Genomic DNA, 576716 nt, shown 5'->3' with positions numbered 1-576716 from the left:
GAAACCCAAGGTGAAAACTCTGGGTGAGTTCAGGATTTCTCCTCCTAAATGCCAATAATCCTCTCTGTGGCTTTATTCTCCACAGAGCTTCTTGCAACAAGGCTTCCAAAGCCTGCTCCTAGCAGGTTCCAATAAAGTTCAGTTCCCTGCTATCATACACTAATTTCCAAACAGTCTTAACTAGCAAAGCCTCCAGCTTATTTTATAACACTGCTGGGTCTAGGGGAGTGCCTCAAGCTTGCGTTACAAAAGCCCAAAAATAGCTTTCAAAATCCCTCCCAGTTGTTGGCAAACTTCTCCCCACAAAAAGGCACTCTCAGCTTCTTAACCAAAAATGTGGAGAATCAAAAACAGTCCAGAAACAAAAATCTCACAGTTCCAACAGTCAATGTCCAAGGCTGACAAAAAACACCTCAGCCCAAAATAGCAACTAAAAAAACTCACAGTTCTTTGTTCAGGCTTTGAAAATGGCTGCCAAGCTTACTTCCATTGGCTCAGGAGCCCCCTCCAAGCCCTCAGGGACCAGTTCTCCTTGCAGCTCTTTGGCATTTCCTGATCTGCTTCCAGCAACTCTAAAGTGGGTCCAGCCTCTTCCACTTCCATGGGGGTCACAGGTATTACCCATGCTTGAGCTGGGAAGCTCTTCTCTAAGGAGAGACTTGAGCTTCCTCCCTAATCTGCCTAGTAGCTTGCTAACATCTACTGGCTTTTCAAGAGGGGAGCCACACCCTGCAATAGCTGAGCTTGCTCTCACCTGGGCTTCTCTCTGGCTCCCCTGGTGGACACTAGTGAAACCGCAGGGACCAAGGCAGGCACGGAGCCTGACTGGTCACAGCTCGCAATTTTTTTTGCGGAAGGTAATAGGACTTATGGCATGGGATAGAGATCCAAGGTGGGACATGAAAATGGGGAGGCAGAAAGAACCTAAAAAGTGATCGGACCAAGGGGCATGTTCGGCAGAAGTTTTGTGCTTGGTCAGGTCGAGGAAGCTGATGATGTCTAGTGTGTGCCCCTTTTCGTGGGTTGGGGAAGATGCAGGGGAGGGGAAACCTAGAAAAGTGAGGAAGTTGTTGAATTTGGTTGTTCTCGATGCGGTATAAGGCAGGGGTGTCAAAGTCCCTCCTCGAGGGCCACAATCCGGTCGGGTTTTCAGGAGTTCTCCAATGAATATGCAAGAGGTCTATTGGCATACAATGAAAGCAGTGCGGCATGCAGCCCCGCTTTAAACCCGTGGGCTCACACTGCAGGGAAGGTGGCAGAGAGTCACACTTTCTGCCTTTTCTGGTTAGAAATCGACTCCAAAGCAGATCTCAGGGCAGAGAGCAGAGCAGGGACAGGAGCTGCACAATTCCCCCGGTGCCTGAAACCTCTTCCTACACAAGCAGAGACCAGGGCAATGGAGCAGGAGACTCGGCAGAGATCTGTGCGACTGGTCCCAAGCAGTCGCTTCTATTCTTGGTCGGCCAGTCCAATCGGTGTCTCCAATTTGTGTTGTGAATCGCGTCCCTGCCTACTTTGCATGCATTTCTCCTCAATTGCATGCACAGATTCGAAGCAGATCGTGGAGAGGTTAGTGAATGGGGCCCAATCAGTTTGCTTTGTGAATCTAGCCCATAGTGGTTTAAATATAACGCTTGCGAAGGGGAATTTTATTTAAACACGTAGAGGGCATCTATTTTATGTTTATTTTATTTTAAGTTTATGATTTTTTTTTTCCAATGAGTCTACCACATTATGGGGCTCATTTTCAAAATATTTAATGATCAACAAGTGGCTTAAAGAGGCAGATAGATGTTTTTCTCACCAAACCCTTCCAATTCGCTATTTTCAAAACCTAATTTCTAGATGGATATCCATGCTGTTCATTCAGTTTGTCTAAATCTCATGGGGGCGTGTTAGAGGTGTGGTGTTGGCAGGACTAGGGTGATCTTGTGATTTGAATGTTTTTCTACCATACTCTAACATTTTAGAATGCATCCAGGGCACAATTTGGGCATTTAGAGATACACTTCCCCCTCCCCATTCGCGGTTTCTGCACTCGCGATTTCACATAATCGCAATTTTTTTCTGGGGAGGGGGAAAATTAAAAACCCATATTTTTTACCTCCCTGCCGCCTTCCCGGCCTTACCTGGTAATCTAGCGGGCTTTCGGAGCAGGAGCAATCTTCCTACGCTCCTGCCCCGTGCAGATCGCCATGAGGAAATGGCTGTAGGGAGTTCCCGTCATAGTCTCGAGAGACTACGGGAACTCAAAGCAGCCATTTCCTCATGGCGATCTGCATGGGGCAGGAGCGTAGGAAGATTGCTCCTGCTCCGAAAGCTCCGAAGAACTCCGAAGAACTTTTATAAACTTTTATAATATTTTTTTATCCTTTGTCTTGCCTAACGTAATCTTGGATCCTCTTTTGTGGACTTGAGTTGGGTTAGTTGAAAGAATTTTCTTAAGTTTACTGTGATCTATTTTGGTAACAAGTTATATTTCACTAATCTACTTTCTGTACAAGTGAATACTTGAAATATACTATTAATAGATGCACATTTGTTGGTATTGTGCACCCTGGAGTGCCTGGGCACTGGATTTGATATTATTTGCATCAATAAAAATTGTTTGAACCATAAGAAAGGTTTGGACAAGTTCCTGGAGGAAAAGTCTACAGTCTGTTATTGAAAAAGACAAGAGGGAAGCCACTGCTTGTCCTGTATTGGTAGCATGGAATATTGCTACACCTTGGGTTTTGGCCAGGAACTAGTGACCTGGATTGGCCACCATGAGAACGGGCTACTGGGCTTGATGGACCATTGGTCTGACCCAGTAAGGCTATTCTTATGGTCTTATGTTCTTATTTTAAGAGCAACAAACCATTTTGTAAGGAAAGTAAGAGGAAAAGAAGGCCACTTTGGTTCTCAAAAGTAGTAGCTGAGAAGGGAAGGTATAAGAGGTTAGCTTTCATACACAATTTGCATTTTCTCATGCATCTGCCCTAGTGCTATTCTATAACACTGGGTGTCTAAATTTTCTAGGGCATAACTCAAAATGGGTGTGGCCATGGGAGGGGCATGGGCAGCTCAGGGGGCATTCTTAGATGTTAGATGCAATGTTATAGGATACTTTAATTTGCAAGCCCAGCAGCCAAAAATTAGGTGCCAGCATGTACACCGGGTTTCAGCAGGCATAAATGCTGGCTTCCAAAGTTACCCACAACTTGATGACTGACTAGATTGTCTGCAGTCTTCCCCATTTACTGTGTCAGATTCATCTCCGCCTTTCTGGTTAGTTTTCTGGGGTGTCAAGATGGGCATCATTTCTTTCTTGAGCTCAGCATTCTCCAGTATTAACTCTGGAGCATGCTGAGCTCAAGAAAGTCCTCCAACAGATGAAGAAAGAAATGATATCCATCTTGACACCCCAGAAAACTAACCAAAAAGGCAAAGATGAATCTGGCTCCCAAAGTTAGACATGAAATGTCATTACTTACATTACATTGTTATTTATGGATTGCTAAAATTCCCCAAAAGGAGTGCAATGTGATTTACAATTTAGAAAAGCTTGGCCATATCCAGGGATTACATTATTTCATTGAGATTCGTGACACGGATAATTTGGTTTGTGTTTGTATAGGCATACGATTATGGCATATAGTTTGGAGAGATGATTGACTATATCTGGTGTTGTAGTCTTGATATTTTAGGTTCTGATATGGGCATCTCTTTCCTGATTTGAAAGACGCTTCGTCATCTATCGAGGAGATAGGAGAAGTGATTCGTTTCTCGTTTGATTTCTGGTGGTCATAGCCTGTTTTTTGTTTTTTTTTGGGGGGGGTGGCAGGGTTAAAGTCTTTTCCAAATAGGTTTTTAGGCCTTTACAAAAGTTTTGGTTGGAGGTGGTGTTCCGTAATTGTGCTGGTAAAGGATTTTGCTGCCAGGTATGTGAATAGAGTGGTAGAGTGAATAGATTTGTATTTGATTCCTCTAGGATTTGAAAATCTGATATGGTTGCTGATGAAGTTGTATTTGTCTTTGGGCGGTACTTTGATTAAATTCAACATGTAGTCTGGTGTTTCACCATGGAACATTAAAAGGATCAGTATGTATAGTTTAAAAATACACTTTGGTTCAAAGGGGAGCCAGTGTAGTTTGAGGGGACAGAATTTGTCCCCGTCCCCATCCCCGTGGATAACCACAAGAAACCATCCCGTATCATTCTCTAGTGTCTATATCAACCTCAGTCCTTCTACACTAGCATTCTTCAATGCAAGGCTTGAGGGTCAGTGGCTGTGCCCATTCATACTCTGATTCTTATGTGAGCCAGGTATAGGATAATGAACCCATTGTGACATCACTGATGAGGTTGGCTCTTAGGCATTGGTGGAATGAGGCATTATGACATCACAATATCTGCTCTGGATACCGGAGATTGTCATTCTTTCACGTCTATCTCAACCTCAGTCCTTCTACACTAGTATTCTTCAATGCAAGGCTTGAGGGTCTGTGGTTGTGCCCATTCATACTCTGATTCTTCCCTCTTTTTTTAAAGAATGACATGGGGATGGTTTCCCATAGTTATCTGCGGGGAATGGGATGGTGACAAATTCTATCACCGTATCATGTATTTGGTTGCTTTATTTATTTATTCAATTTTCTATACCATTCTCTCAAGGGAGCTCAGAACAGTTTACATTAATTTATGCAGGTACTCAAGCTGCTACCTATTGCTTAGATAATATTTGGCAAAGGATGCTCAGCGTTGAGTGCCCTTTGCCCTTTCATTGGGGATATCCTGTAAACCCTAATGGATTGCGGCCCTCGAGGAGAGACTTTGATACCCCTATTCTAGAGCCATTTACAGAATCTAGCCCCTTTTAAGCATATACATCAGGGGTGTCAAAGTCCCTCCTCGAGGGTGCAATCCAGTTGAGGTTTCAGGATTTCCCCAATGAATATGCATGAGATCTATTAGCATACAATGAAAGCAGTGCATGCAAATAGATCTCATGCATATTCATTGGGGAAATCCTGAAAACCTAACTGGATTGCAGCCCTCAAAGAGAGACTTTGACACCCCTGATATACATTGTCATCATATGTAATTATTCACACACTTACACTACAGTTCTAAAAAAAAAAAAAAAAGCCCCTTTTCCATGTGTAAAAGAGGCTTCACTTAAGGAAATGCTGTGCCACAAGGAGTTCCTGTGTATTTCTTCCCTGTAGGTCTGAAACAAAATGGTTTTATAGACTCCATAGAACAACGGAATGAAAGACTTGATAATCATCTCAATTATGCCACACGCAGCGGTTCCAGTTCAGCGTGCCAGGGTTGCTATTGAACATCTTTCTTTATGTGATGAATTCTAATCATAAAAAGAGCAGATTCAATTTAGGATAAACTTTTCTGTACCAAGAATGCTGCTGTTTGGGGCTGAGAATGGCAAATAGTATGTCTTTTAAATGGCGGCATTTGGGCGAATGCATTTGTCAGGCGACGCTTCACAATGAATTAACTTTCCTGATCTGTAAATACTGTATAAGGTCAGAGGTTGAGCATCTTCAACCACCTGTAGAAAAAACACATTCGGACAATAAATTAACTTCTCGGCAACAGTGACTTGACACGTATAGTAAATAGAAGTTTGCATTCATTGCTGCATATTCAGCTTATTTAGATTTAAAATTTTTGGTGCATGCAAACTTGATTGTATACACACACACACACACACACATTAAAGTGCATACAATTGATTTGCATATTGTGACAGTCATCTGTCATGGTCCATGCAGGACACAGAAGAAGGAAGGTTGAGCAGAGTAGAAAACATGGCATGGATCTGTCTCTCTCCCAGGAAATGTTGAAAAAGCGGAATCAAGAAATCACCTTACACAAAAGCCTCATTGTTCTTTGCTAAGAGAAAGTGTTTCCAGTGATGGAAAGGAAAACCCTGGGAGGCAGCGCAGGAAGGAGTGCTGGGCAGGCTGAGTGGAAATGGTCCTCTGGGAACTGTAGACATTGACCCTTCCAAGGCAGGAAGAGTGTGCCTCATTATCAACCCTTCCAAGCTGCAGAGACGAGGGAGCTGAGTATTCCCAAACCAAGGAGGTTGATTAGCAGCCTTCTCCAGCTATAGAAAGGGATGAAAGCTTGAAGCCAGAGAACAATTAGTATACTAAGGGGGGAGAGAGAGAGAAAAAGGCTGTTCAAGAACTATGGAAGCAGGGCAGAAGGGCATTCCTGAAATATTTACAACATGCATGTCTACCTCCCCTCCACCATATGCAGGATTGCTCCCTCTCACCTCTTTCTACATCAGTTGCGTCTTTCCCAGAGGTCCCAGAGTGCAAAGAAGGAGAGAAACCCTCTCTAGCCATGCCTGCATTCAAGCCCTTGGAAGAACTGGAGTGAGAAAGCTAGCCGAGAACCCGTCCAGGAAAACACTAGAGAGGCGAGCTTCTAATCTAAGATCTCTGTAAAGTGAACCTGCTGGCTTAAAGGTGATTGTCCTGTGTTTGGAGTGTGGCAGCTGAGCTGAAGCCAACTGAGACTGTTCCTGGAGAAAAGGGGTTCTTTCTCCTAAATGTTCTTCAGTTTGGACTATTTAACAAGTGAAGTAGGAGCCAGACATATGGTGCTTTAAACCTGAGAGAACTGGGGAAATTGACCAAAAGCTGAGGTTGCTGGACTGAACGTGATATGGATAACTGCCTAAAGTGTACAGGCTACTGCACTAGGCACAAGATATAAATGTTAAAAGCATATCTTTGCCTTTCCTGAGCCTATGAAGGAATAGGCTCAGGTAGATGTCTCAATAAACCATTTTGTTGCACCTTCTCAAGTGGTTTATGTGTGTTGATTGGGTGAATGTGCAGGGTTCCTGGAAAACAAGGCCAGGAATCTCTCACAGTAACAGACATTAGTGTGCAATAAGCGTCATATGGCCAGGAGTATAAAATAGGACTGTGTCATGTGGTTGGGTTAACTGAGTTCGCAATTATATTGGATTGTTGTTTTGTTGAGTTGATCACTTGTCCAATATTTGGGTTGTTTGTACACTGTGAACTGGAAAAAAAAACCTCTACACCAAAATGTTTTTTGTCATATCTTCCACAGAACTCGGCTGATTCTTATGAAATTTAGAGTGTCGTGTCCTGAATGAAATTGATGTACAATGTTGTAAAAATTTCCCACCACACCACAACACAACCTGGTGAAAATGAGTTGAACCTTCAAACAAGAAACAAAAACCCTACTATTAAAAAAATACATAAAACCAAACTAACACACCTAGATCTACCTGAAATATCACCTGTAATACGCTCCATCCATTAGCATAAGAACATAAGAGTTACCTCCGCCGAGGCAGACCAGAGGTCCATCACGCCAAGCTGTCCGCTCCCGCGGCGGCCCATCAGGCCTATTGCCTGAGCAGTGGTCCCTGACTATCCCTATGACCTACCTCTACTCCTATCCCTATAACCTACCTCTACTCCTATCCCTATGACCTACCTCTACTCCTATCCCTATAACCTACCTCTACTCCTATCCCTATGACCTACCTCTACTCCTATCCCTATAACCTACCTCTACTCCTATCTGTACCCCTCAATCCCTTTGTCCTCTAGGAACCTATCCAGACCACTCCTTATGTACTTCTAAATGTCCTGACAATTCATATGTAATCCACCTCGAACCGCAAGGTAACGGCGGAATAGAAATCACTAATGTAATGTCATATAAAAGCACATCAAAAAGTTTTATGGCATATCTTGTAGAAAAATGGTAAAATCAAAAAGTAATGTTTCAATTAAGCAGATGTCCGAAGTGCACTCCCTTTGCACGAAGGAAAGCCCTCAGGCTTGGCCGCCACTGCTCCATGGGCTTGACAACAACGCTCTGCTTCAGTTCAGCCCAAACAGAGATGAGGGGCTGTTTATGATCTTTGACATCAGATATCGCTGTCTGGTAGATGCGCTCCTGTATCAGCTCCCAGTCAACTGAGTTTAGGTCTGGTGAATTTACAGGCCAGAGGCCTGGACCAATGAAGTCTTGGGGGTCTCCTGATGTAGCAGTTCTACGATGCCCTTTTCCCGATGTGCTGGGGTATTGTTCTGTTGGAAGATAAAGTAGTGGATCGCTGGCAAAAACTTCTGCGTCAAGATAATGTCCCGGTAGTATGCGCCATTGATCTTAACCCCAGGATCAATGAAGAACAGATCTGTGAATCCGAGTTGCGACTGAGACCTTGACAGATTGGGGCTGAAGGTCGGGCGGGCGAGTCTGTAGTAGGCATTTAGCATTAACCTCATGCTTCAGTGTTGTTGAAGGCACGTATGATTGTTAACCGAGCTGAGCTCCATTTTCTTGAAGATGACCCAGTCTATAAACTTAAGGTTTAGTTTCATTTAAAGGCAATCATTCTGTGTGTTAATCAGTGGAGCTACTATAAATATTCTGTTACGGTGTTACAATACAGAGTTCACGTTTTAAATGGTTTTTAGTACGGACACAATTATACCATAATCAATCATCCTACTTATATACACATAATACAGTGGTGCCTCACACAACGAACTTAATTGGTTCCAGGAGCAAGTTTGTTATGCGAAAAGTTCGTTATGTGAAACGCGTTTTCCCATAACAATACATGTTAAAAAAAATAATTCGTTCTGTAGCATAAAATATGCTAAGATGACATAAAAAAAGATAAATTTTTTGTTATTATTTTTATTTAGATACATCTAAAAACATAATTGTTTTTTAAAACAACACAAAAACTGGGACTTAACTGTTCATTTTTTTTTTCTTGGCTTATTTTTGGTTGGCCCGGTGGTTTTCATGTTCTGTGGTGTTAGTTTTTTCTCTTTTTTGGTGCAGTAACATGGCAGCAGAGGTGGTTAAAAGTTGTTTCCGGTGTGGGAAGCGGCAAACACCATCGGGGTTATGCGCTGCAGGGTATGTGGACGCTTCGGGGGAAGATGTAGTAATGGCGCCGGTTGAGTTGGCATTTTCCCGCCCGAATGATGTGCATTCAGTTTCGCTGGCTCTCTCAGTGGATGCAGCCGCATCGGCGGTGCAGGACCCACAGCTGCTTGATACCGTGCTTCTTTCCCTGCTGACATCACTTTCTCTTCTCGGCGGGGTGTCAGCTGTAGCGCCAGTGCTTGTTTCAGCGATAAAGGCCGGTCAGAGGGCAGTTGTTTCTGCAAGGCAGATCTCTGCTCTACTGGCGGGGAAGCGGCGAGAGTAGCTCCGCCCCCCCCAACGCATCAGCAGTAGGCGCCGGGCCCCTGCGAGCCGACGGTCCGCCACTGCACAGGGAGCCAGGCGGAGAGAGGGCAGTTAAGCGCGGTGCCTGCGCGGAAGGATGCAGCTCGGGCGACTTCGTTGTGTGAAACGAAGTTCGTTGTGGGAAGCAAGACCTGAAGTTCGTTGTGCGCAGCGTTCGCTGTGCGAGGTGTTCGTTATGCGAGGCACCACTGTAATACCATTGGTATCATGTATTATGTTCTTACTACATCCTATGTTCATACTACTTCCTACTTATTTCAAATGACATGAATGTGATATAATCTTAATCTGTCCTAATCTAATCTAATCTAAACCTTAAGTTTATATACCGCATCATCTCCATGAAAATGGAGCTCGACATGGTTTACAAGAACTTAAAATAGTGGGTAGAGAAGAAGAAAAAGGATTACATGAACTTATGTGTAGAAGGGGGGAGAGAAAGGGGGGGAAGGATAGAGCTACAATTTGCTGAAAAGCCAGGTTTTCAGTTGTTTGCGGAATAACTGAAGGGAGCTCAGGTTCCGCAGCGGGGTGGTGAGGTCGTTCCAAAGACCTGTGATTTTGAAGAGAAGGGATTTTCCCAGTTTGCCTGAATAGTGGATGCCGCGTGGAGAGGGGAAGGCTAGTTTAAGCCTTTGGGCAGTTCTGGAGGAGTCGGGACTGGAGGAGTTGAAAGACAGTGGGATAAGAGGAGGCAGGAGTCCTTGTTATATTATTTATTTAGCCCGTCCTCCCAAAGGAGCCCGGAACGGGTTACAAATGTACATTCACCGTATAGAAGGACAAAATTATTGAAAGACATTTTTGGCAAACATAGCTTAGAAGAATTTGCGGCATTTGTAGACGATATTACATGGCATCGTATAGATTTAGGACAGCATTCACTGTACTAACAGAACATAATTGTACTAAAGTTTTAGGGCTTTTATCAAGCCCTGCTAGCGCTTTAACGCACGTAATAGCGCGCGTTAAACCGCCGGCCGCGTTAGCCGCTGCCGCCTCCTCTTGAGCAGGCTAGGCGGTAGTTTTTAGGCCAGCGCGGGGGTTAACCCCACTAGCGCGGCTTGATAAAAGGAGCCCTTAGTGTTGTAAGCGAGTACATGATTGGTGGTTGGCAGTTTAGGTCCCGTGAGTAGCGTCGGTCATTATTCTCGGATCACAGACTATAGAAGTCTGCCTAGCACTGGTCTTACTTCCTAAACACTACAGTAGACCAATGAACCATATGCGCAATAATAAAAAAAACCATCCCTAATGCCTTTATAAAAAGGTCTAAAATGCTTTCAGCTTTTTTTATAATAACATTGGAATGGTACTTGTATCTTCCATTAATAAACTATCTGATTCATTAAAAACTCATATTTAAACTAGCTTTTTTTTATGATAGCAAGCACAGTTATGTACTGAATATAATTCTTTAGCGGCCTGTGTTGTACTAGAGATATAATATGATTCACTGACTCTATAAATATCAACTTGAATTATGTTGTTCTAGTTATGGGTCTCTGGCATCGGCTGATTTTGCGAGACTTCCTTTTTTGCAGAGGTGAATAACTCTCTTGGTCTTTCACTGGCACTGCCTGCAGTAGCCTGTAGTAGATTATTTTTTGAGCCTCGAATCAGATAAAGGGGACAATCAATAGAATAGCTGTTATTTTTCCACTAGGAATATGTATCTGACTCATAGATCACAGAACAGAATCAATACTTTTATATAGCTACTTCAAGACTAACATGTTTCTAAAAAAAATGCCATTAGTCTATGTAATAAAGTTCATGCTAAAAGTTTTACAGTGCAACTTTGTAAAATTTTTACATGCATGCTAAAATGAGAATTAGGACCTCATTTACAGTTAATATGTGTTAATACACATTAGCATCTATTAATTCAAGTTACATAGGCCCAGTGGCGTACCAAGGGGGGGGTGGAGGGGCAGGGGGGGTGGTCCGCCCCAGGTATATGCCCCAAGGGGGTGCACAGCTGGCCACCCTCCCTATTCTGCCGCTGCTGCCTTTCCTTAACCAGCAGCAGTGGCAGTAAACAGGGGTGTTCGCAGGTGCTCACCGGCGTTGCTCAGCTTCTGGACGGCTCCCCTGCTGAAAGCCGCAGGTGTCCGCGGCTGCGTCGTAAGCATTCTCTCTGATGTCACAATATCAGAGAGAAGGCTTCTGATGCAGCCGTGGATTGGTGAGGTGTAGATGCCCGTGGCTTTCAGCAGGTAACTGGCCAGACATGCTGGGCAGGGAAGGGGGGAGGGTAGAAATGCTGCACAGGGAAGGGGGAGGGTAGAAATACTGCACAGGCAAGGGGGGATAAATGCTGCAAAGGCAAGGGGGGAGAAATGCTGCTGCTGCACAGGGAAGGGGGGAGAGAAATTGGGGAGAGAGAGGGAAGGAGGGAGGAAGACAAGGGAGAGGAACCAGAGATGCCAAGTCCATGGGAGGGAGGGAAAGGAAAAAAGAAAAGGAGATACTAGACCATGGAGGGGGAGGAAGAGATGCCATGGCATGAGGGAAGGGAAGGAGATAGAGATACCACAACATGGTGTGGAGTGGGAAGGAAGAAAGGAAAGGAGAAGAGAAGAGAAAGAGAGAGATGCCAAAGCATAGGGGAGGGGATGGAGACAGAAAAATGGAGAGGGGGTGAAGCTGAAATGAATCATGTGCAAAGGAGAGAAGGGACCCCAGATATACAGTTTATTGAAGGGACATAGAAAGAGGGAAGATGCCATATGGAAGAGAGAGAGGGTGGACAGTAGATGGAAGGGACAGAGAGAGTGTGGGCAGTAGATGGAAGGGGTAGAGAGAGAGGGCAGAAATGGAAATAAGGCAATTTTGTGGACTAAACCCCTTTCCTCAGGACAGGATACTATAACAGCAGTATACTGTACTGTTCTAAAGAAAGATTTGGCCTCTGAAAGCTAATTGAAAAATGGATTAGTCCAATAAAATGGTATTTTCTTATTTCTCATTATTTGTTTTATTTTTATTTGTTAATTTGTAAAGTGGTGATTGCTATGTATCAGTTTTTTCAAATTTACTTCTACTGTATTTATATTTTGCACAGTATTAGGGGACATGTGTCACTGTTTTTGTGGTGTTGTGGTGTTGCATTGTACGCAGAGTCTGGTTTCTTGGCGGTTCAGTTTAACTTTTGTCTACATATTTCTATTTTTAGTTTGTGATTATTCCATATTGGGCAAGGGTGTATCTCTGTTCTTTGTGTATGAAAAGGACATAGTTTTCAGTTGGCAAGAAGGATATGGCGGTACTTGAGAGAGTCCAAAGGAGAGCTACGAAAATGGTAAAAGGGCTGGAACACTGCCCATACGCCGAGAGGTTGGATAGGCTGGGGCTCTTCTCTCTGGAAAAAAGGAGGCTCAGGGGAGATATGATAGAGACCTTCAAGATCATGAGGGGCATAGAGAGGGTGGATAGGGACAGATTCTTCAGACTGAAGGGGACAACAGGTACGAGGGGGCATTCGGAGAAACTGATGGGAGATAGGTTCAAAACAAACGCAAGGAAGTTTTTTTTCACCCAAAGGGTCGTGGACACTTGGAATGCGCTACCGGAGGAAGTGATCAGGCAGAGTACGGTACAGGGATTCAAACAGGGATTGGACGGATTCCTGAAGGATAAAGGGATCATAGGATACTGAGGGAGGAACTGGGATGTAACACAAGTATAGAAAGCTAACCAGGTAATGAGTATAGAAACCAGGTCGTGCATGTGCAAGACCGGAGGATTAGGACTTCGATAGGAAGACAGGACTTAAATGAGAAACCAAGGTGGCAAGGGAGCCCCCTCTGGTGATACAGACAGGTTGTGACCTGTTTGGGCCGCCGCGGGAGCGGACTGCTGGGCGGGATGGACCTGTGGTCTGACCCGGCAGAGGCACTGCTTATGTTCTTATGTTCTTATAATTGACTCGCGGGATCTGGCTTGTTTAGTTTTATAATGTATGTGTTGGTATTCTAGTGCTCACTGCAGTGTTTAAGATGCTGCCTTTTCGTAGGTACACTCTCTTGTGCAATATGTGGATTGTTACTAAAAATCATATTTTTGATATAGATGGGGGGGAGTGTCAAAAAATGATGGGCCCCGGATGTCACCTATGCTAGGTACACCACTGCATAGCCCCATTGAGAACAATTGGGCTTGCATTATTTAATGTGCTAAGACACATTCATGCAATTTAATAAGAATTAATATGAACCAACCAGATAATATATGTTAGTAAATAGGACCCAGGTGATTGGGAATTACGAGGGGGCCACTCAAGCCCAACCAAGAAGAGAAAGATGTGGCGCTATGAAACGTATTCCAAACTTATTCCACACTTTTCTTGAGACTTTTCATTTCTTTTATCTTTATTCATTTTTAAAACTCACAATAAGTGTAACATAAAATACAATCATTTTATACTTTAACATCACTTAATATATCATCAAATTCTAACTCTCATCAAATATTCCCCCTCCCTTATACCCAACAATTATTCATAAGCAAAAGAAATCATGAAATATTCTTCCCCCCCCCCCCCCACCGCACCCCACCCCACCCTGGACGTGTATGAACATTAAAACAAAAAGTGTGGAATAACTTATACGTTTCATGGTTCCACATCATTCTCTTCTTAATTGGGCTGAGAACTTTTCAGCTTGACCCCTTGTATTGTGATGCCATAATGCCTCATTCCACCAATGCCTAAGAGCCAACCTCATCGGTGACATCACACTGGCTTGGTTTCCCTATTCTCGGGCCCATTTGCTAGATGCAATAGCCTCATTGAAATGAAAAGTGTCAAGAAAAGTGTGGAATAACTTGTAAGTTTCATGGCTCCATATCTTTCTCTTCTTGGCTGGGCTGAGACTTTTCAGTGACCCTTCGTAAATGATTAGTATAATGGCATATACATGCCTATGTGTACACAGTCTGCATAAGCATTATTCTGTGAACATTCTCAGAGTATGCAGTATAGCAAGTCCCTGAATGAACATTTATAATCTAATATAATAAAGAGCTAGCCGCGCATGCGCACTTCTATTTGCGTGTTCCGTGCGCTGTAGGTCTGTGGCCGAAGGAGTGCGCATGCGCGAGTCCCCGTATACGCCAGTTAGCTGCATCGGGTGACAGGAGCGGCTCTGGCAGCAGATGCCGGGAGGAGGACTCATGGTCCTGCCGCCGCTGCCGCTCCTGTTCACAGCGGCCTGCACGTCGCCGACTCCCCCCCTCCCGCAACCGCTCCTGTTCTTCCCCTCCCTCCAGTCACCGCTGCCATTCCTATTTAAAACAGCCTGCTAAGGTTCGCGGCCGGCTGTAGCGAACCTCGCAGGCCGCTCTCCACATGGTAGCACGTTCCCTCTGACGCGATCGCATCAGAGGGAACATGCTACTGAGGTGAACAGCGGCCTGCGAGGTTCGCTACAGCCGGCCGCGAACCTCAGCAGGCCGTTTTAAATAGGAATGGCAGGCAAGACCCCCCCCCCTTCCCCGCCGCACCAAGGCCCTGGCGGACGCTGGCTGTGCGGACGTGTTTCCTGAGTTTTCGCCTCCCTGGTATAAGATTAAATCCCGATCGCGCAGCTCCAACCCAGACAGAAAAACAGGCAGTGGCAGTCCCGGTCCCAGGCGGCAATGTAGTTTCTCCGTCTCCTCCCTGCTCTTCCTCACACACAACCACAGTCAGTCACAGCGTTCCGTCCGAACGAACAAGCGGTCGGCTGTGCGCCGGCCTGCCAGCGTGCACTTGCGCAAGAGTGAGAACCAACGAGCACGTACTCCCTTGCTCTCTGCGCGAGACGGTGAGCCCACGAGCACATGCCAGCCCGCCAGCAGCAGCCATTTAGTTGGCTCTCAAACTGGTCAGGCGCTGAAGAAAGCCGGCAAAGAAGTGACCCTGGAAGGTAGGGCTGTCTATTGGCTCTGCAAAATAAGATTTTGCAAGGGAAGGGGGTATAATGATGGACAGGGAAAAGCCAAGCCTGCAAATGAAAAATGAGTCTGATTCAATTTAAATTTTTTTTTTTTTTATTTTATTTTATTTTTTCTTCTTAGCTATTTCTGGGCAAGAATCCAAAGCTTTACCCGGTACTGTGCTTGGGTTCCAACTGCCAAAATCTTTGTTAAGACTTACTCCAGCCCATCTACACCCTCCCAGCCATTGAAGCCCTCCCCTGCCCATCCTCCACCAAACGGCCATACGCAGACACAGACCGTGCAAGTCTGCCCAGTAACTGGCCTAGTTCAATATTTAATATTATTTTCTGATTCTAAATCTTCTGTGTTCATCCCACGCTTCTTTGAACTCAGTCACAGTTTTACTCTCCACCACCTCTTTCGGGAGCGCATTCCAGGCATCCACTACCCTCTCCGTAAAGTAGAATTTCCTAACATTGCCCCTGAATCTACCACCCCTCAACCTCAAATTATGTCCTCTGATTTTACCATTTTCCTTTCTCTGGAAAAGATTTTGTTCTACGTTAATACCCTTCAAGTATTTGAACGTCTGAATCATATCTCCCCTGTCTCTCCTTTCCTCTAGGGTATACATATTCAGGGCTTCCAGTCTCTCCTCATACGTCTTCTGGCGCAAGCCTCCTATCATTTTCGTCGCCCTCCTCTGGACCGCCTCAAGTCTTCTTACGTCTTTCGCCAGATACGGTCTCCAAAACTGAACACAATACTCCAAGTGGGGCCTCACCAATGACCTGTACAGGGGCATCAACACCTTCTTCCTTCTACTGACTACGCCTCTCTTTATACAGCCCAGCATCCTTCTGGCAGCAGCCACTGCCTTGTCACACAGTTTTTTCGCCTTTAGATCTTCGGACACTATCACCCCAAGGTCCCTCTCCCTGTCCATGCATATCAGCTTCTCTCCTCCCAGCATATATGGTTCCTTCCTATTATTAATCCCCAAATGCATTACTCTGCATTTCTTTGCATTGAATTTTAGTTGCCAGGCATTAGACCATTCCTCTAACTTTAGAGCAGGCTTGGCTAACCTACTGCCCATGGGCCAGAATCCAGCCTGCCAAATGCCTTTTCTTACACAAAACAGGGACAATGAATCCTATAAAAGGAGTCAGTAAAGTAGTTTTGCTACAATCGAAAAACTGACTAAGATAAGCTACAACTCCTCATTATGGCAGCTATAAGTATTTTTTAGCCGGCATGGATACGTGGCTATTAGAAACTCAGTGCTCGTATCACGTGTGTATTTTTAAGGTTATTCTTTGCATTGCAGATTTTTGTTCACAGACATTACAATACCAACTCCTTTTGACTGTTCAGCAAGTGTTGAATCATAGCTGGTGGGGGTCTCCTGAAGCAGACGCCGAAACGGAGCCGCGTTGAACCCCTCCTTAAAAAAGCTAAGTGAGGTTTACCTAATATTCCAGTGACAACCTGAATGCAAAAAATTTTTTACTACTTGAAACGTCATCAATTCAATTATAATATACTAGTCTTATAGCCTGTTACATTAAAGGGTGCTAGAATATATGTGTGTGTGTCTGTCTTTATTTCTTTCTCTCTCTCCTTAGCCGCTTTCTGTATTTCTGTCTTTCTTTTTCCTCGGCTGTCCACCCATTCTCCCTTCCTTTTACCTTCCCTATGTCCACCACCACCACCACTTCACTGCTCCCCTTATCCAGCAGCAGCCCTTCTCCCTTTTTTTAATCTCCCCCCTGTCCAGCAGCACCTCTTTTATGTCCCCCTGTCCAGCAGTAGGCCTCCCTTCCTTTTTCTCCCCCCCTGCCCCTGTCTCTTCCCCTGTCCATCAGCACCTCTTTCCTGCTCCCCCGTCCAGCAGTAGGCCTCCCTTCCTTTTTCCTGCTCCCCTATCCAGCAGTAGGCCTCCCTTCCTTTTTCTTCCCCCTAGCACCTCTTTCCTGCTCCCCCGTCCAGCAGTAGGCCTCCCTTACTTTTTCTTCCCCCCTGACCCCGTCTCTTCTGTCCATCAGCACCTCTTTCCTGCTCCCCCGTCCAGCAGTAGGCCTCCCTTCCTTTTTCCTGCTTCCCTGTCCAGCAGTAGGCCTCCCTTCCTTTTTCTTCCCCCCTATCACCTCTTTCCTGCTCCCCCGTCCAACAGTAGGCCTCCCTTACTTTTTCTCCCCCCCCGTCCAGCAGCACCCCTTACCTTGCGTCTGCCCTCCGCCGACAGCTGTGGCTGCCGACAGCCGCTGCAGCTTGCAGGCGCCAAGAGCCGCCGCAGCCGACAGCCTCCGCACCGCCTGAAGCCAACAAAACCCTAAGCCGCGCATGCGCACTCCTACCTGCGGGGACCTACAGCGCACGGAAAATGGGAGCACGCAGGTAAGAGTGCGTATGCGCGGCTTAGGGTTTTATTATATTAGATACAATGGCGCAATAACTGGATGGTAAACTCTTACCTCAAGAGGGGGTTACCTCCCCCTCTTCAGAGTTTCATTTCTCTGAGCGAAATAATTGAAAAGTGGGTCTCACTCTCTGGAGTTGTAGCTTATCTTAGTCAGTTTTTCTATTGTAGCCAAAATGCCTTTTCTTGGCTTGCAGAAGCTCAGCAATTATGAGGAGGAGGGGACACCGATTCTTATCGTGGGATCCCTGCTAACCCATCATGATTTATCTGCAAGATGTGCAGCGCAGCGCCAGAATTTCAGGTTGGTCTCAGTTTCAAGTCTCGTGAAACTTGAAACTGTAAGACCAATCCAAACTTCCAACACTGCGAGGATTAAGCTCATGCGGCAGGGATGTAGGGATCCCATGGGAAGAGTCTGCAGGTGAAGATAAATTATTATTATTATTATTATTATTATGTTCTTGTATACCGCCATACCCAATGAGTTCTAGGCGGTTCACATCAATTAATTAAGATCCGATCTGAACACGGATTTACAACATTTTGTCGGAGTTACAAGCAACGAGGAAAGATATGTTGGAACATTTTAGCAGAAATTTATCAGAGTTACAAGCAACGACGAAGGTTGGATTGGAAGGTAAGAGGGAGAGAGAGAACCAAAGGAGGGGAGGGGGAAGGGGAAGAGTAGAAGGAAGGGGGAGAGGGCGGGAGTTAGTTTATTGCAGGGGAATGAGGGTTAAGGGTCCTGTTCGCGGAATAGGTACGTTTTGAGTAGTTTTCTGAAGTTGAGGTAGGTTGGGGCCTCGAGCATCATTTGGGCTAGAGACTGGGTCAAGGCATGGGAAGGAGAAATACAAGAAAGCGAGAGAGAGATTGGATGAAGACTGAGGGGGCATGAGAGAGAGAAAGAGATTGGGTGAAGGCTGGGGGGTACATAAGAGAGAGGGAATGAGAGTGGGTGGAGTCGGGGGGGGGGGGATTCATGTGTCTTAGCCCTCTGAATGTTATAAAATATTAAATGTGGCCCTTGCTAAAGAAAAAAAAAAAGATTGGACAAGCCTGGTTTTTGAATATACGCCAATCTAGCACCCTCTAAGCACCTATGTTTATGGACTGCCTTCATAAAGCTTTTCTATAATGAAAACCTAGCTTCATATATACATTGGTTGCTTATCAATGATTTTAGTGTCATTGACTGTAGATGGGGAGGAAGGTGTTTCTACAACCAATGAATGGAGAATCATAATTTATTCAAGTAAAATCTCTCTAATGGGAGCATCGGAACCAACCTTGCATCTAATAGATAAGTCTCATGTTCTATTTCACATCAAATTAATTTGACCATAATTGTCAGTCTAAATTACCACAGGATAGCCAGCATGCTGACAAGCATTCTCACTGAAACATAATTTCCAGTAATTGTTCCCACATAATTACTACCAATGGTTCATTCTATAATTGAATTGTCTTCTGAACCAAATGTTGCTTGGTAGTAATGATGCAAAAGAAAAAAAAAAGACACAGACGTTATATTGTATTAAAAAAAATTCCTTATTAGTGTGCTGGCTTTCTATCACAATTTGGACTTTATTTCTAGATGCCTGTTGGAAAACCAACCCCCTCTTCTACAAAGCCGCACGGCAACAGCCCCGAAGCCCTTTCAATCTCTATAGGCTTCGGGGGTCGTTACCGTGCGGCTTTGTAGAAGAGAGGGCAAGTCTCGGGGTGATGCATCAACATGAAAACAAGCTATGTCAGTGGTCTCAAACTTGCGGCCCGGGAGCCACATGCGGCCCTCCAGGCACTATTTTGAAGCCCTCGGTAGGTTTATCATAATCACAATAGTAAAATAAAATAGTTTCTTCATCATGTGTCTCTTTAGCTATAAATTGTAATATTATTATTAAGACTTAGCCAAAAGGAAAGATTTATAAAGAGTTTTATCTCATGCAAAATTGTCATTTCTTAAGAAGACATTAACTATGTTTTCTGAGGCCCTCCAAGTACCTACAAATCCAAAATGTGACCCTGCAAAGGGTTTGAGCTTGAGTCCACTGAGCTATGTGGTCTCAGATTTGTTAGAAAAAGGATCACTGTATTGACAGTCATAGACTTCTATTGCAGCTGGTACAATGACTTTTGGTTGTCTTGCATCATTTTCTCGTTACCAGCCATCATTCTCTTGCGCTAAGAAATGATCAGTCACTACTTGTCAATCAAGGAAATGTTTTCAGTTCTGAAAACAAACACAAAAGGACAATTCTATAAGTAAGCACCTGCAGCATGTATAAATACAAAGACCAGTCCTATTTCTGTAGACAACGGGCCCCTGTCCATAGGAATAGGTGCATTTCCAGCTGTTTGGATGCTGGGGCCAGGTGGCTAAGCATCTCAGACCTCAGAACTGAACTATCTCCGAGCCCTGACTTGCAAAGCCTAGATAAATTTAAATCCAGTTTAAAAACACATTTCTTTTTAAAGATGCATTTGACGTTTGATCGTTCTTTTAAAGATGCTTTTAGCTAATGCTAGTTAGGCCAACTTGGCCTTTCTATTCGTAATCCCCTCCTTTCATTTTTCCCGTTATTTGTTCTTTATATGCAAATATTGTAGTTCCTCCCCTTCCCCTCTCGTTCCAGTAAGCCAAGTCTATTTGTTTGTCCTCATCTAATGGCCATCGTCCTGTATTTTATCATTTTAAATTCTGTAAAACCGCTTTGAATTACAATAAGGCGGTATATTAGATTCTAATAAACTTGACACTTTTCAGCTGTCTGCAAAGAGCTTGCCAGACCCTATGACTCTGGCACAGCTACAGCCGGAGGAAGATAGATGGAACATCAATGATTTGGAAGGTAAACTTCATGCTTTGCTTCTGAGTCGTACAGTGAGCGTCGGCAAATATGGAGTATCGAGAATCCAGGATTCAAGGGCATAAGAAAGGCATACTGGGGTGAAGGTGGTATCGGCAGAAGCAGGTGAAGTTTTGCCTTTTCCTTCTCCCTCAATCTATCTGGCAAGCAGTTTTCCAGCTTTGTAAAGTCCTGACCACCATGATTAAGGCTTATTTACAATCTAATACCGTAAAGTAATGTAATGTAATGTAATTTATTTCTTATATACCGCTACATCCGTTAGGTTCTAAGCGGTTTGAAGAAAATATACATTAAGATTATAAATGAGAAGTAAGAAGGTACTTAAAAAATTCCCTTACTGTCCCGAAGGCTCACAATCTAACTAAACTAAAGATATAACACATTGAGGAACAGACTATTACTATGGAAAAGACTTTAGAAGTCTGTGAAATCAAAGAGAAACAAGTTTGGAGGGTAAATCAGTTCTGTGTTCTACAGAGGAAACTGGAACGTTCAGAGATTTCAATGCAGAACTGTAGTCGATGAATTATTTGTTGTCCAAAATTTCCAATGGTTACTCCTAATGAGAAGTTGAAGTGTTATACATGAGAAATGGTTCAAGTTCAAGTTCCAGAGGAACCGGTTCATAGACAACAACGCGGAAGACAAAGGCGCGCGCCGACAACTGAGCGCAAGACGGAGGTGCGCGCTAAAGAAAATTACTGTTTTTAGGGGCTCCGACGGGGGGTTTTGTTGGGGAGCACCCCAGTTTACTTACTACAAACCGCGCCGGCGTTGTGGGGGGTTAGGGGGGTTGTAACCCCCCACATTTTACTGTAAACTTAACTTTTTCCCTAAAAACAGCGAATAAGTGAAGTTTTCAGTAAAATTTGGGGGGTTACAATCCCCCAAACCCCCCACAACGCCCCCACAACGCGGCGCGATTTGTATTAAGTAAAGTGGGGGGGTTCACCCCCCCGCCCCCCCCCGTCGGAGCCCTAAAAAGAGTAATTTTCTTTGGCGCGCGCCTCCGCGCTGCGCTCAATTGTCTGCTCGCGCCTTTGTCCCGGCGCGCTTTTGACCTGACACCAGAGGATCCTATGCCTCTCATATCTAGAGTGTTGTATTTAACTTCTGGTTAAAACATTTTGGCTGGTAACCAGTTGGAAGTAGAGGTCTGCACAGGAATGGGGGATCGTGGGAATCCCACTGGTCCCGCGGGGGTCCCGCAGGAATCCCCCCTTAACCCACAGGACTCCTACGGGGACCCCCCTCTGGCCAATGGGAATCCCACGGGGATGGAAGGCTTTGGAAGCAGAGTTCGTCCATAAAATATAATGGACACGTCAGCCTTAGTAAAAGAGGGGGGTTTATAAGTTAATTACCTGAACAGAAAACAAAAAAAAAGTGTTCCACCAAAGAGATTCCACAAGGAAAACAGCAGCGCAAACACAAAAGAAACTGTGGAATTGATGATCCTGTCAGAAGTAATTGCTGCTTTTTATGGGGACGGGCGGGGATGGAGGTAATTCCTTGCGGGGACGGAGAGGATCCTGGCGAGGACAGGTGGGGTCGGAGAGGATCCTGGCAGGGACGGGCGGGGATGGGTGGGATTTCTGTCCCCGCGCAACTCTCTAGTTGGAAGGTGTCTAAGGATATTTTAAGTATTTTTTCTCTGTTAAAGAGTCTTTGCTATGCATTCTGTGACGGTTTCCACTTTTTGCTACAATCCCTTATACTAACCCCCTGGTTCACTAAAGTGCGCTAACCTATTAACGCGGGCTACACGCTAATGCGTTCATAGACTAACATGCACGCGCTAGCGTTTAGCACATGCTAATCGGTTAGCGCACCTTAGTAAAACAGGGCCTAAGTCAACTTGATTACTGTAATATCGCCTATTGAGCAATTTCCCAGAAGACTATGCAGCGATTACAACTGATGCAAAATGCGGCAGTCAGGCTAATTTTGGGGTCGAAGAAATTCGATCATGTAACACCTTCCTACCGACTTCTGCGCTGGTTGCCGATGGAGGCGTGTGTGAAGTTTAAGTTCGGATGTTTTTGCTTTAAGGTACTATTCGGTTTAGCCCCTAAATACATAACTGACCTTTTTCTGCTTCTCAACCAATAGACAGAAGAGAAGCTCACACCTGAATTTTATTTCTCCACCGGTTAGAGGATGAAAATTTAAAAGACGTCACCAACATCTTTTCTCACATCAGGCAGCATTATGGGGTAAAGATCTGGAACAATTGCTTAGGCCTACCACTTATGGGGAATTTAGGAAGCACCTAAAAACATATCTGTCCCTGAAATACTTAGGCAACTGATTTGTACAATCTTATTCCACAATAACTGATCTCTAGAGCTGTTAAACACTAGCTTTTTCTTTGTTAGTTTTACTTAACTTGTAGCATTTTTAACCATTGTAAACCGAATATAACTTCACAGTCCTGCAGTATATAAACTGTTATTATTATTTTTGTTAACTTGACAAGGAGACTAATCTCTGTGTGTGCTTTTTAACCATCCAGATGTTTTATTTATAAGAACATAAGAATTGCCGCTGCTGGGTCAGACCAGTGGTCCATCGTGCCCAGCGGTCCGTTCACGCGGCGGCCCTCTGGTCAAAGACCAGCACCCTAACTGAAACTAGACCTACCTGCGTACGTTCTGGTTCAACAGGAACTTGTCTAACTTTGTCTTGAATCCCTGGAGGGTGTTTTCCCCTATGACAGCCTCCGGAAGAGCTTTCCAGTTTTCTACCACTCTCTGGGTGAAGAAGAACTTCCTTACGTTTGTACGGAATCTATCCCCTTTTAACTTTAAAGAGTGCCCTCTCGTTCTCTCTACCTTGGAGAGGGCGAACAACCTGTCTTTATCTACTAAGTCTATTCCCTTCAATATCTTGAATGTTTCGATCATGTCCCCTCTCAGTCTCCTCTTTTCAAGGGAGAAGAGGCCCAGTTTCTCCAATCTCTCACTGTACGGCAACTCCTCCAGCCCCTTTACCATCTTAGTCGCTCTTCTCTGGACCCTTTCGAGTAATACCGTGTCCTTCTTCATGTATGGCGACCAAGTGCTGGATGTAGTACTCCAAGTGAGGGCGCACCATGGTCCGGTACAGCGGCATGATAACCTTCTCTGATCTGTTCGTGATCCCCTTCTTAATCATTCCTAGCATTCTGTTCGCCCTTTTGGCTGAGAATTCTATATATGGTGCCCTGCATAATGGACTATTTCCATGCCATGCGGTTAGCGCATATGTTGATTTAGCGCACGCTAAATCCGCGCTAAAACGCATAGCGCACCTTTGTTAAAGAGGGCCTAAATGGCCTAAAAGTAGCAGCTCAGCATGGAACCACACTTATGCACCCGGTTAATAAACAGCACCTAAGTGTTTCTGTGTGGATCTGAAAAGGGGACATAACGATGGGAGGGACACGGACAGGTCTGGGGCATTCCCTCAAAATGCACTCAGTGCGTTAGAATGTTGGGGATCTGTGCCCAACTCGTGCGCTAGGCTAAGAAAGCAAATGTAATGTTAGGAATTATCAGGAAAGGAATGGAAAACAAAAATGAGAATATTATAATGCCTTTGTTATGTGACTGCACCATAAATACTGTGTGCAATTCTAGTCGATGCATCTCAAGAACAATATAGTAGAATTTTAAAAGGTACAGAGAAGGGTGACGAAAATGATAAAGGGGATGGGACAAATTCCCTATGAGGGACAGCTAAAGTGCCTTTGGTTCTTCAGCTTGGAGATGAGTTGGCTCAGGGGAGATATGATAAAGGTCTATAAAATACTGAGTAGAGTGGAACAGGTAGATGTGATTCACTTGTTTACTCTTTCCAAAAACCCCTGGTACTAGGGGTCATGTGTTGAAGCTACAAATTAGTAGATTTAAAATAAACCAGAGAAAATATTTCTTTATTCAACATGTAATTAAATTCCTGGAATTCATTGCCAGAGAGTGTGGTGAATGCAGTTAGCTTAGCAGGGTTTTAAAAAAGGTTCGAATACTTTCCTAAAAGAAAAGTCCATAAGCCATTATGAAGATGGACTTAGAAAATTCTCTGCATATTTCTAGGATAAGTAGCATAAAATCTGTTCTGCTCATTGGGATCTTGCCAGATACTTGTGACCTGGATTGGTCACTGTTGGAAACAAGATACTGGGCTTCATGGACCTTTGATCTGTCCCAGTATGGCAACTCTTAAGTTCTTATGTTATTTTTTTGTTGGTGTAAATCTTCATTTTCTCAGTGGTCAGTTACAGAAAGAAGATGACTCATTTGAGCTTTGGTGCTGGAGAAGGATTTTAGGTGTGCCATAAACATAAGAATAGCCCTACTGGGCCAGACCAATGGTCCATCAAGCCCAGTAGCCCATTCTTATGGTGGCCAATCCAGGTCACTAATACCTGGCCAAAACCCAAGGAGTAGCAACATTCCATACAGAATCTCTAAGAATAGCAAGATTCCGGAACCCCAGAGAGTAACAAGATTCTAGAATCCCAAAGAGTAGCAACATTCCAGAATCCCAAAGAGTAACAAAAGATTCTAGAACCCCAAAGAGTATCAAGATTCCATGCTACCGATTCAGGGCAAGCAGTGGCTTCCCCCATGTCTTTCTCAATAACAGACTATGGACTTTTCCTCCAGGAACTTGTCCAAACCTTTCTTAAAACCAGCTACGCTCTCCGCTCTTACCACATCCTCTGGCAATGCGTTCCTGAGCTTAACTATTCTCCGAGTGAAAAATATTTCCTCCTTTTGGTTTTAAATGTATTTCTGTGTAACTTCTTCGATTGTCCTCTAGTCTTTGTCATTTTTGAAGGTGTGAAAAATCGATCCACTTGTACCCGTTCTACTCCCCTCAGGATTTTGTAGACTTCAATCCTATCTCCTCTCAACCGTCTCTTTTCCAAGCTGAAGAGCCCTAACCGTTTTAGTCTTTCCTCATACGAGAGGAGTTCTATCATCTTGGTCGCTCTTCTTTGAATCTTTTCAAGCGCCACTATATCTTTCTTGAGATAATGAGACCAGAATTGAATGCAATATGCCAGATGAGGTCGCACAGGAGCATTATAACATTCTGGACGCATCTCAGAAAGGGAACTGGCATCTATCCTCCCCATCCCCCTTACACACACACCATGCTCATGCCCTTCCTTCCCTGTCCGCATACTTGTTTAAAATTTTTGCCAGCATGAACAACTACTCGAACCTGCTGCTTATACAGGCATGGCTCCCTCTGAAATCACTTTTGGGTCATAGGGCCAGCAAGTGACATCAGAGGGAAAGCCTGCGCCAATGCAAGCAGCAGGCTGGAGAAGCTGCTTGTGCTGTTGAAGATTTGAAGAGGTACCGGAGTGGGAAGGGAGGGTACGAGTTTGGTGGGGTGTGGAAGTAGTGGCGGGGTGAAGAGGAGGACAGAGGAGTTGGTGCAGCACCAGTTTTTTTTTTTAGCACCATATGCTGAATCATGCCTATAATTTATTCATTAATTCAATTTTCTATACCATTCTCCCAAGGGAGCTCAGAATGGTTTACATGAATTTATTTAGGTATTCAAGCATTTTTCCCTGTCTGTCCTGGCAGGTTCACAATCTATCTAATATACCTGGGTCAATGTGAGGGATTAAGTGACTTGCCCAAGGTCATAAGGAGCAGTGTGGGTTTGAACCCACAACCTCAGGGAACTGAGGCTGTAGCTTTAACCACTGCGCCACACTCTCTGAAGAAGGGCTGGTGGAAGTCCTGACATAGGAGGAGGGCGGGACTTCCTACCAAAAACGCAGTCCGATGTAGTGAGAGATGATGACTATAATAATAATAATAACTTTATTTTTGTATATCGCCATACCCAAGGAGTTCTAGGCGGTTCAAATTTGTTTATCAAAAAAAATTACAAGTGGTTCACACCAATTGAACATAGTTGGAAGCAGCGAAGTAGTTGAGGTTAGAGATAGAAGGGACGTGTAGGTCAGGGGGGAGAGGGTTGGGGTGGATGTGCTGGATAGTATGGTGGAAGGGGCAGGAGGGGGTTATGGTTCATTGAAGAGGGGCGTTAGGTGTCTTGTCCATGGAATAGGTGAGTTTTGAGAGATTTTCTAAATCCGAGGTAGGTGGGGGCCTCAAGGACAATTTGGGCTAGCCATGGGTTCATTTTGGCAGCCTGGAAGGCGAAAGTTTTGTCAAGGAATCTTTTGGAGTGACATAGTTTTAGAGAGGGGAAGGCGAACAGCTGAATTCTGCGAGAGTGCTTGTTTATGCGATTCAGGTAGAAGTGAGGGTTTATGTAGTTTGGGGATAGGCCAAATACTGTTTTATAACAGAAGCAGGCAAATTTGAATAGGACTCTGGATTCAAAGGGTAGCCAATGAAGTTTGTGGTAAAAAGGGGTGACGTGTTCCCATTTTTTCAGGCCGAATATGAGATGGACCGCAGTATTCTGGATCATTTTTAGTCTCCTGACGGTTTTCTTCGTGGAGCTTAAGTAAATGATATTGCAGTAGTCTAGTATGCTAAGGATGGAGGATTGTACTAGCAGGCGTTATGAGGTCTCGTCAAAGTATTTTTTAATGGTGCGGAGCTTCCATAGCACCGAGATGCCTTTCCTGACTGTGTTATCTGTGTGTTTCTCCAGGGATAGATGTTTATCTAGTGTGACTCCCAGTATTTTTAAGGTTTCTTCGAGGGGGAAAGTAGATCCTTTCACTTGAATTGTAGTGTCTTTGATTTTGTCATTGGGGGTAGCTAGTAAAAATTTTGTTTTGTCGGGATTTAGTTTTAATCTGTAGGATAACATCCAGCGTTCTATCTGAGTGAGTATATTTGAAAGTGAGGTAAGGAACTCTGGTGTGAAGTTGGTTAGCGGGATGACTATTGTGATGTCATCCGCATAGATGAAGAATTTGAGTTTGAGGCTTTGCAGGAGGTTTCCTAGGGAGGTAAGGTAAACATTAAATAGGGTGGGGGACAGGGGGAAGCCCTGTGGAACTCCGCAAGAGTTGTCCCAGCTGTTTGAGAGAGAGTCGTTCTTAAATACCCTGTAGGATCTGTTTCGTAGAAATCCGTGGAACCAGTTAAGAACTTGGCCGGAGATGCCAATGTATGCAAGGCAGTCTAGGAGAATGGTATGGTCGACTAGGTCGAAAGCACTGCTCAGGTCGAGTTGGACAATTACGGCACTAGAGCCCTGGCTGAAGAGTGTGTGAAGGTGGTCCAGTAGAGAGGCTATAATGGTTTCAGTGCTGTGATCGGAGCGAAAACCTGATTGATTGTCATTTAGGATATTCAATTTTTCCAGGTCTCCCTTCCCCCTCACTGCACTGGGCTCTGCTGCCAGATCTTGCCTGTCAGGCCCCTTAAAAGGCCGAAGGGCTGATGGAAGTCCTGACTCTCTAGTAATCAAAGTGTAGTAAAAGTGAGCCAAGTGTAGGACAATCAAGTCATGTGACATCACTGATGAGGCTGGCTCTTAGGCATTGGTGGAAGGAGGCATTATGATGTCACAATACCAGCTCTGGTTATCAGAGGCTGAAGCTTTTCACACTATTTATTTATTCAATGTTCTATGCTGTTCTCCCAGGGGAACTCAGAATGGTTTAAATGAATTTATTCAAGTTCTCAAGGATTTTTCCCTGTCTGTCTTGGTGGGCTCACAGTCTATCTATTGTACCTGGAGCAATGGGGGGGATTAAGTGACTTGCCCAGGGTCAGTGGGGGTTTGAACTCACAACCCCAGGGTGCTGAGGCTGTAGCTTTAACCACTGCACCACTCTAGAGACCAAAGTATAATAAAAGTGAGCCAAATATAGGACAATCAAGCCATTGTGACATCACTGATGAGGTTGGCTCTTAGGGATTGGTGGAATGAGGCATTATGATGTCACAATACCAGCTCTGGTTATCAGAGGCTGAAGCTTTTCATACTATTTATTTATTCAATGTTCTATGCTGTTCTCCCAGGGGAGCTCAGAACAGTTTATATGAATTTATTCAGGTACTCTAGCATTTTTCTCAGTCTGTCCCAGTGGGCTTACAATCTATCTAATGTGCCTGGGGCAATGGGGGAATTAAGTGTCTTGCCCAAGGTCCCACAACTTCAGGGTGCTAAGGCTGTAGCTTTGACCACGGTGCCACACTCTCCCCCCACTCCTCCTGCCTTACTCTCTGTAACCCCCTTAGTAAAAGAGGGCCTATAGCTTTTAAGTCCTATTATATCCTTCTCAGCACCCGAGAAACAGTTTTATTACAGTTTCAGTGTAAAATAGCAGGAGGCTTTCTGCACTTTCTCCTTTTCCCGAAATGCCTGCTGCATCTTTACCCTTTTTCAGCATTGATGGACCGTCACCAGTGCCGCCACCCTGGTCTCATTTAGTGCTGTTCGACTAATTTCTTCACCATTAATGCTGCACATTTGTTAGCAATGACAAGGTGCCTCACCTAACATCCATCTAAACTGAAAGTCATTAGCATCTAATTAACCGAGCTCTTCATCTACCCAAAGTACCTGGTAGCCTTGGATTACAACACTTCATTTTTTGTCATCGGTAATACATAAAAGGATTGTTTTCAATATGCTTGCCTGAATATTTTATACATAAATAATACACATGCTAATGAGATGGTGCTGGCCTTGGTTATCTAAATGGCAAAAACATTTAAGCATAAATATAAAAACGTCCTTACAGGGCGAAAACATGACACATATATTTAATGTATGCATGAGCAATTAGGGGGGGGGGCACTGAAAAGTTCTCAGCCCTACCTAGAAGAGAAGGATGTGGAGCCATGCAACGTACAAATTATTCCACACTTTTCGTTTCAATGAGGCAAATGCATCTGTCAAATGGGCACAAGTATAGGGAAACTAAGCCATTGTGACATCACCGATGAGGATGGCTCTTAGGCATTGGTGGAATGAGGCATTATGACATCACAATACGAGGGGCTGCGGAAACGTTCTCAGCCCAACAAAGAAGAGAACGATGTGGAGCCGTGCAACGTACAAATTATTCCACACTTTTCGTTTCAATGAGGCAAATGCATCTGTCAAATGGGCACAAGTATAGGGAAACTAAGCCATTGTGACATCACCGATGAGGATGGCTCTTAGGCATTGGTGGAATGAGGCATTATGACATCACAATACGAGGGGCTGCGGAAACGTTCTCAGCTCAACCAAGAAGAGAATGATGTGGAGCCATGAAACCTAAAACGTATTCCATACTTTTCTTGACACTTTTCATTTGAACTTTTTAGTTGCTCCTTGTAATGACCTTCTGCAAATAAATGTTTTTAAACCACAGTATCTTGATTGGACAAGGTACACTATGACTGTGCATGAAATAAGGTTGGAATATTTTTTGTTTCCCCTTTTGCTTTGCTGCCTTTGTAAGCTCAGCATACCATGGAGTAGAACTCTAATCTCTGGAAACAAAAGCAATGTAATCATTGTGATACCTGATACTACACAAGGTTAATAGCAGACAATTATAGTATTGAACAGTTAAATATTAATTGAATACTGAATATCACTTTTCAAACTGTAATCACACTTTAGACAGGTACACGGGTAAAGCACAATGCACTATCTAATGCAGAAACGACATCAGTTTAAATAGTTTTAAAGCACATTTGAGGAAAATAAAATATTTGGATACCGCAGTAGCTAGATCAAAAAATAATGCACTTGAGTAAATGATATTGGAGCAACAGTCTGTTGAACATTGGGTTCTTTTTCCCTACATGCATGACCTTGCATTTCTCAATGTTAAAACTCATTTGCCATTTTCTTGCCCACTCTTCCAATCTCGTTAGGTCCCTTTGCAGGTCTTCACATCCTTCCGTGGTTCTAACCCTGCTGCAGAGTTTGGTGTCATCCACAAATTTAATAACCTCACAGTTTGTCACCATCTCCAAGTCGTTAATAAATATATTGAACAGGAGCGGTCCCAGCACCGACCCCTGTGGAACTCCGCTCGTTACCCATTGCCATTCTGAGTAATGGCCCTTTACTCCAACTCTTGGTTTCCTGCCTGCCAGCCAGTGTTTGATCCATCGGTGGATATCCCCTTGCACCCCATGGTTCCACAGCTTCTTTAGCAGCCGTTCGTGGGGTACCTTGTCGAAGGCTTTTTGGAAGTCAAGGTAAATGATGTCTATGGATTCCCCTTTATCCATCTGGCTGTTTATTCCCTCAAAGAAGTACAGAAAGTTTGTGAGGCACGACCTTCCCTTGCAGAAGCCATGCTGGCTTGCCTTCAGCTGCCCATTGTTTTCTATGTGATCGCAGATGGTGTCCTTAATCAGTGCTTCCATCATCTTTCCTGGAACCGAGGTCAAGCTCACCGGCCTGTAGTTTCCCGGGTCACCCCTTGATCCCTTCTTGAAGATTGGCGTGACATTTGCTGACTTGACACCAAAGACCAAATCCTTCACCACCGTCGACCCCTCTTCTTCATCACTGATTTAAAGTACTTGTGGCTGAGACTTCCAAGTTCTAAGACTCCAAACAGCCTTTCCCTTCTTTACATGCAAATAGACAATCTTAGTAGATCATTTTGACCTTCAGTATGAGTTTTATCTAAAAATATCCACCTAACTCCAGGTAAATGCATGCAAGATTAACTGTTCTGCTACAGACCTTAAAAAATGTAACCGTCTAAAATACGCCATAAGCTTTGGATGTCCTAGGATCCTAAACCAAACACAAAGCTTGCAATACTGTCACTCACTTATGAATACAACGAGATTTAGTGCCTTAACTTGGTGAGAAATTACACTATACTGTATACCCATTAACGTGATTGATATCAGATGCGGTCAATACCAGCTGCTGCTTACATTACTAAATATCCACACAGGAACACGAGGGCAGCTGTTCTTTTCATATTTAACTATCCTGTTGCTGCTCCTCAGAAGGCCGTTTCCTTAATTTTATCTACAGCCAACATCAAGTATTGTATTATGGCCCAATTAAATTCATAAAGATGTACCCTACCATGTCTTTAATATGACATCATTCTTCATAAAAGCCTTTTAAAGAGAGGCAAAATAAATTTTTGCTACCGTGCATCTAGCTTTGCTCTGGAAACTAATGGTATATGCGCAACTTACACAGGGATGCTAGCATCTGGCAGTGACGGGAATTCTGTTGGGAATTCTGTCTATTCTGAATTCAATTGAAGTGCTGGTCTAACTCGTGGCACATCCGTTGGCCTATAAGTCAGTCTTGTCTAAGCTTATTTTAATGAGGTGCTGGGTTAGTTGCTTATTCAGCTCTTGTGCCTGTGAACACATTACAATTAACTGCTTCAGCAGCTGTGGGATGCTGTATGATGGCACTAAGGAGACGTGGCTTTATTGATCTGAATTGTATTGTAATGGTTTCTAGATTGGAAAATAAGGTTTTATTGCTTTTGTGGCAATGTCTAAAGCTTAATCTAGGTCTGACATATCAAGATGAAAAAAGCATAACTTCTATGAGCAGGACGTTAATTACCTTGGGGGTATGTCTACTAAAGTGCGATAGGAAATGGGCTTAGAGTGTGCTAATGCTTGACTTGCTGGTCATTTCTAATATGCAGCTTTTTTAATATAAATGGTTTCTATTCTTAGTAAATGTTATGTCCAATATCTCAAAAAGTACCTTATATTCCTAAAAGAGAGGAAAAAGAATCTCAGAAACCTAATTGTACAAGGATAGGGTTCCAGATTTCAATCATAGATTCTTAATAAACCTCTCTTGTACGTGTGTATGTGCAATAATATATAATGTGATATTCAATTAAACATAAAACTATGTCAATGCTAAATCCCGCTATTGTGAAATATCATGGGTGCAATGTGATTGACATTCAACAATCGCCATATCTTATCTAATACAAAAGCACAATCTCAAGAAAGATATAGGGGCACTAGAAAAGGTTCAAAGAAGAACGATCAAGATGGTAAAGGGGATTGAACTCCTCTCGTATGAGGAAAGACTAAAACGGTTAGGGTTCTTCAGCTTGGAAAAGAGATTGAAGTCTATAAAATCCTGAGTGGAGTACAAGTGGATCGATTTTTCGTTCCGTCAAAATTTACAAAGACTAGGGGGACACTCGATGAAGTTACAGGGAAATACTTTTAAAACCAATAGGAGGAAATATTTTGTTCACACGGAGAATAGTTAAGCTCTGGAACGCGTTGTCAGAGGATGTGGTAAGAGCGGATAGTGTAGTTGGTTTTAAGAAAGGTTTGGACAATTTCCTGGACGAAAAGTCCATAGTCTGTTATTGAAAAAGACAAGAGGGAAGCCACTGCTTGTCCTGTATCGGTAGCATGGAATATTGCTACACCTTGGGTTTTGACCAGGTACTAGGAAAAAAGTGTGAAACACGTTAGCATTGTGAAAATATATTTAATTTATCACAAGGGTTATTCAGGGAAGAGGTATAGTTATTACAGTGCAGATAGTAAGCAAACTTTGCAGTCAAGTACAGGATATCTAGTGTAAGCAAACAAAGGTTGCAATACATCATTCTCACCTATTCTTTCTGTTTTGGTATTTGAGCTGCTGACAAAAACTCTTTGCCCAGGTGCAAGCTGGTGTGCTGAACCCAGTTTTAACAGACCTGCTCTGGCCTCTGGGAAACACAAGGGGAGTCATTAGCCACTCTAGGGACCTGAAATCAGGAGAAAAGGGGGAAATGTTAGAAATATATCTGTGGCAAAAGTAAAAACCAGAAGTTGTGGGAGAATTTGTCATAGCACAGCCTCAAAATAACACCTAGAATGAACAGAAGCACAAACACTGTTGGATTCCTAAAAAGAAGAGGCAGCTGCATCTGAACTCTTATTATAATAAGGATGCCTAACAATTACCACCAAAACTGATTAGTCTTTTGAGCTGCCTCTATATAACTCTAAAAAGAATTACCTTTAGCTCTATGAGTAAAAGCACTGCTTCCATCTTCCCAACATCATAGGTTCCACTCTCGGGTACGAGTATGTAACTTGCATAGCCATTTTCCTGGCACCAAAGTTTCAAACAGCATGGGTGTTTTTTCAGCAAACACACCTGAAACCAATTGTTATCATCACTAATTCTCAGACCTGCTAATGGCCCTGTGGAATGGAGAGAGTTGTGGCAGATATCAGAGGGACAAAAAGTTAAAGGAGAATCACCATAAGCAATAATACAGAATTGGAGTTCAAAAGAAAAAATCAGTTCTGTCTGGATTCTGAGATTTTTTTGTAATAAAGACAGCTAAGTAGCTAGCAATATATCATTCTCACTTGGATTTGGTATCTGAGCTGCTAGCAAGGAGTTCCTTGCATAGGTGCAGCATAGTCGCCTAGAAAGATGAAAAATGTTAGAAAGACAACAATTGCAATTTACTATAGCTGCTAATGGTCCTGTGAAATGGAAAGAGTTGTGGCAGATATAGGAAAGAAAAAGTTAAAAGATAATCAGGAAAGGTGAGGTCTCAGAAATCAGCATAAGCAATAACATAGAATGGGAGTCCTAAAAGAGATAAATCTGCTCTGATGGACCTTCTAAAACTAAGCAAACCTAAGTGGCACCTGACGTCATAGGCACCGTTAGGACTTCCCACCAGAAAATGTTCAAACTAACTGGGCGTGCTTTGGATGTGGTTTGGCCAAACATACCTGTACTGACTTTTAATCATTTCCTTCACTTCTCAAAGCTTTGAGAAGAAGCCATTCATTATCTGCTTAGTCTGTAGAGGCTCCTGTTACCAAATTCTGAAAGGAGTTCCCTCTATAGCTCTATGCTTTAGAGCACTGCTTTTATCTTCCAAATGTCAGGGGGGTTCAAGTCCTGAGTATGGTTAGCAAAAATGTAATATTCATTTTTCTACCAGAAAACCTTCAAACTGTTTGGGCATTCTTTGGCCATTCCTTTGCTTAAACATATTTGGGTTTAGCTTTAAAATGATCTGCAGCGATTATCAGATGTCTAAAGCAGCCTATTCTCTCATCCTAAACCCCCTCCCCCACCCCAACACACACTCCTCAGGCATGAACCCATAACACCAATTCTATAGCCAAGCTGAATTTACCAATAGTAATGTCTCTAGGATACATCTCAAAACATGTACCCCCTTCAACACCTGTCTAAGCCCTCTGAAGTTTTAGTAAACTCATACCTGTTGCCCTGTGCACATATTGCATAAAAATAAATACATTCCTACCACAATGGCTTGTAGTTGAGAGCAAATGAATGTATCTGATGCACAATGTTGACCTCATTGTGAGATCATCAAGATGCATCTAGATGGAAGATTGTCACCAAAAAATTGAACATGTTTTGGGGTATCCAAACATCATTTGGATTTGACTTTCAGAGGATGGGAGAGATGCCATTAACTGTTGAGTCACAGCCACTTCCTTTGAGGTAGGTGTTTCTTACCATGAGAGATTAGGATATCTTAGCCATGGCAAGATCAAAATAAGTGTGCCTGCAAACTGTACAATGCTGATGAAAAACAGCAAAGTCCACCATGTATACTCCTATGAGAGCTAATAGGAAGTTGTTAAAATGAATAAAGGTGAGAGTGGGATTTGAACTGGTGAGCTTGAGAATATAGGCAAGGTGCAACAAGGTGCCTTAACTTGGTGAGCCACAAATAGCTTCTTTCTGTCAGGGTAGAAGTTTCCTACCATGACAGCTTAGGATGTTCTAGCCATTTGAAGGTGAAAATAAGTTTGTGTGCAATGGGAAATGTGCTGATGAAAAATGGCAAAGTCCAACATCTAGATCAGGGGTGTCAAAGTCCCTCCTTGAAGGCCCCAATCCAGTCAGGTTTTCAGGATTTCCCCAATGAATATGCATGAGATCTATTTGCATGCACTGCTTTCATTATATGCTAATATATCTCATGCATATTCATTGGGGAAATCCTGAAAACCTGACTGGATTGTGGCCCTCGAGGAGGGACTTTGACACCCCTGATCTAGACTCTCTTTTATGAGAGTTAATCGGAAGCTGTTAGGAAGTTGTTAAAATGAATGGAAGTTATGGTGAGATTTGAACCAGTGAGCTGGAAAGAATAGAGGAGGTGCATTAACTTGGTGAGCTAGAAATGCTTTCTTTGTGGTAACTATGATATCATTCCTAAGCAGATGATACATAGGCAGGTCAGTAAGCTATGATATGACAGGGCAGTGAGATGAAACTGATGTAGCGCAATGTGTTAAAATCCTGTGCTGATCTCGCAGAGGTTGTGAGTTCAACACCCAGCGCATCTTTTAATTGAGGCTTTCTACCTTGCAGGTGCACCTTGATGATCTCACAATGAGGTCAGCAATGTGCAGCTGCACACCTCCATTTTCAATGAAGGAAAATGCATATTAAGGTCTGTATCTGGTTTTTCTATTTTTAAGCTTTGAGAAATGAAGTAATGTGTGCAATATTTATATCTTTTTCATGTTCTTTCTTTGCTTTCAAGAAAAAGCTGATTGCAGCACTGTTTGGCGAGAAAAAAGGGGTTCTTTTTTTAAGCAGGAAATCCAAAGGTGCTGTAATTAGTAAATCATATTGCTGTTTGGGCAGAAAAGTACTTTGTTTTGCATGCAATATGCTTATATTGATGTGTCCTATTGATATGGTGGCTTATTAAATCTATTAGGAGGGGAAAAAAGAGGAAAAAAACATATTCCTGAACTCTATGTAGAAAATATTTCAGAAGCTCAAAGCACGCCTAAGTTTCGCCCATAGAAAGTCGCGTTCAGGCCAAGTAGAAACCACACTTAGACCAGTTTTTCATTTGCCTACAATTTCCGCGATGTTTAGACGCAGTCTTCTGCTCAACTAGCGTCTATCTCAAGCCTATCTCTAACCATGCCCACGTTACGCCCAAGTCTACATACTTAGACGTGACTTTTCTTGAGAACGCCTACAAATATGGAGACGTGTCCAAAAACTCGCATCTACCTCGCGTCTACATTATAAGCACGCCTAGCTAGCATCTACCTCTAAGTCCCAATTAACACTTGTTAAGACCCTTAAATCGCTCATTAACCACTTAAATTGGACGCCTAAACAGTGGGTGCCACTTAGGAGCCGTTAGGTGCACTTTGCAAAATTGGGGCCATTGTATGCATGAGTATGTGTTTCAGGTTTGGTCGAGCTAGGATCCTGGCCAGGATTTTTGGAAGAGCCATGTTTTTAGGAATCTGCATAACAGAATGTGTATAGCAGGGATCTCAAAGTCCCTCCTCGAAGGCCGCAATCCAGTCGGGTTTTCAGGATTTCCCCAATGAATATGCATTGAAAGCAGTGCATGCACATAGATCTCATGCATACTCATTGGGGAAATCCTGAAAACCCAACTGATTGCGGCCCTCGAGGAGGGACTTTGAGACTCTTGGTGTATATGCAGCGTGGATCTCTGCAGGTAGTGCGCGCCGCATTTTTGCAACTTGGTAGGCAAAGGAGTTCCTATTTTGTCTCTTATACATTGTTCCTTTGAGGGATGGGAAGGATAATAACAAGCGTTGGTCTTCCCAGTAGTTCTGTATACTGGGGGAAGCTTTCGAGAGACTGTCCATGTAGGATCTTGAATGCTAGGCATCATGTTTTGAATTCAATTTATTTGTCGACAGGGAGCCGATGTAGTTCAATCAATAGTGGTGTGACGTGATCAAATCTCTATTTGTGGAATATGAGTCTTCCTGCTGTGTTCTCTATTAGTTGGAGTTGGATTATTTTTTCATTTGCTTCTTTGAGAGTCTTATAGACTCTCAAAGAAGCAAATAAAAAAAAAATCCATCTTAATAATGGCATTATGGACTTTTGTTTTAGGAAATTATCCGAACCTTTTTTAAACCTTGTTAAGCTAACTGCTTATCACATGTAAGCAAGTTATTTATTGCAAAATGCCTTGCTTTTCAGTGAACGTTTTCACTTGCGCTGAGTGCATATTAAGTCATAATGCCCTGTAGTAGACATATTCCTTTGTATCTTGAAACTTATAGATTAACCATATCTGTTAGTTTTGTTCTACAAAATGTAATTCAATTTTTTAAAATGTGTAAGTTTATAATACTGCTTCTTTCATACAATTTTCTGCTTTTTCAATCTGAATCTAACCTTTAGCACCACAGACATCTGTAGGTCATAGAATGGATATTTGGATCATAATATGCAGAATTAAATCAAATTATATTTCTGTAATAAGATTCGAAGGCTTCATTATGTCCACCTTGAAGAAGTCACAAGCACAGTTTTTCAATGACCTTAAAAAGTACCTATCTCACATTAGACAAATCAAGCATGCTGAATAATTATGCAGAAACAGCCAACCCATCAAAAGGGTAGTTAAGAATTTCAACAGCTTTGATTTGATCTGCAAATTGCTTAAGATTGATTATTTAAAACATTATAATAAGCACCACTCCCAAACCTTATTTCATTAATGAGCCTTGACAGTAAGGGCATTATCATCCCATCATACCCTCATGGTATCCTTATGAGTCACAGTCAGTGACATCAGATAATGGGAGATGAAAAATAAGTCAGTTTTACATTCAAAGTTTATTTCATGCTACTTTCTGAGCAATGTTAGCCACTAAATCATAAGGGGAATGACCAGTATAAACTGGTGGCTGGATAACATATTAACCCTCCCCCCACCCCCTTTGTATAAAACCCTTGTTTTTTTAGTGCCGGCCGCGGTGGTAACAGCTCTGACGTTCATGGGAATTTTATGAGTGTCAGAGCTGTTACCGCCTTGGCTGGCGGTAAAAACCATGCTACGGTTTTGTGAAAACGGGGGGGGAGGGGAGGGGTAACTGAGTTGGACACCTGCTGGGTAATACTTGGGGAAGGGAGGGGGAGGGTGGGGAAGGGAGGAGAGGTTGAATGCTGTGATTGAAAGTAAAGGTCTGATTGGCTGATGACAGAAGGTAATAGAGCAAGGGATAGAAATGTAAAGGAAAGAAGTGGATCGGTGGGCTTATTAAAAAAAAAAAAAAAAAGAGGGTGGAGCTACAGTTGTGAATGCTGAGGAATGGTTTGGGCAGGCTCTAGGACATTGGGTGTTGGGAGGAGCAGGGATGGGTAGGATAGGGTGGCAGGTGATGGCAAATTTCCCTCTCCCCCTCCTGGTTTATGCTTCCTGTCTTCTGATGATGCTGGTGTTTTTCTGTGCTGCAAAGATTGTTGGGACTGGGGTTTGGGGGGTATATTTGTGAAGTTTGGGTAGGGTGGGAGGTCTTAGCTGGTGATTGCAAGAACATTAATATTTATGCGATTGATCGCAAATGTGGTCAAGATATGTGGATTGTAGATTGAAATGCGGCCCTCGGCGACACTGCTATGAGTCGAGGTGCACCCTGATGTCACCATAGGTCACGCTTTTCTGTTATGTCGTAAAGGTTATGGATGTTCATGGTGAGCTAGTTTTCAATACCGACTAGGTCCCTGGGGGTTGGGAAGCTATATTGGGGGCATTTGAAGTAGGATTCAGATTGAATTTTGAGTTGCAATTTAAAAATTTATAAAGCTGTAGCCAAACTTCTTTTCCACAGATATGTCTACTGGTCTTATAATTTCATAGGAAAGTATGAATGGAGTTTTACGTCGCAAGCGGCATAGTGAGAATGCTAATGTTAGGCGTGGAGGGGCATTTTTGAAAGAACATCCAAGTCAGAATTGGGACATCCTGTTGAGAATGTCCCCCCCAAAAAAACCATCCATCTCACAGCCATGTTTGAACAGAGAAAATGCTGGAATGCCCTGTTTGAACATACATGAGAAGGGCATTTGTAATGTAATGTAATTTATTTCTTGTATACCGCTACATCCGTTAGGTTCTAAGCGGTTTTAAGAAAATATACATTTAAAATTGAAAGTAAGAAGTTAGAAAGGTGCTTAATAAATTCCCTTACTGTCCCGAAGGCTCACAATCTAACTAAAGCACCTGAAAGTTGATAAAGAAGTGAAAAATAAAGAAGAAGATTAATGTTAAACATTTTAACTAGACAGTATTAATCTGAATAGTACTTTGGTAATGGAAGAGAGGAGAAAAAAGGAATAGATGTAAAAGGTAGAACCGTTGGAAAATAGAATTTTGGAGAGAATTTAAATGAAGGAGATATAACATAATAAAGGCAGAATTAAAAACAATAGATAAGGTTAAAGAAATTCATAATATGAAAAGAAAAATAAAGTAAAAATAAAAATAGTGTCTTTAAACACAGTTTCAGTGTCATTGATGAATTTGGAGCAGGGAAGCGGTGTTGAAAGACTATGTGTGCCGGTGCCGTTGTTGCTAGGGTAAATAGGGTACTCCTGTCCTGTATTTACTGTGTCAACCTGGGCCGACGGACAGCGGGACACTAGGGCAGAAGTCCTCCGAATCTCGGGTAGGCAGGTGACGACTAGACCAACGCTGCTAAAGTCCTGCATGCAGGATACAGGTGGAGGAGGCAAATGCTGAAAACATCCAAACTTATATGTCCAAACTATGAATACCTATAAAAAGTAGGCAAAAAAGTCTGTATAGCAACATTTATACAGAAACAGCCACACAATGACCCTGCAGAGCTAGGGTGCACCCTAGTGGTTAGTGCAGTGGGCTTTAAGCATTACATTAAAATACATTTCTAGACCGCATTACCTTCCAGATCGATGCGGTTTACATCACCAAGAGACTGTACATCACAGTGAAATAAGAACATAAGAAATGCCGCTGCTGGGTCAGACCAGTGGTCCATCGTGCCCAGCAGTCCACTCATGTGGCGGCCCTTAGGTCAAAGACCAGTGCCCTAACTGAGACTAGCCCTACCTGCGTATGTTCCGGTTCAGCAGGAACTTGTCTAACTGTCTTGAATCCCTGGAGGATGTTTTCCCCTATGACAGACTCTGGAAGAGCGTTCCAATTTTCCACCACTCTCTGGGTGAAGAAGAACTTCCTTACATTCGTACAGAATCTATCCCCTTTCAACTTTACAACAGAAATATCATCTTCCTTACTTTCCTAAGAATTTTACAAAAAGAGATGTCTTTAATAGTTTTCAGAAATGCATATATGTAATCGAAGAAGCAAACAAAATACGCAGTTCCAAATCCCAACTAATAGCCTGATATGCAATTGTTCAATGCAAAAATGTCTTGTAAAGACATCCTTGTACTAGAGGGAACACAAACAATGAATTGGACGAACCACCTTAAAAAAATGTAAATTGATCCAGTAAATAACCAAGTGCCTGACCATGTATGGATTTATAACAGAGCATCCCAAATTTAAACCAAACTCTGGCCTCAAAAGGCAACCAATTTATTTATTTAGTCGACTTTCTACTTTTCTAGCCCATCCTCCCAGAAGAGCCCAGAACGGGTTACAAGTTTACGTACACAGTAGAGGTTTAGCAACAAGGTTACAACTTCACACACAGCAGATACAAGTACTCGTTGACTTACGACCTATGCAAGTTACGACTGTTTGACCTTACGACGCAACGTCTGCGCTCCCAAGTCTCGCTACGCAGCGTAATAACAGACGCAGGGGTGTTGCCCCCCCATGCATTTGTGCCTTGTTGTTTTGGCGATTTCATGCCCTTAAAATGACTACGAAATGTCCACTCCTCAGCCTTCCTAAAAGGAAAGAAAGGCCATCGATCTAGACACCAAAATGATGATAATAAAACAGTATGAAGGAGGAAAGAAAGTGAATGCGATCGCATGTGATATAAAGTTATCACACTCTATTGTGTCGACTATGTGTTGTTTTCATAATAATGTCTCCTATTAAAAGGCGCAAAATTGTTTCTTATTTAGCACAACAAAATCTTAATATTGCATCATTACAGGAAAACCATTTGTCATCGCAAGAAGTACCTAAATTGTCTCATAAGTGGACGATGCCTTCACTTTTTTCAGCTGCTGACAGAAAAAAAAAATGGTGTTGCCGTTCTATTAAGGAATCATCCTGACTTAAAATTGATTCCTGATACTGTAGACAGATGGATAAAAATGAAACTACACATTAAGGATAGTACAATAGTCATTATGCATACCGTGTTTCCCCGATGGTAAGACACTGTCTTATTTTTTTTGGAAGGCCAAAATATGCTCTAGGGCTTATTTTCGGGGGGATGCCTTATTTACCCTTTCATGTCCCCTCTGTATCTCTATCCTTATTCAGTAGGTCCTGCTTACCCTTTCTCTTCTTTGTGTCACTATCTCCATTTTCAGCTTCCCCCCCCTTTTCCTTTGTTACTGCACCCTGTAGCTAGAATCTTTCCACCCTCCCTCCACTCCGGCCCAGCCCAGTATGAAATATTTCCTTTTGTTTCCCTCCCCTCTCTCTTTCTCTCTCTCTTCTGCTCCCTCACCCACGAGTCCTGCATCTGGCCCTCTCCCTTCTACCTGCACCTGGCAACACCCCCCTGCTCCGCGGCTCTCTTCAGCAACTCGTCAGCAGCAGTGATCAAGACAAGCTGCCGACATCGAGGCCTTCCCTCTACGAGTCCCGCCTTTGTGGAAAAAGGAAGTTGAAACAAGCGGGACTCGCAGAGGGTAGGCCCCGACGTCAGAAGCTTGTGTCGATCGCTGCTGCTGAGTTGCCGAAGAGAGCTGCGGAGCAGGGGATGTGGCCGGAAGCAGGTAGAAGGGAGAGGGAGATAGGAAGGCTGTAGATCTCCGGAGCATGACACCGACCCCGGCCAGGATGATTTCTTTTTCAGGCGTGCATCTTACAAGTCCGGCATCGCGGCGGGAAATAGCCATGCTGAGCAGTGAGCTCAGCATTACACAGATGAAAGCCTTGCTTGCTGATTGGTCCGGCGGCACGGCCGCCGGACCAATCAGCAAGCAAGGCTTTCATCTGTGTACGTGCTGAGCTCACTGCTCAGCATGGCTATTTCCCGCCGCGATGCCGGACTTGTAAGTTGCATGCCTGCGTGACACACTACCGGAGCCATGGCAAAGGTGGAAAAGAGCCGCATGCGGCTCTGGAGCCGCGGGTTGCCGACCCCCCCGGGAGACGGAGGGACCACACGGAGTCACCCACCGTACCACCCGATTCTGGTAAGCGCAGGTATCGGTGGGTGGCTTATTTGCGGGGGGGGGGTGCCTTATTTTACAATTTTTTCTAAAAAGGGGGGGCTGTCTTATTTGATGGCCCTGCCTTATCATCGGGGAAACACGGTAGTAACATAGTAGATGACGGCAGATAAAGATCCGAATGGTCCATCCTAATCTAATCCTTAGGTTTGTATACCGCATCATCTCCACGTTCGTAGAGCTTGGCGCGGTTTACAGCAGAAGAAATAGGAAGGAACTACAACAGAGGGTTAGAGGTAGAAGTGTGAAGAAAATTTAGAGGACCTGGGATTCCAAGATAAAAGAGTTTCCTTGATTCCTAATTTGGAGGGAGACTTACATTTTTGAAAAAAGCCAGGTTTTCAGATGCTTGCGGAAGATTTGGAGAGAGCTCAAGTTCCGAAGAGGAGAGGTAAGGTTGTTCCAGAGCTCAGTGATTTTGAAGTGGAGGGAGGTCCCTAGCTTTCCTGTGTGGGAAATGCCTTTTAGTGAGGGGAAGGATAGTTTTAATTTGTGGGAGGATCTGGTGGTATTAGGGTTTGAGGAATTCCAAGAAAGAGGGATAAGGGGAGGGAGGATACTGTGTAGGATTTTGAAAGCTAAACAGGCGCATTTATAGTGGACCCTGGCGATTATCGAAAGCCAGTGGAGCTTGGCCAGGAGCGGGGAGAAATGGTCAAATTTACTTTTAGCGAAGATGAGCTTGGCCGCGGCATTCTGAATCCGTTGGAGTGGATGCCTGGAATGCGCTCCCGAGAGAGGTGGTGGAGAGTAAAACTGTGACTGAGTTCAAAGAAGCGTGGGATGAACACAGAAGATTTAGAATCAGAAAATAACATTAAATATTGAACTAGGCCAGTTACTGGGCAGACTTGCACGGTCTGTGTCTGTGTATGGCCGTTTGGTGGAGGATGGGCTGGGGAGGACTTCAATGGCTGGGAGGGTGTAGATGGGCTGAAGTAAGTCTTAACAGAGATTTCGGCAGTTAGAACCCAAGCACAGTACCGGGTAAAGCTTTGGATTCTTGCCCAGAAATAGCTAAGAAGAAAAAATTTAAAAAAAAAAAAAAAAATTTAAATTGAATCAGGTTGGGCAGACTGGATGGACCATTCGGGTCTTTATCTGCCGTCATCTACTATGTTACTATGTTACTATGTTATGTTAGTATGAGTTTGTGGAGGTTTTTCTTGGATAGGCTTAAGTAGATAGTTCTTACTTCTCTCATGCTTCTTTCTCCATGTACTCTAGTCTTAATTATATGTGAACCGAGTCGAGCTCCATTGGGAGATGACCCAGTATACAAACCGAAGATGAGATTAGATGCTATTGCTGACTTAATAGTGTCAGAAGGAGATACTCCTATTATTGCTGGTGGAGATTTTCACCTGATTTTTCAACCTGTCATAGATCGACAATCTAACGTGAAATTTAATAAAGGCTTAATTTGACTCCAAAAATAGTTTCTTCTTAGGGAGATGCCTCCATTTGGTACAAGTTATTACAATCCGCTAAGTTCCCACATCCACTTGCTATTGAAACAACATGGCATTTTGAGGTTAAAACAGATGTTACTGATAAACAACGGGAACTAATTTGGATATCCATTCACAAGACTTTGAAATCAGCTTCAATTATTCAATCCATGTTTTTTGTACTACATAAAGCCATATGGACACCATGTAAATTGTCCAAAATTAAGGCTAAGGATTTGAGTCTTTGCTGGTCTTGTAACAAGGAAATTGGTCAACGATTTGGTCTTTTATATCTATTCAAGAACCTATTACAGTAAAACCTTGAATTGTGAGTCACTTGGGCCCTCTTTTACAAAGGCGCACTAAGGGCTCCTTTTACAAAGGTGCGCTAGTGTTTTTAGCGCACGCACAAGATTAGCGCGTGCTATAGTGTGTGCTAGCTGAAAAATTACTGCTGGCTAGCGCGCACGGCATTTTAGCGTGCTCAATTCTGCGTTAAGGCCCTAATGCACCTTTGTAAAAGGAGCCCTAAGTGTTTTAGTGCGGATTTAGTGCACGCTAAATCAGCACGTGCGCTAACCGCTAACGTGTCCATAGTATAACATGCAGCAACTTCACATTAAAAATACCTTACATCAGAAATACATCAGGGATGCATGTTTAAAAGAAACATAGTAGTAAGATTAAATAACCTAATTATACAAATTTATCAAAAGATAAGTTTTTAGCAATCTTCTAAAAGTCTAATGAGAAGAGGAAATTGAGATCAAATCCCAAAAAACATTTCCATGCCTGAAAAGAAACCCTCTCTTTCATGAATTCATAGTGTGCGTTTTAGCGTCGGCAGTAGCGGTAACTGCTCTGGCGCTAAAACTCGTACCATGCATTCATAAGAGAGGGAAGGAGTCTTAATCAAGAAATCTTTTTTATGTATAACCTATTATCAATGAAAAAGAGAACAAAGAACCTCTCCGTGTGAAACTCGATTAGCGTGCGCTAATCAAATTATCACACGCAAAAACGCTAACCCATGCATGTTAGTCTATGGACGTGTTAGCGTTTAGCACACTAATTCAATTAGCGCTTGCTAATTGGTTAGCGCACCTTAGTAAAAGAGGGGGTTAGTTTCCGATAAATCAAAATAATTAATAAGATAGCTTGGAGCAAGACCAAATAATGTTTTATATAATAGACCAGTATTTTAGCCCGTTACATTAACGGGTGCTAGAATATATGTCTGTCTGTCTTTCTTTATTTCTGTCTCTCTCTCCCTCCTGCTGTCTTTGTTTCTGTCTGTCTCTCTCCCTGGCCCCCTTTGTCTGTCTGTCTTTCTATGTCTCTCTCTGCCCCTGTGTCTTTCTTCTTTTCTTTCTGTCTGTCTTCCTCCCGCTGTCTGTCTTTCTTCCCCCCCCCCACCCCACTTCCCTGTGCAGCAACCACAGCAGCATTCCCTCCCCCGCCATGTCCCTGTGCAGAAGCATTTCCCCCCACCCTACTTCCCTATATGAATGGGCTTTAGACTTGGCTGTATAAATTTGGGGGTTTTGTATCCTGAGAAAGGTGGATGTGATGACCATGTAGCAGTGCATACTCACTGTGTAGAGAGGTCTGTGTCGGTGTCTCTTAGGGAGCGCATGTCACTATCATAGAGCGGCGTACGTCCGTTGCGTTTAGGAGCACGTCGCTCTGTGTGCGCGTGGAGTTGCGGCGCTCCCGCTGGCGGCCACAGGGTGGCACTGTGACCCGGGCTGCGGCCAGGATCCGGGCAGAGCCACGGCTCCGTCCCTCAGCGAGCGAGACCTGGGCAGACGGCAGCGGGCTGGGCCTCGCGGCGCACGGAATTGCAGAGCGGTGGCCGCTGCAGCTTCCAGCCCGGCCCCGAAATATCCGGCAAAATTGAGAAAGCAGAACAGTCACTGGCAGTGTGGGGCAGTTGTAGGCGCATACAGATCAGGCAACACGCAGGTAGGACTGCGCATGTGCGCTTAGCATTTTATTATATTAGATAAGCAAATTTGAAAATTATTCTCGCCTCTACCAGAAGCCAATGCAGCTTCTGGTAATAAGGTGTTATGTGTTCCAATTTTTAATAATACAGTGCGCTGATAATCAAGCGCACTGCTGTATTCTGAATAATTTGCATCCTCTTAATAATTTTTTAATAGGATCCTAAATAAATTATGTTACTCCAATATACTTAAAGCTAAAGATTGTACTATCAATCTAAAGGATGAAAAATCAAAGTAAGATTTTATAGTACGAAGTTTCCACAATATGAAGAAACAATTTTTTTAACTAAGGGCTCCTTTTTCAAAGGTGCGCTAGCGTTTTTAACGCACGCACCGGATTAGCCAAAAATCTACCACCAGCTCAAAAGGAGCCGGTAGCGGCTATTGCACGCAGCAATTTAGTATGCGCTATTCCGCACGTTAAGGCCCTAGCGCGGTTTAGTAAAAGCCATCAAGTTGAGCATCAAAAGTTAGTCCGATTCAAATAGACGCCTAATATTTTAATGACAGAGCTGATAGGATAATTCATTCTATTTAGCATCAAATAAGCCTCTTTAATTTTATTAGTTGGACTTGCCAGAAAAATTTTTGTTTTATCGGAGTTTAATTTTAATCTAAATTCCTTAGCCCATTGCATAACAAGCACAATTACAGACGATATTAAAAAAAATTGCATGTTGGATGTTAGAGACGATGGTTATTGCGAAAGTTATGATAATTTATTGCCCAGAGATGACAAATAGTTATTAAAAAATGAAGGAGAAAGTGGGGAACCCTGAGGGGCTCCACATGCGTTATTCCAAATTTGCGAATAATCCTCTTCATAAGAACGATTTTTCAAAAATCTTCAAACCATTGCAGTACGAAATCTGAGATTTCAATTGCGTCTAAACAATTAAGCATAATTCCATGATCGACTAAGTCGAATGCTCTACTCAAGTCTAACTATAGAATCAGTGCACTCTTCCCTACATTATAGGGTCCTTTTACTAAGGTTCGCTAGTGTTTTTAGCGCATGCACGAAATTACCGCGCGCTACACCATGCATAGAAAACATAGAAACACAGAAAATGATGGCAGAAAAGGGCTTTAGCCCACCAAGTCTGCCCATTCCAAGTATCCGCCCCCCTGAATTCACTCCCTTAAAGATCCCACGTGAGCATCCCATTTGCTCTTAAAATCCGTCACGCTGTTGGCCTCAATCACCTGCAGTGGGAGCCTGTTCCACTGATCCACCACTCTTTCGGTGAAGAAGTACTTTCTGGAGTCGCCATGAAACGTCCCTCCCCTGATTTTCAGCGGATGTCCTCTGGTGGTCGAGGGTATGCAGTACGCTTCTAGAATAACACCAGCTCATTGCTGGCATCAAGGTCTAGCTTGCGCTATTCCGTGCGTTAAGGCCCTAACGCACCTTAGTTAAAGGAGCCCTAAGGGCTCCTTTTACTAAGGTGAGTCAGTCAGTGGTTTGGTAGAGGTTTATCAGCCTATGATTGAAGGTGAGCTGACACTTTTTTGAACAAATAGTTTGCAATTATTGATCACGTGATCTCCTTACACTGGAATACCGATTATGACTATAAATTATTGCAACCGGATTTTCATACTTCTGACTATGCCCCTTCAAGGCCTAATTTTAGAGCCAGAGTGGATACATTTTTATTAAATACTGGATTTAAAAAAAATACTGGATATATAAGAAAAATGTTTCTACCTTCATGAGAGAAGATGATATCATGATAAAGGAACTCTTTGGTTTAGGGAACTATAAGAGATGGTTGTGCATTTCGATTGGTCATATAAGCTTAAGGATTTGTAGTGACAAATTTTGATGAGAGATTAAAAAGTAAAGATGTTTGCTGGGTGATCTCCTTGTGATGAACAATATATATTTTATAGAACATCCCCTTGGGAAAGGCAAATTGTTGAGACATCTCTAATATTGAGTTGAATCTATAAAGATTTTTTTCAGTGTTCCCTCTAAGCTGCGCTGGCATGCGCTGGCGCACAAAATATTACAACGCAGCGCACAAGTTCCTCGTCACAGCGCACACAGTGTAGAGCACAGTTCTTCAACCGCCGGTCCGCAGAAAATTCCTGCCGGTCCGCGCAGGGCCGGCAAGATGGACGTTGTTAAATTTCCTGCCCTGGTGGTTTTTGCGGAAATCTTCTGTTCCTCCCAGCCTCGGGCGATCAAGACAGGCTGCCGACGTCGGGCATTCCCTCTGAGTCTCGCCTATGCGGAAACAGGAAGTTGAAACAAAATAGGCGGGACTCAGAGAGGAAAGATCCCGACGTCTGCAGCCTGTCTTGATCGCTGCCCCTGCCGAGTCGCCGAAGAGGGCTGCGGGGAAGCTGCAAGTAGAAGGGAGATGGTCAGCGTGCGCGGTGGGGGGCAGCGTGTGGATTGGGGCCATCAGCAGCGTCTGTGCTGAAAGCCTGCCCACGTGCAGAATGCGGCGGATAGGGGCCTCCGGCTCGTCTTGGGCGGCAGGGCCTGCAGTGCAAAGCTGTTTTTGCCGGCTTGGGGGAGGGGGTGTCACGAATGTGCAGGGAGCCTTCAACAGTGGCTGTCTCCTCTCCTAGCAGCTCTATACTTACCAGGGCAGTGATTCATTTTGGCAACTTCCCCTTTCCTCAGAGGCGGCAACGGACCCAAGGCTGCCTAAGGAAATCACTTCTGCAGGCAAGTACTGAGAGCTGCTGGAAGGACAGGAAGCCACTGTTGGAGGCTGGAAAGCTGATGGATAAAGGGAGAGCTGCTACTGCACCTGGAGGGAGGTAGAAAGAGAGATGCTGCTGGGAGGGGAAGAGGGAAAGGGATGGGAAGAGAGCTACTGTTGGATAGGGGGGAGGAGGGAAGGGAGAAGGAAGAAAGGAAGGAAACAGCTGGCAGGGAGATTAGAGGAGGGAAAGGGGAGAGACAGGAATGAGAAAGTAGAGAGAGATTGATGCTGGAAAGGGGGTCAGCAGAGAAATGAGAGAGGGATAAAGATGCTAGATCTGGTGTAGGAGAGATAAAAATGAAGAAAGCAGTGAAGCTGGAATGAATGATGTAAAAAGGAGAGAGGAAGCACAGGCTGGATGGAAAGGGGAGAGGGGCATAGAAAGAAGTCAGATACATATGGAAGGGGGAGAGGCCAGACAGTGGATGGAACGGGCAGACGCTGGAAGGAAGAGTGGAAAGAAGATGAAAGCAGAGACCACAAAAGGTAGAAAAAAATCATTTTATTTCTATTTTGTCATTACAATATGTCAGATTTGAAATATATATCCTGCTAGAGACATAACTGGGGACTGCAAAGCCTAATACTATTCCTGTCATGTGTTGACTGCAGTATTCTGTTAGCATGATATTTCTGTGTAGCATTCTGTAATAATTTGGCTTGTTCAGTTTTCTTGATAGTAGAGGGGATATATGTGAAGGGGAGGGGAGACAGGGGTTTTGTTGGTCCTTGCTCTGAATATTTATATTTATAAAATGACAATTGTACAGAATATTGTTTCTTTTTATACTTTAATAAAATACGTTCAATATAAAATCATAACTGAGGCTTGTGCAGATGGGATCAGATGGTTTGTGGGGACCGAGCTTGCGGAGACTGGGTGAAAATGTGTTTTTATTTCGGTCTTAGTAGTTTGCCGGTCCACAAAATAATTATTTTATTTATGCCGGTCCACGGGTGTAAAAAGGTTGAAGAACACTGGACTAGAGTATGTCCCCATGAACCTACAAATCTTAAATTCAGTTCCATAACTGGCCTGGAACTTAAGCTGGCCTGATGCCTTGACAACATATTTATTTGGCTCATAACTTGCTGGCGCCCGATATTTTTAGCTCACAGTGAAAAAAGTTTGCTCACAACACCCGCCCGCTTAGAGGGAACACTGTTTATAACAGTCTTCAGTATTCATATTAAACTGGCAGAGCTACAGCCAAGTTCTGGTGTCAAATGAGATCTGTTTCTTCTGAGAAATTTTGAAGATAAATGGTTTTGTTTAAATTAAATTTACTTCAACACTGTCTTTCATAAGATAAAGATGAATTTATGGTTTTAAAATAAAATTTTAAAATATAAATTGACATTCGAGAGCAGAGTAGGAGTTTAGCAGTTGCATTTTCTACTGCCAGGAAAAACTGTACTGAGACAATATTAGCATACAAACTTCTCTATTCCATTCACATAGGATGTTCTCTTTCTTTTCTTCTTGTCAATATTGGGGATATTGACACCGTGTATTTTCATGAGGTAAACTGCATGACTTGGGAAGCTACAAGAAAACCAAAAAAATTCTGTGGAGTGACGATGTCCCTAAATGGACTTTATTTGAAAGTGTCAAAGTTCCAAAGGTACACTGAAATCACCCACGTAAAATAATTTCATCCACATAAAAATAAATTCATCCACATAAAAGCCTTAAAGGACATAGTCCGCTAGGGATACAGGACCCAACACGGTTTTGTTTTTTTGGGAAGCTACAAGAGCATTCTTTTTCCCCCCACTTTATAAAAGCATAAGAACAGCCATACTGGGTCAGACCAATGGTCCATCAAGCCCAGTGGCCCATCCTCATGGTGGCCAATCCAGGTCATCAGTACCTGGCAAAAACCCAAGGAGTAGCAACATTCCATTCTACCGATCCAGGGCAAGCAGTAGCTTTCCCCCTGTCTTTCTCAACAACACACAATGGACTTTTCCTCCAGGAAATGTCTTAAAACCAGCTACGCTATCTGTCTTTACCACAACATCTGGCAACGCGTTCCAGAGCTTAACTATTCTCTGAGTGAAAAAAAATTTCCTCCTATTGGTTTTAAAAGTATTTCCTTGTAACTTCATCGAGTGTCCCCTAGTCTTTGTAATTTTTGACGGAGTGGAAAATTGATCCACTTGTACCCGTTCTACTCCACTCAGGATTTTGTAGACTTCAATCATATCCCCTCTCAGCCGTCTCTTTTCCAAGCTGAAGAGCCCTAATCGTTTTAGTCTTTCCTCGTACGAGAGGAGTTCCATCCCCTTTACCATCTTGGTCGCTCTTCTTTGAACCTTTTCTAGTGCCGCTATATCTTTTTTGAAATAAGGGGTAATTGTATAAGGAACCACTTAGCTTTAGGTAGCAGGAATGCATGGAAATGGCTCTACTCTAAGTCATTTACATGTGCAAGTAATCACTTATGGGTATAAATGACCTCTTGCTTGCAACGCCCCTCAGGATTTGGGATCCCAACAGACAGGTGTTCCTCTTAGGGCCTCTTCAATCCAAACCTTGAATTTAACTCTCTTAGGGCTTCTTTTACAAAGGTGAACTAGTGTTTTTAGTGCACACACCGAATTAGCGCACGCTATAGCGTGCGTGGCATTTTAGCGCGCGCTATTCCATGTGTTAAGGCCCTAACGCACCTTTGTAAAAGTATTTCATTTTTATTTCTCTCTTTTTTTCTCCCTTCCTGATGTTATTACCTTACATGTTTTTTATCCTATTAAGAATTGTAGCACCTCCTTTTCTCCTTTAGTTATCTATTAGTTAGTTTTTTTGTTTATGTTTTTGTTTTTTGTTTTTGTTAGGTCTTATATATGTGATTTTAATTTATCATTTTGTATCCTCTATTTTTTTTAACTTGTAAATCGCTTAGAACTATTGATAAGCGTTCAATCAAAATTTTAGGAAAACTTGAAATCTTTTTTTTTTTTTTTTAATTCTTTATTCATTTTCAAACGTACAATAAGTGTATCAATATGATAAGACAAAATAACATAAATATAACACTTAATAATCATCAAGATAATAAATAATATGCTATTATCCCAATCCCTTCCTATAATATAATCACATACATTGTACAATATATAATAATATAAAATTATCCCCTCCCCCCTCTTAATTGAGCCAGTAAATTCAAGGGAAAAAATGTCATCTAATCAGTACAATATTTCGTTAATGGCTCCCACACATCTTGAAATATCTTAAAACAAAATATTATATGTATCATTGTTGATTATTAAGTGATATATTTATGGTTATTTGTATGGATATGTTATCACACTTATTATAAGTTTAAAAATGAATAAAGATTTTAAAAAAAACCAACTTGAAATCTTGAAACTCTGTCATCCGTGTTCTGCACTGACAGTTTTCCCAACAGAGAGGAATTACACTATCTTAATTCATTTACAATCGCAGCCCTCATTTGGTCAAATTCCAGTGACTACAGTCTCTAAAATACTAAGGGAATTGGAATGGTGCAGGTATTTGTATTTCGCCAGCTTTCTTAAATAGGCTCAAAGCGGATAACATAAGGTGAAAACAAATCACTACGGAACAAAAATTGCATTAGAAACTTTTAAAACAGATAAGCCTTAAGGTGTTGGAATTCTGCGAGACCTGACGCTACCAGATCCATCCAAAAACTTAAACTATCTTTCCCCTTGTTAAAATGTTAAAAGGCGTTATCTATGCTGGAAAATTAGGGAAATCTCTTTTCTTCAAAATCACTGAGCTTTGGAATAACCTTCCTGCCCTGCTGCAGAATCTGGGCCCCTTCCAATCCGAAAGCATCTGAAAACTTGGCTATTTTCAAAAATCTCGCTACCCTCTTTACAATCACTAATTCTTATTATGTTTATCCTTCCTTATATTAAAGTTCCTGTAAACCGTGCCAAGCTCTATCTTTCTAGAGAGGATGTGGCATATAAATTACTCTGGCTTGGCCCAAAATTAGATCAGTTAACAACGCTCCTTCCACTACCTTCTGCCCTCACTGCAGATTGAATTCTCAAGCAAAGTTTTTGGGCATCATTATTGACTCTACACTTTCCTTTAATGATCATCTCAACTCTCTGGTAAAAAAATGTTTTTTTAGTCTTCACATGCTGAGGAAAGTGAGATCCTGCTTCCGCCAACAACATTTTGCTGTCCTTGTACAATCAATCATTCTTTCCAGACTGGACTACTGTAATTCCATCTATCTAAGTCTAACCAAGAAAAATCTTCAAAGACTTCAGCGGATCCAGAACACTGCGGCTAGGTTGATCTTCGCAAAAAGCAAATTCGATCATGTTTCCCCGCTTCTGTCAAAACTTCACTGGCTTCCGGTGATTTCTAGGTTTCACTTTAAATGTACCTGCCTAATTTTCAAGATCCTACATGGCATTCTTCCTCCCCTAATCCCACTATCCTGGAATTCTTCGAGACCTGACACTACCAGATCCGCCCACAAACTCAAACTATCTTTCCCCTCATTAAAAGGCGTCATGTATGCAGGTAAATTAGGGAAATCCCTTTTCTTCAAATTCACTGCGCTTTGGAATAACCTCCCTGTCCCGCTGCGGAACCTAGGTTCATTCCAATTATTCCGAAAGCATCTGAAAACCTGGCTTTTCTCCAAAACGTAAAGCTATCTATTTAAAATGTAAAGCTAGCTATCCTCTTCATAACCTCTAATTTCTTATTATGTCCTTCCCTCATTTATTGAATTTACCTGTAAACCGTGCTGAACTCTATCTTTATGGAGATGATGCTGTATACAAACTTAAGGTTTAGTTTAGTGTTCACGGAGCAGCAAATAAGAAGGGATCAATTTTAATTCAATAGGAAGGAAATCCCAAATAGATACTGCCTAGTACAGAAATCAAATTGATAAAGATTGTTTATATTTTATATCTGGAAAAGATGGAAAATAAATCAAACGAGTGTCTCCAGCCCTTGAAGTCAAAAGGGAGAGAGGAGAGGAAAATAAATATTTTGCACTAGGACCTGCAAACAAATTATAAGTTCAGCGTGAACAGAATGTGCGTCTTAATTGATAACCAATGAAGCTTTATCAGAGCAGGCGTAACACAATCAAACCTTTTTAGCACAAAAATCATCTTTGTCTCCATGTTCTGGACCATCTGTAATCTTTTTATAACAACACTAGTATAAAGGCAACACAGCCCATTATAGTAATCCAATTTGGAACGTATAAGGGCCCACGCTAAAAATATAAAAATGTTTCTCAAAGAGATAACGAAGTCTCCTTAATCTACGTAGTTTATCAAAAGACAATTTGACCACTGAATCTACAGTATATGTCAATTCAAAGATAATTTAGGATTTCTTTAGCGTCTAGCGTGCGTGGCATTGTAGAGCACGCTGAACGCGCACTAAAACCGCTAGTGCAACTTAGTAAAAGGAGCTCTTAGTATCTAGATGAATCCCAAAGAACCTTGGCAACTGTATCGACTCGTAAAATCAGTCTATCAGGGAACTCCTTAGGAATGTCCTGTCCAGTTGACAAAATTTAGATGCCTGTTTTAACAAAGCGTAAGAAACTTTTTTTTTTTTTTATTCAGGCCAAAATATGACTTGAAATATTAACTGAGCACAGCTTAGATAACAATATGTCATAATCAACAGTATCAAAAGCTGTCGTTAGATCGAATTGAAGCAAAATTGACGTTTCCAAGTTCCAAGTGTATTTCAAATTTGTTAGACTGCCTAATCATGCTTCTAGGCGGTGTACATTACAGTAAATTATAGTTAAAATTGGCAAATATGGATGGGACAGGGAGTTTATTGTATGACAAAGCAATACAGTTTTGGACGTAGATAAACATAAGGATAAAAGGGGGAAACTACAATTTTAAGAGAAAAAGAACATAAAAGGGAAAAAGCACATAAGGATAAAAGGGGAAAACTACAATTTTCAGAGAAAAAGAACATAAAAGGGAAAAAGCACATAAGGATAAAAGGGGAAAACTACAATTTTAAGAGGAAAAAGAACGTAAAAGGGAAAAAGCACATAAGGATAAAAGGGGAAAACTACAATTTTAAGAGGAAAAAGAACATAAAAGGGAAAAAGCACATAAGGATAAAAGGGGAAAACTACAATTTTAAGAGGAAAAAGAACATAAAAGGGAAAAAGCACATAAGGATAAAAGGGGAAAACTACAATTTTAAGAGGAAAAAGAACATAAAAGGGAAAAAGCATATAAGGATAAAAGGGGAATACTACAATTTTAACAGAAAAAGAACACAAAAGGGAAAAGCACATAAGGATAAAAGGGGAAAACTACAATTTTAAGAGGAAAAAGAACTTAAAAGGGAAAAAGCACATAAGGATAAAAGGGGAAAACTACAATTTTAAGAGGAAAAAGAACGTAAAAGGGAAAAAGCACATAAGGATAAAAGGGGAAAACTACAATTTTAAGAGGAAAAAGAACACAAAAGGGAAAAGCACATAAGGATAAAAGGGGAAAACTACAATTTTAAGAGGGAAAAGAACATAAAAGGGAAAAAGCACATAAGGATAAAAGGGGAAAACTACAATTTACAGAGAAAAAGAACATAAAAGGGAAAAAGCATATAAGGATAAAAGGGGAAAACTACAATTTTAAGAGGAAAAAGAACATAAAAGGGAAAAAGCATATAAGGATAAAAGGGGAATACTACAATTTTAACAGAAAAAGAACACAAAAGGGAAAAGCACATAAGGATAAAAGGGGAAAACTACAATTTTAAGAGGAAAAAGAACTTAAAAGGGAAAAAGCACATAAGGATAAAAGGGGAAAACTACAATTTTAAGAGAAAAAGAACATAAAAGGGAAAAAACACATAAGGATAAAAGGGGAAAACTACAATTTTCAGAGAAAAAGAACATAAAAGGGAAAAAGCACATAAGGATAAAAGGGGAAAACTACAATTTTAAGAGGAAAAAGAACATAAAAGGGAAAAAGCATATAAGGATAAAAGGGGAAAACTACAATTTTAAGAGAAAAAGAACATAAAAGGGAAAAAGCACATAAGGATAAAAGGGGAAAACTACAATTTTAAGAGAAAAAGAACATAAAAGGGAAAAAGCACATAAGGATAAAAGGGGAAAACTACAATTTTAAGAGAAAAAGAACATAAAAGGGAAAAAGCACATAAGGATAAAAGGGGAAAACTACAATTTTAAGAGGAAAAAGAACATAAAAGGGAAAAAGCATATATAAAAGGGGAATACTACAATTTTAACAGAAAAAGAACACAAAAGGGAAAAGCACATAAGGATAAAAGGGGAAAACTACAATTTTAAGAGGAAAAAGAACATAAAAGGGAAAAAGCATATAAGGATAAAAGGGGAATACTACAATTTTAACAGAAAAAGAACACAAAAGGGAAAAGCACATAAGGATAAAAGGGGAAAACTACAATTTTAAGAGGAAAAAGAACATAAAAGGGAAAAAGCATATAAGGATAAAAGGGGAATACTACAATTTTAACAGAAAAAGAACACAAAAGGGAAAAGCACATAAGGATAAAAGGGGAAAACTACAATTTTAAGAGGAAAAAGAACTTAAAAGGGAAAAAGCACATAAGGATAAAAGGGGAAAACTACAATTTTAAGAGGAAAAAGAACATAAAAAGGAAAAAGCACATAAGGATAAAAGGGGAAAACTACAATTTTAAGAGGAAAAAGAACGTAAAAGGGAAAAAGCACATAAGGATAAAAGGGGAAAACTACAATTTTAAGAGGAAAAAGAACACAAAAGGGAAAAGCACATAAGGATAAAAGGGGAAAACTACAATTTTAAGAGGGAAAAGAACATAAAAGGGAAAAAGCACATAAGGATAAAAGGGGAAAACTACAATTTTCAGAGAAAAAGAACATAAAAGGGAAAAAGCATATAAGGATAAAAGGGGAAAACTACAATTTTAAGAGGAAAAAGAACATAAAAGGGAAAAAGCATATAAGGATAAAAGGGGAATACTACAATTTAAACAAAAAAAGAACACAAAAGGGAAAAGCACATAAGGATAAAAGGGGAAAACTACAATTTTAAGAGGAAAAAGAACTTAAAAGGGAAAAAGCACATAAGGATAAAAGGGGAAAACTACAATTTTAAGAGAAAAAGAACATAAAAGGGAAAAAACACATAAGGATAAAAGGGGAAAACTACAATTTTCAGAGAAAAAGAACATAAAAGGGAAAAAGCATATAAGGATAAAAGGGGAAAACTACAATTTTAAGAGGAAAAAGAACATAAAAGGGAAAAAGCATATAAGGATAAAAGGGGAATACTACAATTTTAACAGAAAAAGAACACAAAAGGGAAAAGCACATAAGGATAAAAGGGGAAAACTACAATTTTAAGAGGAAAAAGAACTTAAAAGGGAAAAAGCACATAAGGATAAAAGGGGAAAACTACAATTTTAAGAGAAAAAGAACATAAAAGGGAAAAAACACATAAGGATAAAAGGGGAAAACTACAATTTTCAGAGAAAAAGAACATAAAAGGGAAAAAGCACATAAGGATAAAAGGGGAAAACTACAATTTTAAGAGGAAAAAGAACATAAAAGGGAAAAAGCATATAAGGATAAAAGGGGAAAACTACAATTTTAAGAGAAAAAGAACATAAAAGGGAAAAAGCACATAAGGATAAAAGGGGAAAACTACAATTTTAAGAGAAAAAGAACATAAAAGGGAAAAAGCACATAAGGATAAAAGGGGAAAACTACAATTTTAAGAGAAAAAGAACATAAAAGGGAAAAAGCACATAAGGATAAAAGGGGAAAACTACAATTTTAAGAGGAAAAAGAACATAAAAGGGAAAAAGCACATAAGGATAAAAGGGGAAAACTACAATTTTAAGAGGAAAAAGAACATAAAAGGGAAAAAGCATATATAAAAGGGGAATACTACAATTTTAACAGAAAAAGAACACAAAAGGGAAAAGCACATAAGGATAAAAGGGGAAAACTACAATTTTAAGAGGAAAAAGAACATAAAAGGGAAAAAGCATATAAGGATAAAAGGGGAATACTACAATTTTAACAGAAAAAGAACACAAAAGGGAAAAGCACATAAGGATAAAAGGGGAAAACTACAATTTTAAGAGGAAAAAGAACTTAAAAGGGAAAAAGCACATAAGGATAAAAGGGGAAAACTACAATTTTAAGAGGAAAAAGAACATAAAAAGGAAAAAGCACATAAGGATAAAAGGGGAAAACTACAATTTTAAGAGAAAAAGAACATAAAAGGGAAAAAGCACATAAGGATAAAAGGGGAAAACTACAATTTTAAGAGGAAAAAGAACTTAAAAGGGAAAAAGCACATAAGGATAAAAGAGGAATACTACAATTTTAACAGAAAAAGAACACAAAAGGGAAAAGCACATAAGGATAAAAGGGGAAAACTACAATTTTAAGAGGGAAAAGAACATAAAACGGAAAAAGCACATAAGGATAAAAGAGGAAAACTACAATTTTAAGAGAAAAAGAACATAAAAGGGAAAAAGGACGTTCATGTTCCAAATGCGTCGTTAAACAGAAAGGTTTTTAGTTTGGACTTGAAATGAATTAAGGTAGATTCTTCTCATAAATAACTTGGTAGGGAATTCCAGAGAGAGGGGGCTGTAGCGAAAAGATATTGGAACGCAAAAGTTGATAATGTGCCTTAGAGATGGAATAACAAGAAGGTTCTGACTGCGGAGCAAAGTGATCTGATGGGAAAGTAAGGAATTAGAAGTCTGGTAAGTTACTAGATCGAGTTTTGAATGCTAATAAAGGAATTTTGTATGTAATTATATGTTCAATTGGTAACCAGTGAGATTTTTTCAATAACGGAGAAACGTGATCAAACTTATTTGCCTTATAGATTATTTTAACTGTGGTGTTGCCATACTATTTGCAAACGTCTGGTTTCTTTTTGTGTTATACCCTTGTAAAGGGCAATTCAATAGTCAAGACAGGAAATTACAAGAGAAGAATTAATAGCCTTCCCCTTTGCAAACAATGATTTACATTTCAGAAATTAATGCTAATAACAATGATTCCGTAGAATGAAATGGTCTAAATCCAAACTGTAGATGTTGAAAAATAATTAATTCTTTCCTGATAAATCATATAATTCTGCAACAAAAGACTCAGTTTGACCATTAATGGTATACTGGCCAACGATCTATAATTGGAGGGAAGATTTCTCTCTACGGATTTATTTTTAATTAAAGGTGTAGGAATGATCTCACCCAAGATAGCTGGAAAATGATCCTCTTGAAACAACTTATTGTGAGCCAAGGTAAGCTATTTTAATATAACAATTGATGGATCAGCCATAAGATATGCCAGACAACAATGCAAGAGAACTATCGGTATCCTCGCTTCCTTTTTTCATTTTTTTGTCCTGTGTAGGCTCTGTCTTTAGCTTCACGTCCTCTCCCTACACTGTGAATGACCTTTTGTAACCCATTTTGAGCTGTTGGGAGAACAGAATAGAAATCTAAAGAAAGAAACTGTATGATTTTGATATTTTCTTTAGTAAAGCTCTCGTTTTATCAATTATGAGAAGTAGAAAAAAAGACCAGTATCTATCAGCTGGAAAAGGTTCAGGAACATAGTTGCTGGAAAAAGTTATAACCTTTTCTAAATCAGGAAAGACTTCTGCTTGGAAAAGAGAAGGCTTTGAGGGGTGATAAGATTGAAGTCTACAAAATCCTGAGTGGAGTAGAACGGGTACAAGTGAATCGATTTTTCACTCCGTCAAAAATTACAAAGACTAGGGGACACTTAATGATGTTACAGGGAAATACTTTTAAAACCAATTAGAGGATATTTTTTTTCACTCAGAAAATACTTAAGCTCTGGAACACGTTGCCAGAGATATGTGGTAAAAGCGGATAGCGTAGCTGGTTTTAAGAAAGGTTTGGAAAAATTCCTGGAGGAAAAGTCCATATTCTGTTATTAAGAAAGACATGGGGGAAGCCACTGCTTGCCCTGAATCAGTAGCATGGAATATTGCTACTCCTTGGGTTTTGGCCAGATACTAGTGGCCTGGATTAGCCACCATGGGAACAGGCTACTGGGCTTGATGGACCATTGGTCTGACCCAGTATGGCTGTTCTTATGCTCTTACATGTGCCATGAATAGGACAATCAGGCCATTGTAACATCCCTTATGAGGTTGGCTCTGAGGCCCTGTGGAATGAGGCATTACGACATCACAATCTCAGCTCTGGAATGTTGCTCTCATTGGGGTTCCGGAATTTTGCTACTCTTTGAGATGCTGGAATATTGCTACTCTTTGGGTTTTGGCCAGGTACTAGTGACCTGGATTGACCACCGTGAGAACGGGCTACTGGGCTATTCTTATGTAATACCTTATTTTATTAATCTCGTCTAAAAATTATTGAGCTAACTCTTTTGATGAAGGAAGAGAAATCTGTATATCATATTGATCTAGACTAGAGCATAGTTGTCAGAATGGGGAGGGCCACAGGGGCCAAGGCCTCCCCACAAATTTGGTGGTCGCCGTTGTACTTTAAATCTTCGGGACAGCCACTGCGCAGTGTCAGTGAGCAGGCCTGCCCCGGAACACTTCATTCTACTTCTGGGGGCAGGCCTGCTCACTGACGCTGCGCGACAGTTACCCCGAAGATTTAAAGTACAACATTGGGAGGTGGTAGGGGTGGAGTCGGGAGCTAGTGACGGACTGTGCCGCAGGATTCCACTGGGGCTAGGGCAGAGGTCCTGCCCCCCCCCCTCCCCCCGAAAACTATACAGCATTCCGCTGCCTATGGACTAGATTAGAGTAATGTTTGTTAAAGAATAAGATCGTTCAAATAGCTTTCTCTGATCTAGCTGCTTATCCTCAATCTGTAAAGAATAATAACTAGGTTTAGCTGATTGAATTGCCAATTTGTAATTTTTAAAAGCTAATTTCCATTGTCTTTTCATATCATCAGAATTAGATTTTCTCCAAATATGCTCCAGTTTACGGCATAAACTTTTCAATTCTGCAAGTTTCTCATTATACCATGGTAATCAATGTTTAATTGGTTTTCTTCTCATTCTCGCAGGAGCCAATCTATCAATGGTTGAAGATAAAACAACATGCCAACTATTTAATCATCCTAAATCATTCCCAGGATTCGTTTGGAATTGAACAGATTGCCAAAAAACAGATGGATCAATTCTACGTCTAACCCCCCCCCCCATCCCCACCCTCAGGCAGAGAGAGGGAGAGAGAGAATTTTCCCTATCTAAGGTCTTTTTTAAATCGCAGCCCTCTGTATACTGAAAATTTATAATACAGCATTTTGCTAAACCAGTGTATCGCAAACTGTGTGCCGCGGCAGATTCCAGGTGTGCCGCGAGATGCCGGCAGAAGGAGCAGCACCGGTGCCAGCTGACTGCCAACAGGATGTACCTCTTGCTGCGAGAGGTACGTTCTGTAAGCAGTCGGCACCAGCACCTCTCCTCTTCGTCGGTGCCTCCCCTCCTCCAGCACCCCACCACCAACACCACCACCACCAGCGGGTAATCGGAGACTCAGGGCTGCAGCCGGAGGGCATCCGTGCATGGGCGGACATCCCTGCGATGATGTCACGCATGTGTGCGATGTCATCGCATTGGTGTCCATGCATTTCCGGATGCCCTCCAGACGCAGCCCTGCGTTTAGTTTGCCGCAGCGTCAAAAAGTTTAACATAGAAACATAGAAGATGACGGCAGAAAAGGGCTATAGCCCATCAAGTCTGCCCACCGTACTGTCCCTTCCTCTTAAGTCTATACCCAGTGACTATTTAGTCAGATTGACTCTCTTATGGATCCCCTCTTTCCTCCTCTGACCCTCGTAGGGATCCCCTCTTTCCTCCTCTGACCCTCGTAGGGATCCCACATATGTATCCCATTTATTCTTGAAGTCCAACACGCTATTGGCCTCGATCACCTGCGCTGGAAGCTCATTCCAACGGTCAACCACTCTTTCTGTGAAGAAGTACTTCCTTATGTCGCCACGAAATTTCCCGCCCCTGAGTTTGAGCGGATGCCCTCTGGTGGCAGATGGTCCTCTGAGAATGAAGATATCATCTTCCACCTCGATACGTCCTGTGATGTATTTAAATGTCTCAATCATGTCTCCTCTCTCCCTACGTTCCTCTAGAGTGTAAAGCTGTAGTTTGTTTAGTCTCTCCTCATATGAGAGACCTTTGAGACCCAAGATCCTCCTGGTGGCCATCCGTTGAACCGACTCGATTCTGAGCACATCTTTACGGTAATGAGGTCTCCAGAATTTTACACAGTATTCCAGATGAGGTCTCACCATGGTTCTGTACAATGGCATTATGACTTCAGGCTTCTTGCTGACAAAGCTTCTACTGATACATCCCAACATTTGCCTTGCTTTAGATGAAGCACTGTGCTAAACCCCGCTCTTGTTTTGTTTTTTCCAACCAACATCTGCACTGATAACTCATCCAGAACCCCATCCATCCCATTCCACTATAGAATGAATAGAAGCCCTGAAGTTATCTAAATTTCCCTCTTTTCTTATCAGGGTGAGGCGCTTTGGTGCTGTATCAGGGAATCTCTGAAAAGGAAAAAAAAATTGACATGCATTTATAAAAGTCATCGTGATCAAATGCAAATCTTTACTTAGTAGAGGCACTTTCATTCTTCCATGCCTTAACAGTTCGCCAACATTGCCTGGGGACACCTTCAGTAAGAAAATTGCGAATAGTTCAAAACACGGCCGTCCGCTTAATATTCGGACTAAAGAAAAGTGATCACGTCAGTCCCTTCTACAAACGGCTGCACTGGTTACCAATCGAAGAAAGAATTCTATTCAAGTTCTCCTGCTTTTGCTATAAATTAATCTGGGGAATGGCCCCCAACTACCTTCTACCTCACTTCGAATTCTATTCCCCCATTAGATCTACCAGAAACCACAACCTGTTTGCATACCCGAAAATCGCTGGCTGCAGATATGGAACCTTCCTGGACAGAACTTTCAAGTTTCAAGCTGGTAGACAGCAATCATGGCTAGGCTATTTCATCGATACCGCTAGGCTGACCTACAGCATCTTCCGGAAAGAATTAAAGACCACTTTGTTTAAGAAATCCTTGTCCTAGCCAGACACTCTCCCGCAAACATAACTTCCACACCTTACCCTGAATTTCTTCCTCACACTAGGTATCCACATTCCCTGTCTGCTAAAATTCCCTCTTCATAATTGTATCCTGATACTCGCTGGTGTCCGACTATTTTCAATGTAAAATGTAAAATAGTTAATTTCTTATAATTCAATCTATGTATAATTTTCCTTTCAACTGCCTTGCATTCATCTACTGTAATTCGCTGATTGTACAGCTCTTCTTCTTTGTGAACCGCCTAGAAGTCGCAAGATTATGGCGGTATAGAAAAATAAAGTTATTATTATTATTATAAATAAATGAAATGGTATCACTTCTATTGGGTATGTCAACCCCCTCAACTTGAGCACTAGTTGCCATTCAAAAAAGAGTTGTTGGCATGTTCAAGAGGAATTGTCAGACATTGGGGTTCATTTTCAATAAATGCAGACAAAAAAACAGCATAAACAGGCACTTGGATGTTTTAATTGGCCAAATGTCCAAGCGCCGATTTTCAAAACTAAGCTTTTAGACATCTTGCAGGGCATTCACCCTCCAGGATGTCTAAATGTTAAGGGGGTATGTAAGAGGTGTCTTTTGGGCGGGCTTAGCGGTATCATTTGGACGTTTGGAGTTAGACCCACCATCAAAGCGTCTAAGTGCCAAGAAGGTACCCAAACTAGAGTTACCAGATTTTCCCAAAGGAAAATCCAGACCCATGGCCACGCCCAGTTCTATGCCCCATTCCCCATTACCGGGATGTAGCTGTGGTTTTTAAAAAAAAAATAATTTATATTCTGCATATCCTACAATTCTATGTAGATTACAAATTACTCAGGTTCTCAAGCATTATTCCCTAACTGTCCCGGTGGGTTTCCACTCTATGTAATGTACCTGGGGCAATGGGGATTAAGGCCCAAATTCTGTAACCAGCGCCTAAAGTTAGGCACCTATTTCAGAGGCGCCCAACTAGATAGGCGCCTATCTAAATCGAATAACGAGCTCAATTAAGCTTTTTAATCAGGACTGATTGAAACCTAGGCGCCTATCAAGAAAGCGCGATTCTGTAACAAGGCGGCCTCTAAAAATTTAGGCGGCCTTCAAAAAAATAGGCGCTATGCACGTTAGGTATGGGCGTGGCTACATGTTAGGCGCCTTGTTGCAGAATCGCTGCTCTTAAGCGTGCTTAAGCGCTCGCATGGGCGCCTAACTTTTAGTTGCGCCTAGAGCTGGCCTGTTTCTTGGGCGCCTCCAAAATAGGTTCCGCTCAGCGTGATTCATTAAACAGCACCCGATTTTACTTGAATCGCGCTGAACGGTGCCTAATTAGGCGCCTAAGTTTTGGGCGCTTCTTACGGAATTTGCCCTTAAGTGACTTGCCCAGGGTCACAAGGAGCAACTCAGGGTTTGAACCTACAAACTCAGGGAGCCGAGACCGCAGCTCTAACCACTGCACCACACATTCCCACATGCAAGTTGCATGCGCGGAAGCCCCTTCCCGACGCGATTTTGAGGGGAAGCTTTTTAAAACCCGGACAAACTGCCAGGTTTTGGAAAAGCCGTCCAGACCTTCGAGCATGTCCTCGAAAAGGAGGACATGATCGGGGAAATCAGGATGTCTGGTAACCTTGACCCAAACTTGACCAGATGACCAGGGCAGGATTAATTCTTCGAGGGCCCCTAGGCACGCAAGTACACTGGGCCCCAGCAAGTAAGTGACGTCGGAGGGGGATGGACCGGCAGAAGCAGTCATCGCGGGACCTTCCAGTAACAGATCCGGCTGTATTGCGGTTGATGCCAGGAGGGGGGCCCGTTGCGGTTGATGCCGGGAGGGGGGCCCGTTGCCGGCAAGGTGAGTCGTCCTCTTTCAGTGGGCACCCCTCATCGTTTCGGGCCCTAGGCACGTGCCTAGTGTGCCTATTGATTAATCCGGCCCTGCAGATGACCACTGGAGGAATGAAAACATAGCCTCCCACTCTTCCCCAGTGGTCACTGACCCCCTCCCACCCCCCACCCCAAAGATGTGAAACAAACAGTACATTCCAGCCTCTATGACACCTGCAGATATTTTGGGACATCCTAGTAGAGCAGAAAGCAGGTGTCTGGAGTAGCCTTCCATACCACCCTGCCCCCTTTCTCTCCCTCCACCACCCTTCCATACCACGCAATAATAAGCTAATAAAAAGCCTTGACAAATAACAAGGTTTTAAACTTAGACACACTATTGAAAATGCCCCTCATTGCTCCTATAGCCTGCTTTCAGCAAGGTTTTTTTTTTAATTTGAAAAAATATCACAAATAATACACTAGTTGCAGAAATACAGAAAGTAAAAAAACATCAAAAAGAAACAAAATTGTAAATGTGGCATTTCAATTATTATCCTTCAGCAAGGTTTCTTATGCCAATGAAATAATTGCCCTTTGAGCTTCTTAATCGGCAAGGCTGGATTCTGAGGCTTTTTGCCTCCTAGACTTTAACATAGTAACAGTAAAAGTCAGCAGATAAAGACCCGAACGGTCCATCCAGTCTGCCCATTAGTTATACCCATTAAAAATACATGATTAAATTAACTTGTCTCTTCTTTGATTTTTCTGGGTCATAGACTGTAAAGTCAAGTTTCAAGTTTATTAAAAGATTTTTTTAACCACTTAATCAGGTTTCTAAGCGGTGTACAATATAAAATTACATAAAAACATATTAAAACATAAAACATATAAAAACAAGGGATACTGGATAAAATCCAAGTGTCATAATAAAGCACAGATAAAATGTTTGGACCTACTTCAAACAATAGGAAAGTGGGGAAGAATTACAATCGTTATAGAAAAGTGCAACATAAAAGGAAAGTACAATAGGTTAGGATGAAAAGTAACAGTTTACTTTAATTTTGTCCTTAAAAGGACAGCTGTTATCCAAAGGCGTCCTGGAACAAGAATGTTTTTAGTTTTACTTACAATTGTTTTAAATTGGATTCACCACACAAGTGGTTAGGCAGCGAATTTCAGAGAGTAGGGGCAGCGACGGCAAAATTATTGGAGCGCAACGTATTAATCAATTTTAAAGAAGGTATAACGAGAAGATTCTGAGACGTTGAACGAAGAGATTTTAATGTATTATAGGGAATTAAAAATCTGTTGATAAAATCTGGTTGGTTGTTTGATTTTGTTGTGAATGTTAAAAGTAGGATTTTATAACTGATTCTGTGTTCAACTGGTAACCAATGTGCGCTAATCAAAAGGGGTGAAACGTGATCGTATTTCTTTGCGCCACAAATGATCTTAATAGCTGTGTTTTGTACAATCTGAAGCCGTCTAATTTCCTTTTTTGCAATGCCCTTATACAGGGCATTGCAGTAGTCTATACAAGAGATTACTAGAGAGTGGATCAATGTGTTTAAGGAGGCCGGTTCAAGTAACTTAGCAAGGGAACGTATCATTGTCCACCTGGTATTGTCTTAGGTTCCAACTGTTGAATTAGAAACATAGAAACATGACGGCAGATAAAGGCCAAATGGCCCATCTAGTCTGCCCATCCGCAGTAACCAAGTTGTCGTCCAAGCTCAATCCAGCCTATCCAACCATCCTGTCTGCAGGATATCAACCATAAAGTCTGGCCAGTAACAGCGTCATGTTCCAAGTTAATGGAGTTCCCATTGATGCGCTCCCCAGCCCATCCCACACCAAATCACAACATATGGCGCACAGACCGTGCAAATCTATCCAATATTAGCCTTAGCTCTTTAATTTACATTCTTTGTCTTCTAATTAGAGATTCTCTGTTTATCCCATGCTTTATTGGATTTCTATCACCGTTTCCCTCGGGAGGGCATTCCAGGCATCTACCACCCTCTCTGTGAAAAATAATTACCTAACATTGCTCCTGAGTCTTCCTCCCCGTAGCTTCAAATTAAGCCCTCTAGTTTTACCATTTTCTCTTCTCTGGAAAAGATTTGGTTCTATATTAATACCTTTCAAGTATTTAAACGTCTGTATCATATTTCCCCGGTCCCTCCTCCAGAGTATACTGTACATATTTAGGTCTTCCAGTCTCTTTTCATACTTCTTTTGATTCAAACCTCTTATCATTTTCATCGCCTTCCTCTGGACCGCTTCAACTCTTTTTATATCTCCACCAGTTTGATCTTTACATAGCATGGCAGTATAACTCATAAGTTAAATATCACTGACTTTTTCTGTTAATAATTCCTTGTTCAAGTGTATAATCATAATTTTTTGGGTGAAGAAATTTCCATTAACAGAAAACACTGACACCTGCAAAGGGTTGAGTAGCTGCTAGTATTTATTTATCTATTCACTCAATTTTCTATATTGTTTTCCCAGAAAAAGCAGCTACAGAGAGAGAGGGAGAGGGAGAGAGAAGCCAAAGGGGAAAAAAGCAGATAAAAGAGCAGGAGAGAGAAACAGAGGCAGGAGACCAAGAGGGGAATTGGTGAGAGTTAGCTCCACCCATCCCCCCGATGTCAACCCTCGAAGCTCCGCCTTAAAAGGGGAGGGGCCAATGGAGCAGCGTTGATCTGAGCAGGAGAAAAGCAGCTACAGAGAGGGGCAGAGGGAGAGAGAACCCAAAGGGGGAAAAAAGCAGATAAAAGAGCAGGAGAGAGAAGCAGAGGCAGGAGACCAAGAGGGGAATCGGCGAGAGTTAGCTCCACCCATCCCCCCCGATGTCGATCACCAAAGCTCCGCCTTAAAAGGGGAGGGGCCAACGGAGCAGAGTTGATCTGAGCAGGAGAAAAACAGCTACAGAGAGGGGCAGAGGGAAAGAGAACCCAAAGGAGGAAAAAAGCAGATAAAAGAGCAGGAGAGAGAAGCAGAAGCAGGAGACCAAGAGGGGAAATCGGTGAGAGTTAGCTCCGCCCCCCAATGTCAACCAAAGCTCCGCCTTAAAAGGGGAGGGGCCAACAGAGCAGAGTTGATCTGAGCAGGAGAAAAGCAACCACAGAGAGAGGCAGAGGGAGAGAGAAGCCAAGGGGGGGAAAAAGCAGATAAAAGAGCAGGCGCAACCACAGCAGAAACAGAAGGCATCCGCAGCAGACCGGCAAGCAGACAGCAATGGAAGCAGCAGACGGAAGCAAGATGTTGAGCTACCCAGTTTTCTGCATCGTCTGCCATATGTATGTCTCCCTCCCCTCTGGGAGGCGGTCTTACGTATGCGCTCGATGCGGAGAACTGGAGAGCCTGAAGAGACAAGTCAGACTCCTAGAGGGTAGAATACTGGTACTGGAGGCACTTCAAGCAGCGGAGGAGGGAGACAGAGATGCAGAGAACGTCCAGACAGAGGAAGCAGAGAACAAGATAGAGGACACCATAGAGGAAGAAGTTTATAGAGGAGGCATACAGGGAGGCCATGGAAAATCACCAGCAACAGTAGAACTACTGAAAGACACCTACAGAGATTGTGGACCACCTGACGGACAACCACCAGGAAGAAATGGGTGACACAGCAGCGAGAACGAAGGATACGGACCTGCGGCAGGACAGATGGACATACGCCAGGGACACGGACCTGCGGGCTGGAGAATCAGAAGAAGATAGAGAGGACAGCAATTGTTGTGGGGGACTCCATCATCAGACAAGTTGACAGCCACATAGCAGGAGGAAGACTTGATCGGCTGGTGACCTGCCTACCGGGAGCCAAGGTAGAAGACATAGTGAGCCGCATCGACAGGAACCTCAACAGTGTGGAAGAAGATACGGCGGTTGTGATCCATGTGGGGATGAACAACGTGAGCAACAGGAACTACAACAGGGAAGTACTGAAGGACCAGTTCCGGATGCTAGGAAGAAAGCTGAAGACCAGAATGCAGAGGATAGCATTCTCGGAGATCCTTCCGGTACCCAGAGCAGATGAGAAGAGGCAGATGGAGTTGCAAGCAGTCAACGCGTGGATGCGGTGCTGGTTGAGGAAGAAGGATTCCACTTCGTGCGCAACTGGACGACTTTCTGGGGGAAAAGCAAGCTCTACAGGAAGGATGGACTCCACCTCAGCAGAGACAGAACGAGGCTACTTGCAAGCAACATCAAGAGAGAAGTGGACAAGTTTTTAAACTAGGAAGAAGGGGAAAGCCGACAGTCGACCGAGAGAGAGTCGATGGTTCGGGAACCGGTATACTAGGAGGATACCGTGCAAAAAGATAGAGGGAAAGACTCACTGGATTACAGGCAAGACAGATCGAAAAGGACACAAGAGGGAAGGAAATGCAAAAAAGGAACAGGCCGCAAACTCAAGTGTATATACACGAACGCAAGGAGCCTTAGAAATAAGATGGGTGAATTAGAAGCCATGGCACAAAAAGATAACATTGATATCATAGGCATCACGGAAACATGGTGGACTGAGGAAAACGTCTGGGACACTGTGCTACCGGGATACATACTATACAGAGTGGCTCAAAAAGGTGGGGGCATTGCCATATATGTCAAAGAGGAAATTGAATTTACTGGAGAGAACACGCCACAACTGAAGGATAAGTTAGAGTCTCTATGGGTCAAAATTCCAGGAACAAATGGCCTGGAAATGAAGATCGGCAACTACTATCGACCACCTGGGCAGTCCGAAGAAATTGACGGAGAAATGACAGACGAGATTAAACGCAACTACAAGGGAGGCAACACAGTTATCATTGGTGACTTCAACTATCCGGGAATAGACTGGAACCTAGGCACTACCGGCTGCATTAGAGAGACCAAGTTCTTGGATGCTGTAGGCGATTGCTTCCTGGAACAACTTGTCAAGAAAAATACTAGAGGAAATGCAATTCTGGACTTAATTCTAAATGGCCTGCGAGGACCGGCACAAGATGTAGAAGTAGAAGGGATGCTGGGAAGCAGCAATCACAATATGATCCACTTTGATCTGGATGCAGGGGAAAAATATCGGTCCAAAATGACAGCCATGGCACTGAACTTCCGAAAAGGGGATTACGAAGGGATAAGACTCATGGTAGGGAAGAAGATTAAGAAGGGGATAAGCACTGTAAAAATGCTAGAGCAAGCTTGGTCCCTTTTTAAGGACACAGTCACCGAGGCGCAAAATCTATATATACCACATATCAACAAGGGATCCAAGAGGAAAAAGAACATAAAACCAGCATGGCTCACTGTAGAGGTGAAGGAAGCGATCAGAGACAAGAAAACTTAATTTAAGGAATGGAAAAGGTCAAAAACGGCCAAAAACTGGAACAAGCACAAACAACATCAACGCAGGTGCCATAAGACAGTAAAAGGGGCCAAAAGAGACTACGAGGAAAAAATAGCTTAGGAGGCGAAGAACTTCAAACCTTTCTTTCAATATATTAAGGTGAAACAACCCACGAAGGAAGTGGTGGGACCATTTGATGACCATGGAATAAAGGGAGCGCTAAAAGAGGACAAAGCAATTGCCGACAAACTGAACACATTTTTTGCGTCTGTATTTACCGAAGAAGATACAGCATACCAGAATCCATCAGGCTATATGCTGGAAGTGAAGACGGAAAGCTGACAGGATTGACGGTCAGTCTAGAGGAGGTGTGTAGGCAGATTGATAGGCTTAAGAGCGATAAATCCCCGGGACCGGATGGCATCCATCCGAGGGTCATCAAGGAACTGAAAGGGACCATAGCAGAACTGCTTCAACTAATAGCCAATCTGTCGATCAAATCGGGAAAGATTCTGGTAGACTGGAAGGTGGCGAATGTTACGCTGATCTTCAACAAAGGTTCGAGGGGAGATCCGGGAAACTACAGACCTGTGAGTCTGACCTCGGTACCGGGAAAGATGGTAGAGTCACTGATAAAGGACAGCATCATTGATCACCTTGACGGACACGGGCTGATGAGGACCAGTCAGCACGGTTTTGGCAAAGGCAGATCGTGTTTGACGAACTTGCTGCACTTCTTTGAGGGAGTAAACAGACAGATAGACAAGGGCAATCCGGTCGACATTGTATATCTGGATTTTCAGAAGGTGTTCGACAAGGTTCCGCATGAACGACTACTTTGAAAAATTGCGAGCCATGGAATCGAGGGTCAAATACTCACGTGGATTAAAAAACTGGCTTGAGCATAGAGAGTGGGGGTAAATGGACAATACTCGGACTGGAAGAGCGTCACCAGTGGGGTGCCAAAGGGCTCGGTGCTTGGATTTTTTTTGGCAAATCGGGTAGCACTAGTGTCAGGGATGGAGTCGGGGAGTGTCGACAGGCGGGGACATTCGGGGGGGGGGCACTTCAGGGGTCGATCTTAACTTGGGCTTATTTTGGGGGTAGGGTTTATATTAGGAGCATCTTTAAAAATCATACTAGGGCTTATTTTCGGGCTAGGTCTTATTTTCAGAGAAACAGGGTACGTGCCATGTTATCTTAGGAAGAGTATTTGCCTGCTACACCTCAAGACTTCTACATTATTTCTACTGATCCCAGATCATATTAACCCAATGCCTTAATCCATCCCTGGGAGCACACATTGGTTGAATATTTTGTGATCTGCACTTTGGTTAATGGGGAAAATCATTACTGCTGCATGTTTGAGTTCTGAAGGTAATTGGTCTGAATTGCACTGTTTTCTGGCAGGATACTTGAAACTAGATTAAAATATTATTGGGCAGCCAAAAATCTCCAAACCAGATGACTTGCATGTGGGAAACCTAGCTAAATAAACATCTAATATGATTTTAAAAAATACCAGGGGAGCACGATTGGCTGGCAATTTGAACAAATGAGATTATTACGAGCCTGCACTGCATAATGCCATCTGTCAGGAATGTTTTCTGCTCTTGCAGCCCATTATGGAAGTACAAAAGCACTAAGACAATTAAATAATTGTACACTATAGCTAATAAATGAAGCATGATAGACCAAACTGCTCGAGCAAGTTACATTCTCAATTTTCCAGCCATTCGTTCGCATAATTCATACTTTGCTTCAATTTACTAACAATTTTGTGTGTTTTCGTTAATAAGCTGAGCGATCAGAAATAAATCTAAATGTAAAATACAAGGCATCACAGTCCTTTGGAGGGAAGGAGTCCTACAGACTGCACGACAGTGACACCCTGATTTCAGATTTACACCCCCTTTTTAATAAACTGCGCTAGCAGTTTTTAGCGCCGGGAGCCGTGACGAATGCTCCACGCTGCTCCCAATGCTCACAGAGTTCCTATGAGTGTCAGGAGCCATGTGCAGCATTCAGCGCGGCTCCCGGCGCTAAAAAAACGCTATCGCGGTTTAATAAAAGGGGGCCTTTAATGACCATGAGTGCAGGACTTATCTCCAAAAAGACAGCAAAAGTAGTAATCTATATTTTATTATTATTTTACAAAACTTAGGGGTAAATTCATCAAAGGGTGCCAAGCGCATTAACGTGCGCAAATGCGTAAGCACGTGTTAACCGCTAAAGACACCCATAAGAATATAATGGGTGTCTTTAGCGCAGTGTATCGCAAATTGTGTGCCGTGGCACACTAGTGTGCTGCCTGAGATTTCAAGTGTGCCACGAGGTGCCGGGAAGGAAGAGAGGCGTCAACGCAGGCTGATTGCCTACAGGACGGGCCTCTCGCGTCGAGAAGCACATTCTGTAGGCAGTCAGCCGCCGCTAGCATCTCTCCTCCTCTCTGCACATCTTCTTTTGCCACCACCACTGGCGGCTCAAGGCCCCCTCTGGAGGGCCTCTGCGTATGTGCAGACATAGATGTGATGATGTCACAAGTGCACTTGATGTCATCAAGTCGACATCTGCAAACGTTTAGGTGCCCTCGAGCCGTGGCTGCCAGTTTGCGAGAAACTGCTTTAGCGGCTAACATGTGGTAATGTGCTTAGTGCTCGTTGCTGAATTTTCCTCTTAGCCCCCGATGCTCAAAAGGTTTCCATGCCAGTAAGACTTGTTAAAGCAGTCTTGATTGCATGGAAACTGTCCTGCCAATGTTCAAGAGGGTTCTCCGTGGCTGCTAAGGATCCTTGTAGCAGCCACCAAGAACCCTATTCAAATGCATTACATTCATTGGTATTCTAATGAGCTCTCCTTGTGATGTACTAAATGGTAAGCCCCTACCCCTTTTAGGATCCCAATTTTACGGCAGCTCTGGAACTGCCGACAGCTGCACAACATATGCACAACATATGCACAACAGCTGTGCCTCTCTCTAAAAAGAAGCTGTCTGCCATTTTCTTACCCTATGCCCGGATGATGGCGGCTCCAGAGTTGCCATCAGCTGAGAGCCAGCAGGGGTGGGGAGAGTGGCAGCTGCCAGCTCAGCTGATTTGCCGCTTCCCCTGCGGGCTCTGGAGCTGCGATTAGCTGATCGGGGCTTCCCCTGCCAACTAACAGCGATCAGCCGATTGGGCTTCTCCTGCTGGCTCCAGCCTAGTCAGCTGATCTCTCCAAATACGGTGGTTTCTACTGTGTTGTCGGAGCGTTGTCTATCCTGCCCTTAGTGGAAATACATTTCCAACTCTTTTGTATTCTCTTCTTTTTTGGCAACTCATTGGAATCTGCAATGAGTTGAGAACCAGAGGAACTAGGTGTGATTCCTTGTGACCACTGTGATTCCTTGTGACCCTTGGCCCTCCATGACCCCACAGAGAAGGTATTATTTAGTTTTGTTTAGTTCATGGTTGAATACAATTAAAACATCTGTATATAATATGTAAACCACTTTGGTTGTACCTGGGAAAGGTAGTATATCAAATACATGGTCGAGTCACATTATTATGACCACATGCTAATATCCAGAATAACCACATCTGGCAGCATGGACAGCAGACAGATGCCATAGGAGTGACTCAATAAAATGCTGAGCGGTTGCTAGAGGTAGTTGGAGCCATGCAAATTGCAGTGCATCAGACAGTTGCTGATGGATGGGTGCGAGGTGGTGGATCCAGTCGTCAAACATGTCCATTGAGCTGGTCCCAAATGTGCTCAGTTGGGTTAAGCTCTGGGGAATCCGGAGCTCAGGGAAGTAGCTGGAAGTCTTGGTCGTGGTCTGTGAACCACTCGCAAAAAATTCTGGCGGCACTGTCCTGTTGAAAGACCCATCAGCCACAGGGAAGACCGTCAACATGTACTGGTGTACTTGATTGGCATGCATGAAGAGATACCCATATTGGTTGAGAGTGCCTTCCAGAGGTATCGAGGTACCAAGGAAACATTCCCCAGACCATAACGTCGACGCCACAAGATTGTGTATGTCCAATAATGGCTGCTGGGTGTTTTTTTTCTGGCGATTTCATGCCTGACATGCCAACATTCATCTGTTCGATGGAGCTCAAAATGTGACTCATCGAAAAATGCCAGTCAGTGCAAGTCCAATGTTGGCACTTCTGTGCAAATTGCAGCCATTTTTTTGTGCAGTCACCAGCCATCTACTCTGGAGCCCCATTCCAACAGGGGCTCCTGCACAGTTTCCAAATTTCCAAGTTTATTTAATCTTTGATATACCATTTATAAAAAGCATACCTAAACGGTTTACAATTATCAAAATAAAAATATAAAAACTTAAAAATAAAAAGTAGAGGGGGGTGACAAAACATATAGACTTACTGGAAGTCCCCTGGTTCATTTGGACAGTGAGTTGGTCCATAATAGCGTGCCAATCAGCCCGCACCCACCTGCGTAGCCGACATTCACCTCTTGTATCGATGGCTCGTGCTGCCCCACAGTTACCACATCGGGCCGTCAAAAAGATTCCATTCGTCCACTCACGGTACACTTCAACCATAGCAGCCCATGAACAGTTCGCAAACTCTGCTGTTTCTGAAATGCTGCTGGCCTTGGCCCGGTAGCCGATGATCATGCCCTCTTCAACGTCTGATAAATCGCACTTTTTCCCCAAAGTTGCTACATTGGCAAATTGCTATGTATGTAAACTTAGAGAACAATCTAAGATGACCTAATTTGTATGCAAAAATTGACTCTCCGTGTACATCAGCCTAAAAAATTCAGTCTACACGGTACATATGTAAATTATAACCCGTTTGCCTTTACATTATGTATGTCAACCTGTAACCCATTCTGAACTCGGTGGAGAGGATGGGATATAAAACGAACCAAATAAATAAATATACCCACTAAATCTGAGCATGACATGTGCGTCTGTTCATTGGCCTATGCATCCCTGACGTCAGAGGTAGGTGGTGGTCATAATAATGTGATTCAACCGTGTATATGACTTGTACCCATACCCGTTCTGACTTTGCATTGACTGTAAAGTTCAATTAAATCAAAGCTATAAGTTTCTTTTTAACTGACAATTCATACACAAAAAGCTGGAATTTAAAAAAAATGAGAAGTGTGAGAGTATAAGGATACGGTGGTAGTTATTAAGGTGTGATTTGGCCTAAACATGTTACTCGCACCTTAGCAAGTGTGGAACTGCAAAAACTACATTATTTTAATACAACACACATTAATATTAGTTACCTTGAAATACATAATAATAAGCAAAGCATACAAATGCATGCAAATCATCTCATTATTAGGTAAATCAAATAACATGGTTTGCTAAAAATTGACGTCATTTTTTCCTGACTGGGAGCACCGAGCTGCAAAGCCCTTATTCAGCAGTTTGATTCTTGCAGTAGTACTGCTGTCTACCACTATGGGTCGCCAAAGTCATTTTGATCTTTTAGCTGACTGGGGCAAGAATGATTGGGTATCAATTCTGCTCTACACCAATTAGACCCCAGGGATTAGTACAGGTAAGAACATAAGAACTGCCATACTGGGACAGAACAAAGGTCCATCAAGCCCAGTATCCTGTTTCTAACAGTGGCAGAAACCCAAAGAGTGGCAACATTCCAGAGCTGAGATTGTGATGTCATAATGCCTCATTCTACCAATCCCTGAGAGCCAACCTCATCAGTGATGTCACAATGGCTTGATTGTCCTATACTTGGCTCATAGAAGAACATAAGAGTTGCTATACTGGGACAGACCAAAGGTCCATCAAGCCCAGTATCCTGTTTCTAACAGTGGCAGAAACCCAAAGAGTGGCAACATTCCAGAGCTGAGATTGTGATGTCATAATGCCTCATTCTACCAATCCCTGAGAGCCAACCTCATCAGTGATGTCACAATGGCTTGATTGTCCTATACTTGGCTCATAGAAGAACATAAGAGTTGCTATACTGGGACAGACCAAAGGTCCATCAAGCCCAGTATCCTGTTTCTAACAGTGGCAGAAACCCAAAGAGTAGCAACATTCCAGAGCTGAGATTGTGATGTCATAAAGCCACATTCCATCATTGATGTCACAATGGCTTGATTGGTCTATGCTTGGCTCACATAAGAACACAAAAGCTGCCATGCTGGGACAGACCAAAGGTCCATAAGCCCAGTATCTTGTTTCCGACAGTGGCCAACCCAGCTCCCAAGTACCTAGCTAGATCCTAAGTAGTAAAACAGATTTTATGCTGCTTATCCTAGGAATAAGCAGTGGATTTTTCTCAGGCCGTCGCTATAATGACTAGGAAATTATCCAAATCTTTTTTTAAACCTTTCTAATCTAACTGATTTCACCACATTCTCCAGCAACGAATTCCACAGTTTAATTACATGTTGTGTGAAGAAATATTTTCTTTGGTCTGTTTTAAATCTACTACTTAGTAGCTTCATTGCATGTCCCCTACTCCTGGTATTTTTGGAAAGGGTAAACAAGTGATTCGCATTTACCCTTTCCACACCACTCATTATTTTATAGACCTCTATCATATCTCCCCTGAGCCATCTCTTCTCCAAGCTGGTCGCTTTAGCCTTTCCTCATAGGGAAGTCATCTTATCCCTTTTATCATTTTTGTTGTCCTTTTCTGTACCTTTTCTAATTCTGCTACATCTTTTTTGAGATACAGCGACCAGAACTGCACACAGTATTTGAGGTGCAGCCATACTATAGAGCGATACAAGGGAATTATAACATTTTCATCTTTATTTTCCATTCCTTTCCTGATAATTTCTAAGTTTAAGTTTAAGTTTCAAGTTTATTAGTTTGCTTGTTGAATCGCTTAATCAAATTTCTAAGCGATGTACAATAAACATTCTGTTTGCCTTAGCCACCGCCACAGATTAAGCTGAGAGTTTCAACGTATCCTCAATGATGAGTGCTATATACTCTAATTCGCCCATCTGGGAGTTTTGGGGGGGTTTTTTTTTTAGACTTCTAGCACTTGTATACAGACATTTCAAATTATATTTATGTATTACAAGCTGCTTAGCAGTTGGCAGAGATAATTTGCAATCTTTACTCTGTTCTCTCCTTAAAGGCTCCTGGCTTTCTTTTGCTTTTGAAGCAAAATCTCTTTATCAGAATGCCCTAACTGTTTTGATAGTATCCTTCAAAGATATCCCACTATGTATCATACATTCTGAGAGATATCAGCTCTTCCCCTTCCCCTCCCCTCCCATTCTAGTTTAAAAGCTGCCGTATCTCCTTTTTTAAATGTTACTATCAGTAGCTCAGTACCATCCTGTTTAAGGGTAGCCCATTTTTTTTCAGAATAGTCTCTTCTTTCCCTAGAAAGTTACCTAGTTTCTATCCTAATAAATCTAAATCCCTCATCCTTGCACCATTGTCTCAACCGCACATTCAGACTTTAGAGTTCCTGCATATGGAATGAGGATCATTTCTGAACATAGTACACTTGAAGAACTGGATGTCAACTTCCTATGTAAGAGCCTAAATGTGGCTTTCAGAACTTCCCTCTCTAGGTGACTTCATATCTAGTCATTTTGTTAAACAGAAAGGCAGTGAGCTGGAATAATGCCATTTTTGCACGGATGAGTGCGCATATACCTGTGGGTGCCAGTATTCTTCTCATCTATGCATCTAAATGTTGGCAGCCACTTTATGCATGTAGAATTGCCATCTAATATTATAACAGGCCACTTATGTGTTAAGGTCAAGTTAGTATCTACCTGAAACCTATTTGATAATGACCACAGAGGGGGAAATACTGTAAATGGTGTCTAACAAGACAGGAACCTATAATATAAGAACCTATTGCATGTATGTGTAAGGATGGGAGGGAGATGGGAAAACATTATTATTCATTATATCTATTTTATTGAAATTATACATGTGGTTTTATTTTCATTAGTTAAGGGGAGGGAGGGGGGTGAAAATGCTTTTGTTTGATTCGTTTATGTTTAAATTCAATGTATTGCACTGTTAATAATTGAAAACTAATATAGATTTACCCAAAAAAGAACCTATTGCATGTCAATACAATGTCAGGTGCAACTCTGGGGAAGAGTGAACAAGAAAGGGACCTGGGTGTACTGATAGATAGGACCCTGAAGCCGTCGGCACAATGCGCGGCAGCGGCAAAGAAGGCAAATAGAATGTTGGGCATGATAAAGAAAGGAATCTCGAGTAGATCGGAGAAAGTTATAATGCCGCTTTATAGGGCAATGGTCAGACCACACTTGGAATACTGCGTCCAACATTGGTCTCCCTACCTAAAGAAGGATATAAAACTGCTGGAGAGGGTGCAGAGACGAGCAACAAAACTGGTGAAGGGTATGGAGAGACTGGAATATGAGGATAGACTTATAACACTAGGATTGTTCTCCCTTGAGAAAAGGAGAATGCGTGGGGATATGATCGAGACCTTCAAAATACTGAAAGGAATCGACAAAATAGAGCAGAGAAGATTATTTACACTGTCCAATTTGACACGGACTAGAGGACATGTAATGAAGCTAAGGGGGGACAGGTTCAGGACTAATGTCAGGAAGTTCTGCTTCACTCAGAGAGTGGTTGACACCTGGAATGCCCTCCCAGATGAGATTATTGCTGAATCGACCGTCCTAGGCTTCAAGAGCAAACTAGATGCATATCTCCTTAAGAGAGGCATATAAAGATATGGTGGACTATAAATTACGCCAGGTGTACACCTGGCGGGGCCTCCGCGTGTGCGGATCGCCGGACTTGATGGACCGAAGGTCTGATCCGGAGATGGCAGTTCTTATGTTCTTATGTTCTTAGGTACCCATTGCAGAATTGCACCTACCAGCATCTAACTTAAAACTCAGGCCCCTGTAATGTTGTCCAGAGTCTGACTAACTCCACCTGTAACACGGTCCCTCGTCTTACTACCCTTGCATGTCGCTTACCATCTGCCTATTTATTCCTACCCTAAACAAATGTTATCTCCCTGTACACCTGTATTTTCTATATACCTGTAATCACTCTGTTCACTTCCATTACTGTATACCGTCTTGAACTGGAAAGGTATGACAGGACATAAATAAAGCTATAATTATTATTAGCTGGAGGGCCTTGAGCATGCGCAAATGGGTGTGACTCAATCCCGCACGTGCTCAGAGGCCCTCCATGTGCTCAGAGGCTGGAGCTCGTCGGGGCTTTCCAAAACCCGGATAAACCGCCGGGATTTGGAAAGTCCTCTAAAAAGAGGGCTTGTCTGGGTTGTCCCAGACGTCTAGTGACCCTATCCTATCCACTTACCCCCACTATCTGTCATGAGCTTAGGTAGAGAGGCAGAACATAGCGGAACGATGACGAGAGCCGCCCCGGGCCTTGCACTGAAGAACACGATTGTGGTTGGTAGCGTGTTCTGATGCTTTGAAATCCAACGTATAGAAGCAACCGTCAGAATGTAAAAAGAGTTTCCCGTCTGAAATGTCAGATTTCTAAGCAGATCTATTCATTCAGCAAAGAATTTGCATCTGTTTTCAACATATGTCAACAGTGCGTTTCCATTTTTTTTTTTTTTCTTCAATTTATGGAGATGGCATTCAGCTGCAGAACAGCAAGGCAAACAGCCTAATAGCTCTCTCCCTCTCTGAGGATTTAAAAGGTTATACGCATTTTGGAACTGATTGAAGATGCCAGTAGCTCCCAACCTAGCTTAACAAAGAAAACATTAAATTCTTTACAGAGGGGACACTATAGCAAATTTAAGGAAATTTGGGGCCCTTTAACAAAATATTGTAAGATATGAATGCGAATTATTAACATTATTTCCCTTTGGTTCATGAAAGAGTGTTATACATGTCCAGGAGGGGTGGGGGAGGGGGGTTAAGGACATAAGAACATAAGATTTGCCGCTGCTGAGTCAGACCAGTGGTCCATCGTGCCCAGCAGTCCACTCACGCGGCGACCCTTAGGTCAAAGACCAGCGCCCTGAGACTAGCCCTACCTGCGTGCGTTCCGGTTCAGCAGGAACTTGTGTAACTTTGTCTTGAGTCCCTGGAGGGTGTTTACCCTATGACAGACTCCGGAAGAGCGTTCCAGTTTTCTGTATATTATTTATTGGTATAGAGTGCACTATCTTTGATTTTAAAAATGAATAAAGAATTTAAAAAAAAAAAAAAAGAGCAATGATAAAGTAGTCCCTAGGACCTTTTTTTTTGATAGTAGGTCAAAATAAATACGTTATCATCATTGTTGTTTTCTGTACAACCGATATGCAAGCCAGCCTTAGGAAAAATTCACAACTGCTCCATCCATCCAGGTTAATCTCGCCTATTTTATCTACTCCATTTCATTTTGGCAACTCTGTTATAAATAGGGTTACCAGATTTCCCGGAACGAAAATCCGGACCCATGGCCACGCCCCCTAGGCCCGCCCAGTTCCACCCAAGTCACGCCCTGTTCTGCCCCACCCCTGCCCCATCCCCTCAATCTGTTTGCTTGTCGGAAGGGCAACTACCCATAATCTGGTGTGACATGATGGCATCACATGACATCACGTGACATCACCACAGTGCGTCCGCGCATGCGCAGATGCCATCCCGCCATCACTGCTAGCTGGAAGCTTTTCAAAACCCGGACAAAGTGGCGGGTTTTGAAAAAAGCCATCCGGGACATGTACGGGGAAATCTAGTTGTCTGGTAACCGCAGTTATAAATCAAAGTCATAGAAATTAGTTACCCTAACGGATGATATACAATAAGGCCTGAATTTTCTAAACGGTGCCAATACTGGTGGCCGCCTTTGATCATGTGCAAGTCACATGACAGCGCCATTTAGAGAACTGCGCCTCCAGGAGAGAAAGGTCCCTGGGAAATGTTGGCCAGAGTTTTCAAGGCCTACGTTTCCAGCGCCTATCTTTGCCGGGAATCGTGCCTACATACAGTGGAGGGCAAATTCTATAAGAAGCGCCCAAAAGTTAGGCAACGATATGGGCGCTGTCCAGCGCGATTCGAGGTAAATTGGGCGCCGTTTAATGAATCATGCCGAGCGGCACCTATTTTACAGGCGCCCAATAAATAGGCCAGCTCTGGGCGCAACGAAAAGTTAGGCGCCTATGTGAGCGCGTAGGCACGCTCGAGCGAAGCGATTCAGCAACAAGGCGCCTAACACGTAGCCACGGCCACGCCTAAAGTGCACAGCGCCTTTTTTTTTTTAAGCCGCCTAAATTTTTAGAGGCGCCTTGTCGCAGAATCGCGCTTTCTTGATAGGCCCCCTACGTTTCAATTAGTGCTGATTTAAAAAGCTTAATTGAGCTTGTTAATCAATTTAGACAGGCGCCTATCTAGTTGGGCGCCCCCAAAATAGGTGCCTAACAGGTGCTGGTTACAGAATTTGGGCCTTGGTGCTTTACAATGCCTAATGTCACTTCCACTGTTAGTCGCCAGTAGGTTTTTTAAAAAAAATTTCACGTTCCTTGCCACTTTAAATGGCATTTCCCAATTAACATCCCCCGCGAATATCAGGGGAGTACTGTATACATAGTGTAAACACAATTAATTAATTTAAATATTTACCAAATAGATCAGTCTTCATAAATTTTCTAAATGCCAAATAAGAAGTAGAAATAGAAAGATACGTACCAATTTGTTTATCTCATAATGCTGCCTGATATGCTAAGATCGGTTCATAGACAACCCCGCGAAAGACAAAGGCGCGCACTGACAACTGAGCGCAAGATGGAGGCGCGCGCCGAAGAAAATTACAGTTTTTAGGGGCTTCGACAGGGGTTTTTGTTGGGGAGCCCCCCCAGTTCACTTAATAGAGATCGCGCTGGCAGTGTGGGGGGTTTGGGGGGTTGTAACCCTCCACATTTTACTGTAAACGTAACTTTTTCCCTAAAAACAGGGAAAAAGTGAAGTTTCAGTAAAATGTGGGGGGTTACAATCCCCCAAACCTCCCACAACGCCCCCACAACGCGGCGCAATCTCTATTAAGTAAAGTGGGGGGGTTCCCCCCATGCCCCCCACCCGTCGGAGCCCTAAAACCGTAATTTTCTGCGGCGCGCACCTCCGCGCTGCGCTCAATTGTCTGCGCACGCCTTTTTCCCGGCGCGCTTTTGACCTGACACCGCTAAGATCTTACTAAAGAAGCATTTATACACACATCCTTTTACAGAAGGAAAAATCAAAGAGCCGAAGATCACGTAGATGTTTTCTATTAGCAAATACAAAATGATCAGATAACTGGGTAAATAACCCACTGAGATCCTTGAAACAGATACAGCAATGTTGTTGGAGGATTACCATTCAGTTTAGAGCGAACAATTCCTAGGACCCTCTTTCAACGGACCATGAGGCCATGGGCTACTAGGTATGAGTAGCATTAATTCTCTTTGTAAAAGCTCTGGCTGCTACCCTGTTTCCCCGATGATAAGGCAGGGCCATCAAATAAGACAGCCCCCCCTTTTTAGAAAAAAATGTAAAATAAGGCACCCCCCCCCCGCAAATAAGCCACCCCCCGATACCTGCGCTTACCCGAATCGGGTGGTACGGTGGGTGACTCCGTGGGGTCCCTCCGTCTACCGTATTTGCCTCCATAGCTGCGTGCCGCGCCTCGTCATGAAGTGAAGAGGAGGAAGTGACAGGACTGCAGCGCGCGCACGTGACTCCGCGCCAGGAAACACAGGCAGCTTCCCTCATCCCTCCCTAACGGAAACTGCAGGAGTTTGTTCACGGCCAGAACATCCAAAAGTGAGACACGCAGACAGGTTTCTTTTGCTGTGAGCAATACCACTTACTGTATATAAAGCCTGTTTAAAATGCATACGGTATATAAACAATGGTTTCACATTGTCAAGTCCCCTCTGATGCTGCACTACAGAATAATCTCTTTACTGTGTTTCCCTGATGGAGAACATTGGGGACATTAAATGGTACAATATATGGTATGATGGATAAAGCTGGCCATACACGGTACGATTTTTCGGCCGACCGATTCTTCAGCCGTCAAATAAGACAGCCCCCCCCCTTTTTAGAAAAAGATGTAAATAAGGCATCCCCCCGAAAATAAGCCCTAGAGCATATTTTGGCCTTCCAAAAAAAATAAGACAGTGTCTTACCATCGGGGAAACAGGGTATTACAAAGAACTTGATTTGGAGGCTGACAACATTCTTAATTTTCGTGTGGGAGGTGATTTCTTCCAGTGTTGCTGCCCTTATTAGAGTCCTGATGTACGGGGGGGGGGGAGGGGGGATACCAAAGCAGCAATCAGCCTCAGGTTTTCAGGAGCAGCCACGCAACTGCTGTCAAGAAGCCCCCAAAGGTGTAGCTCAGGGGTGCAAGGGGAGTGGTCACACCCCCAAACAGATATTCAAAGGAAATGCTGCCTATTAACTATAATCACCAGAGTTGAAAACTCCTATGTAGCTCTCTATTTTTTTATTTTTATTTATTCAGTTTTCTATACTGTTCTCGCAAGGGAGCTCAGAACGGTTTACATTAATTTATTCAGGTACTCAATCAATTTCCCCTGTCTGTCCCAGCAGGCTCACAATCTATCTAATGTACCTAGGGCAATGGGGGGATTAAGTGATTTGCCCAGGGTCACAAGGAACAGTGTGGGTTTGAACCCACAACCTGAGGCTGTAGCTTTAACCACTGCGCACTGAGAAAGTTCATCGACAATAAACTGAACTAAACTAAACCTTAAGTTTGTATACTACATCATCTCCATAAAGATAGATTATTTCAAGATAAGAGAGAACTTCAGTAATATCAACAATTTCAAGTCGCTAAACGGCAACTTTGAGTCACTCAAAATAGCAGCACGCGGGAGATTCCCGATAAACTAATTCATCGGTTACATCATAATTTTTCTCTCTTAATGATACTAGGGGGGCTCATTTTCAAAAAAAGGATAGACATCCAAAAGACAGCATAAACCAGCACTTGGATGTCTTACGAATCAAAACGTCCACGTGGGCATTCTCAAAACAGACTTTCTAGACATCTTTCTGGCTGTTTTATCTCCAGTGCATTCAAATCGTAAGGGGGCCTGTTAGAGGTGTGTTTTGGGCAGCTTAGGACTTGGACGTTCGTCAGACATAATCAAACCTTTAACATAAGGTCCTGGGCTTTTTTTTAGATGTTTGGAGATAGATCTGTTTTAAAAGCATCTAAATGCTAACAATAAAACTGACCAGATGACCACTGGAGGGATTAAGGCATGCCCCCCCCCTTACTCCCCTAATGGTCACTGAACCCCTCCCACTACCAAAGATGTTTAAATAACCAGTAAATTCTAGCCTGTATTAGGAGGGGGTGCTGAAAAGTTATCAGCCCAAGCAGCTTCAGATGTTAACACTGACATTTGAACCCAGAGAGCAGAGGGGACCTCTAAGGGTTACTGCAGTGAATTTCACATTAAGTGTTCCAGGTACAGATGTCATCATACCTTGCTTCTATTGTATGGTGAGCCCTCCAAAACTCACTGTACCTACATTAAGATGACACCTGCAGGCATAAGGGCTATAGTTGTGGTATACAGGTGGGTACAGTAAGTTTTGGGTGGGTTTTGTAGGTCTCACCATACAATGTGTGATGACTCTCGAGTGCTGGTCACGGAGGTGTTCGATGGTCTGATTGGTTTTATTTGGTTTATTGATGTCTGTTATTGAGGCATCTTGTATGACTTATGGAATTTTATATTTTGATGTATGTGTGGGTTTTCATTGTTAATGCGACGTGTATGTTATATGTAATTTGATTTGATATATAAGTATGTCATTTGTTATAGTGTGTCTCTGAAGTGTTTTGTACGATAAATGTAAATCTTTCATTTTGTATGTTAATATGTAACTCATCCTGGATAAGGGCGGGTGAGAAATAAACAAACAAACAAATGTAAGCAGTTTATAGTGACATATGTGTCTGGGACTTTGAAATGTGACAGTCAATGCAGTACCCCCTAGAATGCCCCTCTGCTGTGCTCAGCTCTCTGTGAACAGTTTGCTAAGAATGCTGGCTGCTTTGAGGTCTGAAAAACTCTCTTTTGTGTTGTTTTCATGTGGGCATATTTATATTCAAGAATGGCAAAAAAAAGATAGGACTAACACGTTTACATAGGTCATTTTTTTAAAAAAGACATCTTGTTATTTTGAAAATAGACATTTTCTCTACAGGATTTTTGGACGTCTTTCTCAAAACGTCCATACTCAGACTTAGACATCCTATCGAAAATGCTCCTCTGTGTCTAAATATCCCTTACCTGTGTCCGCTCATCAAGAATTAAATGGTACTACGTACAGATACGAAAGAATTAACGCAGAATGTAGGGGATTTAGTAGTACGTTTAATAAAATATAAGAACATAAGAACATAACATAAGAACTGCCATCTTCGGATCAGACCTTAGGTCCATCAAGTCCGGTGATCCGCTCACGCGGAGGCCCAGCCAGGTGAAACCTGGCGACAACTTAGTCACCCGTATTCTTCTATGCATCTTTCAAGGAGATGTGCATCTAACTTGCCCTTAAATCCTAGAACAGTGGGTTTCTCCGCAACCTCCACCGGGAGAGCGTTCCAGGTGTTCACCACTCACTGTGTGAAGCAGAACTTCCTGGCATTTGTCCTGGGATTGTCCCTCCTCAGCTTCAGTCCATGACCTCTTATCCTAATCACATTTGACATCGTAAATAACTTTTTATCCTGCTCTATTTTGTCGATTCCTTTTATTATTTTGAAAGTTTCAATCAGATCCCCTCGCAGTCTCCTCTTCTCAAGGGAGAACAGTCCCAGTTTTCTAAGTCATTCTTTGTAGTTCAATTTCTCCATACCTTCTACTAGCTTCGTTGCTCGCCTCTGTACCCTCTCCAGCAATTTTACATCCTTCTTTAGGTAGGGAGACCAGTGTTGGACACAATACTCCAAGTGTGGTCTGACCATTGCTCTATAAAGCGGCATTATGACCCTCTCCGATCTACTCGTGATTCCCTTCTTTATCATGCCCAACATTCTATTTGCTTTCTTCGCCGCCGCCGCACATTGTGCTGACGGTTTCAGGGTCCTATATATCAGTACACCCAGGTCCTTTTCTTGATCGCTCTTACCCAGAGTTGCACCTGACATTATATACTCGTGCTCCTTGTTCTTTCTGCCCAAATGCATTACCTTGCATTTTTCCACATTAAACTTCATTTGCCATTTCTCTGCCCATCTCTCTAACTGGCTCAAATCTCTCTGTAGTTCCGCGCTGTCCTTTTGCGATCTGATTGCCCGACATAACTTCGTGTGGTCTGCAAACTTGATGATTTCACTGGACGTTCCTTCTTCCAGGTCGTTGGTGAAAATATTGAATAAGATGGGCCCAAGAATCGATCCCTGGGGCACACCGCTAGTCACTTTCTCCCAGTCTGAGAGCTTCCCATTTATGCCCACCCTCTGCATTCTGTTTTCCAGCCATTTGCCTATTCACCTTAGTATGTCTCCCTCTATTCCGTGGCTTTGTAATTTCCTGAGAAGTCTTTCGTGTGGGACTTTGTCGAACGCTTTCTAGAAGTCCAAGTATATTATGCCCACTGGTTCCCCGTTATCGATATGTTTGTAGTAAATTCGTCAAGCATGACTTCCCTTTCCTGAAGCCATGTTGACTGGCTCTCATCAGGTCGTGTGTATCCAAGTGCTGGACTATGCTATCTTTAATCAGCGCTTCAACCATCTTCCCAGGGACAGACGTAAGACTCACCGGTCTGTAGTTGCCCAGTTCTCCTCTTGATCCTTTTTTGAAAATTGGGGTGACGTTCGCTATCTTCTAGTCATCCAGTATCTGTCCAGTTCTAATTGACAGGTTAGCAAGGTTTTGCAGTAATTCTCTGATTTCTACCTTCAGTTCCTTTAAAACTCTCAGGTGAATTCCATCCGTTCCAGGGGATTTGTCATTTTTAAGTTTATCGATCTAGTAGTATATCTGGTCCAAATCTACTTCTATAAATCTACTTCTACTGTGGTGAGGCTGTCCTCTGTTTCTCCCTTGAACACTTTCACTGTTTCAGGTATCAATGTAATGTCCTCCTTCGTAAAGACAGACGCAAAGAAGGAGTTTAGTCTGTCTGCAATTTGTTTGTCTTCTTTGATGCACCCTTTTCTTCCCTGGTCATCCAGCGGACCCACTGCCTCTTTTGCAGGCTTTTTCCCTTTTAAGTATCTAAAAAAGGGCTTGAAGTTTTTGGCCTCTTGCGCTATTTTCTCCTCATAGTCCTTTTTGGCATCTCTCACCGCCTTGTGACATTTCTTCTGATCGTCTTTGTGGCTGTTTCAAGCTTTGGTTGTTCTTTCGCGTTTCCATTTTTTGAAGGAGTTCCTCTTTTCTCTTACGGCATCCTTCACCTCTTTAGTAAGCCATGCTGGTTCTCCTTTTGCTTTTATATGGAGCCCATTGACTAAATTTGTGAATCATAATAATAATAATAATAATGATTTTTATTTATCTTTTCTTTATTCTGTTTATTTACCTTTAAACATCCAGGGGGGGAGGGAGGTTGGAGGAAGGGGAATAAATATTGATGGTTACTCATTGGGTAACTTAATTTTTCATTACATACTATACCATATGTTCTGATATATTACTAAAAATAGTAGGAAAAATGATAATTTTGTAAGATATATATGCTACCTATTCAGATAATAGTGCAATGAATGTAATAATTATTGTTCTATTTGTATTGCATTGTTTTAGCTTGAAAATCAATAAAAAATTTTACAAAAAAAAAGAATAAAATGGTACATAGAACCCAATGAAATGTGAAAAAAATTCAAAAGTGCACGTTAGCAAACAGCAAAAACAAACAAACTTCTGTTAAATTCAAGCACTTATCTTGCAATGAGCTTTTGGTAAGTCCGATGAGCCTCATTTCGATTAACTGCTTCAGGGACCTTCAAAAGCTTAGATCACAATTGGGGTCTCTGAAAGTTACTAAACCCTCAATAAAGAAAAAGCGGGGCTTACCGACCTTGATGATAATCCATCTGTAAAAGAATTAAAAGGCTGAAATGAATGCCAAAAACGTGCCATTAGAATATGATGATGTCATCTTCAATAAGCTTTATGTATAATCATGTTTGCTATTGTATTCCTGCGTTTTATTAGCTGACACTTGAAGAGAAGAAACTGTTAATTATGTAGATTTTATGATCTAGTTTGTCTTTTATTTTATGTATGTTTTTATTGAGGTAAACCATTTAGTTTTTTGTAAAAGGTGTAAAAAAAAGTTTTTTAAATAAATAAATAATGCATTGTAACTGCTAACTTGTGTAAAGCTCTATATGATGTCTCTATATTACCATGAATGAAAAAATGCTAAATACAAAATGGAAGAACTGAATGTAACCCACCAACCCTCCCTTTTAAATGATAGAATGCCATTCAATACAGTCATTTAAATCAATGTTTTTCAACCTTTTTACACCTTTATAAGAATTATTCTGTGGACCGGCAGTTGAAAAACACGGGGCTAAGTCGTGGGCCAGACCCCGCCCATCTCTACCCAATCTCCACCCCAGACCCCACCCCCATAATAGTACTAATTGCACCTTGCACGTCCCGTGCCTCATCTGGAAGCCTTCCCTCTAACGTTGCAATGTCAGAGAGAAGGCTTCCGGTTCAGGCGCAGGATGCCCGTAGGAGCCACTGCCTGTGGCTATGTGCACTGAATCAGTTAGGAAGAAGGAGCTGGCTCGAAGATAACACCGCATCAATCGCACCGTGGCCTGGCGGTTGAAGAACATTGTTTTGGGCCTGATGCACATGCTGGCCCTGTGGACCGGCAGAATATTTCTGTGGACCGGCACTGGTCCATGGACCGGTGGTTGAAGAACACTGATTTAAATCTTTAGGTTTAACTGTTTGTAAAGTATGTACCCAGAATTGTTCTTTGTATGCAAACAATTGATAGTAATTGCCACTTCGCCTGGAAAGAAAAATATGTTCTATAATGGACCATTTAATTTCTGTGAAAGCATGGTTTTCTTGCAGAAAATGGTTGACCCTAGGTGATGTTCATGTACGAGTGAATTTACTTCTATGCTTTGTAAGATGTATCCTGATTTGTCAAGATGTACATCCCACATAACATTTCTGGCAGGGACTTACAATGACATACGCAATACCCTTAGAATCGCACGTGGTATTGTATTTTAATTTGTATCGATGACCACTTTCTGGATGAATCCATTCTGATGAAGAAATTGTCATTATGATAAAAATCACAGTGACCACAAGAAGTATGAAAACCTTTAAATTCTGGTATGCTCAGTTTCTACCATAGTAGTTAATACTTGGTCACGTATTTTCCTTCCATGAGTAAACGCTATGCACGGACCTGTCTGGGATGCGGCATGTAAAACATGCCAATGTCGCTTGATAATTTGAGTCACCTTGTGAGCTAATATAGAATGATTCAAAATAGAGAATGACACGGAGACAAATTTTTCCCAGTCCATGGGAACTCATTTTTCCTGTCCCTGCCCTGTTCCTGCATGCTCTGTTCTCATCTGTACAAGCCCCAAACACTTCAAAACCATAAGTGTTCAAGACTTATGCAGTTAAGACAGAGCTTACAGGAATGGGACAGGGACAGAGACAGCGACAAAACTCACAAGGACAGGATGGGGAAATTGAGTTCCTGCGGAGATGGGGAAAAATTTGTCCCTGTGTCATTCACTAATTCAAAACATATACAGTTCTCCCTCGCAGTGGCGTACCTAGGGGGGGGCGGGGGGGCGGGCCGCCCCGGGTACCAGCCCTAAGGGGGTGTTCCCGGCCTTGCCGTTCAGTCCCCCGCCACCCCCGAAGGACCGCTCGCCCCACTGACCTTCCTGCACCACCTGTGAAGCAGCCCGCAGCAGGATCGCGAAGTCAGCGTCAGCATCCCTGCGCTGCTTCCTGCGCCGCGATCCCGCCCCTCCTCTGACGTCAGAGGAGGGGCGGGACCGTGGCACAGGAAGCAGCGCAGGGATCGCTGACGCTGACTTCGCGATCCTGCTGCGGCTGCTTCATAGGTGGTGCGGGGAGGCCAGGGGGGCGAGCGGTCCTTCGGGGTGGGTCGGGGCATCAGGCCTTCAGGGTGGGGCGGGCGGGCAGGCAAGCAGGCTTTCAAGGGGGAGGGGGTGACAGGCAGGCAGGCAGGCCTTCAAGGGGGGACAGGCCTTCAGGGGGGGGGTGCAGACCTTCAAGGGGTGCAGGCAGGCCTTCAGGGGGGTGCAGGCCTTCGGGGGGGTGTAGGCCTTTGGGGGGGTGCAGACCTTCAAGGGAGTGCAGGCCTTCGGGGGGGGGGGTGCAGTCCTTCAAGGGGGTGCAGGTCTTCAAGGGGGGGGAAAGGCAGGCAGGCAGGCCTTCAAGGGGGGGACAGGCCTACAAGGGGGGGAGAAGCTACAAGGGGGTGGTACAAGCCTTCAAGTGGGGGACAGGCCTTCGGGGGGGGTGCAGACCTTCAAGGGAGTTCAGGCCTTCGAGGGGGGTGGTGCAGGCCTTCAAGGGGGTGCAGGCCTTCAAGGGGGGACAGGCCTTCAAGGGGGGAAAGGCAGGCAGGTAGGCCTTCAAGGGGGGACAGGCCTACAAGGGGGGGGGGGAGAAGCTACAAGGGGGTGGGACAGGCCTTCAAGTGGGGGACAGGCCTTCGGGGGGGTGCAGGCCTTCGGGGGGTGCAGACCTTCAAGGGGGGGACAGGCAGGCAGGACTTCAAGGGGGGGACAGGCCTACAAGGGGAAGGGACAGGCCTTCAAGGGGGGTGCAGGCCTTCAAGGTGGGACAGGCAGTCCTTTAAGGGGGGACAGGCCTTTGGGGGGGACCATGATTTAGAAGTACACGGAGGGAAGGGGGTGTTCAAAGAGACATGCATATGCCAAACTTTGGGGGGGGGGAAGAAATAATGGGTCTGAAAATAGAGGAGAGGGAGAGAGATGATGGACCATGGGATTTAGGGAGGGAAGGAACAGAAAGGGAGAGAAATTGGACACAAGGGATGGTGTGGAGGAGGGATAGAGATACTGGATAGGAGGGTAATTAGGAAAAGAAACGGAGAGATGGTGGACTCTGGGATGGTGGGGAAGGAGGGAGAGATGCCGGATGAAAGGGTATTTAAGAAAAGGTGGATCTGTGGAGGGAGATGAAAAAAAGGAAAGATACCAGACTTCCTGGGAAGGGAAGGGAAATGGAAAGGGAGGACAGAGTTGGCAGATGGATGGTTAGCATGCAGAAAGAAGGAGACCCTGGCAAGCAAGTTATCAGAAGAAAACCAGAGCCTTGGACCAACAAGATTTGAAATATAACCAGACAACAAAAGGTAGAAAAATTAATTTTATTTTCTGTTTTGTGATTATAACATGTCAGATTTGAAATGTGTATCCTGCCAGAGCTGGTGTTGGACTGCAAACGTGAGCTAGGATTTAACAGAAAGAGGAAAAGTCCTTTTTGTTTCTTTATTTTATTTACACCACAGCGCCAGTGTGGTTAGGAGAAGCCAAAGGGGGTGAAAAAGCTATAAAACCCACCAGGAGTTTTGAAAAAAATCACCCAACTGGGCAGGAAAATCGAATTGAAAAACCAATTCAATAGGGCTGAATCGAATCAAAATTTTTTTTTTCCTGTATCTGGCAGCATTAGTTTGCGCTACTGTCTTAGACTTTAGGACCTGGGATTGGGGAGAGATGGCATCATCAGTACTTTATAATGCAAGTGAAACGAGGATTTGGTCAGACTTTTGAAGGGTCTGCAGAAAAAAAATATTGTATAGGCCGGGGACATGAGACAGCAGGAAATGGGAACTTTTCTTCCTTCTATTTTTGTGAATGGAAAGGCTGAGGATGTCAGAGAGGTCAGTTAAAATATGTGCTTTATAAGAAAATATAATAATGTGTTTTATAAAGTTTATAGCATAGCTGGCCTACCCAGTGAGGTGTTCCTAGTGGTGATGGTGGCAGCGTGTCAATGTGTTGAGAGGAAGAGGTAGTCTGGGAAATTCTGCTGAGCAAACTCCGGGCCCATTTCCACCCCCCAGTTAGTCCACTCCACTCAACTGATTCACACACTGAGTGGGTCTTTGGGTGTTGTTTTGGGATCTCTTCCAGTGGTTTATCTCCTTCTGGTCCAAGGAAGGAAACTTTGTTATCCTTAGCATTGACCTACAGAATATGTTTGTAACAGCGCTGCTTGTGTGGCATTAGGCTATGTAGTGATCGAAAGAAAAAAACAGACCTTTGCACATTTTTGCACTATATGGTGGGTGTATGAGGAGATTCACATTTCCTGCACAGCTAAGTCCATGTGAAGTTACCTTGTGCTGTATTTGACATCTAGCAAGGTCTCTGTTTGAAAGGAAAGATCTAAACTTAAAAATGAAGTGGCCAGAAGTTATGGTAAAAGCAGATAGTGTAGCTGGTTTTAAGAAAGATTTGGACAAATTCCTGGAGGAAAAGTCCATAATCTGTTATTAAGACATGGGGGAAGTGTCTGCTTGCCCTGGATCGGTAGCATGGAATGTTGCTACTCTTTGGGTTTTGACCAGGTATTAGTGTCCTGGATTGGCTACCATGAGAATGGGCTACTGGGCATGATGGACCATTGGTCTGACCCAGTTAGGCTATTCTTATGTTATGTTCTCATCTGTAGGGGCCTTTGTTTTCACTTCTTATTTTAATGTATTTTTTTTCTGGGAACTTATCAGTGTTTTTTATAATGGGAACAAAAATGGAAGAGAATTAATGTGTGTGGAATGGGGGGTAACTAATTTCTTCAGCTAAATAATTCAATCCACTTCAAACAGACATAGGAGAACTTGTGCACCATTCACACACCCTCCAACCAAAAACGTCAAAAGAAAAAAACTGTTCGACAACCTCCTAGCCATTCGAGCTGCAACACTCGACCCCCAACTCTACAACCAATTGATATCAACCACAGACTGCAAAACCTTCAAAAAGAAATAAAAACCCTTCTATTCAAAAAACACATAAAACCGAACTAACACAATCAGAACTGTCCCAAGCATCACCTGCAACTACTCCATATGTACTTCTGATGTCATGACAATTTAGACATAATTTATGTTATGTTATGTTTGGAATAATGGTTACATATATGAGGTTCAATAAAAGAAAATTTTCACTGCCTGTTTCTATTCTGACCATTTATTCCATTTCATGGTTATTGCAAAAAAAAAAAAAAAAATTTTTTTACATGGGGGGGGAGGGGGGGTGTCAAAAAATGATGGGCCCCGGGTGCAACATACCCTAGGTACGCCACTGCTCCCCCGAAATTCATGGGGGCTCCGTCCCAGGAATCCTTGTGAATTTAAAAAAAAACGCGAATGTGTGTTTTCGCCTGTCAAAAGGCAGGGGAGGCAGGAGAGGGCAGCTGGAGCGCCGGCGGGTAAAGAAAATCACTCGCGCTCTGCTCTGACCGCCTCTTCCTGTGGTAAAATCAGGCTACACCAATCAGGATCTGCTTTGACACGCAGCTCCTGGTAGGTGTAGCCTGACTTTACTACAGGAAGAGGCAGTTGGAGCAGACCACGAATGAGCAAATTTGCGGGGGAACACTGCACTTGGCTATTCATAGTAGGACTGTGGTTGTATTGAAGCAAAAGTTCTCTATTTGCATATAATGCTCTGGTATATACTTTAGGTATCACTGAAAGGTGGCAAGTGCCACCCCAGAAAAACAGCTTCCCACTTCTCATTATCTGTCCAGCAGACTCCAAGGAGGGATGTCAACTCTCTCCCTTCCTGCCCTCCCCCCCAATGCTTTGCAGTCCCTTAATCTTCCAGGCAGCCAGCAGCTTCAGTAATCACAGCACATTGCTTTTGGCCGGTCCCAGAAGCTATAACTTCCTGTTTACGTTTATTAACCATATACCATATTTCACAACAACTACCTCAAGGCAGTATAGAATAAAAACTGGTAGAGAGGAAAAAAAATCCATCAAATCCAGAAAAGGTTAGAAAAAAGCAAAAGGGAAATCAGAAATGACTCCCAAATTCTATATATGGTGTCAAAAGTTGAGCACGCAAATCTGTACACACAGCTGATTTACTTTACATGTGCAACTTAATTGTTTAATAAGACCAATCGGCACCAATAGTTGGTGTCCTGCCCCATTTTATGTGGGCATTTACTCAGTTTCTTGTATAAAAACGAGTATAAGTGTTTATGCTAAGATGTATGAGTACAGTGTGCTCTGTAGACTTAAATCCCCAGAGGGCTTTTCTTCCCCCAGAGAGCTAGGCTGCATCCACACAGCTTAACCCCCTCCCTCTTTTTTTGTTCAGTCTGAGAGAGAACAATTGCCATTTTTGTGGACCACATGGCTATATGAGAGCCTGAGTCTAGCATTGTTTTTCTTCCTTTATTTCTATCAATCTAACACAGCTTAGTTTTATATCTAAGTCTGGAAAGCAAGGTGTGGACACACTCCCAGCTCCCGCTTTGGATTGGGATAGCTGGTAGAATGAGAAGATTCTGTGACAGAGCTGAACTGCCTTGAAGTCATCGTGAGCGTTTATTCTTTACTTCGTGTTATTAAAGAAGCTGTTCGAGAAATTCAGCGTCTGGCTGATAGCACTAAGATTGCAGATGTAAGGGTTAATTGCCAATATAACTCAGAGGAGTCCTTGCTTTTAGTACAAAGCCTGAGGAGGCTTCAGAGTAAAGAAATTTACAAAGACTGTACAGTAAAGCTGTAGCTATATAATGAGCTATAGTCGGCACAATAATGACACGAATTAGAAGTTATGCCCACAACTTGGCAGGTGCATTCTATAAAGTGGGACGTGTCATTTCTAGTGTGTGAATCTCAAATGGTGCGTGGACAGGGGAGGAGCATGGGTAGATCATAGGTGTTCCTAAAAGTTAGGCACACTGTTATAGACTATATCCAATTTGTGTACAAACTAGGGTCTAGATTCACAAAGATCGGTTTGCGACCCCTTAGTGACCCCGGCCCAATTCACTTACCTGTCTTCCAACCATCCTCCGATCCGCGCATGCAAATGAGGGCAAGGCCACGCAAATGTAGGCAGGGACGCGATTCACTAAACTTGTTTCCTATCCAACTATGCTCGCAAACAGCGACTGCTCAGGACCAGTCGCTGAACTAAACTAAACCAAACCTTAAGTTTATATACCGCATCATCTCCACGGATGTGGAGCTCGGCACGGTTTACACGAACTTAAAATATAGGAAGAGAAGGAAAAAAAAGGTTTACATGAACTTATATATAGAAGAGAAGAGTAAGGGAGGATAGAATTACATTTTAGTGAAAAGCCAGGTTTTCAGTTGCTTGCGGAATAATTGGAGGGAGCCCAGGTTCCGCAGCGGGGTAGTAAGGTCGTTCCAAAGACCTGTGATTCTGAAGAGAAGGGATTTTCCCAGTTTGCTTGCAGAGCGAATACCGTGTAGAGAGGGGAAGGATAGTTTATACCTTTGGGCGGGTCTGGTAGAGTCAGGACTCGAGGAGTTATAAGATAGTGGGATTAAGGGAGGAAGGATGCCGTGAGCATTTGAAATGGATTCTGGAAATCACTGGGAGCCAGTGAAGTTTGGCTAGGAGTGGGGAGACATGGTCAGACTTGCGTTTTGCAAAGATCAACTTGGCTCCAGTATTCTGGATTAGCTGGAGTCTTTGAAGACTTTTTTTTTTGATAGGCTTAAGTAGATGGCATTGCAGTAGTCTAGTTTGGAGAGGATGATGGATTGGACAAGGACGGCGAAATGTTGTTGGCGAAAATAGGATCTTACTTTCCTCAGCATGTGGAGGCTGAAAAAGCATGATTTAGCTGAAGCCTTTTGCGACTTCCCTGCCTTCTGCAGCCCTGCTCTCTGCCCTGTCAGCCCCGATCTCCTGCTGCCTCAAATGCCTCCTGCAGCCCGAACACGTCTGCCTGCCTGCCCCAACTCTCCCACCCTTCCCCGCACTGCAAGGCCATGGTATTAACCCGTGGGCTTAAGCGGGTTAAAACCACAAGGTCCCAAAAGTTCTTCGATCGCCCCCAAAAAATCTATTGCCGGCCCTAAGGTCCAGCAATAGCATTTTTGTAGGCTTTCTTGCGGCCTGGCTGCGCTAAAAAGAAGAAGAACCCCCCCCAAAAAAACAACTCTGACGGCATGGAGGTCCCGCGCATGCTCAGACCATCTACAGATGGTCTGCGCATGCGCGGGGATTGCTATAACACGATCCGTGCCTGCAGATGGGGGCGTTCCTCTGACCGCCCTCATCTGCATGTTAAAGTTTACTGAATTAGTCGGACCTGCCCGGATCTGGGCCCGATCTGACAGGTTAGTGAATCCTGCCCTAGGTGCAGGCATTTAGGCCTGGTTTTCCTTGGCCTAAATGGATGCACCTAAATATTTCCCACATAGAGCTGCTAAGCGCGATTCTATATATTGCAGGAGCCTTTTATAGAATCATGCTAAGCACCGTGCTGACCGGTGCTGATTTTTGGGGTGCCATACATTGAATTTGGACCCAACTTCCTAATACACCTCTGCAAAAGTGTTATGGAAGGGCCATTTCCATAGCCACAGTATGTCCTCATTTCCCAGGCTTTTCCAGAATAGGCAGTATTAGCTACAACAGAAGGAACAAGTAAGTTCATGAAATATATTTATTTATTTAAAAGATTTATCAACCGCCTATTCCTAGGCGGCATTACAGAAGTAACCATGTTTTAGTTATTTTGCAGTAATGATTCGCTTGGGGTTTTATAATTGACCTAATACAAGAGAATTTGAATAAACTAAATCACTAAAATTAATTAATTGCGCTCAGTGACGTGAACATCCCATAGATGCCAATGGAAGGCAAGAGAGATGTTTCAACTCTTTACATCATAGTACAGCCCTCTCTGCCTCCATTATTTATATGCTCTTAACAAAAGATTTTATAAAAAATGTAGAAAACATATTACTTATCTCAGTCAAGTCTTTTTTTTTTAATCTTTATCGATTTTCAAACTTTGATAGTGCAATACATTTGACTAACCATGAATACTACATGAAACACACTATTAACTATACAATTGATGCATTAAACAATCATTTTCTCCCATCCTCAACTTAATTACTAATACAATAATACATATAATGTACTTGCAATATTATAATTAAATAATTTAACTCTTCAAAGTATATTTCCCTCCCCCCCCATCCTCCCACCCTCCCTGGATGTGCAAAGAAATCTAATGAAAAGAGAAGACACATGACCCTTCCTGTAATGCAACAAAAGTAGTCAATGTGCTCCCAAGTCCCATAAAGACCACAGTGTAACTCAAAATACGCAATCCATGATCAAAAAATAAATCCCAAAAAAGTCCAAAATTCATAAAATCCATACACCACAAGTCTGCAATCAGTACAAGCTTGGAGTATGGATTTTATGAATTTTGGACTTTTTGGGATTTATTTTTTGATTACGGATTGCATATTTTGAGTTACACTGTGGACTTTATGGGACATGGGAGCGCATCAGGCCTTTTTGCCAGTTGGTTAAGGACACCGTAGCACCTTTATTATCTCAGTGCCCTCCGTTTGGAACATAGTGGAATCACAAGAGCCTGCAAAGACTTAACTGAGATACGTAATATGTTTTCTACATTTTTATAAGATCTTTTGTTAAGAGCATATAAATAATCGAGGCAGAGAGGGCTGTGCTATGATGTAAAGAGTTTATCATCTCTCTTGCCTTCCATTGGCATTTATGGTATGTTCACGTCACTGAGCGCAATTAATTAATTTTAGTGATTTTGTTTATTCGGATTCTCTTGTATTCGATTATTATGTGCTGCATGATTGACATTCGTTTGGCGGCCATTTTTAAGGCAGACGATGACGACGACTGCGCCATTTATAGAATCCAGGCCTTAGCACTTAATTACATTGAAGAAGTTTTCTTTGCTTGTTTTTATGGAGCCTGGCAGTCATTATGAAGCAATAATGTTTTATGATTTATTACGGTATATTGATTTGTCTTAGTGTTTATTATGTACATTTTACTGAAGATTTAGATCTCTGCAGGATAGGAATTATTTAAATAAATTATTTCTTTCATATAACAAAAAGTGGCAAGAAATGCCATGGGTGTATTTCAACGTAAATGTTATCTGATTGCTGTGTCCCATAACCGTGCCAGCACTCAGAGTCCAGGTGGGCTGGAACGAGAGTTCGAGTTCAAAGCTGGACTGGAGCCAGAATCAGGAGCAGGATCTGCTGCCTGACCTGGAACATGGAATCAGGGCAGGATCAATTCTTCAGTGAGCCCTAGGCACATAAGTACACTGGACCCCCCTACCCATGGCCCCCCCACCTACTCCCTACCCCTCCCACTGCCCTGTCCACTCCCCCACCCTTCCCACAGCCCCGCCTACCCACTCCCCACCCAGATAGCACTGTAACAGTGGTCTCAAACTCAAACCCTTTGCAGGGCCACATTTTGGATTTGTAGGTACTTGAAGGGCCGCAGAAAAACTAGTTAATGTCTTATTAAAGAAATGACAGTTTTGCATGAGGTAAGACTTTATAGTTTATAAATCTTTCCTTTTGTCTAAATCTTAATAATAATATTGTAACATGTAGCTAAAGAGACAAATGATCAAGAAACTGTTTTATTTTACTTTTGTGATTATAATAAACATACCGAGGGCCTCAAAATAGTACCTGGTGGGCCGCATGTGGCCCCCGGGCTGCGAGTTTGAGACCACTGCACTGTAAAATATCGCTCTAAACCCTAAAATACTATTACATCACCTAATGGAAAAAAACACATGGGACTGCCACAAAATCTCTATACAGAAACTACTTGCTAGAAGAATACCACATCCTGGTCACACACGCAAAACATAGACCCTCAACAAATATGAAACTAGGGACCACAAATCAGTAACAGTGATATAAAGACAAGAAACAGAGCTGGAAATCTTAAAAAAATCAGCATCATGTACAGCAATACTAGAGAAATAGAAAGTGAAATACACGTAATTGGAAGAATTGAGATCACCTCAATTTTACTTTTTGGTGGGCGAACCTATGCTCCAGTTATAGGTATGAAAAATTGAATGCTGAAATGCTGGGGCATAGGAATGTATTTAAACTGGTTTGGGGCCCGTTGACATCCTTAATTACTTCTCTGTAGCTGTTTTTTGTCTTTAATTTCTGTGCCATTTCCTTACACATCCAGGGTCGGAGGGAGGGAAGGGGGAGGGATTGTACTATTGTATTATTTTAAATAGGTGTAGATTATTGAAAGATTATATACATTTGTGTTATCGAGTAATCAACAGGTGGGCGGGATAAAATGATTGATTTTGAATATCTGTAAGTTGAATGTGCTTTCCTTGACTTGTTATATGTTCATATACCTGTGTGTTGCACTGTTAATATTAGAAAATTCTTAAAGATAAAAAAAAAAAAAAAAAAGAAAGAAAGAAAGTGAAATGCAAGGTATCAGAAATGGTCAAAAATAGGACTGGCTAATAAATCCTCTTATAAGGTAGTAAGTGGTTGAATGTAAAAGTCTCAGTCTTTTCTCCTTTAAGCTTACATTTGGAGTCGGATGACAGCAGCTACCTCGGGAGACCCTTGATAAAGCGCAACGGCGCAAAACATGTCGGGTCAGGCTCCCAGGTGTTGGCAGATGCAGAGAAAGTGCATATTACCTATAACAAAATAATAGAAAAAATATAGAAATTATAAATTGAAGTGCATTACAACTGGACACTTGTATTGGTTTACTGGTTAATACAGAAGAGCCAATGATGAAGGTCACCACGTAATTTCTTTCCGCGGTTCAAAATGATAACAGTGGTGGAGTGGTGGGACTGAGGCTTTTACATTCAACCACTTACTACCTTATAAGAGGATTTATTATCCAGTTCTATTTTTGACCATTGAACCACTGTATTGTATGGCTGGATATTAAGGCTGAATTATTATAATTAATATAGCTATTATTTGTGTGCTTCAAGAGGTATCAGAAATGGGCATTTCTAAAAGCTGACATATTCCCTTTAAGTTCAAATGATTTTATTGATGATAATACAATCATAAACAAACCAAACATATCAAAGTCGAGTAAGAGACAATGGAACAGCTTCAACAGCAGAGAGAACAGTCATCATCAGGTTTTATATACATAATGCAAAATCACCTAACCAACTATTCCCCACTAACAGACCTAGGTCCAGGAGCAAAAGCAAAGCATACTAGGATCCTGGACTCTTATGGGCCCTGGAGCAGACCATTCATCATCTTCTCCCCCCCCCCCCCCACACACACACACACTCTGACCTGGAAACTGTTATATCAGAGGCATAAGGTATAAAAAAAGAACACCCCCACCCCAAAAAGCACAGTCTCATAGCCAAATGCCAATGGACCACCATCCCCCCAAAACCAACTCCCTCCCCAGATACTCTCTACCCATCCCTCCATGTACGCTCCACACAGTCAACTGCAAACAGCCCATATTAGGACAACCACATTAGTTTTGCACTACGGCCTCTTGGGTGCAAGGACTGGAAATAGGGTTCCCAGATGCTCGGGAACAAAAGCTTCCGCTTCCGTGATCCCCTGACATCTATTGCCTCCCAGGTAGCCAACTGATGAAACTGGTTCCGCCAATGCCAGAACGCCGGTGGGTCCTGGATTGTCCAATATTGTAGGATACATTTACGGGCTAACAGGCTCATTTTCCTACAGAGTCAGGTTGCCCTGGGGCAAATGGCCATAATCAAGTTTCAAGTTTATTAATACATTTGATGAATCGCCTATTAAAATTGCTAGGCGATGTACAAAATCCAAGTAAAGCATAATAAAGAGAAAGTAACATTTTAACAGTGTAATTACATGAATTACAAACATGAGTCGGGAGGGAAAAATTAAAAGTTACAATCTTCAATTTTTGGTAGAAAAAAGGAAAAAACAAAGAGGTAAGGGGTGATTAAACCATAGCACGATTAGAAACTTCTCTAAAAAATTTTAAAAATTTTAGATATTAAAAGCATCTTTAATGTAAAAAATTTTAGATATTAAAAGCATCTTTAAACAAATAGGTTTTTAAAGATATTTTAAATATTGTGATGCAATTTTCAATTCTAATATATTGAGGCAGAGCATTCCACCATTGAGGTCCCATCACTGTGAACATATCAGATCTTCTTGTTCCTATAATTTTCAGAGAGGGAACTGAAAGGAGGTTTTGACCAGATGAACGAAGTGGGCATTGAGTACTGTGTGGGATTAGAGATCTAGATATAAATTGAGGTTCATTAGATGCTAGTGTTTTGAAAATAAGCAACATTATTTTAAAGATGATCCTATGACCGATTGGCAGCCAATGGGCGTCTATCAGCAATGGTGAGACGTGGTCATATTTCCTCGCGTTATATATTAATTTGATGGCCGTATTTTGTATTAACTGAAGTCTCCTTTTTTCTTTCTGGGTGATGTTAAGTAGAAGTGCATTGCAGTAGTCAAGTTTTGCTATTATTAAGGAATGAATAAGTATCTTGATTGAATTTGAACTGAGAAATTTGGCGATCGAACGGATCAGACGTAATTTGAAGAAGCAGTTTTTGACAGTAAGAGAAATGTGTTCGTGATAAAACAATTTATCGTCAATTATTACTCCTCAGACAAATCTAATATTCCAAGTTTTAAGTTTATTAAAAGTTTATTATATACGCAATATCAAATAATTTCAATGCGTATGACAATAAAAATTTTTGGGAGACAAAATAAAACAATTTGTACCAGTAAACATACAATGTATGTACACAAATAATTAGTGATACATAAGGGAAGAGTGGTGAACTATAATTTTTAAGGAAAAAACCACATCAGGAGGGTAATGAGAAAATGTTTTACAAATATGGCTAAGCCTAAAAAGAGAATGGGAGAGGTTGTGACCTATACATAAGGTCTGGTTAAATTTAGGTATTTGAGCCTGGGATTAATGATAGAAGAATTTGAGCCTGGGATTAATGATAGAATTATTCTATCTATGACTCAAATGCGTCTTTGTATAGGTAGCATTTTAATGTGCTTTTAAAATTCTTTTTTCTACCTTTGAGCATTTTATTTTCCATTCCAATGTCTTTCTTCATCTTTTCTGGGATTCTTTCCCTGTCATTTCAGGGTCTCCTGTCCATTTGACATGTCTTCTATCTTCATGCCCACCCTCCATCTTTCTTCTGTGTCCAGCATATCCCCTCTGTGTCCTTGTTCCTTTTCTCCACCATATTCAGAATCTGCCCTCAGTCTCTCTCTCTCCCTCTGTGATCAGTAAATATTGTCTTTATGCTCCCTCCATGCCCAGAATCTTCTCTGTGCCCCTTCTTCCCTCTCTCTTCCCTTCTAACCTGCCCCTCCCCCCAATAGAATGGGAGCTGGGATTTGAGCAGGAACGAGAATTAGTAAGGAATCAAAGCTGCATCTAGCATTAAAGAGCTGTAATATGTGGCAGAAATCCGAGCTCTAAATGCAAGCATTTTCATTTGACGGATTACTTAAGTATCGGGCTTAATGTTTTATACACCTCTGAGACAGTGAGAGATTACTGCACCTCTGTGCTACTCGAGTGTGCTCAACACATTCCCAGAAGATTCAATATTATAATTTATTGTTAGAAACCTGAGATTCAAAACTAGTCCCCTCATTAGTTCAGCATGCACATTTTATGTGTCTCCAGGGCTTATATTTATAGTCTACAAAGCTAGTGGGACATCTTTAAACAGGAATATATTAGATCCGCTGCAAAGGGAGAAAATGTTGAATGTATAACATAGTACATGACAGCAGATAATGGCCCATTCATTCTGCTTAGTTGTCTTCCTCACTGCGTGCGCTTTCTGTTACTTCTGGTTTATAAGCAAATAGTTCCATTAAATAAGCCAATACCAATTCCTTCCTATGTCTTTTACCTAACCGCTTAATCCTTTTCCTACCACTGTCCTTGACCTCTGTCCAAATTGGAGACATTAATGTCGTTGTTCCTAGGAGTATAATCCTGGCCAGCCCAGCCTTCTCAGTAGTGCAGCCATATAGCATTTGTTTTACATGGACCGTCAATAGGCCCTTCTAGATCTATTCCTTGTTTGTGATAATACATTTCAGCTGTTTACTACTATCTTCGGACATTATCTTCATATTGGATTTCTTCAATACAAACCTGTTGGTCCAACCCTAGTCCTTTTCCTATTAGAAGCCTCGAAATCATGGTCACTCCAGGCCAATAAGCCCAGGCATTTTAGGAGCCTAATGCAGCTAGGCCACTGATGCTAGAGTTATAACCACGGCTGCTCTGTGAAGGTTACTCCAACTTTTGGGGGGAGCCTGGTGCAGCTGTACCACCCTTTGTCAGCATAACATTGTGCTGTCCTGGGCCTAAGCCTGAGGATTCAGGGCCTACCCAGAGAGTTAGCCAAAGGCCGCTGCAGGCAACTCTGACTCTGACCCTCCCCTCCCTGGTCAAACCCCTGTTAATGTCAGTGTACCTAGAGAGGATGTCTCCCTACATCATGAGATTAGTTTGCCTGATGGGATTATTTTACATGTCTTAGAACTAGTACTCAAGGGTAACAAAAAAGAACCAAATAGTCTCTGAACTAGGCCTTCACTAGAATTCATGCTTCCTTAGTATTCAGGAGACATCAGAGCAAACAAACCAAATAATGACACAGGAAGATGCTGGAAGAGATGATTTACAAGGTATATAAACATATAGGACATTTACTTAGACAAACACACACACACTGGCCATTCAGATACATACTCTTCCTTAACCACCTTCAGAAGGATAGACATAAGAACATAAGAATTGTCGCTGCTGGGTCAGACCAGTGGTCCATCGTGCCCAGCAGTCCGCTCATGCGGCGGCCCCCAGGTCAAAGACCAGTGCTCTAAATGAGTCCAGCCTTACCTGTGTATGTTCCAGTTTAGCAGGACCTTGTCCAACTTTGTCTTGAATCCCTGGAGGGTGTTATCCCCTATAAAAGACTCCGGAAGAGCGTTCCAGTTTTCTACCACTCTCTGGGTGAAGAAGAACTTCCTTACGTTTGTACGGCATCTATCCCCTTTCAACTTTAGAGATGTTGAAGAGCACAGGTCCAAGCACCGAGCCTTGTGGCACCCCACTGGTGATGCTCTTCCAGTCCGAGTATTGTCCATTTACCCCCCCCCCCCCCTCTCTGTTTCCTATGCTCCAGCCAGTTTTTTAATCCATGTGAGTATTTCACCCTCGATTCCATGGTTCGCAATTTTCCGAAATAGCCATTCATGTGGAACCTTGTCGAACACCTTCTGAAAATCCAGATATACATTCCAAGTGATTCTCTAATCTTGTGCCACATTTGCAGCCAAAATTTGTCAACATTTCTAAGCTGTCGTTGCCTTACTTTCTGATCAGTGCCTGAGCGCCCCCCACCTGACAGCCCTCCCGGCAGTGGGAGAGGTGCCTATTCCCTCCTATTGCCAAGTAACTGACCCCCCCAACACCCCCTGGCAGTGGGAGAGATGCCCACTCCATCCCACTGCCACACAACTCCCCCTCCCCCGACATTCCCCTGTGCCTCTGATGACCCCCCCTCCCCCTTACCTTGCTTATGATGGCTGGCCGGAGGGATGCCTACTCCCTCCGGTCAGCAGGTCCGCCTCTTCAAAATGGCAGGCCTTCCCCTCCCCGGTGCATCTTGATTGGCTTAGGTGGTTTATATAAAAATATGCTTAAGACAGAAGCCTTTTATAAACTAGAATCCAATATGGCTGAAAGTACATGCACTAAGAAACCCTATGCCTACTTTCGGCTGGATTGCATGAGGACAATTTTCAGACAGTTAATTTGCCTGGACAAATGACTTAGAAAACCGCGCTTACATAATGTTGCTAATGAAACCTAAGTCATGTCTCCCTGAAGATTGGTGTCCCAGTCAAAACCATTTGCCCTTGAAAGTCTTTAAATGCACTCATCTCATTTTGCCCTGATGGATAGGCACAATAGAAACAGAGGACTAACCTTGTGAAAACAATGAAAGAAATCTGACTCAGTTTGAGCTTTATATATAGGCTTTAAAACACATAAGGAAGTCATTTGGATGGAAATTGAAGAGCAAACGAGGCTTAAACCTATCCACTTTCTACTTCTATGAATAAAGTAGGACAGTTGCGTTGACCTGATGAAAAGGATGTAACTTTAGAAAACTAATCCAATTGGAGAAAAAAAATCACCTGCAACTTGTTTGTTGAGCTTTTCTTTTTATTTGTAGATGCATTTCTTTGAGAAATTGGTTTTATCTGTTTTTTTTGTTCTAAGGTTGTTCTGAATTTTATGATTTTATGTATGTAACTATTTATAAGCCGTTTTGGAATAAAACGGTATATAAATTTTAAAAATAAATATATATTTACTAGCTGATGCCCCGGCGTTACACGGGTATTTAATTATAGCAATAACACTGTAAATGGATTCAAATAAAGATACTTTATAGTGGTGAATGAAATTATTTTTTTACAGCTTAATAAAAAGTACAATATTCAAATTATAATGTGAAATATTTGACAAAATGAATACAATACAAAAAAACGCAAAACGTGATTATAAACAACATTTTTAGTTTCACCTCCTGGAGCAAGAACATATAAATTCTTGGGTGAAACCACCCTTGAGCAAGCAACATAGAGTTGTGGGCCGCGAGACCCCCAGAACATATCACCCCAGGTAGTGAGGGATCTGCATACCAAGTTTCGTTCAAATCGGTCAAGCCGTTTTTGAATTACTGTGAGAATGGCAGCTTTTTACATTTTTTCCATTGACATGAATGAGTGAAATCTGATTTTCTGTTTGTAGCTCCGCCCACGTGTGCAGGCGGGCCGCGAGACCCCCAGAACATATCACCCCAGGTAGTGAGGGATCTGCATATCAAGTTTCGTTCAAAGCGGTCAAGCCGTTTTTGATTTACTGTGAGAATGGCAGCTTTTTACATTTTTTCCATTGACATGAATGGGTGAAATCTGATTTTCTGTTTGTAGCTCCGCCCACGTGTGCAGGTGGGCCGCGAGACCCCCAGAACATATCATCCCAGGTAGTGAGGGATCTGCATACCAAGTTTCGTTCAAATCGGTCAAGCCGTTTTTGCGTGATCGCGGCACATACACACATACATACACACATACATACACACATACATACACACATACATACCTCTGATTTTATATATATAGATTTGAACAAGGACAAGAATAGAAGCTATATAGGATTACTTTACTATCTCATGCTGAAAAATATTGGCTCCTTCTTAATGGACTAATCCAAACGCAGAGAGAAAGAGAGAGATAATCACAGGAGAACCAAATCCACAAACTCAAAGTGGCAAAGCAAAGAGTGTATATGTCCTAATAGGATTGGTGAACACTATTTATCATATTAAAGTCCTTTATTCGAGCTCCGATCCAAAATGGCGACGGTATAGGCAGGCTGTGCGACTGCTCCCGATAGCCTTCTCGAAATCCTTATCATTTCTGTATTCGTGTACAATTTCCTACCTCGGAGATGCCAAAGCGGAGAGGGAGAAGCGTCGCTGGGGCCTCGCGGCGCTCCGGGACTCCCGTGGTTGGCAACGTTGAGGAGCTTATCCGGTGCGCGCAGGGCACGTCAACAGGATCAGGGCTACCCCCGCTGGAGATGCTGCAGGGGAACGGCATGCAGCAGTCCTCCTTGGAGCTTGAAACCACCTTTAGCCCTGACATGCGAGCACCGCCCCCGCATCCTCGAACGGACAGTTCCCCGAGGGAGGGGAAGCTTCCGGGAGTCAGAGTGTTTCCTCCTCCGGAGGCAGCAGAGATCAGTTCGGGGGACGGAGAGTCGGGTTCCCAGTCCTTTCCGGGGAGCCTGAATATGGAGTTCGAGGCCTCAATAGCTGCGGGAGATGGATTGGCCCAGCCTGAAGTTTTCGGAAGACTTGCCAGTGGGTGAGCACAAGACTTTACATTTACAATTTTCCCAGTTAAATAAACCCCAGGAAGTAATGTTGGATGCCCTTTGGGACTTGGTTGCTATTATTCCCAAAACTATAGCGTCTCAATTAAATCAAGTAGAACAGGGGTGTCCAATGTCGGTCCTCGAGGGCCGCAATCCAGTCGGGTTTTCAGGATTTCCCCAATGAATATGCATGAGATCTATTTGCATGCACTGCTTTCAATGAATATTCATTGGGGAAATCCAGAAAACCCGACTGGATTGCGGCCCTCGAGGACCGACATTGGACACCCCTGAAGTAGAAGAACGGTTTAAAGAGTATGATAAGGATTTCTCAGAACTACAGAAAATTACTACTGATAATAAATTACAGATAGAAAACCAACAACAGAATATTAATTCTTCCAAAGTAGTACAGGAGGCATTAATTAAAGACAATACAAATCTAAGAAGAAAACTTGAATCACTTGAAAACTTCTCAAGAAGCAATAATCTTAGATAAATTAATTTTCCCAAGATTACAACAATAACTCCTAGAGAAATGATTAATCTCTATTTAACGGAAATATTGGAAATCTCTGAATCTTCTATCCCGCCTTTCACTCAGGTCTATTATCTTCCTGTTAAAGACATCAAAGATCAAAAGAACTTACAAGAAGAAATTCAAGAACCTTTGGATGTGACAGCTTTATTAGAATCCTCAGATAGGGAAGTAGCTATCCCGGCAACTTTGCTTCTTTCAGTTGCTCTTACAATGGATAAAACATGGCTATTGAAATTATACTTTAAAAATAAAAATAAAAATTTTTGGGATTGTAAGTTCAAATGTTTCCTGATTTGGCCAGGGACACACAGAGGCGCATTTTTGTTATTGAGACCAGCAATTAGTGCCCTGGGTGCTACCTTTTTTCTTCGGTATCCTTGCAAATGCATAGTCTATTATAAGAAAATGTCCAGTCACTTCCTTAGCATTAGTCCATATTTAACATAATATACCAGCAGACTAATGTAAACTAGTTCATCAATTTTACAAATTCTTTAGGGCTTCAGACATGCCATAGCCATATAAAACACGTTTTGTATCGCTAAAAATATCAGCGAGCAAGTATTGGCATGTCTGAAGCCCTAAAGAATTTGTAAAATTGATGAGCCAGTTTACATTAGTCTGCTGGTATATTATAGTCTATTATAAGATGCATAAATTTGTTTTCTTTGAACCTTCACAACTGACAACATTCCTATGTCTGTCAAGGCTGGAGAAAGCTCATGAAGGATAGATGACTGCCTTAGCACAGTTTTACCTATAACTGTTTTTTTCTTCATTAACTGATTGCTTAAATTCCATTTAATTTAATCTTGGATCTTGTATGAGGACTTGAGCGAGATTTAAGATAGAATTTATTTCTTGATTTTCATATATTATGTTTAAATTAATCTTTATATTTCTTGAATTTTGCTTTCTGTACAAGTTTATACTTGATTGTTAAATTTGAAAATTTATAAATAAATAATAATAATAAAAAAAATAAAGTCCTTTATTCATCCAATAAATAACAATTCAAACTCAATGACTTGACATGTACATGTTTCGGCCTCAACCGGCCTGCTTCAGGAGTCTTAAGAGTCTTGTGGGTGAAACGAACCCACACACGTACGAACTTTCAGTATGATGGCAAATATATTGGTTATATGAAACCCAACGCACACAGGAACCAAAACTTCTCTTCAGTAAGACTCCTAAGGCAGGCCGGTTAAGGCCGAAACATGTACATGTCGAGTCATTGAGTTTGAATTGTTATTTATTGGATGAATAAAGGACTTTTATATGATAAATAGTGTTCACCAATCCTATTAGGACTAATCCAAACGCAAATATACTTCTGTTGAACTTGGGCTAGAATTCATCACCCACTGGAGATCAGTTCTTCATGGTGTAATTGTTTGGATGTAGGCTGAAGATTTTCCGACTTCTACTTAGACTTGTCCTTCTACTCAGCCTCAGAGCATGTACGACTTCAGACTGTTTGTGTTTGTTTATCATTTACACCCCCCACCCCCTTCTTTACGAATGCATAGCGCAGGTTTTCGCGCCAGCAGCGGTGGTAACTGCTCCAACGCTCATAGGAATTCTATGAGCATTGGAGCAGTTACCACCGCTGCCAGTGCTAAAAACCGCGCTACGTGTTAGTAAACAAGTCTCTAGTTCTTGTCTTTCCATTCTCATACCCTCAAGGCAAGAAACAAATAAAATATAATTTTTTAAAAAAACAAGATGTAATCATTACTATAGACATCTTAAAGTTAGTTTCAGCTCCAAAATAATATAATATTTTCAACAGAACGAAACCCCCTGGATCCTAACTGCCAAAATACTCATTTGTATTATCCTTACCTTTTTTTTTCCACGAAAGATGGTTGTCTAAACTTCCCTATTTAGGATGGTATTCATTCAGCTGATCTAATGGATTTTCATTCCTTCACCAATCACATCCCAGAACTGGTAAGCACCTTTGAACAAGAACTTCAACAGTCTTTAGCTATATGGTTCTCAGGATGGGAGTATGGCTATTTGCTATTTTTGCACCTATATCTTGAGTGGTTGGTTTGTCACCCTCTATTTATTTCTCTCTAGCAGAATCCCCCTCACATGGGTATTCCTACCCTGTTTCCCCGAAAATAAGACCTATCCCGAAAATTAGCCCTAGCATGATTTTTGAAGATGTTCCTAATATAAGCCCTACCCGAAAATAAGCCCTGGTTAAGATTGACCCTCGAAGCTTCCCCACCCCAAATGTTCCCGACATTCCCTGACTCCATCCCTGACACTAGTGCTGCCTGATTTGCCCAAAAAATTGGACTTGTCAATTTAGTGACCCCCCCCCCACCCCGGTGAGATCTGACATACCTCCGCTCCGAGACCTCCTAAAGCAGCAGCCCACGGCAGCACTCTGAACGGGCTGCTTCGTGGTCTTCCCCACTGGGGCTTTCCCTCTGCCGCATCACAATGGGAGGGTCAGTAGGGTTCTGCTGCACATGGGGATGGGAGGGAGGGATGGAAAGATGATGCACAAGGGGATGGGTGAGAGGGAGGAAAGATGCTGCGGGTGGGGGGGGGGAAGAAAGGAAAGAGGAAGAACTGGGGTGGAGCAGAGGCAGGGAGAGATGATTGTTATACATGAAAAAAAATAAGACATCCCCGAAAATAAGCCCTAATGCATTTTTTGGACCCAAAAACATGGTACTACCTTTACATGGATGTCTGAGAAGAGATGAAGGCTCAAGCATCATCTCACAGTATTCATTGGGTCATATAGTACATTCAGATTTGCACTTAATTCAACTGGGCCATCCACGAGACAGCTCATCTGAGGAAGAGGCCAGAGCCAAGACATCTCATTAAAGTGAGGTAAGAGAGTAGGAGCTGGGACAACTAGAGAAAGAAAGTCAAAAATAACAAGATTAGCTGTACGACATGCAAACGCATTGCTGTTTCACCAAGCTCCATACAGGCACAGTACAGAACAAATCTTAAATCTGGCGTTGTACACCATTTGGCACATACTGTAGTATGAACATTCCTCACGTATTCAACTGAAAGACACAGAGTGAGGGCAGCTAGAACATCTAGGAAGCAGGCCATCCAATTCTCTCTCTAATATATCCCCTCCTTTCTCCCATCCACAGTTCTTCACACCTCCTACTGCTAGAAGGGGACTTATACTCTTAACAAAAAGTGCTAGCATACCCAGTAGTTGCTCCATGGTAACTATAAATTAAAAAATAGAAATAAAACATACAAAAATAGAAGAACATACCTTTTTGATTGTGGCGCAGTGGTTAAAGCTACAGCCTCAGCACCCTGAGTTTGAGGGGTTCAATCCCACGCTGTTCCTTGTGACACTGGACATGTCACTTAATCCCCCCATTGCCCCAGGTACGTTAGATAGATTGTGAACCCACCGGGACAAACAGGGAAAAATGCTTGACTTCCCAAATAAGAAACTGTTCTGAACTCTTCTAGGGGAACAACATAGAAAACTGAATAAATAAATAGAGTGAAAAGCTTCAGTCTTTGATAACCAGAGCTGGTATTGTGACATCATAATACCTCATTTCACCAATGCCTAAGAGCCAACCTCATCAGTGATGTCACAATGGCTTGATTGTCCTACACTTGGCTCACTTTTACTACACTTTGATTTCTAGAGTGGCACAGTCGTTAAAGCTTCAGCCTCGGCACCCTGGGGTTGTGAGTTTAAACCCACACTGCTCCTTGTGACCTTGGGCAAGTCACTTAATCCCCCCATTGCCCCAGGTACATTAGATAGATTGTGAGCCCACCAGGACAGACAGGGAAAAATGCTTGAGTACCTGAATAAATGCATGGAAACCGTTCTGAGCTCCCCTGGGAGAATGGTATAGAAAATTAAATAAATAAATAAATATATTTTTTGGGGGGGGATAAGAAGTTGCAAGCAGTTGGTGATCTGCCTATGGGAAAAGTGTTAGATGGTGTGTGTAACAGCGTGAAGATCATTTATTTTAAAAATGTATATTCCACATATCCTGCAATTCTATGCGGAGTACAATAAGACATCCAGATGAGAAATAACAAATTACAACCATCATATGCCAAGTTTCCAAATTTATTTAGAATTTGATTAGTTGCTTAATCATACTTCAAAGCGATGAACATTATAAATACCTTACAATTTTTAGGGGGAACAAATACATAAACAATACTCAACGAACATGACCTACATTACAAAAAGGGGAAAAAGGGAAAGAAATACAATAATTAATATAAAAGAAACAAATAAGGAGTTAAACATCAGGAAAGGGTAAATTAAAATAGCAGAGTATAAAACTCAAAAGGGCAGACTAAATTTTAAAAAACAAAACAAAAACTAATCAGTCAAAGGCATCTTTAAAAGGAAACCCCTTTAACTTGCTCTTAAATCTGTTTATTAGACTAAATGGGCAAGGAATTCTGGATTTGTGGTGCTGTGACGGAAAAAATGTACTGTCGACATGTACTAATGATTTTAAGAGAGGGAACAACACATATATCAATAAGACGGCAAAACAATATGATACAATAGAACAATGAAACCAGCGGCAAAATGCGCTGCGGCCTCGAAAAAGGTGAACAGAATGTTGGGCATTATCAAAAAGGGTATCACTACCAGAAGCAAGGAAGTTATCCTCCCACCGTATAGGGCGATGGTGAGACCGCATCAGGAGTACTGCGTTCAGTACTGGTCGCCGTATCTTAAGAAAGATATGGTGGTACTTGAGAGGGTCCAGAGAAGAGCAACAAAAATGATAAAGGGCACGGAGAACCTTTCGTATGCTGAGAGATTAGAGAAGCTGGGGCTCTTCTCCCTAGAAAAGCGGAGACTTAGAGGGGATATGATAGAAACTTACAAGATCATGAAGGGTATAGAGAAAGTAGAGAGGGACAGATTCTTCAGACTGGCCGGGGAAACGAAAACTAGAGGGCACTCGGAAAAGTTGAAGGGAGACAGATTCAGAACAAATGCCAGGAAGTTCTTCTTCACTCAGAGGGTGGTGGACACCTGGAATGCGCTTCCAGAGGAAGTGGTAGAACAAAGGGGGATTGTGGGATTCAAAATGGGACTGGACAGGTTCCTGAAGGAAAAGGGGATTGAGGGGTACTATGCAATACGGAATGCTTTAGAGCAGGGGTGTCAAAGTCCCTCCTCGAGGGCCGGAATCCAGTCGGGTTATCAGGATTTCCCCAATGAATATGCATTGAAAGCAGTGCATGCAAATAGATCTCATGCAGATTCATTGGGGAAATCCTGAAAACCCGACTGGATTCTGGCCCTCGAGGACCGACTTTGACACCTGTGCTTTAGAGTAAGATGACTTACAGGTCATTTGACCTGGGGGGCCGCCGCTGGAGCGGGCTGCTGAGCATGATGGACCTGTGGTCTGACTCAGTAGAGGCGATTCTTATGTTCTTAATAAGCATATTACAATATAACCACCAGACAACAATACAGTGGAACCTTGGTTTACAAGCATAATTCGTTCCAGAAGCATGCTCGTAAACCAAATTGCTCGTATATCAAAGCAAGTTTCCCCATAGGAAGTAAGGGAAACTGCTTTGATTGGTTCCACCTCCTCCCCCCCCCCCCGAGGCTACCGGCGCTGCTCCATTCTCCCTCCACCCCTTGAGGAATCCGACGCTGTTCCAAACCCCTCCCCGCGATCCAGCTTCCCCCCCTGAGAACCAGCATCCCCCCCGCTCGCGTTGCCCCCCCCCCCCTTCCACCGCGATCCTACTTCCCCCTCCCGAGCAATCAATGACACCCTTTACCCGACTTGGCACCAGTGCCGGTGCCCAAAGATCCTCCCTCTTCTGGCGCGGCTGGGCGGTGCGTCAGAGATCCTCCTTCTTCTGGGCTGGGCTGGGCTGGACTGGCTTTGAGCATTTGCGCATGCTCAAAGCCTTCTGGTCTCGCTCTCTCCGAGATTGAGAGCGAGACCAGAAGGCTTTGAGCATGCGCAAATGCTCAAATCCAGTCCAGCCCAGCCCAGCCCAGAAGAAGGAGGATCTCCGACGCACCGCCCAGCCCAGGCCGCGCCAGAAGAGGGAGGATCTTCGGGCACCAGCACTGGTGCCAAGTCGGGTAAAGGGTGTCACTGACTGCTCGGGGGGGGGGGGGGAAGTAGGATCGCGGGGGAGGGGGGGGTGCGGTGGAGGGGGGGGAAATGCGAGCGGGGGGGATGCTGGATCGCTGGGGGGGATGCCGGATCGCCGGGGGGGGGGCGCTCGTGCAGCGAGGCAAGCTCGGTTTACGAGGCACCAAGTTTGCGAATGTTTTGCTCGTCTTGCAAAACACTCGCAAACCAGTGCACTCGTAAACCAAGGTACCACTGTACTATCATGTCACTGGCCAGCAGAGGGAAATCTCAGCAGTGGTAATGGAGCTCATTTGCTTATATGTTCCTGCAAAGACACCTGGGAGCTGTCCACTCACCCTGAGTGGAAAAGTGTGCTGAAAAGAACAGTTCCAGCACAGAGAGCTAGGGAAAAGAAGAGCTTGGGGGCAATCCTTAAGGGGGAGGAATGTTAGCTGTGGCCTTATTCTCAGGAAGCCTGATTTAGACCAGCTTGCCTGGTAAAGCTTGGGTGACTAGAGAAGATCAAGCTTCATAACAGTCAGAGGACCTGGTGGAAAGAGACTGAGCATATTGGGATTTCTCAGAGAGAGACTGAGCAGCTTTCTCCAATCTCTCTGTCAGTTATTTGCCAGACTCTCCATTGGTCATCAAGCTTGAGTATGCTCTGGTCATTTTAAGCTTTAGTGGAATTGCTTCCTAAGGACTCTCCCAGTCACTCAGTGTTCTCCCTGAGGACTCCCCTAGCTACTCAGTTTCCACATTCCCTGAGGACTCTCCCAGTTGCAATTTAGCAGGTGGTAGTTAGCATTCAAAATAAAACCCCAAAACACTGGTCATCACCAACCAGCTGAATATTACCTTCTACAATTTTAAGTCTTTTGCAAGTTATTCAGTAAGTTTTTAAAAAAAAACTACCTCTAGGGAAAGCAGGATAAAATCTTTGTAGCTCTTTTATCCAGACCAATTTTCATAAGGAAAGTATTTCAGTACTTTTACTTTGAGAACTGCTGCACAGAGACTAGGTAAAAGTGCATTGTCCATTTTGTTTCAAAGTAGGCAATTTTGAATATTGCCCCAATAAGATGAAAGCAGTATAATGCATAATGTAAGATCAAAGACTAAGGGTTGGTTGCATAAAAATTAAGATCCTAGGTTTCAGCTTTTATCAGTTTTCATCAACCAGCATAGGTGTGAGTCATGAAATGGAAAGCTGCATTAGAAGCTCATTTGGTAAATGAAGGATTAGTAATAGAGGGTAGAGAACAGCCATAGAGCCAAGTCTGGACAATATTGCCCTAAAATTACCAGTAATCTTTTTGTATATATATATTTTTCATGAACAAACAGCACAGGGGCCCTTTACTAAAGGTCAGCATTCCCAAAAATACTTAACAGAAAATGCATTAAAAGCATTTTGTGGTCATTTCCTGTTTGCATGTGTTAACTACATGTTCTTTAGGGAGGGGGGAGTATTTTTACAGGAGGGGGCAAGTCATGAGTGGAGAATAGACATGGAAGTATTAACCAGCTAGCCAGCAGGCTAACATTGAGAAAATATGGCAGCAGTTAGCACATCCTAAATAGGAGGCAGTAAATTATTTTACTAAGACGCGATAGAGGTTTCTACTGCGGCCCAGAGCGCTAAATACTCTGATGCTGATGAAATTCCTCCTACAGCTTAGTTAAAGAGGGTCTAATATTTTTGCAAGCCCTTAGCCGTACTATTTTAGGAACACTCTAGAAATGGGCTTAGCATGCAGCATAGACGTAGTTTCACTGTTTCATTTGGGAGGGGCAAAGGGTGGGCTGTGACACATTAGCATACTCATTTGCATGTATATAACTCTTACATATTTGTTAAGGTTATCTAAAAAAATAGACCAGATCATTGGCCTAGTAAGGGGGGGAGGGGCAGGTGCCATTTTGGTGGGGGTGCCAACACCCATCCTCCTCTCCGCCCCCCCATTCCTTCCTGACCCCCTCCTGCCGCGCACGTGTGACCCTTCCTTTGCACCTCTTTAATTTTGCCAGTGCGAGCAGTATCACGAACTTGCTGCCCGCGTCGGTACCGGCTCTCTCTGACGCCACTTCCGGGTCCTGCACCTAAGAAGTGACATCAGAGGGAGAGCGGACACGACGCGGGCAGCAAGTTAGTAATACTGCTTGCACCTGGAAAATTAAAGAGGGGGGAGGGGGCGTGCGCACAGCAGGGGGGTCAGGAAGGAGTGAAGGGTTGGGGGAGGGGCACCGCTCAGCTTCGCTATACCACTGGACCAGATAAAAACCCAGTGTATTTGACAATGAAGATTTTTTTTCACTGAAATGAGCCAGCACCAAGGGACGTTTGTCTCACGGTGCCCCCCCCCCCCCACTCACGTCCCCATTAACTAGCAGGAGAAGCGCACACTGTCCCTCTCCCCTTACCATCAGCACTGCAGCCACTTCTCCCTTTCTCTCTCTCTAAAGATCTGCTCCTTCTCTCTTCTTCCCTGCCTCCTTCCTTAGTTAACACTCTGTCTTCCCCAGTACGCCTGTATTTTCCCCCTACCACAATGTGAACCTTAGAAATGCACAGGCTTTAGATATAGATATGATGTATTTAGGAAGCAAAATGTCTGACAGTGATAGCAAGTAGATTCTAATCTTCCACAATAATATCTTCAGATGGGTTAGTTTTTGTGGATTTCATAACGGTTACGGGAATGAACCTCGCGCTTAATTCAGAGTACACTGCCCAGAGATTGCCTCAGACTCTCAGAAGTTAGAGAGTTGCGCGGGGACAGAAATCCCACCCGTCCCCACCCGTCCCCGCCAAAATCCCACCCGTCCCCACCCGTCCCCGTGAGGAATCCCCTCCGTCCCCACCAGTCCCCGCGAGGAATCCCCTCCGTCACCATCCTTCCCTATAAACTTCAGAAATAGTTATTTTATTTAATTATGCTACTGAATTAAAGGCTCTGGTAGAGACCCATTTACAAATAAGCAAAGAGACTTTATTAATTTGGAAATATTAATTGGGAAGAATACATACTTTGTAAATGGGTTTCTACCAGAACCTCTAATGTAAATATAAAATATAAATACTCAGCTGATGAGAACCCACAAACTGTCAGCTGAGGACTTCCTTTGCAGTTGGCCGGGGGTCCCTTTTGCCAAGCTTGGCAGGCAGCAGTAGCGTCCCTGAGTCACAGATGCTGGCACCTCAGTGGCTCATGGATGCTGCCAGCGACTGCTGCGCTTGGTGGAGGGGAGTTCTGGTCATCTCTAGAGGAGGTCCTCTGCTGGCGGTGCTTGGGGATCCCCACCAGTCACAGCAAGGGTCAACAAGTACTTCAACACTGTAGAAATAAAACCAGAAATGCATTTCCTTTTCTTTTGAACACAAAACAAAGACATCTGCCATATACATTTCCCAAAGCTAACATATTTTAGTCAATAAATTCCGTTTTTTACCTTTGTTGTCTGGAGACTTATTTTTCCATAAAGTTGGTACCAGTTTCTTTTTTCCGCTTTCCCATCTTCTGTAAATTCTTCTGTTGCTGTCCATTGGTTCCCCCTACCATGGTCCAGCATTTATCTCTTTCTCATCTTTCGTGCCTGCCCACCAGCCCCATGCCCAACATTTCTCCTTCTATCACCCCTCTCCAACACTATGCCACATCTCTCCCTCCATTCCCTTCACCACTGTCCAATATTCCTCCCTCTTGCATCCCTTTCAATCTGTCCCATTATTTCCTTGCCACATTTCTCACTCTCATCTTTTTTTTCCCTATCACATTCTGTACCTTCCTCCCTACGACCAAAAATTCTCCTCTTTCTTCCATTTGCCGTGTGTACACAACCATCTCTCTTTCCCGCTCATTGACACACCCACACCCAAGTCTCTCTTTCTATTCCCTCCCCCACCTCAGCATCTCTTTACCTCCCTTCCTCTCTCCCCAGTTCATGACTTCTGTGTCCAAAAATGCACTCCCTTCCACCACTTCATTTGAGTCCAGATAACAGCAGGGGTTGGAGGCAGCCTGCAGCAAGCCATATGTAGCCGGCCCAGAAGTCTTCCCCCGAAGTCAGAGCTGACATCGGAGGGAAGGCTTTGCATCAGTCTGGCGGTGGCTGAGGTGTCAGGTGGGAGGGGGTAGATACTGGATGTAGGAGGTGAGAGGAGACAGACTGTAGATAGAAATGGGGAGGGATCAGACACACTATATGAAAGGGGAAAGATAAGACAAGCTGGAATGCCTGGGGAGAGAGAAAAAGACAGATGATGGATGTAAAGAAAAGGAGAGGGGAGGAAGATATTGAATGGAAAGGAGGAGAAGGGGAGGATACGGATGGAAGGGAGGAAAGAGAAAGATGGAGCAGACACTGAATAGAAGGGGGAGAAAGAGAAATGAAGCAGATGCTGGGCTGAAAGGGGGGGAAAGATGGGCAGATGCTGGATGGAAGGGGGAGAAAGAAGGATGATGGATGGGATGACAGAGGGGGGAAAAAAGGAGGAAGAGAGGAGACAGATCAGATGCTGGGCGGAAGCAGCAGACAGAGGGGCAGATGCTGGATGGAAAGAGGAGGAGGGGCAGATGCTGGATGGAAAGGGACCTCAGGTCAGCATCTGAATGGCCGTGCAAGTCTACATGGGTCCAAATGGTGCCACACACTGCTAGACCCCTCCCCCCCAGTCCATTGTGCTTTCTAGAAGCCAGTATTGTGGTGCAGCCTGGTCCCTGCTAGGTTTTCTCCCCCTAGATTGGGACAGACTGTGCTTTTGCCAGCAGAGGCAGAGTGGTGAGCCTGCACGATGGCGCAAACTAGCCCCCCTCCCCCCCCCCCCCCCCCCCCACAAGTGTCCTCCACCCAGAACAGGACCGAATCTGGGTTCCCAGTGGCTGAGCAGTGAGCCTACCAAGGCATCCCCTACCGAGAATGGAACCAACTCTGCATTCCCGGCCTTTGTATGAGGGAGGTCTGGTGCCCCAGAGTAAGAAGACTTAGAGCAGGGGTGCCCACACTTTATGGGCTTGCGAGCTACTTTTATAATGACTAAGTCAAAATGATCTACCAACAATAAAATTTAAAAAAAACACAAAGCACAATGAAAGGCAGAGAAAATGTTAATTATTCATATTCCGGGTTTTTTTCAAAGAGGTCACGGCAGATGACTCTATGCAATGTCACCTCGGTAACAAAATACAAAAATAGACAAACACACCCCCTCCCTTTTTACTAAACCACAATAGTAGGTTTTAGCACAGGGAGTTACGCTGAATGCCTCGTGCTGCTCTCAATGCTCATAGGCTCCCTGCGCTAAAAAACGATATTGCAGTTTAGTAAAAGGGAGCCATAGTGCAAAATATAGACAGCAAATATAAATTCTCAAAACAGACACATTTTGATCACTAAATTGAAAATAAAATCATTTTTCCTACCTTTGCTGTTTGGTGATTTCATGAGTCTCTGGTTGCACTTTCTTCTTCTGACTGTGCATCCAATCTTTCTTCCTTTCTTTCAGCCTCCTGTATGTTTCCTCTCCTCCAGACCTCATTCTCTCCCCCAACTTTTTCTTTCTGTCTCCCTGTTCCCCCTTCTTTCTGTCTCCCTGTCTGCCCCCTTTCTTTCTTTCTTCGTGCCCTCCCCAAAGCCACTCGGTTTGCTGCCACCGCCATCGGGGAATAGCCCCCAAGCCACCGCTGTTCCAAGCTTTCCCTGCAGAAGCGTCGCGCTGACCAGCATTCCGCTCCCTGACGTCAATTCTGACGTAGGAGAGGAAGTTCCAGGCCAACAAGGAATTTCTCCTCATTTCATCCAGCCTGAGCCCCATCTCTCCTTGATCCAGCATTTCCCTTCTGTGTCTGTCAGAATTACCATTCCACCTATTTTCCAGCATCACCCTTCTTTGTGTCCATCTCACCTATATCCCTATCTCACCACTTTTTCAGAATCTTCATTTGTCTCTGTCCTTGTCTTTACCCCATGTTCACCATTTGCCCTTTCAATGTCTTTATCTTCCCCCACACACTTTTTCAGCATTACTTCTATGTCTCTATTTCACCTCCTCTTCATGTCCCCTCTGTATCTCTATCCTTATTCAGTAGGTCCTGCTTACCCTTTCTCTTCTTTGTGTCACTATATCCATTTTCAGCTTTCCCCCCTTTTCCTTTGTTACTGCACCCGGTAGCCAGAATCTTTCCACCCTCCCTCCACTCCGGCCCAGCCCAGTATGAAATATTTCCTTTTGTTTCCCTCCCCTCTCTCTTCTCCTCCCTCACCCAAGAGTCCTGCATCTGGCCCTCTCCCTTCTACCTGCACCTGGCAACACCCCCCTGCTCCGCGGCTCTCTTCAGCAACTCGTCAGCAGTGGTGATCAAGACAAGCTGCCGACATCGAGGCCTTCCCTCTACGAGTCCCGCCTTTGTGGAAAAAGGAAGTTGAAACAAGCGGGACTCGCAGAGGGTAGGCCTCGACGTCAGAAGCTTGTGTCGATCGCTGCTGCTGAGTTGCCGAAGAGAGCCGCGGAGCAGGGGGTGTGGCCAGAAGCAGGTAGAAGGGAGAGGGCTGCTGGAAGAGGTAGAAGTTCCGGAGTATGACACCGACCCGGGCCAGGATGATTTCTTTTTCAGGCTGCTGCTGCTGCCGCTGCCACCCCCCACCCGAAATGACAAAAATAGCCTAATGCCCGCGTCGGGGAATAGCCATGCTGAGCAGTGAGCTCAGCACGTACACAGATGAAAGCCTTGCTTGCTGATTGGTCCGGCGGCACGGCGGGGCGGGGCCGCCGGACCAATCAGCAAGCAAGGCTTTCATCTGTGTTCGTGCTGAGCTCACTGCTCAGCATGGCTATTTCCCGCTGCGACGCCGGACTTGTAAGCTGCATGCCTGCATCGCCAGAATTTAGGTAGGCTGTTTTCATCCCCGTGGGAGTCCCGTGGTAATGCTCAACACTTCTCATTGTGTAAAAAAAACTGCCTTCTTCAGAAGTCTGTAGAGTGTAATATCAACATGCAACATACACTTCTCCCTCTGTATTCACGGTTTCAGCACTCGCAGTATCACTTATTTGCGATTTTTCGTATGATGATTCCTCCCCTCCCAAATTACATCATTATTAAAGTATGGTACCAATAAAAAGTTTGACGCTTCCCAGCTTTCACCCTGAAAATCGCTGCTTCCCAGCTTTCAAAATTGCTGCTTCCCAGCATGCACAGAGAAAAACACTGTTATTCACAATTCCAGTTGGCCCATGTGCCTAAGGCCCCTCCTTGGCCCAATCAGGCCCTAAGGCCTGCCATTCTGAGGACTGCGGGCCTGCCAAGTGGACGGAATTGGGACCCATCCGTCCATCCAACTAATGTAAGTGAAGGGGGGGTGAGGGGGTGTCAGGAGTGAGGGATGGTTGGGGGGGTCGTGGGTTGGGGGGCAATCAGGGGTTTGGGAGGCTGATTGGGGGTTCAGGGACGGTTGTGGGAGGGTATATCATGGGCAGGAGGGCCTGGGATCCCTCCTGCCTGTATTTTAAGGGAGGTGGGGGGGTCGCCATGGGCAGGAGGGGCTGGGATCGCTCTTGCCTGCATTTTAAGGGGGATTGGGGGGTCGCGGGGCTCGCGCCTCGGCAGGAGGGCATCTCTCCTTCTGCAGGTCGCAGCTGTTCAGGGGTGGGGCGATCACGATCGCAGCGGGGGAAATGAGGCATCTCTCCTGCCGTGATCGTTGTGGTGGGGGGTGGGCAGATTGTCAGGGCCACTGATCTGATTGCGGCAGCCGCGATCAGCTCAGTGGCCCCTTTTTGGAACTTATACCTGTTTTGACTTGGTTTATGTCAAAATGTATAAGTTCCAACTGGGCAACCTGCTCAAGTTTTTGGTTATACTTGCTGTACGACTAAGTTTAGGTCAGCCCATCTCCCTCCCTTTCCCCTCCTCTAAAAACATCTCTTTTCGCTCTAGGCGTTTAGAGGCAGGGGAAAGGCCTTAGCTGGTTTTAGATACGTCTAAAACAAGCTTTGATTATCGGTACTTGGATGATCTGGCTTTTTGATCATCCAAGTACCAATTTAGGTCACTTTTTGGATGTTTTTTAATTTTTATTATGAGCCCCTTAGGCTTCAAGCCCTCCAGGAATAGAAGATATCTATTGTACCTGAATGTAACTTCCTTTGAGCTACTACTGAGAAAGATGTAATCTAAATTCAAATCCAAAATCTAGTATCAGACATATTTTAAAGTAATGCAAAAGTCTGCAATTGTTACTCAGGAACTATAGAATAATTCTACCAGCTTGGAAAAGAGTCGGTTGAGGGGGGAGATATGATTGAAGTCTGCAAAATCCTGAGTGGAGTAGAACGGGTACAAGTGGATCGATTTTTCACTCTGTCAAAAATTACAAAGACTAGGGGACACGCAATGAAGTTACAGAGAAATACTTTTAAAACCAATAGGAGGAAATGTTTTTTTTCACTTAGAGAATAGTTAAGCTCTGGAACGCGTTGCCAGAGGATGTGGTAAGAGCGGATAGTGTAAGTTTCTTTGAGAGGATAACCAATACACACGCTGCTCCTGAGCAGTCACTTCCAGGTTGCACCTAGGAGTGAATTAGAGCCCCTCATAACAGCAAGGGAGGAAGGGATGGAATGGAAACCCTCAGAGCAGATCATTTAAATACCTGTATGATACTTGAAACTAGACTGGTTAGCAATTGCAAATTTGCTGCAGGATTATCATGATAAGACCTTTTCTTTTTCTCTCTTTTCCCCTTTTCCTCCTTACCTTTTTTATACCATTCCCTCCCATCCCCCATCCCCACTCCATTTTACGAGGGTGAATCAAAAATTAAAGGCAATTGTTAAATTATGCAATAACTGGAGCACAGCTAACGAAATGTACTCATACATTGCCTGTTGGATAGTTCATCCACATACAATGTAGCGCTTACCCTTTAGTTGTGTGTCAGCTGTGAGGTCAGAAACATGGACGCTCCATTGCAAGATTGCACCATCCAAGAACAATGTGCGCTTTCTTTGGGCAGAGAGTGAAACCTATAGAAATTTACCATCGGCTATTGACGCAGTATGGACATAGCACCAGAAAGGTTTATGAGTGGGTAAAAAGGTTTAAAGCGGGAAGAACAGGTGGAACTGACAAAGGTCATTCTGGTCACCCATTAACATCGCGCACACAAGAGGGCAGATGCCTTGATTAGAGAAGACCGACAGATATCGGTGTCTCAATTGGCTACAAATTTGAATATCAGCTATGGATCTCCATTTGCCATAATGCAAGATGACTCGGAATACAGGAAAGTCTGCGCATGATGGATTCCCAAACAGCTTACTGATCGGCACAGGCAACAGTGTGCGGAGGTTGCGACACAGTTCCTGAGACAGTATGAAGATCCGAGTATTCTGGGGAGAATTGTCACAGGGGGAAAGACATGGGTGCAAAAGACAAAGCACGATGAAGAAAAGGAAGCGGTGCTTATCTGGCTTTGGGAGCAGCCGAAAAAGCTAGTTGAACGATACAACAAATGCATCATCTTTGAATGAGGACTATGTGGAAAAGTGATATGTTCAATTGCTCACAGTTACTTCTATTAAAGTCGTTAAATGTATTTTGCCTTTGCCTTTTGATTCACACTCGTATAAGTTGCATTTATGATGACTGTATTTTTCTTTCTGTATTGCTATGACAAGTGGATACTTGTGAACTAACCCCCTCTTTTATTAAGCTGAGCTGCCAAGCAGCGTGAGCTAAACGCCGAGCCACCCATTCTGTTCCTATGGGCAGCCCAGCATTTAGCTTGTCCTGCTCGGCAGCGCAGCTTGATAAATGGGGGAGGGGTAAGTTTAAGAAATTTACAAAAATAAAAAAAAAGAGAGAGAATCTGTTTTTCCTTAGGAGGAGAGCTCATTCTCCCTTTATTTGGTAAAATGATTGCCTATATTTGTGTACCATCTATTAATATATCTGTACTCATATTTTGGCAGGCTTAGATGTTGTTTCCATGGAAGAAAGTTCCAGCCTAGAAGATCCTCCAAGTTTTCATATCCATTTTTATTAGTTTAATGACATTTGTGGACCTTTTCTAACATTTATATATTCTTTTTGAGGTTCAGCTGCAAAGGGCATTATACTGTAAAGTGAAAGGGATAACAATTTTGTCCTTAGCTTCTATCTTGCCTTCTATCCTAGTTTAATGCATGTCATTGCCAACAAGTGTCTCCTCTAGAAGCTTCTAATTCACTCTGCCCATTACAGGCCTGATTCATTAAAGTTTTTTTTCACATTCTGTATCCGTGGGGAAAGAAACTGAACCAGGCTGTCAGTGTAAGCACTCAAATGGAGATCTAATGTTAAAAAAAAAGTATTTCAGCACTATGGAAGCTCCGCACCATCAAAAAATTATTCGATGACTCATCCTTTCGATTACTCGTACAATCATCCATCTTGAGTACACTGGACTACTGCAACATCATATATCTGGGAGCTTATAAAAAGACACTTCACAAGCTAAGATTAATCCAAAACACTGCAGTCCGACTCATCTTCAGATTAAAAAAATGGGAACATATCACCCCATACTTCCAAATACTCCACTGGTTGCCGGTAGAATCCAGAATACTCTTCAAGTTTGCCTGCATCAGCTACAAAGCGGTCTTCGGGATGCTACCAACTTACCTCGCCTCCCAATTCTTCACCAACTGCCCGATTAAGACCTCTCGCAGAACAAACCTCTTTAATTACCCATCACTGAAATCATGTCACTACAAGAAGTTCCTAGACAGAATGCTATCATTCCAGGCAGCTAAACTGAACACATGGCTAGCAAAACCAATACTCGAGGCCGCATCATACGCTGACTTCAGAAAATCACTGAAGACCCGTCTCTTTAAAGCAACCTGAGTTCTCTTCTCCACCAATTTTATATCCCTGAAAGCCCTTTCTCTCCCCTCCTCTCCCCCCCACCCCCATTGCATGTTATTGCTGTAAACCTCTCTTATTCTCATTGCAAGTATCTTCCTGTAAACCGCTTTGATCTCTTGTATCCTGTTGTAAACCACTTTGTACTTCAGTATCCTGATCCAAACATATGTTTCTTGTTGCGAACACCACGTTTTCTCATTGCATGTATCTGCTTGCAAGCCGCCCTGAACTTATGTATCCTGTTCCAAACATATGTATCTTGTTGTAAACATCGCATACTCTCATTGCACGATTCATGTTGTAAACCGCTTTGAACTTATGGTATAGCGGTATATAAGAAATAAAATTATTATTATTATTATTAATTTCATCCTATGATCTTTCATGGACCCGCAGCAAATGCCTACAATGTAGGTGTCCTGCCTCGGGGAGCTTTTTTTCTAAAAACGTGCATCCTGATTGGCTGCCAGATGGCAGTAGCACGCCTACTGCCGCCTACAATCGGGACACCCGTTTGAAGAATCAGCCCCAGAAGGTATATGAAACATTTTGATATACAGTATCTGTGCTATCTAAATGGGGGAAAAACTTTAAACAAATCAAACCAAAGATGGTAAAAAGCCTAGAGTCAATCTGGCTCTTTCTGTGCTGGAAGACACTGTTATGTACTATGAAGATTTTGCACATTCTGTAAGGTGAAAAATGGAGGTTACCTATTAAAGTTGCCACTGGATTTGCAAACGAAGATATGAAAAATGTGAAACATTTAAATCAGAAAAATAAATAGAATGTGATAAAACCAATATGCATCTTGTCGATTTAATTCTGCTAGGCCATCCTGCCAGAATAGAAGCCCTAGTACAATAAAGCTCATCTTGTTGCTAGAACAGAATTCTTATCCTTATCTTTGCAGAACAGAGCTAGTCTGAGTTAATATTTTTTTTTAAATGTTTTTTTTTACAGGCTGCCATTAGCAATTCATATTCCATCCCAGATACTAAATGTTTTGTTTAGAGACTTTCCTCCCCCCCCCCCCCCAATCAGCCACATTATTCTGCCTCCAGTCGCATATCCTTTGAATTCTGGCCTTGAAGAGGCACCGAGCTTGTCTTTCTTTTGTCATTCAAAGGCTGACACTGCTGTGACAGATGCTGGCACCCGGCGTCATCCTGGCACCTTCGGATAAGGCAATCTGCCACTTTTTCAAAGTGCTCACAGCATTTTTGCTCTCTCTTATCCTCATATCCGCCCCACCCCCACCTCCCTCCAAATGATGATGTGTGTTAACGATTCACTGTGATGTACAGTTTGCCTCAACGGCTGTTTTCTTCTGTTATAGATCCTGCGTGACCATGTTCCGAAAGGACAAAGTTCCAAATGGCTGCTCTGGAAGCTGGAGCCGGCCAGGCCATTTATGGTCCTCTGCGTGACAACAATCTCTCGAGGGAAGGATATAAGATGATCTCTTACTGTCGAACTGGGGGGAAAAAAAATTGGACAAGTGATCATAAGAGCAAATAGTTGCCTCAGGAGGGCACAATATTATCATAGCATTGGTGAATCTTTCTTGTCAAGAAGGCAGTCTTTTCCTTTTCAACCCACGTTGACAAGCATGTCAGTTCAAACGAATCTTATTTTTCCTCTTGCCTATCAGATTAACATTTTCATTAGTGAAGGTACAAAACAATAGAGAGCTGTGTTTATAACAAGTGTAAAAGTTGTACTTTCCTCCAGTGGCTACATCATTAAAATACTGAAGCTACAGCCTCAGCACCCTGAGGTTGTGGGTTCAAATCTACTCTGCTCCTTGTGATCTTCAAGTTTGGTTGTATCTATCACATAATTATAACAGGTCAGGCTCCTTCCTTTCTGTTGGATATATTCACGGTCTCTAATCTTAAAAAAACTCTCACAAACCTCATGCTCTTTTATCCATCAGTAAAGGGTTGCAAGTTTAAAAGATATCACGAACGTACGCTTTCATATCAAGCCGCTGTCTGGGATAAAGATTTTTAGCAACTATTTTCTGTATCTGTTTCATACTTGGATATTAGAAGGCATCTAAAGACTTATTTGTTTTCTAGATTCTTGGATAGCCAATTTCTCTAAGAGTTTCATGCCGCTGTACCGGGCCGTGGTACGCCCTCACCTGAAATACTACGTCCAGCACTGGTCGCCGTACATGAAGAAAGACACGGTACTACTCGAAAGGGTCCAGAGAAGAGCGACTAAAATGGTTAAGGGGCTGGAGGAGTTGCCGTACAGTGAGAGATTAGAGAAACTGGGCCTCTTCTCCCTTGAAAAGAGGAGACTGAGCGGGGACATGATCGAGACATTCATGATAATGAAGGGAATAGACTTAGTAGATAAGAACAGGTTGTTCACCCTCTCCAAGGTGGGGAGAACGAGAGGGCCAGTGGCGTACCAAGGGGGGGGCGGGAGGGGCGGTCCGCCCCGGGTACCAAGCCCTGAGGGGGTGCTCCCGGTCCGGTCCAGTTCCCCCCCTCCTGCGCCGGGTGTCGCGTCTGGAAACAGCCTGCAGCAAGATCGCGATGCCAGAGATCTTTGCCTGCTTCGACTGTTTCCTCCGCCACGGTCCTGCCCCTCCTCTGATGTCAGAGGAGGGGCGGGACCGCGGCGGAGGAAACAGCCGAAGCAGGCAAAGATCTCTGGCATCGCGCGATCTTGTTGCAGGCTGTTTCCCCAGGGCAGTAGCGTACCAAGGGGGGCGAGGGGGAGGTCCATCCCGGGTGCCGCCTTAGGGGGGGGGTGCACAGCTGGCCCGGTCCCTATCGCGCTCCTACCCTCCCAGCGAAAGCAGCATCGGCGCCATTATCGAAAAAGGTAATGGCGCCAGGCCTTGGAGCACCAAGGCAGACCGCTTCTCCCCCCTCCCAGCCGAAACCCCGCTGACCATCCTATCTCTCCTCCCCCAAGTGAACCTTTCCGACCCTCCCAGCGAAAGCAGCAAACCTCCCTCCAGTAGCGTCGGCTTTATCCTCCCTCTGCCGCATCACTGATGACGTCATCAGTAACGCGGCAGAGGGAGGAGAAAGCCGCGAAGGAGGTTTGCTGCTCTCGCTGGGAAGGTCGGAAAGGTTCACGGAGGGGGGGGGGAGATAGGAGGGTCAGCGGGGGTTCGGCTGGGAGGGGGGAGAAGCGGACTGCCTCGGTGCTCCATTACCTTCTTCGGGCAGCAGCAGCGTTTACAATTCGCTGCTGTTGCCGGCTTCAGGCCTTGTTCTCTGCCTGGTCCTGCCTACTTCCAGTTTTCATGAAGACAGGACCCGACAGAGAGGAAGGCCTGAAGCGGGCAACAGCAGTGAATTGTGAATGCTGCTGCTGCCCGATGAAGTTCAGGACATCAGGACATCAGGGAAGGAGCAGGAAGAAATCGGCTGCTGGCTTTGTGCGGGCTAGGGGGAGAGAGAAAGAAAGGAAAAAATAAAGAGGGGGGGGCCAGGGGGAGAGAGAAAGAAAGGCAGAAAGAAAGAGGGGGACCAAGGGGAGAGAAAGAAAGGCAGAAATAAAGAGGGGGTCAAGGGGGAGAGAAAGAAAGGCAGAAAGAAAGAGGAGGGCCAGGGGGAGAGAGAAAGAAAGGCAGAAAGAAAGAGGGGGACCAAGGGGAGAGAAAGAAAGGCAGAAATAAAGAGGGGGGCCAGGAGGAGAGAGAAAGAAAGGCAGAAATAAAGAGGGGAGCCAGGGGGAGAGAGAAAGAAGAAGGACCAGAGACTCATGAAATCACCAGACAAAAAAGTAGGAAAAATGATTTTATTTTCAACTTAGTGATCAAAATGTGTCCGTTTTGAAAATTTATATCTGCTGTCTATATTTTGCACTATGGCCCCCTTTTACTAAACCGCAATAGAGTTTTTTAGCGCAGGGAGCCTATGAGCGTCGAGAGCAGCGTGGGGCATTCAGCGCAGCTCCCTACGCTAAAAACCGCTATCGCAGTTTAGTAAAAAGGGAGGGGGAATATTTGTCTATTTTTGTATAGTTGTTACTGAGGTGACATTGCATAAAGTCATCTGCCTTGACCTCTTTGAAAACCCGCGGAATATAAATGATAATTAACATTTTCTCTGCGTACAGCGTGCTTTGTGTTTTTAAAATTTTATTGTTGGTAGATCATTTTGACTTGGCCACAAAGGTAAGGGGGAGGGAGGGAAGGGAACTGCTGAAAGACATCTAGTAATCCTTGTAGGCTTGACTGCAGGGAATTATTTTTGTAAAATCATGTTTTGTTATGTGACTGGCATTATCTAGACTTTAATTTCTATGAATGAATAGAATGAAAATGATATAAAATTACTTGCTTGTTTTTATGTGCGTGCGCTGAAGGAAAGTGGAGAGAGAGTGGGCTGAGGATGCTGAAGGGAAATGGGGAAGAGAGTGGGGAGAAGACGCTGATTTATAAATTGACAATTGTACAGAATATTGTTTCTTTTTATACTTTAATATAAACAATTCAAGGCTTGTGTGGATGGAATCAGGTGGTTTGCGGGGATGGGGACCGAGCTTACGGGGATTAGTCCAATAAAATGGTATTTTTTTATTTCTCATTATTTGTTTTATTTTTATTTGTTAATTTATAAAGTGGTGATTGTTATGTATCAGGTTTTTCAAATTTACATCTACTGTCTTTATATTTTGCACTGTATTAGAGGACATGTGTTACTGTTTTTTGTGGTGTTGCATTGTATCCAGGGTCTGGTTTCTTGGCGGATCAGTTTAACTTTTGTCTACATATTTCTATTTTTAGTTTGTGATTATTCCATTTTGGGCGAGGGTGTATCTCTGTTCTGTGTGTTCTGAAAAAGACATAGATTTCAGTTGGCATTGACTACAGGACCAATTGACTGTGCGGGATCTGGCTTGTTTAGTTTTACAATGTATGTGTTGGTGTTCTAGTGCTCACTGCAATGTTTAAGATGCAGCCTTTTCCTAGGTACACTCTTGTGGTGCGATATGTAGATTGGTACTAAAAATCATATTTTTCATATAGATGGGGGGGGTGTCAAAAAATGATGGGCCCCGGGTGCCACATACCCTAGGTACGCCACTGCGAGAGGGCACTCTCTAAAGTTAAAAGGAGATAGATTCCGTACACCCAGAGAGTGGTGGAGAACTGGAACGCTCTTCTGGAGTCTGTTATAGGGGAAAACACCCTCCAGGGACTCAAGACAAAGTAGATAAAGACAGACTGTTCACACTCTCCAAGGTAGGGAGAACGAGAGGGCACTCTCTAAAGTTAACAGGGACAGACTCCGTACAAACGTTAGGAAGTTCTTCTTCACCCAGAGAGTGGTGGAGAACTGGAACGCTCTTCTGGAGTCTGTTATAAGGGAAAACACATTCCAGGCATTCAAGACAAAGTTAGATAAGTTCCTGCTGAACCAAAATGTACGCAGTTGAGGCTGGTCTCGGTTATGGCACTGGTCTTTGACCTGGAGGCCACCTCATGAGCGGACTGCTGGACATGATGGACCACTGGTCTGACCCAGCAGCGGCAATTCTTATGTTCTTATAAACTGCTCAGCCCGATCATTAATGACATGGAGTTATTTGGCACGCATAGAGTTACATTTTGATTAACATAAATATTTAACAGAATTCTATACTGCCCTACAGCACATTCATATCCATTAAATTGTATCTGAATTGCATATGTCACCAATGGATACTTCCATTTTTCAACTCTGAATACCTATTTTTTCTGGCACATTAGGCTAAAAATAAATAATACGACATAAATTGGTGTCCTATTTACTGGCAGCAGGGTAGCGCTATGATTTATTGTACAGTACTTATCTAATTTACATTCTTCTTAATGCTTGCATTTCTAGTTTTTTTTTGACAGCATGTCAAATGGGAAAAACACAAATGTATTAAAGCTTTTGCTAAGCTTTAAAGTAAAAACAAGGTTGCAAATTAAAAAAAGAAAATTAACTCTTGATTATCCCTTGTCACTACAGCAACTGGGAAATATGTATAAAATTATAACATATATGATGGTAGATGAGGTCCATAAGGCCTATGTAGGAGGGATAAGCATTTGTTAATGCACATTTCAGAGTTTTCCCATGTGGACGGCCAAGGACGAGTACCTCTTTTTTTTACTTTATTTACTCTTTATATATTTATTCAATTTCTATACCGTCAGAACGGTTTACATAAATTTATTCAGCTGCTCAAACAGTTTTGCCTCTCTGGGGTTCATTGGTCCACCCACCAGGCTACTTAAGACACTTGTGTGCAGCTCTACTAGGCTTCTCCATGCCAGATGTTGCTGTTTTAGAGCCAGGTATGCACCTTTTTATTCTCATTTTTGTGTAGTAGATGGGGGTTCAGTGAGCATTGGGAAGTATGGAGGTGTCTTACATTGATGTATGCAGTGGTCTTCTGGTCAGTTTGGGCACCTTTGAGGCAATTAGACCTTTCTAAAACAGATATAGTTCCAAACATATAAGTTCCATCGAGAATGTCTTGCAAAATGTTTATTATCGCTTCAAGACATCCATGTCTAACCTGCCCTTAAGACTGCAAAAAGCCCAACCATAACATGCCTCCACCACACCCGTCTCATGCTCTGAATGTACAGAGGCTGCAACATCTCACTAGACATACAGAAAGGCAGTTTTGATTATCGACACGGATGACCTGGCGATTAGGATGTCCAAGTGTCGATTTAGGATACTTTTATGGAACATCTATGTTATTTGAGGTTCATAGACAAAACTGCCGAAGACAAAGGCGCGCGCCGACAACTGAGCACAAGACGATAAAGAGTGTTTTTAGGGGCTCCGATGGGGGGTTTTGTTGGGGAACCCCGCCCACTTTACTTAATACAGATCGCGGCGGCGTTGTGGGGGGTTTGGGGGTTGTAACCGCCCTCATTATACTGGAAACTTAACTGTTTCCCTGTTTTTTAGGGAAAAAGTGAAATTTTCAGTAAAATGTGTGTGGGGGGGGGGTTACAACCCCCCAAACCCCCCACAACGTCCCCACAACGCGGCGCGATCTGTATAAAGTAAAGTGGGGGATTCCCCCTCCCACATCCCCCATCGGAGCCCTTTAAAACAGTCATTTTCTTTGGCACGCACCTCCGCATTGCTCTCAGTTGTTTGTGCGCGCTTTTTGTCCCGGCGCGCTTTTGACCTGACACCGTTATTTGATTATGAGCCTGATTGAATCATATATTTCTATGGTACTTTGTGTGTCTAAGTGCTTTGAAAAATGAGCCCCATACAGTAGTCTTCCAACCTCTTTCCATAACAGAACCTACTATTGGCGAAGAAGATGATACCCTAAAATCTTCCATTTTGTCTCCCCTCCCCTTTGATCCCTTATATCATTGTAACCTTTCCTTATTGAGGAGAGTGTGGCATAGTGGTTAAAGCTACAGCCTCAACGCCCTGAGGCTGTAGATTCAAACCCCACACTGCTCCCTGTCACCCTGGGCAAAGTCGCCTAATCTTCCACTTGTCTGAACTCACCAGGACAGATAGGGAAAAATGCTTGAAGCATCTGAATGTAAACTCCCTTTCCCTATTCTCCCTGTGTTTCCTGTGAAGTCACACCCATCTTTAAGAAGGGATCAAGGGGTGACCTGGGAAACTACAGGCCGGTGAGCTTGACCTCGGTTCCGGGAAAGATGATGGAAGCACTAGTCAAGGACGCAATCTGCGAATACATAGAAGGCAATGGACAACTGAAGGCGAGCCAGCACGGCTTCTGCAAGGGAAGGTCGTGCCTCATGAACTTACTGTATTTCTTTGAGGGAATAAACAGCCAGGTGGATAAAGGGGAATCCATAGACATCATTTACCTGGACTTCCAAAAAGCCTTCGATAAGGTACCTCACGAAAGACTACTTAAGAAGCTGTGGACCCACGGGGTGCAGGGGGATATCCACCGATGGATCAAACACTGGCTGGCAGGCAGGAAGCAGAGGGTTGGAGTAAAGGGCCATTACTCAGGCTAGCAATGGGTCACGAGTGGAGTTCCACAGGGGTCGGTGCTGGGACCACTCCTGTTCAATATATTTATCAACGACCTGGAGATGGGGACGACATGTGAGGTCATCAAATTTGCTGATGACACCAAGCTTTGCAGCAGGGTTAGAAACACGGAAGACTGTGAGGTCCTGCAAAGAGACCTAACAAGACTGGAAGAGTGGGCAAAAAAGTGGCAAATGAGTTTTAATATAGAGAAATGTAAGGTCATGCATGTAGGGAAAAAGAACCCGATGTTCAGCTACAAAATGGGGGGATCACTGTTAGGGGTGAGCAACCTTGAAAGAGACCTGGGGGTGATGGTGGACACAACATTGAAAGCATCAACACAGTGCGCGATGGCCTCAAAGAAAGCGAACAGAATGTTGGGTATCATTAAAAAGGGTATCACGACCAGGACGAAGGAAGTCATCATGCCGCTGTATCGTGCAATGGTGCGCCCACATCTGGAGTACTGTGTCCAGTACTGGTCGCTGTACCTCAAGAAGGATATGGCAGTACTTGAGGGGGTCCAGAGGAGAGCAACTAAAATGATAAAAGGTATGGAAAACTTTTCGTATGCTGACAGGTTGAAGATGCTGGGGCTCTTCTCCCTGGAAAAGCGGAGACTTAGAGGAGACATGATAGAAACCTTCAAAATCCTGAGGGGCATAGAGAAAGTGGACAGGGACAGATTTTTCAGACTGTGGGGAACCACTAACACAAGGGGTCACTCAGAGAAATTGAGAGGGGACAGGTTTAGAACAAATGCTAGGAGGTTCTTTTTTACCCAGAGGGTGGTGGACACATGGAACACGCTTCCGGAGGTTGTGATAGCCCAGAGCACATTGCAGGGTTTCAAGGAAGGTTTAGATAAGTTCCTAAAAGATAAGGGGATTGAGGGTTACAGATAAAAGAAGAGGTAGGTTACAGAAATGGACAGGAACCACATTACAGGTCATGGACCTGACGGGCCACCGCGGGAAGGGAACGCTGGGCGCGATGGACCAATGGTCTGACCAAGTGGTGGCAACTTCTTATGTTCTTATAAGGTTTCCCTTTGTATTAGAACAGAAAGTTGTCTAGACCAGGGGTGTCCAACCTGCAGCCCCATGAAGTATTTTGTGCGGCCCCAGTTGAGGGCGATGCAGTATTTTCCTCTGCTGCCCCCAGGTGATTACCATCTTGCCGGCTCCCTCCTCTGTCTTGCTGTAGCGTTTGCGCGGCCCCAGAAACATTTTTTTCGGCCAATGCGGCCCAGGGAAGCCAAAAGGTTGGACACCCCTGGTCTAGACGGAAGACTTCCGGGGTAAAAAGGTTGACTTTAAGAGAGCATCTTAATATTAAGAGATGAAAGAGCCCAACTTTAAGAGAGTGTCTTAATATTAAGAGATGAAACAGCCCAAGCTGAAAGGGCTGTGATGAACTGTCCCATGCTGAAATATCGCTCTGAAAGGACATGCTGAACCGGCTGTGCTGAACTGTCCCATTCCCACAAGCACGAGAGCATCGACTGGTATTGGTTTAAGTGCAGGAATTTACAGTATATGCTCATTCACCCAAGAGAAAGAGAGGAAGACAATGAGCAGGTTTAGTTGGTCAGAGGAGGGAAATTTAAGGGTGACACCAGGAAGTATTTCTTCACGGAAAGAGTGGTGGGTCACTGGAACAAGCTTCCAGAGCAGGTGGCCAAGGCCACCAGCGTGCTTGACTTTAAGAATAAATGGGACATCTACGTGGGATCCCTACAGAGGCCTAGTAAGGCACTCAGACTTGATGGGGTGGGTCAGTAGAGTGGGCAGACTTGGTGGGCTGTAGCCCTTTTCTGCCGTCATCTTTCTATGTTTCTATGTTTCTAATCTGTCCGCATCTACTATGCCATTGCTTCTCAACCCTCTCCTTTCAAGGTTACCACAATGAATATGCATGAGATAAATTTGCATGCAATGAATTACTAAACAGACGATTGAGAAGTGCTGTGCTGTGCTATCATGTAAACTCAAATGTAATTCATTAAAAAAAAAAAATCAATCAAAGGTATAGTTACAAGACAAACTCAGCACAAAGAGACGAGTATGGACCAACGGTCTTTAAAACCGCTACACTTTATAACAGCTCTCCATGAAGTCTCCTTGTTCTTTTACCATTTCAAGAGTCAGACAGTTTAGTGAGCTCAATGACAATTTCCTTCATCAGTCTGCAGGAAGTGTAATAACTGTTATCTAATATAGAGCAGTCAAGCCTTAAATTGCAAAGCTATACGTGGCAGTGATCTATTAGAATTTTAAATTACTGGGGGGAAAATGTCTGTCATAGATGGCAGAAATGCAGAGTTTATTTTAAAATAGTTTACTTGGAAATGCAAACTGGTGCATGACAAATTATTTTTTTCCAGGATTTTTTTTTTTTTTTTTTCCAGTGTCAGATACTACGGCAAGCAATTGCTTAATGGATTCAGAAAATGTTTCTTGATAATATTACTCTGGGAATATGTTACATGCTACCGATTCTTTTTCAAAATATACGTTTCGTTGTGAAAAAAAAAAGATGACAGATATGTTGTTACGTGCTGCTGAGTCAGTGTCAGCTTATGGACAGTTTTGACAAAGTTCCTCATGAGAGACTCCTGAAAAAATTAAAGAGTCATGGGATAGGTGGCAAAAGTTCAGTTGTGGATTAGGAATTGGTTATCAGATAGAAAACAGAGGGTAGGGTTAAATAGTCAATTTTCTCAATGGAGGAGAGTAAACAGTGGAGTGTCGAAGGGATCTGTACTGGGACCGGTGCGCTTTAACTTATTTGTAAATGATCTGGAAATTGGAATGATGAGTGAGGTGATTAAATCTGCAGATGACACTAAACTGTTCAAAGTTGTTAAAACGAATGCCGATTGTGAAAAATTGCAGGCACACCTTAGAAAATTGGAAGTCCAAGCGGCAGATGAAATTTTATGTGGACAAATGCAAAGTGATGCACATTGGGAAGAAAAACCCAAATCACAGTTACCAGATGTTAGGGTCCACCTTGGGAGTTTAACGCACAAGAAAAGGATCTGGGAGTCATTGTAGACAATACGATTAAACCTTCTGCCCAATGTGCAGAAGCGGCAGCCAAAAAAGCAAACGATGCTAGGAATTATTAAAAAAGAGATGGTTAACAAAACTAAAAATGTTAGAATGCCTCTGTATCGCTCCATGGTGCGATCTCATCTGGAGTATTGCGTTCAATTCTGATCTCCTTATTTTAAGAAAGATAGAGTGGCACTAGAAAAGGTTCAAAGAAGAGCGACCAAGATGATAAAAGGGATGGAACTCCTCTCGTATGAGGAAAGACTAAAACGGTTAGGGCTTTTCAGCTTGGAAAAGAGACGGCTGAGGGAAGATAGGATTGAAGTCTACAAAATTCTGAGTGGAGTAGAACGGGTACAACTGGATCGATTTTTCACTCCGTCAAAAATTACAAAGACTAAGAGACACTCGATGAAGTTACAGGGAAATACCTTTAAAACCAATAGGAGGAAATATTTTTTCACTAAGGGCTCCTTTTACAAAGGTGTGTTAGCGGTTTTAGTGCGCGCTTAGCACGTGCTAAAATGCTGCGTGCGCTAGCTGCCACTGCCTCCTTTTATGCAGGCGGTAGTTTTTCAGCTAGCGCACGCTAATCGTGTGCGTGTGCTAAAAACACTAGCGCACCTTCGTAGAAGGAGCCCTAAGAGAATAGTTAAGCTCTGGAACGCATTGCCAGAGGATGTGGTAAGAGCGGATAGCGTAGCTGGTTTTTAAGAAAGGTTTGGACAATTTCCTGGAGGAAAAGTCCATAGCCTGTCATTGAGAAAGACATGGAGGAAGCCACTGCTTGCCCTGGATTGGTAGCATGGAATTTTGCTACTATTGCTACTATTTGGGTTTTTTCAGGTACTAGTGACCTGGATTGGCCACCGTGAGAACAGGCTACTGGGCTTGATGGACCATTGGTCTGACCCAGTATAGCTGTTCTTATGCTCTTACGTGTGCCAAGTATAGGACAATCAAGCCATTGTGACATCACCGATGAGGTTGGCTCTGAGGCACTGTGGAATGAGGCATTATGACATCACAATCTCAGCTCTGGAATGTTGCTCTCATTGGGGTTCTGGAATCTTGCTATTCTTTGAGATGCTGGAATGTTGCTACTCTTTGAGTTTTGGCCAAGTATTACAGACCTGGATTGGCCACCGTGAGAACAGGCTACTGGGCTAGATGGACCATTGGTCTGACCCATTATGGCTGTGCCAAGTATAGGACAATCAAGCCATTGTGACATCACTGATGAGGTTGGCTCTGAGGCACTGTGGAATGAGGCATTATGACATCACAATCTCAGCTCTGGAATGCTGCTCTCATTGGGGTTCCGGAATCTTGCTTTAAGATGCTGGAATGTTGCTCCTCTTTGGGTTTTGGCCAGGTACTAGTGATCTGGATTGGCCACCGTGAGAACAGGCTACTGGGCTTGATGGACCATTGGTCTGACCCAGTGAGGCTATTCTTATGTTCTGTGTTTGGTCTTCAGGCAGGCAGCTACTTGTTGACAGAAAGGCATCCATAGCTGCTGTTATTGTATCATTCTATCACATTTCTAGACTTTTATGCTTTTCTTCAACCTTGCCAAGTATGATTTTTTTTTTTTTCTAATGATCTTTCTCTTCACATGTTGTATCTCAAATATGAAAGTCACAGTCTTATCATTTGAGCTTCCAAGGAAATTAGGTTTTATCCACTCCAATACTGATTGACTTATTCTTCAGGCAGTCCTATTGTATAACCATATTCTTCTCCAGTATCACGATTCAAAGGCATTGATTTTATTCCTGCCTTACTTCTGCACTGCCCAACATTCACATCCGTATGATATTATTGACAAAAGCCATGGCTTAGACAAGTTGAATCTTTGTTACAGAGATACATCTCTGCCTTTGAAGATCTTTCACAGCCATTCTACCAAGAGTGATACATCATTGAATTTCTTCACTGCTTTTGTTTCATTATTGGTTCAAGCAGGTTAAAGTTGTATATTACTTCTGTTACTTCTCCAGCGAGGATGACATTATTGTTTTTACTAATTGTCAGAATATTTGTCTTCTTCACTTTAAGGTGCAGGCTCATTTAAAAAAAAAAATTTTTATATTTCACATATCCTACAATTCTATGTGGATTACAAATTATTCAGGTACTCAAGCATTTTTTTCTAACTGTCCCGGCAGACTCCCACTCTATCTAATGTACCTGGGGCAATGGGGATTAAGTAACTTGCCAAGGGTCACAAGGAGCAGTGTGGGATTTGAACCCACAACCTTAGGGTGCCAAAGCTGTAGCTCTAACCACTGCACCATAACTTTATAATAATAATAATAATAACTTTATTTTTATATACTGCAATACCACAAGCAGTTCAGAGCGGTTTACAGAGGAAGAGACTGAATACAGACAGCGATGTTACAAAAAAGACTTTCCAAATTACATTAGCATGTTAAGATTAGTCAAATTTATCTGGAAGCATTTTAAAGATACATCAAGGCATGAATGGAGTCAGAGAAATTTATCAAAGAGATAGGTTTTAATTGACTTCCTGAAAGTTTGAAGGAAGGTGCGTTTGAAATAAAGTTGGTCAAACATTTGTTCCATTTGCCAGTTTGGAATGAGAATGATCTATCAAGGCATCTCTTGCAGATACAGCCCTTCAAGGATGGAAAAGCAAACAGGTAGGCGCTACGTGTGCAAGGTGTGCCTGGAAATTCAAAATGGCGAGACAGGTAGATTGGGGATGAACCTGTTATGGCTTTGAAGCAAAGGCAAGCAAACTTGAAAATGACCCTTGCTTCCACCGGCAGCCAGTGTAATTTTTTTTGTAATACGGGCTTACACGATCCGATTTCTTGAGGCCATAAATTCAGCATTCTGAATGATTCTCAGTCGTTTCATTCAGAAGGCTGCCGCTGTCTCATTTATGGTTTCAAGAAACCGGATCGTGTAAGCCCATGTTACAAAAACTTACACACACTATGTTCCTTGATCTTGATTATCAGATGGTTCGCGCCGTCTTCACTTTCATCCAGTAACGTGGTATCATCAGCACAGTGATTGTTGGGGATCTTCCATCAATTTTTATACCTCAGGCTTCGTCATAGTCTTCCATTTGTGATGATATGCTCTGTATATAAATTGGATATAAATCGTGACTTCCCAAACTCATAAATAAGTAAATGAAAAAGCCTCAGCCCCACCACTCCACTGCTGTGCTGTCTTATTACTGCAGGAAGAATAAGACAAAACAGGCAGAGTCGGATGACGTAGGCGACCCGGGGGAACCCTTGATACAGCACAGATGGTGCGAAACATGTCGGGTCATGTTCCCAGGGTTCAGCTGGCATAAGATAAGTGCACGAAATCTATTTACTTACTATTTATACTAATTTATTTATTTAAGCATACTATTTATGAAAAATTACCAACAAAAAAGAAAAAATGGAAGAATGAAATCGCCAGTGATGATTTGCACCACGTAATTTCTTCCCGCAGTAATAAGACAATACAGCGGTGGAGTGGTTTTTTCATTTACTTATTTATGAGTTTGGGAAGTCACGATTTATATCCAGTATTCTTCCCTTCTTTACTACTAACTTCGGATATATACTGGAATAAAGACTATATAAAACATAAAATATCGCCATATTTTAGTGAGCTGTATATAAATTGAACAGATATGGGGAAAATATGCAGCTCTGTCATAGAATGTTGCTGATTTTGAACCATTATGTTTTTCCTTGTTTCGTTTGAACTGTTGCTTCTCGACCAGTGTAAAGACTGAATGAAAACTATCAGATGTTCCAGTGTACCTGTGCTTCTTAATGTAGCCCAGAATTGTTCATGTTTTGCACAGTGAAAGGCCTTGATGTACTCATTGAAACATGTACAGTATAATCCCGTTCTACCGGACTCGCTTATAACAGAACCTCTCATAGAGCGGACGAGGTCCGCTGGTCCCAGCCGAGTGCCATTATAAACATACAGAAAATCATCGTTATATAGCGGACTCGCATATAACGGACTTTTGGATATGCCGGACAACTATTTTGGTCCCCAGAGCCGCTTTTAGCTGTAGTTTTATTCGGCTATAACGGACATGCAGGCTCCGCCTATAAGGCACGTGGCATGCCGGTGATATAGTATCAAAATGCAGCCCAGAAAAAAAATGACTAGAGTATTTTTCTTTCCAGTACAGTGTTCTGGTTTGCAATCATTTCGTGCCATACCAATGTTTTGCTGAGTTTTGTTACTGATGTTGCTGATATGCTTGTGCAGTGACTGTTGGTCATCGATTTATGTTGTTTCAAGTTGCCCTAAATAAAGTTTTTAAAAAATGGATAGAACGCACTGTTTTTCTAGGTCCCTTGAAGTCCGTTATAACGGGATTATACTGTATAGATATCCTTTTGGTATTCTTTCATCTTTCAACAATCCATCTCACATCTGTGATGATGTTTCTTGTTCTCAGTGGCCAGTGGACTAGTAAGGGAGAATAGCACCTGGGAGGAATGGCGCCCAGCATCTCCTCCCCTCCCCCCCCCCTCCAGAGATGGGAGAATCTCTTACATGCACTCACTACAATCAAAGATAAAGAGGTACAGGGGGAAGGGAGAAGAACATCTAGGAAAAGCCTCAAGAACCTCTAATACATCTCCCAAATAGCTCTTAAACTCAATCATGACATTATCAAGAAAATTAATAACCCTGATATTTTGGTGGCTTGAGATTTCCCTCTGACATTACTTCCTTAGGAAGTGACATCAGAGGGAGGGCTCAGAACCAGTGTGAGCAGCTGGGAGGAGTTCCTGCTCACTGCCAGCAAAGATGACGAGGTAGTGTGCGAAAGTATCTAAGAGAAACCCCCACACACATACTTTGGAGTGGGGGGTGGGGGGGAGAGAGAAGACATGCCTGTGCTCCCACCAAAATGGTAGCCTCTGCCCATGACGAAGCAACACTTCTAGTCAAATGTGCCTTAACAGAAACGGGGACTGTTTCCCCACAGATAATGTAGGCCAGTGTCTTGCAAACTTTGTCAAGCCACGGCACACCAAACATAGTGGCTGTGGCTTCAGGAATCGATGCAATGATGTCACGTGCATGCGTGATGTCATTATGTTGGCATCCGCGCATGTGTGAAGGCCCTCCAGACAGGCCTTGAGCCACCAGTGGGGGGTGCCAGAAGGAAAGATGTACGGAGAGGACAGGCGCTGGCACTAGCTGATTGCCCACAGAATGTGCCTTTCATAGTGAGAGGCACGTCCTGTAGGCAGTCAGTGGGCACCAGTGCCCCTCCTCCTCCCCAGCATCTTTAGTATTTAGAATGATTCTGACATGGCACACCTACCTCATCTTACACGTTCCTTCCTCCTATTCTATGCCACCCCATCACATAACTGTCTATCTACCTCTTCCCAAATCTAATTGATGTACACCATCTTGAACTGAAAAGGTATGACAGGATATAAATAAAGCTATTATTATTATTACATTTGATGAATATATTTATTTTTTATGCTTTGTATGTTTGATTGACTTGGGATGTTTTTATTGTAAGCCGGCTAGGTTTCTGGCAGATAACAATAAATATTTTAAGTAAATAAACAGGCTCATTTTCAAAAAAGAAAGACAGCATAAAGCTGCCACTTGGATCTCTTACTAGTCAAAACGTCCAAGTGGACATTCTCAACACTGACTTTCTGGACATCTTTCTGGATGTTTTGTCTCCAAGGCATCCATTTTGAGTCAATCAGGGCATTAGGCCCCTCCCCACTGCATCCCAAGATGCATTGGTAGGGGGGAAAGCTCATCATTCTGAAGAGGCAGCCCTATCGGTGAGGGGTGGGTTTCCCTCCTGCCAATTTTACATTGGAAAGCACAGAGGGTGTCAGGTGATGTTGGGGGTATCAGTGATGTTCGGGGTGTCGGGTGATGGTGGGAGGGCGTCGACTTTGATGACAGCAGCTCTCTGTGGAGGGGGGGTCTGTGGGGATCAGTGGCTATGAGGGAGGGGGAGAGAAAGGAAATCACGGTTCTCCCTGTTGGCTCAGCTGATCCTGGCAGTGGAATCCCCGAATAGCTAAGCCGGCAGGACTCCACGAAACTAGATTAGCTGATCAGGATTCCACTGCCACGATCAGCTGATGGGAAACCTGGTACCACGTCCGAAAAGCTTTTGTGCGTTTTTCATGTTGATGTCTTTATATTAGAGAATGGGCAAAAAAAGATAGACATACTAGGGACCAAAACATCAGTCAGGGAGGCCAAACTTCATATGGAAGAAACTCTAGCGAACAACATCAAGAAAGGGGACAAATCCTTCTTCAGATACATTAGCAACAGGAAAAAGAACACAAACGGGATAGTACGCCTTAGAACGCCAGACGGGAATTATGTGGAAACTGACTCCGGTAAAGCCAAACTACTGAATGATTACTTCTGTTCAGTCTTTACCTGCGAGGCACCAGGGCACGGGCCTCGGCTGGATACAAAGCAAAGCCTGGATGACCCATTTCAGAAGTTTGAGTTCACACCAGCTGATGTTTACAGAGAACTGTCAAGACTCAAGGTGAACAAAGCCATGGGACCGGACAATCTGCATCCAAGAGTGCTCAGAGAGCTATGCGATGTTTTGGCGGAACCATTAGCCATGCTCTTCAATCTCTCCCTAAGTACGGGGAGAGTCCCCCTGGACTGGAAAACTGCCAATGTTGTTCCTCTGCACAAAAAAGGTTGCAGAGCGGAGGCTGCAAATTACAGACCAGTAAGTCTCACATCAATAGTGTGTAAACTCATGGAAACTCTACTAAAAGGGAAATTAGACACGATATTGGATGAGGGGAATCTGAGGGATCCCTGTCAACATGGATTCACTAGGGGCAGGTCATGCCAATCCAATCTTATCAGCTTCTTTGACTGGGTGACAGGAAAGCTAGACTCGGGAGAGTCTCTGGACATAGTGTACTTGGATTTCAGTAAAGCGTTTGACAGTGTCCCACACCGTAGACTATTAAACAAGATGAAATCGATGGGGTTAGGTGAGAAACTAACGGCATGGGTCAATGACTGGCTGAGTGGAAGACTTCAGAGGGTGGTGGTCAATGGCACCCTCTCTAAGACATCGGAGGTGACTAGCGGAGTACCGCAGGGCTCAGTCCTGGGACCATCCCTTTTTAACATATTCATAAGGGACTTGACCCGAGGGCCTCAGGGAAAAGTAGCACTGTTTGCCGACGACGCCAAACTGTGTAATATAGTAGGTGAAAGCGATCTCACGGATGGTATGGCGCAGGATCTGATCAAGTTGGAAAACTGGTCCTCAACATGGCAGCTGGGCTTCAACGCATAGATGTGTAAGGTGATGCATCTCGGCAGCAGAAATCCATGCAGAACATACACCTTGAATGGAGAAACACTAGCTACGACCTCAAAAGAACGGGACTTGGGAGTAATCATCAGTGCAGACATGAAGGCTGCCAAACAAGTAGAGAAGGCCTCATCCAAGGCAAGGCGAATGATGGGATGTATCAATAGAAGCTTCGTCAGCCTTAAACCTGAAGTCATAATGCCACTGTACAGAGCCATGGTGAGGCCTCATCTGGAGTACTGTGTGCAATTCTGGAGGCCACATTACCGTAAAGATGTACTTCGAGCTGAGTCAGTCCAGCGAATGGCCACTAGGATGGTCTCCGGACTAAAGGGTCTCTCATACGAGGAAAGACTGGGCAAATTGCAGCTCTACTCTCTAGAGGAGCGCAGGGAGAGGGGTGACATGATTGAGACATTTAAGTACGGCACAGGTCGTGTCGAGGTGGAAAACGACATATTCTTTCCTAAGGGACCCTCAGTCACAAGGGGGCACCCGCTCAAACTCAGAGGAGGTAGATTTGGTGGTGACACCAGGAAGTATTTCTTTACAGAAAGGGTGGTGGATCACTGGAACAAACTACCGGTGCAGGTGATCGAGGCCACTAGCGTGTTCGACTTTAAGAATAAATGGGACATCCACGTGGGATCTCTACGTGGGTCGAGCAGCACTCAGACTTAATGGGGTGGGACAGTAGAGTGGGCAGACTTGGTGGGCTGTAGCCCTTTTCTGCCGTCATCTTTCTATGTTTCTATACCGTGAAGTTCTATGTGGTTTACAAAATGACTGAACATAGGAGAAGAGAGCGAGAGAGGGTAAAAGGTCTAGAAAACCGATATTGAGGAGAGGGAGAAGTACGGGCCAGTTGCCTAGATACAACAGGAACAGATATGTCTTTAGGCGCTTCCTAACCAATTGGCACAGGATTAGAGTTGTGCGGGGACAGAAATCCCACCCATCCCCGCCAGGATCTTGTCCATCCCCACCCGTCCCCGCCAGGATCCTCTCCGTCCCCACCCATCCCCACTAGGATCCTCTCCGTCCCCGCCCATCCCTGCAAGGAATTACTTCCATCCCTGCCCGTCCCCATAAAAAGCAGCAATTACTTCTGACAGGATCAGAATTCCACAGTTTCTTTTGTGTTTGCGCTGCTATTTTCCTTGTGGAATCTCTTTGGTGGAACCCTTTTTTTGTTTTCTGTTCAGGTAATTAACTTATAAACCCCCTCTTTTACTAAGGCTGACATGTCCATTATATTATATGGACGAACCCTGCTTCCAAAGCCTTCCAGCCCCGTGGGAGTCCCGATGGCTAAAGGGGGCTCCCCGTGGGAGTCCCGTGGGCCAGAGGGGGGTCCCTGTGGGAGTCCCATGGGTTAGAGGGGGATTCCCACGGGACCCGCGGGATTCCTGCGATCCCTGTTCCCTTGCAGACCTCTACACAGGATTAGCATGGGAGCCCTTACTGCCTATATAATAGATGGTGGTAAGGGCTCATGTGCTAATGTCCAAATGCTAATTTCGAAATTAGTACATGGCTAGTGCGCAGGAAACTCATGTTCTAAAAATAGCACAGGTCACATCTTAGCATGGCTTTGTAAAAGGGCCTCTAGCATTTTCAATAATTTCACTAGTGTGTGTGTGTGTATGGGGGGGGGGGGGGGGAGATAGCATTTTAAAAACTGTTAGTAATTTAGAGGAAGGATAAAGAATAAATAATTTTGCTCAGCCTCAAGCAAAGGAAAATCAGGAAACTCTGAAAGGGTACGTTTTAACAAGCGAGTCCTCTAACCACTTATTCATCATATGCAAATGCAGTATCAAGCTCAACCAGACTCTGTCAGATCGAATTTATTTCTAGCCTACTTATTTATAACAATAGCCAATATGGGAGGGGGGGGGAAATAAAGGCAGAATCATACAGAGCAATGAAAAAGAAAAAGAAAACCAACCATCACAACTGACAGATGAATGATGAGAAGTGACTGCATGGCACCATCTATAATATCAACAATCAAATAGTTCATTGTGCTCTGTCCAATAGAAGAATCAAACTAGTTCTGAAGCAGGCTTATTTTCATTGGACATATAACAATGCAATGACATATCTAATTTTCCTTAAGGTTTGATATTTATTCAGCAAGATTTAGGCTTTACATTATTTTTTTTATGACATACCAGAAGACAGCAGAACCCTCCAGATAAAAAGTCTTCATGTTTTCTAGAACTATATGATTCCTGGTTATATTAGAAATAAATATTTGTATAATAATGCCTTCCTCAGGTTAGAGGTTACGGGGCTAATTAATTAGGCATTTCCCCCTGGTTTCTATATATCGTTAACTAAAGTTGTGCGTGCAAATTGGCCACACAGTCAAACTGTGCATGCAACCTAATTGTTTAAAAAGCCAATCAGCGGTGTAGTAAAGGGGGAAGGTCCGCCCCAGACACCATCTTTCTCGAGTGCTGGCACCCCTCCTCCTCCGCCCCCCCCCCCTTCCCACTCCTTCCCCCTGCCACTTTGGCACAAGCAGCTACCAACTTGCTGACCGTGTCAGCTTCGGCGCTCTCTCCGACATCACGTCCGGGACCTGCACCTAGGAAGTGACATTAGAGGGAGCACCGAAGCCGACGCGGGGAGTAAGTTGGTGGCTGCTTGTGCCGAAGTTAAAAAGGCACTAACGAGATACTGTGTGAAAGAGAAACGTGTATTTCCCGAATTTAAATGTAGAGTGTTGGAACATATTCCCAGTTCTTTACATCAGGGACAATATCAGGAGGCGCCTGCGTCAATGTGAACAAAGATGGATCTATTTTCAAAATACACTTTGGCCAGCTTGGTTAAACCAAAAGATTGATAGATGCTGGCATTGTCATATTAATATAGGGACTTTGGATCATCTGTTATATTTTTGTCCATTGATACTTGGTTTCTGGAAGTCAATTTGGGGACAAATTAATCTCATTCTTGAGTCATCTATTCCCTTGTCCTATGAAGCTGTAATTTGTGGTACGTTACTATAAGTATAAAAGTCGCCTTTTCCTGATTATGACGGGAATAGCTGTTCAATTGATTACACAGAATTGGAAAAATCATGATAGGATCAATTTCACTTTCTGGTGGGTAAATGTGTGTACCACGTATACGTATGAAAGAATGATGGCGGAACGTTTGGGGACTAGTAAATCCTTTAATGATGTATGGAGTCCATTGACTAATTTTATTGCATTATAATAAGGGTCATGTTTCTTTATCATTAGATTTTCTTACACATCCAGGGAGGGTGGGAAATGTATTTGCAATAGCTAAATTATAATTTGTAATTAATGATATGTATTATTATATTAAAAATGAAGATGAGGATGGGAGAAAATGATTGTTCAATGTAATAATTGTATAGTGAATAGTGTGTTTTGTGCAGCCTATAGCCTCAGCATCCTGGGGTTGTGGGTTCAAACCCCACGCTGCTCCTTGTGATCCTGGGCAAGTCACTTAATCCTCCGTAGCCCCAGGTACATTATATAGATTGTGAGGCCACCGGGACAGAGAGGGAAAATGCTTGAGTACCTGATTGTAAAAACCGCTTAGATAACCTTGATAGGCGGTATATAAAATCCTAATAAACTTGAAACTTGGTTTACCATTTGTATTGCACTATCGAAGTGTAAAAATCAATAAAGATTTATTTTTAAAAAACCCCAAAAGATTGAGTGGTGTGCCTTTTATTAATTTTTCATCATTTGAGTAATTGAATTTTTCAACTTTTAAAATCACCTTATGCCGAGTGAACCTTTCTGTTCTTTTCAGTGATGTCGCTATCAGAAATGACGTCACCGGATGGGATTCCGGATTTGGCTATTTCATGTCTTGTGGTTTTCCTGTGCCGCTGTTCTGAAGAAATTAATGTGAATCCCTGAAGAACCCCAGGAGGTTTTCTGCTCTCTTGCCAGCTCTTTGGAGTAGCGGTCTGTGAAGGCTTTTTCAATGCTAATGAAAATACATGGATGCCGGCGTTTCAACACAGGTGTTGCAGTAACTTTGTGGCGACTGAGCTAAGTTCTCATTTTTTCTTTGAATTCTAAATTGAAAGTGCCCAGTAGTGGACTACGTGGTGTAAATGTGCATGGGTCAAGTCTCTGGACGTTCTGGAATGAGAAGGCATAGGATGAAATTAAGAGGTGATAGGCTCAGGAGTAATCTAAGGAAATACTTTTTACAGAAAGGGTGGTAGATGCGAGGAACAGTCTCCCAGCAGAAGTGGTGGAGACAGAGACTGTGGCTGAATTCAAGAAGGTGTGGGGTAGGCACGTGGGATCTCTTAGAAAGAGGAAGCGATAATGGTTACTGTGGGTGGGCAGACTGGATGGGCCATTTGGCCTTTATCTGCCATCATGTTTCTATAATTTCCTTAAAGAGAAGTCCATAGGCCATTACTGAGATGGCTTGGGGAAATCCACTTCTTATTCCTAGGATAAGCAGCATACAATCTATTTTACTCCTTGGGATCATAGAAACATAGAAAAATGATGGCAGAAAAGGGCCCTTTGTTTCTATGATCCCAAGGAGTAAAATAGATTGTATGCTGCTTATCCTAGGAATAAGAAGTGGATTTCCCCAAGCCATCTCAGTAATGGCCTATGGACTTCTCTTTAAGGAAATTATAGAAACATGATGGCAGATAAAGGCCAAATGGCCCATCCAGTCTGCCCACCCACAGTAACCATTATCGCTTCCTCTTTCTAAGAGATCCCACGTGCCTACCCCACATCTTCTTGAAATTTATCCTCCTAGATATCCTATATCTCATCAAGTCTGCCTATTCTGATGACCCTGCCCCCACTTTTACCCTCTTAGAGATCCCACATGCGCATCCCATTTATTCTTAAAATCTGGCACGCTGCTGGCCTTGACCACCTGCACAGGAAGTCTATTCCAATGATCAACCACTCTTTCGGTGAAGAAATACTTCCTGATGTCGGCATGAAATTTCCCGCCCCTGATTTTTAGCGGATGCCCTCTTGTGGCCGAGGGTCCTTTAAGAAAGAAAATATCATCTTCCTCCTCGATACGACCGGTGATATACTTAAACATCTCAATCATGCATGTCTCCCCTCTCCCTACTTTCTTACAGAGAGTACAGCCGCAATTTATCCAGCCTCTCCTCATATGAGAGATCCTTGAGCCCTGAGACCATCCTGGTGGCCATACGCTGAACCGACTCGACTCTCAGTACATCTTGCCAGGTACTTGGGACTTGGGTTGGCAACTGTTGGAAACAGGATACTGTGCCTAATGGATCTTCGGTCTTTCCCAGTATGGCAATTCTTACAGTTTTTACTGTGCATTAACACACAGTTTCAAATTCTAACTCATAAATCCTGAGGGCAAGAGCATGTGACATGAGAGGAATTCATATGAAAGAAGTTAAGATTTACTCAGATTTGAAAATTGTCACTGCTAATCTATAAGAAAAAAAATAAGCATGTAACAATGTAATAATTGAACAATCAATGAGGCATAACTTAAAAGTTTTATACGTGGAACACAATTTCTAATTCCATTTAACTTACACAATTTACAAACTCTTATGATTCAATTTATTTTCATAAAAAATCTTTAATTATATCAAAAATATTGAAAATTAAAATAACCTCTCATGTAGTAGCACATACCCCAGCAGGAATAGTTTTATTTACAGATATTTACAGGCTCTTTATCTACAAATGGTTGTTCTTTAAATGCAGTATTAATTATATTACTTATACAATCCTCAGCAAGCATTTCATAAATATGATGCCTAGAAAGTGATAGTAATTTAATGCCATTTTAAGATGCCTGCATATAAATTAATGTAAATGATGTGGGGGAACAAGGCGATATCATAAAGCATTACGACATAAGTCAAAAGATATCTTTTAAGTTATTACATGATACTTTGTAATACTGTATATATATATATATATATATATATCACACAGAGCAGCAGTTTTTCATTATTCTATGGGTTCCTTTTATGAAGGCGCGTTAGGGCCTTAACGCGTGAATAGTGAGTACTAAAATGCCATACGCGCTAGCTGCTACCGCCTCCTCTTGAGCAGGCGGTAATTTTTCAGCTAGCGTGCTAATCTGGTGTGTGCGCTAAAAACGCTAGTGCACCTTCATAAAAGGAGCCCTATATTGCTACTAAAAGCTGACTACCTCCACTAGCCAGGAACTCAATGATTGGCTAAGAAAGATTTAAGTTGGACTTTCAAGGTAACATACATACCTTTCCATATTGTGCACTAATCCTAGTGTTTTGGTTGGCTCAGCTCACAATTGAAGTCAATGTCAATGTCCTAATTTACAGTACAATCCTGAGAGTGAAAAGGCACCCAAGTTTCCAATGCTTTTATGAACACCAGAAACCTTCTAGGCCTACTTGGCATTGCCCTCATCATATAAACAACATGATGAGACTGTTGAGTAAATGCACCGTCTTATAGGACCTTCGTCCACCAGAGGGCATCCGCTGAAAATTAGGGGAGGAAAATTTCATGGTGACTTCAGAAAGTATTTCTTCACCGAGAGGGTGGTCGATCTTGGAACGAACTCCCACTGCAGGTGATTGAGGCCAACAGCGTGGCAGATTTTTAAAATAAATGGGATATTCATGTGGGATCTCTAATGATGTAAAGGCAGGGGGTGGTGAACAAATTCAAGGCGAAGGATCACTAGAGTGGGCAGACTTGATGGGCTTTGGCCCTTTTCTGCCGTCATTTTTCTATGTTTCTATTATTCTCCAATCTAATCTAAAGTTTGTATACCGGATCATTTCCTGAAGGAACTCGACTCAGTTTACTGATAAAAGCAGTGTTTTACTAAGGTGCGCTAGCATTTTTAGCACACACACGAAATTACTGCGCGGTACGCTTCTAGAATAACGCCAGCTCAATGCTGACGTTAAGGTCTAGCACACGCTATGCGTTTTTAGCACACACACGAAATTACTGCGCGGTACACTTCTAGAATAACGCCAGCTCAATGCTGATGTTAAGGTCTAACACGCGCTATGCGTTTTTAGCACATGCACGAAATTACTGCGCGGTACACTTCTAGAATAACGCCAGCTCAATGCTGATGTTAAGGTCTAACACGCGCTATGCGTTTTTAGCACATGCACGAAATTACTGCGCGGTACGCTTCTAGAATAACGCCAGCTCAATGCTGACGTTAAGGTCTAGCACGTGCTATGCCACACGTTAAGGCCCTAATGCACCTTAGTAAAAGGAGCCCTAAATGATTATTCAAACAGAAAGAAACAGAGCAGGAAATAGCAGTGTGCTTTGACAGATTGATGTGTCCCTTTCATTCTAGTTTTTCCAGTCCTATTGATCAAAAAGGTTCAATTTTTATTGCACTCTCCAAATTCACAAAAAATGGCAGCTTAATTTGTATGTTTGGAAGAATTTTCTTTTGCTCCTCTAATGCAGCTTTGAGCTTATCAAACCTATAAGAAAACAGTCAAGTAAAAATCACTTTAAAAGACTTAAACTTGATTTATTTACATATTTTTTTGTTTGAATTAAAAGCCAGTGGTTTTTTTTTGTGAGTTAGTAATATTCTTAAAGCTGGAGATGCTAACATGAGAAATGAAATATATAAACATATTGTCTATTGATCACAGCTCAGAAATGCACAGGCAATGAACGCATTGTTCAACAATTCATGACACCTCATATCATTCTTGATTAGCAACTTGGATGAAAGTTTACATTCGGTATATTAAAAAAGAACTTTCCAAACGTGAAAAGTAGCCTTGTCAACAGCACAGGTCAACAGTAGCCTTATCATAGCTGCTTCCTGAATATTGAGATACAAAATGATGCAAGTCAAATGCTTAAATTAAGGGAGAAGCACTGCTGGAAAAAGCCTTGAGTTTCTTCTTGATCTGTACTGTATTCAGCTAGCTTTCTAGGGCTCTGTTCTGGCCACCAGGTGCAGCAAGACTGTAAAACACCCTGGAAATGTAGAGTTTTATGCCTATGGTGAAGAAAAATGTGAAGCATGAAAGCTCCAGAACATTACATTAAAAATATAAAAATTAATATTTGTTTGAATTTAGAAAAATATTCTAGCTTTGTTTGGGTTACATCAGGAACTTATCCCCAAAAGTCTTAATCTTCAGATTTCTTGTGTAGCTTGTGCCACTGTTTGTTCTTCCACTGGCTGAATGGCTTCTTGCACATACACAATAAATTCAGAGGCCTCTTCTCCCTGAGTGTAGACTGTGACAGTCTCTATTCCTTCTACTTCATCGGATGAGACCACTAGGTGGTGCTGTTCACCTAGCCCCACAGAAGCCTGCTGCAAAGCTTTCTGGATCATCACCGTGTGGTCAGCCGTCTGCTCCTCTTGTGTCACCTATTAAAAAAATTACATATAATACAACATTATGCAACATCCAATTGAGAACGTTAGGAAACAAAAGATGACAGAGAGGAGAGAGAGAAAAAAGCCTTCTCATTAAGTAAAATTAACAAAGAAATATCTAGGTGCCTTTTATTGAAGGAAAATAGCTATGAATTCAGGTAAGTTCCTTTGTCCATGAAGATGAATTACTTTGTCATGTTTCTTGAATATGCCAACTAGAAAAAAAAAAAAAAATCAAAGTTCCAGAAGATAATCTAATAGAAAATGTTGAGGCCTATCTAGATATCTGTGATATGTTACAAAAGAATAACATAGTCAAGAATGGTGGTACAGTCAAAGGTGGGACCGGATTGGCGGGGGCTCATCCATTTTGGGCTCAGACCCACCAAACAGTGTGCATATTGTTGATAGAATTGATGGAGATTCTAAGCTTGGCCAGCTGAAAGCATTCTCTGCTGTAACCCTAGGATTATGTGAATACTAGGGAAATTGCTATGTTGAGAGCTGGGAGATATCTGTAGCAAAGGAGGTAGACAGCTGAGAGATCATTTGTGTTATAATAGCGTAGATAGGCTGAATTTGCCTATATCTAATGTTGCAATGTATTGGATTTATTCAAAGCATTAAACGGCTCCGCCCCCCCCTATCTAAACAACCGCCTAAACCAGATCCTCACCTCAAGACAAAGAAGAACTCCGAACCCTTTTGCCTTCCCTCCACTCAAGGGCACTCAGCGCAAAAAGATGTTTGATAATCTTCTGGCGACGCAAGCAGCAAAACTTAACCACTCCACCTCCAACCTGTTGACGGCAACGGGCGACTTCAAAACTTTTTGAAAAGAAATCAAAACCCTACTTTTCAAAAAATTTATCCAGATATCTTAACCCAACCCTTCCCCCTCCTCCTAGATAAATTCTCCCCCAAAACCTCCACTTAAATAATCTCTTCCTCCCCAAAACACCAACCAAGTATTCAGTTCCCTGAAATATAACGTAATCTTATTTATACTCTAACTGTAATCTATTTGTTATATCACACAGTAACGTACAGTCAATTTAATATCCAATTTGCAAGTTCTTCCAGAATTAATCCAGGTACCTCTCCTCCCTTGTAACCAAAAAACCCCCAAAACTGTGGTAACTTCACTGGAAATGTCCAGTTAGCTCTTTTGTCCCTAATGTAATGTAACATTCCAACCTGCCCTCCCAGATCAACAATGAATTGCTCAGGGCAGTTTACAACTTAGAAGCATTTAAAAGTATTTAAAATCTATTGTATAAAGGAGAAATGTGTATAATTGTGCTACATATGCATAAATATTTTATTTACAATCAATATATACCCAGTGCTGCTCTCTGATTTTCATTTATAGTTTATTCTTTACATAAAAAGTGAAAGAAAAAAAATGAGAACCATATGAGCACTATTAAAATATTGGTACATTACTCTTGCCATCTTATTTATAGGAATGAAAATGACCATTATAAAAACAGCTTATTTCACCTGCATCTGTCTGTTTGTTATTACTGTTCTTGACCATCTCACTTTTGAATTCTTGGCACTTCAAATGTTTCCTTTGTTTTGTCTTAAGGCATTGACTTTTCAAATCAATGCAGTGTTTATGTTTTTTGGGGGGTTCATGCAGCATAACATAAGAATAGCCTTACTGGGTCAGACTAATGGTCCATCAAGCCCAGTAGCCCATTCTCACGGTGGCCATTCCAGGTTCCTAGTAACTGGTCAAAACCCAAGGAGTGGCAACATTCCATGCTACTGAGTCTTCCCCCATGTCTTTCTCAATTTTCCTCTAGGAAACTGTCCAAACCTTTCTTAAAACCAGCTACGTTATCCGCTCTTACCACAACCTCTGGCAATGCGTTCCAGAGCTTAACTATTCTCTGAGTGAAAAAATATTTCCGCCTATTGGTTTGAAAAGTATATCCCTGTATCTTCGAGTGTCCCCTAGTCTTTGTCATTTTTGATGGAGTGAAAAATCGATCCACTTGTACCCGTTCTACTCCGATCAGGATTTTGTAGACTTCAATCATATTTCCCCTCAGCTGTCTCTTTTCCAAGCTAAAGAGCCCTAACCTTTTTAGTCTTTCCTCATACGAGAGGAGTACCATCCCCTTTATCATCTTGGTCACTCTTCTTTGAACCTTTTCTAGCGCTGCTATATCTTTCTTGAGATAAGAAGAGCAGAATTGAAAGCAATACTCTAGATGAGGTCATACCATGGAGCAATACAGGGGCATTAAAATATTCTTAGTCTTGTTAATTCTTCTCAAATTCTAATTTATGTTCTACAACCACTAGAATAAATGGGAATGTCAATTTTGTTTCTTATTAGTAACATAACTTTTTAAAGCCACCTAAAAGTGGATAAACATGAAAGCAAATTGGAGAATCCCACACTTGCTGATTACCATAGAATCTTGAGGGAGAGCTGACAGCAGAAGCTGCCTCTGCTGGTGGATGAGCAGGTCTTAAATTGTGCTTCAGAAGAGGGCAAAAGCTTGTGTATATAATTCTGTGCGCACAGCATGAAAAAGTGTTCCCTGGATGAAATAGGGCTATTGTCTTGCTCTGAAGAGGAGAGTGAGCTACGAGTATAATGTTTGATTTAAAAAGTGTTAACTGAAGTATTGTTAGAACCAGAAAGGGATAATAGTTGAAAGGATCACTCTGTGTATCCATCTGTACTGTGAATCAAAGGAGGATAACGTGTTTAACTGAATCCGTTGCATTTATACTCCACTTAATATGGCTTGGTTTAGATTCAGATATCTTCAAAGGATACTGGAAAGGGAAGATGGAATAGACAGATAGAAATGTTGCTGTAAAGGCTGAAATAGTCAAGTTACATTTTAATAAACAGTTGGCAGATATAAATGATTCCCATTTACACCTATCAAACTGCCAGACAAGCTATAAATACATATAAAATTATACTTTGAACTGATTGTATGAAAATATCAGAAGCTTCAAAACTGGAGAATTGTATAAAAATACCAAAATATAAGTTGGGCGTGCCCTAGGACATAGCAGGAATCACTGCCTGCATTGCCTGCCTAGAATCACTCTGACCTACAGTCATGTTGGCCTGTTCGATTCCTGAGGAAGGGGCTATTGCCCTGAAACCCTGCTGGACTCTCCTTGCTACTATTTGATTATAGCACCTTTATTCAGCTAAGTAACTGGAGGGACAAGTGACTAATTTTTTCATTCTCTGTTCAGGTCAGTGGGTTAGGCATTCAGGGCACTGCAGAACAGTGAACTTTTTGTCTTCCACTTTTATATACATTTATTTATTGCACATTGTTTGCACTTGACTTGCACTTTACAGCACATAGGAGCACCCATATGATGGTGTGTGACTGGCAGTGAGTGGTAATCTCTGCTCAGTGTTTGCTGGCTTTGCTATTCTAAGCACTAGAACTGCTCTTTGAGTCGCTCTTTAAAGCTTTCAAACTCACGCTTAGGGTGCTCCTTATCTTAAAAATTTAGAGTTGAGGTTTATATATTTTTGGTGGAGTCTAGGGAGTTAACTTTCCTGCTATGTCCTAGGGCTTGCCCAATTTATATTTTGGTGTCTTTAAGGATATTTTGTCTTGGGGTTTTTGCTATTGTATAAAAATAGACATATTAGGCATTTTAAAGATCTGATGGAAGCATAAACAATGGGATGCTGACATGATAGAGCAATTCAAATTAGGGGAGAGGTAGTGCTACTGGGTAAGGTAGGATAATGTCAAACAACATTAAAGTTCATTCTGTTGACTTAGGTACATCTCTCTGACCCGACCCAAGCTGAGCCCCGCCCCAAATCGCTTTTTTCTGTCTTCTCCCACTGCTGTCCTCCACTTTAAGATACCCCACCCCGGAGAGGGTGAGAGCCAGAAGGCCTTGAGCATGCACAAATAATGCATGCGCAAATAATGCAGCTCACTGACACCTCTACTGGTTGTATGATCTACCAACATCATCCAGAGCCTTAAATTTGTGCACGTAATGATGGATGAATACCAGCATGACATAAAAGTCAGACATTTTAGACTCAGACAAATTGTCAGTAGAGACTATGTTCCTAACTTTCTTTGACTTACCGTGGTAGTGGGGGAACTATGTGGCACAGTGTTTAAAGCTACAGCCTCAGCACCCTGAAGTTGTGGGTTCAAACCCACACTGATCCTTGTGCCCCTGGGCAAGTCACTTAATCTCCCCGTTGCCCCAGGTACATTAGATAGATTAAGAGCCCGCCAGGAGACAGGGAAAAATGCTTGACTACCTGATTAAATTCATGTAAACCATTCTGAACTCCCCTGGAAGAACGGTATAGAAAAATAAATACATAAAAAAAATAAATAAGCCTTTACTAGCACTGGCATAAGCACCACCCAACAACATCTGTTTTTGTGTTGAATCTGCTAAAAGTGGAACTAGGATTCTGTATGTGTCAGTGTCGAGAACTCTGGGAATTATAGTTCAGTATTTCTTTAACAGGAAATTGTTTGGAAATATTTTCTTTTTTCCTCTCATTATTCAAGTCTCAGTAATAGCTGGAATACATTTAATGTGGTCCTTATGATTTTCTTATTCCCCAAATAGTAATAATAAATGTTTTGTGCTAGATAGCTCAATGTGCCACGTACCAAAATGAAAGTAACCTCTGCTTTTCATTTCCTCTTTCTTCTGACTTAAGGAAAAAAAAATAACACTTTAGCTGAATATGCTTCCTTGAATGTTTTAATAGAGAGAGCAGTGTTTGTTTAATGCTTTTCTTTCTTCAAGTGTGACCAGTTTTAATAACATACCGCTTGATCTGCAGTTTCAAATAGCAGCCCTAGTTTGACTCTCATATTAAATGCTTTGGTATTTACAGGCTTATTTTATCAAGTCGCTAGGACTCGAGCACGAGTCAATGGCACCTAATAACAAACTGAAAGAAGGTGAACAGAAGGAACAAGAATTAGAACATATAAAGTTACACCTAAGATCAGGAATATATGTAATATAATTGGAATGAAGATAATACAAAGGGTTAAGATCAATCTCACATGTTTGGGAATAAAGTTAAGACAACTGAATAAGAGGCCAGTATAGCATCCTTTCAGGTTAGGATTGCCTAAAATGCACGGTCTGTGTCGGTGTATGGCCGTTTGGTGAAGGATGGGCAGGGGAGGGCTTCAATGGCTGGGAGGGTGTAGATGGGCTGGAGTAAGTCTTAACAGAGATTTTGGCAGTTGGAACCCAAGCACAGTACCGGGTAAAGCTTTGGATTCTTGCCCAGAAATAGCTAAGAAGAAAAATAAAATTAAATTAAATTAAAAAAAATTTTTAAATTGAATCAGGTTGGGCAGACTGGATGGACCATTCGGGTCTTTATCTGCCGTCATCTACTATGTTACTAAAATTAACTTTCACATGCAAAGTAAGCAGTGTCAACAAAGTAGTCATAGAACCCCTATGTGGGGAAGAAGACCACAACCTAGGAGGTGCTTCTCATACACCTATCCAGAAGCAAGTATAAAAAGACCAATTTGGCATCAGCTAGTCCTCTTAGTCCCCCCACCCACATTATCTTACCGAGCACGGCTACAGGGGATAAGGGTAGCTGCTGGGCAGAAACCTAAGCTGATTCCCTATCCTCTGGGCTTGTTGTTACTGTATTAGTACACTGGCAGTGGTAAAAGAAAATTCTGCTTTTACGGTCTAGTGGGGCATTGAATTCATGAAGGATAAACCATAGCACTGAGAATGTCAGTTCTGTGCACCAGCAAATGTGTGGGCTACTCCACAATGATTTTACTATAGTAGTTATATGTTTAATGACCACATTATCTCCGCAATCCAAGACTCACACTGGCTCCCAGTACAAGAATGCATACAATACAAATTCTACTGCACCCTATACAAAGCTCTGAATGAAGATGTACCAAGTTATCTAAATAATCGCCTAATAAGGAATAACATATCCAGACCAAGGAGAACAAAGGAACACTTTACCCCCCCCCCCCCCAATCCCAGTCAAAGCAAAAAACTATATGAAGGATTATTAGCAACCCAAGCAGCAAGACTAGACCGCCACCTCTCCAATCTAATGACCACAACGCCCAACTACACAACCTTCAGGAAAGAATTGAAAACTATGCTATTCAAGAAATTTGTCAACTGATCTAACTAAACCTTCCCAACTCCCCAGATCATAATGTATTTTCCAACTATCGACCTTCTAATCTTCCTGGGAATGCCCAGGCCAATTCTTCTGTAAACCGCCTAGAACTAAAAGGTATTGGCGGGATAGAAGACACCAATGTAATGTAAAATTTCTTGTATATTTAATTTATGCTGTAGTCCTGAAATATCTACATCTTTCTCAAACAGACAGTCTGTGCCTAGTTCTTGAACTGGAGGGACAGAAAAGGAACCTCACGTGGATGAGAGGGATGGATCAGAGGAAGGATAAATCATGGCTGATGAGCCAGACACAGCCTTCCGATACCAAATACTGCAGCTCACTGATACCTCTACTGGTTGTATGATCTACCAACATCATCCAGAGCCTTAAATTTGTGCATGTAATGATGGATGAATACCAGCATGACATAAAACTTTATGACAACCTAATAGCCTCCAAAGCAGCTAAACTGGACAGACAAATCACTACTCTGTTATCTTCAACTACAAACTACAAAACCTTCAAGAGAGATATTAAAACCATACTCTTCAAAAAACACATAAAACCTATCCAGCACGACCAATCCCAACCCAACATCCAACACTCTCTATACCCTTAGTACTCTCTAATATTCTTCTATCTACCAAATGTTATCTAAAACCCCATAATTCACCCTATTCTTATCTCCTAAAGACCTCTACTTCCCGTTGGTAACTCTTTTTCCAACGTTTTTTATTACCTTAAAAATTTTTTGTCATTGCTTATTCTATTCCTTCAAATTTTGAATGTAATCCTTGTTTTAGTTTGGATGTAATCCACCTTGAACCGCAAGGTAATGGCGGAAAAGAAATCACTAATGTAATGTAATAAAAGTCAGACATTTTAGACTCAGACAAATTATGTCAGTAGAGACTATGTTCCTACCTTTCTTTGACTTGCCGTGGTAGTGGGGGAACTATGTGGCGCAGTGTTTAAAGCTACAGCCTCAGCACCCTGAAGTTGTGGGTTCAAACCCACACGGCTTCTTGTGCCCCTGGGCAAGTCACTTGAGGCTCCTTTTACTAAGGTGCACTAGCGTTTTTAGTGTACACAGGAAATTACTGCGCGCTACGCACCTAGAACTAGCGCCAGCTCAATGCTGGCGTTAAGGTCTAGCACGCGCAGCAATGTAGCGCGCATTAAAGCCTTAACGCAGCTTAGTAAAAGGAGCCCTTAATCTCCCTTTTGCCCCAGGTACATTAGATAGATTGAGAGCCACCAGGACAGACAGAGAAAAATGCTTGAGCACCTGAATAAATTCATGTAAACCATTCTGAACTCCCCTGGAAGAACGGTATAGAAAATTAAATAAATAAAAAATAAATAAGCCTTGACTAGCACCGGCATAAGCACCACCCAACAACATTAACAGGAATGAACTGGACAATTGTAATGGCTTGTCTTTTTTTCTGTATTTTCACAGTGTACCATAGTGGCACACCAAAAAAGAAGAGCTAGCACATATTGCCATTTTAAAGACTTGTAACTGAATTAATTTTTTTAAAATACGAAATATGGAGAAAAAAACTTGTTTGTGTAGTATGGCAAAAAAAATAGCAGTGCTGAAGCAAATTGGCATCTGAAGGGATTATAAAACAAAGCATAAGCTATACATGCCCTACAACCATAACAAAACAACTACAAACTATCCAAAACACAGCACTAAGACTCATCTACTCATTAAAGAAACATGATCACATCACAGAAGCATATCTCCAATCGCAAATGGCTTCTGTTCCCAGCAAGAATACAATTTAAATTCTACTGCCTACTATCTAAGACTTTATACGGAGACAGTCCAAACTACCTGAACAACCGCCTCATCCACAACACCTCAACTAGACATAGGAAAACTCACACCCCATTCTCATACCCCCCCAATTAAGGAGGTCAAACGGAAAAAAACTCTATGATGGCCTCCTGGCCACTCAAGCAGCCAAACTAGACAACCAAACCGCCAATCTACTGACGGCATCCCTCGACTACAAGACTTTTAGAAAAGAAATAAAGACCAAACTCTTCAAGAAAACTCTGAAAAAAGAAATAATACTGCAAGTCTCAAACTCCAGCTCTCACTAAAGCCAACCACCCCAAACAAATAACCTTACCCATTTCTCACTCTTTTTGAAAATGGCCAATTTTTTTTTTTTTTTTGTAAGTTCTTGTTGTAATACATCTTGGATAATTCTTTTGTAATCCGCCTTGAACTGCAAGGTAAGGGCGGAATAGAAATCCCTAATGTAATGTAATATAAGGACTACAGTGGTGGCTGAGAAGAGCGTGGAACCTCTGTGATTAGACACCCAGTTTGGAAGACTTTGGCAGCTGTAAAGGAAAGAGAGGTCTTATTAAGAAAGACTGAACATTGGAAAAATTAGAGCTGAGAGTTAATTGCAGTTAACTGTGATTAAAAATATTAATCATGTTGCAGCATCTCCTGTCTCCTCCAAACATCTTTTCTGCTCTCTTCCACTGTGAACCGCTGTTCTTGGTGTGATCCAGCATCTTTATCCCCACCTGCAATTCAACACCATCAGCATCCCCATGCTGATCTACCTTAAATATGGCCTTCTGTTGCTCAATGGCAGTGGCAGCATTGCACATTTGCTGCCTGCAGCCTAGTCTGAAGCTTTCCCTCTGACTGGTCCTGCCCCTGCAGAAAAAGGAAGGAATGTCGGAGGAGGTGGGGTGGGCCAGAGGGAAATCTTCGGCGCTGGCTGCAGGCAGCATATGTGCAACACTGCCCCTGCCAAGAACCAACAAAGGACTACCTCTAAGGTAGACTGGGAGGGCGTGGGGGGAGAAGACTTCAAGCTATGGGTAGAGAGAATGAAATGACCTGCAAGCAGAACTGGAGGCGCCACCAGTTTAATCAATGGACAAGGAGATGATCTGGAGTAGGATGGAAATTATCAGTCCTTTACAGAAGGGAAGGGAGATGGTATATGATATACCGCCTTTTTACATATGGATACATTTTTGTGCCCAGAGTCACAATGAACAGCAGTAGAAATAAATAAATAAATATCTTTACTTGTACAATTAATCTTAAAGTTTGTTTTAATCATGTGATTGATCATGATTAAAAATTTTAATTGAATGCAGCTCTAAAAAAAAAATCGATCTTGCAGGATTAACTTGAGATTTTTATCAATTTTCCTTAATTTCCATTAATACCTCCTCTGGAAATGGTCAGAAAATATCTGCATCGCTGAAGTTGCGGCATGTAATGCCTCCAAGAAGGGCCCAGGGATGGTATCGCCAATGGAAAATCTAGTAGAGGTGGTGCAAACCCCCAAGGAGGTGACACTCAAAGCAATTTGGATTATGCTACAAAAACTGGATGCAGCCACATTGAAGACTTCTGGAGGGGTAACGGCTCTGGGATGAATTGTCCAAATCTTTTGAACTAATTTGAAATTTTAAAACTCAATCACTCAGATACAAACAGAAACAGTTCGGTTTCTCCAAGAATTTAAGACAATTTCTATTAAGGATCATCTAGTTTTACGTAGAAGAATTGAAAATATTGAAAATTCTGGCCGAAGACTGAATTTGCGAATACTTGAGGCTCCTTTTACTAAGGTGCGCTAGCGTTTTTAGCGCACGGATTTTAGCGCGCGCTAAACCCACACGACGCTTCTAGAACTAACGCCAGATCAATGCTGGCATTAAGGTCTAGCACGCGCTATTTCACGCATTAAGGCCCCAACGCCCTTAATTTTCCAAAAATTTCTGGGTTTTCACACAAGATGTTTAAAAAATATTTAATAAGAGATTTTGAAATATTCTTCAGATGTTATATAGTACATAAAATTTTAAGGAGAGAAACCCAGAGATATACAGAAAAAGAGGGTTCTCAATAAGCTCAATTAGATTTGAACAATATATCAGTTATCTTGGAGGAATCTATAACTGAATCTTCTTTTAGAACTACCTTATTGGTCTCTTTCATTTTTGAGCGGGATTTAAATGCTCTTTGAGTCTTTATTTTTGCCATTCTACGGAACTCTTTTATGCGAAAATAATTTGGATCTATCCTGATGTAACCAAAAATACTCCGGAAAGAAGGAGACTATTTCTCACTATGTGTCAAGAAATGAGATCAATAGGGGTGTCATTTTTGTTAGCATATCTTTGTAAATGTATGGTTAAGTATGCTGGTTTGAAATATGTTTTCTTTATCCCAGAGCAATTAAGAGCCTTTCTAGATTTTTTTTTTTTTTTTTTAAATTGCTTGAGTGGTTATCTGACAAATTATATATAAGGGCAGGGAATAACAGTGCTATGGCCTATAGAATGACATGGGGGGGGGGAATCTTTCCCCGCCACTGCACTGTCCCCTTCACTGCCCCGTCACTGCCATCCCATTCACCGCAGCATCCATACAAGCCTCAGTACTGCAATATTTAGTTTATTCCTTCCTTATAAATCAAAGCTCTGGCTGCTGAACTGGAGAAAGAAATGTTCAGCTGGAAGGGCTTTGTTTATACATTTTTATCAACATAACTAATATACTACTTTATCCTAAAGCAAAAAAAAAAAAAAGAAAAAGAAAGTAAATAGAATTTTTTTTCTACCTTTATTGTCTGGTTTCTGCTTTCCTCATCTTCTCATTCAATTCCTTCCATCCACTGTCTGTCTTCTTTCTGCGCCTTCCATTTGCTCTGTTACTGTGCTTCTCCCTTCACTCCTCCCCCCCAATTGATCTGGCACCCATCTTCTTCCCTCCGCTCCCCCATAGTCTGGCATCTCTGTCTTCTTCCCTTCCAGCATCTTCTCCCCACTCTCTCTTCCCCATTTCCCAGCGTCTGATCCCCACTCTCGTTTCCCCATTTCCCAGTGTCTTCTCCCCACTCTGTCATCCCCATTTCCTAGCGTCTTCTCCTCACTCTTTCTTCCCCATTTCCCAGCGTCTTCTCCCCACTCTCTCTTCCCCATTTCCTAGCATCTTCTCCCTACTCTCTCTTCCCCATTTCCCAGCGTCTTCTCCCCACTCCCTCTTCCCCATTTCCCAGCGTCTTCTCCCTACTCTCTCATCACCATTTCCCAGCGTCTTCTCCCCACTTCCTCCACTCCACTTTCCCCAGGTCCCTTCTGTGTCTGTTTTTCTCCACCCCACCTTTCTTCCCTTTCTCTCTCCCTGCCCCTTACCTTCGCTGTAGGCAATTTCAAAATATGTTCCCTACCAGCAGCCGGAGCTTTGAAATCGCATGTGGCTGCAGGAAAGGTCGTCTGATGCAACTTCCTGCTGAACCAGAACGTACGCAGGTAAGGCTAGTCTCAGTTAGGGCACTGGTCTTTGACCTAAGGGCCGCCACATGAGTGGACTGCTGGGCATAATGAACCACTGGTCTGACCCAGCAGCGGCAATTCTTATGTTATGTGGAAGGGCTTCCATGCCCTCAGTCATCATCCATCTTGCTATTGATCTTATAAGGCCATCTTTAGACTGGTGTGCTGTGACTGCTACAGGGTCCCAACTGCTGCATGGTCAGCAGCAGTTTTTAAATTTTCTTTATGAGATGAATAATCTGCTTGTTTCCAATTTTAGTTCAATGCAGCGTTTATCATTTGCACCATGGCTAAATATGCCCTTGTGTACAACTACCAAAACTGTAAGGGTTTGACAGTATATGGACAGAAACTTTATCTAACACACAATCTAAACATTTGTTGACTGTCCCTATCAAAGAGCGGAAATCTGGGAAGCCCCTTTTACAAACTATAATGGTCATCCACCTGAGCGGTCACAGTGGCATATGATTTAATAATATTGTACCATTCAATACCCATATGGGAGTATGCACTAATAAAAATTCATTATAAAGTACAAACAATATTAGATACATGGTAGAAGCACTGAGCATTAAGAATTGGCAGTGCAGTATATAAAGATTAAGAACCATGCATATTATAATTACAGAAAGAAAGAAAGCTACTCTGTACCTCTTAGGAATTGCTGGAGTTGAATCACTGGTTACATCTAAATTCAAAGCTTTAATCCTCATTATAGTTTATATAAAAACATGAGCCAATTAGTATTTAACTACTTAGAATTAAATCTGAAATTATAATACAGTCAAACAATTCAAAATTTTCATTGTACTTCCTAGGGGGGGGATGTTTAGATTACCATGGAACTGTAAATGGTGGCAAAGGAAATACAGTGGAACCTCGATTTGGGAGTAACGCGGTTTAGAAACATAGAAAAATGACGGCAGAAAAGGGCCAAAGCCACCAAGTCTGCCCACTCTAGTGACCCTTCTCCTTGATTTTGCTCACCACCCCCTGCCCTTACCTCATTAGAGATCCCACATGAATATCCCATTTATTTTTTAAATCTGCCACGCTGTTGGCCTCAATCACCTGCCGTGGGAGTTCATTCCAATGATCGACCACCCTCTCAGTGAAGAAATACTTTCTGGAGTCACCATGAAATTTCCCTCCCCTGATTTTCAGCGGATGCCCTCTGGTGGACGAAGGTCCCATAAGACGGAAGATATCCTCTTCCACCTCGATACGACCCGTGATATATTTAAATGTCTCAATCATGTCCCCTCTCTCTCTTCGTTCTTCAAGTGAGTACAGCTGCAATTTATTCAGCCTTACTTCAGACGGAAGATCCTTGAGCCCCGAGACCATCCTGGTGGCCATCCGCTGAACTGACTCAATTCTCAGCACATCTTTCTGGTAATGTGGTCTCCAGAATTGAACACAATATTCCAAATGAGGTCTCACCATGGACCTGTACAGTGGCATTATGACCTCTGGCATCCTGCTGATAAAACCTCTACGGATACAACCCATCATTTGCCTTGCCTTGGAGGAAGCCTTTTCCACTTGATTGGCAGTTTTTCTGTCATCACTAATGATTACTCCTAAATCCCATTCTTCCGTTGTCCTAACTAAGGTCTCACCATTTAACGTGTAAGTCCTGCACAGATTTCTTTTACCCAGGTGCATCACTTTAAATTTTTTAGCATTGAAGTTGAGCTGCCAAGTCAATGACCATTGTTCTAATAGTAGTAGGTCCTGCGTCATAATGTCAGGCATAGTGCTTTTACCTACTATGTTGCACAGTTTGGCGTCGTCGGCGAACAATGATATTTTTCCTCTTAGCCCTTGGGTCATATCACTTATGAATATGTTGAATAGGATTGGACCCAAGACCAAGCCCTGCGGTATTCCACTGGTCACATCCGATGTTTTGGATGGGGTACCATTTACCATCACCCTCTGAAGTCTCAGCCAATCCTTAACCCATGCAGCTAGTGTTTCCCCTAATCCCAGCGATTTCAACTTGTTCAATAACCTGCGGTGTGGGACGCTGTCAAAAGCTTTGCTGAAGTCCAAATACACTACGTCCAGGGACTCCCCGGCATCCAGTTGTCTTGTTACCCAGTCGAAGAAGCTAATCAGATTGTATCAAGTTTCTGTTTGATCAGTGTTTCCATGAGTTTGCATACTATGGATGTGAGAATTACCGGTCTGTAATTCGCCGTCTCTGTTCTGCAGCCCTTTTTGTGGAGTGGAATAACGTTAGCTGTTTTCCAGTCCAAGGGGACTCTTCCCGTGCTTAGGGAGAGATTGAAGAGCACAGATAATGGTTCCGCCAGGACTTCCCTCAACTCTCTGAGCACCCTGGGGTGTAGGTTGTCTGGTCCCATGGCTTTGTTTACTTTGAGTCTTGAAAGTTCGCAGTAGACGCTACTGGGCATAAACTTGAAGTCTTGAAACAGGTCTTTCTGGCTTTCCCTTGTCCGTAAAAGTGGACCGGATCCCGGCGCCTCACAGGTGAAAACCGAGCAGAAGTATTCATTTAGTAGTTCGGCCTTAGTGGAATCCGATTCTGCATAATTCCCGTCCGATTTCCTGAGTCGTTCTATCCCATCTTTGTTTCTTTTCCTGTCACTAATATATCTAAAGATGGATTTATCCCCTTTCTTAATGTTCCGCGCTAGATTCTCCTCTATTTGGAGCTTGGCCTCTCGGACTGCCTTCTTGACAGCTTTAGACCTGTCCTGATAGTCTTCTTTTGCCTCCTGCTTTCCTAAATGTTTGTAGGCAATAAATGCTTTTTTCTTCTTCTTAATGAGGTCCGAAATTTCAGTACTGAACCACTGGGGTCTTTTGTTTCTCTGACTTTTGCTGACCGTTTTTGCGTAGCGATTTGTTGCTTCATGCAGGGTGGATTTCAGAGTCGACCACATATTCTCCACGTTGTTAGTTTGTGCTTGGTTTTGCAGCTCCCGATGGACAAAATCTCCCATGCGTTCGAAGTCTGTGCCTCTAAAGTTGAGGACTCTCGTCACTGTATTTGATCTAGAGAAACCCCACTTGAGGTTAAGCCATACCATGTTATGGTCGCTGGAGGCCAGCGTATCGCCTACCGATACTTCTGTGACGCTGTCTCCGTTGGTGAGTACCAGGTCCAGTATCGCCTGGTTTCTAGTGGGCTCCAGTACCATTTGTTTGAGTCGTGCACCCTTTATGGAGGTTAATATTCTTCTGCTGCCACAGGTAGTCGCAGTGATGAGCAAAACACTCAGCAAACTTTTGTCTCGCAAACTGAGCACCATCCCGATAAACGAGCACTTACAGCTGCAGGCAAGTGCCGTCCTACCTGCATGTTGCATATGATCACGCACAACGTCAATCATCGACATTGTGCGTAATCATACGCAATGTGCAGGTGGGACGGCGCTCGGTTGCGTGAGCTCAGAGGCTCTCCAACATGGTGCGGAAGGCACCCGGTGTGGAAGGCTGGCCGGCGGACGGAAGAGGTATCCCCTTGAAGTAGCGCTATGTGGGCTCAGGGGGTTCTCCAGCGGCTGGTGGACGGAGGAGGCGTTTCCTTGAGGCAGCGCTGCAGCACCCGGCACATGACAGGTACATACCCCTGGGCCACCCCTCGCCACTTTCTCCCAGTTCCTTGGCACCTTTTGGGTTGTGGAACGAATTGTCAGCGTTGCCATTATGGCCTATGGGGAAAGTTGCTTTGATATACGAGAACTTTGGATTACGAGCATGCTTCTGGAACGAATTATGCTCGTAAACCAAGGTACCACTGTATTTAGTTCTTTCAATCATACAGGCAGAATTAGCATGGAACTTTCAATTGTTAAATGCAGGCTCAAAAGCTGTAGAAAATAACAGCACTGAAATAATTCAATGAAAACACTGAATAGTGCCATCTATAGCTTCACTTTATGCTCCCACTGTCTGATGCATTTTATTTATTTTATTGTCTGATAAAACCAGATTAGGTTGAATAACTTGCTTTTAAGCTGTTCTGGAGGCATTTAGCGCTACAGCAGTAGAATATAGGTTAAGCCATTGGCAAGGGTTAGCCTTGGACACGCATCCAGAGTTCTTGTTAAGCAGCTCTGAGCTGCACGGAAGATTTTTTTGCCAGCGTACCTACTGGTAGGAGGAGGTGCGATGTTATCATCCTTTCAGTCATGAGGGACAGGCAGATGCCTTGCAATTTGCCTGTTCCTTGCAACTGAAAGCACAATAGCACCACACGTCCCCTAACCGGCGGGATTGAATTCAGATTAGAGAGTTGCACGTGGACAGAAATCCCACCCATCCCCGCCAGGATCCTCTCCATCCCCACCCATCCCCACAAGGAATTACCTCCATCCCCGCCCGTCCCCATAAAAAGCAGCAATTACTTCTGACAGGATCATCAATTCCACAGTTTCTTTTGTGTTTGCGCTGCTGTTTTCCTTGTGGAATCTCTGTGGTGGAACCTTTTTTTGTTTTCTGTTCAGGTAATTAACTTATAAACTCCCTCTTTTACTAAGGCTGACGTGTCCATTATATTATATGGACGAACCCTGCTTCCAAAGCCTTCCATCCCCGTGGGAGTCCCGTTGGCTAGAGGGGGGTCCCTTTGGGAGTCCCGTGGGTTAGAGGGGGATTCCCGCGGGATTCCTGTGATCCCCGTTCCCGTGCAGATCTCTAATTCAGATATCTTTAGTATGAAGAAACTTTTTTATGTGCAACAATAAATGATGTAATGGTAGGTCTCTTTAAAGGCCAATCTTTCATTCTACAGACATCCCAAATTTGGCTTGCACATTTCAGGGAGATTGAATGAGAGGATGAAGAAAATAAAATTATAGTGTACACAATATCGTCTTCCCCCATCTCTCAAATAGCTAAAATAATGAACAGCGCTTGCTAAAATTGCATAAGAATTGAACAACTGTCAGACTGTGTTACACCGATGGTCCATCAAGCCCAGTGTCTTGCTTCCCACCATGGACAATCTAGGTTACAAGTACCTGGCAACATTCTGGAGGACCTAGGGAAAGGAGAATCGCCCCTTCCACAACACTTATAAGATTTTGGTTATTACACAGCATGCCATTTACTCTGACACATCTTCATCCTTAGTCTCTCAGTTCCTTATTCTCTGATCTGATCTCTTAGATCAGCAGATAGAAATGTACTGTCACACCTCGGTTTGCGAGTGTTTTGCAAGACGAGCAAAACACGCCAGCACAGCTTAGGTCAAATTGCAGAAACCAAAGCCCTGTGACTTCTATAAATAGTGCCAAAATATAATCCAATATTGAAGTCTCTGTATTAAAAAATGGTCTGAAATCAGACTTAATAGTGCAAATGGGATAGAGGCAAAGGGCCCATAGTTCGAAACCAACCTTACTGATTCTTTAACATCCTTAATAACAGGGGTGACAATAATGTGCCCTAAACGTTCAGGGAAAACCCCTAGTTCCAATAAGGTGAAGACCCAGAGAAAGAGCAGTCCCTGACACCTAGGGGAAACAGCTTGAAAGATTTCAGGAGTGTGTTTCACAGTCATAAATTTAAAAAGAGATGGATCCGGCACTTCAAACTCACTAGATGAGCATGACAACTATCAGGGGTTGACTCCACATTTCCCACCCCAGTGCCAGCAGTACCTGTTCAAGCCTGTCTTAAAGAGCAAATCTTTTGGTAAAAGAAATCAGCTAATGACCCTGCAGAAGGGAGAACAACCTGGGGAGTCTGCTAATATGACTTCACATCAGTGAAGGATGCATTGCTTGATGGAAATGTCTGAAGAGTACTGGTTAATGCTGGTGATAATCTGATTCAGGTGTCTCAACTAGGCTTAATGAATGCAGTAGGGAAGGTATACTCTTTGTTGAAATATAAAGTATTTTCTGTCAGCACTGTTCTGTTCTTTTTCTTCTTCCAGGTACTTGAGAATGTGAATTAATTCTCAGCACAAAATGCATGAAATTAATCTTTACCAGTTTGTTTTTATAAGGGACACTGATGATATTTTATTATTACATATATTATATAATAATGGAATATATGGATGGGAGGGATGGGAAAGGGGAAGGGATAAAAAATTTATATAATGTACCAATGATTGTTTATAAGTGATATATTTATTGTTACTGTGAATGAATATATTTTACACTTAATGTAATTTTGAAAATGAATAAAGAATATTAAAAAAAAATAAGGGACACTGAGGCTGACGAGGCATTTCATGTCTACACAGGACATTTCAAATAAAACTATGTGCAGGAATACTGGTCAAGGTGTATTATAGTCCATGCACTTAAAATACACTGCAAAGAGCTATAAGAACAAAACGGTTCCTTAATTTGGCTAAATGCCAATTGGTGTCTTTCTCACACTTGCCACTTGCAATTACCTCTCAGGCTAGTGGCTGTAGAGCTCTCCAGATCCATTAGTGCATGAGAAAAAGTCTGCTGGCAGCCTTCCAACCCAAAGTGGAGCTTCTATTAACATTTCAAGATGCCAAGAGTGCCATGATCTCATACACATTAACTACTTCAAGAGGCTAAAAGCTGCTGCAACTACAGGTAAGCAATCTCTCAACTTATTTAACTGTCATAGGCGCTGCTCCTGATGGGGATAACGATTTGTTCAATATAATTACTTTTGTTAATGGTATCAAGCAGCTCCAATAATATGGACTGTATCAGTGAAAAGAGATATATTTTCTTGTTTTGTTTTCATTTTCTTATTTCTGGATTTTCCTGTATTTTGTTATCTTTATATGTAACAAATATTAAATAAAGTATTCAAAAAATTATAACTTTGTCACAGGCAATTATTCACATAGTATAATGTAATCTGATTGATCTGATCGATAAGCAATATTTTCCCTTAGGAAATCCCTCTCATTTCATCAGTAAAAATGTTAAGGGAAATGTTAGCATTTTCTAGATACTGACAGTTTCTCACCAGGAAGATTTAAACTTGTCCAAACCCTTTTTTAAAACCAGCTACGTTAATCGCTGTTAACACCATAATGTTGTGTTTAATACACACTGCCGACCTTAATAATAATAATAACTTTATTCTTGTATAGCGCCATACCCAGAGAGTTCTAGGCGGTTCACAGCAATTTATCAAATTATAAACATATCAGAGTTTACAGATAACAACAATAAAGAACAATTGACATAGAATGATGTCGTTAAGGTTAGCTGGAGAGGGAAGAAAAGGTTGAGGGTAGTGGGAAGGGATATTACAGTAAGAAGGAGAGAGAGGGGATTTCAGTGCATAGTAGAGAGGGGAGTTCAGTGCATTGTAGAGGATAGGGTATCAGGGGTTGTGTCCATGGAAAAGGTGAGTTTTGAGTAGCTTTCTGAAGTCGAGGTAGGTGGGGGCCTCGAGCACCATTTGGGCTAGCCATGGGTTCAGTTTAGCCGCTTGAAAAGCGAAGGTTTTGTCGAAGAACCTTTTGAGGTGACATAGTTTTAGTGAGGGGAAGGCGAACAGATGAATTCTGCGGGAGTTCTTAGTGTTGCAACTCAGGTAGAAGTGCAGGTTGAGGTAGGTTGGGGTTAAACCGAGTACTGTTTTGTAGCAGAAGCAAGCAAACTTGAATATGACTCTGGATTCAAACCTTAGAGACTCATTCAACCTTTAAAGTTAAACCGTCTAAAAGAGATAGCTCCTTAGGAACTTAATCTTTCTCATGATTCAAACAGAAAAATTTAGTTTTAGCCTTATTAAGATTGAAACTATGTGAACCAATCTGAATGGACATGCCAATCCAAGATGGCTGCATGTACCTGCATGCTGTAACTTCTGTTTCCTGATCTTTGTCCTTGGAAATGCCTACTTGGAAAGGACTACTGTGCAAGACTCCCAGGGGTTGTTTCCCTCTCTGTTTGCCTTATGGATACCTATCTCAGCAGAACCAGGAGTGCAGTAGAATTGGAGAACTGCCCACTCAAGACCCATGGTATACGAGGAGAACATATGGGGTTTCTAGGGCTAGATGTCACTCTAAACCTTGATTGAAGAGCTCCTCCTCCGCAACCCCAAGATAGCAGTTCACCACTGATGGCATTGGCTGCAATGGTTTTAGGAACAGCCATGGAAGCTGTACCGAATGAAGCTTTAGAGCAAATGGCTAGCATGCTAAGGGCCTTGGAGCTTTCGGGAGCCCCTGAAGAAGCTACAAAAGCTGTTAACTCTTTAGGGGAGCTCCATGAATGAACAGTTGGGTGTTTCCACATTACAAAAGGTGAAGGTGGCACCATTACTGGAGTTTCCTTCTAGTTAAACTGAGTCACCCTGGATAGTCTATGCACCTTAGTTACAAATCTGGGTAAGACTTTATGTTCTCAAACTCAAGCTTTGGAGCAGAAAGTTCTACAAATAAAGGTTGAAGTAAGTAAAAAAAACTACAAACTTTAACCAACCAAATTGATAAATTAGGAAAAGATTTGTCTGAAACAAAGAGGATGATGCTCAAAACTTACCGTACTTTTAATGATGGTCGCTAAACCTGCTCCAGCCGGTTTAGCGTGCATGTATTTTAGTGGCTGATTATCAAAACGGCTCACCACGGTCTTTTCCAAGTTTCTAGCAATCTCTGACTTGCAAATTTAGTACAACGAGGTCATTAATATTAAAATGGTAGTAAAATGGGCTCATCAATATTCAAAGGAGAACTACGGGTGATTTTCTATCATCCCCCATGTGATTCACCAAGCACAGTGATGGATCTTTGAAACCAAAAATCACCGACTGCTCCGGAGGTGCTTGGACTGTGAAAATCACATCTTGGGCATGTTTCTGGCTGATAAAATTTGACATTAAAAAAATTACAAGATTCACATGAATTATAGTAGGTTGTTGGGTTTTTGGTTTTTTTTTGAGGGGGGGGGGGAGATAAAAGCACCCTTTTTGAGAGTATGTATTATACGTGTGTCGTCTTATAAAATTTGACCTAAAAAAATTACAAAATTCAAAAGCCCTTGAAACAGCATTATGGATGGTGGTTCTTATCCTTCTGCTTTCCATGTTGCCCTGATGAGAAGCTATGTGATGAGACCCAAAGATGATGATGACGCCGTTGCTTTTCCCGGCACATGCCCACATTTATGCCTCTTTTCGTGGTTTATTCTGTACATGTGACCACTGCTATTACCAGTGACTCATCAAATGTCAATTTAGTGACCCTTGGCAAAACTCCGCAAACCTCATTTGCATGTGCAGTTTTTGAGAATGACTTGTCTTTTTAAAATTGCTACAATAACAGCCATGAAAGCGGCCCCCGTCAGATTTTACTGAGAACGTTAGAGAATCTTGATCTTTGTCCTTGGAAATGCCTAAGCACCAAGGAAAGACTACTGGGTTCAGGAAGGGTTTGAAAACAGCCTTATTTGTTAGGTGATGTAACTGAATGTGAAGGGGGCTGTTGAATTCCCTCATTTGAGAAGGCAGTATGATCTATTTTTCTTTTATGCATATGTTATTTTAGATTCCTGTTATTTTATATTTTTCCGGTCTTGAATGTTGTGTTTTTTGATGGAATGTCAGTGTTTATTGTATGTTTTATTTTATTATACTGTATATGTGAGATTGGAACCCGCTTAGTATTGTCGGATATACAGGATATAAATATTTTAAATAAATAAAAATCTTCCCTTCAGAGTTCAGACGTATTAGAACTAGTATGAGAACCTTGGAAATGTACGGTCTGATTATGTACTTGTCATGTTATATTTATTTTTGATTGTATTTTGTAAACCGCTTAGGTCTAAGCAGGTGAGAAATTTTTTTTTTTTTTTTCAATTCAAAGAAATATTCCAATACCAGTCTCAACCATTGTTACATAATGATCAATAAGGTAAATTAAAATAGCAAAAAAGAAAAATAAACAAAACAATAGTACAGTACAATAGGAAAAATTTTCCCTTATAATTCTAAGTATACTGGATTGGAAAAATTAGACCTCAATAAAGGGGGAGAAAGCTACTTTCGCTGAATTTTCAATCAAATACAGATGGAATTGAGTAGGGGCAAGGAACCTAATTAAACTAAGCGGGTTGTAACTACAATTCTCTCGGGAATATTAAATTTGCTCTTTTGCAGAAATAAATTTTATCAACTGCTGCTGTCTTGCTGATGCTGAGAAATTTTTTTAAATAAATAAAATAAAATAAATAAATAAATATTATAAGGGATTTATCCAACCTGAGGTTGAAATCTGAATCATTTCAGAACTTTATTAGAAACAATAATCTTTGTTTTCTAAATGTTAGTGGTTTGCTATTACACCTAGAGATTTGCTGAAAATATATTTGAAAGAGATCTTGGGAACTGATGATAAAATTCAAATTCCACCTTTTTCTCCAGGACTGTATATTATTTACCGAGGAAACTTGTGGAGGGACAGCAAAGTCCGGATCAGAATGTGGCTCCCTTGTACAGTATATGTCTCAAATCTTCAGATATGGATTTGGCCATTTTGGTCACTTATCATTTCCATATTGCTGCCAGATATAGAAACATAGAAAGATGACGGCAAAAAAGGGCTATAGCCCATCAAGTCTGGGCTATAGCCCTTTTCTGCCGTCATCTTTCTATGTTTCTATGTTTCTATATCTGGCAGCACTATGGAAATGCAGCACTGTACAATATATTAATGGTGAAGAAACAATCCCTGGTAAACAAAGCTTACAATCTAATCAATTAGACAATTTGGATAGGGAATCACAGAGGGAGTGACAAAATAGATGTGGGTACTTCACAAGTAGGTTGGAGTTAAAAACAGCATCAAAAAAGTGGGCTTTTAGCCTGCTAGAGATAGAGCTTAATGTACCAACTTAGGCTGTTCCAGGCATATGGTGTAGCAAGATAAAAGAAATGGAGTTTGGAGTTGGCAGTAGAAGAGAAGGGTACAGTTAGGAGAGACTTACCCGATGGAGTTCCTGGGGGAGGGGGAGTATAGGGGAAGATGGGAGATACTGAGGAGCTGCAGAGTGAACACACCTGTGAATCAACAAGAGGAGTTCGAACTATATGCAGAAGTGGATAGGGAGCCAATGGAGTGACTTGAGGAGCGAGGTAATGTGAGTATAGCGACAGTGGCAGAATATAAGCTGTGCAGAAGAATTCTGAACAGATTGAAGGGGAGAGAGATGGGGAAGACATGTGAGAAGCAGGTTGCAGTAGTCTAGGTGAGAGATTCACCTTAAATTAAACCTCACACACCAATCAAAGACCAAAAGAAAAATCCATTAAATCTAGAGGAAAAACTGATGCCCAAATGTTTTGGGAAAAGTTGGGGCCCTCTTTACAAAAGACAGACTCGGGCCCAGACCAAAAATCATAAAAAAAATATAAGAATTAATAGCTCCACTAATAGAGAGGAAAGTACTTAGAAGTGAGAAGAAACTGTGGTTCTCAGCAGAACTGAGAAGCCTGAAAAAAGAATGCTGAAAGGATAGAAAGAGCTTGGAGAAAATTGGGAGATCAAGTGCTTAGAGACAGATGGAGGAAACAACATGCATGTTATAAAGACAAATAAAACAAAATACATGAAAACACTACTCAGATAAGATTGGGGTAGGCAATTCCGGTCCTCAAGAGCCGGAGCCAGGTCAGGTTTTCAGGATATCCACAATGAATATGTATGAGATGGATTTGCATGCACTGCCTCCTTGAGATGCAAATCTATCTCATGCATATTTATTGTGGATATCCTGAAAACCTGACCTGGCTCCGGCTCTCGAGGACCGGAATTGCCTACCCCTGGATAGACAAACCAGACTTAAGGAAGTTGTTCAAAATTCGAACAAAACTGACAGACTGCACAGCAACGACTGCTTCAAATGTAGATCCCCCCATCCCAACTCACTAGCATTATACTTTGACAATAAGATAGAGAATATACTGACGGCATCCCTTGACTACAAGACTTTTAGAAAAGAAATAAAGACCATACTCTTCAAGAAAACTCTGAAAAAAGAAATACCGCAAGTCTCAAACTCCACCTTTCACTAAAGCCAACTACCCCAAACAAATAACCTTACCCATTTCTTACTCTTTTTGAAAATGACCAATTTTATTTTATTTTTTGTAAGTTCTTGTTGTAATACATCTTGGATAATTCTTTTGTAATCCGCCTTGAACTGCAAGGTAATGGCGGAATAGAAATCCCTAATGTAATGTAATGTAATATATTTAAACTATTTCATAATATGGCAGACAATCAACTAGAAAATACATTAGATATACCAGTGGACAGAACAAGGACAGCATTTAATACTGTTATAACAACAGAATTAAAATATCTGGTGAATAGGCTATCTGAAATGAAATGCCAGCTGGATCTATGTCCACTCCACCTATACCGAGATATGCCAGAAGTAGTACTGAATGGATGCTGAGTTGCCTGTCCACTGCCTGATCCACAGCATTCTGCTGGCAGAGACTGCAGACACCGATACCTTGCTTATGGCCCTGATAAGATCATATAAGACTTCTGTCACGCAATCTACCCCTTCTAGCACTAGCTGGGGGAAGACCTGCTCCTCCGCAGAGGGTTCCTGTCTCAATCTGTGGTGACAGGCTCGTGCAGCAAATGAAGCTGCCACCGCTGCTTTGATTCCCAGAGCTAGAGATTCAAATTGTCTCTTCAAAACCATGGCTACCTTGCGATCTTGGGCATCTTTCAGCACAATTCCATTTTCACTAGGGAGAGCCGTGCATTTGGTGAGCTGAGCCACTGTAGAGTTTACCTTCAGCTGATTAAACAGCTGGAACTCAGGTGCCATCGGGTAGAGTCTGGACTTGGCTTTTGCAATCCTCAAGGATACTTCCAGGGTCTCCCACTACTCTATAACTAGGGCAGTAATATTTAGATGCACTGAAAAAAAAGGTCTGAGCATTGGAGCTGCTTATGAGTGTGCACTGGGAAGTGGAAGGCTGAGCCTCCAGCTTCAACCCCTTAATAGTATCTACTATAAAATAGTGAACAGAGTCAGACTTGAATAGCTGGTGGATTAAAGGGTCATCCCCCTGGTCAAATGCCAGAGAGGCATCTTGGCTGCCGGACCCAAACAGGGAACCGGATTCAACCAGGACTGCCTCCAAGCCCTGAGATAAAAGGAGCATGGAGTCTGATCTCCAATCCTGCCAGTCTGGCTCCGAGTAGTCGCTGGAGCTGGGGGTCAGCTTGCTTATCTGAGGAGAAATCACAGGAAGTGAAGACGCTTCCTGGAATACTGGTGGAGCGCTTTCAGGTTGTGCCACATGCCCTGGCCTCGTTAAAAACGCTCTCCACATGAGACTTACAAATTCCGGGGAGAAGCCTTGTACAAGGAAGATAAATGAACCCTGCAGAACTTCTGACTGGGCTTTTGTGGGTTCCATGAAATCCACGCATCTGCGCTTTAAGTCTTCACAAAATTCAGGCTCCGGATAGGACTTTCTACCCATTCCCAGGGCCCACAGCTGTTTCCCAGCCCTGGAGGACACAGATGAGGCTAAGCTCGAGGTTCTCACCCCCTCCCTTGTGCATGCTGCGGCATACGGTATATGGATGCTCCTCCACCAGCCATCCGGCACAAAACACATGAGATGGTGTTCACATACCTTGAGGAGTTCATCTTTGTTGATTTTTGTAAAAATCAAGAGGTTCTGAGGCAGATAGAGGCTTCAGAAGAAAGATCGTTTAAAAACCACACCAAAAACGGCCCGTGGAGACTTTTTTAAAAAAGTAACAAATGCTGAAATAGGGGTTTTGGAGGTGGGAGACCTGACCCCAGAAGCCCTCAAACAAGGTTTTTGCCCCCCCCCCCCCCCCCATTTTCCCATAGGAAATAATGGGGCTGTGCTTACAGTTCTGTGAAAGTGCCTGCCTGTCAGCTTTCCCTGCAGATGGAAGAGATGGAAAGGACTTTCTGCCTCAGAAACTTCAAAGAATGACTCCAAACCAGGAAATCTATGGGCTGCCAATTGGACTGACCCTGCCCAAGATCTCTACTACCTACAGAACCTCGAATCGTGACTGTTGGGGCATATGCATCCACCTCCCTGATACCATGTGGGTTCTTACTCAGGGTATCCACAGCCTGCGCTCAAGCCTCTGAAAAATTCAGAAGGCGAGCTGGCTCCCAGGGGACCAGTCCCCGATCCCTGAAGTAGCACACAGCAGACTGGCACCACAGGTCCACCCAAAGGTTTGCCCTGTGAGCTATTGTCTGGCTCCTCAGAACCCGTGTCGTTCCCAGGCAGAGAATCCCCAATATGGGGTCTCAGGGCACTAAAGCCTCAGTAAAAAATGAATTATAACTGAAAATAAGAAAAACTAAGCAGAGCAAATGAGAAACACATCTGCACAATTCGCTTGCATAAGGAAAAACTGAAGGGGGCATTACACTCCACTTGCATTGTGGGAAGTGCTGAAAATTGTAACTCTTCTGCAAAACCCAGTTCCCGGGAATACATGGAACACCTAAAGTATGGACACCTAAGTAGATGTAACAGAACTCATTTTAACAAAAAGAACACTAAAATTTATTTTTTTTTAATTAGGAGTAATCAACATCTGATGAGAACACACAAACTTCTAAGCATCTGGTGGCACAATGTGAAATTATTGGCTGATGTGATAGATCAAAGATAAGAGGTGGCAGCTGTTGTGTTGTCAGATCAAGATCAGGGAGATGCAGATAAAAGGGGAGATTACATTTGGTAGTGTCTACAGCAGCAGATCAGAGCTAAGAGGAAGGCAATGCGGCAGCAGACTGAGCCAGTAGGTATCATTGGTCAACTGGGACTGAGGAGAGAGTTGATTTTTTTCAAGTCAGAAAAGGTAAAATAAAAAAATGTGGAAATGCTCTTTTGATGAATTGATAGTAGAGGATATAATTAGGTCCCTGGACAAAAAAAAAAAATAAAGATTTAGGGCTAGATTCACTAAGGGCACGAATCGGTGTCCAGGGGGCTGATTCATGAATCGCCCTCATGCAAATGAGGGTGATCGGAATCACACCCCCAACTGCCTGCCCGGATTGCTCTATAGTGATCCCAATGCATGTGCAGATCATCTGTAGATAGTCTGCGCATGCGCTGGCCCTCTGAGCCCGGCAGAGATTTTTTTTTTCTTTTTTAAACTTTTTTGGAGCCCATGGTTTTAAGCCGCTTTAAGCCCATGGGTTAAAACCACAGCCTTGCACTGTGGGGAAGGGTGGGAGAGTCAGGTCAGGCAGGAGTTCGAGGCAGAAGGAGATCGGATCAGGCAGGAGATCGGATCAGGCAGGAGATCGGGGCAGCAGAAGATTGGGGCAGGTAGGAGAGTTGGGGCTTCAGGAGTTTGGGGCAGGCGGGAGAGTCGGGGCAGCAGGAGTTCGGGGCAGGCGGGAGAGTCGGGGCAGCAGGAGTTCGGGGCAGGCGGGAGAGTTGGGGCTGTAGGAGTTCGAGGCAGTAGGAGATCATGGCTGACAGAGCAGAGAGCAGGGCGGCACAAGGCAGGGCAGTTGGAAAGGACCTGAGCGACTGGTCCTCAGCAGTTGCTTTTTTGTGATCGGTCAGCCCAGTCAGTGCTGCAGGGTTTTGGTTAATGAATCGCTGCCTGTCATCATTTGAATGCCGTTCCCCCTCATTTGCATGCGCGGATCGGAGGATGGTCGGCACACAGGTTAGTGAATCAGGTCGGAGGGAAATCGGGTCGCAAAGGAGTCGCAAACCGATCAGTACACGATTGGTTTGCTTGGTGAATATAGCTCTTAGTTTGTTTAGTAATACATGGAAGAAAAATATTACCTGAAGCCTCCACCTCCCCACAACACACACAGGATCTCATGCAGCCATTAGAGGCAGAAGCTATGAGCATATTTGGTAGTGAAACAGTTAACTGTCAAATCAAACTAAAATCTGTTGACATGTTCAGTTCAAAACAATGAAACCTCAAGAAAAAGCTAACATCAAGGTAACAATTATGCACAGACAGCTCAAAAAAATTAGTACACAAATCAGCAATATTCCAGTAAGGTAAAAGAGGAAATTAAGCAGGATGAATCTCCCCTGATCATGTTTCCAAATTAAGTCCTGCCATTAAAAGTCATATAGATGATGTAGGGAAGAGATTTTACACTCAAGACGGTGGAAATGACATTCATATTTCTCACAGGAACAAAGTCCTCACCTGTTCCACCACCGTCACAGTCCCAGGTGTCATGGCAACCACGGAGGCAACAGCAGCAGCATCATGGGTTTCAGCTCCCAGTTCGATGATTTGCTGAAGGATGTTTACCGCTGTAGGATCAAGTCTTTCACCTTAACAAAGGAGAATGAAGCAGCAATTAGATGGAATTACTCTAGTGGGCTACATAATATATTGGGTACTTCTGTTTTCCTTTTGGCACTCAGAACATATACTTGCTCATCCACCCTACTGCAAAATCTTTCCCCTGCTCCTTCCTTTTTGTTATCCACAAAAATTCCCGTAAAAGAATAAGTACTTCAGTGACTGTGAAAGTCTGTTCCTGTGGTGAACTAGAAATGCCTTTTTGCTAGGTAATATTTGTATCAGTTGTCAGGGTGGCAGACAGTCGATACAGCTGGTGAGAAACACAATAAAGATGAAGTATCTATAACTAAAGACAAACTTTTACATGTCATAGCTCTAAGACAGATATTCTAAGGAAATCTTGAAGAATCTCAGAGTAATTGTAATTGAGAACATAAGAGGCAATATGCTGGATCAAGCCAGCAACAGCTCTGCAACAGTGGCCAATGTGTGTCAACAAGAAACCTGACAGTCGCCCAGGAGTGCTTGGTTCAGTGCAGAATATCCTTGAAGGTTACTTTTGAAACAGGACTTTTACAGAATCCCAATAAAGAGGTTTCAATATAGTGGAAGAAAGCCAACCCTGTCCTGGAGGACCACCAGCCAGTCGGGTTATTGGGATAGCCCTAATGAATATGCATGAGAAAGATTTGCATATAATGGAGGTGACTGGCATGCAAATCTGCCCCATGCATATTCATTAGGGCTATTTTGGAAACCTGACTGGTTGGTGGTCTTCCAGTACAGGGTTGGGAACCACTGGTTTAAGGGAAGAACAAAGTAAAAGATGCAAATTATTCCCATCAACTTCTAAGCAACATGTAGATTCAAAGAAAAACCACAAACTGAAGTGTCTGTAAACAAATACCAGGAGCTTGAAAAATAAGGTGGTTGATAAAGTATATAGCACTAAATAAAGAGGTAGATATAAGCATCTAAGAGACATGGTGGAAAGAGATTAATCAGTGGGATACTGTGTTATCAGGGTACAAATTATATCACAATAATAGAGCAGATCAAGTTGGAAGGGGGTTGCACTGTATGCTAAAGAGAGAATTGAGTCAAACAGAATAAACATACCACATGAAAAAAATAGTGTGGAATCTTTATGGACAGAAATTCACTAGTAGGGCTGTATGGCGCAATGGTTAAAGCAATCTTATCCTCAAAATACTAACTCAATGACTAATCACCCTTCAAATATGATGTATAAAGAAGATATTCTTTTCTTAAATAACTCTCATACCACTTGATTCTTATTCATTCTGAATTATTGATTATTTACTATAAGAGCTAGATGACCTCAAGTGCTCACGGCTGTCTGGGATAAAAAAACTAAGTTAAAAAAAAAAAAAAGGTTTAATAATGCTTGTGAGCCCCAACAGTGATTAATACTAGCTACATTACCACTACTATAAAAACTTAAAAGTGGAAAAATATAAAAAGAGAATAATATTGAAATAAGTAAGAGGCACAAGTGACTAATGACAGCTCACAAGAGGCTGTTCTGACAGGAATAGTTCCAAAGACAGACAGCGTGTGCACTTGAGGTCATTTAGCCCTTATAGTAAATAATCAATAATTCAGAACGAATAAGAATCAAGTGGTAGTTATTTAAGAAAAGAATATCTTCCTTATACATCATATTTGAAGGGTTATTAGGCAGTGGTTAAAGCTACAGCTTCAGCACCCTGAGGTTGAGGATTCAAACCCATGCTGCTCCTTGTGACCCTGGGCAAGTCACTTAATCCCCCCCATCGCCCCAGGTACATTAGATACATTGTGAGCCCACTGGGACAGACAAAGAAAAATGTTTTAGTACCTGAATAAAACTGTTCTGAGCTCCCTGGGGAGAACGGTATAGAAAACTGAACAAAAAAGATAGAGCTGTACTATTGTCTACTGGGAAAGAATAAACAGACAGATGAAATGTTGGTAGAAATTAGGGAAGCTGGCAAATTGGATAACAGAATAATAATGAGTGATTTCAACCAGAGCATGTTCATTCACTATCAACCTAACTTTATATATGTACTTAAATTAAAGCCGAGGGTAGAGTCTGGGCGTTTGTGGGCTCCAGCGCCATTTTCATAAATAAAATGGACTGTGAGAAGTATACCACAGGCGAAATAGGGACTCCCTAGTTGGTTGGAGTTGTGGATTCCAAGTACTGTTCTAGTCATCTGTATGGATGAAAGATTTTGACCAAGGATTGGAGATATTGGAAGAAATTATCTGGTGGCATCGAACTATGGAATACAGCTAAGCATTTTTGATCACTGTGTCTATTTCTTGTTGAATTATGTGACATAGTTTGAGTCTTCTTAAGGTCAGCCATATTCATTTTTGTTTTGAGATTTTTTGATTTTGCAAAGTGGAGTTTTTTCTGTCCCATGAAGCATTCAGACCAAGCCTGCCTCCTCTGAAACAACAACTTAACACAGCTCAGCACATATGCATCACAGAATCTGAGATAACCTTGCTCCTCAATAGGTTTGTGGTTACAGGAAACCCATGAAGAGGTAGGTATGGGGTCACTGTAGGGTCTGAGACTCACAAGCCCCATTGAATTTTGTTCAAATTATTATTACTGCCAGCCTAAAGAAGAAGAGGATGAAGGTAGACCCCCAATGATGTCTAGAAACCGTGGAGAGAAGATCCAGGCAGGCGTAACTCACTGGCCCACTGTTGACGATGTCTAAGTGTTGGAGAGAGAAGATGATTTACTCTATCCTTCCAACATTTTTACGCACTTTGGTGGTGGTGATTGAGGAGAGGGGGCAGTAAAGCACTACACCTAGGGACATCCAAACTTTAAATCCAACAATGATTTTATAGAAATTTGCAGCACTGGGCCAATACAGGTAGTGTAAAACTTTGATCCTCAAGGACCACAAACAGATCTGGTTTTCAGAAACAACGTACTATTACATTGGTACACATGAGGCTTATTATATTACATGTGATAAAAGAACCATATCAAGTTGCATAACTTAGTTCACCCTGAAAACCAAACCTCTTTACAACAGTTGATGAAGAGTTTGCTATCACTAAGGTCTATGCTATGGAACACTGCACATAACAGGGATGAATAGCTTTGAGAAGGAAGAATGCCCAGAGCTCTAAACTTGTACTCAAAACAGCTATTAAGTATATTGCCTGTCTGCCATTACCATCTGTTTGACCATCTGCCTTCCTTCCTGAAATCAAAACAACTGCTCATCAGAAATTTGTTGTGTGGAAAACAAAAACAGCCCGATTATGGAGTTTTGTTTGCATGTACATAAAATGTTCAATGTAGAAGTCTGTTATTTTTTTTTAATCTATGCTGTAAAAGTCTGGGGGTATTTCTGTAGAATTTGCTGGTTTATAAACAAATTTAAAAAAAAAAACCAACATCCCAATATAAATGAAATTCAACAATGTTTGTAAAGATCTGGCCTATTTCTTAATGTGAGAAGTCCAAAAAGTCAACTTGGAGATAACTGTATAAAACAGATGCTAACGCTGAAGTGGAGGAATAGCCTAATGGTTAGTGCAGTGACATACGAGCCAAGGGAACTGGACTCAATTTCCACTGCAGCTTCTTGTGACTCGACGCAAGTCACTAAACTTTCCTTTGCCCCAGGTACAAAATAAGTACATGTACAAGTAAGCCACTTTGACTGCAACTGCAGAAAGACAATATATCAAATCCCATGCATAAAAGTTTAGAATACTAGAACATAAGCATGTAATTACCGTATTTTCACTCATATATCGCGCACCCGTGTAAAACGTGCACACGGGTATAGCGCGCAGGAAACTGTAATTTATGTAAAGAAATTTTTATATACCGCGCACACCCGTATACCGCGCATGCCGCCCCGACTCTTCCGTTGCCGCCCGACTCTCCTTTCGCCCGCCCCGACTCTCCTCTGGCCACCCCGACTCTCCTCTGGCCCGCCCCGACTCTCCTCTCCCCCTTGAAGTCCTGTCCCCACCCTGAAAGCCTGATGCCCCCCCCCCCGACATCCGATTCACCCCGCAGGACCGCTCGCACCCCCCCCCCCGACGTCCGATTCACCCCCCCCTGTATAATCGATCGCACCCCCACCTCGAAGGACCGCTCGCACCCCCACAGCCTCCCCACCCCCCCTCCCATCATGGAGAAGCTCCTACCATTCTCCTGCTGCTTCCTCTGCCGGCGGTCCCGACCCTTCTGTGAGCCCTGCGTCTGCGCTGCTTCCTCTTCCGGCGGCCCCGCCCTTTCTCTGACATCAGAGAAAGGGCGGGACCACCAGAAGAGGAAGCAGCGCAGACGCAGGGCTCACAGAAGGGCCGGGACCGCCAGAAGAGGAAGCATTTCAGAGCAGGGCTCACAGAAGGGCCGGGACCGCCGGCAGAGGAAGCAGCAGGAGAACGGTAATGATGGAGGGGGGGTGGGGAGGCTGTGGGGGTGCAATCGGTCCTTCGGGGTGGGGGTGCGATCGGTCCTGCGGGGGGGGGGGTGAATCGGACGTCGGGGGGGATGGTGCAAGCGGTCCTGCGAGGTGAATAGGACGTCGGGGGGGGGGAAACTATGTAAAAAAAACGTTGTAAAACGCGCTCACACGTATAACGCGCAAGGTTATGCACGGTTTGTAAAAATTGTGTATAACGCACGCGTTATATGCGTGAAAATACGGTACTAAATTCTGCCTAAATACAATTCTGTACAAATGTGCATATCTTACGCAGTTCATACGTTACAGGTAGGCATACACAACAGAGGGACTTTGGATAGGACTCACACATACATAATTATACAAGAATGCTATACATTATGAGCAAATGTGCAACATTTAGGTGCAAACACTTACATCAGCTCTATGAATGGCATATGTGCTCTTGCCTGACCACATAGGCACATTAGGCTAGTATTCAATAAAGAAATGTAGGCTCCTAGCTTCTTCTATAGAATGGGTGCCTATATATAGGCATACTTATAGATTTGCCCTCCTTAAGCCTATTTTATGAAAGCAACATATTATAGGCCTTTATAAAATAATCTTTCAGAAACATCTTTAGTAGTGTATAAGGGAAGATTACGTATGTTCATACCTCAATAATCTTCTTTCTAGTAGAAAGGCATATGAGTCTTGAACCAATGGGTTATTCTCCTTTACTTGTGAGTTTGTAAAAGGCATCATCTACCTTTTTCTCTCAGCTCCGCCTCCTGCATCTCTGGGCTGTGCCCCATCTCCTCAGTTCATATCAAAGCAGTTGACAATAGAGAATGACATGGTGACTGCTAGCCGCGGGTAACATGCAGGAACAGGGAGGAAAAAAGACTGGTTGCCATGGGTATGGAGACAAGGTCATTCACCGCCCATGAAGCAGTGAATGGTCTTGTTCCCACAGTAAAGTATCTGCCGTGTTGCTTCCCTTCCCACTCCTCCCAGTCAGCAGCCCTCCTCGCGATCCACTTGCTCCCTCCCAATCGTCAGCAGCAAAAAACCCCCAACAAACCTGTGACTCTCCTGGGCTGTGTCAGCCCCTTCGTAGCTCCCGGGGCGGGCCTACCAGTCTCTTAGAAGTTTCCTGCAGGAAGGGCTGCTCCGACCGGAAGCTTCTTGCCTCTGAGTCCCTCCTTCCTGCAGGAAGCTTCGAAAAGGCTGGTAGGCCCGCCCCAGTAGCCTAAAGGGGCCGACAAAGGCAGGGCTGGCATTAGGGAAGGCAGCTGCACTGAGCTCCACAGCTCCGCGGTCCAGGCATCTGTTCCCCTCATCGGGCTATCTCCCTCACTTCCCCTCACCTTAATCGGCACTTTTCAGAGTTTTCTCTTTCTGAGGTGTCTGGAAGTGGCAACCGTTCTCACAAGTCCAGTGCGACTGCTCTGAAGCTTCTCCTCTGACACGAGCCACCCAGACAGAAACAGGAAGGTACTTCAGAGGAGTTTTGGGGCAGTCACATAGGACTTGTGAGAACAGTTGCCATGTCTGGACACCTCAGAAAGAGAAAATGCTGAAAAGTGCCCGTGAAGGTGAGGGGAAGGGAGGGAGATGGCCTGACGAGGGGAAGAGGTTAAATGGCGCTGAAGGGAAATGGAGAGAGAGGGGGAGGGGAGAGGAGAACAGATGCTAAAGAGAAGTGAGAAGGGGAGAGAGATGTGAGCAGACGCTCAAGGGAAGTGGAGAGAGAAGGAGGAGCAGACGCTGGATGGAAGTGGGGAGGGGAGAGAGATGGATGGAAGGGGGAGTGAGAGAGGGGAACAGACGCAGAAGAGAAGTGGGGAGGAGAGAGAGGGGAGCAGATGCTGAAAGTAGAGAAAGAGGGAGTAGAAGCTAGAACGAAGTGGGGAGAAGAGAAAGGGGAGCAGGTACTGTATGGGAGGGGGAGAGATATGAGAACAGACACTGGATGGGAGAGGAGAGAGAGGGGGCAATCAGATTCTGAAAGGAAGTGGAGAGGAGAGGGAGAGAGCACATACTGGATGGAAGGTGTGGATAAAGAAAAAAGGGCTTCGCTGAATTGGGGAAGAGGATAGAGTTAGTGAGATACTAGAAGGGGTGAGGGAAACAGGTGGCAAGCTGTAGGTAGACACAATGAAAGGGAAATCGAGGACTGGAAAGTAAGAAAGTAGACAAGAAGTAGAAAACAAACTGAGAAGGAAGAACAGAAAAGGAAGGGAAAGGAAAGGAAGAGGAGAGAGAGATACCAGAGCATTGGGGGAGGGGGAGAAGCCAAGATACGAGATCTCTTCAGAGGAAAGGAGAAAAAAGATGCTAAAAACCACCTGGTGGAGGGAGTGAGCGATGAAAGGAAAGAAGACAAAGATGACAGACCATTGGGGGTGGGGGGGAGCGGATGGAAGAAGATAGGTGCCAGATCAATGGGGGGGAGGGAGAGATGGAAGGGAGAGGCAGACAGTTTTTGGAACAGGCATAGAAATAGAGCAGATGCCATATGGAAGAGGCAGACAGTGGATGGAAAGAAGAGAATGACGAGAAGATGAGGAAAGTAGAAATCAGACAACAAAGGTAGAAAAATTTCTATTTCTTTTCTTTTTTTTTTGATTTAGGATAAAGTAGCATTGAAGCTGTATTGATAAAACATTTATAAACAAAGCCCTGCCAGCTGGCAGTCAGAACTCTGATTTAAAAAATGACAATTTGTACAGAATATTATTTCTTTTTATACTTTAATAAAATAAGTTCAGTATAAAACTATTTGTGGATCATGCAGATGGGATCAGATGTTTTGCAAGGACGGGGACCGAGATGGAGATGGGGCAGAGGGCACGGGACAGGGACCGATTTTACAGGGATTGGGATAAATTTTTTCCTCATGTCATTCTCTAGTTGACAATTCCTATAAAAGGAGAAATAAGGAAGTGGAATACAAAGTACTTACCAATCAAATCATTTCTGTTCTGATCTGCAACAAGTCAATGCCAATGTAATAACTGCAAACAAGGTGGAAATCAATAAGCTACCTACCTGAGTGCAATCAGCACTAACACTTGTATAGCTCACCAGTTTCTCACTTTTCTCATTGAAAGATATAAATCAGTACTCTTCAAATCTGTCTACCAGCAGACACCAACATCCAGAAATGCATACATGTCTGAGCCTTTAAGCAGGCTAATTGAAATCTGACAGGATAGACCTTCAAGACTCATATATGCATTTCTACTGGAAAGATTATTGAGGTAAGATCCTATTCTTCCCTTCTAGTGCAAAAAGCATACGAGTTTTTAACCAGTGGGATATACCAAAGCAGCAGATGAGCCTGCTGTGGGCATTGAAGATCTAAAAGTGGAGTCCTTTTGTGATGCCAACTCCACTCTGTAGAAGTTCATGAAAGTATGAAGGGTAGACCATGTAGTCACCCTACAAATTTCCTTGGCAACACTGCCTGGGATTCTGCCCATGAGGAAGCCACACACCTCATAGAACGAACATGCCGGCATTTCTGGGCTCGAATCTTCAGCTGATGAATCAAGATACGTACTTTATTGTAAACTGCCGATATCATCAAATTGAATGTTGGATGCTCCCATTGAAGCATAAAGCAGTTGAAGGCTCTCTGAGACTGGGACCACTCCCTTGGGTCTAGGGTCTGTCGGCTGAGATTCTCCACTACTAATACGGGTGCTGCTGACAGAGTTTGCAGGTAGACAACTAACTGATAGTGCTTGCAGTGAAACAACAACTAGGCCTCCAGTTTCAAGGGAGCACTCTTGGTGCCACCCTGCTTGTTGACGTAGGCCACAGATGTGGCTTTGTCTGAAAAAACCCTGACCACTTTACCTACTAGGATCTACATATTAATTTTAGTTTTTAAGTATATGTGCAAGGTTTTTAAAATCTATTTTAAGATATTATTTTAAAATTCCTATGCTGCCTATGTCATATTCATGTTAAATCATATAATATAACGAGACAGGTGCTTTGCATCAATACAATGTCTTTAATATATAACTTGTCCTAAGATTTCTTGAATTCAGATACAATTTTCATTTCCACAATCTCCACTGGAATGCCGTTCCAAGCATTTACCACTCTATCTGTGAAAAAATATTTTCTGAGTTTAAATAGAAACATTACGGCAGATAAAGGCCAAATGGCCCATCTAGTCTGCCCATCCGCAGTAACCATTATTTCTTTCTCTCTCTGAGAGATTCCACGTGCCTATCCCAGGCCCTCTTGAATTCAGACAGTCTCTGTTTCCATCATCTCTTCCGGGATACTGTTCCATGAAGGTTACTTCTGAGTTTATCCCCTTTCACTTTCAGTCTATGCCCCTTCATTCCAGATACTGATTATAAGTGCTTGGTTGATTATTATTATTTGTATATAAATTGTATTGCACTTTTTCATATCAACGCTATATTATTTTTCAGCAGTATGCATCTTTCATGCTGTACTTCAGCTTAGCTGGTTGGGTTGCCACTTTAGTAACCAAATCTTTGGAAAAACCCACAGGTATTCTCTCTCTTCAAACTTCTGCTCACCATTATCAGATGTGTATCTTAGGTCCTGTAGGGCTTCTACAGCTGTTTGATTTCCTGGCACACCTTCCTCTGCTTCTGTGATTTGAAGATACTGGGTAGATGATTCTTCTGTTACCTGCTACGCAGAGATAAATGGTAATATTTTAAATCAGAAGCACTGTCATAAATCTTTAATAATCATTTTGTTAGCAGTAAGAGTAAAAAATATATATACATTACAAAACATCCTTTCTTGATTTTTTTCCCTTTAAAACTTTTCTTAAAAATCCTCCTTTTTCATCACATTAATCAAGGATGCTCTAACCTAAATTGAGAAGCTGCAATGTTAATCAGCATATATTTGCTATCTTACCATATATGGCTTAATTAGCCATATATAAAATACCTCTGGGAATTTTTAAGCACATCTTGATAAATTTCCTTTATATATTACATGTAATGAACTCTCAGCAAGATATATACCAAGCTCAGTATATATCTCAAACTCCTCACCTCCAATGTATAATCCCCAGCTCCTCAGAAGTACCACCTGGGCTCAAAAGTTTTCACTGCCCTAGGCTTTATGTACCTCCTCACTGGAGCTGCTATCAATTTTTACTAACAAACTTTACTTTTAAATTTTTATTTAACAACCCTTCTAGCATATTTCAAGGGTACTTAGCTTTTAATTGTGGTCTACAGTAAGCATTAGCAATAAACTTGAGACTGAGATCATACTCCACATACAGTACTTAACCGTGAGGGTTATTACTGTCATGGTTTGTGCAAAACTAACCTTCTTGGAGACTGCACACAAGAAATAAAAAACATAAAATCATGTCAATAAAGAAAACACATCTGCCAAATTAGACGGGAACGTGCAATTCATCTATCCTGTCCTAGGCTCTTTGAGAGCAGCTTAATAAGAGTTGCATCCTTGACTTACCTGCCCATTTTGGTCCACTACCTTTAGCCCATGTTTGTTTTTAAGATGCCTGTTGAATTCCCATTTCGTGCCGTAAACAAAATTGCAAATGGGACACTTAATACCACCTGCAAAACATAAATACAAAATTATGGGAGATTAAAAACATACCCCCTCTTTTACAAAACTGCGCTAACGTTTTTTAGCGCTGGCCACGGCGGTAAGTTTGGACGCTCCTGAGAATTCTATGAGCATCCGAGCTGTTACTGCCACAGCCGGCGCTAAAAATGCTAGTTCGGCTTTGCAAAGGAGGGGGATAGTGTCCTTGCCAAATGGTTTTCTGATAAAACATTTGGTTTTATTCATTTTAACAATGCCTATTTCCTGTCAATATCTGTGCACTGAACACACAAAAATTGTTTTACACTATAATAACTGCCACTTAATAGCATAGGCATATGTTACCAATGCAGGCTGTGATGACATGTTAATTGGAACTAATTTGGATTTGCACGTGCATCTGATTGTGTGCTAGTCTAACACACTGCACACCTAAATTATCTCATATGTAACCTACAAGGGGGGCTGTGTGTGGTCACGTGATGCACCCAAAATTTAGGCACAGAGTTATAAAATATGGGGGTTATGCAATCAACTTGTGCTCCAGGATATACTCCAGATTTAAATCTTTGTGCCCAAAGTTGAGCACAAGAATCCACAGAAAGCACTAGTAAAGAAAGGATGTTCAGCCTAGACTGCTCTTTATAGAATGAAATTTGAGTGCCATTTACTGAATCTAGCTCTTGATATCTACCTGGTTTCTCAATCTTTTTCCAAATTGACACAAATTGCCCCCATGCAAACTGGAAGTTGTCAGAGGGGTAGTTTGCATCAGAAGAAAGACTCCAAGCAGGACACCAGCAGCATCTCTGAATTTCTGCCACTGCTGGGAACCCCATTGAAGACTGGGGTAGAGGGAAAGATGATGGTTATGAAGAAAGAGAGAAATTATACATCTGGGGGGTGAAGGGGGAGGAAAGAGACTGGGGCAGAGGGTACAGGGAAAGATGATGGTTGTGAAGAAAGAGAAAAGTTATACATCGGGGGGTGGGTTAAAGGGGGAGGAAAGAGAGTAAAATGATGGACTGGGGGTGAGGGAAGAAGAAAAAGAAATGTTGGACCCCTATGGAAAGATAAAAGTGATGGGGAAGAAAAAGAAATGATGGACCAAGGGGAAGGGAAGAAATAGAAAATAAAAATGATAGACCAGGGAAAGAAGGAGGGAAGAAAGATGTGATGGGGAGAAAAAGAAATGATGGACCAAGGGGAAGGGAAGGAGGAGAAAATCATGGAACTATGGTGTGGGAGGGAAGAAAGAAATGATGGAACTGGGGTATAGAAGAGAGAGAAGTGATGGAGGAGGAGGAAAAAGAGAAATGGTGGGCCTGGGGGAGGGAAGAAATTGAGACAAGGACTTAGAAGATGGCAGAGAGAATGAAGGAAAGAGAGAAAAAATGGAACCAAGGGGAAGATGAGGGAGGGGAAAAAGAGAGAGAAATGATGGACTCAAGGGGGAGGGGATAAAAATGGTAGTCTCAGAAAAGGATGGAGAGGAGGGAGGCAAGAAAGAGACAAATGATGGACCCAAGGATGGAAGGGAAGGAAGAAGAGATGCCTTTGGTCATTTGGTACCAACATTACAAGTTGGACTGTGAACAACTGAGAGGAGGAGCTAGGGAACTGGCATAGTTTTTAAAAAGTGCTGTTTGCAAATAAATGTTTAATTCCACAAGGGTGAACCATTTTTTTCTTCTAAGATGGTAGCCCTAGTGGGGACAATTAGTTAAATTGTTAAATTAGTTAAATTGGCCCCCCCGATCCAGCCGGGACCTAGCACTAAATGCTACAGCGCCCGCATTGCCGACACTCCATTGGGGCCTCTCCTTCGGAGCGTGGGAGCACTGCTCCGCCCCCCCCCCTGATCCAGCCGGGACCCAGCACTAAAGGCCACAGTGCCAACGGTGTGCTGCCGTTCGGCGTGCCGACAAAGGCGCACGACAAAAGCGCATGCGCCTTAGTGAGCGCCTTTGTGAAACGCCCTTGTGAAGCAACAGATTTGCTCTAACTTTGCCTCAACCTCCCGAGACCCCGAGCTCCCAGCAGTTCGAGCAGCCCTCCGCCGGACTCGTCTGCACCTCGAACCGGCTGCATGCAACTCCATCTCTGAACACTACAAGCCTCATCAAGTCAGGTAACAGCGGCCCGACCCATTATTTAATTTGTCTATTTAGTACAAAGAGCCTCACAAATCCTCTACTAGGCAGCCAATTTATCTAACGTATAAATGTATAATTGTACTTCTGACTCCAGCAAAGAGCCTTAAAAAACCCCTTTACGGCAGATAACTGGCTATCTGACTACAGTATAATTGTATAACTTGTGTATTCTGTAGAGTCTAGCTTGGTCTTCTATAACTCATAAGTAACCCTCCAGCTAACCATTGCACAATTGTATATTCCGATTACCTCAAGAACATGGCACTCCTCCACCATAGCTTGAGCATACTACTTCTCGCCTTATACCTAATCGGTTTAAGAAGCAAGGCAACCGCCCTCCCTTATCTTCTCCCACTCCCCACCTACTACTCGACAGTACGTAGCTTCAAACCCAAACCCCCATTAGCCCATGATTACACAGACTCTAGTCCTTCAGAGATCCCAGTCCTGACAACATTTCGCAGACCTCCCAGACCATACATCAAAAAAGACCGAGCACTAAAAAATCCTAGCTTCTTCCCACCCCTCCCCCAAAGTCCCACTATGCTACTCTAACCTCAGAGGATCCTACCTAAATATAAGATCTATGAGGAACAAATCCCAACTAATTTATGACTGGCTAACTGTCAACAATCCCTAACCCACCCCCGGTATCAACTCACAATAAAGGCCACCAACTGGACCCGGTATCGCTGTCCTCGATAAACTCAATAAATCCCACTATTCGATGGATATCAGAAACCTGGTCTGATTCTCTATGGTCTGACCACAAAATATGTAACTTCGAATTTGAATGGCAATGGAAAACAACCTCTGCCACAATGAAAGTTAAGAACAAACCCACACAATTCCACACCAGCAGAGGCAAGATCAACCCCATAGAATTCTGGTCTCACTACGATATCATTCACAACCAAGACGAGGATTCTAATCAATTCATGAGTTCCTGGATCTGCACCAGCACCCACATCCTAAACGAAATGGCCCCTCTGAAAAAAAGAAGGATCAGACCTAGAAACCTAACAGGCTGGTTTGACCTAGAGCTCCTTGAGATAAAGAGAGAGTTAAGAAGGTTAGAAAGGAAATGGTCAAAATCAGGAACCCCCAGAGATTAGAAACGCCTGGCGCCAAATGCTAAAAAGCTACAAAAACATAACCAAAGAGAAGAAAAAAACCTTTTATGCCCACAAAATAGGTAACCCCTCCTTAAACAGCAGCAAGCTGTTTAAACTAGTCAATGACCTATTCGATACTCACTCCTACACGAACCCGGTAGAAGAACCCACAGTTACAGCAGATGACCTAGCCGATTTCTTCAACTCAAAAATAAAGAAATTAAGACTTGCTTTATCAAGCCCTCAAGACTCCCACTGGGACTACATCCTCCCCCACGACCCAGAGGCATCTAAAGCTGACATGTGTTGGTCCAACATCAAAGATATTGACTTGCAAATATTCGATAAGCTCTACAATAAGTACGCCAAATCATACTGCAGACTGGACCCCTGCCCTCCAAATGTGATGAAAGCGGCCCCTATCAACTTCAAAGCCAAACTACTTGACTGGATCAACCTACAACTATCCATTGGCAAGTTTCCAGAGGACTTGGGTCAAATTGCAATAACTCTTATTAAAAAGAACACCAAAGAAACATCCAATAACATAACCAATTTTAGACCTGTCGCAAACATCCCTCTTGCTGCTAAATTAATGGGAGGCCTGGTAAACGCTGAACTAAATACCTACCTAGACAAATTCAACCTTCTACAGAACAACCAATCAGGTTTCAGACCCGGCTTCAGCACCGAAATAATTATGGCCTCACTCCTAAACCACCTACACTCCCTTCTCAGTCAAGGCACCAGTGCAATGATTCTACAACTGGACTTAAGTTCTGCCTTCGACCTAGTAGATCACACCATCTTAATGAACTGTTTAGAATCCTTAGGCATCACAGAAAACACTTACAACTGGTTCCAGGAATTCCTCGAGTTCAGATCCTATCAGGTATTCAAAGAAGACAAATTCTCCATCGGCTGGAAAAACAACAGCGGGTTGCTCCAGGGCTCCCCTTTATCTCCGATCCTATTCAACATCTACCTTATCACATTGGGACACCTACTTCAAAGCCTAAAACTCAACTTTTACATTTACGCTGACGACATTACTGTAGTGCTACCACTAACCTATCTGTCATCAGACTTTATCAATCTCTTAACCAACACCCTAAGGCAAATAGAGCTGTGGATGACGGCCTTCAAACTAAAACTGAACACAAAAAAAACTAAATTTTTCCTGGCATCTCCCAATGATAAGATAAAAGATGATTCACGTGAATGGCCATGATTATGAAATTGACCAAACTATAAAAATACTAGGAGTCACCCTTGACAAACACCTAACCCTAGAAAAGCATACAGATTTATTGTTCAAAAAAAGTATATCAGTCCTATGGAAGCTCCACACCATTAAAAAATACTTTGATGATTCATCCTTTCGATTACTGGTACAATCATCCATCTTGAGCACGCTGGATTACTGCAACATTATATATCTGGGAGCTTATAAGAAAACACTAAACAAGCTGAGATTAATTCAGAACACTGTGGTCCGGCTCATCTTTGGTTTAAAAAAATGGGAACATATCACCCCATACTTCCAGATACTCCACTGGTTGCCGGTGGAATCCAGAATACTCTTCAAGTTTGCCTGCATCAGCTACAAAGCTATCTTTGGGATGCTACCAACTTACCTCGCCTCTCAATTCATCCTCAACAGCTCTAATAAGAGCTCTCACAGAATAACTCTCTTTAATTATCCATCCTTGAAATCATGTCTTTACAAGAAGTTCCTAGACAGAATGTTATCATTCCAGGCAGCCAAACTGAACACATGGCTTGTAAAACCCATTCTTGAGGCCACTTCTTACGCCGACTTCAGAAAATCACTGAAGACCTGTCTCTTTAACAAATCCTAATCCCAATTCTTGTCCATTCCCCCTCAGCTATCCCCATCCCAATCCTCTTGATTTTAGACAGATTCAAACCATCATAGCTCTCTTCCATTTGCAATTTTGTATCCCTGAAAGTACTTTTCTGCTCCCTTTACATCTTATACACTCACTGTATGTATCTTGCTGTAAATTCTCTTACTTCTTGTTGTAAATATCTCCTACTTCTTGTTGTAAACATCTCTTACTCTCATTGTATGTATCTTGTTGTAAACCGCTTTGAACTTATGGTATAGCGGTATATAAGAAATTTTTTTTTAAATTATTATTATTATTAAAAAGAAGAGGGGTAGGGAAAGGGTGAAAATGTAGGTGTGGCACAAGATGTGGGGCAGAGCAAGGGAGAAGCATGAGGCAGGGCAGGTGTCAGATTTAAAAAGATGATAACCCTAGTTGTGTCTTTTGGGGAGGTAGCAGGATGTGGAATGCGAGCGCACTTGTGAGACTGCAAATTTGAGGCAGAGAGGTAATTTAGACCACATAAGAGAAGTTGTGAGGGACTGCATTTAACAGAATTACTGACAAACCGAAAGATATTCTCAATTATTCCACAACGTATTACTCAAACAGACTTACCTTGTTGAATAAAAGCTTCTATAGCCATTTCTCCTGTTCCTGCATTGATGCATTCTTCAGTAGGGTGCTTTTTATTATAATGCCTTTTTAAGGACCCAGCTATATTACAGGAATAGTGGCAGTGGGCACAATGGAAAGGCTGTAGATTTAAAACAAAACAAAACATAAGAGTACGGAAATTTATTGTATAGGTCCTTTATTATGAAAACGATTAAAATATGAAGAAAGGTGTTATAAAGAGGTGGCATTCAGAATCAAGTTATTATAGAGGTTAATAAGAGGACTCTCCAGATTTATGCTTATAACCTAACATACAGCTGGATTTACAGAAATTCACAAAAAAATATGGATAATATAAATCTGACTATATGGATCTCCTTTGTATGCAAATTTATCCATATGTAAATATATCTCAGGCATAATTCACTGTATATATCCTGAAAAACCAACAGGCTATGGGCTCACCAAGATAGATATGGCAAGATCTGAGTTGGTCTAAGTCAGGGATCTCAAAGTCTCTCCTTGAGGGCCGCAATCCAGTCGGGTTTTCAGGATTTCCCCAATGAATATGCATTGAAAGCAGTGCATGCACACAGATCTCATGCATAGTCATTGGGGAAATCCTGAAAACTCGACTGGATTGCGGCCCTCAAGGAGGGACTTTGAGATCCCTGGTCTAAGTGGTAGAATAAAATATGAATTAAGATATGCGTGCTAAAATCTAGGGCTCCTTTTACAAAGGTGCACTAGCGCTTTTAGCGCACGCACCAGATTAGCGCGTGCTACCCAAAAAACTACCGCCTGCTCAAGAGGAGGCGGTAGCAGCGTTATTCCGCACGTTAAGGCCCTAACGCACCTTTATAAAAGGAGCCCCTAATATACAGAAAAAACATAGTTAACTCCCAATGCAGTTAGCAAATACTTGAGAGGGTTCAGAAAAGAGCGACGCGATTGATAAAAGGTATGGAAAACCTTTCCTATGCTGAAAGATTAGAGAAACTGGGGCTCTTTTCCTTGGAAAAGAGGAGGCTTAGAGGGGACATGATAGACTTACAAGATCATGAAGGGCATAGAGAAAGTGGAGAGGGACAGATTCTTCAAACTTTCAAAAACTACAAGAACGAGAGGGCATTCGGAAAAACTGAGAGGGGACAGATTTGGAACCAATGCTAGGAAGTTCTTCTTCACCCAAAGGGTGGTGGACACCTGGAATGCGCTTCCAGAGGGTGTGATAGGACAGGGTTATTGGGGTTTAACCCTTTCAGGACCATAAGGATCGTAGGCCAATTTTTGTGGTTTTGACGACATTTTTATGGTAAAAAGGGCTTGCAGATGCCAAAAAATTGATTTTTTTTGTGAAATATCATTATTTTTATTTAAAAAAATCACACTTCTGGCTTATGGACAGTGTGGCAAGTAAATCTTCTCGTCAATCTAGCAACGACGTTAATGAATGAATGTCGGAACCAGTTTGTTTACATAAAGGCAGTATCATATGGAATCCGTACATATCAAATTTAGAACTGTAGACTATCCCAATCAAAATTTATAGGATTTTAAAGTTATGGGACAAATATGTCCCTTGGTCCTGAAAGGGTTAAGAAGGGATTAGATGATTTCCTGAAGAAAAAGGGGATGGAAGGGTATAGACAGAGGATTACTATACAGGTCCTGGACCTGATGGGCCGCCGCATGAGCGGACTGCTGGGCGTGATGGACCTCTGGTCTGACCCAGCAGAGGCACAGCTTATGTTCTTATGTTCTAATGCAAATGCATCAGAAGTTAAAAAATACACAAACAAAAGCAGCACAAAAATAGGAGTAAAATGTTACAATTATGCTTAGTGTACTTTTTTAACCCTGGCTAGCAAGCTAAAAAAAATGGTAGCAAAGGTACAAAGCACATTAACAAAACAAAACAAAGAAATTCTCTGGGAATCTTGAGCCAGAGGAAGTCTATCCTGAGACCTTGAAAACAAACACTGCACCCAGGATCCCTACCTATACACTAACCCAGGGATCTCAAAGTCCCTCCTTGAGGGCCGCAATCCAGTCGGGTTTTCACGATTTCCCCAATGAATATGCATGAGATCTATATTCATGCACTGCTTTCAATGCATATTCATTGGGGAAATCCTGAAAACCTGACTGGATTGTGGCCCTCAAGGAGGGACTTTGAGATCCCTGCACTAACCCATCCTACAGGCCACCATATATTTACCTTCTTAGTTTATGGTTTTTATTTATAGCCCACTTTGTACAAAGCGGGTTCCAAAGACACATAATAAAATACACAGAGACATACACTAAAAATACATAACCCTACAAATACAATACCATCTTAATAAACACAACCACTCATAAAATAAACATCAAAAATTAAATCATCACATCATCTTATTATACTACATTACACCAAAACCTCTTTATACTAAACTATACTAACAAGGGTAAGCGTTTATCATTTTCATTCTCTCAACGCCCGTCTTTCATTTGGCAAAACAAATGGCGTTTCAGCAAACATGCTCAAACTCCCTTGTTGCCGTATGTAAACCGGGAGTGTGCTTCGTTATGCTGGACCTGCGAGTGAGAAGGCCGCAACCCTCGTGGTTTGCATCCTCATCTCTTTTCTAGTTTGTATAAATAAATCTACGTTTCCAGCAGAACGTAACTTTGGGAGTGAAACTTGGAATTAAATTGCCTCTGACATGTATCGTGGTGACAATTTATGTATTGATAAATAGGTTAACAACAGCAATTTGTACCTCACTCTATACTCCACTTTGAGCCAGTTACTAGGTTGAAAGGCTCCACTGGTTTTCTTTAACTAATGTTAAAATGGCGGTGCTTCAGGCAAGGTCATTTACTTCACCTTAACTCATAGCAAGCTAACAGTGTCTGGCAGTTTAGAAAATTATTGAAGACCTTGTTGTTTGAGAGGGGTTTTTCTTGATGATGTTGATTCCTCTGTTGTTTGATTTTTTTTTTTAATGGATAGTGGGAAAACCAAGAGGAACCTTTCTAATGAAGGGGTCTGCATAGTTTGTTAATGAGCGAGAGATAGATGGCTGGTAAAGGGTTAATGAGTAGGTAGTGAAGAATTCTAGAGCAGAGGGTCTCTGGCTCTGGCTTCCTAGATGCCATGGTCCAGAACATGAGGCTCCCAGTTGTAAAAGGGTTCTGAACTCAGGTACCCCAGAATTTAAGTCTACTCATTTTTGTCTAAGATTACACTAAGTAACATAATTTTTGTTCCTGGGCAATAAGCATAATTTCCTAAGTACTCATATCTAAAAAGTATAGAAAATATCTGTTATTTCCATAAAACTTTGTTTTTGTGACCAGGATAGCCAAATTTTGCAATTTACCTATTAAAACGTCCAAATACCAAATTTTCATCTTTTCATTCTTATAGTGTCATAAAGCAACATATGAATCACAGTTAACATATTTATATTGAAGTTATACAAAGATGACCACAGAAGATTCAGAAGTGAGTAGTTTTTTGAGATTTGCGATTATATTGTAAGTCAATTTCATACCCCCAGATGTAGTCTGCCATCATACTCTCATTATATTGTCCTTGGTAGTGACATTTGAAGTCCAGTATATCCTGGTGGAAGCATTCACCTCCTCCTCTTGAGTATGCTCCCATGTTTTACTTGAATGACTTAAGATAAGTATCAAGATTCACCAGATTCTCAACCAGCTCTATGTAGTTTTTGGTCTTGTGATTGCCCATTGTGACAAAGCTGTTAGAAGCAGCTTTCTCCTTCCTACTTAACTTTTGGGAAATTCCTTGCACTCCAGGATCTTTTTTATCTGTGGTCAGATGAAGACACCAGCTTTGACCTTTGCCTCAGACAGATTAGGGAAGATGTCTTGAAGGTAAATGAAGACTGACAATTCCTTATCTGGAGCGTTGACAAATTGTTTCATTAGGCCCAATCTGATGTTCAGTGGTAGCATCAGCACCTTCCAGAGGTCCACCAGTGGTTTCCATTTGACGTAGTTTCTCCTCAAAGAGAACTCAGTATGCTCTGGCCAGTCCTGCCTGCGTTTCTGCTGTCCCAAATGCAGAGGAAGCAGGTAAATTTGGTAAAACCACCTTGGAGACCCATTAGGAATGCCACCATTTTGAAGTTTCCGATGACCCCCCCACCGTACTCATCATACTTCAGACACCTAGTAAGATCTTGATGCTGTTGTAAACCTCTTTGAGGTGCACTGAGTGAGCCAGTGGAAGAGATGGTACTTGTTCCCATTATGGAACAGCATGGTTTTGATGCTTTGGGATGAGCTGTGAAGAGACGCCACTCTTTCAGGTTATAGGAGTAAAACAGACTAGTCATATTGTGGTAGAAGAAGATCCCATCTTGATGGGTGAAAAAGGTAGAAAAACCTTGGTGACGCTTCCTCTGATTTGTGACTTGAACACTTTCATTCAACAAGTTCCACTGCTTGAGCCTAGACTCAGTATCAGACTTGATGAGACCAAGATCTCTGATCAAGTTGCTGAGGCCTTTTTTGGTTTGGATAATATGGGTTTCTCTCATCAGTTGCACCACTGATATTGTAAACTGGATTTACGTCATCTTCCTCACTCTCTGACTTGCTGCTCTCTCTCTGGGAGAGCTATTATGGGGAGCTCAGGGCAATGCGACACCGGGGCAATGGATGAAGGAATGTCCGGATATGTGATTGCAGATGCATGCTTGCTAGTTCGACGTTTGGATGGGTCCACCATGCAGAAGTAGCAGTTGTTTAAGTGGTCAATGGGTTCCCGCCAAATTCTTGGGCTAGCAACCTTCATGGCTCTCTTTTCTCCTCTGTACCATCCTTTAGAAGAACAAAATAAAATTGTGGTAATGAAAATAATACATTTTTACCTATGACTAATGTGTACAAGATTCTTGCAACATATTTCACATATGATATGTTTTCAAATAACATTGAAAAATTTTAAATTTTAGTATTCTTAAAAATGAAAATTCTAAGAAATTTTATAGCAGAAAATTCCACCATCCTAGTGAGAAACAAAATTGTCTTACCTTCCAGAGTTTTTTGGGCAGTGCTCACATGTGAAGTGAGGTGATCAGGGTTTGCCTTGATCCCCAAAAGGCATGTTGAAATATGCCTTTTAGGCATCGCACATCTTAGCAGATACTTCTATGGAGTATTTTTTCCCTCTTGCCTTGATAAATTGGCCGCATACATAGCAAAATGAATCTGCCAGATGTTTGCAGCCTCTAGATACCATCTAGAACAATGCAGATATGTTACCACTTAGGCAGTTGGAACTGAACTGAGCTGGTGGGCTTGATATCTCTATAGTTATACTGTACTATTTATACTGATGGAAAGTTCTAGAAAGTTCTTGAAGCTACTCTAATGGGCTCTTCTACTAAGGTCTATGGCCAAAATAAGAGCAGCAGGTGTCTACCACCTGCAGAAAAGGTAAATTTCAAAATATCAATGTCCTGGTCACAAAAGCAAAGTTTGAATGGAATGATAGCCATTTTCCATACTTTTATGGAATAGGCAATTAAGAAAGAACACTTATTACCAGGAACCCAAAAAAATTGTTACATAGTGCTATTTTTCTTTTTAACTTTATTCCATCCTTGATCCAGAAGTAAACTCATTTCTGTGTTAGACAGGCTAAGTTAAAATTCAGAGGAGCTGAAAGTGATGACTGTTTTGTACATTGTTAGTTGTCAGAAAATGTTTTCTTTGATACTACACTAGGTAACCCTGAGGAAAAATCATTGCCCAAAGCATTTCCTATAGTCTTCTTTTTGGGAGAAGCCAATGAGGGACCCTTAGATATGGAGAATCGTGTAAGCTTAGGTCTCACAGCTAAGATGACCAGATTGAGCACAGCACACTGACCATGTGAGATTTCATTTTATAAATTTATCTCTTAGAGATATGCCATCTGAAGATTAAGTACAGTGGTACCTTGGTTTAAGAGCATAATTCGTTCCAGAAGCATGCTCTTAAACCAAAACACTCGTATATCAAAGCAACTTTCCCCATAGAAGATAATGGAAACTTGAACAATTCGTTCCACCAACCCCCCACCCCCCACCGAGGCTACCGGCGCTGCTCCATCACCCCCTCCCCCCGCTCTAACCGGCATCGCACCCCCCTGAACCGGCATCGCAACCCCTCCCCCCCCGTGAGAACCACAAAGTACCCCTGTGCTGAAAGCGGCATCCGCCCGCCCTTCCTCCCAAGCACGGTCCTTACCCCTTCTGCTCATTGTAAGGGTGAATGCGAGCTCCCGCCTCTTGCCTGGGTTGGGCCTTGAGCATCTGCACATGCTGAAGGCCTTCTGGCTCTCGTTCTCTTGGAGATCTCGTTCTCTCCGAGAGAACGAGAGCCAGAAGGCCTTGAGCATGCGCAGATGCTCAAGGCCCAGCCCAGGCAAGAGGCGGGAGCTCGCATTCACCCTTACAATGAGCAGAAGGGGTAAGGACCGTGCTTGGGAGGAAGGGCAGGCGGATGCCGCTTTCAGCACAGGGGTACTTTGCGGTTCTCACGGAGGGGGGGTTGCGATGCCGGTTCGGGGGGGTGCGATGCCGGTTAGAGCGGGGGGGGGGGAGGTGCTCGTACACCAGAACATGCTCGGTTTGCGAGGCAAAAGTTTGCTGAGTGTTTTGCTCGTCTTACAAAACACTCGCAAACCGGGTTACTCGCAAACCGAGGTTCCACTGTATTAGGAAAGGTTATTTTTTTGTTTGTTCCCACCCCATTTTGAATTCAGATTAGATCTTCCGTTTTCTGATCTTTCAGGTTTAGGGATTCAGTTCATTATTTTAGCATATAGCTGGTTGACCTGTTGATTGTTTTAGAATGAATCGTTGAATGGAATTTATATAATAAACTTAGCTCTATTTACATTAAATTGCTATGCAAGTAAAGACAGGCAGTGCCATAATTTTCATCATACCTAAATGTGATAATATCAGCTGATATTTTTTTTAAAAAACTGATTTTGAAAGCCGACGTTCACCAATCAGATACTTATAAGAAATTGGGCTCTGATCCTACTTCTGAGCTTAGGGCTCCTTTTACTGAGGTGCCCTAGTGGTTTTAGCGCGCGCTACAATGCCGCACACGCTAGACACTAACGCCTCCATAGAGCTTGCGTTACTATTTTTTGTTTAGCGCGCACTAAAACCGCTAACGCACCTTAGTAAAAGGAGCTCTTAGTCTGTTCATTTCTGAGATAGCAATAAAATTAAAAGCCAAACCACAGAACGTCAAAAATTTACTTTTTTGAATGAATCTTTTCCCCAGATTCCTACTCTCTACTCTACCATCAATTCATAAATCTTTAAGCTCTCTCCCTGGAAAACCAACACTTTTGGGAATAGGGTCACTGTTAGGACCTTTGTTTTTATTTTGAGGCTGACAAGCAGAATACCTGCCCTATAAGCAAGTAAAGTTAATCAGAGAACTTTATGTACATTTAAGATGAGAATTTTTCAAAGAGGTTTTTTCCATGCAAACATCTGTTTTATCTGCAAATATTCCTGTGAAAACCAGAAAAAGATTCACAACATACGTAAAACATTTTTCAGACAGTAAAAGATTAGAACCTAACCTACCGTAGATAATTATTATACAAATACACCCTATGCTGTTTATTAAAATATTTAATATATTTTATATTGACCTTGTTAATATCATACTTTAGAATAATGTGCATTATATGAGCGTTATGTATCAGTCTACCTCCTTTCAATATAGGATTCTGACCTTTTTCTTCAGAATTTCCCATCTGCTAAAAAATGTATTCTAGTGAATTATTTATATCTTGGATCTATTTGAATGTCTATCATATTCCTCCCCTCTCCTTTTTGTATATTTTAGGTCCTACAGTCTCATTTCATGTAGTTTATGTTGCAGAATCCACAATATTTTGAATATGAATGACCATCAAAATGCCATACTGATGCACTAAAGCCAAAACTATATGGCTTCATATCAGCCTAATAGCTTTGTGTTCTAGAAAAAAACTAACATATTAAAGTGGCATATACAAAGGCCCTCTTTTAGCGTGCACTAAAACAACGCATGTGCTAACCGCTAACACATCCATAAGATAACATGCACGCGTTAGCGTTTAGCGTATGATTAACGTGCGCTAAAAAGCATAGCGCACCTTAGTAAAAGATGGGGTGATTTATGTTCTTTCAGTCAGAATAAGAATACTAGCATGGGATAATATTTTGGGGGAAATAGCAGCATAGTTTTTCAAAAAGGAATAAAAAAAGATTAGGAAATGAAAAGGATTATGCAAGAAAATGCTGGAAATTAAAATACTAAGGTAGCTATTTACTATTACTACTATTTAATATTGCATTACAAGTCAGTGAAAATTAATTGGTTGTATAACAAATTAGGCTGTGGTAATGCAGTTTAAATATAAACAAAATCAGCATAAAATTAAAAATGAACTGCCACATACAAATCATCTCTCCATTATACAAACCAAATACTGTAACAGCCTATGATAACACTAGAAGCCATGTTATTCAGAGAGAGTTAACTACACCTCCCTCCTTCACTGAGAGAATCAATCAACAATCCCAGAGACTTTCAAAGAAGCCATTATGTTCAAATTAGCCATTATGTTTTAAATTATGCTTATAACAGGTGAAGGTGATAGCCTCACAAGGAGTCAGTAGTCACCATTATCATCACTGCAGATAATTTACAAACCCGTGTATGGGGTGCGGCCTAGTTAAATGGAGCAGCCTATGTATCAATTTTAAATCATCCTCCCCAGCCCCGGTACCTTTTCGGAGCCCCCTCGCTGGACGGCGGACCGCTCAAATCTCCAGCGGTGCAGGGCAGCCGCAATCTCTTCGGCATCCAGCCTGCCCCTGCACCGCTTGCTGAGTGGCTGACGTCAGTTCTCGCGAGTCCCGCAAAAGCTGACGTCGGCCATTCAGCAGGCAGTGCGGGGGCAGGCCGGATGCCAAAGAGATCATGGCTGCCCTGCACCGCTGGAGATTTGAGCAGTCCGCCATCCAGCGAGGGGGTTTTGAAGAAGGTACCGGGGGGAGGGGGGATAACTGAAAAAGGCAGGGAAGGTACCGAAGATAAGCCGCGGCTAATACCATGGGGTGACTTATCTCCAGTTTTTAAACATAGGTCGCCCTTTTTTGCGGCCTATGCAGAGGGGCGGCCTATATATGGAGAAATACGGTAATCTACTGTACAATTGCAGTATTTTCAAAATGAATTTCAACACAATTTTAAAAATCTATAATATATTAAAAATGAAAGGTAATATGTCCCCAACATGGCCTATATTTCGCTTTAGTTACATCAGAGAGACCAAATAAACATTTACAAGAGGACCTTGTGAGACTGGAAGACAGGCGTCAAAATGGAAGATGACATTTAATGTGAGCAAGTGCAAAGTGATGATGCGTGTGGAAAACAATAACCCAAACTATAGCTACGTGATGCTGGGTTCTAAGTTAGGAATCACTGCACAGGAAAAAGATCTAGGTGTCATTGTTGAGGATATGTTCAAACCCTCTGCTCAATGTGCGGCGGTGGCTAAGAAAGTAAATTGAATGTTAGGAATTATCAGGAAATGAATGGAAAACAAAGATGAAAATGTTATAATGCCCTTGTGCTCTATGGCAACTTCAATACTGTGTGCAGTTCTGGTTGCCATATCTCAAAAAACATAAAGCGGAATTCGAAAAGGTACAGAGAAGGGTGACAGAAATGATAAAAGGTTTGGAATGACTTCCCTATGAGGACAGGCTAAAGCAGCTAGAGCTCTTCAGCTAGAAGAGATGGCTCGGGGTGATATGACAGAGGTCTATAAAATAATAAGTGGAGTGGAAAGGGTAGATGTGAATCACTTGTTCACTCTTTCCAAAAATACTAGAACTAGGGGACATGCGATGAAGCGACTAAGTAGTAGATTTAAAACAAACCGAAGAACATATTTCTTCACAGAATGTGGTGAAATCAGTTAGCTTAGCAGGGTTTAAAAAAGGTTTGGATAATTTCCTAAAAGAGAAGTCCACAGGCCATTATTGAGATAGCTTAGGGAAATCAACTGCTTATTCCTAGGATAAGAACTATAAAATCTATTTTACTACTTGGAATCTAGCTAGGTGCTTGCGACCTGGGCTGGCCATTGTTGGAAACAGGATACTGGGCTTAATGGACCTTTGGTTTGACCCAGTGGGGCTATTCTTATGCACTACCAAGGTCTGGTAAATGTTATTAATTTAAGAATTTTGTGAGAGCGTTGGGATATCGATGTCAATAAAAATCTCAGAGGCAGCATTTTCTATAGAATAGAAATTCACAGACAAGATCATTAGTATAAAATAGAGGCATTGAGGAAACACACACTGCTTTACAGACGGCATGACAGTTACCCAGAATAGCCTATTAGAAGTGGCAGCAACAAAAACCATGATTCAATTCAGGAATATTTTGGACAGCTGAAAAAAAAACCCCCAGAAAGAGCAAGCTGAGAGGATAGTAATATACTGAATAGAGGACTCATTAGGTAGAGGCAGCTAGGCAGACAGAATGGGTTGTTTTGTACCTGTGGACCAAAAAGTTGGACTTTTAAAGGCAAACACCAAGGTAAAAGGGGACACTCAATACTGTCATGCAAAATAACCCTTACGCAGCCAAAAATGATATCAAAACAAAAAAAAAAAAACCAGGCCGTGAATAAATACTTTGAATCAAACAAGCAGCCAATAAACAGTGAATTAGAGGATGAAAAGCCCAGTTAGGGCAAATAGCCCAGGCTTATATGTAAAATCAACCGATGGATCAAAAACTGGCTGGCGGACAGGAAACAGAGGGTTGGAGTAAAGGGACATTACTCAGACTGGCAATGGGTCACGAGCGGAGTTCCACAGGGGTCGGTGCTGGGACCGCTCCTATTCAATATATTCATTAACGACCTGGAAGCAGGAACAAAATGTGAGGTTATTAAATTTGCGGATGACACCAAACTATATCACAAGGTCAATAACATGGAGGACTGCGAAGATCTCCAAAAAGATCTGACAACACTAGAAAAATGGGCCAAAAAGTGGCAAATGAGTTTCAACATAGGGAAATGCAAGGTCATGCATATAGGGGGAAAAAACCCGATGTTCACTTACAAAATGGGGGGATCAGCGCTAGGGGTGAGCGACCTTGAAAGAGACCTGGGAGTGATGGTAGACACAACATTGAAGGCGTCGGCGCAGTGTGCCACGGCCTCAAGGAAAGCAAACAGAATGTTGGGTATCATTAAGAAGGGTATCACGACCAGGACAAAGGAAGTCATCCTGCCACTGTATCGTGCTACGGTGCGCCCGCACCTGGATACTGTGTTCAGTTCTGGTCGCCGTACCTCAAGATGGACATGGAGGTACTTGAGAGGGTCCAGAGAAGAGCAACTAAGCTAATAAAGGGCATGGAGGACCTCTCATATACTGACAGATTGAAAAAGCTAGGGCTTTTCTCCCTGGAAAAGCGGAGACTTAGAGGAGACATGATAGAAACCTTCAAGATCATGAAGGGCATAGAAAAAATAGACAGGGACAGATTTTTCAAATTAAGGGGATCAATAAGTACAAGGGGGCACTCAGAGAAATTGAAAGGGGAGAGGTATAGAACAAACGCCAGGAAGTTCTTTTTCACACAGAGGGTGGTGGATACATGGAACGTGCTACCGGAGGATGTGATAAACAGGAGCACGCTACAGGGGTTCAAAGAAGCTTTGGATAGGTACTTGGAAGACAAAGGGATTGAGGGGTACAGATAAGAGTAAAGGTAGATTATAGGGATGGGATTAGAGGTAAGTTACAAAATTAATCAGGGACCACTGTTCAGGCACTAGGCCTGATGGGCCGCCGCGGGAGCGGACCGCTGAGCAAGATGGACCTCTGGTCTGACTCAGCGGGGGCAACTTCTTATGTTCTTATGGAACTAATTTTGCTAACTGCAATTAACAAATATCAGCTGTAACACAGACGAGAGGAGGGTTTTTTTGTGCCTATGACATTATCCATACCTTCTCAAGTTAGAGAACGGTTCTTCCCTAACGGGGTTCTGAGGCTCCTCCTCCTCTAATTCACTGTTTACTGGCTGATTGTTTGATCCGTTCCAGGAGCATGCTCGTAATCCAAAATGCTCGTTTATCAAAGCGAGTTTCCCCATAGGAAATAATGGAAACTCGCTTTGATACGTTCCCCCCCCCCCACGAGAACCGGCATTGCTCCCCCCGAAGGCCCCCCGCGATCCGGCACCGTCCCCCCCGCGATTGGGCACCCCACTGCCGTGATCCGGCACCCCCCCCACGCGATTGGGCAACCCCCCGCTGCTTCTTACTGTCATCTGGGCACCGGCATGTCCTGTGCGTTGGTGCCGGTGCCCGAAGATCGGCCTCCTCTTCTTGCTGGGCCTTGAGCATGCACAGATGCTCAAGGCCCAGCAGAAGTGGAGGCCGATCTTCAGGCACCGGCACCAACGCACAGGACATGCCTGTGTCGGTGCCCAGATGATGGTAAGAAGCGGCGGAGGGGTGCCCAATTAGGCAGGGAGGGTGCCGGATCGCGCGGGGGGGGGGGGAGAGGCTCGTAAATCGAGCCACCGAGGCGCTGATTTTGCGAATGTTTTGCTCGTCTTGCAAAACACTCGCAAACCGGTGCACTCGTAAACTGAGGTACCACTGTATTTATTCACAGCCTGTTTTTTTGGTTTTGACACTCAATACTGTCCCTTCAGTGTATATCCAATAAACTTAATTTCAGCACATACATTTGGAAAACGTAGGTATTCTCGATACCATTTTCTTACCTTGCCAGCATATACAGGACATTAAGCAGTTCTTTCTTACCGTTTCTTACCTTGAATGAAACATGCTGTTCCATGTGACGTAAGAGTTGTGGCCTATGCACTGCAGTATAGTCACACACTGTACATTTATACTGCTTACCTAAAATGAAAGCGGATGATTGAATATCTGATTCTGCTGAACCAAACATTATCAATTAATTTTTTAAATAAACAAGCTGAAATATTTAAATATTGGAGTAGAGGAATAACCTAGGGCTCCTTTTACTAAGCTGTGTTAGCGGTTTTAGCGTGTGCTGAATTGCCGTGCGCACTAGAAGCTAACGCCACCATTGAGCTGGCGTTAGTTTTTGGTGCGTAGTTTGGGGGGCAGCGCGCGGTAAAAACACTGCTGCAGCTTAGTAAAAGCAGCCTTTAGTCTTTAGAGCACTGAGTTGACAACCAGAGCTGTGGAGTCCATACAACAAACCTTTGACTCCAACTCCTCTATTTTTCTATCTGACTCCTACTATACGAGCTGTGATCAAAAAATACGGTGAATGTTTAATTAAATAAATAAATATTACACTAAGAGACACCTTGCCATTAATCCCCCCTCAAAATACACCCTCTCACTTTGAACACACTTATCCCTTTGTTCTTACCACTTTCTAAAGCAGTTCTAGAAGCCCTCTTTCATGAGAGTCTTTAATTGCACTGTTGTGGTTGCCTCAATGTCCTGGATCGATTCAAAATGTTTACCTTTCATGGCCATTTTGACTTTGGGGAAGAGCTAAAAGTTGCACGGTGCCAGATCCGGTGGACGAGGACACACTCTGGAACGCATTGCCAGAGGTTGTGGTAACAGCAAATAGCATAGCTGGTTTTAAGAAAGCTTTGGACAAGTTCCTGGAAGAAAAGTCCATAGTCTGTTATTGAGAAAGACATGGGGGAAGCCACTGCTTGCCCTGGATCGGTAGCATGGAATATTGCTACTCCATGGGTTTTGGCCAGGTACTAGGGACCTGGATTGGCCACCAGGAGAACGGACTAATGGGCTTGATGGGCCATTGGTCTGACCCAGTAAGGCTATTCTTATGTTCTTACCAGAAGCAATATGTGACACAGAGTGTTGTCATAATGGAGGATGAAACAGGTTGCCCATTTCTCAGGTCGCTTTCTACGCACATTGTTTCTTAAATGCTCTAATAAGCACCTAATAATATTCAGAGTTCACTGTAGTGTTCCTGGGTACAAACTCAGCTTGCATAATGCCATCAAAGTAAAAAAAAAAAACCAATCATCATCACCTTGATGGGTGGGTCAGTAGAGTGGGCAGATCTGATGGGCTATGGCCCTTATCTGCCGTCATCTTCTATGTTCTATGATGTTAGATCTTGATTTACGCGCTTTTTCGCCTGAGACCTGGGCGATTTCCATTGAGAACTCTGAACCTTGGTCTCAGGATCATAACCATAGGCCCAAGTTTTATCTCCCGTAATGACATTTCTTAAAAAGCTGAAATCTGAACCAACTCCAATGAAATTAACAAACGCTGTTGCTTTTGTTCGACCGTCAAAACGCATGGAACAATTTTCTCACTCACTCACATGATGGTCAAATCTGTTGTTAAAATGTTTTGAACGGAACCATAAGAGATGTTCAGATCCTCAGAAATTTCCTTAATGGTCAATCGCCTGTTTGATTGAATCATTTTGCTTACTCTTTCAACGTTCTCTTGGGTTTAGGATGTTGAAGGATATCTCAATCTCTCCTCGTCTTCAATACAATACTTATTTATTTTCCGCCAGTACCTCATAGAAGTTCACAGCGGTTTACAAAAAAATAAATGATATAATACAACATTAGGAACAGATTACCTTAAAGTTATATCTTTTAAGTACAAATTCTTCAAACAGATAAGTCTTTAGATCTTTTTTGAAACTCAAAGTTAATTTGTTGATTGATTCTGATTCACAGCCATTATGAAATCGATCCAACTACTTGTAAGCCATCTTCATGGTCACTGCAGCATCACCATAAACTAATTGTAACATTTCGTGTTTTTCTTTAACATTTTTTTTTTGCAGTTTGAAACAAAATTCCATGTTAATGCGGTTTGTGATCATGATTTACAGCGCACTTTAAAACACGCCTTCTCTCAACTGTAGCTCATAACCAACTGACTGCACTGAACAAGTTGAAACTTATCACACACACTTATTTATTTATTTGTTTATTCAATTTTTTTATGCCATTCTCCCAGGGAAGCACAGAACGTTTACATAAATTTATTCAGGTACGCAAGCATTTTCCCCTGTCCATCCTGACGGGCTCATAATCTATCTACTGTACCTGGGGCAATGGGGGGATTAAGTGACTTTCCCAAGGTCACAAGGAGCAGTGTGGGTTTGAACCCATAACCTCAGTGTCCTGAAGCTGGAGCTTTAACCACTGTGTTACACTCTCCCCTAAGGTTTGACGCACCACTTTCTGTATTGAAGATCCCTGCCTTTCCATTGAATGGTGCTCGGCAGCAGCATTCACCGTATTTTTTTGATCACACCTATGTAAACCACTTTGACTGTAACTACAGAAAGGCACTAAATCAAATGACTACAAATTTGATCACACTGATCGCTGTTGTCTAGCAGCCCCACCATAATTACATCTTGCACTAGATCAGGGGTGTCAAAGTCCCTCCTCAAGGGCCGCAATCCAGTCGGGTTTTCAGGATTTCCCCAATGAATATGCATGAGATCTATTTGCATGCACTGCTTTCATTGTATGTTAACAGATCTCATGCATATTCATTGGGGAAATCCTGAAAACCCCACAGGATTGTGGCCCTTGAGGAGGGACTTTGACACCCCTGCACTAGATCCTGTAAACCAGTAAGAATTAGCTCTAAAGTACAGACTTCTCTGATTGGTTCCTGAACAATCTGAACCAAGAAACACATTTATGGCATTTAAGAACTCAAGAGTATTTATTTAAGATGTATACATGTCACTTTTCAAAACTATTAAAGTAAGCGCAAAGCTATTTTATAGCACTACTATCATTTAAATATCAAGATATCTTTACCAAAACATAAAACGTCCCTCTTACATTTCAGATCACAAACACTAATTTTAAAAAAACACAAAACCAAGTCTTTAACAGATTCTTCACTCCATCTTTACAAATCTCATCTGGAAGTAAAATTCACCCCATGCTCTTTATCACCCAGACCTAGTTTTCCTTTGGGCCTATGATGGGAGCTCCAATATCTGGATCAATATTATAATATGCAGAGGTACAAACATATAAATATTGCAGACTCTGATCATACAGTTCTCTTGTAATGGCCTTAAACAAAATCCTAATCTCCACTGGGAGCCAGTGGGATTCAGGTGTCATGTGATATCTCCATCCTAACCCAGTGAGTAAACAGGCAGCTGCATTTTGCATAATTTGCAATGTTCTGTGCATAAGAAGAGCAGGATCCTAATGCAGCTGGATATAAGGACCGCCATACTGGGTCAGACCAATGGTCCATCTAGACCAGTACGGATAACCACCAACACCTACAGTAGGAATCTAACCCATAACACTTGCATTCAGATACCTCAGTCCTAACCCCTATGCCAAAAAGGTAGATAAGGCAGCAGCAAAAGCCAGGATGACGGGATACATAGGGAGAACAGAAGACAGCAAGAAAAAGGGGAGACAGTGTGTGCAGTTCTGGAAACAGCATCTTCAAAACTAGATGGAGTCAATCCAGAGGGCAGATACAATTCAACTCCTCTTACTGACCTGCAAATGCACTCACTGAGCTACTCCTCACTATCTCCCTTCGCTTATCTCCCTCTGTGTTCCCTCCCCACCCACCCCCGTGATAAGTCCCTATTATCTGTGCCCTTCTAATCAACTGCCAACTCCAAACTCCATCCTTTCTACCTTGCTGCGCTTTATGCTTGAATAAGGTGCCCGAATCCCTGCAGCTGGCTCAGTCTCTGGCAGTGTTCAAGGCCCAGTTAAAAAGCCCATCTCTTCGAGAGTGCTTTCGATTCCTAACTCCTCTTACCTTGAGTTCTGCATCCCCTACCCTCTATGTCATGTTCTTGCCTGTTCAAATTAGATGGTAAGCTCTTCCGAGCAGGGACAGTCTGTAAATGTCAAAATGGACAGTGTCGCATACGCCTTTCAGCGCTATATAAGTGATAAGTAGTAGTAGTAGATACTAAAAATGTCATGGCATTTTTGGTATATGTCAAAGTATATGCAGACAAAGAACTAAATATCTGATTCTGTTGAACTAAACATTATCAATTAATTTAAAGAAACAAGTTGAAATATTTAGATATTTTAATTAAATGGTTTATTTCCCTATTACCGGTTTGATTTGCACATCCAGGGAAGAGGGGTGGATGGGAGGGAGAGGGTTATTATATTAGGATTTGTTTATTAATTATATGTATGTACTGTTGTATGGCTTTATTGTATACAATGGAATTAGGGTGGGTGGGTGGGTGGGGGGAGAAAATGGTTTCTCATGTATTTATTGATGGATGTAAGTGCTGTTTTTCAAATTATTTGTATGTATTCCTTTATGCTCTGTGCTTAGAATGAAAAATTAATAAAGATATATTTAAAAAAAAAAAAAGTAATCTCAACACAGCCCTTTCAGATTGAACCAAAAGAATTGTATTACTCAATTTACTACAATAATTGCTTTGTAAATATATAAACTAACAAAGGAAAAAACCAACCTGACAGAAATAATAAAAGTAATCACTGAGGCAAAAAAAAAGTATATGCAGACAAAGAACTAAATATATGGAACTTGGAAGAAAGTCAGGACAGGGAGTTATGATGGACATTTAATTATTTCCAAGGTACAGGTGTACAGAAGGCATGTTTCCTGCAACAGCAAAGAAGCTCTGGGACAAGGGGGTCATAGGGTGAGGGTAAAATGGGATAGATTGAGGGTATGAGTGATAGATATATAGTTCAGTGAAGGTGACGTCAGTATCTGAATTTAAAAAAGCATGAAAGATGCATAGGGCATCTCTGAAGGAGAAGAGACTGCAGAAATGTCAAAGCTGGTGGACAGCCTGAACAGGTCTTATGGTCTTTAGATACTTCCAGTTTCAATGTTTTTGATTAGGAAAGCACTTTACTGAGAGTTGTTTATTATATTTAAGAGATTTTGATGTTTTTATCTCAAATGATACGTCGGGAAAGGAATCCTCACTTTTATTAATCATTTATCTCTTAAGATACATGAAGGTACATAAATCAAGATATACTTCCTAGAAGAGAATTAATAAGGCAACTAGAGAAAATTCCAAAACTGGATCTAATCTGAGCTAACATTTAATCAAGGCAGGGATCGCAAGTCAGTCCTCGGGACACACCTAGTCATAATGAATATGCATGAGATAGATTTGCATGCAGAGATAGTGCACATAAATTTATTTCATGCATATTCATTGTGGATAGCTTAAAAACCTGACTAGCTAGATGTGTCCTGCGGACTAGGTTGAGAACCTCTGAATTAAGGTACACTATACAGATCCCAACCTAAACCAGTGGATCTCAATCAAGTCCTCAGGATAACTTGTCAGTCGAATTTCCAGGATACCCAAAATGAATATGAACGATATAAATTTTCATGAATTACCACCACTGTGTACAAATTTATATCATGCATATTTTATTGTGGATATCCTAAAAAAATTGACTGGCTGGATGTTTCCCAAGGATTCAGAACCCTGCTCTAAGAGTAATTTCTTTAAGGATAATTTAACTACTCGTACATTTTAATTAACAGTACTTAATTTAAATCAAAATCTGAATGTATCAATATGCAACTGATTAATCTTCCACAAGAATATCACTAGAATTTATATCAAGAATTAGCCATATGAGGTGGATCAGAGAAACAGTTACCTTCAGCAGTGTGCAGGAGCTTATGGCTTTTCAACGTGCCTTTTGATTTGAACTTTTTACCACACATGTCACACAGGTGGGTTTTCTCTGTACTGTGGCGATTCATATGGGCTTTTAGGTTACTTTTACTGCGAGTTGCATACTCACACTGGCAACACTTGAAAGGTTTCACTCCTGTAAAGCAGAACAAAGAGAAAATTACTTGAACTCAACCTATATATATGGGCTGCTGCTGGTAGTCGTGTCAGTAAAAGCTATTCATGCAGCAAATTAGATCCTGTTCACATCATTATGTTAAGCATCACGCAGGATATTACAGCCATTCCCTCAGCTACAAGCTAGGAAATGTCATATATATCTTTGTTCCTTGAGGAATTTTGCACAGCTGCATAAAGCAATTTGTACAGAACTTTGGCCACAGCAATATAAAGAGCTGAGATGATGCAGAGGCAGTTCAGCTGTCTTTGCAGAAACAGCTGGGCTTCACAAAACCACAGGGAAAAGTGGAGTCAAGGTAGCTATCTCGGTGTGAAGAGCCTTTTCTTACAGGTCCAACGACAAAAAGATCCAGCTCTTTAAGCAGGCAATAAAAGGAAAAACCAAGTCAGCTACCTTTACACAAAGAGTCGGGATCCATGAGTCAGTAGGGGAAGCCTGACTGAGTCGGCTTCCAGACTCAACATGAAGAGAACAGGGCAATGCAGCCTGTTTGACACCCCTGCTCTAAAAGGTGCAGCTTAAGGAGGGCTTTGTTTTTGTCCAGTAAGCCCTTCCACTCTGACCAAATTCAGCAGAAATTAAAGATTATAAGTGGATAAAGGGAGCATGTGAAAGGCTCCTGAAGCAGATTCTGAAACAGGGCACCTTGCTAGTCCGAGGCCAATTAATCTGCTTAGCTCCCTACACTTCAGATGTAATTGGCCAATTTGACAATTTGAACAGTAGCAAATCACCTGGACCGAATGGTATATATCCCAGAGTGTTCACAGAATTGAAAAATGAACTTGCAATGCTATCTATATAATAAAACCGTAGGCGGCGCATGCGCAGTCTTATCAGCGTGCTTCCGTGATCCGTATGTCCGTGGCCGCCAAGACTGCAGCATGCCCCGCTCTTTCTACGGCCCCACGCGACACTTCACTACATTTTCGCCAGAGCGGTTTGCCAAGATAGGGGAAGCTGAACAGCTCACTCCCGCCTCTGCTCGACTTCCTGTTCACAACCCCCCCCCCCCCAAACAACCGCATAGGAAAAACTCACTCACTCCCTGCTCTCCTGCCACGGCGGTTTCTCCACATAGGGAAAAACTCAATCAATGCTTCCTCTACTCGGCACGGCGCTTTACCCGGCAAACATTGAATAAAAGGTTGCCTCCCCCTGCCGTATGTCCGTGGCCGCCAAGACTGCAGCATGCCCCGCTCTTTCTACGGCCCCACGCGGCACTTCACTCCATTTTCGCCAGAGCGGTTTGCCCAGATAGGGGAAGCTGAACAGCTCACTCACGCCTCTGCTCTACTTCCTGTTCAAACCCCCCCCCCCAACAAACGCAAAGGAAAAACTCACTCCCTGCTCTCCTGCCACGGCGTTTGCTTCCTCTACTCGGCACGGCGCTTTACCCGGTTGCCTCCCCCTGCCGCTCTGAATACCTGACCGGCTAACTTTAAACCCGCGGCTGGCAGCGGATGGCGGGAGGAGGGCTCATGGTCCTGCCGCCGCTGGCGCTCCTGTTCACAGCACGTCGCCGACTCCCCCCCTTCCCGCAACAATCGCTACCGCTCCTGTTCAAAGCGGCCTGCTGAGGTTCGCGGCCGGCTGTAACGAACCTCACAGGTCGCTCTCCACATGGTAGCACGTTCCCTCTGACGCGATCGCGTCAGAGGGAACATGCTACTGAGTTGGAGAGCGGCCTGCGAGGTTCGTTACAGCCGGCCGCGAACCTCAGCAGGCCGCTTTGAACAGGAGGATCAGCCACCATGGGGATCGTGAGAAGAGCCGCCGAAAAAAAAGCCTGCAGCAGGCCAGCACGCGGGAAGGGAAGGGGGAGGGGCCGAACGGAGCAGGGCAGCTCACGGTAAGAGAAGGGAATGGGAGGTGGGGGAAATGATTTTACTGCTTCAGCAGGGATCTGGAGGGGAAGGGAAATATCACTGCTGCTTCTGTAAAGGAAAGTGGTGGTGGGGGGGGAGAGAAGGGAATGGGGGGTGGGTGGGGAAAAATGCTGCTACTACTTCACAGGGATCTGGAGGGGAAGGGAAATATCACTGCTGCTTCTGCAAAGGAAAGGGGGGGGGAGAGAGACAGAAAGAAATACAGACAGACAAAGGAGGCTAGGGAGAGAGACAGATAGAAATAAAGACAGACAGGGGACCAGAGAGAGACAGAAAGAAAGACAGACAGACAAAGGGTGCCAGGGAGAGAGAGAGAAAAATTGCAGGAGGGAGAGAGACAGAAAGAAAGGAAGAAAGAGACAGGAGCAGGGAGAGAGACATAAATAAAGAAAGACAGCCAGCCATATATTCTAGCACCCGTTAATGTAACGGGCTTAAACACTAGTTGTTAATAATTTGTCATTTTCCTTTGAAAACTAGCAGAGTACCAGAAAACTGAAGGGTGGCCAACGTGACACTGATTTTTAAAAAGGATTCCAGATGGGATCCGAGAAATTATAGACCGGCGAGTCTGACATCGGTGCCAGGCAAAATGGTAGAGACTATTATAAAAAACAAAAAGACAGAATATATAGATAGGCATGGATTAATGAGAGAAAGGCAATACGGATTTAGTCAAGAGAAATTTTGCCTCATCAATCTACTACATTTCTTTGAAGAGGTGAATATACATGTGGATAAAGGTGAGTCGGTTTACATTATATATTTGAGATTTTCAAAAGGCATTTGTGAAAGTACCTCATGAAAGACTTCTGAGGAAATTGGAAAGTCTTGGGCTAGGAGATAATGTCCTATTATGGATTAAGAACTGGTTAAAAGACAGAAAATAGAGAGTAGGTTTAAATGGTCAATATTCTGAATGGAGAAGGGTAAATACTGGGATCTGTGCTGGAACCACTGCTTTTAACATATTTATCAATGATCTAAGCATAGGAATAACAACTGAGATAATTAAATTTGCTGATGACACAAAGTTGTTCAAAGTTGTTAAATCGCAAAAGGATTGTGAAAAATTGCAAGAGGACCTTTTGAGTCTGTGTGTCAAAATAAGAACATAACATAAGAACATAAGAATTGCCTCTGCCGGGTCTGACCAGGGGTCCATCGTGCCCGGCAGTCCGCTCCCGCAGCGGCCCCCCAGGTCCATGACTTGTAAGTGTTCCCTACCTAACCTAAAACGTCCATACCCTGTTCGCTTAATGTCCTGTAAGGTAAACCTCTATCTGTACCCTGTTATCCCCTTCGCTTCCAGGAAGTCATCCAGTCCCTTTTTGAACCCCAGAATTGTACTCTGTCCTATCACCTCTCCTGGAAGTGCGTTCCAGGTGTCTACCACCCGTTGAGTAAAGAAGAACTTCCTTGCATTCGTTATGAATCTGTCTCCTCTCAGTTTTTCTGAATGACCTCTTGTTTTTGTTGTCCCCACTAGTCTAAAGAATCTGTCCCGTTCCACCTTCTCTATGCCTTTCATGATTTTATAAGTCTCTATCATGTCCTCTCTCAGTCTCCGCTTTTCCAGGGTAAAGAGCCACAGCTTGTCCAACTGTTTGGCATATGAAAGGTTCTCCATGCCCTTTATCATCCTCGTTGCTCTCCTCTGGACCCTCTCGAGTATTGCCATGTCCTTCTTGAGGTATGGCGACCAGTATTGGACGCAGTATTCCAGATGTGGGTGCACCATTGCTCGATACAGTGGCAGGATAACTTCCTTCGTTCTGGTAGTGATACCTTTTTTGATAATGCCCAACATTAAACTAAACTAAACTAAACCTTGGGTTTATATACCGCACCATCTCCACGAATGTGGAGCTCGGCACGGTTTACAGGAAGAAAGATGAGAGAGGAACTACAGTGGAGAGATTAAAGAGTTAGGTGTAAAGGGGGAAGGTGAGAGGCCTAAGAGGGGGGAAGTGTTACAGTTTTGAGAATAGCCAGGTTTTTAGGTGTTTGCGGAAGAGTTGGAGGGAGCTTGAGGTTCGGAGAGGGGAGGTGAGGTTATTCCAGATCTCAGTGATTCTAAAGGGGAGGGATGACCCAAGTTTGCCTACATGGGAAATACCTTTTATGGAAGGGAAGGATAGTTTAAAAATTTGGGAGGATCTGGAGGAAGTAGGGGTTGGGGAGTTCCAGGATAGAGGGATAACGGCAGGAAGGATGCCATGTAGGATCTTGTAGGCCAGACACGCACATTTGAAGTGGATCCTGGGGATTACTTTCTGCTCACTTTCTTTTGAGGCTGCTACAAATGACATTTAATGTGAGCAAGTGCAAAGTGATGCATTTGGGAAAGAGGAACCCAAACTATAGCCACGTGATGCAGGGTTCCCACATTAGGAGTCATTGCCCAGGAAAAGGATCTAGGTGTCATCACTGAGGATACGTTGAAACCCTCAGCTCAATGTACAGTGGTAGTTAAGAAAGCAAATACAATGTTAGGAATTATCAGGAAAGGAATGGAAAAGAAAAGATGAAAATTTTATACTGCCCTTGAAACGCTCTATGGTCTGGCCGCACCTCGAATACTGTGTGCAATTCTAGTCACCATTATCTCAAAAAAGATATAGCGGAATTAGAAAAGGTATAGAGAAGGGTGACAAAAATGATAAAAGGAATTGGACAATTTCTCTATGAGGAAAGGCTAAAGCAGCTAGGGCTCTTCAGCTTGGAGAAGAGACAGATCAAGAGTGATATGATAGAAACATAGAAATAGACGGCAGATAAGGGCCACGGCCCATCTAGTCTGCCCACCCTAATGTCCCTCCCCTATCTTTGCCCTGTGAATAGATCCCATGTGCCGATCCCATTTGGCCTTAAAATCAGGCATGCTGCTGGCCTCAATCACCTGTAGTGGAAGACTATTCCAGCGATCAACCACCCTTTCAGTGAAAAAGAATTTCCTGGTGTCACTTGTAGTTTCCCTGCTTTTCCACAGATGCCCTCTTGTTGTCGTGGGACCCTTGAAAAAGAAGATATCTTCCTCCGCCTCGATGCGGCCCATAAGATACTTGAATGTCTCGATCATGTCCCCCCTCTCTCTGTGCTCCTCGAGAGAGTATAGCTGTAATGTCAAGCCGTTCTTCGTATGGAAGATCCTTGAGTCCCGAGACCATCCAGGTGGCCATTCTCTGCACCGACTCCAGTCTCAGCACATCCTTGCGATAATGCAGCCTCCAGAATTGCACACAGTATTCCAGGTGGGGCCTCACCATGGATCTATACAATGGCATAATGACTTCCGCCTTACGGCTGACGAAACCCCTTCGTATACAACCCATGATTTGTCTTGCCTTGGATGAAGCTTGCTCCACTTGATTGGCAGTCTTCATGTCTTCACTGACGATTACCCCCAAGTCTCGTTCTGCTACCGTTTTTGCTAGGATCTCGCCATTAAGGGTATAAGACTTGCATGGATTTTGGCTGCCCAGGTGCATAACTTTGCATTTTTTGGCACTGAAGTTGAGTTGCCAGGTCCTAGACCAGCGCTCCAGTAGGAGTAGGCCATGCATCATGTTGTCGGGCATTGAATCTTCGTCCGTTGTGCATTTGCCCACTACATTACTTAGTTTGGCATCATCGGCGAATAATGTTATTTTACCTCGAAGCCCTTCTGCCAAGTCCCTTATAAAGATGTTGAATAGGATTGGGCCCAAGACTGAGCCCTGTGGCACTCCACTGATCACCTCCATCATTTCGGAGGGGGTGCCGTTCACCACTACCCTTTGAAGCCTACCTCCAAGCCAGTTCCCAACCCATTACGTCAATGTGTCAATAAAGGTCTATAAAATACTGAGTGAAGTGGAAAGGGTAGATGTGAATTGCTTGTTTACTCTTTCAAAAATACTAGGACTAGGGGGCATGTGATGAAGTTACTAATAGGTAGATTTAAAACAAATCGGAGAAAATATTTCTTCACACATGTAATTAAACTCTGGAATTCATTGTTGGAGGATGTAGTGAAATCAGTTAGTTTAGCAGGTTTTAAAAAAGGTTTGGTTAATTTCCTAAAAGAGAAGTCAATAGGCCATTATTGAGATAGCTTGGGAAAATCCAGTGCTTATTCCTAGGATAAGCAGCATAAAATCTGTTTTACAACTAGGGATTTTGCTAGGTACTTGGGATTTGGATTGGTCACTATTGGAAATAGGATACTGGGCTTGATGGACCTTTGGTCTGTCTCAGTATGGCAAATTCTTATGTTATTATGTCTTTTTGCATAAGAGAAATTAGCAAACTTGCATTATTATTTTTGGACCAGTTGTAGATGTTTGAGGGAATAGAAGGGTAAGCCAGGAGTCAAGATGAGTAATTACCAAGCAAAGAAGAGAACAGACAGCACAGTGAGAGAGAGAGAGAAAGAAGAAAGGGCTAGCAGAACAAATGTGATGCAGAGCGAAGGAGATGGTGGTAAGAACAGCACGTATTTGAACTTTAAAAGTGAGATAACTGTCAGAGTGGACTCCAAGGATCTTCATTGAGTCTTTGAACTCAAGTGGACGCAGATGGATTTAGAGGGAGCAGCAATGTGGGGATTTGGAAAGTGAACTTCTTGACATGTTTCAGAATTTAAGATTTATAGCAAGACTTAGGAGGCAGTTATGCTAAGACTCAGGAAGCAACCGGAGACTGACTGCTTATAATCTTATGAAGGAGAATATTCACTTTGATGTTTATTTGAGATTTATTAAAGAACCTACATCTTGCTGAGTTGACCTTGATATTTGCTTCATAAGCACAGGTAGAAAAGTGGTAGAGGCTTCCTGTAGAAAGGGGGAGTCTCTCTCTCTCTGCAGCCAGAAAGGGCAAAACAGGCTATTATTCATTAGGGATATCCTGAAAACCAGCCTACTGGCAGCCCTCAAGGACTTGAAGGATTGGGAGTGAAGACTAAGAACAAACAAAATAAAGTTACTACAAAACCACTTCAATTAAGTTATAAAACATTACCTTCATGAGCCCATATATGACGTTGGAGGTCTGATCCATTCTTCATAAAATAGAATTCACAATAAGGGCATTTCACTGCTCTCTTTCCTATGAGTCCTTTAAGCTGAACCCTTCTGCCAAGAACTTCAGAGATAGTGCTCATTGAAACCTCTAAAAATAGAGATGGGGAAAAAAAAAGATAAGTTTGTCTCACAAAAGAACATATAACCAGGGGGTTGAATCGCTAAAGCCATAATTTCAATTGGATTTTTAAAAAAATAATATGCTTTTATTGAGGAAAAATCTATCTAAAGATAGTTTTCTATTTATAGTCCAAAAATTCTCCATCATGAAATAAGGATTAGTTTTAATTATGTTTACATTTTTGGTAAATTAATTCCATTAACCTATTCATAATGTCACAGGCAATTTTTCTGTCTAGAAGATATTATCACAGATATTTGGTTTTACATTTCTCAGAACTGTGAATTTGTGTCTTCAGAGATAACATGCTGCTTCTTCACAGCAAAAATATTATTAAATATACAGAGTTGAGAAAAAGAACTTAGCCCCATTGTTCCTTTGCAACCCAATATACACAAAATCAACCCTTAAGTGTATCTTAAGTGCTATATTTTTACATATGCACATTTTTCTCTGATTTTCTGTCTCTCACAACCTTAAACTGCAATAAATAATTACCCATCAAGAGAAACTAGAAACTTCTACTTATTTGCTTGTCTAAATATTAATGGGTGTAGATATAAGACCTTCTTAGATAGGACCCTGGCATTTCAAGCTGGTAGGCAACAATCTTGGTTAGGTAAATGTATTCAGCAAGCTGTTATCCTATCGCAGTTTTCGGAAATTAATTAAGACCACTTTGTTCGATAAGTTTATTTCTTAATGGGAGTTTTATTATTGAAATTCTATTTTACAAATATTTGTATTTTTTATTGTATTATTGTATTTTGCTGATTGTCCAGCTCTTTTTAGTGTATGGTGGTATAAAAAAATAAAGTTATTATTATTATTTTCTGTGAAATCTTCCTGCGTTCTGTTTCTCTAACAAATAAGACACCTTAAGATGGGGCAATAGAATACAGAAGAAGCCCCTGTGCCATACAGAGACATGGGTAGCAACATGAGAACTGGCACAAGAGTTTGGCTATGCATATGCAAGAGTCAGAGCAAATACAAGAATGCTAAAAAACAAACAGACATTTTCATTCTTCTCTGTCCTCTGCATGTGAAAACTAAGCTTTTTTCTTTCTTAGCCTTGCATAGTCTTTCTTATCTTTTACTACTTTATACTTTTGTGGGCCCATTGGCTTGCATTCCTTTCTTGTATGCTCTATTGTTTCACTGATAAGAGATAATCACAAGAGGCCTTTCTTTTGCTTAACTTTTTCATAATATCCTGTCTCTATATTTCTTTCATTTTGGTTGCTAGGGAAAAGGGTTGTGCCACAGAGAGAGCATAGTGCTATTCACTTTACTCCCCCTTCTATCAAGAAGCCCCCTTTAGGCATTGTTACTAACATAAAAAAATAACATCTGATTTTAGTGCTCTTTATGGCTCTTCTTACTGCACACCACCTGCCCATACATTATGCCACTCATTTAAGAGTTTTGTAAGTAACACAAACAATGGCACGAACCAGACTTTGGATGGAACACAAGACAGAGATAAGAGATTACGTGACCTGAGCTACACAGAGCTCCTGAATGTGTTGTCTGTTTAGACTGTAAGCTCTTTTGGGCAGGGTCTGTCTCCTTTGTGACTTAGCACTGCGTACGCCAGGTAGCGCTCTAGAAATAATTAATTGTAGTAGTACTAGTAATAAATATGTATGTACATGGTAATCAGAACCTTATAAAGATTGAGCTTCTAGTTTCAGCAAGTGGGAGGACTTGCATTCTCTGACACAATGCATTTCAGTGTTTGAAGAGACAATTCCTCCCCAGGTGCATCAGAAAGAATTTCTCTGGGAGGGAATACAGTTCTTTCAAATCTGTCCGTCTTAGCATGACTTGTTTAAAATGTTATTAGGTGTTTGTGTAAGGTTTGTCCTAAGCTTTGCTGTGCTATAAGAGTAAGGGTTATTTTAATCTGTATAACTCTTCTTCCTATCAGTGTATATGAAAATAAGCTAACCAGAATAAAGAGAGTAAAAAGAGTTGTATTTGTGCACAGATGGTGTGTCACTGATTTTTATGATTTCTTTGGTACTGGATTTAAATAAGAGTGATGTCTAGGCCAAAGGATGACTAAGACACTCTTGTCCTCTGGAGTACATCTGAGTTCTGAAAATATAATTACAGAAGTGGCAGCAAAAGCTATAATAAAATGTGAATAAGCTTTTAAATGTCTAGTATGCTGTTTAGTCACAGACAATGCTGCAAAAGTATCCAACATGAGAAGAAATTTAGAAGAGTATGAATAAGAATAAATACCAAGCTAATAACATGTTTGCAATGCTTGTTTGCTGCACCTCCTAGCCAAAGACTTCAGTGTCCCAGAAATAAAGACTAATGTTGTTGAAATTGCTAAATACTTCTGTAACAATCATTTTGCTGCAGCAGCTCTGAAAAGAATGAGTGGAACCAAACTAATGCTCCCTCAAGATGTTAGTAGAGTGTAGACTGTAGTGGACTGTTTTGAACAGTAAATCAAGAACTGGCCAATTCTGATGACAGTTTGTGAACAAAAGAAAGAGAAAATAGATGGCACTATTACAGCCAAAATCATCACGGAACTTAAGAGAAATGTTGAAGATATCCTGAGAATCCTGAAACCCATTTCTGAAGCTTTAAACAAAATACAGTAATATAGCTGTTATATTGCTAATGCTGTTGAAATTTGGAAGGAACAGAGTGAGCACTTAAAAATAGAACTGCAATGACAGAACTGAATTATAAGCATTAAAAAATGAATGGGACAAGCAATGTCTCCAACTCATTTTCTTGCAAATATTGTCAAGATCCAATACAAGGGTCAAAACTTAAGTGCTGAAAAATAGGAGTTAGCTATGGCATGAGTATTCATCTGTAATGCCAACTATAGAGCTCACTGCAGCACCTAATACTGTCCCGGAAGCCTACATTGTTAGTGAATGAAGTCCCCCTGAGTAGTGTGCAATCACCCAGTGAGAAGAATCCATCTGTTGTCAAGACAAAGCACAGTCAAAACACAGCTGACTTTCCTGCACATTGTGTCACCTCATTTTTTTCTCCCTCAGGCATACCAGAAAAAAACTGGGTGGGGAAGAGAAGTGTGATCACTTAAGATCTCCCTGAGTAAGTCCAAATCCAACACAGCACTATAGGAGAGTAGGAACAGGACAGGGGCCATGCTGCCAATTAGCTCCTAGTATCAGAGATGCAATCCCTGGTACTAGACACAACGGTGTGGTAATTCAGTGTCCAGCAAGTATGATCCCAAGGTGGAGGAGATAATCCCCCACAGGTTACCTACATCGCATCTAGACTCAGTCTATGCGCCATCAGGAGTGTGGACCTACAGCCTTCCTGCAAGAAACCTTTTTGGCCAGTCACAGTTGCTGCACAAGGCCACATGTCTGCGCCATCGGCTAAAGCCAGATAATACTGAAAGAGTTCAAGATAGTACCTGTCCCCTATAAAAGACGTAAAGCCAGCTCTGAGCTGTTTTTCTTTGGTTCTATCTAATGCAGTGGTCTCAAACTCAAACCCTTTGCAGGGCCACATTTTGAATTTATAGGTACTTAGAGGGCCTCAAATAAATAGTTAATGCCTTATTAAAGAAATGACAATTTTGCATGAAGTAAAACTCTTTATAATTTATAACTCTGCTTTTGGCTAAGTCTTAATGATAATATTGTAATTTATAGCTAAAGAGACGATCAAGAAACTGTTTTATTTTACTTTTGTGATTTAAACATACAGAGGGCCTCAAAATAGTATCTGGCGAGCCACATGTGGCCCAAGGGCCGCGAGTTTGAGACCAGTGATCTAATGGCAAGAGAGACATACTTACTCAACTGTACTAATCTGGCCAGGACGATAAGGAAGATAAAACTTTTGAGAGAAGTCATGCTATGACATATTTATGACACATTTAATAAGAAAACTGCTCTAAAAATTTCACAGTAATTATTTTTATGAGCACACACTGTAGATAACTGAGATATGAAACATGTTAAAACAGCAGTCTCAAAATAGCTATAAAAATGCTTGAAGAACTCATATAATTATAAGAATGTTCAACAACTATTGGCTAAAGAGCCAACAGCAGGGCCACTCAATTGTAGCTCTCGAGGTCCACAGGTAGGCCAGGTTTTCAGAATATCCACAATGAATATGCATGAGAGAGATATGCATACATTCACTGTGGATATCCTGAAATGCTGGACAGCCTGGGGACCTTGAGGACCAGAACTGACTAGCCCTGGCCAACAGTATTGCATGCAGGGAGGATATCCTACTGCTCGGGAGGCAGTTATGCTTATCTCATGCCTATTGGTCTTATTAGGTCACATAGTAGTTCTGTTGGTTCCTTTCTGGAGCTGACATTCTGATAGATGAGAAAGAAAAGGTGCATCATTTTCTTTTAATTCCACTGCTGAGATATGTTTACCTATCAATAATTCTTATAGATTTTTTAAACTTTATTTTTGTACTCAAAGGAATGCAAAATATAACAGGTAAATCCAAAAAAGAATGCTCATAGATTTAAAAGAGAACGGTGATTAATATTATATTGTAATTGGGAAGATACATTTACAGTTATTCTTACCAGGGTGATTTGTCTTGATGTGCGATTTTATAAGTCTATCTTCTGAGAATGATTTCTCACATACAGGACATGAATAACTTCTTTTGTCCTAGTTTAAAAAAAATGCAGTAACAACAGATCACTGGACAGTTTAACGTCATGATATGCAGAATAAATGATAATAATAATAATTTTATTTCTTGTATACCGCTATACCGTGAGGTTCAAAGCGGTTTACAGTATAGATACCATAAATATGCAATAAAAATTGAAATAAATGAAAAAAGGTACTTAGAAATTCCCTAACTGTCCCGAAGGCTCACAATCTAGCTAAAGTACCCAAGAAAAATAATTATTAGATAAAGCAAATAGAATAGATAAAGACATAGATACAATATATCAGAGATTGTTTCTGGTTATGTTACATAGGAAATTATTTCTGATTACATTTCATAAAAAAAACGTTACATAGGAATTTCATAACATAATAAATTGCATTTCATAGGAAAATTAATTCTGGTTACATTGCTTAAAGGTTATTTGATTTTCATAAAATGTTAAGAAGAAGGTTATAGTGGAATATAATATGGATTAAGTTGATTATTTGAAAAACCAGTTGCTTATTAGGATATAGAGAGGATGATACCAGGGAGTAGACTATACATGGGAATGTTATAAAGAGAGTAGGCGAAGGAGGAGTTTAAGTAGGTTGAATATAAATGATCCCCAAGAGCCCTTGATGAAGCTACAACTAAAGCATTCAAAGAAAAAGAGATTAGGTTCTTATTTTGCTAATATCTTTTCAAGTAGATAGGTGTATCATTCTGGACGAGCGGGGTTATATCCCAGTGCTCGCGAGCCTTGCAGAAAGAATCCACTTCGGATTTTTGGAATCCTTCCTACTTCAGAGAGGGCTCATCTGTCCCCATACAGTTAGGGCTCCTTTTACTAAGGTGCGCTGGCCTTTTTAGCGCACGCTAACCCCACGCTACGCACCAAAAACTAACGCCAGCTCAATGGAGGAGCAGCTTAGTAAAAGGAGCCCTTAGTTTCAAAATGGCCCCTTCTAGAAACAGATGTAAAGGATGGGTTTGGGGAATCTCCCCGAAGAACATATAAAAAACATGTTAAATTTTGATCAATCAAAAAAAGCAAAATAATCATGTCAAGAAGAAACATTAATGGAGCTCAAATAATGCTCCAAAGTGTCTTAACAATAGACTACTCTTCATAACCTTAAAGTCACATTCTGAGTGAGTCAGTAGGCAGGCGAAGGAAATAAATGACAGAGTGGGGATCTGGAATTACACACCTGTCTACTAGAAAAGATATTGGCAAGGTAGGAACCTAATCTCTTTATCTAATAATAATAATAATAACTTTATTTTTGTATACCACCATACCCAGGGAGTTCTAGGTGGTTCACATCAATTAAACATGGTTACAAATGGTTAAGTATCAATTGATCAAAGTTGCAGGCACGAAGTAGTTGAAGTTTGAAGGAGTAGGATAGAGTGGGTCAAGGGAGGGGTAGGGTAGTACAATGGGGGGAGGGAGGGAGGTTTTGGTTCTTTGAGGAGGGGACATTAAGGGTCCTGGCCTTGGAAGAAGTGGGTTTTGAGTAATTTTCTAAAGCTGAGGTAGGTGGGGGCCTCGAGGATCATTTGGGCTATCCATGGGTTTAATTTGGCAGCCTGGAAGGTGAAGGTTTTGTCGAGGAATTTATTGGAGTGACAGAGTTTTAGGGAGGGGAAGGCGAACAGCTGAATTCTGCGGGAGTTCTTGTTTCTGTGATTCAGGAAGAAGTGTGGGTTGATGTAGCTTGGGGATAGACCAAATACTGTTTTGTAACAAAAACAGGCAAATTTGAATAGGTGTGTCTGAAATTTAGCAGCTAAAATTTAATGCTAAGAAATGCAAGGTCATGCATTTGGGCTGCAAAGGCCAGAGGGAACAGTACAATTTAGGGGGTGAAGAACTTATGTGCACAACGGAAGAGCGAGACTTGGGTGTGATTGTATGTGATGATCTTAAGGTGGCCAAACAGGTTGAAAAGGTGACGGCGAAAGCTAGAAGAATGCTAGGGTACATAGGAAGAGGTATGGCCAGTAGGAAAAAGGAGGTATTGATGCCCTTGTATAAGATTTTGGTGAGACCTCATTTAGAATACAGTAAAACCTTGGTTTGCGAGCATAGATGTCATAAGTAAAGGTGAAAGAATATAAAAGTCTATCCTTTTCTATAGGAAAAAAATTTTACCCATAAAAATCTCATATAGAAGCACATATCCTTCTGGCACAAAAAAAAATCTGGACCAGTAACAGAAGAGCTAGTATTATATAATAAAGGTCAAAACACAAGATAATATGAATGGGATCATACTACAGCAAATAACTAAAAACAATCAGGAAAAATTACTATTCACAAATTGACATGAGTACAATGTTTTTTCAGACACTTACCAATTCAGCATGTACTTTAATATGTGCCTGGAGCTTATATTTATCTGGCGTGGTGTAGCCGCAACCCTCAGTTGAACATTTAAGCAAGATATTGCTATGCTTTTGAACAACGTGTCGTTTTAGGCAGTTCTTGGTGATGGATGAGTAGCTACATTGGGAGCAGTAGTAGAGGTGATCTCGGGTGTGGGTACGAACATGCATATCATAATGCACTTGGTACCAAAACAGTTTGCCTACAAATAAGGATTACAAAATATTTAAAGCATGAAGGTGTATAATTATTAAGAAAGGTTTGTTTAAATACTGATTTAATATCCTTTTACAGAACTTTAATTCATGGAGGGGGTGGCCTACCAAAAACCAGTTCAACTCTGAAAAAAAAATATGACTTTCAGCTTCCAAAACTGTTCGAGACTACACGTGCTCAAGTGGCAATGTACATGATAGAGTGGCAAAAATGCATTCCTGAAATGATGACTCGCTCTCAAAAACTGGCAATAATGCACAAAATCTAGGTGGCAAATGATAAACGTTCTCTGGTAGGCAATATTCAAACAATAAATGCTTACTGGTGGTTGGTGAATATATAACTACCATCTGTACATTTTCAGCTGCTATATGGAGAATGGTCATGGCTGTCAAGCAGCAAATACATACAGTATATTCAGCACTGCTAAGTGCTAACTCTATGTAGAGTGATGCTAAATATACCATAGTCAGCGTTTAAAATCAGGCTCAATGATTCAATTGATGTAATATTGTATACTTCATATAGGATGAAAAAATGAATAAAGAATTGGAAAAAAAAATAATAAAAATCAGGCACGTCTAATGTTTTTCTATCAAGAGCCACATTTTCTATTTAGCAACATTTGGAGGGCCAAAACATGCATCATAGTATTTTGCCACATCCTATATTTCATCAAATAGTAGAAAAATACAACAGTGCATTGTCCCTTCTCCCGCCTTCACCCAATCTTGCTCACATACTGTCTCTCACGTACACCCCTTCACCCTGTCTTTACGCCTCTCTTTTCCCTCACCTGGCTTCAGGTGCAGAACAAACAGAGGGATTCTGGTTTCCCCACCCTGACACAGCTGTCTACAAACTTGAGCTGCGTCGTGCCGGAAAGATGGAGTTGATCTTACAGTTTCAAGCCTCACAAGGCTTGACAACAGCAAAACCAAGCTGAACTTCCAGCACCGCATGGTTCAAGCTAACAAAGAGCTGAATTGTGGTGGGGAGTAGGAATCCCGCTGTAAGCACCACAAAAATGACCAAACTTCCAAGGGCCACCCTGGTCTGGGTGGGAAGGCACTCGTGCATGCGCGGTGCGGGTGACTCGAAACTTTGAGTTTTCTTCAAAGAAGCGTCCGCACCGGGGCTCCGTTGGATCACGTCACCCATTAGTGAGAATACCTGCCTGCTTGTCCTGGGATAAAAAAGCACTAGATGGACTGGATTTTAGTGGATCGGTGGACAAGTCTGGTTGAAATGAATAGGTTGATTGCTGCCACTGAAAATCCAACTCTTATATTTGTTTTTGTATGTGTATGGGGAGGGGGGGGGTTTGTTTTGTTTTATTAGCATAGGTCAGAGGAGGAGCAAGTTCTCCCTACTGGGTCCAGGGTCTCATGTTGCTTCCCATTACCCAGATGGCATGTCCAGGCAGTTCAGATAACCATGGCAACCCCAGATGTTGGATTGGCACCTTTATCTAGGCATACAAAGCATCATTTACCAGCTAGAGGGTGTCAGGTGTGTAGGAGGATACCACAAAGAGCAGTATCTAACTTTTTCCCTCCTTAGAACTTTCTAACAGACCACAACATATAGGAAGGATCCAAGCCTTTTTCCTTATGTCTTAGGGCAGGACTTGACAAACCCCAGGTTTCCGACCTATCACTTAGGGCTCAGAGCATAAGGGTAGCAGAACAGTAGCATTGGGACAGCACAAAAGATGATACATTGGGGGCCATTCTAATATGTCATTGTCAATTTACTACAATATAAGCTCCCAACTCCAGCCTAGCTGACACCTCTATATCTCCTGAAAGGCAGCAAGAGCTGCATTTTTGCTGTCACAGTTCTGCCTGTTCTAGGGCCAGATTTGTCCTCCAGCATGGCGCAGGAGCTGAAAGCAGAGAACACGTACTTTCTGTTTCTCAAGCAATAAAGGAAGTACTTACTTCTCTGCCTTCAACTCCTGCCACAAAGTCAGTGAGCACAGCTGATTAAGAAGAGGTAGAGTGACAGCAGCAAAAAAATACAAGCTCCTGTCAAACTGCAGAGGATTAATAGGTATCAAACAGAAAGAAGGAAAATGCTGGGATTAGGGCTGCCAAAAGGGGCTGAGGCTGGAGCTGGGAGGAGATGGCAGGTATGAAGAGATAAGAGATGGTAGAAGGGGACTAATGGCTGACAGGGGAGCAGAAGATGGGAGAAGGAAGCACGTATTAAAGAGGTAGGTATGGAAGAAGAGGGCTCAAGTCGGCAGATGGTGGGGGTGTTAGGTAGCTCACACAGAAGGCATGCAGGAGAAGCAGGATGATGCTAGGACTGGGGAAAGAATCAAACGCTGAAGTTCAGAGAAGAGGGCTAAGAGCAAGAGACTGAAGCAGAGGCTGGAGCTGACAAGGAAGCAAGTTGGAGAAAGGGGTTCAGGATTAGAAATGCTCTGATGCTGGGGTTAGGAAGATGGGGTTGGAGCTCCATAGGGGCGAATGGGGGGAGCAGGCAGGCAATGGACAAAGGTTAAGGTTGCTGGGTTATGTGGAGGGGAGAACAGGAAATGCCAAAAAATGAGGTTTCTGTGGTTATTTGGAGGGGGAAGGGTGGACAGTAACCACAAGCTGAGTCTGTTAGGTGCATGCTCGCATAAGCAATGAACAGAGGCTCAGGCTGCTAGGGGATATGCAACAGAAGAACACCTAGGAGATAGAAGGCCACGAAGCAGCCTGTGTAGATTGCTGCCGACGCTGTTATAAGGTATTCCTGTCTCGCGGTTTGGATGGATCAGCGTGGGGGGGGGGGTTAGAAAGATGCTACACTGGGGTATAGGAGGGAGGGATAGAAGCTACAAGGGTTCTGCTGCACAAGGGATGGGTGAGAGGGGAGGAAAGATGCTGCACATGTGGAGGAGAGAAAGGAAATAGGAATAATTGGGGTGGAGGAGAGGAAAGGAGAGATGATCATTACATGAAAAAAAATAAGACATCCCTGAAAATAAGATCTAATGCCTTTTTTGGGCCCCAAATTAATATCAGACAGTATCTTATTTTCAGGGAAACACGGTATGTAGTCTCATTTCATTCCTGTTCTACTTAGTTTAGTTAACAAACTGGGAAGAGATGACAAGATCAAGAGAACAAATTGGAATACACAAATTAAAGTGAACTAAAAGCCAGGTTCCTTTTTCTCTTAAGAGTCGTGATGATTTGCATAATGGACATAACTGCAGGGAAGTTTAGAAGAGGAGACTGGGCCTCAAATTTCTTCCTAAGATTAAAATCAGAGTATGCATTCATTTCATGGACAATCTTGGTATGGTTTTAAGAGAACAGAAAACAATAAGCAGTGCAGGATTAAAGGATAGGCAAAGTAGGCGCATGCATCAGGCCCGAAGGATTTAGTGTGCTGATCCAGTGACATCATCATGTGTAGCCACGCTGATGTCCTGCTCTTGCAGTAACGTGTTGGGAATATTATTTGTTGGCAAGCAGTTAAATAAATAAATGGAGGCATGGGCAGGGCAGAGGGGGCCAGAGGGCCCAGTGTGCTTGTTCACGTAACACCACTTTTAAAAGAAAAACACTGGTTACCAGTAATTCATAGAATCACTTATAAGATAGCTCTACTTACTCATAAAATACTCATAAATAAAGCCCCGACATTTCTGGAAAGATATTTAATACCTTACTCTCCATTAAAATCTTTAAGATCAGATGACAAAGCCCTACTAACAGTCCCTTCTTTAAAAATTATATACTCTAGGAGAGATATGATTTTTTCAGTTTCGGCCCCCCAAATCTGGAACTTAGTTCCACTTAATCTCAGAGAAGAAAAACTATTGAATAAATTTAAAAGTCTTCTAAAGAGCAGGCTTTTTAAAGACGCTTTTCAATAGATCAGACTTATTTACTTTAAGGCAGGGCGAGGTGGTTCAGTGAAATATGTGAGTATGTGTCTCCCTTCCCATGTGTACTAAACCTATACCCGATTTTATTTCTGGTTTTATTTTTTTAATAATGTAATTTAAGCTGCCCTTTTCCCTAATGTTTTAATGTTAATGAGCAGTATATGTGATATTTGTGGTTCTTATTATGTTATTTGAATTTTATCTGATGTAAATCGCATTGAAATGAGATTTTGCGATCTAATCAAAGAATTTATTAAACTTGAAACTTGCGCCTAGGGCCCACTGCCCTGACAATGAGCAACAGTGCTGGAAAGGACTATTAGATGTCACCCAGTCCTTATTCCTCTGTCTGACATATTAAAATATCTTTAAAAAACAAAAACACAATACATGCATGATTAAAAATAATAACAATTAAAGATCTAACAAAGTGTATCGCAAACTATCAGCTTGTTTTATAAAGCCGCGCGGCAACAGCCCCGAAGCCCTTTAAATCTCTATGGGCTTCGGGGCCATTATCGCGCAGTAGCCGCTAGCGTAGCTTTGTAAAACAGGCCCTAAGTGTCAGAGCACACTAATATGCCACAGCAGAGTGCCCCGATGAGACACCAGTAAGGAGAGGCACCAGCTGAATGCTTTTAGCACGTGCCTCACGTGGCGATAGGCACGTCTTGTAGGCAGTCAGCTGGCACAGACGACTCTCCTCCTCGCCGGCATCTCCCTTCCTCTCCCCGCACCACCCGTCCTCTAGGATCTCCCACCAGCTTCAGGATCATGGTCAGATGGCGTCTGCGCACTTCCGGATGCCTTCTGGCCGGGGCACCGGGTTTAGTGTGCCGCTTGCCGAAAAGTTTGCGGGACACTGGTCTAACCCATGAAAACAAGAACTGAGCACATTTTTTTGAAAACCACACACTGCATTCTATCATGTCTTACCACAATATTCGCATTCTATGTCTCCATAAACTTTCCTGATCTTCTCAAATAAGCCAATATTTAGTTGCCGCTTTTTTAAGCCATCAAGTATCTGCATAAATGCAGTACTTTCACCGGGATTATCCGATACGTGGTTACAAGGACTAGACGCCGGGCAATCTGTAGATTCATTACAGTTTCCTGAATCTTTGTTGTTTTGTTCTGGAGAGATACTGGGCTGAAGTTCATTAAGCGAAAGTGTCTGAACATCCTCTGTGGAAACTGAAGAACTACTGGACTTTGCGTTTTCTAGGTTTACAGTAGCAGTTGTACATCCAGACAAAGATAAATCATCTTTGTCCTGCATATTTTCCAAATTATTGGACGAGTCTTTCTGTTTTACAGACAAAACTGGTTCATTAGAATCAGCAGCAATGACTTTCTGGGAAAGATTCTCTGGAACCACTGGTGACTGAAGGCTTGCTTTAGGTTCTTTGGATGCTGATTGATGTGTACCTATTGCATTCTCCATACAATGATTTTCTTGTTTTATCGAAGAAATTGTCAGAGTTTCTGAGAGACTATCAGGGCTGCTGCTATCAGTTTTGGAGTTTACTTCTGCAGGTTGATCACCATTTAAAGTCAATTCAACATCAGTCTGTGATTTCAGTTCCTCAAGAGCTTCCTGTTGGATATCACCACCTGGTTCCAGAAGGCAAAAGCTATTATTGACAGAACTGTTAAAAACCGCTCTCTCTTGTGAGCTATCATGTAATTCTTTGATATGTGCTCGAAGCCGGATAGAACTGACAAACTTCTTCAAACATAAAGAGCAAACGTATACAAATGGATGTTTTCGGATATGAAGTTCAAGAGCCTGATACTTTGTAGCCCCATGGCCACACAACTCGCAAGCAAAGGGTCTTTCATTGCCGTGAACCAGCATGTGACGGTCTCGATCTAGCTCATTTTTAAACTTACGTTCACATATGTGGCAATCGTAAAGCAGTTGTCTTTTGCCTTCCCTTGTCAACAAACGAAGCTCGTCAAACATATCCTTGACTTTTTGGTCTTGAAAGTCATGGGCTTCTTGAATGTGCTTGATTAAATTTTTAACGTCCGAGTACTTCTTTTTGCAGAAACGACAGTGCTGTTTAATTTTCTTGTGAACGCGTTCGATGTGTACTTTGAGATGACCTTTGCTCAAACAGGTGAATGAGCAATAATCACAGGTAAACTTCTCCCCAGTGTGTTTGCGCATATGGACACAGAGGTTGGCTTTAATGGCACTGGCATAGTTACAATGGGAACACTTGTACGGTTTTTCATTTGTATGAATCCTCAAATGAGCCTGAAGGGAGTGTTTGAATTTGAAAACCTTGTTGCAGTATTCACATGTAAAAATTTTTAGCTGTGTAGAGCTTAACCTGAAAAGAAAAGAAAAGGCAAACACTATTATACATAGGACACTACAAACACAGAATCTACTCTCTTAGAGGCAAATTCTATACCTAAAGTTAGGCACCTGGCTTAACCCCTCCTTTACTAACGAGTAGAGCAGGTTTTAGCACCAACGGCGGCGGTTAACTGCTCCAACACTCATAGTAATCCTATGAGCATCGGAGCAGTTACCGCCACTGCCGGCTCTAAAACCCATGCTACGCATTAGTAAAACATCTTGACAACTGATCCACTTATCTCTTTTCTCTCAATAGCGACCTACTGTCCTTTTGATCACTTTACTCCTCAACAATGAATTTCCTGTCTAATTACTTCTCTTTCTTCTTCCCCTCTTGAAGTCAGTCAATTTGTACCTTTGCTTAATCTTTTGTAAACCGCATAGAACTTCACGGTATTGCGGTATATAAGCTGTTATTATTATTAGTAGTAATAGTAGTAAAGGAGGGGGTTAATTAGTAAATTGGCTTCAGTTATGAGCTTTAGCAAATTCATAATTGAAACAAATAAAATTTGGGGTGATAGCCGCCTATCTTCTTAGGTGCAATTTTATAAACGATAGGCACCTATCGCACGGCGCCTGGCAGCGCCTAACTCCAGAGAAGGCACGTTTAGAGGTGAAGAAGGACTTAGGAACTGCTAGGCATGATTCTCTAAAGGACTTAGGCACCTAAAATGTGGGTCTTTAAAACCCTGGCCTACATTACAGGTGCATAAGTTTTAAGTTAGGCGCTCATGGGCACGATTCTATAAGAGGCGCCTAAGTGCAGTGGTCTCAAAGTCAAACCCTCAGAAAAAAAAGTTAATGTCTTATTAAAGAAATGACAATTTTGCATAAGGTAAAACTCTTTATAGTTCATAAATCTTTCCTTTTGGTTAAGTCTTAATAATAATATTGTAATTTATAGCTAAAGAGACATATTTTACTTTTGTGACAATGATAAACATACCAAGGCCATCAGAATAGTACATGGTGGGCCTCATGTAGCCCCCGGGCCGCGTGTTTGAGACCACTGCCTAAGTGTGACTGACAAGCGATAGGCACCTATCTTTTTAGACACCATTTACAGAATTTCTCACTAACCTTTTCTCATGTGTCAACACTGCCTAATGACGAACCAATAAGATAGCAATACATTAACACAAAATAAAATATTATATCATATAAAGATGGAGTTAAAAATAAGAAGGTTCATAGTATGATTCTATCCTCCCGACCTATGCTAGTGGCAGAAATATTTTCATTGGTGATAATTTTAGAAAATATTTTGTAAAAAATTAAACACATAGGGATCCCTTTTACTAACCTGAGATAAAAAAGTGGCCTCACCATATCCTTGTGATATTTTGTCCACACAGTTAAGGCTATTTTTTTATATATATATTTTATTTTTATACGTTTCAAACTTATCACCATATCATTGGGATAAGAGAAAAAGATAAAAAATTCTTACATGAAACAAGCAAATTTTTTTTATCAATTCCGCCTACAACAAAATAGTAATAAGATCTTAAAATATAAAGGAAAAAAGACAAATAGAAATGTTTTTACAGTATGCACATCCTGTCCCCCAAAACCCTCCTCCAAGCAGGTTTTATCAATGAACTTATGAGACTGGGGTCCTTTTACTAAGGCACGCTAGCTGTTTTAGTGCACGCTAAATGCTAATGCGTCCATAAAATATAATGGACACGTTAGAATTTAGCGCACACCAAAACAGCTAGCACGCCTTAGTAAAAGGACCTCATTATTACATTAACATCTTCCTTAGCTCTCAAGAAATTTTCTGTTTAGAATCATAAAATTGAAATTGTTTCCCCTCATAAAGAATGTAAGAAACACAAGGAAATCGTAAGGCTATTTTTACTGCAGCTGTAAAAATGATCTTTTTCTATTTCTTGTATTAATAGTCTTGAATTTATGTTGATTAGCCAAGAAACTAAGGGCTCCTTTTATCAAGGCGTGCTACGGGGGTTAGCGCGTTGGACATTTCATCATGCACTAACCCCCGCGGCAAGCCTAAAAACTAACGCCTCGTCAATGGAGGCGTTAGCGACTAGCACGGCAGGCTAGGTATTCCGCACGTTAACTGCCAACCGCACCTTGATAAAAGGAGCCCTAAATGGGAACTAAACAGAGGATACATTCCCACTATACAGTGGTACCTCGGCTTACGAGTGCACCGGTTTGCGAGTGTTTTGCAAGACGAGCAAAACATTCGCAAAATTGGTGCCTCACAAACCGAGCTTGCCTTGATGTATGAGCGCCTCCCCCCGCGATCCGGTACCCCCCCCACGCCACCATCCGGCACCCCCCACCCACCCGAACACTTCGCTTACCCTCCATCTGGCACCCGGCACCAACGCACAGGACATGCAGGTGCCGGTGCCCGAAGATCTGCAGTCCTTTTTGCTGGGCCTTGAGCATCTGCGCATGCTCAAGGCCTTCGAGTTTCCACTCTCGCTTTGATATACGAGCAATTTGGTTTACGAGCATGCTTCTGGAACGAATTATGCCCGTAAACCAAGGTTCCACTGTAATGGCAAAAACAAAAACCTTGTTTGTGGAAGGCTTCCTGGATGAGATGCAACAATTACCGTATTTTCACGCATATACCGCGCACCCGTGTAAAACGCGCACACGGGTATAGCGAACGGGAAACCTAAATATATGTAAACAAATTTTTATATAGCGCGCGTGTACGCGTATACCGCGCATGCTGCTCCTTGAATTTAAATTTCCTTCTGCCGTCCCGACTCTCCTCTCGCCGCCCTGCCCTCTGCTCCGAGTCTCCTCTGGTCCCGACTCTCCTTTCGCCACCCTGCCCCGAGTCTCCTCTGGTCCCGACTCTCCTTTCGCCGCCCTGCCCTCTGCCCCGAGTCTCCTGTCCCCCCTTGAAGGTCTGCCTGTCCCCACCCTGAAAGCCTGATGCCCAAACTCGTAATCGCCTAGGACCAATCAGGCGTAGGCATCTGGGCCAATCAGGCCTTAGGGTTAGTGGGGATGGGCGGACCCGCTATGCCTAAGGCCTGATTGGTCCAGGCTTCTAGAGCCTGGGCCAATCAGGCCTTAGATTTAGCGGGGATGGGCCGGGAAGGGGCGAGCCCGTCTCATTTCCACGTGGCGGGCCTGTCAGCTGGACGGCAGCAAGACCCGTCCAGCCGACCAACATTTAAAGGTTAGTTGGGGGAGGGAGATTAGTTGGGGGGGTCATCGGGCTTTCCGGCAGGAGGAGTTGGGCATCCTCCTGCCGGCGATTACGAGTTGGGGGGGTTCCGGGGATTCCGGCAGGAGGAGTTGGGCATCCTCCTGCCGGCGATTACCAGTTTGGGGGGGGGGGGGGGGGGGGGGGGTCCGGGGTTCCGATAGGAGGAGTTGGGCATCCTCCTGCCGGCGATGGGACAGACGGCTGCGGCCGCTATACTTATTGCAGCAGGGAGAGATCCCTTGCAGCGATAAGTGTAGCGACTGTATCTAATTTAACCCGATTCTTTAACCGGCGTCTGTACCATGGATGCCGGTTACAGAATCGGGGTTTAGTGTAGGACTGATTCTGTATAGGACACCTCTCCTGGGCATCCTATACAGAATCAGGGCCTAAAGGTTTACCCACTATTACTGCACTAATCAGCTAGCACATGGCAATACAGCTAAACCAATTAACACAAGAATGCTCACGCCTCAAAAAAAGATAATAAAACATTTTTTAGCGTACTATTAGCATGTGTACATTTGGCACTTACCATGGGATGCCTGAGCATATCCCATGGTAAGCCATTTTAACCACAAAAAACAGGGAGGAATGGAGGGAAATGTAATCCAAAAAATCCAAAAATATCACTCCATGACAAAAGCACCCCATAAGCCAAGAAAGCTAGCTTATTATTTAAGCGAAAAAAAAGCCTTAGACAAATGGAGAGGTGGACCACACTCTTCCACCCAAGCATCATAGGCAAAAAAAACTTCGCACAAGTTTAAAGTTAGCAGGTGGGAGCAAAAAATTAGCCGAGAATGATTAATGGTAAAAACCGCTGAACACAAACAGGCCAGGCTGACGATCGTTTCGTGGCTGGTAGCCACTGCTTCAGGGCCTTAGTACCAAATCCAGGCTATCAGTACGCAGCTCCTAACTACTGCTTTCAACCATTTTAATCTACCACGTAAAAGGTAACACAGAAACATGACGGCAGATAAAGGCCAAATGGCCCATCTAGTCTGCCCATCTGCAGTAACTATTATCTCCTTCTATTTGAAGTAAGATTAAGCGATTAATCAAATTTTAATAATAAACTTAATATTTACTTGACAAAAGCGAAGGTGTTCCTGGAGGCACAGTTCTGTGATATTCACATGCTTTACAAAATGTGTGTGCCACAGGGTACATGAGCATATGAGGGTGAATCAAAAATGTAAGGCAATTGTTAAATTACGTGATAAACAGAACAGAGCTAGCAAAATGCAACATTGCCTGGATAGTTTGTCCACACATAGAGCGCAGAGCGAGGCCTTTAGTCCTGTGGCAGCCACGAGGTCAGAAACATGGATGTTCCACTGCAAGATTGCATCATCAAAGAACAGCGTACGTAGTGAGCTTTCTTTGGGCAGGTGGAGTGAAACCTCTGGAAATTCACCAGCAAGATATTGACTCAGTATGGACATAGCACGGTGTTATCTTTGGGCCGGTTCACGGTGCGATCAACGCGGCGTCTTCGGGCCGGCTCCCTGAGTGCACAAAGCTGTGGGCAGCGGCTCCTCGCGCGCCTCATCTGGAAGCCTTCCCTTTGACATTGCGACGTCAGAGAGAAGGCTTCCGGTTCAGGCGCAGGACGCGCGTAGGAGCCTTTTCCCACGGCTTTGTGCACTGCAGCACTCAGGGAGCCAGTCCAAAGATGCCACGTTGATCACACCATGGACCGGTAGCTGAAGAACACTGATCTAGTGGTTAAAGCAGCAGGTAAGTCAGGGTTCTAATCCTGCTTTTCCAGTTGATGTGCCTTGTGCTCTTCAGCATGATAAGTACAGTTTAGCTTGTAAGACCACTTTGACAAGGGATTAGCTTGTATACTTTCTTGCAACTCACCTTGAACTCGTATTTGGAAAAAGGAAATAAATCTAAAATTCAAATTAATTTGGCTCTCATGACAGATTCTTGAAGTGATGAACAAGCTTCTGTCTTTAATTAACACTTCAGGTCCTCTCTATTGCTTTAGCAATACTGCAGGCATTTATATTATTCTCTGCAAACATCGGTTCCATTCACAGATGCATAGCCCACAGCTTGCTGTAGGTTTTCTGCTATCTTTAGCTGCATCCTCTAACAACTTTTTCATTCTCATCATTTGCATACTCTCCATTTGCAAAGCCTTGGTTTAATACATTAAGGCCATTAAACTTCATTAGCTATTTAACATGGCAATTACAACATGCGAAGAGTGCCGCATATTAGCTATAAGCTGGTTACTACAAAAATTAGCATCGGAAAGAAGGAAAATATTATTTTGATGTGTGTAATGGGTGGGCACTGACTAACCAATTACATTCTGCATTTCAGCGTTACCATTGATTGCTGTTATGAAATTTATTCTGCAGTTTCCGCCCCTCTTGTGGCCGAGGGTCCCTTGAGAAAGAAAATATAATCTTCCACTTCGACACGTCCCGTGATATACTTAAACGTTTCGATCATGTCTCCCCTCTCCCTACGTTCCTCGAGAGTGTAGAGCTGTCTGAATGGTAAAAAATACTAAACTAGGGGCTCCTTTTACGAAGGTGCGCTAGCGTTTTTAGCGCACGCACAAAATTAGCACACTATAGTGCGTGCTAACCGAAAAACTACCGCCTGCTTAAAAGGAGGCGGTAGCGGCTAGCGTGTGCTGCATTTTAGTACGCGCTAAAACCGCTAGCACATCTTTGTAGGTGTTAGAGCGACAAGAATTAAGCCGGTGGTGGAAAGATCTTCCGAACCCATATAGCTATGGTACAGAATCCTATGTCTTACAACAGAAAGAAGATTAGCAAGGTAAAAAATCTAATCTTCCATTACAAACAACTGTCTGTTTCTTCTGACTACTTGGGAGTTGAATTTGAATCCTACTCCACGCCTTGTAGAAACAATTAGAAACATCAGGAAACGAAGCCTGGAAGGAGGGTTTTTCACTAAACAAGAATTTTTGTTTCTAAACAAAGACCATTCATTCATGTGTCTCATTCTTTTTTTATTTTGCCAGATTCATAAGACCCTGGTGGAACCCCCTGGACATCCCATAGTTTCAAGCAGAGGCTCGGTCTTGGAGCACCTTTCCTGTTTCATTGACATCTCTTACACTTGATTGTGCTTACGGGTTTTTCTTATCTCTGGGACTCCTCTCACTTTTCAGGTAAACTGAAAGTAATTAAGAACATAACGGAGATAGGACATAGGTACGACGAGCGAGGTGATTAAATTTGCGGACGATACGAAGTTATTCAGATTAGTGAAGACACAGGGGGATTGCGAAGATCTGCAACGTGACATAATCAGGCTCGAGGAATGGGCATCGACATGGCAGATGAGGTTCAACGTGGATAAGTGTAAAGTGATGCATGTCGGTAACAAAAGTCTCATGCACGAGTACAGGATGTCCGGGGCAGTACTAGGAGAGACCTCCCAGGAAAGAGACTTGGGAGTTCGGATTGACAAGTCAATGAAGCCGTCTACGCAATGTGCGGCGGCGGCAAAAAGGGCAAACAGAATGCTAGGAATGATAAAGAAGGGGATCACAAACAGATCTGAGAAGGTTATCATGCCGCTGTACCGGGCCATGGTGCGCCCTCACCTTGAGTACTGCGTCCAGCACTGGTCGCCGTACATGAAGAAGGACATGGTACTACTCGAGAGGATCCAGAGAAGAGCGACTAAGATGATTAAGGGGTTGGAGGAGCTGCCGTACAGCAAAAGATTAGAGAAACTGGGCCTCTTCTCCCTCAAACAGAGGAGATTGAGAGGGGACTTGATCAAAACATTCAAGGTACTGAAGGGGATAGACTTAGTAGATAAGGACAGGTTGTTCACCGTCTCCAAGGTAGTGAGAACGAGAGGGCACTCTCTAAAGTTGAAAGGGGATAGATTCCTTACAAACATAAGGAAGTTCTTCTTCACCCAGAGAGTGTTAGAAAGCTGGAACGCTCTTCCGGAGGCTATTATAGAGGAAAACACCCTCCAGGGATTCAAGACAAAGTTAGACAAGTTCCTGCTGAACAAGAACATACGTTGGTAGGGCTAGTCTCGGTTAGGGTGCTGGTCTTTGACCAGAGGGCCGCCGCGTGAGCAGACTGCTGGGCATGATGGACCACTGGTCTGACCCAGCAGCAGCAATTCTTATGTTCTTATGTTATGTTCTTATGAGATCGCTTCTCTTGTTACCTTGGATGTCGAGTCCCTATATACAGTGATACCACAGAATGAGGCTATTTGCTTTATCAAGGAGTTTTTGGATTTGACTTCTGAAAATAGAAGCAATCTTACTGATTTTTTTTTTTAATAAAATTGTTAGCTCTGGCAAAAAAAATTATTTTCGTTATAGGGATTGATTTTTCCAACAAATTTCTGGAGTGACCATAGGAGACACTATAGTCCCCTCTGTTGCCAATCTTTTTATGCAGAAATTTGAAGATCTATGGATTAAACTAAACATAATCCTTTTTCTGCTTTTATTGGCATCTGGCTATGTTATATAGATCAAAACAAAAATCATAAAACTGTAAATGTAAGACTGGAAAAATATGGCAATTATCTCTTCTAGAAGGAGGAAAGCCTCAGATCATGTGTCCATTTTCACTTGCCAGCCCACTGGACATTCAGCTGATGTGGACAACAATTTCAATCACTGGCCATCCTCCACCTCCCTCAATTAATGTGCAAAAATCATGCTGTGCAAATTTGCATTAATAATGTATAAATAAGAAAGACAGACAGACAGGGGGCAGGGAGAGAGACAGAAAGAAAGAAAGACAGACAGGGGGAAAGAGACAGAAAGAGAAAGAGACAGAAAGAAAGAAAGACTAAACTAAACTAAACTAAACTAAACCTTAGGTTTGTATACCGCACCATCTCCGCATGCGCAGAGCTCGGCACGGTTTACAGAGGTTGAGAGGAAAGGAACTACAAAGAAAGGGTATAGGAGAGGGACTGAGAAGATAGAGAGGGGCAGGGAACTAGAGAACGGGAGGTGATTAGATTTTTGAGAAGAGCCAAGTTTTCAAGCGTTTACGGAAGGATTGGAAGGAGCTAGAATTTCTGAGCGGGGATGAGAGGTTGTTCCAGAGTTCCGTAGTTCTAAAGGGGAGGGATGTTCCGAGTTTTCCTGCGCGGGCTATACCTTTTATAGATGGGAAAGATAGTTTCAGTTTTTGGGAGGGTCTAGAAGAGAGCGGGTTTGAGGAATTCCAGAAGAGTGGGATAACGGGAGGAAGGACGCCATGTAGAATCTTGAAGGCTAAGCAGGCACATTTATAGAGGACTCTGGAGTATACTGGGAGCCAGTGGAGCTTGGAGAGGAGTGGGGAAACGTGATCGAACTTGCCTTTAGCGAAAATAAGCTTGGCCGCGGCGTTCTGAATTAGCTGAAGTCTAAGGAGGTTTTTCTTAGTTAGGCTTATATAGATGGAGTTGCAGTAGTCTAGTCTAGAGAGGATGGTGGATTGAACGAGGATGGCGAAATGAGAATGATGAAAGCAAGATCTTACTTTCCTCAACATATGGAGGCTGAAGAAGCATTTTTTTACCAGGGAGTTGAGGTGATCGTTGAAGGAGAGAGAGGAGTCTAAGATGATGCCTAGGACTTTGCTTGAAAACTCAAGCTGAAGAGTGGGGCCGGAAGGTAGAGGGATGGAGGTGGGTAAATGATCTGAGATTGGGCCGAGCCAGAGTAGTTTGGTTTTGGACTCATTCAGTTTCATTTGTACAGATTGGGCCCAGGATTGGAGGTTCGTAATACATGTGGAGATGTTCTCGGCGAGGTTCGAGAGGTTCGCGTCAGTTTCGAGGAGGATGAGGATGTCGTCCGCATAGGAGTAGAGAGTTTCTAGGGGGGATAGATGAAGGAGTTTCAGAGAGGACATGTAGATGTTGAAAAGGATAGGGGAGAGGGGTGAGCCTTGCGGGACTCCACATTTCGGCTTCCAGGCGGGGGATGAGGAACCGTTTGTGTTAACGGTGTAGGAGCGGAAGCGTAGGAATTTCGAGAACCAATCAAGGACTGTGGAGCTAATGCCTATTTCGGAGAGTTGGAAGATTAGGATGTCGTGGTGAACGACGTCGAAGGCTGCGGAGAGGTCGAATTGAAGAAGAACAGCAAATTTGTTGTGAGAATGGAGTTGTTGTACCTTAGAGATTAGTGAGGCCAGGAGGGATTCGGTGCTGAAGTTGGGTCTGAAGCCGAATTGGTGGGGTAGGAGGATAGAGAAACGTTCTAGGTAGGATGAGAGTTGGGTGGATATGATGGATTCTAATAGCTTGGTTAGGAGAGGGATATTTGCTATAGGACGGTAGTTAGATGGAATGGTGGGATCAAGGTCGGCCTTTTTCAGTAGAGGGGACAATGAAATGTGTCCCATGTCAGGGGAGAAAAGGCCCGATGTTAGGGCAGAGTTTATAAGATCGGTGAGGGAAGCGATGGCCTGTGTAGGGACATTCTCGAATAGATAGGAGGGGAAAGGATCTAAAATGCACTTGCAAGTTTTTAGTTTGAGGCAGAGTTTGGAGACTTGCGGTTCAGAGACAAGCTCGAAGGTGGTCCAGGATCTGTCGGCAGGGATAGGGGTGGATACAGGTAAGGTAGGGTTGAGATCAATAGAGGTCAGGGAATTGTAGGAGACTGTGGGAGGGAAGGAGCATCTTAGAGTGGTAACCTTTTCATTAAAGAACTTTGCAAGGGCATCGGCAGATAGAGATGGTGGAAGCGAAGGTGGGTCTTTTTTTGTAGTTAGGGAGCGCCAGATGTTGAACAACGCACTGATCTGGTTGTTGGATCTAGAGATCTTGTCTCCGAAGAAGTTTTTTCTGGCTTTTTTTAATGTTGAATTGTAAAATTTAATATTGGTCCTCCAGGTCTGTCTATCAGAGGGGGATTTAGATTTTTTCCATTTGCGCTCCAAAGCGCGACATTTCTGTTTCAACTCTCTGTGAAGAGGTAGGTACCAGGGGGCCTTTCGGGGGTAGGAGATGGTTTTGGTGGTTAATGGAGCAAGGGAGTGGTAGGTGGACTCGGAGAGGGCGGTCCAGTTGTGCCAATGTGATTCGGGATCTGTAGGTCTAGGGTTGGAGGAGAGTTTGTTGAGGAGTTTGGACCAGAATAGATTGCTTGAGGTTTTTTTGCGGAAGGTTATGGAATGAGAGGAGTGGGGTGGGGAGTCAAGATGTGACATGAAGACAGGGAGACAGGTAGTCCCTAAGAAGTGATCTGACCAGGGGACTTGTTCCCAGCGAGTGTCGTCGGTTGAGGTTTTGAAGGCAGTAAGATCCATGAAGGTGGTGAAGTCTAGGGTATGCCCTTTTTCGTGGGTTGGGGATGGGGTGGGTGGGGGAAAACCTAGAGAGGTAAGGAATTTGTTGAATTCAGATGTGTCATTGTTATTTGTGTCGTCGAGGTGGAGATTGATATCACCAACAATCAGGAGTCTTTGGAATTTAAGGAAGGCATTTGTTATGGTCTCATAGACGAGATTGGAAGATTTGGTCCAAGGGGTGGGTGGTCGGTATAGTATTAGGATGCCCAATGGGTGGGTGCGGAGTTCGTCAGTGACTGAGGCAAGCAAGTATTCTAGACAGGGGGCAGGGAGAGAGACAGAAAGACAGACAGACAGACAGGGGGCAGGGAGAGAGACAGAAAGAGAGACAGACAGATAGGGGGGCCAGGGGTAGAGATAGAAAGAAAGAAAGGTGGCAGAGAGAGAGAAAGAAAGACAGACATACAGAAAGAAAAAGAAAGAAAGAAATGCCTAAGTCTACACATCTATTCTAGCATCCGTTAATGTAACGGGCTAAAAAACTAATCCAATATAAATTGCATAAAAGAGAAACAATCTGTCATTAATAAACCTGGAAGGTTTATGCAACAGGCATAAACTAAAATGGTGTCCATATAATATAAGAACCTCCCCAAAGTCCTTAGGTTCATTACAAATAACCTTAAATTTTGTATTTTCTCAAAAAAACCGCATCAAACTTTCCTTCCTCAATAATATAACAAATAATTGTCACCTTATTCTGTACAGTAGACCAGTAGGAAAAAAGAGGTATTGATGCCTCTGTCCTCATTTAGAATACTGTGTACAATTCTGGAGGCTGCACCTTCAAAAAGATACAAAAAGGATGGAGTCGGTCCAGAATAAGGCTACTAAAATGGTGTGTGAACATAAGAACATAAGAACTGCCATCTCCGGATCAGATCCATGGTCCATCGAGTCCGGCGATCCGCACACGCGGAGGCCCAGTCAGGTATACACCTGATGTAGTTTTACCACCCATATCCCTCTATGCCTCTCATAAGGAGATGTGCATCTAATTTGCCTTTGAATCCTAGCACAGTGGCTTCCTTAATAACCTCCTGTGGAAGAGCATTCCAGGCGTTCACCACTCGCTGCGTAAAGCAGAACCTCCTGACATTTGTCCTGGACTTGTCCCCCCTTAGCTTTAAACCATGTCCTCTTGTCCGTGTCACGTTGGACAGTGTAAATAATTTGTTTTTCTGCTCTATTTTATCGATGTCTTTCAGTATTTTGAACGTCTCTATCATGTCCCCTCGCAGCCTCCTCTTCTCAAGGGAGAACAGTCCTAGTTTCTTGAGTCGTTCCTCATATTCCAAGTTCTCCATACCTCTTATTAGCTTCGTTGCTCGTCTCTGCACCCTCTCCAGCAGTTTTATATCCCTCTTTAGTTTGGGAGACCAATGTTAGACACAGTATTCCAAGTGTGGTCTGACCATTGCTCTATAAAGCGGCATTATGACTTTCTCCGATCTGCTCGTGATTCCTTTCTTTATCATTCCTAACATTCTGTTCGCTTTCTTTGCCGCTGCCGCACATTGTGCCGACGGCTTCAGGGTCCTATCTATCAGTACACCCAGGTCCCTTTCTTGTTCGCTCTTACCCAGAGTTGCTCCTGACATTCTATACTCGTGTTCCTTATTCTTACTGCCTAAATGCATTACTTTGCATTTCTCCACGTTGAACTTCATCTGCCATTGCTCTGCCCATTTCTCTAACTGATACAAGTCGCTCTGGAGTTCTTCGCTATCTTTCTGCGTTCTGATTGTCCGGCATAGCTTTGTGTCGTCTGCAAACTTAATGATTTCACTGGATATTCCGTCTTCAAGGTCATTGATATAAATGTTAAATAGGATCGGCCCAAGTACCGAGCCCTGGGGCACACCACTAGTCACTTTCTCCCAGTCTGAGAACTTCCCATTTATGCCCACTCTCTGCTTCCTGTTTTCCAGCCATTTGCCTATCCACCTGTGTATATCTCCCTCTATTCCATGGCATTGTAGTTTCCTGAGAAGTCTTTCATGCGGAACTTTGTCGAATGCCTTCTGGAAGTCCAAATATATTATGTCCACCGGCATTCCACTATCAATTTGCTTGTTCACGGTCTCAAAAAATTGAAGCAAATTCGTTAAACATGATTTCCCTTTCCTGAACCCATGTTGACTGGGTTTCAGCAATTCGTGTATATCTAAGTGCCGGACTATGCTATCCTTGATCAGTGCTTCAACCATCTTTCCAGGGACAGACGTAAGGCTCACAGGTCTGTAGTTGCCCGGTTCTCCTCTTGATCCCTTTTTGAAAATTGGCGTGACGTTCGCTATCTTCCAGTCATCTGGTATCTGTCCAGTTCTGATTGTCAGATTGGCGAGTTTTTGCAATAACTCTCCGATTTCAACCTTCAATTCCTTTAAGACTCTCGGGTGAATTCCATCCGGTCCAGGGGATTTGTCACTTTTAAGTTTGTCGATCTGGTAGTATATCTGGTCCAAATCTACTTCAACTGTGGTGAGGATGTCTTCTATTACTCCACTAAACACTTTCACAGTTTCTGGTATTTTTGCGGTATCCTCCTCCGTAAAGACGGACGCAAAGAAGGAATTTAGTTTGTCCGCAATTTGTTTATCTTCCTTAATGTACCCTTTTCTTCCCTGATCGTCCAGGGGTCCCACCGCCTCTTTTGCGGGTTTTTTCCCTTTCACGTATCTAAAGAAGGGCTTGAAGTTTTTGGCCTCTTGCGCTATTTTTTCTTCATAGTCCTTTTTGGCATCCCTCACCGCCCTGTGACATTTCTTCTGATCGTCTTTATGTTTGTTCCATGCTTCGGTTGTTTTCATGTGTTTCCATTTTTTGAAAGAGTCCTTCTTTTCTTGTATGGTTTCCCTCACCTGTCTGGTAAGCCATGCTGGTTCTCCCTTACCCTTTGTTCTCCTTTCTTTGGAGATCCTCGGAATGTATAGGTTTTGTGCTTCTGTGATAGTTGTTTTCAGTAGGGACCATGCCTGCTCTACTGTTTCAAGTTTATCCACCTTTTTTTTGAGTCGTTGTTTCACCATGGCTCTCATGCAATCGTATTTGCCCTTTTTAAAGTTAAAGGTTTTGGTTAAGGTTTTGGCACTTTTTCTATTCCCGATGTCAAGCTTAAAGATGATCACATTGTGATCGCTCGTCCCCAGCGGTGCCGTAACTTCTACTTCTTTTGTCGGTCCCGTGAGGCCATTTAGCACCAAGTCCAGGGTGGCGTTGCCTCTTGTCGGCTCTTTTACCATTTGTTCCAGGAAGCAATCCCCTAGCGCCTCCAGGAACTTGACCTCATTGCCGCAGTTGGAGGTTCCTAGTTTCCAGTCTATCCTCGGGAAATTGAAGTCTCCCAATATTATTACATTGCCCGTCTTGCATTCTCGTTTGATTTCCTCTATCATTTCAGAGTCAGTTTCATCCGCCTGTCCCGGGGGACGATAGAAAAGGCCAATTTTCGTGTCTGCACTGTTTTGGCCAGGAATCTTGACCCAGAGGGACTCTAGCTTCTCTTTCGTTTCCGTCGTAGCCACTTCAACAGATTCTACTCCTTCCTGAACATATAGGGCAATACCTCCACCTTTCTGCCCTACTCGATCTCTTCTATATAGTTTGTATCCCTGAAGTACTGTGTCCCATTTGTTTTCTTCATTCCACCATGTTTCTGTTATGCCAATGATTTCCAACTTATCATTTCTTGCTATTGTCTCTAGTTCCCCCATTTTGTTTCCTAGACTTCTAGCATTGGTATACATACATTTGAGTTCTCTTCGAGTTACTTTTTTGGACTTTCTGCTCTTTGCTGTCCCTACTGTTTCTTTCACGGTCTCCTTAACCGCTCCAGTGTTGTCTCCCTTATTTGCTGTGCGGTCATCCCCTCCTGTGTCTGAGTTGTCCCTTCCTGCCTTGTCTTCCTTATTTGCTGTGAGTTCGTCCTCTCCTGTGTATGAGTAGTAGCCCATTGATCCTTCATCGGGGCATCCTGTTGTCCGTACCATTGACTGGTGGTCGACTGTCGGCTTTCCCCTATTTATTAGTTTAAAGCCTTCTCGATGGCCCTCTTCAAGTTGCTCGCCAATACTCTTGCTCCTTCCTTGTTGAGGTGTAGTCCGTCCTTTCTGTAGTACTTGCTTTTTCCCCAGAACGCCGTCCAGTTGCGCACGAAGTCAAAGCCTTCTTCTTCGCACCATCGTCTCATCCAGGCGTTAATAGCTTGCAATTCCCCTTGTCTCTTTCCATCCGCTCTTGGTACTGGGAGGATCTCGGAGAAGGCCACCCTCACCTCCCTGATCTTCAGCAATCTTCCAAGTGAGCGGAGCTGGCCCTTCATCTCTTCCCTGTCATACTTCCGTCCGCTCACATCATTTGTTCCCACGTGGATGAGCACAGCAGTATCCTCTCCCCCTGCGCTGTCTATGATTCTGGAGATCCTGTTGGCCACATCCTTGACTCTTGCTCCAGGCAGACAGGTGACGATTCTGTCCTCTCTTCCTCCTGCGGTGTGGCTGTCCACGTGACGTATAATGGAGTCACCTACGATGATCCCCATCTTCTTTATTCGAGGGTTCCTTGGGGGTCGTAAGTCCACGTCTACTGTATAGGGCCAGTCTTCTTCTTCCGGAGCTACTCTTGAATTTGTTTTCGTCTCTTCAGATGGGGGGACCTCTCCCTGTGTTTTCTCTCTTCCTTCTTGTGTGTGGATGTCTCCTACCTCATCTTCGGTTTTTTCTGGATTTGCATGTGTGTCTTCTCTCCTCTCTTCCAGTCCGTCTTTCTGGGTATCCAGGGTACAGCTTTCCAGACCTGGGATTTCTACGTGTTGCTGATGGGCTTCCTCGATGAATCTTTCCAGTTCCACGATCCCTTCGCCGGTGTCGGGCTCCCCTAGCAACTTCTCCTGTATGCAGTTTTCCTCCTTCCTGGCAAGGAGTTCTTCGAGTTCCATCACAGTTCCCTCCAGCAGCCGAACTTGCAGTTTCAGGCTGTCCAGCTCCTCACATCGGCTGCAAATGGTCTTCGTCATAATGCGTATGGGGACAGACTTAAAGATCTCATACTTTGGAGGAAAGACATGAGAGGGGAGATATGATAAGAGACGTTTAAATACCTATGTAATATAAATGTGCATGAGTCGGGTCTCTCATTTGAGAGGAAACTGCAATGAGAGGGCATAGGATGAAGTTAAGAGGTGATAGGCTCTGGAGTAATACTTTTTTATGGAGAAGGTGGTAGATGCGTGGAACAGTCTTCCAGAACAGGTGGTGGAAACAGAGACCTCAAGAGGGCCCGGGATCGGCAGTGGGATGTCTCAGAGCGAGAAAGAGATAATGGTTACTGTGGATAGGCAGACTAAGTAAGCCATTTGGCCTTTATCTGCCATCATGTTTCTATGTTTCTATATAGCATTCACCAAGCCAATATTAATCATTTCATTCTCTCCCCTCCCCTGATTCAAATCAATTTTCCTCAAATAGCTTACCCTGCAGATATATTTTTTTCTGCCTCTAACACATCCCAAGGGACCATATTCCTCCCACCCCGAATCCTTACAGAAATATTACCAATTTCAACCATTGTTTTGACCAGACGTTTCTCTTTCAAATTTATCCAAAGTCCATTCAAAGGAGCGGCCTAAGGAGCTCCTTAGTCGTCACGACCAAAGAGGCGCTCCTCTGGTGAGGGTCTGGGCATCTTCACTCTGTGCTCCCGAATGATGTCACTCAGGGAGGTGGACGCTAGCTCTGTCCAGGGCCCAACCAAGCTGTTGAAACACTCACGTAGGTGAGCACGAATTTGAATGTTCTGGGACAATAATAAGCAGCACAAGATGGTAGATGTTTATATATCTCTCTAGAGCAGGTCTGGGCATCTACACTCCGAACTCCCAATGATGTCAATCAGGGAGGCGGAGCCAGCTCTGTCCCAGGCCTGACCACGCTGTTGAAACACCCATGGAGGTAAGCCCAAATTTGAATATTCTGGGGCAATAACAGGCAGCAAAAGATGGTAGATGTTCCAGGCAGGTTCATAATTTATATATATCCCTATGATGCGGGTCTAGGTGCCTTCACTCGGTGCTCCCGAATGACGTCAATCAGGGAGGCGGAGCTAGCTGTCCCGACGACACAGTTGAAACAATCACGGAAGTGAAAACATTAGAACATAGCCTTACTGGGTCAGAGCAAAGGTCCAGACCACCATCCTCACGGTGGCCAATCCATGCAAAAACCCAAGGAATAGCAACATTCCATGCTACCGATCCATGGCAAACAGTGGCTTCCCCCATGTCTTTCTCAATAACAGATTATGGATTTTTCCTCTAGGAAATTGTCCAAATCTTTCTTAAAACCAGCAACACTATCCACTCTTACTACAACCTCTGGCAATGTGTTCCACAGCTTAACTAAGTAAGGTTTCTGATTTTCCTATCCTTGATTAGTTTTAGGTTTTGTGAGTAACTTCAATAAATAAGTATAAAAGACCCACTCAATCTATGGGATGTTGAGAAGAAGCTGTGAATACTGAATCTCTGTAACCATTTTGGTATGGAAGATAAAGAAGTTCATGCAAGAACAATTGGAGTGTTTTTACTTATTTTGAAATAGTGAAGTGTTTGAATACAACCCTGATGGTGTTCTTTTTGGTAACACAGTTACCGACAGTACAATTAGTACTTGAACTCAGCATGCGTGAGGAGTACTGGCAGGCTCAGCTGGGAAAGAAGCTGCCAACTTCTTTGCAGAGAAAGCACAGGGACCACTTGAAAATCACATACCCTAAGGCAGTGGTCTCAAACTCGCGGCCCGGGGACCACATGCGGCCCGCCAGGTACTATTTTGAGGCCCTCGATATGTTTACCATAATCACAAAAGTAAAATAAAACAGTTTCTTGATCATATGTCTCTTTAGCTATAAATGACAATATTATTATTAAGACTTCGCCAAAAGGAAAGATTTATAAACTATAAAGAGTTTTTACCTCATGCAAAACTGTCATTTCTTTAATAAGACGTTAAATATTTTTTCTGAGGCCCTCCAAGTACCGACAAATCCAAAATGTGGCCCTGCAAAGGGTTTGAGTTTGAGACCACTGCCCTAAGGTATCTTTTCCAGCAACAATAAAATTACCCAGTATTAATGAGGTGGGTAGGTGGGAGGAAGTAGAGAGAAAAAGCACTGCCCACCCCTGGTCCCGCCAAAGTGAATCCTTTCTATGCCCCTTTGCCAGGGATTCTGCTATGCAGACTTTCTGTGGGTCTGTTTTCCTGGAATACCAGTGACTGCTGGTAAGCATCACCAGTGGTCAAACAAGAAGATACTAGGTATAGTATACATTTTATTGGGCATTTTAAGAGTACCTCTAGTAACAGATGTAAACCAAGCTTGTTCCCTTGCATATGGTAATGCTGCACTTTGAACCTTGAACTGTAAACATTTATTTACCATATTTTTCACCCCACGCTTTACGAATCGAGGTTCCCCCCCCCCTTGTACGCAAAAGGGAGGTACATCTTAGAATCCAGGAAATACAGTATATCAGTTACCTTCATCTTTGTTTAGGCAAGGCTGAGTTGGCCAAGGATATATGCTTTTGTCATATCCTCTTTAGACCACAGTAAGGTGTTATACATAGGGCTCCCTCAGAGCCAATTATAGAAGTTCTAGTCTGTATAGCAATGATCCCCAAACCTGTCCTGGAGGACCCCAAAATTAGCAACACTAAGGGCTCCTTTTCTGAAGGTGCGCTAGCGTTTTTAGTGCACGCACTGGATTAGTGTACGCTAGCCAAAAAAATACCGCCTGCTCAAGAGGAGGCGGTAGCGGCTAGCGCGCGTGGCATTTTAGTGTGCACTAAGCGCGCACTTAAACCGCTAGCGCACCTTTGTAAAAGGAGCCCTAAGTTCACAGGAAGGATGGCTTGGGTTTACCTTTCTAACAAAAAACTATATTGCTATAAAATATGATAATTGGGAGGCTAAGAGAAAGAAAAGGAAACATTTTTGAAAATAAGGTTCTAGCCATATACACACACGCATACGCATACATACATATCTTATACTTAATAATTTAAATATGAAGATACAAAAAAACACAAGTTTCTAAAACCAACCTGTTTGGTTTCATTGGTTGCTCATATGGCGCTTGCTGAATAGCATATTCTTGGTACCCTCTTCGTTGCACTTGATCTTGGCTTGTCGTCTCGGGCTTCTTTGCAGACTCCATTTCTGGAGGAGTGGCTTCAACTGGAACAATTTTGGTTGCTCCTATTGACATTAACTATATAGGTCATTTTTTTCCCACTTGGGCCTTTTTCAGTTGCATCCTTATCTATCAGTACAAAGTATTTTTTTTTCTACCCTAGAGAGTTTACATTTAAGTTTGCACCTACAGTTATATGATTGAGTGAGAAAGGAAATTAAATATTATGAAAAAATATAAAATAAAGAGTTAGGTTAAGCTACGAAAATCCAGGCTTGACTGACAGTATCAAACAATAGGAAAGTTTTCATACAATAAGATTGTTTTGCATTTGAACTTCAGCAAAAAAAACATTCCAAGGTCATGAAGATCCTGATCTAATCTAATCTAATCTGGGAATTTATAATCTGCTTAACCAAGAAGTTCAAGGCAGATTGCAAACAAAAAAAAAAAAATTCAGATTACACTTTGAGTAGAAGACGACAGAGGGTAGTGGTCAATGGAGATCTCTCTGAGGAAAGAGATGTTACCAGCGGTGTGCATCACAGTTTGGTTTTTGGGCCTATTATTTTTAATATTTTTGTATGCGATGTTGCTGAAGGGCTGTCATGTAAGATTTGCCTCTTTGCGGATGATACCAAAATCTGCATTAGAGTAAACCACTGATGGTATAAAAAACACGAGGAAGGACCTAGAGAAGCTTGAAGAATGGTCCAAAATTGACAACTAAGAAATTTAACTGTTCCGAGTTTCAAGCGCTAGTTGGATGCACACCTTCTTGCAAATCATATTGAGGGATACGGGAAATCCGGGTCTCCAAAAAGGAGAACCTAAATGGGCCACCGCGTGCGCGGATTGCCGGACAGGATGGACCACGGTCTGATCCGGTGAAAGCATTTCTTATGTTCTTATGTTAATGCTAAAAAAATCAAGGTCAAGCATTTGGGCTGCGAAAACCAGAGGGGTGAAGAACTATTGTGCACGAAAGAGGAGTGAGACTTGGGTATGATAGTATATGATAATCTTAAGGTGGCCAAACAGGTTGAAAAGGTGACGGTGAAAGCTAGAAGGATGCTAGGGTGCACAGAGGGAGGTATGGCCAGTAGGAAAAAGAAGGCACTGATACTCTTGTATAAGACTCTGGTGAGACCTCATTTAGAATATTGTGTACAATTCTAGAGGCCACACCTTCAAAAAGATATAAACAGAATGGAGTCAGCCCAGAGGAAGGATACTAAAATGATCGATGGTCATCATAAGGTCTATGGGGACAGACATAAAGATTTCAATATGTATACTTTGGAGGAAAGGTGGGAGAGAGGAGCTATAATAGAGATGGTAGTAGATATGTGCAACAGTCTCCCATTAGAGATGGTAGAGACAAAGATTGTGTCTGAATTCAAGAAAGCATGGGACAGGCATGTGGGATCTCTAAGGAACTGGAGATAGTGGATGCTGTGGATGAGCAGACTGGATGGGCCATTTGGCCTTTATTTGTCATCATGTTTCTCTGTTTTTAAATGTAACTTCGAGTCTTGGGAACTGTTAAATATTTGGTAAAAAGATAACTGTTCTCCTAAAGGTCAAGTTGGAGGAAATAGCTCCAATATCCTGGGGCAGATTATTCCATAATACTGACCACTAGTTATCAATGAACTATGTCTGTTAAACGATTTCCTACATAAAGCAACTGATGCACAGTTGGTCTAATTTCCTCTGTAGAACGCAACAGTGTGAGGCAGACTATAATGAGATAAACCATACATAATTTTGAAAATAAACATTAAAACCTTAAAATGAATTCTTGCCTTCTCCAGCAAGATGTTCTACCCAAAAGCACTGAAATAAACAAGGCAACATGAATTACGGTATGCTGTCATTGGCTGGAACCTGCAATAAAACTAGCTAGTAGGTATTCAGGACAGTTACCAGTGCCCTGAACATGATGGTGACTGAATAAAGTTATTGATATGGCAGACTTAGGGAAATGCCCCCTTACCAGCAGAAAAATATATGAGTATGCAGAATATATATGAGTATAACGAATGGGTTGAAAAATGTATTTAAGACCTGAATTTCTGGAATTTGGCCAACTGCTGGCACAGGAGTGAGCTCATGTGGCTAATATAATGGAGAGATGTAAGTGAACCGGGGCCTTGACAAGCCACAGTATATACAAGACGCACCATCTGTGTGTCTTGGAAGCAGCCCTTGAAGAGAAGGGAGCCAGATGGAAGAAGTAAAAGAGAATTTGGGCATTTTCTGGGAAATTAGCCAAGCTGGGAAAGGGGAGGGGGTAAGTGCTGAGATCTCGATTTGGACTGGTTATCACTATAAAGAAAAGTGCACAGAGTGTAGGTTATACTGAGAGAATTAGAAAAAACAACCCTGTGTGCTAAAATAAAGGTATATATGCATTACTGGAAACAGTATTTGGTTTATAGTCTGTGAAATTCATTATTATTAGTTACTCAGTGTACATATGTGTCGCCTATCTCATACAGGGGAAAGGTTACATTAAATGCCTTGGTGGAGTACCCTGACGTGATAAGAGAGTTGTGTGACTTCCCCAAAACCACAAGGAGCCACAGTGGTATTTAAACCTGCTATTTCTACCGTGTTTCCCCCAAAATAAGACAGGGTCTTATATTAATTTGTGCTCCAAAAAGTGCACTAGGGCTTATTTTCGGGGAATGTCTTATTTTGGGGGAAACACGGTATCTACCCTTGAAACTTGCCATGTCATACCTATAGTTCCATCCCTTTGTGCACCTGAACATCACCGACCCTCCTACCGTGTTATACCTATCCCTCCCATCCCTTTGTGCACCAGAACACCACCAACATTACTGATGACATCATCAGTGATGCAGCAGAGGGAAAGCCCAGGCGGGGAAGGCCGCGAAGCAGCCCATTCAGAGCGCTGCTACCAGTTTTGAGGCTTCGGAGGTTTGTAAGGCAGTCTGTGGTGTTCTGGTGCTCAAAGGGATGGGGAGGGAGGGATCTTAACTAGGGCTTATATTAGGACTTACCCTGAAAATCATGCTAGGGCTTATTTTCAGGGTAGGTCTTCTTTTTGGGGAAACAGGGTAGTTTTCAGCCTACAGCTCTAACCGCTCCTCAGTTTGTTCTAAATCATAATACCAGAATATATTAAAATTTATATCAACAGTAGCTTTAACAACCTGGCTCTTCTAGAAGATATGTGTTCAAACTGGTTTCCACATTATCCATAATGAATATGCATGAGTTGCCATGAAGGCATTCTTCTACATTCTGATCTTAAGGCCCTGGCTCATACAGCATGGCCTAATTGCATCCTTTGTCCTCCATTTTATGCAAATGTATATCAATCCATACTCATTAGGGATATCCTGAAAAATCAACCTGTTTGCAGCCCTCAAGGATAAGGACATCCCTACCCTGGAATATTAAAGAGAAGAAACGGTTATTCTCAAAACCACATTTTATCATCTAAACATGTAATAAAAAGATAACACAAGCAGCTTTGTGTAAGACATCAAGGGCTTACTATTATAGGCCAAAACCACAAAATATTTTAGCATCACCTTCACCTCCCTAAAACTGGCAAGACTTGATGTGACAGCACAGAAATTATTCTTCTGAATATAAATGTTACTTTACTACATTTTCATCCTCCTCTCCAAATGATTAACTAGACTGGTCAGCAATCTATCATATACAAGAGTCATTTAACTGATTACAACTCTGCATTTCAGCATTGCTATTAAACTGTAATAAGAATGTAATTTCCTCTATATTAAAAGTTGTTCATTTATAAAGTAAGTAGCTTTGGATGGTTTCTGGGACTGAAGAATTTAAGTCTGAACTTTCAAAATATTTTCTTTTTGAGAAAATAATACACTAGATATCTAGGTGGCTGGTGGACTTGAGGATAACTTGGTCACATGCCTGCCTAGTGCAAAGGTGGCGGACCTCATGCGTCACCTAGATAAGATTTTAGACATTACTGAGAAAGAGTTTGCTATCTTGGTACTTGTGGGTACCAATGGCATAAGGAAATGTGGTAGGGAGATTCTGGAAGTCAAATTTAAGCTCTTAGGTAGGAAGTTAAAATCCAGAACCTCCAGGGTAGCATTTTCAGAAGTATTCCCTGTTACATGTGCAGGACCCAAAAGACAGGCAGAGCTCTGAAGTCTCAATGCATGGATGAGGTAATGTTGCAGGGAGGAGAGGTTTTAGATTTGTTAGGAACTGGATAACATACTGGTGAAGAGGGAACCTGTTCAACAAATATGGACTCCACCTTAACAAGGGTAGAACCAAGGGGAACATGTTCAACAAATATGGACTCTACCTTAACAACGCATTCCAGTTTTCCACCGCTCTCTGGGTGAAGAAAAACTTCCTTATGTCTGTACGGAATCTATCCCCTTTCAACTTTAGAGAGTGCCCTCTCGTTCTCCCTACCTTTATCTACTAAGTCTATTCCCTTCATTATCTTGAATGTTTCAATCAAGTCTCCTCTTTTCAAGGGAGAAGAGGCTCAGTTTCTCTAATCTCTCACTGTACGGCAACTCCTCCAGCTCCTTAACCATTTTAGCCGCTCTTCTTTCGACCATTTTAAGTAGTACCGTGACCTTCTTTAAGTATGGCGACCAGTGCTGGAGATAGTATTCCAGGTGGGGGCGTACCATGGCCAGGTACAGCAGCATGATAATCTTCTCCGATCAGTTCGTGATCACCCTTCTTAATCATTCCAAGCATTCTGCTTACCCTTTTTGCCACCGCCGCACATTGCGCAGACAGCTTCATTGACTTGTTGACCAGTACTCCCAAGTCTCTTTCCTGGGGGGGTCTCTCCGAGTACTGCACCGGACATCCTGTATTCATGTATAATATTCTTGTTACCGACATGCATCTCCTTAAACTTATCCATGTGCGCAAAAAATGTGTTCAGTTTGTCAGTGATGGTTTTGTCCTCCTTTAGCACTCCCTTTATTCCATGGTCATCCAATGGCCCCACCGCTTCCTTCGTGGGTTGTTTCCCCTTAATATATCGAAAGAACGGCTTGAAGTTTTTCGCCTCCTTGGCTATTTTTTCCTCATAGTCTCTTTTGGTCCCTCTCACCGCCTTATGGCACCTGCTTTGATGTTGCTTGTGCTTTTTCCAGTTTTCTTCTGTTTTTGACCTTTTCCATTCCTTAAATGAAGCCTTCTTGTCTCTGATTGCTCCTTTCACCACTACAGTGAGCCGTACCGGTTCTTTGTTCTTTTTCCTCTTGGATCCCTTGTTGATATGCGGTATATATAGATGTTGCGCTTTGGTGACCGTGTCCTTAAAAAAAGACCATGCTTGCTCCAGCATTTTTACAGTGCTTATCCTCTTCTTAATCTTCTTCCCCACCATGAGTCTCATATCCCTGCGTAATTTCCTTTTCGGAAATTCAGTGCTGTGGCTGTCATTCTGGATTGATGTTTCGCCCCCGTGTCTAGGTGGCAACTAAAATATAATGCAAAGAAGTGCAAAGTAATGCATTTGGGGATTAGAAATCGGAAGGAGCCTTATGTGCTGGGAGGTGAGAGGCTGATATGCACAGATAGGGAGAGGGACCTTAGGGTGATAGTGTCTGAAGATCTAAAGATGAAGAAACAGTGCAACAAGGCGGTGGCTATTGCCAGAAAGATGCTAGACTGTATAGAGAGAGGCATGACCAGTAGAAGAAAGAAGGTGTCGATGCCCCTGTACAGGTTGATGGTGAGGCCCCACTTGGAGTATTGAGTTCAATTTTGGAGACCGTATCTGACGAAGGACATAAAAAGACCTGAAGCAGTCCAGAGGAAGGTGACGAAAATGGTAGGAGGTTTGCACCAGAAGAAGTATGAAGAGAGACTGGAAGCTCTGAATATGTATACCCTAGAGCAGTGGTCTCAAACACGCGGCCCGGGGGCCACATGCGGCCCGCCAGGTACTATTTTGAGGCCCTTGGTATGTGTATCATAATCACAAAAGTAAAATAAAACAGTTTTTTGATTATATGTCTCTTTAACTATAAATTACAATATTATTATTAAGACTTAGCCAAAAGGAAAGATTTATAAACTATAAAGAGTTTTACCTCATGCAAAATTGTTATTTCTTTAATAAGACAGTAACTATTTTTTCTGAGGCCCTCCAAGTACCTACAAATCCAAAATGTGGCCCTGCAAAGGGTTGGAGTTTGAGACTACTGCCCTAGAGGAAAGGAAGGGCATGGGAGATATGATTCAGATGTTCAAATACTTGAAAGGTATTAATCTAGAACAAAATCTATTCCAGAGAAAGGAAAATGGTAAAACCAGGGCATAATTTGAGATTGAGGGATGGTAGATTCAAGAGTAAAGTTAGGAAATACTTCTTTACGGCGAGGGTGGTTGATGCGTGGAATGCACTCCCGAGGGAGGTGGTGGAGAAGAAAATGGTGACAGAGTTCGAACAGGCATGGGATGAACATAGAGGATCTCTAATTATAATGGATATGCATTGAAAGAACTAAAGCCAGTACTGGGCAGGCTTGCACGGCCTGTGTCCTAAATATGGACATTGATGTGAGGACGAGCTGGGGAGGGCTTTGATGGCTGGGATGGTTAAGATGGGCTGGAATGAGCTTTGGAGACTCCAGTAGATGGAACTTAAGTACACTACCAGGCAAGACTCTGGGTTTCTGGCCCAAAAATATCTAAGAAAAAAGACCATTTAAACTAAATAATTAGTTTATGGAGCACATATTGTTGGGCAGACTGGATGGACCATTCAGGACTCTAGCTGCCGTCATTTACTATGTTACTATGATAGGGTGATCAAATTGGTGAGGGTATAGCATTATATGCCAAGGAGGGCCTTGAATCAAATGGACTGAAAATTCTACAGGAGCAGAAACATACCTTGGAATCCCTATGGGTAGAAATTCCATGTGTAAAGGGGAAAAGGATAATGATAGGCATGTACTACCATCCGCCTGACCAGGATAAATGGACAGATGCTGACACTTTATCAGAAACTAATGAGAATAACAAATTGGGTAACACAATAATGGGTGATTTCAACTACCTCGATACTGACTGCAAAAAATGTAATGTCAGGCATACTAGGGAGCTAAAATTCATTGATGAAATTAAGGACTGCTCATGTGCAGAAAGACAATCTGAAGGGGGCAACAGAGCCCTCTGGTGAAAGAGGAGGGATTCAAAAACTAGAATGGGAAGATTACCCATCTGTCCAGAATGACACACCTCTTTCACTACAAAAATAGTCTTTATACATAGAAAAAAAACTTCATGGAATTACTTCAATACATATATTTTAATATTCAATATCTCTATTTTTTTTGGGAGGGTGGTTTACTTGACTATCATTTAGAATATTGTGTACAATTCTGGAGGCCGCACCTTCAAAAAGATATAAAAATGATGGAGTCGGTCCAGAATAAGGCTACTAAAATGGTGTGTGGTCTTCGTCATAAGGCATATGGAGGAAAGGCGGGAGAGGGGACATATGATAGAGATGTTTAAATACCTACGTGATGTAAATGCGCATGAGTCAAGTCTCTTTCATTTGAAAGGAAGCTCTAGAATGGGAGGGCATAGGATGAAGTTAAGGGGTGATAGGCTCAGGAGTAATCTAAGGAAATACTTTTTTACAGAAAGGGTGGTAGATTTGTGGAACAGTCTCCCGGCAGAGGTGGTGGAGACAAAGACTGTCAGAATTCAAGAAAGCCTGGGATATGCATGTGGGATCTCTTAGAGAGAGGAAGAGATAATGGTTACTGTGGATGGGCAGCATGGATGGGCCATTTGGCCTTCATTTGCCATTATGCTACTATGTTTTTATAACCATAAAGCTCTATGACATCACAATGTAGGTGTAAAGGGCCTTAGCCAATAGAGAGATAGTGGATTCTGCGGATGGGCAGACTGGATGGGCCATTTGGCATTTATGTGCCATCATGTTTCTGTTACTATGTTACTAAAGTTCTATGACATCAAAATGCAGGTGTAAAGAGCCTTAAGCCAATAGGGAGAGAAGGAGATAGTAGATGCTAAAGATGGGCAGACTGGATGGGCCATTTGGCCTTTATCTGCCATCATGTTTCTATGTATGTTTCTATGTACAGTGGTGCCTCGCATAACGAACGCCTCACACAACGAACGCTGCACACAACGAACTTCATGTCTTGATTCACACAACGAACTTCGTTTCACACAACGAACTTCACACAACGAACTTCGTTTCACACAACGAACTTCGTTTCACACAACGAAGTCGCCCGAGCTGCCGATGTATTGCATCCTTCCGCGCAGGCACTGCAGGCAGTCGTTAGTCACTGCGCTTAACTGCCCTCTCTCACTGTATACAGTCGTCCTTTTAAGATAAACTCAATATTTTTTATATATCATGGCTTCTAAAAAAAGCAGGAAGGTGATTTCTGTTGAAATGAAACGGGAAATAATTAGAAGGAGTGAATGTGGGGTAAAACAGTGTGACCTCGTCAAAGAGTTTGGCCTCAGCAAGACCACCATTTTCACCATTTTGACAAATTTATCTTTTTTTATGTCATCTTAGCATATTTTATGCTGCAGAATGAATTATTTTTTTTAACATGTATTGTTATGGGAAAACGCGTTTCACATAACGAACTTTTCGCATAACAAACTTGCTCCTGGAACCAATTAAGTTCGTTGTGTGAGGCACCACTGTATTTATTTTCATGACTGTTTTTGATGTTTTGGCAACTGCTTTGTGCCTTTTTTGAGAAAGAAACCAACCCTATATCCAAATGACAGAAGAAACATTGAGCATTTGTATACTGTGTATGGATGGATATTTAAATGCACTTCAACCAGATACTAAATGCTATTTAAGACTTCAGAGTAAGAAAGCCTTTCTGATCACATGAAAGCAAGAGAGCTCAACTTTCAAAATGCTTCTCTAGATAAAATTGTGAGCTAGCCAGATAATCCTCATAGTTGAAATTTACCCTCTTCGCTCCATGCTCACTGGTTACACTATCTATGGAGAAGTCATAACACACACAAAAATTACCCAAATAAAGAGCAAAGGATGGGAGGTGGTCAAGAGTTCCTGGGGTGGTTTTATTATGCCTACTTAACACTTACTGGATAAAAGTTAGCCAAGGAAATGACTGGATAAAAATTAGTCACTTACCTGTGAATGTTTTGTCCATGACCAGCAGAACACAAGTCCACACAGCATGGGTGATATCACTCACACAGCCTGCACAGGAAGCTGCTTCAATTTACAGTAGACTCTATGTTAACCAGAACTCTCAAGCAACCAGAAAAAAAAATCTAAGAAATACTGTAATACTTTAAATAATGAAAATAAAATCATTTTCTGGTAGAAATTTAAGCAAAAACTTGGCACGCTACACCTGAGAATGCCCACGTTTTGCCTACCACACGTCCAGTAGTTTGTCTAGAATAGTTTATGGTATGGCATAGTATGAGGTATAGTATTAGTTAGGCCTATTTTTAATAGTAACTCTCAAGCAATCAGAAACTACATTTATCTGACATCTATCAATCCCCATAGGAGCTGGTTAATTGAGAGTCTACTGTAGTAATAACTAAAAGTTTTGGAGTCTCGTAACTGCACTGCCACTGTCACCTGGGACCACCTTAGTCTAGTTATTTACCTCAGAGAAGAACACAGGTTCTTAGGAAGGTGGGTACGTGAGGACTTGTGTCCTGCTGTGCATGGAGAACACCTGATATACAATTAACTGTTTTCTCTTAGAACAAGCGGGACAGCAAGTGCTCACAGCAAGAGATTCCCTAGCTACAAGCTACCTTTAACAGGAAAAAAAAAAAGGATCAAATGAGGCACTGCAACTGGCCTTTTCATATTTTGTCTGTTTAGAACGCAGCCTGGAACAAAAAAGAAATAGACCCAGGGAGATGGAGTTGGAGGACAGACCGGAGAAAATTTGGGGGGAGGCTTTTTCTAACAGAAATGGCATAGAAATGTACGAACACATATCCACGTTGCTATCCTACAAATTTCCTCCATGGATGCTAATAATCTCAACTGGGCTACTGATGCCATTGTAGATCTGACATGACTCTTAAGAATCAAATCTGCTTTGGCTTTGATTTAATCTATATATATATATATAAAATCGGAGGTATGTATGTGTGTATGTATGTGTGTGTGTATGTGCCGCGATCACGCAAAAACGGCTTGACCGATTTGAACGAAACTTGGTATGCAGATCCCTCACTACCTGGGATGATATGTTCTGGGGGTCTCGCGGCCCACCTGCACACGTGGGCGGAGCTACAAACAGAAAATCAGATTTCACCCATTCATGTCAATGGAAAAAATGTAAAAAGCTGCCAACGCAAAAACGGCTAGCCCGATTTGAACGAAACTTGGTATGCAGATCCCTCACTACCTGGGGTGATATGTTCTGGGGGTCTCGCGGCCCACCCGCACACGTGGGCGGAGCTACAAACAGAAAATCTGATTTCACCCATTCATGTCAATGGCAAAAATGTAAAAAGCTGCCAACGCAAAAACGGCTTGCCCGATTTGAACGAAACTTGGTATGCAGATCCCTCACTACCTGGGGTGATATGTTCTGGGGGTCTCGCTGCCCACCTGCACACGTGGGCAGAGCTACAAACTGAAAATCAGATTTCATCCATTCATGTCAATGGCAAAAATGTAAAAAGCTGCCAACGCAAAAACGTCTTGCCCGATTTGAACGAAACTTGGTATGCAGATCCCTCACTACCTGGGGTGATATGTTCTGGGGGTCTCGCGGCCCACCTGCACACGTGGGCGGAGCTACAAACAGAAAATCTGATTTCACCCATTCATGTCAATGGAAAAATTGTAAAAAGCTGCCAACGCAAAAACAGCTTGCTCGATTTGAACGAAACTTCCTTTTCAGTTTAAGAGCTTGCAAATTCCAGTGAGACTTGCATTCTCTATCACAATCAACAAATCACAGGGACAGACTATTACATACTGTGGAGTGGATTTAAGATCCCCCTGTTTTTCCCATGGTCAACTCTATGTTGCTTGCTCAAGGGTGGGTTCACCCAAGAATTTATATGTTCTTGCTCCTGGAGGTGAAACTAAAATTGTTGTTTATAATCAAGTTTTGTGTTAGTTGTATTGTATTCATTTTGTCAAATATTTCACATTATAATTTGAATATTGTACTTTTTATAAAGCTGTAAAAAAATAATTTCATTCTCCACTATAAAGTATCTTTATTTGAATCCATTTACAGTGTTATTGCTATAATTAAATACCCGTGCAACGCCGGGGCATCAGCTAGTATACTGTATATACTGCTTAGTACAAGACCTTAAAGCAGTTTACAATAATAACAATTTCAATAATCAAAAAGAAAAATTACAATACTTAAAAAAACACCATCAAAATACAATTAAATAATCTGAAAAACTGGCATGGCCACAATATAGGCAATGGCATAGCTCTGTTCTTATTAAGATACAGATAAAAGTTTTTCTATTTATCTGCCAGCCAATTGGATAGAATGTTTGTTGATGGCAACCTCCATTCTACTAGGATCCAAAGATATAAGGGTGGGCTTTCTAAAACCTTTAATCCACTCTAATAAGGTGACTAAGGTTCTCTTGCAATCTACATGTGTGATCCATTGCAGATGTGAGGCCTGAGCAGGATGAAAGACTAATTAAAATTGAAATCTGACACTATTTTGGGAAGGGATTTAGGATAAACATGCAGAACCACCCTATTGTAGAACTTTGTATATAGTAGATTACTTAATGGAAACTGGGGCTCATTTATTCTGCATGTTGAAGTTACTATCACCAAAATCAAGACCTTCTAAAGGTGTGATACTTCAGTTCACAAATATTTAGTGGCTCAAAAAAGCTTTCATCAGCTGGGTTAAGAAAAAGTTGAAATTCCACCATACTGAAGAAGGCTTGATGGACATCTGTGAACATACTTTACAATGAGAGTGATCATAATCAGACCCCAGACATCAGTTATAGTATCTGCAAAAGATATGGGTCTCGCAACACTTCCTAAAGCTGCTGGATGCTTTGCTCTGGGACATGTCATCTGGAAAAAATAGCCACAGAGAAATCAAAATTTGATTTTTGAAAAGATCCAAGCTTAAAAAAAATAACAGAAAACCTAACTAGGGCACTACTGGGAATCAGAATTACATGAAAGCAAATAGATTAAGCAGAAAAACTTATAAAAGTTACAAATTAGAGTGAAAATACAAGTCTTGAAGCAACCTCCGGTGATACACAACTTACCGATTCCATAGGAAGATGAAGACTGAGATGGCCCCGCATGACAGTGGCAGGTAGGAAATGACGTGCATATGCGGTAAGGTGGCTCACACACTTCTACTTCTTACTAAGCTGGAAGAGCTTCCTGTGCGGGCTCTGTCAGTTATATCACCTCATGCTGTAAGGACTTGCTATCCTACTTGTCCTTGGAGAAACAGCTTTCCTCTAAGTTTGTCCAGGTATATTCCCACTGTGAAAATATGGATAAATACCCAGAAAATTATAACAAAAGTTGTCCAGTTTCTTTTCTACTCAGTAGCATATTGAATATTGATCTCTATTTGAAGATTGTCTGCCGTCTATACCAAGAAAAGAAAACTGCAATGCTCAGCTGTATTTCAAAAGCTGGAATCAGACATCAGAACAAATCTCTGAAGAAATCTTACACATTTTCACCTACAACGTTTGAACTGCAAATAAAATGATTTTTAGAACCAAGTTCAAATTCAATCTATATTTAATGTTTTCATTTATATTTGGCAAGTGAGCTGACAATATAGAAAATAACAGCAGATAAAGACCATATGGCCCAAATCTGCCCATTCATGCTATGTCCAAAAATACAACACAATCTAATCACCATCTTTGGGTAATAATTAAAGATGCAATAGAGAATGAAATTAACCCTAAAATTTCAGAATTTTAAATTTTTTTTTGGCTCATCTCCCAAGCTAGATCCTTCTCTGTTCACTCTTCATCTCCATATCCTCAACCTATATCAAAAAACACTCCTGCCTTCATCATACTCAGTTCAGATTTCATCCACAACACAGCACAGAATTGCTTCTACTAATGTTATCTACCAAAGTCAAGGAAACACTAAGCAAAGGACATCAAGCCACCCTTGAATTCGACATTTCCGCAGCATTTGACTCAGTCAATCACCAACTACTGCTAAACATACTCAATGAAATAGGCATAGTTGGCACAGTATACAACTGGTTCAAGGACTTCCTACAGAATACGAACTAACCTTATCCTGAAAGGCAAGGAATTCTCACAAAGCTGGCAGACATTCTGTGGGGTTCCCCAAGGATCTCCCCTCTCTCCCATACTCTATAACCTATTCATGAGCTCCCTAGGCAATATTACTTTCAAAAACAATGAGAGCCTATTATCATACACAGAAAACATACTCCTCCTTATCCCTATAGACAAGATACAAACATGGGTCAAAAAGCTCAAGCTGAACACAGAAAAAACAAAAAGTACTGTGGTTTCATAGTTCCCAACACACAGTCCCCACAGCCTTCACCCTGCCCACAGGAATCACACTAGAAATCAAAAAAACCTCCAAAATACTCGGCGTCATATTGGACTCAATCCTCTCCTATGAACCTCAGATCTCCAACATACGAAGAAAAACCTTCTACAACATGAGACAACTCCGTCTGATCAGACCATTCTTCCACAGTTATCACTTCGCAATATTGACACAAATGTTAGTACTGTCTCAACTGGACTATTGTAACTCCCTTTATGCAGGTATAAATGCTACCCTCATCTCCAAACTGCAACTGATTCAAAACATGGCAATACGCCTACTCTTCAAACTGAAAAAATTTGACGCCATATCTCCCTATTTCGACAGACTTCACTGGCTGCCAATCACTGCATTTATTAAATTCAAAATATCATGCATAACGTATCACATCCTATATGCAAGCTCAGCTGAACCTCTCATAAACCTCTTCACCAATTCTTTGACCAATACAGCCAGAAACATCAAGAAACTTCTTCTGATCCTCCCATCTCCTAAAGGAATAAAATACAAGTGCACATTTAACACACATCACCTACATCGGCGCAAAGACCTGGAACAGCCTCCTGACAAACATCAAAACAGAACCCTGTTATCCCAAATTTCAAAAGAAACTAAAGACTCTCCTCTTCGATGCAATATATTCCATTGACAATCAGTAGCTGTTCTAACTCACAGATTTCTTCCCTTTCAAAGTAAATTGTACTTCAAATATCTCCTCAATACTTCCCTGTGCTTCCCTCTTCCCCTGTTATATCACTCCTTTCACCCATTTCTTCTATCTTTTGCCAATCACTTGAATTGTATGTCGCCTTGAACTTTTTTAGCCTAGAGCGACTCACAATCGTAGATCAGATTAGATTAGATATCCTCTTCCTTCCCAAGTTCAACCCCTCCTCAATTTCCTTTGCTTCTCTTCTAGTTAACTTGAATCCCGGTCACCTTTCACTTCCATTCTGGTAAAGTAGAAGCCTGCATTGTCGGGAGAAGGGATATGATAGCAGCCATTCGGAGTGCCGTGCAGGACCAAGCAGGCACGCAAAAAGCACATGCCTGCCTCGTGCACCACTGTGCCACTGCCGGAAGAGAGCAGGGGAACCGAGGCAGGAGCATGGAAAGCGTGCTGGAACGCCAGGCTTGGAGTGGGTTGGCTGGCTTGGCACTGGCTGGGGGCTGGGAGCTGGCTGGCTGGCTGCCACTACACGTGCCCTCTGTAACAATCTTCCTATCCATGATTACTCAAACAGCAGTCACACACTCTCAGTCACAGAGTCAGCAATAGTATATGGTGCAATTTTATAATGATTTTTATCAGAGGTCCTTGGGAATATCAGATTGCCTTATAAACAACATAGTTTGAAAGGGTTACTTCCTCATATTACCCCGTGGTACCTCCTCCTCCTCTTGTTCTTTTACTTTTTCTATTTTACTTTTTCCTATTCATTATTCTTTCAGCTTTCAGCTTTGCTATATATCCCATTCCAGGCATCAGCCACCCTCTCCATGACATAACATTACTCCTAAGTCTACCACCCCACAACCTCTATTCATGCCCTCTAATTTTCCCATTTTCACTTCTTTGGGAAATATTTGGTCCTATAGTAATGCCTTTCAAGCATTTAAATGTCTGTATTATACCTCCCTTGTCCCTCCTCATGAGTATACATATTTAGGTCTTCCAGTCTATTCTTGTATATCTTTTGGTGCATACCCCCTATGTCTGTCGCCTTTCTCTGGATCGCTTCAAGTCTTCTTATATGCTTCACCAGATACAGCCTCTAAAACTGAACACAATGGCTTCACCAACTTGAAGTACTGTGTTCTCCTAATCCCAATGTACCCACATATAGGTGTACAGGGGAATAAACACCTTCCTTCTTCTGCTGGTCATTCCTCTTTCTATTCAGCCTAGTATCTTTCTGGCTACAGTCAGTGACTTATCACACTGTTTTGTTGCCCTGCAAGTGGGGTGTTGTTGGCCAGGCCATTTGTTTTGAGGTGAATAACAGCATCAGGGTTCAAATTCTTTGTTTCTTCCCTAATTATAGTCAGTATTTGCCTGGTGTTCCTTGTAGCCGAGGATCCTGGAAGGCATTTTACTATTTTGGGCACTTTGTCCTAGGTTCCAAGGTACTGACTTTGAACTATTGTGAATGTTTTGATTGTTAACTGCTTAGTCATAGGCGGTCTAGAAATTTTAGAAATAAATAAATAACCCCCGATGATGGTTTGAATTATTTTTATTTGTGCTTCAATAAACTCGAAAACCTGGGGGATGCTTTTCTTCATAAGTTACTTTCACTGGTTCTAGTTCCACCTCAGTTCTTTTTTCTTGAGCATCACAATGCTCTAATGGAGAGAGAAGAATCACCAGTTAAGGAAAATTGAAAAGCATACAACAAAAAATGTCAGAGAGCTTGAGAGAGAGAAATTCCAACATTTGGGGAAGTTTTTCTTTATGTTCAAACAACGGAGTGGAAAACCGAAACAAAACTGAGGGCACTAAGGAGTCCTTTGCATGTGGGAAAAGGAATCAAGTTTCAAGTTTATTTTTGACTTATTGAATCGCTTAATTTAATTTGCTAAGCGATTTACAGATAAAAAATAGATACATCAGATTAATTATAAAAGGATACGTAAATTTGACACATTATCATACAAAATAATAAATAAAATCATACAAACTAACAGATGCATGGGGAAAGAAAGGGTAGAACTACAATCGTATATATAAAAGAAAACATAAATGGTAAAAACAACAGGTAGGGGAGATAACGGGGAAATAAAAAGATAAAAAAGGAAAAATTTGATAATAATCCTTAATTAAGCTTATAAATTAAACGCATCTTTAAAAAGGAAACTCTTTAAGCTGCTTTTAAACTGTTTCAGATCATTTTCTACTCTAAGATACTGGGGCAAACTGTTCCATAATTGTGGGGCTATTACAGAAAAAATGTCAGGGCGACGAGTTCCGATGACTTTTAGTGATGGAACTGTTAAGAGTTTTTGATTGGTGGATCTTAAAGAGCGTGATGTACTATGTGGAATAAGTAATCTATTAATAAATTGGGGTTCATTTGTAGTCAATGTTTTAAAAAGTAAGATTTTAAAAGTAATGCGATGGGCAATAGGAAGCCAATGTGACGCAATCAAGAGCGGTGTAACATGGTCAAATTTGCTCAGACCATAACACTAGCTTTGTGCTCTGGGGCAGGTGTTTCATTTGGGCACAGTGCTTGTCAAAAGAACAAGATATGAAACTGCAATGATAGGGATCTACTGATAGGATGGCATAGAAACATAGAAACATAGAAAGATGACGGCAGATAAGGGCCATAGCCCATCAAGTCTGCCCACACTATTTACCCACCCTCTTAAATCTACTGACCCCCTAAAGAATAATTGTAATTATACTGTCACTCTACTGACCCGCTCATTCAGTCCTAGTGACCCTATCCCTTGGCATGACCTCGTAGGGATCCCACATAGGTATTCCATTTGTTCTTGAAGTCTGAGATGCTGCGTGCCTCGACCACCTGCACTGGAAGCTCGTTCCAATGCTCAATCACTCTCTCCGTGAAGAAGTATTTCCTGGTGTCTCCACGGAACTTCCCTCCCCTGAGCTTGAGCGGATGTCCTCTTGTGGTCGAGGGTCCCTTGAGAAGAAAGATATCATCTTCCACCTCTACCCATCCCGTGATGTACTTAAATGTCTCAATCATGTCTCCCCTCTCCCTACGCTCCTCGAGAGTGTAGAGCTGCAATTTGCTCAGTCTTTCTTCGTACGGGAGACCCTTTAGCCCCGAGACCATTCTGGTGGCCATCCGCTGAACCGATTCAACTCTGAGCACATCCTTACAAGATATGCAGAAACCCACACAACAGTGCTTTTAGTAGAATGTATTACCAGGAATACTGAGACTATGTCATAGTATAACACAGTTCAAGAAGTTTCTGAAACCACTTTTTTTTTGGTTAAGTGTTTTGTTGAGGACTATTATCGATTCTTATTATTCAGTTAAGGAAACAGGAACCGGACAGGAGGATGAAAAGATATGTATTGGCATTTGTTTACAGTTATTAAATTTTTAAAATAAACACCAACCTCTGCTATCCACACTTCAGCTATGTATCATTAACTAGCAAACTAGTTAATGATACATAGTCTAGTTAGTGATACATAGGGCTCCTTTTACTAAGCTGCGCTAGTGGTTTTAGCGCGCTAAGCACGCGCTACATTGCCCCGCGCGCCTCCATAGAGCTTGCGTTAGTATTTTTTGTGTAGCGCGGGGGTTAGCGCAATGCTAAAAACACTAGCGCGGCTTAGTAAAAGGAGCCCATAGTCTTCAGGTATGTATCATGAATTAGCAAAACTCTATTTGCTTCAGAATGCAGCCCACTAAAAACCAGCTGACTTGACTAATACAATCATTCACCTCAGACAACTATGGAAAGCCCATGAACAGTGTTAGTTATTTATCAGACTGTATATTATTATTCACAATGGATTCGAACCCAATATGAGGGCGAATCAAAAATTAAAGGCAACTGTTAAATTGCGCAATAACCAGAACAGAGCTAGCGAAATGCAACATATATACCTGTACATTGCCTGTTGGATAGTTTGTCCACAGTGCAGCACTCGGCCTTTAGTCGTGTGGCAGCCACAAGGTCAGAAACATGAATGCTCCTTTGCAAGACTGAACCATTGAAGAATAATAATTTCAATAACTGCCTCATCCACAACACCTCAACCAGACACAGGAAAACTCACACCCCTTTCTCATACCCCCCAATTAAGGAGGTCAAACGGAAAAAACTATATGTTGGCCTCCTGGCCACTCAAGCAGCCAAACTAGACAACCAAATCGCCAATCTACTGACGGCATCCCTCGCCTACAAGACTTTTAGAAAAGAAATAAAGACCATACTCTTCAAGAAAACTCTGAAAAAAGAAATAATACCGCAAGTCTCAAACTCCACCTCTCACTAAAGCCAACTACCCCAAACAAATAACCATACTCATTTCTTACTCTCTTTGAAAATGACCAAATTTCTTTTTTTTTTTTTTTTTTGGTAAGTTCTAGTTGTAATACATCCTTGATAATTCTTTTGTAATCCGCCTTGAACTGCAAGGAAATGGCGGAATAGAAATCCCTAATATAATGTAATAATGTGCACTACCACACTTTCTTTGGGCAGAGGGAGTGAAACCTGTTGAAATTTACTGTCGGATATTGACTCAGTATGGACATAGCACCATGAATCAATGAAAGGTTTATGAGTGGGTAAAAAGTTTTAAAGTAGGAAAAACATTGCGCACATTGACAGGGCGGATGCCTTGATTAGAGAAGACCAACGGATAACGATGTCTTAACTGGCTGCAAATTTGGATATCAGCCATGGATCTGCATTTGCCATAATGCATGATGACTTGGGATACAGGAAAGTCTATGCATAATGGGTTCCCAAATAGCTTACTGATCTGCACAAGCAACAGTATATGGAGGTTGCAACACAGTTCCTGAGATGGTATGAAGAAGATCTGAGTATTCTGGAAAGAACTGTCACCGGCGACGAAACATAGGTGCATGACTGCAATCTGGAGTGTAAAAGACAAAGCATGATGAAGCAAAGGAAGCTGTGCTCACCTGGCTTTGGAGGCAGCCGAGAAACTTCTTCTCTGCAGGAACGCAGAAGCTAGTTGATGTTCAATTGTTCACAGTTACTTCTATTAAAGCCGTTAAATGTATTTTGCCTTTACTTTTTGATTTACCCTCATAATTCATACATTATTTTACCTGGAATAGCTTCATGCGCTGTTAAGACCACACTAATAATTGGTTTCTTGGGTCCTGCAAACTGCTCCAGCTCCTTTGACAGGACTTTCTCTGGTTTCGGTATCCGTAACTTCTTTGGTGCCCTCTCTTTTTCATCTTCCTTATCTCTCCCATTAAGTTCTATTTCAGAATCATTGCCTACAGCAAAATCAGGAAAAAAAATGTAACATATTCAAAGATGAAAACAATCAGTCTAAGTATTGTGCCAGTAGTTAGCGGCATCTGTGAACAGGTGCTTCAAATTAAGAATACGGATGGCACATTAAGAAACAATCATAAGTTTTCAAAACCAAATTCAAGCCTGGCAGTATAGTTTATTCTTTAGGTTCAAACAATTTTTATTGATGCAAACACAGCAAAAAATAGCCAGCAGCAGTAATACTATGGTTTAGGACAACCCTTATCTCTCGTTCCCCCGACCTTGAAAAAGAGTTCCGAAACGCGTCGGGAAGGGGAACCGATAAGGACTTAAGATAAGTGATGCACTTTAAAATCCACATTTAATTATAAATAAGCTATATTTAAGCTATAAATTATTGATAAGTTATTGATATAGAAAGAAAAAGAAAAAAATTATAAATTTAATACTTTCCAAGCGTGGGGAATAATGAAGAATCCCAAACACCGCTGACTCGTTTTGAGGAAGTGGAATCAGAATTCCCTTTGGACTGTATATTATGTTCTGAGCGGAACTGTTTGTTCAGGCTGATTTATGTTCTAACATGTGAGTTCTAAATTGTCTGGTGGTCATACCTACACAGTGTAGATTGCATGGACATCTGATCACAAACTGTTTGGTCAGTTTAGCAGGTGTTAAAATGTTTGAGCATATGTTTTTTGCCTGTATGTGGGACCTCAATCTCTTTCACCTGTAGTGTGATAGTTTAAACAGAACACGATCCACATTTAATATGGCCTGAAGGGAGTAGCCAACTAGAACTTTTGATAGGCAGAGCTGATGGACATAAAAATTATTTTAAATTATTTCCTCTCGAGAATGCAAATTTCAGTTGGACATCTTGACATGCAGGTAAAGTTTGAATTATGTCCCATCTTTTCCTAATAATGTCAGCTACATTTGAACTGTGTTTTGAGTATTTTAAAATGCACATGGCAATTTTGTCAGTCAAAATTCTTGATTGTCTCTAAGATTAAGGGCTCCTTTTAGTAAGCTGTGATAGCGGTTTTAGCACGCGCTGAATTGCCCCACACACTAGACGCTAATGCCAGCATTGAGCTGGCGTTAGTTCTAGCCGCGTAACGCGGGTTTAGCATGCGGGGCGATTCAGCACACGCTAAAAACGCTATCGCAGCTTAGTAAAAGGAGCCCTAAGTGTTCTCTGTTATTGTACTTGGCTTTGGTGTAAGCCTGACATAGAATCTTAGGAGGATTTCCTCTGGTCTTCAATTTGTCTGTTCATTGGCGTGTTTGAATCTTAAAATCTGCCAAATTTGAACAGTTTCTTCTTAGATGGAACATCTATGAAAAAGGGAGACATTTCTTGAGATGAAAAGGATGACAGCTCGAATAATCTAAGAAGGTGTTCTTCGATGCTGACTTTTCAAAATTCTTGGTGACAAAGCCATTGCTGTCATGGATAATTAATATATCCAAATACTGTATGTGTGTGTGTGGAAAATTGTCAATGAATTGAATGTGTGGATCACATGTATTTAGCCATTGAATGAAGTTGCTGTGTGGAACCAGTCCAAAGAACAAATACACCGTCAATGTATCTCAAGCTGGTATGAATCTTTTCTGAAAATGGTGAAGCATAAATCCAGTTGTTTTCAAATTGTATCAGTTTAGAAATTTTTGACACACAGTTTTCTAAACAAAAGGTACGGGGGACAAATTTTAAAAAAATTTAAACTTAAAAAATTCCATAGGGGTGAAAAAGATTATACTAACAATAAATATCCATGGATGCATAAAGATGACACTACACCAACTCCCTCAAATCAGTAAGATAATCATCCAACAACTTCCACTAAGTAGTGGGAGTTCTCAAGATTTTTTTAGAGAAAAGAAAGAACTTTCTCACAAGAGCAAACAGAAGAGGTTGAAATCCACAAAGAAGTCATCCATGATGAGATCACACAGACTCAAGAATCAGTGATTTTTCATCTCTCTAGTCGGACACTGGCTGACAATGAACAAAGATTACTTTCCTATGGTTTATCTTTTGTCCCGACAGTATTTTGTGATAATTTTCAATTCAACATCGATTTGGAAACATTTTTAAGATGACTCGAACTCCTGGCTCTACCCCTCACTTCCCCTTAAGAGGGGCTATGAAAATTAAAGATGGCTCTGACATTAGGAGGGATGTGGTCGTGTCCTATAGACTTCCATACAGGAGGATTACAAAGGTAACTACATGAAATATAAGTGACTGTTTTGTGTTAATGTATTTTATGTTATGATGCTTTTATTATTTTATTAACAGCTTTCTGCTGAAAATATAGAACAGTATGTTAAATAGAAATATTTGCAAAGCATAATTTTTAAAACACAACCATGATCAGCTACTGTTTCCTCTACCACATCACCTCCAGCTCGTAGAAATGTCAGCTGCAGTCAATTATCAACTTACCTTCTTCTTCTATTTCCCCATCATCATTCATACCAATCAAACATATATGCTTTTTCAGCTGTCGATTATTTGAGAATTTGCGACTGCACTTTCTGCATTCCAGGATGTCAGGTATAACTTCAGCCACTGCATCTTTTTCTTCTAAGGCTTGTGGTATTTCCTCCTGTGTGTTGCTGCTACTGTTTTCTGCAGGCTCTTCATCCACTTGGAATTTTTTGGTTGAACCTTTTGGTCTACCTCGTTTTCTCTTCACTACTGACACATCTAAAAAAAAACAACCCAACAACCAAAAAACAGCATATTATATAAAGTATTACAGGGACCATCAGAAAGATCATGAAAAGCTCTTGCACTGTGAATCCCCTCTCATTTAAAATTTCACTTTAGAAAATTTTCAAACTCTGCATTCTCTGAACTTTTTGAAATACATTCTCAAAGCTTTGCTCAATGCTACATGACAGTATAATGATTTTGTACACTACAATACTACAGCTCTCAACAGGACAAACTCCCAGTCAACAGAGGGGCATTCTTTTAAATACCTAAACAATTGATCCGTTCTCCCTCTCCCTCCCCCCTTCCTATTCCACCTGAACTTACAGCACTGTTATAAATATAATCTGTTATCTTCATCTTATCGTAACTTTACGTTGCTATTTATCCCCAACAGGTCCTGTCGGACATTACCTACTAAAATGTACATATTACATTTTTGCTCAGCGAATTGTATTTCTATACTATTGCCTCCTGAGGTCTCTGATCTCTGTATTTCCTCTGAATATCTACTTATTGTATTTCGCTGAATGTCCAGCACGCTTGATTGTAAACCGCCTAGAAGTCAAAAGATTGTGGCGGTATAGAAGAATAAAGTTATTATTATTATTATTAAAGAATCTAGCAGCAAAAGCCAAGACCACCTGAAAAGGCACATGCATATTTATGAAACAATGAACTGTAAAACAGGCTGGAATCTTGTCTAAAATGATAGTTACTATATAAATTTAATTATATAATAAACATAAAATTGGGATCTTATCTGATAATGTTTTTCTTTTAGTCACAGCACATGAATCCAGACGAGTGGGTTAAGTCCACCTACCAGTAGGCAGAGATAGAGTGCACAAAGTTGAGCTCTGGCATATATGTGATGGTATGCTTATTGGCAATTCAGCATTCCTCATAGCAAAGCAGTAGGATCCACCAAAGAGGCCTAGAGGCACATAACTTCCTCCTCACATCTGTTGGTTCCACATCGAGTCCGTCCACAGGGCTAAATCTTATGGAGTAAAGGCAAAAGAGAAAGAAAGAAAGCAACCCAAGGACGGGGCTCTGGAATCATCTGCTATGACTAAAGGAACAAACATTATCAGGTAAGATAAATAATGTTACTTTCCTTGTCATCAGCAGCAGATGAATCCAGACAAGTGGGATGTAACAAAGCAGTCCATATAAGGGTGGGACACAGAGCAGTACGCAGCCAGAAAATCCACCAAGAAAAAATGAAGGATTGGCCAAATGAGATGAGCTGCATTCCAAGACCAGCCAAAGACCAAAAAGAGGGCACCTGCAATGCCAGGGAGACCGAAGGGCAACAGAAATAGTCGCACAGACTACCAACAACATGCTATGGTTGATAGCTCTCCACTGGTCAGTCCAGTGGTTGCTCGACATCTAGCAAGAGATTCATGTCAAGCAGGCAGTCAATGAAGCACCACGTCTGGAAATAGGAGAGCACGTCAGCTAGATACGCAGAGTGGGGAGGAGCAACAAGCCGGTATCCAGACCAGCTAGAGATGTGATAAGTTGGCATCCAGATGCGCGAAGCAGGCATCCTGAGTGACATTCTAGAGCCAAAGATGGAGACGTGCCAAACAGGAAAACACACATCCCGAACGGCATTCTACAGCCAAAGATGGAGATGCATCAAGCAGATAGTCACTGCAGTACTAGGAAGCAGAGCCACACTCTAAAGGCAGAGAAGGGCTCAAGCGAGACCGGCAAGCAAATTGCTCTCCAGATCCACAGATGGAGAAGAATTTACTCAGTCAGAACAGGTAGCAGTGGGGCAGTGGCAAAAAGGACCAGGAGTCGAGAGCTGTGCATACCCCGTGCCATGGACAACAGCTCAAATAGAGCTATGCTCTAACCTAGAGGAGCCCTCAGACTCCAATGGGGTGATAAGTGCACGATAAAGGAGCAGTACCTCCAGAGATGGAGAAATGACCAGGTAACATAGTAACATAGTAGATGACGGCAGATAAAGACCCGAATGGTCCATCCAGTCTGCCCAACCTGATTCAATTTAAAGTTTTTACATTTTTTCTTCTTAGCTATTTCTGGGCAAGAATCCAAAGTTCTACCCGGTACTGTGCTTGGGTTCCTACTGCCGAAATCTCTGTTAAAACCTATTCCAGCCCATCTACACCCTCCCAGCCATTGAAGCTCTCCCCAGCCCATCCTCCACCAAACGGCCATATACAGACACAGACCGTGCAAGTCTGCCCAGTACTAGGAAAGCACCAACTCAAAGAGTCGAATGCCTGCGCTACTTGTAGCCGTCTGAGTGACAAAGCGAGTGGCCTCCTCCAGCTCATCAGAGACGAAGTTTCCCTTCATAGGTAGCGTCCATAACTGTGGCCCACCCAGAAAGGAGGAGATGCGCCCAGAGACGCACCCAGCAGGCATGCCAAGCAATCATCTACATCCCAGGGAGAAGATGTGAGAAGAGAGCAACTAATGTGGCCACCCACATCTGATGGAGATGTGTTATGCCGAAGTCCAAAGCTGCATCCAGTAGGCATCCAAAGCAGTGTTCTAGAGCCAAGGATGTAGATGAATTAAATAGGCAACAGAAGTGATGTCTGACATCTGAAGATGGAGCCGCCCCAAGTAAGCCTCCAAAGTGACTGCACCAAACAGGCATCTAAAGCAGTGTTCTACATCCGAAGATGGAACCGCACCAAGTAGGTATCCAAGGCAGCGTGGCACATCCAAATAAGGGGGTGCGCAAAGTAGGCATCTAAAGTGACAATCTAAAGCAGCAATCTATACCTGAAGATGGACCTATGCCAAGCAGGCAAGAGGAGCCATGAATGTAGTAACATAACATAACATAACATAGTGCTTATTAACCACATAACCAGAAGTTCAATGCAGTTTACAAAAAGTTATAAAAGTAAGCATGTTACATGAAATAAACATGTTACATCAAAGGGTACATCAAAGAGTAGTTCAGTACCAATCAGAAAAAGAAGACTCAATCCACATCCAAAGATGAAACTGTGCTAAAAAGGTAAATGTAGCCATCCTGCACATACAGAGAGGGAGCTGCACCAAACCTGTAAGCCTAGCCGCGCTCTACATTCAAAGATGGAGCTGCGCCAAACAGGGAAGTGGAGCCACCCTGGATCCCAAAGAAAGTGCTGCACCAAGGAGGCAAACGGAGCTATGCTCTGCCGCTAAGGAGGAAACTGCAGCAATCAGGCCAGTAGAGCCATGCTCTACAGCCAAAGATGGAACCATGCCAAACAGGCAAGTGGATCCGCACTTTACATCCAATTAAGGAACTATGCCTGAGAGTGAAATGGAGCCCTGCGCTACAACCAAAGATGGAGCAGTGCCACAGGCAAGAGGGGCCAACCCCTACATCCAAAGATGAAGATGCCCTAGGAGGCAAGCGGAGCTGGGCTTAACAACTAGAGACTGAGCAGAGCCAAAAAGACAGCTTTACCTTCAGAGATGAGGCCGTGGCCAGACCAGGAGTAGACAGCCACATGGCAGATGAAGCTGCATTCAGGACCCAGAGACAGAGCCTTAGTACAGGTACTGCCGGAGTTGCACGTCACATTCCAACAACGGAGTCCTGGACCCAAGGCAACCAGAACAATGCTAGTGACACTCTACATCCAACGGACAAGCCTGGCCGAAGAAGACCTTTACTACAGTCGGAAATGGAGTTTAAGAGATAGAGAAGGCTCAAGAAAGGGTCCACGACCAGAATAAAGTTTGAAAACTGTCAGCATAGCTATTGCTAACAATCAGCATTTTCAGTTGGCATAACTAATGTCAGCAAAGGTCTATGGAAAATTATATCAATCTGATTCTGGAATGTTGATGCAGAATTCTGTGCTCCTGCACAGAATTCACATACATTAAGCATCCAGCCAGACTGGCTGCTTGAATGGGACAAAGAAGCCAGAGACTAATCCCATCTACCATGCCTGCAAGTATCACACCTTCCTTATCAATTAAATTAACCATTGTTTCAAACAGTTTACAAATTCTAAACAGAAAGATACTGGAAAATACAATAGTTTCTATATTCAGAATAAGATTCCAAACTATAAAAGCCTCCTCTCTGCAACACACAGGGGTCTATCTCTTTCTCTGTCTATCTCTCTGTCTATCCTTCTCTTTATCTATGGAACCCGAAACTTAGACGTTTAAAATACTAAAAGGACTAGATAAATTCCAGCAAGATGCATCATTATTCACGTTGTCAAATGTGACTCGGATGAGAGGTCATGTACTGAAGTTGAGAGGCGACAGGCCCAGGACAAATGTCAGGAAGTTCTGTTTCGCACAGCGAGTGGTGGACGCTTGGAACGCTCTCCCGGAGGACGTTGTGACGGAGACCTCCATTGTAGGATTCAAGGGCAAGTTGGACGCATACCTCCTTGCAAATCACATTGAGGGATACAGGTAAACAAGGTCTCATTATGAAGCACCTAGTTGGGCCTCCGCGTGTGCGGATCACCAGACTGGATGGACCAAGGGTCTGATTCGGTGAAGGCATTTCTTATGTACTTATGTACTAGAGAATGACACGGTGAAAAAATTGGTCCCCGTCACCGCCCCGTCCCCGTCTCACCATCCTCTGCACCGCCCCGTCACCGCCATTCCCTTCACCGCCCCGTCACCGCCACTGCCACCCCATTCACCGCCCCGTCACCGCCACTGCAACCCCATTCACCGCCCCGTCACCGCTGCATACATAAAAGCCTCAAACGGGTACGATTTTATATACTTTTCTTTATTTACGTATAAAGGAAACATTCTTTAAAACTTTAAAACTTAGTTAAATATTAGTTAATAACTATACAAAAACAAACACGACATGTACTTTTAATGCTTACAATGTTAGCCTACATGGTAAGTAGACGCGGCCGCTGTACCTAATCGTGGCAAAGATCTCCCTGCCGTGATTAGCATAGTGACCGCGGCTACGGCTGCAAGTCTCCCCTCCCCCCAGCGATCACGACAGGAGGACACCCAACCCCTCCTGTATGCTTCTCCTCTGATCCTCTTTCCCTCAACCAAGCATCTCTCTCTCTCCCTCCATGAGTCCAACTTTTCACTCTCTGCGCTCTCCCCCTTCCCCAGTGTAACATTTCTCCTTCCCTCCTTTCTGTCCTCCCCATCCATCTTGCCCTCTCCATGAGTCCAACACTTTCTGCCTCCTGCACACTTTCTCTCTCTGTCCTTGCCTCTTCCCTCAGTGGTATCCCTCCTTCGCACCCCACAACCCAACATGCTCTCTCCCCATGCACCATCTCACCTTCCCCTCCAGTGTGTAGCACCTTTCCTTTCCCTCCTTTTCTGCCAGGTTCAGCAGTACCTCTTCTCCCTTCCTTTTACTTCCCCCTTGTCCAGCAGTACCCCTTCTCCCTTCCCTGTTCCCATTGTCCAGCAGTACCCCTTCCCTCCTGTCCAACAGTATCCTTTCTCCCTTCCTTCTTCCCCTCCTCCCCTTGTCCAGCAGTACCTGGTGTACACTGGGCAGGAAGAGAAGCTCCGGCATCAGCATCAGCTGACTAGCAACTTCCTGCAGCTGCATCTTTTGCTGGGACTCCTGTCTTCGTGTATCCGGCAGATATGCGAAGGCAGGTGTCCCATACGATGGGGGGTTGCTAGTCAGCTGACGCCGGAGATTCTCTTCTTTCCCAGTGTGCAAGATTGCGCCAGCGTCAGCTGATTTGCAACTGCCTGCTGCCGTCGCGTATGCCGGGACTTCTGCCTTCGCGTATCCGGCAGATACACGAAGGCAGGAGTCCCAGCATACGCGACGGCAGCAGGCAGTTGCTCAGATTTCGGGATCAGGTTGCCCAGTTGCAGTTGCCCAGATTGCGAGTTCGGGTACTAGACTGTGTATTCCTGTAGACCCCCCCCCAACGGCCCTCCCGACAATCGCAGCAGAAGGGTACCCAACCCCTCCTGCCGGTCCTCCCAATGGCCTCCCCTAAGATCGCTGGCAGGAGGGTACCCAACCCCTCCTGCTGGACCCCCCCCCCAACGAACCCTCCCACCCCGGAACCCCCTTAGTCTTACTTTCCAAGTTGGACCGGACGGCTCCTCACACGTATGGCCAGCAGGCTTGCCTCCGTCCAAATGAGGCGGGCCCGCCCCTACCCTGCCCAACCCACAGGATCCTAGGGCCTGATTGGTCTAGGCACCTAAAGCCACTCCCGCTATAGGAGGGGCCTTAGGTGCTTGGGCCAATCAGGCCCTAGGATCCTGTGGGTTAGGCAGGGGAGGGGAGGGGCGGGCCCGCCTCATTTGGACGGAGGCAGGCCTGCTGGCCAGACGAGCGAGGAGCTGTCCGGTCCAACTTGGAAAGTAAGACTAAGGGTGGTGTTTCGGGATGGCGGGGTTTGTTGGGGGAGGGTCCGGCAGGAGGGGTTAGGCACCCTCCTATTGGCGATATAGGGGGCCGTTGGGGGGGCCGGCAGGAGGGGTTGGGCACCCTCCTATCAGTGATCATAGGGGGGCTGTTGGGGAGCTGGCAGGAGGGGTTGGATATCCTCCTGCCGCGATCGTTGGGGAGGGCTGGTTCTGTCGGCATGAAGGGCTGAGCACCTTCCTGCCGGCGATCGTCAGGGGGGGGGCGGGTTCTATTGGCAGGAAGGGTTGATCTGACAAATGCAAGTTGGATCGAGAGTAAATGCGGCAACGTGCGAGTTGGATCGAAAGTTGGAGGAGACAGACAACATGGCGGAGACATCTAACACCCGGTCACGAACACGGTGAAACACAGGTAAATAGCGGTTCCTAGAAGGGGGGACATTGGCCTGCGGGGACAAATCTATTCACCGTTTTTGCGGGCGGTGAAAGGATTTGTCCCCACGTCTGCGGCGATTTGCTAATGAGGTCACCATAACCCGCAGCCAAACCGCAGCCACGCAGCGGTTCGCTGCGGGGATCGCTCCCCGTGTCATTCTCTATTATGTACCCCATCCCCCTTTCTCTCTCTCTCTCTCTCTCTCTCTCTCTGCCTCTCCCTAGAACTTCAAACTCTCTATCTCTTTGCCTCTGAACTCTGTAAGGCAGGGAAACTGCTTTGTTCTCTATTTAATTGTAATGCTTATAAATATTGCTTTTCTGTAAGCCTATTTCTATAATATATTCTTTATGCAATCACCTCTGGCTGTGTTTCTTATTTGATTCTACTCCTGGTGAATCTTCTGTGAGGGAACTGGACCTGGGACCTGGCGTTTGTAAGGGCGCCTCTCACGTAACCCCTACCACCTAACATTGTGGGGCCACTATCAATCCTACAAAAACTACCACGAGAGGAAGTGGAAATAGCCAGAAAGCTGACTGGGCCTTCAGGAGATCAGAGGCCCGGATGAGCAGTGGGCAGAACCCATTGCAACAGCCGACAGGGAAGAACTCTCCATGGATTATCTGTTGCTGTGCAAGGAAGCAGAGGAGCCTAATCCCATGCCAGGGGACACTTCTGTCCAGTGGTAAGATTCAAATATATAAAGCCTGTTTAGACCTGGTTTTCATCCAAAAAAATCCTGGTCACAAGGAGCAGCAGAGGGAGTTGAACTCCAGCTTCCCTGGCTCAAAGCCTGCTAAGTATAACCATTAGGCTATTCCACTCTAGGGGATGGAGAAGAGAGCCTTCTGTGTTTGGAACATATCAGAAAACCTGACAAGACCAAGATGGTACGGCCGGTAGGAACCAGAAGCAGAGGTTCTGCGTCGCCTTCGTAACACTGTGAGACGCAAATGGCCGGACATGTGGGCAGCGGGCAATAGGCAGCTTCATCACGATAATGCACCTGCCCATTCTTCACATTTGATATGGAGTTTCCTGGCCAAACACAACACACCTGTGATTCCTCAGGCTCCTTACTCTCCCGACATGGCTCCGTGTGACTTCTAGCTTTTCCCCAAGCTGAAAATGCCCCTGAAAGGGACCAGATTTCAGTCAAGAGAAGACATCAAGCAGAATACAACAGACCAATTGCGAGCAATCTCAAAAGAGGCGTTTCAGCGCTGCTTTCGACAGTGGCAGAACCGTTGGAAGAAGGGTGTGGCAGCCCAAGGGGACTACTTTGAAGGAGATTAGTATAAGATTGTTGTATGTGAATACGAGTATTTTTTATGAATAAAGGTCTGATACTTTTTGAACGGCTCTCGTATGCCTATCAGCGCTATAGAAGTGGTAAATAGTACTAGCACTGCCCAGAAACAGACAGCGAAAGGTCTGAAGTAGAGAATGACACATGGACAAATTTTTCCCCATTCCCGCAAGAACTCATTTTCCCGTCAAGTTCTTTTCATGTCCCTGCCCCATTTCTGTATGCTCTGTCCTCATCTGCACAAGCCTCAAACACTTTTAAATCATAAGTGCTTGAGACTTGTACAATTAAAGAAGAGCTTACAGGAATGGGGCGGGACAGCAACAAAACTCGCGGGAACGGGGAAATTGAGTTCCTGCGGAGATGGGGAAAAATTTGTCCCCATGTCATTCTCTAATCTGAAGCAAAACAGAACTATCAGAAGTCCGGCATGGAGAAAATACACATTATAGTAGTTAATGGAGACTATGCTAACAAGTTAAAATGCAACTGCAACTAAAAAACACTTTTATGTCACATACTAATACTGCAGGCTATAAACTTGTCCTGGGATAAAGCACAGTTACGTACTTACCGTAACAGGTGTTATCCAGGGACAGCAGGCAGCTATTTTCACATATGAGTGACATCATCGACGGAGCCCCGATGTGGAAGCCTCACAAGCAGACTTGTTTGTAGAAACTAGAAGTTTCGAGTCAGCCGCACCGCGCATGCGCAAGTGCCTTCTCGCCCAGCACAGGGCGCATCTCCTCAGTTCAGATAGCTAGCAGAGAAGCCAACCAAAGTTGTGAGAATAGCTGCCTGCTGTCCCTGGATAACACCTGTTATGGTAAGTAACTGTGTGCTTTATCCTAGGACAAGCAGGCAGCCTATTCTCACATATGGGTGACCTCCAAGCTAACCAGAATGGGATGGTGGGAGTGTTGGCAATTTAGGAGAATAAATTTTGTAATACTGTCTGACCAAAATGGCCATCCCGTATGGAGAAAACATCCAGACAATAGTGAGAAGTGAAAGTATGAACCGAGGACCAAGTAGCAGCCTTGCAAATTTCCTCAATAGGTGTAGATCTGAGGAAAGCTACTGAAGCTGCCATTGCTCTGAGCTTATGGGCTGTGACTCTACTCTGTAGGGGTAATCCAGCCTGGGCAAAGCAGAAGGAGATACAAGCAGCCATCCAGTTGGAGATGGTACGCTTAGAGACAGCATGTCCCAACTTATTTGGATCAAAGGAGACAAAAAGTTGAGGAACAGTTCTGTGTGGTTTGGTGCATTCCAAATAGAAGCCAAAGCAAGTTTACAGTCCAGGGTATGAAGAGCTGATTCTCCAGGATGAAAATGAGGCTTTGGAAAGAATACTGGAAGAATAATGGATTGGTTGAGATGAAATTCCGAAACCACTTTAGGTAGGAATTTAGGATGAGTACGGAGAACCACCTTGTCATGATGGAACACAGTGAAAGGTGGATCAGCAACTAAAGCTTGCAGTTCACTGACTCTTCGAGCAGAAGTGAGGGCAATGAGAAACACCACTTTCCAAGTGAGATACTTCAGATGAGCCGTAGACATTGGTTCAAATGGAGGCTTCATCAATTGAGTAAGAACAACATTGAGGTCCCAAACCACAGGAGGCGGTTTGAGAGGAGGTTTGACATTGAAAAGTCCTTTCATGAATCTGGAAACCACCAGATGAGCAGAAAGGGGTTTTCCTTCAAAAGGCTGATGGAAAGCAGCAATTGCATTGAGATGGACTCGGATCGATGTAGACTTGAGGCCAGAAGTGGATAAATGCAAATGGTAGTCTAAAACAGAAGACAAGGAGGAATGTTGAGGCTCCTTATCGTGAGAAAAACACCACGTAGAAAATTTAGTCCATTTTTGGTGATAGCATTGTCTAGTAGTAGGCTTCCTAGAAGCCTCTAAAATGTCTCTTACAGATTGAGAAAACTGAAGAGGAGTTATGTTGAGAGGTACCAAGCTGTCAGGTGTAGAGACTGCACGTTGGGATGAAGCAGAGATGGAAAAACTGGTAGAAGGTATGGCTCCTTGCTGCTGAGTTGAAGAAGGGAGTACCAAGGTTGTCTCGGCCACCGAGGAGCAATCAGAATCATGGTGGCATGGTCGTTCTTTAACTTGACAAGAGTCTTGAGAATGAGAGGGAATGCATACAGGAAGAGATTCATCCATTCCAGAAGAAAAGCATCTGCCTCGAGGCGGGGCGGGAAAGCACTCGTGCATACGCGGTGCGGCTGACTCAAAACTAGTTTCTACAAGCAAGTTTGCTTGCGAGGCTTCTGCATCGGGGCTCCGTCGATGACGTCACCCATATGTGAGAATAGCTGCCTGCTTATCCTAGGATAAACAAGACTATTGGCAATACATATGTGCACTTCCAGAATCACTACTCCAATATTACTCCAAGTGTGATTTGTTGACAAAACTGCCCTGGCAGTATGGTCTCAACAAAAAGTCCAATATAATTCTTACCAATAAAATGACCCCCTCCTGATAAAAGTGCCTTGGTGAAAACAACATTCAGTGGTGTACAAGTACATAAATATGATGGGGCTACAGTATGTGTACAACACCTACAACTATCTGCATATAATGCAAAATTTATCTTTAAAAAGACAACTTAAAAAGTACTTTTGACATTAGAGATGATTTGATAATAAGAAAGTCACAATTAGCTTTTCAGTTGATTTCACATAATTAGCCATTTATTGATAAAACTGTCTGCCATTTACTTTATTAATTAATCTGCTTTTAAAGATGAATTCATAAGAATTCACATAACTCAGCCATTTTGTATATTGTTGCAATTCTATCATTTAAAAGTTCTAAGCATCTGACGAATTATTAATAAAATTTGCCATTTTCTAACGGTTCTGTCTACCATTTCTTATATACAATCTGATTCAGCTGTTTTGTCTTTGGGCTATTTTGTCAGGGTTACTGTGCATTTTTAGTAGAATTATTCACATGAGCTTTTCGGGGTGTCTATATTTCTGTAGCTTGTCAATTAAGAAATGATTTAAAAAAAAAAAAAAATCAAGGCAATTACATATGAACAAGAGTTGACATACTGGGACAGACCAAAGGCTTATCAAGCCCAGAATCTTGTTTTCAACAGTAGCCAACCCAGATCCCAAGGAGTAAAACAGATTTTATGTTGCTTATCCTAGGAATAAGCAGTGCATTTCCCAAAGTCCATCATAATGGTTTATGAACTTCTCTTTTAAGAAGTTATCCAAATCTTTTTTTTTTTTTAAACCCTGCTAAGCTAACTATTTTCACCACATTCTCTGGCAACGAATCACATAGTTTAATTACATGATAAATGAAGAAATATTTATCGCATGACCCCAAATCCTATATTTCAGTCAAGAGCTCAGATTATAGCAAATGTATATTTTTCTCAGTCTTAAACACAGAAAAAATATCTAAAGTACTCCTTTCTATGTAATTTCATCACTGGTAATTTTACTAAGAAGGGGTACCAGGTTAGGGTCAGTAGTTACAATGGGGGAAAAGAAACCAAATCAAAAGATTCCAAGTTCGTGACCTGATATAACCCAACTGGATATCCTAATAATCACAATTATGTCAATAAGGGAAACAGTAATAAGTATTGCATCTCTAATTTTTTATCTAATCCCAAATGGGGTCTTTTATGGTCTACTGTTATAACAGATTTTCCATTCTACAGTTTCCTCAGCTGATGAAATTAGGACATTAGATTAGAAGTTAAGAGAGGCGATAGTGAAATAAAATCTACCAGTTTTAACTTGAATATTTTAAATATTCAGTAGGCTTATGCGTCATCAATTAAAATCAAAACATGGAAGATCTCAATGCAAAAACAAAATAAATGTGTTTTAACAATCCCAGCCCCTTCCCCCTACTAGAACCTAATTGCCTGGATCTTCCTCTTATGAAACTTTGTTATTCTACAGTTATTGAACATTATATATTGCTCCTTACAGCTCTGAGTGAGCAGCATGGACACTTGTACTCCCTACCTGCCTTGTTAAAGAAAACAGCATGGGATTATGAGCATTCACACCTATACTTCCTTGCCACATGGACTCATATATAAAACAGAAGCAATGCCAAGATGGCCAATCAGTAAAGCAATGTTACTTACCGTAACAGTTGTTATCCAGGGACAGCAGGCAGCTATTCTCACTAGTGGGTGATGTCATCCGACAGAGCCCCGATACGGACATCTTGAAAGCATGTCTTTCTTGAAGAAACTTAGAAGTTTCGAGATGCCCGCACCGCGCATGCGCCAGTGCCTTCCCGCCCGATGTACCGGGCGTGTCTCCTCAGTTCAGGTAGCTAGCCTGAGAAGCCAACTCAGGGGAGGTGGGTGGGACATGAGAATAGCTGCCTGCTGTCCCTGGATAACAACTGTTACGGTAAGTAACATTGCTTTATCCCAGGACAAGCAGGCAGGTATTCTCACTAGTGGGTGACCTCCAAGCTAACCCCAATGGGATGGTGGGAGAGTTGGCAATTTAAGAGAACAAATTTTGTAACACTGTTTGGCCAAACTGTCCATCCCGTCTGGAGAAAGTATCCAGACAATAATGAGAGGTGAATGTATGAACCGAGGACCAAGTGGCAGCCTTACAAATCTCCTCAATCGGTGTCGATCTGAGGAAGGCTACAGAGGCTGCCATTGCTCTGACCTTATGGGCTGTGACCTTACAGGGAAGGGATAATCCAGCCTGGGCATAGCAGGAAGAGATACAAGCCGCCATCCAGTTAGAGATGGTGCGCTTCGATACAGGTCGTCCCAACTTGTTTGGATCAAAGGAGACGAAAAGTTGAGGAGCAGTTCTGTGAGGCTTTGTGCGATCCAAGTAGAAAGCTAAAGCACGTTTACAGTCCAGAGTGTGCAAAGCAGCTTCCCCAGGATGAGAATGAGGCTTTGGAAAGAACACTGGAAGCACGATGGATTGGTTGATGTGAAATTCAGAGACCACTTTAGGCAGGAATTTCGGATGAGTACGAAGAACCACCTTGTCATGATGAAATACAGTGAACAGTGGATCCGCCACTAGGGCCTGAAGCTCACTGACCCGGCGAGCAGACGTGAGGGCCACCAGAAAAACCACCTTCCAGGTGAGATACTTAAGTGGAGCCTTGTTGAGAGGTTCAAACGGAGGCTTCATGAGATGAGACAGGACAACATTGAGATCCCAAACCACAGGAGGAGGTTTGATAGGAGGGTTGACATGAAAAAGACCTTTCATAAATCTGGAAACCACAGGATGAGCAGACAAAGGTTTCCCCTGTAGAGGCTGATGGAAAGCCGCAATAGCACTCAGGTGGACTCGTATGGAGGTAGATTTGAGACCAGACTGAGACAGGTGTAGAAGATAGTCCAATACCTGAAGTTTTAATAGAACCTCGTATCCCCTTCCAGTTTCATAAACAGGGGGAAAGGAGGGGCAGAGCAATCATTAGGGGGATTAAGGAGGTGTTGTGCCTTAATTCCTCCAGTTGAGAGCTGCTCAGATTACCTTTCAGTAACCTGGATGTGCCTGGATGTAACAAGTAAACATCCATCTTTTTGGATTTTAACATGCCTTCCCCCTTCTGTGATCAGAATTGGATGTCTATATTTTGGGCCCTCTCTATACCCACTTGCCATTACCCACTTGCCATTTGAACATACTACAATACGAATGTCTAAATGCCAGGTTTCAGACATCCAAAACAAGAACTGATCTTCTATAACAGTGGTTCCCAACCCTGTCCTGGAGGACCACCAGGCCAGGCCAGTCAGCCCTAATGAATATGCATTGAGCAGATTTGCATGCCTGGCACCTCCACTATGTGCAGATTTCTCTCATGAATATTCATTAGGGACAGCCTGAAAACCTGACTGGCCTGGTGGTCCTCCAGGAGAGGGTTGGGAACCACTGTTCTATAACAAACACCAAAGTGACCGAAAACTGCTGCCGCTAGCCAATATGCTACAGTTGGTGACAGGAGCAGAAAGACCAAGGAAAAGTGTTTTTGCCTGTTCACGCAATCTGTTGGTACTTTAGCACCAGCACAGTACCAAGAAGTCTCTTGATAAGCTTGGTCTTTTAGGTCTCCACTAGCAAGTGATAACCAAAATGCTGATACCCTGGTTTTAAATGTTAAAAGGCAAACGCTACAAAAAAAAGGTTTTTTGTTTTTTTTTTTAAATTGTTGCAAAATTTTCTTTAACAGTGTATCACAAACTGTTAGGTGAGATTCCGGGATGTGCCACAACACACCAACACACTAGAGAGAAAAGGCTCCAGCTCACTGCCCACAGGACATGCCTCTCGCAGCAAGAGTCACATCCTGTAGGCAGTCAGCTAAGCCGGCTCCTTTCCACCTCTCTGCACCTCTCCCCCCCCCCCCCCCCCCCCCTTCATAGTAATAGCAAGCCCAGGCCCCCATCTGGAAAGCTTCCGTGCATGCGCAGAAGTCAATTTGATGATATCATACATGCTCATGACGTGATCACGTCGAAGTCCGCAACGTCCAGACCTCCAGTGTGCCGTTGCTTCAAAAAGTTTGCAAAGCCCAGTATTACAAGAAAGAGGGGCTTTTATTATGATTAGCCAACTAGCTATTCTTGAAGATTTAAAATACTTCATTACTGTGAACTAATCTTTTCCTTTAACTTCCTTATCAAGTCAGAAATTATCCTGTGCAACATTTACCATCGATGCACATTATAACAACTGTGGCTTCCTCTTCTCTTGTTAAAGTGAACACTGCAGAATATCGTCTTTTACCCATTAGCCCTACCTTCTTTGTCCTTGTTCCAACTGTCAGATGTTGCAAGAGGTCTCAAGGGAATGATAATGTCATCTGCACCAGGACCGCCTTCTGAATGCTTTTCTGAAACGTGTGTTAGGAGCTCCAGATGATTTGGTGAAAATAAGTTGCACAGCTTACACATAAAGATGGAACTCTCTGAAAGAAGAAAACACAAATCCCAATGCATTATAATGTACAACTTTACTGTTTCATTATTGCTAATAATGTGCTTATTACATTTTCAGATAATTATTTTTTATTTTCAATTTCTACATGTTACAGACACTGCATAATTTCAGAAGAGGGTTCTCAAACAATGAAGCATTACCAGTTCAGAAGAAAGATTAGGTTCTTATCTTTGTAATCTTTCTTGCAGATGTGTCTAGTGGTCCTGAAACGATAGGGTCGTGTATCTGAATTAGCAAGTTGCTTGCAGAAAACTGTCAATCATGTTTTCAACTCCACCTCCTTCCCAGGGAGATGCTGCTGCCCCCTCAGTTTGAACAAAAGCAACCAAGTAGCACTGTAATAAAAGATATAACTGGAAGGAGGGAAAAGGAGAAAATTCCAACACTACAATTTTGCTGTGCTCTTTAACAAACATAGTAACTAAAATTATAACATCTAAAAGAGTTGAGGAGATGTTATATGTGGCTGAGTACGCTGTAAGTAGTAGGCCAAAGCTCGTTTACAGTCCAAAGTCTTAAGATCTTCATCTCAACATCTTCTTTACACACCATCCCTGAAAATTATCAGCACACGTCGGGCCACTTCATTTGTAATTATGGCCCCCACAGTATGGAATTCCCTACCACTTCATATCAGGGCATAAAAAAATCTAGATAAGTTTAAGGGAAATTTAAAGTGCTCTCTCTTCCGTGATGCGTATAACTGTTGAAGAGAGTTGGAATCAGCCAAGGTTATTTAATAATCTATACCCCCCTAGCTTCCTTTCTTCCTCTTATGTTATTCTTTCTCCTCAATGTCTCAATCATGTCAATTTACTGGAATTTGTCCAACCACCTTTTTGTAATCCATAACCCTAAATTGCAATTTTCCTGGAAATGCCCAATATGTCTCTTTTGTATTCCGCCATATAACTGCATGTAAACAGCTCCCCAAATTGTAAATCTTCTGAAATAGTCCAGTCATTTTTTCTGTATCCAATTCCCCAAATTGTAATTTCTCAGTCATCTTATCTGTAATCCAAAACCCTATATTGTAATTTTCCTGGAAATGTCCAGTCGTTTCTTTTGTAATCTGCCCAGAACTGCAAGGTACGGGCGGTATAGAAGTCAGTAATGTAATGTTTACCCTTCCTGTTCTCTTTACTTTTAAATTGTAGTTCTCCCCACTTTCCTATTGTTTCTCGTTTGTGATGTATTGTTTAATCGGTACTCATTTGTTCATTGTTTTCCCCTTTTTAATACAAATCATAAAATGCTTAGAAATCTTGATTTGCGTTTTATTAAAATTTTAATAAACTTGAAGCTTGAAGCAAAATAGATTGATTGAGATGGAATTCAGCGACTACCTTTGGAAGGAACTTTGGATGAGTCCGAAGCACCGTTTGTCATGATGAAACACTGCAAACGGTGGATCCACCACAAGTGCCTGAAGTTCACTTACCCTTCGAGTAGATGTAAGTGAGATGAGAAAACCCACTTTCCAAGTGGGATATTTAAGATGAGCCGAGGACATTGGTTCAAAAGGAGGCTTCATTAGGGGAGTGTGTGGCGCAGTGGTTAAAGCTACAGCCTCAGCATCCTGAGGTTGTGGGTTCAAACCCACACTGCTCCTTGTGACCCTGGGCAAGTCACTTAATGCTCCCATTGCCCCAGGTACATTAGATCAGTGTTTTTCAACCATTTTACACCTATGGACCAGCAGAAATAAAAGAATTATTCTGTGGACCAGAGGTTGAAGAATACTGGGCTAAGTCATGGGCCAGACCCTGCCCATCTCTACCCAATCTCCACCCCAGACCCTGCCCCATAATAGTACTAATTGCATCTTGCACGTCCCGTGCCTCATCTGGAAGCCTTCCCTCTGACGCTGCAACATCAGAAAGAAGTCTTCTGGTTCAGGCGCAGGATGCCTGTAGGAGCCACTGCCCGTGGCTTTGTTCACTGAATCAGTTAGGAAGAGGGAGCTGGCTTGAAGATAACGCCGCATTGATCGCACCGTGGACCGGCAGTTGAAGAACACTGTTTTGGGCCTGATGCACATGCTGGCCCTGTGGACCGGCAGGAAATTTCTGTGGACCTGCACTGGTCCATGGACCGGTGGTTGAAGAACACTGCATTAGATAGATTGTGAGCCCACCAGGACAGACAGGGAAAAATACTTGAGTACCTGAATAAATTCATGTAAACCGTTCTGAGCTCCCTTGGGAGAACGGTATAGAAAATTGAATAAATAAATAAATTAGTCTAGCAAGAACCACATTAAGATCCCAAATAGAGAATGACACGGTGAAAAAATTGGCCCCGTCACCGCCCCGTCCCCGTCTCACCATCCTCTGCACCGCCCCGTCACCGCCATTCCCTTCACCGCCCCGTCACCGCCACTGCCATCCATTCCATTCACCGCCCCGTCACCGTCACTGCCATCACATTCACCGCCCCGTCACCGTCACTGCAGCATGCATAAAAGCCTCAAACTGACACATTTTGATCACTAAATTGAAAATAAAATCATTTTTCCTACCTTTTTGTCTGGTGATTTCATGAGTCTCTGGTCCTTCTTCTGATCCTTCTTCTTTCTTCTCCTGCCCCCCTCTTTCTTTCTCTCTCCCCCTGGCTCCCCTCTTTCTTTCTGCCTTTCTTTCTCTCCCTCTTGACCCCCTCTTTCTTTCTGCCTTTCTTTCTCTCCCCCCTTGGTCCCCCTCTTTCTTTCGTGCCATCGTGCCAATTTCTCCACTTCCACGATTCTTTCCCTACCCTCACCCCCAAGCCAGCAGCCGATTTCACCCTGCTCCTTCCTCGATGTCCTGAACTTCATCGGGCAGCAGCAGCATTCACAATTCACTTCTGTTGCCCGCTTCAGGCCTTCCTCTCTGTCGGGTCCTGTCTTCATGAAAACAGGAAGTAGGCAGGACCCGGCAGAGAACAAGGCCGAAAAAGAAAACCGGCAAACTAAGGAAAGCTGGAGAGCAGTAGCGTACCAAGGGGGGGGGGGGGGGCGGGAGGGGCGAAAAAGGTAATGGCGCCAGGCCTTGGAGCACCGAGGCAGACCGAACCCCCGAACCTCCTCCCAGCCGAACCCCCGCTTATCCTCCTATCTCCCCCCCCCCCAAGTGAACCTTTCCGACTTTCCCAGCGAAAGCAGCAAACCTCCCAACAGTAGCGTCATCAGTGACGCGTCAGAGGGAGGAGAAAGCCGCGAAGGAGGTTTAATTACAGGTGTGGCAGTAGCGATTGGTCCTCTTCTTAGGGGGCGGAGTCAATGCGACAACGTGCAAGTCGGGTTGAGGAGACAGACCACGCGAAGACAAACATGGCCGCCGGAAAAAAAATGACACCCGGTCAAGACCAAAGATTCACGGTGAAGACACGGTAAATAGCGGTTCTTTGAAGGGGGTACATTGGCCTGCGGGGACAAATCTTTTCACCTGCGCCTGCGGGCGGTGAAAACTTTTTTCCCCGTGTCTGCGGCGATTTGAGTATAGAGTCTCTGAAGCCCGCAGCCAAACCGCAGGCTCCCCGCGGCTCACTGCGGGGATCTCTCCCCGTGTCATTCTCTAATCCCAAACTACTAGAGATGGTTTGTGAGGAGGATTGACACTGAAAAGTCCTTTCATAAATCTGGATACAAGAGGATGAGCAGTGAGAGGTTTTCCATCACCTGGTATATGAAACGCGTTAATAGCACTGAGATGAACTCTAATTGAAGTGGTTTTGAGACCTGAATTGGATAAATGTAGAAGGTAATCCAATACTGAAGATACAGAGGTGAATTTAGGATCCTGATGATGAAGAGAACAACACATAGAAAACCGCTTCCATTTGTGTTGATAACACTGCTGCGTAGACTGTTTTCTTGATGCTTCCAAAATAAGTCTGACAGGCTGGGAAAGATGAAAGTCAGCTGACATCAGGCTGAGAGGTACCAACCTGTCAGGTGCAACGACTGACGATTGGGATGCAGAAGAGATCTGTGACTTTGCGTGAGAAGAGATGGAAAAATCTGAAGAAGGATTGGTTCCTTGATACTGAGTTGAAGCTATGAGAATCACGGTGGTCTCCTCCCTTCTGAGCTTGACACGCATCTTGAGGATGAGGCGGTTTGTAAGAAACGCAAAGAGAAACTTGTGCGTCCAATCCAGTAGAAAAGCATCTGCTTCTAACCGTTGGGGAGAGTATTGCCTGGAGCAAAAGTGGGGCAACTTGTGGTTGAGGGGGGATGCAAATAAATCTATGTGAGGAGTTCCCCACTGAGAGAAGATGTGATACAGAACCAGCACAATGTGGGGATCTTCCCCCTGATTCAGGGTAGCTACCACCTCTTGACTGCTGTCCTCCTGCTCAGAAGCAGACTCTGCCTGGGATAAAAGTGAAATGGAATTGGACTTGCTATCCTCCCAGTCAATAACAGATTGAACCTCCTCATCCCAAATCTGCGTCTTCTTCTTCTGCCTGCTGAGGGGAGAATCCCTGCGCCACTGCCTTTGATGCACTACTAACACATGCTGAGGACTCTTGGAAGTTCAAATAGGCAGTCCACATAAGGCTCACAAAATCTGGAGTGAAGCCTTGTACTAGGGGTCTCACCAACACTGGCAGGGATCTCTAGCCCTAGAGGACTCAGAGGCTGAGCCTGAGGCTCCTGCCCCTCCCCAGCGCACATCATGGACGCTACTTAGCTGGCCATCTAGCACATACCTGGCATGATATAAGCGTTAAAATGCCTGAGGAGTCCAACCCAGTTGATTAGGCAAAACTGTGGGGTTTTGAGGCAGATGCAGTCTAGAGAAGAAAAAAAAAAAAAATTTGTTTCAAATGCAAGATGGTCGCTACCAGAAAAATCATGCCATGGAGACCTCCCTGAAGGAAAAGAATCGCAGGGATAGGGTTTTAGAAATGGGGGACCTAGGCTCTGGAGTTAGAAACTTTTAAATGCAACTTTTGTGAAAATACCTCCCGATTCTCCCCATAAGCTTCAATAGCCTTATTCACTGTGCCATGTGGTGCCGGCCTGCTTCAATATAGGATTTCAGCAGCAATCAATGGAGGAGAAATCTGTCTTATAGATTTGCTGGATTCGCAGTTAAACCAAAGTCAGACTGAACCTCAACCCCCAGAAAACCCTTGCCACAAAAGTGGGGGGGGGGGACCAAACAGCCAGCCCACTGTTAGTCACAGCCAAGCTGGGAAGGAGCCAAACAGTCTGCGCTCAAGCTCCTGATTATATCAGGGATGCGAGCAGCTATGCAGGGGACGGCCCCTGCACGCAAAAAATATAAAAACAAGAAAGCTAGGTAACCCTACCACCCCCACCCCCCTTTTACAAAACTGTAGCGCCGGCTACAGCAGTAACAGCTCCGACACTTATAGAATTTCTATGAGTGTCGGAGCTGTTACCACCACGGCCAGCTCTAAAAACAGCACTACAGTTTTGTAAAAGGGGAGGATGGGTAGGTGTCCCTAAGGGCTGATCCTGCTAGCAGCAGATTTCTGCTGTGCATGCAAGTAGGAACCTCTTGGTATCGAGCCTCCAAAGAACATCGAGAAAACCCCAAAAATAATAAAACCATAGAGCAGATCAGAAGCACTTCAGAGCAACCTACTTGCAGAAAACAAAACTGAGGGGGCAGTAGCAGCTCTCTGGGAAAGAGGTGGACTTGGAAACATAATTGACAGCTTTCAGCAAGCAACTTGCTGGTTCAGATACAAGACCCTATTGTTTCAGAACCACTAGACAGTGCACGAGAAAGCCTGAATACAGTCAATAGCTTTAACTTGGTACATTTAAAAGAAAAAGGAAAGGATCAAGAAAATAGAAAAAGGAATTGGCTGGACAGTTAAAAAGTAGCAGCTAGTAAATTAAGTCAGAAAATACACATGCATAACAGTTACATCATAACACACTAGGAGTCCTGAAAAAGATTAGTGTATTATCTCCAAAGATAATCTCTATAAATAAAATATTTAAATTAATATTTCACATGCAATAAAATTATTTGCCCTATTTCATTCTTTTAAAATTTGTCAGCTAAAAATACTCTTATTTTGTATACACCTCCACCTCCCAGACATTTTAAAATGTTGCTTTGGTATTCTTTCCAAAAGGCCTAGTGCCTTCTTAGTTGGTTACCCCTCCCCTACCCCCAAACCTTTTGGCAACCTTGGGGAAAAAAATCCAGAAAATTAGATACACCTCAAAAATAAACACATGTATTAACTGAATTTTAACAAGACAACCACATAAAATAGTATTTCAAAAAAGGAAAAGTACATAGTAGAATCAGATGAATTTGAATTCAAGTAGCAGTTCGTGGACTTCATAGTCAAGGGCACATGCTGATAAGCGGCACTCAGCAGAATTACGGGAGAGAATGTCCAGTCTCATAAGATCGTATGAAGTAGCTCTACAATTAGCAGCACAGAGGCTATCAAAAAGACATAGCACTTGAGAAAAGTTCAGTCACAGTAGTCCATTGAATGAGAAAGCTCAAAAGATAATTAGAACTGTGGAAAACCCATGGGGGGTTTTTTGTGATGAGCACCATTTGCTGTACTAGTCTCCTGTGTTGTTTTCTGGCTGTTCTGTTTTATGATTCTTCTGCTCATGGTTGTATGTTCTTTTGCAGTTGTTAATAAAGATAATTTACAAAAAAAAAAGAACTGTGAAAAACAAGTGACTAAGCCAAGATGTAGCAGCAAGGGTGAAATGAAAAAAACGTAACGCATATGGCACAGATTGCGGCTTTAAATGTTACTGAACAGAACAAGCAAAAAGAAACATTTTATTGCATCATAACATTTTTCTGTTCATTTGGGTTTTTTTGTTTAATACTGCACTTACTTCGGGGGGGGAGGAAATCTGTGAGCTTTCTTCTGAAGACTGCAATCAACAAAAGAGAACTATCCCATTATCAGCTACATAGGCACAGATAAACATTAAGACTAATACAATCTACTAGATTTCTTTGAAAGGGTGAATAAACATGTGCAAGATGAGCCAGTCGATACTGTGTATTTGAATTTTCAAAAGGTATTTGATAAAGTACCTCATGAAAGACTTCTGAGGAAATTAGAAAGTTTTGAGATAGGAGGTAACATCCTAGTATGGATTAAGAACGGGTTAAAAGTTAGAAAACACAGAGGGCAGGATTCTCAAAATGTACTGTGCCCTTAACATGGTCGCTATACCAGTTCCAGCTGGTTTAGCATGGTAGTATTTTACCAGCCAATTTTCAGACCGGCCTTTTCTGAGCTTCCTAGCAGTCTCCAACTCTGCCAGGTAGTGAAATGGGCTCATCTATATTTAAAGGAGCATTCCAGGTGATGCTCTATCATTGCCGGGTGATTCCCCAAGCTCGTCGTGCCACATCCGAACGAGTGGCTACAGGGATGGTGCCGGGATATGAACTTCGGATTCCTAAACCATGGGGAAGCGCTACAAGGACTTCAGGGACCAGACGGACTCTATCTGACCAGTAGGGGTAAGAACGTCTTCGGACACCGACTAGCCCGCCTGCTTCACAGGGCTTTAAACTAGGTAAGTCGGGGGAGGGTACCCATTCACATATTAGTGCAGAAAGGAATTATCCTGATGAGGTGAGTCGAAACTCCGCTTCCATGTCCAAGGTAAGTACCCACATTGCAAACAGTTCTTTAGGAGTCACACCGACTCGGGTAGGATACGCCTCACAGGGACTTAGCAAACACAAGATATGGAGGGCCATGTATGTCAATGCACACAGTTTAGGTAACAAAATTCTAGAATTGGAGGCTGAAATAAGGAATGCCGACCTAGATGTGGTAGCACAAAAATAAAGTCACCACATACACCAATATGCTTAGTAAGCTTGTTTCTTACTTAGAACTCTGCTCAGAGACATGAAGGCTGATTACTCGGCCTCACCTCGGTCTCTGAGCAGAGTTCTAAGTAAGAAACAAGCTTACTAAGCATATTGGTGTATGTGGTGACTTTATTTTTGTGCTACCGATTTCTTTAGTCACTCAACAGTAACCTCATTGTGTAAGAGTTACCCCTGCACATTTTGTTTTGACCTAGATGTGGTGGCAATATCTGAAACTTGGTTCACAGACTCACTTGGGTGGGATATGGCTATACCGGGCTACAACAGACTTCAGCAGAACGAGATTTAGGAGTAATCATCAGTGCAGACATGAAAACTGCCAATCAAGTGGAGAAGGCTTCATCTAAGGCAAGGCAGATATTGGGTTGTATCAATAGAAGTTTCGTCAGCCGAAAGCCTGAAGTCATAATGCTGTTGTACAGGGCCATGGTGAGACCTCATCTGGAGTACTGTGTGCAATTCTGGAGGCCACATTACAGTAAAGATGTGCGCAGAATTGAATCGGTTCAGCGGACGGCCACCAGGATGATCTCGGGGCTCAATGGTCTCTCGTACGAAGAGAGACTGAACAAATTGCAGCTCTACACTCTCGAGGAACGTAGGGAGAAGGGAGACATGATCGAAACATTTAAGTACCTCACGGGACGTGTCGAAGTGGAAGATGATATTTTCTTTCTCAAGGGACCCTCGGCCACAAGAGGGCACCCGCTCAAACTCAGGGGCGGAAAATTTCATGGCGACACCAGAAAGTATTTCTTCACAGAGATAGTGGTTGATCATTGGAACAAGCTTCCAGTGCAGGTGATCGAGGCAGACAGCGTGCCAGACTTTAAGAATAAATGGGATACCCATGTGGGATCCCTACGAGGGTCAAAATAAGGAAATTGGGTCATTAGGGCATAGACAGGGGGTGGGTAAGCAGAGTGGGCAGACTTGATGGGCTGTAGCCCTTTTCTGCCGTCATCTTCTATGTTTCTATGTTTCTATTTTGAAGAAGCGGGCCTACTGGTCAGAAGGAGTAGGCATCCCTCTGGCTATCTGGCATTCTAAATGTATGGGGATGTCTGGGGCAGTTGGGGGAGGGGGAGGGGGCACCCCAGTGGGCATTCCTCCTGCGGGGAATGGCAGGGGCTGCAGCCCTGCTGCTGTGGCAGGAGGGAGTGGGCACCCCTCTTGCTGCCTGCTGATCTTGTTCAGTGTGTTGGGGGGGGTTCGGGCAATGGCAGGCAGGGAGAGGTGTCATTGGGAGGGGGGACTCTTCTTTCTGCTGCTTTCCCTGCCGGTTAATCAGCTGAGCCAGCAGGACTTGGGGAGACATGTGGCTCAGTTGATCAGGGCAGTGAGAGAAGCTTTGACAGAAGGGAGGATGTGCTTAGCGATTGCTCTTCTGAGCAATTGCTAGGCATACTTCCTCTTGCTCTTTACTAGCGATTCTCTGCACAAATAGCATGCATATAATTTATATGCTTTTACGCTGAGAATCACCAGTAAAATAAAAGTTGCTTACATTATAGGCACTACATGGACTCACCAAATTTTACCGGCAAGTTTTGAAAATCTTCCTCAGAGAAGGGTAAATAGTGGAGTTCCCCAGGGGTCTGTGCTAGGACTTCTGCTTTTTAATATATTTATAAATGATCTAGAGATAGGAATAACTAGCAAGATAATTACATTTAATGATTACACAAAGTTGTTAAATCACGAAAGGATTGTAAAAAATTGCAAGAAGACCTTATGAGACTGGGAGACTGAACATCAAATTGGCAGATGACATTTAAGGCGAGAAAGTACAAAGTGATGTATGTGAAAAAGAGAAACCCTAACTATAACTAGGTGATGCAGGGTTCCACGTTAGGAATCACCACCCAGGAAAAAAATCTAGGTCTCATTACTGATGATACGTTGAAACCCTCAGCTCAGTGTGCAGTAGCAGCAAAGAAAGCAAACTTGGTAGCTCATCGATCGTTGTTCCACAATCGACCAACAGCGATCCAATCGATATTACCGACTGACTTTAGTGCATCTAGCCCTTCGTTCCTTTCATCTAGCTGCCCCCTGCCTAGAATAAATTACTCAAGTTTGTCTGCAAGCCTCTTCCCTTACCTTGTTTAAAAGCAGACTGAAAACCCACCTTTTTGATATAGCCTTCAATCCATAAACCTACTCCCCACTGCCCACCAACCCAGCCAACAGATTAACCGTTCCCCTTAACTGTGTCCATGACATCCTGTTTGTCTGTCTTGTCTGTTTAGATTGAAAGCTCTTTCGAGCAGGGACTCTCTCTTCTTTGTAACTCTGTACAGCGCTGTGTTCGTCTGGTAGAAATAATTGGTAGTAGTATTACCAGTTACCCCATGCTGTGCACGTCATCTCTAAACTACCAGATAATCTGAGGTTTCTCACATATCTTTTCATGCATAAGACATCACAATGTCACCCTTGTTCAAGGCCTTCTGAAAAGAGTTCTTCCATTATTTTGGATCTAGCAGTGTGCTTTCAGCAAAGATTTCAGGCTCCCTGGTGGGTTGCACATTTAAAATGGATAGCTCTGAAGCAAGAGTTTCAGACAGACATTTGCAACTAGTCTGAAAAATCTGGTGCATTTTCTTCACTCTTATACCACCAAAATGTACTGGGAGGAAGGAACTCCGTGGTTAAAAAAATAAAAAGATATACCAACAGGAACTATAGCAGACAACAAGTGTTTGGTTGGTGGGGGGGGGGGGGGGGGGCGGAGAGGGGCTAGCAGCCTCTTTATAGCCTGGGCAGAAAAGTCATATGACAGCCAATTGATAGTAAAGAGTAGTATGTTGCTGGGCTTTAACCACCTTTATCAACTGGTGGGTATCATGGAAATTGTGCTGTAGCTGTTCTAGGTTTGGTTACATACTCCAAAGCTACCGATTCCTTCCTGAATCCCTGCCAAATCCATGCCTTCTGCAATATGAAGCCACCTTGTTGAAGATCTATGTATTATTACTTGTACAGACTCTCTGGATAAGAGATACCGTATTTTTCACTCCATAAGACGCATTTTTTCCACCCCCAAAAAGGGGGTGGAAATAAGGGTGTGCCTTATAGAGCGAATACCCCTCACTCCCCCACCCCACTTTTTATTCATTCTGGTGCCCTTCCTCACTGGACATGGCTGCTACTGAGTCATCTTCTTTTTCCTTGCGGCAGAGCAGTGCACAAGGCTGCCTGCCCGGTCCTGCGCCACTTCCCGCGAGAACTCAGTTCTCGCAGGAAGCAGCGCAGGACCGGGCAGGCGGCTTTGTGCACCGCTCTGCTGCAAGGAAAAAGTTGACTCAGTAGCAGCAGTCACTGCTCGCGGGGACCAGGCAGCCGTGTCCAGCGAGGGAGGGTGCCAGAATGATAAAAAAGGTAACGGGGGAGGAGAGGGAGGTCGGGGCCTGCTCTGCCATGCCGTTCTGTTCTGAATTAAAAATAGGTACGGGGGGGAGAGGCAGGGGCCTGCATGCCCTGCCGAATTACAAATAGGAGGGAGCAGGAAGAAGCCAGGCCTGCCTACGGGGCTGCTTGTGAGGAGGGGGGCTGCCTGCTTGGGGGGTTGCTGCCTGGGAGGGGGGAGGCCTGCCTGATTGGGGGGGCTGCCTGGGAGGGGGAGGCCTGCCTGCCTTGGGGGCTGCCTGGGAGGGGGGGAGGCCTGCCTGCCTGCGAGCCCTGTCCCTACCTACCTGCCAGTTACTAGGCCTGCCTGCCCTGTCCCTGTCTGCCCTGTGCCCTGTCCCGGCCTACCACTAGACCACCAGAGGGGGGGGACAGGGTACAGAGCCTGGGAGGGAGGGGGGACAGGATACAGAGCCTGGCAATGAGTGTGGGGTTGGGTGCAGAGCCTGGCAGGGTGAATTTGGTTCAGAATGTTATTTTTCTCATTTTCCTCCTCTAAATCTAGGGTGCGTCTTATGGTCAGGTGCATCTTATGGAGTGAAAAACACGGTACTTGCAAATCAAAGTGAAACAGACACTTTAGAGAAGTGGTCTCAAACTCAAACCCTTTGCAGGGCCACATTTTGGATTTGTAAGTGCTTGGAGGGCCTCAGAAAAAATAGTTAATGTCTTATTAAAGAAATGGCAATTTTGCATGAGGTAAAGCTCTTTATAGTTTATAAATCTTTCTTTTTTGCTAAGTCTTAATAATAATATTGTCATTTATATCTAGAGAGACATACAATCAAGAAACTGTTTTATTTTGCTTTTGTGATTATGATAAACATACCGAGGGCCTCAAAATAGTACCTGGCGGGCCGCGAGTTTGAAACCACTGCTTTAGAGCTATTTTTTCAAGGTTGAGTAGCTGCTGGGTCCTGGATACTCACCATCTGTCTTGGATTAGCTTTAGTGAATCTTTCTGCCTGATCACCTTACATTTGTCAATGACCTGACACCCTCACCCCCACCCGTGACTGTTGTTCATTGATTGTACGTTGTTTCAAGTTGACCTAAATAAAGTTTTGAAAAAATGCAACTCTGGATATAACAGACTGTTTTGCCAGGTCTCTTGAAGTCCGTTATGACGAGATTATATTGTATAAGGATGAAAAACCCAAAACTAGTATAGTAAAAATGATGGCATTCTGAAGAACGCGATATAGCCATAAACCAAACTGCACTTTTTTGTTCACCATTTCACAATCACTAATTTTTGCTGTCACCATTCACACCTTCCACCTTATTGAACACATATCCATTGACATGGAAAAATTATGTTCTTACCAGTGTTCCCGCTAAGGTGCGCTGGTGTGCGCTTGCGCACAAAATATTACCTGGCAGCGCACAAGTTTCTCGTCACAGCGCACACATTGTAGAGCACAGTTCTTCAACCGCCGGTCCGCAAACAAAATCTTGCCGGTCCGCGAAGGATTCGGTCCCCGCCGCAACGAAAGGCCGGCGTCAGCTGACTTGCAACTTCCTGTTGCAGTCGCTGTGCCGGGACTCCTGCCTTCGCCGGGACTCCTGCCTTCCACCGCGTTTGCCTCCTGCCTTGTCTCCGCACCTCCAGACCAGCAGCGGCAGCTCTGTATGTTTTTAACTTCGGCACAGAGCTGCCCCTAATCAATAGTTTAGCGCGGTTTCATAAGGCAGCCTCGGGGCCTTTGCTAGGCCGGCCCACATCGCATCATCGAAGCGGGCCGGCTATCAAAGGCCCCGAGGCTGCCTCATGAAACCGCGCTAAACTATTGATTAGGGGCAGCTCTGTGCCGAAGTTAAAAGCATACAGAGCTGCCGCTGCTGGTCTGAACTCTTGGGCCGCTGAAGGAGGGCAAAAAGCAGCTATCCTGGAGGTTTCCCTTCCTCTCGCCTTACAGGTTCCTTTTTTCCACCTTTTTTTTTTTTCCTTCAAACGGCAACGGGCCCCAGCATCGACATCAATCAAGTAAGTTCCACTGTCAATCAAGCGGTTCTGCTCGGCCAAAGCTTCCCCTGTGACATGAGCCACCCTCAGGGGAAAGAAAGTGACCCACAAAGGTGAGGGGAAGGGGGGCAGATGATGGAAGTTGGGGGGGGGAGAGAGAGAAGGGGCAGATGATGGAATGGAGGAGATGAGAGAGAGAGAGAAGGGGACAGATGATGGAAGTGAGAAGAAGGGAGAGAGAGCAGAAGGCAGATGGATGTCAGTTGAGAGGGGAGAGCAGATGCTGAATGGAAGTGGGGAAAGAACACATACTGGATGGAAGGAGGAGATAAATAAAGGGGGAAGAAAATAGTAAGATAATGGAGGGGTGAGGGAAAGGGGTGACAAGCTGTGTGTAGACACAGTGAAAAGAGGGAAACGGGACTAAATAGTAAGAAAGAATTTAATTTAGATGGAGGCAGAAAATAGAGAAGGAAGACCAGAGAAGAAAAGGGAAGAGAGCAGAGAATGATCAGATCTGAGTGGAGGAAATGAGAAGAGAGATATGCTAAAAACCACAGGGGGGAGGGAAGGATAGAGATGCCAGACCATGAGGGGAACAGAAGGAAGATGATGGATGCTAGACCAAATTGGAGGGTGGGGGGGGGCAGGAGGAGAGATGGCAGGGAAAGACAGACAGTGAATGGAAGGGGCAGATGCTGGACTGAAGAGACAGAGAAGGTTATCATGCTGCTGTACCGGGCCATGGTACGCCCTCACCTGGAGTACTGCGTCCAGCACTGGTACTTTAAGAAGGACACGGTACTACTCGAAAGGATCCAGAGAAGAGCAACTAAAATGGTTAAGGGGCTGGAGGAGTTGCCGTACAGCGAAAGATTAGAGAAACTGGGCCTCTTCTCCCTTGAGCAGAGGAGATTGAGAGGGGACATGATAGAAACATTCAAGGTACTGAAGGGAATAGACTTAGTAGCTAAGGCAGGGAGAACGAGAGGGCACTCTCTAAAGTTGAAAGGGGATAGATTCCATACAAACGTAAGGAAGTTCTGTGGTAGAAAGCAACATATTTATTTGGCTCATAACTTGCTGGCGCCCGATATTTTTAGCTCACAGTGAAAAAAGTTTGCTCACAACACCCGCCCGCTTAGAGGGAACACTGGTTCTTACCTGTTAATTTTCTTTCCCTTAGACGCAGCAGATGAATCCAGAGACCAATGGGATAGCCCACATCTACCAGCAGGCGGAGATAGAGAAACTGATTAACAGGTGGTCCTATTGGCTGGCACTCCTCCTGTCTCATCAGTATAGCTCCTTGCCCAAGCACATTTAACCATCAATAGGCATAGCATGTAAAAAACTTCTTTCCCAGAACAAATCGCAAAAGGCAACGATACAGAATACAACCATCAACAACAACCAATCACGAAAGTCGCACACGAAAAAACCGACAGCCAAATACCAGAAAGGGTGGGGCTCCGGATTCATCTGCTGCGTCTAAGGGAAAGAAAATTAACAGGTAAGAACAGAATTTTTCCTTCCCTAGCAACAGCAGCAGATGAATCCAGAGACCAATGGGATGTAGCAAAGCAATCCTCAATCAGGGGGGCTCCGCAACAACCGACGCACTAAACGCATCTACCGCATGCGCCCCCACATCCAACCAGTAATGCCGAGAGAAAACACTCTCGGAAGACCAAGCAGCCGCGAGCCAAAACTCCTCCAAGGAAAAAACCTCTGGACCGAGTCCAAGAAGTAGCCACCGCTCTGGCGGAATGGTCATGAAGTGCTTTCGCCAATCGCTTTCCTGCCATCAAGCAAGCATAAAGGTAATCTAAACAACTAAAAGTCATGAGAAACCCTGCTCGCTGAGAATGCTACGCACTTTCAAAGAATGCAGTGAATAAAAGCACCGCTCCCCATTTCCCCTCCCCGGAAGAAGGAAGGAAAAATGAGCGTGTCATAAAAGAAAGGATGACACCTCCTTAGAAATAATTGCGGTACCATCTGAACTGATACCCCAGAGTGTGGAAATCAGAAATAGGAATCCCCGCTGAGCAAGGCCAGCAACTCGGAAACTGCAGAGCCAAAACCATGGCCACAAGACACCCCGTGTTCCACAGCACAAGGAGGAAATGAAGTCCTTGGTAAACAGCAAGGAAGAACCTGAAAATTGTACTCCGGACAGGGCTTTCCAAGAGGGGTACAAATATACCGTACTCCAGTTAGGAACTGAACTACATGAAGCTGAGAAGTAATCTAAGAGCAATATACCTAGCCCTTGTAACAAGATAAGAATGGCACTTGAAGCTGAAGGGAATTGAACGCTAAGCCCTTGGCCATACACCTGTGCCAAAAAGGAACCATGGAAGGGAGCAAAGTTGAGAAGTATCCAAGAAAGGAAAAAACCTCCAACAGGAAGCAGAAGCCACAGGCAAGAGTCTGCAGCGCCTGGATAAGAGAAGAAACAACCTGCTCCGCATAACCCTTACATGTCAGTCATGACCTCACAAAAGCTAGGTCGTAATACCAAAGAAGTACGAATATCCATGTTGATCGGACCCCAGGCGAGCAAATCCAGAGATACCAGGAAACTTTTAAGTCCGGCTGACGAAAGACTCATCAGATCCACACAGCAAAGATGGCGCAGCCAAGCCAGAGATTCTACAAATACTGCGCCCGGAAAGCGAGCTTGAGATGTCAAATCCCAGCCAACATCAGGGGTAAACACTGAAAAAGAGAACCAGAGGTGAGAAAGAAGCCACGCTGTTACCCCTCTAACTCCCACTCAGTGTCCGCTGAAGAAGCTAGGAAGCATAGAATTGCGAGACGAGGCCATGAGGTCTAGTTCCAGGAGATCTCACGTCCATAACAAGAGCTGGCACGCCTGAGCCAAAATTCCCAATATCCAGGATGTAGAAAATACACTACTACCAACGTGTACACGTCCTAGAGCGTACACTGCAACATACAATAAACGGGCCATGCTCAGATTACACAGAAAGAAAGACTATCCAAACTCTTTGCCTGATCCGTAAAATGAGCCGACAACAGAAGAGGAAGATGAGGGTCCACCTATTGAAGCAGAACAATAACTGTACCTGGCAACCGAGTACATCACCTACTGCCCAAGCTGTAGAGAAATACCCCCATCACAATACTTACTGAAAAGACCCTCAGCGGTATTCAGTAAGAAGGGTCTGAAGCTCCAGAAAGGTAGCCAGACCCTGCTCAAGAGTAGAAGAATGAACAAGTACTGAGGCGCCTCATAAGACCAGACTCCTGGAGCTGAGGATGGAAGGCACCGAGCCCCCCAACCCGACAGCCCGGGATGTAATGAGGCCCTGAGCCAGTCCAGTAAAGACCGAGGTATGCCATTTAAAAGAGAACTTTTGCTGAGCCATCAAATCATACAGAGAGATGCATGAGGAGCCAACCAAATAATTGGAGCCCTGAAATACCGGGAACCACCGGAACAAAAGCGACTGCTGTAACGCGACAATGGGAAGACAAGCCGAAGTTCCCAGTGGAGTCAGCAATATGGATCCTATAACCTGCACAGAATCCCAGACGCTGGATCATGGGGACCAAAGAAGAATGCAAACGCGAGACCGTGACTCATCACCCTAGTCTCTGTGAAGAACACATACCTCTTCTATAGGACTAAAACCTCTCCTCGATATATCTACAAATAGTACAGGAGAAAAGAGCGTTGTGCAAATTCGAAGATTCACGTCCAAAGATCTGAGGAAAAGAAACCACCTAGTTCGTGTCAGTCAAATGGCCCGACTGGAAGACGTCCAAATCAAGCAGTCAGTCAAGAATAAATTAGGTGAATCACCTGGTAGCGCCAAAACAGCACCACCGCCCACATTTTCTAAAATATGCCTGAAGCCTTGGGTAGGTGAAAAGGCATGTGCCAAAACCGAAAGCGCTGCTTAAAGAGAGGCAAGCAAACCTAGTGCCGACACGGAGACCATAGGGAAAATGTAAATATTCTCCCAAAGTTTCTGCAGAAACGTGTAACCCTGAGAAACTAATTCAGCAGAATGGGATCCAATGCCCATATGTCCCTAAAAGGAAAAACGCACTATATGAAAGCTAGAAATGCCTCCAATCCCCAAAGGCCGAAGAGCTGTCCTTCGCCACCTACCACAGCAAGAACCCAAACCCAAAGAAAAATCATAGGGATGGAACTAACTGCCAAGTTATGGATTCCATGAATGCCAACCCTCCAATACTATATCATTAAATGGATGCTGTCTATCCCGCCAATACCTTTCAGTTCTTGGTGGATTACCACAAGAGTTAGCCTCAGCACTGCCATGGAGAAAAACATGGGTAAAAGAAGTATGTGGCGGAATCATGGAGGGCAATCAGGAATCGTGAGATCATTTAACAAATGTCTGGAAAAGAAACCGGAAAAGCGGCAATGACAGGTTGACCAGAGTGAGGCGCTATCAAGCTAATGGCGATATATCGAATACAATATATGCCAGTAATGCCCCTAGACCGTCCCATTTAGGGGTCAGATTTGAAAAGAGAGAGCGCCTGCATGCAGCTCGGGTACAGAAAGAATCGGAGCGGAGTAGCCTTTACCACGAATTAGGGGAACGCCAGAAAGGCCTGTTCAATAGTGTAGGAACAGGAAAAGCATAGGAAAGGAATAAAGGTATTCCCCCCACCATAAGCGGACAAGTTCCGCCAGGGCACCTAGCACAGCCGCCCCAAAACTGTTCCAATCCCGAACTCCAAATAGTACCACTAATAACCAAGTCTATAGCGCCACCAGACCCATGCAGTGCTGAATAAATGCACAAAGAAGCCTGAAAATATGCAATGCAGTAAATCCATGCCATGCATGGACCCCGGGAGAGAGTCAGAGATACCCCTGAATAGAAGACACGCTTACCTCTGATCGCACTCTGCAGCGCTCTGCCTTCCCCTGACACAGGCCAGAACAAGCAGAACCTGGAAGCAGGGAACAGAACCGAGTCTTCCTCCAAAACGCCCTCATGCAGATCAGAATGGGCCACAATGAAGAGGAAGTGGCTGCGACTCAAATGCCAACTCATGAGAACCAAAGAACCCACTGAGGCCGCCCGCAGCACGAACAGCAAAGCCTCCCCGATTGAACATAACAAGAGGAACGTGCGATCCCGCGGAACCTTGAACCAAGGCTGCGCTGGAGAAGAAGAGCGCCAATGCAACGGCATACTGCAGGGAAATAACACACTGCGCGCCTCCCGCCCGTCCTGCGATGCCAGCAAGCAACTCGGGAGAAAAACACACTCCGAGCTCACGCGGCTCAGCAGCAACTGGAAACCGCCCATGCCTCTGACCCCGAAGTCACCGGGGCCGCGGCAGACGGGAAGCAAAGCCAGCGGTCAATGAAACTCCCTGAACGCTGTGGCGGTCCCACCAGCGCAGGAGCACGAGCGCGAGCCCCATGCTCGCCAGAAGATACCAGCCCCAGCATGCCTGAAAATCAGCTTACCGGTGGAAACAAGCAAAACCCAGCCGCCGTACACCCTGACGCATGACAGGTCCGAGGAGAACACCAGTAATACCGTTTAACAAGGAGAAATGTGCCTGCTCCATAGAGCGGCTGTAATAACACCCCCGTAGCCAACTGCTACACAATTGAAAAACACCGGGGCACGCAGTAAACAATGGCGCGAAGCCACGACGTGCTCTACAGGCAGTAAACAAACATGTGCTTCCCGCGTGCGGGAATGGAACAACTCTTCAAAGTAACCCGAAGTATATACCCGGGTCCTTCCTTGAATACAATACACCAATCCGTCATACCTGACAGGCAATAAAACATTGTCACCATCGCACCGAATTCAGCGCGGCAACGAGAAACCACAAAACCGCCATGCCACACCACGACAGGACAAAACCCGCAAACGCACAGTTCCAACCATGTGAGCAAATATTTACAACCTCGCTTTCAGAGCAGATAGATGCCTGAAATACCGGTCTCTCAGCACATGCAGGGTAGAAATGCAATTCTGCCCATGTGGTCTCTTTTTTTTTTTTTAAGGGAAAGAAGAAATGAGAGACCAAGGCAGGCCCTCTATCACCGGAGGGAAGGTGAGGCAGGGACAAGGGAGGGCCCAAGTGTAACCTCTAAAGCCGGCACCGTCCAGCCGGACACCCCTGTCTCACTGAAGAGGGAAACCTCAACAGGAGAAATAGAAAAGCAGTCTCACTGAAGAGCAAACCTCAACAGGAGAAATAGAAATGCAGTCTCACTGAAGAGCAAACCTCAACAGGAGAAATAGAAATGCAGTCTCACTGAAGAGCAAACCTCAACAGGAGAAATTAGTTATCCAGCCACCGCCATAATCCAGGAGCTAGTTGAACAGCGACTTGCACCTGCTGGGAGATAGAGCATACTAATGAGACAGGAGGAGTGCCAGCCAATAGGACCACCTGTTAATCAGTTTCTCTATCTCCGCCTGCTGGTAGATGTGGGCTATCCCATTGGTCTCTGGATTCATCTGCTGCTGTTGCTAGGGAAATTCACATTTTTACACTAGGACCCCTGAGGAAGGAGTTTCTTTCGAAACATGGACTGTGTTGGGTCCCAGCACATCACCCTTTTGGACCTTATCTGGATACAAACTGTTCATGTTGAAGCAATGCTCATTGAATAAACATTTGACATCTTGTACATCATCGCTGCAGTTTTTCCTTTTGTTCATTGTTTGACACATTACTGCAGTTACATTGTTTGTGTTTGCCTTTATCTTAGACTCCATATTGACGTGGGAGACAGACTACTTTTGGTAAGAAGGACAAAACTGTGCATAAGGAGTGCCCTGCTTCCGTATCTTATAGGACAGAGCTTCTAATTCAGAAACTCGTCTCGCCAGCGTAATTGCCACTAGAAACACTGTCTTGACCATAAGATCCAGAAGGGAAGTCTCCCGTAAGGACTGATATGGAGCTCTACTGAGAAAAGGAAAAGAAAGGAAGACGCACCAGAGGGTGTAACCAAAGAGTCCCTTTAATGAACTGGGCGATATCAAGAGGCTAGAGAGCATCTTGACACCCCCCCCCCCCGCCCCCCCTCCCTCCCTCTGAGCTTGGAAACAGGATAGGTCTACTATCTGCACTTTTAGCGATTCAACCGACAGAGCCTTCTGAAGTTCCACTTTCATCAGCATCTCCCTCTTCCCCCTCCCCCACCCCAATGCTATCCAGTATCCTGCCCCTTCTCTCTCCCTCCTTCCACCCACTTCCATCAGCATCCTCTTTCTCCCTCCACCCCAATTCCATCCAATATTCTGCCCCCTTTGGTCTCTCTCCTTCTACCCACTTCCATAGAGAATCCTGCTCCCTTCACCCCATTTCCACCCATTATCATGCCACTTCACCTCCCCATTGCTGCTGCTGCTTTCCTGAACCAGTAACAGCAGTAAACTTAAATCCAACCATCGCAGGACCTTCTTGCACCTAAATTTCTCAATTAGCATCCCCCTTAGGAGGGGTTTAATTATTATTATAAAGGTCTAGATTTGCAGTGAATCAGAATAATTAAATGCAGAAGCACCAGTTAACAGAAATGGTTAAGAGAAATTACAGAATGCCCCTTCAGAAAGTACTGGTAACAGGGTAGCAAAAGCTGAAGCTCAGTCCAGGCGTCTCCTTGGAGGAGGGGGACCTTAAAAGATGCCAGAGATAAACCGTGAGAGTCCAAAGGCAGAAGTGACCAAGTAAGAATAAACTTGAAGCAAGAAAAACTCAGGGGAGGAGCAATAAGAAAACAGACACAGCAAGCTGTGCAGACACTAAAATTAGCTAGAAGAGAAACAGCAGGCAGAGCTTGGAGCTGTGGAGATTGAAATGTTTGTTGGCTTTCAAAATGGTCATGGGTGCCAGCGACTAAGCTACATTACTGCGCAGGAACACAATGGCCCTGCCACCACAAATCTGAAGGCTCTGACCCTGCATGTCAGCTTGAACTGTGCCCTGCCACTGTTTTTCACTTCCCAGCTTGAGAGCAGTGCTTAATTGTCTTAGTTGAGACAGAAAAGGTGTACTCACCAATGTAAAGGGCTGACATACCTGAAACAGTTTTCAGTGGATCAATATTAATTCAGCTCCCTCCAAACTATGGTTGCAAACATTTAGAAGAAGCTATAAATGCCCTTTTTCTCTAGTGAGAATGCAGAATGAGGCAGCAGTATGAAAGGAGAATGGGATAAGGGAGAAACTTGGTGCCACCAAGTGTAACCCTAAAGTAGGCATTGATTAGCCTTAATACTTCCAGCTCCACAAAACTGAAAAACTCAGAACAGAAGCAAAGAACCAAAGAAGACCAGTAGCTTGTGAGAGACTACCCATCCACTTGCTGGAGACGGAGAATACTGGCTGTGCAAGGAGCATAATGTCCTGTGTGACAGAGCTCAGTTTAATACTATCTCCACCTGCTGGTAGATGGTCATAACCCACAAGTCTCTGGATTCACCTGCTGCTGGAGACAAGGAATGTTAATTACAGATATTTTACACTAGGCAAGAAAGTATGGGAAAGATACAGCTTATCCCTGAAGTGAGCAGCAAGGAATGGAATCTACTTTTTAAGATGTACTGGGTACTTGTATTAACAATTCAGACTGGCTACTGAATCAGGATACTCTCTCTCAATCCAGCATGGCACACTGTATGTTCTCTTAACCTGCTACATGGGGACGCTAAGTGTTGTCAATTTGCAGTGGTTTGATTCCCCTCTCCCCAAAGACGAAAATAACAGTAAATGCTGTTTTTGCAGCATTGTCAGCTCAACTGGCCCAAGAAATCAAGCTCAGGAATCTAACTCGGGACTCCTTTACCCAACTAAGCCTTCTAGGATGTGGCTGATCAGATTCCCACTATATCACCTTACTTAATTATTCATAGGACTTTAAATAACAAAACAAAAACTAATGCATGTCATGATTAGCAACAGAAGAACAAAATATGGTATATTTTTATATGGATCCAACCTTCCTTCCACCTCAAATTTCATAGCATTTTTGGAACTTTAAAATGATGCTAGGTCTACAAACTGAAGAAAGAAGGTAAGAGGATCTTTATACGCATGGGCAGATCAATGTAAGCCTGAAAGATTTATGAATTGTTTTTAAGCTAGAACTCAGCCATGTCATGTCCCTTGCTTTGAAGCTATACACACATCAGTGTTAAACTTTCAAACCTGAAAAGGTCAAACCTGACTTGTGTTTTTAACTGTCCGTTTAAATGCAGTGGTTCCCAAACCTGCCCTATTAAACCTACTGCTAGGTGGATTTTAAGTATATTCATAATTAATATGCTTGGGTGAAATATGCATGCATAAAACTATCCACTGGAAACCCAGTACAGTAAACCTTGGATTGCAAGTAACTTGGTTTGCAAGTGTTTTGCAAGACAAGCAAAACATTTTATTAAATTTTAACTTGATATACAAGCAATGTTTTGCAATACAAGTACATACAGTATACACACATCACATCATCACAGTTGAGCCAATAGTTCTTCTCTCTCTGTGACGCTGCGGGAGTGTAGTGACTGCTCTAAACGAGCGAGGTCTTGCAATATGAGTACATACAGTATACATACTTCACAAATGAGCCAATGGTTCTTCTTTCTCTGACACTGCAAGAGTGTAGCAACTGTTCTAAACGAGAAAATCTTGCAATATGAGTACATACAGCATACGCGTCATCATAACTGAGCCGATGGTTCTTCTCTCTCTGACGCTGCAGGAATGTAATGACTGTTCTAAACGAGCGAGGTCTTGCAATACGAGTACGTATAGTATTTTTGTATTAAAGTTTTTGGGTTGTGGAATGAATCGTCTGAGTTTCCATTATTTCCTTTGGGGAAATTCGCTTTGATATACCAGTGCTTTGGATTACAAGCACGCTTCTGGAACGAATTATGCTCACAAACCAAGGTTTTACTGTATATTCATGCATATTTACCAAAGATATACTGAAAATTCAATTAGCTGTAAGGTCATTAGGGTTGTCTAAAAAGAAGTGATTTTATATGCACAAGCAAAAAGATAAATGCAAAGATGACAGTCACAAAAACAGTAAAGTTTTCAAGGATTTAAAGGCAATTCTACAACTGTGCACCTCCATTTTGGCACCCCAAGGATTCACAATAGGAACCTATTTTATAATGGCATCTGGGTATTCACCTAGCATAACCCTTATCACTACATCTAACATTCATACACCTACAGTTATACCAGCCATAGAGCTAATCTAGGTTTAGGTGCCTAAATGCTGCAGAACACAAATAATTTACAATACTCTGTAGGTTACTTATGGTACCAGGAATCCCACCAAGACAATAGCCTCCTGCATTTTCCATATATACTCAAATTATAAACAAAATTTTGGGCCAAAAAAAGGCCCAAAAATGGGGGTGTCGGTTTATATTTGCGTCATCTAGCTGTGCACCCCCGTCCCCCTTTCAAACCCATTGCAGGCCTCCCTGGGCCTGCTTTCAGCCTGGTGGTCATCCAGTGGAAAGCCAAGACAGGAGCGACCCCCTCCCATCTCCTTTCCCAACTGGCTGCACACCACCCCACCTCCCTCCCATAGTAACATAGTAAATGATGGCAGATAAAGATCCGAGTGGTCCATCTAGTCTGCCCAACAGATTCCGCAAAGGCCTACCTTCCATGCCCTGGTGGTCCACCAATGAACCGGGGCATCAGCGATCCTCCTACACTCCTGCCCCATGCAGAGCCGCTAAAGAAAATGGTTGCTGCAAGTTCCCGCTGCAACCTTGGAAGACCGCAGGAACTTGCGAGGTTAAACAAAGTAAACATAGTAAAATGATAGAAGATAAAAACCTCAAAAGATCCATCCAGTCTGCCCAATAGTCTTTTCTTTAATATTTCTGGCCAATAGACCACAGAAGTCCACCTGGTACTGTCTTTAGGTTCCCACTCCTGGAGTTGCCATTGGAGCCCACTCTAGCCTATCCTAACCAACCTGTCACTGGAGCCTCTATCAAAAGCGAATGACAGTAGAGAATGACAAGGGCAGGAACACAATTTATCCGTTCTGTCACCGCCCCATTCCTGTAAGCTCTGCCTTAACTGCACAAGCCTCGGACACTTATGATTTTAAAGTGTTTGAAGCTTGTACAGATGAGGATGGAGCTTGCAGGAATAGGGTAGGGATAGTAAAAGAACTCTCTGGGATGGAACAGGAAAATGAGTTCCCGTGGGGACGGGGAAAAATTTGTCCCCGTGTCATTCTCTACTCCCCATTGAAGGAACTAAGACCAGTACTGGGCAGGCTTGCACGGCCTATGTCCCGTATATGGACATTCAGTTGGGGATGGGCTGGGGAGGGTTTCGATGACTGAGATGGTTAAGATGGGCTGGAGTGAGCTTTGATGGAGACTCCAGTAGATGGAACCTAAGCACACTACTGGGCAGAGCTCTGGGTTTCTGGCCCAGAAATATCTAAGAAAAAGGACCATTTAAACTAAATTAATTTATGGAGCATGTATGGTTGGGCAGATTGGATGGACCACTTGGGTCTTTATCTGCTGTCATTTACTATGTTACTATGGTCATCCTAAACCAAATCACCATATACGGGACACAGACCATGCAGGATTGCAAAGTACCGGCCTTAGTTTGTTTTATACTGTTCATTTTCTAATTAAAGATCCACTGTATTCATTCCATGCTTTTTTGAATTCAGTCACCATTTTCATCTTACCACCTCCCTCAGGAGGACATTCCAGGTATTTGCCACCCTCTCCATGAAAAATAATTTCCTAACATTACTTCTAAGTCTGCCAACCCGCAACCTCAAGTCATATCCTCTAGTTTTACCATTTTCCTTTCTGTGGAACTCACGGTAGCCATTTTCTTTAGCGGCTCTGCATAGGACAGGAAACTAAGAGGATCATTCTTGCCCCGGTTCACCGCTGGACCACCAGGGCATGTAAGGTGGGCCTTTGCAGGGTCCGGGAGGGAGGTGGGATGGTGTGGAGCCAGCGGGGTCAGTTGACGGGAGGGGTTGCTCCTGTCCTGCTCACTGCTGGACCATCAGGGCTCAAGGCAGGTCCGGGGGGGCCTGCAACGGATCGAGAAGGGGTCAGGGGGGGTAAAGAGATGACTGGGACAGGACGAGGGATTGCTCCTGCTCACCACTGGACCACCAATTCCTATACTTGAATATAAATCCTCGGTTTATACTCAAGTCAACCTTTTTCCCCCTTTTATATCAGAAAACAAGGTTACCTCGGTTTATATTCGAGTATATGCGGCATGTACACCATTACAGAAAAGCATTTAGGTATGCTGGCATTTTCATAAGGTAAAATTATGTCTTTACCTGATAATTTTCTTTCCTTTAGTCACAGCAGATGAATCCAGAGACTAGTGGGATTACGTTCATCAACCAGAAGTAGAGCTAGAGAGCACTGAGTTGTCTTCAGATATATTGGATACACAGCCTCCTGGCCAACCAGTATAGGTCTTCTCAGAGCAGTCAAAATAAAGCACATAAAAGACATATGAAATTTCTTTCTCCCCACATGTGCTGTACATCCAACTGTGAAATCCTCCGTTCCCAGATCATGCCCTGCAGCAAATGTCCACGGAGATACGAAAACACAGTGTGTATGTATTCCATGATCATACAGAGGTTAATCCTCCTGGCACATGTGAAATCATCGCCCGAGAGCCTCATGCTGCAGAAATCCCAGTTGTAATGCTCCTCCACAAAAATATGACTGCAGAGCACCAGACTTTCGTGACTCCAAGGCTCCATACAAAGTTCCAGTCAATTAAATCCACCATATTTGCCGAAAAGACATGCCTAAACTGTGCCTGAGAGCGACAAACACCGCAACAGGGGCTCTGGATTTATCTGCTGTGACTAAAGGAAATAAAATTTTCAGGTAACATAAGAACATAAGCAGTGCCTCTGCTGGGTCAGACCAAAGGTCCATCATGCCCAGCAGCCCGCTCACGCGGCAGCCCATCAGTCCAGGACCTGCATATTAATCCTCGATAAAGGAGGAAATAGAGATAGCTGACAGGTTAAACAAATTCTTCTCGTCAATCTTCACCAGAGAGGACACATGCAATATCCCTGAACCCGAGGTGATTATAAACGGGGAACACGACGAAAGGCTGGTACAACTAGAGGTAAGCAAAGAGGATGTCCTCAGACAGATAGATAGACTGAAGAGCGACAAATCGCCAGGCCCGGACGGCATCCACCCAAGGGTACTAAAAGAACTGAGAAACGAAATAGCAGAGACACTTCGCCAAATATGTAACCTCTCCCTAAAAACTGGGGAGATCCCAGAGGACTGGAAAATAGCAAATGTCACGCCCATCTTTAAGAAGGGATCAAGGGGTGACCCGGGAAACTACAGGCCTGTGAGTTTGACCTCGGTTCCGGGAAAGATGATGGAAGCAATGGTAAAGGACACAATCTGCGAACACATAGAAAAAAATGGACAACTGAAGGCGAGCCAGCATGGCTTCTGCAAGGGAAGGTCGTGCCTCACAAACTTGCTTTACTTCTTCAAGGGAATAAACAGCCAGATGGATAAGGGGGAATCCATAGACATCATTTACCTTGACTTCCAAAAAGCCTTCGACAAGGTACCTCACGAACGGCTACTAAAAAAGCTGTGGAACCACGGGGTGCAAGGGGATATCTACAGATGGATCAAACACTGGTTGGCAGGCAGGAAACAGAGGGTTGGAGTAAAGGGCCAATACTCAGACTGGCAATGGGTCACGAGCGGAGTTCCACAGGGGTCGGTGCTGGGACCTCTATTGTTCAATATATTTATTGACGATCTGGAGACGGGGACAAAATGTGAGGTTATCAAATTTGCTGATGACACCAAACTCTGCAGCAGGGATAGGAACACGGAAGACTGTGAAAACCTGCAAAAGGACCTAACGAGACTGGAAGACTGGGTAAATAAGTGGCAAATGAGTTTTAACATAGAGAAATGCAAAGTCATGCATGTAGGGAAAAAGAACCCGATGTTCAGCTACAAAATGGGGGGAACACGGCTAGGGGTGAGTAACCTTGAAAGGGATCTGGGGGTGATGGTTGACACATCACTGAAACCATCGGCACAGTGTGCGACAGCCTCAAAGAAAGCAAACAGAATGCTGGGCATCATCAAAAAGGGTATCACAACCAGGACGAAGGAAGTCATCATGCCGCTGTATCGCGCAATGGTGCGCCCGCACCTAGAGTACTGTGTTCAATACTGGTCGCTGTACCTCAAAAAGGACATGGCAGTACTCGAGGGAGTGCAGAGGAGGGCGACTAAACTGATAAAAGGTATGGAAAATTTCTCATACGCTGACAGGTTAAAAACGCTGGGGCTGTTCTCTCTGGAGAAGAGGAGACTTAGAGGGGACATGATAGAAACCTTCAAAATCCTAAAGGGCATAGAGAAAGTGAATAAGAACAGATTCTTCAAACTGTGGGGAGCCACAAGCACTAGGGGTCACTCGGAGAAATTGAAAGGGGACAGGTTTAGAACAAATGCTAGGAAGTTCTTTTTTACCCAGAGGGTGGTGGACACATGGAACAAGCTTCCGGAGGAGGTGATAAGCCAGAACTCTGTACAGGGGTTCAAGGAAGGTTTGGATAGGTTCCTGGAGGATAAGGGGATAGAGGGGTACAGATAGAACTTCAGGTAGGTTATAGAAGTGGTCAGAAACCACTTCACAGGTCGCGGACCTGATGGGCCGCCGCGGGAGCGGACCGCTGGGCAGGATGGACCTCTGGTCTGACCCAGTGGAGGCAACTTCTTATGTTCTCTATTTATACCCTTCAATCCCCTTTTCCTTCAGGAAAACATCTAATCCTTTCTTGAAACCCAATACCGTACTCTGTCCTACCACACCCTCTGGGTGAAGAACTTCTTAGCATTGGTTCTTAATCTGTCCCCTCTTAACTTTTTCGAATGCCCTCTCGTTCTTGTAGTCTTCGAAGGTTTGAAGAATCTGTCCCTCTCCACTTTCTCTACGCCCTTCATGATCTTGTAAGTCTCTATTATGTCCCCTCTAAGCCTCCACTTTTCCAGGGAAAAGAGCCCCAGTTTCTCCAATCTTTCAGCATAGGAAAGGTTTTCCATACCTTTTATCAATCTCGTCGCTCTTTTCTGAACCCTCTCGAGTATCACCATGTCCTTCTTAAGATACAGCGACCAGTATTAGACGCAGTACTCCAGATGCGGGCGTACCATCGCCCGATACAACGGCAAGATAACTTTGTTCTGGTTGTAATACCTTTCTTGATGATACCTAGCATTCTGTTCGCCTTCTTAGAGGCCGCTGCATACTGGGCCGATGGTTTCATTGTCTTGTCTACCAATACCCCCAAGTCCTTTTCTAGGCTACTTTCACCCATTACCAGCCCTCCCATTATGCAGCTGTACCTCGGATTTCTGTTTCCTATGTGCAAGACTTTACATTTCTCTACATTGAACTTCATCTGCCATCTCGTTGCCCATTCCCCTAGTTTGTTCAGGTCCCTTTGTAAATCTTCGCAGTCCTCTTTAGTCCTAGCCCCATTAAAAAGTTTGGTGTCGTCTGCAAATTTTATTACTTCGCACTTCGTCTCTGTTTCTAGATCATTTATAAATACATTGAATAGAAATGATCCAAGCACCGACCCCTGCGGAACACCAATCGTGACCCTCCTCCATTCTGAATAGTGGCCCTTCACTCCTACCCTCTGCTTCCTACCCGCCAACCAGTTCCTGATCCATCTGTGTACGTCTCCTTCCACCCCATGGTTCTTCAGTTTCCGAAGTAGGCGTTCATAGCAGATGAATCCAGACTAGTGGGATGTACCAAAGCAGTCCTAACATAGGAGGGAAAAGAACAGAAAACCCAAAACTCCCTCAAACCCGACACACCATCGGCCACCCCTAAGTGGCCCCACACCCAGGCTACCATTGTGGACATTTAGAGAACATGCTATTGACCATAGACCGATCTTACAGCAAAACCATCACATTCAGCCAACAAAGGCACCACCGCATACTAGAACCTCTTCCCCTCACAAGGTTCTATGGAAGTCCTACTAATAGGTGATTTTAACATGCCGGATGTTGATTGGGGTATCCCTATTGCAGGGTCTTCTAGAAGTTGGGAAATTCTGGATTCTTACAAGGAGAACTGTTCCAGCAGTTGGTAATGTTTCCCACACGGGACGGGGTCATACTGGACTTAGAAACATAGAAACATAGAAACATAGAAAGATGACGGCAGAAAAGGGCCACAGCCCATCAAGTCTGCCCACTCTACTGACCCACCCCATTAAGTCTGAGTGCTGATGACTTAGTTCCTTAGCTCGACCCTCGTAGGGATCCCACGTGGATATCCCATCTATTCTTAAAGTCGAGCACGCTGGCGGCCTTGATCACCTGCCTAGGAAGTTTGTTCCAATGATCCACCACCCTTTCCGTGAAGAAGTACTTCCTGATGTCACCACTAAATTTCCCTCCTCTGAGTTTAAGCGGGTGCCCTCTTGTGACCGAGGGTCCCATGGGAAAGAATATGTCGTTTTCCATCTCGACACGACCTGTGACGTATTTAAACGTCTCAATCATGTCACCCCTTTCCCTGCGCTCCTCTAGAGTATAGAGCTGCAATTTGCCCAGTCTTTCTTCGTATGAGAGACCCTTGAGTCCTGAGACCATTCTAGTGGCCATCCGCTGGACCGACTCGGCTCGAAGCACATCTTTACGGTAATGCGGCCTCCAGAATTGTACACAGTATTCTAGATGAGGTCTCACCAAGGATCTGTAAAGTGGCATGATGACTTCAGGTTTGCGGCTAACGAAGCTTCTCTTGATACATCCCATCATTTGCCTTGCCTTGGATGAGGCCTTCTCTACTTGTTTGGCAGCCTTCATGTCTGCACTGATGATAACTCCCAAGTCCCGTTCTTCTGAAGACTTAGTGCTTATAAACAGGGAAAGTGTTTCTGATGTTACAGTGGATGATCATCTGGCATCCAGTGATCACTGCATGGTACGGTTTAATATTAAAATGGGTATAGAGAGGGCTCATTCAACAGCAAAGGTTCTAGACTTCTAAAAAAAACTAACTTTGTTTGGATGGGGGTTTACATCAAGGTATTGTTGTCTGGATGGGAATGTCTGGAAGGAGTGGAAATGCGGTGGGCAAAACTGAAAGGAGCGATTGTAAGGGTGACAATCCTTTCTGTGAGGCAAGTAAGTAAAAGTAAGAGGAAAAGAAGGCCACTTTGGTTCTCAAAAGTAGTAGCTGAGAAGGTAAGGAATAAGAGGTTAGCTTTCATAAACTACAAAAGATCGCAGAAAAAGGAAGACAAGCAAAAATATCTGGAAAAGTTAAGAGAGGCTGGTCTTGTAGTCAAGAAAGCAAAGATGCAAATGGAAGAAAAAATAGTTGATACAGTAAAACGGTGAGACAAGACATTTTTTAGATATATTAGTGATAGGAAGAAGTGCAAAAGTGGTGTTGTGAGACTCAAAGGTGAAGGGGAGGAATATGTAGAAGCTGATAAAGAAAAGATTGAATTGCTTAACAGATATTTCTGTTCTGTGTTCACGGCTGAAGTGCTGGGAGCGGTACCGCAGAAGACAAACGTGAATAGGGATGGAGGAGTAATAGACCCTGATCGATTTTCAGAGGGTTGTGTTCATGAGGAGCTAGCTAAAATAAAGGTAGGACAAAGCGATGGGGCCGGATGGTGTACATCCAAGGGTGCTGAAGGCACTTAGAGAAGTTCGGGTAGCTCCGCTGACTGACCTTTTCAACGAGTCTCTATAGTCCGGAGTGGTCCCTCTCCACAAAAGTGGAAATAAGGAAGAAGTAGGGAATTACAGGATGGTAAGTCTGACTTCTGTGGTAAGCAAATTAATGGAAACACTTTTAAAACAGAGAATGGTCAAGTTTCTGGAATCCTATGGATTAGACTGGAGGCAACATGGATTCACTAGAGGTAGGTCTAATCAAACAAATCTGATCAATTTCTTTGACTGGGTGACCAGAAAACTGGATAGAGGATGTGCGCTAGATGTGGTGTATTTAGATTTTAGCAAAGCCTTTGACAGTGGGGGAAAACAGGTAAAAGAATATGCCAAGGTCTAGAAAAAAGGCAATGCTAACTTCCTAGCAAGAAAGACCATTTGAACGGGTGTGACCAGCCCCAACGGGAACCTTACTGTGACCACCAGCTCTGGGGCAGACTAAGTTCCACACAAAAGACTTCTCAGGAAACTACAAAGCCATGGAATAGAGGGAGAGTGGGCATAAATGGGAAGCTCTCTGACTGGGAGAAAGTGACTAGTGGTGTACCTCAGGGCTCGGTACTTGGGCCGATCCTATTTAATATTTATATCAATGACCTTAAAGAAGGAACATCCAGTGAGATCATCAAGTTTGCAGACGACACAAAGCTATGCCGGGCAATCAGATTGCAGGAGGATAGAAAGGAACTCCAGACAGATTTGTGTCAGTTAGAGAAATGGGCAGAGAAATGGCAGATGAAGTTCAATGAGGAGAAATGCAAAGTAATGCATTTAGGCAGTAAGAATAAGGAACACGAGCATAGAATGTCAGGTGCAGCTCTGGGTAAGAGCGAACAAGAAAAGGACCTGGGTGTACTGATAGATAGGACCCTGAAACCGTCAGCACAATGTGCGGCAGCGGCAAGGAAAGCAAATAGAATGTTGGGCATGATAAAGAAGGGAATCACGAGTAGATCAGAGAGGGTCATAATGCCGCTTTATAGAGCAATGGTCAGACCCCACTTGGAATACTGCGTCCAACATTGGTCTCCCAAACTAAAGAAGGATATAGAACTGCTGGAGAGGGTGCAGAGACAAGCAATGAAGCTAGTAAAGGGTATGGAGAAACTGGAATACGAGGATCGACTGAAGAGACTGGGATTGTTCTCCCTTGAGAAAAGGAGACTACGAGGGGATATGATTGAGACTTTCAAAATACTGAAAGGAATCGACAAAATAGAGCAGAAAAAATTATTTACATTGTCCAATTTGACACAGACAAGAGGACACGGAATGAAGCTAAGGGGGGACAAGTTCAGTACAAATATGAGGAAATTCTGCTTCACACAGAGAGTGGTTGACATCTGGAATGCTCTCCCAGAGGAGGTTACTGCGGAATCAACCGTCCTAGGATTCAAAAGCAAACTAGATGCACATCTCCTTACGAGAGGCATAGAGGGAAAGAGAGAGAGGGGAGGGGGTTGATGTTCCAGATAGAGAGACGGGGGAGTTCCAATCTCCCATATTTATAAGTTTGAGGCTTGTTCTAAAAATAGAATCTATTGAAGTTAAGTACCCCTATCTTTTGTAAACTGTTTGAAACAATGGTGAATAAGGTGAGTGAGGTGTGAGAGACTGGAGAAGTAAAGAGGGACAATGGTTTCTGATTAACCTATCTGTGTTAGACCATGCACCTGGGCTTATTGTATATCTTAAGCTGTCCATCTTAAGCACCAGACATTAACACATCTTAGTTGCCTTTAGTACCTCTTCGCAGCTCTTAGATGTACCAAGGTCCTTTGTTACCTTTAAGCACTGATATAATTTAGGCATTCTGGGGCAATCTAAGGCTGTTTGTGCTGACATGCCCTAAGGTCAGATATGAATGATATGATCTCCCATAGGCCGTTTCCAACATTGGTAAGGCCAGCAGGTTAAGGCTGGGCTGACATACTCCCCTAACTATGGGCAGACCAGGCCAAAGCCCTCATTGGAGACCGACTCCAACTTCGGATCCTCGCCCATCATACACAGCACTATAAGCCGACAGCTGCACGCTCCCACCACTCCAAAACCACTTAAAATAAGGTGAGCAGGGCCCGAGAAAGGCTGGGATACGTTAGGCCACTATCGGGGCCTCACTTACAGCCTATTCTCGCTGCTGAAGTGCGCCACAAAACAGTGACCGCTAGAAAAGCTCCGATACTCGTTGACTCCCTCAAGCCTCCTATGCTATCGTGCCTCCGAATCAAGCTTAAACAATAATAAATGGCTAAGGCAGCAGCACAACGGAGCCCTGCTCTATCAATGCGCGCTCACAGCCGCAGACCCGAAGGCAGTCACTTGGACTCCTCCACTGTAAACACACCGGACTGTTAAGCAGGGTACTTACCCACGCGATGGCCAAGACATGAGGAGAACCCCGGGCCAGAGCCACGACTTCTCCTTCGACACGGTGGTAGGTGTAGCTAGTGAGGATACTACCCGCGTAATACAAACTCTGTAGTGCTTCTTTATTTACATGGGAAAGGCACCATGTCTGATAGGGAAAGGGACCTGGAGGGACCCAGGTGTTACCCTGAAGAGGGTGAGGTAGGGATGCTGGGAGGGCCCAGGTGTACCTCTAAAGCTGGCACCGTTCAGCCAGAACACCCCTCCTTCCAATTAGCCAGGCCTGGCTCAAAATCCACCACAGAATCCAGGAGCTGAGAGGAACACATCCTTTCAGCCATCCGACAGGGAAAGGGACCTGGAAGGACCCAAGTGTTACCCTGACGAAGGTAAGGTAGGGACACTGGGAGGGCCCAGGTGTACCTCCAAAGCTGGCACCGTTCAGCCAGAACACCCTTCCTTCCAAACATCTAGGCCTGGGACCGAAATTCACAAGCAGAAGCCAGGAGCTGTTAGGAACACATCCATGCAGCCTGCTGGAGATAGAGTATGCTGGTTGGCCAAGAGGCTGTGCATCCAAAATATCTGAGGACAACTCAGTGCTCTCTATCTCCACCTACTGGTTGATGGATGTAATCTCACTAGTCTCTGGATTCATCTGCTGTTGATGACAAGTGTTATTATTCTATATGTTTGAACGCACAAGGGGAAATAGATGCAGGCACCTAGATTATAGAATTGTCATTTAAGTGTAGTCTAGTAAATTATTAGTTTGTAGTCTGGTAGACACAAGCAATGACGACAAGAATAGATGAGCCAGATGAGGATGTGCAAAAAAAACAAACTTTATTCTTTGAAAGACACACACCACACAGAATAGGTTTTTTTGCACATCTCGTCTGGTTGATCTGATCCCTATCGCCATTACTTTGGATCTTGCAGAACGTCTGCCCTATTTCTTGCCTAGTAGAAATAGTACTGAACTATCTTCTATGATGAAGTCTGTTAACCTATGAGCCAAAGCTCAAACAAATGGTTCAGTAATGCATTAAGCAGCAGGAGACCATAAAATCTCATCAAGGATGGAATTCAAACAGATTTCACTGACAGAACAAACTGAAATGTTGTTTGAACAGCTTTCTGCAATGAAGATGAAAAACTAATGAAAAACACAGTGCAACAGTGTAGCCTAGTGGTTGGAACTAAGACAGATATTGATGAATTAACTATACAGAAAAACCTTGGATTGCAAGTAACTTGGTTTGAAAGTGTTTTGCAAAACATTTTATTAAATTTTAACTTGGTATACAAACAATGTCTTGCAATACAAGTACATACAGTATACACAGATCACAACAACTGAGCCGATGGTTCTTCTCTCTCTGACTCTGCGGGAGTGTAGTGACTGTTCTAAATGAGCAAAGTCTTGCAATACAAGTATTTATAGCAGTGGTTCCCAACCCTGTCCTGGAGGAACACCAGGCCAATTGGGTTTTCAGGCTAGCCCTAATGAATATGCATGAAGCAAATTTGCATGCCTATCACTTCCATCATATGCAAATCTCTCTCATGCATATTCATTAGGGCTAGCCTGAAAACCCGATTGGCCTGGTGTTCCTCCAGGACAGGGTTGGGAATCACTGATTTATAGTATTTTGTATTAAAGTTTTGGGGTTGTGGAACGAATCGTCTGAGTTTCCATGATTTCTTATGGGGAAATTCGCTTTGATATACGAGTGTTTGGATTACAAGAATGTTTTTGGAACGAATTATGCTCATAAACCAAGGTTTTACTGTACTTTCAGTTTAGGAACCAGTAGCTAAATGCTCTGTCTTACCACTCTCTTCTCCCCATTATTGCCAAAGTTTGTGGGGCACAGGGAAGGAAGTCTGTTTAAGCAAGAACAGCTCAGTAAAATTATGGTAAGCTCTTAAAATGCGGCCCTGCCATCACTTGCAGAAACTACCCAACTCGTTCACACTATGCTTTTGACCTGGTATGAAACCTTCCCGTTCCAAGCAGGTAAAGTTAAGAGGCAAATGCCAGTTTCTCATTTATCTATTTACGTTATAAATTTAAAAAGCTGCATGAAATTTTCACATTTCCAGCTCTTTTAAAGGCTGAGTTGGAAATGTGAAAATTTTGTGCAGCTTTCTAACTTTCTTTGTAACTGTCCCATTATCATATATAGACAGAGTTTTATCATGGCCCGGGGAACTACAGGCCGGTGAGCTTGACTTCGGTTCCGGGCAAGATGATGGAAGCATTAATAAAGGATAGCATCTGTGAACATATAGAAAGAAATGGACAGCTGAAACCGAGCCAACATGGCTTCTACAAGGGAAGATCGTGCCAAACAAACCTACTACACTTCTTTGAAGGGATAAACAGCCAGATGGACAAAGGGGAATCCATAGATATCATTTATCTCGACTTCCAAAAGGCCTTTGACAAGGTGCCCATGAGCGGCTACTTAAGAAGCTATGGAACCACGGGGTGGGAGGGGATGTGCACAGATGGATCAGGCACTGGTTGGCCGGCAGAAAACAAAGGGTTGGAGTGAAGGGCAAATACTTTGGCAGAGAGTCACGAGCGGTGTTCCGCAGGGGTCGGTGCTGTTCAATATATTTATCGACGACTTGGAAACGGGGACGAAGTGTGAAGTTATAAAATTTGCTGATGACACCAAACTCTGCAGCAGAGTTAGGAACACAGAGGAGTGCGAAGACCTGCAAAGGGACCTAAGCAAACTGGAAGAGTGGGCAAACAAATGGCAAATGTGCTTTAACATAGAAAAATGCAAGGTCATGCATATAGGGAAAAGAAACCCGAGGTTCAGCTACAAAATGGGGGGAACATTGCTGAGGGAGAGTAATCTTGAAAAAGACTTGGGTGTGCTGGTGGATACAATAATGAAATCATCAGCATAATGTGCAGTGGCCTCGAAGAAAGCAAACAGAATGCTGGGCATCATTAAGAAGGGAATTACAACCAGGACGAAGGAAGTCATCATGCCACTGTATCGTGCAATGGTGCGCCCACATCTGGAGTACTGCGTCCAATATTAGTCGCCGTACCTCAAGAAAGACATGGTGATACTTGAGAAGGTCCAGAGAAGAGCTACGAAAATGATAAATGGTATGGAGGACTGTTCATACACTGACAGGCTGGACAAGCTGGGGCTCTTCTCCCTGGAAAAGAGGAGGCTTAGGGGAGACATGATAGAAACTTTCAAGATCATGAAGGGCATGGAGAAGGTAGACAAGGATAGATTCTTCAAACTACGGGGAACCACAAACACAAGAGGGCACATGGAGAAACTGGAAGGGGACAAGTTTAGAACCAATGCCAGGAGGTTCTTCTTCACACAGAGGGTTGTGGACAATGGAATGCGCTCCCATAGGAAGTGGTCGGGCAGAGTACGCTACGGGGATTCAAAGAGGGATTGGATGGGTTCCTGAAGGATAAGAGGATTGAGGGATACAGATAGGGGTAGATATTAGTATGGAAAGAGTATAGATAAAAACAAGGGGGCTCTAGGGCTAAATCATGATAACCTGACAGGTCATGGACCTGAGGGGCTGCCGCAGGTGCGGACTGCTGGGCGCGATGGACCTTTGGTCTGACCCAGCGGAGGCAAATTCTTATGTTCTTATTTTTAATCAGAATTGGTGGAAACAAAATTTTAAAAATATGAACTTGTGAAACTTGTATGTGCAGGTTTCTAATCTTCTTTATGACTGGCCCATATATATAAAATCGGAGGTATGTATGTGTGTATGTGTGTGTGTATGTGTGTATGTGCCGCGATCACGCAAAAACGGCTTGCCCGATTTGAACGAAACTTGGTATGCAGATCCCTCACTACCTGGGATGATATGTTCTGGGGGTCTCGCGGTCCACCTGCACACGTGGGCGGAGCTACAAACAGAAAATCAGATTTCACCCATTCATGTCAATGGAAAAAATGTAAAAATCTGCCATTCTCACAGTAATTCAAAAACGGCTTGACCGATTTGAACGAAACTTGGTATGCAGATCCCTCACTACCTGGGGTGATATGTTCTGGGGGTCTCGCGGCCCACTTGCACACGTGGGCGGAGCTACAAACAGAAAATCAGATTTCACCCATTCATGTCAATGGAAAAAATGTAAAAAGCTGCCATTCTCACAGTAATTCAAAAACGGCTTGACCGATTTAAACGAAACTTGGTATGCAGATCCCTCACTACCTGGGGTGATATGTTCTGGGGGTCTCACGGCCCTCCTGCACACGTGGCCGGAGCTACAAACAGAAAATCAGATTTCACCCATTCATGTCAATGGAAAAAATGTAAGAAGCTGCCTTTCTCCCTGTAATTCAAAAACGGCTTGACCGATTTGAACGAAACTTGGTATGCAGATCCCTCACTAACTGGGGTGATATGTTCTGGCAGTCTCGCGGCCCACCTGCACACGTGGGCGGAGCTACAAACAGAAAATCGGATTTCACCCATTCATGTCAATGGAAAAAATGTAAAACGCTGTGGGACCGATTTGAACGAAAATTGGTATGCAGATCCCTCACTACCGGGGGTTATATGTTCTGGGGGTCTCGCGGCCCACATGCACACGTGGGTGGAGCTACAAACAGAAAATCAGATTTCACCCATTCAAGTCAATGGAAAAAATGTAAAATTCTGTGGGACCGATTTGAACGAAAATTGGTATGCAGATCCCTCACTACCGGGGGTGATATGTTCTGGGGGTCTCACGACCCACCTGCACACGTGGGCGGAGCTACAAACAGAAAATCAGATTTCACCCATTCAAGTCAATGGAAAAAATGTAAGCTGTGGGACCGATTTGAACGAAATTTGGTATGCAGATCCCTCACTACCTGGGGTGATATGTTCTGGGGGTCTCACGGCCCACCTGCACATGTGGGCGGGGCTACAAACAGAAAATCAGATTTCACCCATTCATGTCAATGGAAAAAAAGTAAAACGCTGCCATTCTCACAGTAATTCAAAAACGGCTTGACCGATTTGAACGAAACTTGGTATGCAGATCCCTCACTACCTGGGGTGATATGTTCTGGGGGTCTTCCGGCCCACCTGCACACGTGGGCGGAGCTACAAACAGAAAATCAGATTTCACCCATTCAAGTCATTGGAAAAAATGTACAAAGCTGTGGGACCGATTTGAACGAAACTTGGTATGCAGATCCCTCACTACCTGGGGTGATATGTTCTGGGGGTCTCGCGGCCCACCTGCACACATGGGCGGAGCTACAAACAGAAAATCTGATTTCACCCATTCAAGTCAATGGAAAAAATGTAAGAAGCTGTGGGACCGATTTGAACGAAACTTGGTATGCAGATCCCTCACTACCTGGGGTGATATGTTCTGGGGGTCTCGCGGCCCACCTGCACACTGGGAAGGGTGGGTTCACCAAAGAATGTATATGTTCTTGCTCCTGGAGGTGAAACTAAAAATGTTGTTTATAATCAATTTTTGTGTTAGTTGAACTGTATTCATTTTGTCAAATATTTCACATTATACTTTGAATATTTTACTTTTTATAAAGCTGTAACTAAATTATTTCATTCACCACTATAAAGTATCTTTATTTAAATCCATTTACAGTGTTATTGCTATAATTAAATACCCGTGCAACGCCGGGGCATCAGCTAGTATCCTATATAAAAAAACCCTAAGCGCACATGCGCACTTAGGATTTCGTGTTGCCTGCCGCTGTGGTATGTGATCCATGGCAGCCAACCCAGCGGCAGGAAACATTCTGGCCACTCCCCTCCTCCCGCCCTCACTCACCCTGGAAGCCAGGCAAGCTCTCTCCCTGCCCGCGTCCTCGGCAGGGAACACACCTCGGCCCTCACTCGCCACTGCCGCCGTTGCTGCTGATCCTCCTGTAAAGAGCAGCCTGCGATGGTGGCCGGCTTTAGCGAACCTCGCAGGCCACTCTCCAACTCGGTAGCACGTTCCCTCTGACGCGATCCCGTGTGTCAGAGGGAACGTGCTACCGAGGCTGGAGAGCGGCCTGCGAGGTTCGCTAAAGCCAGCCACCATCGCAGGCTGCTCTTTACAGGAGGATCAACAGCGTGAGAGGAGCCGCTGCCGGCACTTTTAAAACTTGAAACAAAAACCTTCGGCCGCAGCAGGCCAGCCTGCGGGAAGGGAAGGGGGAGGGGCCGAACGGAGCAGGCCAGATCGCATTAAGAGAAGGGAGGGGCCGAACGGAGCAGGACAGCTCACGGTAAGAGAAGGGAATTGCTTCACAGGGACCTGGAGGGGAAGGGAAATACCGCTGCTGCTTCTGCAAAGGAAAGTGGGGGGGGGGGAGGGAGGAGAGACAGAAAGAAATACAGACAGACAAAGGAGGCCAGGGAGAGAGACAGACAGAAATAAAGACAGACAGGGGACTAGAGAGACAGACAGACAGACAAAGGGTGCCAGGGAGAGAGAGAAAAAAATAGCAGGAGGGAGAGAGACAGAAAGAAAGGAAGAAAGAGACAGGAGCAGGGAGAGAGACATAAATAAAGACAGACAGGCATATACTCTAGCACCCGTTAATATAACAGGCTTAAACATAGTATATATATATATATATCCTATATAATAAAATCTTAGCGGCGCATGCGCTTTTAAAAAAGCGTGATCCCTGCCGCTGTGGTGTGTGATCCGTGGCCGTGTTCCATTTTAGAACCTGGCTGCAGGGATCACTGGCCACTCTCCCTCCTCCCACCCTCATTCACCAACCTGAAGCGCAGGCAAGCTCTCTCCCTGCCCGCGTCCGGGAACACACTGGAGCTTCAACTCACCAACTGCCACTGCCATTTCTCCTCCTCTTCCAAAGCAGCCTGCGATCATGGCCGGCTTTAGCGAACCGCGCAGGCCGCTCTCCAAACTCAGTAGCAGTTCCCTCTGACGCACGGGATCGCGTCAGAGGGAATGTGCTACCGAGTTGGAGAGCGGCCTGCGAGGTTCGCTAAAGCCGGCCACCACGATCGCAGGCTGCTTTGAAGAGGAGCAGGCCAAAAGACGCCGGGATGGAGGGAGAGTAAGAATGGGGCCAATACAGGGGGGGGCAGGGGAAAAGGGAAAGGAGGCTGCTTTGGGGAGGAGGGGTGTGCTTGGGACAGACAGCTGTGCTCGGGGGGGAGGGGGAAGACAGAAGGGGCCATGGAGAGACAGGGAGAGGGAAAGTGGGCTGCTTTGGGGGGGGGGGGGAAGTGTGCTTGGGACAGACAGAAGGGGCCATGAAGAGACAGGGAGAGGGAAAGGGGGCTGCTTTGGGCGGGGGGGAAGTGTGCTGGGGACAGACAGCTTTGCTGTGGGGGGAAGACAGAAGGGGCCATGGAGAGACAGGGAGAGGGAAAGGGGGCTGCTTTGGGGGGAGGTGTGTGCTGGGGCAAACAGCTTTGCTCTGGGATGAATACAGAAGGGGGCCACGGAAAGACAGTCAGGGAGAAGGAAAGGGGGCTGCTTTGGGGGGAGGGTGTGCTGGGGGCAGACAGCTTTGCTCGGGTGTCAATTTGGATTTGCACCAACATATGACCTAGTTCATTGTTCTTCAATGCAAGGTACAAGGACCAATGGTGGCCCCTGGAGCCCTCTGGTGTGCCCCCATTAACATTCGGGATTTTTTTCTGCTACAGTGTGCTTCTCTACCCAAGCTCCACACGGAAAAGGGAAATTGGATGTGGAAGAAGAGCTCCATGTTTGAAAGACAAGGTATTTCTCGATAGACAGAGAAACATAAAATGCATTTGTAAATGCCCACCTCCTTCAGGATATTTATAATGAAACATTTGAATGTGGGCTGGTGGGGATGAATATCGCTTTACAAACACTGGTCAGTAACCACTCTTCCCTATATGGGATATTTGGTGGCTCTCCTTCAGGTTATTTGTATCCAAAGTGGCCCTGACTTAAAAATAAGTGAAGACCACTCCCACATTTTATAGCATGCAACTCAAAAAGGGGTATGTTAATGAACACTTGGGATTTGCAAGCTCAGCTGCTATCAGTTAGGCACAAGTATTTACACCAGATTTCAGCATGCGTTAAGCCTTCGCACACTAATCTGGGCGCAAGAATTCACTCTAAGCGTTATTCTATAAAGGTCGCTTAGCAATAAGCGACTTTTATAGAACTGATGTTAGTGTGGAACTCAATGGTGCTATTTACTGAATTCTGCCCTTAGTGCACACTGCCAAACCCAAAGAATAAATCCATTCCTTACTGTATTATTCCAGAGTGAAGCAGTGACATTTTCACTAGGACTTCTGGCTATCACAGAACTTGCAGCCCGCTAGACCAGAGGTAGGCAATTCCGGTCCTCGAGAGCCACAGGCAGGTCAGGTTTTCAGGATATTCTCAATGAATATGTACGAGATGGATTTGCATGCACTGCCTCCTTGTGATGCAAATCTATCTCATGCATATTCATTCCTGAAAAACCTGGCCCGTCTGTGGCTCTTGAGGACTGGAATTGCCTACCCCTGTGCCAGACAAACCCAGCAACCACTCTCACCTACCACCTTTCGGTACAAGAACTATAATTAAAACCTGAACTTTAAGTTTGATATCTTAAATTTTTTTTTGCACACCACCTGCAAACCTAAAGGCTATCAAAGCAATATTTTAAAATAATATTTATTCAATTAAACTTGAGATTAGATGAGAAAAAGTGAGCTGTGCATAACTATTTACATTCTTTTAAGGCTAGCTAGACACAACTGATGAATCTTAACATAAACAGAGAGTCATGCTACAGAAGACAAACTCACACCCCCAAGTACTCCTGGGTTGGGGGGAACCAGCCCTCCTCGCCCCTCCCCCACAGTCTACCATTGCTCTCGTTCTCCCCCGTCTCTCCCTCCTTCTGCGGCGCACCACCCCTCGCCTCCTACCTTCCAGCCTATCCTTCAAGTCGCCCATGACCGTCCCCCCCGCCGGTTTCCTACTCCAGCGTCCCTCCGCCTCTGACGCGACGTCTTTCCCCGGACCGGTGTCCAGTCCCGCCGGAAACAGGAAATCGCGTCACTGGCGGGGAGGCGGGACGCGGCTGAGGGAACAGCGTCAGGACGTCGAAGAAGGAAAACGGTGGGGGTTCGGTCATGGGCGAGCCGGAAGATAAGCTGGAAGGTAGGTCTCGGGGGTGGGAAGGAGGGAGAGAAATAGCAGATGTTGTGGCGCGCGCGGATTATTGTTGTTTGGGGGTTTTTTTTTCTGCCCTTTTACCTCTCGCCCCACTTGGAGATCTTCATAAGCGCATAAGCATTGCCTCTGCCGAGTCAGACCATAGGTCCATCACGCCCAGCAGTCTGCTCCCGCGGCGGCCCCCCAGGCCAATGACCTGTAGAGCATTTTGTCTTGTATAGTAACCCTCTAATTCAGTGGTCTCCAACTCAAACCCTTTGCAGGGCCACATTTTGGATTTGTAGGTACTTGGAGGGCCTCAGAAAAAATAGTTACTGTCTTATTAAAGAAATGACAATTTTGCATGAGGTAAAACTCTTTATAGTTTATAAATCTTTCCTTTTGGCTAAGTCTTAATAATAATATTGTAATTTATAGTTAAAGAGGCATATGATAAAAAAACTGTTTTATTTTACTTTTGTGATTATGATACATAGGCCAAGGGCCTCAAAATAGTACCTGGCGGGCCGCGTGTTTGAGACCACTGCTCTAATTGTACCCCTGGATTCCCTTTCCCTTCAGGAACTTGTCCAATCCCTTTTTGAAACCCAAAACCGTACTCTGCTCAACCACCCCCTCTGGAAGCGCATTCCAGGTGTCCACCACCCTCTGGGTGAAGAAGAACTTCCTAGCATTTGTTATCCCAGGACAAGCAGGCAGCATATTCCCACACATGGGTGACGTCAGCAACGGAGCCCCGCAGCGGACAGCCTCGAAAGCAAACTTGCTTGAAGATCTCGAACTTTCAAGTGCTGCATCGCGCATGCGCGCGTGCCTTCCCGCCCGAACTAGGGGGCGCATCTCCTGTGAGGATCCTCAGCTCAACGTTTTCCGCGGAGCTGAGAAGACTTGTTGACTTAGTTCCCGTAGCGTTGTGCCTTCTCTTCACCGCGGCTGAGTAGTATTTATTTTCTGTTCGGTCGCTGTGTTTGTGATTGTTTCTTAAAAAAAAAAAAAAAAAAAAAGTTAATTTTCTTGTTGTATTTTTGCATTGAGTTGGGAGATTGAGGCCTAGGCCTCTCTCCCTCGTTCTCGACACGGACTTTGTCCTTTCTATGTCCCGGCCTGTTACCGGGTTCAAAAGGTGTTATCAGTGCGGCAGGACTATTTCCATAACCGACCCCCATAGCCAGTGTATGCTCCGCTTGGGGACGACCCATCGTCCAGAAGACTGTCTTCGCTGCCTCACTCTTCAACCTCGTGCCTTTAAGCGCCGCTGCGACAGGTTCTTCGAGCTTTTCCCTCGAATGGAGCCCGAAAAAGCGGTGGCCTCGGCTGAGGCATCTTCGAAACCTTCCACTTCGGGACAAGCCTCGAGTACGAAGCCCTCGACTTCGCCTCCTCTGCAGGCCTCGGCCTCGAAGACCTCCGGGTCCTTGGCCGCGAAGGCCTCCTCGGTGTCCTCGAAGCCTGGATTGGGGGGTAAGTCTCCTGCTTCCTTTTCAGGTACCATTCCTAAGAAGTCAATGGAGTCTGGTTCCTCGCAACCTGGGGCTCCAGGTTCGGTTCCATCTTCTAAACCGTCCTCCAAACGTGCTTCCAAATCGAGGGAATACTCTCCTCCGAGGTCGCCCTCATTGGAACACACGAGACATCCGGTGACTCCGAGTCCCTTGGTCTCTGTCCCCATGTTTGAGGACATGCTCAAGTCAATTTTGATGACGCAAATTTCCTCAATTGTGGCACAGTTGGTCCCGACCTCGACCTTGTCTTCACAGGTCCAGCCTGAGCAGCAGTCTCTGCCTCGTCGGCAGTCACCTCGTCGCAGGTCTCGATCTCGAGTCTCTTCCTCGGACTCTTCACCTGACCGAGCTTCTAAGCGGTCTTTGCCTCGATCGAAGCACCGCTCTAAGTCTTCGAAGGTCCCTTCCTCGAGAAGCTTGAGGCCTTCAGATTCTTCGAAGCACGTGCCTCGCTCTCAAAGAACTGTTGCCTCCTCTGTTTCATCGAGGCATTCTAGGTCGAGGACCCAACCTTCGAGACTTTTGCCTCGGGAGCTGTCTCTGCTTGCAAAACCTCGCACTCCGCGCACTTCTCCGTCTCGGAGTCTTAAGCGGAAACATTCCACCACTCCGCCTCTAACTGGTAGTGCAGCATCCTCCGTTACCTTGCGTCTCGGTTCGGAGCCAGTTTCCCAGTATTCGCGCGAGGCCTCACCATCTTTTTCAGTGGCGCCTCGCTCTGCCTCTCCTCAAGAAGCCTCTACGTCGAAGTCTTCTTCCTTTGCGAAGTTTGTTTTCAATATGGGCCAGGCCCTTAACATCGACTTGCACTCTGATTCCAAGTACACACCTGAGTATTTGGCAGATATGGAGCTTTCCCATCCTCCCAAGGAGACTTTGCGTCTGCCCATGACACCTGTGCTGAAGCAGACTTTCCTGCGGAATATGGAAACTTCTTACTCTGTGACGGCGATCCCGTCTAAGTTGGAGTCTCGATATCGTACTGTGCCTTGCAAGGGGTTTGAGAAATCACAACTTTCTCACCAATCTTTAGTGGTGGAATCATCCCTGAAGAAAGCTCATCCTTCTAAAGTGTCTGCCACAGTTCCACCAGGTCGCACTATGGATAAATTTGGGCGGAGACTTTATCAAAATTCAATGATGACTAACCGAATTCTAAATTATAACTATGTCTTCACTTCTTATTTTAATTATTTTTTGAAGCAGTTGTCATCCTTTTGCCCAGACTGGCCCAGAGAACGCCTTGCTGAGTATAAACAAATTATTCAATCTCTCTCACAATTGCATCTCTTCATGTTGCAGGCATCTTATGATGCATTTGAGCTTTCTTCTCGGGTATCAGCGTTCGCGGTGGCCATGCGACGTCTCGCCTGGCTCAGAATAGTGGACATGGATCCCAACTTACAAGATCGGTTAGCAAACCTACCGTGCCAGGGCTCTGAGCTTTTTGATGACTCAATTGAGGCGGCTACTAAACGGCTCTCTGAGCATGAACGCTCCTTCGCCTCTCTTCTTCGCCCTAAAACAAAACCTTCTGCGACTAGGGCTTACAAGCCTCCGGCTCGTCGATACCCTATGAAGTACACGCCAGCTTTCTCTAGGCCTCCACCTAGACGGCTTCAACAACAGCGTCCTCAGAAGTCCCAGACGCCTGCTCCAACCAAACCCACTCCGTCTTTTTGACGGTCCAGTGGTGAGCATTCCAACCTCCTTGCATCCAAACTCCTCCCTACCCATTGGAGGTCGCATTTCCCTTTTTATATCTGTCTGGGAAACCATTACATCAGACCTCTGGGTCCTCACGGTCATCCGCGAGGGATACTCTCTACGCCTGCTTCAGGTGCCTCAAGATCATCCTCCAGGAGAGTGTCTTTCCAGTCTCTCGCAACTCCCCCTTCTTCTTCGGGAGGCTCAGGCACTTCTTCGCCTTCGAGCTGTGGAGGAGATTCCTCCTTCCGAGCACAATCTGGGGTTTTATTCCAGATACTTCCTGGTTCCCAAAAAGACGGGGGATTTGCGACCCATTCTGGATCTCCGTGCTCTCAACAAATTTCTAGTCAAAGAGAAGTTTCGCATGCTCTCTCTTCCAGTTTTGTATTCTCTCATGGATCAGGGAGATTGGATGTGCTCACTGGACCTCAAAGAGGCTTATACTCACATTCCTGTCCATCCAAATTTTCGCAAATATCTCCGGTTCAAGGTGGGGAACCTTCATCTTCAATACAGGGTTCTTCCATTTGGCTTGGCGACCTCCCCCAGGGTCTTTACCAAGTGTCTGGTCGTGGTAGCTGCAGCCCTCCGTGCTCGAGGCCTTCAGGTTTTTTCTTACCTCAACGATTGGCTTATCAAAGCCCCTTCTCTTCTTCAAGCGACCCTTCAGACTATTTCTTTTCTTCAAAGTCTGGGGTTTCATATCAACTTTCCAAAATCTCAGTTGGTTCCAACTCAATCGATCCAATTCATTGGCGCCGTGTTGGACTCTGTTCACATGAGAGCTTTCCTTCCTCTCAATCGTCAAGAAGCTCTCCTACGCCTTTGTCATCGCTTAGTTTCAATGTCGACTCGCACGGCTCGTCAAATGATGGTCCTCCTCAGGCATATGGCATCTACGGTGCATGTGACTGCCTTTGCAAGACTCCACCTTCGCATTCCTTAGTGGACCCTGGCGTCTCAGTGGCAACAGGCCCTAGATCCGCCTTCTCGTCATATAGCGGTGACGCCTTTATTAAAGAAGTCTCTCCGCTGGTGGATGCTCTCTTCCAATCTTTCCAGAGGTTTGCAGTTTCACCATCTTCCTCATCAGAAAGTACTAACAACAGATTCGTCCGAATACGCATGGGGAGCCCACATAGATGGTCTCCGTACGCAAGGGTTGTGGACTGCCACAGATCGTCGATGTCACATCAATCTGTTGGAACTCAGAGCGATTTTTCTTGCTCTCAAAGCTTTTCTTCACCTCCTTCACGACCAAGTAGTCCTTGTTCAGACGGACAATCAAGTAGCAATGTATTATGTCAACAAACATGGCGGGACGGGCTCCCACTCCCTTTGTCAGGAAGCTCTGAGGTTGTGGCATTGGGCGATTTCTCACAACATCCTCCTTCGGACCGTCTATATTCAGGGTCAGCAGAATTGCCTTGCAGACAAATTGAGTCGTCTGCTTCTGCCTCATGAATGGACGCTCAACTCCCCTACACTTCGTCAAGTATTTGCTCGATGGGGAACTCCTTGGGTGGATCTCTTTGCGTCACCCAACAACTTCAAACTACCTCTGTTTTGTTCCCGCATTTTCTCGCCCCTTCGTCTAGAGGCGGATGCTTTCCTTCTGGATTGGAGGGGTCAGTTTCTTTATGCATTCCCTGCATTCCCTCTGATTCTCAAAACTCTGGTCAAATTGAAGTCGGACCATGCCACGATGATTCTCATAGCACCTCGGTGGCCCCGACAACCTTGGTTCTCTCTTCTTCTTCAACTAAGCATCAGGGAACCTCTTCTTCTACCAGTTTTTCCTTCTCTGCTCACTCAGAATCAGGGGTCTTTACTTCATCCCAACCTGCAGTCTCTTCACTTGACGGCTTGGTTCCTTTCCACTTGACTGATCCTTCTCAATTCTCTCAGTCTGTTCAGGATGTCTTTCTGGCGTCCAGAAAACCGTCCACTCGTCAATGTTATGGCCACAAGTGGACCAGGTTCTCGGCTTGGTGTTCCACTCATAGTCTTCAACCAAAATCTTCCCCTTTGACTTCAGTTCTGGATTATTTGCTTCATTTATCTCAGTCTGGTCTTCAATCCACCTCTATTAGAGTTCATCTTAGTGCCATTGCTGCTTTTCATCAACCTTTGGATGGGAAACCCCTCTCGGCACATCCTCTGGTTGCTCGTTTTATGAAGGGACTTTTTAATCTCCATCCACCAGTTAAACCGCCTCCTGTTGTTTGGGATCTTAATGTTGTTCTGGCTCAACTGATGAAACCTCCGTTTGAGCCTATTGACTTGTCTCATTTTAAATATCTTACTTGGAAAGTTGTTTTCTTGATTGCCCTCACTTCGGCTCGTCGAGTCAGTGAGTTGCAAGCTTTAGTCTCGGACCCGCCTTTCACAGTTTTTCACCATGATAAGGTGGTTCTCCGTACACATCCAAAATTCTTACCTAAAGTAGTGTCTGATTTTCATATCAATCAATCTATTGTGCTACCAGTATTTTTTCCTAAACCGCATTCTCACCCTGGTGAGGCGTCTCTACATACTTTGGACTGTAAACGTGCATTGGCGTTTTATCTTCAACGTACTCAACCTCATAGGACATCTCCTCAACTTTTCCTTTCTTTTGATCCAAATAGGTTGGAACGTCCTGTCTCGAAGCGTACCATCTCCAACTGGATGGCTGCTTGCATTTCTTTCTGCTATGCTCAGGCTGGTCTTCCTCTACAAGGTCGAGTGACGGGCCACAAAGTTAGAGCTATGGGGGCTTCTGTTGCTTTCCTCAGATCAACTCCTATTGAGGAAATTTGCAAAGCTGCCACTTGGTCCTCGGTTCACACTTTCACCTCTCATTACTATCTGGATACTTTATCCAGGAGGGATGGCCATTTTGGCCAATCTGTTTTGCAAAATCTTTTTTCGTAAATTGCCAACTTCCCTCCTCCCTTTTTACTTAGCTTGGAGGTCACCCATGTGTGGGAATATGCTGCCTGCTTGTCCTGGGATAAAGCACAGTTACTTACCGTAACAGGTGTTATCCAGGGACAGCAGGCAGATATTCCCACAACCCACCCACCTCCCCTGGTTGGCTTCTTGGCTTGGTATCTGAACTGAGGATCCTCACAGGAGATGCGCCCCCTAGTTCGGGCGGGAAGGCACGCGCGCATGCGCGATGCAGCATTCGAAAGTTCGAGATCTTCAAGCAAGTTTGCTTTCGAGGCTGTCCGCTGCGGGGCTCCGTTGCTGACGTCACCCATGTGTGGGAATATCTGCCTGCTGTCCCTGGATAACACCTGTTACGGTAAGTAACTGTGCTTTCTGAACCTATCTCCCTTCAATTTTTTTGAGTGCCCTCTAGTTTTTGTTGCCCCCGCCAGTCTGAAGAGGTGGTTGCTCGACCTCGTTGACGTCGTGTTTTGGAAGTTGTCCTGGAGCTGCCTAAAGCAGGGGTGTCAAAGTCCCTCCTCGAGGGCCGCAATCCAGTCGGGTTTTCAGGATTTCCCCAATGAATATGCATGAGATCTATTAGCATACAATGAAAGCAGTGCATGCAAATAGATCTCATGCATATTCATTGGGGAAATCCTGAAAACCTGACTGGATTGCAGTCCTCGAGGACGGACTTTCACACCCCTGGCCTAAAGGAATAGAGTCGTTCTTGGAAAATTCCTGGAAGAGAGAGTTCCGGTTCTGCACTGTCCGGGGCCGCAACTTCAGAAGGTCCTTGCCCTAAGCTCAGGGGTCTCAAAGTCCCTCCTTGAGGGCCGCAATCCAGTCGGGTTTTCAGGATTTCCCCAATGATAATGCATGAGATCTATGTGCATGCACTGCTTTCAGTGCATATTCATTGGGGAAATCCTGAAAACCCGACTGGATTGCAGCCCTCAAGGAGGGACTTTGAGATCCCTGCAAGCTGGACACACGTCTCCCACACACACACCCTGCCTTTGCGCTCAAGTTTAACTATCTTGGATTTCAAGTAACAGTGTTAGGGGTACAAAAGAATAGCTTTACTAGGTCAGGCCAATAGTCCATCAAGCCCAGTAGCCCATTCTCACGGTGGCCAATCCAGGTCGCTAGTACCTGGCCCAAACCCAAGGTGTAGCAATATTCCATGCTACTGATCCAGGGTAAGCAGTGGCTTCCCCCATGTCTTTCACAATAACAGACTATGGACTTTTCCTCCAGGAACTTGTCCAAACCTTCCTTAAAACCAGCTACGCTATCCACTCTTACCACATGCTCTGGCAACGCGTTCTAGAGCTTAACTATTCTCGGAGTGAAAAAATATTTCTTCCTATTGGTTTTAAAAGTACTGTATTTCCCTGTAACTTCAAGTGTCCCCTAGTCTTTGTAATTTTTGATGGAGTGAAAAATCGATCTACTTCAGGGGTTTCAAAGTCCCTCCTTGAGGGCCGCAATCCAGTCGGGTTTTCAGGATTTCCCTAATGAATATGCATGAGATCTATGTATATGCGTTGCTTTCAATGCATATTATTGAGGAAATCCTGAAAACCCGACTGGATTGCGGCCCTCAAGGAGGGACTTTGAGATCCCTGATCTACTTGTACCTGGTCTACTCCACTCAGGATTTTGTAGACTTCAATTATATCTTCCCCTCAGCAACTCCTGATTGATAAGGCCCGACTTTAGTACACGAAGAGGCGGTCGGAGCATACCGCGAGTGATTTCCTTCACTCACCGGCGCTCTGGCTGCCCTCTCCTGTCTCTCCAGCTGCCCTCTCCTGCCTCCCCTTCACAGTCGGAAAATACCACGAATGACTGAACCGCAGACTGCGAATTCACAGGGGAGCACTGTAATCGGTTTTGATTCATTCACAGAGTCTAATAGTTTTCATATGATCTGTGACACCTATCACACCTGTAAATTTCAGGAAATCTTCAGCAACCTTCAGTTTGATATAAAGAGCACCGCACTCTCCAACGACTGTCTTAGATGACTTACTATGTGTCCTTAGCAAATCATATTTGGACTCTTCAACTTCACAAACTACCCACACAAGACTGGAGTCCTAGCAGACTTCTGCACTTCACTATCGGACCTAGGCTTCCAACACGGTCCTCTCACCAACTCACTCTGCAGGCCACATCCTAGGCCTAACCTTTATTCAAAACAACACAAGCCTGTACCACCAAACCGGTACCCTGGTCTGATCATCACTTGATCACATTCAACCACAGCTACACAACCAAGCAACTGCCAACCAGAAAACAATCGTAACATAAAATAGTATACAATGACACAATCAACCTAGAGAATCTCTCCACAGGCCTTTCTAACCTAGCGAGAACATCAAAACCAAATTCTCAATCTGTTGAGAAAGCTGCCATGGACTGGCACACTGAGATAAAAACCTTATACGAAGGACTGGCCCCGGTCAAAGAGATCAAATACTAGCTCTGCAAATATGACTTCAAGTTAACTTATGTGAGTGTCTCATCTGATGAAATTGAAAGCACTTTAAGAAAGACTACTGGAGATTTCAAGGTAAAGCTGAGGTTCCTATCTGTGCAAACACACTGTAAAACTGCCTCTGTGCTGTACAATTTGCTACATGAAGCCAAAATATTTATTTTATTTTAAAAAATTCTTAACCACCTATACCTAGGCGGTTTACAAAAATACAGTCATAAACTGCAGGCACATACAATAAGTCTATATAGACAGATGAAAAAACATTAATTACTTTCAGAGAACAGTTACTTAAAGTAAATAGTTACAGATTGTTGGCAATGCCTTCATAGACCTCACTAAGCAATTAAATGCTTTCATAAATAAGGTGGATTTTAATGTCTTCTTAAATTTTTGGAGATCTAAAAGGGCTTTCAGCGGTCCAGTTAAATTGTTCCATAAGTTACCCTTGCTAACAAAATTAAGAATTTAGTTTGATCTGATTTTACACTGTAATTACTTCTGTGCTGTAAGCTTGCTATATGCAACCCAACCTATTAGAAAGCTATGTTAGACATCTGATTTTAAGCTGATACTGAATGTAATTCTACCTAACAAATATTGATGTGACCCGCCTTGGACTCCACTCAGGAGAATTTGGTGGAATATAAGACCACTTATAGCAGTGGGTCTAATCTGCCGCATGTGGCCCCTTGAAGTATTTTGTGTGGCCCTGGTCGAGGGCGATGCTGTGTTTTTCTCTGCTGCCCCCAAGTGTTTACTGTCTTGCCAGCTCCCTCCTCTGTCTTGCTGTAGCATTTCTGCAGCCCCAGAAAAATTTTTTCCGGCCAATGCGGCCCAGGGAAACCAAAAGATTGGACACCCCTGACTTATAGCATAACAAACAGGTCATGGAGCCCATTCTAACACTTCAACTGCAAATATGCTCATGAAGTAAACTCAAAAAGGAATATAAAGTAATAGGAATTGGGTCATTCTATGTCAAGTAGTCTAAGCCTCCCCACCTGACCATCTCAGAAGTTGATGAAATTTTTATTGGAAGTACAATAGGATGTGCAATGAATATGTGCAAAGTCTTGAAGCTGGATCTCAACTTCTTCCAAAGTTAGGGGCCTCGTTATTGGGGCCACTTTTTTAAAATTGGCCCCAATAACGAGGATAGTGCCAGAATTGGAGGATAGTGCCAGAACATCAACTTTGGGTTCAGGTTGTGGAAAGGATAGTTGCTCGACCAAGCTAAGAGTCAAATTTCTAGTTCAACTGTTTGCTGAATCCAAATATACCACTCAGATAGATCACTAGTGCATGCTTTGGTGTAGCACTGGGGGGACCACAAAATTAATGAAAAGGCTTGTCATGGAATGCACAGGCAAATATTTTGACACACCATAGCTCCTGAACAGAAAGCACAATAGGGCTCAAATTTTAGGAACTGGAAAAGTTTATAGCAAGATACTGTCCCAATAAATTTTTATAATATATAAATCTGGGCTCTTCACAACCTCTTTTATAAATTTTTTTAACCTCTTTTATGAGCCTCAGCCCCAACACTCACCGCCTCAAAATCCTTTCATCGCGGCAAGCTAGAAACATAGAAAGATGACGGCAGAAAAGGGCTATAGCCCATCAAGTCTACCACTCTACTGACCCACCCCATTAAGTCTGAGTGCCTTACTAGACCTCTGTAGGGATCCCACGTAGATGTCCCATTTATTCTTAAAGTCAAGCACGCTGGTGGCCTTGGCCACTTGCTCCGGAAGCTTGTTCCAGTGACCCACCACTCTTTCCGTGAAGAAATGCTTCCTGGTGTCACCCTTAAATTTCCCTTCTCTGAGTTTGAGCGGATGCCCTCTTGTGGCCGAGGGTCCCTTGAGAAGGAAAATGTCATCTTCCACCTCGACACGACCTGTGATGTATTTAAATGTCTCAATCATGTCCCCCCTCTCCCTGCGTTCCTCCAGAGTGTAGCGCTGCAATTTGTTCAGTCTCTCTTCGTACGAGAGACCCTTGAGCCCCGATATATTCCTAGTGGCCATCCGCTGAACCGACTCGACTCTAAGCACATCTTTACGGTAATGTGGCCTCCAGAACTGCACACGGTACTCCAGATGAGGTCTCACCATGGTATTTTCCTCATTGGCTCCTTAAAGCAATTTTTTATCTTTTTCTTAACTGTTTTTCAAAAGTGCATTCGTGCCTTACAATATTGCACTTTCCCTATTTTTATCATGATATAAACGATAAAAATAGGGAAAGTGCAATATTTGTAAGGCATGCATGCACTTTTGAAAAACAGTTAAGAAAAAGAAAAAGAAAATAAAAAATTGCTTTAAGGAGCTAATGAGGAAAATACCACGTAAAGCTTGCCGCGATGAAAGGATTTTGAGGCGGTGAGTGGTGGGGCTGAGGCTCATAAAAGAGGTTAAAAAAATTTATAAAAGAGGTTGTGAAGAGCCCAGATTTATATATTATAAATACAGTCTTTAGTGTCTGGATAGAGGTTTTGAATATACACTGTTCATCTAGTGTTTGGAGAAGCGTATGCCAATAAATTTTTAGGCATACTGCACTTTTCTTTTCTGAGACAAATCTTAAGATCGATGAAAAACAATTCTGCATATTTTTAGCTATATTTAATGGCATATACTGTATCACAACTATACAGCTTCACATCTTCCAATCTCCTTCTTTCTTGCACCGTCTGAAAGAGTAATTCTTTGGCTACAAAACTCACCAAGCCACATTTTTGACCTGCTTTTCCTAATAGCTTGAAATAGGCTTGAAAGTACATCAAGGTTTTAACCTGCATATTTAAATATGTGGAAGATATATACAGGCACTGGAATAATGAGAGGAACTTTGAATTTTTTTATTTCTCATCCGCCCTTATCCAGGGCGAGTTACATATTAACATACAAATTAAAACATTTACATTTGTCGTACAAAACATTTCAAGGACACACTATAACAAATTACATGCTTACATATAAATCAAATTACATATAACATACATGTCGCATCGGCGACGAATATAATTTAAGGCCAAAACTGGCCAAACCCACACATACATCAAAATATAAAATTCCATAAGTCATACAAGATGCTTCAATAACAGACATCATTAAACCAAATAAAACCAACCAGACCATCGAACGCCTCCATGACCAGCACTCAAGAATCATCACTCTTGAAAATTTGTGGCTAATAACTGTACAAATTTTTTAGGGTGAAAAATTAATGTGATCAAAAAACTAACAATTTCAAAGACAAATCCTGCTTCACAGTTACTTCAAATGCTACTCATCATGCAACTTGGCTGAATACAATGCCTTGAATTTCTTGTCGGTATTGGACAACAGTTCATTAATACACTTCTCACTCCATATTCATGGTTTCGATTATTCACAGTTTTTAGCTTGCTGGCTCCTCCCCCCCAAATTGTCAGCTTGCATAGAGAAATCGTTGATTCCAAGCGTTTACATAGAAAATCACTGATTCATAAGAACATAAGCAGTGCCTCCACTGTGTCAGACCTGAGGTCCATCGTGTCCAGCAGTCCGCTCACTCGGCGGCCCAACAGGTCCAGGACCTGTGTAGTAATCTTCTATCTATACCCCTCTATCCCTTTTTTTAGCAGGAAATTGTCCAATCCTTTCTTACACCCCAGTACCGTACTCTGCCCTATTATGCCCTCTGGAAGCGCATTGCAGGTGTCCACCACACGTTGGGTAAAAAAGAACTTCCTAGTATTTGTTTTGAATCTGTCTCCTATCAACTTTTCCGAGTGCCCTCTTGTTCTTTTATTATTCGAAAGTTTGAAGAATCTGTCCCTCTCTACTCTCTCTATGCCCTTCATGATCTTGTAAGTCTTTATCATATCCCCTCTAAGTCTCCTCTTCTTCAGGGAAAAGAGTCCCAGTTTCTCCAATCTCTCAGCATATGAAAGGTTTTCCATACCTTTTATCAGACGTGTTGCTCTCCTCTGAACCCTCTCGAGTAACGCCATATCCTTCTTAAGGTACGGCGACTAATATTGGACGCAGTACTCCAGATGCGGACGCACCATCGCCCTATACAACGGCAGGATAACTTCTTTCGTTCTGGTTGTAATACCCTTCTTGATTATACCTAGTATTCTATTCGCTCTCTTAGCGGCCGCTGCGCACTGTGCCGTCGACTTCATTGTCATGTCCACCATTACCCCCAAGTCCCTTTCTTGGGTACTCTCCTTCAATAACATAACATCCCTGCCATCGTATAGCTGTACCTCGAGTTTCTGCTTCCCACATATAGTACAGTGGTACCTCAGTTTGCGAGTAACCCGGTTTGTGAGTGTTTTGCAAGACGAGCAAAACACTCAGCAAACTTTTGACTCGCAAACCGAGCACTGCCCCGATCAACGAGCATTTACAGAGGATTCCTCTTCCAGCCAGCCTTCTACATCAGATGCCTTCCGCAGGTTGGAGGACCTCTGTCTGGGCCTGCGCAGCCGGGCTCTGTCCCGCCTGCACGTTGCATGTGATGCGGACAGCGTCAATCATCAGCGTTGTGCGCGGCATGCGGGTAGGGCAGCGCTCGGCTGCGTGGGCTCGGGTGGGGGTTCTCCAGCATACGAGAGGCATCCGACGTGGAGGGCAGGCCGGCGGATGGAGGAGGCATCCCTCTGAAGGCACTGCGAGGTTCTCCGGCGGCTGGCATCCCCCCCCCAAAGCAGCACTGTGGGGTTCTTCTTCAGATGACCCACGGAGGAGGCAGACGGAGGAGATGGCGCTGCAGCAACCGGCATCCGACAGGTATAGATCCCGGGTTCTGGAACGAATCATCTGAGTTTCCATTATCCCCAATGGGGAACTTTGTTTTGGTAAACGAGCATTTTGGATTACGAGCATGCTCCTGGAACGGATTATGCTCGTAATCCAAGGTACCACTGTACTTTACATTTCTCAATGTTGAACTTCACCTGCCATCTCGTCACCCATTCCCCTAGTTTGTTCAAGTTCCTTTGCAATTCTTCACAGTCCTCTGTAGTCCGAGCTCCACTAAATAGTTTGGTGTCATCCGCAAATTTTATTATCTCACACTTCGTCCCTGTTTCTAGATCATTTATAAATATATTAAATAGCAGCAGCCCAAGCACCGAGCCCATCACTTTCTTCACTATGTTTTGCCTCTTTCAGGAACAGGCCAGGTCTCCCACCATGTTATTCGCTGTTTCACCATATTCACGATGGTTTTTAATAGAAAACAGTGAATAACATATGAAAAAGTTATTTGGGGTTTTCTGTATATGCGGTTCTGTTAATCCCCTATCACGGTGAATACGGAGGGAGTAGTGCAGCTGTATTGCCTTCCTGTTGAGATTGTCATTGGAGCTTCAGGAACCATAAAAATATGTTCCCCTGAAACCCACACAGTACACTTCTCCCTCGTTATTCATGGGGGATATGGGCAGAGCCGGACCGTGAATGGCGAAAAACCACAATTATCCGGCTCTGACCCACCCCCACTTCCCTGCCACCTTCCTGGCCTTACCTGGTGGTCTAGAGGGCTTTCGGGGCAAGAGCGATCTTCCTACGCTCCTGCCCCGTGCAGATCGCCATGAGGAAATGGCTGCTGTGAGTTCCCATAGTCTCTCGAGACTATGACGGGAACTCCCTACAGCCATTTCCTCATGGCGATCTGCACAGGGCAGGAGCTTAGGAAGATCGCTCCTGCCCCAAAAGCCCTCTAGACCACCAGGTAAGGCCGGGAAGGCTGCAGGGAGGTAAAAAATATGGGTTTTTTATTTTCCCCCTCCCCAGAAAAAAATTGCGATTATGTGAAATCGCGAGTGCAGAAACCGCGAATGGGGAGGGGGAAGTGTACCTTTCTTTAACGGGCCATTGAAATGATCGAACAGGGCTGTGTGGCTGCATAAAGTTAATTAAGGCATCATTGTGTTCTGAAAAGATTTCAGAGACATTTCCAATCCACAAAGTAACATATTAGCCAGGCTGAAAAATGTTTCATCTCCTGATGCTCTGCTGACACAAATTTTGATTTCCTCAATTGGCTAAAACGGTGATTTTCTTGAGTTCCAGCTACTGTATGGCCATTCTCAAACCTGGATTCCTGAATAGGTCTTAATTTCTCATTGTCTTCCTTTGAGATGAATAAGAATTTGATCCCAGTAATATTTTCTTCACAAAAGCTAAACAAATCGTTTGGAGTCGAGATCTGATTTTCCAGAGGCCGCTGCAATTTCACTTAAATGAAGACAAGCTGAATAAACAAAAATCTGTTCATTTGTCAAAACATAATAAAAATGGAGAAGTGTTTTTCAGCATAGACAAGCTCTAATGGCCAAATTCTTAAGTAAACATTTTAAATGAAACTTAATTTAGCATTTGTTAGTCATTTGAGAGTTAAATAGAAATTCAACAATGTTTATACTAGGACATCTCTTTCTATTGTATTTTTACTGTCTGAATCTAATATTCATTTTCCTTTCTAGGATGCCCTATGCAAAGCTGGCAGTGATCAATAGATAGTCCTGGAATTTTACAAAAAAGAAATCACCTTGGCCTCGCTGAAAATAGTCCACACACCCCAAGGGTTGCTCTCAAGGTGACTATGAACTTGGCTCTTAAGCATGAGCAGCATGTATGCTGGGAACAGTTTGGGAACAAACTTGGCAGAAAGATCAACGTTGTAGAAGTGATGAACATCCATGAATACATGCAACAAATTCCAACAAAGTCAGATGGACAATGCTTATTTTTGTAATTTATATATTACAATATAAAATGTAATCCAATAAAATGTTTGAAAATGTCTACAATTTTTTGTTGAACAACTTAAACAAAGCTGATTGATGTTTGTAATTTATAGGAAAATGTATGGTATGTATGATCTCTACTGTATATGTTTACTTGTAAACTGCTTAGGAGATTAGCGAATAATAAGTTCTTTAAATAAATAAATACACACACCCTTTTACTAAACCGTGATAGCGGTTATCGCACAGAGCGCTGCTTCCAACACTCATAGCGCAGAGCTGAGGCAGTTTGTGGTTGTGGGGAGACACAAAGAGATCTATCTGAGGAGTTCCCCACTGAGAAAAATGTGATGAAGAGGTGAAGAATTGAGTGTCCATTCGTGAGGTTGCAGAAGACGACTCAATTTGTCCGCCAGACAGTTTTTCTCTCCTTGAATGTATACTGCTTTCAGGAAGGTGTTGTGATGGATCACCCAGTCCCACACCCTTTCAGCTTCCTGACAAAGAGGGAGAGATCCCGTTCCTCCCTGCTTGTTCACATAGTACATGGCGACTTGATTGTCTGTCCGAATAAGGACTACTTGATCGTGAAGAAGATGCTGAAAAGCTTTGAGAGCATTGAAGATCGCTCTGAGTTCCAACAGATTGATGTGACGCTGATGGTCCATGCTGGACCAGTGGCCTTGAGTACAGAGACCGTAGAGATGAGCTCCCAAGCGTAGGTTGAAGAATCTGTCGTGAGGACCTTCTGATGAGGGGGTGTCTGGAACAGTAAACCTCTGGAGTGATTGGAAGAGAGCATCCACCTGTGGAGAGAGTGTCTCAACGAAGGAGTTACTGTAATGTGCTGAGAGTGGGTTGCAAGCCTGCGCCCACTAAGATGCCAGGGTCCACTGAGGAATTCTGAGGTGAAGTCTGGCAAAAGGAGGCACGTGAACGGTCGAGGCCATGTGGCTGAGTAGTATCATCATGTGTCTTGCAAAGAGTGAAGAAAGGGAAGACACTTTGTGGCAAAGTTGAAGAAGAGCATTAAGACGCTGCTGAGGAAGGAATGCTCTGAGTTGTACAGTGTCCAGAACTGCTCCGATGAACTGTAGGCTCTGAGAGGGCTGAAGGTGGGATTTGGGAAAATTGATTTTGAATCCCAAGCTTTGTAGGAACCACGTAGTCTCTTGAGAGAGACAGCTCAGAACACCCGACGGTAGCTTGTAAAGATCGCTAGCACTAGTGATCTTATGCAGGCTAATGGATTTAGGTAAATTGAGGCCAGAGTGAACACGCAGGCCTTCCGAGGGCAGTGCAGTCCTTCGTGGGGGGGGGGGGGGGGTTGTAAAGGCCTTCAGGGGGGGGTGCAGTCCTTCATGGGCGGGTTGTACAGGTCTTCCGGGGGGGGAGAGGTGCAGTCCATGGGGGGGGGGGGATTGTACAGGCCTTCAGGGGGGGACAGGCAGGCCTTGGGTGCAGGCCTTCAGGGGGGACAGGCAGGCCTTTAGGGAGGACAGGCAGGCCTTGGGTGCAGGCCTTTAGGGGGGGACAGTTAGGCCTTGGGTGCAGGCCTTCAGGGGTGACATGTAGGCCTTCAGGGGGGGACAGACCTTCAAGGGGGGCAAACCTTCAGGGGAATGGGCCCTGGTGTAAAAGTACACGGAGGGAGAGAGGAAGGGAAGGGGGTTCAAAGAGTTGTACATATGCCGGACTTTGGAGGGAAGAAATAATGGGTCTAAAAATAGAGGAGAGGGAGAGAGATGATGAGCAATGGGATTTAGGGAGGGAAGGAACAGAAAGGGAGAGATGGTGTGGAGGGGGGATAGGGATACTGGATAGGAGGGTAGTTGGGAAGGAGGGAGAGATGCTGGATGAAAGAGTAGTTGAGAAAAGGTGGATCTGTGGATGGAGACAAAAAAAAGGAAAGATGCCAGACCTCTAGGGAAGGGAAACGGAAGGGGAGGACAGAGATGGATGATTAGCACGAAGAAAGAAGGAGACCCTGGCAAGCAAGTTATCAGAAGACAACCAGAGCCTGGGACCAACAAGATTTGAATAATGACCAGACAACAAAAGGTAGAAAAAATCATTTTATTTTCTGTTTTGTGATTACAATATGCCAGATTTGAAACATATATCCTGCCAGAGCTGGTGTTAGACTGCAAACGTGTGCTAGGATTTAACAGAGAGAGGAAAAGTCTTTTTTGTTTACATCACAGCGCCAGTGTGGTTAGGAGAAGGCAAAGGGGGTGAAGAGACTATAAAAGGGTGAAGAAGTTATAAAATAAACTCACCAGGATGTTTTTTTAAAAACACCCAATTGGGCAGGAAAATCGAATCGAAAAATCGATTCAATAGGCTGAATCGAATCAAATTGAAATTTTTTTTCCTGAATTGGGCAGCACTACCTTACACCATGTGAATCTGTAATGATGGGGAGATTGCGAACATCTGTCTTTCACTACACTTAGGAGACTGATCAGGGTGCACTGGCTGTCTAGCAAGAGCTGCTTGCCATTCGGCTTTGCCAGCTTCTAGGAAGCTTTTGTAGCTAGATCTAGTTTGCTATAGTTGGTATAATCGACACAGGTTAGATGTAGCCAGCTGGAATGGAAATAAGCACTTGGCTTCTTGGGAGGACGTGGTATTTTAAGAGCGTAAATGTCTGACCTGATCCTTTTTTGTTTAGAACTCATTTTTTTGAACAAAGTCATGAATGAGGTGTTTGATACTGACAGCTGTCTTTAAACAGTGGGTGTCGTCTTATACTTATTGGCAGGTATCCCTTGGTCTTATATAAGAACTCTAAGACCTTAAGTACCATGGCCCTATGCACACCACTTTCTACAGCAGAACTACTGTTTCATAAACCTCTCTCAAATTTGTTTCTTGAAGTAGACAACTTGGGGCTAGTGCCTGGCTTTGCCTGACTGGTGGTTTAATCATATCGTTTAAAAATCGAAAAAAATAAAATAAAATTTTTAACTTTTCAGTCATATATGTTTAGATCTACCTCTGTTCCTTGACAAAACATCATCTATTTTAGCGGCTCCACGGTATTACTTGATTTTTAAACTCATGTTCAATTAGAAACTGTTTTGGCCATGTATAAATTTGCTACAGAAGAACATAAGCATAGCCATACTTGTTCAGACCAATGGTATCCTGTTTCCACAGTGGCCAATCCAGATCACAAATACCTGGCAGAAATCCAAGTAGTAACAAAATTTCATGACAGTCCCTTTTATTTGCTGGATCTTGAAAATAGAAAAATAATTTAGAAGAAAAATCACATAAAGAAAGTGAAAAGGAGATTGAAAATAAATATGGAAAAAAACAAAATGTAGCCATGGGAGAACATTATATACTTGGTTAGGGGTAGAGGATGCATATGTTCACTATGACTGCTCGTGTGGTGTAGGTTAGAGAATGACATGGGGAAAAATTCTGTCCCCGTCACTGCCCCGTCCCCGGACCACCATTCCCTTCACTGCCCCATCCCCGCAGCATCCATTCAAGCCTCAGTACTGCAATATTTAGCTTATTCCTTCCTTATAAATCAAAGTTCTGGCTGCTGAACTAGAGAAAGAGATGTTCAGCTGGTAGGGCTTTGTTTATAAGTTTTTATCAACACAACTAATATACTATTTTATCCTAAAGCAAAAAAAAAATGTTTCTACCTTTGTTGTCTGGTTTATGCTTTCCTCATCTTCTCATTCAGTTCCTTCCATCCACTGTCTGTCTTCTCTCAGCGTCTTCCATTTGCTCTGTTACTGTGCCTCTCCCTTCACCCCTCCCTTCCCCCCCCCCCCCAATTGGTCTAGCACCCATCTTTTTCCTTTGGGCTTCAGTGTATATGCCGCAGGAGAATCATTACCACGGTTTTGTAAACGGCCCTAAGTCAGGATTGTACCCCTTAATGTCTCCAATAAAGGTGTGAAGTCTGCCCAAGCAGAAAAGTATGTAGCCTGCACAAGTAAAATATGAAACAGAATGCAAATGCCAAGTTACTTGTGATCTGGATTGGCAACTGTTGGAAGTAGGATAGTGGCTTAAGGCCCAGATTCTGAAAAATAAAATTGGCATTTAACGCGGTTGCTAAACTGGTTTCCGACGATTTTAGCCTGCAGGCATTTTAGTGGTGGATTATCAAAATGGCTTATGGTGGTCTTGTGCGAGCTTTCTAGCAGTCTCTGTATGCAAATGGGCTCATTGGTATTCAAACGAGCACTCCAGTGGATTCTTAAACATAGCCGAGCCATTCTCCAAGAGTGGCATTGGCTTGTGGCGACAAAAATCAGCAACTGGTCTGGGGATGCCGGTACAGTGACAGCACTATTTTATTTATTTATTTATATACCACTTATATCCTAAGTGGTTTACATTCAGCTACTTTATCATAAGAAGTTGCCTCCACTGGGTCAGACCAGAGGTCCATCTTGCCCAGCGGTCCGCTCCCGCGGCGGCCCATCAGGTCTGTGGCCTGTAAAGTGGTCTCTGACCACTTCTATAACCTAACTCAAGTTCTATTTGTACCCCTCTATCCCCTTATCCTCTAGGAACCTATCCAAACCCTCCTTGAACCCCTGTACAGAGTTCTGTCCTATCACATCCTCCGGAAGCGCGTTCCATGTGTCCACCACCCTCTGTGTAAAAAAGAACTTCCTAGCATTTGTTCTAAACCTATCCCCTTTCAATTTCTCCAAGTGACCCCTAGTGTTTGTGGCAGCCCTCAGTTTGACAAATCTGTCCTTATTCACTTTCTCTATGCCCTTTAGGATTTTAAAGGTCTCTATCATGTCCCCTCTAAGTCTCCTCTTCTCCAGGGAGAATAGCCCCAGCATTTTTAACCTGTCAGCATATGAAAAATTTTCCATACCTTTTATCAGTTTAGTCGCCCTCCTCTGCACTCACTCTAGTACCGCCATGTCCTTTTTGAGGTACGGCGACCAGTACTGAACACAGTACTCCAGGTGCGGGCGTACCATTGCGCGATACAGTGGCATGATGACTTCCTTTGTCCTGGTTGTGATACCTTTTTTGATGATGCCCAGCATTCTGTTTGCTTTCTTTGAGGCTGTCGCACACTGCACCGATGGCTTCAGTGATGTGTCGACCATCACCCCCAGGTCCCTTTCAAGGTTACTCACCCCTAGCAGCGTTCCCCCCATTTTGTAACTGAACATCGGGTTTTTTTTCCCTACATGCATGACCTTGCATTTCTGTACATTAAAACTCATTTGCCACTTTTTTGCCCAGTCTTTCAGTCTCGTTAGGTCCCTTTGCAGGTCTTCACAGTCTTCCGTGCTTCTAACCCTGCTGCAGAGTTTGGTGTCATCAGCAAATTTGATAACCTCACATTTTGTCCCCGTCTCCAGATCATTAATAAATATATTGAACAGCAGAGGCCCCAGCACCGACCCCTGTGGAACTCCGCTCGTGACTCATTGCCAGTCTGAGTATTGGCCCTTTACTCCAACCCTCTGTTTCCTGCCTGCCAGCCAGTGTTTGATCCATCGGTGGATATCCCCTTGCACCCCGTGGTTCCACAGCTTTTTTAGTAGCCGTTCGTGAGGTACCTTGTCGAAGGCTTTTTGGAAGTCAAGGTAAATGATGTCTATGGATTCCCCCTTATCCATCTGGCTGTTTATTCCCTCAAAGAAGTACAGCAAGTTCGTGAGGCATGACCTTCCTCGGCAGAAGCCATGCTGGCTCGCCTTTAGTTGCCCATTGTTTTCTATGTGTTCGCTGATTATGTCTTTTACCATTGCTTCCATCATCTTTCCCGGAACCGAGGTCAGGCTCACAGGCCTGTAGTTTCCCGGGTCACCCCTTGATCCCTTCTTAAAGATGGGCGTGACATTTGTTATTTTCCATTCCTCTGGGATCTCCCCACTTTTTAGGGAGAGGTTACATATTTGGCGAAGTGTCTCTGCTATTTCGTTTCTCAGTTCTTTTAGTACCCTTGGGTGGATGCCGTCCGGGCCCGGTGATTTGTCGCTCTTCAGTCTGTCTATCTGTCTGAGGACATCCTCTTTGCTTACCTCTAGTTGTACCAACCTTTCGTCGTGTTCTCCGTTTAAAATCACCTCGGGTTCAGGGATATTGGATGTGTCCTCGCTGGTGAAGACTGACGAGAAGAATTTGTTCAACCTGTCAGCTATCTCTTTTTCCTCCTTTATCGCTCCTTTTCTGTCTCCATCGTCCAGTGGTCCCACTTCCTCTCTGGCTGGTTGTTTCCCTTTCACATACCTGAAGAAGGGTTTGAAGTTTCTTGCTTCTCCCGCCAGCCTTTCCTCATATTCTCTCTTTGCTTTCCTGACCTCTCGATGGCATTCTTTCTGGTGTCTTTTGTGCTCTTCCTGGTTTTCCTTTGTTGGTTCCTTTTTCCATTTCTTGAAGGATGATTTCTTATCACTTATCGCCTTTTTAACTGTAGTTGTTATCCATGCTGGGTTTATAGTTCGATTTTTTTTTGCACCCTTTCCTAAACCTTGAGACACACAGGTCTTGTGCCTCGAGCACTGTGCCTTTAAACAGTGTCCAGGCTTCCTTTACGGTCTTCACCTTCCCTGAGCTTTTGTTGAGTTTTTTTCCTACCATTTTCCTCATATCCTTGTAGTTACCTTTTCTGAAGTTGAGTGCTGTCGTTGTGGTTCTTTTCACCTTTGATGTTCCCATGTTTAATTTGTACTGGATCATGTTGTGGTCGTTGTTTCCTAATGGTGCTTTTACCACCACTTCCTTTGCGGGTCCCTCTAGTCCGTTGAGGATTAGGTCTAGAGTGGCATCCCCCCGCGTTGGTTCCGTGACCAGCTGCTCCATGAAACAGTCCCTTATCACCTCTAGGAATTTAGTTTCTCTCGTTCAATTTGAGAGTCCAATGTCCCAGTCTATTCCCGGATAGTTGAAATCCCCCATAACCACCACCCTTCCACTTCTGCACATCTGCCTTAGTTCAGCCTCCAGGTCCAGGTCATTTGCTTCTGGCTGTCCTGGTGGGTGATAGTACAGACCCAATTTGATGTCAGCTCTTTCCCCTCCTGTCAGCTTAACCCATAGTGACTCCAGACTGTCTGCCCTTATTGTTGTTTCTGTTCTGGATGAAGGAATGGAGTCTTTTATATATAGTGCTATTCCTCCCCCCTTCTTGTGTGCCCTGTCCCTCCTGTAGAGTTTGTACCCTGGCAGGGCCACATCCCATTGGTTGTCCTCTGACCACCATGTCTCTGTGAATCCTATTATGTCTAGGTCCTTTTTTCTGGCTATAACCTCTAGCTCCCCCATTTTAGTTCTTAGGCTCCTAGAATTTGTATATAGGCAATTTAAGTCCCAGTTTGTTACCTTTTCTTTTGGATCTACTCTTGAATTGATGCTCCTGCTGGTCTCCTCACGGGCTGCCTCCTGTGGTGTGTCTATCCCGTCCTCTGCCCGATTCTTTGCTTTTTGATAGCCCTCTAGTTCCGGTTGTTTCCTCCTTGTCTTGCTCTTTAGCTCTGATTTCCTCTCGTGTCCCTGTATTGCATCTTTGTGTTTATGTCCATAAAGTGTCCATTTTGTCTCTAGTCCACTATCGCCATTTCCTGTTTCAGTATCTTTGCTTGATACTGTGGTCCGATGTGTCGAGGTCAGATCGACAGTCGGCTTTCCCCTTGTTATCAGTTTAAAGTCATGTCTATGCAGGCCTGGATGTTTCGTGCTAGCATCCTCGTCCCAGCCGTGCTCAAATGCAGTCCGTCTCTCCTGTAGAGCTTGTTTTTCCCCAGGAAGGTTGGCCAGTTCCGTACAAAGAGGAAACCCTCCTCATCACACCATCGCCTCAGCCATCCATTTGTTGCTTGCAGCTCGGTCTGCCTCCTCTCATCTGCCCTTGGTACTGGCAGGATCTCTGAAAAGGCTATCTTCCCTGTCCTCAGTTTCAGCTTCCTCCCCAGGATCTTAAACTGCTCGGTCAGTGTAGTCATGTTGAAATTCCTTCTGCTGACGTCATATTTCCCTATCTGTCCCGGTGGGCTCAAACTCTATCTAGTGTATCTGGGGCAATGAGGGGATTAAGTAACTTGCCCAGGGTCACAAGGAGCAGTGAGGGGTTTGAACCCACAACCTCAGGGTGCTAAGGCTGTAGCTCTAATCACTGCGCCACACATTCCCACACTATGAAAAATACATCTCTGACATGTATTTTGAAAAAAAGACACCCCAAATTGAATTTCGGCAGGAGAGATGCCCCCTCTCTCCTGCCAAGATGCTGCCAACCACCACCCCCCTCCCCCAGTGGGAGATAAACCAAATCTCTCCTGCCACCAACCAACACCCCCCTCCAATTCCCCTCGGCAGTGGGAGAGTTTCCCATGCTCTCCCGCCCAATCGACACCCCCCCTCCCAGCGGGACAGATACTTAATCTCTCCCACCGCCAACCAACACCTCCCAACCCTCAGCAGCTGGAGAATTGCCCATGCTTTTCCACCACCAAGTAACCCCTCCGCGTGCCTCCAATGACCCCCGCCCTCTCAGGCCAGAGGGATGTCTACTTCCTCCAGCCAGCAGACCTGCCTCTTCAAAATGGGGGGGCCTTCCCCTCCCTGGGATGCACCAGGAAGGAGGCTCTGATTGGCCCAGACACATAAGGCCCCTCCTATGGGTGGGGCCTTATGTGTCTGGGCCAATCAAAGCCCCAGTTGCATCTCGGGAGGAGCCTAAGGCTCTGATTGGCCCAGACATATAAGGTCCCACCCTTATGAGAGGTCTTAAACAACCTGGGTCAATCAGAACCTCAGGCCTCTCCCCAGCGCATCCCAGGATGCACCAAGGAGGGGAAGGCCTGCCATTTTGCAGAGGCGGGCCTACTGGCTGGAGGGAGTAGGCATCCCTTCTGCAAGCCATCTGAAAATAAGGTAAGAGGGAGGGTGGGAGTCATCAGAGGCACAGGGAGGGGTTGCGTGGTGACGAGAAAGCATGGGCAACACTCCCACTGCCAAGGGGAGTTTGGGGGGGTGTTGATTGGTGGCAGGAGAGATTGGGATCTCTCCCACTTCAGATGGGGTGCCAGTTGAGCAGGAGAGCATGGGCAACTCTCCTGCTACCAGTGGTGTATGTCGGTTGGTGGCGGAAGAGTGTGGGCACCTCACCTGCTGCCAAGGGGAGGTTGGGTGTTTGTTGGCGGCAGAAGACATTGGGAATCTCTCCCGCTGTTGTGGGGTTTTGTTTTTGTTTATTCTGCGCATGTGCTCATCACTATAACTAGCAATGGGCACATGCTAATTTAGTGAGTCTTCACTACGCTCTGCCAAGCATTTTTTGGAGAATGACTCCATTGGTTTTTTTAGACTTAAATCAATATTTGGTCTAATATGGCATGGCAATTGTTATGTTGACCTAAAAAAAAGTGAAATTATATGGTATTGGAGTGACCTCTTGTGGAAAAACTGAGCTACTACAGCTTATGAAATACATAGCTTACATGAAATCTTTAGTAACTGCTGTTTTCAAAAAAATTGATAGAATATTACTAATATTACTATTTATTATTTCTACTAGTTTTTTAGCCCGTTACATTAACGGGTGCTAGAACAGATGTGTAGACTTAGGCATTTCTTTCTATATGTCTGTCTTTCTTTCTTTCTCTCTCCGTGCCCCCTTTCTTTCTTTCTGTCTCTCTCACCGGCCCCGTCTGTCTGTCTGTCTTTCTGTCTCTCTTCCTGCCCACTGTCTGTCTTTCTTTCTGTCTCTGCCCCCCTGTCCAGCAGCACCCTTTCTCTGCTCCCCCTGTCTAGTAGTAGTCCTTCTCCCTGCATATGGCTCAGTATGTGGGAGGCTGGGGGCAGGGTCGTGTCCCTTTTTTTTGTCTTCACAAATGTGGAAACCCTAAGTCAACCCCTTTTTCAACATCTCCCAAGTCTGCTGTTGCTCACCTGAAAAAGAAAAAATAAAGGCAGGCCCCTCAAACGCTGACGGTCTTCCAGTACCCTGCCTGCCCCGCCCCCTCTGATGTGTCAGTTCAGCGAATGGCCCTGAAAGTACAGAAACAATGGCAGTGACAGAGGGGGGGAGTCGAAACGCCCTGGAAGAGCGGGAGAACCGTTATGCAGGAGAGGGGAGACAGCTACCGTTATGCAGGAGAGGGGAGATAGGTGTTGAAGGCAAGACAGGTTTTAACTATTTTTAGAGCAGGCCTGACACAGGAAACCTCTTCCAGCTTGTGGGCCCGATTCAAAAGGGCTTCGAGAGCCGGGGTCCCCATGCTGCGTTCAACGGCAGCTCACGCGCCGATGGAAAGAGAGACTGCTCGCGCTCCGCATCCTTCTTCGCTCCACCCGCCCGGAGGAGGGGTTTGGAAGCCAGAGGCGGCAGGGACCAATCGCAGCACCACTCCCGCTGGCTGCACATCTGGGCTATTCTGGGCAGAGGCAGGAGGGCTGAAAATGTGACTCTGGGAAATTTCGGGGCTGCCAATGAGCGGCCGGACGCTGTCGGGGCCGCAGAAGCACTGGGCTGGGGCTGCGGTCGCCTGGCTAGCGGCGAACTTCGTCCACGGCCGGGTTACAGCAGGTAAGATGAAAGGTGCGCATGTCTTTCAACAGGGAGCAGGACAGACCGTAAGCCGCGCATGCGCACTTCCTATGTGTCGCTACAGCTCACGGAAAACCGGCGCACACATAGGAAGTGCGCAAGCGCGGCCTAGCGTTTTATTATATTAGATAGCACTTTCAGACACATGCAGTGCTTTACATGAAATACTGAATAGACGATCCCTGCTTGAAAGAGCTTGAATCTAATTAAGACAGACACACGGGACAGAGGGGAATCTATGCATATTGCTAGGTAGGGATTTATAAGGGGACTGATGAGGATAGGGTAGGAGACAATAGAGGGAATGACAGAGATATTGGTGGTGTACAGGTTGGTAGGGTTAGGACTTAAACGCAGCTTCAAAAGAGTGGGTCTTCAACCTGGATTTGAATACCGCCAGAGAGGGAACCTGACACACCAAATCAGGCAGATTGGTCCAGGTATTCGGCGCAGCAAAGTAGAAGGGACAGAGTCATGAGATGGCAGTATAAGAGAACGGTATCAACAAGAGAGACTTATCCGACAAACGGCATTCTCGGGGTAGAGTGTAGGGAGAGAGGCGAGATACCAAGGAGCCGCAGATTGAATACACTTGTAGGTCAGTAGGAGGAGTTCGAATTGTATGCGGAAACGGACAGGGAGCCAGTAAAGTGAGTTGAGGAGAGGGGATATCATGAGCATAATGACCCCGGTGGAATATGAGGCGTGCAGCAGCGTTCTGAACAGATTGAAGGGGAAGGCTTTACGGAAGACCTGTGTCAGAGCATTAAATCACAAACATATGGTTCATAGACAAAACCGCCGAAGGCAAAGGCGCGCGCCGACAACTGAGCACAAGACGGAAGCGCGCGCCGAAGAAAAACAGTGTTTTTAGGGGCTCTGACAGGGGGTTTTGTTGGGGACACCCCCCCACACACACACTTTACTTAATACAGATCGCAGTGGCGTTGTGGGGGGCTTGGGGGATTGTAACCCCCTTCAATATACTGGAAACTTAACTGTTTCCCTGTTTTTTAAGGAAAAACTGAAGTTTTCAGTAAAATGTGGGGGGTAACAACCCCCCCAAACACCCCCACAACGCCCCCACAACACGGCGCGATCTGTATAAAGTAAAGTGGGGGGGTTCCCCCCACGCCCCCCGTAGGAGCCCTTCAAAACAGTCATTTTCTTCGGCACGCGGCACTGCATTGCACTCAGTTGTCTGCGCGCGCATTTGTCCCAGCGCGCTTTTGACCCGACACCCAAAAAAATATTGCCAAGCTGGGGACATCACAATTCAGAAATTACCTGTTATGTTGTCTAGGTGGATAGGTGGGAAGATGCACTTAGCAAACCTTAAGACATTTCATAATTACTTGTCCTGTCTGTCTTGAATAGATTGCAAGCTATCTCTTGAAGGGACTGTTCATGTTTAGTGTACATCTAGCAATGCTATAGAAATAAGTAGTAGAAGCACCTGTGGCTCAGTGGTTAAAAACAGCTCTTCCATCTTCTAAAGGTTAAGGGTTCAAATCCCAAGGATGGGCAGATACCGGAATATTGCATGGAATAGTGCTACACCTTGGGTATTGGCCAGGTATTGGTGACCTGGATTGGCCACCGTGGGAACAGGCTACTGGGCTTGATGGACCATTGGTCTGACCCAATTATGTTCTTATACCCCAGGCACACCTTCCAATTAGTGGGGGAAGCCATGGATCGGTAGCATGGAATATTGTTACGCCTTGGGTTTTGGCCAAGTACTAGTGACCTAGATTGGCCACCATGAGAACAGGCTATTAGGCTTGATGGACCATTGGTCTGACCCAGTAAGGCTATTCTTATGTTCTTAAGTATCCATTACTGTTTGTTATTTATTTAAAATATTTATAATCCGCTTTTAACCAAAGCGGCTCTCAATCAACATACACAGCATCAAAGACATACATGTCTACAAATATCTAAATTAAAAAACTAAACTAGGGGTACATCTTGTCATATCTATCAGAAAGGAAAGTTATATTATCACTACTATTTATCATTTCTTATATCACTGAAAGGCATACACAGCACTGCACATTTAACATGTAATAGATGGACCCTCCTCAGAAGAGCTTACAATCTAATTTGAACAGACGCCTTGCGGTTTGGATAATGGTCAGTTTCCCTACATGGGGACAAATTTTTCCCCATCCCCATGGGAACTCATTTTCACGTCCCATCCCCGCCTCATTCCTGCAAGCTCCGTCCTCATCTGCACAAGCCTCAAAACACTTTAAATCATAAGTGTTCGAGGCTTGTGCGGTTAGCAAAGAGCTTACAAGAATGGGGCAAGGACAGCCACAGTGAGAAAACTCTTAGGGAGGGATTGGGGGAAATTGAGTTCCTGCAGGGATGGGAGAAAATTTGCCCCGTGTCATTGTCTAGAACCTAGTGAAATGAGGAACATCTGTTTAGAAATACAACCCTAGTAAATGTTCAAAGAGGCCAATTTCTGAGCTTAATTCTCAATAGTTAGAAGCCAAACCTTTGAATATCAACAGCAAACTTTATACATTCAGCAGGTGAATTTTGTTGTTGAAAGTATGCATTTTTGTCCCATTATCAGTCTGCTCCAAATCATTCCTCTTCTCTGGATATATTAAATTTGGCAGCTGCACTCCCCCTGAAAGCGTAAATTAGGTTGATGTTCTTTTCTGAGTAGCTCATTTATAATCGGTCCCAGAAGAAAGCAATTCTCCCACCCTGTGAGAGGTAGGTCACCTGGATCCATCACATATTCCAATTTAATTTGGGGTGTGTTCTTATTCTATTTTAATCTTCTGAACTGTATCAGAGTTGTTGCTGTTTTGTTTCCCATTTATTAAGGTCAACCTGATTTATTTTCCACTGTCAATTGTTTGCAGTAAACCTTTTTTTGAACTGTTTGCTTTTTTTGGCTGAGTTGTCCTGCATAATCACCGTTCTCATTCTCCTACAGATATCTAATATAGTAAAAGGGAATGGACAAAAACAAAAAGCAAACAACGGGCCCAATTCACTAAGCTCACCGATCGTGTTTGCGATCATGTACCGACCCGATTTTTCCCCAGCCCGATTCACTAACCTCGTGGCCAATCAATCTCTGAACCGATCCACACATGCAAATGAGGGGAAACGGCATGCAAAGTAGGAAGGCAATGATTCACTAACCAAAATCAGGAACACCGACTGGGCTGGCCAATCAACAAAGAAGCGACGGCTGGGGACCGGCTGCTCACGTCCTTTCCGACTGCCCTGCTCTTGTATGCAGCCATCTTATTCGTGAGCCTGTGGTTTTAACAGAATACAACATGCCATGAGGAAGGATGGAGGAAAGCACGCTAACAGTTCCTTTTTTAAAAAAAGCTTTATTCTCGTGAGCCCGTGGTTTTAACACTCGGGTTAAAACCACAGGCTCGCGACAATAAAGCTTTTTTTTTTAAAAAAAGGAACTGTTAACTTGCTTTCCTCCATACGATTACTCCCTACTGAAGAAGAGATAGAAAAGCTCCAGTGGCAACATATAGGCCGTTGTTTTCTTGCAGCTGATTTAGGTTTTCTTCTGTTCCGTGCTGTCAGTCCTTATGGAGCGAGAGGGAAGTTAGGAGAGCACGCGCAGACCCTCTATAGGCAAAGAAGATGGTCTGCACATGCGTCAGGATCGGTCTGCAGTGGTCCGTGTGGTCACTGTGAGGCATGCCTCTGATCGCCTTCATTTGCATAAGGACGCATTGTGGATCAGTTGGCCTGCCACGGATCGGACACAATCATTAAGGTTAGTGAATCTAGCCCAATGACCTATAAAAGCAATAAACTACAGCAAGAATACAAGAATAAGTTCAGTTCAACTGTTGTATAAAAAATATGCATGAAAGCAATGCACTAGTCTCAAATTGCTGTCAGAAATCCAATTTGAAACGTGCATTGTTTCAATACTATATCTTTTTATTTTTGTTGTTGTTAGGTGCCATCGACTCATACTCGAGTCCTAGCGGCTTGATGAATTGCGGATCTAAAAAGAAATCGTGTTTGTGCTAGTCCGGAAAGGTCCTCCAGTGTCATCCCCATGGTTTGTTTTCAATGTGTCCAGCCATCTGATTGCAGGTCGCCCTCTTCTCAAACATGATGTCCTTCTCCAGTGATCTGTCTCCTGGAACAACTTATCAAGGAAAATACGAGAGGAAACGCAATTCTGGACTTAGTTCTAAATGGACTACGAAGACCGGCACAAAGTGTAGAAGTAGAGGGGACACTGGGAACCAGTGATCATTATATGATCCACTTCGACCTGGACACAGGGACGAAACATCGATCCAGAACAACGGCCATGGCGCTGAACTTCTGAAAAGGGAATTACGAAGAGATGAGACTCATGGTGGGGAAGAAGATCAAGAAGAGAATAAACACTGTAAAGACGCTAGAGCAAGCATGGTCCCTTTTTATGGACACAGCCATCGAGGTACAAAATCTATATATACCGTGTATCAACAATAAAATAGCTGAACGGTCAAAACCTTAACCCTGTCATAAAACATCGGATACTCAGTGAAACCAGAGGGATAAGAACATAAAAATTGCTGCTGCTGGGTCAGACCAGAGGTCCATCGTGCCCAGCAGTCCGCTTCTGCGGCAGCCCTTAGGCCAAAGACCAGCGCCCTAACTGAGTCTAGCCTTACCTGCGTACGGTCTGGTTCAGCAGGAACTTATCTAACTTTGGGCTCCTTTTACGAAGCCGCATTAGCGGTTTAACGCGCGTAATAGTGCGCGCTAAACTGCCTGCTGTGCTAGACGCTAATGCCAGCATTGAACTGGCGTTAGTTCTAGCCGCGTAGCACGGGTTAAGCGCGCGCTAAAACGCTGTGTGCGCTAAAACTGCAAACGCGGCTTCGTAAAAGGAGCCCTTTGTCTTGAATCCCTGGAGGGTGTTTTCTCCTATGACAGTCTCCGGAAGAGCGTTCCATCCAGTTTTCTACCACTCTCTGGGTGAAGAAGAACTTCCTTACGCTCATACAGAATCTATCCCCTTTTAACTTCAGAGAGTGCCCTCTCGTTCTCTCTACCTTGGAGAGGGTGAACAACCTGTCCTTATCTACTAAGTCTATTCCCTTCAGTATCTTGAAGGTTTCAATCATGTCCCCTCTCAGGCTCCTCTTTTCAAGGGAGAAGAGGCCCAGTTTCTCCAATCTCTCACTGTACGGCAACTCCTCCAGCCCCTTAACCATCTTAGTCGCTTTTCTCTGGACCCTTTCGAGTAGTTCCATCTCCTTCTTCATGTACGGCGACCAGTGCTGGACGCAGTATTCCAGGTGAGGGCGTACCATGGCCCGGTACAGAGGCATGATAACCTTCTCCGATCTGTTCGTGATCCCCTTCTTAATCATTCCTAGCATTCTGTTCGCCCTATTCACCACCATCGTGCATTGCGCGGACGGCTTCAAGTTTCAAGTTTTATTTTAGTTTGATGAATCGCTTATTTAGTTGTACTAAGCATTAATAAAAAATATAAGCATATATTTAGACATACTATTTAAAATGTAAAATAATGGGTTAGACCAGGGGTCTGCAACCTTTAAGACATAAAGAGCCACTTGGACCCGTTTTCGAAAAGAAAAAAAAACTTGGAGCCGCAAAACCATTATAAAACAAATCTAACACTGCATATATTGTTTCTTATCTTAATGCTATATACAGGATCACTAAATTGAAAATAAAATCATTTTTCCTACCTTTGCTATTTGGTGATTTCATGAGTCTCTGGTTGCACTTTCTTCTTCTGACTGTGCATCCAATCTTTCTTCCTTTCTTTCAGCCTCCTGTATGTTTCCTCTCCTCCAGACCTCATTCTCTCCCCCAACTTTTTCTTTCTGTCTCCCTGTTCCCCCTTCTTTCTGTCTCCGTGCCGTCCCCCAAGCCACTCGGTTTGCTGCCACCAGCAATCGGGGAACAGCCCCCAAGCCACCGCCGTCCCAAGCTTTCCCTGCAGAAGTGTTGCGCTGACCAGCATTCCGCTCCCTGACGTCAATTCTGACGTAGGAGAGGAAGTTCCGGGCCAACAAGGCATTTCTCCTCATTCCATCCAGCCTGAGCCCCATCTCTCCTTGATCCAGCATTTCCCTTCTGTGTCTGTCAGAATTACCATTCCACCTATTTTCCAGCATCACCCTTCTTTGTGTCCATCTCACCTATATCCCTATCTCACCACTTTTTCAGAATCTTCATTTGTCTCTGTCCTTATCTTTACGCCATGTTCACCATTTGCCCTTTCAATGTCTTTATCTCCCCCCACACACTTTTTCAGCATTACTTCTATGTCTCTATTTCACCTCCTCTTCATGTCCCCTCTGTATCTCTATCCTTAGTCAGTAGGTCTTGCTTACTCTTTCTCTTCTTTGTGTCACTATCTCCATTTTCAGCTTTCCCCCCTTTTCCTTTGTTAATGCACCCTGTAGCTAGAATCTTTCCACCCTCCCTCCACTCCGGCCCAGCCCAGTATGAAATATTTCCTTTTGTTTCCCTCCCCTCTCTCTTTCTCTCTCTCTTCTCCTCCCTCACCCACGAGTCCTGCATCTGGCCCTCTCCCTTCTACCTGCACCTGGCAACACCCCCCTGCTCCGCGGCTCTCTTCAGCAACTCGTCAGCAGCAGTGATCAAGACAAGCTGCCGACATCGAGGCCTTCCCTCTACGAGTCCCGCCTTTGTGGAAAAAGGAAGTTGAAACAAGCGGGACTCGCAGAGGGTAGGCCCCGACGTCAGAAGCTGCTGCTGAGTTGCCGAAGAGAGCCGCGGAGCAGGGGATGTGGCCGGAAGCAGGTAGAAGGGAGAGGGAGATAGGAAGGCTGTAGATCTCCGGAGCATGACACCGACCCCGGCCAGGATGACTTCTTTTTCAGGCACCTTACAAGTCCAGCGTCGCGGGGGAAATAGCCATGCTGAGCAGTGAGCTCAGCACTACACAGATGAAAGCCTTGCTTGCTGATTGGTCCGGCGGGGCGGGGCCGCCGGACCAATCAGCAAGCAAGGCTTTCATCTGTGTATGTGCTGAGCTCACTGCTCAGCATGGCTATTTCCCGCCGCGACGCCGGACTTAAGCTGCATGCCTGCGTGACACACTACCGGAGCCGCAGCAAAGGTGGAAAAGAGCCGCATGCGGCTCTGGAGCCGCAGGTTGCCGACCCCCGGGTTAGACCAATAGACTTACAGACCAATCAAAACACAAGGTAAAAAGGGACAGAACTACAATTCAATGCTTTAAAGTACAGAGGAGAACCATAAATGGAAAGAACATTAGGGAGGGAAAAGTGGAAACCTGGAAGAAAACTAATATAAATTTTAAACATAATTTAAAGATTAAAAGCATCTTTAAAATGGAAACTCTTTAAGTTACTTTTAAAATGACTCAATTCATTTTCCTCTCTTACATGCTGAGGCAAACTTAAAGAGTTTCCTTTTTAAAGATGCTTTTAATCTTTAAATTATGTTCAAAATTTATATTAGTTTTCTGCCCTGTCCCCTTCTCAATCTGGCTTCCGAACAGGCCACAGCACAGAGTCAGTACTCCTGGATATCATTTTTGACAGCTGGTCGATACTCGACAAAGGCAGTGACGCCCTACTAGTCCTACTTGACCTCAGCACTGCCTTTGACACTGTCGACCACCACCTCCTCTTATCCAGACTCTATGACCTTGGAATCAAGGACTCTGCCCTCCAGTGATTCACCTCCTTCCTTCACCAAAGAACGCAAACAGTCCTACTAGGGACGCACAAATCTAACTCCAAGCCTATCAAATACGGCGTTCGCCAAGGCGCCCTTCTATCCCCCCTTCTATTTAACCTCTACATCAGACCTGTCATTGATATAGCCCAGAAGTACGCTAAAATCACTCCTACGCCGATGACATCCAGCTGCTCCTCCCATTAGGCGAAAACCGATCATCCCAAATCGTCAACCTCCAACATTGCCTCTCTGACATGAAAACCTGGATGACAAACAACAAACTACAGCTAAACGCCTCCAAGACTGAACTTTTATGGATCAGGAAAAAAAGTACCAAATACACACACCCAACACTATGATGGGACTCCACCTTACTAACTGCAGCAGATGAAGTACGCAGCCTAGGAGTAACATTAGACAGCCACCTGTCCCTGTCCACCCACATATCTCAAGTAGTCTCTACCTCCTTTTACTATCTCCGCCAACTGAGAAGGATCAAACCCTACATCTCCACACCTGACCTAGCCCAACTCCTCTACGCCTCTGTCCTCTCCAGGATGGTTTACTGCAACTCCCTATTTAATGGAGTAGCCTTAAAAGATCTCAAGTGCCTCCAGCAGGTACAAAATGCAGCAATCCACCTCCTACATAGCCTAAACTACCACGATCCCATCTCCCCAGCCTTCCGCGCTGAACACTGGCTTCCAATTAACCAACGCTGCGCATTTAAGGCCCTGGTAATAGTGCATAAAAGAATTTACACCACTACCCCTACCTACATAAAATCCAAGCTAACCCTGTACACCCCCACCCGCCCCCTTCGCTCGGTAATGGAGAAATGCCTATGCATCACCCCAGGAAAGTCCCTCCTGTCAGAAACCGCCCGCAAACACTCCTACAGCCACTTCATCCTCCAACTCTGGAACCAGCTTCCCCCGCAAATCAGATTACAGAACTCATTGATGACCTTCTGGAAAGAGGTAAAGACCCTCCTCTTCAACTAAAATTCAACCACAGTCTATGCCTCACCCCCATCAACCCCCCCCCCCCACTACCCTCTCTTCTCCATTCTAAATTTCTACTTAAATTGCTGTATAGTCCATTCTTAACCTGTACTTAAATTGCCGTATAGTCTTTGTATTTAAACTACTGTAGAGTCTTGTATTGTCCAAATGTACTCCACTGTGAATGTTTGCTTGTAGGCCGTTCTGAGCTACTGGGAGGACAGGATAAAAATCTAAATAAATAAATTCATAGGCTTAATAAACTAATAAAAATAATGCATCTTATCAATACTACAATTAAAACAATCCCAATCCCTATCTCACCTACCCCCTCTCCCAGGAGACCTGGTTCCGTAACCATAGGAGTAGGATAATTCTTTCATAGAGCTTCTTTTTCCAGTTCAATATAACTCTCCCATATATCATTAAATTTTGCCCATTGATTAGTTAAAAGGGCCGAGAGTCTATATTTTTCACACACTATTCCTAAACGTTCCCTCACATCTCTTAAGGTAGGTACATTTAGGGCTCCTTTTACGAAGCTGCGTTAGCGGTTTAACACGCGTAATAGCACGCGCTAATTTGCCGGCCGTGCTAGCCACTACCGCCTCCTCTTGAGCAGGCGGTAGTTTTTCGGCTAGCGTGGGGGTTAGCGCACGCTAAAAAGGTGCGTGTGATAAAGCCACTAACGCAGCTTCGTAAAAGGAGCCCCTAGCATACGCCATTGCTGAGGTAGTGTCAATCTAGCAGCTATGAATGCCAAGTCCAAAAGTTTAGATTGAGAAATTGTTAAACCTTCTATTCTTACTCCCAACAGTGCTCTTTCAGCATTCAGCTTAAGTGGAGTCTGAATTAATCTGCTTACATATTCAAATACTTGCTCCCAAAACTTCTAGACCCTTTGACATTCCCACCACATATGATAAAATGTACCTCTTTCACCACATCCTTTCCAACAAGTAGCATCACTCTGCTTGGTACATTTACTAATTAAAACCGGGGTAGTGTACCAACGTACTAGGAGTTTAATAGCATTCTCCACCAAGGTGGCAGCCCTAGCTGTCTGAAAAAGATGTGATACAATTACCCCCCCCCCCACACACACACACACACACTCATCTATGGACCAATCCTTCCCCAAATCTTTTTCCCATGCTTTCATATATGATGTTTTGGTTACTTTATCTTCGTTTATAATTTTATATAACCAGGAGACACACCCTTTTGCTATTGGTTCTCCTAACCCTTTTTCAAATTCAAATTTCTTTAAAATTCCATTTCTCTTCGCCTTATATGTCAATATATAGTTTTTTATCTGTAGATAAGGGAAAAGATCTCTCGCTTCTAATTAATATTGATCCTGAATTTCTATAAAAGCTTTTACCTCCCCTTCTTCAACTAGTTGGCCAAAACATGCTAACCCTTTTGCCTCCCACTTCTTAAAAATTCCCCCCTCCCTCCTGGTGTAAAATCTTGTACATATAATATAGAGGAGAAAAAGATACCTTTTTCTCTACCTAAAAGTTTTTTCCTAACACTTTTCCAGGTTTTCAGAGAACATTTACTAAAGGGATTATTTATATTTGTTAAGTCTTTTTCTCCTACCCATGGTAAGTATTTCAAATCTCTTATACCTTCTCTCCCATCTAACATTGCTTGTTCTTTTAAATTTATTGTTAACCGCGTCGAGCTTCCTTTGGTTGAAGACCCGGTATATAAGGTTAAGTTTTAGTTTAGTTTAGTATTTGTTAGTCGCATTGGGCAGCGAGTGTGACGGAACCCTATGGGCCCTGTCGATCTCAAAGGGACGATATAAGGTAAGGTACAGCAGTTTCGGCAGATTCTTCGTTAGGAAGGAGATCATATCATGGCCTTCCCATACCTTTGGCAGACCCAAGATTCTAAAATTGTTCCAGTGCACTCTGTTATTCAAGTTGCGCTTCCAGTAGATTAATGCGCTTAACCTTCTCTTTGTCTTCTGATAACTCGCTTGCCAGGGTCTCCTGCCCATTTGTCTTTTTCTTCTTTCTTGGTACTAACCATCCACCTTCCATCTCTGTCTTCCCCTTCTGTTTCCCTGCCCTCCCCTGGAGGTCTGGCATCTTTCCTTTTTTTCGTCTTCATCCCCGCAACTGCAGCCAGGAGAGAGATGGTGGACAATGGGATGGAGGGAGGGAAGGAACAGATAGATTTGGCCCGTGAGAAAATACCCTAATTACACTGCGGGCCAGATTTGGCCTGCAGGCCTGAGTTTGACACCCCTGGCCTAAGCTATTCTCATAGTACTGTACTGCCTATTGAAACCTCTCTGTGTCAATAGCTGGCACTAAGGGAAAGCAGAGAAAAAAAACCATACAAGGATAGGCAGTAAGGTAGCTTGCCTGCTCATAGATTCTTTTGTATTACTTTTTTTTTATAGAAACATAGATAAGAATTATCTGGCTATGTACAACCGGGCATTCCTTGCTAATGCCCAGACATGAAACATAGACATGAAACATAGAAACATAGAAACTCCAAAAACTGTTTTCTAAGCATAAATTAACAGCAAGACGAGAAACATTAGATTTTATTTCAAGTACCAAGAGAAAATGAGAAGAAAACTTTGGATGGTACAGTAGTTTATGCTCAGTGTTCATTTTGCACAGAAAGTCAGAGGGCAGTCTCATACGCCAGTAGGAAGATGAGTCATTGATCGGTGAATCAGAAACCTGCGGCATTAACTTGAGTGACAGTGATGATAACGAGAAGAGTGTGAATGTCCCATTGCATCACACACAGTAATAAGTGACAGCTCACTGGTTGCTATAAGCAGTGACAGGCTCAGGCTAAATTTACCAGGGCCAAGTGACATTTCTCAGTCCAGGGAAGAAACTTCACCACAAACTTTACTTAACAGTTTTCCCATAAACCAAATAGGCCTCAGTTGTGGAAACATGTCAACCCAGCCTGGTAGAAACTGCATGCCTACACGGAGTACAGTGTTGCTTAAAATGAATTCTTCTGTTTTACTTGTCATATTTTTGGTAGAAATAGAAGTGGTGAAAATATATTTACACCTAAGGAATACAATGACTGGAAAATATATATATTTTAATGTTTCAGAAGTAAAATTATGCAACCAAAGTTCTGGTGACAAAGACTGTATGGCAGCACAGGAAAAGTTCAGGCAGACCTCAGACTTAAACTTCCCCACCCCACCCACCCCTTTTTATAAAGCCATGCAAAAGGTTTTTAGCTAAATGCTGTGCTGCTGTGATGCTCAGAGGAACTCTATGACGGTCGGAGGAGCGCAGAGCATTCGTCGCACCAGCCAGCGCTAAAAACTTCTTGTGTGGTTCTGTAAAAGGGGAGGTTAGTTTAAAAAAAAAAAGCACTGTTTATGAAGAATTTATTAAAGAAAATAGGCATTTGCAACTTTTGCAAAAATATTGGGGGTCCTTTTACTGAGCTACGCTAAAAAGTGGCCTGCACTATTTTTAATGCATAGCTTATCCACGCACTGAGGCCACTTTTTTAGCGTGGCTCTAAAGTGGCTGTAATTTGGCTTTCCCTATAAATGGCTATAATCTACTTTCAAAAATGAGCCCTTACCGTCACCTATTTTGTAGGCAATACGGACTCTCACATTAATTGGTCGGCGCTTGCCAAGGCCCACGAGCTAAGACCCTAATGGGCCCAGGTGCCTAAAGCCCTTCCCCTAGGCGGGGCCTTAAGTACCTGGGTCAGCTGCAGTCTTAGGCCTCTTTCCCAGCGCATCCTTCCCGCTGGTGATCTTTGGGGGGCTGGGGTTCTAATAGGGTTACATACAGCAAACTTTTACAACATAGAGGTAATTACAGTGTGTTTCCAGCAGGAGGGAGTGGGCATCCCTCCTGCTAGGGATGTTGCAGTGTACACCTAATTTCTGCCCCCAAATATGCCCCCTTATACTAAAAAAATAAAATGTATTTTTAGCGCGTGGATGGCACATGCTGAGCCTACAGTTAGCGCAGCCCGCTAGTGCCATGTGTAAGCAGCAGTAAGCATGAATGAGTGAAAAGGGCCCCGTTATTGGTCAACAGCTACGCAAAAACTAGGTCAGTGTAAACAATTGGAGACGGATACCGTGAACAATACAGGGATTGCTTTTGAAGTATTAAACCTAGGCCCCTTTAAAAGGCTGTAATGTTTTGCATGGTCGTTTGGGTAATTATTGCATAGCAAGGACAAAGCTTATACGCTAAGGGCCTGATTCTGTATAGGACGCCTGATCTCAGCAGCCGCCTAAGTGGTTTTTGAGAATCGCACACGGGCGTCCTATACAGAATTGTGTCTCTCCTAACGGACAGCCGCCTAACCCTGTCTAATCCCACATAGCCATCCTGATTCTCTAACCGGTGTCTATATCACAGACGGCGGTTAGAGAATTGTGTTGCCACTGAGCTGATCGCAAGAGAATCTTCCTGCTTCCATCAGCTCAGTGGCAACTGCAGCAGCAGGGAACTCCCACAACACTGCCCACTCCCTCCTGCTATCACCCTCCAAGCATTCCCCTCCCCCCGAAGCATCCCCAAGCAGGAGGAGTGCCCAATTCCTCCTGCCGGAAAACTCCCAAAGCACCCCCCCCACACACACACACCCAACCATGGTAGGCAGGAGGAATGCCCACTCCCTCTGCCAGAACACCCTTCCTCCAAAATACCCCCCACCCAAATTCAATAGGCAGGAAGGATGCCCACTCCCTCCTGCCAGTACACTCCTCCAAAACACCCAACTCAACCGCGATAGGCAGGAGGGATGCCCACTTCTCCTGCCAGGACAAGCCCCCTGAAACTCCCTCCCACCCGGCGACCAACCACCCCTCCATCCACTGAACCACCATACACCCAGCAATCGCCCTAAAAGGGAGACCACACCCCCCACACACACTTCCTCCCCCTGTACCTTGTACACAGAACGTCTGGCCGGAGGAAGGCTTTATGGGATGCACCAGGGAGGAGTCTAACCTGCCTGATCGGGCCCGACTCAGGCAGGTCCGACGAATTCACGAAAGTAAAATATGCAGATGGGGGCGATCAGAGGAACGCCCCCATCTGCCTGCATGGATCGCACATGTGCGATCCGCGTGCATGCGCAAACCATCTGTATAGATGTAGACTTCTTTAGTCTTGTACAAACATTATACATTTGTGTCCTTTTTTATGGGGGGGGGGGGGTTTTCATGCTTCTCTAAAGACAAAAATCCCCCACAGGAAGCAGGGATATTTATTTAGATTTCTATCCTGTTGTCCCCAAAGAGCCCAGAACGGGTTACAGGTTTAACATACGTGGTATATAACATAACATAACTTTATTTTTCAATACCGCCTCAATCAAAAGAATTTTAGGCGGTTTACACAAAAGAGAAAAACTGGACAATAGGCAAAATACAAAATATTAATGGCAAGAATACAGCATATTAACTAAAAGGAATAAAACTTTGAATTAAGAGATACATTTATCAAATACTACTGTCTTAATTTCTTTTCGGAAGGCGCCGTAAGACAGCATGGCTCCGCTATTATAGTTACCCAATCAGAACTGTTGTTTACTTGCTTGAAATGTGAGCATCCTGTCTAAGAAAGACCTAAATTTGCAGCCTAAAATCTTCAGGTATGCAAATAAGTTACAATTCCTGGTTATCCTCATGGGGTTATATAGCACAAAATGAGATAACAGGTAGATAGGGGCCAATCCCCAGATCAACTTGAAACAAAGGCATGAAAATTTGAATATCACAAGTTACAATTTACACTAGATTAGCCATAATTTCAGTACATATTTACGATAAAGTTTTTTTCTAGCTAGACACATACTCATATTTAGGGTCTAATACTAATATACAGTTTACTGGTTATAATTTACCCTGGTTATTCTACAGTGCAAGTTTTCAAGGTGACACACAACGGTTTCTGGTATCGATGTACATTTCTTTGTAGTGCATCAGTCAAGGGCGGGGGTTAGGTGAAGAGGTCTGTTTTTATTGCTTTCCTAAAGTTGAGGAGTCCTTCAAGGGATCTGATCTGCGGGGGGCGGTCGATTCCAGTGGCTCGGTATGTAGTGGGAGTAGGAACGTCATTTGGCGGTTTGCAGTTTTTTGTTTTTTTTTAAAAACCCATTAGACCTTCAGCCGGTGTGCCCCGTTGCATCATGTTTGGCTGTCATTCGGCAGAAACAAAATAATGGAAAACGTTTATCGACAGCGAAGAGAACAATTCTGAAAGGAGCATTGAGGAACTTGGTATTTTCGTAGGACAAGCCAAGATGGAAAATGATCACAGATGAGTGACATCACCAAGAGTTCCAGTACAGATGCTGTCCAGCGTCCAGAACGTGTCTGAAGCCTTTGACAGACCCAACCATGCATGCACGGGTACCTTCTCATCTCGTGTGTTCACACAGACCCTCAGTTTGATCTTTTCCACAAAGCTGATCAGATGCATTTGCGCCTGTCTCCGACACGCAGTTATTTCTTCTTTTTTTTTCTGCTCTCCTGCACTTCCCGGTGAGTAGCAGGACTTTCCATTTCAGTTTTTGGGTTGGTTTGGTTTTTTTTTTCTTTCTTTTATTCCCCTTACAACAAAGTCATTTGATTTTGCTTTGGCAGATTTTCCCAATGTCCCATAAACCTTCCGAGCGGTTTCAAAAAGTCTTTGAATTGTGGAAAGCCCATGCCTGTGACTGAAGCGAGTGCCTTCGATTCCTCGGTCCTGATCATTCACCCTCTAAAATGCAAACTTTGTGATAAAATGCAGAAACTCACACAGACGAGTGGGAGGGGGGGGGGTGCGGAGAGAGGAGGGAGGATGGTACTTGTCTACTTCCTTTTTGTGGTGACTGACTTACTCAAGATCACAAGGAGAAACAGTGAGAACTGAACTGGGCTCTCCTGCATTTTAACCCTCTGCTGTAACCATTAGGCTATAGTACTCCTCCATGCCAGGAGGATCTTGAAAAGACTCATTAGCCATGGCAAGAACATAAGAGTAGCCTTACTGGGTCAGACCAAAGGTCCATCAATCCCAGTAGTCCGTTCTCTTGGTGACAAAAACCCAAAGAGTAGCAACATTCCATGCTACCGATCCAAGGCAAACAGTGGCTTCCCCCATGTCTTTCTCAATAACAGACTATGGACTTTTCCTCCAGGAACTTGTCCAAACCTTTCTTAAAACCAGCTATCCGCTCTTACCACAACCTCTGGCAATGCATTCCAGAGCTTAACTATTCTCCGAGTGATAAAAATATTTCCTCCTATTGGTTTTAAGAGTATTTCCCTTTAACTTCATTGAGTGTCCCCTAGTTTTTGTCATCTTTGACGAAGTGAAAAATCGATCCACTTGTACCCGTTCTACTCCACTCAGAGTTGTGTAGACTTCAATCATCTCTCCCCCTCACCTGTCTCATTTCCAAGCTGAAGAACCCTAAACGTTTTAGTCTTTCCTCATATGAGAGGAATTCCGTCTCCTTTATCATCTTGCTCGCTCTTCTTTGAACCTTTGCTAGTGCCGCTACAGTATCAGGGATGTTTTCCTGTGCTAAATTAATGCCAGTTTATGAGCACAGTGCAAAGTAAACTCAATAGCCAGTAATACTAATGTAACTGCTGCCTGAGCATCTGACAGTAGAACCCGCGTTGCCTGTTTTTGCTCTACAGTCCATGCAACGAAAGGAAATCAGGTGTGGTCATTCAGGATTTCCTCATAAAAGGTCCTGCAGAGTGCACATCATTAAGAGAACGAGAAAAGGAAGCAGCAGACCCATTAAAACAAACAATGAGAAATAGTGCGATATAGGTTTTTTCAAATCTAAATAATGTTTCCTAATTAGAAAATCTTACCTGATTGTAAAACCGCTTAGATAACCTTGATAGGCAGTATATAAACTCCTAATAAACTTGAAAAACTTGAAACTTATACATAACAGTAAGTATTCCAGCATAGCAGTTTTATTTTAAAAGAACAATCTCTCGCTATATATATTTTTTACTTCATTAATTTCCATTTGCATCAGGGATAAAAACCGGATGATCACAAGAAAGAGAGAAATATTTATCCAAAGCAAACCAGTGCATAATTTAGAAGGATAAAAAAAAAATAAAAATAGGAAAACATACTGAAGATACTAATACAACACCCTTTTACTCAGTAACACACTCTAAGGCAGGGATCTCAAAGTCCCTCCTTGAGGGCCGCAATCCAGTCGAGTTTTCAGGATTTCCCTAATGAATATGCATGAGATCTATGTGCATACACTGCTTTCAGTGCATATTCATTGGGGAAATCCTGAAAACCTGACTGGATTGCAGCCCTCGAGGAGGGACTTAGGGGAGGCTGCGTAGGAGCAGAGGAGATTCAAGTAGTTGGGAGTCTGCACATCCTGAAGCAGCCGTTTCCGGCGAAACACTGGGCGCTGCGTCGATGTGATACTTGCTCCATTTACCTACCACAGCGTGGGATAAGTATATTTTTGTCTCTATGCTTACCTTAATGAAGATAGCACTGATTAGATAGTGTTACAGTACAAGACTTGTGTTTCTCCGTGCATTGCTTAAGGCTTTTAACATTTCTCAATGTGAAAGGTTTTTTACGCCAGTGAGTTGACTTATCCCTGGAAATTTTCCCACACTTTGTTTCATTCAAGATGGCGTGGGTGCGGGTCTGAGGCTTTTTCCTTCACATGGGTTGGCTAAGATGTTTCTGAAGCCTTTGCACCGACAGGGATTTGGGCACTTATCTATATCTTGTTCTCCTCCCCTTAGAGCAGTGGTCTCAAACTCACGGCCCAGGGGCAACATGCGGCCTTGCCAGGTACTATTTTGAGGCCCTCGGTATGTTTATCATAATCACAAAAGTACAATAAAACAGTTTCTTGATCATATGTCTCTTTAGTTATAAACGACAATATTATTCTTAAGACTCAGCCAAAAGGAAAGATTTATAAACTATAAAGAGTTTTACCTCATGCAAAATGGTCATTTCTTTAATAAGCCATTAACTATTTTTTTCTGAGGCCCTCCAACTACCTACAAATCCAAAATGTGGCCCTGCAAAGGGGTTGAGTTGGAGACCACTGGCCTATAGGAAGAGGAGATGCAAATGTTAAGAGCCTTAGCCAATAGGGAGAGGATGAGATAGTGGATGCTGTGGATGGGCCCTTTGGCCTTTATCTGCCATCATGTTTCCATAACCATAAAGTTCTATGACATCACAATGCAGGTGTAAAGAGCCTTAGCCTATAGCAGTGGTCTCAAACTCGCAGCCCGCCAGGTACTATTTTGAGGCCCTCGCTATGTTTATCATAATCACAAAAGTAAAATAAAACAGTTTCTTGATCATATGTCTCTTTAGCTATAAATTGCATTATCATTATTAAGACTTAGCTAAAAGGAAAGATTTATAAACTATAAAGAGTTTTACCTCATGCGAAATGGTCATTTCTTTAATAAGACTAACTATTTTTTTCTGAGGCCCTCCAAGTACCTACAAATCCAAAATGTGGCCCTGCCTTAGAGTGTATTACTGAGTAGAAGGGTGTTGTATTAGTATTATATTCACCTTCCACACTTATGTTATACAGAAGATGTCGTCATAGGGTAGCAGTAGCTACCTAAGGGCTATCTGAGGAGGGTGAGGGCAAATCCAATAAGATACCAGCAATCGTTCTAGTGGCCTGAAGCTAAGGAGGCCTCTCACTAGCAACAACATTTTATATAATATAATCTAACACAGTGTTTCTCAGCTCGGTCCTGGAATACCCCCTTGCCAGTCAGGTTTTCAGGATATCCATAATGAATTTGCATACACTGCCTCCATTATATGCAAATTTCTTTCATGCATATTTGCATTTATTTGTTTATATCCCGCCTTTCCCAAGGCAGGTCACAATAAAGTACATACACAAACAGAATCACATAAAATACAACAAATCAAACATGAATAAAACATAATAATGATAATGAAAAGCCTCCTAAAATTTACAAAGAGGCTACCAGAGCCTCACATCAAAAAAAAAACTATAGATCCAGTCCTCGTATTCATTGTGGATATCCTGAAAACCTGACCGGCAAGGGGGTACCCCAGAACCGAGTTGAGAAACACTGATCTAACAGCCTACAATTTTGTAATATGTAGAATTTCCACAACTGCAATCCGCGGGATCTTAATAAAAATTGTTGCCTTCTTCCATGGCCCATCTGGAAAGGCCCAAATTTTATATCCCAAGAAAAGATAAAATATCAATTTTTAAATTCAGGGCTCGTGTTTGGAGGGGGTGCAAACCAGTGGCATAGCCATAAGGAGGCCTCGGGGTCGGGTTCTAGCTTCCTCATAATGCAGCAGTGGGCATTTGCTGCTGTGGCTGGAAGGGATCCCCAAGCCCCACAAGATGAAAACGTTCTCCACCCGCGTTCCGTCACTAGCATTTTCTATGGGTTATTTCCACTGCTACACTGGTACACCCCCCCCTCGCACATGCTCAGTTTTACATATGTGTAGGAGTATGGGGAGTCTATCACAGGGGTTCTGGCAAATATGAAGTGCCACTGATGGACATAATGCCAGTGGCCAATTTCAACGGTGGGGGTGAACCTTTGGAATGATCGGAGATTGGTTGATAATTTACAGAAGTTCAAGAAACTTCTGAAACTGTATTTGTTTGCACAGATTTTCTGTTCAGGTGGGTAAGGAGGGGACTGACATTATGCAGTAAATGGAGAGTTTAAAGTGACCTTTTATTATGAGTTGTACCATATGTACTCGAATATAAACCAGGATTATGGGGGTCCCGGTTTATATTCGAGCCAACAATACACCCCCCTCCCAGAATTATTGCAGGTCGTAGCCAGGCTCTGCCCCCGGCCCCCCTCACTGCCCTAGCCTCATACCTCTTCTTTCCAATCCCCGGTAGAGGTGCAGCGGGCAGGAACGAACTTATCAAGTTTCTGCCCTGCTGCTAACCGGCTGCCGCAAGTTCCTTCAGCCGCTGGGCGGCACAAGCAGGAGCGCAATTTGGCGCTACTGCTCGATACTGAAAGGCATCCTTACTGGCTCCTGCGTTTCCTATGCTCTAGCCAGTTTTTAATCCATGAGTATTTCACCCTCGATTCCATGGCTCGCAATTTCCCGAAGTAGTCGTTCATGTGGAACCTTGTAGAATGGCGGAATAGAAATCCTTAATGTAATGTAATATACAATGTCGACTGGGTCGCCCTTGTCTATCTGTCTGTTTACTCCCTCGAAGAAATGCAGCAAGTTCGTCAAATAAGATCTGCCTTTGCTGAAACCTTGCTGGCTGGTCCTCATCAGACCGTTTCCATCAAGGTGATCAATGATTCGGTCCCTTATCAGCGCCTCTACCATCTTTCCCGGTACCGAAATCTGACTCACCGGTCTGTAGTTTCCCGGATCTCCCTTCAAACCTTTTTTAAAGATCGGCGTAACATTCGCCACCTTCCAGTCTTTCAGAATCTTTCCCAATTTGATCGACAGATTGGCTATTAGTTGAAGCAGTTCACTTATAGTCCCTTTCAGTTCCTTGATGACCCTCGGATGGATGCCATCCGGTCCCAGGGATTTATCGCTCTTAAGCCTATCAATCTGCCTGCATACCTCTTCTAGACTGACAGTCAACCCTGTCAGTTTCCCTTCTTCGTTTCCAGCATATAGCCTGATGGGTTCCGGCCATTGAAGACTGCCTCCCAGAGGGGAGGTAGTCATACATATGGCAGACGGTGCAGAAAACTGGGTAGCTCAACGTCCTGCTTCTGTCAGCTGCTTCCATTGCTGCCCGCTTGCCAGTCTGCTGTGGATGTCTTCTGCGCCTGCTGTGTCCTCTGTGCCTGCCTGGTTGTGTGTCCTCTGTGCCTGCTGTGTCCTCTATGTCTGCATGGCTGTGTGTCCTCTGCACCTGCTGTATCCTCTCTGCCTGTATCCTCTCTGTGTCTGCCTGGTTGTATGTTCTCTGCGCCTGCTGTGGTCTCCTTCTGCTCTCCTTTAGCAGTGGCTCATACCTTCTCAAGGCCCTTTCGCAAATGCGCTCTCGCTAAGGCAAGCATCTTTAACGCTCGCCTTCGATGTGCGCTGCTGGCCCTTCCCATTTTAAGGAGGAGCTCAAGTGGATGATGTCAGGGGTGGGTGGAGCTACCTCTCCCCAATGCCCCTTGCTCTCTCCTGCCTTCTATTGCTCCTTCTTCCCCTCTCCTGTATTCTGCTCTTCTCTCCTTCTGCTTTTCCTTCTCTGTTAAAGACCTTAGATTGAAAGTGTCTAGGGATAGTATATTCTGTTGTATGGGCCCAAGAGAATGGAATAGACTCCCTTTATATATACATCAATAAACAAAATTTTAAGCGATTACTTAAATGTCATCTTTTCTGTCAGATGAAATATGGAGTATGATTTTCGAGTCTAGGATGAAAGGGGGGTGCTGGTCGCCTATCTAGTTTTATTGTTTGTAATTTATGTTGTATTGTTTATCTGTAGTTGATGAATATGTATGTAATTTTGTAACCCGCCTTGGGTAAGGGCGGGATATAAATAAACCATATTGAACCTGATACAGAAGGAATACTCGCAGCTGAGAACCTAAGTTATTTCTCACATTTCCCCATAATAGAGGAAATCAGAGTACCATAGATCAGTGTTTTTCAACCTTTTTACACCTATGGACCGGCAGAAATAAAAGAATTATTCTGTGGACCTGCATCGGTCCGTGGACCGGCGGTTGAAGAACACTGGGCTAAGTCGTGGGCCAGACCCCGCCCATCTCTACCCAATCTTCACCCCAGACCCCACCCCCATAATAGAACTAATTGTACCTTGCACGTCCTGTGCCTCATCTGGAAGCCTTCCCTCTGACCTTGCAACATCAGAGAGAAGGCTTCCAGTTCAGGCGCAGTATGCCCTTGGAGCCACTGCCCGTGGCTTTGTGCACTGAGTCAGTTAGGAAGAGGGAGCTGGCTCGAAGATAATGCTGCATCGATCGCACCGTGGACCGGTGGTTGAAGAACACTGTTTTGGGCCTGATGTACTTGCTGGCCCTGTGGACCAGCTGGAAATTTCTGTAGATCGGCACTGGTCCATGGACCAGTGGTTGAAGAACACTGCCATAGAAACATAGAAACATAGAAAGATGACGGCAGATAAGGGCCATAGCCCATCAAGTCTGCCCACACCATTTACCCACCCTCTTAAGTCTACTGACCCCTAAAGTACAATAATTATACTGTCATTCTACTGACCCGCCAATTCAGGTCCTAGTGACCCTATCCCTTGGCATGACCTCGTAGGGATCCCACATAGGTATCCCATTTGTTCTTGAAGTCTGGGATGCTGCGTGCCTCGACCACCTGTACTGGAAGCTTGTTCCAATGCTCAATCACTCTCTCCGTGAAGAAGTACTTCCTGGCGTCTCCACGAAACTTCCCTCCCTTGAGTTTGAGCGGATGTCCTCTTGTGGTCGAGGGTCCCTTGAGAAGAAAGATATCCTCTTCCACCTCGACCCGTCCTGTGATGTACTTAAAAGTCTCAATCATGTCTCCCCTCTCCCTACGCTCTTCGAGAGTGTAGAGCTGCAATTTGCTCAATCTTTCTTCGTACGGGAGACCCTTTAGCCCCGAGACCAACCTGGTGGCCATCCGCTGAACCGATTCAATTCTGAGCACATCCTTACGGTAATGTGGTCTCCAGAATTGCACACAGTATTCCAGATGAGGTCTCACCATGGCTCTGTACAATGGCATCATGACTTCAGGTTTCCTGTTACGAAGCTTCTCTTGATACAACCTATCATCTGCCGTGCTTTAGATGAAGCCTTCTCCACTTGAGTGGCTGCTTTCATGTCAGCACTGATGATTACTCCCAAGTCTCGTTCTTCCGTAGTCCTTGTTAAAGTTTCTCCATTCAGGGTGTAGGTTCTGCAAGGATTTCCGTTACCGAGATGCATGACCTTACATTTCTTGGCGTTGAAGCCCAGCTGCCAGATCAAGGACCATTTTTCTAAAGTACACAGGTCTTGCTCCATAGCATCCTGTAGATTATAGCCGTTTACTATATTGCATAGTTTGGCGTCATCAGCGAATAAGATTACCTTGCCTTGAAGCCCTTGAGTTAGATCCCCAATGAATATGTTGAAGAGGAGTGGGCCCAGGACTGAACCCTGTGGCACTCCGCTAGTCACCTCTGACATTTTAGAGAAGGTACCGTTAACCACCACCCTCTGAAGTCTGCCACTAAGCCAATCTTTAACCCATGCAGTTAGAGTCTCTCCTAATCCCATCGATTTCATCTTGTTCAGCAGCCTGCGGTGTGGGACGCTGTCAAACGCTTTGCTGAAGTCCAGGTACACGACGTCCAAGGACTCTCCTGAGTCCAGTCTTCTTGTTACCCAGTCAAAGAAGCTGATTAGATTGGACTGGCATGACCTACCCTTGGTGAATCCATGTTGGCTGGGATCCCGGAGATTTCCCTCGTTCAGGATCGTATGATAACTATGGTCAAACAACCTCTGGACAGAGTTTGTAGGCCCACTGAGGCTCCAAAGGGGCTCACCAGGGGTTTTAAGGAGCTTGCCCCTTTGGCTATGCCCTGCACCCCACCACAGGGGCTTGCTGGCTTTTATTCTTCTGCTTCCTAACCAGTTATCTGGATAACATCAGCGGACCCAATGCACTGTTCACTTTCCCAGCCTCCTCTGTGGACCCCGTCACCAAATCTCTCTCTCTATCTTTCTTCTCTGGTTCCCAAATTACCATGGGATGCCTGAGTGCACCCCACAGTAAGGCATTTTTCGCTGCAGTAAGCACATTAGTGCTTACCAAAGCTTTGTAAAAAGACCCCTAAATAATTATAATTTCTTTTTAAATGGTTATTTTGCTAGAAATGTATTCTTTTTCTTTCTAAATTTATTGTACTCCTTTTAGGTGCCTTTTGATTTTGAGCAGATCACATTTTCAACAAAAACAACACAGCTGCAAGATTAGGAAGGCTTTCCAATGATGTTAAGAGAAATAGATGTAAACTCAAGAGACAAGTACTTAGAATGCAGTTCTGAGAAAAAAAAACCCCAAACAAACAACTACATATGGCATTTGTTAAACCAGGACAAGAGAATGAGATTAGAGGGTAAAAATAAATAAATCTATGCATAGCTGACAGCATAATTTAGGGATGAAAGTTTAGGATTTTTTTTTTTTTCTTTTTAATTTAGTACGTTTGACCATGATGGGTCACAGTGCTACTGGGGAGGTTTGTCTGGGTGAATGGATCAAGTAGGAGGGAAGGGGAGGGAAAGCAAATAAACTGGGATAAATATTCCACTCCAAAGAGGAAGGAAGGAAGGTCAAGGGGCATGGAAACTGAATTCCAGCTAGTAGCTAGGTCAACAAACAGCAGTATAATCCAAATTAATTTTAAGAACTATATATAGTATTCACTAAACTAGGGGAATGAAAACCAAACCGATTTTAACTGCACTGAATGCCAAAAGGATTGTCGGCTAATGTTAAGTTCTACGAGAAATAACCTGACAAGTTGGAAGTACACGCAGCCAGATTGGAGTCATATTGAGACTTGCTTGAAACAATCTCCTTGTGGGGTATTAATAAAGTAAAAGATAGATTCTGAAATAATGAATGGCAAAAAAAAAGAGGAACAGATTTGTCTTTGTATCAAACATATATTACAACTTATCCTTAGGGCAGACATTGGTGCAGAAATATAGAAGCTTTCTGATTTATTAGACACATAAGAGGTGATTCACTCCCATACATGTGGGGGCTCCAGTAGGCAAACAGAAACTGAATAATGCATTTCTTGAACATTTATTAAAAAAAAAAAAAAAGGATATTAGGCTACTAGTGCTGTTTTGAAACACTCCGTTATTTCAATATACCAGAAAAATAGCTATTTGGAGTAAGCTGGAGGGAAATCAACCTTAGAATTTCTTGGTTCTCTTCTGTCTTCAAGGCCCTTTCCAAAGGATTATTCACCCACTTGAGCACTTCCATCTACATCCATTTACTTCCCTGCAAGGACCTGAACCAGAACATTGATAAGTGCTTTTTGATTTATTCTTAAATATCTCAAATGTCTGGTTATAGGTGTTACTACCTGTCTTTTCTTTAGACTGATTACCGAGTTAAACTGTGCTGCCTGTTTATTGCTTTATTTATATTGTGGTGTACTGCTCTGTCTTCTAACCCCCTGAAAAAAATCTTTCCCTCCGTTTTCTGCTTAGCTCTAACAGAGGGGATAGACTTTTCAAACTGACTCTTTCATACTGCTTTCTAAAATTTCCTAACTTGGTTCCTGAACTCAAATGACATAAGGACAGAATTTGTCCCCGTCCCTGCGGATAACTGTGGGAAACCATCCTGTGTCATTCATTCTTAGTGTCTATCTCAACATCAGTCCTTGTACACCAGCATTCTTCAATGCAATCTTCAATGTAATCTTTGCCCTTCTTTCCCTCCCATTTCAAGTTTGTCTTGTCTTAAATTTGATGTTACTGAATTTTAATTTGTATCTCTATATTTTATGCTTTTTTTAACTTATGTACATCGCTTTGTAAACAGATTCAGCGATAAATCAAATATTAATAAACCTTGAACCTTGAGGGTCAGTGGCTGTCCCAGTCATACTGATTCTTCTCTTGCTCCTTAAAGAATGACTCGGGGATAGTTTCCCATAGTTAACCAGGGGAACGGGGACAAATTCTGTCCCCATTGTCATTCTGTACGAGTGTGCACAAGCTCTATAAAGTTTATTTTCTATTGCTGGTCCTAGGTAAGAAAGTAGTTTTAAGTCTTACATCTGGTTTAATGTGCAGATAGAGATTATATAGCAGACACTGCTAGATTTATTGTGGATATTTGGATCTATAAGAGAAAAGGTAGATTCCAGCAGAATTTGATTGTGTCAGTGTCTCATTGCTAGTCCCTCCTACAGAACTGGTTGATAGATAATTTGGTGACGCACTGGGACTTATAAGTCCCACTCACCCTCCCCATACCCCATGCACCGCTGGGTTTGCTACTCATATATTGACAACCCAATAATCAAGAATACTTCTCAGTCAACTCCTATTTCAATCAATCAGTATGGCTTTTTTTTCCCCCCTCACTGTAATCATTGTGTTGCTTTAGTTCCAAGGCACACCTTCCAAGGTATGTCCCATCTGTCTTCAGCTTGCTAGTATTAAAGAGGAGCTCTGTAAATGTAAGCAGGAATTGGATGTAATTAAGACAGCTTCAATCACTCCACAGAATCATACCAATTTACCACCATTGCCTCAAAGAATAAAACAGGAATAAATGGGTCACAGTAGACTCAGCTAGACTGCAACATGTGAGACAGAAACATCCATCCTCACAATCACTGGCGCTACAGAATTAATTTGCTCAATTAGAACATTGCAATGCTCACAGAAAAAAAAAAGAATTGTGAAACTAGAGCCAGCAGAGAAGGTAACTCATGAAGAAAAGCACCCCCTCCCTACAACACAAAGCCTGGTGTCATCAAGAAGGCGTTAGGTACATAGGAGAACGCATCATATAAAATTGACACACACCGCTTTATAGAATACGCCTACATATGGTAACTTCTAATTAGTAATATAACATAGTAACATAGTAGATGACGGCAGATAAAGACCCGAATGGTCCAACCAGTCTGCCCAACCTGATTCAATTAATTTTTTTTTTCCTTCTTAGCTATTTCTAGGCAAGAATCCAAGCTCTACTCGATACTGTGCTTGGGTTCCAACTACTGAAGTCTCCGTCAAAGCTCACTCCAGCCCATCTACACCCTCCCAGTCACTGAAGTCCTCCCCAGCCCATCCTCAACCAAAAGGCCATATAAGGACACAGACTGTGCAAGTCTGCCCAGTACTGCTGGCCTTAGTTCTTCAATATTAACTATTATTTTCTGATTCTAGATCCTCTGTGTTCATCCCACACTTTTTTGAAGTCCGCCACCATTTTCCTCTCCACCACCTCTCTTGGGAGCGCATTCCAGGCATCCACCACCCTCTCCATAAAGAAGAATTTCTTTACATTGCTCTTGAGTCTTCCACCTCTCAGCCTCAAATTATGTCCTCTGGTTTTACCATTTTCCTTTCTCTTGAAAAGATTTTGTTCTATGTTATTATCTTTCAAGTACTTGAACGTCTGAATCATATCTCCCCTCTCTCTCCTTTCCTCTAGGGTATACATATTCAGGGCTTCCAGTCTCTCCTCATACGTCTTCTGGCACAAACCTCCTATCATTTGTGTCGCCCTTCTCTGGACACCTTCAAGTCTTGTATCCTTCACCGGATATGGTCTCCAAAACTGAACGCAATACTCCAAGTGGGGCCTCACCAACAACATGTACAGGGGCATCAACACCTTCTTTCTTCTATGGTTACGCCTCTCTTTATTCAGCCCAGCATCCTTCTGGCAGCAGCCACCGCCTTGTCACACTGTTTTTTTCGCCTTTAGATCTTGGGACATTATCACCCCAAGGTCCCCCTCCCCATCTGTGAATGAGAGGGAACTCTTTAAAGTTGAAAGGGGATAGATTCCGTATAAATGTAAGGAAGTTCTTCTTCACCCAGAGAGTGGTAGAAAGCTGGAACGCTCTTCCGGAGGCTGTTATAGGGGAAAACACCCTCCAGGGATTCAAGACAGTTAGACAAGTTCCTGCTGAACCGGAACATACGCAGGTAGGGCTAGTCTCAGTTAGGGTGCTGGTCTTTGACCAAAAGGGCTGCCGCATGAGCGGACTGCTGGGCACGATGGACCACTGGTCTGACCCAGCAGCGGCAACTCTTATGTTCTTATATAAGCCTCTCACCTCCCAGCATATACGGTTCCTTCTGATTTAGTGCCAATTAGCACCAATTATGTTAATTGCCAATTTAATTTACTTGAAAATGAACTTGTGTGAGGGGCATGTAAATAACTCGTTATCCATGTTGTCATTATTATAAGCTGATTAGTGTCGTGGTCTTCAAAATGATGATTTTCTTTTTCCAGAGAGTACATGTTAACATGCTTACTGGCCTTTTTAATGATGCACTGGTGTGCTAAGCTATAAACACTTCGTTGTTTTAATTAAGGATTAATATACAGCAAGAAGTGCAGAGAATTACTCTTACTAATTGTGTTCAGTACAGAGAACAGGACAGCTAATTCCTAAAAAGCACTGTCTAATTATCTCATGTTGCAGTAAATTCGAGGTTAATGAATATATTTTGTACCTTCTTAGAGTTTGCCCCATTGCTTGTGTGGAGGCCCCAAGAAGTTACCATAAACTGTATAAGATCATGAAGGGCATAGAGAGAGTAGAGAAGGACAGATTCTTCAAACTTTCGAAAAATAAAAGAACAAGAGGACACTTGGAAAAGTTGAAAGGGGACAGATTTAAAACGAATGCTAGGAAGTTCTTCTTTACCCAACGAGTGGTGGACACCTGGAATGCGCTTCCAGAGGGAGTAATAGGGCAGGGTACAGTACAGGGGTTTAAGAAAGGATTGGACAATTTCCTGCTGGAAAAGGGGATAGAGGGGTATAAATAGAGGATTACTGCACAGGTCCTGGACCTGTGGGGCCGCCGCGTGAACGGACTGCTGGGCATGATGGACCTCAGGTCTGACCCAGCAGAGGCATTGCTTATGTTCTTATGTATATATTAGGCTGTTAAACAGTTACAAGGTTAATTGCTTTTGTTGGATATTGATTTATACAAAAATCCAAAACTATCACTCCAAGACAAAAGCACCACACAAGCCAAGGAAGCTAGTTAATTACTAAAGCGAAAGAAAAGCCTCAGACAAACGGAGAGGTGGACCCACACTCTTCCACCCAAGCATCGTAGGCAACAAAACTTTTGCCCAAGTTTAAAGTTAGCAGGTGGGAGGAAAAAAAAAAAAAAGCCAAGAATGATTCATGGTAAAAACCACTGAACACAAACAGGCCAGGCTGACGATCGTTTCGTGGCCGGTAACCACTGCTTCAGGGCCTTAGCGCCAAATCCAGGCTATCAGTACGCAGATCCTAACTGCTGCTTTCAACCATTAATCATTCTCGGCTAATTTTTTGCTCCCACCTGCTAACTTTAAACTTGTGCGCAGGTTTGTTTTGCCTATGATGCTTGGGTGGAAGAGTGTGGGTCCACCTCTCCGTTTGTCTGAGGCTTTTCTTTCGCTTAAGTAATAAGCTAGCTTTCTTGGCTTGTGTGGTGCTTTTGTCTTGGAGTGATATTTTTGGATTACACTTCCCTCTCTTCCTCCCTGTTTTTGCAATATTAATTTATACCATGAATTAATCATAGAATTTTAAAAGTATATCATTTAATTTATAAAAAGTGCTCAGACTCTCAACCACACTGTTTAGTGTATTCACTAAACTGTAGTTGCCATTGGGACCATCATTGCCTTTACCGTCCTAGACCGCCTCAGTACACTAATTTATTCTAAGGAACCTTACTCATTTAGTAATGAAAATTGACTTATCTTAAGTTCCTTGGCAGTCAGCTGATTTATTTATTCATTTAGATTTCTATCCCGTCCTCCCGTGAGCTCAGACCGGGTTACAAAAGCACGTACTTAGTAGATTACAGTAGACACAAAACAGTCAGTTATGTTAGACATTCAAGGTACAGTTATATGGAAATTCATGAGCGTTACATGGTAGTGTTGGACAAGACAGGAAGTAGAGAGGTGTTCATAGCAGTCACAGGGGTTTTTTTCCCCTGGTGATTGCATAGCAATGTTCATCGTAAGAAGAGAGTATAGGGGAGCAGCTTGCTGGAGGTAGTTCAGAGGAAGGATTTTACTGCTCTTCGGAAGCTCATCAATGAGTTTAGTGATCTGATCTGTGCAGTCAGCTGGTTCCATAGATGTGGGACAAAATGACTATAGGAGCGCTTATAGGCAGTTTCCATCCTGAGAGATCTCCCAGGGGTGGGGGTGGGGTGGCATAGCCACCTTTCTTCTTCGGAGCGGGGGTGTACTGCTACAGTTTGGAGATGATGTAGGCTGGTGTAGTGAGATAGAGTTGTTTGTGAGCTATTATCAGGGCCTTGAATGTGCAGCATTTGTTGATCGGAAGCCAGTGTTCTGCTTGGAGGGCTGGGGAGGTGTGTGTGTGGGGGGGGTTTGTGATAATTGAAGTTGCACAGGCAGCCACATAAAGTGCTAGTGCTCTAAAGTGCTGTAGAGAAGCTGTTTACAGAGATGCCCCCCCCCCCCCCCCCCCACGTTTCGTACTCTTCATCAGGAGGGGCCACTTCTCACAGCAAACTCCTACCAGACAGACTGGCAAATTCCAAGCTGAAGAAGAGCATACATATACTTGTATATTAAGCCATTAACCTTATTTAATGGAAAGGTATTTCTGATTGGTTTTAAGGCCTCTGTCAGATGAGATCAAAGGTAAAACTTGCTCACTAAGATAAATCCACTGCAATTCACCAACACAGATGTCCCTGAATTTTGGGAGCTGCAGCTATCTCAGGTGCTGTGGTTCCCACACTGATCTGGCTTTATGTACAAGAAATATTAAGAGGCAGCTCTTCCATGGGAAGCAATGAATTTAACAATTCAGTTCGTATACAACACTGGTTTGAAGTAGGGCTGCATTTCTACCTTTAATCAATCGTGATTACAAATTTTAATTGAAATGCAGTCCTAAAAGAACAAAGTAATATAGTAAGTGATGACAGATAAAAGACCTGAACTGTCCATCCAGTCTGTCTAACAGTGACATTCGTTACACTATTTTAACACAATTTTTGTTCCATAAGATGCACTCCCCCCCCCCCAAAAAAAAGTGAGTGGAAATGTCTGTGCATCTTAAAGAGCAAATACTGCATCATAGACAACGATGTGCAGTGTTCACCTTAGCGTCTTAGCTAATTTAGGTGAGCACCTGGCTGTCTGCCAGGGAAGCTTACAGTATTTATAGTACCTTTTATCGCCTTTTTAAATCCTAGTGGTCCAGCGGTGTATGGTTCATAGACAACGGCGCGAAAGACAAAAGCGCGCGCCGACAATTGAGCGCAGAGTGCGCCGCTCTAAATTAAAGTTTTTAGGGGCTCCGACGGGGGTTTTTGTTGGGGAACCCCCCCAGTTTACTTAATAGACATCGCGCCGGCGTTATGGGGGGTTGTAACCTTCCACATTTTACTGTAAACTGAACTTTTTCCCTAAAAACAGGGAAAAAGTGAAGTTTTCAGTAAAATGTGGGGGGTTACAACCCCCCACAACGCCCCCACAACGTGGCACGATGTCTATTAAGTAAAGTGGGGGGGTTCCGCCCCCCCGTCGGAGCGCTAAAAACAGTAATTTAGAGCGGTGTGGCGGCACGCGCTGCGCTCAATTGTCTGGGCGCGCCTTTGTCCCGGCGCGCTTTTGACCTGACACCGTGGTGTATTGGCAGGAGCGAGCTTTTTGTGCTCCTGCCCCACACTGAGCCCCGCCCTCACTGGCTAGCTGGCTGAGATCTCACGGCCAGCGGCACACAAGGCAGGAGCGAGCTTTTTGTGCTCCAGCCTGGCCTCGTGCTGCTCCCTGAATGGCTGCTGTCAGTTCTTGCGTCAGGCTCATGCCAGGTAGGGAAGGGGGGCTGGGTTCAGAAGCTGGCAGGGAGGTGGGCTGAGTGCAGAGCCTAGAAAACTAGAAGAGTGCATCTCCTTCAAACATTCAGGGAAGCAGGACTCCAGGGAAGACTATCTGGCTAAGTCAAGAGCTGTCAAAACGGGCTGCCGCTTTGCCAAATTGCAGATGGAGGAGGCCAAATTGCAGATGGAGGAGAATCTAGCAAAGAACATCGAAAAGGGCGATAAAGCATTCTTTAGGTATATTAGTGGTAGAAACAGGAACACAGGAGGGATAGTACGTCTTAGGAAACCGGACGGGAACTATGTAGAATTGGACTCCGAGAAGGCTAAACTGTTAAATTAATACTTTGGCTCAGTCTTCACCCGTGAGGCGCCGTACCAACAGATAGACCCGTTTTGCAGCTTCGAGTTTACGCCCAGTAGTGTCTACAGTGAACTATCCAAATTCAAGGTTCACAAAGCTATGGGGCCAGAGTACCCAGGGAGTTAAGAGACACCTTGGCGAAACCACTATCAACACTCTTCAATCTCTCCCTTAGCAAGGGAAGAGTCCCGCTAGACTGGAAAACGGCTGTCATTCCACTCCACAAAAAAGGAAGCAGGACGGAAGCTACGAACTACAGACCAGTGATTCTCACATCAATAGTGAGCAAACTAATGGAAACTCTAATCAAACAACAATTGGATACGGTCCTAAACGAGGGGAATCTGCGAGATCCCCGTCAACATGGGTTCACAAAGGGGAGGTCTTGTCAATCCAACCTGATCAGCTTCTTTGACTGGGTGACGAGGAAGCTGGATATTGGGGAGTCCCTGGACGTCGTGTTCTTAGATTTCAGCAAAGCATTCGATAGCGTACAACACCGCAGGTTGTTGAGCAAGATGAGCTCTATAGGTTTGGGTGATACCTTGACTACATGGGTGTGGGACTGGCTAGGAGGTAGACTTCAGAGGGTGGTGGTGAATGGCTCCCCCTCCGAAATGACAGAGGTGATCAGTGGAGTACCGCAGGGCTCGGTCTTGGGCCCGATCTTATTCAACATCTTCATAAGGGACTTGGCTGAGGGGCTTCAGGGTAAATTAACGTTATTCGCTGATGACGCCAAATTATGCAATATAATAGACAAGAACACAACAGGACCTGACATCAAATCCAAGACCGATAGTATGGCACACGACCTCCTCCTACTGGAGAATTGGTCCAGGACCTGGCAACTAAATTTCAATGCCAAAAAATGCAAGGTCATGAACCTTGGCAACAAAAATCCATGTAAGACTTACACTCTTAATGGTGAGATCCTAGAGAGAACTGTAGCGGAACGAGACTTAGGGGTAATCATCAGTGAGGACATGAAGACTGCTACTCAAGTGGAGAAAGCTTCATCTAAGGCTAGACAAATCATAGGTTGCATACGCAGGAGTTTCGTTAGCCGTAAGCCCGAAGTCATAATGCCATTATATAGGTCCATGGTGAGACCCCATCTGGAATACTGTGTACAATTCTGGAGACCACATTACCGCAAAGATGTGCTGAGACTTGAATTGGTCCAGCGGATGGCCACAGGGCTCAGGGATCTCCCGTATGAGGAACGGCTGAATAAATTGCAGCTCTACTCCCTAGAACGCAGGGAGAGGGGGGACATGATCGAAACATTCAAGTACCTCAAGCGCTGTATCGAGGTGGGAGAGGATATCTTCTTCTTCCAGGAACCCACGTCAACACGAGGGCATCCGTGGAAAATCAGGGGAGGGACATTGCATGGCGACACCAGGAAATACTTCTTCACCGAGAGGGTGGTGGATCAATGGAATGGTCTTCCGATACAGGTGATTGAGGCCAACAGTGTGCCTGATTTTAAAGCTAAATGGGATCGAAAGGTGGGATCTCTTCACAAAGGGAGGTAGGGGAGGGTCATTGGTGTGGGCAGACTCGATGGGCCTTGGCCCTTATCTGCCATCACTTTCTATGTTTCTATGAACCTTAAAGTCTCTCCTTATTTGTTAATGACAATGATAATGATTCTTAATACCGCTGTTAACTTTACATGGTTGAAATATTATTGCTATATTTTATTAAATATATTAGTACACCATTTGGTTCAGAATATATTTTTTCTCGTTTTCCTCCTCAAAACCTAGGTGCATCTTATAGTGCAAAAAATACAGTAATTTCCTAATTGCTCAAGCCTAACAAGTACAGAAAACTTTGCTTTTGTGACCAGGATAGTAAAATTTTACAATTTACCTATTTAAAGTGTGAAAATGCCAAATTTCCATCTTTTAATTCTTATAAAGTCATAAAAAGTTATACAAAGATAACCACAGAAGATTTAGATGCAAGTAATTTTTCAAGATTTATGATTATATTGTAAGCCACTTTCATGAATCAGCCTCCAGATGTGGTCTCCCATCATGTTCTCATTATATTGTTCTTGGTAGCAGCATTTGAAGTCTAGTATATCCTGGTAGAAGCGCTCACCTTGCTCCTCCCGAGTACGCTCCTATGTTCTCCTTGAATGTCTCAAGATGAGCATCAAGGAAAAGGACTTTGAGAGACATCCTTCAGCCAATTTAACTGTAATTCTTCACCAGATTCTCAACCAACTCCACATAGTTTTTCAGCCTTGTGTTTGCCCAGGAAGCCACAAACCACTATGACAAAGTGTTTCAAGCCTCTTTCACCTTCCTAATTAGCTTTTTAGAAAATTCCTTGAACTCTAGGATCTTCTTTATTTGTGGTCCAACAAAGACACCAGCTTTGACCTTTGCCTCAAATTAGGGAAAATGTCTTGAAGGTACTTGAAGACTGCCGACTTCTAATCTCGAACTCTGACAAATTGTTTTATTAAGCCTGATTTGCAGTGATGGCATCAGCACCTTCTGGGGGTCCACCAGGGGTTCCCATTTGAGGCTGTTTCTCCCCAGAGAACTTGGTCTGCTATGGCCAGTCCCACCTTTGGTAGTGCACTTTTGTGTTCCTGTTGTTCAAAAGGCACAGATAAAAGAGAAACTTGGTGAAGCTGCCTTGGAGACCCATTAGGAATGCCACCATTATGAAGTCTCTCATGACCTCCTAGCCATACCCATATTCCAAGGTGCCTAGTAAAGTCTTAATGTTGTTGTAATTTTCTTTGAGGTACAGAGTGAGCCAGTGGAAGAGATGGGTACTTATTCCAGCTTTGATACACCTGGATGAGCTGTCAGAAATGCCACTCTTTCAGGTTACAGGTGATTTCAATTGCCTCAGACTGGTCAATTAATAGTAGTAGTCATATTGTGGCAGAAACAGAGCCCATTTTGATAGGTGAAGGTGGAAAAAGTTTGTGATGCTTCCCCTGATCTAATGACTTGCACATACTTTCATCCAAGTTCCACTGCCTCTAATTTTACTCACATTGGAATCAATCTGGAATGTTCTAAAAGAAAAAAAAAAAGAAAAATTTCAAAATATCAATGTCCTGGTCACAAAAGCAAAGTTTGAAGGGAATGGTGTCCATTTTCTATACTTTTGTGGCATAGGCAATTAAGAAAGAACATTTTTTACCCAGGAACAAAACAAAAAATTTGTTACATGGAGGGGCAATTTCAATAGGATGTCTAAGTCAGACTTTGGATGTTTCACGCAAGATGTCCAAAGTTGGTCCTGCCTCCCACAGCAATGGACCTTGGTACATAGTTTATTTAAATTTTTGATTAAACGCTTATCCAAACGTAATTTAGTAATAGTAGTAATTTAAAATAGCTGGGAGACAAACATTTTAAATAATTAGACATACACCAACTAAACAAACATACTTATGGCCTGAAAACATTGGGGGGGGGGGGGGGGGGAGGGAAGAACTACAATTTCTTAGAAATAATACATAAAAGGAAAATACAATAGGAATGGGGGAAAAGTTAAGTAATTGAGAACAAAATAGTGGAATCAAGTCTTGGACTTTCAGGAGTTAAAATGTAAAAGTTTATTATTGTTGCAAAACCAATCAGTATCATAATGTCATACAAAGGGTGAACGGACCCTTGCCATGCTAGCACGGCACAAACTTTTATGGGTTTATCCTGTTGGCATCTGTCTGATGTTTGCATGACATTGTGATACTGATTTGTTTTGCAACAATAATAAACTGACATTTTAACTCCTGAATGTCCAGTTCTTCTATACTTGGCTACCAGGACGTCCAACCTTAGGACATCTAAGTTTGTTTACCATTTTCAACCACAAAAACATCCAAATCCAGATCATTTGGACATGGGAGGGGCCAGCATTGTAATGGACTGGCCACAGACATTCCAACAGAAGTGGGACACCTTAGACAGCACTGTTGTAAACTTCACATACAGGGTGCCAGAAGTACATCTCAACATAACCCCTTATAATATATGGTGAGCCCTCTAAAACTACCCCCCCCCATGTACTATATGCACCTACCACCCCAATACCCCTTATGGCTGCAAGTGGCATCTATATGGCAGTATAGTAGGAATTTGTTGGGCTCACACTTTCCACCATAAATATAGTGGTTAGAGTGGTTTATGGGCCTGGGTCCTCCTTGCTATGGTTCACTAGCCCACTAACCAGGCTACTTAAGACACCTGTGTGGTATTGCTCTACTAGGATTTCCCATAATAGGGGCTGCTGTTCTACAGACAGGTATATATCGTTTCATTCAGATATTGGGGAGTCACAACTTAATCCCTCCAGTGGTCTTCTGGTCATTTTGGGTACCTTCTTGGCACATAAATGCTTTTAAAAAAGCTCAAAATATCCAAGTTCCATCCAGGAAGTCTTGGGAAGTTTGATTACATACATCAACAACAAAAAAATTCTCCAATATAAAAAAAATGAACAGTGTAGAAACTTAAATGATTGCCTGTTAAGTTGAGTGGTGCTTAGATGGCTACTTAAGCTGTGAAGAGTTGAGGCTGGTACTGGGCAGACTTGCAAGGACTGTGTCCTTTATACGGCAATTCATGAAAGGATGGGCTGGAGAGAGCTTCAATGAAAACTCCAGTAATGTGGAATGTGAGGACAGTGTTGGGCAGACTTCTGTGGTCTGTTTCCTGTAAATGACATGATAGGTTCCAATTACTAGAGTTGCTGTCAAAGCCCACTCCAACCTAGGGCAGGGCTAGGTGGACTTCTACAGTCTATGTCCCAGAAATGCAAAGTTCCTGCTAACCAGAACGAACCCAGGTAGGGCTGGTCTCTGTTAGGGCACAGCTCTTTGACCTGGGGGCCGCCGCGTGAGCGGACTGCTGGGCGCGATGGGTCTGACCCAGCAGCGACAATTCTTATGTTCTTTAATCATGAATTAATACCACTATAAATTATGTATGTTTGTTGGAATCTGCCTAGAAATGTTGACAGAGTGGAAATCTTTGAAATAAACTATTAGAGGCATTTTCAAAACATCAACATCCCCTCCAAATGGCATAAACTGGCACGTGAATATCCTATCAATTAGGTTGTCCAAGTGCCAATTTTTGAAACTTTCTGGATGTCTTGTGAGGCATCCTAGCCATTGTGCATTCAAAACTAAAGGGGAATTGTTGAAGGCATATTCTGAGCGGTCTTTGGGCATGATTAGATTTGGACAACACTGGTCAGGAAGCATTTTGATACTGGAGTTCTGTTACCTTATCTTAACAAGGGCCACATGCTGACTCTAAGGGCTCCTTTTACAAAGCCGTGCTAGCGGTTTTAACGCACGCACTGGATTAGCGTGCGCTAGCCAAAAGTCTACCGCCTGCTCAAAAGGAGGTGGTAGCGGCTAGCGCACGTGGCAATATAGCGTGCGCTATTCTGTGCATTAAGGCCCTAGTGCGGCTTTGTAAAAGGAGCCCCAAGTCTGAAAACAGTTTTCGTCTTATCATACCGTTTTTATGTGTCAGTTTGTGTTTATATCATTTTCCTCAATAACGCTACCGTGAAATGTCAGTATTTTACTGTTTCTGTAACACAATATTGCATTTTAGGTTAGCTCATCGATCACAAATACCAGTAGTTTGAAAGTTTATACTAAAAAGTAATTGTGCTGCTTTTTCTAAAGTTATTATTATTACCTGTGAATTTTTATATTTTGTTTGTTTTTGTCTAAGATATTATAATTATTATGAACAGACGAGGTGTTAACCATCCTGATAATTTGTTATGTCTGTGGACAATTTACATAGTAACATAGCAGATGACGGCAGAATGGTCCATCCAGCCTGCCCAACCTGATTCCATTTAAATTTTTTCTTCTTAGCTATTTCTGGGCAAGAATTCAAAGCTCTACCCGATACTATGCTTGGGTTCCAACTGCCAAAGTCCCCATCATAACTCACTCCAGCCCATCTATACCCTCCTAGCCATTGAAGCCCTCTCCAGCCCATCCTCCCCCAAACGGCCATATACAGATCGTGCAAGTCTGCCCACTATTGGCCTTAGTTCAATAATTACTATTATTTTCTGATTCTAGATCCTCTGTGTTCTTCCCATGCTTCTTTGAACTCTTGTCACCATTTTCCTCTCCTCTACCTCTCTTGGGAGCGCATTCCAGGCATCTACCACTCTCTCTGTAAAGTACAATTTCCTAACATTGCTCTCAAATTATGTCCTCTGGCTTTACCATTTTCCTTTCTCTGGAAAAGCTTTTGTTCCTCGTTAATACCCTTCAAGTATTTGAACGTCTGAATCATATCACCCCTGTCCCTCCTTTCCTCTAGGGTATACATATTAAGGGCCTCATACGTCTTCTGTCGCAAACCTCCTATCATTTTCATCGCCCTCCTCTGGACCGCTTCAAGTCTTCTTACTAGTGCTGCTCGATTCAGGAAAAAAAATTTTGATTCGATTCATCCTATTGAATCAATTTTTCGATTCAATTTTCCTGCTCAATTGGGTGTTTTTTTCCAAACATCCTGGTGAGTTTATTTTATAGTCTACTCCTTTGCCCTCTCCTACCCACACTGGTCCTGTAGTGTAAACAAAATAAACAAACAAAAAATACTTTTCCTCTCTCTATTAAATCCTAGCTCACGTTTGCGGTCCAACACCAGCTCTGGAAGGATACACATTTCAAATCTGACATATTGTAATCACAAAACAGAAAATAAAATTATTTTTCCTACCTTTTGTTGTCTGGTCATTTTTCAAATCTTGTTGGTCCCATGTTGGTCTGGTTGTCTTCTGATCAGGCTCTCCTTTCTTCTTGCTAACCATCCATCTTCCATCTCTGTCCTCCCCTTCTGTTTCCCTTTCCTCCCCCGGAGGTCTGGCATCTTTCCTTTTTTTCATTTCCAACCCCCCGCAGCTGCAGCGATGGACCCCACCATCCACCATCTCTCCTTTTCTCATCTACCCTTTCATCCAGCATCTCTCTTCTGTGTCCCTATTCTCTTCTCCGGTACTGTCCCCCTTGTGTCCCTGTTCCTATGCTCCCTCCATGCCCAGCATCTTATCTCTCCCCATATCCAGCTTCTTCTTTCTCTCTTCCTTACCTCCTGTATCCCCTTCCCCAGGTACAGGCTTTCTCCTACTATCTCTCCTGCCCACCTACTTTGGAGCAGTATCTGTCCCTCTTGTACCCTTCCCCTTGTGGTCTTGCATGTCTCACTGCCTCTCTCCATTAGTACAGCACCTCCTCTGCTTTCCTCCCGCTTTTTTTGGTTTAGTCTCTCTCTTCCCTTCACCCCAGGTCTGGCATCTCCCCTCCCCTCTTACTCCTTCCTCCTCCTCCCCCTGCACAGGCCTGCCTCCCCACCGCCAAAGGAACTCTTCCGCCCTCTCCACAGGCCTGCCTCCCTGCCCTGAAAGCCTGCTCCCCCCACCGAAGGCACTTTTTCTCCTCCTCCCCACCGTGAATGCCTGCTCTCCCCTGCCGAAGGCACTCTTTCTCCTCCTCTCCGCTGCGAACGAACGCCTGCTCCCCCTGCAGCTTCCCCACTCTTACCTCCTTAAGGTGGATGTTTCTGTGTTACATGTCAGTCTTCCTGAGCCTCCTGTGATCCATTTATTCCTGGGCTGTTTTATTCTTTGAGGTAGAGGTGGTAAGTTGGTATGATTTTGTGGAGTGATGGAAACTGGTTTAATTGTATTCAATTCCTGTTTAAGTTTACAGAGCTCCTCCTTAATACTAGCAGTTGAAGACAGATGGGGCAATCCTTAAGCCTCCAACTAGTGTGTCTTGGAATTAAAGACTACAGTGATTGCATATACAGGAAAAGGTCATCTTGATTGGTTGTGAAGTGAATTGAGTAGTCCTGATTATTTGGTTCTCTATATATGAACAGTGATCCCTGGGATGGGTGGGGTGGGGTGAGGGGAGGGTGGGTCGGAGTATAAGTTTTACCCTTTTTCCTATGAAGAGGAAATAATATTTAACAGAGGACTGAGAAAGGTTAATTTTTTTGTTTTTTTAACCCTTTCAGGACCAAGGGACATATTTGTCCCATAACTTTAAAATCCTATACATTTTGATTGGGATAGTCTACAGTTCTAAATTTGATATGTACGGATTCCATATGATACTGCCTTTATGTAAACAAACTGGTTCCAACATTCATTCATTAGCGTCGTTGCTAGATTGATGAGAAGATTCACTTGCCACACTGTCCATAAGCCAGAAGTGTGATTTTTTTAAATAAAAATGATATTTCACAAAAAAAATCAATTTTTTGGCATCTGCAAGCCCTTTTTACCATAAAAATGTCGTCAAAACCACAAAAATTGGCCTACGATCCTTATGGTCCTGAAAGGGTTAAAGAAACAGGGAGGAGGAGGAGGAGAAGAGAAATTAAGCAGATATAATGCTGAAAATAAGTGAAAAGAGCAGAATATGAAATTGAGTAACTTAGCTTTTAGAAGTTTTCAGGGCAGCCTCATTCACAGCACTGTCCTAAAGATAATGCAGTTAACTTAGCAGTAAATCAGAGCCCCTTCCTTCTACACCTAATCAACAGACACAATGGCTGAAAACTAGTAGGTCAGAAATGCAGGATCTATACCAGATCAGTGGCTATCTTAAAACACAGGATTAAAATCAGAAATGCTGAACAAGATCAGCGACAGAATCTGTCCAGCAGAGTTCAAAGTGGATACAAGCATTATTTTGGCTGTAAAGTTAGTAACCAAGATAAAGCGTGGGCACCACATCTATGTTGCACTGTCTGCTATTCCGTATTAACACAGTGGCTGAATGGGAAACAGAAGAATTTGCCTTTTGCTGTACCAATGGTGTGGCATGAACCAACAAATCATCAGTCTGACAAAAATTGCTGGATTCACAAAGAGGAATAAATAAAAAATTGTGTATCCTGATTGCCCATCAGCAATTAAACCCATTCCTCATGACTTGGAGAATCCTGCTCCAATTCCTCCTTCCACATCTGCAGCACAATGCGCCAAAAATTCAGATGAAGAATGTGGCTCTGCTGCTGTGGAGAAGTTGTATGAATCTGAAATGGATGAAAAACCTCCTTACCTGCTAACTCAAGATCTTAATGATCTAGTTAAAGACTTGTCACTGTCAAAGGAGAAAGCAGAATTGTTGGGTTCAAGGCTTAAGCAATGGAATCTTTTAAGGCAGAACACCAAAATATCTTATTTCTGTGATCGTCACACCATCCTGGCTTCCTTTTACCAAATGGAAGGAAACATTTGTTTCTTTTCTGATATTAATGGTCTCATGTATGAACAGGGATATGAACATGTTTCTGATGAATGGAGACTATTCATTGATTCAAGCAAAGTAAGCCTTAAAGCAGTACTTTTACACAATGGAAACCAGAAGCCATCTGTTCCTGTTGCTCGTGCAGCTGGGTTGAAGGAAATGTACGAGTCGATGGAAATGCTTCTAAAACTCACGCTATGCTGATCACCAGTGGAACCTCTGTAGTGATCTCAAAGTTGTGTCATTCCTGCTGGGTCTGAAACTAGGGTACACTAAATACATGTGCTTCTTGTGTCTTTGGAACAGTCATGATGATGCCAACTACAGGCAGAAACAATGGCCAAACTGAGATGAATCCATACCTGGCAGATACAATGTAAAGCACCTGCCGTTAATACATCATGAGAAAATCTATCTTCCAGCACTTCACATAAAATTGAGTCTGTTGAAAAATTTTGTCAAGGCGATGGACAGATATGATGATGATACATTTCAGCACCTAAGAACATTTAGTTTCGAGAAAAGTGAAGCCAAAATCAAAGAAGGTGTTTTTGTTGGACCCAAAATCCATGAAGGTGTTTTTGTTAGACCCAAAAATCCATGATGCGTTCAAACAGAAGCTGAACCCAGCAGCATGGGAAGCATTCGTGCTGGTTGTTCAGAATTTTCTTGGTAATCACAGATCAGAGAATTATGCTGAGCTTGTAGAGAACATGCTGATGGCATATTAGTTAATGGGTGCCAGAATGTTACTTAAAATGCACTTCTTACATTCTCACCTCGACTTCTTCCCACCCAATCTTGGTGATGTCAGCAATGAGCATGGGGAAAGATTTCATCAAGATATCAAGGTGATGGAAAGCAGATATCAGGGAAAGTTCAATCCCAGTATAACGGGAGACTATTGTTGGCTTTTGCAAAGAGAGACAAATATACACTACAAGCATAAAAGCAAGTGTCTCAAACATTTCTGAACATGCTGACATCACTTTTGTGTGAGTTAAGAGAGGCGTAAATAGATGCTCTAACATGTCTCCTTATTGTCTTCGTGTTTGTTTTCAGAGTAAACTCCTTAACATAAGTTTGGTGGGACCAAGTTCATACTCACAATATTGTGCCGATATGGCAAACTGTCTAAAAAATTAGTAACGTGCATCTCAGAAACCTGTCGTGCTAGCTGAATTTCAATTACAGATCTGAAATCAGTGTCATTAAATTAACTAAGAACACTTCTCAAGTTCTCAGTAGCAAACCCCCCCCCCTTTTTTTGTTGACCAGTGTAATAAGCAAAAGCTCGTTTACAGTCCAATGTGTGGAGTGCAGCTTCACCAGGATAAAAATGTAGTTTTGGAAAAAAGACAGGGATAACTATAGACTGGTTCAAATGAAATTGAGACAACTTTTGGGAGGAACTTGGGATGAGTGCGAAGAATCACTATCATGGTAGAATGTTGTATAATGTGGTTCCAAAACAATTGCTTGAAGTTCAATGACTTGGCATGTAGATGTGATACAGACTATGTAATCTTCTTCTTGTCACTCATTTTATTAACTTGATGTACCTTTCACCGATTGTACAGTTCTTCTTTGTTGTTAACTGCCTGGAACTTCGTGGGTGGGCGGTATACAAGAATAAATTTATTATTATTATAAAGGGAGGCTTCATTAGGGCTGAAAATATAAGATCCCAAGCAACTGGAGGAGGCTTGATTGGTGCCTTGGTATGTAAAAGGGCCTTCAACTAGAGGGTGCATTGATAATGGCTTTTCATCCAGAAGTGCATGAAAAGCTGCAATAGCATTGAGGTGAACTCTTAAAGCTAAAATATTATCTATTACACCTATCGGATTCTGGCTTCAAGATTACTTCAGTAAGAGTTCACCTCAATGCTATATATAGAGTCCAACAAAATCAAAACATTTTAAATGATAGATCACCTGACTGGCCTCATTTTCAAGATCCAAGCATCAGATTTGAGTCACGCGGTGGAATAGTTGTTTCTGCAAAGCCAATGTAGGAATAGGTTATGGACTGGCTGTTAATAATGCCCAATACAAAAGCATCTGACAGAAATAACGCTGTTAATGCTTATTTCTCCCTTGTAGCATTAAGCTGAATGACACAGCATCACACATGGTATTTGTCAGGACAGACACGATGGTGCAAAAGGGCCTATAAAAAGGTATAGATACACAAGCCTGAACAGTAGTCCTGGGCAAGTTTGGTTAAGTGGCACATGGAACTATTGATAAAAGAAATCAAGTTGCACACTTTAAGGGAACTTTAAGCTGTTCTGGCTCCAAAGCAAGGCACTAGCCTTTACCTACTAAGCTAAAAGTCACACAGCATGAACAGAGAACTATTCCTTTCAAGACACTTATTTAAGTTGAAGGCTTGGGCTTTGTTTCAGTCAGCAACCATACCAAAGCTACTGTTCTTTGTGCAGTTTGCACACTGGCTCTATACCTGCTTCTGCTCCAACAATGAGAGACTGGGCTAGGAGCAATTTTTTTGTCCCTCTATATCTGCACTGTGTACAACTGCACCTCTTAAAAAAAAAACATTGGTACAGTGCTAATCACAGGTCCTCATATAAGATGGAGTCTGGTCAAAAGTAATCCATTCTACAGAGAACAAACCACGCTATCTGAATAGCATTAATAAACTCATTTAATAAATGTGCTTGAAGGATTTATTGAACGTTTAAAATATAGATTGTAAGAACTTTGCCCTCAAGCATCTACTTTTGTTATTTAATATTTTATATAATAGCTCTCATTATGGCCTGTATTCTTATGTTATAATTTAATTGGGTCATCAGAAAACAGTGCTAGGCAATTAAAGAAAAAAAAAAATTATCACACACACACACACAAAACAAACCTGCATGATACAAATGCCCTTCACAATGCAGCTGAATTTTAGCTATTTCTCAGATGTACAACAGCCTTAGTAAACCATGTTCTTGTAAACTAGGATATATTATTCTGAAGTCATACATGTTTCTTAAGGGCAGACATTATTTTTACATCACTTAGTATTTTATTTCAGTTGCACATAGCTCATACAGAAAAGTCAATCAAAACTAATTACCATCACCAAGACTTTTCTTATAGTTTCTCAGATACGAAGCAACTTGAATTCAATTGAAGTAAACATCCACCTCCCAGCCAATTCACATAGTATAGCTGAGTGTAGGATGTTTACATAAACTAAAACTCAATAGAATAAATGGTTTGATGATTTTCAGAATTTTTAAATACAGTTTCTTCCCAGGTATGTCTGGTATTAATTGCAACCCTATAGAGTTCTTAAAAAAAATTAGTGGTTAACTCGCAAGTAATGCACAATGTTTTATAACTAACATGTGTGTCCTCAGTGTGAAGTCATAAGCCATGCCAGCACATTGCCCGCTCAAAAGCTCTATTGCTTTCAAATAGCCTTGACATCAAAAGTGGCTTACTTTAGCCAACTTTATGCCACACCTTATAGTTGCAAGTTGGTATTACAGTAGTTGCAAGCAAACCTCAGCAGACTCTCTTTTTAAATGCTTGTTTATGTATCTCTGTATACCAGGGGTCTCAAAGTCCCTCCTTGAGGGCTGTAATCCAGTCGGGTTTTCAGGATTTCCCCAATGAATATGCATGAGATCTATGTGCATGCACTGCTTTCAATGCATATTCATTGGGGAAATCCTGAAAACCCGACTGGATTGCGGTCCTCAATGAGGGACTTTGAGATCCTTGCTGTATAACCTGGTGTTTACAGAAGGATGGCATGCAAAACAATTGCCACAAATAGTCTCATTCCTAAATTGGCATGGAAAATTTTACAGCCACTAAATTCTGGTTAACATGGGGCAAGTTCCACAGAACAGATTAAGAAAAAAAAACCCTATTTGAATTTCTGATCACGTCCAACAGATAAGGTACACTTGAATTAAGTATTTTCAAGGGCTGAATGCAAAGGCAGGTAGAAATTCAGCAAAGACCTGAAGACTCAAGGCCTGCGAGTTCATGTTCTCTCCGAGAATCTCGGAGAGAGCGTGAACTCGCAAGCCTTGAGCATGCGCAGATACTCAAGGCCCAGCACAGAAGAAGAGGCTGATCTTTGGGCACCGGCACCAACCCACAGCTGCTGGCCTCGGGGGGTGGGAACGTATCAAAGCGTGTTTCCATTATTTCCCAGGGGGAAACTCCCTTTGATATATGAGTATTTTGGTTTACGAGCATGCTTCTGGAACGAATTATGCTCGTAAACCAAGGTACCATTGTATGTGTTTTCATTATCTTGCTGCTTTTCTTAATGTTTCCAATAATAAAACCAATGGTCCATCAAGCCCAGTAGCCCATTCTCACAGTGGCCTAACCAGATCCCTAGTACCTGGACAAAACCCAAGGAGTAGCAATATTCCATGCTACCGATTCAGGGCAAGCAGTGGCTTCCCCCATGTCTTTCTCAATAACAGACTATGGACTTTTCCTCAGGAAATTGTCCAAACCTTTCTTAAAACCAGCTACGCTATCTGCTCTTACCACAACCTCTGGCAATGCATTCCAGAGCTTAACTATTCCTCCTATTGGTTTTAAAAGTATTTCCCTGTAACTTCATTGAGTGTCCCCTAGTCTTTGTAATTTTTGATAAGAGTGAAAAAACGATCCACTTGTACCAGTTCTACTCCACTCAGAATTTTGTAGACTTCAATCATATCTCCTCTTAGCCATCTCTTTTCCAAGCTGAAGAGCCCTAACCTTTTAAGTCTTTCCTCATATGAGAGGAGTTCCATCCTCTTTATCATCTTGGATGCTTTTCTTTGAACCTTTTCTAGTGCCGCTATATCTCTTTTGAGATAAAGAGACAAGAATTGAACGCAATACTCTAGATGAGGTTGAACCATAGAGCAATACAGGGGCATTCACCGGTCCCAGTGCAGATACCTGCGGCACTCCACTGTTTACTCTCCTCCATTGAGAAAAATTACCATTTAATTTTACCCTCTGTTTTCTATCTGATAATCAATTCCTAATCCACAACTGAACTTTGCCACCTAGCCCATGACATTTTAGTTTTCTCAGGAGCCGGCTCACCTTTATCCACATGTTTATTCACACCTCAAAGAAGTCAAGCAAATTGGTGAGGCAAGATCTCCCTCGGCTGAACCCATGCTGACTCTTGTCACATTAAATCATGTTTGTCTACGTGTTCCACAATTTTATTTTTTATAATTGTTTCTAACATTTTGCCCAGCACTGAAGTAAGGCTTGCCGATCTGTAATTTTCCAGATCTCCTCTGAAGCCCTTTTTAAAAATCGGCGTAACATTGGCCACCCTCCAATCTTCAGGTACTACAGACAATTTTAGCAACAGGTTACAGATCACCAACAGCAGGTCAGCAATTTCATGTTTTTTAGTACCCTGGGATGTATACCATCCGGTCCTGGCAATTTATCACTTTTTAACTTGTCGATTTGGCTCAGTACATCTTCCAGATTCACAGAGATTTCTTTCAGTTCCTCTGCATCATCACCCATGAAAACCATTTCTGGTTCAAGTAGATCTCTTATATCTTTCTCCATAAAGACCGAAGCAAAAAATTCATTCAGTCTTTCCGCTTTGGCCTTATTCTCCCTGATCATCCAACAATCCCACAGAATCCATCACAGGTTTTCTGATTCTGATGTACCTAAATAAAATTGCTATATTTTGCCTCTTTTGCAAGTTTCTCTTCATATTTTTTCTTAGCTGTCTTTATCAATGCCTTTGCACCTAACTTGCCAGTGCTTGTGTTTCTTATTTTCTTCATTCGGATCCTTTTTCCATTCTTTAAAGGATGTTTTTTTGGCTCTTTCATTTCACCTTTTAACCACGCTGGCTCTCATTTCCTCTTCTTTCCACCTTTGCTGATACGTGGAACACATCTGGTCTGGGCTTCCACGACGGTAGTTTTAGTGGCAGGTTACAGATCACTAATAGCAGGTCAGCAATTTCATGTTTTGAGTTCTTTCAGTACCCTAAAGTGTATACCGCCTGGTCCAGGTGACTAAACATTAAAAAATACATACTGTACTTCTTCAGTATGTGGATTAACTGACAAACACACTCTTGATCCCTCCCAAATCCTAACCACAATCCTTCCCTCCCCTCTCTCACAATGCAATATATTGTTTTGGTTGTTACCCTGTTCCCTCTTCTATAGAACTCTCTTAATACTGGATTCAAACTCAGTCTATGAGCCCCCATTTCACCTGTCACTGGTTTAGAAAGGGCTGCCAAATCTTTAGAAAGGATGCCATTTGATTTTGTCTTAGTGCAGTCAGTTTTGCCATCAAAAACACATGGTTTAATTTGGCCGAGACCTGTGCCATTGAAGGTAGCATTGGTTGCTTCCATGCTGCAACCAAAGCGAGCCTACCTGCTGTTACGTAAGTGAGCAAACATCTCCTTCTGGATCAAAATCCTGGAAGGCCCATGTTCAGCAAATTCCATTTTAACTTCTTATGAATCGTAGTGCCCAGTAGCTCTGAGGCTAATGCAAAAATCAGGTCCCAATATTGTTGCGCTTTGGAAAAATGCCATCAAATATGAAAAAATTTTCTTTCTGCTCTACATTTGCGCCAACACAGATCACCATATCCATATTTTTTTAATGCAATCAAGAGTATATCATATATACTGTAGCTTATATTTTTTCAACAAGCATAATAGATATGGAAACTTTCAACAATGAGATATAAATTTTCTCCCAGCCCTTTCTCTCAAAGTTGTGCCCCAGGGATTGTTCCAATATTTACAAATAGTTAATAGGTGACACACTGCATAAAGATAGTACCGGAAGCCATGGGAGATCAGAGCTCCAAGGGAAGTGAATATGAAGAAAAGAGGTCCTAGGACAGTGATGGCTAACCTTTTTGAGCCCGAGTGCCCAAACTGCCGCACAAAACCAAAGAATTTCCTCAAAGTGCCAGCACGTCAATTAAACCTTAATAACAAGATTTTAGTATCTAAAAACTCTTTATAAAGTTGCCTGAACTATGTAACATCATTTTTAAAGGTTGGAATCTTTGTATTGTCAGAGAATCAATTTGATTCACAATCCTTTGGTTTTCATTTCAATTTATTGGCAATTTATAATGTTTTAATGATTTCATTCAATTTAATGAATTTAGGAAGAATTTGATTCAGTTACACAATATATTTTAAATGTATTATTCACATAACATGTCAAATGTATCCTAAGTAAAAAAAAAAGATAAACTTCTTAAAACTGTTAACTGTGTCAAGACTCGGTGTGCATTCCCAAAGAGTCTATACATGTGTTTTTGTAAAATTTACAATCAAATTAGAAAATAGTTAAATCATTACATTTCTAATAATATGATGTAAAGAAAACAAAAGAGCTTTCAATTAAACCAACCGTTTTTATTGGAAATTCCAGATTGGAATACAACAGGGCCATGTAAAGTCCCTTTTTTAAATAACATCTTTAAATAATATTTAAATAACTTAGAAAGTGTCTTAACTGCAAACTGAAAACACTGCTTCATGTAAACATATGCATTGGGCATGCTCTGAAAAAAATTAATGTGATTTTTGTTGTTGCATGCATGCTGATAACTTGTCAATCCTTGGCTCATAGTGCGTTAATTTCAGAGCAACACATGCAGCACTCATGTCATCCGTTAATCTGTTTCTAGCATCAGATTTTATATGATTCAAAGCCGAAAACAGCTTCTCACAAGCATAGGATGACCCAAACAAAGTAAGAAGAGCAATCCCAAGTGCTTTCATGGACTTAAAATTGTCTGGCAGAGAATTCCACGCTTTTAGGATTTCATTTTCAGAACTGCTAGCAGTGATTTCATTTGTCACCCTTTCACACTCAATACGTTCAAGAGCCGCACGCAGGTCATTGAATTTACTTTTCCAGATAGAGCTTTCTTGAAATTCCAGTAGCTCCATTTCCAAATTTTGAATATCCAACCACTGTAAGCAGGAAAGATCAAGATCTTCAAATGTGGACTTTTCTGGGGAAGTTATAAATTCTACTGTCTACTATACAAAGTAATACATGGAACAGCCCCCAGCTACCTAAACAACAGACTACACCGTAACCTCTCACACAGACTAAGGAGAACTCAGAGCCTATTCATTCACCCCCCTCTCAAAGGAACACGACGAAAGAAACTATACGACAGCCTTTTAGCGACACAGGCAGCAAAGATCGATACTACCATCACCAATCTACTGACCAAATCAACAGACATTAAAGTATTCCGAAAAGAAATCAAAACTCATCTCTTCAAAAAACACTTCCCATCATCATAACCTCACAAAAGTATTAGAAAATGCTCTCATGACCACCTCCATCACCACCACCAGCAACACCCTGAATCCAGACAGTATTATCTCTATTCGTCTAAACAACCTATCACTATCTACTACCTGCTATCAATTTCTCCTGGAAAAGTCCAGACTAACAATTGTAACTAGACACATTCCTGATTACATGTACTGCAATGCTACTGGAAATGTCCAGTCCTCTATACTTGTAATCCGCTTAGAACCGCAAGGCACAAGCGGAATAGAAATCACTAATGTAATGTAATGTAATGAAAGGGTTGTCTCCATCTTACGGAACTGAGAAAATCTTTTACTAAAATTCTCCTTTGCTTCGGCTACAATGGTGGAATATGCTTTGTGGATTTCCTGGTGTTTTTTATGACTGTTCACAAATGTTGTAGAATTATCCAAATGTATTTTTAGGTTGGGAAAATATTTTAGCTGTCCACTCTCAAGGTCTTTTTCAAAATCATGCAATTTTCTCTCAAAAGCTTTGATGTCACTAAACATGCTTTCTGCTGTTTTTCCCATGCCTTGTAATTTTTTGTTTAGTACATTAAAGTGGTTAGTAAAATCTGTAAAGAACATGAGGATGGTAAGCCAGGCCATGTTGGTGAGTTGAGGATAGTCTTCACCCTTTTTGTTCATAAATAGCCTAACTTCTTCCAAGCAGGCCACAAATCTCTCTAACACTCGTCCTCTGCTCAGCCACCGGATATTATTGTACATCAGTAAAGTGTTATATTGTGCCTGAACCTCATCAAGAAGGGCTTGAAATTGTCGAAAATTAAGAGCACGCGCCATGATGAAGTTCACCATTTTTGTTACATCTTTGAGGACATTGTCAAGTTTTTTGCTGCTTTCTTTGGCGCAGAGAGCCTCTTGATGTATTATGCAGTGAAATTGAATCAGTGGATGTTTTGCTTCCTTAGCAAAGAAATGAATGAATCCTGATGTTGTCCCCACCATGCTAGGTGCTCCATCGCTAGTAACTGAAACCACTTTTTCTGGACTTATGTCTAGTGATGAAAAAGCCTCCATCACAGAATTGTGGATATCTATCCCTTGTGTTCTTCCAGGCAAAGACAGCAGTTTTACCAGCTCTTCTCTCATGATGTCACCAGTAGCATAACGCAAAATGAGCGCTAGTCTTGCATGGTTAGTAATATCTGTACTTTCATCCAAGCACATGGAGTAGAAGGGTGCTTTTTGTAAGTTGCAAGTAAGCTGTTGATTAACATCAGCAGCCATTCGCAGAACCCTATCTTTTGCAGTATTTCTGCTTAGTGGCATCTCAGAGATGCGCTGCACAATTTTATCCTTGTTTTGGAAATCATGGAAGAGTGAATTACTCCCAGCCAAAATTGCCTTTTTGATAAAATCTCCATCAGAGAGGGGCTTACCATGTTTTGCCATGCACAGTGAAATTTGAAAGCTGGCAACTGTAAGATGATTAGTTTTTGAAAGATAGTTGCTAAAACTAAGAGACTGGGAGTGATATTTCTTTAATTTTCCTACAAGGAACTCTTTTCTTTGAGCTAAACCAAGTTCAGCAACACTGTTATGGTTGGTCTCAAAGTGACGTTTGACACTTGATGTGCGAGACACAACACTTTCATTACACATAATACACAATGCTTTCCCACTGCGTTCAATGTCTCTGTCCAGGCCTTTTGGAATGGCCTTTTGGAATGGCCTTCCACTATCTGTTTTTGCTTTTTTTGCTGTACTCATTTTCTTTGTTCAAGACTTCAAGTCTACAAAAAGATAAAATTTGTATAATAAAAAAAATCTGTGCTGTATACAAATCCGTCCCCATAAAAAAATATGTGATTGGGGAATTTTACTAATTGTAGACATCCGTTTTGGTCAAAAAAATATACTGTCCGGGTGGAAACCGGACTTGTGCAACCCTAACCTGGACACCTAGACAAATAGCCAGATAATTTAATAGGTTTTTAAAAAGGAGCCCAGGTAAGTTTATAATTAACATTAGTATTATTGGTCCAATTAAACTTAGGCAGCAAAGGTAGGGCAAAGTAGAAGTTTACCTAATAATAAATGATGTAGAATGCGGATTGCGTCTCCTGTTCTCCTCAAGTCTCTCACCAGGGTGGGAGGGCGTGACAGAAGAACGCTCGGTGCTGTAGGCGAGTACCTGGGCGGGTTCAGAGGCGGAGGCGGGGAGTGAGACTTTGCTTCTCACAGCCCCGCGGCGGTTCAGGCAACCGCGAGGAACACATTGCCAGGCAGGGCCGGACTGGGACAAAAAATAGGCCGGGGCATTTTAGGTTGAGCAGCCCCCACTTCCCCCTCACACACTGCCTGGCTCATAGGATACTAAGGGGAAGACAGGCAGGTTAAACATCCACTCACAGGACTGCAGCCAGCAGAGGAGGATGGGCTGCGGCCCACCGGGACAATGCCCGGTCCTCCCCCCAAAGCAGACACCGGCACACTCGCCTCCTGCCACGCCACATATTTTAATTGTGGACCTTCCCGCGTGCCAGCTGCAAGGCCTTCGCGTGCCACAGCTGGCACGCGTGCCATAGGTTCGCCATCGCTGTCCTAGGACACAGCCCCTGAGGTATGCTGACTAAGTAATGGCAGCAGAGGAGGATCCTCCAGAGCACACACTAAAAATGTGCCAGGAAAGGTAGTAAGAAAACCATGAGATAATAAAGTCCTGAAATCTAAGTGAGATCAGCGTACCAATGAGTAGGCGGTGATTTAGTGTCAAACACCGCAGATAAATTATGAAGGATTAGAATGGAGGAGTGGCCTTTGGATTTGGCCAGGAGCAGGTCATTGGAGACTCTAGCAAGGGCAGTTTCCATAGAATGTAGAGGGCAAAAGCCCAATTGAAGGGGGCCAAGAATAGCTCAAGATGAAAGAAGAAAGTCAAGACAATAGTGGTGAACAGCACGTTCAAGTAGCTTGGATAAAAAAGGAAGGAGGAAGACAGGGTGATAATTAGAGGTAGGGGGTCCAAGGGATTTTTGAGGAGCGGGTTAACTACGGCATGTTTGAAGATGTCGGGTATAGTTGCAGTAGAGCGGGATAAGTTGAGGATATGGCAGATAGCAGGGATGATAGTGTTTGCTTCCATATGGCTAGGGCTAATCGTATATATGGATTCCCTCCTGTCTTAACTTGATTATATTCACTAAGAGAGCTACAGGACCACCCATAATGGTGTGGCTCCAATGGCATTTTGTTCTAATTGGACCCATGCTTTGTTGGAATTATTTATCCAATAAGCCAAATATCAGAGGTGAGCCACCCTATATAGTATTTCTGGAAATGAGGCATGGCCATTCCACCTTCTATTTTGTGCATGCAAAGCATAGCTCTACTTAGAGAATAACATGGGAACGAATCCGTCCTCATCCCCATGGGATCTCAGTGTCCCTGTTCCGTCAGCTCTGCCCTTGTCCCATTCCTGCATGCTTTGCCTTAGCCACACAAGCCTCAAACACTTATGATTTTAAAGTATTTGAAGCTTGTGCAGTTGGAGACAGGGCTTGCGGGAGATCCAGCGGAAAAGGGGAAGATTTGTCCCCATGTCAAACCATGGTGGTTTCTGAAGCCAAATATTTTACGACTGAATGTGTGAAAAAAGTTGTTTGAGAAGTGGAATAGGTAGAGCTAAAATAAATAGTGAATCTTGGACAAAAAAGTCATTTTGATAGCACCGACTCACCCCCAGTATGACAGTCTGCCTTCCTATCTATCCAAGTCATGTCATCATTTTTTGAGTAAAGGAGGATAATTTGCTGTAAAGAGACACTCAGGATTCTCAAATAGGGTATGTATTTCAGGGTCTATGTGAATGGGTGCTAGTTTTGCAAAATTTCAACCTCCTATTGCCTCACACTAGTATTTCCGATTTGCACATATTCATTTTAAAGCCTGATACCCTGCCAAAGTACTCTAGGGACTACGTGATGGTGATAAGGTTCTCTCCGGGTTTACGACCAAAAACAAGATTATCTGCAAAAAGAAGAATCTTATGTACCCGCCTACCTTCTATGTGGTTAATTCAGAACTCTGCAGTATGACCGATTTTTTTTTTTTTTTGAAAAAAAAATAGACCACATTACTCATTTTTATAACCTACACTGGTTTCTGATAGAGGCTATTTTGTTATAAGGCACTTTATGGTCTATTGCCACGTTATGTGATTGATCAATTTGCTTTCAATATATCGAGGCACCCTTCATGTTTTTCTGCTTTTTAAAAAATATTTCCAACTATAAGAGGCTTTCCTAAATTGAAATATGTGGTAAAGATGTTGGCTTTTCAGGCTGTGGGGTTGGGAGAGAAAACTAGGCCCTATAATACAAGCATCTGTATCTTATGAACATTATAGGAAAATGTTAAAAATGTATTTAAGAAATTTGGAGGGGGGGTAATGGGAATGTAATTTTGTAATTCTCTGTGAATGCACAGTTCTCTATATGATAACCACATAGAACTGTGAGGTGTTTGCTGTATACAAATGAGATGTTATATTACCGTCTGCCAGAGAATGTGTATGCTATGACTGTCTCAATAAGAAATGCAGTTTTCCTTCACCTGTTCTCTGTGAATTACTGCAGCTCAGTAATAGCTCCAAATTCTTATTTATTACTTTCCAAACTGCAGCCATCACAGTGATGGAACATGTGTATTATCTCAAATTATTTTTTTTTGTAGAACGGCAGCTTCATTTTCAGTAACCAGGGATATGTGAATATCTATTTCTACTTGTACAAGTGGGTATCATCTTTCTCTTATTCTGGAGATGCAGATCCTGCCTAGCTAGTAGCAGCAAACATCTGACTGAAAGCTAGAATGTGATATACAGCTTCCAGTCGGGGATGTTTACAGTTACAAACTAGCATAAATCTTAACTTGGATCACTTACTGGAAGCAAGAACAGGTATTAATCTATAAAAGAGAGAGACAACATTGTGTTAGAAACATTCATGGACTCAAAAAAACTTCACTGTGAACAATTCAAAGCAAGTTATCAGTATTCAGAAAGATGAAAAAAAGGAAATCCAACCACTACATTCCAGTATCTCAAAAGATTTTTAAAAAACTGCCTAAAAGGCTCATAATTATAAGTTGACTGTTTTGGGGGCACTGTCTTGGCTAACAACATCAGTCAACACTCTTTGTGCCCTGAACAGTATACTTTAAATCTTTTATTAAATTTTCAGAACTTGATTACGAAAAAAAAAAATAATTACAACAGTAAAGGAAAAGAAATAGAAAAGAAATAAAATAAAATACTTTGTTTACTTAAAACCACACTAAGGCCCCCTTTTATGAAGCCGTGTTATTAGCTCTGACACTCATAGGAATTCCATGAGCATTGGAGCTTTTACTGCCACGGCTGGTGATAAAAAAGCCTATCACAGCTTTATAAAAGGGGCGATAAGTCAGAAGCCTAAACTGGAAAAGGAGCAAATTAAACTCCCTTTATGAAAATGAGAAACAAATAAAACACCCAGACATATTCAGAGTACAGCAGGAAGTCTCTAACATTGGATCAGTCCTCAAAGCAATTTCACTTAGAGATTTATTCTCCCAAAAAATATTGCGATAGATGTGAGTTTTCCCTTGATAATTTTACAAACATTGGGGGACCTAAGGCTGAAAGCAGGATAAGAGGGAACCACGCCTGCCTTTTACAAAGAAAAAGATCTGCAATTCATTTGAGAGGCTTTATGAACCTCAGGAAAAACAGGAACTTACTGACTCTAACAACTTAATATCTTTACGCTTGATTTCTTTGCTCAGTGCTTATCTGATTTCAAGAATGAAAGGAATCCCTCATTTAGGGGGGGGGGGACAGTTCATAACTAGGGTTGCACATTTAACTCCCTCCTTCCTACAGAAAGAGAGAGTGTGAGAGAGACTCTGGAGCCATCAGTATATGGAAAGTAGGAGGGAAGGAGAGATACCGGACCACAGAGGGAGCAGAGGGGACAGGGAGCTGGAGTGCAGGGAGGAAAAAAAAAAAAAAGAAGAGAGGGGTGTGTTCTGCAGAGATTTATTCTGAGTTGGAGAAAAGAGGCAGAGAACTGGTTCCCAGGGAGGGGAGAGAGATAAGAGGAGATTGTTGGTGCCTGAGAGGAGAGATCAGATGAGATGGTGCCAAATGAGAGGGATAGTAAGGGGCGGGGAGGAAGGTGAACAGAGATGGTGAACATGGAATGGAGTGGGAGGAGCAGAAAGGACTATAAAAATGACCATATTTTGCTTTTAGTAGGATTGTACATGCTAAAATTTTTCTTTCTTTCTTTTTCTTTTGGATCATGCAATTAATCACACAACTAAAAATTTTAATCCATGTACAGCCCTATTCATAACATACATAAGACCAGCCTTACTGGGTCAGACCAATGGTCCATCAAGCCCAGTTGCCCGTTCTCACGGTGGCCAATCCAGGTCATAAGTACCTGGCCAAAACCCAAGGAGTAGCAATATTCCATGCTACCGATCCAGGGCACGCAGTGGCTTCCCCCATGTCTTTCTCAATAACAGACTATGGACTTTTCCTCCAGGAACTTGTCCAAACCTTTCTTAAAACCAGCTATGTGTTATGTTACCCAACACATAGCTGCATTATTCCAGGAAAAGTAACACCATCTTAACAGGACTAGAATTGGGAGGAGGGGAGGGGGGGATCCCCTTCTGTATGCAAAGACACCCATCAAGACACCTAAGTGCCAAGGTGTTGCAGGAAAATCTATCCCGTCACTCCTGTACTAGCTGGTGCCAGGTTCAAAACAGCACCCATGACCCCAAGTGGTAGTCTGCTGATACTACCAGTAGGTATCAGGCTGGCAAAAGCCTTATGTGGTTGTCTGATCCCTAGAGGTTTTACCTTAAGGCTACAGAAGGGGGGAGGGGGTCCATAGGCACCATTCTGAACATCAATCTCTTGGCAGTCAAGTATCTTCAGGGGGTGGAAGGAAGGGTGGAACACTTAATGATCTATCTGTGTGGTTCCCACCTCAGGAGCTTTAGAAACACAGCTTATGAGGCTGACTGCAAATTGGGTTATTCCCTTTACCACAGCTTGGTAGCTCCATCCCCTCTTTAGGGATTCCTTCAGCAGATATTTCCAGCATACCAATCACATTCCATCAGGGAGACAACTCCCAAGTTGATCTCCCTAAAGACCTAGGGTTAAACAGGAATACAATATAATCTTGTTACAGGTGGTATACACATACAGACTCTCCACATAAAACCTTCCAAGCATATCCACAGGAGATTTAACAGAGGAAATAGGAAAATTTAAAGAACCCCAGATTAAATCTCATGCTATACCACCAGTAACTTCCTGCAGCACAATATCAAGTCTAGACAACAAAACCCTCTAAAGATATCACTGTCCCAAAAAGAGAGGCCAAAGTCACAACAGTTGTATTTGAGGAAATTACTTGCTTGCTGATGGACTCCTCTAGTACAATAATATTTGCAGCTACAGATGTTCCTGAATCTGATGAATTCAGATTCGACTGTAGCAACAGTCCTCAAATATCTTCCACTCTAACCCTGAAGCCATATCAACATAAGAAGAGCCATACTAGATCAGACAAATAGTCCATCTAGCCCAGTATCCTCTTCCCCATGCTGGCTTGTTTGCTCCTGTTGCCACTCATGGCAGAATGATCGCTGTCCGTTCAACCCTACAGGTTCCTGAGGAAGGGACCCAGAGTCTCCGAAACCGGGCTGGTAGAACCTGACTTTGGCATTGGGTTTTGTTGCCCCGCCATTGTTTTCATCTCCGGAATATGTCTGCAAGCTAAGTCTGCTTTATTTTTTCTTGGAAGTCGGCTGGGGGACTTTCAAAGTAACCTCACTCTGTCTGTTTTCTTTTTTGGCACTGTGAAGATGTGATTTATTTATTATTATCACTTATAATTTGTTCACCTGATTATTTGGTTGGTTGTACACATGGGAGGGACCCGATGATGGTGTGCAGGTGGAGGTTATTAGACCTTCACCCGAATATGTGAGCGCTGGAGATTGTTCTCCTTTCGCTGAGCCTTCACACTGAGTATCCCCCCTCTCAAAATTTATATCATATTCATTGTTAGTCCAGTGCCAGCAACAGAGTGAGTTATTCTGAAAGCCTATTAGACCTTGTTTTTGCTGCTGTTTGTGGCTTCTATTTAATATCCTTTGCAGATTTTTGGAGTTGTTTTCCTCATAGGAGGACATCCATCCCTTTATCATTCTGATCACTCTTTTTTTGAACCTTTTCTAATTCTGCTATATCTATTTTCAAGTTTCAAATTTATTAAAACTTTTTATACCGCTCAAACCTCTAAGCTGTGTACAAATAAGTACTAATGAGGAACCAAAAATACAGACTTACATAAATAGATCTCATGATGAGTCACAGGACAAGTAATACACAACATATAAACGAACGGGAACAAGAGAAAAAAGGGAGGAATTACAATAATCCAAGTAAAATTAACATAAAAGGTAAGGTACGGTAGGAAGGGGATTAAAAAAAATAAAATTTATCCCTAATAAGGGCAGTTAGGTGTCAAAAGTTTCTTGGAATAAGAATGCTTTAAACTTATTTTTTAAATGAGGAAGAGATACTTCTAAACGGAGATGATTAGGGGTGGAATTCCAAAGAGAAGGGGCAGCTACCGCAAAATTATTAGATCTGTGTTGATGTGCTTTAAAGAAGGAATTGTTAAGAGATTTTGAGGTGTAGAGCGAAGGGCTTTAGATGGACAATAAGGTATGATTAAATTATTAATCAATTCAGGTTGGTTACTGAAACGTGTTTTAAATGTCAATAAAAGAAATGCTCAACAGGGAGCCAATGAGCTTTGTGAAGAAGGGATGATACATGATCATATTTTTTTGCACTGAATATGATTTTTACAGCAGTGTTCTGTATGATTTGTAGTCGCCCGATTTCCTTTTTTGTTATGCCCTTAAACAGTGCATTACAGTAATCGATACAAGATATTACTAGGGAATGAATTATAATGTATAAAGATGCAGGTTCCAGGAGTTTGGCTAGTGATCTAATCATTCTTAAGCGATGGAAACCGCGTTGTACTACCGTGCTAATATGAAGATGTATCTAAACGTACTGTCGAAAGTAACCCCTAATAGCTTTAAAGAGTTAACAATTTTAAAATCGGCAGAGAGTTGAGTTTTAGAGGTGGATGAATAGTTAAACCATCTTTGTTAGGGAATATCATTAATTTTGATTTATCAACATTTAATGCTAATTTATTGTCATCTAGCCAGGATTTTATTTTCTCTAATTTCAGGTTTATATTAGAAACTTAATCTGGTTTACTGAGATCTATTGGATGGATTAATTGAACGTCATTCATGTATGCGAATGCCCTAAAATGAAGAGTGTATGCGAATGCCCTAAAGTTAGAGAGTGGGAACGTGAAAATATTGAAAAGTAATGGAGATAAGATGGAATCTTGAGGGATACCTTGATTGTTTTTAAAGGGTTCTGAAGCATTAGAGTTGAAAATGACCTTAGAGGACCTGAGATATCAATAATAATAAACACTCTCACATGGATTTTGTGGAAGGCAAAAGAAACTACAACATTAGCTAAAAAAGCCCCCCCAGGGAGGAAAAGCCTCAGACAAAGCCCTCCCACCGCCACAGCTGTGACCAAGGCGGAGAACCTGAGATACAGTGACCAGAAGTGAACACAATATTTAAGGTGATGTCGCACTTTGGAGCAATACAGAGGCATTATAGTATTCTCAATCTAATTTACCATTCCTTTCCTAATAATTCTTAGCATCCTGTTTGCTTTTTTGGCTGCCACATAACATCGGACAAAAGATTTCAGCGTATTGTCTACGATGACGCTTAGATCTTTTTCTTGGGTGCTGACCCCTAAGATGAACCCTAGCATCCAGTAACTATGATTTGAATTATTCTTCCTAATGTGTATCACTTTGCATTTGCCCACATTAAATTTCATCTGCCGTTTGGATGCCGTGTCTTCCAATTTCCTAAGGTCTTCCTGCAATTTTTCACAGTCCGCATGTTTTAACAACTTTGAATAGTTTTGTGTCATCTGCAAATTTAAACATCTCACCTGTTATTTCAATTTCCAATTCATTTACAAATGTTAAATTGCACAAGTCCCAGTTCATATCGCTGCAGCACTCCACTATTATTCACCATTCTCCATTGAGGAAAAATGGCCCTTTAACACTACCCTTTGTTTTCTGTCCATAATCTACATTCCCTCCTATCCCATGACTAATTTTCTCAGGAGTGTCTCATAAGGAACTTACATAGCAACACAGTACATGACGGCAGATAAAGACCTGCATGGTTCATCCAGTCTGCCCAGTCACATTCATTATCAAGGCAATGTTAAAAGAGCAAAGAAATTGACTCTGGAGAATCCACAGAAAAAAGTCCAAGAGAAACCAAAGAAACACTGTGGAGAGACGATGTTCCCGATATGGACTTTATTAGAAAATCAACATAGCAATCCACATAAAAACCTTAAGGACCTAGTCTGCTAAGAGATTTGGACCCAACACGGTCTGTGTTTTGACAAGAAAGTCTTCCTCAGGGGTCCCTGCTAGTCCTAAGATGGAAGATACGTGGAAAAGCTAAACAATCCAAAAATACTGTTGATCTGTTGAGTTTTGTATTGATACTATCTTCTTTCTATTTAGGGATCCTGTGTGTCTATCCCACACATTTTTGCTTCCACCACCTCTTCGGCATTTCAGGCATCCACCACCTTCACCTCTTGGGCATTCCAGGCATCCACCACCCTCTCCATGAAAAGGTATTTCCTGGAGTTACTCCTAAGCCTACCACCCCACAGCCTCATAGTATGTCCTCTAGTTTTACTGCTTCTCCATCTTTAGAAAAGACTTGTTTGTAGATTAATACCATTCGAGGACTTAAATGTCTATATTTCCTCCATCCATTCTTTACTCTAGGATATACATATTCAGGTTTTCAAGCCCCTTCTCATACGCCTCTCAACACAGTCCCAATATTATTTTTGTCACCTTCCTCTGGACCGCTTCAAGTCTTCTTACATATTTAGCATACAGCCCCCAGAACTTAACATAGTATTCCAAGTGGGGCTTCGCCAACGACTTGTACAGGGGCATTAACGCCCAGCGTCCTTCTGGTTACAGCCACCAGTTTGCCACATTGTTTCGCAGCCTTGAGGCCCTCAGACACTATCAAGCCAAGGTCCCTCTCATACCACACACAGCTCCTTTGGATTTTTACTCCCCAAGTGCATAATTCTGCACCACTCTCCCAAGGGAGCTCAGAACGGTTTACATGAATTTATTCAGGTACTCAAGCACTTTTCCCTGTCTGTCCTGGCAGGCTCACAATCTAACTGTGGTACCTGGGGCAATGGAGGGATTAAGTGACTTGCCCAGAGTCACAAGGAGCAGGCTGGGATTGAACTCGCATCCTCAGGGTGCCGAGACAGCAGCCCTAATCACTAGGCCACTACAGTATCCTTGTGAAACTGACATGAGTTCAGTTTATATTCAAATCAACCTTTCCCGCCCCTTTTTTTTGGGGGGGAGGGAGAGAAAGGGTTACCTCAATTTATATTCGAGTATAAACGGTATTTAACCATTTACTATGTATAATAGAGTGCCACTACCTAAGAGATTACCAATTTCAGCCAGTTCAGAGAAAAAGATCCTGACGCGATCCCGTGCGTCAGAGGGAATGTGCTACCGAGGCTGGAGAGCGGCCTGCGAGGTTCGCTAAAGCTGGCCACCATCGCAGGCTGCACTTTTAAAACTTGAAACAAAAACCTTCGGCCGCAGCAGGCCAGCCCGCAGGAAGGGAAGGGAATTGCTTCACAGGGACCTGGAGGGGAAGGGAAATACCACTGCAGCTTCTGCAAAGGAAAGTGGAGGGGGGAAGAAGGGAGGGGGGGGAAATGCTGCTACTACTTCACAGGGACCTGGAGGGGAAGGGAACTACCGCTGCTGCTTCTGCAAAGGAAAGTGGGGGGGGGGGGGGGGAGGAGAGACAGAAAGAAATACAGACAGACAAAGGAGGCCAGGGAGAGAGACAGACAGAAATAAAGACAGACAGGGGACCAGACAGACAGACAGACAAAGGGTGCCAGGGAGAGAGAGAGAAAAATAGCAGGAGGGAGAGAGACAGAAAGAAAGGAAGAAAGAGACAGGAGCAGGGAGAGAGACATAAATAAAGACAGACAGGCATATATTCTAGCACCCGTTAATGTAACGGGCTTAAACACTAGTAGGGATAATAAAAATAATAACAACTTTATTTTTCTATACCGCCATAGTCAAACGACTTCTAGGCGGTTCACATCGAAAGAAGGCTGGACAGTCAGCGAATTACAGAATGTATGAAGAGAAGAGTTTCATAGGATATTGGAGTTATATGGGGAAAGAGTACATGAGAGATTGGAGATTCCTGAGCTGTTACATTCGGGTTTGCAGCAGGGAAGTAACATAGTATGAGAAGGTCGGCTATTTAGGTAATGAATTTGTCAAATAGAGCGGTTTTAATTGATTTTCGGAATGCATTTCCGGATAAACATGTGTTTGACCTAAAGCTTGCTTAAATAGAAAGGTTTTCCCACAAATGATGGAAATAAGGCAAACCATTATGCTGGTATTAATGAGGAAACTACATGCAGTCTCTATGGATACCAAGCTGACCTTCATTGTTACAGGACAAAACACTTATAAAAGCTAGTGGTCATTTACAACAAACTCTTTAGGCGTCTCTAGAAAAACCAAATCCAGTTTCGAATGGAATGAGATTTCATGCCGAGGTGGGCACGTGCTATTTATGGTGATTAGTATTAAACTGCAATGAGCAAATTGCTGGAACACTCTAACATATCTTGAAAAAGAGATGAAGGTTAACACAATGTCACTTAGAAAGGCTAAGTAATGCCTACCTTTTTCTCTTGTTGTTTAATCAGATGAAATGCATATTCACATTCCACATACATTCAGCCGAACATGATTCCTGACAACAAAAAGAATACCTTAAGTTAATTCTCTCAATACTTGTTCGGGAAATTTTATAAATACTTTAACAATCTGTAAACATGGATGCTGCCATACATTTCCTGAAAGGCAATATAATTATTATTTAATATATTTATTGATTTTAAAATTAGACAAGAATAACTTGTAAAGAAAGCAAAATTAATAATTCTACATAGAACAAGAAAATAATACAATAACATTGGAGTAATTTGTAACTAATATGCTCAAGTCCTCAAATTATGGGATCCAAGGTTTTTCTTAGCGAGAACAAAAAGAAAAGAATTGGACATAATGTACATTCTTATGCGTAGAAATGGCTATAGGGCTGATTGCAGGGATTAATCTATAATCTTAGGGCTTAAGATTTTTCTGCCTCCAAACGGGAAAGCACCAAGAAAGAAGTCAATTGACTAAGCTCAAAGAAAACATATTTAACTGTACGGTGATGCACTATACATTTACAAAGGTGTCGCAAGTAAAAAGTATCACCTAAAGATATAATGCCTGGCTTCAACATAAGAAATTCACGGCGATACTTTTGGGTCTCCTGTGATAAAAGCAATATAATTATAAATGAGTGCGGTATGTACAGGGTAACATTTCTAAGGCATATATGATACTATCTGCTTATTTTCCAGAGAACCAGTTTTTACAAATATATAAAAATTTATACTAATAAGTGAAGAAAGCTAACTTTGCTGCATGTGGCCATCTAGCAGTGCCTGATTTTTTTTTCTTTAATGAACTTCTAATTGGTTCTTAATGGCGCAACCAATTATTGTGCCACTTAAAAACCAATTAAAACACATAGAGGGGCATAATCAAAAAAAGCATCTAAGTCCCCTTTTGGCCTAAGTTCTTAAACGTTCAACGCAGAAGCAGGGAAAGTGTCCAGAACCAAACCAAACGTCCTTGTTTTGATTATGGCCTTCCTCTGCCTAAACGTCCAATCACCACTACGTCTATAAAAGTACACCCACACCACGTCTACACTTTTCAGCCATAATAAAACAAAAAAACGCCTAAGCCCCAAACGTCCAACAGAAGGGCTTTTAGGCGAAGGAGGAGCCAGTCCTTCACCTAAAAGCTGGATTCTGTAACCGATGTCTGTCAAAAACAATACCGGTTACAGAATCCCCCCCCCAACCATCCAAGCAGGAGGGTGCCCAAGCCCTCCTGCCATGTCAAACCGCAACCCCCCCCCCCCCCCCGACAACATCGGGGCAAGAGGGAGCTCAAGCCCTCTTGCCCCGGCCAACCATGGCACCCCTGACGATATCGGGGCAAGAGGGAGCCCAAGCCCTCTTGCCCCGCCGATTAACATCGAGCCAGGAGAGAGCCCAAGCTCTCCTGGCCCCAGCGACCCCCCCCCCCCGGGTTGGGCCCATGTGCCTCAGGCCCTGCCCCCAGGAGGGGCCTACGGCTCCCGGGCCTATTCTGATTGGCCCAGGTGCCTTAGGCCCCACCTGTGGGCGGGCCTTTGGGACGGCTGGGCTAATCCGGCCCCATTCTGCCGGTGGCTGCCTGCCGGACAGGCGGTTTTGGCTCCCGTCTGTCCGGCCAACTTAACAAAAGGTACAAAGAAGGGGGATGGGGGGGTCGTGAGGTCAGCCAGAGGGTCGCGGTCCGGCTGGGGGGGGCAATCGTTGGGGAGAGGGGGGTTCCGTCGAGGGCAGGAGGGCCTGGGATCCCTCCTGCCCGTATTTTAGTGGGGGGTGGGGGTCGCCGGGGCCAGGAGGGTTTGGGCTCCCTCCTGGCCCATTCATGTAGCGGTGGGGGGGGGGGGTCGCCGGGGCCAGGAGGGTTTGGGCTCCCTCCTGGCCCATTCATGTAGCGGCGGGGGGGTCGCCGGGGCCAGGAGGGCTTGGGCTCCCTTCTGGCCCAAGCCAGTCGTGGGGGGTGGTCGCCGGGGCCAGGAGAGCTTGGGCTCTCTCCTGGCCCGATGTTAATCACGAGGGGGGGTGATGGATCGCGGCAGGAGAGATGCCTCATCTCCTCTACCGTGATGCCATCACTCCTCTACCGGAACTGCCGCGACCCGCGGCAGGAGATAGGGAATCTCTCCTGCCGCGAGTCGCGACAGTTCGGGTAGAGGAGTGATGGCATCGCAGTAGGGGAGATGAGGCATCTCTCCAGCCGCGATGCCTGCGGTGGGTAGGTTGCTGGGCCGCTGAACTGATGGCGCCAGCGGCCATCAGCTCAGCGGCCCCTTTTTTGGTACTTAGACCTGGTTTGACTACGTCTAAGTCAAAAAGGTCTAAGTGCCGACTAGGCAACCTGTTAATGTTTTAGTTATATCTGTTGTACGCATAGGTGTAGTTCGGCCCACCTCCCGCCCACTGCCCGCCCTTTCCCCTCCTCTAAACACACCTGTTTTCTCTCTGTGCGTTTAGTGGCAGGGGAAAGGCCTATGCTGTTTTTAGATATGTCTAAAAACCAGCTTTGGTTATGGGTACTTGGACGATCAGGCTTTTTGATCGTCCAAGTAGCTATTAAGGACACTTTTTAGACGGTTTTTTTAATTTATTATTATTACCCCCTTAGGGCTCCTTTTACGAAAGTGTGCTAGCGTTTTTAGCGCACGCACCAGATTAGAACATGCTAGCTGAAAAACCCTGCTCAGGAATAGGCGGTAGCGGCTAGCGCTCGCTATTCCGCATTTAAAGGCCCTAACGCGCCTTTGTAAAAGGAGCCCTTAGGGTAGGTGCGATCTAGGCATCTAACTTTCAGAAACTTTTTGAAGAATCCAGCCCTTTGGGTCTCAGATCAAGGGCAACGATCAGAGGACAAGGCAACCTGAATGGTACAATTTCTCAATCACTATAATACAGTGAATTTAATTTACTGTTATGTATATTGTAGCTATTGTCAAAGAAAAGGAGCAGACCAACATGATAAAACTATATAAAACTTATTCACCATGAGCAGATTAAAAAGATAAAACGTGGCCATGTTTTACTTTCTCAAGGGTTGTGTCAGGGAATGAATACAAGAGGTGCGATTTCAAGTAAAATTCCTCAGTCACAGCTTCAATTCACACAGCAAACTGCTTGCACTGAATGTGCCACAGATGTTGCAAAGGCTGCTTACCTGTCTGTGTTTTACTCTAAACTCTCATTCACACATGTATATATGAAGTATATGCAAAGTTCGTCAAAGGCTTAATCTGGCCCTGCCCATGGCAATTAAGGATAGCTAAGGAAGACTAATTTGAGGGGGTGGGCGAAGTTTGGTGGTGGTGTGGCAATTAGAGTAGTTTTTGGGCGTGATGTAGATTACAGGAGGTAGATTTGATTATGGGGTAATTTCTTGGGATGGAGTCATTAGCATATACCATATATATAGTCAAATATAAACCGATCCAAAAATAAACCGAAAAAGGAGGAAAAATGGTTGATGAATATAACCAGTGGTTTATATTCAAGAACCTTTACAGGGCAGAAGCGTCCCCCCTCCTCCCTTCCCTGATGTTATTTCTGCCGCCAAACAGTCAGTCAATCCGCCCCCCCCCCCCCCATCTTCCCCCCCTCGGCAGGCCTGAAATACTGTCCTGGTAGTCTAGTAATGCAAACAGTCAGTCGGTCTCCTCCCTTCCCGGACTGACTGCGGGCCTCCAGTACTGCTCTGGTGGTCCAGTGGAGCAGGGAACTGGAGCTGCCTTCAATCCTTCCCTCCTGGCGACTTTGTGCAACTAGGTCATCCCTCCCCTCCCAGTCCCTATGCAGGCCTACCTTAGGTCCCCAGCGGTTCAGCATGTTGTGACTGTTCTAATACATTTTCTCTATATTCTTCTATTATTGTCATTGCATCTTTTCATCAGATAAATTTCTATACAGTCAAACCTCGATTTGCGAGCCCCCCCCCCCTGTGATCAGGTATCCTCCCAGCGTCGCCCTCCCCCCCCCGGCCGCGATCCGGAATCCCCCACTCACCCACCCAAACACAATCGCTTACCCCGCTCTGGCACCAGCACCAACACACAGAACATGACGGTATGAATGCAGGAATCTTCTGTATCGGACTAACATGAAGAAACCCCTTCATAAATTTTGAATCCCTTCAGTGAAGACATGATATGCCGAAAGTGCATATCATCCCTATTAGAGGACGCCTTTATTTATTTACTTATTTTAAAAATTTATATACCGTTTAAAACTAAACGGTTTACATAATGTACATATACAATATTAAAAAGAAAAAACGTAAAAACAGGTATATAGTAAAATACACCTATATTAAAATGAATATACATACAATCCTCAAGAAAGCATCATAATGTGGATAGTAAAAATCATTAAAAATTCATTAATTTTAACTGGGGTAACTAAAAGAAAGCATCTACGAATCGCTGCGTCTTTGGTAATTTTCTAAACTCACCCTTTTCACAACAGTTTCGTATCTGACCCACCAAGGAGTTCCATAACTTAATTCCTGCGCAACAGAAAGCCCTTTTACCAGTCTCAACAAATCTTGGATTCACGGACGTCGTCGGTAAAGCTAAACTCAAAACGGAACTACTGAAAAATATTTGGAGGACAAAAAGAAGTCATATCCAAAAGTGAAATAAATGCCAGACTGAAAAACTCCCCCAATTAAAAGCCTTACGTAGAATATTTCCTTGCTACCTCCAGTTCAGGAATCTTTACGGCAGTTACTAAATGCTGATCAGTTTCTATGAGCAGCATATATATAGTTGATGCCATCTCAGTTGAACAGGAAATATAGAAAAGCACTCTTGCCTTGCATTACATTTCGTTATGACTGGAAGCCTGCACAGAGGAATACAGGTCTTTTGAGGAGACCAGTTCTAACGAGGTCACTATGGTGCTACAAGCGTCATTGTGAGGAAATTTGTACAGGTCTGACCTATGAACGAGACAGTAAGCAGTAAGGAAGAATCAGATCTCCAGTTGATGACTAATGCATCTTGTGCTATGATATTTGGAGACAGGCATAGTGAAAATAGCTAGAATGAACACTGCAATGCTGCCCCTCTAACAAATCTATTTCAGGGAGACTTTGATTCTGAAAGACATCACGTAAAATGTGGGAGTTTAAGGATCATTCCTGTGGCTGCATAAATCAGTCGATCTGCTAATTGATTCTGAATTCCTAGGGGCATAAGTGGCATGAATGTACGATTGCAAATCAAAAATTCCCAGATTATGTCAAGAGGCAGCATCAAACAGATGCCACATTTTTGTTTATATAAACACATCCCACTAATTGTTGATTGATCAGAGTACTGATTGACGCGAGTAGATTAGCAAACACTCAAGGGAGTAACAAGATTATAGTTTCAAAGGACTGATGTGACAGCAAGTTATTGAGGGCCAAGGTATGCTTCCCAATACTTGGTCCAGATGCTCAAAACTTAAGACTGGCGCTAGGACTTATTAGCACCAAACTGCACGCCTGTTAATGTGCACAGAATGCACAAAACCCTTCTGCGCACATGCTGATCTATGTGCTGAAGATCAGCACAAATTGTATTTAAGTGCACCGAAATGGATTATGTATTCACTCCTATGCTCAAAAGAGAGCCCAAAAACTACCGTATATACTCAAATATAAACTAAGATTTTGGGGCCAAGCTGTTAAGTGCAGAGACTGGAGGTTGGGATGAAGCAGAGAACCCTGACTCTGTGTAAGCAGAGAAGGAAAAATAGGCAGAGGAAGAGGCTCCCTGGAACTGAGTTGCAACAGAAGGGAGAACCAAGGTTGTCGGGGCCACCGAGGAGCTATCAGAATCATGGTGGCACATGAAGACTTGAGCTTGATGAGAGTCTTCAGAATCAGAGGAAATGGAGGGAACACATACAGGAACTCGTTCGTCCAATCCAGAAGGAAGGCATCCGCCTCGATCCTGAGAGGAGTGTAAAACCTGGAGCAGAAGTGGGGCAACTTGTGATTGAGGGGGGACGTGAACAGATCGACGTTCAAACGAGCAAACACCTGACGCAGGGTCATGGAATGGAGGGACCACTCGTGAGGCTGCAGCAGACGACTCAACTTGTCTGCCAGACAGTTCCGCTGACCCTGAATGTAGACAGTTCGATTGACTATGTTGCGGCGGATGGCCCAATCCCAGAGCCGCATCACCTCCTGGCACAGGGACCTGGACCCCGTGCCCCCCTTTTTGTTGATATAATACATGGCGACTTGGTTATCCGTGCGAACTAGCACCACCCGGTCGCGAAGTAGGTGCCAAAAGGCTTTCAGAGCGAGGAAAACCGCTCGAAGCTCCAGAAGATTGATGTGACAAAGGCGGTCGGCACGGGACCAAAGACCCTGGGTGAACAGACCATCCAGATGAGCCCCCCAAGCATAGGTCGACGAGTCCGTCGTGAGGACCTTTTGCGGAGAAGGGGCATGAAACAGAAAACCTCTGGATGATAGACAGGACCCAACTGTTAGTGGTAAGACTCTCCCACTGGGTATAGAAATGATGGAGACGACCCCTGATGGGGAGGGGGAAGGCTCCAGGAGGAAGGGAGCCCGAAGGCTCGGACTGGAGTTGTCAAAAGGACGGCCCGGTCTTCACCGGGGCCGGCGGCTGAGTCTTAGGTTGACGCTGCTGCTGCAGGGGCCGTTTCGAAGGAGGCCTAGAGAAAGCAGGAGTGGATTTTTGTGGATACCTCCGGAGAGGGATTTTATATTGACGAGCCGGAGAAGCCTTAGGTTTAAGTTTCACCAGAGACGCAAAGGACTGCTCGTGGTCCGAGAGGCGCTTCGTGGCCGCCTCGATGGAATCATCGAAGAGCTCATGACCCACACATGGGAGATTGGCAAGGCGATCCTGTAGATTTGGATCCATATCCACAATCCGGAGCCAAGCGAGGCGACGCATGGCAATCGCAAAGACTGTAACACTCGAGGACAATTCAAAGGCATCGTAAGAGGCCTGAAACATATACAGGTGGAGTTGGGAGAGGGTCTCCTCGAGGAGACGAAACTCCCGATGCCGAGGCTCTGGCACGACTTCCCGGAACGAGCGGAGGGCATTTATACAGAACCGGAGGTAGGACGTGAAGATGAAATTGTAGTTTGCCACAAAGGGTTTGCCATCATTGAAATCTGATAAAGGCGGCGACCAAATTTGACCATCGTACGGCCCTCCCTACCCGGAGGGATGGCAGCGTAAACCTTCGAGGGGTTAGACTTCTTCAAGGAAGACTCAACCACCAAGGATTGTTGGGAAAGCTGAGCACTTTCAAACCCTTTAACCGGGATAGTCCGGTAACGGGTCTCCAACTTGGAGGGAATACCCGTGACAGCATATGGTGTCTCCAGGTTCCGGAGAAACGTCTGCCGGAGAACCTGATGCAACGGAAGGTAAAGCGCCTCGCGAAGCGTATTGTCAACTCCCATTTCCGCCAGGTATTCCTGGGTAAAGCGGGAGTCAGCCTGAAGATCCAAGTTCAAAGTTCTGCTCATGTCAGAGATGAAACGAGAAAAGGAGGAGGTCCAAGAGGAAGATTCATCTTCCGGAGGAGACTCCGACCGAGACCGGGGTGCAGCCGAGAAAGAGGGAGAAACTTCCCTGGAATAGTAAGCCAGAGCCTCAGAGTCCCGTGAACGGGAGACCGAAGAGGTTCGACTAAGGCGTGTAGGGGGCGTCGAGGAACCGGACCGGGGAAGACCCCGGGGTCCGAGGAAATCGCTGAGGAAGCCTCGGAGAAGATGGGGTATTGGAAAAATCCCCAACTGGCTTCGAATCAGTCCCTTTAGAAGCTGGCAAGCGCCTCGATGGGGAACAAACACTAGAGTCCAATTCGAGGACAAGCGTGTGTCTGGATGGTTTCGAGGTCGGAGACCTGCCCCGACAGGGCGGGGAAGACAGGGGCTGTTTAGAAGAGGTGAGCCTCGCTGCAGTAGCGAGGGAAAAAGTGGCCCCCAGTTTGGACCCCCTAAGACACCGGTGACTCAGGAGAGGAAGACTCGCTCGAGGGAATCCGACGAGTCTTACGGTTGAGGCCTTGAGAGACGAGGGGACGCTCAGGCTGGTCAGACCGTGACTGGGTCGAGACCGAGGTCAAAGGCGTCGAAGTCGGGACTAGTTGGCTAACCACCGAGGAAAACTATGTGGTAATAATAGCCTTAAGCATGTCCTCAAACATAGGCACCGAGACCAAAGGTAGGTGGGTTGGAGGTGCAGCAGTGTGCTCCTTCGGGGGCGACCTCGAGGAAGAGTTTTCCCTATGTGAGGAGGCACGCTTAGATTGATGTCTCGAAGATGCCGACGAGGCGGCGCTAACATGAGACTCCAAGGTAGGCTTCTTCGCTTGTATACCTGAGGAGGGAAGAGGAGACTTACCTGAAGTCGGAGTAGCAGGAGGGGCTGAGGCCGGAGCCTTTGAGGCCAACGGGGACTTTGAGGCCAAGGTGCCCAACGAGGGCGTCGAGGCCGAGCTCGAGGCCAGTCCCTTAGGATCCATGGGGCCAAAGAGTTGGAGAATCTTGGCCACCCGTCTACAAAGAGCCCGCGGTTGTAAAGTCGCACAACGGGGACACGACTCAGCGCGATGCTCTGCACCCAGGCACTCCACACACCAATGATGAGGATCGGTGATGGAGATAACCCGGTTGCACTTAGTGCAGTGTTTAAATCCGGAACAAGGCTGGGAGATAAGAAAAAAAGAGAGCTGTGGCCCCGCGAGGCCAGGTGGCCAAAGGAATACCGGGAACCCGGTCAAAAAAATACGAACTGAAAAAACAAAAATAAAGAAAATGAAAGATGCGAGCACAGCGACTCAAAAGAAACTAATCAAATAAGCCGCGGTGCAAGAGGGACAATGAGATCACGTGAAGCAAGGGAGGAGTGCTTCTGGCTCCGCGGAAAACAGAAAACTGAGGACACGTGAGGAGACGCATGCCCTAGGCAGGGCGGGAGGAGCATGCTCGCATGCATGAGTCAATCGCAAGCTTGAAGGTCTTTGAGCAAGTCTGCTTGCGAAAACGTCCGCTAGGGGGCTCCGTCGGTGACGTCACCTACATGTAGAGAAAATATCCTGCCTGCTTGTCCTGGGATAAGAGAAAAGATTTACTTATACTGCATCTAGAAGGGCTCTTATGAATTAGATATTCCATGCAGACTGAAGAGTTGATTTTCAAAATTAATGAGACACTGAGAAGATGCATAGGCATGTTCCTTAAGTGGATGGCTAGGTCTAGTGATGAACCTACTAAAAGTCAGTCATCTAGGCACTTGGAGAATACCAGGAGCTAAACCAGTTGCATATCCACAGAGGGCATAGGCCCATTCAGCAGCAACACTGCTCCAATGTGGCTGGCAGGAATCCCAAGCCCTGCCAGCTGAAAACTCACATAACTAACAATGAGTCAGATGACAGGAAAGGCTGCGGGATACCCTTGATAAACCACGGGAGTGCGAAACATGTCAGGTCGTCTCTCCTGAGTCATGTCAGCTTTAAAGATAAGTGGCTTAAAACATTAGATTACGCTATTATAGTTTTAAATATCAAAGTTTATTAAAAATACTAAAAAATAAAGCACAAAAACCATTTACATAGGCCAGTGATGAAGACCACGTAATTCTTCACGTTATCAAACTATATATAGCGGTGGAATGGTGGGGCTGAGGCCTTCACAAATATCAAAATGTTTGCTATTTTTTCGATATTCAGGATTTGATATTGGACATTGAGCTGAAAACTCCCGGCATCTCTCCCTCCTCTCTCCCAAGTGATCAGGGATCTCTTAGCTCCACTCCCCGCCAACTCCTACTCCACCCCCCCCTCCAATACCTTTTTAGTCTTTCAGTTCTGGCAGGGAGCAGCGACTCATACCCACTACTTTCACTAACCCTGAGGCTTCAGTCTGATGCAACTTCCTGTTTGCTGCATCAGAAAAAAGTTCATGGTTGGCGCAAGGAGGAGGTATGAGTGACTGCTCACTCCTGGTGAAGAACTAAAGGTCTTAAAAGATACTAAGAGGTTGGGAGAGTAGAGTTAAGAGACCTCTGATCGCCTGGGAGGGGGGAGATACAGAGTACTTTGGGCTCAGGCCCACCCAAAACTGGGTGTCTGCCAATGCCTCTGAGCTAAAAACTGTCCAATTGGAAGGGCTTTGTATTGGCAACAAGTCATTCTACAGGATGACACAAAGAAACTTCCGGCAAATTGGAATAATACTCACCGATAAACAATTTTATATGCAGTGTTCTCTCCAAAAATTTTTTCCTGCCGGGTGGCATGAAAAAGTAGCTGGGTGGGGCGGGATGGGGAAATTTGGTGGTGGGGAAAATTAACCCCCTCTTTTACTAAGGTGTGCTAACATTTTTAGCACGCGCAAACTCCCTCACTACGCGGGAAAACTAATGACAGCTCAATGCTGGCATTAGCGTCTAGCGCGGGTGGTAATTCTGCGCACGCTAAGCACACGCTAAAACCATTTTCGCAACTTAGTAAAAGGAGCCCTAAATGTGTACTATTTTTATTAGTTAATTATTATTTTCCAATGCTCAATATGACTTCCTTTTTTAAGGTTTAACACTTGTGCCAGAATATTTTTACTAAATTTAAGAAGCATCCATGCTGGAAGGGAATAATTAGATATTTGCCCTCTTTCAAATGGTATAGAGGTTTAAAAAAGGGAAAGGCGTTAATGAAGTCATTAGGTTCAATCTAGCCATTTATTTCTGCATGAATTTAAACAACTAAAAAAAAAAAGAAAAAGATAAATATAGCTCATCCAGTAATACAAGAATGGCTCTACAGCAGGAGTGCCCACACTTTTTAGGCTTGCAAGCTACTTTTAAAATGCCCAAGTCAAAATGATTTACCAACAATAAAATTTTAAAACACACAAATCACACTGTACGCAGAGAAAATGTTAATTATCATTTATTTTCCGCGGGTTTTCAAAGAGGTCAAGGCAGATGACTTTATGCAATGTCACCTCAGGAACTATACAAAAATACCCCCTCCCTTTTTACTAAACCACAATAGCGTTTTTTAGCGCAGGGAGATGCGCTGAATGCCCTGCGCTGCTCTTGATGCTCATAGGCTCCCTGCGCTAAAAACCGCTAATGCGGTTTAGTAAAAGGGGGCCATAGTGCAAAAATATAGACAGCAGATATAAATTCTCAAAACGGACACATTTTGATCACTAAATTGAAAATAAAATCATTTTTCCTACCTTTTTGCTGGTGATTTCATGAGTCTCTGGTTGCACTTCCTTCTTATGACTGTAAATCCAATATTTCTTTTTTTCTGCCACTTCCCTTTTTCTTTCTCTCGCTCTTTCTTTCTCTCCCCCTGCCCCCTCTTTATTTCTGCCTTTCTTTCTCTCTCTCTCCCCCTGCTCCCCAAGCCATCACGCCGATTTCTCCACTTCCCCGATTCTTTTCCTACCCCCCTAAGCCACCACACCGATTTCTCCCTGCTGCTTCCCTGAGCTAGACCAGGCACGTAGGGAAGCTTACAACTTACTGCTTTTACTTGCTTCGGGCCTTTCTCGCTGCTGGTCCTGCTTTCGTGAAAACAGAAAGTAGGCAGGACCTGGCAACAAGGAAGGCCTGAAGCAAGTAAAAGCATGCTGGCAAAAAAAAAAAAAAAAGGCATCAAACAAAACTTTTGACGGACAGTCAGCCCGGGAAGGAGCATCGGCGGCAGAAGGATTAGCCGGGCGGTGCGCCTGGCTAAAAGGCCCTGGGGAGAACACTGTATGTATATCAATGTATTTTACATGAGGGAAAACATGCCTTCAGCAAAACCATATGCTACTTGTCAACACACCACCCACATTCACTCATCTTAATTGGATGAAGAATTGTTTCTTTGGTGAAATGCAGTGCTCCTTTGTACTCGTTTGTTATCTCATCAATCTTCCAGCCATGAATGCTATAAGTCCATTTAAGAATGCAGTTCATAAACTATAGCCATACTGAGTCAGACCAAAGGTCTATCTATAGAAATAATTAATAGCAGTAACCCAGTATCCTGTTTCCAACAGTGGCTAATCCAAGTCACAAGTATGTGGCAGAAACCCAAATAGTAGCAACATTCCATGCTACCGATCCCAAGGCAAGCAGTGACTTCCCCCATGTCTGTCTCAATAGCAGACTATGAACTTTTCCAACCCATTTTAAACCTCATCTACTATTGAAGAAAGTTAGTGACAATAAAATGCCAAAGCTTGGCATCTTGTTTCTGTGAAAAATAAAACAGTTCATCTGGAATGACTGCATATAGGGTGTGTTATTTTGATCCAACTGCAGGATGCAGGAAATCAAACTGAAATTGTTATTTACAGATCTAACATGCTATAACAACAAGTTAGTCCAAACATTTTTATGTCATTTCATTCAAGGGAAAGGGTTCATCACAGTTTCAACCTTGCAGGGTTTTTAGCAGAATGATACCGTTTATCATATTCAGCAATTATTTGTACCATTCATTGAATCTTGATTTGGCATGGTCACAATTTCAACAATTACAAGATACTGATTTCCTCATTTAACAATTTTCCAATATCTTGTGATCTATGATAGTTCTCATTGCTTTCGCCCACTACTTATGAGGAATTTAGGAAATGTCTGAAAACACACCTGTTCCTAAAGTATCTAGACAACTGATCCTCTCTTCTCTCTCCCCTCTATAGCGATTAACTTGTTCTATTCATCACTCTCTCCTCAAAAATGGATTTCCTGTCCTATTAACCCTCTTTCTTCCTCCCCTCTTAAAGTCAATCAATTTGTACCTTTGCTTAATCTTTGTAAACCGCATAGAACTTCACGGTATGCGGTATATAAGCTGTTATTATTATTATTTATAGTATTGAAGGCTTCTACATTAGCAATTGGGAATAAGAGACTACAAAAGAAGCTACAAAAGTATGTGTGATGCTTACAATTTCAGACTGAGTGAGCAAGGTTTTAACATTTAAAAATAGATACTTTGTGGTATGAGGATAAACATCTGGAATTACTGCTTTGATCATTCCAACATCTTTCAGGAGGTATTACAGTAGTTGTGATGAAAAATCACTAGCTTTCAGTAAACCATGTTAAGAGGTTTCTACTGCGGACAGGCGAGGTAAATGCTCTGATGCTCAGAGAATTTCTATGGGCGTCGGAGCATTTACCTCGCCAACCTGCGGTAGACAACTCTACTGTAGCTTTGTAAAAGAAGCTCTGAGATTCTAAATAAAGAACAACATACTTTTTAAGAGAAAGCAGCAGGACACTCGCTGAAAATCAGGGGAGGGAAATTTCAAGGTGATGCTAGGAAGTACTTCTTCACCGAAAGGGTGGTCGATCATTGGAACGAGCTGCCTCAGCAGGTGATTGAGGCCAACAGCGTGTCAGATTTTAAGAGAAAATGGGATATTCAAGTGGGATCTATAGGGGAGTAAAAGTCAGGGAGTGGGTCATTGGTATGGGCAGACTCGATGGGCTATGGCCCTTTTCTGCCGTCAGTTTCTATGTTTCTATACCAAACCACCACCTCCAGAGGAAAGCAAAACTGTACACAATTTACTGACAGCAATAGTTTAAAAAAACAAACAGATTCTAGGATAACTAGCCTAATGTTTTGTTTTTCCATATCCTTCCTCTTTCTGGCTCTCCATCTAGGTAGAAGAATTGAGGCTGATCAAAAGGAGAAAGCAGTTGAGGAATAAAGAGAAAGGGGAGGAGAATCTCCCCTCCCAACATACTACTACTACCACCGTGTTTCCCCGAAAATAAGCCCTAGCATGATTTTCAGGGTAGGTCTTAATATAAGCCTACCCCAAAAATAAGCCCTAGTTAGATTGACCCCTGAAGTCTTTCCCAAATGTCCCCGACACTCCCTGACTCCATCCCTAGATTCACCGGCAACAACAGCGCACCCCCCTATACCCCGCAGACCCTCCCACCCATCCACCTGCACAGCATCTTTCCATCTCTCCCTCCCATCCGAACCCTGTTGATCCTCCCACCACGAGACCGACATATCTGATGATGTCATCAGCGATGCAGCACAGGGAAGACCCTGGCGGGAGAAGGCTGTGAAGAAGCCTGTTTAGAGGGAGGTATGTCGTTCTCACAGTGGGAGGGTCGGCGGGATTCTGCTGCTCGGGGAGGAGGATGGGAGGGAGGGATAGAAAGATGCTACTCAAGGGTTCTGTTGCATGATGGGGGATGGTAGGGAGGGATAGAAAGATGCTGCTCAAGGGTTATGCTGCACGGGGGGGTGATGGGAGGGGTAGAAAGATGCTGCTCAAGGGTTCTGCTGTACAGGGGGGGATGAGATGGAGGGATAGAAAGATGCTGCAGAGGAAAGGCACAAGGGGATGGGTAAGAGGGGGAGGAAAGATGCTGCACATGTGGGGGAGAGAAAGGAAAGAGGAAGAATTGGGGTGGAGGAGAGGAAGGGAGAGATGATCACTGTACAAGAAAAAAATAAAGACATCCCCGAAAATAAGTCCTAGTGTGTTTTTTAGACTCAAAATATACAACACTGTCTTATTTTCGGGAAAACATGGTAATAATCATTTCCATAGCGCTACTAGACATATGCAGTATTGTACATATTATATGCAGGTACTTTCTCCATCTCTAATTGGCTCACATCTAACTGTTTTTGTACTTAGGACAATGGAGGGTTAGGTAACTTGGTTAGGTAACTTGCTCAGGTTCACAAGGAGCTACAATAGGAATCGAACCTAGCTCCCCTGGATCGCAACTCATATCACTAACCATTAAGACTTATTTCTTTTTGAAATGTACTATTGTTACTGAAGGACCTCTGTTGGGCAGTAAGACATAAACCTGCAGCAAAATAAAGCATAGAAACATAGAAGATGACGGCAGAAAAGGGCTACAGCCCATCAAGTCTGCCCACTCTGCTTACCCACCCCCTGTCTATGCCCTAATGACCCAATTTCCTTATCTTGACCCTCGTAGGGATCCCACATAGGTATCCCATTTGGGATCCCTACGACAGGACACATGAATGTTTACGGATTTTTAAGAACTGGAATTGCAGAGGAGTCTTTATGATATGCAATACAGTAAAATATCAATAGGAATCAGGAAATGTTTTCCCTCTCTACCACCTCCTAAGGGAGGTAGTGGAGAAGAAAACAGTGACAGAATTCAAAAAAGCATGGGATGAACACAGAGGATCTCGAATCCAAAAATAATGGTATATATTGAAGAATTAAGGCCAGTACTGGGCAGACTTGCATAGTCTATGTCAATATATAGCCATTTGATTGAGGATGGGCTGGGGAGGGCTTTGATGGCTGGGATGGTTTAGATGGGCTGGAGTTAGCTTTGACAGAGGCTTCAGTAGATGGAACCTAAGCACAGTACTGGCCAGAGCTTTGAGTTCTGGCCCAGAAATAGCTAAGAAAAAGGAACATTTAAATCAGTAATTTAAAAAGAGGGTAAAGTTGGTCAGGCTGGATGGACCATTTTGGTCTTTATCTGCTGTCATTTACTATGTTACATTTTCAGTAACTGCTTAACAATGACTGAATTATGGTGGAAGCCAGTATTTATAAATGATAAAATACAGCAGGGCTCAACAAACCCTAGACACCAGGTCACCACAACACCCAGAAATTGCATACTCGAATCTGGGATTTCATGCCCCCTCCCCCCAAAATTTGTGTGTGTGTGTGGGGGGGGGGGGCGGAGGTTTGTAGTACTACCTCTAACAACATATCTTTTCCTTGATTCTGTACCATGATTCCGCAAACTTGAGCTGCACAGTACAGAAGTTCAGAAGTCTTAGAGGTCTTAAAACCATGAGACCAGATCAAACTTCCTGATCACACGGCTCAAGTTTGTATGAGACCTGCATCACAGAAGGGTACAGGTACAAGATCCCTTATTTGAAATTCCAAAAACTGAAATTTCATACTTCATTTAAGTTTGAAGGTATTGCTCTAGTCTCATAGTTTGGAACATGTTTGTGTTTGAAGTGCTTGAATTGCTTAGCGTTTGCCTTATTTTGAAATAAAAAAAAGTCTAGTGGCAATTTTGTGGTCTTATGGTCTGTCTTTTTCTGACAACACTACCCTTCCCAAAATATGAAAAGTTCCAAAAACCGAAATATGGCTGGATTTCGGATAAAGGATCTTGTACCTGTACTATGAAGCATGCATAAGCAGCATGAAAATGCAACTCATGAGGTAAGAGGAATAGGCAGCATTGTGTGAGACCAACACTACAAGTCCAGCATGAAGTTGGGAAGGTGGATGTTTGAGACAGAGTAAGAGCAACTGCTTTGGTTTCACCTAGACAGAGTGCTTGTCACAGTTGACAGCACGCTTTGGGAAGAGACACTACTGACTCTTGCCAGTGATTTGCAGAGGCACTGTAAGGAACCTATTTACTAAAAAAGTTTCTTATCCTAAAGACACTAAATAGGAAAACATAAGATTTACCTTACTGGAACAGACCGAAGGTTCATCAAGTCCAGTATCCTGTTTCCAACAGTGGCTAACCCAAGTCCCAAGTATCTAGCTAGATCCCAAGTAATAAAACAGCTATGGTAAGTTAACTCTTTCAGAAACTACACTTCTCCCTCAATATTGCGGGGATTAGGGGCAGAGCCGGTCCACGAATAATATTTGGGACGGTTCTGACCCATCCCCCATTTTCTCCGGGAATTAAAGCTGTATCCGGACCTTCCCCGCCTCCCTCCCGCTTTCCCCCGGAATCCCTAGAGCCTTACCTGGTGGTCTAGCGGGTTTTCGGGGCAAGAGCAATCTTCCTACGCTCCTGCCCCATGCAGATCACTCATAGGAAATGGCTGCCATGAGCTCCCATAGACTCTCGAGACTCCCGACAGGAGCTCACGGCAGCCATTTCCTATGAGTGATCTGCACGGGGCTGGAGCGTAGCAAGATCGCTCCTGCCCATAAAACCCACTAGACTACCAGGAGGCTTAAGGGATTCCAGGGGAAAACGGGAGGGAGATGGGGAAGGTCCGGAATACAGCTTTAATAAAAAATTGGAAATAACCGAATCTGAGGATGCTAAAACTGTGGATTCAGAGGGAGAAGTGTATTGCTGATCTGGAAGGAGATTCCTCACCCCTTTGACTTAACTGGGGAAAAAGAAGCAAGAAGGTTTTCGCTGCTGAATCCTGGATTTAGTGAAAATTTGTCAAAGCCTGAAATACAGCAGGAAGATTTGTACAAAAAAGTTAGATTATAATCATACTTTAGAATTCTGCAAGACATTCATCGGACATTTTGCCCACATAACATAAGATCACTGTCTTTCAACAACAGTTAATTCCCTGTACAAAATCCCTCCAGCTCAAGTCTCAGCCTTCTTCCTGCCATCTGTATCCTCCTTTCCCTTTTTCCCTGCCCCCTGTTTTGGCTCTTTACCTCTTACAACCTCAAAGCTTCCAGCCCAGTTTTCTCTCCCCCCTCCCCCCTCAACCATGCTCTCTTTTCCAACAACTTCCATTTGCACTGACCAGAATGTTCCCCTAGCTCTTGTTCTGTCTCCTTACTCACAACCAATCATGAATTGCTCCTCAAACATCCTTTATCCCACAGATCTTATATTCCAAGTAAAACCTCTTTGAGGCTAATCACTGTAAGAGCTGCACCTCAGTGTTAAGCAGGGCCAGAGACTGCAATTCCGTCTGTGTGCTCCCCTCTAAAGTCCCTGCCCCTCCAGGCTTTAACATGCAGTATGCAGATTCAGTCCCCAGCTACTAGCTAGTAGGGATATTCAGGCAAAATGATTTTGTTTTATTTGTGGTTTTAGGTTTATTTAGTTTGGTTTTTATAAATCCTTTAGGGCACAACTGGACAAGAACACTGAGGCAACAGGAAACAAGGGCAGGGCAGAAAGGCTCACGTCTGCCCCAAGCTGGTTCCTGCTATAGTCAGGAAACAAGAATTATGATTACCAGAAATTTAACACACAGCTAGGAATGGAAGGTGGCTGCCTTCCAATCCGAAGGTCACAAGTTAGAAACTGGCTTGTGTATCGTAGCTATTAATATTGAAAAAAAAATGCTGAAATTTAATGACATTAAAAAGAAACCTGTCATTTTGGAGGCTTTCCTGACCTTTTGTATTAGGATCAAAATTTAGTGGAGTTTTTATTAGCTTTCTTTTATTTAGGCGATAGCCAATCGGCTGATTCATTCAGCCACAGAGACCCTAGCAGGAACTCCCAAGGTTTAAATATAGTCCGCTCTCATTATTCGCGTTACCAATGCGCAATTTTGCATATCTGCGGTTGCATCCATTGTGACCGATAGTCCCCATGCACACTGCTGTGTTAGCGTATTTGCAGATGTGCCATTAAAAAAAAACATCTTTCTTTGCTTTCATTTTCACTTTGCGTTTGTGGATGTGCCCTTAAAAAAAAAAACAGCTTTCTTTGCTTTCATTTTCGCTTTGCGGTCTAGCGTTTGCGGATGTGCCTTTGGGTCTTCTGCTTCATCTCTTTGTATATATTTTAACCTTTTATTTTTAGCACTGTAAACCAGCCAGGTGCACGTCAATGGTCGGTATATTAAAATTAATTAAACTTTAAACTAGAAGACAAGTTTACACTGGATAATATTGCAGAGGGCAAACGCAGGTTTAACGGTGTGACTGATTTTTTTCTACAACATCGACCCATCCATGGTACGTACGTTAAAGGTGAGGGAGTTAGCAGAAGCAATGATTTCTACATACAAAAATATATACAAAGAGATGATGAAGCAGAAGACTCAGACAGAAATCACAAAGTATTTTCCAAGGATACCTAGAGTCAGTGCATCTCCATCCACTGCCTCACAATCCACCAGTTCCGCCCATGAGGAGGCATCCCCTTTGTCCGCTGCTGGGTCAGACCAGTGATCCATCGTGCCCAGCAATCCGCTCACACAGCGGCCCTCTGGTCAAAGACCAGCGCCCTAACTGAGACTAGCCCTACCTGCGTACGCTCTGGTTCAGCAGGAACTTGTCTAATTTTGTCTTTAACCCCTGCAGGGTGTTTTCCCCTATAACAGACTCCGGAAGAGCGTTCCAGTTTTCTACCACTCTCTGGGTGAAGAAGAACTTCCTTACGTTTGTACAGAATCTATCCCCTTTTAATTTTAGAGAGTAGTCTCTCGTTTTCCCTACCTTGGAGAGGGTGAACAACCTGTCCTTATCTACTAAGTCTATTCCCTATGTCCCCTCTCAATCTCCTCTGTTCGAGGGAGAAAAGGCCCAGTTTCTCTAATCTTTCACAGTACGGCAACTCCTCCAGCCCCTATTCGTCTTCCCTGGTGCTCACTTATCCTCTTCGTCTCCTCCTCCTGCAATACTTGTACATGACAATGAGGATGAAGACTGCCTGAGTATTGTATAGTACAGTACTGTATACAGTACGATACAGGTATTCCAGTATTGAACTTTCAATATTTTATTGAACTCTCAGTATCAAATTTTGTACAGCCAACGTCACACCCATCTTTAAAAAGGGATCAAGAGCTGACCCAGGAAACTACAGACTGGTGAGTCTCACCTCAGTTCCGGGGAAAATGGCGGAAGCACTGATAAAAAGAAAACATCGATGAACATTTGGAAAAAATGAACTTCTGAAAACAAGCCAACATGGTTTCTGCAGGGGGAGATCATGCCTAACTAACTTACTGCACTTCTTCGAAGGAATTAACAAACAGATGGACAGAGGAGTCCCCATAGATATCATATACCTAGATTTCCAGAAAGCCTTTGACAAGGTGCCTCATGAACGTCTACTCCAGAAACTGAAGAACCTTGGGGTGGACGGAGATGTACATAGATGGATCAGAAACTGGTTGGCAGGTAGGAAACAGAGGGTAGGGGTAAAGGGCCACTACTCGGACTGGAGGAAGGTCACGAGCAGTGTTCCCTCTAAGCGGGCGGGTGTTGTGAGCAAACTTTTTTCACTGTGAGCTAAAAATATCGGGCGCCAGCAAGTTATGAGCCAAATAAATATGTTGCTTTCTACCACAGAACTTCCTTACGTTTGTATGGAATCTATCCCCTTTCAACTTTAGAGAGTGCCCTCTCGTTCTCCCTGCCTTAGCTACTAAGTCTATTCCCTTCAGTACCTTGAATGTTTCTATCATGTCCCCTCTCAATCTCCTCTGCTCAAGGGAGAAGAGGCCCAGTTTCTCTAATCTTTCGCTGTACGGCAACTCCTCCAGCCCCTTAACCATTTTAGTTGCTCTTCTCTGGATCCTTTCGAGTAGTACCGTGTCCTTCTTAAAGTACCAGTGCTGGACGCAGTACTCCAGGTGAGGGCGTACCATGGCCCGGTACAGCAGCATGATAACCTTCTCTGTCTCTTCAGTCCAGCATCTGCCCCTTCCATTCACTGTCTGTCTTTCCCTGCCATCTCTCCTCCTGCCCCCCCCCACCCCCCAATTTGGTCTAGCATCCATCATCTTCCTTCTGTTCCCCTCATGGTCTGGCATCTCTATCCTTCCCTCCCCCCTGTGGTTTTTAGCATATCTCTCTTCTCATTTCCTCCACTCAGATCTGATCATTCTCTGCTCTCTCTTCCCTTTTCTTCTCTGGTCTTCCTTCTCTATTTTCTGCCTCCATCTAAATTAAATTCTTTCTTACTATTTAGTCCCGTTTCCCTCTTTTCACTGTGTCTACACACAGCTTGTCACCCCTTTCCCTCACCCCTCCATTATCTTACTATTTTCTTCCCCCTTTATTTATCTCCTCCTTCCATCCAGTATGTGTTCTTTCCCCACTTCCATTCAGCATCTGCTCTCCCTTCTCAACTGACATCCATCTGCCTTCTGCTCTCTCTCCCTTCTTCTCACTTCCATCATCTGTCCCCTTCTCTCTCTCTCTCTCATCTCCTCCATTCCATCATCTGCCCCTTCTCTCTCTCTCTCTCTCTCCCCCCCCCCAACTTCCATCATCTGCCCCCCTTCCCCTCACCTTTGTGGGTCACTTTCTTTCCCCTGAGGGTGGCTCATGTCACAGGGGAAGCTTTGGCCGAGCAGAACCGCTTGATTGACAGTGGAACTTACTTGATTGATGTCGATGCTGGGGCCCGTTGCCGTTTGAAGGAAAAAAAAAAAGGTGGAAAAAAGGAACCTGTAAAGGCGAGAGGAAGGGAAACCTCCAGGACAGCTGCTTTTTGCCCTCCTTCAGCGGCCCAAGAGTTCAGACCAGCAGCGGCAGCTGTGTATGCTTTTAACTTCGGCACAGAGCTGCCCCTAATCAATAGTTTAGCGCGGTTTCATGAGGCAGCCTCGGGGCCTTTGATAGCCGGCCCGCTTCGATAATGCGATGTGGGCCGGCCTAGCAAAGGCCCCGAGGCTGCCTTATGAAACCGCGCTAAACTATTGATTAGGGGCAGCTCTGTGCCGAAGTTAAAAGCATACACAGCTGCCGCTGCTGGTCTGGAGGTGCGGAGACAAGGCAGGAGGCAAACGCGGTGGAAGGCAGGAGTCCCGGCGAAGGCAGGAGTCCCGGCACAGCGACTGCAACAGGAAGTTGCAAGTCAGCTGACGCCGGCCTTTCGTTGCGGCGGGGACCGAATCCTTCGCGGACCGGCAAGATTTTGTTTGCGGACCGGCGGTTGAAGAACTGTGCTCTACACTGTGTGCGCTGTGACGAGAAACTTGTGCGCTGCGAGGTAATATTTTGTGCGTCAGCGCACCCCAGCGCAGCTTAGCGGGAACACTGGTCACGAGTGGTGTTCCGCAGGGCTCGGTGCTTGGGCCGCTGCTATTTAATATATTCATAAATAATCTAGAAACAGGGACAAAGTGTGAGACAATAAAATTTGCGGACGACACCAAACTATTTAGTGGAGCTCGGACTAAAGAGGACTGCGAAGAATTGCAAAGGGACTTGAACAAACTAGGGGAATGGGCGACAAGATGGCAGATGAAGTTCAATGTTGAGAAATGTAAAGTATTGCACCTGGGAAGCAGAAACCCGAGGTACAACTATACTCTGGGAGGGATGTTAGTGAATGAGAGTACCCAAGAAAGAGACTTGGGGGTAATGGTGGACATGACAATGAAGCCGACGGCACAGTGCGCAGCGGCTGCTAAGAGAGCAAATAGAATGCTAGGTATAATCAAGAAGGGTATTACAACCAGGACGAAAGAAGTCATCCTGCCATTGTATCGGGCGATGGTGCACCCACATCTGGAATACTGCGTCCAATATTGGTCACCGTACCTTAAGAAGGATATGACGTTACTCGAGAGGGTTCAGAGGAGAGCGACGCGTCTGATAAAAGGGATGGAAAACCTTTCATACGCTGAGTGATTGGAGAAACTGGGTCTCTTTTCCCTGGAGAAGAAGAGACTTAGAGGGGATATGATAGAGACTTATAAGATCATGAGGGGCATAGAGAGAGTAGAGAGGGACAGATTCTTCAAACTTTCAAAAAAATAAAAGAACAAGAGGGCATTCGGAAAAGTTGAAAGGGGACAGATTCAAAACAAATGCTAGAAGTTCTTCTTTACCCAGCGTGTGGTGGACACCTGGAATGCGCTTCCAGAGGACGTAATAGGGCAGAGTACGGTATTGGGGTTTAAGAAAGGATTGGACAATTTCCTGCTGGAAAAGGGGATAGAAGGGTATAAATAGAGGATCACTGCACAGGTCCTGGACCTGTTGGGCCGCCGCGTGAGCGGGCTGCTGGGCACGTTGGACCCCAGTAGAGACATTGCTTATGTTCTTAATACTGTACTTTATTGAACTTAAACTCTCAGTACTTTTTGTTTGCCCTGGACATATGACTGTACAGGTATTGTTGTATATAGTAATACAAATTTGAGAATTTCTATAGCAGTAATAGAGGCATCTTACAGTGGTACCTCGGTTTACGAGTGAACCGGTTTGCGAGTGTTTTGCAAGACGAGCAAAACATTCACAAAATCGGCGCCTCGGAAACCGAGCATACCTCGATTTACGAGCGCCCCCCCGCGATCCGGCACCCCCTGTTCACGTCGCCCCCCCCCCCCCCCACGATCCAGCACCCACCCTCCCACCTGTTCTCGGATCTCCGAGAATCTCGGAGAGAACGGGAACCTGAAGGCCTTGAGCATGGGCAGATGCTCAAGGTCCAGCGCAAAGAAGAAGGCAGATCTTCGGGCACCGGCATGTCCTGTGCCTTGGTGCCGGTGCCAAATGGGGTTAAGGAATGTGATCGGGTGGGTGGGTGGGTGATGCAAGATCGCAGCCGGAGTGGGAGGGAGTGCCAGATCGCAGGGGGGGGGGGGGCGTAGAGCAGCGCCGCTGGCCTCGGGAGATGGGGGTGGGTGGGAACGAATCAAGCGAGTTTCCCTTAGTTCCTATGGGGAAACTCGCTTTGATATACGAGTATTTTGGTTTACGTGCATGCTTCTGGAACAAATTATGCTCGTAAACCAAGGTTCCACTGTATTTCAATAGTAATAATAGTGGCAGCTTAATTAAAAAACCCCGAATAACAGTTGATACGTTATTCGTGGTTTCAATAGTAAAAACGATGTTCCTTTTCTAAAAACCACGAATAACATAAGAAAGTTATTCGTGTTTTTATCATATTCGCACCTATTGCCGGAACGCATCCACTGCGAATACAGAGGGAGAAGTGCCTTTTTAAAAAAAAACAGCTTTCTTTGCTTTCATTTTTGCTTTCAGATATGGCCCCCAAGCTTCCAGAGTGAATTTCAAGCTAGAGAATGCCACAGGGACAAATTTGTCCCCGTCCCCACAGTAACTCAATTTTCCGTCCCGTCCTCGTGAGTTTTGTCGTCGTCGCTGTCCCTGCCCCATTCCTTTAAGCTCTGCCTTAACCGCACATGCCTCGACGGGACAGGAGGGAAAAATTTGTCCCCGTGTCATTCTCTATTACAAGCATCTACCGGTATTTCAAGTGCTATCCCATGCAGGAACCTAACCTCTATTTTCCCAATAGGATCTTTATTCACTTCCTGCAGTTTTGAGACACAACATGTACTACTGGAACCTAACCTCTATTTTCCCATAGATCAGCATTTCATTATTCAAGATTTGTAGTTCACAAACATTTTCGGCAACCATAGTACCGCAAACAATGAGCAGACTGTACTAGACTAGAACAAGAAAGAAATAGGGATTGCTCAAGGTAAGTTTTAAGTCACTGTACCTCCAAGAAGTACAATGGGCATACTAGGATTACTGAAAGCAAACAGCCAATCAGGAAACAGGAACTAAGATAGCACAGTTACTTACCGTAACAGGTGTTATCCAGGGACAGCAGGCAGATATTCTTAACACATGGGTGACGTCACCGACGGAGCCCTCGGTACGGACCTTTTTAACTAGAAGTTTCTAGTTGGCCGCACCGCGCGTGCGCGAGTGCCTTCCCGCCCGACGGAGGAGTGCGTGGTCCCCAGTTAGGATAAGCCAGCTAAGAAGCCAACCCGGGGAGGTGGGTGGGACGTAAGAATATCTGCCTGCTGTCCCTGGATAACACCTGTTACGGTAAGTAACTGTGCTTTATCCCAGGACAAGCAGGCAGCATATTCTTAACACATGGGTGACCTCCAAGCTAACAAAGAGGGAGGTGGGATGGTTGGCCATTAGGAAAATAAATTTTGTAACACAGATTGGCCGAAGTGTCCATCCCGTCTGGAGAACGCATCCAGACAGTAGTGAGTAGTGAACGTGTGAACTGAGGACCAAGTGGCCGCCTTGCAGATTTCCTCGATGGGCGTGGAGCGGAGGAAAGCCACAGAAGCAGCCATAGCTCGGACTCTGTGGGCCGTGACAGATCCTTCCAGTGAGAGACCGGCCCGAGCGTAGCAGAAAGCAATACAGGCAGCAAGCCAATTTGAAAGTGTCCGTTTGGAGACAGGACGACCCAAACGGTTGGGGTCGAAAGACAAAAAGAGCTGAGGGGCTGTTCGGTGAGCTCTGGTACGATCAAGATAGTAAGCAAGGGCACGCTTACAATCCAGCGTGTGCAACGCCTGTTCCCCAGGATGCGAGTGAGGCTTAGGGAAGAAGACGGGTAGCACAATGGACTGGTTGAGGTGAAAAGCTGAGACCACCTTGGGAAGGAATTTAGGGTGGGTACGCAGAACAACCTTGTCATGGTGAAAAACAGTGAAAGGTGGGTCGGCAACCAGTGCATGCAGTTCGCTAACCCTCCTGGCAGAGGTGATGGCAATTAGGAAAAGCACCTTCCAGGTAAGAAGCCTGAGTGAAGTAGTGGCAAGAGGCTCAAACGGAGGTTTCATGAGTGCTGAGAGAACCACATTGAGGTCCCAGACGACAGGAGGAGGCTTGAGAGGCGGTTTGATATTGAAGAGACCTCTCATAAATCTGGAAACCAGAGGATGAGCCGTGAGGGGTTTTCCGAGAATAGGCTCATGAAATGCAGTGATGGCACTGAGGTGGACTCTGATAGAGGTAGTTTTGAGGCCAGCATTGGACAGCGAGAGCAAATATTCCAATACAGTTTCCACCGCTAAGGAGGTGGGTTCCTGATGATGCCGGAGACACCAGGAGGAGAATCTGGTCCATTTCTGATGGTAACATTGGAGGGTGGCCGGCTTCCTGGAGGCATCCAAGATGAGGCGGACCGGCTGAGATAGGTTCTCTGGAGAGGTCAGCCCGAGAGAAACCAAGCTGTCAGGTGGAGCGAAGACAGATTGGGATGCAGTAGAGACTGATGTTGCTGCGTAAGTAGAGTAGGAAACACAGGAAGTAGAATAGGTTCCCTGGAGCTGAGCTGGAGCAGGAGTGAGAACCAGTGTTGGCGAGGCCACCGAGGCGCGATAAGAATCATGGTGGCGTGGTCTTTGCGGAGTTTGGACAAGGTCCGCAACATCAGAGGAAGTGGAGGGAAGGCATACAGGAACCGATCCCTCCAATCGAGCAGGAATGCATCCGGGGCCAGACGGTGAGGAGAGAAGAGTCTGGAGCAGAATTGGGGCAGCTGATGATTGTGAGGTGCTGCAAAGAGGTCCACCTGCGGAGTGCCCCATCGAGCAAAGACGGAGAGCAGAGTCGGAGGGTCCAACGTCCACTCGTGGGGTTGAAGGATGCGACTGAGATTGTCGGCCAGAGAGTTCTGTTCGCCCTGGATATAGACCGCCCTGAGAAAAAGATTGCGGTCCGAGGCCCAGGTCCAGATGCGCAGAGCCTCCAAACAAAGGGGGCGAGATCCGGTGCCGCCTTGCTTGTTTATGTAGTACATGGCGACTTGATTGTCCGTGCAAAGGAGGAGGACTTGAGGGCAGAGGAGATGTTGGAAAGCCTTGAGGGCATAGAACATGGCTCTGAGTTCCAGGAAATTGATGTGATGACAGCGCTCCTGTGGGGTCCAAAGTCCCTGGGTGCGCAGATCTCCTAGGTGAGCTCCCCACGCGTAGGGGGACGCATCTGTGGTGATGATCATAGAGTGGGGGGGCAGATGAAAAAGCAGACCCCTGGAAAGATTTGAGGAGTTCAACCACCATTGGAGAGATTGCTGAAGAGATGATGTCACAGAGATGGGATGAGAAAGAAGGTCCGTAGTCTGTGACCATTGGTTGGCGAGAGTCCACTGAGGCGTACGAAGGTGGAGGCGTGCCAGAGGAAGGACATGCACCGTCGAGGCCATGTGACCCAGTAGAACCATCATCTGTCGGGCAGGGATGGAGGGGTGCATGAGTACCTGACGGCAGAGATGGAGCAGGGTCCGCTGGCGATCGGAGGGGAGAAAGGCCCTCATTAGCGTGGTGTCCAGAACTGCTCCAATGAATTGAAGTCGCTGGGTGGGAAGCAAGTGCGACTTGGGGTAGTTGATCTCGAACCCCAGGAGGTGGAGGAGAGAGATGGTGTGATGAGTGGCTTGTAGCACGAGTTGAGATGAAGGTGCTTTCACCAACCAATCGTCCAAGTAGGGGAACACCTGGAGGTTGTGAGACCTGAGGAAGGCCGCTACCACTATAAGGCACTTGGTGAAGACCCTGGGTGAGGAAGCTAGGCCGAACGGTAGCACCTTGTACTGAAAATGGTGGTGCAGCACCTGGAACCGTAGGTAGCGGCGAGAATTCTGGTTGATGGAGATGTGAGTGTAGGCCTCTTTGAGGTCCAGGGAACATAGCCAGTCGTGTTGAGAAAGAAGAGGGTAAAGCGTGGCAAGGGAGAGCATTCTGAACTTCTCCTTGACTAGACACTTGTTGAGGTCCCTTAGATCGAGAATGGGACGGAGGTCTCCCGTCTTTTTGGGGACCAGGAAGTAGCGGGAGTAGAATCCCTGACCCCTTTGATCTGGAGGTACTTCTTCGATGGCATTGAGAAGGAGGAGGGATTGAACCTCCCTCAGGAGGAGGGGGGTTTGAGATGAGTTTGAAGCAGACTCTACGGGAAGGTTGTCCGGAGGTAGAGTCTGGAAGTTGAGAGAGTAGCCGTGGCGGATGATGTTGAGGACCCACTGGTCCGACGTGATGACTTCCCAACGGCTGGAGAAAATGGTGAGACGACCTCCGATGGGTTGTGGAAGAGGTAGTAAGGGTGGATGACTGGCTATGCCCTGGAGAGAAGAGTCAAAAGGGCTGAGTTTGTTTAGCAGGCTGAGAAGGCTTAGAGGGTTGAGTGGCCTGAGAGCGAGCCTGAGCATGATGTTGCTGTTGACGGGGCCGCCGAGATTGCTGGGGAGGCGGGTTGAGTGGTCTGGCTGAGAATCTCCGTTGATAAGATGTTTGTGGCCGATAAGGTCGGGTAGGCGGTGCCTTCTTTTTCGGCTTGATCAGGGTGTCCCACCTGGTCTCATGGGCAGAGAGTTTCTGGGTGGTGGAATCCAGTGACTCTCCAAAAAGCTCATCCCCGAGACAGGGGGCGTTGGCCAGACGATCCTGGTGGTTGATGTCCAGGTCGGAGACTCTGAGCCAGGCCAAGCGACGCATGGCTACGGCCATGGCAGAGGCCCGAGAGGTAAGCTCGAAGGAGTCGTATATCGAGCGGACCATATACTTGCGCATTTGGAGAAGGCCAGAGATGTGCTGTTGGAATAGCGGGACCTTGCGCTCAGGAAGGTACTTTTGGAGGGCAGACAGTTGTTGGACCAAATGTTTGAGATAGAAGGAAAAATGGAAGGAATAGTTGTTTGCCCTGTTTGCAAGCATGGCATTCTGGTAAAGCCTCTTGCCAAACTTGTCCATGGTTTTACCTTCTCTGCCAGGGGGGGTAGAGGCATAGACACTGGAGCCCTGAGTCTTTTTTAAGGTGGATTCAACCAGAAGGGACTCATGGGGCAATTGAGATTTGTCGAATCCAGGAATGGGAATGACACGGTAAAGGTTGTCCAGTTTACGGGGGGCTCCCGGTACCGTGAGGGGATTTTCCAAGTTTTTGTAGAACGTTTCCCGTAGAATGTCATGCACGGGAAGTTTGAGGAACTCCTTAGGAGGTTGCTCAAAGTCTAGAGCCTCTAGAAAGGCTTGAGACTTTTTTGAGTCCGATTCCAGAGGAAGGGATAGGGCAGCAGACATTTCTCTCAAAAATTTGGAAAATGAGGACTGCTCTGGTTTAGAGGTGGCATCGGGTGCCGATGGTTCCTCATCAGATGAGGAGGGATCCTCCTCGGTACCGAGAGGAGTTTCCTCCCATAAGTCAGGGTCCCTGACTTCTGGTCGAGACACCGGGGTGGAGGGCGCGGTATGTCGAGTTTTGGACAAGGATTTTCCAGAGCGCACCGAAACGGTACCAGGGGAGGACGACCGGCGTCTATCTCGGTCCCGAGAAGAATGCCGTACCGCCTGGTGCCGAGGAGGATCCAATGTGGCATGAGAATGAACCACCGGATCGCCTTGAAGTTGTTGGGCCGAAAGGATCGGCATGGATGTGTTCACCGGTACCGAAGGGGTGGACACCGGGGGCTCGGTACGGGGCTCGGGCCGGTCTGGTACCGGAAGGAGCGGTGCCAGGATAGTGGGCAACAGTTGTTCAAGTTGTTTCTTCAACTGTTCTTGGAGTTGAGCCTTTAAGATGGCCGAGATACGGTCATCTAGGGGTGGCATCGGAACCGCTTTCTTTTTCTTCGGTTCCTTAGATGCCGCTCCACGCCCCGGTGATGAGGAGGCCGATGACGAGGCACTCACCGAGATCGGGGCGGAGCGTTTGCGGGACCGGTGCGATGCCGGTAGGGACGGTGTCGCCACCGTAGCCGGAGGGCGCTCGAGGGAAGAGGAAGGCTTCTTAGCCGGCTTACCTGGCGCCAGTGACGCCGATGCGGGGTCGGTCGGTGTCGAGGACGACGGTGCCGATTTCTGAGGTACCGCTGTTGAAGGTGAGGAGTCCATCGCCGACTCGGTGCCGAAGAGGAGAGTTTGCTGAATTCTTCGGTTTTTAAGGGTTCTTTTTTGAAGAGTAGCACAGCGGGTGCAGGAGTCCGCCCGATGCTCCGGACCCAGACACTGCAAACACCAATTGTGTGGGTCAGTGATGGAGATCGGGCGTGCACACCGCTGGCACTTCTTAAAACCGACCTGCGGGGGCATGAAGGGGAAGATAGCCTCCGCAAAATCGAAGCCCGAGGCCTGTATACTGGCAACAGGCCCCGCCGGGGCAAAAACGAAAGAAAAGGGAAAAAAAAAAAGCAAAGTTTTTTTTTTGTTTTTTTTTTGCAAATCAAAGAAAAATAAACCCGAAGGTAAAGGAAGAAAAAAGAAGGAAAAAAGCGCGAGCGGGAAGGCAAAAAAGTGGTTTCAACGGCCGTTGAAAAAACACACGCGTCTTCTTCGCTCCGCGGAAACGAAGAAACTGGGGACCACGCACTCCTCCGTCGGGCGGGAAGGCACTCGCGCACGCGCGGTGCGGCCAACTAGAAACTTCTAGTTAAAAAGGTCCGTACCGAGGGCTCCGTCGGTGACGTCACCCATGTGTTAAGAATATGCTGCCTGCTTGTCCTGGGATAATACTAGCAATGCAGGACACAGCTAGGCAAGGGCCAATTGTAGCAGACTCAAGAGGCAGAATATTAATCTTCCTGGAAGGCAGCTGCATTCCAACAATAAAGCCACAGATTGAGGCTGGCTAGTGCCTGGTAGATATTAATACTGGGAAACTGAAACTTAAGGACCCTGGAAAGAAACCTACCACTTCAAGTTAGAAATTATATTAAAACAAGAGAAAAAGTGTTTACATTTCCTGTGTTTCAAATGAATGTACATCCCTGCCAGCTAGCAGCTTAAGCACAGAGGCGCAGCTGCTCTCCTTCCAATGACCGGGGTTCAGGAACAGAGTGTGGCACAGTGGTTAAAGCTACAGCCTCAGCACCATGAGGTTGTGAGTTTAAACCCATGCTACTCCTTGTGACCCTGGGCAAGTCACTTAATCGCCCTCATTGCCCCAGGTACATTAGATAGATTGTGAGCCCGCCAAGACAGACAGGGAAAAATGCTTGAGTACCTGAATAAACTTATATAAATTGTTCCGAGCTCTCCTAGGAGAACGGAATAGAAAATTGAATAATTAATTAATTGGAAAGAAGGTTCATAGACAGGCAGTGCACATAGAATAAGGGTTTCTTAACACTGCCTCATTTGTCAACTTCTGCTTCAGCTATATGATCCGAGACTGCTACACAGCTGATATCGCCTATTTTTCTTGTATCATACATTGGGATATAAAAGCTTAGATACCAATACTGTTGCCTCCACTTTGCAAACCCACACAGCTATGATCCTGTTTCCTCCTAGCCCTCACACTGAATTCTGTGCAGCAAATACAAAATTATGTGAGTGAGGGAATTCTATGAAAATTCTACATTGTACAGTTGTTTAATCTCATCTGAATTTACCTGGGAAAATTCTGCACCTGTTGGAAACGATTTAATTGGGCTTCATACAAGAGCTGATTATACTTGCCAGAGCTACAAGAAAGAGCCGAGTATAATCTTATAACATGCTTAAAATACAACTATAATTACTGGCTGCAGCTCTCCTTTTTGCATGGAAAGGCAAGAAGTCCCTGCTGAGAACCTCCTTCAGTGCAGAGGATTATGCCCAGCACTAGACTGGTGTATGCAAGGTCAAATGGATGTCATTCCGACTACAATCCTTACAGCAGTAGTACAAGAGCACTGGGTTGTCAAGATGGCTGAGGCAGCCTACATGGAGAGACCATGGTTATAATCTTATATCAACCATGCCTGTGACAGAGGGCACTAGGGTAAAAAAAAAAAAAAGCTGAAATGCTGAATATGAAAAATGGGGGCATCAGTGTTTTAAGTATGAGGAATTATACAGTCATCTACTCAAAGATGTGTGTAGTATTTTCCTCTTTTTGCAACATCTTGCTAAATTGGAAAGGCCAACCAGTCTGCCTTCATCTATGATGTTACTGACAATAACAAGCAACTGCTGCTTAAAGTTTCATGTAAGCCAAAATAAATATCCCAGTCATAACAGTCAGTGCCCAAACAAACAGTAACAGAAAGTAAAAAGCCCTTAAAACTGCAGGCCCCTTCCAAAATACTGGTTTCACTCATGAGACAATAGCAGCATATAGGTCATGTAATAAAGGTTAAAATTTTTAGAGTCATTCTACTATTTAAATGGCCCCATCTAGGAAAGCATCAGAAAGTATTACACCCAGGATATGAATGAAACAGTAAATACATGCACAATAATTTGAGAGACTCTACCACAAGTTGCTGAGCCTAGACAGAGAATTATAAATTGGATTTTAAAGAATTAAGATTAGTACAGTAGGGTTGATGTTATACTTACCATATGCATATCTGAACAGTAATAGTGTAACATGAACTACAGGTACAGATCCCTTTTTATAGTCCAAGAGCAAACAGGTAGTTATCACATTTCTTACTCTGCATAGCACTCCACAGCTGAAATATCCAATCTGCAGAATAAAAAGTCCAGTAAGAATCCACCACCATTCATAAATAACTTTTTTTTTTTTTTAAGGATCATAGCTATTAACCACAAGCTATGCCATTTCTAAACATAAGCTAAGGAACATATGAACCAATCAACCAGGAAGAAAAGCTAGTATCATTTTGCCCGATACAATACAATTCTAAAGCACACTTTACATGCTTTCAAGTCCTGCTCAAATCAAAGAATAGTGCATTTAAAAGAAATCAAAAGCAACTTAAAACCAATGGCCCGGTAAAGCCAGTACTGGAAAAGCAGCAGTAAGTGAAACGGCAAGGGCTCACAATACGATTCTAAAGGAGGCTGAGAATGTACCGGGCCTGGCTCAGAGACTTCCCTAACCTATGCTTAAGGTTTTTCCTCCTTTTCAATCTATATATATAAAATCGGAGGTACTGTATGTATGTGTGTATGTGTGTGTGTGTGTGTGTATGTGCCGCGATCACGCAAAAACGGCTTGACCAATTTGAACGAAACTTGGTATGCAGATCCCTCACTACCTGGGATGATATGTTCTGGGGGTCTCGCGGCCCACCTGCACACGTGGGCGGAGCTACAAACAGAAAATCAGATTTCACCCATTCATGTCAATGGAAAAAATGTAAAAAGCTGCCATTCTCACAGTAATTCAAAAACGGCTTGACCGATTAGAACGAAACTTGGTATGCAGATCCCTCACTACCTGGGGTGATATGTTCTGGGGGTCTCGCTGCCCACCTGCACAGGTGGGCAGAGCTAAAAACATAAAATCAGATTTCACCCATTCATGTCAATGGAAAAAATGTAAAAAGCTGCCATTCTCACAGTAATTCAAAAACGGCTTGACCGATTTGAACGAAACTTGGTATGCAGATCCCTCACTACCTGGGGTGATATGTTCTGGGGGGTCTCGCGGCCCACAACTCTATGTTGCTTGCTCAAGGCTGGGTTCACCCAAGAATTTATATGTTCTTGCCCCTGGAGGTGAAACTAAAAATGTTGTTTATAATCACGTTTTGCGTTAGTTGTATTGTATTCATTTTGTCAAATATTTCACATTATAATTTGAATATTGTACTTTTTATTAAGCTGTAAAAAAATAATTTCATTCACCACTATAAAGTATCTTTATTTGAATCCATTTACAGTGTTATTGCTATAATTAAATACCCGTGCAACGCCGGGGCATCAGCTAGTAAACTATAAAGTATAAAAAAACAAACCCCAAAACAATGGAAGCCAAAAAGTTATAATATAGCCTTCAATCCTTAACCCTTACTCCTCTGCCCACCAACCCAGCCAGCCGATTAACCGTTCCCCTTAACTGCATCCATGACATCCTGTCTGTCTGTCTAGCTTGTAAGCTCTTTAGAGCAGGGACTGCTCTTACTCTGTGCGACTCTGTATTGCGCTGTAGTAGTAGAAACAGATTTCCACGAACAAGTAGATCACTTTCTATTCTCACTCCTGCAAACACCTCACTTTCTTTCGTCACCGGGGTCCTGGAAACATTTTGCTCTATTAACAACGGGACCAAAAAAAGACACCTCCCCCCCCCCCCCCAAAAAAAAAAAAAGTAAGAAGTCCGCAGCTTCTCGCCTATCTTCCGGGTCACAAGCTCCCTCCTCGGAGACGGGGCTCGCGGTGCCGAGCAGAGGGGCCTGCAGCACGGCCCCCGAGGTGCCCCGCCAATGACTTTGAGTCCACCTTCACCGCAGACGTCCAGAACGAGAGAGTCCGACTCGGGCCCTCGTCGTCGCAGCGCGGGCGGCCGTCTCGGAGCACCAGGGCATTCCGAGGCCCGCGCCGCCAAGTCTATCCTCTGGAGGCCGGGGGAGGGGAGCGCAGCCGGAGGTCGACAGCGAGATATAAGGTGGGGGAGGGGGGATTGGCAACGCCGCCGCTACTCACCATCCGGCTCCAGGAAGAGTCTCTCTGAGCCAGGAGGAAGTGACCTACCCGGTGCCGCTCGCGAGACGCCACCGCCTGGCTCGCGCGCCTCGTTGTCGCATGCGCGATAAAACCGGAAGGTAAAGGGGAGGGGGGCTGTGAGGAGTTTTTCCTGTTCCTGTACTTCGCGCCTCACAGTCCGTCGATCCTGACTCCTGGTACTTTTTGTTTTGTTTGACATATTGTGGTCACTAACGCGTGATTCATGTTGAATTAAGCTTCTTAAAAAAAAAAAAAAAAATTAGATCTATGATGGGGGAAGCCACTACTTGACCTGGATTGGCCACCATGAGGATGGGCTATTGGGCTTGATGGACCATTGGTCTGACCCAGTATGGCTGTTCTTATGCTCATGTGCCAAATATAGGACAATCAAGCCATTGCAACATCACTGATGAGGTTGGCTCTGAGGCACTGTGGAATGAGGCATTATGACATCACAATCTCAGCTCTGGAATGTTGCTCTCATTGGGGTTCCGGAATCTTGCTATTCTTTGAGATGCTGGAATGTTGCTAGTCTTTGGGGTTTAGCCAGGTACTAGTGACCTGGATTGGCCACCATGAGAATGGGCTACTGGGCTTGATGAACCATTGGTCTGACCCAGTAAGGCTATTCTTATGTGTAAAGAAATATTTTCTCCAGTTTGCTTTAAATCTAGTACTTAGTACCTTCATTGCATGCCCTTAGTCCTAGGATTTTTGGAAAGAGTAAACAAGCAATTTACATCTACCCTTTCCACTTCACTCAGTATTTTATAGACCTCTATCGTATCACTCCTAAGCTGTCTCTTCTCCAAGCTGAAGGGCCCTAGCCGCTTTAGCCTTTCCTCATAGGGAAGTCGTCCCATCCCTTGTATCATTTTCGTAACACTTCTCTGTACATTTTCTAATTCCACTACATCTTTTTTGAGATATGGCAACCAGAATTGCACACCGTATTCAAAATTTGGCCATACTATAGAGTGATAGGAGGGTATTATGATATTTTCATCTTTGGTTTCCATTCCTTTTCTGATAATTCTTAACATTCTATTTGCTTTCTTAGCTGCCACCGCACATTGAGCCTAGGGTTTCAATATATCCTCAGTGATGACGCCTAGATCCTGTTCTGGGCAGTGACTCCTAGCGTGGAATCCTGCATCACATAGCTATAGTTTAGGTTTCTTTTTCCCACTTGCATCACTTTGCCCTTGCTTGCATTAAACATCATCTGCCATTTTGATGCCTTATTTTTATTATGGAAATCTATTACATCAATATCAGGTCAGGCTGAGAAGTATATTAGACCTTCTGTTGAACAATTGGCCACTTTCTTCAACGATAAAATTTTAACTATTAGGTCATCTTTTTCTAATACTTCAGGGCTATTTGATCCATCTTGTATTGAAGATTCTTTCAGTGAGGCTCCAGTCAACAGATACTGGCATAATTTTAGCATGATAACAGAATGTAAATCGTTGAAGCTCTGTACCAAATTCAGTTTAAAAAAAAAAGTTTAATTGACCCTGCTCCTTCATACATTTTCTGTAATATTCCTACATTTGGTATTTCTTGGCTTACAATGTTGGTAAATTATATTCTTACCAATGGTTTTTTTTGCATCAGATACGGGTTGTATTATACTTACTCCTTTGTTAAAAAATTCTGAATTGGACCCAACATTGGCCTCCCACTACCGTCCAGTTGCGAATATACCATTGTTAACAAAGATTTTGGAATCCATTGTTTCAAGGCAACTTTCGGATTATCTGGAGGAATTTTCCATTTTCCTTCCATTCCAACATGAATTCCATCTGAATCATAGTACTGAGACTCTTCTCATTTCACTAGTTGCAAAAGTTCAGAATTTTTTGGTTCATGGTCGATGTGCTATTTTGTTACAATTCGATCTTTCTGCAGCCTTTGTTGTTGTTGATCATGATATTTTAATGCAACTATTGATTGATGTCTGTTTAGATCATAGAGTTCTGAATTGGTTTAATGGTTTCTTGAAATTACGATCTTATCAAGTACATGCTGAGGGTAAATTCTCTCCATCTTGGTTTCCTGTATGTGGGCTACCTCAGGGGTCTCCTCTGTCCCCCATATTATTTAATATATATATGACGACTTTAAAATATTTGAATTTATCTATCTCAGAATCAATTTTTTTTTTATGCCGATTATATTTTTATCTTACTTGATGTTGATCCATCTCTGTCAAATTTAACAGTTGACATTAATTCTTGCATTTCCAGACATCAAGATTGGGCTTCCTCCGTACGTATGAAGCTAAACACCATTAAAACTAAACTCCTATGGTTTGGCCCTGCTGTATGTACCTTATCATCTTCTATGCCAGGGGTGTCAAACTCAATCACATTAAGGGGCCGAAATCCAAAACACAGGCTAAGTCGTGGGCCAGACACCACCAAATCTCTGTCCCAGACCCCACCCCATAATAATACTAATTATAACACCATTTTTTTCCATTCATTTTTCATATATACACATGCAATATAATCTTATTAACACATAATGGTAATGGTTAACCACAAAATTAAACTACACAAAACACACTGTATGCTTTTCAAAATTCATTCCTACCAGAACACAGAACCCCTATGCAAATATGGGACCAAAAACTAAAAGTACTAATATATTTTTAAAAAATACCCTAAGATTCAAGATTCTGCATGCAGTACAACCCCCAGAGAAAAAGAAACAAATGTATTTCTTCCTGAGCAGTGCAAAAGATAGACAGCAGATTAAAATGCTTAAAACTCAATTCAAACACTAACTTGAAAATAAAATCATTCCCCCTACCTTTCTTGTCTCCCTCCCTCCATGTTGTGCCTCCCTCTGGTGGGTGTCTAACCTGGCTGGCTCCAACCTGGCCGTTTGATGCTCCCCGGTGTCATTTTCTGGCTGGCTCACCCACAGCCGTAGTGTGCACGGAGCCACGTGCAGCGGCTCCTCGTGCGTCCTGCACTTGAACCAGAAGCCTTCTCTCTGACGTCGCAACGTCAGAGGGAATGCTGCTGGGTGAGGTGTGGGACACGTGTGGAGCCGCTGCACGCAGCTCCTTGTACATTATGGCTGTGAGGAGGAGGGAGCCGACCACAAGGTAAAACTGGGGGCATCGGACCGCGGGTAACATAAAACGATCAAGTGGGCTGGATTTGGCCCGTGGGCCTTGAGTTTGACACCTGTTTTCTATATGATTAATTTCTTCATCTAGAATTCTTGGGTTCCTTCTGGACTCTACTCTCTCTCTAACTAGTCAAATTAATATTGTATCAAAAAATGTTTTTTCAGTTTACGGAGGTTGAGGAGGGTACGTTGTTTTTTCCAACAACATCATTTTGCTGTGCTAGTGCAGGCTTTTATATTAGCTTATCTGGATTATGCAAATTCTTTTTACATCAGTTTAAATAAGGGCAATTAAAGGAGATTGCAGCTTATTCAGAATACGGCTGCCAAATTAATTTTTGGTAAGAGAAGATGTGATCATGTCACTCCATTGCTAAGGGCGTTACACTGGCTTCCGGTGTATTGTAGGGTTCCGTTCAAATGTGCTAGGTATTTAAAAGTCTATATGGGATTTTTTCCCCATTACTTACATTTTTCTTCAATTCGCAACACCCCTTCTCTACTAGAGGAATACATAAATTTAAATTAGCATTTCTGTCTATTAAGGGTATTCGCACTTTAGGAAGGCTCTCCCACTCTTTGGCATATGCCTTGGTAAAAATCTGGAATGACCTTCCTCCAGAAATTAGATCCCTTTCCTCTTTGACTTGTTTCAGAAAAACTTTGAAGACGTATTTGTTCAAGAAATTTTTAATTGATGAATAATGGATTGTAATAGTTGTACTCCTGTTTAATTATTGTTTTCCCTACCCTTTTTGGGCTAATTTTGTGAACCGGGGAAAGACCCGGTATATAAAACTAAGGATTGGATTGGAAGTCTCACAAGTTCCTCTTGCAATTTTTCACAATCCTCTTAGAGTTTAACAACTTTGTGTCATCAGCAAATTTAATTATATCACTAGTTAGTCCCATCTCTAGATGATTGATAAATATGTTAAAAAGCAACGTTCCTTAGCGCCGGCAGCAGATGAATCTAGAGACAAGTACATCTACCAGCAGATGGAGAATAAAGAACTGACTATATCTTGGATGGAATTCCTCCTGGCCAGCCAGTATGCTCTATCTCCAGTTTGAATGACTGCTATTCCTCTAGGCTCCTGGCTTCAGCTACCGGCTTCAGTTTCCTGTATCAGAAAGGCAAAATTCTCCTGTGGCTTAGGCCTCAGTTGAGCTGCGGGGTTTTGGCTGAACGATGCCAACTTTGGCGGCAACACCTGGGTCCTCCCAGTTCCCTTCCCCACCCTCCCCACATGAAGAACCTGAATGCCTGAGGAGCTTCATTGGTTTTAGGGCTTCTTTCCCATAAGTAAAAAAAAGAGCCCGAGTCTGGTTTTCTAGTGGTGGTTGCCTTTCGAATTTAGGAGAAGTGTGAACAGCAGTTGTGCTGGGAATGGCAGCAGAAGCGGTTAAGCGAGATAAGTGCCGCACGCCATCAGGAGTGGCTTCCACCGTGAGCTCAGAAGATGCGGCGGCAGTTAGTTTGACCCAGGAGTGCACACGCATCACGGGTAAAAGAAGCACTGGACAAGGTGAAGGTGGTGCCCTCGCGAGAGCGAGCCGGAGCAGAGAGTGAGCTCTGCCCATCTTTAGCGGGGGCGGTGAGTGCGTGGATGTGGGAGAGGCGGACGGGGAAGAGTCGCAGGCAGGCATGCAGCTCTTCTCTCTAGAGTTTGTCCAGTTGCTACACAATGCTTTTTTGCTGCAAGGGGCAAACCCAAAAGGGGAGGGGAGGGCTCAGGTATCTTTGCGCCGACCTCAATTAGGGGTGGGGGAGGGCCAGCAAGGTGCCAAATGGCACAAGGTAGTGCAGGATGCAGAGGTTTTTCGGTCTGCTAACTCTGAGCTCTCGTTTCCCCAGTTTGACCCTGGGGAGGCTGATAATGAACAAGATATAGAGGTGGAGGTGGGAGCAGCGGTGGATGATCCCTCTGTATTGAGACTTTTTCATAAGGAGGAGCTAGCTGCATTTATCTCCAAAGTGCCAGAGTGTCTGCATATTTCACCTGACCCAGGGGTGACTAGGGTATCCAATCCCCTGATTTCTGGAACGAAAAAGCCTCCTAGAGCCTTCCTGGTGCATGAGGCCATGTAGGAATTAATATCGGAGCAATGGACTGCTCCGGAATAGTCAGGTCTCAAGGTAGCTAAAGCTTTGAGGTAGTTGTATCCTGTGACTCAGGAGGAGCTGGATAAGTTTCAGCTTCCAAAGGTAGACGCATTGGTAGCAGCCATTTCTAGAAGAACCATTCTTCCAGTGGAGGGGGAAGTGGGACTTAAGGATTTGCAGGACAGGAAGCTTGAGTCCACCTTGAAGGCTTCATTCAATGTGGCAACCCTGATTCTGCAGATGGCCGTGTGCAGTTCCTATTCGGCACGGGCCTGTCTTCAATGGGTCCAACGGATCTGCCTGCCTACAGAACGTGCCTCTCGCGGCAAGAGGTACGTCCTGTAGGAAGTCAGCCGGCGTGGACAACTCTCCTGGTCGGCATCTCTCCTCTACTCACTGCACCTCCAGGATCCCTGTAACGGCGGGGGTTGCGACAAGACGGGCCTCCGCGCATGCACAGATGATGACGCGATGATGTCACACATGTGCGTGAAGTCATCACGTTGACTTCCGGGTGCCTTCCGGCCGGGGCACTGCATTTAGTATGTCGCCGGCCGGAAACGTTTGTGGGACACTGCTTTAGACGCAGCAGATGAACCCAGAGCCCCACTCTGGTGTGTTCTCAGAGGGGGGGGCGCTTTTGGGTTTTTTCTCGCAGGTTGGTTTCCTTGGTGGATCATAGAAACATAGAACATGACGGCAGAAAAGGGCCATGGCCCATCTAGTCTGCCCACACTAATGGCCCACCCCCTAACTACCTCCATGAAGCGATCCCACATGCCAATTCCATCTTTTCTTAAAATCTGGCACGCTGCTGGCCTCAATTACCTGTTGTGGAAGATTATTCCAGCGATCAACCACCCTTTCGGTGAAGAAATATTTTCTGGTGTCGCCATGAAATTTCCCACCCCTGATTTTCAACGGATGCCCTCTTGTTGCCGTGGGTCCTTTAAGGAAAAAGAGATCCTCTTCCACCTCGATACGGCCTGTGACATATTTGAACATCTCAATCATGTCTCCCCTCTCTCTGCGTTCCTCGAGTGAGTACAGCTGCAACTTACCCAGTCGTTCTTTTTGCTTATGGGAAAGAAGTTTGTTGATATGGGGCTGAAATGTTCCTAATGCTTTGACAAGAGCGATACTGGCTGGCCAGGAGGGATTCCATCCATGATATACACCAACGAGTCAGTTATCTCCACCTGCTGGTAGATGTATACTATCCCACTTGTTTCTGGATTCATCTGCTGCATCTAAAGGAAAGAAAATTAACAGGTAGGACATAATTTTACCGTCCCAGCACATACCCCTGGGAAACCCCACTATTCATCCTTCTCCATTGAGAATATTGATAATTTAAACCTACTTTCTGTTTTCTGTATTTCAACCGGTTCTTAATCCATAATAGGAGAATATTAACCATCTCACCTTTATCCGCATGTTCATTCACCCCTTCAAAGATGGAATTCCAAAATTTTTTTGCAAGTCAGTGCCTCAAAGTGAGGATTTCTTCATAAAATTATATTGCTGGCAGTTTCAATGTTTTGCTGATAAAATGAAGAGTGGGGGTGGGGGGGAATCAACCAAAACCTATATGGATTAACCCAATTTAAGGCCCACTCTGTTAAATTATTAACAAACAGGCAAAGAACAGCATCTTTATTTAGTGCTGATTAGCCCCTTCACAAGTACAACTGATTCCAGGCCAATTCAGGAGATTTAACTCGTAGTGTGTTCTTTTCAGTGCTGTCAGTTTTTATTTCAAGTTCAACCCAAACATTAACCCCCATCCCCCCCCCCCCGGCACACCTTTTTATGAAGCCGCGTTAAGGTTTTTTATTGTCGGCCATGGCGGTAAAAGCTCTAACACTCTTAGAATTCCTATGAGCCTTGGAGCTTTTACCACCTCGGCCTGCTATAAATAGGGGAGGGGGTGTAAAATTTGGAACAAATATTATAAAAGTAATACATTTAACTGCTTCATTTGCAGCTTTTGTTCATTAAAAACACAAAAGTCTAATTATATTCCAAAATAGCACAAACCACCTAAAACAATTTTTTAAACAAATGCAAACTTACATGCATTTGTTTAAATCTTAATTATCTAAATGTTCAAAATTGTTTTAGCCTTTGTATATCAATTTCAAAGAGCAGAAAGTTTGGTTGTGACTTTCCTGGGATTTGTTTTATTTGTAAACCACTTTGGTCTTATTAAATTAAGTGATTATATAACATATTAATAAACAGTTGGGACCCAGTGACTGACACTGCTTCAGCTGCCTTCCTTGGCCCACCAACTGCGCCACTGGGAGCCGAGCCCTGTAAGAACAGCTTCACAGTTCCTGCCACTGATTGGTTCTGCCTTTCTGCCATTTCTATTTGTTTGGTAAGGAAAAATTGATTTTTGTGTGTGTGTGTGGGGGGGGTCTTCTCCTTTGACATGAATGACTATTAGAGAGGGAGTGGGTGGGGGCAAGAAAGAGAAGGAATGAAAGGTTTAGAAGTACAGAGGGAAATATACATATATATATATTTTTTTTTTTTTAACAAAGAGAGTGGGCTGTGGATGGCTGGGTTGGGGGGTACAGAGAAGAATGAGGCTTGGTAGCTGGGATAGAGAGTGGTTGATGCAACAATGCTGTCAGCCTTCAGGGGATGTTTGGATGGCTGGGTTGGGGGGTACAGAGGAGAATGAGGCTTGGTAGCTGGGATAGAGAGTGGTTGGTGCAACAATGCTGTCAGCCTTCAGGGGAGTCCATGAATCCCTTGGGGCTATGTCTTTTTGGGTTTGTTTTGTTTGATTAGGTACAAAAGCTTGTTTGCACTGTTTGGGAGAGTTGGGATATTAGAGAGGGAGACGGTGGGGGTGAGTAGCACAGAAAGGGTAGGGAGTACAGTGAGGAGAAAAATGAATTTTTTAACTGTTAGGGTGAGGTCATTGGTTTATGGAATGGGTGGGGGCAACAAAGGATGGTGGGAGAGGAAGGATGGGAATACAGAGAGGAGTTTTAAAAACTTTTTGGGGGGATGATAAGAAAGCGAGAGGGTAGGAGAAGAAGAGAAAAGGGATGATGGTGAGAACAGGAAGGATGGGAGAAAAAAAAATCCTTTTAACTATTGGAGTCTGGGATGAGAGAAAGGGAATAGATGGGTGGGGCAACAAGAAAGGGAATTGTGAGAACAGGAAGAGGTGGGGGTACAGAGGGCAGAATTTGGGGTAACAAGAGCCCAAAAGAGGGGAATGAGCAGGATGGAAAAAGAGAAGAGTATGAGTGTACATTTGTAAAAGAGGATGGGGCATGAGGGAATGCAGAATAAAAGATGTGGGCCACTGTCCCCTCTAAGCTGAGTGGGAGTCCTCTAACTGCCTTGCTGGCAGTGTGTGTGTATGTGGGGGGAAGCAGTGCTTTAATATTGTGTTTTCCACCATTATGGACAGGTAGGTTCCCTTTAGTACTGCAAAGCTTGCCTGTCTCTTGAAAATGTGATGGTGGAACGGTGCCTTCTACCGCCAGGACTATAGGCAGAGGATTCCCGCTTAGTTTAGAGCAGGGATCTCAAAGTCCCTCCTTGAGGGCCGCAATCCAGTCGGGTTTTCAGGATTTCCCCAATGAATATGCATTGAAAGCAATGCATGCACATAGATCTCATGCATATTCATTAGGGAAATCCTGAAAATCTGACTGGATTGCAGCCCTCAAGGAGGGACTTTGAGACCCCTGGATTAGAGGGAATAGTGGTGTGGACCAAAGGAAATACAACAGAGAAGGCAGGGAGGCAGAGAGTGGAGAATGTGAAGCAGTGCCAATTTCGGCTCCTCTTGTGGTTTCTTTGAGGATGGAAGAGGGAATTGATATGCTGGGGCCACTGAACTCTTCTCGTAGTGGATTTTAGGGGTGGGATTGTCTTAGCTACAGAGAAACTGCAAAAGGGAATTGGTTACCTCCAACATATCGCCTCCCAATGAGAGATGAGGTGAGGTGGGGTCACAGAGTTCCTCTTTCTGTTTTCTCTTGTGGTAAGAAGTGATATGTTGGGGCTGCTGAGCTCTTGCTGTTTCTCTTGGGATGGGAGCATCCCAGCCTGAGAAAAACAAAAGGGCTTGGCAGTCTCAACCAATCATATCCCATTAAGGAAAATTGTGTGGGGGCAGGAGGTGTTTTGTCCTGAGTAATGACTGCTTAAACTTTGTTTGGAACAGACAGCCGTGGACCACTTCTTCCTACACCATATGAAAATGCGTGAGCAAAATAGAGAGCAGCAAATCACCACCATCTCCACTTGCTGAATATCTGCAAAACCAGATTAGAGAGCAGAAGATCACCACCGCCACCTCTGCTCACTGAACAGATGTAGGAGCAGAGCAGATTCTAGCACTACCCAGCTTCATAAGGGACCTTATCTGACTTGACCACTTCTCTTTCACGTCAGGATGGCAAGCTGCAGTTACTCCACAGAACAGTCAGATTTGGGCAGCGGTGATAAAGGTGAAGACGTTGTACAACATTTGATTCGAGTTCCTTTCTCTAGCTTAAATTTTGAAAAGAAACAAAGCATTATTTCCAAAGGAAGAAGCACTCCTGATCTTCCCAAGTTAATGCAGGATGAAAAAGAGTTTGTCCGCCATTTTCAGAGAACTAGGTATGATGCAATAGAATGGTTAACAGGAAGTGTTACTCTGAATAAACTGTTCTGCTGGCCGTGTCTGCTTTTCAATATTGACAAAGGAACATGGAACTACAATGGCTTTTCTCAACTGAATAATTTATCAAGAGCATGCCAAAAACATGAATGCTCTCTAGCCCATCTACAAGCTACTTTAAGACTTAAGATGTTTGGCCAAACTTGTGTCGATCTCAAACTGGATGAACACTGCAGACTTGAAATTCTGAAACACAATGAGATGGTCAGAAGAAATAGAGATGTTTTGAAGAGACTAATTGATGTGGTTTGTTTTCTTGGTCAACATGAACTAGCATTTCAAGGTCACGATGAGTCTGTACAGTCATCGGGAAGGAATTATGTGCAATTGCTCCAATTTTTGTCAAGATTTGACTCGGTTTTGTGTCAGCACTTGGAAACAGCTACAGTTTTCTCAGGAACATCAAGCCATGTTCAGAATGACATCATTTCTTCAGTCGCTGCAGTGATTGATTTTTCAGTTAAAGAAGAATTACACAAATCAACATTTGTTGCTGTTTTGACTGATGAATTTTCTGATGTAGCAAACCTCTCTCAACTTTCTATATCTGTGAGATACGTTACAGATGACAGTGGACCAAAGGAGAGATTTTTGAGGTTCATCAAAGTGACAGATAGAAGTTCACATGGAATTTCAACACTTATCCTTCAAACTCTTAAGGAATTCAAGTGTTTGAAAAAGCTGGTTGCACAAGCTTTTGATGGTGCCCCAGTAATAGCTTCAAATTTACAAGCAGTGCAATCCATGATTCGAAATGAAGCACCCGATGTAATATATGTTCACTGTTATGCACATATCTTAAATTTAGTACTAAGTCAAAGTGTCGGATATATTCGACAGTGCAAAATTTTCTTTGCTGCTCTGAGTGGCATAGCTGAATTTTTCACAAAATCAAATAAAAGAACTCAGTTGCTAGATGAAGTCATAAAAGTAAGAATTCCTGCAGTGGCTAATACACAATGGAATTACCATTCACAGATTGTCAACATTGTGAAAGAGAATAAAAGAGGATTACTTGAGCTATTTCACGATATAATCGATAGTGCTCAAGAATGGGATGGTGAAACAGTGTCTGCTGCATCGGATTTTCATCAGACCCTCAATGATTTTGAGTTTTCCTTTCTGTTGACAGTTTTTGCTGCAGTTTTTGCTTACACAGACGTCTTATTTTCTGTTTTACAAGCCAAACGATTTGATATTTCATATTGCCAGCAGAAGGTAAAGGAAGTAGAAGAATTCTTAATTGGTCAGAGAGAAAAGTTTCAGGAAATATATGATAGCCTGGAAGAAGACTTGGGCCCTCCAAAGAAATACAGCTGTGGAGATAATTTTGAAACGAATACTCAGTATAAACAGCTGTTCTATGAAATAATCGATTGTTTGTTACTCCAAATCGGAGAGAGGTTTTCTGACATGGTTAAGTTGGAATTTGTAGCTCTTCTAGATCCTTCTAAATTTATAACACATGCCAGAGCTTTCCCAGAGGATGCATTCTCCTCTTTGAAGAAAACATACAGTCGGCATTTTGATTTTGTCAGGCTTAAAAATGAGCTGACAGTGATGTATACATCTAAAGAGTTCTATGGGAAATATCCACAGGAAATCCATAAAGTACTAAGAGATACTGGGCTAGGTTCGTTTGGTTTCAGTGAAACCTACAAACTTGTCACACTGATTCTTACAATTCCAAGCACTACAGCTACAGTGGAAAGATCATTCTCTGCTTTAAACAGAGTTAAGAACTATTGCAAGAATACAATAGGACAGGAGAGACTTTCATCTCTAGCAAAACTATCAATTGAAAAAGAGCTACTCCTGACTTTAAAATCAAATACGAAATTCTATGATGATGTCGCTAAGCATTTTATAAAAATGGAGGGGAGGATGGAATTTCATTTTAAATGAGCATTTCCAGCAAGCTCTTAGCCCTACACACACGTTTCAGCCCAGGCCATCATTGACTGAAAACTTGTTAATTGTTTCTGTTTCAAGTATTAAGGGCAATTTTCATGGATGTTTCAGGTAGCTGTACCGTCAGTTTGGCCCAAAGTGACAATGACGTTGTGGTGTCTGCTGTCACTCTTATTTGAGTATATTCTGAAGGAATCGGCGACAAGACAGAGCTTATTTTATTTTTTTGCATACACCGAAAGTCATGTGTGTGCTGTTTTCTGTTTTTTTGCCTCACTTGCCCTCCCCCTACCTGCACCTATAAGCAGGGGGTTCTCAACCTTTTTTTTTCCTGTTGGGAGACATCTGATGGATAATGTTCTCACATGTGATCAGTGCTGAGGAAATTACTTTGTAAAAATAATATACGTATTAGTTACTGCAAGGAAAAAGTAATATACAGTACTCCCCCGATCCCCCGCGAATGTTGAAAAACCGCGAATACAGTTTTTAGCAGGGGAGGCAGGAGAGGGCAGCCGGAGCGCCGGCGAGTGAAGGCAATCACTCGCAGTATGCTCCAACCGCCTCTTCCTTTACTAAAGTCGGGCCTCACCAATCAGGAGCTGCTTTGACACACAGCTCCTGATTGGTGAGGCCCAACTTTAGTATAGGAAGAAGTGGTCGGAGCATACCACGAGTGATTTCCTTCACTCGCTGGTGCTCCGACTACCCTCTCCTGCCTCTCATTCGCGGTCGGAAAATACCACAAATGACTGGGACCGCGGACCGCAAATTCGCAGGAGAGTACTGTATTAGTTACTAGTTACTTGTTCAATGAAAGCAATTTGTTAAGTTACTGTAATATGTTACCTTTAGTTTTGAATTTGTGGATATAAATAGTTGTTTTGACATTAAAAAATTCTAAGCAGAACATATAATTTTAAGCAATTAGAAATTCATCCATTATCAAAGAAAACATCCAAACAGAAAATACTCAAGGCCTCAGATAAAGAGGTCCAATATAATTAGATATAAAATCAATGGAAAAAATGGCATATGAGCAATGCAGAAATCAAGTATTATCAATATTCAACAGTCCTCGATGTGGCAGCACAAGGCAGGGCTGCCTTCTGGTGTCAGTGCCAGCAAAGAAACAAAAATGTGTTCAATTAGGGGTTTTCCTTCACTAAGACTGCTGTTATGCCATTGGGCAGCAGTGGGTATCGGATAAATTGGGAAAAACTATCTGTCCCAGAATACCTTGAGCTTTGCAGCTCAGAGCTGAGATCCATTAGGGAAGGGCTACAGCCCTGCTGAGTTAAAGGGGTGGGACTCAGGCAGGGAGGAGTACTTCTGCCCCAGACTGGAATCTCTCGGGACCTCCTTTCTCAGGGTTCTCTCCTGAATGATTCCAGTCTGGGGCAGAAGTACTCCTCCCTGCCTGAGTCCCACCCCTTTAACTCAGCAGGGCTGTAGCCCTTCCCTAATGGATCTCAGCACTGAGCTGCAAAGCTCAAGGTATTCTGGGACAGATAGTTTTTCCCAATTTATCCGATACCCACTGCTGCCCAATGGCATAACAGCAGTCTCTTTCTCGGGACCTCCTTTCTCAGGGTTCTCTCCTGAATAAGAGAGTTCCACGAGATCCCTTCTCTAGCTGTGGGTTGAGGAGAATCCTGGGAAGCAGAGGAATTCTTAGACTGAGAGAGAGAGAAAACCTTCCCCTAGCTGTGGGAAGTCAAGAAATCTGGATAGGACTGTTAGAAGAGTTGACTGTGTGAGACTTTTGATACATGGCTGGCCAAGGTAAGCCAACCTTGTTATCCTGAGGATTGTGGACTATGAGTGGGTCTGGCTGGGACCAGCCCTTGAACCCTGCTTAAGAAAAAGTGTTTATCCTTGAGCGGAGAGGATTTTACCTTATCAGAGCCTATGAGGTAACAGACTGAGGTCTGTACTTAATTTAATTTAAAAAAAAAACTATGATACCTGCAAATGTCCAAGCTCTTTGTGTGAGTGGGCTAAAGGTCCAGGAAAACCCAGACTGGACTATGCCACAGATTGATTGATCATAGGGCTCCAGTTTTTATAGTGTCATTTAGAAATAGGTCCAATGATAGCTTCCTTATATCAAGGCACTGATTTGAAGTGTAATACCATCTAATACTTTAACTAAACAGTTTCTTTTACAGTGAAAGAGCAATTGCATTTCAACGTGCTTGTCAATTTGCATCATCTTGGAGTCATGGTTTGTGTGCCCATGCTGAAAAGCCTTTCAAAAGAAGCACTTGAAAGGCAAATCCAGGATAATTCAAAAAACAGTGCCTTGATCTGAGGAAACTGTGATTACTTCACAAGAATCTCATTTAGAAATAGGTCGAATTCAGCAGCAACATCACTTCTGCCATCAGCGTTCTGAAAACAGAAGAAGTCATCTTCCTCGCCACAATCACTACTGGATGAAGCTGGTGCAGTTTGTTCTGATGACAACTTTGCTGTCTTCATTGCTTCTAAAATCAATTATTTGTATTTCTTCTTCATTTCATTGCCTTCAATGAAGACAAAACTGCGTGCAGAATCAAATCTTTTTGCAGTCAAATAATGACCATGACACTCATCGACTGCACATTGAAGTGTATGAACCAGAGGTGAGGCATATCTAAGGACGAAAAAGCTGACGAAAGTTGGTATACAATATACTGTGAAACGTGAGATTCTAATCAGAAAATAGGACCCATTTTCTGATTAGAATCTTACATTTTACAGTGTATTTTTTTGTCAGTAGAAAAAGTTTTTTCACATGATGTATCAAACAACTATCGAAGTAGTGCTTTCATGAAAGATTTTTATGCCTATGAAGGGGAGAAGGTAGGGTCATATGACTCGCCCGATACTGAGGCTTTTTCTTTCACGTGCACAAATTTAAGAACATAACATAAGAACATAAGCAGTGCCTCCGCCGGGTCAGACCATAGGTCCATCCTGCCCAGCAGTCCGCTCCCGCGGCGGCCCAAACAGGTCACGACCTGTCTGAATCACCAGAAGGGGCCCCCTTGCCACCTTGGTTTCCCATTGAGTCCTATCTTCCCATCGAAGTCCTAACCCTCCGGTCTTGCACATGCACGACCTAGTTGGGTTTCTATACTTATTACCTGGTTAGCTTTCTATACCTGTGTTACATCCCAGCACCTCTCTCAGTATCCCACGATCCCTTTATCCCTCAGGAATCCGTCCAATCCCTGTTTGAATCCCTGTACCGTACTCTGCCTGATCACTTCCTCCGGTAGCGCATTCCAGGTGTCCACGACCCTTTGGGTGAAAAAAAAACTTCCTTGCATTTGTTTTGAACCTATCTCCCTTCAGTTTCTCCGAATGCCCCCTCGTACCTGTTGTCCCCTTCAGCCTGAAGAATCTGTCCCTATCCACCCTCTCTATGCCCCTCATGATCCTGAAGGTCTCTATCATATCTCCCCTGAGCCTCCTTTTTTCCAGAGAGAAGAGCCCCAGCCTATCCAACCTCTCGGCGTATGGGCAGTGTTCCAGCCCTCTTACCAGTTTCGTTGCTCTCCTTTGGACTCTCTCAAGTACTACCATGTCCTTCTTGAGGTACGGCGACCAATATTGAACGCAGTATTCCAGATGTGGACGCACCATCGCTCGATACAATGGCATAATGACTTCTCGCGTCCTGGTTGTTATGCCCCTCTTTATGATGCCCAGCATCCTGTTGGCTTTTTTCGAGGCTGCTGCGCACTGCGCAGATGGCTTCAGTGATGCATCCACCAGCACACCCAAGTCTCTCTCTAGACTGCTGTCTCCCAGCAATGCCCCCCCCCAATTTGTAGTTGAACAACGGGTTCTTTTTCCCTATATGCATGACCTTGCATTTTTCCACGTTAAAGCGCATTTGCCATTTGTTTGCCCAGTCTTCCAGCTTGTCCAGGTCCCTTTGCAGGTCCTCACACTCCTCCCTGGATCTAACTCTGCCGCACAGTTTGGTATCGTCTGCAAATTTTATAACCTCGCACTTTGCCTCCTTTTCCAGGTCATTGATAAATATGTTGAAGAGTAATGGCCCCAGCACCGATCCCTGTGGCACACCGCTCGTGACTCCCCGCCAGTCAGAATATTGTCCCTTTACTCCGACCCTCTGCAGTCTACCCGACAACCAGTGCTTGATCCATCTGTGCACATCCCCTCCCACCCCGTGGTTCCACAGCTTCCTAAGCAGCCTTTCATGTGGCACCTTGTCGAAAGCCTTTTGAAAATCGAGGTAAATGATGTCTATGGGTTCCCCATTGTCCACCCGACTGCTTATTCCCTCAAAGAAGTACAAAAGGTTCGTTAAGCATGACCTTCCCTTACAGAATCCATGCTGGCTTGTTCTCAGTAGGCCATTTCTCTCGATGTGCTCGCAAATACCATCCTTGATCATAGCTTCCACCATCTTCCCTATAATTGAAGTCAGGCTCACCGGCCTGTAGTTCCCGGGGTCACCCCTCGATCCCTTCTTGAAGATAAGTGTGACATTCGCCAGTTTCCAGTCCTCTGGTACCTCTCCAGTTTTCAAGGATAGGTTGCAAACATGCTGGATTGTGCCCGCTATTTCTTGTTTTAGTTCCTTCAGAACCCTTGGGTGGATCCCGTCTGGGCCCGGCGATTTGCCGCATTTTAACCTGTCTATCTGTTTGAGGACATCCTCCTTACTTACCTCTATGTGTTCCAATTTTTCAGCCTGTTCCCCACTTATGAGCTCCTCTGAATCTGGTATGTTAGATGTGTCTTCTCTCGTGAAAACCGACGAGAAGAACGTGTTCAACCTCTCAGCTACCTCTTTATCCTCCTTAATCACTCCCTTCCTATCCCCATCGTCCAACGGCCCCACCTCTTCTCTCGCTGGTTGCTTCCCCTTTACGTAACTGAAGAATGCCTTGAAGTTCTTCGCCTCCCTGGCCAGCCCCTCTTCGTAGTTCCCTTTTGCTTTTCTAACCTCCCGGTGGCATTCCTTTTGGCATTTCCTGTGCGCCTGGTGATTTTCCTCCGTTGGGTCCTTTTTCCATCTCCGGAAGGATACTTTTTTGTCATTTATTGCCCTCTTTGCTTCTGTTGAGATCCAAACCGGGTCCTTTGATCGCTTGTTCTTGCCGCCTTTCCTGAAACTGGGGACGTACATTCTTTGTGCTTCCTGCAGGGTGTCCCTGAATAGGGTCCAGGCGCTTCCTACAGTCTCCATCCTAAGGATGTTTTTGAGCTTCCTCCCCACCATTTCCCTCATAGCAGCATAGTTCCCTTTCCTGAAGTTGAGCGCAGTTGTTGCGGTCCTCCTTACTGTGGGTGTCCCCCTTTCTAATGTGAATCTGATCACATTGTGGTCACTGTTGCCTAGTGGTCCTCCCACTTCTACCCCTCTTGCGGGCCCCCCTAATCCGTTTAGGATGAGGTCAAGAGTAGCACTCCCTCACGTCGGTTCCCTGACTAGTTGCTCCATGAAGCAGTCCCTCACAGCTTCTACAAATCCTGTTTCCCTAGCGCAGTTGGAGTGACCCGTACTCCAGTCAATCCCCGGGTAGTTGAAGTCCCCCATCACTGTTACACTTCCAGTCCTACATTCTTGTCTCAGTTCAGCTTCCAAGTCGTGTCCGACTCCTTCCGGCGTACCAGGTGGGCGATAGTACAGCCCCAGTTTTATGCCTGCACCCTTGTTTCCCGGCAATTTGACCCATAGTGATTCCAGCCCCTCTGCCTTCGTTGCCATATCCGTCCCGACTGAGTAGATAGAGTCCTTTATATATAGTGCTATGCCTCCCCCCTTCTTGTGGGTCCTGTCCCTCCTGTAGAGCTTGTACCCCGGCAGCGCCACATCCCATTGATTCTCCTCTGTCCACCATGTTTCTGTAATTCCAATTATATCCCCTTGGCCACGACCTCTAGTTCACCCATCTTGGCCATGAGGCTTCTTGCATTTGCGTATAAGCACCGTAGGTCCCGTCGTTTTTCCTCCACCTCTGTATTTACCTGGGCCGCCTCCCCTTGAATTTCGGGCAGTTCTCCTGTTCCCTGTGCTTCTGCTTTGCCCTCAGCCTTTACCCTCGTAGCTTTCGGTTTCCTCACATTCCCGCCACCCCACTTCTCCGCTTTTCCTCTGGGTTTTCTAGCCCTACCGGCCCCCTCCTGGGCTATCATCCCTTGAGCCTCCATTTGATCCCCCTCGCCTTGTGGCACCTCTATATTGCCCTCAGCTTTTGCCCTCGTGCCACCCAGTCCCCTTGTGTCTCCATGCCCCTTAGTCTCCTCCCAGCAAGCTCCCCTTACCTGATGTTTCCCTCGCTGTCTGATCATAAGATCCATCGGTCTCTCTACTTCCTCCTTGCAGTCAGCCCGTTCAGCATCTGTTCTGGATACTGTTGTCCGAAGCATCAACATCAGATCAGCTGTCGGCTTTCCCCCTCTCCTCAGTTTAAAGCCCTCTCGATCTCCTTCCTCACATTGGCTGCCAGTAGTCTAGTTCCCGCTGTGCTCAGGTGCAGGCCGTCCCGCCGGTAGAGCATACTCTTTCCCCAGAAGGACGTCCAGTTTCTCACAAAGTGGAAGCCCTCCTCCTGGCACCATCTCCTCAACCATGCATTCACAGCCTGGAGGTCTGCCTGCCTCTTTGCATCTGCTCTCGGTACAGGCAGGATCTCTGAGAATGCTATCCTCCGGGTACTCCGCTTCAGCTTTCGTCCCATTTCATTGGTGTTTGAGGTTGACTATTTTTGTGGAGCATTTTCACTTTATTTTGTGTTGTTTTACAAAATGCCTGCATATAATGGAATTCTTCCTCTGCCCTGCCCAAATTACACCCCTAGGAACACCTACATTGTCTTCATTGAAAGTAAGCGCACAATTTCTGGGACTGCATTTTATGTAAGCCTACAGAATGTGAACATGCAATTTTATGAAAGCCCTTTTTACATGCAGAAAAAAACTTTATAAAATTATCCCCTTAAGTGGAAGTTTTATTTCTATTATTTTACTAAAGATAACCAATGACAACTGAACAGGCTATCTCAAAGGTATCCAGAAGCCAGGTAATTTAGTTTGATTAGCTTAGGTACATACTCTACTTCTAATCATTTCTATAGTGCTCTAGATGTACAGTACTCCCCCGATATTCATGGGGGTTCCATTCCAGGAACCTGCGCAAATATTGAAAAACTGCAAATACGGTTTTTCACCTGGGGAGGCAGGAGAGGGCAGCTGGAGCGTCGGCGAGTGAAGGAAATCACTTGCGGTATGCTCTGACCGCCTCTTCCTGCACTAAAGTCAGGCTTCACCAATCAGGAGCTACTTTGGCACGCAACTTCTGAATGGTGAAGCCCGACTTTAGCTAAGGAAGTCCTGGTCGGAGAATACCGCGAGTGACCGGGACTGCGAATTGTGAACCGGGGGAACACTGTACACAATTTATACAATCTGTTCCATAAAGAGTAAGGTTATTAATCTGAAGTGAAGTCATCAAAGAGCTGGTATTAGACATAACTGGGGACCGCAAAGCCCAGGCTGTGCTTCTTTAGCTTCCAGCTGGCTTAGGGCTCTCTCTCTGACCAGGGGGCAGTTGCCTAGTTGCACTCCCCTAACATTATTCTTGCCATGTGTGACTAAAGTATTCTGTTAGCTTGATTTTTCTATGTAGCATTGTGTAGTAATTTGGTTAGTTCAGTTTTCACAATAGTGAAGGGGATATTTGTGAAAGGGAGGGGAGATGGGTTTTGTTGAACCTTGCTCTGTTTTATTTGTGTTTATAGAATGACAATTGTCAGAGGAGAAGCTTCCGCCCACACACACGTGACTGCAGGGCGGCACAGGCAGGCTTCGCCGGCATCGGTTTCTTTTCTAAAGCGCTGCGAAGGTAAGGGGGAGGGAGATAGATTTGGCCGGAGGGAGGGAAGGGGCCGCACACGCGATCGGTGACCATGTGCCTTCCCTCCCTTAAGTTAATTTACGCCACGAAGGTAAGGGAGGGAGGGAGGGAGATTCTTGGGCCGGTGAAGTGGCAAGAGGGAAGGGTGGATGCTGCGGGGACGGGTTGGTGAAGGGGACGGGGCAGTGAATGGGATGGCGGGTTCGGGGATAGGGCAGTGAAGGGGACGGTGGTCTGGTGACGGGGACAGATTTTTTTCCTCAAGTCATTCTCTAGCTTAGGGATCTGCTAAGCTATGATCTCAGGTATTTTCACCTTCACATGGCTAGGATCATTAAGCTCTCATGGTAGGAACCCCCATGATTGAAAGGATGCGGCTGTGGCTCAATGGGTAAAAGCCTGACTACCCAATACCAGGAAGACCTAATTTCTCCTTTCCCTAGCAACAGCAGCAGATGAATCCAGAGACCAATGGGATAGCTCACATCTACCAGCAGGCGGAGATAGAGAAACTGATTAACAGGTGGTCCTATTGGCTGGCACTCCTCCTGTTTATCTAGTATTCTCTATCTCCCAGCAGGAAAAGGTCGCTATTCAACTAGCTCCTGAATTCTGGCTGTGGCTGGAACTTTATTTTCTGATGTATGTAATTCTATTCAGAGCTGCCAGGTTATTAAAAAGCAAAATAAGCTTTTGAAAATAACAAAGTAGAGGCAAAAGTTTCCATTACCAACTAAAATGCTTCCTTGATGGGTAGAAAGCTATGAGTCAACGAAGGAGGCAACACATTTCATAGATGGGAAAATGCTAAGCCATTGTGAGTAAAAAGGCATTTACTGTTAGCGTATTCTGCTGCTTTCTTTCCATTGTATTCCACGGAGCTGAGCCGCGTTCATGTTTTAATGAGGCAGTGAGACAGTCGACATGTGAGCAAATATTTTTGGCTTCATGCCTCTGCTTTATGCTGGCATCAGCTCTTGGGCATGCATTGTCCATTTATTCTACTCTGTTCCAGATGTTGCTGACATCATAGAAGCAACTTTGCATGTCCTAAAAGGGGTAATAAACCTTTTGTACACTTTAATGAGAGAAATGACTGCATCTTGTTGTTCAGGGAGGTGTCTGCCCAAACTTTCTTATATAATCACTAAAGGTCTGTTTGCTGCTGTTCACGATTCTGATTAGCCCCTTTTCAAACATCAGGAATCTGATCCATCAAGTTCATTTCCCAGATAGAGCATGAGGAAAACTCAGTATTGCATTATTTGTTTTATCACAATTTGCCTTTCAGCCTCTTAAATGAGTGAATAGACCCTGTTGTTGCCAGACAGAACAAATGCTGATTTTGTGGTCTTTGATCCCGTGTATTTGTTGTGGGTGGATAGTGGTGAGGTAGCTGTGTTAATTCACTTTTTAAGGTCACAAACAGAAATGAAAGAAAGCAAAATAAGATGATGCTCTTCTATTGGACTAAATACATGTTTTATTTGCTTTCAGAGGCAATCAGTTAGCTTAGCAGGGTTTTTAAAAAGTTTGGATAATTTCCTAAAAGAGAAATCCATACACCATCTCTGGCTTGGGGAAATCCACTGCTTTATACCAATGCTAAGCAGCATAAAATCTGTTTTACTACTTGGTATCTAGCTAGGTAACTGGGACTTGGGTTGGCCACTGTTAGAAACAGGATACTGGGCTTGATGGACCTTTGATCTGTCCTAGTATGGTAATTCTTATGTTTATGTAATGACAACTTGGCGACATGGGTTCACTAGAGGCAGGTTTGTCAGACAAATCTTATCAATTTCTTTGGGTGTCCAGAGAATTGGATAGAGGGAGAGCGCTAGATATGGTGCCCTCAGTGGTGGACTGGGTCAGGAAGTGGTTGAGTGGAAGGTGACAGAGGGTAGTGGTCAATGGAGATCGCTCTGAGGAAAGGGATGTTACCGGTGGTGTGCCTCAAAGGTTTAGATCTTGGGCCTGTTCTTTTTAATATTTTTGTAAGTGATATTGCTCTAGGGCTATCGGGTAAGATTTGCAATATAGTAGACACCTCTGATGGTATGGATAACATGAGGAAGGATCAAGTGAAGCTTGAGGAATGGTCTGACATTTGGTAGCTAAGATTTGATGCTAAGAAATGCAAGGTCATGAATTTGAGCTGCAAAAACCCGAGGGAATGATACAGTTTAGGGGATGAAGAACTTTTGTGCATAAAGAAAAGCAGGACTTGGCCAAACAGATTGAGAAGGTTACGGGGAAAGCTAGAAAGATGCTAGGGTGTATAGGGAGCGGTATGGCTTGTAGGAAAAAGGAGTTCTGTAGCACCTGGTAGACTGGTATAGTCCTTACAAATGGATTATATACCTCACTGCTACCAGCAGGTGGAGACTGAGAATAAGCTTGTATATCAAGATAGCTTCCCCTCTTGCAAACCAGTCTTCTTCAGTCTCCATTAAAGCAGGTGGTAAGACTAATTCAGCTCCCCTCTTAGTACTGTTGGAATTTTGTTTTGGACTCCTGGGTCCCTTTTGTGCCGGATAGAGCTTGGACGGGTCTTGTTTGGGTATCCGTCCGACCTCGGGGGTGTTAAATTCGGTGGGTCTCGTGCTGGGTCCCTCCCTCCACCTTCTTCCACCTCCCCACATTTTTGTAGAGGTGCCTCAGCTGGCGGCCTGGCCCCTTAGTTGGTCAGCTCTCCAGTTTTGTGAGCCGTGGAGTCTGTTCTGACTAAATGAAAAAAAATCCTGAGGTGTGCCAGTCTAAAGGGCTCAATTCCCTTTAAAACTGCCATTTGTATTGTTTTTTCTCATCTAACCGGCACTTTTATTACAGCATTTTATTACAGCATTTTTCAGCACAGTGAGCACTTTTAAAAGGGAAAAAATGCTCATTGTGCTCCAGATGCGAGGTTCTCGTGGCCGGCCTGTGCAAGCATTGTGCAGGCCGGAGTGGTGGGGGAGTCTTGTAGGCAGCGGTTGACGGTGGCCAGGACACCCCACCGCATGCACCTCATGAAGGATTCCCATATTGCTGCAGCGGCTGGGGATTCCCTGTTCATGTCGGTCAGTTCCTCGGCCTCAGCGTCAGGAAAGTCCCAGTTCTGGAAATACAGGGGCAAGGTATGGCAGGGTCCCCTGCTGGGGAAGGAATCCCTTGGGGCCATCAGGAGTTTTTCCCCCTGAATTTATGTTAGCACTTTGTAAAGCTTATATGCTGGCTTGAATGTTCCGTGTCAACTCCAGGGGGGGGGGGGGTGTTGCCCTCAACGTCTACTCCGGTGCTGCCCCAGGCAGTGATGGTTTTGCCCCTCTACTCCTCTCGTCCAAGCACCCGAGGGTGTCTTGGGATGTGGATTTTTGCCCAGAGAAGCAAGATGTTATTGATGAGGACCTGGACCCTTGGGGAGATTTCCAGGATCCTCTTGGGTCGGATTCTGCGAGCGAAGGTTTTTAGCACCCCCTTGCTGGCGAAGATGCGTCTGTGGTGAGCATTTTTCAGCGAAAAGAGCTTCATGAGCTAATTCTTCAGGTCTCCTCAGTTTTGCACTTTGAGGACACTGTATCAGAATCCCCGCGTACGGTGGACCCCTTGCTTAAGGGGGTCCGCTCTGCTTCCCGCTCTTTTCCTATGCATCAGGATATTCGGGACATTATGCTCACACAGTGGCAGTTGCCGGAAGCTCCCTTTTCATTTTGTGCGCTCCATGGCCCGCATGTATCCCATTCCTGAAGGGGATAGGGACACTGAAGTCACCTATGGTGGACGCTGTGGTCTTGGCCATCTCTAAGAGGCATACCGTGCCTGTTGAGGCTAGTGTGGCCTTGAAGGGCCCGTAGGAGCGTAAGTTGGAGTCCCTCCTTAAACAGAGTTTTGATGTGACAGCTCTGGTGGTCCAGGCGGCAATGTGTGGCAGGCTGTTGGCTCAGGCGTGTTTTCGCTGGGTCGAGCATGTGCTTGACAGTAAATCTGAGGATTGGAAATTGCTCAAGCGCGAGGTGGCAAAGATTAAATTGGGTGCTTCTTATCTTTCAGATGCCATGTATGATCTATTGCGAGCTTCTGCCAAGTTGTTGGCGTTTGCAGGGCAACTCGCTGTACCTTGTGGCTTCGCGCTTAGTCGGCGGATTCGGTGTCCAAAGCTAAGTTGACAAAGTTTCCTTTTAAAGGATCTTTCTTTGGTGAGGACCTGGACAAGTTGGTTCAGACTCTCCCTGATTTTTGAAGTGCCTCATTTGCCTGAGGATAGGCCTAGGCCGCTGGCTTGAGGTGGGCGTGGGTGTGATTTCCACTGCTTCCGCCCTGGTCGAGGGGCTGCCTCTTTTCAGTCTCCTGGGCTCTCTAGAGGCAGGTTCTTCCAGCGCATGCAATTCTTTCGTGGGGCCCGCCAGGATGTGGGTAGCGCCCCCGCTGGGTCCCCTGCCGTCCATCCTGCCCAATGACTCCTTGCCGGCACCCGTCTTGGTTCCGGTGGGCACCCGGCTGAGGGATTTTTATCCAAAGTGGGCAGACATTACGTCCGATCAGTGGGTTCTAGAAGTGATTCGGGATGGTTATGCTCTGTAGTTTGTCCCTTCGTTGCCAGACTATTTTCTCGCTTCTCCCTCGCAGGTGGCGTAGCAGCAGGCCTTTCGCCAGACCCTTCAAAGATTGTTAGATCTCCACGTGGTGATTCCAGTTCCCCCGTTGGAGTGGTGCACAGGTTGGTACTCGATTTACTTTGTGGTGCCAAAGAAAGAAGGGACCTTTCGACCCATCCTGAATTTGAAGAGGATCAACAGGGCTCTTCATGTGCCTTCCTTCCACATGGAAATTGCGGTATGTGATTCTGGCAGTTCAGTCGGGGGAGTTTCTGACCTCTCTAGATCTGACCGAGGCCTATTTGCACATTCCTATACAGGCCTTCCTGCGCGTTGCAATCTTGGGGCAACACTATCAGTTCTGTGCACTTCCCTTTGATCTGGCCACAGGCTCTGCGGACGTTCACCAAGGTGATAGTGGTTGTTGCAGTGGCGGTGCAAAAAGAGAGCATTCTAGTTCATCCCTACCTGGATGACTGGTTCATTCGAGCGAAGTCATTCCAGAAGAGCACCCGGGTCACGGCTTGGGTGGTGGAATTTCTGCAGTCACTGGGATGGGTAATCAACCTTTCCAAGAGCCGGTTGTCTCCATCTTAGTGCCTGGAGTATCTAGGAGTGCTGTTCGACACCTCCTTGGGAAATGGCTTCCTTCCGGAGGCCCAGGTAAGCAAATTGCAATCTCAGTTTTGCCTGCTTATTGGCATCCAGATGTCCGAGTGCAGGATTTCCTCCAAGTCTTGGGGTTGATGGCGGCTTCCTTCGATGTAATGAGGTGGTTGCGGGCCCACATGCGTCCTCTTCAGTATGCTCTTCTTTGTAGGTGGTCGCCTCAGAGGTACAGTCTGGATCATCCTGTTCTGCTTCCGGGCTTGTCTTGGTGCAGTCTTCGTTGGTGGCTCCAGACCTCCCATCTTGTTTAAGGGGCGAGTCTAGACCAGCCACAGTAGACGGTGCTGCTCACGGATGCCACTCTTGGGATCTTAATCTGGTTCTGTCAGTTCTAGTGCGCCCTCCGTTTGAACCGTTGGGTGACTGTTCTTTGAAGGATCTTACTCTTAAAGCGGTCTTCTTGGTGGCCATTACTTCTGCTAGACGTGTTTCTGAGCTAAAGGCTTTCTCTTGTAGGGCTCCCTTCTTGGAGTTTTCTAGGGAGCTGGTTGTATTGAGGCCGGTTCCTTTCTGCCAAAGGTAGTTTCTCCTTTTCATGTCAATCAGGCAGTGGTCCTCCCAGTGTTAGGTAGCCGGGAAGGCTCTTCCAAGAAAAGACAGTTGCGCAAGTTGGAGGTCGGTCAGGTCCTTCACTCTTATGTGCTGAGGATCCAGGAAATCCTTTGTCCTTCTAAGGGGGATGGCACTTCTAAGGCTACTATTGCGTATTGGATCAAGGAGACTATTGCTTGCGCTTATCTTCTGAAGGAGGAGTGTGTGGCGCAGTGGTTGGAGCTACAACCTCAGCACCCTGGGGTTGTGGGTTCAAACCCCGTGCTGCTCCTTGTGACCCTGGGCAAGTCACTCAGTCCTCCATAGCCCCAGGTACTTTTGATAGATTGTGAGTCCACCGGGACAGAGAGGGAAAAATACTCGAGTACCTGATTGTAAAACCGCTTAGACAACCTTGATAGGCGGTATATAAAAAAAAAAAAAACCTAACCTAATAAGAAAAAGTCTGTTCCAGAGTTTCTCAAGACTCATTCCACTCGGGGTCAAGCAGCTTCTTGGGCTGAGTCTTCTCTAGTGCCTCCAGTAGATATTTGCATGGTTGCAGTTTGGTCTTCTCTGCATTCCTTTGTGAGACACTGCCGTGTGGATGTTCAAGCGTGTTGAGACGCGGTATTCGGTGAACGTGTTCTGGTGTCGGCCCATTGGGAGTCCTACTCTTAATGGGTACTGCTTTGATATGTCCCATTCGTAAGGACTATACCAGTCAACCAGGCATTAAAGAAGGAGAAATTATGTTCTTACCTGCTAATTTTCTTTCTGTTAGGCTGTAGACTGGTATAGTCCCCCACCCTGTCTGTCTTTGTGCTGTGATTGCGGGGTTTTGTTTTGCTTGTGTGCAGATTTTGTTTTTTCTGCGGGTTCTAGAATTTTTCTAGGGCCGGGAAAAATTAAGAACAGTGGCTATGGCTTAGTTGGTTAGCTGTGGGGATATTTTATATATCAGGGTTTAGTTCTACACACGTTTCAACAGGTGTTTACCAGTGTTTGTTGTTTATACACTCCTGTTCGGAGTGTGTTTTACTGTTTTCAGTTGAAGTCTTTCCAAGTTTCTGCTTGGCTATTCGGCAGACTGGATTGCAAGAGGGGAAGCTATCCTGATATACAAATTTATTCTCAGTCTCCACCTGCTGGTAGCAGTGAGGTAAATAACCTATTCGTAAGGACTATACCAGTCTACAGGCTAACAGAAAGAAAATTAGCAGGTAAGAACCTAATTTCTCCTTATTGATGCCGCTGCATAAGACTCTGATGAAAACTCATTTAGAATATTGTGTCCAATTCTGAAGACCACACTTTCAAAAAGATATAAACAGGATGGAGTCAGTTCAGAGGAAGGCTACTAAAATGGTCGGTGGTCTTCATAGGGCATATGGGGACAGACTTAACCCCAATATATATAATAGAGAATGACACGGGGAAAAATCTGTCCCCGTCACCGCCCCGTCCCCGGCTCACCGTCCCCTTCACCGCCCTGTCACCGTCACCGCTATCCCCTTCACCGCCCCGTCACCGTCACTGCCATCCCATTCACTGCCCCGTCCCTGCAGCATCCATAAAAGCAAAACACCATGAAGACAGAAGAGAGTCCTGCCACTACTACTACTGCACTGAGAATCTGTTTCAGTGCCTCTGCCCTGTAGTAAAAACAGAACATAAAATAAATCAATTGACTTGTCCTCCCTTGCAATGACGTGTCCTCCATGTTCACCTATAGCTTGAATCAGGTCAATTGTGCACACTAAAAATGCCCACCTGAGCATCATGCAGATGCTGCAGTACAATGAGCAACAGGAGGATCTGGAACGTGAACGCAGGCAGGCAGTGATACAAAAACAGCAGACACCCGACCGATTGCAGTGTTCTGCCATCTCCCTCCCTCCACCTCACCTTAGATGTAGAGTATGGTGGCTTTCTTTTTCGCCCAGCCGTACGCATGACTGCTCATTTGTTCAATATTCTCCTCTGACGCAACCGGAAACAGGAAGTTGCAGGAGAGGAGAAGATTGATCAACTCGAGCAGCCATGCATGCGTGGCTTTTTGAACGCGTGCGGCTGGGTGAAAAAGAAAGCCGTCATACTCTACATCAGTGTTTTTCAACCTTTTTACACCCATGGACCGGCAGAAATAAAAGAATTATTTTGTGGACCGGCAAACTACTAGGACTAAAATTTAAAAACCCCGTTTCCGCCCCATCTCCGCGAGCTCGGTCACCTCAGTAACTATAGACAAATATAGTGCAAAATATAGACAGCAGATCTAAATTCTCAAAACTGACACGTTTTGATCACTAAATTGAAAATAAAATAATTTTTCCTACCTTTGCTGTCTGGTGATTGAGTCTCTGGTTGCGTTTCCTTCTGTCTGTGTATCCTTTCTTTCATTTCTTTCTTTCTGAACTCAGGCCCAAAAATTGTATATTCCCTTCCTCTTTCCTTCCTATGTCCTTAGTGCCCCCGGTGCCTCCTTCCCATATCCTTAGTGCCCCTTCCTGTCTTTAGTGCCCCCAGTGCCTCCTTCCCATATCCTTAGTGCCCCTTCCTGTCTTTAGTGCCCCCAGTGCCTCCTTCCCATATCCTTAGTGCCCCTTCCTGTCTTTAGTGCCCCCAGTGCATCCTTCCCATGTCTTTAGTGCCCCTAGTGCCTCCTTCCTATGTCCCTCTCACTGCCTACCACACTTTGTCCCACCCCGAAGCCTGCCTGCCTGCCTACCTCCCTCCCTCCCTAGCCATAGCCAGCCTGCTGCCTCCCTGCCGCTCAAAAAAAAAACAAGCCTCCCTCCTTCCTTTCCCCTGCTCTTACCGCCATGCTGCAGCTGCTAAAGCCGACAGGAAGTCTTTCCGACGTCAATTCTGAAGTCGGAGAGGACGTTCTGGGCCATCCAGACAATGATTGGCTGGCCCAGAACGTCCTCTCCGACGTCAGAAAGACTTCCTGTCGGCTTTAGCAACTGCAGCAGGGCGGTAAGAGCAGGGGAAAAGGAGGGAGGCTTTTTTTTTTTTTTGCGCCTATCCTTTAATATAGCCGGCCCTGTGTGGACCGGCAGAAATTTCCTGTGGACCGGTGGTTGAAGAACAGTGCTCTACATCTAAGGTGAGGTGGAGGGAGGGAGATGGCGGAACGCTGCGATTGGGCGGGTGGGGACTGCGCGATCCTTGATTGCCTCACTGCGGAGACAAGCCCATTCATCTCTCCAAGGGGCGGTGAATGGCCTTGTCCTCGTCCCCGCAGAGGCCACTATTTTTTCTTCCCCGTTTCGGCGGGTTACCTGCGGCTACTCGCGGCTAGAGGAAAGGCTAGAGAGAAGAGATAAGATAGAGATGTTTAAGTACTTACCGTATTTTTCACTCCATAATGCCGTATTTTTTTTTTAGCATTGAATCTTAGCTACCAAATTCTAGACCATTCTTCAAGCTTTGCTAGATTCCCTTTGATGTTCTCCATATCATCAGGGGTGTCTGCCACATTGCAAACCTTATCAGAGAGCCCTTCTGTAATATCACAAAATTGTTAAAAAGAACTGGACACCGCTGATGATGTCCTTTTCCTCAGTGTGAACCCTTTGTCACCTTCCCCTCAACCAGTTTCTAATCCAGTTAGTCAATATAGGGACCATACCAAGGGCATTCAGTTTATTTGTCACCTATGTGGAACCATGTCAAAGCTTTTGCCAAAATATGAGCACTCCATATCTAGAGCTGTCCTTCAGTCTGACTGTCTGGTCACCTAGTCAAAGAAGTTCATCAGATTTATTTTTAGCAAAATCAAGCTGCTTCAGGTCCTGCAATCCACTGGATTCCAGAAACCTCACTATCCTCTGTTGTAGTTGAATGTCCATAAATTTACTCATCACAGAGCAGAACGTAGCCAGAAGTCTATTTTGGGGGGAGGAGGGGACAAGTGTGGGTTGAAGGGGCCACATACATCTTATCTCATATCAGCCCCTTAATGTAAAGTTTGCTGACTTCTGAAATATGTCAAATCTTAATGTCCTGAGTCGTGAGCACATCTCATAGGTTCCTCTAGACATGTAGATACAAAAAGGCCAATGCAGAGAGCAACCGTGGGCTTGGCTGTAGGGTTACCAAAGGTTGAATGCCAGCTGTATGCACCGAAGAATGCGGAGAGGAGGTTATTGTGTACACTGCTTTTAACTCGTGTGAAAGACACAGCTGCAAATTGAAATTAAAATGTATGCTGATGAGGTAATTCAGGTATTGCATGGTGTGCAGAGAATATGCTGCCCACGTTGGACACATGCACAATGACGAGAATCTTTCCACAAGGGTCCAGGGTAGCATAGAAGATTTTGCAGAGAGGATTTATTGTCTATCTTTCACATTAAACTGCTGGTTCTATTGGGGATACCGTACATCCAGGTTTCTCTTGACCCGTCCTCCGTTCTGGCGACTGTTAGGACATCCACATCCAGGCAGTTTTTGCTTGTGACAGGCGCTTGCACAGTTCACTTGCTCCTTTTACTTCCCCTTCCCCCTTTACCTCTTCTGAAGCCCTCCTCACTTTTAAAAACGCAAAGGGGTTGGTGGTGCAGCAGCAATTCTCTAGTGCTGGCTTTCTTGTTTCTCTGCCACAGTCCACCCAAGATGAAACAGGAAGTTGCATCAGAGGGGCGGACCATGGCAGAGGACAGCACCCAGGAAGCCGCCAGCAGCACTAGAGAATCACTGCCACACTGGCAACCCCTTTGCATTTTAAAAGGTGAGGGGGGCTTCAGAACAGGGCGGGGAGAGAGGAAGGGCATCCCAGCCTACGAGGGCCCCCTGGAGCAGCTGATTTTCAAGTGAAGGTAGGGATTCTAGATGGAAGGGCATGTGTACACTGTGATGGACCTGGAGGTGGGGGAAGGAGGAAGGGAGAAATACTGGATGGGAGGGCATTTGGTTAGGGAAATCAGGAGGAGAGGAATTGGGGGGGTGGGGGTGGGGGCTGTCTCCTTAATTTCTGCCCTGGGGCTCCAGTATGTATAACACAGTCACTGGGCCTGCTGTTTCCTCTCTTTCCCTCTTCCCCACTGAAATTGTACTGCAAGAGGAGGAGAATGTGAATGGCTGCACATCAGACTGCTTCCACTGCCTTTGTCCGCTTAGAGGCAACTGCTCATGAGCTGTGGGGGTCTCCGTACAGCCTCTTGTGATTCACATGAGCAGTCAGCTCTCTAGGGAATGATTAAAAGAAGATGGATACTGAATAGGTTAAAAGGTGGCTTTTATCTTGGATGGAGCATGATTTCATATATATATATATATATATATATATATATATATATATATATATATATAAACATAGAAGATGACGGCAGAAAAGGGCTACAGCCCATCAAGTCTGCCCACTCTGCTTACCCACCCCCTGTCTATGCCCTAATGACCCAATTTCCTTATCTTGACCCTCGTAGGGATCCCACATGGGTATCCCATTTATTCTTAAAGTCTGGCACGCTGTCTGCCTCGATCACCTGCACTGGAAGCTTGTTCCAATGATCACCCACTCTCTCTGTGAAGAAATACTTTCTGGTGTCGCCATGAAATTTTCCGCCGCTGAGTTTGAGCGGGTGCCCTCTTGGGGCCGAGGGTCCCTTGAGAAAGAAAATATCATCTTCCACTTCGACACGTCCCGTGAGGTACTTAAATGTTTCGATCATGTCTCCCCTCTCCCTACGTTCCTCGAGAGTGTAGAGCTGCAATTTGTTCAGAGTCTCTTCGTATGAGAGACCCTTGAGCCCCAAGATCATCCTGGTGGCCATCCGCTGAACTGATTCAATTCTGCGCACATCTTTACTGTAATGTGGCCTCCAGAATTGCACACAGTACTCCAGATGAGGTCTCACCATGGCCCTATACAACGGCATTATGACTTCAGGCTTTCGGCTGACGAAACTTCTATTGATACAACCCAATATCTGCCTTGCCTTAGATGAAGCCTTCTCCACTTGATTGGCAGTTTTCATGTCTGCACTGATGATTACTCCTAAATCTCGTTCTGCTGAAGTCCTAGTTAAAGTTTCTCCGTTCAAGAAGTACGTCCTGCATGGATTTCCGCTTCCGAGGTGCATGACCTTACATTTCTTAGCATTGAAGCCTAGCTGCCAGGTTGAGGACCAACTTTCCAATTTAAGCAGGTCCTGCGCCATATAATTCTGTAAACTGCATTCACTTACTATATTACATAGTTTGGCGTCATCGGCGAATAGTGTTATTTTACCTTGAAGCCCTTGAGTCAGATCCCCTATGAATATGTTGAAAAGGAGTGGACCCAGGACCGAGCCCTGCAGCACTCCACTGGTCACCTCCGATGTTTTAGAGAGGGTACCATTAACCACCATCCTCTGAAGTCTGCCACTCAGCCAATCATTGACCCATGCAGTTAGTGTCTCTCCTAACCCCATCGATTCCATCTTGCTTAGCAGCCTGCGGTGTGGGACACTGTCAAAAGCTTTACTGAAGTCCAGGTACACGACGTCCAAAGACTCTCCCAAGTCCAACTTTCTTGTTACCCAGTCAAAGAAGCTGATGAGATTGGATTGGCAGGACCTACCCTTGGTGAATCCATGCTGACTGGGATCCCGAAGATTCCCTTCATTCAAGATCGTGTCCAATTTGCTTTTAATTAGTGTTTCCATGAGTTTGCACACTATTGATACGAGACTCACCGGTCTATAATTCGCAGCCTCTGCCCTGCAACCCTTTTTATGCAGAGGAACGACATTAGCTAATTTCCAGTCCAGGGGAACTTTCCCCATACTTAGGGAGAGATTGAATAGCTCAGCCAACAGTTTCGCCAGGACATCGCTCAATTCTCTGAGCACTCTTGGGTGCAAATTGTCTGGTCCCATGGCTTTGTTCACCTTGAGTCTTGCCAGTTCACTGTGAACTCAAAATTCTGAAACGGGTCTTCTGTGCTTTGTGTTGCCTTCAACTGCGGACCGTGTCCCGGTGCCTCACAGGTGAAGACTGAGCAGAAGTATTCATTCAGTAATTCGGCTTTATCGGAATCTGCTTCCACGTAACTTCCGTCCGGTCTTCTATATATATACAGTGCTCTCCCGCGAATTCATGGTCGGCAGTTCGCGGTCCCGGTCATTCGCGGTATTTTCCGACCGCGAATGACCGGGCAGGGGAGGTAGGAGAAGGCAGCCGGAGTGCCGGTGAGTGAAGGAAATCACTTGCTATATGCTCCAACTGCCTCTTTTCTCTCCACCTGGCTGGATCTCCTTGGATTGGGGGATGTTTTTTTGCAGATCCCCTGGATCTGGAGAGGAGTCAGACCTCCACCCACTGTCTGCAGCCGGTAATCATCGACCGCAGGAGGACTCGAACCTTGGACAGCCCTGACAGGCGCTTTTAGGGATTACTCACGCAGAGTGCAGCCCGCAGGTAAAAAAAACTTTCCCTACCTCTCTATAAAGCCCATTCTGGGGAATGACCGGGCAGGGGAGACAGGAGAGGGCAGTTGGAGAGGCAGGAGAGGACAGCCGGAGCGCGTAAAGGAAATCACTCGCTGTATGCTCCGACCGCCTCTTTCTGTACTAAAGTCGGGCCTTACCAATCAGGAGGCCCGACTTTATTTAGTACAGGAAAAGGCGGTCAGAGCATACAGCGAGTGATTTCCTTCACTCACTGGCACTCCGGCTGTCCTCTCCTGCCTCTCCAACTGCACTCGCCTGTCTCCCCTGCCGAATTTCAGGGGAGTACTGTTTATATATATATATATATATATATATATATATATATATATATATATATATATATATATACACACACACACACACACACTTTTTAGGGTCAACTAGTTCACTGGTTTTGTTTTTGGTGGGTTAATTTGGTACTTTCTTGTTTGTACTTTAAGCAGGAACAATGAAAATGATGAAAAGGCATTTTGCTATATTTCATGCTACAGTGATTCCTTTGTGTTTAGAGATCAATTATACAACTTCTTAAACACCCTGCAGTAGTTAGTTGAAGCATCCAGGTCTCCAGAGATGCTGAAATTCATGACAGATTAGACTCATCATGCCCAAAAAGTCTTTGCTTATTCCTGTCTTTCTTACATTACATTACATTACGGATTTCTATTCCGCCTATACCTTGCAGTTCAAGGCGGATTACAAAAGATTTGACTGGACATTTTCCAGTGAAGATACAATTTTTTTACAGAGGAGAAATAGCTGGATAGCATCCTAGGGGAACTTACGGGTTGGATAGTAAACTGACGGTGCCGAACTGTGTGATATAAACAAATAGAATAGAGTTAGAGTGGGTAAGATTACAAGTTTATTTTAGGGGTCTGTTTACTTGGAAGGTGTTTTGGGGGGGTTATTTGGGGGAGAATTATCTGGAGGTAGGTGAGGAGGGGTTAAGATATTTGGATATTATTGTTTCAATGTCCATCTCGTTTGAGAGGCTGTTCCATGTATTCTCCACTTGTAAAAAAATCCAACTTCAGAGTCACTTTCTTGGTGACACTCTCTTTCATTGCAATATTTATTTAAAAACTTATGCCCCGCCTAAAACCTAAACAGTTCACAAAATACTTACACAATTATAAAAATAATACTAAAAAAATTATTTACATTTATCAGAAGAACTCTCCCAAGAGTAGTAAAAATAAAACCATCTTTCAATACCTTTTTAAATTTCTGAATGTTAGAGAACAACTTAATTGATATGAAGTGCACATTCCTGGACTAGTTCACTGATTAACTCGGGTTTTTTTTTTTTTAAGGTCTATTCACTATCAATGATTACCCATAATTTTCTGTGGCCTACTAAAACTGACCTGTGGGTCACCAAGTATTAATGAAAGATTGTAAGTCCTGTGCACCCAGAAAAACGCAGAGAAAGTACCGGAACAGGAGATATGGCTTTGATGATTTCAACAGTCATTTTGCCCCGACCCCTGATGCAGCGTTGATGAAACTCAGCACATTGACCTTTGGAGAGGGGGAGGGGCTCTTGAGACTCTCTGGGGGGAATTTGGTAAATGTCGTCAATGTGAATTCCACAAAGGCAGTTCCGCGTAGAACAATCTGTATAGAATACCAGCTTAGCATGCAATTTTATGCCTGTCTTCCGGCACAAGCACTTACGGGGAAATTTTATAAATGGCGCTTTAAAGTTAGGTGCTCAGTAGTGCGGCGTTTATGCGTGATTCTATAAAAAAGAGGTACGCTTTATGGAATTGTGCTTAGTGTCGGTAAGGTGAACCTTATTTATGCTAGGGTTTCCTTGGCCTAAATGTGTGCACCTAAGTCCAAAACGAGCACCTACCTGAACAACACGCCCACGATCCGCCACTTGACCACACCTACTTTCTGATAGGTGCATTGGTCTAGGCACCTACCTCAAAGTGGTAGGCGTCTAACAAGTTAGGTGCTTATCATCCAACTGAGTGCAATTAATGTCAATTATGCGTTAATTGCCAATTCTTGGTGTCGATTAAGGCCCTGATTCACTAAGGTCAACAATCGTCACTAACCCTATTTTCATAGGTTTAGCGACGATCACTGCTACCCACCCAATTCACCAAACTGCCCACCGTGTATTTTCCAATCCGACCCCAACCCCAACCCATGCAAATGAGTAAAACCCCATGCAAAATAGCCAAGCCATTGATTCACTAACATTTGCTTGGCTATTTTGCATCGGGTTTTACTATCCTAAAACCCGACTGCTGTAGACCTGTCGGTAACTGTGTCTGGTCTGCCGTTTTTTTGACAGGTCTGCCTGTTTTGTTTTTTTTAATTCATTTTATTTTCCATGGCAGAGATATTTTGCATGTATTACACACGCAAAATATCTGCCCTATAAAAAAAAAATGAATTAAAAATAGGCAGACCTGTCAAAAATCCGCCACTGACAAATGCAGCCCCCCCTGCAACCCACAAATTGCAGGAGGGATGCTAACTCCCTCCTGCCATCAGCCCCTCTCTTCCCTCCCAAACAAACGGCAGGAGGGTTGCCCACGTCCTCCTGCCTCTGGACAGCGGACTCCCCCTCCCCGTACCTTTAAGTTGGGAGCAGGAGGGGTGCTCAGTTCCTCCTTCTCCGGCCTTCTCCAATGCAATGCGGGACTTAGGCCCTGCCCCAGTGCATCATGTGATGCATGGGGAGGGGCCTAAGGCCCTGATTGGCTCAGGTGCCTCAGGCTCCTCCCTTGGGAGGGGCCTGAGACGCCTGAGCTAATCAGGGACCTCAAGGATGAGCCTAAGGAAGTCCCTGATTGGCCATTTGGTGAATCTGGGCCTTAGCCTTTTAAACAAGTTAGACATCTTAATTGGCTAGGCGTGCTGATCTAGGCACCTAACTTTAGACGTCATTTATAGAAACGGAGCCTTATGGCGTAATTGCTCATGTCCAACTCTTGATGGGCACAGAAATGCACTTATTCTGTAACGATGTGCCTAAATCTTGGGAATGCCCCCAGGGCAGGATTAACCAATAGGCCAAGTAGGCACGTGCCTAGGGCCCGAAATGGTCAGGGGGGCCCGATGAAGGAGGGCATCAACATTGTTTTTCCAAATGGTGATGGGCCCCTCCGGCATCGATCGGCAATACGGACCCCTCCTCGATCGGCAATGCAGCCCCCCCTCCCCCATCGACGGAAAGTAAGACAAGCAAGCCATGCGGGTAAGAAAGGCAACGGAAACTGTGTGCAAGCAGTGCTGCTTGCCCAAAGCTTCCCTCTGACGCAGCTTACTGTTTCCGCCTGGGAGCATGGCGGGGCAGGGGGCCCAGTGTACTTGTGTGCCTAGGGGCCCTCGACGAATTAATCCTGCCCTGAATGCCCCTGACCTGGCCATGGCCTTTTCGGAGCTGTGGATAAGAAAAGTTAGGCGTGCAGGTTATAGAATAGGAGTGTAGGGCAGATCCATTGTGTAACTACTAATGACTGCCAATTAGCGTTTGTTAATGCCATTTGATTTTCATGCGGATCTGTGATCCACACACAAAATTCCACGCCCAACTTTGGGTGACCTAAACAGAATCTGAGGTATATAAGAAAAGGTGGACGGTATACACACATCGAGTGATGCAACATTTCAAGAGCCGTTTTTGAGGTATTTAGGCACTTTTTTTTCTATTGGATATACAGAGAGAACAGATAATAGAGCCCATATTTGTCAGTTTTTGATTTTTCATAGCCTCGCCATAGCATTCTAGACACCAGTACACTAGCAGGTTGTTCAGTCTAATTAACAGCTTTGAAAGGAACTCTTCTGTGAAACATAGAAACATGATGGCATATAAAGGCAAAATGGCCCCATCCATTCTGCCCATACGCAGTAACCATTATCTCTTCCTCTCTCTAAGAAATCCCAGGTGCCTATTCCAGGCTTTCTTGAATTCAGACACCGTCTCTGTCTCCACCATCTCTTCCAGGAGACTGTTCCACGCATCTACCACCCTTTCTGTATAAAAGTATTTCCTCAGATTACTCTGGAGCCTACCGCCTCTTAACTTCATCCAGTGCCCTTACATTGCAGGGTTTCCTTTCAAATGAAGAGACTCGATTCACATTTATATTACGTAGGTATTTAAACGTCTCTATCATATCTCCCCTCTCCCGCCTTTCCTCCAAAGTATACAAATTGAGATCTTTAAGTCTGTCCCCATACGCCTTATGATGAAGACCAAGCACCATTTTAGTAGCCTTCCTCTGGACGGACTCCATCCTTTTTGAAGGTGCGGCCTCCAGTATGTACACAATATTCTAAATGAGGTCTCACCAGAGTCTTCTACAGGGGCATCAATACTTCCTTTTTCCTACTATGAGCAGAAGATTTTGGTGCTCGGGCCGCTGCTATTTAATATATTCATAAATGATCTAGAAACAAGGACGAAGTGTGAGATAATAAAATTTGCGGACGACACCAAACTAGTGGAGCTCGGACTAAAGAGGACTGCGAAAAATTGCAAAGGGACTTGAACTAGGGGAATGGGCGACAAGATGGCAGATGAAGTTCAACATTGAGAAATGTAAAGTATTACATGTGGGAAGCAGAAACCCGCGGTACAACTATACAATGGGAGCGATGTTATTGAATGAGAGTACCCAAGAAAGGGACTTGGGGGTAATGGTGGACATGACAATGAAGCCAATGGCACAGTGCGCAGCGGCCGCTAAGAGAGCGAATAGAATGCTTGGTATAATCAAAAAGGGTATTACAGCCAGAACGAAAGAAGTTATCCTGCCGTTGTATCGGGCGATGTTGCGTCCGCATCTGGAATACTGCGTCCAATATTGGTTGCCGTACCTTAAAAAGGATATGGTATTACTCGGGAGGGTTCAGAGGAGAGCGACACGTCTGATAAAAGGGATGGAAAACCTTTCATACGCTAAGAGATTGGAGAAACTGGGTCTCTTTTCCCTGGAGAAGAGGAGACTTAGAGGGGATATGATAGAGACTTACAAGATCATGAAAGGAATAGAGAGAGTGGAGAGGGACAGATTCTTCACACTTTCAAAAAAATTAAAGAACAAGAGGGCATTCAGAAAAGTTGAAAGGGGACAGATTCAAAATGAATGCTAGGAAGTTCTTCTTTACCCAACGTGTGGTGGACACCTGGAATGCGCTTCCAGAGGACGTAATAGGGCAGAGTACGGTACTGGGGTTTAAGAAAGGATTGGACAATTTCCTGCTGGAAAAGGAGATAGATGGACCTCAGGTCTGACCCAGCGGAAGCATTGCTTATGTTCTTATGTTATTAGCGTAGTAAGGGGGTGGGACAGTCCATCCCGGGTGCCATCTTGCTGAGAGCATGGCCCCCCTCCTTCTCTCTGCCACCCCCGCTCCTCTCCTTACCCCCTTATCTTCTCCCGTCCTTTTTTTTACTTGCCCAGCTTGACGTTGCTGCCTGCATCGGTATTGGCGCTCTCTCTGTTGTCACTTCCGGGACCCGTGCCTAGGAAGAGATGTCAAAGGGCGAACCGACACCGATGTGGGCATGCTGCTCACACTGGAGAAGTCAAAAAGGTACGGGGAAAGGGAAGAAGGGGTGTGCAGCAGGGGGGAGGGGCACCACCGCCCCAGGTGCCTCTCGCCCTTATTTTACCACTGTTCCGGATGTAATGAAAAAGACCCAGGAAAGAAGAAAAATATTTCTGTCTTACAGACAAGAAGTTAGAGACATTGGTGCCTCTTTCATGAGCTTGATCAATTGAAGAGTTTTTGGGGACATGAAAAAGATCTCCATAAACACTACAGCCACAGGATGAAGTAATTGAGCAAGGAATTGTCATGTTAATGTCTTTTCCTAATTATCCTCCCTCCCCTTTACAAAATCGTAGCGTGGTTTTGAACGCTGGCCACGGCGGTAACAGCTCCAATGCTCATAGGAATTCTATGAATTACGGAGCTGTTACTGCCACGGCCGGCGCTAAAAAAACATGCGACGGGGGTTTATATACAGTATTTGCCTTTAAAAGGGGGCTTCAGTTTATCCTTTCTTAAATCCACCCCTCAATTTAATTTGGGGTCTAATTAAGAGCTTGATTTTTTCCTTTGATATAATATGCAAGAACTTAACATATTGAACATATTCATAAATGACCTGGAAGAGGAAACGATGAGTAATATAATCAAATTCGCAGATGACACGAAACTATGTCGATCAGTTGGATCACAAAAGGACATTGAAGAACTCCAGAGAGATCTGAAGAACCAGCTAGAGAAATGGGCGGAAAACTGGCAGATGAAGTTTAATATAGACAAATGCAAAGTGTTGCATCTGGGTACAAAAAACAAGGAACATGATTATAAAATGTTAGGTGTGACATTGGACAAGAGTGAACAGAAAGGGACCTGGGGGGTACTGATAGACAGGACCCTGAAGCCATCGGCACAATGTGCAGCGGCGGCAAAGAAAGTGAACAGGATGTTGGGCATGGTAAAGAAGGGTATTACGAGTAGATCGGCGGACGTCATAATGCCGCTTTTCAGAGCAATGGTCAGACCACATCTGGAGTACTGTGTCCAACACTGGTCTCCTTACCTAAAGAAGGACATAACCCTGTTGGAGAGGGTGAAGAGGCGAGCCACAAAGCTAGTAAAAGGCATGGGAACACCTCGGAAAACTAAGCTTGTTCACCCTTGAGAGGAGAAGACTGAGAGGGGACATGATAGAGACTTTTAAATTACTAAAAGGTTTTGACAAAATAGAGCAAGAAGCATCACTATTGCCGTTGTCAAATGTGATTCGGACGAGAGGTCATAGACTGAAATTGAGGGGCGACAGGCCCAGGACAAATGTCAGAAAGTTCTGTTTCACACAGCGAGTGGTGGACGCTTGGAATGCTCTCCCGGAGGAGGTAGTGACGGAAACCTCCATTATGGGATTCAAGTGCAAGTTGGATGCACACCTCCTTGCAAATCACATTGAGGGATACGGGAAAATAAGGTCTTCATCAGGGAACACCTAGGTCTTAAACAGGGAACACCTGGATTGGCCTCCGCGTGTGCTGGTCACTGGACTAGATGGACCAAAGGTCTGATTCGGTGAAGGCATTTCTTATGTTCTTATGTTAATATCATTTCTTATTGAAAGCTCTGTTTTTCTTTAAACAAGGTTTACTTCTGTGACTATTTGCATAATCAATCGATAAAATAAGAAAAAATAAATTAACAGCTTCGAACATTGGATGGTGCTGATGGCTTCTTAGGACCTCTTTTACAAAGCTGCGACATTAATGCTGCTGTGGTGAATGCAACAAAGCCCATAGGAATGGAATGGAGTTCGGTGCATTTACTGCGGCAGCATCGATATCATGGCTTTGTAAAAGAGGCCCTTAGGGCTCCTTTTACTAAGGTGTGCAAGTGGTTTTAGCGCACGCTACAATTCCGCACGCGCTAAACGCTAACGCTTCCATAGAGCTTGCGTTAGTATTTTTCACTTAGCGTGTGGTTAGCGCATGCTAAAAACGCTAGTGCACCTTAGTAAAAGGAGCCCTTAGGGGTCCTTTTACAAAGGCGCGGTAGCGGTTTAACGCACGGAATACCGTACTTCAGACTCCAACTCCGACTCCAGGTACCCGAAATTTCCTCCGACTCCGACTCCACAGCACTGGTTAATTTTTAGATCGTTAAAATGGAATGTCAAGTTGAGAGAAATGAGCATTTTCGACACCACCTTCTTTTTGCTTTTAATCAAGGTTCCAAGGCCGCAGAAGCTGCTCGCAACATTTGTGCTCTGTATATAGTGGGTGCTATAGCTGAAAGAAATCACTCGTGATTGGTATGCCAAGTTCAAAAATGGAGTCGGTAGATAAATGTTCCGACTCCAACTCCTCAGTTTTTTGTACTTCTGACTCCGACTCCAGGTACCCGAAATTTCCTCCGACTCCGACTCCTCGACTCCGACTCCACAGCCCTGTTTACAATAATTAAAAAATTACAATTAAAAGAAGTTGAATAGAACTAAAAAATTAAGAAGCTAATAATTAAGACACTATAATGATCTAAATGGTCCATAATAAAAAATTTTTACTAATCTGCCTGAAATTTTCGTAAACAGATATGTCTCCTAAATTCCCCATAATTATCAGTAAACATAAGCAGTTGTTCTAAATCCTTACCCCATAATGCTGCTTGATATGAAAAAAGATTTTGATGATGTTTTTTTAAATTTACATCCTCTAACAGGCGGGAAAACCAAATTCAAATGTGAGTTTCTCTTGTGTCTGTTGGTTGCAAAAGAGAAAAGCTCAATTATATATTTGGGAGATAGACCATACAAAGCCTTTAAAGCAGAAGCAACCAAACTTAAACTTCACCCACGTCTCCATTGGCAGCCAATGCAGGACTCGATAGGAGGGTGTTACGTGATCCTATTTCTTCAACCTAAAAATCAGCCTAACTGCCGCATTTTGAACCATTCGCAATCGCTGGGAAAGTGCCAAGTAGGCAATATTACAATAATCAAGCTGGCTTAGTATGAGAGACTACCAAAACTCTTAAGGGCTACTTTTACGAAGGTGCGCTGTCGTTTTTAGCGTGCGCTACAATGCTGCACGCGCTAACCCCGCGCTACATGGAAAATCCTAATGCCAGCTCTATGGAAGCGTTAGTGTCTAGTGCGTGCGACATTGTAGCATGCGCAAAGCGTGTGCTAAAACCGCTAGCGCACCTTCGTAAAAAGGAGCCCTAAATGATGAAACATCAAAATACGCCCTAATGCAGTGTTCTTTAACCATCGGTCCATGGACCAGTGCCAATCCACAGGGCCAGCACGTGCATCAGGCCCAAAACAGTGTTTTTCAACCGCCGGTCCACAGTGCGATCGATTTGGCGTTATCTTCGAGCCAGCTCCCTCTTCCTAACTGATTTGGTGCACAAAGCCACGGGCAGTAGCTCCTACGGGCATCCTGGGCCTGAACTGGAAGCTTTCTCTCTGACGTTGCAACATCAGAGGGAAGGCTTCCAGATGAGGCACGGGACGTGCAAGGTGCAATTAGTACTATTATGGGGGCGGAGTCTGGGGGTGGAGATTGGATAGAGATGGGTGGGGTCTGGCCCACGACTTAGCCCACTGTTCTTCAACCGCCGGTCCACGGACCAATGCCAGTCCACAGAATAATTCTTTTATTTCTGCCGGTCCATAGGTGTAAAAAGGTTGAAAAACACTGCCCTAATGAACCAAAGTTTCCAAAGAGTAAAAAAACCTTTTCTGACCAATGAATCCACCTGTTTTTTCATAGTTAAGCCCTGATCTAGTATTATTCCCAGAACCTTAATGGTAGATCAAATAGGATAGCTGAATTTATTTATACCCAATGATGTCTTAGTATCAAACGGGCGCGGTGAAGCTACAAAGAACTTCGTTTTTCCTGAGTTAAGCTTCAGTCTAAATTCAGTCATCTATTGCTCCATTAGACCTAATGCTTCTGTTGCCTTGGGAATAATTTCAGAAAGAGAATTAGCAAATGGAATAATGATCGGAAAATCATCATTTTCTTGGGTAATAATGTAATTGTGTTTAACATCAGATTTGGTATCTTTTGTGGGCTGTTATGATTTTATCTTGACTTAGGGGGCATTTTTATACTGAATCTTCAAGCAGCTGGCAGCCGCGAGGTGAGCCTGCTGCTGCTGCCGGCACGCCCTGGAAGCGACTCTCTGCAAGTCCCGCCTATGCGAGAACAGGAAGTCACTGCAGAGAGGCAGCTTCCAGGTCAGGCCGGCGGCAGCAGGCTCGCCTCGTTGCCGCTGCCAGCTGCCCAAAGATTCAATGTAACGTTTTGGGAGGAGGTAGAGGGGGGAGTCAAGAAAGCAGTAAGAGCATGTAACAGCTTTACGTTTTTAACTGAAGGAACACAAAGGCTGAAAGTTCAGCCACGTGCTGGCCTTAGCGGCTGCTCAGCTTAGATATTGGGCTTTGAGGTTTCTGTGTTTTGAATCAGTTACACTCTAGCCATTTGTTTAGCTCTTAAGTCTGTCTTAGACTAGTGATTTTGATTGTTTTTAATATGTGCCATAACCGATTACCACGTCTTGTTAATTTATTAAACTGAACATTCTGTTTATCTTATAATTAATTGGCAGTTTTTCTTCACGTTGGCTCCTTTTCTCTGACATTTTCAGTTCTCCACACAATTCTCATTTCCGTGAGTCAAAGCTAATTATCCCCCAAGGTAGCTTTTCTGTGGCTCGCAGAATGAATGCCCTGAGCTGAATACCTCAGTGTTCAACATTTTAAGTAATTCTGAGCACTGAAAGAATTAAGGCCTCGCCTAGTGCTGACGATCCCCTCTGAGGTCTTGTTCTCCCCTTCCCACGATCCTGGATTTGGATGGTCAAGCTCCAAAGCCTCCACTCGCCCTGCATTCTTCCTGCAGGGGCAACATCTTTGCAGCAGCCCCTTACGGTTTCATATTTTCTGTCTGCCAACCCCCCCTCCCTTGTGATGTCTTGTGGGGAGGGAGAGTTGAAAATGAAAGGCTGATGCTGGACTATGGGGGAGAGGGGTGGTTGAAAGTTCACCTAGAGCATCATAAATCCACGGGAGAGATGAAATTGAGAAATAGGTAAGATAGGGATGGAGCTGGGACTGATAGGGTAATGAGATGCAGTGGAGAGTAAATGAGGGCTATAAGGGTACAGAGGATGGGAAGTGGGACTAAGGAAATGGGTGAAAGATGGGGGGTGGGGCAGGACAGGACTGGGACTGAGAGTGGTGGGAGGCAGGGGCAGGCAATGGTGGGGTGGGGTGGGGGGGAGGGTCAGAGCCATGTGTCTTCGTTATTTGTCCTCACAAATAAGTCATGGCCACAGGGATCTCAATTAGAGAATGAAACGAGAACACATTTTTCCCCGTCCCCACGAGTTCTTTTCCTGACCCTGCCGCATTCCTGCAGGCTCCATCCTCATTCGCACAAACTTCAAACCCTTTAAAATCAGAAGTAGCAACATTCTAGAGCTCAGAGTGTGATGTCATAATGCCTCATTCCACCAATGCCTAAGCTCCGTCCTCACCTGCACAAGCCTCAGACACTTTAAAATCATAAGTGTTCGAGGCTTGTGCAGTTAAGGCAGAGCTTACAGGAATGGGGACAGCGACAGAACTCGTGGCGACGGGGAAATTCCTGCGGGGGTGGGGATAAATTTGTCCCCATGCCATTCTCTAATCTCAATATCCCCATCCCATCCCTGCAAGTTCTGCCTTAACCGCACAAGCCTCAAACACTTATGATTTTAAAGGGTTTGAGGCTTGTGCAGATGAGGACGGAGCTTAGGCATTGGTGGAATGAGGCATTATGACATCACAATCTGAGCTCTAGAATGTTGCTACTTAGGATTTTAAAGGGTTTGAGGCTTGTGCAGATGAGGACGGAGCTTAGGCATTGGTGGAATGAGGCATTATGACATCACAATCTGAGCTCTAGAATGTTGCTACTTAGGATTTTAAAGGGTTTGAGGCTTGTGCAGATGAGGACGGAGCTTAATCATTGGTGGAATGAGGCATTATGACATCACAATCTGAGCTCTAGAATGTTGCTACTTATGATTTTAAAGTGTTTGAGGCTTGTGCGGATGAGGACGGAGCTTGCAGGAATGGGGCAGGGACAGAGCTCGCAGGGACAGGAATAGAGAGATCCCACGTGGACGGGGGAAATTTGTCCCCCTGTCATTCTCTAAACGTATGTCTCTGTGTGTACTGATGCCCCAGTTACAAAGATAATAAAACCCATTTGAAAAGTGGTTTTTGAATGCATAGAGATGTGCATGTGGTAAAGCTTTCTAGTAATTTCTGAGCTCTGAGAACTAATATCTTTTCGAATGCTTAGACTGACTGTTGCTGCTTCTGGGGCTGGAGGGAGAACAGTTTGGTTTTGTTTTTTTGCTGGTTGGTTGAGTACCGGATAACTGGGATACTACTGTTTTCTATTATTAGGTTTTAATTTGCAGTTTTCAAGTTCATCTCATTTTTTGTATTTATAAACAAATACGATAAATTGGGATAAACGTGAAAACTGCAAATTTTGGCCATTTTTACTACTTTGATGCTGTTAACAAAATGGTAACTTTTATGTTAAACTGTGCCTTAGGTGTACAAGGCATGCGACGTCACCGTGCTGCGTCTGTGCATGCGCAGAAGCCCTCCTGACGTGGTCCCGAGAGGATACGTCCGGATTGGTCTGGACATGTCCTCTCTTTAGAGGACGGTCCAGGCATCTGGACGGCTTTTCAAAGCCTGGCACTGTCCAGGTTTTGAAAAGCATCCGTCTCGGGACTGCGTTGGGAGGGCATCTGCGCATGCACATGTGTGCATGCGTGTGATATCATCGTGTCGCATCTGCTCCTGCGCAGATCCCTCCCGATGCGGCGCCAAGCACCAGAAGAGGTTGGGGGTGGGGCTGGGGTAGAACAGGGCAAGGTTGGGTGGGCCTGAGGGTGGGGCCATGGGTCCGGATTTTACGATCATAAAATCTGGTAACCGTACTCTTGGAGAGAGGAGGAGATAGTGTATGATGCGAATGGGCAGACTGGATGGGCCATTTGACCTTTATCTGCCATCCTGGTTCACTGTTTCTATTTGATAGTTATTGGAGTTTAATATACAGTGTTCCCCCCGCAAATTCGCTATTCGCGGTATTTTCTGACTGCCTCTTCCGGTCAGAAAACACAAGGAATGAGTCCACGAATCAGCTTTCTGCACAGCTGATTCCTCCTCCTCTCCTCTCCCCCCCCCCCCCCCGATCAGCCAATCTGCCTTCTGCACAGCCAATTCCTCCTCTCCCCCCCAATCAGCCAATCAGCCTTCTGCAGAGCCGATTCCTCCTCCTCACCGCCCCCCTCAGTCAGCCAATCAGCCTTCTGCACAGACGATTCCTCCTCTTCTCCCCCCGGGTCAGCCAATCAGCCTTCTGCACAGCCGATTCCTCCTCCTCTTCCCCCGGTCAGCCAATCTGCCTTCTGCACAGCCAATTCCTCCTCCTCTCCCCCCCCCCCCGATCAGCCAATCAGCCTTCTGCAAGGCCGATTCCTCCTCCTCCCCGCCCCCCTCGGTCAGCCGATCAGCCTTCTGCAGAGCCGATTCCTCCTCCTCTCCCCCTCTGGTCAGCCAATCAGCCTTCTGCAGAGCCGATTCCTCCTCCTCCCCGCCCCCCTCGGTCAGCCAATCAGCCTTCTGCATAGCCGATTCCTCCTCTTCGACCCCCCCCCCCCTTGGAACATACCGGGTATGATTTACTGAACCTCCTGGCGCCCCAGCTGCCCTCTCCTGCCTTTTTACAGACTCAAAGCTGTATTCGCGGTTTTTCAAAATTTGCAGCTGTTCCTGGAACGGAACCCCTGTGAATTTCGGGGGAGTACTGCATTGGACAAATTACGGTACTTCAACATCTTAGAAAGCATTTTGGACTGGACACTTTGTAGGTCTGAGGTTGGAGGAATAACAGTTGACCTATACAATATATGACATTCACGGAGTTTCTAAGTAACTGGGGGGTCTCCATGACAACAAGGGTATGACTAATGTTTATTAAACCACTGGAAAAGCTGTGATGTGAACTAGCTAATCCTTGACATTTTAGGACTGTTTTACTCATAGATCCAGGGCTGTCACAGTGAATTTTGAGAAATTATTGTTCTTTTAAGGCTGATTTTTTTTCCCTAGGTACCTTTTTCTCAAAAGAAAAAAAAAAAAAAAATGGGGGGACAGCAGCAGTCAAAAATATCTCTATGAACACGGGAGATTCTACTGACGTGCAAGAATGACAGGGTAATTTTTAACAGGATACCAATGCTTTTAAGAAAGAGTCATATGTTGTATCTGTCATATATGTAAGGGCAACGTGCCTCTATTACAGTACGTTTCAAGCAAGTGGAGAAAGCATGCAGAGCATGGCCAATGGAATTGTTTCCAACCACTATGCGTGTAAATGCATATGTTTGTATTGGGGGAGGGGAGGGTAATACATGTTTGTGGGTATCTGTTCTAGGGTTACCAGACCTCCGGATTTACCCGGACAGGTCCTCTCTTTAAAGGGCATGTCCGGGCATCCGGACGGCTTTTCAAAACCCTAAACTAAACTAAACCTTAAGTTTGTATACCGCATCATCTCCACAGAAGTAGAGCTCGACACGGTTTACAGGAATTACTAAAGAAAGGAACCCCAATGGGAAGAAGAAGGGCTTGGTAAAAAGGAAAGAAAGAGAGGACTAAGTAGAGTGGAGAGGGAGGGAGTGGTTACATTTTAGAGAAAAGCCAAGTTTTCAAATGTTTTCTGAAGCGTTGAAGGGAGGTCGAACTCTGAAGAGGGGCAGATAAGCTGTTCCACAGCTTGGTGATCTTGAAGAGGAGGGATGTTCCAAGTTTTCCTGTATGGGATATGCCTTTTAAAGAGGGGAAGGATAGTATGAATTTTTGAGTGGATCTGGTGGAGTTAGGATTCGAGGAGAGCCAAGAAAGTGGAAACAGGCACTTTGTCGGGCTTTCGAAAAGCAGATCGCGTGCTGAGGGGCATCCGCTCATGCACGGATGCCTTCCCGGCTGATATGAACAGGCTGAGGGGCGAGGCTGGGACATGGTGTGGGCATAATGGGGCGGAGATGGGTGGAACTGAGCGGGCCTGGGGGCAGGTCTGTGGGTCCGGATTTTACAAACGTAAAACTGGTAACCCTAGGTGAGCGGTATCAAGTTTTTAATAAACATAAACATACAGAAATGATAAGTCCAACATTGCAACAATTTAAGGAAGTTTTAAAAACTAAGGCCCCATTTTATCAAGCCACGTTAGGGTTTTTTTTTATTGCCAGTCGCTGTAGTAAAAGCTCATAGGAATTCTGTGAGCATCAGAGCTTTGGGGAGGGGGAAGGTAATTTGTTAGGCGGGCTTTTAAAAAAATGCTTAGATGAAAGCTTTATGTGTATTAAGACAGAAGGTTGTTTGAGAACATAAGAATAGCCTCACTGGGTCAGACCAATGGTCCATCAAGCCCAGTAGCCTGTCCTCATGGAGGCCAATCCAGGTCACCAGTACCTGGCCAAAACACATGCTACCGATACAGGGCAAGCAGTGGCTTCCCCCTTGTCTTTCTCGATAACAGACTATTGACTTTTCTTCCAGGAACTTGTCCAAACCTTTCTTAAAACCAGCTACGCTATCCACTCTTACCATATCCTCTGGCAACGCGTTCCAGAGCTTAACTATTCTCTGAGTGAAAAAAAGTTTTCCTCCTATTGGTTTTAAAAGTATTTCCCTGTAACTTCATCGAGTGCCCCCTACTCTTTGTAATTTTTGACGGAACAAAAAATCGTTGTTCTTCTCGTCGCCGGAGCAGAGACTTTGTCAACACTTGGACTCCAAACTTGAACGTTTTGTCCCCTGCGAGTCATAGCCATATCCTGAATAGACTCTAGATGTAATGGAATATCTCTATTTGACATCTCTCCTCCCCCCATTTGGGTGTTGTGGTATATTTTTCTTGGAGGGGGTGGGGTTCTGTCTGGGGGGGTTGGGATATTGATCTGGATTGTGGAGGACATCAGAGTCCAGTCCTCCGCGGTAGTTGGTTGTTATTGTAAACCTTGTTTTCTGCTATAGTTATACCTGCTGTTGTCATTGCTCAATAAAAAGATTTAAACATAAAAATCGATCCACTTGTACCCATTCTACCCCACTCTGTTTTTTATCCGATAACCAATTCCTAATCCACAACTGAACTTTGCCACCTATCCCATGACTCAATTTTCTCAGGAGCCTCTCATTAGGAACTTTATCAAAAGCATTTTGAAAATGTAGATACACTATATCAACCAGCTCACCTTTATTATCCACAAGATAAGAATGGTTTCTTTTTGAGGTTTTCAATATTGAGATGAATGCAGTCTAAAAGATCTTTTCTACAAGCAGCTCTTTGGAGTTTTATGTTTTGGCTTTAATGTTTTTATTTAAATTTTTGTTTTTGAAATATTTTATGTATAAGCTACTTGGTGGGGTATAAATTTTAAAAATTAATTAGTAGACCTATAAAGATCCCTTTATGATATATCTATCTCTGGGAAAGGACTTTAGCAGTCCTGCTGCTTTCAGGTATCTAAATAAATATTTTGTTTTCTTCTTTGAAAGAGTTGTAATGCTATCATGTTTCCCCGAAAATAAGACAGTGTCTTATATTAATTTTGTGCCCAAAAAAGCACTAGGTCTTATTTTCAGGGTAGGTCTTATTTTCTTCATTTACAATGATCATCTCTCCCTTCCTCTCCTCCACCCAAATTCTTCCTCTTTCCTTTCTCTCCCCCACATATACATTTTCTTCCCCTCTCACCCATCTCCTTGTGCCTTCCCTCTGCAGCATCTTTCTATCCATCCCATCCCTCCTGCAGCAGAACCCTTGCCCAGCTTCTATCCTTCCCTTCCATGCAGCAGATCCCTTGAGCAGCCCCCTGCCCTGCTGCACAGCCAAACCCCCACTGACCCTCCCATCCTTCCATCTCTCCCTCCCATCCGAACCCCGCTGACCGCGAGACCTACATACCTTCCTGCAAAGAGCAGCGTCGGCAGCACTCGAGGGAGAAGGCTGCGAAGCAGCCTGTTTAGAGTGCTGCCGACGCTGCTATGTGGAGGGAGGTAGTAGGTCTCAGGGTCAGCGGGGTTCGGATGGGAGGGAGAGATGGAAAGACAGGAGAGTCGGCAGGAGTTCGGCTGTGTGGCGGGGGCAGAGGGAGGGGGTGGAGGGAAGTCCTACTGCTGGTGAATCCAGGAACTAGGGCTTATTTTCAGGGTAGGTCTTATTTTCATGGAAAAACAGTATTTCTATTAGATTTTAATGGGAATTTTTTTTTTCATTTAAAACAACCTGAAAAACTATTTGCTTGTCATCTCAGTTCATAAGAGATGTTCAGTTCCGCTCGGACTGTGAAGAGTGGCCTTTAAATAACTTTTCAGAAAAGAAAGAAGCCAACCCAAGACATTTTATTTTGGGACTGGAGATTAGCCAAGCTAAGTAAGAGACGGGAAGGAAATCTTCTGTCTAAAAGATCTCGAAGTTGTGCAGGGAGACTTGGGAAAGCATACAATTTAGTTGATTCTGACAGATATTTCTACACTGGGCATCGCACATAAATTGCTGAGAGTAAGTTCTGAAATGTTTTAAATTCTTACATGTTAAACAGGAAACCATTTCTAGGGAATGGTCAAAAAAATGATCACCAATAAGGCTGGAAACTGAAACGAGCCTGGTTTGAACTTTGTGACCATGAGTTAATAATTTATAAATTTGCCCTCATGTTTGAGAACCTAATAGTCTTCTTTCAGGTAACTAACTAAAGTATTGTAAGCAGGAAATTTTAATTAGCTTAGGTCCCTATTCTTTAACTCTAGTTACCTGCCCGGGAGGGGAGGGAGGCTTTTATTAAAGTTCAGTACAATTTTACAATTACTGTATGGTAATTGCCAAGTTTCTTCATTAACTGTTGAGGGCGTTCCCAGCTTCCACCCATGCAGTTAATGCAGGGAAAACATATTTAATGCAACATTTTCTGCTGCTGCTGTAACAGTTAAGAACATAAGCAGTGCCTCCGCCGGGTCAAACCATAGGTCCATCACGCCCAGCAGTCCGCTCCCGCGGCGGCCCAAACAGGTCATGACCTGTCTAAATCACCAGAAGGGGCCCCCATGCCACCTTGGTTTCCTGATGAGTCCTATCTTCCCATCGAAGTCCTAGCCCTCCGGTCTTGCACATGCACGACCTGGTTGGGTTTCTATACTTTCTCAGTATCCCACGATCCCTTTATCCCCCAGGAATCTGTCCAGTCTCTGTTTGAATCCCTGTACCGTACTCTGCCCGATCACTTCCTCCGGTAGCGCATTCCAAGTGTCCACGACCCTTTGGGTGAAGAAAAACTTCCTTGCATTTGTTTTGAACCTATCTCCCTTCAGTTTCTCCGAATGCCCCCTCGTACCTGTTGTCCCCTTCAGCCTGAAGAATCTGTCCCTATCCACCCTCTCTATGCCCCTCATGATCTTGAAGGTCTCTATCATATCACCCCTGAGCCTCCTTTTTTCCAGAGAGAAGAGCCCCAGCCTGTCCAACCTCTCGGCGTATGGGCAGTGTTCCAGCCCTCTTACCAGTTTCGTTGCTCTCCTTTGGACTCTCTCAAGTACCGCCATGTCTTTCTTGAGGTACGGCGACCAATATTGAACGCAGTATTCCAGATGAGGACGCACCATCGATCGATACCTTTAGACTAAAACGATTAGGGCTCTTCAGCTTGGAAAAGAGACGGCTGAGGGGAGATATGATTGAAGTTTACATAGTAACATAGTAGATGACGGCAGATAAAGACCCGAATGGTCCATCCAGTCTGCCCAACCTGATTCAATTTAAATTTTTAAATTTTTTCTTCTTAGCTATTTCTGGGCAAGAATCCAAAGCTCTGTGCTACTGCCGAAATCTCTGTTAAGACTTACTCCAGCCCATCTACACCCTCCCAGCCATTGAAGCCCTCCCCCAGCCCATCCTCCACCAAACGGCCATACACAGACACAGACCGTGCAAGTCTGCCCAGTAACTGGCCTTAGTTCAATCTTTAATATTATTTTGGGATTCTAAATCCGCTGTGTTCATCCCACGCTTCTTTGAACTCAGTCACAGTTTTACTCTCCACCACCTCTCTCGGGAGCGCATTCCAGGCATCCACCACCCTCTCCGTAAAGTAGAATTTCCTAACATTGCCCCTACAAAATCAAACATTGTCTACAAAATCCTGAGCGGAGTAGAACGGTTACAAGTGGATCAATTTTTCACTTCGTCAAAAAATTACAAAGACTAGGGGACACTCGATGAAGTTACAGGGAAATACTTTTAAAAGCAATAGGAAGAAATTTTTTTTTTTTCACTCAGAGAATAGTTAAGCTCTGGAATGTGTTGCCAGAGGATATGGTAAGAGCGGATAGCATAGCTGGTTTTAAGAAAGGTTTGGAGAAGTTCCTGGAGGAAAAGTCCATAGTCTGAATCAGTAGCATGGAATATTGCTACTATGGGTTTTGGCCATGTATTAGTGACCTGGATTGGCCACTGTGAGAACAGACTAATGGGCTAAATGGACCACTGGTCTGACCCAGTAAGGCTATTCTTATGTTCTTAAGTTGGACTGGAGGCAGTGGTGTATTAAGGGGGGGTGGTCTGCCATGGGCACCGGTACCCCTCCTTCCCACTTTTTCCCCTGTTGCGTGTGTGCGCCTTTACTTCCCCCCCACCCCCACCCCACCTTATCTCTATCTCTTCGCTGGCACGAGCAGCAATTCCAGCCTGCTGCTCGCACCAGCGTGGGCTCTCCCTCCAAAGTCACTTCCGGGTCACGATCCTAGGAAGTGGTAGAGCCAACGCGGGCAGTGAGTTGGTGATGCTGTTCGCGCTGTGGAAGTTAAAAAGAGGTACAGGGTAGGGAAGGGATGCACGTGCGCACAGCAGGAGGGGGGCGGGGAGCGAGCGGGGATGGGTGCCTACGCCACTGCAGCTGGTCATGTTCTGAGACTACAGTGCAGAAAGGGTTTTAACTGATGATAGCCCCAGGGAGAGTCAGAATGAGCAGGATGGGAAGATATGAGAATCAGAAAGTCAGTGGTCCAAGTTGAAAGGAGCACGAAAAAATGGCAATGGATCTCTATATAAGAAAAGGAAACAAAAGCAAGAGGAAAAGGATTCATCTAACACGTGTCTGAAGGGATAAAATCAAAACAAGTGACATTTAGAAAGTACAGAAGAATGCAGAAATAGCATAGAAAAGAATAGCACATAAAACGCAAAGAAGTTGGCAAAAGCACAGGCAGAAGAAAAAATGACCCTCAAACATAAAACAGAGGTGAATAAGACTTTTTTTAAGGTATTGGGGATAGGTAGAAGGCTAGAACTAGAATTAGGAAACTAAAAGCTGCTGAAAACTGATATGTAAAGAGTGATGAGGAAAAGGTGGACATATTAAAACATTCTATAAATGGCACCATTAGTTAGTTGGTTGGCGCCCCTACTGCCGCCGAACTTAGGCCCAGATTCACTAAACGTACCGACGCTGTCACGATCGTCGCAGAACCGGTTTTAACTGGTTTTGCGATCGTTCACGTTCCCCGGCCGATTCACTGAACTGCCGTCCGATGAATCTCCGATCCGAACATGCTAATGAGGGGAAATGCCGTGCAAAAGTAGAAAGCGATCGATTCACGAACCAGAAGAAGAAAGGCCGGTTGCGTTCGCCGATCTGAAAAGGAGCGACGGCTCAGGACCAGTCGCTCACTATCCTTGCCGACTCTTCTGCCCTGAAATATCAGTATCTAGGTTACAACCCCATATAAAACAAGATTAAAGAGTAAAATAACTGCAAAATAACTTTACATTTGTGTAAGGAGTCATTCGTGTTTTATATTCTGTAAAATGCTCATTGTGAGCCCGCGGGTTTTGTTCGAAAAATATATGCACTGCATCGGTCATAAATCATTTCTTTTTAAAAATGTCCAACTAGTAAGGGCAAACAAAAGTAAACTGCAGCCACCCCTCCCCCTTTCTTTTGGGCTCGCTTGTCACGTGTATATGACATCACGGGGTCGTATTGTTTGCTTCACGCTTCATGGCCCAAGAAGCCACACAGCCTCATAGGATTCCTATGCTGTATATGACTGCGCGTGATACCAGCCTTGTTGTCTGTTAGCAACCTTAACTTTGTGCATTCCCTGTGCAAAATGGATGGCGGTTGTCGGCTCCACTATCTTCTTGTTGCCCTTTGCAATTGGCGCATTCAACGTCGGCCAGTGACATGCTGGAATAAACCCCGCCCACTAACTATGTAGTAAAGGACGAAGAACAAACGCATGCGTAAATTGCATCAGTAGCTAACAAGGATACTCTGTGCGTGCGTTTCGATCAGATCATTTGCATGTAAAATCGGTTGTGAATCAGTCACTTGGCCAAACGTGGCCAAAAATCGCCCAACAACGATCCAGTCGGTAAGTTTAGTGAATCGGGGCCTTAATTGTTTTAATTGATTCAATTGGTGCAGTAATTGAGACTTGTTCCTATCTCAAGAAAACTGCGCCTAACTTTAGGCATGGTTAGACGTCTGTGGAGTGCAAGTCGCGCTCCGCTTTACTTAGACGTAAGATAGGTATCAGATACGCGTCTCCTAAAATTTTTTTTTTCACTTCTAGACTCCAGGTGGACATCCCTACAATGTATTTAGTTATATGTAAAAATGTATTTTTTACTGATCTGTTCCATTTCAGGATTGTAAGCTTTAACATAATATAAGCACAGTATACCATCTTTAAAAGGATAATAAAAACGCAGTATACCCTTTTTAAAAGGGAACATCAGAGTGAATCTTGAAAAACTGTGACATGCTAACACGCTAACCTTCATTCTAATCCACTGTGCTAGACAACGAGCCATACAAGAATAGCAATTCTGGTTTTCTTATACTGTTCCGTATAGGCAGTTAATTCTGCTAGGATAGATGCCAGGAGACAACAGAAGCTTGATCTTACTGCCCTGTCATATTCTTTTTCTTCATTATGTCAGGATTGTAAGCTTTAACAGAATAAAAATAAAAAAAGTAACACAGTATGCCATCTTTAAAAGCATATTTGTAATATTTCATTTTCAGTGAGAGGTACTGACTGACTAGGAGTTGAATTGCAAACATCAGTGTAGAATGGTGTAAGTTTAACCTGTGTGCTACATAGGAAACTAAATAGCAATTGTAAAATGAGCTCCTTGAAACAGTGTAAAGAATAGCTGTTTGAGCATTGTGTGGGCTTTAGATAGACGTGGTTTGGGCTTCAGAAAGACGTTAGTAGGATAGATGCTATTTAGGCAGCCCTCTAGGTCATCCATTGAGCTTTGTTTGGGTGTCAGATAGACGTTTCTCTGAATGGGGTTTAGGCCGATTTTGGATGTTTCCAAAGTGATCTTCTAAATATAGTTCAGGCATTTTATTTTGTGATTCAGCCAGCACATAAACAGGACACATTCATACAAGCATATTGAATTTAAAACTGCCTAAAGAAGCAATGTTATTAGCTAATTACAGCACATGAAAATTACAGCTTTAGGTTTCAAGCTCCAAATAACACCTCCTTTCTCACTAAACTTTGCTACAATTGGCTCATTCTTCAAAGCAAAGAAAGCCCATAACTTCATTTGGCAAAGCTTAAAAACAGAATAAAACACAGAACAGACCTGAATGTAGCTTCTAGTTCATTGCAAAGGGAGGTATGCAGCTGCACAATGCTGACCTCATTGTGAGATCATCGAGGTGCACCTGCAAGGTACAATGCCACAAGTAAAAGACAAGCTGGGAGTTGAACTCACAACCTCTGCAAGATCAGCACAGAGCTTTTACTCATTGAGCTACATTACCTTCCACTCTAGTTTCTCTGATTCCCCTGTCATATTATAGCTTAGTGATCTGCTAAGGTATCATCTGCTTAGCTATCATATCACAGTTAGCTGAGACAAAAGACTGGTAGCTCAATGGCTTAAAACACTGGTTTTATTGTCCCAAGAACACAAAGAAAGTGGAATAAAACAAAAATTAACTTTGTCAATTCAATTGCACTGATAGGTCATAAATGGAAGAAGGCAAAACCTCAGACTGCAATATTATGGTTTCAATCATTGATCTGCCTCCATCCTTTTCATGTTAATGCAATAATTCATAAGAACATAAGAAGCGCCATCTCCGGATCAGACCTTCGGTCCATCAAGTCCGGTGTTCCGCACATGCGGAGGTCCTGTCAGGTGTACACCTGGCGTAAATTTTAGTCACCAATATCCTTCTATGCCTCTCGTAAGGAGATATGCATCTAGTTTGATTTTGAACCCTAGGATGGTCGATTCCACAATAATCTCCTCTGGGAGAGCATTCCAGGTATCAACCACTCTCTGAGTGAAGCAGAACTTCCTGATATTAGTCCTGAACTTGTCCCCCCTTAGCTTCATTCCGTGTCCTCTTGTCCGTGTCAAATTTGACAATGTAAATAGTTTTTTCTGCTCTATTTTGTCGATTCCTTTAAGTATTTTGAAGGTCTCGATCATATCCCCTCGCAGTCTCCTTTTCTCAAGGGAGAACAATCCCAGTCTCTTAAGTCGATCCTCGTATTCCAGTTTCTCCATACCTTTTACTAGTTTTGTTGCTCGTCTCTGCACCCTCTCCAGCAGTTTTATATCCTTCTTTAGGTTGGGAGACCAATGTTGGACGCAGTATTCCAAGTGAAGTCTGACCATTGCTCTGTAAAGCGGCATTATGACCCTCTCTGATTTACTTGTGCTTCCCTTCTTTATCATGCCCAACATTCTATTTGTTTTCTTTGCCGCCGCCGCACATTGTGCTGATGGTTTCAGGGTCCTATCTATCAGTACACCCAGGTCCTTTTCTTGTTCGCTCTTACCCAGAGTTGCACCTGACATTCTATACTCGTGTTCCTTATTCTTACTGCCTAAATGCATTACTTTGCATTTCTCCACATTAAAACTTCATCTGCCATTTCTCCGCCCATTTCTCTAACTGACACAAATCTCTCTGGAGTTCCTCGCTATCCTTTTGCGATCTGATTGCCCGGCATAGCTTTGCGTCGTCTGCGAACTTGATGATCTCACTGGATGTTCCTTCTTCTAGGTCATTGATATAGATATTAAATAAGATTGACCCAAGTACCGAGCCCTGGGGTACATTAAGTGCTATAATTGATATTTTAAAAAAATTTTACTGCTAGATATTTTGCATTAAATTTCTTTTTATTAATGTATCATTGCTGAGTGTGAAAATATAAGATCTAGCTTTAATACCAAGAAATTTGCTCCATTATGCAAAAATAAAAGCAAATTTTAAGAAAAACAGAGCTTTATGTAATTAATCAGTGGCTTTGAGTGACTCCAGGATGTTCTTTATTTTCTAATCAAACATAATCAAATGCATGGGAAAAATGTCAATTTGTACAGTTTTTTCAACTTTAGGTTTTTCTGGACAACACTAAAGATCTCAAATAAATTCATTGTGGAAATCCTGAAAACTTGACTTGGCATGGGCCATGGTTGTTCACCCATGGTTTAGCTCATGTACTGAATCCCTTGCCATAAATATCACTTCATGCCACTGCCAGAGAATGAGATGAAAGCAGTTAGCATGGCAGGTTTAAAAAAAGGTTTGAATAATTTCCTTAAAAAAGTCCATAAGCCATTATTCCTGCTTATTCCTTGGACCTCTCTGATTGCCTAAAGTCTAGGCAGAACTACTCCTCCCTGCATCCCACCCCTCTGACTCAGCAGTGCTGCAAACAGGGCATTCTGGGACATGTAGTTTTCTTTTAACTGTCTAATGCTCCCTTCTGCCCAGAAACCTAACTGCAGTCTTAGAGAATGAAAAGTCCTGAATCTATTACATACCCTCCACCTTATCTCAACTTTATTAGGGTGAGGGCCTGCTTTTACATGGGGCCTCCTTTCTGAGGATCACTCTATGAGTATCCTTATACCTCCAGGGCAACTAGCAAAGCACTACCCTGTCTATAGCTTCTCTCAAATAACTGAAAGTGAACAGGGCAAGTTAAGCACATCAGCCATTGGGCCCCATCACACTGCTCGCACACGGCTCGCTAAGGCCCTGGAGGCGAGACCCGTCGTGTTTAGTGATGCCCTTGACTGATGCCACCACAGCACAGGAAGGATTTTCCCAGATCAGACCAATGTACCATAGAATGGTAAATTGGTTTAAGATATTCAATTACTTATGACCACAAAAAGTTCAGTTTCTGTGTGTATTATATAAACGGTTACCATTCTGTTTGTAAAGGAATAAATTTCTGTAACCATAGTGTTGGCTCAAACAAGTGTGCCGCATTGACTAGAAAGAAAAATCCTCACTCACCATGGAATTAGACCACGTGCAGCAAGAACAATCCATTGATGATGTTAATTTTCCTCTATATGGTAACAAGAATTAGTACTCTGATTTCAAGCAAAGTGCTAGATAAATATTTTTTTTAAATACGTATATATTAAATGTATTTATTTTTCTATACTGTTCTCCCAGGAGAGCTCAGAATGGTTTACATGAATTTATTCAGGTACTCAAGCATTTTCCCCTGTCTGTTCTGGGGCTCACAATCTATCTAATGCGCCTGGGGCAATTCGATTAAGTGACTTGCTCAGGGTCACAAGGAGCAGCGTCGGTTTGAACCCACAACCCCAGGGTACTGAGGCTGAAGCTTTAACTACAGCGCCATATTAAATAAATGCTTTGACATTTATTTAATACTTCCAGATAAGGATAGCAATATTATTAATTACGTTAGCAAAATGTGAAAATCATTAGCTATATCTTCAGGATTAGAACCATCTGACTTGTTTGTATTTATTTAATGAATAGAAAGTGTTCGTTATGTATCTGCAGTGCAGGCAGGTGGCAGTGTTTCCCTTTGCAGGTAATGTTCTGAAGGACTTTTCCAAAATTCTGGCTTCTTTCCTAGATAAGGTGTAATTTGGATGGACAGAAATTTATGCTGTGTTTATTTAAAACAAAGAAATATTACAGTGACCTTATTATAGCTTAATTCCTGGGTCAGGTCGTGCAAATTGTTTATCAGTACAAAATGATGTAATCTAATTGCAATCAAAATAAAAGTAGGAGGCTAGCTTAAATTCCAGTTGAGCTGCCTTAACATACAATAGAAAATAAAAGCCTACTACTATTCTCAAGGAACTGCAGCGATTACAAAGAGTACAAAACGCTGCTGTGAAACTGCTAAAAAATCTCGGCCCCCCCCCCCTTCGTCCACATTCCACCAGTGTTGAATAAGGCCCACTGGCTCCCAATAGAGAAGCGGGCCATCTTTAAGCAACTGCTGCTAGCCTTCAAGCGACTCCACGGTATGGCCCCACACTACATGGCAGAATAGCTTCCCATCTACCACCCACAAAGACCGCTCCAATCCCAGCGAGAACTCCAGCTGAGCGTTCCGCCAGCAACCCCTCCTCCACCTGGAAGCTGCCCGGAGACGATCGAACTCCCGCAGCGTACCCAAACTATGGAACCAGCTCCCCCCTGCCACCAGGGCAATAGACAGCCGGTAGCCTTTCAGAAAAGCTGCGAGGACAATCCTATTCTCATGCTGGCACACACCAACCTTAAGTCCCTAGTCGCCCATCCACACCGAACCAGCGAGACTTGAAGCCATCTGGAACACACACCTATGATCTTCCAGGCCAAGCCTTGGTCTGGTTGGGTAAGACCACAGGTTTCAAATAGGGCACCAACCGCCTACTGACTCATTATCTAGTGTTTGCCTGTTGCAAAATGTCCCTTATACCACTGTATGTAATCTACTGTGTATGTATTCTTGTAACCCATTCCTGGGGAGGACGGGATATAAAATGAACTAAATTACTAGTAAAACTAGTTGGCTCTTCAGAGACTCTGAAACACTGCAGTCCCTATGTTTCAGAATCAGTTGAGAAAATCAAGAAAAAGTTGCATAGATCCTATAGGAAGCTTTTGAAAATGGGGGAATCAATATTCAGAAGATGTGTCTGGGTTAATGTTGAGTTAACTAGTAAATGAATGAATATGTATACCCAGTGATGTAGTTTGGGTTTGGAGGCACCTGGGGCCGGTGGTGCCCCTCCAGCAGCCTCCTCTTTTCCCACCATTCCTTCTGTGCTCTCCGCTCCTTCCCGTTCCACCCTCGTGCTCTCCCTTCTCCCCACGTACCCTATGTAAATCTTTGCCAGCGCGAGTGGGTTCTCCAGCATGCTGCTGGCACCAGCAATTGGGACCCCTCTGACATCACTTCCTGGCTCCGTGACCCAGAAGTGATTCTGAGGGGAACCAGGCTGGCATGAGCAACAAGCAGGAAAAAATCGCTTATGCTGGCGAAGATGTACAGGGTGAGGCGGGATGGCGCGAGCCTGGTGTGGCTGGGGTGGAAAGATGCTGGTGTCCCCCACTGAGACAGCACCTAAGGCAGTCCACTCCCCCACCCCCTTACTACGCCACTGTGTATAATACCCTGGAAGAAAGGAATGATTTGAAAGGTATTAATAGACAAACAGACTTTTTCCAGAGAAGGGGAAGTAGTAGAAGACATGAACTGAGGTTGCAGATGAGGATGGAGGGGGGGTCAATTTAAGATTAGCATCAATATAAGATTAACATCAAGCAGTATGAGGACTGATTGTAAAGTAATGAGACTGTTTTTATAATTCAGAATTAGATGACACCACAGACTCAAAAAAGATGTAGTGGAATTAGAAAAGATACAGAGAAGGGCGATAAAAGGGATGAGATGGCTTCCCTAGGAAGAAAAGCTAAAGCGGCTGGGGATCTTCAGCTTAGAGAAGAGATGGCTGAGGAGTGACCTGATAAAGGTCTATCAAATACTGAGTGGAGTCAAAAGGGTAGATGTGAATCACTTGTTTACTCTTTCCAAAAATACTAGGACCACGGGGCATGCGTCGAAACTACTAAGTAGCAGATTTCAAACAAGCCAGAGAAAATATTTCTTCACCCAAAGTGTAATTAGCCTGGAATTCACTGGTGAAGAATGTGGTGAAAGCAGTTAGAAGAGTTTAAAAAAGGTTTGGATAATTTCCTAAAAAAAAGAAGTCCATAGGCCATGATTGAGATGGCTTAGGGAAATAGACTCCTTATTCCTAGGATAAGCAGCATAAAATTTGTTTCACTGCTTGAGATCTAGCTAGGTACTTAGGACCTGGATTGGCCACTGTTGGAAACAGGATGCTGGACTTGATGGATCTTTGATCTGTCTCAGTATGGCAATTCTTATGTTCTTATGATCTGAACATTTTTTTCTTTTTCAAAGTGGTGTCCTTCACATTTAGTACATTTTTTTTTTGCAGCGTTCAAAACCAATTCAAAGAAGTGCAATAGACTGCAACATCACTTTTAGGGCTGTGGCTGTGACATAGTAATATACCCTGTTTCCCCGATGGTAAGACACTGTCTTATTTTTTTTGGAAGGCCAAAATATGCTCTAGGGCTTATTTTCGGGGGGATGCCTTATTTACCCATGAAGAAGACTACAGTACACAGTTATTGTTGAAAAAAAACCCAGAATTTTATTACCTGTATTGGATGTTCTGGCCGTGAACAAACTCCTGCAGTCTCCGTTAGGGAGGGATGAGGGAAGCTGCCTGTATTTCCTTGTGCGGAGTCACGTGCGCGCGCTGCAGTCCTGTCACTTCCTCCTCTTCACTTCATGACGAGGCGCGGCACGCAGCCATGGAGGCAAATACGGTAGACGGAGGGACCACATGGAGTCACCCACCATACCACCCGATTTGGGTAAGCACAGGTATCGGTGGGTGGCTTATTTGCGGGGGGGGGGGGGGTGCCTTATTTTACATTGTTTTCTAAAAAGGGGGGGCTGTCTTATTTGATGGCCCTGCCTTATCATCGGGGAAACACGGTAGTAACATAGTAGATGACGGCAGATAAAGACTCAAATGGTCCATCCAGTCTGCCCAACCTGATTCAATTTAAATTTTTTAATTTTTTCTTCTTAGCTATTTCTTGGGTTCCAACTGCCGAAATCTCTGTTAAGACTTACTCCAGCCCATCTACACCCTCCCAGCCATTGAAGCCCTCCCCTGCCCATCCTCCACCAAACGGCCATACGCAGACACAGACCGTGCAAGTCTGCCCAGTAACTGGCCTAGTTCATCATCTGAAGAGAATTTCTTTCCGTGCAGTTGATTTTCAGGGATGGGAATGCCCAGAAATCACAGGACGCTAAGTCCAGGCTATATGGAAGGTGTTCCAGTGCTGTCCCATTAATTTCAGTCAGGGCTGCCAATGCAACAGCGGCAACATGTGGCCAGCCATTATCTTGGAGCAAAAACCACTACAGTAAATGTATTTATTTATGTTTCACTTATAACCTAAGTGGTTTACATTCAGGTACTCCAGCATTTTCCCCTAGCTTTCCTGATGGGCTCACACTCTATCTGATGTACCTGGGGCAATGGGGGATTAAGTGACTTGCCCAGGGTCACAAGGAGCAGTGTGGGATTTGAACCCACAACCTCAGGGTGTTGAGGCTGTAGCTCTAACCACTGCACCAAACACTACCCCAAATGTAGTCTTTTCTTCTTCACGGCTCCATGCAAATAGGTTTTCAGGACGTTTCCATGGTAGCCACATCCGTGACCACGGTGGATGGCCATCCAGAACGCATTTCACCTGTCACTCACTCGTTACCCTCTGAAGTACTTCCACCACTGAAATACTGCAGCACGCCTAATTGCTTCATCACTGTATGCTTGCCATAACATTTCAAGTGTTTTATTACCGCTCTTTCCAAGTTTAGCACAAAATTCAATCGTACACCTCTGGCGTACTCTCACATATATGTCTTCCTAATCTGCCATGATGAAATGTACGAAGTGGTTCCTGACCATTTATATAACCTACCTCCGCTTCTATCTGAGGGGTACAGATAGAAGCGGAGGTAGGTTATATAAATGGTCAGGAACCACTTCACAGGTCATGGACCTGATGGGCTGCCGCGGGAGCGGACCGCTGGGCACGATGGACCTCTGGTCTGACCCAGTGGAGGCAACTTCTTATGTTCTTAAGTTCTTCTTCTTGCTGTGACCCAACAATGAAGACTACTGCAGTCCAACTAGAGGTTCAGAAACGTTGGTGCATGAGTTCTCTCAGAGTTTCCACAGCCGACATCATGCTTGTTGCAGGTTTCTGGGTTTTGCTGCGTCTTGTAAAGTAGAAATTGACGTTTTAGCCGTTACACTGTGGTTTTCTTCAGAGTATGCTGCGAGGTCTGCAGTTTGTCTTTGTAAATAGTGGGTCCACTGACTTTATTGGGAACAATCCTGACTCTAGAGAAGCATTGAAAAGGTCAGCTAGCGGAGTCGCCAGAACTTCAGTACCCTCGAATTCACACTATCCGGTCCCATTGCTTGTCCAACTTTAGTTTAGCTAGCTCCACACCTCCATCCCTATCTGTGTCTTCTGCGGTCCTGCTTCCAGTGCTTCATCTGTGAAAATAGAACAGAAATATTTGTTGAGAAATTCAGCATTTATCAGCTTCTACATATTTCTCCCCTTCACCCTTGAGTCTCACGATACCACTTTTATCACTAATATATCTAAAAAATGTCTTGTGCCCCTGTTGTACCGTGTCGGCTATTTCTTCTTCCATTTGCATCTTTGCTTTCCTGACTACTTGACCAGTTTCTCTTAACTTTTCTAGATACTTTTGCTTGTCTTTCTCTTTCTGTGATCTTTTGTAGTTTATGAAAGCTAACCTCTTATTCCTTTACCTTCTCAGCTACTACTTTTGAGAAACAAAGTGGCCTTCTTTTCCTCTTAACTTTACTTATTTTCCTTACTGGCAAGATGCTCCTTTCAGTTTTGCCACACCCCTTAGTAGTCTTTGATGTGGTGAAGTGAGATCTACATCTGGGCCTTGAAGGAAAATCCTTCCCCCATCCAAGAAAACCTACTTCTTTGGAGAAGATTGTGAGTTCACTGAATACAAGAGAGGAGAGGAATGGGAAGGGTCCAGGACAATTCATTACAGCCATATCATCACTGAATTGGCCACAATGAATTGTCCAAGGCAGCACCTGGCCTCTTGTGGGGGGGGGGGCGCTATACCCCCACACCCCCAAAGTAGGAGCACCCCCCCCCGTATCCCTCCCCCAAGGTTCACGCCCCAGGCCCTCATACCTCTTGAAAAGTTTGCCGGTGTATGCAGCATCTTCCATCCCCCCTGCTCAAGCCCGCCTTGTCTCCCCTCTGATGTCATGTCCTGGTCACTGGACTAGGAAGTGATGTCAAAAGGAATCCATGGCTGGCCGAGCAGGGGGTTGAAGATGCACCATTGAACTTTTCAAGAGGTATGGGGGGGGCGGGACAGAGCGTAGGAGAGGCACCAGCGGGGGTAGAAAGGAAGAGAAGTATCAGTGAGGGGGCAGAGGGAGAGGCACTGGTGGGGGGTGGAGAAGAGGAAAGACATAGATAGGGTGGTGAAGAGGAGATGCACCGGGTGGGGGGGGAAATGAGGTACTTGGCATGATTGATCGACAGAGGATGACTCATCGTGGCCCTATTGAAACATCCTGCATGAAACGGCCGTGAAGAATAGTCCCATTCCAGACTGGGAAAAATGCTGTTAAGGGGGCCTGGGGATGAGACGTCCAGTATGGACATCCCTGAAAGAAGTTACACCCTGAGACAACTTGTGGCCTTGAGGTGTAGAACCTAAAATTGAAGTAAAAGCTTCAGGGAAAACCCATGAAAATACCTGTACAGTCGTACAAAATGCATATCGCTCCATCACGGGGGAAAGATAGAGGGTTTCTAAACCCTGACCTGCCTCCTGGACCACTCCACACCTTATCTAGTGGTCTAGCGGTGAAGGGGGTAGGAGCAATCTTCCTAAGCTCCTCCCCCATGCAGAGCCATCAACAAAAATGGCTGCTGTGAGTTCCTGTGGTCTCACGAGACTACAGCGGGACCTCATGCACCTGTTTTTGTTGACGGCTCTGCACAGGGCAGAAGCGTAAGAAGATTGCTCCTGCCCGGCTTACTGCTAGACCACCAGGTAAGGTATGGAGAGGTCCGGGAGGCAGGAGGGAGTCAGGGGTGGGTCACAGTTGGCCCTAAAACTTATTCACAATTTTTCCATATTTGCAGGTTGGTTCTGCCCTTAACCCCCCCCCACCCCAAATATTGCTAATCAGTATAATGATGATTCAGCCCCTGATGCAGCCCCAAGAGGGGGGGGGGGGAACATGGCTATGTTGGGTTAATAGGAGTGTTTTAATAAATATTGTTTATATTTTCATCACTGTGATCTGCTGTGCTTTTGTTCATACTGGATCTTACAGATTTTGCAGATCGGTCACCAGTTTGATTTTTGGGGCCTAAATTTGCGCGCCATATACTGAATCTGGCTCTATAGTCTATCCCCCCAAAAATATCACATCCATGACGGCTCCCATAAGTCATTTGCAAATTGTTTGCAGGGGATTATTTTTACCTTTTCTTTCTACTATTCTATTAAGCTCTGGAACGAAGAGCAGATAGCATTGCAGATTTTAAGAAAGGTTTGGACAAGTTCCTGGAGGAAAAGTCCATAGTCTGTTATTGAGAAAGACAAGGGGGAAGTCACTGCTTGCCCTGTATCGGTAGCATGGAATATTGCTACACCTTGGGTTTTGGCCAGATACTAGTGACCTGGATTGGTCACCGTGAGAACGGGCTACTGGGCTTGATGGACCATTGGTCTGACCCAGTAAGGCTATTCTTATGTTCTTACCATACTTTTCCATCATTTAATTCCAAGCCTTATGAATTTTTTTTGGGTGGGAGAGTGTGGTGCAGTGGTTAAAGGTAACACCTCAGCACCCTGGGGTTGTGGGTTCAAACTAAATTATGTAAACTAAGGAAAGAAGGGCGATTTAAATCTCATAAATATCTCAAACACAGAACAAACGAACCTGCTCAGCAACGCTACAAGGCTTAAACATACATACACCCAACCATCCACAGCAGGAGAAACACTCAATCAAACAGAAAACAAAAAAAGAAGTGGAGAAAAAGCCTCAGTTCAGCTTCATTTGGCAAAAAACTCCACTTCACATACAGTCCTACACAAGCGTGTGTGCTTTACTGTTTTTCCTGCACCTTTTTTGTGATTCATGACGAGGTGGGTGTACTAGAGGAGCACCGAAAGATCCGTGGACTGGCAGATGAAGCCGTGTGGCTACCCCTGACGCAGCAAGAACTGGCGAAACGGGAGATTCCCCATTGGGTACTCTAGCTGCTGTGTTACTACGCTGGATTGAGACATATCTGATGGACTTTGGCAGCTAAGTGGGTTTTTTTGGCCTAATGCTATGATTTTGGATCACCGTGCCTTTGGGCCCTGTTGCCACATTTTTTTTCACGTGTGGGGTTATATACCCCTGGTGCTTTTGAACATTGACTTTGCAAGCTATTACAGTGCTTTCTTCACCCTACCGGTTGGTTTGTGTAGGAGTGTATGTGAAGTGGAGTTTTTTGCCAAATGAGGCTTTTTCTCCACTTCTTTTTTTTTGTTTTTTGTTTGATCGAGTGTTTCTCCTCACCTTATCCCCCCCCATAGCCCCAAGAACCATTCTGAGCTCTCTTGGGAGAACAGTATAGAAAACTGAATGAATAAATATTTACTGAACAATAACAGAAAAATATAATTTACAGGCTTTCCAGATTTCCTGAAATGTACGAAGCTTATTAATTTTTTGGGTGGACTGCAGTAAGTAGGTTTGTATTTGTAGCGTGAACATACTATATTTCACAAACTACATATCCCTAAGAGATCGGCCTTGATGTTTGAAATATAACTGACAAATCCGTTCTGGTACAAGCTTTGAACTCTTGCTATTATTAAGTGTCTGGCAGTTTAGAGCTGTCAGCAGTGCCTCGAGGGAGCGCAGTAATTTAATGAGGAGTAACAATGACCCTTTGTTGAAGGCTATCAAAAGGAATGTAATAATCTGCTCCGATTGGCAGAGGCAGGCAATAGACTTAAGCATTTGGCCCAATCGATTGCACTGTATGTCCTTCAGAAATTATTGAGAAATGTTGTCACCCCCAAATTGCCAGACGCTAACAAGGAAGCAAGTCCAAAAGAAAAGAAAAAAAGCAAACTCAGACCGACAAATATTCTGGCTATTCTTTAAAAAAAAATCACTCTCAGTGTCAGGTTTTTTTTTTCCCAGCCCTGAATTTTGAGCACGATTTACTGAAGCCAGCCTAAAATGTGTAAAAAACAAGCGATAGAATAATGAAGCACTACTGCCTATTGTATATTTTTGGTTTGTTTTTTTTGTAAACCACTTTGAGGGTAGGGGTGAAGGGGTGAGGGTAGCGGTGAAGGGCCACTACTCAGACTGGAGAAAGGTCACGAGTGGTGTTCCGCAGGGCTCGGTGCTCAGGCCGCTGCTTTTTAACATATTCATAAATGATCTAGAAACAGGGACGAAGTGTGAGATAATAAAATTTGCAGACGACACCAAACTATTTAGTGGAGCTCGGACAAAGGAGGACTGCGAAGAATTGCAAAGAGACTTGGACAAACTAGGGGAATGGGCAGAGAGATGGCAGATGAAATTCAATGTCGAGAAGTGTAAAGTATTGCATGTGGGAAGCAAAAACCCGAGGTATAATTATATGATGGGAAGGATGTTATTGACTGAGAGTACCCAAGAAAGGGACTTGGGGGTGATGGTGGACATGACAATGAAGCCGACAGCACAGTGCGCAGCTGCCGCTGTGAGAGCGAATAGAATGCTAGTTATAGTATTACAACCAGAACGAAAGAAGTTATCCTGCCGCTGTATCGGGCAATGGTGCGTCCACATCTTGAGTACTGCGTCCAGTATTGGTCACCGTACCTTGAGAAGGATATGGCGTTACTCGAGAGAGTTCAGAGGAGAGCGACACGCCTGATTAAGGGGATGGAAAGCCTTTCATATGCTGAGAGATTGGAAAAACTGGGACTCTTTTCCCTGGAAAAGAGAAGATTAAGAGGGGATATGATAGAGACTTACAAGATCATGAAGGGCATAGAGAGAGTAGAGAGCGACAGATTCTTCAAACTTTCAGAAAATAAAAAAACAAGAGGGCATTCAGAAAAGTTGAAAGGGGACAAATTCAAAACAAATGCTAGAAAGTTCTTCTTTACACAGCGTGTGGTGGACACCTGGAATGCAATTTCAGAGGACGTTATAGGGCAGAGTACGGTACTGGGGTTTAAGAAAGGATTGGACAAATTCCTACTGGAAAAGGGGATAGAGGGGTATAAATAGAAATTTACTGCACAGGTCCTGGACTTGTTGGGCCGCCGCGTGAGCAGACTGCTGGGCGCGATGGACCTCAGGTCTGACTCAGCGGAGGCATTTCTTATGTTTTTATATTCTTATGTTCTAACTTTTTTGTTAAAATTGCGGTATATCTGGTTAAGCATTTGGCTGAGAATACTTACAGAACCAAACCACTGATCAAACAGAATCTTGACACAATCCTAGACGAAGAAAAACTGCGTGATCCACACCAACATGGGTTCACCCAGGGTAGATCCTGCCAATCTAATCTGATTAGCTTTTTTGACTCGGTTACTAGACAACTAGACGTCGGAGAGTCACTGGACGTGGTATATTTAGACTTCAGTAAAGCATTTGATAGCGTCCCTCATCGAAGACTACTGAACAAACTAAAATCGATAGGATTAGGAGACACTCTAACTACATGGGTTGGGGATTGGCTGAGCGGTAGACTTCAGAAGGTGATGGTGAACGGTACCCCATCCGAAGCATCGGACGTTATCAGCGGAGTGCTGCAGGGCTCGGTCCTGGGCCCGATTCTATTTAACTTATTCATTAGAGATACGATGTAAGGACTTAAAGGAAGGGTGTCACTGTTCGCCGACGACGCCAAACTTTACAACATAGTAGGCAAAAGCTTATTGCCTAATAATATGACACACGACCTACTGCTGCTGGAACAATGGTCAACTACTTGGCAGCTAGGCTTCAATGCCAAAAAATGCAAGATAATGCACCTGGGTAAGAGAAACCCGCGTAGAACTTATGTACTAAATGGTGAGACCTTGGTTAGGACCACGGCGGAACATGATCTAGGGGTGATCATTAGTGAGGACATGAAGGTTGCCAATCAAGTGGAGAAGGCTTCCTCCAGGGCAAGACAAATGATGGGGTGTATTCGCAGAGGTTTTGTCAGCAGGAGACCTGAAGTCATGATGCCGTTGTACAGATCCATGGTGAGGCCTCATTTGGAGTACTGTGTTCAGTTTTGGAGACCACACTACCGAAAGGATGTGCTGAGGATCGAGTCGGTCCAGCGAACGGCCACCAGGATGGTCTTGGGGCTCAAGGATCTCATGTATGAAGAAAGACTAAAGAAATTGCGGCTGTACTCACTCGAGGAAAGAAGAGAACAGGGAGACATGATTGAAACGTATAAGTACATCACGGGACGTGTCGAGTCAGAAGATGATATCTTCTGGCTCATGGGACCCTCGACCACCAGAGGGCATCCGCTGAAAATCAGGGGAGGGAAGTTTCATGGCGACTCCAGGAAGTACTTCTTCACCGAAAGAGTAGTGGATCATTAAGGGTATAAGTCCTGCATGGATTTTGGCTACCCAAGTGCATAACTTTGCATTTTTTGGCATTGAAACTGAGTTGCCAGGTCCTAGACCAGCGCTCCAGTAGGAGTAGATCGTGCATCATGTTGTCGGGCATTGAGTTTTTGTCCGTTGTGCTTTTGCCCACTACATTGCTTAGCTTGGCGTCATCGGCGAATAATGTTATTTTACCTCGGAGCCCTTCTGTCAAGTCACTTATGAAGATATTGAACAGGATCGGGCCCAAGACCGAGCCTTGGGGCACTCCACTGATCACCTCCGTCATTTCAGAGGGGGTGCCGTTTACCATTACCCTTTGAAGCCTACCTCCAAGCCAGTTCCCAACCCATTTTGTCAATGTCTCGCCCAATCCTATAGAACTCATTTTACTTAGCAACCTGCGGTGTGGTACACTATCGAATGCTTTGCTAAAGTCCAGGTACACGATGTCCAGGGACTCCCCAACATCTAGCTTCCTCGTCACCCAGTCAAAGAAGCTGATCAGGTTGGATTGGCAGGATCTCCCCTTAGTAAATCCATGTTGACGGGGATCCCGCAGGTTCTCCTCATTAAGGATTGTGTCTAATTGGTGTTTGATTAAGGTTTCCATTAGTTTGCTCAATACTGATGTGAGACTCACCAGTCTATAGTTTGCTGCCTCAATTTTTGAGCCTTTCTTGTGAAGTGGAATGACGTTAGCCGTCCTCCAGTCCAATGGGACGCTGCCTGTACTAAGGGAGAGGTTGAAGAGCACGGACAGCGGTTCCGCCAAGACATCACTCAACTCCCTGAGCACCCTGGGGTGTAGGTTGTCAGGCCCCATAGCCTTGTTAACCTTGAGCCTTGACAGTTCATCGTAGACACTGCTGGGTGTAAACTTGAAATTACTAAATGGGTCAGCCGAGCTAACCCTTGTCTGTAGCTGAGGGCCTTGCCCCGGCGCTTCTCGGGTGAAGACTGAGCAGAAATATTCATTTAATACGATGAAATCTTCTGCCCAATGTGTGGCGGCAGCCAAAAAAGCAAACAGGATGCTGGGAATTATTAAAAAAGGGATGGTTAACAAGACTAAGAATGTCACAATGCCCCTGTATTGCTTCATGGTGTGACCTCATCTGGAGTATTGCGTTCAGTTCTGGTCTCCTTATCTCAAGAAAGCTATAGGGCTCCTTTGACAAAGGTGCGCTAGCGTTTTTAGCGCACGCACAAGATTAGCGTGCGCTAGCCGAAAAATTACTGCCTGCTTAAAAGGAGGCGTTAGCGGCTAGCATACGTGCTAAAACTGCTAATGCACCTTTGTAAAATGAGCCCATAGTGATGTTAGAAAAGGTTCAAAGAAAAGCGACCAAGATGGTCAAGGGGATGGAACTCCTCTCGTATGAAGAAAGGCTGAAAAGGTTAGGGCTCCTCAACTTGGAAAAGAGATGGCTGAGGGGAGATATGACTGAAGTCTACAAAAACCTGAGTAGAGTAGAATGGATACAAGTGGATCGATTTTTCATTCCATCAAAAATTACAAAGACTAGGAGACACTCAATGAAGTTACAGGGAAATACTTTTAAAACCAATAGGAGGACATTTTTTTTTTTCACTCAGAGAATAGTTAAGCTCTGGAACGTGTTGTCAGAGGATGTGGTAAGAGTGGATAGCATAGATGGTTTTAAGAAAGGTTTGGCAAGTTCCTGGAGGAAAAGTCCATAGTCTGTTATTGAGAAAGACATGGGGGAAGCCACTGCTTGCCCTGGATTAGTAACAAGGAAATCCAGTAAGAGGAGTACTGAAAAAATATTGAGAACAAATCTCCCCTAACCCAAGAAAGGGGGTGAGGGGAAGAGAAAGCCCAACAAGGCAACCTACAAAATTTTTTTAGGTGAATGGGAAGCCCTCAGTCTCACGGCCTGCAGTGGGGAACTATCCCCTAATCCAGTGGTTCCCAACCCTGTCCTGGAGGAACACCAGGCCAATTGGGTTTTCAGGCTAGCCCTAATGAATATGCATGAAGCAAATTTGCATGCCTATCACTTCCATCATATGCAAATCTCTCTCATGCATATTCATTAGGGCTAGCCTGAAAACCCAATTGGCCTGGTGTTCCTCCAGGACAGGGTTGGGAATCACTGCCCTAATGCACCAGCTGTCACAGTCATACACCCAGAAGGGTAATATCTGTGAATCATTTGACCCAAGTGAAACTTTAACGTGAATTAATTAGTGCACAAACTAGTGTGCTAAAAATGAAAATAATTAAACAAACAAAAGAATAATCTAGTTAGGCTGTCTCTGCCCCTCATCCGAGGGTACAGCAGTGTCCAAAATCGTCCAAGCCAGCACAATCACAAGCTGAACATGAAGTTGATAAGGTACTTAGCTTCTCCGTAGAAATCTGGAGTAATGATGCGACCTATTCTCTGAACCTAATGCATACTCCTCTATAGCATAATTACCAACATTAAAACTAGGATGATGAAGAGCTGACGTCATAATCTTTATACATTGGTAATTCTTGCTGTGTAGCTCCAAAGGAGAGACGTCTTATTAAGAACATTAGAACATAAGAAGTTGCCTCCGCTGAGGCAGACCAGAGGTCCATCTCGCCCAGCGGTCCGCTCCCGCGGCGGTCCATCAGGCCCATTGCCTGAGCAATGGTCCCAGACTATCCCTATAACCTACCGCTACTCTTATCTGTACCCCTCAATCCCTTTATCCTCTAGGAACCTATCCAAACCTTCTTTGAAGCCTTGTAACGTGCTCCGGCCTATCACAGGCTCCGGAAGCGCGTTCCATGTGTCCACCACCCTCTGGGTGAAAAAGAACTTTCTGGCATTTGTTTTAAACCAGTCTCCTTTTAATTTTTCCCTGCATTGCGTCCATTGTGTCCTTTATTGCAGCCCTTTGTTGGGAAGGGTCTGAAAACGGGGTAATGTTCAGCTCACAGACAAAGCTGATGGCTTGAGAAGTATTTCCGTTACTCAGAAGAATGTGATTGTGTTTGGATGTTAACTTTTCGCAAACGTAAGCCCTTCCTTAATCAAGTGTGCTGACTGTGCTACCAAGAACAAAATAAATGTGTTCTTGGAAATGTAAATATTATAGCCCTGTAAAAGACAAAACTAATGACATGCATTTTTTATAGACATTATGACAGTAATACGTAGCTTAATATTTCCCATCAGCTGACAAAGAAGGGATGCAAACTGCTGATCCGTACATACATGCAACAAGCAAAATCCTGGAAGCAAAATGAAATCTAAAAGCCGGTAACTATGCTGATATCAGGGGAAAACTGCTTAGGCAGAGCCCAGGCTTACCAGAATAATCCTCGTGCATCTGGGTGAGCCATTATTTGCTTAGCAGAGACCAGGCTGCTACTCAAAACATAATCATGCCGTCTCACAACAGGGGCACAACTGTACAATCAAATACACGCAGAGGGCAGGTTAAGGGGGAGCCCCACACAGCTAAATAAGAAATGAGAAAGCTAGAGCTTCTGGTGTAAAAACTGCCCTACAAGGAGGAGGTCCTTTGATAAGAAGGCATCCATTTGAGAAGTCTCTAAAGCACTTGTTTTAACCCTATTTTTGTAAGGGCAATATAGGTACTCATGTGCCTTTATTAATCAGCCTTCCTGACCTAGTCCCTATAGCATACAAATGAATATGTAAACCTATACACCTGTCCCAAAGAAGGTATGAATCTATGCATGTCCTTTACACGCAAGTACAGTAAAACCTTGGATTGCAAGTAACTTAGGTTGAAAGTGTGTTGCAAGACAAGCAAAACATTTGATGAAATTTTAACTTGATATACAAGCAATGTCTTGCAATACGAGTACATACAGTATATACGCGTTACATCATCGCAACTGAGCCAATGGTTCTTCTCTCTCTGACTCTGCAAGAGTGCAGTGACTGTTCTAAATGAGCGAGGTCTTGCAATGCAAGTACGTACAGTGGTACCTCAGTTTACGAGTGTTTTGCAAGACGAGCAAAACATTCGCAAAATCGGTGCCTCGGAAACCGAGTGCGCCTCGATTTGTGAGCGCCCCCCCGCTAACCGGCACCCTCCCCCCCGAGATCCGGCACCACCCTGCCGCCATTGGGCACCCCCCCCCCGCGACCTGAGATCCCCCAACCCACCCAAACCCTGTTCTTTCTTCAGTGTAGCCTCCGCACCGGCACCAGCATGTCCTGCCGGTGCCCGAAGATCTGCCTCCTGTGCTGGGCCTTGAGCATGTGCGCATGCTCAAGGCCTGAGAGTTCGCGTTCTCTACGTGAACTCTCAGGCCTTGAGCATGCGCACATGCTCAAGGCCCAGCACAGGAGGCAGATCTTCGGGCACCGGCAGGACATGCTGGTGCGGAGGCTACACTGAAGTAAGAAGAGGGTTCGGGTTTACTGTACTTCTGCATACAAAAGAAGAGGGGGGCATGGGGGGTGACTGTGTCTGATGATCTTAAGGTGGCAAAACAGGTAGAAAAGGCGTTGATCAAAGCCAGAGGGATGCTAGGGTGCATAGGGAGAGTAATGGCCAGTAGAAAAAAAGGAGGTGATAGTGCCATCGTACAGGAGAGTGTGGTGCCGTGGTCAAACCCATGCTCCTCCTTGTGACCCCTGGGCAAGTCACTTTATTTATTTATTTAAATTTTTATCCCATTCTCCCAGAAGCTCTGGACAGGTTACAATTTGACATTCACAATCAGTTTAAGATCGGAATAGTCATGACAACAATTAGGTTACATTTAGACAATTAAAGCACTATTCGAGAGTCCAGCCTAGTCATAGCAAAGAGTAATTGGAGAGTAAATTGAGGAAGCTGTTTAATTGAGGACCTATTGTTGGAAGAGGAAGGTCTTTATTGCTCTACGGAAGGATATTAGTGAGTCTAGTGACCTTATCTGTGTGGGTCGCTTAATCCCCCCATTGCCCCAGGTACATTAGATAGATTGTGAGCCCACCAGGACAGACAGGGAAAAATGTGTGAGTACCTGAATAAATTCATGGAAGCCGTTCTGAGCTCCCCTAGGAGAACAGTATAGAAAAAAAATGAATGGATACATACATAAATAAATAGACTCTTTGTTAACCGGAACTCAATTAACCAGAACTCTCAAGCACCCAGAAAAAAAAAATCTAAGAAATACTTTAAATGAAAATAAAATCAATTTATGTCAGAAATTTAAGTGTAAACTTGGAACGCCTGAGTACACCCATGCTTTGCTTACCACATGTCCGGTAGTTTGTCTGGAACTCTTTATGGTATGGCATAGTATGGGATATAGTATTAGGCCTATTTTTAATAGTAACTGTCAAGCAACCAGAAACTATCCGGTATCAATCGCCATGGGTGCCGGTTAACTGAGTCTCTGGTGAGGCTCCGTTTAGAACACACTTTCAAAAAGATATAAACAGGATAGAGTCAGTTCAGAAGGCTGCTACAAAATTGGTTACTGACCTTTGCCATAAAGCGTATGGATGAGAAAAGAAGAAGGCAGTCAGTCCACTAGATCCGCCGTGAGGAAAAGATTCGGAAGGGGAGATTGAGAGGGGACATGATCGAAACATTCAAGGTACTGAAGGGAATAGACTTAGTAGATAAGGACAGGTTGTTCACCCTCTCCAAGGTAGGGAGAACGAGAGGGCATTCTCTAAAATTGAAAGGGGATAGATTCCGTACGAACATAAGGAAGTTCTTCTTCACCCAGACAATGGTAGAAAGCTGGAACGCTCTTCCGGAGTCTATCATAGGGGAAAACACCCTCCAAAGACAAAGTTAGACAAGTTCCTGATGAACCAGAACGTACGCAGGTAGGGCTAGTCTCAGTTAGGGCGCTGGTCTTTGACCAGAGGGCCACCGTGTGAGCGGACTGCTGGGCATGATGGACCACTGGTCTGACCCAGCAGCGGCAATTCTTATGTTCATTATTGTCTTGTATCACATCCTTCTCCTCTGCCACCCAGGATCCCATTAGCACTTTGAGCTATGTGAGATATCCCTGGCTGCTACGTCTGTCATGGTTTTATCCTTTTACCACACATCTGTTTGCTTCATAGCATTATTTAAGTCTTGTGGTATCTGGCATTAGGACCCCTGAAGAAGGCAGTCCAAGCCAAAACACGGACCGTGTTGGGTCCGCACCAATATTCACTGATGTGTGTTGGATTTTTACTAACTGCACCATTTGGAGTGTTAATGTGGCAACGTTACAATAAACCTTGACGTCAAGTGCATCGCATCCACAGTTCTTCTGTTCTTGCATTTCCGTAAAGGATCAGGTATCCTGTCCACTCTCTGTCCCTAACTCTTGGGGATGTTTGAATCATTACTAAAGTAAGAAGAGACCTGTGGCTACAAGCCAGGCAGACGAATGGGATGTGCTCAAATCAGCTCTTTATTGTAGAAATGTAAGCAGGACTCAACACGGGCCGTGTTTCGGCAAAAGCCTTCATCGGCAGTCCAATCAAAGTCAAGTTTCTTTGAAGCTACTACATACATGTGTGACCTGAATGAGGCAACGGAGTTTTACTTTTGGCATCCAGCTCTCTCCTCTCTTTTTTTGGCAAGTGATAGGAACACACAGACCTTGACTGGATTCCTGATGAAGGATTTTACTGAAACATGGCCTGCTTACGGTTCTACAGTAAAGAGCTGATTTGACCACATCCCGTTCACATGCCTGCATACCCACTGTTCTCTGTTTGCTTTGGCTGCTCTTCATGGGACTTTTTGTTGTTCTTGGTTGCTTTTTGTGAATCATTACTAAGTCAATTGTCAGGCCATTTGTACCTAGATATACAATGATATCTAGATCAGCTACCTGTTCCATTTTCCTAGTCAGTCTGGTTCGAATGTTCTAGATTAGTGTTCTTCAACTGCTGCTCTGTGGACCGGTGCTGTTCCGCAGAAATTTTCTGCCGGTGCACAGGGCCGGTACGTCCATCGGACCCAAGACAGCGTTCTTCAGCCATCGGTCCACGGTGCGATCAATGCAGCGTCTTCAGGCCGGCTCGCTGAGTGCTGCAGTGCACAAAGCTGTGGGAAAAGGCTCCTACGGGTGGCCTGCGCCTGAACCGGAAGCCTTCTCTCTAATGTTGCAACGTCAGAGGGAAGGCTTCCAGATGAGGCGCGGGACGTGCGCGAGGAGCCGCTGCCCACAGCTTTGTGCAATGCAGCACTCAGGGAGCCGGTCCGAAGACGCTGCGTTGATTGCACAGTGGATCGGCCCAAAGATAACACCGGGGAGCAGGCCAAAAGGCAAGGCACATGGAGGGAGAGAGACAACAACAGTAGAGGAAATGCTTTTATTTTTTTATTTAGTGATTGATTTGTCTGTTCAGGAAAAAATGCATTTGTTTCTTTTCCTCTGAGGTTGTGCTGCTTGCAGTCTTGCATCTTAGGGTTTCTTTGTAAATATTACTACTTTTAGTTTTTGGTCTTGCATTTGCATGGGGTTATCTGTTTTCTGGTAGGAATGAATGTTGAAAAACATACAGTGTGCTTTCTGTATTTTAATTTTGTGGCTAACCATTATGTGTTGTTAATACAATTATATTGTGTGTATATATGAAAAATGAATGGAAAAAATGGTGTTACAATTAGTACTATTATGGGGGCGGGGTCTGGGGAGGAGATTGAGTGGAGATGGGCAGGACTTAGCCCAGTGTTCTTCAACTGCCGGTCCGCGGACCGGTGCTGGTCCCCAAAATAATTATTTTATTTCCACATGTTCCATAGGTATCAAAAGGTTGAAGAACACTGTTCTAGATATCCTAAGGGCTGGATGTCTTGTCAGCCTAGACATCCAAGTAGATGTTTTTCAAAACAAAAATTTTTTTGGGATGTCTAGCAGTTTGAAAATGGGTGTTTCTGTGCTTCTGACTTTGGGCGTTTAGTGGGAAACATCCAAGTCGGACTTAGACGTCCTTTTTGAAAATGGCCCTCCATGAGAGTAATGACACTAACTCCTAAACCAGAATAATAATAATAATCATCTTTATTCTTGTATACCGCCCAACCATGATTTTCAGGCGGTTCACAACCAAGAAGGACTGTACAATCAGTGAAACATACATGTAAACAGGGTTAGAATAATAATCATGGTACAAACTTATCAAACAAGTAAGTTTTCTGAAGGCCTAATATGATTGCGTTTGTGGAATCAGAGTACTTAACCAGGAATTCATTTTTCCTAACTGGGAAGCAAAAGTCTTATCTAGAAATCTCTTATAACGTCAAGCTTTTACAGATGATCTCAATGTCTCGAAAAGTACTGCTAGTGCTTGTCATAAGATATGTGGGCCAAATACAAAAATGCTGTGAAAAGGGTAGTTTTAGAAAATTACTCAAGTTGCAATTATTTGTAGACGCCTTTTTCTAGCCAATAATTTTTTAGTGTTGTTGATCGAAGAATTATCCATGACTTTTTGTCTAAGCCTTTGGTGTTACTTTGTGGATATGTTCTCTGAGGGTTATTTGTTTGTTTAATTATGTTTTTTAAATAATTTTATGTATGTAAATTTTATAAACCGTTTAGTTTTAAACGGTATAGAAATTTTAAAAATAAATAAATAAATATGCATTCTGACAACGAGAGAATAGGATGTAATATATATTGGCAATGTATAAGCTGTGTTTGAATGTGCTTTTGATCAGACCAGTTGTACCTTCTGCCACATTTCCTTGATCTCTGACTGTATTGCTTGCTACTGGAGAATTTTCTGGTCTCCATTTTGGCGACTTGATATTGGATAGCCCAGTCCCCAAGTTATTCTTTAACGAGCTATAGATCATTCCTAAGTTCTAAATTCTTTTTATAAAGTGACATGACAACCTAGAAGTCAGTTTGACTATGGCGGTATAGAAAAATAAAGTTATTATTATTATTATTACAGACGGAGTAGCCTTGGAGCTTCCACAAGGCTTGGATGACTATTCAAAGACCTTGAACTAGGTTATTCACCATAGCCTTCATTTTTTTCATGTCACATATCGGAGATACTGAGCAGATACACTTAAGATCCTCACCTCAAGTATTAGTCATCCTATAAGTCCAAGACAGAAGAAAGATGAAGTGATGAATATGATGTTACACCTGTGTGGCACAAAAAGAATGGTTTATTGAATGGACACAAACCTGATACCACCACATTTCAGCAGTCGCCTACATCAGGAGTATAAGTTCAGCCTTTTGTGAGGAGACTTGGCAAACATCAGTAAATGGTCTAGAAAAGTCAGTCTTCAGTATGAAAACACGTAGCTACAACTCATTTTAGTGATGACACTGAAGAAGTTTCTAAAAGATGAGGTAGCACTTTAATGTAAATATGATTTTAATTCATTTGGCAACTGCATAAACTGTCGACACAAGGAAATGCAGAATGAGCTCAAGACAAATGGTTTATCCACTTAGAAAATGACTGGAAACCTGCAAAAAGCAAGCTGCTATTAAATTCTGGTCTACTGCCAGAGACAGGACCTCAGCACTAAAGCCTCTGTTTGTCTTAAGCAGGTTACTAGAGGGCACTTAAATATACTTTTCTTTACAGTTTTATTGGGCAACTTCACCACAACTTTCTACAATTGGTTTTCTAGACTTTACTCAACCATTTATACAGTCTACAGCAGTGGTGTGCAGTCAGGGCCTTCAGGAGATTCATCCCACCCCTTAAAGTTCCTGAAAGCACTGCTCTGAATTTTATTGGTTGAGCAGGCAGCAGGCAGTTGCTGCTCAGCCAATTGAATTCAGATTCGCACTGTCAGGGCCTTCAGAGGGGTCAGTAGCTTTTACGTGTTTGGATGTGTGCAGTTGGTGAGCCTCAACGGTTGCTGGTGGAGTAGGCCGAAATCTTTCCCTTGACGCAGCTCAGCGAAACGGAGATATCCCCGTCGGGCAGGAGTGGCTGCGGGGCCGAGCAGGCTAGCACCGTTTGGGTGCATGGAAGACAGCTCGGATACCGTCTGCAGCTAAGTGGTTTTGTTTTTCCTGCTTGCCATTGAGAGTGTTTGAAATTTTAATACGTGCTGTATGCTGTGCTCACACCTTTGGATTTTTGAAATTTGGCGTGCTGATGTTTTTTTTAGGTGGTTCCTATGTGGGCTACTATTGTGTTTCTCACTGCTGATTTGATTGATACAATTTGGACCTTACTTTTTTGTGGTCTTGAAGTGGAGTTTTTTTGCCAGATGAAGCTGAACTGAGGCTTTTTCTCCACTTTTTCTTGGTTGTTTTTTTGAGTGAGTGGGTCTGTGTATGAGTGCAGTGGGTATTCCTTGTAGTGTCTCGATGGGTTCCCCTGTTGTGTTTCCAATAGGACATAATTTGAGTACTTTGGGGGTTGGTAGAATCCCCAGCCCAAGAGCTCTGCATTTTGGGGGGGATTACTTTTTGTTTGATGCAGTCTGACTGGTTGGGCAGGCTGCCTATTCAACAAATTAAACTGCACTAAGCAAAAAGTAAATAAAAAAATAAAAAATCAGAGCTGAAAACCCTCACCACATGCCACTGGTCTACAGGCTTTTCTTTAACCGTTGATTGAGCCTCTTTGAACTCCCAGCTGCAGCCTGGTTTCTACCAGAATCTCAGGGAGACTTCTCATCGGCTTGCTTTTCTTTTCATGGCATCTTTAAAGCTTTTTTCAGCATGTACAGTAGGTGTCTGTGACCCTCTCGCCCCCCTGCAGAGCATGAGACACAGGATTCTTCAAGGAGTCACTGAGTGTGTGTGTGCGTGGATAGAAGAACGTGTGGGAGGAGTTGGAGGCCCCTAACCAGATTGGGAGGGGGGGGGAGTGTAAGGTGACCATACGTCCCGTTTTGAACGGGACAGTCCCTTTTTCAGAGCCCCTATCCCGTTGTCCCCACTCACAGCTTCGGGACACCGAAATGTCCCGTTTTCAGAGAGGGCGTCCCGAAGCTGTGAGTGGGGACAACGGGACAGGGGATCGCAGCCTGGATTCAGCAGCGGCATCATCATCGCTCGGGCCCCGCTGACCCTCCTATCTCTCCCTCCCAAGCGAACCCTGCCGACCCTCCCAGCAAGATGACCGAGCAGCAAACCTTCCTCCAGTAGCGTCGGCAGCCGCAGCACGCTAAACAGGCTGCTTCGCGGCTTTCTCCTGCCGGTGAAGCATCACTGAAGACGTCATCAGTGACGCGGCAGAGGTCCTCACCGCACCCCTAAACACCCCCCAAAACCTACTAGACCCACCTGTCTACCACCCCAATAGTCTTCACGGCTGCAAGTGGCACTTATATGGTTTTACATAGCCTAAGTCACAACGTATGCATACCGTCCAGGCAGCCACGTTAAACTTTCGGTACGACTAAGTTTAGATCAGCCCACGTCCCGCCCAAATCCCACCACTCCTCCTAAAACTCCCCTTTTAGCTTTGGTCATACAGCAGCACTGAAAATAATAATAATAATAATTTATTTCTTATATACCGCTATACCGTGAAGTTCGAAGCGGTTTACAATAAAGATACATTTGACAGTACATGAGATAGAAACGGTTTACAATAAAGATATGTTTAGTCAGTACATGGGATACAAGTGGGTTACAATACAAGTGGTTTACTATCAAGGTGCATTTTGTCAGTGTAAGGGATACAGGTGGGTTACCATAAAGATACATTTAGTCAGTACATGGGTCAGGCCTAAATCGTTTTTAGATACGTCTAAAACCCGGTTTGGTTATTGGCACTTGGACAACTTGTCTTACTGATCATCCAAGTGCCGATTTAGGCCAGTTTTTGGACGTATTTCCGTTTCGATTATGAGCCCCATAGAGGGTATCAAAGCGAATTTCCCTATACGAAATAATGGAAACTCAGACGATTGGTTCCACAACCCAAAAACTTTAATATAAAATACTATTCGTACCTGTATTGCAAGACCTCGCTCATTTAGAACAGTCACTACATTCCCCCAACATCAGAGAGAAATAAACCATCGGCTCAGTTGTGATGACGTGACGTTTGTATACTGCATTGCAAGACATTGCTTGTATATCAAGTTAAAATTTAATAAAATGTTTTGCTTGTCTTGCAAAACACTTGCAAACCAAGTTACATGCAATCCAAGGTTTTACTGTACTGATATTTGCCCACATTTGCTTATTTCTGATCTGAAGAAGAATGGTTACTTTTGAAAGCTAATAAAAAAACACATTGCTAATCCAATTAAAAAAAACCATATCACCTTATCTCCTTTACGTTTTGTTCTATCTCTATATATTACCGTTAAAAGTGGACCAACACGGCTATCACACTATTCTACTTAAAATACTGCTGATATGCAAAGTGCTGTTTACTCAAAAGCTGTACTGTGCTGAGGACCGAGCACAATTTCGCCGGCTTAAATCCAGCCTTTAGTTCCCTAATGACAGAAGACTGCTATTGAAATCGCACAGCAAGACATGCAGATGGGTGGAAGTAATGTAGATTAAAATATCTTATCTATCGCATGACATCCGATCTCAGCTTCAGTGTATGTATGGAAATAGAAGCTGACAGGTTAGTGCTATTGCTAGTGCAGGGCTATGGCTCCTATTTGACCCATCAGTTGTTCTACAAAGCTTAGTGCATCATGACAAATAAAGAGCTGGAACAAAGAACTATTTTTTTCCCCCCCCTCTCTACTTTAGTTGATGAATACATTGGCTCGGAAAATAACCAAAGGTTTGCAATGTTATGCCAAGCGTGAATTATGTTGATTATTTTGGTTGCTTTCTCAGTTCCTGAGCTAGGGCACAGTTTAATGAGTGTCCTTTTAAGAGCCTAATTTATAATCCAGTTGTTGGAGGTGGTGTGTAGGAGGGAGAAATTAAGGGATGGAAAGGAAATGCTATCCAAGGTAAATATAATTTGAACTGCTGTGCACAGCATAACACTCTGAAACTGAAATCTAATTATACCCACCAAGTTCAAGCATATCCTACAGACTACGGCAGCAAAAGAGAACTCAGGAAAGTAGACTGCTGGCAGCTAACATTTAATATGGTGTACTGCAAACTGTACATTGGGAAAAATAACCCAAATTGTAAGAACATAAGAATAGCCTTACTGGGTCAGACCAATGGTCCATCTTGCCCAGTAGCCCGTTCTCACAGTGGCCAATCCAGGTCCCTAGTACCTGGTCAAAATCCAAGAAGTAGCAACATTCCAGCATCTCAAAGAATAGCAAGATTCCGGAACCCCAATGAGAGCAACATTCCAGAGCTGAGATTGTGATGTCATAATGCCTCATTCCACAGTGCCTCAGAGCCAACCTCATCAGTGATGTTACAATGGCTTGATTGTCCTATACTGTACTTGGCACAGCCATACTGGGTCAGACCAATGGTCCATCTAGCCCAATAGCCCGTTCTCACGGTGGCCAATCCAGGTCACTAGTACCTGGCCAAAATCCATGGAGTAACAACATTCCATGCTACCGATCCAGGGGAAGCAGTGGCTTCCCCCATGTCTTTCTCAATAACAGACTATGGACTTTTCCTCCAGGAATTTCAGCTACGCTATCCTCTTTTACCACAACCTCTCGCAATGCATTCCAGAGCTTAACTATTCTCTGAGTGAAAAAAATTTTCCTCCTATTGGTTTTAAAAAGTATTTCCCTGTAACTTCATGGAGTGTCCCCTAGTCTTTGTAGTTACACAATACTATGTTCACGGGGGGGGGGGGGGGGAGTGAGGTTTGCCCCGGGTATGCTCTTTGTAAAGGGCGCAGGCACTCGACCTCTTCTTCACCCCCTCTTTCCTGTCCTCCCCGCCACACGTGTTGTCACCACCACTATAGCCCAGGGCTGGGCTCTATAGCAATCCCAGTGGTTAACATAAACAGTGCACCAGCGTGTGACCCGGCATGGAGTCACCCTGCAGGACTGGATTCTCAGCAGTAATCAAAATTAAAGCCAAATAAAATAAAGTCCCAACAATTGTAGTGGATTATAGAAATAGTTCTTTTTACTCAATCCTTCATGCAGGTAAGTAATTCATTAGACTTTTGCAACATTGGTCAGGATTTCACACAGCACTAAATAAATACTGCCAGAAAAAGGCAGGAAAATAAAACAGTCCAAAATAAAATCCAAAACTTTCTTTCACTCCTAATAAAGTCCCAATTACTCTTGAGACCACAGCTCTCCACAGAGCTAGCACTGCCTGCTCCAAAGCAGGTACTTCAGCAAATCAAAAATGCAGTTCAGGATAATAGTTTCCCCAATTCTCAGTCCTTAAGGAAAATGAGGAAAGCCTCTGGCAACATTTATGACTGCCAGGAAAGGAGAGTGTACAGGTTTTGTCAAAATACAGCCACAGAAATGACTTTCAAAATCCCACCCAGAGTGAAAACAAAACCTCTCCCCACACACTCCTAGCTTTCCCAAAACCAACATAAAAAAAAACACAGCATACAAACAGTTCCCAAAAATCCAAACTCACTGTTTGTAGCTTGAGGCCAAGTCCATCTGCATAGGCTCAGGATAATTAACTTCACAACCTGCACAAGCTTCTTGACATTCCATAGGCTCTCCATTCAAGAGTGGCAAGTCTTCATCTTGTCCAGCCTCTGTTAGCTCCATAGGCATAGGGTTGTCGCTCCTGTTTGGCCCAGGTGGATCTTCAGGGAGGCAAGGCCTGAACTTCCTCCCTAACCGGCCTGCTGGTTTGAATGCCACTGCTGGCTTACATACCCTAGGGGTGTGGCCTGATCTGAGTGAGTCAGCAGAAGTCCAGGGGCCTCTTGAGCTCCCCCGGTGGTGACTCAAATAAAGCTCACCTACTTCCTCCTCAGATGAATCCAGCTCCCTCTGGTGGTCAATGACATTATCTCCAGAAACATAACCCTGGGAGATCTTGGAATTTCCCTTCCGTGTTTTTACTTTTACATTTTTCCCTGGCTTAACTGGGACCTTGGCAGGCCCCGTGTCTGACTGGTCACATGGTGCACCCCTACCCTTCCCTCGTACCTTTTTCATTTTTCCTGCGCGAGCCAGCATTACGAACTTGCTGCCCGCGTCGCCTCTGTCTGACGTCACTTCCAGGCCCCGCACCTAGAAAGTGACGTCAAAGGGGTAGCTGACCCAATGCAGGCAGCAAGTTCATGCTGTTGCTCGCGCCTGGAAAACGATAAAGGTACGGGGGAATGGAAGGGAAGGGGCCACGTGCGTAGCAAGGGGGGTTGGGAAAGAGTGAGGGATGGAGAAGAGGATGGGGAGGGGCACCACTTACCCTCGCCACGCCACTGACTAGGTGGCTAAACAATGAGACCTTATTTTATACCTGCATCAGGGTATACAGATTTTGTTATAGAATTACAAGTGTAACCTGGTATTAGTACATTTTACATTTAGACACCTACAGTTACACATAACTGGGAATCTAAATGCTGCAAGGGTGTGTTTATCTTGGGCAGACTGGATGGGCCAGTTGGCCTTTATCTGCTTGAAAGGTATTAACGTAGAACAAAATCTTTTCCAGAGAAAGGAAAATGGTTAAAACCAGAGGGCATAACTTGAGGTTGAGGGGTGGGAGACTCAAGAGTAATGCTAGCAAGTTCTTTACGGAAAGGGTGGTTGAGGCGCTCCTGATGGAGGTGGTGGAGAGGAAAATGGCGACCAAATTTTTTTTAAAAACATGGGATGAACATAGAGGATCTCTAAACAGAAAATAATGGGCATAGCCCTCTATCAGCAATTTTGGCAGCAATTACGCACATAGAGCCTGATTCTGTAAAGGACGCTTAGTCTCAGCAGCTGCCTAAGCGGCTTTTGAGAATCACACATGGGCGTCCTATATAGAATCGCGTCTGTCCTGACGGATAGATGCCTAACTCCTTATAACCACCCCTATTTGCTAGCCAGTATCCATGTCACAGGCGCCGGTTAGAGAATCGTGTTGCCGCGGCAAGGGCAATCTGCCTGCCGCAATCAGTTTAGCGGTCGCAGCAGGGAATACGTCCTCCCCATGAAGGGATCCCCCCAGGTCTATGGGACTCCCACAGGGATCCCCCCATGTCTATGGGACTCCCATGGGGATACCCCCGAGGTCCACGGGACTCCCACAGGGATCCCCCCAGGTCTATGGGACTCCCATGGGGATCCCCCCATGTCTATGGGGCTCCCACAGGGATCCCCCCCAGGTCTATGGGACTCCCACAGGGATCCCCCCAGGTCTATGGGACTCCCACAGGGATCCCCCCAGGTCTATGGGACTCCCACAGGGATCCCCCCCCAGGTCTAGGGGACTCCCATGGGGATCTCCCACAGGCTCATGGGACTTTATGTTAAGTACACTTTATGTTAAGTACACTTTATAGGATTTGGCTTAGTAACTGCTGAAATGGAAAGCATCATTTTCAAGAAGCCGGAAAGTCGCTCCATCAAAAAAGTCAGAATAAAATCGAAGCCCTCAGCATCCTGCAGACCACAGTGCCCACCTGCAGTCTTTCAAAGGTCAACGTTATTAAGAGTGAATTGAGCTCATAAATACCAATCATTAGAAAATGCACTAATAGATTGGGGAAAATGCAAATATTGTACCAAAATGCACTGAGGTAGGTGTTTGAAACCATGATTAAGTTCACCTGTCTCTGATGACCTGGCACCATCTGTCAAACCTATTAAAATTACACTCGTTGCCATAAACAAACCTTTTAAATGTTTTGATACCTTGCCTTAATCAGTGAAACAATAAATTAGTGGGCTGATTTGAAATGAGAGATGGGATTTCGTAATATGTCAAGTTAGTGATGTACCTGATCCGTAACACCTGCTTCTGGCTTTTCCCTAGGAATAAAAGAAAATTAATTGAGTTCTTCCAGCATCGCTGATAGCATACGAAATGCAATGAAAGTGAATGCAAAATGTAAACAGATATTAAAATGTTTAATTCTCCAATGCACTTACATGTTATGCATGTTTAAGAACATAAGAAATGCCTTCACCGGATCAGACCTTGGGTCCATCTAGTCCGGCGACCCGCACATGCGGCGGCTAAGCTAGGTGTTGCCTGTTGAAGACCCATATCCCCCAATGTGATTTGCAAGAAGGTGAGCATCCAACTTGCCCTTGAATCCCAGAATGGTGGTTTCCGTCACAACCTCCTCCGGGAGAGCATTCCAAGTGTCCACCACTCGCTGTGTGAAAAAGAACTTCCTGATATTTGTCCTGGACCTTTTGCCCCTCAGTTTCAGTCCATGACCTCGTGTCCGAGTCACATTTGACAATGTGAATATCGATGTATCTTGTTCAATTTTGTCAAAACCTTTCAGATGAGCCTGTCCCTCCCCTTGTCTCTACGTCATTTCTTCTGACTTTCATCATCTCTGTCCTGAACATTTGGCTTATCGTAACATTAAACCAAAACATAATATAATGGATCTATCACTAATTTCAGCGAGTAAGCAAAATAAATGAAAAGTGCTCAGTCAGGGATTTAAAGCAGTGTTTCTCAACTCAGTCCTGGAGTACTCCCTTGTCAGTCAGGTTTACAGGATATCCACATTGAATATGCATAAACTTGATTTGGCTGAAACAAAAAATAAAGTGAAGAAATGATGTTCCTGGGATGGACTTTATTAATATTAAAATAATATTACAACTTGGCAAACCACATAAAAACCTCTAGGACGCAGTCCGCTAAAAAACTTCGGACCCTAGACCCAACACGGTCCATGTTTCGACAGAATGTCTTCTTCAGAGGTCCCTATGAAGTCCTATGGTAAAGATACGTGGATAAAAATTCCAGTCGGAAATGAACTGTTCCATAGAAGCTGTGTGCAGAACATGAGCTCAAAAAGCCTCCATTATATGCAAATTTCTTTCATGCATATTCTTTGTGGATATCCTGAAAACCTGACTGGCAAAGGGGGACTCCAGGACTAAGTTGAGAAACACTGATAAAAACCATCCACAGGATAATGGTTCCATCTCCCACATCACAGCACAACCTCCCTGCCCTAGCGGAACATAATCCAAAGATTCATAGAAGAAATTGTTAAAAAAAACACAAAACATCTCAAAACCGGCGACCCCAGTACTTAGCTCAAAGAAGGAGTGCCGTAGCTTAAAGGGATTTTTTTTTTCTTCCTCCTGAAGAAGCGCCTGTGAAACACGATTTCGTGGAGAGGGAGATTGCTGTTCTCTGGTTCTTTGGACTGTCTTCTGTGGACTATTTCTTTTATTTGATTTGTTTTCACTGGACACTTTTGGGGGATTAAGGAACTCGGAAATGGTAACCACCTCCAGCTGCACCCTGATCGAAGAGCCTATGGGGACGCCAGTTTTGAGATAAGTTTTGTTTTGTCATACAATTTCTTCTATGAATGAGTCTTTGAATGATGTGCTGTTAGGGCAGAGAAGTTGTGCTATGAGGTGGCAGATGCAACCATCACCATGTGGATGGTTTATAGAAACATAGAAACATAGAAGATGACGGCAGAAAAGGGCTACAGCCCATCAAGTCTGCCCACTCTGTTTACCCACCCCCTGTCTATGCCCTAATGATCCAATTTCCTTATCTTGACCCTCGTAGGGATCCCACATGGGTATCCCATTTATTCTTAAAGTCTGGCATGCTGTCTGCCTCGATCACCTGCACTGGAAGCTTGTTCCAATGATCAACCACTCTCTGTGTGAAGAAATACTTTCTGGTGTCGCCATGAAATTTTCCGCCCCTGAGTTTGAGCGGGTGCCCTCTTGTGGCCGAGGGTCCCTTGAGAAAGAAAATATCATCTTCCACTTCGACACGTCCCGTGAGGTACTTAAATGTTTTGATCATGTCTCCCCTCTCCCTATGTTCCTCAAGAGTGTAGAGCTGCAATTTGTTCAGTCTCTCTTCGTATGAGAGACCCTTGAGCCCCGAGATCATCCTGGTGGCCGTCCGTTGAACCGATTCAATTCTGCGCACATCTTTACTGTAATGTGGCCTCCAGAATTGCACACAGTACTCCAGATGAGGTCTCACCATGGCCCTGTACAACGGCATTATGACTTCAGGCTTTCGGCTGACAAAACTTCTATTGATACAACCCAATATCTGCCTTGCCTTATATGAAGCCTTCTCCACTTGATTGGCAGTTTTCATGTCTGCACTGATGATTACTCCTAAATCTCGTTCTGCTGAAGTCCTAGTTAAAGTTTCTCCGTTCAAGAAGTACGTCCTGCATGGATTTCCGCTTCCGAGGTGCATGATCTTACATTTCTTAACATTGAAGCCTAGCTGCCAGGTTGAGGACCAACTTTCCAATGTAAGCAGGTCCTGCGCCATATAATTCTGTAAACTGCATTCACTTACTATATTACATAGTTTGGCGTCATCGGCGAATAGTGTTATTTTACCTTGAAGCCCTTGAGTCAGATCCCCTATGAATATGTTGAAAAGGAGTGGACCCAGGACCGAGCCCTGGGCACTCCACTGGTCACCTCCGATGTTTTAGAGAGGGTACCATTAACCACCACCCTCTGAAGTCTGCCACTCAGCCAATCATTGACCCATGCAGTTAGTGTCTCTCCTAACCCCATCGATTCCATCTTGCTTAGCAGCCTGCGGTGTGGGACACTGTCAAAAGCTTTACTGAAGTCCAGGTACACGACGTCCAAAGACTCTCCCAAGTCCAACTTTCTTGTTACCCAGTCAAAGAAGCTGATGAGACTGGATTGGCAGGACCTACCCTTGGTGAATCCATGCTGATTGGGATCCCGAAGATTCCCTTTATTCAAGATCGTGTCCAATTTGCTTTTAATTAGTGTTTCTATGAGTTTGCACACTATTGATGTGAGACTCACCGGTCTATAATTCGCAGCCTCTGCCCTGCAACCCTTTTTATGCAGAGGAACGACATTAGCTAATTTCCAGTCTAGGGGAACTTTCCCCTTACTTAGGGAGAGATTGAATAGCTCAGCCAACGGTTTCGCCAGGACATCGCTCAATTCTCTGAGCACTCTTGGGTGCAAATTGTCTGGTCCCATGGCTTTGTTCACCTTGAGTCTTGCCAGTTCACTGTAAACTTCACCTGGTGTGAACTCAAAATTCTGAAACGGGTCTTCTGTGCTTTGTGTTGCCTTCAACTGCGGACCGTGTCCCGGTGCCTCACAGGTGAAGACTGAGCAGAAGTATTCATTCAGTATTCACTCAGTATTCATTCATTCAGTATTCATTCAGTGAAAATATCACTCTAAGGGGAGACACTGTAATACTTGGAGACTTCAATATGCCTGATGCAGACTGGAGCACACTTTCAGCGACAACCAGCGCTAGTAGGAGGCTGTTAAACTCCATAAAGGGAGCCCGTCTCAAACAAATGGTGATGGAGCCCACTAGGGCCCAGGCAATCCTTGACCTGGTACTCACCAATGGGGAAAGCGTCTCAGAGGTCTCAGTAGGAGATACGTTAGCCTCCAGCGACCACAACACAGTATGGTTTAATCTTAGGAAGGGCTTCCCTAGATCACACACGAAAACAAAAGTACTCAATTTCCGCGGCACAGACTTCGCACGCATGGGAGATTTCGTCCATCGGACGCTGCAGGACCAAGTGGAGACTGATGATGTAGAAGCTAAGTGGTTAACACTGAAATCAACCATACATGAAGCAACTAGCCGCTACATAAAATCGGTAAATAAACGACAAAGAAACAATAAACCCCAATGGTTCACCGCAGAGATCTCGCACCTTGTTAAGGAGAAGAAAAAAGCATTTCTTTCCTACAAGCATACGGAAACAAGAGAAGTTATCATGGAATATAGGACCAGATCTACAGCGGCTAAAACAGCAATTAGGGAGGCCAAACTTCGTGTGGAAGAAACTCTAGCAAAGAACATTAAGAAGAGGGACAAATCCTTCTTCAGGTATATTAGTGATAGGAAAAAGAACACAGACGGGATAATACGCCTTAACAAACCGGATGGGAATTACGTGGAAGCAGATTCAGATAAAGCTGAACTACTGAACGAATACTTCTGCTCGGTCTTCACTTGCGAGGCACCAGGACATGGTCCTCGGTTAGAGGCTAAGTCAAATGCGGACGACCCGTTTCAGAATTTTGAATTCACACCTGGTGAAGTTTACAGCGAACTGGCAAGACTAAAGGTAAATAAAGCCATGGGTCCAGACAATCTGCACCCAAGAGTGCTCAAAGAGTTGTGCGATGTCCTGGCGATCCCACTAGCCGCACTCTTCAATCTCTCCCTAAACACGGGGAGAATACCCTTGGATTGGAAAACAGCCAACGTCATTCCTCTGCACAAAAAGGGTTGCAGGGCAGAGGCTGCGAATTACAGACCGGTGAGTCTCACATCAATAGTGTGTAAACTCATGGAAACTTTAATTAAACGCAAAATAGACACGATCCTGTATGAGGGAAATCTACAGGATCCCAATCAACATGGATTCACCAAGGGTAGGTCCTGCCAATCCAATCTCATCAGCTTCTTTGACTGGGTGACAAGGAAGCTAGACTTGGGAGAGTCTATGGACATCGTGTACCTGGATTTCAGTAAAGCATTTGATAGCGTCCCACACCGCAGGCTGTTGAACAAAATGAAATCGATGGGGTTAGGAGAAACACTCACTACTTGGGTCAAGGATTGGCTAAGCGGAAGACTTCAAAGGGTAATGGTTAACGGTACCCTCTCTAAAACATCAGAGGTGACCAGCGGAGTACCGCAGGGTTCAGTCCTGGGCCCACTCCTTTTCAACATATTCATAGGGGATCTGACTCAGGGGCTTCAGGGTAAAATAACATTATTCGCCGATGATGCTAAACTATGCAATACAGTAAGTGAATGTAATTTACAGGATAGTATGACACAGGACCTGCTTACATTGGAAAGATGGTCCTCGACCTGGCAACTGAGCTTCAACGCTGGGAAATGTAAGGTTATGCACCTCGGTAACGGTAATCCATGCAGAAACTACACCTTGAATGGGGAAACTTTAACTAGTACTTCGGCGGAACGAGACCTAGGAGTAATCATCAGTGCAGACATGAAAACTGCCAATCAAGTGGAGAGGGCTTCATCTAAAGCAAGGCAAATGTTGGGATGTATCAGTAGAAGCTTTGTCAGCAAGAAGCCTGAAGTCATAATGCCATTGTACAGAACCATGGTGAGACCTCATCTGGAATACTGTGTACAATTCTGGAGACCTCATTACCGTAAAGATGTGCTCAGAATCGAGTCGGTTCAACGGATGGCCACCAGGAGGATCTTGGGTCTCAAAGGTCTCTCATATGAGGAGAGACTAAACAAACTACAGCTTTACACTCTAGAGGAACGTAGGGAGAGAGGAGACATGATTGAGACATTTAAATACATCACAGGACGTATCGAGGTGGAAGATGATATCTTCATTCTCAGAGGACCTTCTGCCACCAGAGGGCATCCGCTCAAACTCAGGGGCGGGAAATTTCGTGGCGACATAAGGAAGTACTTCTTCACAGAAAGAGTGGTTGACCGTTGGAATGAGCTTCCAGCGCAGGTGATCGAGGCCAATAGCGTGTTGGACTTCAAGAATAAATGGGATACATATGTGGGATCCCTACGAGGGTCAGAGGAGGAAAGAGGGGATCCCTACGAGGGTCAGAGGAGGAAAGAGGGGATCCATAAGAGAGTCAATCTGACTAAATAGTCACTGGGTATAGACTTAAGAGGAAGGGACAGTACGGTGGGCAGACTTGATGGGCTATAGCCCTTTTCTGCCGTCATCTTCTATGTTTCTATGTTTAGTTCGGCTTTATCGGAATCTGCTTCCACGTAACTTCCGTCCGGTCTTCTAAGGCGTACTATCCCGCCTGTGTTCCTTTTTCTGTCACTAATATACCTGAAGAAGGATTTGTCCCCCTTTTTAATGTTTTTTGCCAGAATTTCTTCCACTCGAAGTTTTGCCTCCCTAACTGCCATTTTGACTGCTGTAGACCTGGTCCTATATTCTACTTTTGCCTCTCTTTTCTCCATGCGCTTATAGGAGAGAAATGCTTTTTTCTTCTCCTTAATGAGGTGCGAGATCTCCGCGGTGAACCATTGGGGTTTATTGTTTCTTTGTCATTTATTTACTGATTTTATGAAGCGGCTAGTTGCTTCATGTATGGTTGATTTCAGTGTTAACCACTTAGCTTCTACATCATCGGTCTCCGCTTGGTCCTGCAGCGTCTGATGGACGAAATCTCCCATGCGTGTGAAGTCTGTGCCCCGGAAATTGAGTACCTTTGTTTTCGTGTTTGATCTAGGGAAGCCTTTCCTAAGGTTGAACCATACTATGTTGTGGTCGCTGGAGGCTAGCGTATCTCCTACTGAGACCTCTGAGACGCTTTCCCCGTTGGTGAGTACCAGGTCGAGGATCGCCTGGGCCCTAGTGGGCTCCGTTACCATTTGTTTGAAACGTGCTCCCTTTATGGAGGTTGAGAGCCTCCTGCTACCGCTGGTTGTCGCTGAAAATGAGTTCCAGTCTGCATCAGGCATATTGAAGTCCCCTAGCAGTACAGCTTCTCCTCATAGAGTGATATTCTCTATGTCTTCAATTAATTCTGCGTCCATGTCTTCCAGTTGTCACTGACTGAGCACGTTTCATTTATTTTACTTATTCATTGAAATTACTTTCATCAATGATAGATCCATTTTATTTTTATGGATCTAAAATAAACTTTTTTGTAGTTGTTTTCCCATTGTCCTTTATTGATCTGTCCTAACACTAACACATACTCAGCTCTCTCTTCCTGTATTGCCCCTCCATCTCTCTGTCGGAGTCTATTTCTCTGCCACTCTGCTCATCCCCCATCCTTGTTCTCAACAATTTGAAACACTGGAGTAGAGAGTTGCATGGGGACAGAAATCCCGCTCGCCCCACCAGTATCCCGCCTGTCCCCGCCCATCACCCCCAGAATCTCCTCCATCTCCACCCATCCCCACAAGGAATCTCCTCCGTCCCCGCCTGACTCTGCAAGGTATCTCTTCTGTCCCCGCCCATCCCAATGAGGAATCTCTTCTGAAACCCTCCCATCCCCCCCATAAAAGTTACCTGTCCCCATAAAAAGTAGCAATTACTTCTGACAGTTTGAATTTTATTTTTTTTTTTAAGTCTTAGTTTATTTAAACCAACAATAAAATACAATTTAAACAAATAACAGTGAACAGAAACAAGAAATGCATACATCACCAGAAAGAATTAGAACAGACATTAGGTCATGTGACTGTAGAGTCGACCATTTCATGTTTAAAGAAATAAAAGAATTGGATTTTGGGGCAATATAAAGCTCATATCTGTAGAGCAAACAAATCTGGCATAGGTGACTTGTGAGAGGTCCTTCCAAGATCCACAAATGATTTTTAATGTAGCAATGAGTAAAGAATCAAACAATCCAGCATCAAAATCATTTAAAGCAGAATTGAGAGAGGCCAAAACTGAACTGGAAACCCCAAAAGAAACTCAGCAAGAACTTCATTTTGTACTAAACACAATTGGTGGCATAACCATGAGAGGTGGCTGGGCCTTCCACGTTGAGCTTAGCCCCCCTCAAAATGAACATTTCCCTTGCTGTAGCTGGTGGGACATTTTGGTTTTCCATCATTTTTTCTATCTTCTACTAATTCTCTTTCCAGGCCTTGGGAAGCTCCTGTCCTATGAGGAGTTGTTGCAGCGTGGTCTTCCCTCGACGGGTCTTGCTTCTGCTGCTTGTCAATTGCGGCATTATGTGCAGTCTCTCCCTGGGGATTCCCTTTCCTTGGCTTTTGGGCTTCGTTTTCGTGCCTTCTTGGAGGGGGAGGAGGATTCTGAGCCTCGGATCTCGGTCTCTTATTTTCATGCACAGCTTGGTGCCCTTGATTCCCCTCGGGATTTTTCCTTTGTGTTGGTGGCTTGGCAGGGGGATTTGGGGAGGGAACTTGGGGCGGATGTTTTACTCCGAGCTCTTCAGCGTATCCCAGTTTTGGTACACAGTGCTGAGCTCCGAGAGTGCCACTTCTGGACCTTGTTGAGAGCTTATGCCTCCCAGAGTCGGGCCTACCATATGGGTTGTGTTGCCACTCAATACTGTCTTACCTGTACCACTGAGATGAACTCTTACTATCATGGCCTTTGGAGTTGTGAAAGTATTCAGAGCTTTTGGGGGGGGCTTTGGCTTCCTTTCTTCAGGGTCTCTTGAGAGTGCCTGTCCCTGTCTCTATGTTGTTTGCTCATTTCTCTGCATTTTCTGTTTATACCTCTGCGGAGAAATTGTTCTTAAGTAACATAAAGCACTGGTTTACATGCTAAAAGTAAATTCATTGAATGGCTACACTTTAACACGTGCTTGACTGACCACTTTATTTAATTTCCTCCCCTTAGCACAGTGTCTTTCAAACTGTGTGCCACGGCGCAGTGTTGTGCCCCAAAAAGATTCTGGGTGTGCCATGGAAGATTCCAGAATTTTACTTTATTTTTAATATGTAGAAATAAAACAAAAAACATAAAGAGAAAAAAATAATACCTTTTTTATTGGACTAACTTACCCCTCTTTTACAAAACCGTAGTGTGTTTTTTTAGCGCCGGCTATGGCAGTAACAGCCCTGACGCTCATAGAATTCCTATTATGAATGAGGGGGGAGGAAGGGATGAAGAATTTGTATTAGGTTTTAATAGGGTATTAAGTGTTGTGTTTAAGTGAAAGTGATGTGATGTGATTTACTGGTACACTTATTGTAAGATTTAAAAATGAATAAATATATATATATATATATATATATATAAAAAGAAAGAATTCCTATGTGTGTGACGTTATCGGTGTCAGGTCAAAAGTGCGCCGGGACAAAGGCGCGCCCAGACAATTGAGCACAGCGCGGGGGTGCGTGCCGCAGAAAATTACTGTTTTTAGGGCTCCGATGGGGGGCATGGGGGGGAACCCCCCCACTTTACTTAATAGAGATCGCGCCGCATTGTGGGGGCATTTTGGGGGTTGTAACCCCCCACATTTTACTGAAAACTTCACTTTTTCCCTGTTTTTAGGGAAAAAGTTAAGTTTACAGTAAAATGTGGACGGTTACAACCCCCCAAACCCCCATAACGCCGGTGCGATCTCTATTAAGTAAACTGGGGGGGGGGCTCCCCAACAAAACCCCCCGTCGGATCCCCTAAAAACTGTAATTTTCTTCGGTGCGCGCCTCCATCTTGCGCTCTGTTGTCGGCGCGCGCCTTTGTCTTTCGCGGGGTTGTCTATGAACCGACGTTATCTGCGCATGCTCAGAGGCCCTCCAGATAGGGCCAGAGTTCGTCAGGGCTTTCCAAAATATGGACAAAGTTCTGGGTTTTGGAAAATTCTAAAAAGAATCCTGCTCCAACCAACAGCATCTCCGTTTCCTCTCCAGGCCCTGCGCTCATCCGTAAGCCTCAGTCAGGGCCGCCGAGAGAAAATCCAGGCCCCCGGTACAAAGAAGGTATGTGGGACCTTATACAAAATTCTACACACATGTATGTGTATTTTATTATTTATTTCTAGCAATCATAGATTACATTGATACACTGCTGTTGTCTTTCCGCTAACTGTCAAGCCGTTTATAGTCACGAATCTCTCGATAACGTAGACATAAAGGCACGAGATGTCAGTGGGTCCTTCATGCTACAATTACAGCATTTTCAGGGAACTTTCCCTGTGGAATGATTTCTTCCTTCACTGTCCCGTAAAGTCTTCTTTGCAGTCCCCGATGAATCAGCGTGGCTCGTGTCCCGTTTTCTTCTTCCTCCCGGGATTCAGTGGGAAAGCAAGGAGGAGTTAATCCGAGCAATAAGTTTGAAGCTAGGAATGAGCACGTGAGAGCACCTGTTGATAGTCACTTTCACAAGTTTTTCTTCGTTGAATCTTCAATGCACCGTATTATGTCATTCAAAAGTATTTTATCATTGTCACAGCCTTCTGTTGCTTCGTGCTCGCTCAACGCTTCACGATCTCGCACCGTTCCTCTGTCTTAGCTTGGAAGGACGTCTCCTTCTCGAGACAAAGCCATGTTTTGGTTTTCGCGATGTTTCTTGAGCCCCTTTGAGCTTCATAGGCCCTGGAGCGATATACTGGCTGCAACCCCCTGTCCTCGGGCCTGGCCTCAGTCATATCAAGGCTCTGTTGCTGTCCCCAAAATGTGCCTATTTGCCTCTGCCTGCCCAAGCAAGGTGCGTGTCCAGCAGCTCCCCATCTGTTTTCCAGGCTCTGTGCCCATCAGTCAGCCTCAGCAGGGCTCTGTCCCTGACCCTAAGGCCTAACATGTACCGATTTTTGTCTGCTTCTGTGTGTTTGCTGCTCCAGCTAGAAGCTTCCTGTTTGCTCTCCAAGCTCTACACTCATTATTGAAATTCAGCTACAACCAGGGCCGCCATCAGAAATTTCTGGGCCCCTTACTGAGCAATCCTATTGGGCCCCCCACGCACCCCTTCCCCCCCCCCCCGACACCTCCCCCTTCTTCCATGGGCTGAATACACACATACTTTTCTCTGTCGCCGCACTCTTTGACCAAAATATTTGTAAGCCTGCAACCACGTCAAGGTAGACTCTTTCAGCAGGGCGCTAACCTAACCTAAACTAATCTATACCTATCTATTCTAAACTAACATATGTCTAATACTGAACTAATAACAAACTAACAAACATCTGCATAATAAAGAACTAATAAATAATAGTGCTAGTAGCTATAATTCACTTTTGAATGTAAAATCTCAGTTAAGGATTTCTTTTGACCTTTGTCGGCCAGAAGTAGATCACAATTGCACAATATTTTTTGTAACAAGTATTAAATGTGTTTTTATAAATACTGTAAGCTTAATAAATATATCAGAAAAAACTACACATCTGAGCGCATATCTGAACATACACATCTGTATGATCCCATCCTCCTCAGCTTGCCTATAGCTGCATCATGCATGTTAAAAATGTATGATATGTTGATATGTGCACCTTCCTTCCTTCCCATCCATCCTCCTCAGCCTGTCCTTACACATCCACAGCTGCATGTTAATGATGATGTATATGTTATGATGATAAATAAGTGCATATTAGCACATCATTAACATGCAGCTATGGATGAATATAAAAAAGAAACAATATTCTGTACAATTGTCAATTTATAAATCAGCGTCTTCTCCCCACTCTCTCTTCCCCATTTCCCTTCAGCGTCCTCAGCTCACTCTCTCTCCACTTTCCTTCAGCGCACGCACATAAAAACAAGCAAGTAATTTATATCATTTTCATTCTATTCATTCATAGAAATTAAAGTCTAAATAATGCCAGTCACATAACAAAACATGATTTTACAAAAATAATTCCCTGCACAGTCAAGCCTGCAAGGATTACTAGATGTCTTTCAGCAGCTCCCCTCCCTCCCTCCCTCCCTCCCTCCCCCTTACCTTTGTGGCCAAGTCAAAATGATCTACCAACAATAAAATTTTAAAAACACAAAGCACGCTGTACGCAGAGAAAATGTTAATTATCATTTATATTCCGCGGGTTTTCAAAGAGGTCAAGGCAGATGACTTTATGCAATGTCACCTCAGTAACAACTATACAAAAATAGACAAATTTTCCCCCTCCCTTTTTACTAAAACGCGATAGCGGTTTTTAGCGCAGGGAGCTGCGCTGAATGCCCCACGCTGCTCTCAATGCTCATAGGCTCCCTGCGCTAAAAAACACTATTGCGGTTTAGTAAAAGGGGGCCATAGTGCAAAATATAGACAGCATATATAAATTCTCAAAGCAGACACATTTTCATCACTAAATTGAAAATAAAATCATTTTTCTTACCTTTGGTAATTTCATCAGTCTCTTGTTGCACTTTATTCTTCTGACTGTGCATCCAATATTTCTTCCCTTCTTTCAGCCTCCTGTATGCTTCCTCTCCTCCAGACCTTATTCCCTCCCCAAACTTTTTCTTTGTTTCACCCTGCCCCTTCTTTCTTTTTCTCTCTCCATACCCCCTTTCTTTCTGTATGTCTGTTTTTCTCTCTCTCTCACCCTGCCCCCTTCTTTCTTTCTCTCTCCACACCCTCTTTCATTCTGTATGTCTGTCTTTCTCTCTCTCTCCGTGCCCCATTTTTCTTTGTTTCACCCTGCCCCCTTTCTTTCTTTCTGGCTTCCTGTCCCCCCCCCCTTTCTTTCTTTCTCCCTGCCCTCCCTTATGCCACCACCATTGGGAAAATGCTGCCACCACCACTCGGGAACAGGCCGGCGCCGAGTTTGCCCTGCTTCTCTTCCCCGCGGGGCCAACCAACTCTCGCCACCCGACGTCAATTCTAACGTCGGAGAGGACGTTCTAGGCCATCTAGGCAGCGATTGGCTGGCCCAGTACATCCTCTCCGACGTCGGAATTGACGCGAGTGGCGAGAGTTGGTCGGCCCCATAGGGAAAAGCAGGGAGAACTCGGCGCCGGCCTGTTCCCGATGGTGGCGGAGGCACTCAAGTGGCTAAAGAGCCGCAGTTTGCCGGCCTAGGGAGAACACTGGAGGGTGGCCAGCTGTGCACCCCCTTGGGACATAAACCGGGGGCGGGGCAGGGTGGACCGCCCCCCCCTACCCTCCCCCACCTTGGTATGCCACTATCTGTACCTCACTCCCTCCCTATGACCAAAAATTCTCCTTTCTTGTATTCCTCGTGTACACTACCATCTCTTTCCCTCCCTTCCTCTCTCCCAAGTCGATGCCTTCTGTGCCAAAAACCCATTCCCTCCCCCACCTCAGCATCTCTTTCCCTCCCTTCCTCTCTCCCAAGTCCATGCCTTCTGTGTCCAAAAACCCATTCCCTCCCCCATCTCAGCATCTCTTTCCCTCCCTTCCTCTCTCCCAAGTCCATGCCTTCTGTGTCCAAAAACCCATTCCATCCCCCACCTCAGCATCTCTTTTCCTCCCTTCCTCTCTCCCAAGTCCATACCTTCTGTGTCCAAAAACCCATTCCATCCCCCACCTCAGCATCTCTTTTCCTCCCTTCCTCTCTCCCAAGTCCATGCCTTCTGTGTCCAAAAACCCATTCCATCCTACACCTCAGCATCTCTTTCCCTCCCTTCCTCTCTCCCAAGTCCATGCCTTCTGTGCCAAAAACCCATTCCCTCCCCCACCTCAGCATCTCTTTCCCTCCCTTCCTCTCTCCCAAGTCCATGCCTTCTGTGTCCAAAAACACATTCCCTCCCCCACCTCAGCATCTCTTTCCCTCCCTTCCTCTCTTCCAAGTTCATGCCTTGTGTCCAAAACGCACTCCCTCCCCCCTTTTGTGTTCCGCGTTTGCCTCCCAGCCCATCTTTGCAATTTTCTCAGCAAAACGGAGCTCGAGCCGCGAGGCTTGTCTTCTGTTTCCTGCCTGCCCTACCGCGCACAAATAGCCGACCGGAAGTATTCTCTGACGTCAGCGCTGACGTCGGAGGGCAGGCTTTGCTTAAGCCCTTCCTCCGACGTCAGCGCTGACATCGGGGAACACTTCCGATCGGCTATATGTGAGCGGCAGTGCAGGCAGAAACAGAAGACGAGCCTCGTGGCTCGAGATGTATTGAACTCCGCGGGTTCACCATCCAGCTCTCTCCTGTGCACCTGGGGCGGCCCGCCCCCTCCCTAGACTGTGGCCTAGGACCCTGGGGGAGCCCGGGCTCCATGTCAGCTCCGGGCCCCTGAATGCAGGACTGGTAGTACTGCCCTGATGGCGGCCCTGGCTACAGCCTCTCCCCAAGAATCCCCTGCCCTCATGGTCCATGTAGTCTGGATCTGAGCCCCATTACTGGTACAAGGAGAAGAAGAGAGTGCCCCCCACCTCAAGACTGACAAGCTACTGAAGGATCGGGGGTAGGGCTACCAGATGTCCGGATTTCCCCGGATATGTCATCCTTTTGAGAACATGTCCGGGGTCCAGACGGCTTTTCAAAACCCGGCACTTTTGTCTGGGTTTTGAAAAGCCTCCTCAAATCGCGTCGGGCAGGGAAAAAGTCCGCACATGTGTGGATGCCACACGATGACGCCACACACGTGTGGCATTGCATGGAATCCGCACACGCATAGACTTCCTGTCTGAGAAAAGCAGGCAGAGAGGGCGTGGCTAGGATGGGACTGGGGGGGGGATTAGGGCGGGGATGGGTGGAACTGGGCAGGCCTAGGGGGGTCTGGATTTTCCGACTGGAAAATCTGGCCCCTCTAACCTGGGGCAACCTCTGCCCGCCTTGACTTTGCCTCTACAGCGACAGTCCATCTGAGCCCAGGTAAAATAAAATAATAATGAAAAAAAAATTCTATATATTAGGGTTGCACATTAATTGCGATTAATGCAGCAATTAATGCATTAACTATTAATCACGATTAAAAAATTTGACATTGCTGTCTGGATAGGTTCTGGCCTGTATTCTTATTTAAGTTACTTTTTAATATTGTTTAAATATGTATATGAGCATAAAGTATTTTAAGTACAGTTTTATATTTTCAGTTCAATAGAAATAATTTAACTTTTCAATTTTTAAAAAATACAATTTGGCATAATTTTCAGAAATTGCTTGTCTTTGCGCGCCCCCCCCCCCCCACCACATGCCAACCCAGATGGCTTCTTCTGTACTTTTTGTAACCTTTCACATAAGATATTTGTTATTAAGGAAGATAAAAAGACAGAATGAAAGAAGCTTTGATCATTAGGGAGTTGGGTCTGAATGTCCCATATAAGGCAGTCGTTGTTAATTATTGTGACACGTTATAAAAGTTCAGGATTGTTACAGATAAATCAGATTTTTAGGAAAGGCAAAACAATTTTTTTACTTCAAAGGAACGGAAAAGATAAGAAGCGCCTGTTTATTAGCATTATCTAAAGGCCCCGCTGAGGGGCCCATTGGTCTAATCTTGTTCCCTTCAATGTCCAGTGCCTTCGCCTTGCGGAGCAAACATTACAACCCCTCCCCCCACTCAATCTGCATGCACACTGGTTCTTCTGTGTGCCAAAGAGCGATGCGAGGAAAAAGAAATTATATATTACGTTACATTACAGATTTCTATTCCGCCATTACCTTTCGGTTCAAATCGGATTACAAAAGTTATGGAAGAAGGGTTAGAAAATTAGATCAAAGGTCATTTCCAAGAGAGGGATAGGTAGGATCAGGGGTAAGGGAGGGGAAGGTAAGAAGGGGGTATTCGTGGTATTAAGCTTTGTTAAGGGATTTCCTGAAGAGTATAGTTTTTATTTCCTTTCTGAACATCTTGTAGTCTGGGGTTATTATCAATAGGTTGGAGATTGGGTTATCTATTTTTGTTGCTTGAGTGGTTAGTAGGCCGTCGTATAGTTCTTTGATTGGAGGGTAAGTGAATGGGGTGTGTGTTTTTCTATGCCTGGTAGAGGTTGTTTGGATGAGGCGGTTGTTTGGGTAGATTGGGCTGACTCCATTTATGGTTTTAAATAGTATACAGTAGAATTTAAATTGTATTCTTTCCTGGATTGGAAGCCAATGTGAGTCTATGTGTGCCTCAGAAATGTGGTTATGTTTCATCAATGAGTAGACGAGTCTCAGCGCTGTATTTTGAATTGTTTGTAGTTGTTTAATCATTATTGCAGGGCAGGAGAGGTAGAGGATGTTGCAGTAGTCTAGGATACTTAGGATTAGAGATTGTACTAGGAGCTGAAATTGTGTTTTTTTCGAAGAATTTTCGAACTTGTCAGAAAAAATTAAAGAAGTTGCCCACTGTATTAATCACAATAAAGAGAGGCGTAACCAGCAGAAGAAAAGAGGCGTTGATGCCCCTGTATGAGTCGTTAGTGAGGCCTGTGTTCAGTTTTGGAGGCCGTATCTCGCTAAGGATGGTAAAAGACTTGAAGCAGTCCAGAGGAAAGCGCCAAAAATGGTATGTGACTTGTGCCAAAAGACATGCGGAAGAGACTGGAAGATCTGAATCTGTATACTGTACTCTAGAGCAGAGTTTCTCAACGCTGTGACCAGCCAGGCATTCTCCCAGTGCAGGTCCCAGTCAGGACAGAGGGAAGGAAGGTGAAACAGAAAGCCCGGGGAGGAATTGGGAAGGAACAGGTTGGGTCTGAGCTGGATAATCCTGTTGACCACCGGGGGAGCCCAAGAGGCCCTTGGAACACTGCCAGGGCTGACACAGCAGGGCGGGGTCCCAAGGTATATAAACCTGTCCCAGACACCAGGAAAGGAAGCCAGCTAGGGAGGAAGTTTAGGCCTTGCCTCCCTAGGGACCCTGCTGAGCCAAGCAGGGACAACAGGCCTCAGCCTATGGAGTTGGAGGAGCTTGAGCAGTCAGGAGAGTTGTTTCAAGCTGATGAACCCATGGATTGCCAAGACACCTGGACTACTGGGGATGATAACTTGCCAGAGCCCATGCTGGTGAACTGGACTTTGAGCCACAAGCAGTGAGTGTTTGTTTTTGAACTGTTTGTGAGCTGTGTTTTTTCTTTGGAATGCTGAGGTTTTGAGTGAAAGCTTAGAGAGAGTTTGGGGAGAGGTTTTGCTTCCATCCGGGAGGGAATTTGAAAGCCTGTCTGAAGGCCTACAATTTTGGCAAAACCTGCTACTCTCTCCTGTTCCTGATAACCATAATTAATGATTGTCAGAGGCTTTCCTATTTTCTGCTAAAGACTAGAAACTAAGGAAACTCAAATATTGAACTGCAGTCTCAGGACTGAATAAAAGGACTGCTTATCTGCAGTTAGAGTAAGCTCTCTAAGGAGCTAAGGTCTCCAGATTGGGTGAGACTAAAGAAGCAGTGGAGCAGTAAAAGTTTAAACCTAATTTGGTATGCTTCAATTACTTTGCCCTTTTTGGCCTTTTTGGTTTTTTTGTGTTTTTTTTTCTTGAATGCTGTACAGGAGTCCTGGCTGATATTCCTGACTAGTTCAAGGCATTACTTACCTGTTGTGAAGAAAGTGAGTAAAATGAACCATTTATTTAAACTTCTTGAATGCTGAGACTTTATTGTGTTGTTTTTTTTGACTACTAAAAATCCAGTCCTGCAGGGTGACTCCAGGCCGGGTCACACGCAAGTATATGATTTAGGGTAGCCATCAGGATTTCTTCAAACCCCTATCCTGGGTTGGACTGATGGTCACAACGCGCGGTAGGCTTACCCATAATGGTACCCGAGATGCTTGTTAGCAGTATGCAGCACTGTGCGGGTCTCCCGCCCCTTCCTCCTTAATGGATGCCGCCGCCGCCATTGGGGATCCCATGCTCTCCTTCCTGCCCTCCAGCTGCATGCCCCCCTTCTTTGAGCGTAAAAACTACTGCAGGGAAGCCGGCCAGAAACTAAACACCTGCCTTGGAGGGAGCACAAGCTGGGCCGTGGACACCCCTGATTTAAAGTTTACTGCCGCTGCTGCTGGATAAGGAAAGCAGCAGCGGCAGAATAGGGAGAGTGGCCGGCTATGTACCCGCTTGGGGTGTTCACCTTGGTACGCCACTGCATCTCCTATAACCTGGTCTTTCATGGCTAAATGAAATCCTTCTGGAGAGAGATTTTGAATGAGAACATAAGAAGTTGCCTCCACTGAGGCAGACCAGAGGTCCATCCTGCCCAGCGGTCCGCTCTCGCGACGGCCCCTCAGGCCTAATTGCCTGAACAGTGTCCCTGACTAATTTTGTAACTGCCTCTAATCCTCTCCCTATAACCTACCTCTACTCCTATCTGTACCCCTCAATCCCTTTGTCCTCCAGGTACCTATCCAACCCTTCTTTAAAGCCCTGTAGCGTGCTCCTGCTTATCACATCCTCCGGTAGCGCGTTCCATGTATCCACCACCCTCTGGGTGAAAAAGAACTTCCTGGCGTTTGTTCTAAACTTTCCCCCTTTCAATTTCTCCGAGTGCCCCCTTGTACTTGTGGTTCCCCATAATTGGAAAAATCTGTCCCTGAGACGGGATTTGTTTGTTGAAGGCATTCTGACAGGCTACAGTTACAGATTATTTTACTTGGTGAAATACCTTATTAGTGGTTCACAAATAAAAGCATATAATACAATATAAAATATGCAATACACAAGCAAAGAAATACACAAACAATACATTCAAAATTCCACCGATCCCAAAGGTGACCAAAGGGAGAAAGAAAGAATCCTATAGGCACAAGCAAGGAAAATGTTGCATTGCATTCTGAAACTTCAGTGAGGAGCTGGGGAGATGGTGTACAGCCATATGCAAATTATTTGAACTTTCTGTGGAAAAAGGGATCACTAACTTTCTAAAACTTTAGTGCTGCAGTAATTTCCTGACAGATATGTGAGCAATGCATTGCGTGCAGTGGCGTATTAAGGATGGGGGGCGGAGGGGGGAGGCAGTTCCACCCCAGGCGCCATCTTGCTAAGGGCGTGGCACCCCTCTTCCTCTTCGCCCCACGCTCCTCTCCTTGCCGCGCGCCCCTTGCCTTCCCCCGCCCCTTTTTTTACTTCCCCAGCGTGAAGCTGCTGTCGGCGTCGGCGCGCTCTCCGACGTCACTGGAAGTGACGCCTAGGAAGTGATGTCACAGAGCGAGCCGATACCGACATGGGCTCAGGCCGTAGAAGGTTAAAAAGGTACGGAGAAAGGGAAGGGGTTGCGAACGTGGCAGGGAAGAGGGCGGGGTGAGGGGCACCGCTCACCCTTACTACGCCATTGAGTGTGTGTAATGTAGTCTCTTATGTGCTGCAACTCCCCCTGCTTGTCAGTATAAGCCTTGCCATCAGCCTTTTCTCTCTCTCAGCTGAACTTGGTTTCTTTGTCTACCTTCTATGACCTCCTCTGTACCCGGTGTCAGATTCTGTCTCCTATTGGTCACTTCACCTCACCTCTCTGACCTTGTGGTGGCGTTCCTTTGGACCTTTGCGCCTGAGTGATCTCAGACACGCTTTACCTTCTCTAGGAAACACATGTGCTTTCCTGGCTCCCCTTAGAACTGAACTTGTCTTTTTACCTTACATATTCAACCACATATATTCATACATCCGCATGCCTCTGCATCTCACCTCCAGAACTACCTTAACCTATCTGATGATTCTCCCACCTCTGGCCTAAATCCTTTTAAAGTAATATACTCAGCTATACACCAATGAGATCACTGCGTTCTGAGAGTTTGGCCTTACTGAAGACGTCCGTGAATCCAAGACTTGTTGAGACAGGTAAAAGGACTGCTGTGCGGGAGTTAAGTTATGGAACTCCTTAGTGGGTCAGATACGAAACTGCTGTGAAAAGGGTAGGTTTATCACATAAAATAATTTTATTTTTCTATGCCACCTCAATCAAAAGAATTCTAGGTGGCTTCCACAGAAGAGAAAAACTGGACAATCAGCGAAATACAAAATAGTAATGGTAAGAATACAACCTATTAGTTAAAAGACATTTAAAAATTTTAAGCTGATGCAGTAAAATTATTATGTTGAGAATAAAAACACAAATTAAGAGATAAATTTATCAAATAATACTGTCTTAATTTCTTTTCTGAAAGCGCCATAGGATAGCCTGGCTCCGCAAATATAATTACCCAACCAGGACTGTTGTTTGCTCGATTGAAATGCAAGCAACCTGTCTAAATAAGACCTGAATTTACAACCTACAGGTATGCAAATAAGTTACAATTCCTAGTTACCCTCACGGGGTTATATAGCACAAAATGAGATAGCAGGTAGGTAGGTGCCAATCCCCAAACTAACTTAAAACAAAGGCAAGAAAATTTAAACATTACTCGTGCCTCCACTGGCAACCAGTGCTTTTCGTAGATGCCTTTTTTAGTTATCTCAGCTAAGACTGATGAATTATCCAAGAGCCCTGTTATCCACTCGATGGTATACAACCGCCTTATCCGAACTACCACAACCAGGCAAAGGAGAACCCAGACACCATTCACGCACCCCCCAATCAGAGACGTCAAACGCAAAAAAATATACGATGACCTACTGGCCACACAGGCAGCGAAACTTGATCACCAACTATACAATCACGACACCAGACTACAAAACTTTCAGAAAAGAAATAAAAAAACCCAGCTATTCAAGAAATCCATCAAGATAAACTAACTCCGCAGGAAGCATTTCGATCCCCCGAAGTAACCCGCAAAACTCGTCTGGAAATGTCCACATAACCTCTACCGCAAGAAGAACACTGACACCATTCTCATATCCACCACTCAATGGCACTCATCGTAAAAAGCTTTATGATAACCTCATAGCAACGCATGCAGCAAAACTCGAACCCTCCATCACTAGATTGTTAACCTCAACATCTGACTTCAAAGCATTCCGTAAAGAAATCAAAATGCTGCTCTTCAAAAAGTATTTACAATCTACCTAATCTCCCTCTCCTCTTCCACCAACCAGGTTTGCTCACTCCCTGGCACCATACCATCAATCGACAAAAAATACATATAAAAAAATAATAAATAAATAAAAAAATACCTGGAACCTAATTCACCCTACCGAAACCGATTACCTACCAACGTATGGAAACAGAATATTTGATATGTATAGTAATGTAACCTGATTTATCTTCCATTGTTATTATGTCTACACCCTCACTCTGTCATTAAGTCTATACCCTCAATCTGTATTCTCCAATGTCATGTACCCTCCTGGAAATGTCCAGCTCTCTTCTTATGTAATCCGCTTTGAACCGCAAGGCACAAGCGGAATAAAAATCACTAATGTAATGTAATGTAATAATGGAGGAATAAAAGTCACTAATGTAATGTAATATTTTCTTGAGGATTGTATATAATTTTACTTTTATAAGATGAGTATTTTACTATGTATTTGTTTTTATTTTGTCGTCATTTGAACACTGTATGTAAACCAGACGGTATATAAATTTTTTAAATAAACAAATATTCAGAACCTACAGAGTCTCTTGCCTTAAGGCAACAAGTTTTTGATAATCTGCAAACTGTGAGTACAATCAACCACATTTAGTCAATAAAAGTACATTTCAGATGAGAACAGAGACTTCATGTGTGTGCTGGTGTGCTAAGGTTATCTTCTTTGGAGATTACAGCACACGTCTGCTTGAAGAGACCAAGATACGTTGCTTTAAGGTCCTGATTCTAGTAAGAGCACCGTATGTTAGGCGGTGGTAGGCGGTACTCTACCACCGCCTACCTTAATTATTTCAATTGATGTTAATCAGTGCGGTAATTGACAGTGTCATTTAAAACCAATTAAAAAGTCATTATAAAAAAAACGTAGACGCCGTAATTGTGTCTGCAGAGGTGCCCAAGGCCAAAGTAGGCATGGTTTATGCCAGAAATTTCCATAGGCGCCAATAGACACCTCTGTCGATGCGATTCTCGTCATACACAGGCACTGACATTGTAGGCCTGCGAAACCCCTGGCCTACATTACCGGCGCTTATATTAGACGTAAGCCACGATTCTCTCAATGGCGCCTACGTAAGATTGACATGCAGCTGGCACCGTTTTTGGAGGTGCCAGCCGATTTAGGCACCATTACTAGAATCAGGCCCTAAGGGCTCCTTTTACTAAGCCGCGTTAGCGGCTTTAGCACGCGTGACTTTTCATCAGGCGCTAACCCCTGCGCTGACTGAAAAACTACCGCCTGCTCAAGAGGAGGCGGTAGCGGCTAGCACGGCCGGTGGTTTAGCCCGCGCTATTACGTGCATTAAACCGCTAGCGTGGCTTTGTAAAAGGAGCCCCAAGCATGTCTGCTTTAAGAGACCAAGAGTCCATAGCAAACTGTGATCATTTGTATATGTAAAATGATTATAGCTGCTAAAGGTAAAGGATCGCAATATGTCTACATCAGGGGTGTCAAAGTCCCTCCTCAGGGGCCGCAATCCAGTCGGGTTTTCAGGATTCCCCAATGCATATACATGAGATCTATTTGCATTCGCTACTTTCTTCATTGTATGCTAATAGACCTTGTGCATATTCATTGGGTTAATCCTGAAAACCCGACTGGATTGACACCCCTGTCTACATAAAGGTATATGTTGTGCAGGAGAAACAGAAGCATTTTTTGGTCCTTGCCCCATTCCTGCAAGCTCTGTCCTTATCCACACAAGCCTCAAACCATTTAAAATCATAAGTGGCAACATTCTAAAGCTCAGATTGTGATGTCATAATGCCTCATTCCACCAATGCCTAAGCTCCGTCCTCATCTGCACAAGCCTCAAACCCTTTAAAAATCATAAGTAGCAACATTCTAGAGCTCAGATTGTGATGTCATAATGCCTCATTCCACCAATGCCTAAGCTCCGTCCTCATCTGCACAAGTCTCAAACCCTTTAAAATCATAAGTAGCAACATTCTAAAGCTCAGATTGTGATGTCATAATGCCTCATTCCACCAATGCCTAAGCTCCGTCCTCATCTGCACAAGTCTCAAACACTTTAAAATCATAAGTAGCAACATTCTAGAGCTCAGATTGTGATGTCATAATGCCTCATTCCACCAATGCCTAAGCTCCGTCCTCATCTGCACAAGTCTCAAACCCTTTAAAATCATAAGTGGCAACATTCTAAAGCTCAGATTGTGATGTCATAATGAGGCCAGCAGCGTGACGGATTTTAAGAGTAAATGGGATGCTCACGTGGGATCTTTAAGGGAGTGAATTCAGGGGGGCGGATACTTGGTGGGCTATAGCCCTTTTCTGCCACCATTTTCTATGTTTCTAATGTCTCATTCTACCAATGCCTAAGCTCTGTCCTCATCTGCACAAGCCTCAAACACTTTAAAATCATAAGTGTTTGAGGCTTGTGCGGAGCTGGGAATGGAGCTGGGACAGCAACAAAATTTGCAGAGACAGGACCGGACAGGGAAATTGAGTTCCTGCAGGGATGTGGAAAAATGTGTCCCCTTGTCATTCTCTACTACAGAGGACTAGAATTCGGAAGGATCTAGGATAGATGGAAATTGTCTCCCTCTCTCTATGTCTGAGAGGAAAGATAATTTCCTCAGTGCTGGAAAGGCTGCAGTTACAGACCTTAGCGAAAAGAGGATTGAGGTTCTAAAGGAATGAATATAGAATGATTCCTCTGTCCTGGGAAACCTGTCAGTGCAGGTCAAAGAGGACAGAAGACTGAAATCCTAACTCACAGTGGCATTTTGTATGGATTTTCCTGGGGAGAAAGGAGGGAAATCTCTTCTGCTGACACCTTAAATCAGGCAGACGGCACCTTGGCACTCTTTCATCCTACCCTAAATATACCGAAGAACATATTTGCATAAATTGATACTACTTACCATCCGGAAGTGCACTTATTTTGCCGAATATCAAAATTCAATAAACTTATAAAGTTCGGTGTGGGGTGGCAGCAGAGCCACAGAGTTATTGTGACGAACTTGTAGTGCATTTCGGAGATTCACTGGTGTGCTACCAAACGCTATTTTTCCAGGCTTCTTTTTGTGATATTTTTCTTTTTACCTTTATTACCATGGACCCCTGATGAAGGTTAGAAACATAGAAACATAGAAATAGACGGCAGATAAGGGCCACGGCCCATCAAGTCTGCCCACTCCAGTGATCCTCGCTATCTATCTTTGCGGATAGATCCCACATGTCTATCCCATCTGGCCTTAAAATCCGCCACACTGGTGGCCTCAATAACCCGAAGTGGAAGACTATTCCAGCGATCAACCACCCTTTCAGTGAAGAAGAACTTCCTAGTGTCACTGTGCAGTTTCCCGCCCCTGATTTTCCACGAATGCCCCCTTGTTGCCGCGGGACCCTTGAAGAAGAAGATGTCTTCTTCCACCTTGATGCGGCCCGTGAGATATTTGAATGTCTCGATCATATCTCCCCTCTCTCGACGCTCCTCGAGTGAGTAGAGCTGCAAATTCCCCAACCGCTCCTCGTACGGGAGCTCCCTGAGTCCCGTTGTCCGTGTTGGGTCCCCCGTCTGGTAAAAGGTTTTTAGTTAAGATTTATTTGTCAAAATAAAATTTGCCTGCACCGTGTACAAGTCTGCAGTTTTGGTTTGTTTGCTCGTGGCAGCAGAGCTAACCATGGCATCATGTGGGGTGGAAGGCTAATGCAGGAATATCTTGTTTGTTTTGAGTATAAATCTTGTTATGAATGATTCTCTTGTATACTGCCTAGATCATTTAATGATTCAGGTGGTATCGCCAGTTTAATAAATAATAAGTAAGCAGATGCTACCCCTTTTTGAACTTTGTGATTAGGCTTATTGGGGTAAGGCAGGGGTAGGCAATTCCGGTCCTCGAGAGCCGGAGCCAGGTCAGGTTTTCAGGATCTCCACCATGAATATGTACGAGATGGATTTGCACTCACTGCCTCCTTCAGATGCAAATCTGTCTCATGCATATTTATTGTGGCTATCCTGAAAACCTTACCTGGCTCCGGCTCTCGAGGACCGGAATTGCCTACCCCTGGTGTAAGGCATAGGGAGACTCCCATAGTTTCCTAAACTTCGGGAAGCTGAGGAGCAGTTGGTATACCTACACTCTATCCTGTTGTACTTAAATCTATCAAGCCTATTGCCCTAGTCCAGTGGTTCCCAACCCTGTCCTGGAGGAACACCAGGCCAATTGGGTTTTCAGGCTAGCCCTAATGAATATGCATGAAGCAAATTTGCATGCCTATCACTTCCATCAAATGCAAATCTCTCTCATGCATATTCATTAGGGCTAGCCTGAAAACCCGATTGGCCTGGTGTTCCTCCAGGACAGGGTTGGGAATCACTGCCCTAGTCAGCTAACAGATCATGAGCAACTTCAAATCTTATGTTTCATCAAAATAAAGTGTCAGTATTAGCTACTATTTGGAGATGCAGGTGAAATGGAGATCGTGCACTTGCCAACTCCCCTCTTCATGCTCCTAGTCTCCAACCTTGCTATCGTCTCTTAGACATCCCCTTATTCCTAACTGCAGCTACCCAAACCCCCTCTAATACCCTCAGCTACCTCCCATTTTCTTATTCCTGTTTTAACTTGCTTAGACCTACCTATAACCCAGCCCCTTCTTTCCTACCTGCCTCTCTTCCTCCTCCCCCTCTGCCACAAAACCCTATCCACAGCTAAGTGCCAGGTCACTGCCCGTTTGTGTTTCTGACTTTCCTATGCGGCAAGGCCAGTTTCTTTCTGCCTGGGTGGAGGCAACAGGCATCACACATTTAAGGGACCAAAGGAACCTGCCCAAAGGGGATTCCTGCCAGGTCTGGCCCTTATACCAGGGCTGCTCACAAGGGAGCATTACATAATTATGCTTACTAAAAGTTCTTGTGCTTTTCTCTAAGAAGATAATGACAAGCAGTTATCGCATATATGACAAGAGAAAAGAAAAAAATCAGATCCCCAAATTCAAATGTGAAGATATCAGAAAGGGTGGTGTCATCTTATGTCATTTTTCAGGGAGGACAAGGACAAGAAGCAAGGAAGGACTGAACCAAAAAATGAACATATATATGTTCTGTCTACTCATAGTAACATAGTAACATAGTAGATGATGGCAGATAAAGACCCGAATGGTCCATCCAGTCTGCCCAACCTAATTCAATTTAAATTTTTTTTAATTTTTTTTTCTTAACTATTTCTGGGCAAGAATCCAAAGCTTTACCCGGTACTGTGCTTGGGTTCCAAATGCCGAAATCTCTGTTAAGACTTACTCCAGCCCATCTACACCCTCCCAGCCATTGAAGCCCTCCCCAGCCCATCCTCCACCAAACGGCCATATACAGACACAGACCGTGCAAGTATCTTTGAAAAATGTCTGTCTGTAACAGGGTATATATCCTTATGTTTCCCTGAAAAGTAATTTGCAGTTGTATAAGGGCAAAAATGGAAGAGAATACCTCTAAGATCTGACTTTAACTCAAAATCTAGTCAGTGTTTCCAGTGCGTATGTAATTAAAATGGAGCTGCCTGCAGCTGGCTACGATAACATCTGCGTACAGCTGCCACATTTTGACAGATAGTATCTTCTAAATTATTCTCTTTTTAAACACCTAGGGGGCATTATTCAGACACATCTGCTGTATAAAGATAAGCAGATAATTGATCCGTTTATCTTTATGTCCGATATTCAGTGGGCCTACATGTTTAGGTAGGACCACCACATGTGGAGTGGAGGAGTAGCCGAATGGTTAGTGGGTTCAATTCCCCTGAGTAACCCTCATCCTTCAATCCTCCACTACCCCAGATACAAAACCTAGATTGTAAAACCACTAGGGATAGGTAGCTGCATATAGGCCCAGCTTCTCTAAACAGCACCTGTTTTTTCAGGCACTCAAACTCAGTAAAAAAAAACAAAAAAACTCACACCATTGAAATGATGTTTTTAACTGATTTTCAAGCCGTCAACCATAGAAAAATATAGAAACATAGAAAATGACGTCAGAAAAGGGCCACGGCCCATCTAGTCTGCCCACACTAATGGCCCACCCCCTAATTTCCTCCATGAAGAGATCCCACATGCCAATTCCATCTTTTCTTAAAATCTGGCACGCTGCTGGCCTCAATTATTCCAGCGATCAACCACCCTTTCGGTGAAGAAATATTTTCTGGTGTCGCCATGAAATTTCCCTCCCCTGATTTTCAACGGATGCCCTCTTGTTGCCGAGGGTCCTTTAAGAAAAAAGAGATCTTCTTCCACCTCGATACAGCCCGTGACATATTTGAAGTGGAAGAAGATCTCTTTTTTTCTTAAAGGACCCTCGGCAACAAGAGGGCATCCATTGAAAATCAGGGGAGGCAAATTTCATGGCGACACCAGAAAATATTTCTTCACCGAAAGGGTGGTTGACCGCTGGAATAATCTTCCACTACAGGTAATTGAGGCCAGCAGCGTGCTAGATTTTAAGAAAAGATGGGATTGGCATGTGGGATCTAAAAAAACTGTTGCTGGAATTTCGCCTCCATAGGCCACCTAACGCCACTGTGGGTGTGGTTAACACCAGAAGTGGCATTAGGTGGCCTAAAATACCCACAGAGGTGCGAAACACATCCTAGGTGGGTGCTGGAAATGAAGGCCAGGAAAACCCTGGCCTACATGTCCAGGGTCTGCCTTTGCCAGAGACATAAAGAGATTTATAAAAGGTAACAAACTGCTGGTCCTGATGGTGAGTATGGGTCTTTCTAGATTTATCTTTAATAGCAGTGATAATGTGTTTAGGTCATGTATACAGCACTATCCCTCCTCTTTTCCTAAGGCGCCCTATAATATAATGGACGTGTTAGCATTTAGCACGCACTAAGAAGATGTATGACAACCAGGCAGCGAAAGACCCCTCTATCTCTAACCTGCTGACAGCAACAAGCGACTATAAATCATTTCGAAAAGAAATCAAAACCTTGCTATTTAAAAAAATTTATCCAGATATCTTAACATAGTAACATAGTAGATGACGGCAGATAAAGACCCGAATGGTCCATCCAGTCTGCCCAACCTGATTCAATTTAAAATTGTTTTTTTTTTTTTTCTTCTTAGCTCTCCCCCTCATCCTTCCCCCTCTCTAGAAAATTTTCCCCTTAAATTCTTTCTCCTCTTGTAATTTCTCCTAACAATTCAACTTTGTAACCAGCCCATTAAATTGTAATTCCCCTGAAAATGTCCAGTTTTCCTCTGATGTAATCTTCAAACTTCTACCTTTCTTACAATTTCTCTTCAAAGACTCAATTATGTAACAAGCCCCCTAAGTTGTAAATCTCCTGGAAATGTCCAGTTATCTTCTGATGTAATCCGCCTAGAACTGCAAGGTACAGGCAGAATAGAAGTCACTAATGTAATGTAATGTAAATTGGCTAGGGCGCCTTAGTAAAAGGACCGCTATGTCCAGTACAGGGATCTCAAAGTCTCTCCTTGAGGGCCGCAATCCAGTCGGGTTTTCAGGATTTCCCCAATGAATATGCATTGAAAACAGTGCATGCACATAGATCTCATGCATAGTCATTGGGGAAAACCTGAAAACCCGACTGGATTGCGGCCCTCAAGGAGGGACTTTGAGACTCCTGGTCTAGTAGCACTGTAGAAGTGATTAGTAGTAGTACTAAAAAACATTTTTTTAAAACTCATCCATCTGTAGTTAACATCCACCCATCATATAGCATTTTTTAAAAAAAATATTTCACCATTACTCTAGAGCAGGGCTGCCCAAGTCCGGTCCTCGAGATCTACTGGCAGGCCATGTTTTCAGGATATCCACAATGAATATGCATGAGAGAGATTTGCCTGCACTGCCTTCTTGGTATGCAAATCTCCTCTCTCATGCATATTCATTGTGGATATCCTGAAAAAATGGCCTGCCAGTAGATCTCAAGGACCGGACTTGAGCAGCCCTGCTCTAGAGCAGTGATTCCCAACCCTGTCCTGGAGGAACACCAGGCCAATCGGGTTTTCAGGCTAGCCCTAATGAATATGCATGAGAGAGATTTGCATATGATGGAAGTGATAGGCATGCAAATTTGCTTCATGCATATTCATTAGGGCTAGCCTGAAAACCCAATTGGCCTGGTGTTCCTCCAGGACAGGGTTGGGAACCTCTGCTCTAGAGCAGGGGTCCCCAAAGTCCCTCCTTGAGGGCCCAATCCAGTCGGGTTTTCAGGATTTCCCCAATGAATATGCATTGAAAGCAGTGCATGCACATAGATCTCACGCGTAGTCATTGGGGGAAATCCTGAAAACCCGACTGGATTCGGCCCTCAAGGAGGGACTTTGGGGACCCCTGCTCTAGAATATTCTCCCAGTCTCCCCCCATAAGGAAGTATCCATGAAAAAAAAAAATTAAGGCTCAGTTAAAAACACATCTCTTTCATACGGCATTTGGGGACTCGCCAGGAATCCTCAGTTTCTCAGGAATAGTGAGTCTTTTATTATAATTGGTTTTTTTTTAAGTTTAAGTGTGATTGTATCCTTTAGTTAACTGATGACTGTCCTATTTTAAATGGAATTCCCTTTCTGAATTCTCTTTCCTTAAGTTTATCTTGAAAGAAGCTGGATATTGCTGCTCTATAGAAATACCCCCTCCCCTTCTTTTCTTAAAGGGATACATTTTGGTAGTCTTTGACCTATACATCCAAAATGTATAAGCTAAATGCTTAGCAACAGATACTGATCTCATGGTTTTGTATATTGATCTAATTTCACTGTTATGTATATGATATGCATATCTAAAGCATAAGAGAGGCATACCCAACCCTCCAAACCAAATTTCCTCATGAGATACAAAAGATAAGCTAGACCTATTAGGGTATTCCTGATATATCGATCTCCCAGAACATTTGTGTAGGACTCTAATTTAAAAAAAACCCAAACATTTTCCGCGCAGGTCAGGTGCCTTTGACAAACCACGTCTCCAATTGTCAAAGAGACTGCCTACTTCAGAGATTAAGAACATAAGAACTGCCGCTGCTGGGTCAGACCAGTGGTCCATTGTGCCCAGCAGTCCGCTCACACGGCGACCCTCTGGTCAAAGACCAGTGCCCTAACTGAGACTAGCCCTACCTGCGTACTTTCCGGTTCAGCAGGAACTTGTCTAGCTTTGTCTTGAATCCCTGGAGGGTGTTTTCCCCCATGACAGGCTCCGGAAGAGCGTTCCAGTTTTTTACTACTCTCTGGGTGAAGAAGAAGAACTTCCTTATGTTCGTACGGAATCTATCCCCTTTCAATTTTAGAGAGTGCCCTCTCGTTCTCCCTACCTTGGAGAGGGTGAACAGTCTGTCTTTATCTACTAAGTCTATTCCCTTCATTATCTTGAATGTCTCGATCATGTCCCCTCTCAGTCTCCTCTTTTCAAGGGAGAAGAGGCCCAGTGTCTCCAATCTCTCGCTGTACGGCAACTCCTCCAGCCCCTTAACCATCTTAGTCGCTCTTCTCTGGACCCTTTCGAGTAGCGCCGTGTCCTTCTCCATGGATGGCGACCAAGTGCTGGACGCAGTACTCCAGGTGAGGGCGCACCGTGGCCCGGTACAGCGGCATGATAACCCTCTCTGATCTGTTGTGATCCCCTTCTTTATCATTCCTAGCATTCTGTTCGCATGATACATCCTCACATCCCATACCATCAATCCCAAACCTCCACTTCCAACCTGTTCCCTACTTACACCCCATATAATCATTCTGAATCCCAATTCAAACACTTGTCTGATCTAATCTCAAGATTACACAACCAATTCCCTTTATATGACCACATCTCTACTCTCCCACACCCCCTGTCTTATTCCGAGACTGTTTCTCCTCAGAGAGAAAAAAAAAAGCCTTGTTCACTCAGGGGCCTTTTTATTAAAACTTAGTGCATGCTAATGGAATTAATTTATGCTAAATGCTAGGAAGCCCATTCTATACCTATGGGCTTTTTAGCATTGAGCATACTTTGGGGGCTCATATTAAAAAATACAAACCATTAAAAAAGTGGCCTAAATCGGTACTTGGACAATCAAAAAGCCAGATCGTCCAAGTACCAATAATCAAAGCTGGTATCTAAAACCAGCTTAGGCCTTTAAACCTGCCTCTAAATGCCTAGAGCAGAAAGAGGCATTTTTAGAAGAGGGAAAAGGGCGGGAGGTGGGCCGACCTAGACTTAATCGTACAACAAATATAACCAGGTTGCTTAGTTGGAACTTATACGTTTTGACCCAGACCAAGTCAAAACAGGTATAGGGGCTACTGAGCCTTAGGCACCTGGCACAATCAGGCCCTAGGCCCGCCATTTGGAGGATGGCATGCCTGCCGGGTGTACGGGCTCAGGACCCGTCTCTCTGTTCAACTTACTGTAAGTTCAGGGGGGGGGAGGGGTATGTTGTAGGGTTTGGGGGGCAGTCGCAGGGAGGTGCATCGTGGGCAGAAGGGCCTGGGATCCCTCCTGCCTGTATTTTAGTGGGGGGGTCACCCTGGGCAGGAGGGCCTGAGATCCCTCCTGCCTGTATTTTAGGGGGCTGGGGGGGTCGCGGGATCTCGCGCCTCGGCAGGAGAGGTTGGGCTCCCTCCTGCCAGTACTGTGTCAGGGTTTGGGATGGGGGGTGGATCGCAATCGCGGCAGGAGAGATTGGGCATCTCTCCTGCCGTGATCATGATCCCCCCCCCCCCCGAACTTCCACAAACCGCAGCAGGGGAGATGAGCCATCTCTCCTGCTGCGATCGTTGTGGGGGAGGGGGAGGGGGGGAATTCTGTAACTGGTGTTGTTTTGACAGACGCCGGTTACAGAATCCAGCTTTTAGGCGAAGGACTGGCCCCTCCTTTGCCTAAAAGGTCTTGTTTTGGGCATTTGGGACTTGGGCTATTTTTTGGTTGATAATGTGTTCTAAGTTTAAACGTAGTTGTGGTCTGGGCGATTAAACTGCTGAACGTAGAGGTAGGCCATTCTCAAAAAAAACTCATTTTGGATGTTTTATTTGAGAATGGACATTTTCCCTGCTACTTTCAGCGTTTAGGGCCTTAGGCCAAAAGGGAACATAGATGTTTTTTTTATTATGCCCCTCTTTAAGTTTAGTAAAAGGCCCTTTAGTTCCCGAGTTCCTGCCCTTTGTAGGTTATCTCCTTATTTTTGTCACAACAGGCTACCTTAAGAACATAAGAATTGCTATACTGGGACAGACTGAAGGTCCATCAAGCCCAGTATCCTGTTTCTAACAGTGGCCAACCCAGGTCCCAGGTACCTGGCAAGATCACAAGTTGTAAAACAGATTTTATGCTGTTTATCCTAGGAATAAGCAGTGGATTTCCCCAAGCCATCTCAATAATGACCTATGGACTTCTCTTTTAGGAAATTATCTAAACCTTTCTTAAACCCCGCTAAGCTAACTGATTTCACCATATTTTCCGACAATGAATTCTAGAGTTTAATTACACGTTGTGTGAAGAAATACCTCGACTACCCCTTTTAAAGTCCTTATTACTGAAATCCATCAACTCAAGACCAGATAATTGGCTCTCTAATCCTCTATTACAACTCCATTCTGACTAGTTCTCATTTTAGATTGACATACAGTAGTTCTAAATATGAGATCACAGCATTCGGTGTAGCGCTCCATACATCCAAAGAAGCAAAGGAAATGGGGAGCAGGAATGGTACACCTATCAAGTCTCTTAATTAGATCGGGGTATATGTTTTGCAAAGTCACTCATGTTGAAAGATTTCACACTTTTCATTCTACAAATTTGCAAATTATGATAAATTTCAAGTTGCATCAGGCCACGTAGAAAAGTGGTATTGTATTTGTGTTAAACTTCCAGCTTACCTGGTCTGATGCTAACGTCTTTAGCATTTTCTTCAAGGCATGCAGTGGCCTTTGAATATTGTTGAATCATTATGACGCGCATTTCTTCTTCAGTACCACTGGGTTGTGCTATTGCTCCTTTGTAGACCTTACTGCATCCCTTTCGCCAGTTTCAGAGTAGCGTCTTACTGCTCCCCAGATTGATTGTGGCCCGAATAGAATTAAATTGTAGAATGTCATAAGAAGATGATTAATAGGATGGGAACTAGTAATTAGATGAATTTCAGCTCACAAGGAAAGAATACCCATACCCTTCTGGGTGGATCAAATTTCTCTGCATGGATGATCACATAGCTTACCCGATATCTACTTCAGTATTACAAGTTTAGGAAAAATATGTTCAGAACAGGTGCCCACACTAGTAAAACTACGTAACAATGAATCACATGAAAAGCAAATTTAATCCTTAAAGTACAACATTCATCTACTGTTGACTTATGGCACTAGATCACATCCTCATTTGTAAAGCTGTGAAAATCTTACAGGGCTCGATTCTGTAAACAGCACCTAAATCGTCAGGTGCCTATGAAAACGTCACTTAATGGATGCCATTGAAAGTTAGGTGCCATTTATAGAATCATGCCTAGGGGCGCCTAACTCAAGTTAGGCACTGGTAGGCATCAGAAACTTAGGTGTTGATGTATTAGGCCAGGGTTTTCTTAGCATGCCCCTAACCACACCTACTTTTCAGGTAGGCACCAGTTTCCGCTTCGGTGTAGAGCAGGTGTGTCCAACCTTTTGGCTTCCCTGGGCCGCATTGGCCGAAAAAAATGTTTCTGGGGCCGCGCAAACGCTGCAGCAAGACAGAGGAGGGAGCCGGCAAGACGGTAAACACCTGGGGGCAGCAAAGGAAAACAGTGCATCGCCCTCGACCGGGGCCGCACAAAATACTTCATGGGGCCGCAGGTTGGACACCCCTGGTGTAGAGCCTGCATAGGAGCTGAACGGGCGTCAGACTATTTGCCGCATGGCACTCGCCTGAATGGCTTTTATTTATTTAATTCAATTTCTATCCCGTCCTCCCAGTAGCTCAGAACGGGTTACAAGCCAACATTCACAGTGGAATACATTTGGACAGTACAATGACTATGCAGCAATATTTTTTTTTTTAATTTTATTATTTTATAAACTGCAACAGTGTATTACATTTGTTAAAATACAGAACAATTTTTCATAGAATTCACCATTTCATGCAATTAATATAAAAACCATAACTTTACCCACCCACCCTTCTATCAAATAATGATAATACCAAGTAACTTTATTACAATTAAACGAAAATTTCATATATATTTTTTTTCAATTACCTCCCGCCCTCCCCCCCTCCCGGATGTGTAATGATAAAATCTTAGAACAACAAAAACTCTTAATGTGAATCATACAGCAATTTAAATATATAGTTGGGGGATAGTATCTTGCGTTATCCCCTCACATATAACGCCCTTCAAAAGTTTAGCGATCCTCGGAAACACCGCTTTGGGCTCCTTTTACGACGGTGCGCTTGGGCTTTAACACGCGGAATAACGTGCGCTACATTGCCCCGCGCGCTAGACCTTAACGCCAGCGTTGAGCTGGCGTTAGTTCTAGAAGCGTAGCGCGCGGTAATTTCCTGCGTGCGCTGAAAACGCTAGCGCACCTTAGTAAAAGGAGCCCTTTGTTTAACTGAGCAAAGTTTTTTTTTTTTCCCTCTCTTCTCTCGGTGTTGTCTTTGCGATTCCAATAATGTGGCACACAGCTCCTCATAATTCTAACTAAAATTTTTAAAAATCAATTTTCACAGATAATGACAGCCAGTGACGGGGGACAAAATATCCCTTTTGTTAGAATTTAAAGAATAATAGCAAAAACAAGAACAAAATAGATATGGAGCTTCACAATAGCACAATAGAAAACATCAGAAGATGATACAATACAATACAACTTCTTGTATCTTGCAATTTTCTACATGGAATCAATGCGGATCACAGCAAGAGGGTTTAAGAACATAAGAATTGCCAGTGCTGAGTCAGACTAGTGGTCCATCATGCCCAGCAGTCCGCTCACGCGGTGGCCCTCTGGTCTAAGACCAGCACCCTAACTGAGACTAGCCCTACCAGCGCACGTTCTTGTTCAACAGAAACTTGTCTAACTTTGTCTTGAATCCTTGGAGGGTGCTTCCCCCTATAACAACCTCTGGAAGAGTGTTCCAGCTCTCTACCACTCTCTGGGTGAAGAAGAACTTCCTTATGTTTGTACGGAATCTATCCCCTTTCAACTTTAGAGAATGCCCTCTCGTTCTCCCTACCTTGGAGAGGGTGAACAACCTGTCCTTATCTACTAAGTCTATCCCCTTCATGATTACCCCTATTATTAAAAACGCAAAAGAATCACCAAATTCCCCATCCAACTACAGACCGATCGCAAGCATCCTCCTATTCACCAAAATAGCAGAAGGGGTGGTAAAGGCTGAACTCTCCTCATACCTAGATAAATTCAACATCCTAAGGGACTATCAATCAGGCTTTCGCGCAGACCACAGCACTGAAACCATCATAGCCGCCCTTCTTGACCACCTCCACACACTCTTTAGCCAAGGCTCTAGTGCCTTGATCATACAACTAGACCTAAGCAGTGCCTTTGACCTGGTCGACCACACCATTCTCCTGGATTGTCTGACACACATAGGCATCTCTGATCAGGTCCTCAACTGGTTTCAGGGGTTCCTAAAAAATAGATCCTACAAAGTACTCCAGAACAACTCTTTCTCGTACAGCTGGGACAACACCTGCGGGGTCCCACAGGGCTCCCCACTATCCCCCACTCTGTTCAATATCTACCTGGCCTCCCTAGGCAACCTCCTACTGACCCTCAAGCTCAAATTTTTCATCTATGCAGACGACATCACAATACTCATCCCTTTTACCTGTTTCTCACCAGAACTACTCGATTACATTACAAACATCCTCAACCAGATTGAACTCTGGATGCTAGCAT

General features: G+C 43.9%; 2 protein-coding genes and 2 long non-coding RNA genes across 10 annotated transcripts; 2 read left to right on the top strand and 2 right to left on the bottom strand.

The window, feature by feature from the left end:
• Positions 1–149700: 149700 nt before the first annotated feature.
• On the bottom strand, positions 149701–454885 carry ZFAT (zinc finger and AT-hook domain containing). Of its 4 annotated transcripts, XM_033932774.1 has the most exons (18): positions 454870–454885; positions 453336–453465; positions 421566–421636; positions 290547–290714; positions 275377–275640; positions 272741–272917; positions 253245–253398; positions 233161–234566; positions 228086–228318; positions 225645–225732; positions 220889–221038; positions 213777–213950; positions 207914–208002; positions 195012–195150; positions 189171–189277; positions 188246–188363; positions 179125–179255; positions 149701–151444 (listed from the first exon to the last, which is right to left on the bottom strand). In XM_033932774.1, exons 4-18 carry the CDS (start codon positions 290698–290700, stop codon positions 151205–151207), a joined length of 3624 nt encoding a protein of 1207 aa, XP_033788665.1. In that variant the 5' UTR covers positions 290701–290714; positions 421566–421636; positions 453336–453465; positions 454870–454885; the 3' UTR covers positions 149701–151204. The 4 variants fall into 4 exon arrangements, with proteins under 4 accessions (XP_033788665.1, XP_033788663.1, XP_033788664.1 ...); XM_033932772.1 differs by lacking the exons at positions 421566–421636; positions 453336–453465; positions 454870–454885 and adding an exon at positions 333082–333215; XM_033932773.1 differs by lacking the exons at positions 421566–421636; positions 453336–453465; positions 454870–454885 and adding an exon at positions 333082–333215 and having other exon boundaries at positions 188246–188360.
• Positions 333160–348788, top strand: LOC117354796. The gene is made up of 2 exons (XR_004538255.1): positions 333160–333316; positions 348462–348788. It is a non-coding gene; the product is annotated as an uncharacterized LOC117354796 (long non-coding RNA).
• A 449-nt stretch (positions 454886–455334) lies between the features above and the next one.
• On the top strand, positions 455335–467810 carry LOC117354795 (zinc finger MYM-type protein 1-like). Of its 4 annotated transcripts, none has more exons than XM_033932778.1 (3): positions 455335–455352; positions 462913–463051; positions 464867–467810. In XM_033932778.1, exon 3 carries the CDS (start codon positions 465098–465100, stop codon positions 467270–467272), a length of 2175 nt encoding a protein of 724 aa, XP_033788669.1. In that variant the 5' UTR covers positions 455335–455352; positions 462913–463051; positions 464867–465097; the 3' UTR covers positions 467273–467810. The 4 variants fall into 4 exon arrangements, with proteins under 4 accessions (XP_033788669.1, XP_033788667.1, XP_033788668.1 ...); XM_033932776.1 differs by lacking the exon at positions 455335–455352 and adding an exon at positions 455465–455587; XM_033932777.1 differs by lacking the exon at positions 455335–455352 and adding an exon at positions 455491–455509.
• Positions 467811–517124: 49314 nt separating this feature from the next.
• On the bottom strand, positions 517125–539263 carry LOC117356036. The gene is made up of 3 exons (XR_004538517.1): positions 539067–539263; positions 533654–533720; positions 517125–518474 (listed from the first exon to the last, which is right to left on the bottom strand). It is a non-coding gene; the product is annotated as an uncharacterized LOC117356036 (long non-coding RNA).
• Between the last annotated feature and the right edge of the window lie 37453 nt (positions 539264–576716).

The sequence above is a fragment of the Geotrypetes seraphini genome, chromosome 2 (genome assembly GCF_902459505.1).
Source record: "Geotrypetes seraphini chromosome 2, aGeoSer1.1, whole genome shotgun sequence".
Classification (NCBI taxonomy): domain Eukaryota; kingdom Metazoa; phylum Chordata; class Amphibia; order Gymnophiona; family Dermophiidae; genus Geotrypetes; species Geotrypetes seraphini.
Note: the sequence above shows the minus strand (reverse complement) of the source record. Positions and strands in the feature narration are given on the sequence as shown.

Bases quoted from the DNA above. Each gene is read 5' to 3' on its own strand.
- ZFAT (XM_033932772.1), bottom strand. From the start codon at position 333,109: ATGGGCGACTTGAAGGATAGGCTGGAAG. The intron at 290,715-333,081 runs GTAGGAGGCGAG...TTCTTCTTTCAG, and splicing joins CTTGAAGGATAGGCTGGAAG to AGAGTTCCATCTTTATGTGT. The intron at 208,003-213,776 runs GTAACTGTTTCT...CTTTCATTTTAG, and splicing joins GCTCCTGCACACTGCTGAAG to GTAAGCAGTATAAATGTACA.
- LOC117354795 (XM_033932778.1), top strand. From the start codon at position 465,098: ATGGCAAGCTGCAGTTACTCCACAGAACAGTCAGATTTGGGCAGCGGT.